General features: G+C 44.0%; 6 protein-coding genes and 3 long non-coding RNA genes across 19 annotated transcripts; 2 read left to right on the forward strand and 7 right to left on the reverse strand.

The window, feature by feature from the left end:
• Positions 1-640: 640 nt before the first annotated feature.
• nucks1a (nuclear casein kinase and cyclin-dependent kinase substrate 1a) lies at positions 641-42,274 on the reverse strand. Of its 2 annotated transcripts, none has more exons than XM_069942124.1 (8): positions 42,173-42,274; positions 36,135-36,178; positions 28,677-28,782; positions 28,093-28,175; positions 24,803-24,946; positions 8,121-8,276; positions 6,328-6,483; positions 641-2,477 (listed from the first exon to the last, which is right to left on the reverse strand). In XM_069942124.1, the coding sequence occupies exons 1-8, from the start codon at positions 42,187-42,189 to the stop codon at positions 2,224-2,226; spliced, it is 960 nt and encodes a 319-aa protein (XP_069798225.1). In that variant the 5' UTR covers positions 42,190-42,274; the 3' UTR covers positions 641-2,223. The 2 variants fall into 2 exon arrangements, with proteins under 2 accessions (XP_069798225.1, XP_069798226.1); XM_069942125.1 differs by lacking the exon at positions 42,173-42,274 and adding an exon at positions 36,263-36,284.
• A 14,655-nt stretch (positions 42,275-56,929) lies between these two features.
• Positions 56,930-84,489, reverse strand: LOC138765197 (ras-related protein Rab-7L1-like). Of its 3 annotated transcripts, none has more exons than XM_069942131.1 (6): positions 84,231-84,489; positions 75,761-75,892; positions 63,724-63,795; positions 58,994-59,175; positions 57,985-58,106; positions 56,930-57,773 (listed from the first exon to the last, which is right to left on the reverse strand). In XM_069942131.1, the coding sequence occupies exons 1-6, from the start codon at positions 84,298-84,300 to the stop codon at positions 57,650-57,652; spliced, it is 702 nt and encodes a 233-aa protein (XP_069798232.1). In that variant the 5' UTR covers positions 84,301-84,489; the 3' UTR covers positions 56,930-57,649. The 3 variants fall into 3 exon arrangements, with proteins under 3 accessions (XP_069798232.1, XP_069798233.1, XP_069798234.1); XM_069942132.1 differs by lacking the exon at positions 84,231-84,489 and adding an exon at positions 80,341-80,378; XM_069942133.1 differs by lacking the exon at positions 75,761-75,892 and having other exon boundaries at positions 84,231-84,481.
• A 10,495-nt stretch (positions 84,490-94,984) lies between these two features.
• On the reverse strand, positions 94,985-147,878 carry LOC138765195 (solute carrier family 41 member 1-like). Of its 4 annotated transcripts, none has more exons than XM_069942128.1 (11): positions 147,799-147,878; positions 145,808-146,579; positions 120,441-120,548; positions 114,074-114,145; positions 110,805-110,949; positions 108,143-108,289; positions 106,736-106,883; positions 105,598-105,677; positions 103,993-104,127; positions 101,757-101,905; positions 94,985-100,073 (listed from the first exon to the last, which is right to left on the reverse strand). In XM_069942128.1, exons 2-11 carry the CDS (start codon positions 146,219-146,221, stop codon positions 99,888-99,890), a joined length of 1,584 nt encoding a protein of 527 aa, XP_069798229.1. In that variant the 5' UTR covers positions 146,222-146,579; positions 147,799-147,878; the 3' UTR covers positions 94,985-99,887. The 4 variants fall into 4 exon arrangements, with proteins under 4 accessions (XP_069798229.1, XP_069798230.1, XP_069798228.1 ...); XM_069942129.1 differs by lacking the exon at positions 147,799-147,878 and adding an exon at positions 147,542-147,674; XM_069942127.1 differs by lacking the exon at positions 147,799-147,878 and adding an exon at positions 147,537-147,674.
• Positions 147,879-153,086: 5,208 nt separating this feature from the next.
• Positions 153,087-159,081, forward strand: LOC138762973 (uncharacterized). 2 transcript variants are annotated; one of them, XR_011357277.1, is made up of 3 exons: positions 153,087-153,193; positions 157,671-157,751; positions 158,624-159,081. It is a non-coding gene; the product is annotated as an uncharacterized lncRNA (long non-coding RNA). The 2 variants fall into 2 exon arrangements; XR_011357276.1 differs by lacking the exon at positions 153,087-153,193 and having other exon boundaries at positions 157,631-157,751.
• A 29,286-nt stretch (positions 159,082-188,367) lies between these two features.
• LOC138765201 (uncharacterized) lies at positions 188,368-438,281 on the forward strand. Its single transcript, XR_011358520.1, has 7 exons — positions 188,368-188,756; positions 196,261-196,405; positions 198,644-198,682; positions 198,796-198,950; positions 266,150-266,270; positions 435,099-435,208; positions 437,939-438,281. It is a non-coding gene; the product is annotated as an uncharacterized lncRNA (long non-coding RNA).
• Positions 212,641-275,042, reverse strand: LOC138765199 (N-fatty-acyl-amino acid synthase/hydrolase PM20D1-like). Its single transcript, XM_069942139.1, has 12 exons — positions 274,687-275,042; positions 266,457-266,689; positions 260,271-260,357; positions 250,704-250,837; positions 245,059-245,178; positions 236,212-236,287; positions 230,087-230,148; positions 228,392-228,470; positions 223,235-223,306; positions 219,869-220,034; positions 217,057-217,156; positions 212,641-214,905 (listed from the first exon to the last, which is right to left on the reverse strand). The coding sequence occupies exons 1-12, from the start codon at positions 275,039-275,041 to the stop codon at positions 214,797-214,799; spliced, it is 1,593 nt and encodes a 530-aa protein (XP_069798240.1). The 5' UTR covers position 275,042; the 3' UTR covers positions 212,641-214,796.
• On the reverse strand, positions 312,067-333,160 carry LOC138765200 (hyaluronidase PH-20-like). Its single transcript, XM_069942140.1, has 4 exons — positions 333,118-333,160; positions 325,701-326,676; positions 317,679-317,768; positions 312,067-312,580 (listed from the first exon to the last, which is right to left on the reverse strand). The coding sequence occupies exons 2-4, from the start codon at positions 326,652-326,654 to the stop codon at positions 312,278-312,280; spliced, it is 1,347 nt and encodes a 448-aa protein (XP_069798241.1). The 5' UTR covers positions 326,655-326,676; positions 333,118-333,160; the 3' UTR covers positions 312,067-312,277.
• LOC138762974 (uncharacterized) lies at positions 346,023-350,413 on the reverse strand. The gene is made up of 2 exons (XR_011357278.1): positions 350,308-350,413; positions 346,023-346,463 (listed from the first exon to the last, which is right to left on the reverse strand). It is a non-coding gene; the product is annotated as an uncharacterized lncRNA (long non-coding RNA).
• LOC138765198 (solute carrier family 26 member 9-like) lies at positions 354,632-476,073 on the reverse strand. Of its 4 annotated transcripts, none has more exons than XM_069942134.1 (22): positions 475,980-476,044; positions 456,671-456,755; positions 429,615-429,755; positions 426,692-426,831; positions 425,257-425,367; positions 423,097-423,272; positions 420,676-420,840; positions 420,431-420,583; positions 419,156-419,238; positions 413,934-414,081; positions 410,854-410,967; positions 408,136-408,213; positions 404,608-404,703; positions 403,001-403,107; positions 399,333-399,402; positions 391,249-391,341; positions 390,618-390,728; positions 388,604-388,876; positions 386,247-386,301; positions 374,369-374,502; positions 359,618-359,695; positions 354,632-356,484 (listed from the first exon to the last, which is right to left on the reverse strand). In XM_069942134.1, the coding sequence occupies exons 3-22, from the start codon at positions 429,734-429,736 to the stop codon at positions 356,431-356,433; spliced, it is 2,361 nt and encodes a 786-aa protein (XP_069798235.1). In that variant the 5' UTR covers positions 429,737-429,755; positions 456,671-456,755; positions 475,980-476,044; the 3' UTR covers positions 354,632-356,430. The 4 variants fall into 4 exon arrangements, with proteins under 4 accessions (XP_069798235.1, XP_069798237.1, XP_069798238.1 ...); XM_069942136.1 differs by lacking the exon at positions 475,980-476,044 and adding an exon at positions 456,860-456,949; XM_069942137.1 differs by lacking the exon at positions 456,671-456,755 and having other exon boundaries at positions 475,980-476,073.
• Positions 476,074-563,322: the final 87,249 nt, after the last annotated feature.

The following is a 563,322-nucleotide window of genomic DNA, read 5'->3' on the forward strand; positions in this document are numbered from 1 at the left end:
CCTTGACATAGACCACTGTTAAAAGTTGAACTTACAGAGTCCAAGTAAAATGAATGTGGCAGTTAAAAATATTACAATACTTCAGGAAAACCTCAAAAGCACATTCAATTTATCAGGGGGCAATTCTCTTATTCTGCTTTTGGAAAAATGCAACTATTTTGTAACCTTGTTCTAACACATCAAAACTCTTGGTACGGATAACTCGGTCTACAAGTATTCACTCAAATACAAAAGGAATCTTAAAAATTAAAAAAGCCAAGGCAATGAAATACTGGTTCATCATGAGATGTACTAGAGTAGAAAGTTTTTTTCATACCAAAAATAAATGCAAACTTCTGCTTATATATTTTAATTTTCCATAGCATGTCACAGGACATGACACTTGATTTAAAAAATCTGAACTGGAAAATTAGCATATGGAAAGACCATCAATATTTTTCAACATAGTGTGAAACAAAGGATAACAGCTGCAAATTCTTAGGGATACACATCTTGAAACAAAACAATTACCTCAAGGCCAAGATTTTTAAACTACTTCAAAAGTTATGTGCACCTACTGTGATAAGGTTAAAAATTCCCACCCCTTTTCTTGTATTTTTAAAAAAAACACCCTTCAGAATAATTGAACGAAGAAACAATGTTACATCAGCAGACATTTAATGTTCTGTAGCGAAAATAAAAAGAAAAGAAATTGAAAGCCCACTTGAATTAGATGTTGACATTAAGAATTGGCTGTACAAGTTCTCGTTCTGTAACTTACAAAGATATGGCTGCTTTGACAAAATGCTGATAAAGACAAACAAATGCGCAGTTTATCAGGATTTGATCACATTCATTTTTTAAACGTTTCAATCTGCAAAAAAAAAACAATTCAGTTCACAAGATCAGACCTGATGACTTAGTGATTTTTGGTGGTGTGCAACTTTTTTTCCTGGCTTTCTCTCTTGATACTGAAGATCTTGCGTTTTTCAGCTAAAACTAGAAATGAGAACTGTATGATAGCTTGACGGAAATATCACATCCCACATCACTCATTGACTTCGATGAGCTTGACCGCAACATTTTAAATACAATCATCAGCTGTAACAGAGTATCATGTTTTAGTGAACTGATTAAATTTGAACTGCAGAACACTGTACCCTTTTAAATCCCAGTAAATTTTAAAAATGAAAAAAGTCTAAGCAGAAACATTTTTAAAACTGAGCACACTATCACCTTCCTTTGAAATTTACAAAATTCACACTGGATTATAGTAGCTGATGTGTTTATTTGTGTAATGACTTGATATTTAGTTATCCTGAACAAATGCAACAGGTTCACATTTTTACTGTAAATGGATGGATTTGCACAAGGATCATGCCAGGTAAATGAGATCAGAACTAAGCACAAAAGATTAAAAGGTGGAGATGAATTTTAGAAAATTTATTTCAATAATATGCTGAAAGACAAAGGGGCAGTCAGCTTTGCTATGACAGATGCTTGTCCTGAAGATGCGAGGAACTTTTATTTGTTTAGATCACATTTTATTCTGATCCATAAGCAAAGTCTACACCTAAACCTTGTCACACATTTCTCTGTGTATTTACAGCGTGTAAATTTTACATGGTTGAGATAGATAAGCGAACATTATACATTTGCAGGAGACTGGTCTGGTCTTTTGCCAACAAACCTTTCAAACAAAGGAACCCTCAAGAATGTTTTTACTGAATGAACCAATGAAAATTTAATCTTTTTTTTGTTGCCAAGATGAATGAATTTTATATGCTAGAAATTATAATTTGACAAGTTTTCACACATTTTTTCATTTTCGCACACATTTCAATGCTTTCACGGGAAGGCGTGTTAGCTTCCTGGGAAGGCTGAGAGGTTTGACTGAACATATTGTAGTTGTTTGCCAAAACACTCTGTACCTTGGCAAGAATCCTCATTACTCTTATTTTGTAAAGACAATTTGAAGGAAGTAATTCACTCAAAACACGAATAATTTTTGATAACCTTGTGGATTCCAATTTTGAAAAGATCAATGCAACTTCTAAAATAGCAAGCCAAATTTAAAATGATTTGATTTGGTTATAACTGCAGGATACAAAAAGGGGCACAGCCTTTTTAAAAAAAAACACACACACACACATCCACTCAAGTCCTGTCTAAACCTTGTGAACCAAGCTGTCAGTGAAGTTGTACTCTAACACTACTTATATAAAAAATATCCCCTTGTATTGTTCAGTCATCCCCAGAATTAACCTCCTCCTCCTCCTCCTCCTCCTCCTCCTCTTCTTCCTCCTCATCATCCTCCTCCTCCTCCTCCTCTTCTGGCTCTTCTTCCTCATTTGTTTCTGGCGGAGGACTCTTCTCCTTCTTTGATTCTTTCGCAGGACTTTCAGGTGGTTGTCCCTTAGAAGGTGGTGAGGCTTTTGTGGCAGCAGCGACCCGCCCTTTTCCTTTTCCTTTCACCGGACTGGGAGTTGCAGGGGTGACTTAGTTGAATAAAAGACACAAATCAATAAATGTTACAAATCCATCATAATTTTCAAAATGATTCAAAACATTTCAGATACCTAGATTTTTAATTCAAGAATATTTTAGTACAATTTAATCATGGCCAACCAGTAGAGAAATAAATTATTTTTGATCAGATGAAATAGCAAATTCATAAATGTAGGAGATACAGCAAGAAATACAAAGCACAACGAGGTCATCTGTGCAATTCCGTAGGAGTGCAAGTCGTGATTAATTTTGTGAGGCAAATGTTTAATTTTTTTGCATTAAACATTTAACTAGGGCTTGATCCATGAGGTTTAAAAGTCTACCAGAGGAAAGTAAGAGCAACGAAGAGTTAAAGAGGTGTATAAAATATGGAGAGACATAGATAAATTATCATCGCCCTTTACCCCAGGGAAGAATCTAAAATGAGAGAGCACCTTTCTTCACACAGGGAATGAGGAAGCAGTCGTGGCAGGAACAATTAGAAAGTTCAAAATATCATGTCTCAATTGGAAAGTTTTAGAGGAATATGCACCACATCCATTTGAATTGGACAACCTTGGCTAGGCCAAATGACCAGTTTCTGTCCTGTAGAATTCTGACTAAAATTCTTTCCTTCTCTTAAATCTTTGCTCATTTCCTTTAGATTCCCCTATCCTTGGAATAAGATTATGACTTTAACCAAGTCCCTCACAATTTTATTTACCTCTAAAAGTATATTTAGTAGAACCCCTACTATCCCGGAATTCAAACAGAAACCCAAACAACCGGCAAAAAATTCAAGGAAAATACCATAAATAAATTGAGATAGCTAATAAATAAAATTTTAAATAAAAGTTTAAAATTGTCAATGTTCTCCAAAGCAACAGACAACTCATCGGTGAAAATGGGAGCAAACATTCAGCTAGCAGAGCACTGTGGTCGTGTCCAGCTCACAGCAGCTGTTTGAACCAAGTTGTGTCTGAATAAAATGGCGCAGCGCACGACGAAGAGCTGGCCAATGCTGCTCGACGCTGGGACAACTCTCCCAGAGTGTCTCCTTATTCCTGTATAGTAAGAATCTTATTCTTTATTTAGATTAGGTATTTGTAAGGTTTTGTCTGTAAACTTGGGGGAGGGTGGGCTTATTATGACCGCAGCATGGTTAGCATAGCGGCCAGCACAACACTGTTACAGCACCAGTAATTGGGGTTCTAATTTAAATTTTGCAAGTTATGGATATTACCTGTTGAAAGTGAACTTTACATAAATACTAAAATATTGATTTTTTTGCAAATTACATTTTGCACCATCTTTTGTCTTTTAAACTTTGCATATGTGGCATCTGTGATCCCTGTAGGTGCCAGATATCTCTATAATATCTGTACAAAACTGTCAATGGTAATACTGGAACATCAACATAATTTAAAAGTTTCTAACAAACTGCTGAACACAAAGACCATAAGTTATTACCAAATCCTCATTTGATAAACTAAAAAATTTAATTCTCAATGGAGAGCAGTGCTGATGAAGAGTGTAATATTTCAATCAAAAGTAAAGGAAATGGAAAGCTTCACTCATGCCAGATCAGAAATATGCATAAGACCAGCTAAAGTGACAGGTTTCGGCTTTGGTGTGGAAAATTCTGACATCATAAAGAGGCACAAAACCAATGGCAAATTTGGAGCAGGGTATAGCTCAAGTTATCAAATTTCCTTGGCTCGTTATAAAGAATGCTATTTCTAGAGAAGCAGCTTCCCAAAATACTTCACATTCACATAATATTAGGAGAGCCTCCATTCAAATTTCAAACAATAGCCAGCCAACAGTACACCTTCAGCATAAGGTTATGTCGCTGAAAACACTCTTAAATGTGCTCATTTGTACGATAGCAGTTGGCTCATCTCAAGTTGCTGGTTGCAGCAACTAAGACTTTTGTGGACCTATTCATTGTAGGATAATCTCTCATCACTCAGTTAACAAGAGCAATGGTTTTTGTTGCCAAACATGAATAGAAACATTGCATGGATATCCAATGTCTGCATACCCATTTTTCTGTACAACTATTATTCACAGCATGAACATCAATTGCACTTACTACCCACTTCTAAATGTCCAGAACAGTTCAGACACCCACACTGGCAGGCATGGAATAACAAGTGAAAATTAATTTTTTAAAATCCAAGATCATGCTATTATTAATCTTTAGGTTCTATTTTATATAGAGAGAGCACACATGAGAGATAGATTTCTTAGTAAAGTTACTGGGTGGGTTTGAACATGAAAACACAAAGTCACTTACACACAGAACACCATTTTGAGAGACACCCACGTCCAGATGTAAACAAGCTTGTATGTTCAATTGGAAGCCTGTTTGCTCAGAGACAGCTTGACTGCTACTTCAGAGCATTAAGAAGTTTTATTATGGTCATCCACTGAAACTTAAGACAATGAATGTTGCTAAGGGGAAGCACCTGTGTAACCACAAGACCTTTTGGTTGTTGACTCATCCTTCCTGAAGAAAATTAAATCAAGAGGCAGCAGTGATGTCACGTCATGTAATTATGACACTCCAAGAAGGCATCTTTATACTGATCCATTCTTCATCTGAAGTCAGAGATCAGTGACTTTCAGTGAGAAAGTTGTGGATTGTCCCGTTGACAGGGAAGGAACACAGATCAGTGGCTTTGAAGAAAAGGGTCAATTTGACTGCATATCCATTTGTAATGGTCACTTCACTGGGTTTGTGAAATCACAAGTTCTGCAACCTCCATGTAAGAGCGAGAATTGAAAAAAAGTCACTTGTATGCAAAAATATTTCTCTGAAACAAATCTAAAAGAATGTGAATTTGAGAACTTTTGAACAGCAGTTCGAAGACTTAGTTTCAACCCAAAAGATTTCTAAGATTGAACTTTGAATCATCCCTTCAAAATTATGCCTAAATTGTAATGGTTTGGGATCTGCTACACACACATATAGTGGGGTTAAGATTTTATATTATTAATAGTTATTAATAAAAATTGTTTTGAAGATACCATTGTCTTGGTGAATTTCTATTGTTGCTGGTCTGTCATAATATAAATACTAGAAGATTGTTTTCTTAAATTTCGATTGACAAAGTTTTACAACATAGATTTAAAGTGTATAAATGATCTTAATTCTTCCTCCTCCTCAGCAAATTAAATTATGTAGATTAAACAAACATTTAAAGATGCAAGTGGTGATGGGAGAGGCAATGCATGATTTTTTTTTAATTAAAAAAAGACAGGCCCCATTGATCTTTCAGCTCCACATCTAGTCATTTTCATAGTCTACCTCAGGAACATTAATGTCTCTCATTTCCTTCAAATCTCAGCAGGCAATACCACAGCAGTGCAAATGCAGATAAAACGAGAGGTATTTTAAAAAAAGACCCTTTAAGAAGGCTGCCTGGCTATGAGGATTTTTAAACCATGAGAACTATTCACAAGAACAAACAGCTCAAAACAATAAAAAGGATCAAAATAGCCTTGTCCTTGGTTGCAGATCAATTTTATTGTTTAACTGCGAGACAATTATCCTTTTAACTTTTGCTTAGACCCCAGATACCCGACACAAGTAGAATAAAAACTCACCAGTTTCTCCCTTTAATCGATCTAGCTTCTTGGAACGCAACTGCATCAACTGAATATTTAAGCCTTCTCCTTCACATCCACTGATCCTGAACTACACAATTACACTTTGCCGTCAAATTAAAACATTCAAAACATTCCGGAGTTGTAGGTCAATTGAACCTAATTGGGCAGCAAGTGCTCGTGGGCCGAAAGGCCCCATGTTGCAGGTATAAATTTAAACATGTGAAGGCAGTTCCTCTGACAACTTACCTGTAGCGCTGAGCCTGGGTTTAGGCGTCTTCTTTTCCTTTTTCTCGGGCACCGTTTTAGTTTTCCTCCCCTTTTTACTCTTCTTCAAAGAGCTCTCATAGTCACTGTCGTCATCCTCCTCCACATAGAAGTCGGCGTCACTTCCAGAATCCCCTTCTACAAGATTGTACAATTGTGAACTTCAGTCATGCAATTGCATTTTTATTTTGATCTGACGTCACACCAGAGCTTTTTTGGTGCTGAAACCTACACATCAATTTAGAGCTTAGAACACCATTCAAAATTCAAACAATTCATTTTCCAATTAAACTAGGCAATGTATCCAATACCATGGATACAGTGCTCCCTCAAGCAGACAGATGCTCAATTCAATTGACATCCAGATAATGTGAAAAGCTGAATAAGTATCACCAAGGTATTGAGGAACAAGTGTCAGCAGAAATTGTTGTATATTATTTCCATCCTCGAGGCCTTTTAGAAACTGCTAGACTGGAACTAGTAAAAATACAATGCTGGAGAAACTCTGCTCTATTAAAGTACACTGTTTGACTAGCTAAGATAAAGATACATAATCAACATTTCATGCTTGAGCCCTTCATCAAGGTTTTAACAAATGTTGGCAGGCACCCAAACAAAATGGTGGGGGAAGAATGGTAGGCAAAGAGGGGTAGGGGAGGATCACAATCCCAAAGGAAGGAGGTAATAGGTAGATATGGGAGGGAGGTCACACCAGCAAACAGGGGAGGAGAGCTGGCTCTGTGAATGGAGAAAGAAGGGGGGGGGGTAGAGATGGAGGAAGGGAGGCAATGGGAAAGAGAAAGGTGGGAGAACAGAGAGTAGGCCAGCAGAAACCAGCGAAGTCAATGTCATCAGGCTGGCAAGTGCCCAGGCGTAAAATCAATTTACAAGTGGTCTTGGTGGGATAGTACAAGGCCATGGACAGACATGCGAGCATAGGAGTGGGGCGCAGAATTAAAGTGGTTGGCCACTGGGAGATCCCAATCACTAGCGTGGACAGAGCAAAGGTGCTCCGTGAAGCGATCTCTCAGTTTGCACCCAATCCTTCTGCTATAGAAATGGCCAAACTAGAGCAGGTCTGGAAGAGTATCTGGTCTTGAGAGCAATCTTCTGACCTCCTACTGTGAAACTAGTCAGTTTATATTCCAATTGGCTTTCTGCACATTTTCAACACTGGATGTGGAACTCAAATTCGATTAAATCAACCAGATTTTTCTTTTCAGTAAACGCACTCATCTCACTTGTATCAAACAATTTGTATTTTAAATTTACCAAATTCCCTGGGCACCACATTTACATTTGGTTTCAGACTATTTATTATATGCTGCACATTTTTATCAAATTCAACTCGCTCTTTAAAGCAAAATTAAAATTTAATGACCATCAAGACAAATGCAGATGCTGAAAAACTGGAACAAAAAAGTGGAACTATTTGGGTTCAGGCCGCAACTACTGAGTGTTTCTGGTCATTTTCTTTTTATTATTAATGAAATGTTAGTTGTACAGATTCACTTTAATGAAGGTACTTCAATACTGTTGGTAAAACAGGAATAATCCTGGTGGCCTTGCAAGTCCCCTCCATCATCCCCCGCCCCATTCCCTTTCAGTTCTACTGTGATTCTAATGCCACCCCAAGCACTCTTCCTATTTGGACCTCTGCCTAATGTTTGGCACTCGGGCCTGAAACGTCAATGGGCTTTTTACTTTCTCTGGGTGCTGCGTGACCTGCTGAGTTTCTTCAGCACTTTAAAATACTCCACAATTATAACACTCACTTTCCTGAACAGCCTCTTCATCATCTTCATGCTCCTCTTCACTTCCTCCATCATCCAAAAGGATTTCTCTCTGTTTGCTTGCAGCTTTGGATGCAGCTTGCCTTTTCTGACGACCATCTTTGTGGCCTTTTTCATCCTCACTCTCATTGTCTCCTGCTAATATTTAAAAAAAAATAGACAGCTTAAATTTCTCACAAAATCCACACCACTTGTACTGGAAGACATCATACACATCAGCTATTGCACCTTTATGAAGATGTCATGTTGATATCAGAGCATGGAAGATGGAAGGTGCAAGGCATTGAAAATAATGTATCCCAATTCAAGTGGGATCAATACTGAAGTTAGATCACCCTGGAAGCCTACAGCAAAAGTATGAAGTAGAAGAACTGATCAGGAATAAGTGACAACTTGGAAAATAATGTCAGCTTCCCAAAATGCTGGTAAATTAACAGCACGCTAATTTTACAATTGCCTTGAATTCTCATAGAATCATAGAAAACTGCTGCACAAAAACAGGCCCTTCAGCCCATCTAGCCTGTCCTGAACTATTATTTTGCCTTGCCCCAATGACCGACATGCAGACCAGAGCCCTCCATACATGTACCCACCCAAACTTTCCTTAAAGGTCAAAGTGAAGCCCTCATTCACCACCTCGTTGCACACTCACTATTCTGCGTGAATTTCTCCCCAATGTTCCCTTTAAACATTTCTCCTTTCACTTTTAACCCATGTTCTTTGATTCTTGTCTCACCCAACCCCAGTGGAAAAAGCCTGCTTGCAATTACTCTATTTCTCCTTCTCAATTTTGTTTACCTCTATAAAATCCCCCTCAATCTTCTACATTCCAAGGAATAAAGTCCTAACCGGTTTAACTTTTCCCTGTAACAGTTCCTCAAATCCAACAACATTCTTCTACATGTTCTTTAGTCTTTCAGTCTTGATATCTTTCCTATAGTCAAGTGACCAAAATTGCACTCAATATTCCAAATTTGGCCACACCAATGTCATATACAACTTCACAAATATTTTAACATCTCATGCCATCAATGTAACAGGTCAGCTGTGCAAGATCTGCTAAAACTAATACAGGTCGAGTACCCCTTATCTGAAATGCATGGGACCAGAAGTGTTTCATATTTTGGACTTAAGATTTTGGAATAATGTGTTTTTAATAATGTAATAATGTTTTGTACTTACCAAAAACTTTCTTGCTGCTTATAAAAGATAAATTCTGCTGGATGGTTTAAAAAAAAGTGAGTAATGCACCTAGATATAGCAGTGACAATCATTTGTTACAAACTGGTGCCGACTTGTGGCATCACGTCAATGCTCAAAAGGTTTTGGAACTTCAGATAAAGGGTACTCGACTTATATTTTAATTAATCTGCTGCAGAAACAGAGCCAAGAATTCGGTGGCGGGGTGGGTTATGGAATGACTCAGTAGTTTTGATCTAGAACATTGACAATTCCTCCCCTTCACCTCATACTGCTTGAACTACAGAGGTCCTCCAGCAGGTTAGTTTGCTTCTTTGACAGAATTCTCAGTATATTTTGATCTCACGCAATCAATGTGATCTGACTGAAATAATACAGCTACTGTCTTAAAACTGGGTATTAAGACCGGGGCAGGACACTGAGATAGAGTCTGTTTACTTAGTACATTTCAATTCAACATGAGAATGCAACTACAACAGAACTAAACAGTGAAGATTGGTGTCCAACAAGACCATCATTGCTCACACACATTTGTCAATCTTTTTTGGCATAATATTGCATCTTGCCTCAAACAATTTTGATTAAACCTCTTGCTGCAGGAAATAGCTTATCCTAGCTAAACCAATCATGATTTTGCACACCTTCATCAAATGGCCTCTTAGCCTTCCTTGTTCTCACATGAACAATCCCCGTTTCTCCATTCAAAATACAAATCCAAAATCTCTCAATCTTTAAAGCCATTTCTGTACCCTCCCTAGGGCCTCGACTTCTTTCCTAGCCCACTGAATTGAATGCAACACTCCCAACAATCTGTTCTCTGTCGGCAGAAAGTAAATACTTTGCTTTTGTCTCTATTAATCCCACAATCCCATTTGTTTTGCTAAACAGTTCTGAAAATACCCTTCCATTTTCAAGGTGTGCAAGTGTGATAGAACTGGCTAAGGTACACAACTCCAAGAAACAACTACTGCATTTCCACAACAGAATTTGGTAAATATACTTTTTGGAAGGTAAAAATTCCAATGAAGGTACAATTTAAAATTGTACGACTTTATAACAGAAGTTTTAGTGGGAACAGGGACAAATTTTCACAAACTAGTTCCAATATAATTAATTTCATAAAATATAAATGATGTTCATTATAAGCAAGACAATGATTAAAATGTAATCAGTCATTGCACAAGATAACAAATTTTAATCTTTTCCAAAAGCAGTAATGAAGCCAAGTTTTGCTTCATATGAAGGCCATGAAATATTCCTCCAGAATAACATTTAAAAATCACAGCGTGTCTAGCAATGCAAAGTCACATTTAGTATGCTTGCTCAAATATACAAAAATATTGGAGACTTGTACAACAAAATGTGTCATGGTTAGTGTGGACTGCACGGTTAGCGCAACGCTGTTACAGTCCCAGCGATTGAGACCGGGGTTCAAACGCCACGCCGTCTGCAAGGAGTTTGTACATTCTCTCCATGTCTGCGAGGTTTCCTCTGGGGGCTCTGGTTTCCTCCCACCCTTCAAAATGTACTGGGGGTTGTAGGTCAACTGGGTTTAATTGAGCAGCACAGGGCTGTGGCCAAAATTGCCTATTACTGGAGGATTAATACTACCAAGTAGTCTGAAAAAAATGTTAAGAAAAAAAACAGCTCAACTGAAAACATTTCTTGTGCAGCTGATCTCACTGGCAGCAGATCATAAGAACTGGGATGTGAGGGGGTGCCGAAGGGTTCCTGACCATGTCTGGAGCTTGGGTTCCCAGTGATTTTGACAAGACACAAGGTGGCTGTAGAAACGCTGGAGGTGAATCTACAGGCACCAGGGGGACCATCTTTTGCTTCTTTCTCTGACTGGAAGAGGTCCTTCAAGCAATTTCTGCTAAAGGTGAATCTGTCTGCATGACAGCAGGCAAAAACAATGTAATATGACACTATTTACAATGACAATAAATTGAATCTTGAAGAAGTATGAAAAACCCCCTTTTCAAATTATGGACACACTGAGCTACAAATTTCAGGCAAAATATAAAACATTAGACATAGGGTAGATAAAAATAAACCTCATGAAATTATTCTTCTTTCTTTGGCTTGGCTTCGCGGACGAAGATTTATGGAGGGGTAATGTCCACGTCAGCTGCAGGCTCGTTTGTGGCTGACAAGTCCGATGCGGGACAGGCAGACACGGTTGCAAGGGAAAATTGGTGGGTTGGGGTTGGGTGTTGTGTTTTTCCTCCTTTGTCTTTTGTCAGTGAGGTGGGCTCTGCGGTCTTCTTCAAAGGAGGTTGCTGCCCGCCGAATTGTGAGGCGCCAAGATGCAAGGTTTGAGGCGATTCAGCCCACTGGCGGTGGTCAATGGGGCAGGCACCAAGACATTTCTTTAGGCAGTCCTTGTACCTCTTCTTTGGTGCACCTCTGTCTCAGTGGCCAGTGGAGAGCTCGCCATAGAACACGATCTTGGGAAGGCGATGGTCCTCCATTCTGGAGACATGACCTACCTAGCGCAGTTCGATCTTCAGCAGCGTGGATTCGATGCTGTCGGCCTCTGCCATCTCGAGTACTTCGATGTTGGAAATGAAGTCGCTCCAATGAATGTTGAGGATGGAGTGGAGACAACGCTGGTGGAAGCGTTCTAGGAGCCGTAGGTGATGCCGGTAAAGGACGCATGATCTGGAGCCAAACAGGAGTGTGGGTATGACAACGGCTCTGTATACGCTAATCTTTGTGAGGTTTTTCAGTTGGTTGTTTTTCCAGACTCTTTTGTGTAGTCTTCCAAAGGCGCTATTTGCCTTGGCGAGTCTGTTGTCTATCTCGTTGTCGTTCCTTGCATCTGATGAAATGGTGCAGTCGAGATAGGTAAACTGGAAATTATTACTACCCAGCTAACATCACTGCACACTGGATAATGAACAAATATCACCAATACAACCTAGTGCAAATCAAGAGTGATGAGGACTTCAACCACAGAAAAGTAAATACACACTTTTAACACTCAATCAAGAACAGTCTACAAATAAATGGAATACAAGATTGTTAATAGCAAATAGAGAAACATCGATAATGAAACATTTAATTGAGCTTTGGAATAAGGTTGATAAAGAGATTGGAGGAGGAGGTTTAATGTCAAGAACACCTTTTATTTCAAAATATATTTATTCGATTCTCTATGGGAAATCAATTTTTAAAAGATTTGGCAAAATTATGGTATTAAGAAAATTAAAGATTGTTTTGAAGCTGGGAAATTTATTACTTTTGGTAGAATGAAGGAAAAGTTTAAGGTATTGAAAAATACTCAATTTTGTTATCAAATTATAAGATTTCTACATGAAAGTTTTGGTCAAGATTTAGTATTACCAGCAGAAACAGAGGGAGAGTCATGGTTATATACTGCGATATAATGAAATTTATTTCAACTATGTATAAATTACTGCAAAAGAAAGTTCAGAAGGAAGGAGTTTATAAATCAAATAGCTGGGAAGTAGATTTAAATAAGCAAATAGATGAATGTAAATGGATTGAGATATGTAGAGAAAATATGAAAAGTTCAATAAATCCGAGTTATAGGCTAGTTCAGGCTAATTTTATTCATCAGTTATAGAACTTGCATAAAATGAATCATACTTATTCAGATTGATGTATTAGATGTGGACATGTTGGTACATTTCTGCATTCAACTTGGTAATGTTCTACAGTTAAATCTTTAAGGTTTGAAATAGATAATTTATTTGAACAAATAACAGGGGTAAAATTCCCACAGGATCCAAAGCTATTTTTACTGAGAGATATTAGAGGGGTTAAACCTAATATGTATCAAGTGAAATTTGTCCAAATTGCTTTGACGGTAGCTAGAAAATGTTTAATACTTTGTATATTTAAAATGTGATTATGTATAATATTTGAAAAATAATAAAGAAGTTGTATTCAATGACAAAATCACTTATAATTTAAGAGATAAATACCATATATTTTGGAAAATATGGTGCCTATAAATATATACATACACACACATAAATAAATAAAAATAAACACACGTATTTTAAATAATGTAATGTAGCATCTGCTAACGGCAGCGCTGTTGAAATGAAATACGTCCACACACACGTGTGAACCAGTAAATGTCTTTGAATTTAACATGCTCCCTTAAAGGTACGATACATTCTTGATGCAAGAATATCTGGACTGTTTCCTTTCCAACAAAATAAAAACTTCCAGCCTGCATCCTCAACCAGAATATTTGGCAATTGTCTATGATTTGGTTTCTTTCCTTAGTATTTCCAGCATTGTTTTTATTCTATATTGCAATCATATGCAATATTTTGCTTTCAAACTGTCAGAAAATGGTGATCAGCATAAAAAAAAACACACACATGGCTAAGTATAAATACAATTCTCAAAAATCAAACAGCTTTAATACAGGTGCACAATCCTTTATCTGCAACCCTTGGGGAACAGTGTGAACAGAATTTTGGATTTATACAGATTTCGGAAAGCCAGATTTAAGACCATCCGACTCGCGCTGCCAGTCCCCCCCACCCTCGCCTCGCGCTGCCAGTCCCCCCCACCCTCGCCTCGCGCTGCCAGTCCCCCCCCTCGCCTCGCGCTGCCAGTCCCCCCTCGCCTCGCGCTGCCAGTCCCCCCCTCGCCTCGCGCTGCCAGTCTCCCCCCTCGCCTGCCCGCCTCGCGCTGCCAGTCTCCCCCCTCGCCTGCCCGCCTCGCGCTGCCAGTCTCCCCCCTCGCCTGCCCGCCTCGCGCTGCCAGTCTCCCCCCTCGCCTGCCCGCCTCGCGCTGCCAGTCTCCCCCCTCGCCTGCCCGCCTCGCGCTGCCAGTCTCCCCCCTCGCCTGCCCGCCTCGCGCTGCCAGTCTCCCCCCTCGCCTGCCCGCCTCGCGCTGCCAGTCTCCCGAGGGGGGAGGGGCCCGCCCGACTCACGCTGCCAGTCTCCCCCCCCCCCCCACCTCCCCACTTGCCAGATTTTGGAGCTTTCCAGATTTTAGATGCCTGGATATAGGATTGTGTACCTGTACTACTACAAAATATTGACAGTTGTTGCACCTCTTTGAATCACATTTTATAATTTTTATAATTTTATAATTTTATTTTTAAAAATTTAAATGTAAATGTAGACATACAGCACAGGAACAATCAGGATTTCTTATCATAAACAAGTCATGAAATTCAGGGTTTTGCAGCAGGGTCACACAGTACAAATATTCATATTATAACCATCTTATGAAATTACCTTAAAAATAGTGCACGAAAGGTAAGGCAATGTCCTTGGTTCATTGATTATTCAAGAATCTGATAGCAATGGGGAAGAAGCTGTCCTTGAGTTATTGATTGCTCGTCTTTCTCCCAGAGGACAGCAGAGGCTACTTTTTTTAAAAAAAGACACTGCCTCACGTAGATGTCTTCGATGGAGTGAAGACTAGTGCCTGTCATGTCGCAGCCCAAGTTAACAATCCTCTTGAGTTTATTCCTGTCCTGAGAGTTGGTGCCTCTATACCAGTGGTTGTAGTGATGCAACCAGCCAGAATGCTCTCCATGGTACACCTGTAGAAGCTTGAGTGTCTTCAGTGGCATTCCACGGTGAATCTCCTCAGACATCTCACAAATATTGACGCAGGTGGCCTTCTTTGTGATTGGATCAAGATGGAGGCTCCAGGGCATATCCTCAGAGATGTTGGCACCCAGGAAATTTGGCCCTAGAGTCCGTGCCACCCAATTTACACCAAATTAACTGGTACATTTCGAATGGTGGAAGGAAAATGGAGCCCCCAGAGAAAACCAACACAGACATGGGGAGAACATACAAATCCTTACAGATAGCTCAGGATTTGAACCCCGGTCCTGACTGCTAGTACTGTAAAGACTTTGCGATAACTGCTACACTGATCCTACTGCCGTATTTATTGATCCAGATATCCTTCCCACATTTCAGCTTGAACCATAGATCCAAAATCTCTCTCATTTTCCACTGGATGTTTATAGAGTTAATCAGTGCACACCTTACAAGATCTTTCTGCCAAATTTCCCAAGAACAGAAAATTGTTTTTCTAACTTTTCCCGACAATTCTAACTTGATGGCAACAACCAGCTTGTTCGTCCTCTGAATAGTATTTCTGGACTATGATAACATAATTGCACTGAAGGTTCAAGTTTAACATACTCATGGCCTGGAACTTTGCTCCAAGAAAATTCAACATGTTCCAACTTTATGTAGAACAGTCATACCCATTTAGTGATCATTTGTCTAATTTTAATTTCTAGGAACAATAAACAAGCCCCCAACAAAATCAAGCTGATAATTAAACAACTTTGGGGGAGGGTTATCCAAGAAAGCAGGAATCAATGAACATCAAGACGTCAGAGTACCGATACATACGACTATTACAATTACAAGATTACAATGGCAGTCACCATGCCCTACGTAAAAAGTAATGACAGCTCAACATTTTGCAAAATGGTCACAATTACCAATGGCCAATGCTGTTAACATTTAAAACAGCCCTATAGTCACCACTGATCAAAAGAACTTCACTAAATTGAAAAAAGAACAAGCATTTCTAGATTTACTCCATTAATAAATAAAAAATCAGCTACAATTAAGCAAAACTCTAAACGTTTGGGACGCTTTACCTCAAATGTAGACCATTCTAATGAGAATTCTATGATAGACTGCACCATGGCATAATTCAGGACAGATCTCCATAGATTAATCGTCATTTCTAACCAAGTGAAACTACGTAACTGCAACCTAAGTATGCATGAGGATTCAATGCCAGGATATATTACTGGATGATGAACATTAACCTGATAATAACGCAATAATTTTCAACAATTGACAAAAAATTTAAAAAACTCTAAAACTGTTCCTTCCAAGCGTTTAGAATATAACAGAGAAGCCAATTGTGATATCTTTAGAATATAACAGAGAAGCCAATTGTGATATCTATCAGCAGACTTATTTTTTGATGACACTTGCAATCAGCCAAAGTTAATGCTCCATTAGTTTTGATATTTTATTACTTCCAGTTATAATTAAGCTTAGACAAATGCTAGGGAGGAAAGACTTTGGATTTGATTTATGAGATACTTTCAACCAAAAGGACCACATTAATCAACTTTGGTGTCCACAAATTATAAAGGAGTAGAGGAAAGGAATGAAGTTGGAAGGAATCTCCTACTCCATGCATTGTCCATTATCCATTCCTGGAATGCAGAAATTTTAGTAGATATGACTTGACAGCAATATCCTTCACAATCAGATATACTCCCACACTCAGGACCTGAGCTTGGACACTAAAATTAAAAATCATAATCTTCAGATCGAGCAATCTTGGAGGGAGGTAACACAGGATGGCGGTGGGGGGGGGGGGGGAAGAGATTGGGTTGGATGGAGTACATAACAGCACAATACAGGCCCTTCAGCTCACAATGTTGTGGTGACCTATACAAACATTGCCAATAATCTATTCTAAACCTTTCCTTCCACCCACAATCCTCTATTTTTTTTGCATCTATATGACTGTCTAAGAATCTTTTGAATACTCCCATTGTACCAGCCTCCACCAATGCAGCAATGAATTCTTCCATTACTTTATGGGAAAACAAATGGACCCCTGACCTAAACCAATTTCCTCTAGTATTTACTATATCGCTCCTGGAAAAAGATGCTGCCCGTCCACCCTATCTTTGCCCGTTATCCTGTAGACCACTATTAATTCACCCCTCATTGTTCTTCTAGCAGTTAACTTTTGCCTCATATGGATACACTGTCCAATCTGGAGCTCGGGTTACCAATGGTTTGGACCGGAGTCCAAGTGGCTGTGTATGATGTGGGAGTGTTCAAAGTGAATCCACAGACCCTCAGTGATTCTTGGCAGGGGGGGGGGGGGGGGGACTTTTTTTTTTGGACTCTAAGAATCACTTGCCAATTTCTACTGATAGCAAATCAAAAGCCAATTTTGTGTAATATTACACTTGTTTTATTACATGACAATAAAGGAATCTTGAATATCCCAAGTTGGTCAAACCAGTTTTATAGAGTTCAACATTATCTCACAGCTCTTGAACTTAATGCTCCATCAAATTAGTGTGGCATGGTTAGTACAGCAGTCAACACCATTCTGTTACAGGACCAGTGTTTGAATCCCGTGATGTCTGTAAGGAGTTTGTATGCTCTTCCCATGTCTGCATGGGTTTCCTCCAGGTGCTCTGGTTTCTTTCCTTCAAAACATACTAGGGGTTGTAAGTTAATTAGGTCTAATTGGGCGGGACAGGCTTGTGGGCCGAAAAAGGCCTATTACTGAAAAGATCTAAAATTTAATACAAAATAAATTTAAAATAAAATTTAATTTAAAACAGAATGATGGCCAGCATACCACAAACCACCTTTAACTACCCAGTCAACCTGGATAGCAACCTTGAGAGATCTATGGATTTGGACCCAAGAGCCATCTGTTCTTCCACTGTCAAGAATCCTGCCATTAACCAAGTTTGGCCTTCCAAAATGTGTCACTTCACACTTATCCAGATTGAACTCTATCTGCCACTTCTTCCCCCAACTCTGCCAGTGGAAACCCTCAAAAAAAACTTTCTACACTATCTACAACACCTCCAACCTTTGTATCATCTGTCAACTTACTCACCCATCCCTCTACTTCTTCATCCATATATTAAAAAAAAATCACAAATAACAGTTCCCTGCGGAGCTCTAATAGTTACTGTCGTCCAGACAGAGTATGCTCCATCTACTATTACCATCCTTTGCTTTTTCAGGCAAGCAAATTCTGAATAGGTGGGGAATAGAAATAGAGCAGATAGAGAACATTATGAAATAAAGAAAATACATACCTAGGATACATCTAATGCACTTACCATTCAAAAGTACTGATTATAATAGGTTCTTTAAAGTAAAAGTCGTTGATTAGTTATCTTTTAAGCAACAATTCTAGGAACCCAAAATGAGGGAAAAAAAGAAGCCCCATTGACAAAAGATATTACACGCAAACACCGCTAATACACTACTTCAATCAATGCAAAATTCAGTTACCTCAATAGGGAAAACTAAATTTCTAGAAAACTCTAGTTACAAATAGATTGTGTGAATGCCCCTAAAGAAAATATATGCAAATGACTGTCAGACTCTGTGTGTGCCCCCTATTAAATACAGATAAAAGAAAATGTGGAAAATAATCAGACAGTGATATTAAAAGGAAAAGAAAAATAATTACTTTAGAAGAAAAACTTGGAAGTTATTAAGCGACATGAAGACGGTGCCAGCAATGTGAAAAACCGGACAAGATCTGGGCCACAATGAGTCAATGGTATGCACAATTTTAAGTAAGAATCACGAATATAAGGAACATGGTAAAGTTGCATCAGTTTCTCTAAGCAAACAATTAACTCAAAACAGAAGCCCATTAATGAATGGAATGGAACGGCTACTTCATCTTTGGATTAAAGATGGTCACTAAAAGCAAATACCACTTTGTACAAAAAACATTCAAACCAAAGCTTTAAACACATTTTTGATGAAATAAATTTCATGGTGATATGGAAACTTTTGCTGCAAGTTTAGGTGGGCTTGACCATTTTAAACATCAAACAGGGTTACACAACATGAATTACAGAGGGAAGCTGCTAGCGCTGAGAAAAATGCCACTGCATCATTTCCAGACATTTTTCAAAAATTATTGAAGAAGGCAATTACAATGATCTTTCATGTTGATGAAATGGGTCTATTCTGGAAAAGAACGGCAACAAAAACTTTTTAAGCTCAAGATGAAACATTTCAACCAGAAAAACAAAGCATCAAAAAAAAAATCAACTTACCTTTTTATTAGGATGCAATGCAGAAGGGGACTTAAAACTTAAGCCTATGCTAGTGTTCTTTTCTTTCTTTGGCTTAGCTTCGCGGACGAAGACTTATGGAGGGGTAATGTCCACGTCAGCTGCAGGCTCATTTGTGGCTGACAAGTCCGATGCGGGACAGGCAGACACGGTTGCAAGGGAAAATTGGTTGGTTGGGGTTGGGTGTTGGGTTTTTCTTCCTTTGTCTTTTGTCAGTGAGGTGGGCTCTGCGATCTTCTTCAAAGGAGGTTGCTGCCCGCCGAACTGTGAGGCGCCAAGATGCACAGTTTGAGGCGATATCAGCCCACTGGCGATGGTCAATGTGGCAGGCACCAAGAGCTTTCTTTAGGCAGTCCTTGTACCTCTTCTTTGGTGCACCTCTGTCTCGGTGGCCCGTGGAGAGCTCGCCATAGAACACAATCTTGGGAAGGCGATGGTCCTCCATTCTGGAGACGTGACCTACCCAGCGCAGTTTGATCTTCAGCAGCGTAGATTCGATGCTGTCGGCCTCTGCCATCTCGAGTACTTCGATGTTGGAGATGAAGTCGCTCCAATGAATGTTGAGGATGGAGCGGAGACAACGCCGGTGGAAGCGTTCTAGGAGCCATAGGTGATGCCGGTAAAGGACCCATGATTTGGAGCCGAACAGGAGTGTGGGTATCACAACGGCTCTGTATACGCTAATCTTTGTGAGGTTTTTCAGTTGGTTGTTTTTCCAGACTCTTTTGTGTAGTCTTCCAAAGGCGCTATTTGCCTTGGCGAGTCTGTTGTCTATCTCGTTGTCGATCCTTGCATCCGATGAAATGGTGCAGCCGAGATAGGTAAACTGGTTGACCGTTTTGAGTTTTGTGTGCCAATGGAGATGTGGGGGGGCTGGCTGATGGAGGACCTCAGTTTTCTCCAGGCTGACTTCCAGGCCAAACATTTTGGCAGTTTCCGCAAAGCAGGACGTCAAGCGCTGAAGAGCTGGCTCTGAATGGGCAACTAAAGCGGCATCGTCTGCAAAGAGTAGTTCACGGACAAGATGCTCTTGTGTCTTGGTGTGAGCTTGCAGGCGCCTCAGATTGAAGAGCCTGCCATCCGTGCGGTACCGGATGTACACAGCGTCTTCATTGTTGAGGTATGCTTTAAAAGCGACTTGCAGTCAAACTCAACCAGTTATTTGGCGTGCTAATAAAAAAGCATGGATAACCAAAGAACTTTTTGAAGACTGGTTCATTTTGCATTTTTGCCCAACAGTTGAAAAATACTGCAAGGATAATAAGCTCCATTTTAAAGTACTTTTGCTGTTAGATAATGCTCCAGGATATCCTGATTCATTGGGAGATTTGAATGAAAATGTAAAAGTTGTGTTTCTACCACCAAATACAATATCATTACTACAACCGATGGACCAAGGAACTCTTGTATCATTTAAAGCATATTTATCATCTTCACACAAGCATTTCGATCAACAGCAGGAGAAATACAATATAAAACAGACCATTGAAAGTATTAAACTTTTGTGGCAAGAGGTTACTTCCAGCAATGTGAGCAGTTTGAAAATATCTTTTGCTCCATTATGCAAATAATTTTCTTGACTTCAGTCCCAGACAAAATAATTTGAAATAACTGCTATTGGAAGTAATATAGGTAATATAGGTTTTAAGCGAAAATTATCTTCAGCTCTATAAGCAACGTGAATTTGAAGCTGAAGACAAAGAGGGTGAAACAGCTGAAAACACGACTAAAAATCACTATAAAAGAACTTGAAGGATTTGAACTTGAAGCTACCAAGGATGTTTATCTAAATGTCAGTCCTAACATGGAAAGAAGCATGGAAGTCTGCAGCAATTTAGAAAAAAAAAACAATTCACTAGCTATAGGAAATTCTCTAATGAAAGAGAATAAAAAAAATCAAAATTTGTGCAGTCAACTTTGGACAAATATTTTTCTAATAGTTATGACAAATGAAAAATATAATTATTTTTATTAACCATAACAATTTTGGCATTATATGCAGCTAAAAGTTGTTTTCTTCAGTCTTGATGGACAATCTGAAAGGGCAGGGATTCATTATAATTTTTCCCATTTATTCTATTAATCGCTTAAACCGAATAAAAATTGGAATGAATTAATTGCATAAAGCAGAGTTTGCCTGTACAGAAATACACAAGGTATGAAGATGACTGTTATTTGAATAACTACTTAAAACTTTACATACAAATAAGTTTGCTGAAAAGAGTGATGGAGAACCAGCATTGCCACGTGCAGAATATTGTTAACATTCCCATCCAACAAATACTCATGAATCTAGATAAGGATTTTTCATAAACCAAGCTGAATCAACTGCCAACCAGTCCACAAAATAGGTGAACATAAAAATTGCCAACACTGCTGTCCAGCAGCATAATTTGACACCTGAGATCTGAATACATACTAAAGTTGAGTTTTAGGGACAATTTTTTGGATCAAATTGGGGGGGGGGGCAAAAGGGTCAGCTTTTATATGGTCATACTTTTGACTGGTTGCATCACTGCCTGATATGGAGGCGCAAACTCTCAGGAGAATCCAGAGAGTTGTTAACTCGGCCTGCACCATCACAGGCACCAAACTTCACTCCATTGAGGACATCTATATGAGGAGGTGGTTTAAAAAAAGCAGCCTCTATCCTTCAAGACCCCCACCACCTCAGCTATGCCCTCTTCACTCTGCTACCATCGGGAAAAAGGTACAGGAGCCTAAAGATGAGCACTCAATGGCACAAGGACAGCTTCTTCCCTGCAGCCATCAGATAACCGAGTAATCAATGAACACAAGATATTGCCCTACTTTTTGTACACTATCATTTTTTTAATACAATGTAAGACGGTTATATGAATGTTTGCACTATAACGCTGCCACAAAACACCAAATTTCATGACTCGTTCATGACAATAAATTCTGATTCTGACCTGTGTCGTTAAAGGCGCTGGGAGCCCCTGGTGGGCTGGCAGTCAAGGCCAAAAATAAGGAGGGGGAGCTCAACTATTACACAGGATCCAACTGCAGTTTTCTGGACAGTGGGACAATTCCTGTTCTACCTGCACCCCATTTACTCCTGCTAACTCCACAATATCCTTAAGTGTAAGAGTGAGTTAAGAGATCAAGATGCTCTCAGAAGTTGGATGTGCCAAGGAATCACGTTAGAATCACATCAACATGAACAAATGCAGCGCAAACTCAAATTATCCTTCACTGCAGTTGACCTAGCTAACATAAAACAACGGGAAGTACAAATGAAAGTCAAAAATGAGCATTTAAGTCCATACTCCAAAGATTACAGAGCAAAATCCAGGCCAACACATTGGTGCTGCACCAAGGGAGTTGTGCACTATTGTGGCTGCCAAAGTTTAGTTGAAAACTTAAGAGGAGACTCAGCCTACTAAGTTCCACAGTACAGAAACTGGTTTTTTGGTTCATGCTGACCTATGTCCAGTGACCCGACTGCCTGCACTATTGTCATACAGCATGGAAACAGGAATCTAGCCCACCACATGCATGTGGACCAGTGAGCATTAAACTAATCTTCCAGAACGTAGCCCACTGCCACGATGATTTGAGTGATGGTGAGGCACTTCGAATGTTGTCAGTGACTATGCTACCACTCTCTCCAACAGTGTATTCCCAGAGTTCATTCTGGATACAAAATGAACTCAACAGTACAGAAGCCCACAGTCCAGCACCTCTGGGTTCAGGAACAGTTTTTAATCCATCAACTACCTCAGAACCACCAAAAGATCTGTCTGCACTAGTAAAATGTCACTTTTACTTGCACTAACTACAAATGCAAATATATATTCTTTGATATTTATCATCTCTTTTTCTGCTTTTGCCATTTATGCCAATTTAAAATGTTACTATATAGTAGTAGTAGTTGTTGTATTCTCATACCCATATGGCTGGTGAAAGCAAGAATCTCAGTGCATTTGTACATTGTCCTCACGTACTGTATATATTCTTTGCCTCCCTTACCACAAATCTACGTCTGAGTTTTATACACTTCTTGTACCCCTTAATTTTGTGTCCTTTCATCATGTTCTCTCAATCTCCTCCACTCGAGTCTCTCTTCGTAACTAAAATGTTCCATCCCAAGCAATAACATAATGAATCCTTTTTTTTTCCAGTGACTATAACAGAGGGCAACTTTTTTTTAAAAAACCTCACATTCCATCTAAGTATTCCCTATGCCACAAGTGCTCTGTGATTAGTGAGGGATTGCTTAAGGTGCTACGTGAATGAAAAGAAAAAGGTTGAAAACCAGTGTTTTAATCCTACCTCTGACTCGTTATGTGCACGGTTTCAGAACTCCAAAGGAAATGGGCCAATGACAATTTTTCTCAAGCAAAATATTTCAGGAACAATTGTGTCTGGAGCAGTGGTTCTCAACTTCCCTTTCCACTCACATCCCACCTCAAGCAATCCCTTACTACTAATCAGAGCACATAGCAATGGGAATACTCCAGATGAAATGGGAGTTCAAAAGTTTGCCCACCCTTGGACTACAACTACATGCACTATTTCAGCTGACCAATATTTTCATAAAGTTGCAGCATACCTCACTCCACTTCAAGGACAATTAGTATCTCAGATGCCTTCTTGATAATGTTATCAATCTCCCTTCAAGAAGTTTTGTTGGATGTCCTGTAAAATTTGTTGTACAATATCTGCAGGAAAAGTCCACTGGATTCCCAAGCTCAGTCATTCTCATAAGGGGCCACAGGACTTTTAAAGGGGTGGGAAAGCATAATGATATTTCATAAAATATTTGTTATGTCATCAGTAGAGAGGAGCACAGAAAGCAAACTTGACTGTTACACAGGACCCATAATCTTTGAGCAGAGTCCCAAGGGGGAAATAGCCAAAAAGCTTTAGAATGGCTGCTCTTATTTAAACCTTTGTTCCACCAATTGCTGAAGCAAATGACCTGGTCATTAACATAATGATCCAGTTAAATGGTGCATTTCAGATTAGGGTTGAATAAATCTCCAAATTAAAATACATAAACAGGACACCATTAATTATGCAAATCATTATTATACATACAAGCACTACAGTAATTTTCTGCATTCCATTGCAAATCTCTAGCCTAATGTGAATTATTAAATCACAACAGCCACCATTTTACACAACCTACCTGTGGCTTTTGCAGATTTGAAATGTCCTTCCTAATTACGTCTCTTCCCTTCATCTTTTCTTTGACAGTTATACAGCATAGAAGTAGGCTTTTCATTTCATCATGCCGTGTACAAATCTAGACTAACCCATTTATTAGTATTCAGTCCATAGCATTGTAAGCCGTGGCAACTCAAGTGCTTATTTACATACTTAAAATGTTGCGAGAGTGCCCACCTCCACCACCCCCTCAGGAAGATTCCAATCACCCTCCAAATGAGAAAGTTCATTGTCTAAATCTCTGGTTTTGAGACTTCTGTTGTATGAAAATGTTTGCTATTCTACTATATATCCTATCTACATCCTCTTAATTATGTACGCCTCCTTTGAGTTCCTCCTCGGGATCTCTGCTTCATGGGAGCTCACACTTGCCATCACCAACATTGCAACTAATTTCCCTCCTTCCTTTAAGTATAAGAGAACTAACCTTCAGCTGATTTCCTGGGCTTTTTGGGTGTCCTTTTATCTTTCTTGTCTCCTTTCACCTTTTTTCCTTTTTTGCCCTTTTTCTTTGAAGCTTCATAATCGCTGTCACCATGGTCCAAATCTTCATCGCTCCCCATGTCCTCATCTGAAAGCAAATTGCAGAAAGTTCTTACATAACAAAAACTGCAATGGATAGAACTTGAATATGCCTTCAGAGAACAATACACTAATAACAAAACCTAGAAAATGTCTCTGCTCCATTAACAAGTAGAAAATCAATGGCAACGACCATTTTTATATGTAAAAATATAAAGGAACCAAAAAAGACCACGTTCTGCCTTGTTACTATTCCTTCCTTGAAATTACAGGTGTTGGGCAAAAACAGCCATGAACAGCCAAGCCAAATGGCAGGAGTGGGTTTTATTAATAGATCTGGCTTACACCCCCATGATCTGGCTTATGCATCATTCTGTCTGCAGTGTCTGTGAATACATCTGGTTTATCCTTGGCCAGCAGAAATCACAAAATTATAAAATACCACTTTTCCAATCCCACATCTGCTTCAGCCTCTTCCCATTGTTGCAGATTTGGAATCACACAGGAAAGTTAGATCTTGCAACTTGCCACCATACACCAGTATTCCAAAATGCAACATCCATTCTGTAATTTAATTTGTTAAATCACTCTAGACCAGTGGTTTTCAAACCTTTTCTTTCCACTCACATACCACCTTAAGTAATCCCTATACCATAGGTGCTCTGTGACTAGTAAAAGATTACTTAAGGTGGTATGTGAGTGGAGAAAAATGGTTGAGAACCACTGCTCTAGACCCCAATGTTACTGAGAAAAATTGTCATTGACCCATTTCCTTTGCAGTTCTGAAACCGTGCACATAACAAGTCAATTAGGGACAATTAAAACAGTAGTTTTCCAACTTTTTCTTTCCACTCACATATCACCTTAAGTAATCCCCTACTAGTCACAGAGCACCTATGGCATAGGGATTACTCAAGGTGATATGTATGTGAGTGGAAAGAAAACGGTTGAAGCCACTGCTCTAAGCTGCAGAACCCACACAAGCTTAAAAAGTGCAAGCATACACAATCATCCAGAAAATTCAACGCCTACGTACTCCGACACTCAAAACAAAAGTGCAACTGGTGTCACAAGAAGCTGCTTCTATTTGTCCTTTTATTAACAAAGTCACTTGCAGATACCAATTGTCAACAAGATTGGAGACCGTTAAAAGAAGCAGGTTTCAAAAGGGGCTGTGGCACTAGTAGTGAGGAAAGAGGGAGGCTGGAATGCTTTACGTCCATCAAGCTGTGCCCTGCCACATTTAACAACCAAGGCTGCTGAGGAGAAAGGACAGGATGATAGTACAGGAAGTGATAATAGCAATGATGTGACTGAGAGGAACAGAAAATCAGAGCTAGAAAAATGGTAAAAAGGCTCTCTATCCAAATGCATACAGCATTCTCAAGTACAACTGGAAGTAAATGGTTCATTTCAATAGACATAACCTTGCAATGATCTTTCTTCATGACTGGGAAATAAATATTCTGGAGTACTTAACAAATTAAAGGACAGACAGAAAAGAAGAAGGACTTTAACTTTGATAATAAAGGGTACAATCAGTATATTGATTGAGAAATGATCTAGGACGACATAATCAAAACTGAGAATTGGTTTGGGTGCAGCACGCAGAAGTCACTGATGGGATCAGTCTATACGTCCACTTACATTAGCTATATTGTAGCGTAGCAGGAAGAGGTTTAGAAATAGATTGTTTGCACATAAAGGAAGAACAGGTGTCTACAAAGGCAAATGAAAATGAGCCTTTGTTACAAATAGATTTGTGTACAAAATACAATAGTTGGTGAGACCTGGAGAATTGCTGACATTTTGGAGAATGTTGATTGGAATGGAGGGGTCACCTAATGAGGAAAAATGAACAAGATGGAGCTTAAATGAATGAAAATTGACTGTATAAAGATAGGCTATCATTGTAGATACTGAGGAAATTTCCTTTAGAAGAGGAACAAAGAACGATGGGGCAAAATTTCAGAATAGGGAGTTCCCATTTAAGAAGTGATGAAGAACTTCTTCCCTGAGAAGGCCAAAAACCTTTCAGATTCTCTATTGCAGAAACCCTGGAGATTTAATCATTAAATATATTAAAGTTTACATTTGGTTTCTGATTTACTTAGAAGTCAAGGCTTGAAAAAAAAAAAGCAGGGAAATAGTTGGGATCAAGATCAAGTGAGACTCAACATTATTGAATATTGGAGCAAGTTTGGGATGGGGGCACATGGCATATTCGTTTTACTTGTGACATTCAGTACCATTATTATGGTAGATATATCCTGGAAATCAGCATAGAGCAGAATTCAACTGCCCCGCCAGTCCATTATGACTGTGAGAGCACGCCAAAGGCTAGGTATCCCCTTCATATCATCCCCAAAGCTATTCCACAATCTGCAAAAGCACAAGTTTGGAAGGTTAAGAAATACTTTCCACTTGCCTGGAGATGTTCTGACCCAACAACAGTCAAGAAGCTCACATCACACAGCAACCTGCTTGCTTGGCATCCCATCCACCACCAGCAGTTTGTCCACAGCATTATCATCTACAACATGTAGTGTAATTACTCACCAAGACCCCTTTTCAGCAGATCCCACATCCCATAACGGAATATAAAAGAGCCTAGGGCTTACTTATCCCAAAGATATAAAACGTAACTGCAAGTGGCTACAAGTTTTAGATGGACTTGAATTTCAAGCACAGCAAGCCAAAGGTTCAGATCTCGGTTACTACAAAGAGACCCAGCGTGTGGAAACAAGTCAGGTTTTTTTTTGCAAGATGTTTACTCAGATTTTCCCTCCCAGTTCCCCTCTGCTCAAATTCTACCGAAAACTGACACATGTTGGCACAGTTACGAAACTGCACAATAGCACCACATGCAAAAGCTGAATTCATTTTACCCATTCTTGCCCCCCCCCCGCCCCCTCCACCAAGTATTTATTCCCACTTGCTAAGGATTAACTAATAACGACATGGCCTCAATTCAACTGGCTGGCAAGACATTAGTGTATTCAAAGATTTATTCTCCCTACAAGGGCCCCATCACCCGTTGGCCACATTAATCATGGAAACAAAGTGGCACATTTGACTCCAGGAATAATCAAAACCTACAAATGCAGAGCTACGAGACAGACAACTACACTTACATTAGGTTGCTTCCATCGGTCTGACCTTTAACCTGTACCATACAGTTTAATGTAAACCCACCAGGTGAATGGGATGTCTCCTTCTTGGACAATGCAATGGCAGCCTTCAGGTCCTTCTCATAAAGCTTGTCATCTGATTCCTCACTGCCAAATAAATGAAAATATGTGCCAATACAAAAATTTGTGTAGTTATTATACTCCACAAAAATATAAATAGTCATAACTTATTCTAACTTTGGCAACAATTCACTACATCATCAGTTCTGGTAATAAATTGATGCCAAACTAGTTTTAAACTGTCAATGTCTAATTGCTACTGGACCAATAGTCACCTGTGAAACTTGGGTGGTCTCTTTTTTGGCTCTAGAAGGCAAGGGCTCACAGCCAACAAACCAGCCAAGATAAGATTCCTATCATTTGTTTTCTAGATTTGCACCTCAAAGAAACAACAGCACACTTGACAGTACTTCTGCCAGACAGGTCACAATCACAAACTACTTTCTATACACAAAATTAATCTGGTTACAAATTAAAATCAGATTTATACATCCAAACTAACCCACATAAAGGAGAGCTTCAGAAATGTATTAGTTACGAGACAGGCCTTTAAAACATTGAAAATGGACAGGTTTCTATATAGACTACCTTTCATCGCGGGCATTTTTTGCAGACTTTCGTTTGTTTTTTCCTTCCCTGGGAGATGCTCGTGCTCTCTTAGCTGGAGGAGGTGAATCTCTTCCATAGGCTTCATCTGCAAGCAGAGATCCTGGTTAATACTCTTAGTTTCCCAATGTGAGAGAATTACATCAAAGAAAACAATACACCACCATTCTGATAAGAGGAGAAAATTCTGTTGCTCAAGAACACAAGTCAAGATTCCATTACTGTCTAATATGACACAGAATTGATTTCATCTGCCTTAAGGCAGACAGAGTAACCATCCCCAGAAATTGTCCAAAGCACCTCACAGTCAGAGAAAGAAGCAAGGGTCCCCAAGAGTCTGTGGATTCGCCTCCTACATTGTCCTAATGCCCACAAACCATCACAGCCCAATCTCCAGATCACAATGCAGTTCCAATAGCTGGTACGCCTTCAGCCAGCTGGAGACTGGCTGAGCCTGGTACTCTCTTGACTGCAGTTGCCACCAGTCTTCGTTGGTTCCTTGCCTCAGGTCACCAACAGTCTGTATGTTTTTAAGCCACAGAGCCCCTCACAGAGCCACTGTGGTCACCGTTCCATGGGTTATTCTGCTTCTCCTCAAACGGGGGGCTCTCTCTCATTTTCTGCACCAGTCTTCTGGTCTCCGAGTCTGCAACCCCTCATAGGCACTGCTATCTTGGACGCAGACCCCGAAATTGCAGAATTTTAAAATAAATCCACATCATTAACATGCTGTTTATAGCTTGTATAGAGCTGATGTCAGTCAGGCTGTCGTTTGGACCCTGCAGGAATGCTGTATCTCCCCTCCCTGCTCTCCGTGGGCCACACCAGCAGCAGGGCTGCCTTTACAGCAGGTCCAGTGGCATGGTCATTTTCATAATTGTAATTTTCATCAACGGGCATATACTGATAACAATGCAAGTAGACTTCAGATCAGTTAGTCCCACCAACAATACTTTTATAAATATTCTACAACAGGAAAAATATGGACAGGTAACATACAAAACATGTAAAATGAAAATGTATCAAGTGATTGCAATAATGAATTGCCAATTCCTTTATTTATTGCATTTTGGGGTTACTTTGCCATAATCATCCGTAATACCAGGACACTCTAGTGCCTTTGATGCATGGACGTAGGAACAATTATACAAAAATTAATGTAGTAGTTCAGTCTTACAGAAGCCCTATCACTTAAAACCAATTTCAAAAACACAAAAGCCAAATAGACAGTGAAAGAGGATACATAAGCAAATGAAAGCAAGTTAATTTCACAAAGCAAGTCGTACAGCTGTTACTTTAGTTGCAATAACCCAGGTGCAATCGTAACCTCGGGTGTGGTTTGTGTGGAACTTACACATGCACCCTGTGATCAAACACGGTGCTCTGGTTGCTTTCCACATTCTAAAGACTTGCTGGTCACGGTAAAATTGTCCTAGGGTGGACTCGAGTCAGAGTGGTTGAAAGCAAAGTGGGACAAATGCATCAGCATTGGTCTGGGTGCTGATGGTCTGAACGATGTCGTGGACTGAAAGGCCTGTTTCCATGCTGAGTGATGATGAACGTTAGAATGAGAAGAGTGCCCATTCAGGAAGAACTGCGATCAATTTCATCCCAATGTCAATAAAAATATTTGAAGTCAAAACAAAACTGTAAACAAATTGGATTACCAAGTTAAAGCACAACTAGTGAAACCCCAAGATGCCTCCAGTGACCTGCTTATTTTTTATGTCGGTGAAAATAAAGTTGATTTTATGTAATGCTTTTCACAATTGAAGCATCCCAAGGCACTTGACAATCAATTAAGTGGCTAAGTGTGATCACAACACAGGAAGCTGTTGTCTCATTATTTGGAAGCATGAACCAACAATTGTATCTGATCCAATACAAAGTCCCACACCTACCACTCTTAACAGCATTGAATTCAATTGGGATAGGGATCATCAATCAGCAAAGCTCATTACAAGCTCAATAACTTAATACAGGAATCCCCCACTTTCCAAAAGTTTTCACCACTTCACTTTTACAAAAGACCTACATTAGTACCTTTATCTCTAACTGAAAAAATTCTGTTGAGGATTTTCGCTTTTGCAACAAAGGCAAAAAGCAGAAATAGCGTCCAACAGCTGTCAGGAGAGAACAGGGCATTGGGATCAGTGGGGAGTATAGCAGGCTGTCAGGAGAGCGTGGGATCAGTGTGGTGACTGATAGCTGGCTGTCAGGAGAGCGCAATGTAGTGGGTCTGGGAAAGCTTAAAAAATTTTCCCATATAAATTGATAGTTATTGCTTCTCACTTTATACCATTTTGTCTTACAAATGGTTTCATAGGAACACTCTACTTTTGGATAGCAGGAAATACTAGTACATACTAATAAATACTAATACACGGCTGGACGGTTAGTGTAGCAGTTGGCACAGTGCTTTTCCAGTGCCAGTAATTGCGACCAGGGTTCGAATCTAGCGCTGTCTGTAAGGGGTCTATATTCTCCCTGTGCCTGCATGGGTTTTCTCTAGGGGCTCTGGTTTCCTCCCACTGCTCTAAACATACTGTGGATGTAGATTAATTGGGCAGTCTGGACCTGTGGGCCAAACTGCCCTGTTACTGTGCTGCATGTCTAAGTTTTTATTTTAAAAACAATGCTACAAATCAGGATAATTAAAGATGATCATGTCACCGACCTAAATGAAACTCAATTCTATGCACTTTCAATGAACGGGGAGCACAGCAGAGAATCAAAGGATCTTGGGTAACTTGGACCCCCCCCCCCCCCCCCACCCCCACCCAGTGTTGAAGTATAATCTTGAGATTAATTGTATTTCATTGACTCTGTACTTGGCACAATGACAATAAAGTAGAATTTAAATCTAATCCAAAAAACATAATAGCTCTGAAGATGCACCTTAACAAGAGTGGAATCCAATTATGTTAAAAGAATTTTAAAAATTCTTTATTTTAAACATTTTTCCTGATACTTCCTTGCAGTACACAGGCAGTGTTACATTGTTAGATCAAATATTACAAATTCCCTATTCAGGCGAATGGTAAATTCAAGATATAACTCGAAGAAGAGCAAAGAAGTTTATTTTCTGGAAAAAAATGTTTGGGAATTTGTAATATTTGATCTCACAATGTTACACTGCCTGTGTACTGCAAGGAAGTACCAGGAAAAATGCTTAAAATAAAGAATTTCCTTCCTTTCCTACTTTGATTTTTGTCATGGTTTCAGATTGAATATTTTAAATTTACATCTAGTTTACATTGTGCAGTTCAATATGAACCTTTCAAGAAGATTGGGGTCACTTAACCAAATATTAATTTTGGCACATGTATATCTTACTAAGTTAAATAATTAACTGTCAGCACATGCCTGATATCATGTCTTTAGAACAGTCATTTTCCACCTTTTTTGGCTATGGTCTCCTTTGGACCCTGCTGAAGATTTATGACACCCCCCCACCCCCCCCCCAAGAAGCAGTCAAGTTTTGATTTCCTCTGTACTTCTCTCCTACTGACTAGATAAGAAATGTCGACGTACAGGAGGTGAAAAGAAAATAAGACTTTTACCTAACTATGCTCTGGGCCCCCATTGGGTGCTTTAAAAGAACAATATCAAGAAAAGATCAGTTTTATATTGCTACCCAAACCTATCGGGCAACCAAACAGATTAAGTAGCGAGAGTAATATATGCAACACGGATGTTGCTGCACCTGGTCATTCTGAAAACAATCCTATCACTAATCTTTACCTCCTCCAGGACCACATGAAAGAAATGATGCAATTCACATTAATTTTGGAAAATCTGCTTAGTTAAAAATGAAACTCACTATTTTTTTTTAAAAAAGAGCAGATAACACTGATTTCTTACATCACATCAGTTACATGGTGCTACTCTCATTTTTGTCAGATGGTGGAGCATTAAAGGCCAGTGTTGAATGTACAATCTGGTCTGACAATTCTGCAACCTGTTCAGGAATGCTTTACTGTCACATGATAGTTTTCAGGTGAAATGTTAATACAGCAAGTCCTTGAATAATGTTATTTCGTTACCACGTTGACGAGAAATAAATAAAATTCTGCAGATTTGTACCGTGAAACAAGTTTGGTTTTGTTTAATATCGTATCACTTAAAGTCGCACTTTGCAAGAGCGTATCAACAATGTTAGGTGAGGACCTGCTGCATGATGTGTTGGGCATTATATAGGTGCACAATGCTTTATCTGGACATCTAAAATCCAGAAAGTTCCAAATATATCATTTTTTTTCCGGTGCTGGTACAGCAGAGGGAGAGAGAGAGGGGGACGGCAGTGCAACTCGGGTGGGCGGGAGGAGGGAGAGGGACGGCAGCGTGACTCGGGTGGGCAGTGGAGGAAGAGAGATGCCAGCGCGACTGGAAGAGGGTGGATACGGCAGCACAATTCGGGCAGGCTTAAAACTGGGGCAGCTGGGTTTTGTTCTGAAATCTGGAAAAATCCAAAATTCGGAACACTCTGTCCCCCAAAGGGTTCCGGATAAAGGACTGTGTACCAGTACTTGTAAAATCCATTGGACCTTTCAAAGTGCACAGAACCTGCAGTTTTACAATTATTTAATAAATGATCCTGCAAAAGCAGAAGACCCAAATTTCCATGTGGTTGATTAACGCTGTCAAATCCCAAGCTTAAGTCCAAACTGTAGTTTCACACCAGATGAGATATCTGTTTGCATCAGGATAAACTTGGTGCCAGTTCCAGAACTCCACACAGAGTAAAATTTTTCAAATTTTTTAGTGCACTGATTGTTTAATAGATTGTTTCAGAAGGTGGACACTGACAAACATTCAAGCTGATTGAAAGCTGGTTCAAACTAGAATCTAATAGGTTAGAGGGATTTCTATGCGGTTTAAGATTGAAAGGCCAAAATTCAGAGCTAATTTTCATCAGGGTATCCTTGCTAGGGAATATGCACAAAGCTCGAGCACTTTTAATATGCAAATGAACAATAACCTAGTCAGATGAAATTAAAGATTATTTATTTGATTATTAACTCAATGTTGCTTCGTGAGATAAAGCTGTGTGTAAATTGGGTGCAGTGCAATTTCAAAAGAAATCCTCCCAGGGTCAGGAAAGTAATCCTTCAATCGTACACATGTAGACTGTAGTTTGCTCTTTCAGGCATGATTGCACAAGTCAAAAAGATACACTAACAAAATCATCTTTTTTTGTTTTTAAAATCCAAAGAAACTACTTGGTCATTATCAGATCAGCTTGGTTTTAAATAGAACTCAAACCATACACACGTATGGTTTTATTCTCCAAATTTCTATGGGCAATCTTGATTGAAGTTCTTTTAAATAAAATCCAAATTTCCATCCAAACCTTTATACCTTCACTACACCACTCAATGCAGGATGGAATCTTAAGATTTCATTCTCAATAAGTTATTAACTGCTAGGAAGTTAAAGCATCTGATATTCCCTACATCATTTGAGTAGGCAGGAAGCAGAGAAGGGCAAAAGAACATGGAACCATGTACAGACATGATGCTTCCCACTGAGCTTCACGAGACCCCAACTGACTTCTTGATTCTATGTGAATTTTCTTTCCCGCTTCCATCACCAGAATCACCACTTATCAAAAAACCTACCTCAATTTCAAATCAACTTCCATTAACACTTTCCTCAAACTTGCGATTCCTGTCACTGTAAACTACCACCTTCAACCTCTGTGTATGGCCTTTAAGCATTATCCAAGCTCCACACCAAGAACGGCTGATACCTTCAAATCGGAAATTATTTATCATGTTATCCATCCTACATTCACACCCAATTGATCAGAAATTTCTTTGTAATATAGAAAGGAATAGCAATACAGTGCATTTCCAATTATCCAAAAACCACCTTACCAAAATTCTGTTACCCATCAAAATTTTTGGAAGCAACATGTCACGTTGAAAAAAAGAGACAAGTGAGACTCTGACACTCTCGTGTACTCAAGGTAAAATTAAACTTTATTTTCATGCTTGAAAATCCTTCCCTTGTTCTTTGTTGTTGTTTTATGCTGATGCCACTAGGCTGGGATTGGAGCGGGGACCTCAGGCTCCTGGGCAGATTCTACAATGACGATGGGGAGGTATCGGGGATCCAAGCGGGAACCTCAGATGCTTGAACAGGTTTTGCTTCAATGGTGGGGAGGTGTCAGAATCGGCAATGGGCTATACAAATGCTTAAAGGCATTTCTCAGATATCCAGGAAATGCAGTTAACTGATACATGCCCAGTCCCAAGCGTTTTGGATAATGAATGTGAGCAGGACTGTTAGGAATCTTAGCATTATGTGATTCAAGACGAAATTCCAACTACACATCTGCATTCACAACCGGCTTCCACTTCAATCAAAATCCAAATTTACCTTCTGCTGAGACTGATAGTCATTCACAGCAGCTTTCCTTCATCTTGTTCACTTTGATGCACATCAATGCAACTTTAAAATCTGCATGGTTCATGTTAAATTCCCAAAGGCCTTGCCCCGCTCTGTTACAGGAATATCCTCCAGCTCCATGATACTCCAGACATTGAACTTCTCAAATTTAGGCATATTGTGCCCTGTGATTTTAAATTTCTCCAACAACAGCTGTTGCCTCCAACTATCAAGATCCTAAACTACAACTTCAGGTGGCTATGGTGCATCTGTTTTCCAAACGATATTAAATTCCAGTAAAAATTGTTCATTACCTGGTGTGTTCTGGAGGCGACGAACACATGCAGGCTGCATGCGATACAGTCAAGGGACGCACACCATGCTGGGGATGGGCTCGAGACAGGCTGAAAGGGTATCTAGTATCAAAACCAGCATGTGAGAGATTGTAAAGGGCACTGGAGGCTTTTTTATCGTGCCAAGAGGTTTGCATCTGAAGCTAGGTCTGCTGATTATTTAGACTGAAGGCTGCGCTGTGGAGGCTGTTGGACTGCAGGAGGCAAATCCATGGACCCTCAGTTACTTTGGGGGGGGGGGGCTCTCTTTTTGCTCATCTTTCTCTGACTGCGAGGACAAGGCAATTTCTGCTGATATGCTGAATTTTCATCTGCCTGACAGTAGACTGCCTGCTGTGTAATGTCACATTTTTGGTTTTATTACACGACAATAAAACAATCTTGGAATGATGCATGAATGAAAGAGCCCAGAAACATCATCCTGCAGACCAAAATACACCTCTTTGGCTGAACAATGGTGTAAATTTATATAAATTAGACCTTTGGCCACCTGCTCAATATCTTCATGTGGCTCATCTCAAATTTTGTTCAAGGTATTTTGCTAAGTCAAACGTGCCGTAAATCTAATTACAGTTGAGCTGACGATGTCATGAAAACAGGACAATATGATAGAGCGCATTCAAGAAATTTGTCATGAATTTTCTCTGTACCCAAGACTACAAAAAATTACCTCGATTTCATTCACAGTACATACCATCAGAGTCTTCGAATTGTGAATAGTCAATGACCTTCCTATTCCTGAGAAAACAGAAATGAGTTACTACCAGTCCACTTGCTTCTAAAATAGCAAGAACTGTTGAGAAACATTAAGACTCATATTACATTTTGAAATATTAAATTAACTCTACATCTTTTTCCACATCAGTTCAGGAAAATGATGATATATTGTAAAAAAGCATTCAGTCCCATCATTCGTACTTCCGAGCCTTCCCTGGCTGTAAACATTTGCAGAGAAACAGGTCGCTGTTCTTAAGCTAGTGGGGGTGGATGAAAAAAAAGGTTGAATTGTGATGAGCAGAAATAAAGTAAACAACATGGAACTGCTGCAGTTAAAATAAAACTCCTTCTGTCAACAATTCGATTTGCCACATTTGCCTACATGGAAGTGAAACACAAAAGTCTGTAGACAGTGTGATTGTAAGGGGGGGGGGGGGGGGGTGGAGGAGATCACAAAAATGCTGGAGGAAAGGTGAGGAACATCTCGGGTACCTTGGCCAAGTGAAAAATTTGAGTCAACAGCTGAGGAAGCGCTAAATGGATTTTAAATACATGGCTTGCCTTCCCAAAACGTGCTCCTCCAGCCAACAATCCGATCGATCCAGCCACCCACCCACCCCCCCAAAAAGGGCAACGAGCATAAATTTCACCTGCTTTCTAAAAAAAATGAAGGCAAAAGTCAGTAATAATTACAGCTCAGGAAACTTTGCCTAATTTGCAATAATCCTTGACAAAGGGCTTGGGGGCTGGAGCGCTGGGGGCTGGAGCGCTGGGGGCTGGAGCGCTGGGGGCTGGAGCGCTGGGGGCTGGAGCGCTGGGGGCTGGAGCGCTGGGGGCTGGAGCGCTGGGGGCTGGAGCGCTGGGGGCTGGAGCGCTGGGGGCTGGGAGCGCTGGGGGCTGGAGCGCTGGGGGCTGGAGCGCTGGGGGCTGGAGCGCTGGGGGCTGGAGCGCTGGGGGCTGGAGCGCTGGGGGGCTGGAGCGCTGGGGGCTGGAGCGCTGGGGGCTGGAGCGCTGGGGGCTGGAGCGCTGGGGGCTGGAGCGCTGGGGGCTGGAGCGCTGGGGGCTGGAGCGCTGGGGGCTGGAGCGCTGGGGGCTGGAGCGCTGGGGGCTGGAGCGCTGGGGGCTGGAGCGCTGGGGGCTGGAGCGCTGGGGGCTGGAGCGCTGGGGGCTGGAGCGCTGGGGGCTGGAGCGCTGGGGGCTGGAGCGCTGGGGGCTGGAGCGCTGGGGGCTGGAGCGCTGGGGGCTGGAGCGCTGGGGGCTGGAGCGCTGGGGGCTGGAGCGCTGGGGGCTGGAGCGCTGGGGGCTGGAGCGCTGGGGGCTGGAGCGCTGGGGGCTGGAGCGCTGGGGGCTGGAGCGCTGGGGGCTGGAGCGCTGGGGGCTGGAGCGCTGGGGGCTGGAGCGCTGGGGGCTGGAGCGCTGGGGGCTGGAGCGCTGGGGGCTGGAGCGCTGGGGGCTGGAGCGCTGGGGGCTGGAGCGCTGGGGGCTGGAGCGCTGGGGGCTGGAGCGCTGGGGGCTGGAGCGCTGGGGGCTGGAGCGCTGGGGGCTGGAGCGCTGGGGGCTGGAGCGCTGGGGGCTGGAGCGCTGGGGGCTGGAGCGCTGGGGGCTGGAGCGCTGGGGGCTGGAGCGCTGGGGGCTGGAGCGCTGGGGGCTGGAGCGCTGGGGGCTGGAGCGCTGGGGCTGGAGCGCTGGGGGCTGGAGCGCTGGGGGCTGGAGCGCTGGGGGCTGGAGCGCTGGGGGCTGGAGCGCTGGGGGCTGGAGCGCTGGGGGCTGGAGCGCTGGGGGCTGGAGCGCTGGGGGCTGGAGCGCTGGGGCTGGAGCGCTGGGGGCTGGAGCGCTGGGGGCTGGAGCGCTGGGGGCTGGAGCGCTGGGGGCTGGAGCGCTGGGGGCTGGAGCGCTGGGGGCTGGAGCGCTGGGGGCTGGAGCGCTGGGGGCTGGAGCGCTGGGGGCTGGAGCGCTGGGGGCTGGAGCGCTGGGGCTGGAGCGCTGGGGGCTGGAGCGCTGGGGGCTGGAGCGCTGGGGGCTGGAGCGCTGGGGGCTGGAGCGCTGGGGGCTGGAGCGCTGGGGGCTGGAGCGCTGGGGGCTGGAGCGCTGGGGCTGGAGCGCTGGGGGCTGGAGCGCTGGGGGCTGGAGCGCTGGGGGCTGGAGCGCTGGGGGCTGGAGCGCTGGGGGCTGGAGCGCTGGGGGCTGGAGCGCTGGGGGCTGGAGCGCTGGGGGCTGGAGCGCTGGGGGCTGGAGCGCTGGGGGCTGGAGCGCTGGGGGCTGGAGCGCTGGGGGCTGGAGCGCTGGGGGCTGGAGCGCTGGGGGCTGGAGCGCTGGGGGCTGGAGCGCTGGGGGCTGGAGCGCTGGGGGCTGGAGCGCTGGGGGCTGGAGCGCTGGGGGCTGGAGCGCTGGGGGCTGGAGCGCTGGGGGCTGGAGCGCTGGGGGCTGGAGCGCTGGGGGCTGGAGCGCTGGGGGCTGGAGCGCTGGGGGCTGGAGCGCTGGGGGCTGGAGCGCTGGGGGCTGGAGCGCTGGGGGCTGGAGCGCTGGGGGCTGGAGCGCTGGGGGCTGGAGCGCTGGGGGCTGGAGCGCTGGGGGCTGGAGCGCTGGGGGCTGGAGCGCTGGGGGCTGGAGCGCTGGGGGCTGGAGCGCTGGGGGCTGGAGCGCTGGGGGCTGGAGCGCTGGGGGCTGGGAGCGCTGGGGGCTGGAGCGCTGGGGGCTGGAGCGCTGGGGGCTGGGAGCGCTGGGGGCTGGAGCGCTGGGGGCTGGAGCGCTGGGGGCTGGAGCGCTGGGGGCTGGAGCGCTGGGGGCTGGAGCGCTGGGGGCTGGAGCGCTGGGGGCTGGAGCGCTGGGGGCTGGAGCGCTGGGGGCTGGAGCGCTGGGGGCTGGAGCGCTGGGGGCTGGAGCGCTGGGGGCTGGAGCGCTGGGGGCTGGAGCGCTGGGGGCTGGAGCGCTGGGGGCTGGAGCGCTGGGGGCTGGAGCGCTGGGGGCTGGAGCGCTGGGGGCTGGAGCGCTGGGGGCTGGAGCGCTGGGGGCTGGAGCGCTGGGGGCTGGAGCGCTGGGGGCTGGAGCGCTGGGGTCTGGAGCGCTGGGGTCTGGAGCGCTGGGGCTGGAGCGCTGGGGGCTGGAGCGCTGGGGGCTGGAGCGCTGGGGGCTGGAGCGCTGGGGGCTGGAGCGCTGGGGGCTGGAGCGCTGGGGGCTGGAGCGCTGGGGGCTGGAGCGCTGGGGGCTGGAGCGCTGGGGGCTGGAGCGCTGGGGGCTGGAGCGCTGGGGGCTGGAGCGCTGGGGGCTGGAGCGCTGGAATGCAGTCACAGCTGGAGCCCCACTCGCTCCTCCATCTTCCTAGAAACCACATGCCTTTTACAGGACATGATTTCAAAATGGAGCCTAAACCCTGCGGGGGGGGGGGGGGGAGAGAGAGAGAGAGAGAGAGAGAGAGAGAGAGAACTGCCAAGTAACACATGCAAAACAAACCCGAGACAAATGCAATTTGAATGGTGCAAACGGCCCCCACATTTTGCACACCTCTCGGCCTGGAAAGGGGGGGGGGAGGGGGGGAAAGGAAAGGGAGGGGGGGAGGGAAGGGGGGGAAGGGAATGGGAGGGGGAAGGGAAGGGAAAGGGGGGGAAGGGAAGGGAAAGGGGGGGAAGGGAAGGGAAAGGGGGGGAAGGGAAGGGAAAGGGGGGGAAGGGAAGGGAAAGGGGGGGAAGGGAAGGGAAAGGGGGGAAGGGAAGGGAAAGGGGGGGAAGGGAAGGGAAAGGGGGGGAAGGGAAGGGAAAGGGGGGGAAGGGAAGGGAAAGGGGGGGAAGGGAAGGGAAAGGGGGGGAAGGGAAGGGAAAGGGGGGGGGGAAGGGGGAAGGGAAGGAAGGGGGGAAGGGAAGGGAAAGGGGGGGAAGGGAAGGGAAAGGGGGGGAAGGGAAGGGAAAGGGGGGAAGGGAAGGGAAAGGGGGGAAGGGAAGGGAAAGGGGGGGAAGGGAAGGGAAAGGGGGGGAAGGGAAGGGAAAGGGGGGGAAGGGAAGGGAAAGGGGGGGAAGGGAAGGGAAAGGGGGGGAAGGGAAGGAAAGGGGGGGAAGGGGAAGGGAAAGGGGGGGAAGGGAAGGTGAAAGGGGGGGAAGGGAAGGGAAAGGGGGGGAAGGGAAGGGGAAAGGGGGTGAATAGGGAAGGGGGGGAAGGGAAGGGAAAGGGGGGAAGGGAGGAAAGGGGGAAGGGAGGGGGAAGGGAAGGGAAAGGGGGGAAGGGAAGGGAAAGGGGGGAAGGGAAGGGAAAGGGGGAAGGGAAGGGAAAGGGGGGGGGTGAATGGTAGTAATGGTAAAGGGGGGGAAGGGAAGGGAAAGGGGGGGAAGGGAAGGGAAAGGGGGAAGGGAAGGGAAAGGGGGGGAAGGGAAGGGAAAGGGGGGGTAGGGAAGGGAAAGGGGGGGAAGGGAAGGGGGGGAGGAAGGGAAAGGGGGGGAAGGGAAGGAAAGGGGGGAAGGGAAGGGAAAGGGGGGAAGGGAAGGGAAAGGGGGGAAGGGAAGGGAAAGGGGGGAAGGGAAGGGAAAGGGGGGAAGGGAAGGGAAAGGGGGAAGGGAAGGGAAAGGGGGAAGGAGGGAAAGGGGGGGAAGGGAAGGGAAAGGGGGGAAGGGAAGGAAAGGGGGGAAGGGAAGGGAAAGGGGGGGAAGGGAAGGGAAAGGGGGGGAAGGGAAGGGAAAGGGGGGAAGGGAAGGGAAAGGGGGGAAGGGAAGGGAAAGGGGGGAAGGGAAGGGAAAGGGGGGAAGGGAAGGGAAAGGGGGGAAGGGAAGGGAAAGGGGGGGAAGGGAAGGGAAAGGGGGGGAAGGGAAGGGAAAGGGGGGAAGGGAAGGAAAGGGGGGGAAGGGAAGGGAAAGGGGGGGAAGGGAAGGGAAAGGGGGGGAAGGGAAGGGAAAGGGGGAAGGGAAGGGAAGGTAGGGGGGGAAGGGAAGGGAAGGGAAAGGGGGGGAAGGGAAAGGGGGGGAAGGGAAGGGAAAGGGGGGGAAGGGAAAGGGGGGGAAGGGAAGGGAAGGGAAAGGGGGGGAAGGGAAGGGAAAGGGGGGGAAGGGAAGGGAAAGGGGGGGAAGGGAAGGGAAAGGGGGGAAGGGAAGGGGGGGAAGGGAAGGGAAAGGGGGGAAGGGAAGGGAAAGGGGGGAAGGGAGGGGGAAGGGAAGGGAAAGGGGGGGAAGGGAAGGGAAAGGGGGGGAAGGGAAGTGAAAGGGGGGAAGGGAAGGGAAAGGGGGGGAAGGGAAGGGAAAGGGGGGGAAGGGAAGGGAAAGGGGGGGAAGGGAAGGGAAAGGGGGGAAGGGAAGGGAAAGGGGGGAAGGGAAGGGAAAGGGGGGGTAGGGAAGGGAAAGGGGGGGAAGGGAAGGGGGGGAAGGGAAGGGAAAGGGGGGGAAGGGAAGGGAAAGGGGGGAAGGGAAGGGAAAGGGGGGAAGGGAAGGGAAAGGGGGGAAGGGAAGGGAAAGGGGGGGAAGGGAAGGGAAAGGGGGGAAGGGAAGGGAAAGGGGGGAAGGGAAGGGAAAGGGGGGGAAGGGAAGGGAAAGGGGGGGAAGGGAAGGGAAAGGGGGGAAGGGAAGGGAAAGGGGGGAAGGGAAGGGAAAGGGGGGGAAGGGAAGGGAAAGGGGGGGAAGGGAAGGGGGGAAGGGAAGGGAAAGAGGGGGAAGGGAAGGGAAAGGGGGGGAAGGGAAGGGAAAGGGGGGGAAGGGAAGGGAAAGGGGGGGAAGGGAAGGGAGAGAAGGGGGGGGGGGCTTTGACCAGCCGAACCACTTGGACTTGGTCACCATTAGATTGCGCTGAACCACAGGCAGGACGAGGTTTGGCGAATTGCGAGGGATTTTATTTTTTTTTGGGGGGGGGAAATTTCTCCCTCTGAATTGCAATAGCGCCTGCAGATGCAACTGACCCACAGCTGACACGGGGTGGAGGGGGGGGGCGTTCGGGACCGGGCCGCCGGAGCGGGGTGGGGGGGTCGGGGTGGGGGGGTCGGGGTGGGGGGGTCGGGGTGGGGGGGTGGGGCGGAGAGTCCCGGGGCCCCCGCGGTCGGTCACCAACCTGACAGGCCTCGACATGTCGCTCTCGTCGTCCGGCGGCGGCGGGGCTTTTCCCAGAACAGAGGCCCCCCCCCTCCCCACCACCCCCCCCGCCCAACCCCCTCCTCGGTGTCCCGGCGCTCGCTCCTCCCGCCCCCCCCCTCCTCCTCCCCCCTCCCCACCAAACTAGCGCCGCTAGGCCTCACGCAGCCAGTCGCCAACACCGCACTCCACGCTGCCGCTGAGGAAGGGGGGGGGGGTTAAAATCACGCCCGAGACGGCCGGGCCGGTGGGGGCGCGCGGTGTGTCCGGGACGGGGGTCTCTTTGAGGTTAAAAAAAAAACCCCCGGGTCAATGCGAGAGAATCCCCTCAAAAGTGGGGATAAAAGAGCCAAATACTTCCAGCGCAACCTAACCTGCCTCGGCCCGCGAAGCGACGCCCATCCCCGCCCCTCCGTCACGTTGATTGAACAGCCCGCCGAGCGCTGCGCGGCGGTTGGTGCGTTTGAAAAACAACCCGGCCGGCGATTGGTCGGCGGACCCGTCCGTCAAGCCCTCGCCTGCCAGCACGTTCGGGTACAGCCTGGCGTCGGCCGGGAGCGCGTCGCGGGGGCCGCGTTTCCCGTCGGCAGATTCGCGGCGCGGGATTCCGCAAGGGTGAGTGACGGGAGAAACCTCGAGAAAGAGCCCGGACGATGATCCCGCTCGACCTTCCTTCCCGTTTGACGGGCGAAATTAAAATCGTGCGGCGACTGCAATGCCCAACGGCGGAGATTTATGATTTCGCGTCGATAGATTCGCCACGCGACTTTCGCGCCACGGCGTTCATTCAGCGCCCCCAACACCGGCCGATGGGGGGATGGTCACCCCGGGAAATATTTAAATATCCCCTTCCCCCAACTGGGGTCAGAGTTGTGACCTGAGAATTTGGCGGCAAAGCGCTGCCGCCATCTTGGTGTCGGGGACGCGCATGGACCCGCCTTGGGGACGCGCCTCCCCTTTAAAGGGCCTTCGCCCCACCTGGTTCTGGCTCCAAACCCTGCAGGGTGAGTGCCAGCCACGATAAGCCGGGCTCTCGTCCCTTCCCATCATGCATTACGGGGGGGGGGCATCTTCCAAACCACGCGTCAGGGGGTCCATCCGTTCCTCACGAGTGGGCGGAGGCTTGGAACGACACCCTGGCACGCTTGGTGGGAAGGGCGCTGACCGGCTGCGTCGCGGTCTGGTAATGGGGTGGGGGGGACACCGATATCCCCTGAACCGTGACGCAGTGGACGCCGCTCCGGACACCACGAGCCAAACCCTCCCCACCGTCGAGAACATCTACGGGGGACGCTGCCGTCGGAGAGCGGCCGCAGTCCTCGAGGATTCACCCCACCCGGCGCACGCTCTGTTCTCGCTGCTGCCACCAGGAAAGAGGCGCCGGGGCCACGAGGCTCGCACCCACCAGGTTCAGGAACGGCTGCTCCCCCCTCCTCCATCAGACCCTTCAGCAACAAACTCAATCAGAGGCTCCTTTAAGGATTCTTGCTTTGGCACTTTTTTCCTCTCTCTGCATGGCACAGTCAGTCTGTTTACATTCGTTATCTATTTATAGTTCTTTATTTTGCTGTGAACAGATTTTTGCACTACCAATAAGTGGTAATTCTGCCTCACCCGCAGGAAAAAGAATCTCAGGGCTGTGTGTGAGGTCATCTATGTCATCTGACAAATAAATCGGAAATCCTCCTGCAGGGATTAGGAATGGTCGCCATGGCTTTGTGCGTGGTAGGTCGTGAATAACTCATCTCGTCGAGGTTTTCGAGGAGGTTACCAAGAAAGTTGATGAAGGAAAAGTTGTGGATGCTGACTACATGGACTTTAGTTAGGCCTTTGACAAGAGGTGAGTTAGGAAGGTTCAAATGCTCGGTGCTCATGGTGAAGTAGTGAACTGGATTCGACAATGGCTGGGTGGGAGAAGCCAGACAGTAGTGGTGGATGATGTTTCTCGGACTGGAGGCTTGTGACTAGTGGTGTGCCTTAGGGATCGGGGCTAACCATTGTTGTTTTTCATCCATATCAATGATCTGGATGATAATGTGGTCAATTGGATCAGCAAGTTTGCAGATGACACTAAGATTGAAGGTGTTGTGTACAGCGAGGAAGGCTTTCAATGCTTGCAGAGGTATCTGGACCAGCTGGAAAAATGGGCTGAAGAGAATGGCAGATGAAGTTTAATGCAGATAAGTGTAGGTGTTGCATTTTGGAAGGACAAACTAAGAAAGGACATGTGGTAAATGGTCGGGTGCTGAGGAGTGTGGTAGATCAGAGGGATCTGGGAATACAGATACAGGGACACTATCCTTTATCCGGACATCTAAAATCCGGAAAGCAGTGAGAGATGGCAGTCCGAGTCGGGGGGGTAGGTGAGGGGGAGTGAGGGCAGCGCGAGTCAGGGAGGGCGAGGGGGAGAGATGGCAGCGCGAGTCAGGGAGGGCAAGGGGAGAGTCTGGCAGCGCGAGTTGGGGGGGTTGAGGGGGAGAGACCGGCAGTGCAACTTGGGCAGGCAAGAGACTCGGGCAGGTAGGTGAGAGACCGGCAGCGCAACTCGGGCGGGCGGGCGAGACACCGGTAACGTGAGTCGGGCGGACGGACGAGACACCGGTAGTGCGAGTCGGGTGGGTGAGGGGGGAAGACCAGCAGTGCAAGTCAGGCGGGCGAAAGGGGGAATACTGGCAGTGCGAGTCGGGTGGGAAGACCGATAGCGTGAGTCGGGCGGGCGATGGGGTGGATGACTGGCAGCATGAGTCGGCCGGGCAAGGGGGTGGGGGGGAGACGGGCAGCATGAGTCGGGCGGGCGAGGAGGGGAGCCTGGCAGTGCGAGTCGGGTGGGTGAGGGTGGGGGTGGATACAGCAGCAGAATTCGGGTGGGTTTAAATCTGGCTTACAGAAATATGGAAAAATATGAAATTCGGAACACACTGTCCCCCAAGGGTTCTGGATAAAGAATCGTGTTCCTGTACATCATTCCCTGAAAGTTGTCACAGGTAGATAGGGTTGTAAAGAGAGCTTTGATTATTTTCTGATTTTGGCCTGGTTGGAAGGCAGAGTGTTTGAGTTGGAATATCTAGCAAAGCTTTTGCCAGACCACTCACCGTGACCTTGCAAATAGCAGTGCCTGAGAAACAAACAAATGCCTATAGGTAGCACCTTAGTGCTGTGCTGTTGAAAAACTCAGTCTTCTCTACAAATAGTTTCATGCACCAAAAGTATTTTTTAAAAATTGACTGAGTGGAGACACTGGATCAGGAGATCATAAAATTGTAAAAAGAATATCAGAAACTGGAATCGAATGAGAAATATTAGGAATTGGAAAATAAAAAAACTTAAATGCAACACTCTGCAAAACATAGAGTTGGAAAAAAGTGCTTGCGATCCAAGCAAAGACTCAGACTGCTTCCAACACAACAATCCATTACTCCACAGCATATCCAATTAACAACTATTTGTGAAGTCTTTATAGGCGTTCTTCAAAGTTTTTTTCAAAGACACTCGGAGCCTGGACTGTCTGGCTTGAGCCAAACTCTGGCATTTTAAATGAGATATATTTTGAAATGTTTGAATGTGGCCTACACTAAAAAAAACCTGCCACAATTGATCTCCTTTTAAAACACATCTATGTACGATATACGCTGGTGGAGTTGTCTCCGCTCCATCCTCAACATCCATTGGAGCGCTCACACCCCTAACGTCGAGGTACTCGAGATGGCAGAGGTCGACAGCATCGAGTCCACGCTGCTGAAGATCCAGCTGCGCTGGATGGGTCACGTCTCCAGAATGGAGGACCATCGCCTTCCCAAGATCGTATTATATGGCGAGCTCTCCACTGGCCACCGTGACAGAGGTGCACCAAAGAAAAGGTACAAGGACTGCCTAAAGAAATCTCTTGGTGCCTGCCACATTGACCACCGCCAGTGGGCTGATAACGCCTCAAACCGTGCATCTTGGCGCCTCACAGTTTGGCGGGCAGCAGCCTCCTTTGAAGAAGACCGCAGAGCCCACCTCACTGACAAAAGGCAAAGGAGGAAAAACCCAACACCCAACCCCAACCAACCAATTTTCCCTTGCAACCGCTGCAATCGTGTCTGCCTGTCCCGCATCGGACTGGTCAGCCACAAACGAGCCTGCAGCTGACGTGGACTTTTTTACCCCCTCCATAAATCTTCGTCCGCGAAGCCAAGCCAAAGAAAAAAAGAATGTACGATATAAAATATAACATAATCCATCACAGTGGAAAGAAAAAGGTTGAGAACCACTGCTTTAAAACTTTTTATGAGTAATTTATATAAATCTGAGGCACCAGGAGACTTTGATAAAATTAACAAGTTCTTGTCGGGGACTTAGTTGGTGAAATTGGCCCAAGAGGACCAGATAGATTTATATAGCTCCTTCTCCAGTGAGGAAATTGAATGGGCTTTGGAAACATTGCAAACAAACAAGTCTCTGGGAGAGGATGGCTCCCGTCCCCCCGAGTTTTATAAAGAATTCAAAGTAGAATATAAAAAATCCTACCCCCTTATGACATCTAAAACATAAATCTGAAGAAACAAAAATTTCCTTAATTTCTCCGGAGTTAAATATAATTGATGAATAAAATTATAGTGAACCAATTGATGCCTTACATTTACAATTTTAGTCATACTATCCTTACATACTCATCCTGAGAAATACATATAGCTAAATCTTTTTCCCATTTTAATCTAGATTTATGAATATCCGGCTTAAGCATTTTATTCTGTAATAAAGTGTACATCGCAGATATAAATCCCTTCTTGCCATCTTCAGTAAGTAAAAGTCCAAAATTATCCAAGAGTAAGGCTTTAATTTGATAATAAGAAAAAAGAGTATTCGAAGATGTATCATATTTCTTTCATTCTTTGAAAAGAAATAAAATATCCTGCTTCATAACCAATTTAATTTCCTTTTGATCCCATAACTTCAAAAGTTGATTATTAAGTGTAAAAGGAAAAAGCTTATTTTGATATAAAGAGGTTTTAGGTGAAATTTTACCTTGTATACCTATGACTTCATCATACAGACCTATCTCACTACTAAATACAGATTACAAAATAATAGCCACGGCACTGGCCAATAGGTGGGTCGGTACCTTCCCAAATTAATAGATCCCGATCAAGTGAGCTTCAATTGGAAGGTGTGCTCTGCTTACAACTTGAGCAGTCTATTTAACATTATAAATTTGGCACAAGCAATGCAAGACCCAAGCATAATAGTTTCTCTAGATGCAGAGAAGGCCTTTGATCAGTTAGAATGGCCCTTTTTATTTAAAGTATTAGAAAATTTCAGAATGGGACAAACATTTATTAATTGGATAAAAACATTGTAGGACAAGCCACAGGCAAAAATTAGTACAAATGGATAAATATCTCCAACATTCCCCCTCAGAAGGTCCAGAAGGCAGGGTTGTCCTTTGTCTCCAGGGCTGTTTGTCCTCGTGATTGAACAATTGGCAGAGGCCATTAGGAAAGATCCAGAGACAGAGGGATTCAGGGTGGGCCAGCTAGAGCACAAAATAAACCTAATGGCAGATGACCCGGCTGGGTCTTTGCCAAGACTACTTACCACACTGGAGGATTATGGTACAATACTGGGCTATAAAGCCAACATAGAAAAAAGTAAGATATGCCACTGAATAAATTAGGCTGGAAAGAAAACCATAGGAATCAAGATTGACAGCAATCTGGAAAATGTATACAAATTTAACTAACCCCCCCACCCTGGAGAAGATTGAAGGTGACTTAATAAGATGGAGGGACCTTCCCATCACCCTAATGGGGAGGGTTAACTGCATAAAGATGAAGGTGATGCCAGAACTCCAATACCTCTTCTGGTGGCTACCAATTCCATTACCACGGTCCTTCTTTAAAATGTTGAATGATAACATAAGGACATTCATCTGGAATGGGAAAGTGCCCAGGATAGCCTGAAAAAAAACTGACATGGGATGACAGCTTGGGTGGGGGGTGCTTAAGGTTACCTGATTTTAAGAAATATGATCTAGCTGCTCAGTCGAGGTTTCTGCATCCTTCTTTGAGGAGGGGGGAACCGCCTACTTAGGTGCAAATGGGATTGTATGCAATAGGGGAGAGGACAGAAGGATTTCATATACAAATGGGATGCAAATAGCAAAAAAAAAACTGGATAATGCCCGACTGAAGCACCTGTTTAAAATTTGGATCAAGATCAATGAGTGTATTGGAGAGAAAGTGGGAATATCACCAAAGACGCCATTGACTCATTGATGTCCACGAACATGGGCAATAAAATCCTGGAGATTTGGCATCGGCAGGGGATCTGATATCGAAGGCTGATATGGAAAGGAGACGCTTGTGTCCTTTGAGCAGCTAAAAGGTAAATATGATTTGTCTTATGGGACCTTTCACTGTTTCTAGTTAAGATCGTTGCTGAGGGACAGATGGGGTCCTGCAATGACCCTGTGAGGTCGAAGGGATGCTTTGACTGGGAAACGCACCCAAATTTATTTCATGAGTGTACTTGGTACTCCAAGGTAAGCAAGAGCTACGCAGATCAAGAGAGAGATGGGAGTCAGATCTGGGGATCACAATTGATGAGAGATTGTGGTCAGACAGGTGTAGAGACAGTGAGTTAACAGTGATTAACTCAGGGTGTAGACTGGTTCAATACAAATTTCTGCACCAGCTCTACCTCACCCCACAGAAGGTTCACAAGACAAAACTGGAGGGGATGGAGATGTGTTTCAGGTGTGGAGTGGAGCAGGGAACATTCATTCACGCAACCTGGTCCTGTGCAAAGGTAGCCCTGTTTTGGCAGGATTTGGCCGATATACCAACCAGGATAATGAAAGTAGCCTTTCCACCAGATCCAATGTTGTATCTACTGGGGAACCTCATGGACGTGAGCTACAAATTAATCAAATTCCAAATTCAGTTCATATTAATAGCAAAAAAAAAGTAGAGCGGTGACCTGGAAGTCTGATTCCTCTCTTCTTATTAGTAAGTGGACTATAGAGATGCATAGCTGTATTTCCATGGAAAAAAAATCACGTGCAATCTTAGAAACTGTCACAGCACCTTTGTTAAAAAATTGGAACTACATTTGACGAACACGGGAGTACAGCTGTAGCCGCACCCCGACAAAAATTACCAATAGGTGGATTAATAAAAGAAATTACATAAGGGGACAGCTCCATGGTCTCCCTGCACATTCATCAGGAGCCCCGACACCGCCTCCAGTGTTCCTTTTTCTTTTCTCTTTTTTAAAGGGGGTGGGAGAAACATAATGTCCGTAGATTGTTGGGGGGATATCTGTACATTTTGAAGCAGTTTGTGATGTTACTTCCTTGTTTATTGACGTCATGAACTGAGTTACAGGGAAAGGTTAAACTTTATTCCCTGAAGTGTAGAATAAGGGGAGATTTGATAGAGGAATTTAAAATTATGAGGGGGACAGACAGAGTAAATGTAGATTGGCTTTTTCCACTGGGGGGGGGGGGGTGAGATACAAAACAGAGGGTTAAGGGTGAAAGGGGAAAAGTTGAGAGGGAACATCTTCACACAGAGAGTGGTAGGAGCGTGGAATGAGCTGGCAGATGAGGTGGTGAACCAATTTGTAGACTTTCAGGGCAGTGTGCTGAGAAACTGTTGAATTCGAGCAAATAATTCACATAACATAAGTATTTTTTAATGTAGTTAATAGAAGTATGGAAGAATCCAAAACTTTAACTGCTTCATAGGAACTTTGTGCAGAATCATCCGGGCTGGGGGGGGGGGGTGGGGGGGGGACACTGCCTTTTGAGAATGGCTGTAGGAATTATCCAGGGTGATGAATGGAAACAAAAGTGCCTTTCACACCACCGATTCCATGTGGGTTAACCAGCTAATTTAGCGGGTCCATTCCTAGTAATTGTGTGATGTGAAACTTCCCAACCTGGGACTGATTTGGTGGGGGCAAGTGTCAGATCCCAGCTGAGTTAACTCACTAATTGCCTTCTGGCAGTGTGAAAGCACAACCTGCTCTCGCATTGTCACTGCTGGAGGCAGGACCCCCACCACCCCTGATTAACCAGGTAAATCATGGTAGAGTGGGAGAAGCTCCTGAGTGCAGCATGACTGGTAAGTTTTCCCACTTCCTCGGAGTGTTGGCTCTGTGAAAGGGTGGAATTTGCTCAGTGGAGCAGGTGGTAATGGTGATCTAATGGAAGCTATTAGGGGAGAGGTGAAGGGCAAATTGGACTAGTTGGATCTGAAAGGGTTGGGGGGAGGCGGGACCCTGATGGCTGGGAATGGATCGAACCAGAAGGGGACAGGGGCAAAGGGTGGAGGGGGTAACGGAATGAGAATGTGAGGGTGTGTAAGAGGAGGGGGGGGGGGGCTCGTTATCTGAAAAGGGACGATTCATTACTCATACCACACACAGGAGGCTGCAGATGGTGGAATCTGCTGAAGGAACTGTGGGTTGAGCAGTATCTGATGCAAGATTCCTTGTTCCAGTTCAATGCCAGCAACAATGTGACAGAGGTCTCGCATTCATGGGCTGTTCCTGAGGACGCACGGGTAGTCAGACTGCTGGAAGACCATCAGAAAGACACTCTTTGGTCTGCTCAAAACCTGTGAAATGTCGGTGCGGGAATTCTGCTAACTGACACGTTCCAAGCTGCAGGAATACGTGCTGAGGGACGTGCTTGGCGAAGCCATCGCGAGGGCACTGAGGGAAAAGACTAGTCCAGAGCAGCCATTCACAATCTTTTTTGTTTTGGCTATGGTCCCCTTGGGACTTTGCTCAAAGTTTATGAGCAATTCCCTGTGAAGCCGTCAAGTTAAGTTGCTTTCTTCCGTACTTCTCTCCTCCCAACTAGATAAAAAATGTCTGATTTCAGACCGTGCCCCACCCGCCTTCAATCTGCCATGGCTTCTCCCCCCACCCCCCCTCAATGAGAATGGCTGGTCTCGGGTTCATCCGTCACTAGGCACTGAGGGTCTGAGACTGAGGGGAAGCCTTTCAAACAACAAAATAGGGATTAACGACAAGGTAACACAATGGTTTCAATGGTGTAAATAGAGGATGCATGTAGCAACATACAATGTCAGAAATGTATGGACATTAAGTGTGGGAAAAGACCTTGAATGGTTTTCCTTTTGTAAATAATTTCTTGTGAATAAAGTCTATATTTTTTTTTAAAAAAGTAATCTGTGGCAGACTCCTACCGAGTGCTCAGTGTCCACCCCATTGAGCTGCGGACTGCCCCGGAATGGTTGGGCACTGCATAGAACCATAGAACATTACAGCACAGAAACAGGCCTCTAGTCTGTGCCCAACCTTTTTTCTTCCTCGTCCCACTCTCCTGCACCCAGTCCATAGCCTCCAAATCTCTCCCATCCATAGATCTGTCCAAATTCTTCTTAAATGTTAAAATTGAACCACATTCACCACTTAAGGTGGCAACTCGTTCCACACTCCCACCACTCTCTCTGTGAAGAAGTTCCCTCTAAACTTTTTGCCCTTTCACCCTTAACCCCTGTCTCTGGTTTGTATCTCTCACCTACCCTCAGTGGAAAAAGCCTATCTACATTTACTCTGTCTCTCCCCCTCATAATTACCTCTATCAAATCTCTCCCCATTTTTCTACACTCCAGGGAATAATGTCTTAAGCTGTTTCACCTTTCCCTGTACTCAGTTCCTTCCAGGCCTTGCCCCATAAGATCTGAGGTACATACACATCATTGATTGCTGCTCTCTCACTTCTCTTGACTAATCCTCGATGATGAGTTTGTCATATATACAAGTACAATTTACATATGCACCAAAATCCTTACTTGCTGCTGTACACCAGGTGCATACATCAGATGCACCAACTACATTGAATACCTCAGATAATAAATATAAAGGATGGATAAATGAACATTCGTAATTACAGATAATGCAAGAAAAATGATTTCAATAGTGCAGACAGGTTTTCTTGTGGTTCCATTTTAGGTTTAGGGTTGTAAACAGACATTCAAAAACTTGATGGGAATTGACTGAAAACATTTCCTGAAGCTGGAGGTACTGAACTTCAGGCCTCTTCCCTGCCTTCTTCCCAAAGATGGCAGTGAGAAGAGGACCCCTTCATGATTTAAACATACAACGTGGTAACAGCCTGTTCGGCCCATGAGCCCATGCCACCCAATTACACTCAAATGACCTACAACCCCCTGGTACATCTTGAAAGGTGGGAGAAAACCCATACAGACATGGGGAGAACGTACAAACTCCTTACAGACAGCGCAGGATTTGAACTCGGTCACTGGCGCTGTAACGGCGTTGTGCTGACCACAACACTAACTGTGCCGCTTTGCTGACTGCCTTCTCGTGGGCAGTATTGATGAAGGGTTTCAACTGAAACATCGGCAATGCCAGTTTCCCCCACTGATGATGCTTGAATTGCTGAATTCCTCCTGCAAATTGGTTTGTTTCACTCCAAACTCCAGCATCTGCAGTCACAGGTGTTTCCTTGCGCCTTAGTCCAATCGTGAGTTATTGGCAGATTTCAGATTTATTGTCAGAGTACATACATACAACCCTAATATTTCTTTTTTTGAAGGTGAGAGAATGACCACTAATTAGCAGGTTAAATAAAACTGTACACAAAGTATACGTGTAAACAAATAAAGAACTGTAAACAGATAATAAATGTAAACAAACTGACTGTGCAATACAGTGAGAACAAAAGAAAATGAATTAAGTGCACAAGTGCGAGTCCTTAAATGAGGCCCTGATTGAGTTTGTTGTGGTGGAGTCTGATATTGGAGGGGGAGCAGCTGTTCCAGAACCTGCTGGTGTGAGTCTTGTGGCACCTACACCTCTTTGCTCTAGGCAGCAGCGAGAACAGAGTGTGTGCTGGGTGGTGTGGATCCTTGATGATTCCTGCTGCCCTCCGATGGTAGCGATCCCTGCAGATATTCTCAAAAGTGGGGAGGGTTTTGCCTGTGATGTCCTGGGCTGCGCCAACTACCTTTTGCAGGGCTTTCCGCTCAGAAGTATTGGTCACCCCGAGATGTAGCCGGTCAGCACACTTTCCACTTTTCACAATGTTTTTTGATATCATACCAAATCTCTGCACCGATATGCTTTCTTCATGATGACATTTTAAAATTAAATTTTAACTTTGGACATACAGCGTGGTAACAGGCCCTTTCGGCCCATTTACACCCAATTGACCTACAACCCCCAGTACGTTTTGAACAGTTGGAGGAAACAGAGCCCCCAGGGAAATCCCATGCAGACACAGGGAGAACGCACAAACTCCTTACAGACAACACAGGTTTTGACTGCTACATTTGTGTGTTGGGTCTACGACAGATCCTCCGAGATAGTGACTCCCAGGAATTTAAATTTTCTCATGCACTCCACCTCTGATCCCCCAATGATCATTGAATCGTACACATTTGGTTTTCTCTTCCCGAAGTCCACAATCAACTCCATGGTTTTATTGACATTTGAGTGCGAGGTTGTTGTTGGTGCACGATTCAGCCATGTTTTCAATCTCCCTCCTGGACGCTGACTCATCCCCGTCCTTTATGCAATCCACTACGTGGTATTGTCAGTGAATTTGTAAATGGTGGTGTGTCGTACCAAGGAAGTCATAGGTATATAACAAGTAGAATAGGGGGTTAAGACTGCAGGCCTGTAGCGATTTTGGAGATGTTCAAATTTAAATTTAGACATACAACACAGTAACAGCCCCTTTCAATGCATGACCCAGTGCCTCCCAATTACACCCAATTTACCTACACCCTCATTGGTAAGATTGATTTTACCAGTCCTCTCTGATTATGGTCTGGAGGTGAAGAAATCCAGGATTCAATTACACAGTGAGGTGTTGAGGCCTAGATCTTGGCGTTTTGAGGGACCTGAAACTGTTCATTGCAATAATTTTCTTATTTACTGCACAGGGGAATGAGAACAAGATCTGGAATCCAGTCACAGCTTGAGGTGATTCCCTCCTTCAACCTTCGAATCTCTATCTTTTACAAAAACAAATTTAGAACGGAGGCACAGATACATCAACCCTACCAAAAAAATCCTTAAAAAAATCTAAAACCTGTACCTGCTGGAAATCTGAAATAAAAATTGCCATGTTAGCTTCTCGTTAAACAATGTCTTGCTTTTAAAGATCTCACTTTTCAGAACCCTTCAGTGCTTTGTTCCCCCTACTTCAAATCTCCTTCATCCTGGCAAGAACTCTACATTCTGTTCACCTCAAGCATCTCTGAATTTAATCCCTTGCTTGTTGCAATCCATGCCTTCAGCTGGCAGTCTTCACAGGGTCCTTCCCGAATCTTTTTCATTTAAATCGCCACTTGAGAACAAGATATTGATTCTAGAGTGTTCTACTACCTCTGTGACATTAATGCCAAATTGTGTCAATAATGACCAGTTAAGTACCCAAGGTTGTTTCTCTATGGTTCAAGTTATTATTATCCGAACTCACAAGTACAACCTGACGAAACACCGTTCTCTGGTGCAAAAACCAAAACCAGACATAACACACATTTGTGGAATAGATATAGGTGTTCCTCAGCTCATGATGGGGTTACGTTCTGGCAAACCCATCGCAAGTTGAAAAAGAGTACCACACCTACCATTTTTTATAATGACATTTTGAATATCTTTATTCCACACTTAAAAAGAACATTAAGGAACACAGCTGAAAGCACGCTGGGCATGAAGAACGTTTGAAGCATTGAAGTAAAATTAATTGCTGGATGGCGAGGATGGTGGAGTGGCATACCACATGTCACAAGCGTGGGAACAGATTGGAATTCAAAATCAAAAGTATGGAATCGAACCATCGTAACTTCAAAAAAACGTAGGTGGGACCATCGTAAGTAGGGGGACACCTGTATCCATATATAAAATTAATAATGATTGTTTCATAAATTATAGAGTCTCAGATGGTTAGTGTGAGCGATTCCTTTGGTCATTCAGCGTTCTCACTGCCTGTGGGAAGAAACTATTCCTCAGCCTGGTAGTGCTGGCTCTGATCCTCCTGCATCTCTCCCCCAACAGGAGCAGTTGTGTGCAGGGTGGAAGGGGTCCTCAGTGATTTCTTGGTAGATCACGTTGATGGGGGAGGTGAGGCGGAGGGGAGAATCCATCTCTGCCACTCATGGTCCTATATAAACAGATTATTTTTACAGATAGTCCTCAACTTAATGCAGTGATGCTTTCCCTGGCCGGCCAAGCTCCTGACGCCTAGGCCACCTGCTCATTCGAGCTCCTGACTGCGGATCCTTGCACCGGCCGCCCGTGCATCCGGGTTTTCAGTGTTTAAATAAAATTTAAATTTAAAAAAAGGTACTGTGCATTGCAGTAGTTTTTTTCAGTCAAAATTGTGTTACATAAAAAGTTTTCAGTGTTTAAGTAAAATTTAAATAAAATAAAAACAGTAGAGGGCGCTATTGTTTCAACTTACGATGCAAGTCCCGGAATGGAACCCAATCATAAGTTGGGGTCTACCTGTAATACTTTGACCGTTTCCTGCTTTGATTTGTCTAATATCATTGACTTTATGAAAAACATGATGAAGACTGAATGAGGAGGAATGACAGATGAAATTAATGACTGCTTTCTTTGAGATGTTTCCATTTTTGAAATTTTTGAATCCCACTCAAAATATTCCATCCCCGGCTTTCACACCGGGAAACCTTGAGCTCAAGTGCGGTTTCTACAAAGCACTGGTATATTTTAACGAAGGTGGCAAAAAAGTGACCATACTCAAAACTGAAAGCCTGAAAAACAAAAGGAAAGACCTACACTATAGAAAGTGTTAGATTACTTTGTGGTAAGTACATCTGCCAGACAGATACTACTCTGTATGTAAGTGGAGTTTCAAAAAGAATTCTACTACTCCGTGACCACATTTCCCACCCCCACGCACACACACAAACAATAAAACTTTTACTGGAATTCACCATTTCAGATATAGTATTAGTTTACAATCCACAAATCATTGGTTTGTCATTTTATAAAATGTTTCTCAAGATCCATTTCCAAAGATTTATTTTGCCAAAATATTTTACTGGAAAATTGCAAATTATACAAAACAGTGTTCCTCTGTTAATAACTTCCCAATGTTACATACGACACTTCTGGAGATGCTCGAGAGGCACAATTTTCTTTGGCGTTAACCCTCCAAAGGAAATAGTTTAAAGAGTGTCAGCCAAGACTCGAATGATTTATACACAGATGAATGAATTGTGTATGCAAGGAGGCACTTCAAAAATCACAAATTAAATATATGATATTCTGCACTGGAGTGTAGATAATCTTCAAAGTACCATGAAAAATACTGTTCAAACGTATTAAATGAAAGATAATAAGACACAAAAACTATTGAATTTCCCCAATACCAACTCTCTCATGTCGCTGGATTTTGTTTTAATACTAAGACTGAAAATTCAAGATTTTGTAGGTTTTCTCAAGTTCCCAAACAATATCCACCCTTTGGAATTATGGTGTAAAGAGGAATTTCAGTGTTGTTTACATAGATGATGTACAAAAGACCATAGATTACAGCACACAAGTGCAATTAGTCATTCTGTTAGCAATTAAAAACGGCTTTTTCAGTGAAAATACTAATTACATTAAAATAAGATGCTGCAAGCATCACCTGCCACTTTCACCATTCAGACACGAATCGTTCAGCAATAAACAAGGACATCTAATAAAAAGTGAACAGATTTGAAAGTGACTCAATGTGTGGGATTTTACCATATTTATTAGTTTTCTCACCATTATTGTCTGATAAAAAGATGGACAAAGATTTATGCCCTCATTGTACAGTGATGATAAAAAAAACTAACATTTTGATCAAGTGGCTTGCAACCTCCCTTCAGATCCATTGTTTCTGGATCATTTAATGCATGTACATTTACAGTAGCTTGTCTTTTTTTATCAAAACCTAACAAGTGAAAGTTTAATGTGTAAATATAATAAATATGTACAGTAAGAAATATGGTACAAAATGTTCATTTACTTGACAAAATTCTCGAGGTAATTGGCACAACCAATATAGATTGCATAAAGTGAACAGCTCAGCACAATTGAAACAATTCTTTTGAACCATTCATTTTCCTTCCTGAACCATCATAAAAAGGCAAGAGTCTAATCCATAATTCAAAACTTCTAACGACAGCCATTCATACTTTGATGTGCTTTTACTCGCTTTACTCGAAGGTGGCTTAGGTAATTCCTACCTGTGGTGAAATCAATCAAATTTTGCTTTGAAAGCAATGTCAATAGGAAGACAACTTCTGGTAGAATTAATCCATCAACCAACTCGTATCAATTCAATAATAAAGTAGTTGGCATTAGCTTTCATGTTGTTTCAATATGCCAACTCCTTTAACAAAAACAATCACCTACATTAGAAGTCTTGCTGGTAACAAATTATCTTTGACATACACCGTGGACTGATCTTTCAACAGCATCCAGAGTTCCAGTGCTTTTCATTGGTTGGCATGTTCTTAAGTTCAATATAATCTCCTTGGCTTTGGATCGGAGTTTCCAAACTAGACTTCGACATCAAACACTCTACTAATACACTGGTGGGTGGGGGAGAATGGAATTTTAGGTTAAAAGCAAACATTTTTAATCCATACAATACCATCCAAAATTACATAAACACTTAAGTTTTAAATTTTACATGCAATGCTCTTCCATAGATAGTAGGACTGGAAAAAAGTAGCATCTTTCGATTAAGCTTCCTGCATTTGAGGCCGTTAGAGTAATGGAATGAGCAATTCTACAACTTACCTCATGGCTTGAGCAACATTCTTGTTTTCTTTCACAGAGGTTTCAATCCAACCAACAAAATGGTTCGCTTTACTCAAATCATCAATCTCATTTCTGGTGATTGCCCATTCTGACAAGTCACACTATTTAGAAGGGAGTAAAAAAGGCCAAACACAAAAGTTTATCTCCATACACAATTTCCATCCAAAACTGCAGAAGAGGGTATTAATTACCCTTTTTAAAAGACACTGGAAATGGTTATAATTTATGTGTAAATCAGCTACCATGGCTAGAAAGGGAAAAAAAAACAAGATTTAATTTGACTTTTCATTGGTATTCAGCAGTTGAAGTGTTAAAGCCAAAATTGGAACTCAGTATTTCTTTCATGCCTGCAATCCAAATGTAAATTGGCAAAAAAAAACCCAGAATGGACATAGTGTCACTGTTCATGCTAAAAAGCTAATCTGGATATTAAAATTGTTGGTAATCTTTCCAGGCTAGACATAGTTCCAAACATAAAAGCAGGTGTTCAAGCCTAACTCAGCAATGCCAGCCAAGTTATACACCGAAGCTAGTCCCAACTTCCCTCAAATTTTTTCATCTCCATGTACCTGTTCAATATATCTTTTGAACTGTAATTATCCCCACATCGACAGATTCTTCTGGCGGATGATTCCATGCGTACGCCATTCATTTGCTCGGAAAAAAAGTTACTCCTCAGCTCCCCTTTATAAATCTTTCCCTCTCATTTTAAATCTATGTTTTATTGGATTTATGAGACTGTTTATTAATGTTCACAAATGTTTGCATAGCTCCATCTGCTGGTCAAATTTCCATGGAAGTTCTGCAAATCATAATTAGTTTCTCTCCCAGAAGGTTTCCATACTTGGTTGCCCAGAAAAGGTTACAGACCTTCTCCTGAATGTTCACAAGTACTACGTTACGCAGCTCAACTTTCCCACTACCAAAGCCAATGGACATGCATGCTTCATTTCCTAAATATACAAACGCTGCATCAAATGGATTTTACCTTGTTTGCCAAGAGAATGCATGGCACAGGGCTTCCATCCCTCAACGAGACTTTACTATCTAAATCATGCTTCCACTTGAGGCAATTGTGGAACGTTGTTGCATCTGTCACATCAAACATGACGATACACGCTCCTGCATCTTTGTAGTATAACCTGGTCATGGAGGTAAATCGCTCTTGGCCTATAAACACAAGTTAATTATTTAAAGAACTGCTTGTTTATTTACAGTTCCCTCCATCTCTTTGTAACGGTATGGATTGTATGTACTCATTGGCCGGTAAAGACTCGGGCTGGCCCTCCCCCTGATGACACTCTCCCCGGGGACCCAGGCCATAAAGGTCGAGCCACCTCTCTCTTCCCTGCACTTCCCTAGTTTGGATCTGGGCCAGCTCAAGTCTTCTGTACAATATCGTTCCCCTCAGTCTTTGTCCTTGTGGTTATTGGGGCAACGGGTAGTGCCCAACGTTCTTATAGCATTACCCGAGTTATTTTATGTTGGTAAACATTCAAATTGGGGGATGGCATGTAAGAAGGAAAAAAAAAACAGGATTGCGAGAAGTACCAATTTCTTTTGCAACATTATTTTATGTCTACACAGACGATTTTAAAACCTGCACCCAACTGGTTCAAGCACAATTTTCAGGTTGTATTAAAAACTCTACCGCTGATTCATCTGTTAATGACTGCAAAACAAAAACTAAAGGAGGAAAACTAGTTTTCAACCAGGATTGGAATATTTTCCTTGCCACAATACTCACAGTGAAATATGACCAATTTTAAAATTTTGTTAACCAAAAAAACTTTATTAGTTTTTGATAGCTCGGCAACTCCAAAATGCTTCGATGATGTTTGCTTCACAAGATCAGAAGTGGAAGTACTGACTGACTGAGGACTGCAAACATTAGGTTACATTTATAATTTCTCAGATAAAGAAGTGGCTGCATCAACAAATAAAAAGTAACATTTGCACCACACATTTAACTCCATCCAACAAAATAATTCTAGCCAAGTCTCCTTGCGATTCAATAGCATTGACAAGGTTATCTAATGAATGGGCTGATCACAAAGACAGACTGCAGCAAACTTTTTACCTCATTGGCAAGGCAAAACCCAACTTCTGTGCAGTTCCAAAAAGAGTCAAGAAGCTCAATATCCACTCCAAAGCTGTCTAGTTGAGTGGAATCCTATCCATCATCTTAAACATTTACTGCCTTCATCATTTGGTGACAGTGTGAACCACTGGAAATGATGCACTGTCACTTTCTTTTGACAGCTTCTTCCAAATCTGGGCATGAGCTAAATGGAGCTAGTTGGTTTTCTCTGAAATGAATGCTGAAGCCAATAGAATTTTATAAAATGATAAGAGGCATAGATGGGGTAGATATTCAGAATATCTCTGCCAGAAGACATGCATTTAAGGTGAAAGAGCAGAGAGGGAATTAGAAAGTTTAAATGATACCCGCAGGCCAAATTTGATTAAGAGAGAGAGAGAGGAGTCTGGAATGGAGACCCAGGGAGAGTGGTGGCAGTGCCATTCTCGAGGCTTCAAGGCAGATGCAGGGAATAGAGGTACATTTATCAGGTGCAAACAGCAGAGATTTCGTTTAATTTGGACATGGTGTTCAGTGAAAACATCGTGCTGTTCTACATTCTACTGGACAAATACGTAAAAAGATAACTACATTTTTTGCAACGTGTGCCGACACAAATATACAATTTCCTTCCACACCAGATGAAAAGAAACTTCTTTTAAATATTCACAAACTTCAAAAATGTATTCCTACTTTAAATTTCACTTCGTTATTTTCATTAATTTAGATCCACATACAACTGCTACAGAAGGTGTGAAATAATACCAGAAAGTTACTTTTTTGTCTAAGCAGACATTCTTAAAACTATTTCAAAATAAATTGTCGCATATTCTATGTGCATAGCTTATTGATAGAGTAACATTGGATGAGGTGATGAGGACACAAGAAGAGAATGAGGCTATTCAGCCCATCGAGCCTGTTCCACTATTCAATCATGAACTGATTTGTTTTCCCACAGCCCCATTCCCCGGCCTTCTCTCCATAATCTTTAACACCCTGTCTAATCAAGAACCTATCAAACTTTGGCTTCAATACACCCTAATGACTTGCCCTACACAACCGCCTGTGCGAAGTCCACATACAACTGCTACAGTAGGTGTGAAATAATACCAGAAAGTTACTTTTTTGTCTAAGCAGACATTCTTAAAACTATTTCAAAATAAATTGTCGCATATTCTATGTGCCCCAATTCAGTGCATAGCTTATTGATAGAGTAACATTGGATGAGGATAAATAAATCTCCACATCTCTGTTCTAAACAGACTCCCTTTAATTCTAAAGTTGTGCCCTCGTCTTATACTCTCCCATCATGGGAACAATCTTTCTACATTTACTATGTTCACACCTTTCAACATTTGAAATGTTTTAATTCGATCCCCTCATTCTCCTAAATTTCAAGAAATACAGGCGTTAAGCGTTCCTCATAGAACCCTTTTATTCCTGGAATCATCCTTGTGAACCCTCTCTTATGTCAGCACATCCTTTCAAAACTGCTCACCAGTGCCTCATAAAGTCTCAACATCACTTCCCTGTTCTTATATTTCTCTTAAAATAAATGCCAGCATTGCATTTATCTTCTTCATCACCGACTCGACCTGCAAGTTTACCTTCAGGGTATCGCACATGGGGAATTCCAAGTCTTTTTGCATCTGGGAATTTTAAATTTTCTCAGCGTTCAGTTCTTCCTCCAAAGTACATTAATATACACTTTCCAACAATGCATTTACCATTTCTCTGCCCATTCGCCAAATCTGTCCATCCTTCCTGTTCCTCCACCTCCTTCGTATCATCCGAAACCTGGCCACATAACCATTCATTCCATAATCTGAATTATTGATATACAACACAAAAAGAAGCAGCCCCAACACCAAGCCTTGTGGAACACCACTTGCAACCAAGAATATGATCCCTGTATTCAGACTCTCTGCTTCCTGCCAATCAGTCAATGCTCTTACCCACACTGGTACGTTTCCTGTTATACCTTGTCAAAGGCCTTTTGAAATTCCAAATATACAAAATCCACTGAATCTCCTTCATCCAGCCAGCTTGTCAATTCTTCAAAGAATTCCAATAGGTTTGTCAAGCAAGATTTTCCCTCAAGGGAACAATGCTGGCTTTGGCCTATCTTGTCATGTAACTCCAAATATTTCATAACCCAATCCTTAACCATAGAACCTTAACTACAGCATAGAAAACAGGTATTTAGCCATTCTAGTCTGTGCCAAAACATCAATCCGCTAGTCCCAATGACCCGGACCCATTTCATAACCCTCCAGACCTCTTGTATCTAAATGTATCTATCCAATTTATTCTTAAACCTGAAGAGTGAGCTCATATTTACCACGTCAGATGGAAGCTCGTTCCAAATTCCCACCACTCTGAGTGAATAAGCTCCCCCTAATGTTCCTCCTAAACCTGTGGCTATGGACATTTTAAATATTTCTGCCGGGCCCCTGTAATTTCTACACTAGTCTCCCTCAAAGTCTGAGGGAATATCATGTCAGGCCTGGGAGATTTAAGGCAGCAAGCACCTCCTCCTCTTTAATCCCTATATGTTTTACATCACTACTGCTTGTTTCCCTACCTTCCTTATATACTATGCTAGTTTCCTGAGTAAATACTGACGCAAAAAAAAACTTTTTAAGATCTTCCCCATCTTGTTAGGCTTCACACAGATGACCACTCTGATATTCTATGGACCAATTTTGTCCCTTACTATCCTTTTACTCTTAACAATCAATCTTCCCATCCTCTGACATTAGACTACAATTTCCTTTCTGCTGCCCCCCGTCCTTTCTTTGCCAGTGGAGTGACATTCCAGTTCTCCGGAACCATGCCAGAATCTATTGATTCCTGAAAGATCATTACCAATGCCTCCACAATCTCTACCGCTACTTCTTTCAGAACACGAGGATGCAATCCATCTGTTCTGGGAGAATTTTCTACCCTCAGATCATTTAGCTTTCTGAGCACCTTCTCCCTTGTAATAGTAACTGTACTCATTTCCCTTCCCTGATATCCTTGGATATCTGACACACTGTTAGTGTCTTCCACACTGAAGACTGATGCAAAATGCTCATTTAGCTCCTCTGCCATCTCCTTGTCTTCCATTATTAATTCTCCAGCGTAATATTCTAGGGGTCCAATTTCTACTTTATCCTCTTTTACATTTTTGTATCCTAACCCTAACCTTTTTGTATCCTCTGATATTAGTTGCTAGCCTATTTCATACTTCATCTTTTCCCTCCTTATGAATTTTTTAGTTGCCTTTTGCAAGGTTTTAAAAACTTCCCAATCCTCCATTCCCTCACTAATATTTTCTTCCTTGTATGCCTCTCTTTTGCTTTCATGTCTGCTTTGACTTCCATCATTTTTGGTATGTATTTGTCCTGCATTTTCCCCATTTCTTGCTGTAATGCCATCCATTGCTGCAGTGTCATATTCCCAACTCGTGCCCCCTTTCAATCTACTTTGGCCAGTTCCTTTCTTAAGCCACTGTAATTCCCTTTACTTCACCGAAATACTGATACATCCTCCTTGTTAAATCTCAATCATATTATATGATTGCTAATCAATAAATGGGTAACAACAGTATTAATTTTTTTTGTGGTTCAACTCAAACTGAAATAGACACTTACCTGCTATGTCCCATAGCTGAAGTCGAACAGTCTCAGTGTCAGACCACTCTAAAATTTTCAAAGCGAAGTCCACTGAAATCATTAAAAAAAAGCAAGGCAGTTAGTGTTCCAGAAGAAAAAAATATTTAAAATAACATTCAACGATTTACCCAGCATACAATTTGTGCAAGACATCATTAGTTGCTGTTAATAAAACAGCAAAACACTCATCTTAGAGAATTCGATTCCCAAATGAAAATCATCTTAGTATCAGATATTTGGTAGCAACATACGTTATGGTATAAAGGCAAAATACTGCAGTTATATTAAACACCTACTATTAAAGGAAAGCACAGGGTACCCTCGTGACAGGTAGCATCTGTGAGGGCTAACAACCATTCACCTACTGGGAAAAGTTAGAAATTAAACACATTTCAAGTTCAAGTAAAGGGGAAAGCAGCAGAGGAATCTTGGTGAGGGGATGTGGCCTGTGATTTAGGTGAGGATTTGAAGGGGTTGATCACCATGCGCTTGGGTCAACTGAAAGAGGGTGGCATGAATAATAAATGAAGTCAAATGAGCTAAATGCTAGAGGTGGGTGTTTATTCAATGTTAAACCCTGAAACTGTAATTGACAAAGACAGAATGGTTGTAAAACATTTAGATGGAATTACTGAAGACAGGGGCAGAGTGGGATGGTACAGGGAATTATAGTGCCAGAGAATTTTAAGATCAGGGTCCTCATCACCCAAATATCGGAGTTCCACAAAGCAGTCTGCCCATTTGTGCTTGGGTTTCAGTGATGCAGAGAAAACTACAAAGGGAGCACTAAGTGCATAACAGTAAATTGGAGGTGAATTGCTGCTTCATGTTTGGATACTTAAATGAGAGGAAAAGGGGCAGATGTTTTTCCTCTTGCAATTGCAAAGCAAGATGCCACATGAAGGGGAGAGGTCTTAGGAGAGATGGAAGAGTACACGAGCATGCCAAGGAGAGAGGATCAAGGATAACGCATTTGTACTCCAGTTCCAAGGCTTCTAAGAGGGCCGTTGATGTCAATGTGAGACCTGCAGATTTTGTTATACTGGTTTGGGGAGGGGAAGAAAGGGGTGCAGTAGGTAGGTAGTTTCGAAGGTGGTGCTTGGCCCCCACCTGAACACACAGGATTCTGTGTGATCCTGATGCATGTATTTCAAATTCTCAGCATCACCCCAAAGACTCTTTCTCCATTTTAAGCAGCAATGACCCAGGATTCACAAAAATCAATGATGCAGATTTTCCAAGGTTATGAGAATATCCTCAAGTTTTATTTTGGTTGTGACAGCTGGAAATAGTGGCTGCTGGTGAGGTTAAGTGTTGGGCATATTAACAACATGGCTTGGCCAAAAGAATTGTCTAATTACAATCTTGGTGCTAGCTCGGAAGTGGAATTTTAGTTTTTTTAATCAATCCAGTAAATTAGTTGGACTTTGCAGAGACACCAGTAGTGCCATCTCTCAAACACTGAGGTGCCTATGTAATTAGTCCAAATCTCAGAAGCATTCAGGAAGGCAGGATTCATGGCTGTCCATTAGACCATGAGCTCTGTGCCACTTTGAGGCATTTAGTTTCAAATACTTTACCTCAAGTAACCAAAGACTACATTGATGCACTGAAAGCAATGGTGAACTTTGTCACTGATGTCTGCCCTTGCCAATGGACAGCTCCCAAGAGAAAGAAAGTGGTCCAGTTTCTACGGTCGTCTTGTGGACATCTGGTTGGATGAATGGAAGATTCAAAGAATTGAAAAGCACAGATTTAGGAAGACAAAATGTTTTGTCTGGTGCAGAGTAGAAGTTCCGTAAATCTAGAACTGTATTTACATTAGAGTAAATAATCCATTTGAGATTTCAAAAAGAAACTGGATAGGCATAGAAAAGGGAACAATTTGAACTATTTTGGGTAAAAAGCAGGGAATGGAATGGGATGAGATTAACCAGGCTAGCAACAGATTTAATGGGCTAATTGGTAATAATACTTTGAAGCTTTGCTAAATTAACAGGAAACCACTTGAGATCACAATGAACTGATGCAGAGAAAACAATTAGCTCGTTGACACAAACCCAACAAAATAGAAGTTGACCATTGTCCTTCAAGCCTATCCTGCATTCCAATACAATCAGTTGATCTGCCCCAGCCACATCTCTTCTGCGTCAATTCGCCATGACCTTCAATTTCCTCATCTTTCAAAATTTAGAAAATTCCTCTCTAAAGATTTCCAATGATCTAGAACCCTCTAAGGAAAAGAATTCCAGAGATTCACATTTTAAAAATGATGATCCACTAATCTTGTAACCACATCTCCTTGTAGATGTGTCCACTAATAGACACATCTTTATATCAAACCTGACATCCTCCCCAAGGATCTTGTGTTTCAGCAAGTTTATCCCTCATTCTTCTAGACTCTGAAGAATTATAGGTCTAATCTCTTTAGCCACAAAGGATAGAAACATGCAGGCTGGGAAGTCCCAATATATTTCACCACATTCAAACATTATGTACAAACTTACTTTCAACAAAAGTAATTGTGCTTGGCAAACGCTGGGTCAGATTTCTCTTTCTGGCACAAAAATAATTTGCCTGGCCAAAACAGGGCATACTTCATTCATCTCCATTCAGGATTTGCAATCCTTTCCAATATTCCTCTTGGCATTATGATCTGAGAATTGCTGAAAGAACTCAGCAGGTCAATCAGGATTCATGAGTAGAAATGGTCCGTCAATGTTTTGGGTCTAGACCCTTTATCAAGCCTTGTGGGAAGCGGATATATTACATACTGTGACATATATATAAATGTGTTAAAAAAGATAGATTGTGGAGAGGGGGGGGGTTAGAGTTTAGATCACAAACAAACACTTCACAAAACAGATCTCATTTAAAATGCAAGAGCTTTGCTGAAAGTGAGACATTAAGGCACCGAGAGCCTTTGCATAAACAATCAAAACTATTTTGGCTTTGCTAAGGAACTTCGAAAGCAGGTGTAAATGGATTATTGTTTTGAAAGCAACAGTTGAACAGACTCAGAAAATTGGGTCTGGTTCCGCAATCCGCCTGGTTGCAGTTTGCTGTTCTTGGAAGGTCATGTGGTTTTGCAAGGAGGGAGGGGAGAGAGAGGGAGAGATTCCTCTGGGCCATATAAGAGGAAATGGCTGGCTAGTGTTTCACCTGACATAAGGGAAAATCCTGATGGGGCAAGTTTCTTCAGCAATACACTGAAGTGACTGATGGAAGTAAATCATTTTGTGTGTGTCCAATGAGCAACAATCTCTCTCTGAACCTTTCTGAGCGGTAACAATTTAAGCACCAGCACTTGGTGAAGATTCATAAATGTTAAATTCTGTGCACAGTATAAGAATTGCCTGATACCGACCGGTGAACTTGTGAGATTGGACTGTGAATCAAAGAATTTTCCTGAACAATTACACATTACATGCACGTTGTGCTTAGAATTAGAAGGGGGGGGGGTTTAAGTTAATAGTAATTTTAAAGTTTGATCCTGTTTTGATGTTTAAAGAAAATTAAAAGCAACTTTTGTTTAAGTAATAATTTGTCTTGGTGAATTTCTATTGCTGCTGGGGTTTGGGGTCTTCTGGGCTCGTAACAATACAAAAGTGGAAAGAAGCTGGGAGAGCTACACAGGGATGGAACAGAAGGTGAAGACAGGTAGAAAGAGAGGGACACTAGAAAGGAGGTGGGTGGGGAAAGAAGAAAACTTGTTCAAAATGTCATCATTTGCAGCCTTTGTGTTCCTCTTGACATTATCTACGTTGTTTCAAAATATTAAAGTCAAAATCTAAACGTGAAATCAAAGGATTTCAGATTCATTACATTTCCTGAGAAACAGTGCATCACATAGCATGCAACAAAAAATATGAATAGAAGAAAAAACGTGTTTTAAGCGCCATTCAGGAAATCCCAGGCACTTTACCGTCAATTTCACAAGGGTAGTCATCGTTAATATCAGGACCTCAAAATACTGCTATGTTTTCCTTAATTCTAATAAGGTACAGCTGTTTCATTACAAGTTGGTGAATACTATCTCGTTTCAAATTTAAATGAATCAAAAATGTTATCCAGTTTTAAAACAGCCTTGCTACTATCATATACACCAAGTCAGTAGACTGCTTTAGGTGCCTAGAGAACAGCTCCAATTTAAAAAGAGGAAGGAAATTAAGCATGGGGGGGGGGGGGGGGGGGGACGGACATGGACGGACTAATCCTTGAGAAATACTGTAAACTATCTGCAGAGTGACAATTTAACATATTTCACATTCATTTCACAAACTCGTGCTTATTAGAAACAGTAAAATTTTGTTGAAAACAGTCATTCTACTGCGATAAATCAGCAGATTTGATTCATCTCAAATCTGTTTTAGTGTTTCTTCAAATTTCAAAGCTTTAACCTTTAATTATAACCAGTCATTTGTATTAAACTTTACAAGTCTCTTATTAACTTCACCACATCCTCATTTATTTCAATAGATTGGTATACTTACACTTCCCTGCCTAACTCAACTTTAATTATTCAGTGAGCAGATATATTTTGCATGCTGAGACTGAACAAGAAATGCATGATCATCTTGTAGGGAGTGTTCTACAGACCCCAAATTTTCAACAGGAATTCGAGGAGCAAATATGCCAAGAGATTTCTACCAGCCATAGATCAGTGTTCAGTGCTTGACACCATTGCTGTTTGTCATCTAGATCAATGATATAGATAAAAATGTATATGGCGTGATTAGTAAGTTTGTGGATGACACTAGAGATAGTGAAGATGGTTGCCAAAGACTGCAGAATTTAAATTTAGACATACAGCATGGTTATGCCACCCAATTGACCTACAACCCTGGTACATTTTGAAGGGTGGGAGAAAACTGGAGCATACAGTGAAAGTCCACTCAGACATGGGAAGAACGTACAAATTCATTACAGACAGTGCAGGATTCAAACCTGGGCCACTGATCGGTTGGGAAGATGGCCACAGGAAAGGTGATGACATTTAATACAGAGAAATGAGGAGTTGCATTTTAATCTTTGGAGGTCGAACATGGTTACAACCTATGCAGTGAATGATTGGCCTCTGGAGAGTGTTGTGTAGCAGAGTACATTGTACCTTGAAAGTGGCATTACAGGTAGATAGGGTGGCCAAAAAGGCTTTTTCAACCCATTGGCCTTCATCAGAGAATTGAATAGAGAAGTCGCTGGCGAAGCCCTATTTGGAATATTGCACTTTGTTTTGTTCACCATGCTGTAGGAAATATGTTGTCAAGCTGGAGAGGGTGCAGAGAGCATTTACAAGAATGTACCCAGAATTCAGGGCCCTGAGCTATAGGGAGAGGCTGAGCTTTATTTCTTGGAGCGCAAGGTAATATTGCCCTGTTTAAAGAAAAGAAATTGGTTTGATACATGGATAGATTAGAGAGATATGGGATAAATGCAGGCAGTTGAGACCAACGTGGGTGGGACATTTTGGTCAGCATAAGCAAGATGGGCCAAAGGGCGTGTTTCCATGTTGTACGACGGTGACTCGGCATCTCATGACCAGCAAGCACCCAAGCAAATGTAATCTCATGAGGGTCCATTTCAATATTTTGCTACACTTCCTACAAACTTTATTCATGTGCTTCCAAAACAATACCAAATAAATGAATGTGGAATACATTTCCTTTTCCACCAGTCCATCTCCAAATTGTCTCATGTGCAGTCATTATTGCTTCAATCACACATGTAGCCAGCCGATATAGTTTGTATTTCTTTTTAAGCAAACTATCTATCTTATCTCAACTCTCTGGCATTGATTCTAGACTGTTACTGCAATATAAATGACATAATTTATGCTGTCAAGAAAACCAATCTACAATTCCAAGTAAAAAAAACACAATGCTGAAGAAATTCAGCAGGTCAAACAATGTCTTTTATATAGCAAAGATAAAAATGCAGAATTGATGTTTTGGCCTTGAGCCCTTCATCAAGTAATTAAAAAATGTGGCAGCCAAACAAATAAAAAGGTAAGGGGCAGGTGAAGGGGGAGCATGGTAGCAAAGGCAGGAGGTAATAGGTGGAGAAGGGAGGGATACAGAAGTAAGCAAGGGGAGGAGGGATGGCTAGGTGAATAGAGAGGGTAGTGGGTGGAGAGCTGAGGGAAAGAAGACAGGGGTACAGAAGGGAGGGGTGTAAGGTAAAACATCATGAGATGGGAATGTGTAAGGAGTTACCCTGTACAGGGCTGTAACAAGATGTGAATGCATCCTTGTACTTACAAGATAAGAGAGACATTGATGGATTGAGAGGCAGGAAGCTAGCAGGGAAAGGATAGCAACAGTTTTAGTCATTGGACAAGTAATGATATGATGATGTTCTAAGCATGTATCCAAGGGTATAAAAAAATCACCATTTTGCTGATAACGGCAGAATGCATTCTCCGACTAACATGGTTAGTTGCAAGTGTTACAATCCGGTAATAAAGAACAAAGAACCCTGATTTCGACTCAGTCTGGTGTTTGTCTCACTCATTCATGAACAAAGCAGACCTAACAGGGGGAAAGGGAGAGCAGTTTAGCAGAAACCAGAAAAGTTGATACTAATGCCAACTGGCTGGAGTGTGCCCAGATGGAAGATCAGGTGTTGTGCCTCCAATTTACGGTTGGTCTTGGTGAGATAGTACATGAGGCCATGGGTAGACATGTGAGTGTGGGAGTGTGACGTAGAACTGAAATAGTTGGCCACCCAGAGATTCCTGTTTCTGGTACGGACAAAGCAAAGCTGTGACCAGTCTCCTGCAGATACACAAGTGAAGTATTGCTTCACTTGAAAGGCCAACTGTGGTGAGGGTGGAGGTGTGGACATAAGTGTGGCACCTCCTGCGGTCACAGGGGAAGGTGCCGAGGGTGGTGGGGGTGGCCATTGGTAGGGAGGGATGAGTGCATGAGGGAGTCATGGAGGGAGCAGTTCCTATGGAAGGAAAAGAGGGGAGAGGGGAAGATGAGTCTGCTAGAGGGATCCTATTGTAAGTGCTGGAAATTCTGGAGGAAGAGGGGGTCAGGGCAGATAAGTGGGAAATGGAGGAGATGTGGGTGAGGGTTGTGTTGATGGTAGTGGAGGACTACATTAGTGGAAGAAGGTGAACATTTCAGATGATCTAGACTGGACCTTGGGAACAGATGCAGCAGAGATGCAGAAATTGCAAGAAGGGAATGAATAGAATCCTTGCAGGGGACAGGGTGTGAGGAAGTGTAGTCGAGGTAGTTGTGGGGGTTGGTGGGTTTGTATAATATGTTGGTGTAAAACTTGCCACCCGAGATGGAGACAGAGAGAGATCCAGAAAGGGGAGAGTGTTGTTGGAGATGGACCAGGTGAGTTTGAGATTGGGGTGGAAGTTGGCAGCGAAGTGAATGAAGTTGACAAGCACATCACGGATGTACGAGTCATCAATACAACGGAGGAAGAGTTGAGGGGCCTTGCCTGTGTAGGCTTGCAGCATGGATTGCTCCACAAAGCCCACAAACAGGTAGGTGTAGCTAGAACCCATGCAGGTTCCCATGGCTAGTCCTTTGATTTGGGGGAAGCGAGGGGAGTCATTTCCAAGACTGATATCCTGTTCCTTCATTCTGATGGGGGGGGGGGGGAGGAAGAGGGGGGGGTTAAAGGAATGGGAAAGTCTGAAAAGATTCCCCTTTTAATACTACAGACAACAAGTTTCACAGGTGGTCTACATTTTGGGAACAAACCCATACTCATTTTGTTTTCATAGAACCATACAGCATGGAAATGTCCTTTCAGCCCAACCAGTCCATCAGTGAACAGCCTTCTGTAGTAATCCCATTGTCCAGCATGTGGTTCATAGCTCTTTACACCGTAGCAAATCAAGAGCCTAAACACTAAATGCTGTCAAGTGACATAGTTTTAACTACTCTCTCAGGTTGTACATTCTAAGAAAGTCCCCAGAAGATCCCCTCTACATCTCAACCTTTGCTCTCCATTCTCTCCCTCTAATCTGAAGGAAAGAGCTTCATGCACTGCACTCCATGTGCACCATTCATGATTTAAACACCTCACTCATGTCTCCTCCTAACCTTCTCCATTGCAAAGAGGACAAACATAATCTTTCATCTCTCCTCCTAACTGAACTCCCCTATCCCAGTCAACATTCTTATCATAGAACTTTACAGGCCCTTCGGCCCATGATGTTGTGCTGACATATAGAAACCTACTCACATAACCCTCTAGTATTCATGTGCCCATCTAAATCTTTTAACTGCCTCTATTAAACCAGCTTCCACCACCATCCCTGACAATGCATTCCAAGCCCCAACTGCTCTGCAAAAAAAAAAACAAACCCCTGACGTCTCCATGAAACTTTCCTCCCCTCACCTTGTCTCTGCTGTTTGCTACTCTCACTCCAGGAAAATGGTGTTGGCTGTCCACCCAATCTATGCAACTCATAATCTTGTCAACCTCTATTAAGTCTCCTCTCACCCTTCTTCAGTCCAAAGAGATCTGCTAACCTTGCCTCAGAAGACACGTTCTCCAATCCAGACAACATCCTGGTAAATCTTCTCTGCACCCTCTCTAGTCAATCTCTGAAAGGTCAGCAACAAACAAAGAACTTTCCATGAATGAACTACAGGAAATAGCTTAACAAAATAGAAACTTGCATGCAAGATTTCATTGAATGAAAAGGGCACAAAGGAGACAATGGTACTTTAAGCTCCCATTTGTGGAATGTTCCTGAAAGGACTGTGAACAATGCAAAAACAAACGAGTTATCATTTTAATCTCACAATATATATTTCATACAATAATCACACGAGGCTAACTAGATAATTGTTTATTTTGCTTCATTTCCGCTGACCCAGTTTTAACCCAAGGAAAGGCATTGCCATACAATGATATCTTGAATTCAAACTATTTATTTATGATGCCAAAAAAAGCACAACACTGAGTTCATTTTCAAACAATTTCTCCACATCTTGAGGGGAAGAAGGACTAGAAATATAAAGATTTAGTGCATTATTTACAACTTTATAAATGGGCTTTGCACTAAGATGCATTTGGTGATGACCAAAAATATGAGATTCAATGTTGGCCTCTTGGGAATCTGGAGGTACCGAGTGTTTAGTATACATGTCCATGTTCTGATTCAAAGGTCCTTAACAGTGGTAGCACAAGTAGACAAGATCATTGAAAATGTTGAATTCATTTACTTTAAACAAACTTGAATGTGCTTGAACAGGTACAGAGGATACTTATCTTCATTAACCGGGATACAGAAAATAAGGCTCAATTGTTTAGATCAGAGTAGCGCATGCTGTTCTGATCACCACATTAAAGCAATGGAGAAGGGGCACAGTTTTACCAGGGTGTTTGCTGACATGGAGTTTCAGTTAAATGAGGAGAGATCAGATAAGGTGGTTTTTTGCTTTTCCTGGATAAAGGAGGTTGAAGAATATCTGAATGAAGGACAAAAAAGTTATAAGGGGGTACAACAGAGAGGATAACGAACATTTTCCTCATCGTGGAGGTGTCTAAAACTGAAGGACATAAGTTTAAGGGAAGGAGGAGATGAAGAGGGAACGAGGAGAAAAGTTTTTGCAATTTTGAGGCTGCTTGGCATCTGGAACCTCTGCTGAGGCTGACAGAAGCAGAAAGTTACAACATTTAAGTATCTGAATGAGCAGCGAACTGCCAAGGCATAAAAGACGACAGATCAAGTGCTGAAAAACTGGGATTCTTATAGATGGGTGTTTGACAATGGTATGTAAACATGGAGTCAAAGGTCACGTTTCTGTACTGTGCGACGATGCACCAAGTTTTTAAATTTAAACGTACAGGCCCTATTGGCCCATGAGCCCATGCCACCCAATTAACCTACAACCCAATACGTTTTGAAGGGTGGGAGGAAACCGACCCAGACTTGGGGAGAATGTACAACTTCCTTACAGACAGTGCCAGATTAGAACCCCCGTGCCAACTGGCAGCACTGTAACAGCATTGCGCCAACCGTGCCACTCAAAGTACCACCTATTTGAAGGCAAAAAGGACTACTTATAACATTTACCCAATTAAGATAGCTATCACAAAACTAGAGAAGTAATTAATGGATTAAAAAACATAGCAGGTAAGTAAATCTGTTCCCACTGGAAGTGATAAGAATTAGAAGAGACAAATAATGGCCAAGAGAATAATTCAAGAGGTTTTGTTTTGACAATCAAGTCACGTTGAGGCAGAATGCACTACCCAAAAGGGTGCAAAAAAATAGATTCAATAATTCTTGTGAGAATATGTAGGAAAATAAAACAATTGTTCAGCCCTGGGAAAGAGCAGAGTTTTACAGGAACAATGGTTCAAGTACCCTCGTTCTGTGGTGCCACAAAGGCTCCAAATCTCATAACGCTAGCGTAACTTGCGCCTTTAATATAGAATACTCTGGAAAGTATTGCTCATGTGAAAGACAGAAACCAAAAGAAAAATTGGGAACAGTCAATATGTTTTAAAAAAATCTATGGTAACGTTTCCATTAATATTTACCTTAAATTTGTGAATCCATAAAATGATACTCACTTTCCAACATCACAATACTGACAACAAGAGTGCAGAAACATATGTGTTTTTGCAAGAGATCTTGATAAAATAATTAACTTAAAATGTGTTCATTACATTCTACCGGACCCCAAAAAAGTCTAAATAGCAATATCTTGAATCTTTTAATAATGCAGGAGGCCATTCAGCCCATTGTTTCAAGGTAGCATCCCATCAACCACTTCTTTCACTTCCAATCACAGGCAATTCTCCTCTTCCCTTCCCATTGTGCAGGGTTTCATGGAGATTTTCCAGGTGAAGTAATGATTCACTTTCTCTTCTTCCAATCTAGTTACTGCATTTGGTGTTCACAAAATGATCTCCTCCACACTGGAGAATGCACAACACTGATTAGATAATTGGTGGAGCATAGCATCAGTGTTCAGTTCTACAAGAGCAACACTTAGCTCTCCATTGCTTTAAATCTCCATGACCCTCTGACTATTGTGACCTCCCACACGGATACAATGAAAACCAATGCAATTTTGAAAAACAACATTGCATCTATCATCTCGGCGCAATGCAGACACCTGAACTCGATATTTGGTTCTACAAGTGAGTAGCTCTGTAGTAGAGAGAGTTGAGAGCACCAAGTTCCTTGGAGTTTACTTATCTAGTGACCTATCATGGACACACATCTCACATGTCAGGAAGGCCCAACAGCAACTGCACTTCCTGAGAAGAATGTGAAGTGGGCAAAGCAAACAGCCAACATCCTGGCCACCTTTTATAGAAGGGCAGTCAAGAACATCCTGGCTGGGTGCATCACGGTGTGGTACAGTTGCCGCAGAGAAATGGATCGGAGATCAATCCAGAGAGAATCACTGGTGTCTCCCTCCCATCGACATGATCTCCCGGGATCGTTGTCTGAAAAAGGCGCATAAAATCATGGAGGACCCCTTCCATCCTGCACATAGCATCTTTCAGCTGCTCCCGTGGGGGAAGAGATACAGGAGGATCAGAGCCAGCCCCACCAGGCTGAGGAACAGCTTCTTTCCACAGGCAGTGAGAATGCTGAATGACCAAAGGAACTGATTACAATAACCCTCCAAGACTTTTATATCACGAAACAATATTATTTATTTATTTGTATAGATTAAATTCTTGTCCTGCATATGTATTGTGTGTCTGTACTTGTGTTATGTCTGGTTGTGTGTCTGCATGTTTTGCACAGAGGATCGGAGAACGCTGTTTCATAACGTTGTACTTGTACAATCAGAAGGCAATAAACTTGAAACACGCAATTGTGCAGAAGCTGTGATTGTAGTAAAAGCACAGAAATGCTGATGGAACTCAGCAGGTCTCGCAGCATCCAAAGAAGCTAAAGATAATTCACCACTGATCTTCAAGATGGTGTTAAAAGAAGCAAAAGAAACACACGACATGGACTTATACAACTTAAGATAAATATATTTAATACTGTAGATACATTTCCTCTTACCTCCCACAGTGGATTTATAATGCTTGCTAAAGCTGTCATTTGTATAACGGTGGACGAAGGAGGTTTTGCCCACTGCACTGTCACCAACAACGAGCACCTTGAATAGGTAGTCTTTGGCCATGGTATTGTGGGCTGGGCAACAAGCAACAGAGGCTCAGGGTTAATGAGAAGGGCAGGCACTGAAGGGCAGAGTACCAGGGAAGGTGGGGGAGGAAGAGGGCAGGCTGTCTGGGAGGGAAGCACTCCGAGGGAGGGAAGGGGGGTTGATTCATTCACCGAGAAAGTGATTAGCCTGCTGAGAAGCAGAGGGATGGAGGGCAACACTCAAAAGGAGGGGGAGGCAATGAGGGAGAGGGAAAGGGCACAATAAAAGCTGCTGAGGGAGAGACTGAGGTAGCCTCGCGGAGGGAGGGATGGAGCCGAATAACAGTTCAGGTCGCACGGCTGCGGACCCAATCCCTATGCTAGCCCCCTACACACTGACTATCACCCACCCAATCCCCCTCTACAACCCATGCCCACACACACTGACAACTCCTCACCCCTATACACTAATGACCACCAACCCACCCACCCCAAAAACTAGGCACCCACACACCCTAATGACCATTGACGATCGCCTCACCCCACCCCCACACCACTCCAAACCACGAGCCCCCACCCCCAATGACGGCCCCCGACACCCTATTCCCTCACATATCGATGATCCCCCACACACCGACTAACCCCTCTACACCCCACCTCAACCATTCCCCTACACCCCACCCTAACGACCACCCGGCCCCCACACACCGACTAACCCCTCCACACCCCACCCCAACCATTCCCCTACACCCCACTCTAACGACCACCCGGCCCACACACACCGACTAACCCCTCCACACCCCACCCCAACCATTCCCCTACACCCCACCCTGATGACCACCCGGCCCACATACACCGAGTAACCCCTCCACACCCCAACCATTCCCCTACACCCCACACAGACGACCACCCGGCCCCACACACCGACTAACCCCTCCACACCCCACCCCAACCATTCCCCTACACCCCACCCTAACGACCAAACGGCCCCCACACACCGACTAACCCCTCTACACCCCACCTCAACCATTCCCCTACACCCCACCCTAACGACCACCCGGCGCCCACACACCGACTAACCACTCTACACCCCACCTCAACCATTCCCCTACACCCCACCCTAACGACCACCCGGCCCCCACACACCGACTAACCCCTCCACACCCCACCCCAACCATTCCCCTACACCCCGCTCTAACAACCACCCGGCCCACACACACCGACTAACCCCTCCACACCCCACCCCAACCATTCCCCTACACCCCGCTCTAACGACCACCCGACCCACACACACCGACTAACCCCTCTACACCCCACCCCAACCATTCCTCCACACCCCACCCTGACGACCACCCGGCCCCACACACCGACTAACCCCTCCACACCCCACCCCAACCATTCCCCTACACCCCGCTCTAACGACCACCCGGCCCCCACACACCGACTAACCCCTCCACACCCCACCCCAACCATTCCCCTACACCCCGCTCTAACGACCACCCGACCCACACACACCGACTAACCCCTCCACACCCCACCCCAACCATTCCCCTACACCCCGCTCTAACGACCACCCGACCCACACACACCGACTAACCCCTCTACACCCCACCCCAACCATTCCTCCACACCCCACCCTGACGACCACCCGGCCCCATACACCGACTAACCCCTCTACACCCCACCCCAACCATTCCTCCACACCCCACCCTAATGACCACCCGGCCCACACACAGTGACTAACCCCTCTACACCCCACCCCAACCATTCCCCTGCACCCCACCCTGACGACCACCCGGCCCCACACGCACCGACTAACCCCTCTACACCCCACCCCAACCATTCCCCTACACCCCACCCTAATGACCACCCGGCCCCCACACACCGACTAACCCCTCTACACCACACCCCAACCATTCCCCTACACCCCACCCTGACGACCACCCGGCCCACACACACCAACTAACCCCTCTACACCCCACCTCAACCATTCCCCTACACCCCACCCTAACGACCACCCGGCCCCCACACACCGACAAACCACTCTACACCCCACCTCAACCATTCCCCTACACCCCACCCTAACGACCACCCGGCCCCACACACCGACAAACCCCTCCACACCCCACCCCAACAATTCCCCTACACCCCGCTCTAACGACCACCCGGCCCCCACACACCGACTAACCCATCCACACCCCACCCAACCATTCCCCTACACCCCGCTCTAACGACCACCCGGCCCACACACACCGACTAACCCCTCCACACCCCACCCCAACCATTCCCCTACACCCCGCTCTAACGACCACCCGGCCCACACACACCGACTAACCCCTCCACACCCCACCCCAACCATTCCCCTACACCCCACTCTAACGACCACCCGGCCCACACACACCGACTAACCCCTCCACACCCCACCCCAACCATTCCCCTACACCCCGCTCTAACGACCACCCGACCCACACACACCGACTAACTCCTCTACACCCCACCCCAACCATTCCTCCACACCCCACCCTGACGACCACCCGACCCCATACACCGACTAACCCCTCTACACCCCACCCCAACCATTCCTCCACACCCCACCCTAATGACCACCCGGCCCACACACAGTGACTAACCCCTCTACACCCCACCCCAACCATTCCCCTGCACCCCACCCTGACGACCACCCGGCCCCACACACACCTACTAACCCCTCTACACCCCACCCCAACCATTCCCCTACACCCCACCCTAATGACCACCCGGCCCCCACTCACCGACTAACCCCTCTACACCACACCCCAACCATTCCCCTACACCCCACCCTGACGACCACCCGGCCCACACACACTTACTAACCCCTCTACACCCCACCTCAACCATTCCCCTACACCCCACCCTAACGACCACCCGGCCCCCACACACCGACAAACCACTCTACACCCCACCCCAACCATTCCCCTACACCCCGCTCTAACGACCACCCGGCCCCCACACACCGACTAACCCCTCCACACCCCACCCCAACCATTCCCCTACACCCCGCTCTAACGACCACCCGGCCCACACACACCGACTAACCCCTCCACACCCCACCCCAACCATTCCCCTACACCCCGCTCTAACGACCACCCGACACACACACCGACTAACCCCTCCACACCCCACCCCAACCATTCCCCTACACCCCGCTCTAACGACCACCCGGCCCACACACACCGACTAACCCCTCCACACCCCACCCCAACCATTCCCCTACACCCCGCTCTAACGACCACCCGGCCCACACACACCGACTAACCCCTCCACACCCCACCCCAACCATTCCCCTACACCCCGCTCTAACGACCACCCGGCCCACACACACCGACTAACCCCTCCACACCCCACCCCAACCATTCCCCTACACCCCGCTCTAACGACCACCCGGCCCACACACACCGACTAACCCCTCCACACCCCACCCCAACCATTCCCCTACACCCCGCTCTAACGACCACCCGGCCCACACACACCGACTAACCCCTCCACACCCCACCCCAACCATTCCCCTACACCCCGCTCTAACGACCACCCGACCCCCACACACCGACTAACCCCTCCACACCCCACCCCAACCATTCCCCTACACCCCGCTCTAACGACCACCCGGCCCACACACACCGACTAACCCCTCCACACCCCACCCCAACCATTCCCCTACACCCCGCTCTAACGACCACCCGACACACACACCGACTAACCCCTCCACACCCCACCCCAACCATTCCCCTACACCCCGCTCTAACGACCACCCGGCCCACACACACCGACTAACCCCTCCACACCCCACCCCAACCATTCCCCTACACCCCGCTCTAACGACCACCCGGCCCACACACACCGACTAACCCCTCCACACCCCACCCCAACCATTCCCCTACACCCCGCTCTAACGACCACCCGGCCCACACACACCGACTAACCCCTCCACACCCCACCCCAACCATTCCCCTACACCCCGCTCTAACGACCACCCGGCCCACACACACCGACTAACCCCTCCACACCCCACCCCAACCATTCCCCTACACCCCGCTCTAACGACCACCCGGCCCACACACACCGACTAACCCCTCCACACCCCACCCCAACCATTCCCCTACACCCCGCTCTAACGACCACCCGGCCCACACACACCGACTAACCCCTCCACACCCCACCCCAACCATTCCCCTACACCCCGCTCTAACGACCACCCGGCCCACACACACCGACTAACCCCTCCACACCCCACCCCAACCATTCCCCTACACCCCGCTCTAACGACCACCCGGCCCACACACACCGACTAACCCCTCCACATTCCACCCCAACCATTCCCCTACTCCCCGCTCTAACGACCACCCGGCCCACACACACCGACTAACCCTTCTACACCCCACCCTGACGACCACCCGGCCCCCACACATCTTGACCCCTCCCCCTACATTCCCCGACGACCACCCCCGCCGCTGACTTACCTCCCTCGCTCCTCGCCTTCCGCTCGCTCGGTCACGTGACAGCGCTCCCTGCACTGCACCCTGGGAATTGTGGTTTCTCACTGGCTGGCCAAGCCCGTGACAGATGGATCTCGGGAGTTGTAGGTCTAATTCCTGGACAAGGTGCGTTCGCGACTACAATTCCCAGAACGCCGCATGTTCTGCCCGCACGCCTCCTATCGGGCACATTGCAGTCATGGCCTGAGTCAAGGATGACTGAGCATCAGTCCAGTGGAGATGGCTCTATGGTGTCTGAGGCCAATGTGGGATCCACAGATTTCTGTCACTGTTGGGGCAGGCGGTGGCTAATGGGATGGGTGGGTAGGGAGGCAGTGTGGTAGGCTTACGCAGGGCTTCTGTCTGCCCGCAATCCATTATCTTGAGGTTCTCCCCAAAACTTCCCATTATCATTCCCCAGGGTTTCTTCTCCATTTAATGGGCCCACAGACTAGAGATTCCGAGAAGGAGTGGAGACATCGGACATAAATAATGGCGGCACTGCCACTGGTTTGGACCCAACACAGTGGAGAACAGAGACACAGTGCTGTTCCCCAGCGTTCAACCGCCAGGTCCAAATGTTGCAGTTGAATGGAATGTTAGAGGAGCTGGCGGTGGTTTTTTAAGAAATTTAAATTCTGCAATCACTCGCCTGTGCCTAAGTTGGCAGCACCCATGCTTGGAAGCATCCTCAAGGGGTTGCAGACTCTGGATGAGCAGCAGACTGGCGCAGGGCACCAGGAACAAGGAAAACACCCCGCCCACCCCACCCCACCCTGTGGAGAAGGAGAGGCAGAGGAGACAGTGACGGTGATCACAGTGGCGGATCAGCAAGGGGCTTAGCATCTGAGGGACTCACACGGGCTGCGTGCTGCTGAAGACTGGCTCACGGGAACCAGGATTGGTGCTGGGATGCGAAAGGATGCTGAGTGCAAGAAGGGCCTCGGGTGCTGAAGGCGGGGGTTTGCATCTGGAGCTTGGGTTGCCGATGGTTTGAACCGGAGTCTGTGTGGCTGCAGAGGCTGGGGTAGCACTGGAGGCCAATCCACAGACACTCAGTGGCACTGAAGGAAGTTACTTTTGCTTCTCTTTCTCTTGTATTTTAAGGGACATCGAGCAACTAATGGCAACTCTTTAAATTTAGACAGGCCATTTCGACCCACGAGGCCGTGCTGCCTAATGACATCCAAATGACCTATACCCCTGGTACATTTTTTTAAACGATGAGAGGAAGCTTGAGCACCCTGAGGAAACTCACGCAGACAGAGCCGGATTTGAACCGAAGGTTGCGCTAACTGCTGCACTAACCATGCCTTACAGCAGGGAGAAGACAATTTTGTGTAATATTACATGTTCTGAGCTATTACATGACAATAAAGGAATTTTTTTGATGGTAGCTTGAACTAAATTTTCAAATGTTTTCCTTTGATAAATTTTTAACTTGGTTGGCCTTGGTTGTACAATACAACAGATGATGGAATTAATACCTCCTGGATTGCAGTTTATGCTTCTATTTTAATAATTCCACAAATGTTGATAAAATAATACCAATGGCAAAGGTCATGGTGACCTTCTGGAAGAGACATGAGGCATATTAGTGGCCAGAGAACTGCAGGAATTTCCAGCTAGTCAGAAAACAGGCAAGGAAAATGTTGCTGGAAATTCCATTCTGCTATTTCATTGCTGTGAGGTACTACATTAAACCCAATTTCACATGTTTGCATGAATGTATTTTTCACAATTAAATTGTCTTGAGAGATCATGTGATTTAATTGAATATGATATCTGTCATGGACGATTAGACAAAGGGCAAATTTCCCCATACGAGCCCATGTTTATTGTTGTGGAAGGAATAATTTATTTTCCAGAGCCTGTGATTATCATTCCAAAACCAGACTCACTCCAAAGGCAAAGGAAAGCAGATGCTGGTGATCTGAGGTAAATGAAAAGAAAATGCCAGAAATCTGTAGCTACTGGGAATGGAAGCTGGGATGAAATATCATAAATCCAAAACATTCTCTAAAGATGCTCCCCAATCTGCTGTTTTTCTCTTTTTCACCTTACTTGCAATGTTCATGAAGGTGGCAGTAATTGAGAAATGAATCATGCAGTTTTGATTGTCATTTTCATTTCTGACTATTGTTTTTTTAAGTTCCCCTTTATTCCTCTAACCATTAACCTTATTTTTTCACTTCCTCTGGAAGAAATTGAATCCTCGTCAACGTACTTCCCCATAATTTCTTGTGTGGTTTTGAAGGGACCCCTGGAGAAAACCCACGTAGACGGGGAGAATGTCCAAACTCCTGCCCAACAGAGCAAGATTTGAAACCCTGTCTCAATTGCTGGCGCTGTAACAGTGTTGCACTAACCTCCACACCAACCCTGCTGGTTGTGGAGTCATACAGCCCGGAACAGGCCCTTTGACCTATTGTCCATGCTGACCAAGATGGCATTCTCGATTGGTCTTAATTACCTACATTTGGTCCATATCCTTCTTAATCCGTCCTGTCTGTGTTTCGACCCAAATGTCTTGAATGTCATAATTGTTCTATTCTTTTCTCTCTGGCAACTCATTATAGATACAGATCACCCTTTGAAATCTTGACCTCCAGGTCACGCTTAAAGCTCCTCCCATTCATGTTAAATCAATGACCTCTCGTTCTAGAATTACTTATCCTGTGAAAAAAGGCTGTGAGCTTTCACTTTATTAGTCCACATCAGCGTTTGTTGATGGTATTATCAGCCAATTTTTTGGAAATGGTGGCAGGATAGAAAATCTAAGTAACACTCCATTGATTGTCAGAGTGTATGCGAGATATATAACATATGGGGTGTCTAGGGAGGGGTAGCACCTCTGGTGAGGGGGGAGACCATCGTATCCTTTTTGGGCAGCTTGTCCACCTTTGGTCCCCACTTGACACTCAGCTCTAACGTGTGGTTCCAAGCAGCTGCAGCATGTGCAGTGGCTACACCCCGGTAAACCGTCTCGACAGGTGAGGGTAGCCGACGGGTCTTTGACCCTCAGTGAGGGAGGGGATCTGTCTGTCCAAGCGTGAAGTTTGGCCCTGGGAGATTGAGTGGAAGAGACCGATTAATGGTCCAATGATCAAGAAGGCAGGCCCAGCAGGCGTCGTGGAGCATTAAAGAACTTGACAAGACACTTAGATGCCCTGGTCATCCACTGCAGCAAAAGAGGTCTCTAGCCCTGGATCAAGGTCTCTTCTGCTGAGAGAGTGGGATTACCCCTGTGCAACGGCTGTTCCACTTCAAACTCCATCATGTGCAGGATTCTGTGGTGCGATTCAGCTCAGTTTACCCAACTCATCAAGTCCTGTGGTGATAGGGGAGTGGTGAAGCAACTGGTGGAGATGACCACTGACAGTTGTAATCACAAGCCAGCACATAGGCACCCTTTGGACTACTGGTCACTCATCTCTGTACCCAGGACAGCAGAGATATCTGGCAGCATCCAGGGCCAATGGGCAGTACTTTTTAGGACAGCACTGCACACCCTCACATGAGGGAAAGGGCTAGAAAAGGTACCCCAAACATTGCCAGCCTCACAACAACATCTGGCTAGCTAACCACGGCAGTTAAAATACAAGAAAAATAAATCAAAGAAAACTCATTTTTGGAGCCTGGAATCTTCACACCCTGCTGGATAGAGACAAGGTGGCAAGGGCTGAAAGATGAACAGTACTCAGAACAGCTGAACATTGCTATTATCACATTGACATCGCTGCACTCAGTGAGATCAGGCTTGCAGACAAGGGTTCATTACAGGAAGCAGTGAGTGTGGATATTTTGGAAAGGAAAACCACAGACTGACAACAGGATCCACAGAGTAGGTTTTGCATTCTGAAGAACATCCTTACCATACCCACTGGAATCAATGAACGTGTCATGAAGTTCCGCTTTCCTTTCATTGTTCCGGCATATCACCATTGTCAATGTCTATGTACCAACTCTCGTGAGTTCAGTAGAAGACAAGGAAGGTTTCTACGAGGTCCTGGACCAGACTATTTGGACAACTCCTGCCAGCGAAAAACCCATCATCTTGGGTGATTTCAACGCTAGGGTGGGGATAGATAGCGACAAATGGGACAGAGTCCTTGGGAGACATTGGGGGGGGAGGGGAAATCAAACAGTAATGGCCTGCTGCTTCTGAGTGAGTGTGCCAACACAACCTGTGCATCACTAACAGGATGTGGCGACGCAGAGCAGCAGCCACAGTTATTACAACAACGGACCTCCAGTGCCCGCATTGAGCCAGACTGGGACTGCAAAGTCACCTTCGTGTCCACAGATGAACTGCACAACAACATGTCTTCTTTGAACTGAAGGATGGCAAATAAATAAATAACTAGAATGATTTTTACATCCTTACCCGAGATTCTTTTCCCTATGGACCTTGCAGAATTCTAATTATTGGTAACAGTAAACTATATTCAAGAAAGAAAAGTAAACAAATACTGTGCAAAAATATAAAAAATAAATATTCAGTATTAAATAACGAGCAAAGTCAGAGTCTTAAATAATTCTCTGATTGAGTTTGTCGTTGAGGAGCCTGAGAGTGGAGGGGGAGCAGCTGTTGCTGAACCTGGGGTGAGAGCCTTGTGGCACCGATACCTCTTTCCTGATGGCAGCAGCGAGAAGAGAACATGGGCTGTGATTGGTGCTGCTCTCTGACGGCAGCATTCCCTATAGATGTCCTTGATAGTGGGAAGAGTTTTTCCTGTGATGTCCATTACCTTTTTCAGGGCTTTACACTCAGAGGTATTGGTGTTCCCACAGCCGGTCAGCACATTTTCCACCACAAAAATTTGCCAGGGTTTACGATGTCGTACCAAACTTTCACAAACTCCAGAAGAAGTAGATGCTATGACATGCTTTCTCACAATGACATTCGTGTGTTGGGTCAGGAAAAGCTTCTCCAAGATAGCGACTCCTAGGAATTTAAATTTGGTCACCCTCTCCATCTCCATTCCTGAAGTCAACAATCAGCTTCTGGGTCTTTTGACATAGAGTGTGAGGTAGTTGTTGGAGCATCATTCCACCAGGTTTTTATTCTCCCTCCTGTATGCTTTTCTTTGCCCCTATTAATACAACCCACTATGGATGCATCATCAGAAAATTTGTATGTGTTGTTGTCGTACCAAGCCACACAGTCATAGGTATAAAAGTCTTCTCATATCTGAAACTCACATACCTGCCACCACTGATAACAGGACACTTCAATTCCTGAATGCAAGCCTCGTGGACAAAGGGCTCATGCACCTCCAGACCACAGGTGCTCCTCCAGAGGATGAGGTTATATTACAGAAAGGATGTGAAAGTTATGGAGAGGGTGCAGAGGAGATTTACCAGGGTGTTACTTATATTGGAAAAGAAGTCTTATGAGGCAAGGTTAGCAGAGCTGAGGCTTTCCTCTTTGGAGCATAGAAGGATGAGGGACATAGATAGGGTCGAGAGCCAGCACCTGATTCCCAGGGCAGGAATAGCAAACACCAGAGGACATCTGTACAAAGTGAAGGGAGGGAAATTTAGGGGAGACATCAGGGGTAAGTTTTTTTTACAAAGTAGGGGCCTGGAATGTCTTGCCAGGGGTGGTGGTGGAGGCTGAAACATTGGGGGCATTAAGAGACTCATCGACAGGAACATGGATGGAAGAAAAATAAAGGGTTATGGGGTAGGGAGGGTTTAGTACTTTTTTTAAAGGTATATGTGGGTTGGCACAATATCAAGGGCTGAAGGGCCTGTACTATGCTCTAAGAAGCAAAGTGTTGGAAGACCCACCCAATATTGGCCACATCCAGCCTGGACCTCAAGCTGAGGAGCAGAACCACAAGGTTTCCTGAATTCACAACTGTGATGTGTGAAATTACTGATGTGGACCAAGGGACTCTTTAAGACTATTCCAACATGCATTGAAATCCTATCTGCTCAAGCTGAATTTTTAAAAATTTATTCAAGGATGTGAACATTACTGGTATTTAATTGCCGCTTGCTGTGTGGGGAAAAGGTCGGTGGGTTCAAAGAATATCTGATCTGGATACAAACTGAAGGCAGAAATAATCTTTATTAACACACACGTACGGGATTGCAACAGGGATAGCACACACAAGAATTCTCAATCACACCCCACAGTGCAACCATCACATCGGACATAACACTACTGATACCAGTAACTGTTTATCACAACCAGGGACTACAATACACTAAATGCTGTTCATTGTCTAATGTGGGCACAGCTCAGATGCTACCTATAACAGTATACACAGGCCTGATCCCTCTGTAGTGCACATCTTTCCAGCGACTCCTCCAGCATTGTACACAGCAGGGTTCGTCTCTGGGCCCAAGAGCAAAAGAGGAAGAGTTACTGTACATGATGGTCTTTGTAGTACAGTAAACTGGAGGGTCTGGCCCAGGTGATCACTAGGGAGAATTGAAGGGGCCAGAGGACAGGTGGGCAGAGTCCAACCTTGATTGGCAGGTGATGAGACTTCTGTCTAGGTTCCAGAGAGGTCATGTGACCCTCCACAATCCCACCAAGTTCCAGGCGGAGAGGTCACGTGACCCGCCACAATCCACATTGCACGGCTGAGCTAAGATGGTTGAGTCAACAGTCAGGAGTCACATATTGGTCAGACTGAGAATGGCAGTTTCCTTTTGTGAAGGACATTGATGGACCAAATTGGCTTGTACAACTGTCTGTTAATGTTATCCAGATCAGCCGATTTTCCAAGTGTCCAAAAAGTTGTCCTGAATCTCCTTCATAATTGGGCAAATATAGACTGCTGTGAACAGAACTCCAAGGACTCACAGACAGACCTTTGAAATGTTCTCTTTATCTCATGTCTAAGTTGACAAGATCCTGGCCACAGGAAACAGTTTCAGCATCTGCATCATTAATTCCTCACAAAATCTCATCTGGTTCAGTGAATCGCCTTTATTTCTAAACTCCAGAGGGTGGTGGCTCAGCCCAATAAATCTTTTCCATGTCAGGAGATGGCCCCTCACCTTCATTAAGCTTCCTAGGCAAGTACTTTAGGGTGATATGGAGGCCCCATCCATCTAGCATTTGAGTAATAGATGCCAGGTTCTCCAACAAAGGGGAAAATCGTAGAGAGCATCGCAGCGTGGAAACAGACCCTTTGGCCCACTAAGTCTGCACTGACTAGCAACCATGTCCACAAATTCTATTTAGTCACATATTTTTATTCTCCTCAACCATCCAAGATCTACCCTTCTCCCACACTTAGACATACTGCACGGTAGCAGGCCATTTTGGCCCACGAGCCTGTTACACCCAATTAACCTACACCCCCGGTATGTTTTGAACGGTGGGAGGAAACTGGAGCCCTCGGAGGAAACCCACGCAGGCACAGGGAGAATGTACCGACTCCTTACAGACGGAATTTGAACCCCGGTCTCAATCGCTGGCGCTGTAAGGGTGTTGCACTAACCACTATGTCAACCGTGCCGCCCAAATTAACCGACCAACCCATTTATCAAAATGTCAAATAAGGTGAGATGTGGGAAAGTTTAAAGGGAATATACAAGACAATTTTTTAAAAACAATTCGTGATGGGTCCCTGGAACATTCTGCCAGGTGAAAGGATGGAAGCAGACACGATAATAAGAGATCTTCAGACAGGCAAGTTCATGCCAAGTTCAAATTTATTGTCAGAGTACACACATGGCATCACATACAACCCTGAGATTGTTTTTCCTGTGCGCCAGGTCAAATTTTAAATTTTAAAGACAGTCAGCACAGTAATGGAGCCTGTGCCACCCAATTACACCCAAATGAACTACAACCCGAGTACCTTTTGAACGGCAGAAGGAAACCACAGCACCCAGAGGAAGCCCTCGCAGACAATGGGAGGACATACCAACTCCTGACCGAATTTTTACTCAACGGTAGTGCAAAGTGTATTCAAGAAAAAGAGATGCATACCAAAGAGAGAAATGTAAACAAATAAAGAAATGTAAACAAACTGAGAAAAAAAAACAATTCAGTCATAAATAATGTGTAAGGTAAGAGACATTAAATGAGTCTCCAAGGCAAGAAATGGAGAGGTAGATGGTTTTAGTTTGATGGAGACACAAGAGATTCTAGATGTTGCCAAAAGGAACTGTTGGAGGAACTCAGCAGCCAGGCAGCATCTATGGAGACAAACACAGATGCTACCTGATTGTGACCTGAAATGTAAATCGTCAGAACTTTGCCTCCACAGATGCCACCTGACCCAATGAGTTCCTCCAGCAGGCAGATTAGACCCAAGGGACTACTCCTGCAATGCACCATTCCAGGTTCTTTCTGCATCTCTGATGTGTGTAAAGAAACCAAGTATCACGGTAACCATGCTGAAAGAGTGGCAGAGTAGAATACAAAACTGAAGCTTTTAAACTGATGGAAATATGAAATGAAACCACAGCTTTCGCAAGTGGAAAAAAAACCTTGAAACCCTTTTTAAAATTTAGACGTACAGCATGGCAACAGGCCCTTCCGGCCAATGAGGCCGCACCCCACAAATAACCTAACCACCATGTGATTTGAAGGTTGAAAGGAAACTGGAGGACCTGGAGGAAACCCACAAAGAACCCAGATCGCTGGTGCTGTAACAGCGTTGCGTTAACCGTGCCACTTATTCTGCCCCAGCATCAGCAGACTTTCTTGTTTAACCTCTGCCTTTCCCACCTTGCATAAATGATCACAACCAAAATCGTGGGATCTGAAAATCGACAAAGATGCTCTGGAGGGAGAGCTTTGCAACTTCGTGGTGCTCTGGACTGGGGCTTGCCTTCACACTATTACATAATGGAAAGTACACCCTGAGGAGCATACTGCCACACTACAACCACACTTGGTTTAATCATCAGTTGTACGTGTTGCAATTGTTCATTAATCAAGTGACTGAGTACAGGAGTCACGAGGTGACATTGCAACTCTAAAATTCTCTGGCAAGTCCACGCTTAGAACATAGTGTTCCATTATAGGAGGCTATGGAGAAGGTGAAAAGGAGATTTAGTAGGATGGTACCTGGAATGGAAAATAAGTCTTATGAGACAAGGTTAACAGAGCTGGGACTTTTTTTTTGGATTGAAGCAGGATGAGCAGTGACTTAATAAAGGTCTAGAAGATTAGGAGAGGCAGAGATAAGGGAGACAGCCAGCACCTTTTAGCAAACACCAGAGGACGTCTGTACAAGGTGAAGAGAGGAACATTTAGGGGTATTATCAAGGGTCTTTTTTTTTAAACAAACACAGATATGGGTGCCTGGAAATGCCTTGCTAGGGGTTGTGGTGGAGTCTGGTACCATAGGGGCATTTAAGAGACCTTTAGAGAGGCACATGGATGAAAGAAAAATACAGGGTTATGAGGTAGCGTGGGCTTAGAATTTTTTGTGGTGCAACGTCGTCAGCCGAAGGGCCTGAACTATCATGTTCTATGTGGCCATCTGTTCAGTGGGAAGGCCTGATATGAGAAGTTTTAAGAGCATTTGATCCTCGCGTTGATTTATTTCATAAAAGCAGACATTTAAAAAATTTTTTGTAACAATACATGCACACAAGAGTAATATTTTTTTCATGACTTGTGGCTCTCAAGCATCTGAAGTTTATTGTATGTGGTTCTTATGTTAAGCAGGTTTACCACCCCTGAACTCTAATCAGCAAGGGAGGTGGTAGGCCTTTGATAAGGTGGCAGGCCTTTGATAAGGTGAAACCATGGTGACCTCAGGGAGGTGTGAACAGGATTATCTGATCAATGCAGACACCAGAGAGTGCAGAGTCTGTAATCTAGAGCAAAAAAAAACACAAACTGCTGGAGGAAGTTAAACAAGAAAGCCGCAGATGCTGGGGTCGAGTGCAACAAACGTGCTGAAGAGACTCAGCAGGTCAGTAAAGGTTAACCCAGGGGTTCTCAACCTTTTTCTTTCCACTCACATCCCACTTTAAGTAATCCGTAGGCCATCGATGCTCTGTGATTAGTAAAGGATTGCTTAAGGTGGGGTGTGAGTGGGAAGGGAAGGTTGAGAACCACTGCTTCGGAGCCAATTATTAGTAAAATATTTTGCATGAGAAGAAATGTAATTGGCCCATTTCCTTTGGAGTCATGAAACCGTACAAAGGAGTCAATGAGGGACAATTAAAACAGTGGTTTTCAAACATTTTCTTCCCATTCACATCCCACCTTAAGCAATCCCTTACTGATCACACAGCATCGATGGCAAAGGGATTGCTTAAAGTGGAATGTGAGTTCTCTTTTCATCCAGTCTATCCAGTTCTCTTTTGAAATCTCCTATGAACTATTCCGCTATCCTTAAAGGCAGATCATAATCATACCGCGAAAAACAGATTCCCCGACTTCCCTCTTTTGTACTTCAAATGTTTGCCTACTGAGCCTTGAATTGTCTGCAACTGGGAACCGTTTCCCTGTATTTAATCTACATAAACCAACCATGAAGCTATATATAATCAACAAGGGAGAGGGGTTTGTCTCTGACAGGGTGAAACCATGGTGACCATGGAGAGAAGGTGCAAGCAGTATTATCTCATTAATAGAGACAGGAGATACCACAGAGTCTGGAATCCGGAGCAAAAAGAAATCTGCTGGAGGAAAGTAATCATTTAAAAGCTGTGCCCTCCAGTATTTGACATTTCCGTCCCTTTCATAATTTTATATTTTCATCAGCTTACTCTTCTGTGGGTCAGGCAGCATCAGTTGCGGGGGGTGGCGGGGGGGGGGGGCAGTAGAATTGTTGATGCTTCTAACTTAGACATACAGTACAGTAACAGGCCAATCCGGCCCTGTGATTCTGTGTTGCCCAAATTACACCCCATTAACCTACACCCCGGTATGTTTTTGAAGGGTGGGAGGAAATCAGGGCCCCTGGAGGAAACCCACGCAGACATGAGGAGGACGTACAAACTCCTTACAGACAGTGCGGGATTGGAACCCAGGTCCAGTCCCTATCGCGGTAAAGGCATTGCGCTAACCGCTACACCAATCTTGCTTCATGTTGGAACCCTTCATTAAGACTCAGGGGTGTGTCGGAGGCAGAGAACAATGTTCAAGAAACATGAGAACAGGCAGCAGATGAAAGGCTAGATGGGATTAGTTGACATTGACACTATGGTTTACACAGGCATTGTGGGCCAAAGGCCCTGCTCCTTTGTTGTAAAGTTCATCGTTGTCCACCTTTAGCAGATCTCATCGTCGTCGTTCTGTGCTGCAAGGGAAACAACCTCACTCTTCCTGCTCGAATTCTTTCATCTCTGAACATTCCCTCTGGTTTCATAGCTACAAAATATTTTTACTCCATTTCTCTCTCTTTCTCCACAGATGCTGCCTGACCTATTGTGCACTTCCAGAATTTTCTGTTTAATAGCCAGCACCTGCTGCTTAATTTTCATCACCTTTGGAAATTCATGTCCCTTTTAGCTTTTAATTTTTGCCCCAGTACAGGATTAAGAAAACAACCCTAAAAGACCCATTTGCTAATTTCTCTTGTGTCAGCTAAGTTCAGAGTAAGGGTGCAATCACTGAGAGTGAACAGAATTTAAATTAGACATTTAGCAAAGTAACAGGCCCTTTTGGCCCATGAGCCCGTGCAACCCAATGAACCGACACGTCTGGTACAATTTGAAATGTGGGAGGAATCCAGAGCACGCAGAGAAAACCCACACAGAATGGCAAGAAAGTACAAATTCCTTACTGACAGTGGCCAATTTGAACCCCAATTGCTGGCGCAGTAACAGTGTTATGCTGACCATGTCACCCACAATTTAGTCCAATTTCTTGCTCTCATCTCAAGCTTTTCCCAGAAGATGCCAAGGGTGCAGTTAGCAATGGAGGGCCAATTCAGTTTGATTGGCATCAAGGGAAAAGGGAAGAGTTCGACTCTTCCCTTTACTTTGGAGAGGCAGTATTTGTGTCTTCATCAATTCATCGTGTTGCACAGATGCGACGGTCATGTCCCAGTCCTGCTCCCCCAATCTGGAACATCTGGCGATCAAGTCGCCAATTCCACCGGCCGAGGGAGTTCACCGCCATCATCCTGGTCACAGTGTACATTCCACCCCAGGCTAACATCAGGCGGGCCCTGGAGGGACTGAGCATTGTGATCATCAGCCACGAGACACCAGATCCTGCTGCCTTCACGATTATGTGGGGGACTTCAATCAGGCCAACCTGTGAGACCAGGGGAACCTACACACTCAACTACCGCTACATCACCATGAAAAAGGCATATACAGCCACACTATGACCGCACTTTGGTAAGTCTAATCACCTGGCTGTACTTCTACTCCTGGTGTACAAGCAGAGACTAAAGACTACAGCACCATCGGTGAAGATGGCAAAGGTGTGGTTGAGGGAGGTGAAGGAGTGTCTGAAGGACTGCTTTGAATCAGTGGACTTTAACATATTCAAGAACTCATCTATAGAGTTGAAGGAACATGCAACAGGTGTCACTGACTTCAACAAGACCTGCGTGCATGAGTACGTGCACATATTGGGTGTTCCCCAACCAGAAGCCCTGGATGAATCGGAGAATCTGCAACCTGCTGAGGGAAAGAACAAGGGCATTTAAGGCCCGGGAACAGGATCTTTACAAAAAGTCCAGAAACAACCTGTGGAAGGCCATCTCCAAACCAAAGTGGCAATTCCTGATGAAACTGGAAACAGATACATGCCAGCTATGGCAGGGAGTGCAGACCATTGCAGCCTACAAAGTGAGGGCGAACGCTATAGATGGCTGCTTTGCTTCACTACCCACATCTTCTATACCCGCTTTGAGGAGAACCACCAAACAGAATTCCTGAAAAGGCTGAGGACCCTGTGATCTGTCTCTGAGGACGATGTCAGAACATCATTCAAGAGGGTGAATCCTCCCAAGGCATCAGGGCCTGACATTGTACCTGGCAGGGTACTGAAAATCTGCACCAACTAGCTGGAGAATGCATGGACATTTTCATCCTCTCACTGCTGTAGTTAGAGGCTCCCACCAGCTTCAAAAGGGCATCAATCATCCCTGTACCCAAGGAGAGTAGTGTGAGCTGCTTCACTACTGTGAAGAAATGCTTCGAGGGGCTGGTCATGACCAGAATTAACACATACCCAAGATCTCGACCCACTGCAATTCGCCTATCATGATCGATCCATGGTAGATGCAATATCGCTGGCTCTCCACTCAGCTCTGGATCACCTCAAAAACAGCAATTCATACATTTGGCTGCTATTCACTGAACACAGCTTGGCCTTCAATACCATTATTCCCCAAGTGCTGGTCAAGAAGCTACAGACTCTAGGCCTCCATATCCCCCTCTGCAACTGGATCATTGACTTTCTCCTCAGAAGACCACAGTCAGCATAAATTGGAAACAATGTCTCCTTCTCACTGATGATCAACACAGGCGCACCCCAAGGATGTGGGCTTAGCCCACTGTTCTACCCTTTATACACCCATGACTGTGTGGCCAGGCACAATCCCAATGCTATCTACGTTTGCTAATGCCACCACAGTTGCTGGCAGAATCACAGACAGCAATGAGAAAGTGTACAGGAGGGAGATAGATCAGCTCATTGAATGGTGTAATGACAACAACCTTGCGCTGAATATCAGCAAAACTGAGATGATTTTGGACTTCTGGAGGATGTTGGGGAACACTCCTCATTGAGGGCTCAGTAGTGGAGAGGGTCAAGAACTTCAAATTCCTGGGTGTCAATATTTCCATGGATCTGTCCTGCAGCCTCCACATTAATGCAATTACAAAAGTGGCTTCCCAGTGGGAGGAGGTTTAGTATGTCACTGAAGACACTCGTAAACTTCTACAGGTGTACCGTGGAGAGCATTTTGGCTGGTTGCATCACTGCCAGCTCTCAGGAGAAGACTAAAATCCAGAGGGTTATTAACTCTGTTGGCGATATCACAGGCACCAGACTTCACTCCATCAAGGACATCTACATGAGGTGATGTCTTTAAAAAAAAAGCCTCTATCCTCACTACCCAGACCATGCCCTCTTCGTTCTGCTACCATTGGGGAAAATGTACAGGAGTCTAAAGACGACCACCCAGCGGCACAAGAACAGCTTCTTCCCCACTGCCGTCAGATTCCTGAATGATCAATTAACCAAAGACACTGCCTCACTTTTTTGGGCTCTGTTACTGCTATTATTTTATTTTATTTTTGATAGCATTGTCATAAGATGGTTATAATTTGTACATTTGCTCTATGACGCTATTGCAAAACATCGAATTTCATGGCTTGTTCATGACAATAAATCCTGATTCTGCCCTGGCATCTTCTAACATCTTACTCATCGCAGCACAGTTGATTTTAGTTTGAGATGTTTTAAATACACAGACACAATACAATGACATGCAAGAGAACCCAGCGTTTTAGGAAAAGGACACTTCAGGACCTCTGAAGAGGGAAGACATTCCACAGATAAATAAAATCTTAAATTCCGATGTACTGATCATTCAGAATGTTGGTAGCACGAAACAAACTTTGCATAGACTCCTTCATGACACAAGAATGCATTGCATGGTTAAAGACCAGACGTCTAGTTTGTCACACCAGAAACTTGGTGGGGAGAAGATAATAAAAGGGCAAAAGGTTACGAAGGGAGGTTGTCATTGTATGACATTTTATTTTAGCAAATACAGACTCCCAGGATGTTCACAACATCTTGGGCAATTTAGAATATAAATATTCATTTTGGACAAACATTGCAGGAAATTGGGTCAGAACACTGAGCACAACAGGGTGGGATCTGGACAGGTTTTCCATTCATAGTACAAGAATGAAGTTAAGATAAAAATACATCTGGTCTCAATACAAATATTGTTATTAGGATGCACTTTTTTTGCATCTTGGATCACATTCCAGAATAAAAATAACAAGTGCAGAAAAAAAACTATAACCATTCAGTGAAATACTGATAACTTGAGGGGAGTTAATCTGAAAACCTGCTCCACAATTGCACCAATATATGATTTTCGGTTTGAAAGTTTAGCTATCGGTGAGGCAGCAAGCTCAATGCCAAAGTTCTTCATCTTACATTGAAAAGCCACCACCAAAGGCCTGGATTATTACAGAGTTAAGATGGCAATTTCCCCCCCCCCCCCTAAAAGCCAAGGAGAGCAAATTGCCTAAAACAATTCTAACATAATATTTAGGTCGTGCAAAATAAAACAATTTTTCATAAAATCATTTTTATCTAGAATGTGCATTTACTAGACAGATTCAATTATTTAATCAAGATTCATCCATAGTTATTAAAATATTCATACACTGCTATGTCATTCTTTTTAAGTTACCATCAGTTGTAATGTTTTTTTTGGGGGGGGGGTTATGGAAGGAGAAGCTCTTGGCATTTTTTCTGTAAAATTTTTTAGGCATTAAGTGTGCAAATATCCAAAAAATTACTCTAGCCAGAACAGAGAAAGAAATGTGGTTTAAATTAAAAAATTTATTTACAGCACAGTAGAAGCAGATTCCGGCCATTAAACTGTGCCACCCAATTCCACCCAAATTAACCTACAGCCCCTAACGCTTAATCTATTTCACCATAGCATTTAGAAAGAGCTGTCCAGGTTAAGCAAGAGCTGGGAGCAAAATATATGGGGCATCCTAACATTGATTCCAAATTCCTGCTGCTGTTAAAAGAATCACCTGATATATTCCTCAACTGAATCGGAACTACATCCAAAAAGGGTGCTCTGAGCCATCTGATAAAAGTTGATGTAGATTTAAAATAAGTGGTAGATCTGGAGAAATGAATGCACATGCAAGAATTTGGGAACAGAACCGTTTCATCGGAAAGCCGTTGACTTGAAATTTCAAGAGACTCGGGACATCTGGTCGAAGAGGGCTAGTAACAGAATGAAACGTGGGGGCTGGCACAGAAGACAGAATGGTCTCCATCTGTGCTGCAAGGATGAAGTTGGGGACTTTGATTTCTGGAGTGATAAGCACCCGGAGGAAGCAGCCACAGTTTGTCCGCGTGGAGAAGAGCGTGGCAGCCATTCAGTCATGAACATTAAATAAAAGGCAGTTATGTCTATTAATCAACAAGCAAGGGCGTGTTGGAAATAACTCCATTAAATGTTTGAAGTGAATGTGTGCAAGTTTCCAGATTTGAACATTTGAATAGGTGATGAAAGGTCATCAGCTTCTCGCTGCACAGATGCTGTCTGATCTGCTACATTTCTAGCTTTCTATTTAATCTATACAAAAATGCCAGTGAAACTCAGCAGGTCATGCAGTGTTCTTCATGTAGCAAAGATACATAACCAACGTTCTTGTCCTGAGCCCTTCTCAAAGGTATGAGTTAAAAGCAGGCAGGCACCTGAATAAAATGGTGTGGGAGGGGAGTCAGGAGCATAGGGCCACAGGCAAGAAGTCATAGGTAGATAGGGGTAAGAGTAAAATGCTAAGTGATACGGTCAGGGGATAGCTCTCTGAATGGAAAAGGTGGGGGCGAGAAAGGAAAAAAAAAAATCAGGGGAAGAAAGGAGCACAGGGGTGGGAAGAAAGAGGGAGTTCAGAGGGGAATTGGAGGAGAGACGAAAGGATCTAAAGGCACAGGAAGAATGAAAGCTTGGAGAGGAGTTGAGGGAGATGAGGGGGTCTGAAGGCTTGGGAGGGTATTAAGTCTGCAGCTGAGTTCCACCATTGTTTTTCCCCCCACCCTAATTCATGACCTTCCACAAACATCTCCTTTAAATGAATCTGAACCATGATTCATAAGTTGGCACCATTCTCTCAGACACCACCATATTGCTGGATTTCCCTTGGCCTTCACTCAATTCAACATTCTCTTTGTGCCCTCCATCCCTTTCCCCCCCAACAGCAAGCCAAATCACTTGGTTTCTCACCAAGTCATGGACCTGAAACATTAATTGCATCTCCGATCTGCTGAATGCTTCCATTTTACATTTTGTGGTGCAGAGTTTCAAGATGTTTTGGAACCAAACTCTTGGATTAAGATCTGGACTCAGCCAGGAAAAATAAAGAGGTAAAAGGAACAAAAAAAAATTGCTGCTGGACCTGGCGCATTGACCACTGGTGGATGCAAATCCCTCAAGACGGAGGCTACCACCTGGTCCAAAAACCTACAATCACCAATTTGGGAATCAGCTCAAGGAAATCTGAGCCGGATGCAGCTACACTGAGTCCACCTTCCAATGTGATCACAGCAGATCCTTTCTCCTTTGCTTCCCATAGACCCAACTCTCTGATCTTTCAAAACTTCATCCACTCCTCATTAATACTTCACAAAAATAATCTCGTCTCCACCGTCCTCTGTAGTAGAGAATTCAAGAGATTCACTGCCTTCTAAGAGAAAAAAGGCAGAAGTTGTGAAGGATTGGGTTTTTAATTCTCAGCCACATGCTAAATATGAAGCATTAAGAGCAGCAGGTACAAATCGATTTGGATCACAAATTTTGGTTCTCCCACCTCACTGAGAAAGGAAATTTGCAAGCAGAGGGCAGAGCCATGGGCATTTCCAGTTTTTCACACATGATCAAAGATGAATTTCTACACTCAAAACTCCATGACCAATTAGTATGCAAGTCTTCCAGTGCATGTTAAATGATCCTTCACAATAATCTTTGGAACCTGCAAGGAAAAAGTGCAATACAAAAGTGCAACCCCTATTGGATTCCTTGCAACAGATCCACGACATGTAGATTTCAGAGACTTGAGACATGTTTTACAGTTGCGACCGTCTCTGATGACATACTTTTGGTCAACTCAAGACTCCATAAAACTCAACTGGTGAGGTCACCAACAGATTGCAATGCACAGTCATTGGGTGAAGTTACAGTTAGCTGAGAATTTCAGTTCCTATCCCAAGTAATGATTTGTGACCAACATTGCTGAAAGGACTTAAACATGTATGATTTCATTGCTTAGGTCAGCCATTCTCAACAGTGGCACTACAAGCCCCCCTGAAGGCCACAGCATATTTAAGGAGGAGGGGGGCGCCATGGACTCAAATCATAAAATGTTTAAAAATTATTTATGTAGTCAGTAGGAGAAATGTACTGAAGAAACCAACTAAACTTGACTGCTTCACAGGGAAGGGGGCCCATAAACTTTGAGCAGCGGTCCAAGGGAGCATAAAAGAAAATAAAGTTGAGAATGGCAGGCTTCGTCAGTTTAAGGTGTTTCTGTTAGAAAAAGCTGAACCTCACAGTCAATCCATGTGATAATGTGTTGGAAAAATGTCCAAGGGGCCCACAATATTCAAAACTGTTTATCCAGCTGGCAATGGAGCCACTTTACCAATGATCATCTTTGATTAAAATTTGGAGACATCTCCAAACCTCATACAACTTTCTGTTAACCCTGGTTAAATCTGCTGTATGACATAAATAGGCACCTTTATGGGAAGTGGCTGAAAAGCAAAGCAGAATTTCTTTCTATTAACAACTGGTAGCCACGGTTCTGCCTTTACACAGATGTTTCGTGACTTATTGGGCAAGTTTTGGTTTAATGCCAAAATATTCAGTCACTCCCGATTCATTGCATCATCCTAAGATTCTACCCCTTAAACCCAGCCCAGAAAATGGTGTTCAGTGACCTCAGGAGCAAAAGCTATTTGGCAACTGCTAATTGTCCTCACTTCCAAACCCTTGCCCGAATTCTACCTGCCTGTCATGCCTGATTACTTTCTGCTCTGACATTGATAGATTGGGAAAACTTAAGGAGAACACAGGTCCAAAGGTGGAGCAGGTATTCAGAGGGAGTTTGTCCCTTCATCCTGGCACCAGGTACATGTTGGACAGCGGGTCAGAGAGAGATTCTAAACCATGATTCTAAACTGTAACCTACATTAAATCTGGTAGTTTCAAACAACAGGCAAATATTAAGGATACAGGCATTTATCTGTATATCTATAAGTAAATCTATAGATACAAATATATAGTTTAGAGGTTTTCTCCCCACATCTTGCAGTGTAGATGAAGCAAATTTGCACAATGCATTACACGGATTATGCTCAGTGAATTCATAATTGTCCCATTCATTACAAAAAAGTGTAAAATAGACTTTCCACCTGCTACTGCAGAGTATCCCCTCACAGGTTTTCAACAGAGACCGAGGGTTTTCTCAGGAAGCTTGTTCTGTGTGACTCAGAAGAAAAGCCCACCACGTACTTCAAGTTCAAATAACACGTTACAGTCCCGCGTACACCACAAAATATTAACCAATGTTAATTTGAATGAGCAGCTTCCAGTTCTGAAGTCAGTATCCACTTTGCCATGCTGCAGAATCCAGTTTTAACAAACAACAGGGATTCCATTGTGAGCTCTCATGATCAAACATAATTTGCAGTCCGCTTAGATATCTCCATTAGTCGTTGCAACGGACTGCACACAAAACAGTCTCCATTGTGTCAAGTTTCATTAAAAATTATCTTCATTGAATTGCACTTGCTGATTCTAATCTCCCCATTTTTTTTGGAGGGGAGGGGGTGGGGGGGGTTGGCGAATAGGAGGGAAGCCTTCTTTTTAATCACCAACATCTGTATCTCGATCTCCAATCAACCAGAGAATATGGAAGCTGAGTGCAAGGAATCCTGTCCCCAGCAAGTCACCCAGAGCAGTCAGGTAAGGAATAGAGAAATTATCTGGATCCATGCCCCGCCCCCACATCCAATGAATCATCCAATCAGCAACATAGAGCAGGATCAGCACCTGTATTTATAACAAAGAATCACATTTCCTGTTACAGCAAACCACTTGCTTTCAAAATTCTCAATAATAAACACCTGCACATCGCAAACCTGTGATGTATATGTACAATATAGCCAGGAATAACAAGTATTGATAAAAGCCAATCTGCACTATAATTTGAAACATTTTTGAGCCAGGTACAAATCGGTGGTGAAAACCGTCATAGTTCCCATGGATTCCCAGGAACTCTTCAATCAGATGTGACAATGTACACACCCATACCTCTCTTCAAACAGAGAATTTTAATTCACAGATTTCACACTGATCTCTTCTACACACTTAACTTTTCTCACATTCTCAAATCCTCAATTTTCTGCTTTATTTTCTCTGATTGGGCATGGAGTTTCTGAAGGACTGGAAGACACAGCAGGTCCAGTTTCCACCCAGTGCTTTGCTGAAGGTAACTGGTTCTTATTTAGTATTGGGTGTCAAACAAGCAGAGCATTTTATTTCCTAACCACTGGACAATGCACTAGATTCAGAAAATGACAAACTGCTTTAGAACATGTTCTGTATAAATAAAACTCAGATACCACATATTACCTCTTCCATCCCCAGTGATGTTTATTACTCTTGACCCACCATTCTAAAACGGGGGCCACAACACATTTAAATTGTGACATACAGCACAGTAACAGGCCATTTCGGCCCATGCTGCCCGATTCACACCCAATCAACCCACATCCTCGGTGTATTTTTAAGTGTTGGAGGAAACCGGAGCCCCCGGGAAAACCCACACAGTCATGGGGAGAACATACAAACTCCTTACAGACAGCGTGGGATTTGAACCCCAGTCCCGATCACTGGCATTGTAAAGGCGTTGTTGTGCTAACCGCTACGCCAACTGTGCTGCCCTTTAAGTAAATGCCTTGTTTTCACCTCATATAAAACAATTTTTAAAAAATGCAGTCAGGAGAGAGTTGCGGAAGAAACCAAAACTTCACTGCTTCACAGGGCAAGGTGCCCATAAACTTTGAGAAGAGTCTGGGGCCAGGGCATAGCTTACAAAAAAGGCTGAGATGGCTGCTCTAAATAACAGATCATTTTTTAAAAAAAAGAACCAAAATATTCAAATATCAGTATTATAATCACCAAGCTCATTCAATGCCCCCTCTCTTGCTCCAGTTCCCCTGCAAAGCATTTCATTTTTAAACCTGGTGAGGGTTCTTTGTTTTATACACCATTCTAAAGCCAAAAAGGAGCCCAATGACCAAACCTATTTTTAATTTCCTTTCCCAATGCAGCCCTTTGTGCTTTAATTCTTTTTCTTTCCCACCCCACCACCCCTCCACGTCCTCTCCCTTTTATTTTATTGAATACTATTCTCTAAATCTAACGACTTGCATTAACTGGTGCTAAAATCACCACAGCAGAAGACTCAGACAGACTGTGGCCGACTATGATCCTTGGCTTGGTTGGCACTGTGTCCAAATAGCCTGCACGTGCAATCAAACTGGAGAACCAGGTCCCAGTGTTCCATAACGTACATCCCAACAGTCACAATGGGGGGGGGGGGGGGGGGGGAGAAATAGTCTAAGGTAACACCAATAGCTCAAATCAGTACTTTACAGAACTCCAATTGTGGGGGGGAGGGGAGGGGGGAAAGAAACACAAAGGGATTTCAACTGTCAATAAGGAACATACTTGCAGTAAAGCAGCCATCATGTAGAATGCTATAAATATTGGTGTAAGTGTTGTATGTCCCCCTTGCATGGAGTTGATGATGTACAGAAAGACCAAATGTCCAGGAACAACAAGAAGAAACAAGACTCGAGATGACCTTGAATTCAAATCTGCAAAGAAAGATACAAACACTTATTCTCTGCAGCAGGCAAAGCACACAATTCATCACACAACAGCTCACTGAGAAGAGGGATTTAGCTTCCCTTCCACAGAAAACCTAAAATCCCACTAATCATGAAATCTGCTGACTAGATACAAGACCGTTTGTGGCACAGTTAGTGTAGAGGTCAACACAATACCATTACAACACCAGCGGCCTGGGTTTAAATATGGCGCTGTCCGTAAGGAGTTTGTACGCTCTCCCTGTGTCTGTGTGGGTTTTCCCCGGGGGCTCCGGGGAAATGTTTGGGGTTTGTAGGTCGATTGGTGCATTTCACTGAGGGTAGGTGAGATACAAACCATAGGACATAGGGAGAAAAATTTAAGGGGACACAGGGAGTACTCTTTCAATGTTGGGAGTGTGGAACGAGCTACCAGCTGAAGTGGTGAAAGCAGGCTCAGTTTTAACATTTAAGAAGAATTAGGACAGATATGTTGATGGGAGAGGTATGGAGGGCTATGGAATGAGTACAGGTCAGTGGGACTAAGCAGAAAAATAGTTCGGCACAGACTGGAAAGGTTGAAGTTCTATGGTACAGCACGGTCTCATGGGCAGGAAGGACTTGTCAGCGTGCTGTACATCTAATTTAAAAAATATTAAAATTTCAGATTTTCCATTTCATTTCCTAACCATGGAAATTATTTTAGCTGTGTAATCACTGCCTACTTGATCTCAGTGCTAACCTTACCTTGAGTGCTTGGTTGCAAGCTTTCTACCAACCAGAAGGGAATGGAATATGGAATGTATTCCCTGTGGACTTCCAAACATTTAAACCAAAGCCTGGGGCCTCATCTCATCAGTTTTGATTGGGGAAAACATGGAACTGATGCTGCTTTCGATATCAGGTTTTACATTAATAATTAAACTGCAAACTCTGGGGAAAATTTAGGAAGCAAGAATTTTTCCAGAAGAAGCAAGAATAATAGGTGTCACTTTCTGAACTCGTGGGACTTTGGGTTTCCCAAATGTTTTAACAGGGGAATCCCAAAGCTGTAACTGTGCAGATTGTGAAACCTCTCGTTAGACTCTCGCCACTAGTCTGTTTGTTCCTCAGAGTTCTGAAAAGTGAACAGATTACCTAGTTCTGTTTTGAATGCAACTACAAAACTCTTTCAGGATTCTCATTCCAAGTCTCAAGCTGCTGAGGAAGGAAAAAAATGCTTTCTTTTATTAATCACCCAAAATCTGTCTTCTGACACAGAAAACTGGTTCTCCTTACTATGGAGCTCAAGATATAGGGAGAGGTTAGATCGGTTGGATATTTATTCTCTGGAGTGTAGGATAGTGGTTTATAAAATCACGAGGAGTACAGATAAAGTAAAGCCTCACATTCTTATTTCCCAGGATAGATGATTAAAGCATTAGAGGGCATAGGTTTCAGGTGAGAGGGTAAAGATTCAGGAGGGACCCAAGGGGCAACTTTTTCCCTTCAGAGGGTAACTCTTAACTGGAAAGGGGCTCCTAGAGTAAACTATAGAAGCAGACACAATTTATACATTCCAAATACATTTGGATAAAGATATACTGTAGATAGTAGGGGTTTAGAAGGGCAAGGACCAAATGCAGGCCAATGGGACCAGCCTAGAATGTCAACTAGGTCAGCAAGGATGAGTTGGGCTGAAGGGCCTGTTCCATGCTATCTGACTCTTGGGTCCCCAGTTGGGCTCCTGAAGGGTCACAGGGACAACTTTAACTCAGCTTGATGAGCCTTATGCTGAGTGAATTTTTAAATTTAAATAGAATTAAAAACAATTATTTAATTTAAAAAAAATTTGGACATACAGCAAGGCAACAGACGCTTTCAGTTCTTGAGCTCTTGGTGGTCAAATACCTCAATTAACAGACACCCCTATACATTTTGAAGGGTGGGAGGAAACCCACACTGACATGGGGAGAATGCACAAACTCCTTACAGACAGTGCCAAATTCAAACCTGGGTCTTTGGCGCTGTAAAGCCTCATGCTAATCACTATGTTACCCATGAAGTTCATAGAAACTGGTATACTTTTCTTACTGATCATACCAGACAGTTCTCACCTGAGCTACAGAAGGTTCGGCAGGGGCTGGGGCAGCTTTTGTGCATGCCTCCCGGCACTGCACCAGGCACGGCAGAGAGGTGGAGGTAGGTCGAAATTCTGCTGGCCTGCACAGCCACCAGGTTACCACCCACACCTGAGGAGAAAGAGCACAAGTCAAACTCAGCACAACACATCCCACTGATTAAAAAAAAAACGGGCAGAAACTTTCAAAAGTATTTCACAATTTTATCAAACTTTTGAATGGGGACACGAGAGACAGCAGATGTCGGAATCTGGAGCAAAACTCAACCTGCTGGAGGAACTCAGCAGGTCGAACAGCATCTGTGGGAGAAAAAGAACGGTTGATGTTTTGGGACACATCTAGATGGTGTCTTCCTTCCACAACCTCTGTACACTGCAGGCAGGGAGGGCCTGAAAGATTAATTGAGTGCTTGCTAATTATGATCTCTTTATAAAAATTTCTGGGGTGACAAATTTGTATAAATTTAGTCTTGATAAAGGGTTCAAATCTGAAATGTGGACCATTCTTTTTCTCCCGCTGATGCTGCAAAGTTCCTCCAGCAGATTGTAAAAGCACGATGCCGGAGAAACCCGCAGGTCAATCAGTGTCCTTTACATAGTGAAGGTGAAGGCTAGAGGCTTTCATCAAGAACACTGTTTGACCTGTTGAGTTTCTCCAGCATCGTGCTTTTACTTCAATCGCAGAGCCCACTGATTTTTGTGTTTTACTTCCTCCAGTTGATTGGGTTTTTTTTGCTCCTTATTCCAGCATTTGCAGTCTCCCGGGTCTCCACTTTTCTTTACTAGTCTGTCGTTTGAGCAACCAATCCCACAAGCGGCTCAATCCCATAGTGGGCTTTTGGAGCCCAGGGATCCTGTTGGCCAAATGGCTGACAGAATCAGTTTTGGGGGTGGCTTCACTAGAGGGCAGCAGTGAAGCAGCATTACTTTTTCACTGGCCAGAATGTCATTCAGAACATCAGCCTCACTGCAGCTCAAGCCAAGGAGTTAGGAGGCAAGAAATTGAGCTGTTACACCACCATTCTGTTACCACAGAGGCTGTCATGTACATAGTTAATAGGACTGGGAATTCTTCCCACCACACTATCAGCATTCCCGGGCTCTTTTCTTTTTTTTTGCAAGCAAAGAACAGAATTATTCACCCCACAATTCACATAGTCCCAGCTCCTGCAAGTTCCCCAACTGGTTTACAAAAAGAAAAATCTGCAGTTAAGGGAGAATGATCATGAACATGTTACATGCAAAGGTTAGCAATGTTTCCAGTGCTTCGTAATGGGGAATGTGTAGTGGAGAAAGCTAGCCATTGTTGGGGTGGGCTCTGCAGACAGTTTCTGCGAAATTTACTGTGACACAATCTCCTAACCATTGCTACTCTTTTCACCATTTAATATGTCCAAGTAAGATGTGAAATCACCTGTTGGAGACACACAACTCCATACCATTCTGCAATGCAGGCTGGCATTTTTAATCTGGCCGTTCAAAATTAAAAAAACCCCCACTAAAATGTAAAAGCTTTTCTCTGTGCATTCGGTATTTCTCCAACCCGAAAAACTTACTGCGCACACTTGATAACGATACTTGCCATTGATAACTGGGGTGAAAACAGCAATCCCTGCAAAGTTTGGATCCGATACGGTTTTATCCAAAATTAGCCCTCCAACACTGAAAGACAATCACATCACACAGTTACAACACAAACTAGTATCACAGGGCTTAAAACTTCATTGCTTTGTTTCTGATATTTTCTTACTTCATAAGAAGTGGCTATTCGAACCATCAAGTCTATTGCAATCGCATTAACTTCTTGGTCTTAAGAGACAAGATTATTAGAGCAAGGGCTTTTCTTTTTGAAGTAAGAATGAGAGGAGACTTGATAGAGGGATACAAGATTCTGAGAGGTATGGATAGGTGGACAGCCAGCTCCTTTATCCCAGGAAGAGAATAGCAAACACCAGGGGACACGTTCAAAGTGAGGGGAGGGGAGGGTTAAGGTGGGATGTCAGGAGTAGGGTTTTTAAAAAAAATATATACAGAGTAGGGGGTGTCTAGAATGCATCCTCAGAGGTGGTACAAAACTGTACAATAGGGACAATCAAGTTTCATCGAGAGGCGCATGGATAAAAGAAAACCTGAGGGTTATGGATGTAAGGTAGGGAAGGTTTAATTTTTGTTTTGAGTAGGTTTATATAGGTCGGCACAACATCATGGTCTGAAGGGCATGTACTGTGCTGTCATGCCCAATGTTCTCTGAAACTTTTCTTCACCCTTTTTAGCTTAATATATTCTTCTTTATGACAACAAATCTCAGACGATAAAGTGGCTAAATTTGAACTTTTTATAAAATTTAGATGTACAGCACAATAACAGACCATAACAGTCCATGAGCCCATGCTCCCCCCAATACACCAATGAATCTACAATCCTTGCATGTTTTGAAGGGAGGGAGGAAACTGAAGCACCCGGTGGAAATCCAAGCGGACACGGGGAGAAGGTACAAACTCCTTACAGACACCTGCATGACAAAATACGTAACCAGCTGGTTAAAGTCAGGACCCTCTGACTGCATAAAGGAGGAACTGGCTTCTCTAAACGGAAACGTTAATTGTGACACATACAGGCTTGCACACCAAGCATTCTCCCAATATTTCTTGTGCACATTGAAACCACAAGGTAACGCTGCTGGGAAGTAAGGTAAGATACTAAAGCCTTACTGGTCATACCTGCTAATGGTCATGGCAATAATGACGGGTTCCCAGCCAGAGTACAGCACCTCCCGGGTGGCTGGGTTCTTCTTTGATACTATGATCCACAGAGGTGTCAGCGCCACGAAAAAAGCACAGACCAAAGGGTTGATGTAAGGATGTGCCTCTGTAACCACACAAACATTTACATGAAAAATATAACACTTTTAACAACTATATGCTTCAACAAATGGATTGGAGATGAAAGTGTACAACACCCAGCAAACAGTCTTCGTCACAGCAAAGTTAAACACGTCTGCAGATGGGGTGGCCCGGTTAGTGCAAAGCTGTTACAGCACCAGCGATCGGGACCAGGGTTCAAATTCACCGCTGTCTGTAAGGAGTTTGTACATTCTCCCTCTGACTGCGAGGGTTTCCTCTGGGGGTAGGGGGCATCAGTTTCCTCCCATAATGTATAGGGTGGTAGGTTAATTGGTGTAATTGGGTGGCACAGGTTTGTGGGCCGAAATGGCCTGCACCGTACTGTACATCTAAAATTTAAATTAAATTTAAAAAAATTTAAAAGATGCTGGGGACAGGTGCAGTACACAAATTTCACAACAAATCTGTTTTAGTTGGAAAATAAACTCTAGGTTAGTAGGAGGGACAGAGTGGGTGGGATATTTTGGTTGCCATAGGCAAGTTGGCCTGAAGAGCCGGTTTCTCTGACCCTATTCCAGCAGAGATGAATTCCTCAACAAACTCTGCAATAGGGTACTTGGCCACAAAATCTGCATATTGCATAGCTGATCACAATAATCCTACTTATAATTAGAAGAACATTGATTTGTGTCTGCTTCAACCATTCCATACACGAAACTAAGTTGGCAGTAAGGGAGATAACAGTGAAAATAAATAGCTCGTCAAACAAGAAAATCTGCAGACACCGTTATTGTAGTTAATGTACAATAACAAAATTATTAAGAAATCTTAGCAACCAGATGATATGCTTTTCCCTCCCAGAGAGGGTGATGCCAGTTGCCTGGAATGAAGGGCCAGAGGAAGGGGTAGAGATACAACTACAAGGGCATTTGACGTACTTGGGAAAGGTACATGGGCCCAATGCAGGCAAATGGGATTACCATTGATAGAAATGGTCAGTATGGATGGAAAACAGTATGTGCCTGCCTACATTTTGCTCATACCTTGATGAAGGGCTCAAGCCCGAAATGTTGGTTATGCATCTTTGTTGTATCAAGGACATGGTTTGACCTGCTGAATTTCTCCAGCATTGTTTTTGCTTCAACCATGGTGTCTGCAGACATTTGTGTTTTACTTCATGTTGGTTCTTTGCCTCCTATGGGCCCCGGGTGACCTGCTGCCATTCCTCTTTGTGTATTCACTCAAATGAAATAGCATTCCACTTTTCAAGCACGACTGACTTACGCAGCTGTATATACAGGCCCCAGCTGATTCCAGCGAGCAGTGCCAAGGTGATAAGGTCCCCAAGACTAGCAGCAATGGGTGTAGCAACATTATCAGGATTTATGCCCATCTTCCTGGATCCAATTATGACACCAACCATGATTACCCCTGAATGAGAAACCATAACATTACATTAGAAAAAAATGGACACAAGGTGGTGAACTGGGACTTTAAAAAAAACTTAAGACATATAGCACAGTTACAGATCATTTTGGCCCACGAGCCCATGCCATCCAATTGACCTACTCCTCCAGAGGAAACCAATGCAGACAGGAAGAGAACATACAAACTCCTCACAGACAGTGCCAGATTTGAACCTTGGTCACTGGCAGTGTAACAGGGGTGCACTAACTGTGCTGCCCTTCAGTGAAATCTTACAACCACACTCCCACCACCAGTCATTTTCACAGACATCAATTGTCACTGAACAAAGACATGGTTACCAGGGAGGCTTGTTGGATAGCTTCACCACCACAGATGCTGGGCACATGGAGGCTCATGCCTCTTACCTCGCTACGGGCAGTAAAAGTATTTCTTAAATCTCAGCAGCTGCAACGGCAGTGCTGCCGCGGACCCAGGAGCACTCAAGAAACTTCTAGATCAGCCATTCTCAATGGTGGCCCTACAGCACCCCCTGGAGGCCACAACACATTTAAGTAAAAGCCTGGTAACATAAATATCTTTTTTTAAAACTTGGTTGGTCGGAGAGAATTATAGAAGAAACCAAAATTTGACTACCCCAGTCCCCTGCCTTCTCCCATAACCCTGACTATTCAAACACCTAACAATCTCTGTCTTAAATACACCCAACGACCCGGCCTCCACAACCACCTGTGGCAGCAAATTCCAGAGGTTCACCAATCTCTGACCAAAGAAATTCTTCCACATTTCTGCTTTAAATGGGGGCCTTGTCCTAAACAACTTTGCCACATCTACTCTGTCCAGGCCTTTGAAATGCTTCTATGATATTCCCTTCATTCTTCTGAACTTCAGGCGCAGTGCAACAGCCATTGAGCATTCCTCATATGCTAATCCACGCTGCTGAAGATCCAGCTGCGCTGGGTGGGTCACGTCTCCAGAATGGAGGACCATCGCCTTCTCAAGATCTATGGCGAGCTCTCCACTGGCCACTGAGACAGAGGTGCACCAAAGAAGAGGTACAAGGCCTGCCTAAAGAAATCTCTTGGTGCCTACCCCATTGACCACCGCCAGTGGGCTGATCTCGCCTCAAACCGTGCATCTTGGCGCCTCACAGTTTGGCGGGCAGCAACCTCCTTTGAAGAAGATCACTGGCAAAAGGCAAAGGAGGAAAAACCCAACACCCAACCCCAACCCACCAATTTTCCCCTGCAACCGTGTCTGCCTGTCCCGCATCGGACTTGTCAGCCACAAACGAGCCTGCAGCTGACGTAGACATTTACCCCCTCCATCAATCTTCGTCCGCGAAGCCAAGCCAAAGAAGAATCCCTTCATTCCAGGAACCATTCTTCTCTGTAATTTGTGCTTCTCCATCCTATATGGCTGTATCAGCGTGAGAGCAAATCTGTCAAGACTGCTCACGGAAGAACTGCACTAGGTTTAATGGGTCAAATGGTCACTAATAAACCTCATGTTGTTCAGCAACTGGATGATATGCTTTCCCCACCCAGAGAATGAGTTGCCAGAGGAAGGGGTAGAGATACAACTACAAGGGCAATTGACATACTTGGGAAAGGTACATGGGTCCAATGCAGGCAAATGGGATTAGGGTTGATAGAAATGGTCAGTATGGATCAGCAGTTAAGATCCCATTTAAACAATTCTATGATATCATTAGCTTTGCATTTTTTCCAGTTATTCATTCAGAGTGTGGATAGTCATTGAAAACGCTGATTTTTTACAACTGTTCCTGGACTGATAAGCTGTTAAACATAGAACATTACAGCACAGTACAGGCCCTTTGGTCCTCGATGTTGTACTGAACTATATTCCTACCAAAAAAAAACCGAAACCCTCCCCTTCCTCTCTTGTAACTCTCTATTTTCCATCTGCCTGAGAATTTGTTAAGTGCCCCTAATGTTTCAGCCTTCACCGCCACCCCTGGCAAGGCCTTCCAGGCCCCCACAACTCTTGTGTTCTTTAAAAAAAAACTTGCCCCTTATGCCTCCCCTAAACTTTCCTCTCTTCACTTTATACAGATGTCCCCTGGTGTCTGCTATTCCCGCCCTGGAAAAAAGGCACTGGCTGCCTCTCAGAACCTAGTAGACCTCTAATAAGTGTCCTCTCATCCTTCTGGAATGACAACAACGTTGTGGGTCCAGTTATAGAACTCAGTCTGAGTGAGGATTTCCTCTGAAGGAGTCTAGGCAAGCAGGTGCACGATGACTTTTAATCCAGTCTTATTTAAATACGCTGGTTGTCGTGGTACGACTTGAACATGTGTCTTCAAATGAATAGGCAAGGCCTCCGCATAACAAACCAGCAACTTAACCAATTCAAAGCTCGTTGAAACGGGCCTGTAAAACTGGCTATGCTGCAGCTCAACTCCAGTGTGGCAGCCACGTGCAAAAAAAATAGCCCAATAACCCAATAAAACCAAACCTTTAGAAATGGTGGATTAGGATTATTTTAAATTCCATCTTACCCAATATGAGGGAAGCTATAAATGCTGTTGCCATGCTACTGGCACACAGGAGGAGAGCATGATCCAGGCGGAAGTGCCCCTCAGGAATCCAGCCAAATACAACAGCAGCCACGGAGGCTAGAAAACCAACCACCGTTGCCTGGACCTAAGAAAGGGGAAAACACATACACACAAATTAATGCAAGGGAGTTGCTTCTGGGTTGGGAGGCATCATACAAACTTACTCCTACACAGTTTCCAAATCAACACCAGGTGGTCAAACATCCATATTTTTTGGTTCTCAATAGAAAGTTTGCACAACTACACGCAGAAGGTTGAGGAAAAATGGGGAATATGCCCACCAACAAAACAGTATTCCAAAAAAGAAAAACACCTCAAAATAGTCATTTCCATAGCCACATCCGAGTCATCGTGGACAGAGATAGACATTTTCCAAGCCGCTGTCATAAGAATAATTACAGACTCGTCACTGAAAGTGGAGACTTTGCACTTGAATTATCTGACTCAGAAATCATCTTACAGTTACTTTTTCACTCAAAAATTTACAGAAGATTAAACTGGATAAAATATTCCTCCCCATGAATGCGCAGTATGAAAACTGTGACAGAACCACCCCCTTAATAGCTGAGCTTCCCAAAGATCCCAAATTATTCACAGCCTATGAATTCTCAGTTAATTAACTAAAGCTATTTTTGAACTACAAATAACACCTTTGTTTCACATTGCAGGCAGTGGTACATCAACTATCATTGTTGACACAAAATGAATATATGTTGGATTGGAAAAAGATTAAGACCTGAGAAAGATTTAAGGCCCGAACTCAACATTCTGAGCACAGTGACCTCATCTCAGATGGAGCAGAGGTGGACCTCACAACTCCAACTTTGTTCCAAGAGAGATGGGATGGTGACATGAAAAGAGAACGGAAAGGCAGAATGTAATCCCATGGACATTCCTGGGGTAAATGGGTGCCCGGCACTTCTTCACTGGCAGGTGGTTCATGAATGGAATCAGAACTTTGCACAACAAATGTTCAAATGTCTACCAGGGGTGCATAGTTCCACGGAAGTGGTGACTCAGGAGAATGCGGTGGTGCAGGAGGCATTTGGCACACTATCCTTCATTGGGCAGGGTAGAGAGTACAAATGTTGGGTCATCATGACACAGCTATTTATATATTAACTTATTGATGAGACCAGACTTGGGAATATAGTGTGCAGTTCCGGCTGCCCAGCTATAGGAAAGAAATCAACAAGTTGGAAGGGGAACAGAGGAGATTCTTCAGCAGGTTGCCAGGACTGGAGGGCTTGAGTGACAGGGAGAGGTTGGACAGGCTGGGTCTTTATTCTCTCGAGTGCAGGAAGTGGAGAAATAACCTTGTTGAGGTTTATAAAGTCACAAGAGGCATAGAGTCTTCTTCCCAAGGTAGACAATTCTGGAACAAGAGGGTACAGGTTTAAGGTGAGAGAGAAGAGATTTAAGAGGGAAGCATTTTCCACTTAGACATTGTCTGCATCTGGTACAAGCTGCCAGATGAAACAAAAGTGGATACAATTACAATGCTCAAAAGATATTTGGACAGTTATATAGATAGGAAGGGTTGAGAAAGATATGAACCAAGTACATTAAATTGGACAAGTTGAGAATGCCAATGTCGTCAGCATAGAGGAGTTGGGCCAAAGGGACACAGGCACAGATCACTGTGCAGTACCCCATCAAATATATTGGGAAACAAATTTAATCTACTCATCCTGGTAAGAAAGAATAGCTTTTATTCACACAATTATTAGTTACTTCATTCACCATCAAAATGTGGGAAGGCCAGCATTTATAGCCCATTTATTGTTGGGCATCTCAGGCACTTGTGCCAAGGCAATCAAGAGTCCAATACACTACTGTGAATCTGTAAGCAGACATGGGCCAGAGCAGGCAAGGACATCAGATTTCCCTCTGTAAAAATATTGAGTGAGCTAAATGCATTATTAATGAAAGCCACCAATTTCACAGTCACATTTACTGATTTAAGTTTTTAAATTTGCTTATTTAATTAACTGAATTGTGCTGCAGACCAATAATGCCTGACGGGTAGATTTATTTAATTTCGTTACTGCAGGGATTTATATGAACAGCTTAAATTCAGCGAGGACACAAATGAAGCTTGATATTAATCTTTCAATTAGATTTTTGGTTTCCAAAGTGGTAGAGGCAGATATATTAACTTCCGTTAAGAAACACTTGGATAATCACATGGATGGGAGGGCAATGAGCTTAATGGGGGCAGGAGACTAAAGCAGAAGGACATGTTGTTCATTACAGACAAATGGGGGCAGTTTCCATGTTGTAGGATGATGACAAACATTCTTACCTCTCTGTTGAGTACAGAAAGGTTGGCAGCAAGAGAGAAAAAAAGAGGATTACAAAGGGAGGGCAATGCTCGTCAAGTTCAACCCTTCCTTTTGAAGAAAGGACGAGATTAAACAGCCTTCTTCACTGCAGCAAAATTTAATCCAAAAGCAAAATACAGGGTGATTACAGATAATGAATGGGTTCCATTTTTACAGTTGTTTATAACTCTATTCTATCCACAATTCAGAAAATACACACAACACACAAAAGAAATAATTTGCGATGGTAACCATTCCTCCACAATACTGTAATGAATGGCTTCCTAAGCACACAGGGTGGATGAGAAGTACTGAAAGTGGAGAGAGAAGAAAGGAACTAGTTCTGCCAATTGCAGGAACAAATGTAGGTCAGACGTTTGAATAATGCTACATGGTGAGATGATCGTATGCCGGCTCTTCACAACTCAGGGATGGCCCTGTACTGGCAATGATAGGAGTTTCAAACAAAATATTTATTGAAAGGTCAGACAGAATTTTTGGAGAGAGAACCAGAGTTACATTTCGGGTCGACAAATAGAATAGGAATTCCAAGGAAATGTCGTCGATCTGAATCATTGGATTAATTCTCAGTGTCTCTTTTCCTTCTCTTTCTCTTAATGTTCATGGGCAATGCTCATGGTGACACTTTGTCTGTCACAAGGCAAACAAAAATTGAAGTAAATCATGTATATTAACATTTTAAATTTATTACCACGTGGCAATAAAAGGAACCTTGGATTTCAACTTAGCAGATCCTGCCTATCTTGTTGGCTACTTGCAACATTTTCTGCTTTAGCGGGATAAAGAAAACTGTGGGCATGACACTGCCTTGCCAAGCCATGTCTCATACAGATAAGATAGGGTGCACTTTCACTGGAATCAAACCTGAATCAGAGCCAGATTTCCCGTGATCATCCTCCACTGTTCTGCAGCCGAATCCATCTGCCCAATGTTGGCCTAGAAAAGAGGAAAAATAATCGTGGGTCAGAAGGCAGCACAACAAGATTTTACTTCAGCATTTATTTTTGCAACAAAATTCCACAATCATTATTCTCACAGGGTGCAGCAAATAGAACTCAGAAATGTAGAGCCCAACATGTCTGTCAAACAGGATGCCAAATTAAACCAAATCTCTTCAGTCTGCACATGACCCACACCCCTCCACTCCATGCACATTCACAGATCTATCTAGGAGCCTCTTAAATGCCACTATCGTGCCTTCTTCCACTTTTACCGCTGGTAGCTCACTTCAGACATCATCATCCTAAAAACATCACCTCACATCATCTTTAAACTTCACCCTCTTATCTTTAATGCATGCCCTCCCGTATGTGCCGTTTTACCCCGGGGGAAAAATGATTCTGACTGCCTACCCTATCAACACCTCTCATAATTTTATTAACTGTCAGGTCTCCCCACCACTTGCGACACTCAAGCCAACTTTGTCCAATCTCTCCCTGTTACTCATACCCTCTAAACCAGACAGCATCCTGATAAATCTCCTCTGTACTCTTTCCAAAGCCTCTGCATCATTCATTTAATGGGGTGACCAGAATTGCACATCCTCCTCCAAGTGTGGCCTAACCAATGTTTTATACAGCTGTACAAAAAAAAACTTCCTCACTCAGTGGCAGTATTTGTGGATATCATACCACTCAATGAGTCATCTGAGCAGGTGAGTAAAAATTTGGCAGAAGGGATAAGTTTTAAGAAACATCTGAGAGAAAGAAGACACATAAATATCCTCTTTACCAAGATAGGAATTTCCAAGGGTAACCACCATACAGGTGAGTCTGGAGTCTCATGGAGGACAGACTGGGCAAGGGCTAGCTTTCCTTCCCTCAAGGGTATCCGTGACCCAAACAACAATCCCTTAGATTTATGATCACGACTAACATCAGTAATTAAACTTCCTCAGCTGCTGTGGTGGGATTTGAATCTTGCCAGATCAATGGTCCAGCTCTCAGTACATTTACCCACTGTGCTACCGCAGCCTTGAAGACTTTGCTGCTGTAGGAGAGCAAATGAGGTCAAAAATCAGGTCAGGAGCAATGCAGGGATCCAGGGGTCCTTAATATTGGGAAGAACTTAAAAACAATGTAAACTTTGGTAGAATAGGTTTCAAAATTTACGTGCATCCTCTATGCCCAGATTCTGTGGAGGAAATAGGGCAGGGCCTGGACTGTTAGTTTGAGACGCATTATTTTCTAAAAAAATAAAGTTCGGCCTTTTAGCTTCCATTTTGATACATGAAGTGAACTGTACAAATTATAACAACATTTTTAAAAATTTGCCTGACCTTCAAGAGTTTCGACCCAGAGTTTAATTATCTGATGTTTAAGTCCTGACCAAATTCAGATGAGAAAACAGGGGTGTTTGAACAACATGGAAGTTTTTGACCCAAATGATGTAACAGAAAAGGAACAAATAGCAGCTTCACACTGATTAAAGAGTGCAGACTCCCAGAAATAGTGAGTCAACATTGCTCAGGTCTACTCTCTCAGGTTGCATACATGCAGACATACAATAGATTCAATGGATATGGGCAGCAAAACACTCTCCACACGAGGCTGAAGGTGGATTCAAAGCCAAGCTGGTGACTTTCACTCAGGACGTGGTCAAGTACAGCAAGAGGCCAACGTAAACATTGATCTCTGCCACAAAAAGTCTCTTCGCGTATTGAGAAACCAGGGGAACTATCAATAGTTAGAGCGAAAGGTTAAAATGACAATTGACTACTTTAATAAAAGATTATTTGCAGGATATGGGTTGGGTGAGCAACAATGGTCATTGATTTCTCACCTCTAATTACCTCATGAATTGAGGTTAGAGGGCACATTAACATTTTGTTTAAATTGCAACACACAGCACTTTAACAGGCCCTTCTGTCCCACAAGCCAGTGCTACTCCGACATCCCAATGAACCTACAAACCCCCATACGTTTTGAAGGTTGGGAGGAAACTTCCACAGACTTGGGGAGAATGTACAAACTCCTCGTAGACAGTGCCATATTCGAACCGAGGTTGCTGGCGCAGCAATAGCATTGACCGCTTTACTAACCACATTGCCCTTCAAAGTCACCACATAGCCCTTCAAAGTCACCACATAGGATATGAAGATACATGTAGACCAGATAAGGTAACAACAGATTTTCCTCTCTATAAACCAGATGGTTTTTACAACAATCCATGTGTTGAGGTACTCATGTCGCAGGTTATTCATTTTGAATTCCAGGATTATTAAAGTAAACAAAAGTCTCTGGATTTGAGCTCTTCTCTGGACTTAGGGTTTTGATGCCTTTTTTTGGTCCTACCTTGATCCACAATATTGAGTAGAGTAAGCAAGACGTGGTGGAGCAACAGCTCAGGTGAGTCGGACCATAAACCAGAGGAAACACGCTGGACTTTCCTAATTAGGGATAATTCTCACCTCCATCTGGTTCCACTGTTTCCACTACTTCACCCATTTCAATTCTTTCTTTTCCTAATTTTCCTTTTGACCCTCAGCAGTCTCTCCACCTCCTGTTCAATGCCCTATCGCCTCCTTGCCCCCCTTGATATCACACCTTCCAACTTGCGCATTGATAGGGAGGTTGAGAAGGCATACTGTACGACGTGCTGTCAATTCTAGAGCTAATCCATGCCTTTGCACGAGTTCAGACTCAAGTTCATTGTCATCTGATTGTACATGTGCAACCTGATGAAACAGCCTCTCTCCAGTCAATAGTGCAGACACGAAAACCCAATACACAGTATACAAGGATTTTGCTGGTTGCCTGAATTCCGGAGAGTGGGGATTTTTACTGTATTTGAAATGATTTACACAGTTACAGGAGACTGTTCATCGATCTCACAGGATGCGGGAATAAGCTATTCCCCAGCCTGGTAGTCCTGATTTTGATCCTCCTGTACCTCCTCCTTGATGGTAGTAGGTTGAATATACGGTGTGTTGGATGTAAAGAGACTTCCATAATTCCTTGAGCCCTATTTAGGCAACATTCCCAGTAAATATCATCTATAAAGTAAAGGGAGATTCCAGTGATCTTCTCAGCTGTTTTAATGATCCTCTGCATCGACCTGGTCTGATGCTTTGCAGCTACCATACCATGCAATGATGCAGCTAGGTAAAAGGTCACCATGATGTTGTCCGATAGCCTTGCCTCTCCTTATCCTCCTGAGGAAGTGTAGACATTGCTAAGCCTTCCTGACGAATGAGGAGGCGCTGAGAGTCCAGGCGAGATCGTCCATTGTGGGTACGCCAAGGAACTTTGTGTTCTCCGCAACAGAACCATTGATGTGTAGTGGCGAATGATCAACTTTTTAAAATTCCATGCGTTGTAGCACCAAAACTCTTGTTAGATCACACTTAGAGTATCGTATTCAGTTCTGATCATGGTCATATTACAGGAAGGATGTAGAACCTTTCGCAAGGATTCAGAGGATTGGACAGTATGTCTCATTGAGCGAGGCCTTTTCTCTTTGGTGCGACAAAAGAGGAGGAGAGGTCCATAAGATTTTGAGCATCATAGACAGGGTAAACAGGCAACTCCTTTTTTCTTGTGCCACAATAGCAATACCAGAGGATGTCAGTTTAAGGTGAGCAGAGGAAAGTTTAGGGAGATGTCTGAGGCAACTTTAAAAAACAGAGGTTGCCTGGAATGGATTGCCAAGGGTGGGATGGAGGCTGAAACAGTAGGGACATTAAAAAGACTCTTAGGGACATTGATGTAATAAATAATACCCGCTCACCCTCTGTGCAGAAAAAGTAATGAAAAAACGGACTATGGGTCTGAGGGAAGGGCTAGATTGACACGGGATAGGTTTAGATGAGTCAGCACAACATTGTGGGCCGAAGGGTCTGTACTGTGCTGTACTGTTCTATGAAGGTCCCAATGGGAAAAACCCATCAACTGGCCATTCCCACCCATGGGTGCTGCCTGACCCGCCGAGTTCCTCCAGCTTCCCTTGGTTTGCTGAAGATTCTAGCATCTGCAGTTTTCGTGTTTCTTTTTTCCATCTTCTGAAGAAAGATTCATCGCTCAAAACCTTCCACGAGACGCCGCCCGACCTGTTGGAGCAGTTTTAGTGTAAATCACTCCGCTTTTGCGCTGCGTGCCAGGGGGGCAAAATAAATAGGAACAGGCTATTCGGTTCTTCATGCTGCTCCTCCACCAGTTCGCCAGCTACTTCTCTGCGCGGGCACGATTTCACTTAAACGGCCAGAAGAATATTGATCCGAAGATGGAATGATCAATAGGTGGAAAGTTTCCACATTTCGCAGAAAGCCGGTGCCGTCGAGATTAATTCCGAGATCCAGGCTGTCGCAGGACGTGGCGCTCTCACACACTCCTGCTCTGCTGTTGTCAGACGGCTCCTGTGAAACCACATCATTGACATTCAGATGTAGAAACCACTGGCAGAAAATGGGCCTTCAAAAAAAAACCAAACCTCTCAATTATTTTGGCTACTGTCTATCTGACAGAATGTAGGACAGAGGCCACAATCCGATCAAAACGAAGCTTCAGATTGTTAATGTGAGCAATTCTTTGGTTTTGAAATAGTCGTTGCTTTAGAAACTTAGAAAAGAGATTCCATAACGTTTCACAACAAAGCTGAAAAAGTGTCAGAGAGTTAAGAGTTTTTCAGCACCAAAAAAAAAAAAAGACCTTTCGGCCCAACTTGTCCATGCTGACCAAGCTGTCTAATCAAGCTCATCCTGTTTGACTGCATTACCTCTGAATGTTTCCCATCCGTTTACCTATCCAAATGTTTTTAAAATGTTCCTCTGGCAGCTTGTGCCATATGCCCACTGTGGAAAAAGTTAACCTTTAAGTCCTCACCTTAAAATCTATATTTTTAGGAGTCATTTACCCTGGCAGGGGTGGGGAAAACTACTATTTGCCTGATCTGTGCTCATTATATAAAGCTCTCAACCTCCAACAATCCAGGGGGAAAAGTCCCAGCCTGTTGTAATAATTCAAATCCTTCAAACCTATTTCTTGTTATCAGGACAAAGAAATTTGCTTTATTTTTAAATGTACGATTTCATTTCCTGTGGATGTTGGCATATTTATCCACAAATGCAAAGACAGCAGGGAACACTTACCCAATTCCAAAACAACAATTACCCAATTAAAGAGGAGACGCAAATGGAAAATTATTTACTAGTTACTAACTTCTCAAATACTGAGATTCAATATTAGAAATACCCTTGCTTACTCAAGATTCAGGTTTGCGCACTGAAAACAGAGTGTAGGTGTATGGATGTAGTGACTATGTGGCAATGAATTACAATCATGTAAGGCACTGCATAAATGCAAGTTCTTTCTTTAGGAAGCAAGGAATACAGCAAGAACAATGTACATATTCACTCAATTTTTTTTCAGCAGGCTTCAGTGAGAATATATTTAATTTAAAAAAAAACAGATCCAATTCAATACAAACATGTTTTGGTATCTTTGAAGAGATTTGGATTTTAAGATCATTTGGATAAGGCACTGAATCAAAGCCAGCAAACAAGACCCTGGCTTTGCTCAGAGTTTGCATTAGGATGCATTGAACAGAAATTTACTGCCCAACTTGTCTTGCTCAAATTCTACATAACCTTTTGTAATGCACGACAAATCCTTCAGCCCGAAATTTGAGGAGGGAATGAATGGATTGTTTTTGCAGGGTTATCCTGATTCCACAATTACAGCATGTCAAAGATATTTCGACAGGTACATGGATCAGAAGGAGCCAAATCCATGCAACTGGGACTAGGTCAGGCAGACAACTTGGCCGGCATGGATGAGTTCGCCTAAAGGAACTGTTCCGTGCTGTCCAGTTCCAAGAGAGCCCCAACCCCACTCAGAAACAATTAATATACCTTAGACTAACTGGTCTGCTACCAAACTCATGTGACATTTGTTCTTCATCAGAAGTTTAATGCAAAGCTCTGTCCACTTCAGGTCACGATAGAACTAGATGAATGATTGCAAATCACCTAGGACATCTGAATTCCAAGTACCACCGGCAGGGGTTGGGTCACAGGAAAAACAAACAAGCAGATTTTGCCACTAACTTGTTCCCCAACGACCTCTTTCACATGGACAAACTTGGCAAAACAATTGGAATCCTGCAGAAGGTGAACCGCAGATTCCCGGTAGATCAAACCATTAGAGAACTGCTTCCAGCAAGTGAAAGGGTGAACATAAGCATGCAGCTCACTGAAGATGAGTGAGAACAGGCTGCTCAAGGATAAGCTACTTACTGCAGTGGACAGTCTGGAGGCTAGTGTCATTTCCAAGTTACCCTTGAGACCGAGGAGAGCCGGGACGAGAATGAAAACTTCTGTCACCTCCTTAAATACATTCCAGTGCTGCAAAAAAAAAGGGAGAAATTTGTGTTTTATATTAACACCACACAGTGACTTCACAAAGGCCTGGAGATGATTCTAGTGAGCAGGAGGCTCCAAATCAGAGGTTGGCAACATCTTTTCACCACTTCAAGTATTTTTTTAAATTTACCGCAGACCAGCTGACAAACCCACAGGGTGGTGAGCTAGAGCCCCTTCTTAGTCGCAAACCATCAAATGGATTTTTTGTTTTGTTGGTAAAACTGAAGATTTTTTTTGTCGTCATTAAATTTGCAACCTTGTTTTACAAGATTATTATTGTGTTCACAGCACAATAATAAATCTTCTCTGTATCACTGTAGACAACTGTGCTACTTTGGCATAGCAGTTAGGTGGCACATCGGTTAGTGCAACACCTTTACAGCCCCAGCGATTGGGGCCGGACCAGGGTTCAAGTCCCACGTTTTCTGTAAGGAATTTGTATGTTCTCCGTGTCTGCGTGGGTTTTCTCCGTGGGCTCTGGTTTCCTCAAAATGTACGGGTGGGGGGCGGGGGGAGGTGAATGGGTTGTAAATTGAACGGCCCAAACTTATGGGCCAAAATGACCTGTTACCGTGCTGCATGTTTAAATTTTAATTTTAGTGTTTATACTGCAAGGGCAGAACAGGCTGTCCGCCCCTGGCTTGGAGAAAGAAATACAAAGCGCAACATTCCCTCAAGATGGATTTGGTACGATCAGCAATTTCGATCTGAAAGCATCCAAAGCCACAAAGGCAAGAAGTATTGGGACCAGAATGGGGGTATGGTGAGGAACCGCCCCATTTCATCTGCCAACAAAACACCAACCCTGTAGAGCAGCAATGACTGTAACTAATATTAAACATGATAACTCTTCACATTTACAGCAAGCATAAAGCAATGAATTTGATAGCACAATTAAATAATGGAAAATGTACTTTTTTCTGTATGCTGCACTTAGTCATTGGGGTGTTTCTACTGAGCCGGGAAAAGCGCGGTGACACCTTGAATCTGGCCGCACTGTAAACACATCCGGTTGTGGCCGATGTGCAGCGGTTCAAGGTGCGCCAGCATCCTACTTCTGAGGTGGTCGATGCGGGGTGATGCGAGGGACGACCTCGCAGTGGAAACACCGCGGGTGACTCACTGGAAGTCGCGATTTTTCACCCGCGGTTTTCAATTGCTCATCCGACTTCCTGGTCACCTCGCATCACTCTGCATCACCTCGCATTCCTCGCATCACCGCGTAATCAAGCGCTCGGTAGAAACAGTTCAGGTAGTCCAAAAATGCGCGGTGATGCGAGCGACAAAAAATCGCGGTGATGCGAGGTGTCCTTAGTATAAACACAGCTATTGTAAAACTACATCCTGCACTCTTAGACTTCTGTAACACCACACTCTGGTCTTCCGTTTTATCACTGAATGACCTGCTATGCACAAGTTTAGATTGTCTTGCCTGTATAGCACACAACACAAAGTTTTCCCACTCTATTTTGGTACACGTGACAATAAACAATCCAATGACTTGGGTGAACACTTGGTACCCCATTTCACCCTCCCCCCCCCCCTCCAAAAGGTAAGATCACCAGCCATCTATTTCTACAAAGATCAAGGTTGCCTTGCCTTCAAGATTAAGAAGTTTAATCTGAGTGGATGAGCAACTAGTACCATTCTCCCCAAATTGCTGAAGTTTAGGATTAGCAAACACTTAAGATTTGTAAAATTTCTAAAATGATATAGCAACTGAGTGGGTGTTGTGTTTGGAAAGTATCAGGTTCAATGTGCTCAGAGACACATCTGGATACAAGTGTTACAATTAAAGGTAACTATTGAATATGAGGGAGAAAAACAGAGGAAGATGTCAAAGGATACTTAATTACTCTACGACAAAATATCTATATAGATATTCACATTGGACTCAGATACCAGTGGCCACCCATCTTCTACACAGGGGTGTCAAACTCAAATTCACAGAGGGCCAAAATTAAAAACTTGGACTAAGTCATGGGCCAAATTAAATATTTATCGAAAATTTTTAACAACATCTGTATGTTTTCTCTTCTTTCAACATATGTAATGTTAAACTTTTTCTTATTAAAATAAATGTTTAATAATAGTTTTGGTTAAACTCTTTCCAGAAGAAGCATTAACAAATGAGAAATAAAATATTCAATCAATAATATTTCTCTATAGCCTTTAAGCTCCTTTTAAATGTATTTTTTTTTCCACAAGCCAACAAGTCAAAAAAATAACAACTTGCTTCAATGAAAATCCAATCTTTCAACGATGAACAGTCCAAAGTGAACCAAAGAAAATATGAATCCAAGCTTCGCTTGCTCCACTGTGATTTACTCTGATGCACCTGGGTCTAAACCATCTCTTCTTCGATGCAAGTTCATCAAACTCTGGGGTCAGAGTTTGCCTCCCACCCCTGTCTTGAAAGGTCCTGTTTTCTGTCTTTTGTTTGGCCATTTTTCATAAGGGGTTTATTCCAGGTGAGTTCGGCGACAGGTCGCAGATGCTAAAGAGAGGAGGTGGGGGTGATTAGCGAGCTGACGCCAACGCAAAGCATTCTGGGATCTGTAGTATTAGCTGTGCATGCGCTATACTGGCGCGGCGGCCAGCGGGCCAGCTCTAATACATGTTTGATATGATCTTGCGGGCCAAATATAATTATATCACGGCCTGAGTTTGACATGTGTGCAGTACAAGATGGTATCGGGCACAAGGGACTCTGATATCAATGGCTGCTTACTCCATCATGCTCTCCCGAACATGTACACACTCCACAGACAGGAACTTTCAAATATACTTCCGATTCCCTGTACCAATGGGGGCTGCGACTCTCTGTAAGCAATGATCTAATGCAGTACTATGGCTCAACTCGGTGTAGAGCACTCCTTACCTGCGACTCCTCCAGAGATGCGCACAGTGGCAACCCGGCGTAGAGCAATGAACTAAGAGGTAGAGGGAGAGAAAAATGTGGTGTGCATAGATGTTCATACTGGTCTAAGCTGGGCTTCTGTCCAATGATAACTTAACTGGGCCAACGGTGAGGTGAGCACTAATGGGTGGCCAGAATCCAACCTTGATTAGCAGGTGATGCGACTTCTGAATAGGTTTCAGACAGGGAGGTCACATGATCCTCTGCAATCTACAATGTTCCAGACAGGAAGGCCATGTGTTCCTTCACAATCCACGTATAACAGTGGGCCATGGGTAAAACACAGGATTCCGTTGACACCGTGGTTAAGTGAAAAAACACAATGATAGAGAAACTCAGCAGGTCAAACAGTGCTTTTAGATAGCATAGATGAAGATACATCACCAATGTTTCGGGCTGGAGCCCTTCATCAAGTGGGCCACATCAGACATGTTCCAATTGGCCTCGGTGATTGTGTGGGCTGGGCCAAGACGCAACACAGATTGAACTGGGGTTGTAAATGCAGAGAAACTCAGTAGGCCAAAGAGCGTACTCTATATTGCAAAGATAAAGATGTATAACTAATGTTTTGGGCTTGATCCCTTCATCATGGTATACTCAAAATCTAGACAGGCACCTGCAGACTTTCGGGTTTTACTTTTGTAAATCCAGAGTCTGTGGAGATAAATGCAGGTAAACAGGAGACTATGATTCGAAGTGCATGGGTCACAAGACTGCACGCATGAACCTCGATTTAGGAGAAGGTGTGATGAATCTCATTTGAATTCCCTCAATTAAACAAAATAAATTCATCCACAGGCTTCTAAGGCAAAAACTGATGTTTAGTTGAGGGCTTAAGATCGGGCCTTTGCACGATGAATACACCAAATGACCATTCACAAAATAACTAATAGCCAACCAAGGCAGGGTAAAGTTTTAAAACTATTGACTGGGTCTGGAACAAAGCTCTTACATCAAAGCTAGTGGGTTCCTGAATTCCCATCTGCTTTACTGAGGTAACCAAGAAAAAAAGGATTAAAGCTCCCAGAATTTAAAAAATATTATTGGGCAACTCAAATGAAATTCGTCACCTCCCTCTTTGACAGAGGGGACAAGACGTCTTGGGTAAAATTGGAACTGCGCAAGTTGGAAGAAAATAGCAGAAAGTTTTATACATAAATGGAATTCTAAATTACTATCTGATCCTAAGGAACTCCCCTTACTAAAACATATTATTACAATCCGGAATAGTCAAATTGGTGTTTTCGGGGGTGGGGGGGGGGGTGGGGGGGCTCTCACCCAAATCACCCAGGCTCAAAATAAATGAATTCCATTAACAATTGATAATAACATTCCAGAAATCAGGTCCCAGAGTGGGATCAAATATATTGAGAATTGTATGAGCAGGGACAATTTATGACATTAGAACAAATCAGGAATAAATTTGGAGTTTTAAATACATCCTTTTTCTGCTGTCTTCAGTTAAGATCTTATTTAAGTGATATATTAGATCCAGCACTGGCCTTTCCGCAATAAACTGAAATAGAGACTCTGGTTCGAAAGGGGATCATAAAGAAATTTATCTAAAAAATATATTTCTTACTTCAGGCAGAAGCCCCTAAACAAGGCGATAAGTCAAGAGAGATAGGAATCAGATTTAGGTATAGAAATTGATCTATTTTTTGGTCTGACCTATGTCACAAGAGCATGAGCAATACGATTAATGTAATATAATTTTCTGCCCTTGCTCTGCAAAATGTAAATAAATTGAAATCAGAATTATCCAATTTATGTTTTCGATGCAGTCAAGATATAGGGAATCTCCTGGAACAAATTACTGGAATTCAATACTCTCAGGTGCCAAAATTATTTTTTGGGGAGAAATTAGCAGATACAAGACCTAAAATGAGGCTGTTGAAAAAACAATTGAAATTTGTTAAAAACTAGTTTTCCTGGTGGCCAGGAAATGCATAGCTATTACTTGGAAATCTGATTCCCAATGGAGTCTGACCCGCTGGAAGTCAGAAATGCACAGTTGTGTTCCCCTGGAGAAGATTACTTACAGTCTCAGAAATTGTTACAACAATTCTTTAAAGAATATGGGACCCATATTTAAGATAAATGGGGGTTTAACCTTTGATGATCCCCCCTCCAGCCTCCAATACCACCATCTCCAGTATCCCTAGTGATGTCTATGTCAAGACATTTATCCCTGAAGGGAGGAAGGAAGCTCTGGATGAATCAAGTAATGTTTTATCTGTATGTAATTAATCTTTTGGAAAACCGATGATTTGTTACATATGATGTATGTAAATTTAAATTTAAATTTTTCCTTTGGGGGAGGAGGGTCTTTCTCTTTTTTCTCCAGTTTCCTATTTTTAAACGATCAGCACAGTGTGTAATTTTGTAATAAAAAACAGTGCAGCACTTGATCATTGTGGATCATTATGTTGATTCTTCCTCCTTTGTACAACAACATGTAACTCAGTTTTGGTATTTGATTGTATATATCTGTGATATTTCTTTGATTCTGTTTGTTTTGTAACTCCATGTTAATTGAAAAATCCTTAATTTAAAAAAGAAAAAGAGATTCATGTACCCAAACCTTGTTGATTCTCAAAAGCCAAAGCTCCTGGGTGCTTAAGAATAGGCAATAAATGCTGGCCTTGCTAGTGTCAATCACAGCTATGAATAAATAAAACATTGCTTGCATAAGTACCCAAGCCATTGTAATTTAAACAGATTCAGATTTCAAATGGATCCTTCAGAATGCATACATAACACATACAACCCTGAGATTCTTTTTCCTTCAGGTGAGGCAGAATGACCATTTATTGGTAGTGTAAAAACTGCATACACAATGTACATGTGTAAACAAATATAGAAAAGTGAACAGATAATGAATGTAAACGAACTGACTGTGCAATACAGAGAGAATTTAAAAAAAATAATGAAGTTCACAATTCACAAGTCAGAGTCCTTAAACGAGTCCCTGATGGAGTTTGTGGTTGAGTAGTCTGAGGGTGGAGGGGTAGCAGCTGTTCCTGAACCTGGTGCTGCGAGTCCTGTGGTGATCAAGTAATTAAATGCAATTTTCAATGGCGGCACAGTCCCACAGCAGGTAGTGCTGATGAATACAGCTCAAGTGATGTGGACTGGGTCCTGACGTTTGGAGTTTGCACATTCTCCCCATGACCACATGGGTTTCCCCAGTGCCCTTCCACGTCCCCAGGATGCATGGCCTGATAGGCAAACTGACGATTGGAAGAAAGATGCAACTTCTGCATGTCATTTTCGAAGTAAGCAGAGTGAAAGCGGACATATTCAAACACCACGTGCACCTGTGGAGTGGAAAACATGCCTTACAAAGATGGCCATCCTATTTAAAGGATAAACTCGAATTCAATTACTTCAACAGCTGCTTAGAAAGATCCATGCAAGATAGCTGTGCATCTTATTTCATTCTGCTAGCAATAAACCAAGGAAGCAGGAGTTGGATGTCAGCATCGGAGGGGCTGCTTGCAGACCCATTGACAAGGACTGTGACTGACAACTAGTGCACAATCTACTTCATGGCATCTGCAGTTGATATCTACACAAAACTAATTGGCCATTAGGTGTTTGGTGTTACTTTAAATTTAAAGCCTTGACACCAACACACAAGCTCTGATGTTCAAGATCTCAACAGATTAAGATTAGCCCATTCAGCTCCTAGAGTCGCTTTCATTGTTTAATGAGATCATAACTCATAGGTACAAGCTCTACAGAACTCAGCAAAGGTTCCTTCTGAGTATTGGTGTCAACAACTCTTAGTATTCTTCCATCCAAAGCAATTCTTAGCCAGTCTGTGAAGTTTTGGAATTGATGGACTTCTTGACTTCAATGTACTGTGAAACCCCTGGTATCCAGCACCCATGGGGATTGGTAGATGCTGGACGTGAATTTTCTGGTTGCTTGTGATGAACGAACTAACGGAGAGGCACACCAACTTTAAACCTGCATTTTTTACATTTTGTGCCATTTCTTTTGCTGGTTGCTTGAGGCTGCTGGTTGCTTGAGGCTGCTGGTTGCTTGACACAGATAACAGGGGTTTTACTGCAGTACAATTACTTTTCTAACCAAGCTGATTAGTACCCATTGGTTGGCATGACATGGGTTGGGTGAATGGCATGTTTTCATGATGTATGTCTCCAGGATCGCATGGTAACTATCACACTGCTGTTTGCAAAACCTCGTTGAGCACAAATGAGCTCCTGTGATGTCCTGCAAGGCCAACAATGACCAGGTTTTAAAATGTCATCTCAGTGGTCATGTAGAGATTTCAAATGATCTGAAGAATAAAGGAAAGGCACTACAAAAATGCATTGCCTTTTAAAAAAAAATGTTCATTTCAACACTTTCCAGTCACACATCAGAATTTTTTACCATGGAAAGACTTTGCTAAGTTGTGGATCTCCAATCTAAATTCTTTGGAATGAGTGGAAATCAGTGCTGTTTTTGCTGACTCAAAGTTTGTTCATTCATGTTTTACAAGTGAGTCATTACTGAAAGACTAAAACTTAAATAAGTTGCATTACATTTAGTCATTAGATTCCCCAACATTTAATGAAATGCTGGAGAACACTCTGGTAGAATCTGTGGGGAAGCTTTGTTGACAGGTCCTCGACCTGAAACGCCAACTGTCTCTCTCCACGGGTGTTGCTCAACCTTGAGTATTTCCAGAATTTGGTTTTATTTCAGATTTTAAGCAGCTGTAGTATTTTTTGTGATTTCCAAGGAGCGACACCATTTGAAATGTGGAATTCTGTTGTTTGTACATGATGACCAAAATCTACTACATAAGTTACATTAAAGCAGATTTTTAAAAAAAATAAAAGTTGTGGGATTGAAGTTACAGTTAAACTGGAGTACAATGAGAAGGAAGAAATAAAACAGGTCAGTGCAGAGACTATTACAATTCCTTGAACTCAAGTATCCCTCTCTGGAGAGAAGAAGTGATAGAAAGTATGAGCGGCAGCACTTCTGAAAGTCAAAACTAGATGGAATTGCCATGGGAGGGAGCAGAGACTCGAAGAGCTGAATGGCCTTCTGCGCAACGAGATAGGAAATTCAATTTCCATTGCACTTTAGTGTTTCTGCTGTACGTACATGTCTCACAGGTCTGCCACTGAAAGCAATTCTAGTTAAGGGCACCTATTGATATGAACACAAATGTGGTCTTGGATGTTATTTTACTTGAAATTAAACTAACATGGGGGAGGCAGACCAAGGAGGTATTGCAATTGACAAATCTAAGGTAATAACAGCACATGCTTAGCAGAGAAACTGAGGGGCAGCAGGATGTTTGCCCACATCATCCAGGCTAACCTTCCATTGCATTTTTGAGGAAACATCACCTCTTGTGTGAACGAGGCTCCTCCTGCCCTCTCAGATGCATGTAAAAGAACCTGTGGCATGATCTCAAAGAGACAACGAGTTCTCGTAAATATCCTGGCGAAAATGTACACAAGTGTGAATAAAACAAATGGTTTGGATCCTTTGTCTTATTGCGGTCCATGGAAGCTTGCTGAATTGTTAAAATTCTCCTATGATGCATAGAAACCAAGCGATGAAAATACTTAATTCAGTTCAGCTGTTCCACACCTTCTGCCACTCCTCTTCATTCAGGTATCTACCAGTTTCTTGACAAAGGGCTCAGGCCCAAAATGTTGATTGCCTTTTACTTTCTGTGTGACCAGAGTTTCTCCAGCATTTTTGTGCATTACACAAGACCCTGGCATCTGCAAATTTTCTTGTTTATCATTGTTCAGTGATGAACAGTGAACCAAGTTTGGATTCTGATGTAAAAAAAACCAAAAGTCTGACGACACCATGATTGAAGTAAAAATAATGCTGGAGAAACTCAGCAGGTCAAACAGTGTTCTTTATTTACTGTAGCAAAGATACATAACCAACGTTTCGGGCTTGAGCCAAATGTAGGCAGGTGCTTGAATAAAATGGTGAGTCTGCCTACATTTTGCTCATATCTTGGTACAAGGGCTCAGGCCCGAAACATTGATTATGCATCTTTATCTGCGCTATATAAAATACAGTACACTGCTTGACCTCCTTAAACACAGTGTGTAGTTTTGGTCTCCTAATTGGAGGACAGACATTCTTGCTGTTGAGGGGATGGAGTGAAGGTTCATCAGACTGATTCCTAGGATGGCAGGATAGATGTATAAAGACCTTAATTAGGGTAAAAGCAAAATGTAGAAAGTCACCTGAATAAAATGTTAGGCCTGCCTATATTTTACTCATACCTTGAAGGGTTCAAGCCCAAAACGCTGGTGAGGTATCTTTATCTTTGCTTTATAAAGTTCACTGTTTGACCTGCTGAGTTTCTCCAGCCTCGTGTTTTTACTTGGACATTCTGATGCAGGGAGGAGATCCAAACCTTTAAGACCACCATTTTGGGCAAGAGGTCCACGACATACAAGTATACCTCACTGAGAATCTCTCAATGTTGTATTGTGGTGCAGATTTGAGAGTATGGGTGCACAAAGAAGGAAGGAAGGAAGGAATGCCAAACAAATCAACTAGAAACCAAGTAGCAGCTCCTCAGCACAGCAACAGCTGATAGTTCAATCATAACTTGCCTGTAACACAACACCAAATGTCATAAGGAACACACAGCTGGGAGACAGAGTTATATCCTGGAGGTGGGTGTGGAGGGGAGGGGACAGAAGGAGCTGCATGTTTGTAAATCCCAAACACACTTTCCAAGGAGGTGGAGGAGGGCACGGCTAACAGCCCCCATCTTGACAGCAACTGCATCATTGTGTGGGATGGTAGCTGCAAAACATCGCACCAGAAATCAGACGATCATCAGATCTTCCAAAAATCACTGGAATCTCCTTTTCCTCTAATGACAAAATTTACTGAGATTGTTGCTTAAATAGGGCTCAAAGAATTATTGAGAGCGTTTTCAGGTTGAGTCACCTGGGACTGTATTCACTGGAATTTAGAAGAATGAGAAGGGATCATAGAAACGAACTGAATTATGAAAGGCATCGATAGAGATAGGTAAATCGTTTCCATTGAAGGGGGAGACCAGAACTAGGAGACATAACCTCAAGATTCAGGGTAACAGATTTAGGTCAGAGATGAGAAGGAACTGCTTTTACCAGAGGGTAGTGAATTAGTGAAATTCTTTGCCCTTAGAAGCAGTGGGGACGACCTCAGTAAACAAATTTAAGACAAGGTTAGATAGATTTTTATGAAGTAGAGGATTAAGGGAAATGGGGAAAAAGGAAGAAGATCCAAATGCAGAGTGAAAAGGAAAACGTTTCATTATACAGCACAAAGGATTGAGCTCGAGAATCAGGAGAAATACCAGAGAGATGAACACAGAAGGTGGAGACAGTAAAAGGAAAGATTGCGATAATTAAGAGGAACTGAAGTAATTACATGATGGATTTATTGAAGAATTATTTTTTTTGTCTGGCAACCATTTATGAAAAAAAAAAAATCAGAAAAACAACAAATGTTTCAACTAGTACATACTCTGCAAAATTCAAATCATCTGAGCAAACTCCGAGAATCTGTTGAACTTTCTCAGCTTGGTGATCAGTTCGTAAAAACAGAATAGAGATTTGGAGGGAATGTGGAACAGTGTGTTGCACAGTCTAGATGTAAAGGTAAAAGATAAAGGTTCCATTATTGTCATATAATACTACATTTAGAATGTAATGTAGATGAAATTGTCTATCGTAAGGAAGAGAGAGTCGCCACTTTGTCCAGCCCCCCCTCACAGAAACCTTGTGTTCCTAGTAGTCTCCCCTCCAAGTACTGACCAGTCCTGAGACTGCTTAGCTTTTGAGATCAGACCATCCCAGGCAAATTCAGGCTGTAGGATGAATAAAAACACTTCCAGATCAGAATGCAGCCCCATGGATGGATAACATTTCTTCAGGAGTGCAATTACGTCAAATATTTTCAATGACCAGCATTCAAATGAAAAAACATCCAGGTTAAATGGGCTGGATTTAAAAAAAAATACAGAACTGACAATCAACAATATTAATAACAAACAATGGTGTTGATGCAGTCCTGGTAAAGTCAATGAGCTCCTGCACTAGAACTTGGTACATCAAGACGTCACTACTGTGGAGGGAGGGGGTCCTTTAAATTTCAGCAATAATTCCTCAAAGTCTCAGGAAACATACAAATTCTGACTTGGGTCAATTCTTATGAGGTCGTTTCTAATATTACAAGTTTTGTTATCAAGCTGTTCTTTAAAAAAATCTTCCTTCATCCACAGCCTTTTAAAATGGTTATTTTCCAGTTAAATCTTAATTTATTTTTTAAAATCTATTTATCTATTTTACATGCAGAAATTTTATTTTGCTCCAGTGCCTTTCTGGGATAAAACATTTCACCTTTTCATAACTTCTCGTTCACTCTCTCACTGGGCTGGAATGCGTCTGAGAACGTTGGTGGCTCCCAATGGAACTGCTAGCTCTCAGCTGTTAGAACGGGAGTCAATCCTGAACTTTCCCTGCCAAAGTGTGGCAGCTACTGACAACATATTTGGAAGCCTGCCACATACTGCAGATAAGGAGGAAAATCTAGAGTTTGGGGGGGAAAAAAAAACATTGCAGATGTTGGAAATCTGAAATAAAACAAGAAAACAGTGGGAACACTTAACAGGTCAGTCAGCACACATGGAGAGTAACAGGTCTGATGAATTGCATCTTCATTTTATTTGGAATTACTCTTCCTTTCCCCCCCCCCCCCTCTCTTTCCAGCAAAAATAAAGCAAACATGCAAAATAAAATTGCTGGAGGAACTCAGCAGGCTGAGTACCATCAGTGGAAGGAAAAGAACGATTGACGACACGGGTCGGAACTTACAACTTTACAGATTCAATACCAATCTTGCATCAGGTGTCTTGTTAAAGTTATTTCCCCTTCCGATCAATAAATCTGTGCTGACAATAAATAGCAATCCTGGTGAATTGAGACATTCCTTCATTCGGCTTTAACAAATCCACCCTTGGCTTTCTATCTGCTCATCCCTCCCATTCATTTGAGGGATACATTGGTCAGTGTTACGACAAGGAGAACCTAGTAGACCGTGGTAAACAAGCAAATCAGTATGGAATGAGGAGGCAGTCTTGGGTCTCTGATCAGAGTTAGAACCTTGTGAAAGACAGGGTAACCAGAATAGGTGCTGTTATGTGTTACTCCTAATAAAAGGGGAATACAGAAAATAAGTGGATTTCAAAATGGAAATCACTTCACTTTCCGACTGCTCTTTTGAAAGTAAAGAGTGCAGCCTTATTGTGGAAGAAAATTCTGACTCTTAAAAAGAAATGAAGAAAATTTAACCTCCTGGAAAGACAGGACTTGTATCATCCTATTCACAGGAGATACAGCATGTGGCTTTTAAATAAGTAAGACCACCTCCCACTTAAGCCCAGAAGAATATATATGAAAGACAGGTCATCCATAGACTCTTGAGTTGAAAGAGTTCTGAAGATTTGATGTTTAAAAGCACTTTATAATTATTTCTGAACTGAAAATTTAAGTCCTTCAAGCAAGACCAATATGAAGCTGAAGTTTTAAAAATTAACTTTTTAAGAGTTTAGATTTGTGCATTGAGGGGTTAACTTTAGAGTTTGTTAGAGTTTAAGCTAGTGATAAGTAAATATCATGTTAATATAGTTTAATAAAATCGATTATTTTGAATTTACCATTGTCTGGTGAAATTTCCATTGTTGTTCCTTTGTTAATGCTAATAAAGTTTCTCTAGTCCCTAACAAAATTAAGAGGGTGTTAGTTCGTGGCATACACCAGTGCCAAATCTCTCTGACAGGTATTATAATTGTCCATTTACATAAATAATGTGAAAGCACAAACTAGTTGGAGACTGCAGAGCCCACGGCAAGTAACTCATCCCAGCTCCTGAAAGCCTTATGGACAAGCCTTGTGACTGTAGACAAAGGAGTCTGTTTGACTGACATCTTCCCCACCACTCTAACCATTCACTCCCTCTATTACTGGCAACTAATGATTATACCGTCTACAACAGTTACTCCTCTAAGCTAATCCTGCAGCTCCTCTCAAACTAGCATCCTCAATTACATTCCCAACGTGGTTCAGCAGGTTGATTCTGGAAGTGAAGCTAGCGCACAACAACCGGGTCCACCAAAGGGAGTCTCATTCAGCTGCATCTTAAATCTATACCCCCAGGCACCAGTCCATTCATACAGTGCCCTCAGTAAGGTTTGGGACAAAGACATTCATTTCCTTTATTTGCCCCTGTGCTCCACAGTTATAAATTTATAAATCAAACAATTCACATGTGAATAAAGTTCACATTCCAGATTTTATTCAAGGTTATTTATATACATTTTGGTTTGACCATCTAGAAATTATAGCACTTTTTATACATGGTAGCCTCATTTAAGGGCATCAAAATGATTGGGACATTAGGCTTCACAGGTGTTTGAGAGTACTCAGGTATGTTTAATTGCTTCATTGATGCAGGCATAAGCAAGCTGGTTTTCATGAACAGAAATACAGAGGCTACACTCCCAGATGCAAACCATGGGAAAGGTGGCATGCTTTGGATCTTGGGCAGTTCCTTTACAACTCCACACATTGCTCTTGACATCCCTCTGATACAGGTTAAATCTTGTCTCACCTGTCCACAGTACTTTTTTCCAGAATTCTGCAGACCCTTTTAAAAGCTTCTTGGCAAACTAATCTGGCATCCTTTCTGCAGTAACTAGTGGATTGCATCTGGCAGTGTGGCCTCTGTATTTCTTTTCTGTGATCAGTAGTCTTTGTCATATCCACACCTGACTTCTGAAGAGTGTTTCTGCTCTGTCAGACATGTGTTTGAGGATTTTTCTTCATTATGATGAGAATTCTTTTGTCAACACTAGTCCTTTTGCAATTACTGAGACAAGATTGGTAGGTTAATTGGTCACATGGGTGTAATTGGGCAGCATGGGCTTGTGGGCCAGAAAGGCCTGTATCTGTGCTACCTCTAAATTTAAAAATGTACACCCATATTGGCAAAGATAACAGTAGTGGTGTGCTTTAGGAAGTGTCGACCTCTACACAAGATATCAAGTGGAAGCACATTCTCCTTGCTTGGGTAAGGATTGAAAATTTCAGTGTTATTCCAAGAACATGGAGTTCTTTCTGGACAAGGTTCATTCCTCATTGAACCAACTTCCACAAGAAGTGTTCATGTCCCCATGGATGTCACAATTGACATAATGCATTTGGAATTTATAATGATTGCATTAAATCTGAAAGCAGCAAGACATGCTCAAGAAGTAATTGATGGGCCCATTTCAATAGAATCTTTGGAACAACAAAGATTATGGGAAGTCACATTTGAAACAATGAATGGATAGGACAATGTGAAGAGAAAATGGCTTCCACTTGAGGATTATATCAGTAGGAATGAGTCGTAAATGTCAGCCTTGCCATCCCATCCATCCTTTCATATTTATGATCTATTTCATTCATGGCCTATTGCACCATGTTAATTTTTACTACTGTAGTTGGTGCATCTTAAATACTCATTTAGCTGCAGCAGGAAAAAAATTCAATGCATCAGTACATTGTTCTTTTTAAATCTGGTTTCCTTCATGTTCTTGCACTCATGCAAAAAAAGTCATCAACACATCATTACTTTGACCCTGTATAGCCCACGGCCCTTTCACACTGGGCTAATTGGCACGCAGGCGTCAGATGACCCCAGGGATGATACACCCTACCTCGGCAGTCCATCCCCAGAGAGATCTGACATCTGCGCGCCGATTCACGAGCATTCACACTGGCATGTTAACCAGTGACAGAGAATAAGATTCAAGGGACAAGAGAACAGGAGAGTTTTGATCCAGATCTCTGGTTCTGTCTGTATGGAGTTTCCACATTCCCCTCATGGGCTTGCAAGTAGTCAGTGTGATCAGCCCTCTCCCTACCTATGTCCTCATGAGCTTCCTCCAAGTAGTCAGGTATCCTCCCACATCCTGAAGTTGTGCATTAAGTGGATTAATCAACTGTTATAAAACACTCCAAATCAGTGGGTGGGAGGTAGAATAAGGGTTGGGGGGTGGAATTTTGAAGGGAATGTAGAGAGAATTAAATGGTCAGTGCAGATTCAGAGGGCTGAAGGGTCTGTCTCTGTGATGCAAAACTACATTAAAAAAAAAGCAAACTGATTGGACTTGCTGTTCAGCGATGGTTAATCTCGGTCTACAGTTGAAATGGTCTGCTTCCACGTTGCAACCTCACTGCATTGCTGCTTGCAATGGGGATTTATAGACACATACTGCTAACTGCTGAATGCCCTTTCATGAGGGACAGAGACAAATTGAAGAGAGACAATTAAATTTTATTTATTTTAAATCCTGTTACCTTGAAAAACATTTTTGATTGAGATGGCTCAAATGGTAGCTGGAGATTCAGACAGTTTGGGCCATATTCAGAAAGAGTTGAGTGAAACACAGAAGTCTGCAGATGCTGTGATTGTAGTAAAAGCACATCGAAATGCTAGAGGAACTCTGCCAGTCCCACCAGATCCTACAGCTACCTCAACTACACCTCTTCCTACCCCTGTCCATTCCATTCTCTCAATTCCTCTGCCTCCATCACATCTGCACCCAGGATGAGGACTTCCATGCCAGACCATCAGAGATGTCCCTCTTCAAACAACATGGCTCTCCCTCTACCCCCATCAACTTGGTGCTCACCTGCATACCCTCCATTACCCGCACATCTGCTCTGGCCCCCTTCTCCCCAATGTGCAGCAAGGGCAAGATCCCTCAGGTCCTCACCTCCCACCCCACCAGCCTACGCATCTAACACATCCTCCTCTACCATTTCTGTCACCTACTACATGATCACACCACTAGACATGTATTTCCCCTACTCCCCTCTCTACCTTCCACAGGGACCACTCTTTCCATGACTCCCTTGTCCACTCCTCCCTCCCCACAAATCACCCCCTTGGGGCCTACCCTGGTGACCGCAAGAAATACTCCACCTGCATCCACACTTCCTCTTTCACCACCATTAAGGGCCAAAACAGTCTTTCTAGTGAAGCAACATCTTACTTGTGAATTTGCAAGGGTCATCAACTGAATCTGGTGCTCCCATAGTGGCTTCCTCTACATCTGAGAGACTGGACGCAGAATGGGAGATCACTTTGTTGAGCACCTTGGCTCTGCCTGCTGCAACAGTGTGGATCTCCCAGTGACCACCCATTTCAATTCCCCATTCCCTTCCTGACATGTCTATAATCTCATGCACTGCCAGACTGAGACCACTCGTAAATTGGAGGAACAAAACCTCATCTTCCATCTGAGCACCCTCCATCTGGATGGCATTAATATCGACTTCTCCGGCTTTCGTTAAACCCCTCCACTTCATCTTCACCATCAACTCCCCCCCCCCCCCCACCCCGTTGCCTTTCCCTATCTATCTCTCCAATCACACAAACATGATAAATTCTTACCTGTCCTTTATAGTCACTTAAAATCTTTTGTTGGTCTGGATTCCTCCCCCATTGTTTGAATTCTGAGACTGAGATTTCCTGCTTCTGGCTTATTTTCTTTATTCTTTGAAGAATGGCTCAGGCCAGAAACATCAGCAATATATCTTGTATATATCTTTGCTTCCTAAAGATGCTGAAAAGACTGGCCGAGTTCCTCCAGCATTTTGGTGTGTTTTTACTCAGAAGGAGATAGGTATATCCTAACTACCCTGACTTCAACACACAAAACACCAAAACTAGATCAAACTGGATTTATTAAGAAAAGACGAACAACTGACAATGTCTGTAAGTTCATTAACTTAATCCATGCAGTACAAGGAAATAAGACGCCAACAGTGGCTGTTGCTTTAGACCCAGAGAAAGCCTTTGACAGGGTAGAATGGAATTATTTATTCAAAGTATTACAGAGGTTCAACCTACCAGAGAAATATATTAATTGGAATAAAGCATTATATAAGGGTCCAATGGCAAGGGAGGGGGGGTGGGAAGGAGGGGGGAAAAAGGGGAGAAAATGACACTGTGTATATTCAAGAGGGAAATGTTTGTGTGTATTTTAGTGTGAAAAATAAAAAAATTAAAAAACCACACAAAACACCAGAGGTCATCTAAGATTTTATGGTTGCTTCATAATTGAGAAAGCAAGAAATCGCCCCCCCCCCCCCCCCACCCCCATTTGTGCAAGACAGTTGTGGGTTCAAATACTACTCTGGGGACCTGTGGGGAGAAAGAGGTGGGGGGGGGGGAAGATAAGGGGGTGTTATCCCCATCTCCTGGCTAATACTTGCCCATCAGCCAGCATCAGTGGAGCAGAAGAAACTGATTTGCACTCCCATACACCTGCGCAAATCCATCATCTTCAGCACATGGCTGGGTGAATGAAGTAACCTATGTTGCTCTCCATTTGGAGTTGTACAACCACTTGGTCTTTGGGACTGTGCTCTTCCTCACCCCTCCCCCCCCCATCCAATTTGTTAGCCAACTCTGTTCTCCTTCCCTCCCTTCCCCTCGGACCTCTTTCCTCCAGCTTTTCACTCCATTCACAGCGCCATCTCTCCTCCTCTGCTTGTTGCTGCAACCTCCCTCCCTTCTTTATTCACCTATTACCTTTTGCCTTTGGCACAAGCTGCTCCCCCTATCACTCCCCCCCCCCCCTCTCCATTTTGTTTGGGCACTCGCTGACATCTTTTCATTCCTTGACTAAGGGCTCAAGCCTGAAATGTTGGTTCTATATCTTTATCTTGGCTATGTAAAGTCACTGTGTGACCTGCTGAATTTCTTCAGCGTTGTGTTTTTACTTCAACCATGGAGTTTGCAGACTTTGGTGTTTGACTTCAGCCTTCTTATTGGGTAGTGCCAGTGTTACACAGGGAATCATGACCCCAGTCCCAAGTCAGGCAGGAACAGAACCTCCAGGCCCCTGCACTGGAGTTGTACCAAGCTTGGAGACCTATTTTGGGCAGCAATCCATTTAAAGGTAAAGGACTTTGGCTCAAAAAATTGACATTTCTTTTTGTCCCTCCTGATGCTCCTTGACCCAAGACTTCCAGCAGATTGCATCAGACTTCAGATTCGAGCATCTGCCATCTCCGGGGAATCTAGCAAATTATTTATGCCTATTTAAATTTTGTAGTGCTTTAATGTTTTAGTTTTTTTTCATGAATTACTTGCATCCACTTTAAATGTTCCCAAACCTCAGACATTGAAAAGCTATTAGAAACCTCAGCTTTGATGAGGCAAGGTTCCAACCTTGCCTTGCATTCTGGGAGTAGGATCCTGGCAATGCACTCAAAGCACAGAAAAGCTGGAGAAACTCTGGCGGTCTTTCAGCATCCTTGTGAAGTAAAGATATATTACTGACATTTCAGACCTGAGCCCTTCCTCGACAGACATCTGAATCAAGGCTGCACTGCCCAAAAATCAGCAAGCCTCTCAAAAAGTCAGTGGGATCAGCCCTCTCCTTGCCCATTCCCCCATGAGGCAAGAACCAGGGACAAGCCAAAACTGGATTTGGTTCAGCACCCTCTCTGAAGCACCTGTCACATCAGGCACATCACACCAGTGGCTGCACTTAATAATGAACTTCACAAGTGACAAAGCACTTTGGAACATGTGGAGATTGTGAGAAACAATGCAGGTTGCACAATTTCTTAATGGAACCACCGCTCACACCCATAGCACAATTCAATGATGTGCAAAATTAGGATGGTATAAACCCTACACAGGACTGCAATCACCCACAGTTAACGAGACTGAATTATCTCAGAACCTGAAGTAAATTATTATATCGCCCAAATAGTTTTAACCTGACAGCAGGCTATCCAAATCTAACAGTCAATGAGTAATTTTGTTTGGGGCTTAATCACTTTATAGAAGTAGAAGCTTCCCCATTTTACTCAATACAGCTTAAACAAAGAATGCATCATTTTTTGGGAAGGGGAAGGGGGGGGGAATGGGGGAAAAAGATGGGTATTGTTACTGGTGGGTCAAATTGATTCAGGAGCTAAAGATTTTTTTTAAAACTGAGGAGATATTTCATTTGCTTTTAGAAGGACATTTACATTAAATCCAAAGACCTATTTTCCTCTCTGACAGCAAGCCGCAGTTTCACTCAAGCGACACCAACAGAACAGTTCTATTTATCGTCATGTGGGATCAGATTTGCCACTCCTGCTCAGAGGCGGCCTCGAGCTTTTGGTGGACATGGATTTCATAACAAGCAATCACTAAACGTCAGAGTTGCTGGCCACAGTCAGCAGAGTTTGGGAACTGTTCCATCTCTGTTCCTGGTGTCAGCTGGGTAGCAATCTCATCCAAGTTGTTGGCTCAGGCCCAACTCCAGAGGCTTCAGCATGATTAGTCTCAGATGAGGCTCCAGAGCTGAAAGAGGGAGATGCCCCGAAGTGCCAAAACAAGGCAAGGCCAATCTTCTCGGGTGGACAGAAAAGACCCCAGGACACTCAGACCTATCCCCGACAACATTTGAGCTTTAATCACAAAATAAAATTCAAGCTAGGAGCACAAATTCGATGCCACGTTTGTCATATTACAATAGTGACTACACTATGCCATACGGGTACCTTATTTTAATTTAGAGATACATTATGGTAACAGGCCCTTCCAGCCCATGAGCCTGTGCCATCCAAATACACCAACATGACCAATTAACCTATTAACTCCGAAAGTCTATGGAATGTGGGAGGAAACAGGAGCACCCAGAGGAAAGTGATGCAAACTCAGGAAGAATGTACCTTACAGACAACGCCGGATTGATTGCAAATTCCAATCGCGTGATCCAATGCCACTGGAAGGTGCTACCCAAAAGTAACTTATTCCTCATCACACAATCTGCGAAAAGTCAGATTGCAGGAATACCTGAAGTACAAAGGCTGCATTGAAGCAATTGGATGTGGAAAAGTTGTGAGAAAAGGGACAGGAGGGAGGCAATTTTTAGCACACGTCAAACCACAGGAAGCAATGTTAAATGTTTCAGTTATTTGTAATTTGGATCACTGCTGCTTTAAGCTTATTCTGTCACCTTGAACACATCAAGGAAACAATTGGACGTGCTCCTGAAAGCAAGTTAGGCATCGTTGGTGAACGGGTTCCCAACCAGACGGTTCAGAGATGGAAGCACCAGTCTGCCCAACAGTTGAAATGCTGGGCTCAGGTTGGACAGTCGGTGTTAACATGAGTCAGTGTGCAACTATTAATTTTTTAAAATTTTAGTCGTAGCGTAGTAACAGGCCAAATACACCAATTAACCTACAAACCACATACTTTTTTTGGAGGGTGGAAGGAAACCCAAGCAGGTCATGGGGAGAACGTACAAACTCCTTGAAGATCGTGGTGGATTCAAAACCGGGTCAAGAGCATTGCACTAACTGTAACTGTTTTTAAGAGAGGATGCACAGTTTATCATGGAGAAAAGAACCAGAAAATTTCCAAGGATGTGAGCAGGATTACTCAGTGCCTGATCACTGCAATAACAGAATGGTATTCTCCTCAGCTCAATCCTCTGGTTGCTGAAGGAAAATCCTGATCTGGTACGTACGGACATTGAAATGACTTGAAAATCACAATAAGGTAGCCTACGAATTAAAGGTTTGGATTTAACATGTCCAGTCACATAGACTCTGTAGCTACACAAGAAGATCAAGGGACAGGTCTCTCAACCACCTACACAAGGCACTGCAATCATTTGCCTCTGCTCTTCACACAGCTCTTTCCCAAATCTGCAGCCCCTACCACAATAAATAACAAGGGCTTCAGGAGTGTGGCCACCTTTCTAACTCCACAACACTCCAACTTATTGTTACTTTCAGCCTGGAACACTCTCCCCAACAGTGCAGAGGGAGCAACATCAATAAAATACCTGCAACACTTCAAAGAGGCAGCTCATCACTACCTTCTCAAGGGCAATTACAAACAGGCAATAAATCTCAAACTTACCAGCAACAAATACAAAGAAACTGGAAGAAATATCCAAACCATGCAAGTGTTTCATAGAAAAGGAATCTATAAAGGAAGCGGTTATTGAATCTGGATGGAAATTTAGGGTTGAGTTTAGAACTTTGCTAAAGAAGTTGCCAGCAATCAAAATCCCTCCCCCACCAAGATAATCAATCTTTCGACTTCCTAAACCTCCTCCCCCAACTATAGACAGAGACCATCATAGTCATAGACCCCAGAACAGATCTTTCAGCTCAACTCATCCAAGATAGCATTATGGGCTAGACCAGTTTGCCTGCATCCATCCTGTCAAGATACATTATTAAAAGAGGCTGAAATAATTATTTGAGCAAACATCTTTACAAAAAAGGTTTCACTGACAAAAGACAAAACCCAACAGCCAACCCCAACCCACCAATTTTCCCCTGCAACCACGTCTGCCTGTCCCGCATCGGACTTTTCAGCCACAAACGAGCCTGCAGCTGACGTGGACATTACCCCTCCATAAATCTTCGTCCGCGAAGCCAAGCCAAAGAAGAAGAACCATATCCATTGCTCAATTTTCTTTGGCTCACCTCTGCCAATTCAGAGCTAAGTGCTCCTTTGGCACCTACAACAGACAAATCTCAAGGGGAGGGTCTGAGACCAGGAGCTCAACATCACTCTCTCTCTCTGACTTGTCTCATCCACCATTTTCTTTCTAGTAACTTTACATTTCCTGTTACTTCCCTTAAGTGCAACCTTATCACTGAACTTATCACTTATCAACCACTGAATGTCTTACTACCAACTCATTACCCAAAAGCCTACCCAATCATTTTGAAGATACTCAGAAATAAAACACTAAAGTCTGCAGACACCGTGGTTGAAATAAAAACACAACACTGGAGAAACTCAGCTGATCAAACAGTGTCTTTTATATAGCAAAGGCACATAACCAATGTTTTGGGCTTCAGCCCTTAATCGAGGTATGAGCAAAATGTAGACAGGTGCCTGAATCAGCCGCTCATATATTTTGCTCATACCTTGAGGAAAGGTTGAAGGCCAAAATATTTGCCATTGCTATATAAAGTACACTGTTTGAGCGGCTGAGTTTACCCAGCATTGTATTTTTACTTTGAAGATGCTAATTAGGTAAAAGCATAGATGGAAGCACATTTTATCCTCGTCTGCTCTGCCACAAGGCCAAGAGGCATTATCGCATTAATTTTCTTGTCTGTTTCCCATATCTTATGATCACCTCAATGTCCAAAAATGTCTTAATCTCAGTGTTGTGTATATTCCCCACCTGGAAGTGGGGAATGTCGAAGAGTCACAGCGTCTGTCTCTGGAACCTTTTTACAACACTATTTGGCCAAAGCCTTATCCTGAAGCTGTGCTCTCTGGTTCTGAACTCTCCAGTCTGAGAAAGCCATGTCTTTACAAGTAGACCAAACCAACTGCAAATGAAGTTTCCAAGCCTTGCTTCCAACTCTGGACTCTGGGTGATGTGCACACACATTCTGAGCTGCGGAAAGAAACCTCCTCAGGGCCTGAAATTATTGGAATGTCAAATTCAGCAACAAACACAATTAAATTGAAGTTAATCACATTTTTGTTTAAATTAATAAGTGCAGTATGACTGGACTTGGCTTCCCAGCAATTTCAGATACATTTTTTCATGCTGCAATGACTTCTTGAAAAATTACAAACCCTGGTGCAAGCAGGTTATATTGAAATTTGAAGAAGTCCCATGAAACACAATAATACACAATGTCCCTTTTACATACATAAAGGGCTTAATCACAGCAAAACACACTACTCTGAGCCCAGCTGTATGTGGTTTAACCTCCCTCATGTAAAATATGGTTGCAGTCCTACATGTAACGTTAGCCGATGGAAAAAGTAAACTGTGCTAATACCTGGTGGCTAAAGAATTATAGGGCAATGGAAAGTTTCAGGGAACAGAGATATTGAAGGAGAGATTAGTGGGAAGGAGGGGGTGGACAGAGAAAAAAGTATTATTTATTTCCATCTCCCCCTTCCTTCCCAGCTGTCTCTCCACCTTCTCTCAAGTATCCCTAATACATTTTAGCCCCTGCTCAGCTTCTTTCCCCCTTCATATACATCACCTTTTTACTTTGGTTTCAATGAAGGATCCCAACCAGAAATGTTTCAACCCACAAATGTTGCCTGACCTGCTTAGCTCCTCTTGGAGGAGAGTTCTGCCCCGACAAAGATGCTGAGGTACAAGACTGAGGTTACCCCCCCCCCCCACCCCCCCACAGCTCAAAAGATTCCATGAAGTGTTTCAGAGATGTGACCACTGTCCTGTTCAAGATTTATCCTTTAAACCGAGCAAAATGGATGACCTGCTCCACTTTATGCTACAGTTTGTGAGACCAGACTCTGCACAAACAAGTTGCTGCATTTTGAAAAACCTCAAAACCATCTGTTGGGAACCCTGGAGTGCAACCTCTACCAAACCAAAACCTGAACACTCTGTCAAACATCTCCTGTCCCATCTCCTGTCCCACTCCTGTCTCATCAGCTACCTCAGTAGTCAGAGTTCTGGAAGGGAAGCAATTTGCCTTTGATCTTAATGATTATGGATGCACCAGGGATTTCTTTGGTACAGTGAAATTAACATTGCACAACAAATAAAGATGGCTGAAGAGGACTGAATAGAAATTCATATTATTTACCGCCTTCCACACAGGAATACTCAGAAATCTATCACCAACATTATAGATAAATGTGAACAAATACATCTCCTTTTCATTTGCTCTTCTTCCAGCCTGGTTCACTGCATTCGACATTCACAACCGGCCTACTCCACATTAGAGGAACCAAATGCAGATTGGGTGATCACTGCACAGACTACCCACGTCCAGATCGCAAGCGCTTCTGCTCGCTTGTCACTTTTACTCCCTACCCCACTCTGATCGGACGTCCATGGCCTCGTGCAAGGTCAGAAAAACTAATGCAAACTGACGAAAAGCTTACAGTCAGTTAGCAGCCTGCAGGGCTCAATATCAAACAACCCAATTTTAAATAACTCTTCTTGCTTGAGAACTGGCCATTTTTGTTTCCCACATTTTTTAAGTTTCCTTTTATCAATAGACTTTATAACTCAATACTAGAGAACTACAGGACATGCATTCAAATACTAGAGGAGTGTGTATCTGTATGTCAAGGAGGTGTGAGGGACCAATCTTTATTTTACAGATACAAAGGGAGCATTGAGGAGATTCCTAAGATTAAGCAGAGAATGGAGGGATGTGTCATATCCATGCAGCAGAGATTTAGTTAAATTTACATTTAGCTCCCACACTGCCCAAATACACACACATGACCAATTAACCTAGATCAGCGCCAGATTCAAACCAGTGTTGCTGGTGTTGTAATAGCATTGTGCTAACCACTGCATTACCATGCTGCCCATTGGTGGCACGCTTAGCAAAGATATCATGGACTGACAGCCTGTGTTGAACAGTATTATGTTAACACATTACAGTTAATCTTACCTGTCCCCTGCCTCCACCTTCTCTCGTTTCTCTCTTCCTTTGGTCCAAAGGGTCCCAGACAAAATATTAAATGTTACTTTCTGCTGTCTAACCTACTGAGGTTTCCCATCATTTTACTGCTTTCATTTCAGATCTCCAGCATCTGCAATTTTTTATTTAAACTGTCACAGATCCGCTGCACAAACTACAAAGATTCAACTTTAAGAATTTGCATTAATTAATCCATTAGAAGAATTATCTTTTAATACATGTTTACATTAGGCACAAGTAAATCTGGAGCCATTCTTATGGATGTCACACACTTCTTACTAATTTAGATTTCACTGAGAAACAGCTTCAAAGCTAGATTTGTATCACTCATCAAAAAGCAATAAATCCTATATTAGGAGTCTTTGCACATTGCCAATTCATTGGTCTCTCTCAATCCAAGCAGACGGTCTTTGTTTCTTGCACCAGGAGAGGGGTGAGAGGAAAACCAGAGGCAATCCTGGAATTTTCCTGGGCTCCACCTCCAATTGTAAAATACAAATGTCTGCATACATCGTGGATGAAGTAAAAGCACAATGCTGGAGAAACTCAGTGTCAAACAGTATCCTTTATATAGCAAAGATAAAGATACATAACTAAGGTTTCAGGCTTGAGCCCCTCATTAAACTAAATCTTACCTTGATGAAGGGTTGGTTATGTACCTTTATCTTTGCTACATAGAGTACATGGTTTGACCTGCAGAGTTTCTCCAGCTTTGTGTTTTTACTCCACTCTGCAATTATTGCTTTGGGAAATTTCTCTGGTGGCACCAAGAACACAGCTCACAAATTCTCTCTTACCTGCACAATGTCCAAGACCATTCCAGCAGCCACTGTCCCAAAGCCAGCCAGTAGGAATGGGAACACAACCTGCAGTCCTATTGAGAAAGAGGTCTCTTTCAGGGCATCTGGAGCCCGGCTTGGATTGCTGCTATTGTCATCGCTGTCAATACTTTGACTGCCGTTCTCTAGGAGAGCATCTTCCTCTCTCAGACCCTTAGCATTGGCACGGGAGTCTCTCACAACAGTCTCTGTCCTCTCAACCGGTTCCCTCTCTTCTGTTAAATAATCTGAGCTTTCCGTCCCCACGAGCTCCTTGGATGAACTAGGGGTTATGGAGATTGTAAAGTCGTCAGAGCTTGCATCAATAGGGTAGGCATTTCCATTGACATGGTAGACCAGGTCAACCTCTTTCTGTTCTGTAGTGTTAGACATGGCGTTTTCACAATTTTTTGGATATCATAATGTTTAATTTCCTCAGTCTTTTTTTAAAAATCTGTTTCAAAAAGTCTCCCACACCCCCTTCCCAATAGTTAAGTCTTTGTAGTTTTAATTTTTTTTGGCAAAATGAACCAGGAGATGTTATATGATAAAGATCCTTTCCAGCTTATCGCTCTCCAGATATAGTCGGTAAAATTCCAATTCCGCCAGCGTTCAATGCCATTCCCCGAGACCAGCCCCTTCAAGGAAGTGTGCCATAACTTCAACACGAGGCAGCGAAAAAATGTTCCAAATTAATATCGGAAACAGCGACCGGCGTTCCAACGACCAGTCAGACCGAGACAAGTCGTCGCTGTGAATGAAAGAGGGGATACACGTTAAAATCGCTGGAGGAGACAAACGCTTTCGTTCTGGCAACCCTTCTCCTCCCACGAATCCAAGTAACGGTTGCATTTTCAATCAGGTCTAATAAAACAAGTATTATACTGAAGACGATTTAATCAACGTTAGTACAAGTAATTACGGAACATAACCTCTACCTCAATGTCTCACCGGAGTTGTCAGGATCGCCTCGGATTATCAGAATTAAATTTAACAACAGAGAATCAGCCCTTAAACACTTGCAACTCTGTTTTATACTGGAATATATAAAACATTCATTCAGACACGCAGAGAATCAGCCCTTAAACAGTTGCAACTCTGAATGCTTTATATATTCCAGGATAAAACACTCAGACACGCAGAGAATCAGCCCTTAAACAGTTGCAACTCTGAATGCTTTATATATTCCAGGATAAAACACTCAGACACGCAGAGAATCAGCCCTTAAACAGTTGCAACTCTGAATGCTTTATATATTCCAGGATAAAACACTCAGACACGCAGAGAATCAGCCCTTAAACAGTTGCAACTCTGAATGCTTTATATATTCCAGGATAAAACACTCAGACACGCAGAGAATCAGCCCTTAAACAGTTGCAACTCTGTTTTATCCTGGAATATATCAAACATTCACTCAGACACACAGAGAATCAGCCCTTAAACAGTTGCAACTCAGTGTTTGATATATTTCAATGCCTGGTTAAGAATGAATTCCCTCAAAACATCCGAGATTCCCAAATTTTATTCTGCGGACACCCTCAATGAGACATTTTTACAATCACTATGTTCTCCTAAACATTCCACTGCCACTTCAGCCAAGACCAACATATAAAACAGCCTCCGCAAACAATCAAGCCCTTGAAGATGGTCAAAGAATTGAGATGCAGGTTGGAGAGCCCGGAGCCTTCTGCCAGTCAAGGGCTGTTACCTAACTGCTCCGCAGTCAGGGGCTGGCTGCACACCTTGGCCAGGTCGGGAGGAGTCCGCCCGCTGTCCACGTCCCCCTGTCAGCCAGGCAGATGCCACTCTGCCTCAACCTCCAGCGCTTCTGGCCGAGCCTCCAGCCGCTCCTGCCGGGTTTTACTCTACTTGCCCCCGCCCCCTCCCCCCCGGCCCCCCTCCCCCTCTTCAGGGGAGGGGGTGGGGGGGGGGGTGGAAAGACCACGCTTCCCAGGCCCTGCCTGTCTTACCTGCCAGGCCAGCGGCCGTCACCCATTCACCGAGTTCCGCTCCCGGTCCGGCGGCCCGTCACTCAGCGCCTTCCCACCCCCCCCCCGTCAACATTCTGACGGGCACCGGCGGTCCACCAATCAGAGCGCCTGCCGTCGCTGCGTCCCCGCCCCGTTTCGCTTCGCCGCCCGGCCGGCGTCAGCGATTCACCAATCAGAGCGCTCTTCGTCACCCCCCCTCCCCTCCCGTCCCGCCCTCCAGCTCACGCTCTGACTGCCCGCAGTCGACGGGGAGGCCGAGTGACCAATCGGGAGTCCTGGAGAAAGGTGCCCTCCCACGACGTCATCCACGTGCTGGGGAATGAGGGAAGCCATTGGGCACGTGGCGGGTCAACCCCGTCGACCAATCCAATGAGGCGGCCGAGGGAAGGCGGTTGCCATGCGGGCACGGGAAGATCCCACAGTTTGGGGTCATGAGTGGGGGCACAACGGATCTCTCGATGGATTGGAAGGACAAAAAATGGGCGAGGAAGAGGGAATTAGACAGAAAGGGGGTCTTTAACGAGCCATTGGACAAAAGAGTCTGGAAAAACAACCAACTGAAAAACCTCACAAAGATAAGCGTATACAGAGCCGTTGTCATACCCACACTCCTGTTCGGCTCCGAATCATGGGTCCTCTACCGGCACCACCTACGGCTCCTAGAACGCTTCCACCAGCGTTGTCTCCGCTCCATCCTCAACATCCATTGGAGCGCTCACACCCCTAACGTCGAGGTACTCGAGATGGCAGAGGTCGACAGCATCGAGTCCACGCTGCTGAAGATCCAGCTGCGCTGGATGGGTCACGTCTCCAGAATGGAGGACCATCGCCTTCCCAAGATCGTGTTATATGGCGAGCTCTCCACTGGCCACCGTGACAGAGGTGCACCAAAGAAGAGGTACAAGGACTGCCTAAAGAAATCTCTTGGTGCCTGCCACATTGACCACCGCCAGTGGGCTGATAACGCCTCAAACCGTGCATCTTGGCGCCTCACAGTTTGGCGGGCAGCAACCTCCTTTGAAGAAGACCGCAGAGCCCACCTCACTGACAAAAGGCAAAGGAGGAAAAACCCAACACCCAACCCCAACCAACCAATTTTCCCTTGCAACCGCTGCAATCGAGTCTGCCTGTCCCGCATCGGACTTGTCAGCCACAAACGAGCCTGCAGCTGACGTGGACTTTTTACCCCCTCCATAAATCTTCGTCCGCGAAGCCAAGCCAAAGAAAGAAGTTTGTTAAAGCTGTCTTATACTCGCACTGCTGTTATTGTCAGTGCACACACCACTCAGCATATACTCTATCCTCGCTGCTGATGTCAATAAAGAAGTATAGGTGCCACAAGACTCGCACCCCCAGGCTCAGGAACAGATAATCCCCCTCCACCATCAGACTCAACAACGAACTCAATCAGGGACTCATTTAAGGACTCTCTGGGGCACGTTATTGGTTTTTTAAAAATTCTTTCTGTATTACACAATTTGTTTACATTCATTATATGTTTACAGTTCTTTGTTTACATGTGTTTGCTGTGTACTGTTTTTTTCGTGCACTACCAATTAGTGGTAATTCTGCCGCGTCCACAAGAGAAAGAATCTCAGGGTTGCATGTAATGTCGTGTATGTATTCTGACAATAAATCTGAAATCTATTCTCCAACAGCAGCGTTCCCCGTAGATGTTCTCAATGGTGGGAAGGGGTTTGCCTGTGATTTCCTGGGCTGCATCCACTACCTTTTGCAGGGCTTTTCACTCAGGGGTATTGGTGTCCTCACATCAGACCGTGATGCAGTTAAGTGTGAGGTACATGGACCGCTGCAATCGTATCTGCCTGTCCCGCATCGGACTTGTCAGCCACAAACGAGCCTGCAGCTGACATGGACTTTTTACCCCCTCCATAAATCTTCGTCCGCGAAGCCAAGCCAAAGAAAAGAACATAGACCACTGCAGCACAGTACAGTCCCTTTGGCCCTCGATGTTGTGCTGACCCATATATTCCTTTAAAAAAGCAATAAACCCTTCCTACCCCCTAACCCTCTTTTTTTTCCATCCATATGCCTGTCTAAGCGTTTCTTAAATGCCTCTGATGTTCCAGTCTCCACCACCATCCCTGGCATGGTATTCCAGGCCCCCAGAACTCTCTGTGCAAAAAATACTTACCCATAACATCTCCCCTAAACTTTCCTTTCTTCACTTTGTACCTAAGATGGTTATAATATGAATGTTTGCACTTTAATGCTTCTGCAAAACACTGAATTTTGTGACTTGTTCATGACAATAAATTCTGATTCTGAGAAAATGGAGAAATGGCATAAATTGGAATGGTGATCAGGAATCAGTGGGGTGCCCTAGGGATCATAGCTGGGGTCCTATCTATTTACAAACTATACTGATGACTTGGGTGAGGAGGCTGAATGTACTGGACCAAATCTGTCAACAAGACATCAGGACACAAAGACCCTGCAAATGGATATAGATAGGTTAAGTAAGTGAGCAAGTAGTTGGTATATGGGTCATACTGAGGAAAACAAGAGGTTATCTGCTTTTGAAGGAAGAATTTAAGAGTTGTACCAACAAATTGTATCAACAGAAAAAGACCACAAAATTAAAAACAATGCTGGAGAAATTCAGCTAGTCAAACAGTGTACTTTGTATAGCAGAGATAAAGATACAGAACCAAATGTCAGGCTTGACCTCTTCATCAAGGTATGAGTAAAATGTAGGCAGGCACCCCGATTCAGTAGCATGCGACAAACCAAGTAAATAGAAAGGCTAATGGAGTGTTGGCCTTCATTGCAAGGAATATGGTGCTACAGGGCACTGATGAGAACATATCTGGTGTATTGCATTCAATATTTTAGATTCAAGATTCCTTTATTGTCCTGTGATAAAACAGGTGTAATATTGCATGTAATTTATTTTGGTCTACCATAAGGCAGACAAAGATTCGCCATCAGCAGAAATTGCCCAGCACTCCTTACAGTTAGAGAAAAAGAAGCAAAAGAAAGTTCCCCAACTCTCACTGAGAGTCCATGCATTCACCACCAGCACTTTCACAGCCTCTGCGGCCATGCAGACTCTGGTCCAAACTATCGCCAACCCAAGCTCCAGATCAAAATCTCTGACATGATCACCCTCTCACATTCCAGTTCCAATACGTGTTATCATTCATTTGCGGTCTATTTAGAGAAGTATGTGCTTGCAATGGATGTAGAGCAACGAAGATTCACTTTATTAGAATGAAGCGGTTGATATGTGAAGGAAGTTCTAAGCAGATAGCTTTGTACCCAGTGGAGTTTTGATCAGTGCATGGTGACCTTGTTGAAGCAAATAGAATTCTGAATTAAATTGATGGTGGATGGTGGAGGGGATGTTTCCTCTGTTGAACTAGTTGGCTGTAGTTTCAACATAATGATTTCAGATGGAAATGAGGTAGAATTTCTTTTTCAGGCTCTTGAAAATCTTTGTAATTGTCTTCACCAAAGAACTATGGAGAGAGAATTGTATTGACAATCAAGAAGTGCTGGGAGAGAGTAGAAGTGGCATCGAAGCCAAAATTGGATCAGAGATGATCTGATTGAATGGTGGAGAAAGGCTACTCCTGTTTCTCGTGTTCTTCCGCCAAAATATGAAAAGAAGATTTAATGTCCATGATCCACCCTCTCTTACCTTCAATAAAAGAGATAAAATTAGCATTCTGCTTTTAATTAGCAAAATAAAATGTAATTTTATGATTATGATGTAATTTCCATCATAAAATGGACGGCGTATATACTGGGTACTCTCGGTGCTGTATGTGTACCATTTCTTGTATTTTTGGATATAATGTTTACAGTTGGTCCAACCAGTCCGTCCTGATGGAAATGCTCCATTTGAGAATCCTTTTTATTAATCAAAACCTAGTAACATAACATATCTTCCCTTTTTTTGTTATTTGCTAATTGAATCTTCCTGAACGTGCATCTATAGTATTCATTTTAATCACTCTCTGTATCCTGGTTCCGAATATTTACCAAATGCACACCAACAACCTTGCACTCAATGTTAGCAAAACCAAGGAGATGATTGTGGATTTCAGGAGGAAGTCAGGAGATCATGACCCAGTCCTCATTGAGATCTCAGTAGTGGAGAGGGTCAACAAATTCCTGGATGTCAACATTACCGAGCATCTGTCCTGGAGCCTCAATGTCAATGCAATCATGAAGAAGGCTCGCTGGCAGCTATACTTTGTGAGGTATCTGAGGAGGATTCGGTATGTCACTGAAGACTCTAGAAAACTTCCACAGGTGTACTGTGGAGAGCATTCTGGCTGGTTGCATCGCTGTCTGGTGTAGTAGTGCCAATGCTTAAGGCAAGAAAAAGCTCCAGAGGATTGTTGACTTGACCTGTGAAATCACTGGCACCAGACTTCACGACATTGAGGACATCTCCAAGAGGCGGTGTCTTAAAAAAGCAGCCTTTATCCTCAAGGACGCCCTCCACCCAGTCCATGCCCTCTTCTCACTGCTACCATCAGGAAAAAGGTACAGGAGCCTAAAGATGATCATTCAGTGGCACAAGGACAGCTTCTTCCCCTCCGCCATCAAATTCCTGAACGATCACTGAACTAAAGACACTGCCTTATTTTGGCTTTTTGTGCACTATTTCTTGTTGTAAAATAGTTTATATGAATGTTTGTCCTGTGATACTTCTGCAAAAAACAAATTTTGTGACTTGTCCAGGACAATAAATTCTGAATTTGGGAGGCACAGTTGGCTTTGCAGTTAGCACAACACCTTTACAGCACTAGCGAACAGGACCGGGATTCAAATCCCACACTGTCTGTAAGGAGTTTGAATGTTCTCCCCGTGAGTTTTCCCCAGGGGCTCTGGTTTCCTCCCACCGTTCAAAACATATCAGGGGTGTAGGTTAATTGGGTGTAAATTTGTTGACACGGACTTGTGGGCTGAAATGGGCTGTTACCATGCTGTATGTCTAAACTTAAATTTAAATTTTAAAAAACTGAACTGCGTATTCCATCAGAATAGTACCTGGAAACTTTCCAACTAATTTCCCAAGAATTAGGAGGCTCCAAAGAAATTTTAAAAATGACATCGCAATAACCAATGATATTGGCTGTGTATTCAACTGTTGATGGAAACTTTTTCCTTGCCCTAAGGGCTCGTAATAATGTTGTAGATAATGGTCTTGTAAATGAATGATTCTCTTTGCTAACCTGAGGCTATTATGGAAGATGGAATGTAATGTTCTATTTTGTTCAATGCACAGGAAGCAAGCTGGATTGAGCAGAGAGCACCTTTTTTGCAACCTTCTGAATCTGTCGAACCACAAATTGTTCTGCTTGGGTCACTTGGGTACAGCATCCATTCTTAAAGTATGGTAAGTAATCAGAGCAGGAAACCAGGTGGACTTTGCTTCCATCTTGCTGCCAACCAAAACACATATTAATGTTGCTTCCTTGGTAATGTTTTAACAAAGCTGTAATCTCCTCGTAACATATTGTTTTAACATCACCAAGACATTGGATTAGAATGTACCCTGCAGTTTGTTTGGTTGCAGGTTGGTTTAGTTAAGAATAAGGATAAAACCAAGTGCTCCAAAACAAGAAGAAATGCATCAATCTAATCAAATTCCAGTCTCCAGTTTTGCCTTGTTCTTGTTAGCTTTATTCTGAAGCCTTCTCATTTTGATCTCATGAGTAAAATAATGTTTATTATCCATGTTGCCCCTCTGCATTCTAAAGGTCATATATCCACTCAATCTTTATGTGGGATTAGAAGGCAGTTATTTTGTACAGGGACAAAAGATAATTGACCCCCTCAGATCCATTTAGCTTCCAGTCTCACTCCCCTTTTATTTCCCCAAACCTCTGCAATTTATTCTGTTGCATGTTCCCATCTGCCTGACCTGCTGAGACCCTCTAGCTTCTCATTGTTTGCTCAAGATTTCAGCACACACCGAGAAACTCTACTTTTTCTTTTTGCCATTAACTTAAACTTCAGGGGTAATTTATAGCAGGAAATGTTCTCATAATTAAGGGATATGGGGAAAAGGCATGTCGGTGGAGATGAGCCTATTGTCAGATCAGCTATGATCTCATTGGATGGCAGAGCAGGCCTGATGGGCTGGATGGCCTACTGTTCCTGAGTGTTATGTTCATTTGAACCCACCAGCTCTCCTTTTAGATAGGGAGGATATCAGACCACCTGAGAGGAGCACACAGGGTGAGAATGCACCTGCGGTTAGGGTCGCAAGATCATAAGCCTTGGGAACCAAAAAAGGCCATTCAGCCCATCAAATCTGCTCCACCATTCAGATCATGGCTGATGTATTTTTCCTTTCAACCCAATTCTCCTGCCTTCTCCATTTTAAACTGGGTTCCCTGGAGCAACAAGGCACTAGCACTCCTTGATCTGTCACTGTGCTGCAAAGCAATTTTACCAACATAACCTTAAAGATGATCTTTTAGAAAATCTTATTTTTGGATGAAGAGAAGAGACGTAATTTGCAAATAGGAGAAATGTGTTCTGAATCATTTTTCCACAAATGCAGTTATTCTTTATTTTAAGGGGGTTTCTGGGGTTTGCCAGCAAAACTATCATTTGTTATGTATCCCAAACTATCCATGAGAGATATATAATGTTCTTGTATCCTGTGAACATTGTCGGACCAATCCTCTCCTTCTGGTGCAGAAGGTCAGAAATATAAAGAATACATTTAGGAGATATTTTTTCCCCCACAGATAATGGATTGGAAACCTAGACCAAAGTTCCAAAACAATATCACAGCAAAATTTAGAAAACAATGGCTAATTATTTTGGTAATGGTTTATTTTTGAATGTTAAAATAGAACTTGCATTAAATGTTGCATAATACTTCCTCAACATTGGATACTTGGGCTGTATTCATCTAAAAGATTGCAGCTTATTGGATAGTTGGGCTGTATCCATCTAATTGCAATTTATTGGATACTTGGGCTGTATCCATTAAATGCTTTGCAGCTTATTGTGCAAAGCCTTTAATCAAAATGGTTATTTTTAGCAACAATCTAACATTTCCTCTTAAATGAGCATTCATAATTTCATGGCTTGGGACTATAGATTGTTCAGATGTCAGGTGTTGATGGGATCAGGGTCAGCCATGAGACCGTAGTTTAATAGCAGCTTGTGATGATGCGTCTTCTCCTAGAAGGACAACAAAAGCCATTCTGGAGAAACAGAGTTAATGTTTCAGGTCCAGAACTCCTCAAAAGATTTCAACCTAAGACATTAGCTCTGTTTCTCTGTCCTCAGATGCCACCTGATTTGCTGACTGTTGCCAGCATTTTCTGTTTTTATTTCCTAATTCCTGCATTTTTTTGATTTTCATCATTAATAGTTTTTTTCAGTGATGGACACAACATTTTATGATATTATCCCTCAAATCCAAACTGTACAATTTGTCTGAAAAACACAAATGAATAGATTAAAACAGGTTAGCGTAGCGAGGGCGGCGCGGTCAGCCTAACAGTCAGAACCACACTATTATAGCGCCAGTGTCCCGGGTTCAAATCCAGCAGTGTCTGTAAGGAGCTTGTACATCCTCCCTGTGTCTGCGTGGGTTTCCTCCGAATGTTTCACTTTCTTCCCACCCTTTAAAGACATATTGGGGTCAATTAGATGTAATTGGGCAGCATAGCTCGTGGGCCAAAAGGGCTTGTTATTGTGTTGTATGTCTAAAATACAAGGTCTGTAGGCACCACTTCATCTTCATGATGCAAGTCCACTCTACCGTCCTAAACACAGATCAAGGCCAACTCCAGAGCAAGTACCACTCTACAGTCCTAAGCACAGATCAAGGCCAACTCCAGAGCAAGTACCACTCTACAGTCCTAAGCACAGATCAAGGCCAACTCTAGAGCAAGTACCACTCTACCGTCCTAAACACAGATCAAGGCCAATTCCAGAACAAGTACCACTCTACCGTCCGAAACACAGATCAAGGCCAACTCCAGAGCAAGTACCACTCTACTGTCCGAAACACAGATCAAGGCCAACTCCAGAGCAAGTACCACTCTACCGTCCGAAACACAGATCAAGGCCAACTCCAGAGCAAGTACCACTCTACCGTCCGAAACACAGATCAAGGCCAACTCCAGAGCAAGTACCACTCTACCGTCCTAAACACAGATCAAGGCCAACTCCAGAGCAAGTACCACTCTACCGTCCGAAACACAGATCAAGGCCAACTCCAGAGCAAGTACCACTCTACCGTCCGAAACACAGATCAAGGCCAACTCCAGAGCAAGTACCACTCTACCGTCCGAATTATGTAAAAAATTCCCTTTGAGTAGAGAATTCCTAAGCTTGTATCCATTCATCAAGAAAATATCAGATGCCTTGCCACCTTCCCTTCCCCATCTATCCCTCAATCGGTAGGGTGGGGGGGGAGGGGGAGTGACATGGGGGGGAAGTTTCATCTGATCCCAACTAGGAAAAGTCGAGAGAAGAAACAGCCTGTCGTGTCATGAAAAACCCATAAAACCCTGATATATGTCTTATACTTTTGTTGTGAGTGTTTTGAATGTTGTGTGTAATTGTGGTTAGTTAAGTGTTAAATGTTGAGAGTTGGGGGGGGGGGGGAATGAAAAGAGCTTGAACTCTGCAGAAAACTTTGTATAAAATTTATAATTATATTCAATCCTGATACTATTAACATTGATACTGATAAATGTTGACAACTGTCTGAGTTTAAGTTTGGAAAATCATAATTAAAATATTTAAAAAAAGAAAATATCAGATGATTCGCTATTTACTGAGCCTAATGCTTCTTGATGCCAAAGTCCTCATAATCAGAATTGAGTGGATGCATTCTAAGGGCACAATTTAAATGACAATTTTTATTATTATAGATTTAGCATTTTCTGTATTTTCACAAGAAATCTATCTGAGGAGCTTGACAAAACAAATGGAGAGATGATGTTTTCTCTGGCTGTGGGTGTCCAGAAAAAAAGGGGTTCCAGTTTCAAAATTAAAAAAATTGTCTGTCAGGATAGAGAGGCTTGGAGTTCCCTCTCCAAAAGGCCAGTGGCGACTCAGTCATAATCTATATCAAAAGCAGAGATTGATAGATCTTGGAGTAATAATGGAATTTAGAGGTAGGTTTGTGCAGGAAAGTGGGATAGGAACAGCATGACCATTCTGAATGGCAAAGCAGATGTAAAGGGCTGGAGTCCATTCCTGATACTGTTTCTTGTATTGCTGTACAATCTTTGTAACTGATACCTTAATCAAAGCGAGGCACACAATATCTAACGAAAAAGGAAAGAGGGAAAATGGCACAATTTTGATGACTTGAAATCAACTTTGAATTTGGGAATATATCAAGCTGAAGAATTTTGAACTTTCATACAGTAACATCTCTTTACTTCCAGACAAACATCAAAGGTTAAACTCAGTAAGAATTGCAAATCAGTAACAATATAATGACTTACAATGTTTATATGTCAAATGCATAATTTATCCACGAGAAATAACTTGTATTTGGAAGGGGTGCTATAGACACTGTAAATATATACTATTGTCACACCCAGAGGGTTGAAATAGACGTTTCACCTAAAGATTGATACTAACTGCAATTTTAAAATATAGTTTTTGCTTCTGGTTATATAACTTCAACCAGGAATTGTTTTTTTCCCCTCAGCCCCCATTTCTGTATCAAAGAGAGTTCAAAGGGAACAACAAATGTTTGCATTTGTGCAGCGTCTTCCACACAAAAAGTTCAAGTCATAGGGATCTCTGCTGTCGGACACTCACAAAGAGCATTTAGTAAGTTATTTTAATGGTGCAATGGCCTTGACTCATACTTTCTGTCCCAGGGTACAACTTGTAGCCTTCTGAGAAATGGCAAATGGATAACTGGAGTGAATAAAACGTTACTGTTACTAAGTAAAGATCAGGTATGTTAAATTAGCGTTCTTTTTCAAATAATTATTAGTTGGAAATGGAAGTTAAACCAATTTTCATAAAGTGAATACACTTAAAACTTGTTTTGGCAATAGTAGAAATCATAGACACTGAGGGACTCAGTTTATTTCCTCAGAGTAACCTGTACTTTTGTTTTACAACACTACCTGCTGCACTTTTGTTTTAATTCTTGCCTTATCTGTTTTGCTATGTACAAGTTGACTTGTCTGGATAGCACGTAAAACAGTTTTTGACTATCTCGTAAAACATGGCAATAAATGATTTAATCATTCAGGCTAAATATTTAATATAGCAAATGGCAGAGCAACATCAATGGAATTGAATTGTAGAGCCGAGTAGGAATATGTGTAAATTATCAGTGAAAGAACCCCTCGGGGCTTGTCCTGGCCCATTGCCTGGACTCGCTGCCTGTTCCAACCATCTCACTACTCTTACTGAATATGCTGGAGGAGCCAATTGTCTGCAGCTATTCAATATTCTGTAGAGGAAGAGTGGGCTGAGGTCACTGTCCAGCTACAAAAACCTGAAGTCCAGCATCTCTAGGTTCATGAACAGGTTTTTTCCCCCAAACAGCTATCAGGCTCTTGAACCTCTCTGAATTACCATAAACATAAACTACTCCAGGTCAACCGAAAGATCTGTGCAATATTGAAATATCATGTTTTTTCTTGCACTAACTGTTAATATTTATTTTTCTATCATTTTATATGTCTATTATCTCTTTTTCTGTCTGATGCCATACTTTGGCAATTTAATTTATACTATTGTTGGTGTATATGTTGGCAGCAAGTTTTTGTGCTTTGTACATTGTATTTATGTATATGACAATAAGCTCTCTTCTCAGGTAATATATGACTGAATCCCCATTACTGGAATACTCTCACAACCTATGACTGGAGGAGATCAGCTTGAATGTAAAAGGGAAACTCAACATGGACCTGACCCCATGGCAATCAGAACATGATCCCAGCTTGAATATATGTAATATATTTCATACCCAACCTGACTGGAATCTCTGGACTTTTTTGTTCCATATAAATAACATGCTTGGTCATCTGTTCCATAGATCAGGATATCAAAGATCAAAGTTCAGATTTATTGTCCAAGTACAAGACATCACATACAACCTGAGATTCTTTATCCCGTGGGTCAGGCAGAATTTTGACTTTGCAGTAGTGCAAAAAACTGTACTCAAGAGAAGATATGAATACAAAAGAGAGAAATATAAAGAAGATGAAAGTGCAAACAAACTCACTGCAATATAAAAAATAAAAATTCAATAATATGCTAAGAGACCTTAAATGAGACTCTGATTGAGTTTGTTGAGGAGTCTGATGGTGGAGGGGTAACAATTGTTTCTGAACCTGATGGTATGAGTTCCTGATGGCAGCAGTGAGATCAGAGCATTTCCTGGGTGATGTGGATCCTTGATGATTGCTGCCACTCTCCAACAGCAGTATTCCATGTAGATTTTCTCAGTGGTGGGGAGAGTTTTGTCTGTAATGAGAAGAAGATGGAGGGTTATGGGCATTGTGCAGGGAGGTGGGACTAGAAAGGGGTGTTTGGTTCGGTGCGGACTAGAAGGGCCTAATGGCCTGTTTCCGTGCTGTAATTGTTATGTTATGTTATGTTAATGTATGAGGCTATGTCCACTACCTTTGGCAGAGCTTTCCACTTAAAGGTATTGGTGCCCCCATACCAGGCCATGATGCAGTTGCCGTGCCTGTTGGTCCTTTGCATTCTCCATTTTCTGCTGAAGTACATCTGCCTTTAAGCCCCAAAGGAAGGTGTTGGAATTTGTATTGACTTAGGTGTCTTCAAGTTCCATTGACCCCTTCTGGATCTTTCGATTGATTGAAAACTTTTATCTCTGCTAATGGGTTCCAGAGTAAGAATTGTGGTTGCCACTTTCTAATGGCTTGATTCAGAGAGACCATCTCTCTCATCTCACTGGAGTTTATGCAGTGTATACTTTGCCAATTACTTCCTTCTGGTCCGTCTTTCGTAGTTCCATTTTAAGCTTCTTACACTGTGGTAGTGTTGGAGGATAGGTGTGGGTTGGGATCATTGATTTGAAATCAATACTGTTGTAAGGCTTAAAATCTTCAATGCCCTTGAGGATTTTACCAAAATCTTCAGAGCATGTTTGGACTAGATCCAGTTTGCCTGTAATTGGCCGATTTCTCCTTTGTTTTGTGGCTAATGAGTCCTTTGCACCTTCTCAGAACCTGGATAGCTTGTCCTTCCATTCCTGTGACACAGAATATGCACTGGGCTTCTGCACCCCTCTGATTTTAATCAGTCAGTGGGAACCCTTATTTGAGACTGATGCTACCTGACTGCTGCATCCCTCCAGCTTTTCATTGTTTGCTCAAGATTCCAGAATCTGCAGTTCTTAAGTTTATCAAATTATTTTGGTGGATTCAAGGTTCCTTATTCACCATCAGCAGAAATTGCATGGGACCCCTTACAGTCAAAGAAAAGGAAGCAAAAGAGAGACCCCCCCCCCCCAGAGCCATTGAGTGTCAGTGGATTCACCTCCGGTGCCCCCTCACCAGCCATAGCCACATAGACTTCACTCCAAACCATCAGCAACCTGAGCTCAAGATCTAAACCTTCGACATGATCAGGAAGTCTTCAGCACCCTCGGCACCCTCTCACATCCTGGTTCTGATGCCTGCTACCCCTTCAGCCATTCTCCAGTAGACCACAGCCTGGTGTGAGTCCTTTGACTGCAGTCACCAGCAGCCGAGACTGCATGAAATCTTTGCTTTGCCACCTGTGTGTTCTTCAGCTGCAGAGCCCTATTGGGAGATGATGTGCCTTGTATAATTTTGGCGGTCTTAAAGAAGACAATTCATTCCCACCAGTTTTCACCACCTCTACTACTAGACTTGGATACTTTACATGGATCAGAGCCACAAAGGTTGACCTTTCTTTAGACAGCAGACTTTAACTGAAGGGTTTTTATGATATGGATTTCACAACATATCCTGTCATAGAGACCACACACATGATTAAGCATCTCCTCTGGCTCCTTCAGTTGCTGCACAGTCCTGCTCTTTCTCCCAAAACATCCATAAAAGGTGTATTGTTCTGCAAGTCTTCAGTGATATTTTATTATTGATCTGGTTCAAAGGGATATGCCATCTCAAACACTACTTGGACAGTAAACTTGCCAGAGAGGGAAAGCTAGCCCTTTTGGTCACAGAGATACAGGAGTATCAGAGCTAGCATGTCCAGGCTGATGAACAGCTTCTTCCCATGGACAGTGAGAATGCTGAACAACCAAAGGAACTGCTCGCACTAACCATCCGAGACTCTCATATTTACAAAACAATATTTATTAATTTATTTGTGTATCTGAAAACTGAATATGTATTGTTTGTCCATATGTGGGTTTAGTACCGAGAACCAGAGATCTCTGTTTCATCAGGTTGTACTTGTCCAATCAGATGACAATAAACTTGATTTGACTTGACTTGCTCTGAATGGAGAGAGAGGGGGGGTGCAGAGCTGGAGAAAATGAGACAGAGGGATGGGGAAGAAAGGGAGACAGGGGAATGGGCTAATGGAAAGAGGAGAAGCTGATGTTAATGTCACCCAGTTGTAAAGTGCCCAGATGGAATATTAGGTGTTGCTCCTCCAATTTACAGATGGGCCTCAGTTTTGCAGTACATGAGGCCATGGACAGACATGTCAGCGTGGGAGTGGGGGCGTAGAATTGAAATGTTAGTTATCGTTGCCACATAAAGAATGCTGAGTTTCTCCAGCATTTTTGTGTAAACTACAATACCAGCATCTGTAGATTTGTCTTGTTTAACTCCAAATTCCCTGCCAGTGACCTTTTGGGATGAATTCCAGTTTCAAAATAAATTCTGCGATTCTGAAGGAGGAAGTGGAAGTGTTAAAGGAAGTCTCTGAGGGAAATGAAAATATATTATAAACTTTAAGTCTGTTTACTTTTGCATTATATCATTGCCGGAAACACAACATGACTCAGGCGAAGCAGCAGGTGGATTTAATAAGTACTCAACAATAGCACCAGGGAATAGACATTCATCAGGCTGCCCTTTGAGGAGGGGTCATGTCAAAGTTGTGTTTACTGATAGGTTCCTGACCTTGTGTGGGATATACTTGTGTGACCATGCGTCGACGACTGTTCTCCTAGTTTCTGTCTGACATGCAAAGTAAAACAGGAGGGTGAATCCTCAGTAAGTGTCCAGCCCAGACTGTGTATTTGGCCAGGCCCTTAAACTTTGCAGAAACCAACTGGCAGGAGACTCAGCTGATGATTTCAAACTCACACTGCGATTGCCTGGGTTCCCCACCTACTTCAAAAGGACATCCATTATATTGGGGCTCAAGGAAAGTAAGGTGACCTGCCCCAGTGACTATTGGCTGGTGGCACTGACGCTTACCGCATGAAGTGCTTTAAGAGATTGTTTGTTATTGTGTGGATTGTGGAGGGTCACTTGACCTCACTGCCCAGAACCTAGTTAGAAGTCACCTCACCTGCCAATCAGGGGCGAGATCTGCCCACCTGTGAGCTGACGCAAGATTGGTCCAAGCAGGTCATGTGAATGGGTCATACACTGAAAAGCTTGCTTGTCCTCTTTTGCTCCTGCCTTGAGACCATCACTGAAGTCCAGGCTGCCAGCCATGGCCTGTCCCATACACTGAGCCATAGTCGATGCTGGAAATCAGGTAGATTTGATATACTTGTTAATTTTAATTAATTTACTGTTCATTGCCTGTGGGTTGATCAACATTGTGTGTTTAATTCTTGCATTCCCAATTGGGAGTTGAGAATGTTTAGCAGCAATTTATTTGCACCCAATGTGTAGTGACTTGTGTATTATTCCTGGTTTTATGTGTGTGAGTGTGTGCCCTTTTGTGAATTCACCTGTGTGTAAATAAAGATCACTGCTTGTTCATAATGTTTCCAGCCACAATTCTCTGAACTTTTCAAACCTATTCTGAACACAACACTTTTGGACCAGACCAATTCCTGTCTCAAGAAGGACCTGGACCCACTTTAATTTGCCAGTTAAATGGCAGATGTCACCTTGCTAGCCTCCACATTGTGTTACATACCTGGAGCACAAGATGTTGTTCATTGACTGCAGCTTGGTGTTCAATACCATCATACCAACAAAACACATGACCAGACTCTGTTCATCCCTCTGTAACTGGATCCTCGACTCCCTTATCTGCAACATCACCTCTTCCTTTCTGACCATCAACACAAGGCAATTTGTCAGCATACAGAAGTGATTGAAAATTTGGCTGAATATGAGTTTGTGTACATTCTTTATTTGAGTACATGTGTATGTCGAGTACATATTTTCTTTCACTACCAATTAGTGGTAATTCTGCGTCACCTACAGAAAAAAGAATCTCTGGGTTGTTTGTGATGTCATATATGTTCTCAGACAATAAACCTGAACTTTGAACATTAAAACAGTGCTGGGGATGGGGTCCGTGTTGGATTGGTTAAAAATACATGGCAGTGAAAGCTATAATTCATAGAGCCAAAGCTCCCAGATGAGCACAAGCCATGTTCACTTTGTGCACACGGAGATCTTTTATTTGTTCTCTCCTGCCATTGCAGAGTCAGGGAAGAAAATCAGTGAGGACGTAGATCACAATAATGGGGAGAGGGCGATGTCAAGAGCTTTGACAGGTGGGTGGGAGAGGGAGAGAGGATCAAGAGTATCGAGGCAGGATTGAGGATTATGGGGAAGGATTGTTTGAAGGTGGATTGAAGGGATATAAAAGATTCAAAGGGTTAGACATTGGATTGGAAGATAAAGGTTGGGGTGGAAAAAAGATAGAAAATAGGAGCAGGAGAAGGCCCTTTGAGGCTGTTCCATCATTCAACATGATCATGGCTGATTAAATTCCTATTCCTGATTTCTCCCTATTTCCATTGATCCCTTTAGCCAATAGAGCTACGAGTACATCTGACTCTTTTGTGAATGTATCTAATGAACTGGGCTCAACATTATCTGTGGCAGGGATTTCCACAAGTTCACAACTCTCTGAATAAGGAAGTTTTTCCTTACTTCAGTCCTAAATGTCTTCACTCTTATCTTTAGACTGTGACACCTTGTTCTAGACTTCCCTAACATTGGCAATATTGGACCATAAGACATAAGAGCAAAATTAGGCTATTCTGCCCATCTAGTCCACCCCACCATATCATCCTGACTGATTTACTATTCTTTTCAACCCCATTCTCCTGCTTTCTCCCCATTACTCTTGATTCCTTTCCTGATCAAGAACATATCGACCTCCACCTTAAATATCCCCAATGACTTGGTCTCCACAGCTGTGTGTGGCAACAAATTCCACAAATTCACCATGTTATGGGTAAATTAATTTCTCCTCATCTCTGTTCTGAAGGGCACTTTTTGTATTCTGAGGCTATGCCATCTTGTCCCAGATTTTCCCATCATAGGAAACATCCTCTCCACATCCACTCTGACCTGGCCTTTCAGTATTCGATAATTTTCAGTAACATTCCCCCTCATTTATCTAGACTTCAGCAAATACAATCCCAGAGCCTTCAAATGCTCCTCAGATGAAAACCCTTCCACTCCAGGGATCATCCTTTTAAAACTTGCCTAGACCCTCTCCAATGCCAAAACCTCAATTTTTAGATATGGAGACCAAAACTGCTCCTCCATTCCAAGTGTGGTCCGACCAATGCCTTATAGAGCCACCACATCACATGGCTGCTTTTACATTCTATCCCTCGAGATGAATGCTAGCAATCCATTTGCCTTCCTTACCAATGATTCTACAGGCAAGTTGACCTTGTGAGTCTCTTGGATGAGGTCTCTTAAATCCCTCTACTACTCTAATTTCTGAACTCGTCTATTTAGAAAATAGTCTATGACTTTATTCCATCTACTAAAGTGAATGATCATACACTTCTCTACCCACCTGCCATTTCCTTGCCCAATTTCCTAACTTAAGTCCTCCTGCAGACTCAGAGCTTCCTCAACGCTACCTGCTCCTCCTCCGATCTTTGTAGCATCTGCAAACTTGGGCACAAGCTATCTAATCCATTATCCAAATCATTGACCATATCCCTGCCTTCCTGCATCTAATCTATCTAGTCCTGTCATTCTCTAAATTCCAATGAGTATAACCCTAGTCTAACCAGTCTTCCTACATACATCTGTTCTACCATTCCAGGAATCGGGTCTGATGAACTTTCACTACAGCCTCTCAGTAGTAACAATGTCTCTCTTCAGATTAGGAGACCCAAGTTGCACACAATATTTAAGGTATGGCCTCACTAATGTCCTGTACAATGCAGTAAGACATTGTTGCTTCTATATTAAAACCTTTTGCAAAAAAGACTTTCTTCACCTCCGACCTTCCAACCTTCAATGACTGATGCACCATGACACCCAGGTCTTGTTACACCTCGCCTCTTCTAATCTCTCCAAGTCATCCTGCAGCCTCTTGCAATCTTCCTCACAGCTCGCATACCCCAAGTAAAATTAGTTGGAGATAGGATAAAGGGGGCAAGAGATCAGACTGTGGGCATCATTGCGAGAGGAATGGGGAATAGAGAGAGAATCAGGAGAGAGGGAATCAAGGGTGGGAGGTTAGTTGGATAGGAGCCATGGTCAACCAAAGAGGTAGCAGGGTATTCCGAGTTTATTGACAGTGAAGAAGGAATAAATATTCCGTCACTTGCCACCTCTGATGTTTGGGCAACCCGGAGTAGGTGAATATACAGAAAGCAGCTGGTCTGGATGGTATACTGGCCATGTGCTTAGAGTCTATGCCAAACAGTTGGCCGGGTCTTCACCGACATTTTCAGTCTGGCCCTTAAGCTTCAAGATTGCCACCACTGCCACGAGTCTGAATGACGTCCGTCCAGTTGCATTACCACCCTTATTGTAAAGTGCTTTGAGAGACTGGTTCCATCACATTTGAAAACCTGTTCGCCCACCACCCTGGACTCTCATCAATTTTCCTATTACACCAACAGTTCAACTGAACACTTCACTCTACTTTGACTCACTTGGACAGGTCCAACTCGTGGAATGCTGTTCATTGACTTTAGTTCGGCATTCACAACTGTGATTCCCTCCACACTGATCACCAAACTTTGCCAGCTTTGTATCAGCTCATCCCTCTGCAATTGAACCTTGGACTTTCTGACTAACAAATCCCAATCTGTTAAGTTCGGCAATCTATCTTTCATTCTCACCCTAAGAACTTGCATGGCCGAGGGTTGTGGGCTGAGCCCTCTCCTGTATTCCCTTTTCACCTATGACTACGTTCCTGTATATGGTCTAATTCCATAATCAAGTTCACAGACTGCATCATGGTGGTTGGCCTGATCAGAGGGGATGATGAGATGGCCTATAGGGACGAGGTCCAGCACCTGGCTGCGTGTTGTGCTGACAACTTGGTACTTAACATTCAGAAGACCAAGGAGATCATTGTGGACTTCAGGCACGCTGGAAACCTCATTCATGACCCTAGTGACATCAATGGAGTTGTGGTGGAACGTGTATCAAGCTTCAAATTCCTTGATGTCCATATTTCCAATGATCTCACCTGGCACCAAATTCCTCCAATCTGATCAAAAAGGCACAACAGCATCTTTATTTCCTGTGGAGCATGAAGAAAGTTCACCTCTGTCCTAGATATTGATGGATTTTTACTGCTGTACCATTGAGAGCATACTCATCTATGGCCTCTCAGTGTGGTCTGACAATTGTCTTGTATCAGACCGTAAAGCACTTCCGGTCGCTGGTGAAAACTGCCCAGTGGATTACCAGCATCCAATTGCCCACCATTGAGAACATCTAACAGAAATGCTGTCTGGGCAGGGCAAAGAGCATAATTAAGGATACATCTCACCCTCATATCCTTCCATCCAGTAAGCGTGACAGGAGCCTTCACTCTCGAACCAGCAGGCTCAAGAAGAGCTTTTTTCCCCTGAGGCTGTGACCCTGCTGAATCTTAAATCCCAGCACAAAGTGGTATCGCACTCACATTGTACTGTCAGTACTTTTATAATTGTTTGCTTGCTGAATGCACTTGTTTTTATTCACACATAGTTATTTGTTTTTTTTTAACTTCTGGTTGGATGCTAATGTATTTCTTTGGCTTTGAATTGTACTTGGCACAATGACAATAAAGTTGTATCTAATCTAATCTAATCTAAAAAAAAGTCAATAAACTGTGGCAGCATGCCACTAGGCAGGTGAACTGGCCCCTCTTGTAATCCACGCGGTGGGGCAGCCGGCCAAAATGGTGCCTTCAGGGGGGGGGGGGGGGGGTTTTCCCCTTCTTAGCACCAGGCTCAGAAGCCCGCGCTGGGGTCCACGTGATGCCAGAGTGACGTCAGCGCCCCCCAATGCGGTTCTCAGCCAGGTCTGGGCTGCGAGTACAAGTCCAGCTCAGCAGCCAGCAATAACCAATTTTCTGCTCACTGAGCTCAACCCGTCTGGTTATGTGTTCTTTCAGTAGCAATGTAGCTGCCGCTACAATTGGTGACCCTGACTGGTTCAAACATCTTTGAACCCAACATGAGTGAACGTGGGATCAGTGCTATAGCCGTCAAGCTGCTTGACTTCTGGGTTCAGGAGCCGGAGACCTGGTTCGGCCACGTGGAGGCTCAGTTTCACTTCCACTAGATTTCGTTCAACATGACCAAATTCTACCATGTGGTCACCGCCCTGGACCAAGCCACCTCCAAACGTGTGCTGCACCTCATTCAGCACCCACCCGCCGAAGACAAATACAGGACCATTAAGCGAGTGCTCACCAGATCCCTCAAACTATCCAGGCATCAGGGTGCCACTCGGATGCTGCACCTTCGATGCCTTGGGGGACAGGTCCCCGGTGGAGCTGATGGACGAGGTGCTCGCGCTCATGGGTGATCACACCAACTGCCCACTCTTTGAGCGAATTTTCCTCGACCATCTGCCTGACAACATCTGGCTGTTACTGGCCCAAGAGAGTTTACCAAACCAAGGAAGGTTGCTCAGAAGGCCCAAGTGCTATGGCTTGAGTGATTTCCGGAGGGCTCGGCGGTCCAGCAGGTCACGAGGCTCGGGCATAACCACGCCAAGCCTTCCCCTAGTGCTGTGGTAGAACACCCGGCCCCTGCAGGGGCCACCAAGAGCATAACTAGGGGCATGGCATCTGCTCCGGGCCTCTGCTTCTACCACCAGCGCTGGGGAGCCAAGGCTTGGAAGTGTCGTCAGCCCTGCTTGTTCCAGGGAAATGAGCAGGCCGGCTGCTGTTAATGGCTGCGGCGGCTGGCCAAGGACACAGCCTCCTCTACCTGCAGGATTCAATCAGCAGCTGGCGCTTCCTCGTCGACACTGGGGTCCAGATCAGCGTCATCCCGGCTACAGCCATCGAGTCCAGGAACCGACCTCGAGGACCTCCCCTCTGTGTGGCCAACACAACAGAGATCCGGACATATGGGAACAAGACAGTCCACTTCCAGATCGGCTGGCGAAAGTTCTCGTGGAGGTTCACCTTCTCGTCCCTTTCAACCGCCATCCTAGGTGCCAACTTCCTCCTTGCCCACAGCCTCCTGGTGGACATTCGAGGTAGGTGCCTGGTAGACGCCTGGACTTTCCAGGCTGTCCGCCTCAACACCTCCCGCACAGAGCAGCCGTAGATGGCCACGATCCTGCCTGACAAGCTCCAGGTGGTGAAGGAAGCGTTTTTGCATTTGCTGGAGCTGGGGATCATTCGGCGCTCCAACAGCCCATGGGCCTTGCCGCTCCACCTGGTCCTGAAAGCCTCCGGTGGCTGGCGCCCCTGCAGAGACTATCAATGGCAACAATTCCCTCATATCCAGGACTTTACGCCCAATCTGCATGGTGCAAGGGTTTTCTCCAAGGTTGACCTGGTGCGCGGGTATCACCAAATGCTGGTGCACCCTGAGGACATATCCAAGATGGCCATCACCCCCCTTCGACTTGTTTGGATTCTTTCGCATGCCGTTCGGGCTAAAGAATGCCGCTCATACCTTCCAGCACCTCATGGACTCAGTGGGCAGGGACCTGGATTTCGTCTTCATTTACTTGGACGACATCCTCGTTTTCAGCACAGATCGGGCGCAACACAAGGCCCACCTGCGTACCCTCTTCTCCCGGCTGGCCGACTTCGGCCTCACCATCAACCCAGCCAAGTGCCAATTCGGGAAAGAGTCCATGCAGTTCCTGGGCCATACCATCACGGCTGAAGGAGCCACGCCCGCCGCTACGAAGGTCTCTGCTATCAGGGACTTCCCATGTCCGGACAACCTCAAGGGGCTGCAGGAGTTCGCAGGTATGGTCAACTTCTATAAACGATTCATCCCAGGAGCCGTGCAGCCGCTATTCACCCTCATCACAGCCAAGCACAAAATGCTTACCTGGACCCCAGAGGCCTGCAGTGGATTCGAGGCAACCAAGGTCGTCCTCGCGAAAGCTACCAGGCTTGCCCACCTTCACACCGAGCTGCATATGGCGCTCTCCATTGATGCCTCTGCCGCAGCCGTTGGCGCCGTCCTGGAGGAGCAGGTGAATGGACAATGGAAGCTGCTGGCATTCTTTAGCTGGCTTTTCCGTCCACCAGAGCGCAAGTATAGCGCCTTCGACCATGAGTCACTGGGCATGTTCCTGGCGGTCGGCATTTCTGCTATTTCTTGGAGGGGAGGACTTTTACCATCTTCACTGACCATAAACCCCTCACTCAGGCACTTGCGATGGCAAAGGATCCCTGGTCGGCCCGCCAGCAGCGTCACCTCTCCTTCATGTTGCAGTTTACCACCGACATTCAGCACAAGGCGGGGAAGGATAATGTGGTCGCTGATGCACTCTCACGACCGGCCATCTGGGCGCTGACACCCGGCTTTGACTTCAACCAGCTTGCCTGGGACCAGAAGTCCAATGAGGAGACGTGAGCCTTCAGGACTGCCATCACGGGCCTGCGGTTCCGAGACCTCCTGACTCCTAGCAGCGAATGCACCGTCCTGTGTGATGTCTCCATGGGCACCCCATGGCCAATGATTCCCCAGGTCCATCAGGTCCACGGTCTGTATGGTGGCAGAGTGGTTCATCTGGGATGGGCTGCGGAAGCAGATTGCGGGCTGGGCCAGAACATGCACCCATTGCCAGATGTCCAAGGTGCACAGGCACACCAGGGCGCCCGTGCAAGAGTTCGAATACGTCCGCAAGGGTTCAGCCACATTCACGTGGACATGCCAGTTTCCCGGGGCAACCTGTTCGCGGTGGTAGACTTCCCCTGGCCTGAGGCGATCCCGATGCCAGACTGCCTGCTTCCGAGCGCTGTTGCACGGTTGGGTCGCCCGGTTCGGCATTCCGAATCACCTCACCAGCATTCAGGGTGCCCAGTTCACCTCTGCACTCTGGGCACAGCTCGCCAACAGGTTGGGGATAGAGCTACACCGCACCATGGCCTATCACCCACAGGCCAATGGGCTGGTCGAGCATCGGCACCGCCTTCCTGGGCATCCGCTCCACGCCCAAGGAGGATCTGCAGGCGTCATCAGCTGAGCTGGTCTACAGCGCACCGCTGGCACTGCCTGGTGCCTCACAACCCCTAGCGTCGCCGCATGAGCTACTTCCCCACCTCTGGGCCCACTTGGACTCCTTCGCACTCCCTCCGCCGCTGCCCAGACACAGCACACAGCCATCTTATGTCCCCAGCAAACTGCAGAGTACATTTTTATTCAGCGGGGCCCGCCTGTGGCACCTCTGCAGCGACCTTACGATGGGCCGTACAGGGTTGTCCAGCGTTCAGGGTCTACGTTCACACTGGACATCGGTGGCAGGCAGAATCTGTTTACTGTGGACAGGCTGAAGCCAGCTCACCTCGGCCCCACCAAACCAGTGATTGTGGCCCAGCCCAAGAAGCGAGGCTGCCCAGCTAAAAAGGACGTTGGCGCTGGTTCTGGGGGGGCGGCTCTGTGGCGGCATGCCACTAGGCAGGCTAGCTGGCCCCGCTTGTAATCCACGTGGCGGGGCAGCCAGCCAAAATGGCGCCATCGGTGGGGTTTTTCCTTCTTCTCTGCACCGGGCTCAGAAGCCTGCGCTGGGGATCACGTGACGCTCAAGTGATGTCAGCGCCCTGCGTGGTTTTCAGCCAGGTCCAGGCTGGGAGTATAAGTCCAGCCCGGCAGCCAGCAATAAACCAGTTTTCTGCTCACTGAGCTCAACCCATCTGGTTGTGTGTTTTTTCAGTAGCGGTGTAGCTGCCGTTACAAAACCCACATAAAGGCAAAACCACCTGGAGAAGAATGACTGCCTTGGGCACCAAGGCCTACAACACTGATGGTGGGAAAATAAGTCAAACAAGGATATTGGTAAGGGAGAAGGCTGAAAGCTGGTTTCCTTCCTGAAGTCAGCAAGCTCCTGAATGAACCCCACAACAGTGGTCTCATCCTGCTCTTGTTTGGTGCCAATTGATCTTCCTTTTCATTGTAATCCTGTGGTCTGCAAATTATGCTTCTATACACAGCTATGAGAATGTTAGAGATAACCTGTAGACAAATCTTTCTCACTGTACTGGGTCATTTGTGATTAATAACCTTGCAGTATGGTATATCCTTACTCTGTGTGAAGAGGGTTCAGAGAAGATTTACTTGAATGATGCCAGGAAGGAAAAGGTTAGCATATGGCTCCTAGACTGTACTCGTTGGACTACAGAAGAATGGGGGGGGCCTCAAATATCATAAATGCTGAAAGGCCTGAATGGAGTAAATGTGGCAAGGTTGTTTCCCATGATAGGGGAGTCAAGGGGGAACAATTTCAGGATAAAAGGGCATAAATTTAAGACAGAGATGAGGAGAAATTTCTTTAGCCAGAGGGTGTGAGTCTGTTGTACTTGTTGTCACAGATGGCTGTGGAAGCAAAGTCTTGTATTTAAGGCAGAGGTTGACAGGTATTTGATTAGTCAGGGCATCAAGAATTACGGGAAGATGGCCAGGGAGTAGGGCTGAGTAAGAGGATGGATCGGTTCATGATGGAATGGCGGGGTAGACTCAATGGGCTGATTGTCCTACTTCTGCTCCTATATCTTGTGGTCTTGTGATATGTATGAAAAAGTTGCATCTTACAAGTTCCCCACAATGTCACACATTATCCTCACAACATATCACCAGTCCTTCAAATGGGAAGTCTGTGATACTATAAGACAAGAGATAATGAATGTTAACTAAACAAGGTGATAGTTCTGAGCAAAGTCCTCGATAAAGAAGAAGCAGATTGAAATTGCCTGAGCAAGATGAATGATGATGTTGGATATGCCCATTATCTTCCAATCAGGCACACTGCAGCCACTACAGAACCACATCTGATCAATTTCTCAACTTCTTTCTTGTTCCTTAAGGCATTGAGTCTATTTTACGAAGGTAGGTGTAGTTCTCATCAAGTATTCCAGTGAGCCCTCGTCCTCCGCAAGTCGTTTTATCTGAAGGCAGCAGTGATTGCAATGCAGCAGTTCTACAATATCAGACTGAGTGTCAACTTTTGTACATGTGACCCCCTTACAACAGGGTTTGAAATCACCCCTCTTTCTTGGAGGTGAGGATGAGATGAGGTGATTTTTATCACCATGCATGTTCAACTGTACAATATATAGATGAACTGAAATTGTTACACAGGTATGTACAATACACTCTCAATAATAAATTCAAATTAAATTGCTTTAAAAGAAAATAACTATTAAAGGAAAAAAAATTATAGTTGCAGATAATGGCATTAAAATGTAATGTTACAATCATCCAGGAAGATCTTTGGTGGTAGTACGGGGTGGTTCAAGACATAAATAAACATCCATTTGATCCAAGATTGCATTATATTTTGTCATTTTTAGTTAAACTTCAAGTGAAGATACCCTTGGCATTAAGTGAGAGCCCAATCCAACTAGACTGTGGCATGGCAGAAGAAGGGGAAGAACAGGGTTGATTGGCATCCTATGAACCACTTTAAACATTCATTCCAGTGGTTCTCAACCTTTTTCCATTCACATACTACTTTAAGTAATCCCTATGCCATCGATGCTCAAGGATTGCTTAAGGTGGGATGTGAGTGGGAAGGGAAGGTTGAGAATCACTGTTCTCGACCCAATTGTTACTGAAATGTTTTGCTTGAGAAAAATTGTCATTGGCCCATTTCCTTTGGAGTTAGGAAACTGTGCACAATTAGGTATGAGCAAAATAGTGATTTTCAATCTTTTTCTTTCCACCCACATGCCACCATAAGCAATCCCTTACTAATCACAGAGCACCCGATGGCATAGGGAAGACTTAAAGTGGGATGTGAGTGGAAGGAAAAAGGTTGAGAACCACTGGTCTATCACCAGCACAAATTGGCTGCAGTGAGTCCCATCTGCAAAGTGCCCAGAGGTTACTTAGCCAGGCCACTCTCACAGGGCCCCTCCAACCCATGACTTAGAAGAAGTCTTCTTGACCACCATTGCAATGTAGAACCTGTGTTCTAATTGACAGCTTGAGGTGGTGGTGCTCCTATTCTGACCAATTATAAATGTGGAAATCAGATCAAGGATAGACGTTTGAGAACGTTGTTGGGATGGGAAATGGAGGAGAAGATGTATGGGCAGATAAATTTACACTCTATTTCTGTATATAGAACTGAAACAATTATGGTTATCTCTGAAATAGAATATGATATGTAAAGGTAAAGTTTCCATTATTGTCATGTAGTACTACACATGCATGAAATTCTTTAACTTTGATTGCTGAAAGGAAGACAGAGAGTCAGCACTTTGTCCAGCACCCTCAGAAATGAAGCCCCAGCGAGGAACGAACTCACGACCCTTGGTTTACAAGACCAGTGCTCTAGTGCTCTAACAACTGAGCTATCGGAGCCTCTTGCAACCCTTTAAAAGTGTTGATAATAGATATGTGATGAACTGCACAGATAAGGTGGGCCAAAGGGCCTGTCTCTAGGCTAGATGACTCATTGACCCTATAGCTGAAGCAATCGAAAGAGAGCAGTGAAAACTCTGTTAGCGTGAGGATTTGTCGACAACCATTGTCCAATCTGGTCATGGGCAACTTATAGTGGGGAGGAAGTCACATTGGAAACAGAGCTACAAATGTTTCCTTCATGTGTTTGAGGGTCAGGAAATTAGAAAAAAGGCTATTTTTGAATGCCAGAAATAAAAATATGAAAGGAAGGACTTGTTGTGGACATTCTGCAGGTGTAGGCACTGAACTTGAAGAAACTGCGTCCAAAAATCATATTGTGGATAAACTCCAATAATCTGGCACCTTCAAGACTTGGATTATCAGATTTAATGAATGATTGGATGTGACTCCCAATAATATCCTAACATAATTTGTTATTACATATCACCAAGATCAGCAAGTTTAAAGAGACAGACAATTTACAAGCACTGAAGGCTGGGGTTCAGGTCACACAGTGGCACAGCGCTAGTTGAGTGAAACACCAAAGTCTGCAGACACTTTGATTGTAGAAAAAACACACAGAAAGGTTGAAGGAACTTAGCTGCTCTCCAGAGCTCGATCACTGGAGGTGTGCGATCTTGATTCTGGATTTCGACAGTGTGCATTGAAGTATTTCTTTGGTCCTGTAGATTCACTGTGTTCCAATAGGAAATTGGATTTGGAGCAATAGAGAGAAAGAAAAAAAAAATTAAGTATTAGGTGAAGATGCAGCCTCAGTTAATACCAATATGCCCTGATATGATGGACATTGCTGAGATTGAAACTGGACTTGATATGGACAGACTCAATGGAGCAGGTGCTGCATCCTTGGAGTTTCATTCTTTGGATGAAGTGTCAAATCAAGGCCCTATCTGATCCCTTGGATGAACATAAAGGATTCCCTGGTGCTACTTGGAATAGGGAGTTATGGACTGTGAGGGTGGGAAGGGTAAGGTTCATATGGGTCGGTACAACATTGTGAGCTGAAGGGCTGTGCTATACTGTTCTCTGTTTTAAGAGCATAGGACTTATTGCTTGTGTTATGACCAATCCAAATTCAAGGGTATCTCAGTATGCAATCCCAATAGCCAGGGAATGTATAGCGGTAACATGGAAATCTGATTCCCTACTTCACATTGATCAATAGAACACGGAAGTGCCAAATTGTATTCCCCTTGAGAAGATGACATAATCTTAGGAATAAATATATACGCTCGTCAGAATTTGGCAACCTTATTTAGATTATTTAAATCCCCAGATTGTATAATTTATTTTGATATTTGTCAGTTAGTATACTTCTTAATTAGAAATGTAATTCTTTTAACATGATGTGACTCTGAGATGTCGAACCTTGCTCCTGTTGCTTTTTCTTTCTTTTTATCTCCCTCTATTCCCCGCCGTCTGTCTGTCCCCTTTTCTTTTGAATCTGGGAAGGGGGAGCTGGGAAAAGAGGGACTCTCCATTCTTCTTCTCCAGCCTTTCTATGATTTTATATTCAGTGTATTATTGTTCTTATAACACCTGTATTAATTGAGTCTGATATTCTGCATTTTCTTAAATAAAAGATGCCATTCTCAAGTTTACTGTGAGAAAAGTGAGACACTTTTCATTCACTGGTAATATTCATCTTGTTATTAAGTTCTTTAATGTCGTTGTGGCACACTAGATAAAAACCAACCCCAATAAAAATAATAGTGCCCCAATTGACTTGAATGTTTCATTCTCATGATTTGCGAGCTTGATGGCTGATGGAAACTTGGCATTCAAGCTTGTCCACGTGTTCCTACAAAGGGAACATCCTTCTATACTCCAACAGTCCAAGAGAGGACAAACATTCCTCATATTCTAACCCTTTCGCTCCAGGTATCACTCTAGTAAATCTTCTCTGAACCCTCTCCAATGTCAGCATGTCTTTTCTCAAATACGGCCCCCAAAGCTGAATACACAGTACTCCAAGTGAGGTCTCACCAGTGTCTTATAGAGTCTCAACATTACATCCCTGCTCTTATATACTATCGCTGTCGAAATGAATGTCCACCTTCTTCACCACCCACTCAACCTGGAGGTCAACTTTTAGGGTATTCTGCATGAGGACTCCCAAATCCCTTTGCACCTTGGAATTTTGAATCTTTTTCCCTCTAAAACAAAAGGGATTTTTTTTCCTGCATTTGACATCATATTAACGATATTTTACCTCTGCCAAGTGTTCAAAACAGAATATGAGTGATGAGGTGGAATGTGCACCACGTTATCATTGTGAAATGGAGGGATCTATTAGTGCACAATGTTTTCTTTTGACTTTTGTAATCTACTTTATCGTGAGGACAGAATTTGGTCATCAGCAAGTAACGGTGCAAACATTAGCCAGAGCTTAACCATCTCCATGCTGATGCACTAAATTACGACGAGGTGTGGTATGATTCACAAGTTCAGGAGGCCACATACTCAACAGGTCAGGGAACTTCCGATGAGAGAGGTGGCATCAATCATTCCATGTGGATGTTGATTCCATGCTCAGTTGAAATAGATTACAGATAAACTACATTAAAATGGAATAGAACATAGGGAGAAAATAGCAACATACATAAGGACAGGAAAGTGGCAGAATGGTGAAAAATTCATCTTTAGACATTGGTGCTAAATGGTTACTGCAGTATTGAACCCTCTGCATTTCCACCCAGAATTCAACAAACCTGATAAAAGCGCGGATGACATCCTAATGCTTATGTTCAGTAATGGAGATGTTTAACAGAGTAAGGAAATGAGATCAGGAGATAAAAGGAGGCACAGTGAGGGAACTTCTCTGAATGAAATTGACACAATGATATTGACATTGCTGGCAAGGCCAGTGTTTATTTCCCATCAGGAAAAAGGTACCAGTGTCACAAGACTCATGCCACCAGGTTCAGGAATAGTTGCTACCCTTGTACCATCAGACATCTAAACAATAGATTCAATCAGAGACACACTTAAGGACATATTATATATTCATATTTATTTTCTGTATTTGCAAGGTTAGGTTGTGTACATTTCTCTTTTTGAATACGGTTCTTTTTCTTGAGTAAAGTTTACACTACCAATAATAAGATTACAAGATTAAAGGATCGGAAGTAGGGCCAATCAGCCCATTGAGTCTGCTATACCATTTTATTGTGGGGTGATCCATCCTTCCACTCAGCCCTACTCCTAGCTTTCTCCCTGTAACCCTTAATGCCCTAATGCCTTAACTAAACAAATATACATTGATCTCTGATTTATATTGCACCCAATAACCTTATTGCCTGTGGCAACAAATTCTGCAGATTCACGTCTCTCTGGCTAAAGAAATTTCTCCGCATCTCTGTTTTAAATTGAAGTTATCCTGAAGTTGTTCCCTATTGTCCTAGACTTCCTTACCACGGGAAGCAACCTTGCCACATCTACTCTGTACAGGCCTTCTGGTATTCGAAATGCCTCCATGAGGTCCTCCTTCATCCTTCTATACTCCAACAAGTACAGTCCAAGAGATGACAAACATTCCTCATATTCTAACCCTTTCGCTCCAGGTATCACTCTAGTAAATCTTCTCTGAACCCTCTCCAATGTCAGCATGTCTTTTCTCAAATACGGCCCCCAAAGCTGAATACACAGTACTCCAAGTGAGGTCTCACCAGTGTCTTATAGAGTCTCAACATTACATCCCTGCTCTTATATTCTATCACTCTCGAAATGAATGTCCACCTTCTTCACCACCCACTCAACCTGGAGGTCAACTTTTAGGGTATTCTGCATGAGGACTCCCAAATCCCTTTGCACCTTGGAATTTTGAATCTTTTTCCCTCTAAATAATAGTCTGCCCATCTATTTCTTCTGCCAAAGTATATGACTACACTTTCCAACAATGTATTTAATTTGCTAACTCTTTGTCCATTTTCCAAATCTATCCAAGTCTCTCTGCAGCCTTTCTGTATCCTCACAATCACCCGCCCTACCATTATTTTGGTGTCATCTGCAAATTTATCACCAAAGCTATCTATTCCATAATCCATATTATTTATATACATCGTAAAAAGAAGCCTCCTCGACATCAACCTCTGGGGAAGACTACTAGTAAAAGATAGCCAACCAGAATAGGACCCCCTTATTCCTACCCTCTGTTTCCTGCTGATCACTGGATTTCCATGGGCATTCATCTTGTTAAGCAGCCCCATGAGTGGCACCCTGTGGAAGCCCTTTTTCTTTTAAAATTTTTTTTATCGAGTTTAACGTATAAACATGCATACAACATATTAAAGGAAAGCACATAAGAAGTCATCTTGTATACATACAAGGACAAAAAAAATGGATAGAACTATGTTAGACAGTTCCTTTATCCACATGAGAAACAAGTTATTGAATTAATCTATGATAACCATGTTAAACCCATATTTTTCAAATTAATCCAAATAAAAATAGATAAAAAGAAAAAAAAAAGAAAACAACAAAAAAAAAACCTAAAAACTAAATCTAATTTACCCCTCCATCTAATCAAGGTTACCTTTGTAAAAGAAAATGGAAATTGTGGATCGGATAGCGACCTCCAGAATTCGGACAGAGAATCTCTGGAACATTCAAAATTCTTAATTCTTCCAATCATGATAGCATTCTATGAATGGGCCCCACATCTTTGGAAATGGAAACTTTCTATCTTTAATGTTTTGAAAGCCTTTTGAAAGTCCAAATACACAACATCCACTTCATCTCCCCTGTCTCTCCTACTTGTGATTGCTTCAAAAAATTGCAGTAGGTTTTTCTGGCATGATTTTCCTTGAAGGAGACCGTGCTGACTTGGGCCTACCTTGCCATGCTGACTTGGGCCTACCTTGCTGACTTGGGCCTACCTTGCCATGCACCTCTTGGTACTCATAATCTCATCCTTGACAATCAACAACAACAGTTTCCCAACCACTGACATCAGGCTAAAAGGTTTATCATTTCCTTTCTACGGCTTCACTCCCTTCTTAAATAGCGGAGTGTCATACACGATCCTCTTGCAGCATGCCAGGATCTGTTGATTCCTGACAGGTTATTACCAATGCCTCCACAATCTCTACAACTCCTTCCCTCAGAACCTGAGAGTGCATTCCATCCAGTCTTGGAGACTTGTCTCCCCTTAGACTTCCCAAGTCCCTTCTCTTGTGATCTTGAATGCACTTACTTCTCTTCCCAGAGATCCTTGAGAGTCTGGTAGGCTACTCATGTCTTCCACAGTGAAGACTGATCCAAAATATCCATTCAGTTCCTCTGTCATCTCCTTGTCTCCCATTACAATTTCTCCAGCGTCATTTTCTATTGTTCCTGTCTACTCTTGTCTCTCTTTTATTTTTTTTTTAATAAAAGCGAGTGAAAGATATAAGTAGAAATTAGAGTAGATGAGCTCTGGGACAGATCAAACACGGTCATATTGAATGGTGGTGTTGGCTTGAGAGAATGAGTGGCCTTATCCTGGTTCTAATTTTTTTCTACTCTTGTCCTCGTTTACAATTCAACATTCACACTGCTCTATCATTTATTTTGTTGGAAGTTAGGAAACATCTTTTTAGAAAACTCCTGAGAAGACAAACTATAAATCAATTTCCCAACAGAACCAGTTCATAGGCAAGTGTAAATCCCTATTTCACAAGAGGAAATCATGTTAAATATTGCAGAAAGCCTCAGCTTTTCATTATTAACAGCTTTGTTTTCTTGTGCCTTTGTTTCAGTAGGATTGCTCTCAGATGAATAGATTATAGGAGGTGACTTATTAAATCCGGCAAGATCTAGAGATGATTTCCAGTAAAGTGAATTGTGTAAGTCTAAGACCAAATTCTTTGTATGTTTAGTGAAATATTCCTAAATTATTTACACGGAGACTCATGAAAATGGAGAGCTGGCTAGCTTTGCAAGATGAATGATTTTGGAGGAATCTGGATACGTAGGGGAGAGAGGAGAAGGATAGGGTTAGCTAAAAGTGGGTCAGGTGGAAAGAGACTCACCTGACCACAAAAGCCAGTGGGTTCCCATTGAGCTAAATGGATTCCTATTATCCAATGAAGTCTATTTGTCACATTATACCTGGTTCCATCCACAAGCAATCTAACAGTCATAAGATGCCAGAATACCCGAATGTAAAGCCGCCTAAAGTACCAGAATGTGGCTGTTGGGAGGCCACCTGAAAGTGGAGAACCCAGCCCCGAGAAGCACTTACCTAACTCTCCTCGGGGAGGTATAATCTCCGCTCCCCCTAGGCACCTGAAAGCTGTCGACACCTACCTTCTCTGCTGTTGACACCTACCCTCCCCACTGCCATCACCTACCCTCCCCGCTGCCGTCACCTACCCTCCCCGCTGCCTGACAGCCCTCCGGCACGGGACTATGGGGCTGGGGTGGCTGGCGCGGGACTATGGGGCTGGGGAAGCTGACACGAGACTACGGGGCTGGGGTGGCCGGCGCGGGACTATGGGGCTGGGGAAGCTGACACGGGACTACGGGGCTGGGGCGGCCGGCGTGGGACATCAGGGGCCCCTAACGTCCCGCACCAGCCACTCCAGCCCTGTAGTCCCGCGCCGGCCACTATTTGCTGCTACAAGATGCTCCATAAACAAGTCGTGACTATGGCCACAGTCCACAGGAGCTGGCATTCGTTCGGACACGGCTCTCCTTCAGCTGGCACGTTCAGTTAACAGAAAGGCGTCTTCTCCACGGCTACCTGAACATCCCAGCTGCACTCCCCAAGCCGCGACTGTCGGTGCATTATCTGCGTCTGAGCACCTGAAAGTGGCTATACAGTTATTTCAAGTAGATCAAGAGCACAATTACAGTGCTGCATAGAGTTACAATGAAAGAGAAGACCAATTAGTACAAAAGAAGGGCTGCATTGAGGCCTGGATTAATGTAGTAGTGAAAGTAGCATAAGCTACAGGCCCTGCATTTCAAGGGCCCCATGCTAAATGCTAAATATAAACGACTGGGTATTTAAGGTTAGCGATTTTAGCCAAATATCACGTTTAATTGGCGTTATTATTTTAAAACCATAATTAATAGTGATACATATATGATACATAAGTATGAAGGTATTTGAAACTGAAGTCAATGCTACTGCACAGAGGAAAATGGAAACGCACATTCGCTGAATAGTGAGAACACAGTTCAGGCCAGCAGGCTGGTTTGTTAACATGGCGGGGGAGCTACATGGTGCAGATAGCAATGAACCTGAGAGATTGAATGTCATGCTTCTGGAAGTGCAAAGCGTAAAGCAAAGGAAAAAAAGAGTCCAGCTTGTGATATCAAAATATTCAAGTTGATGAATATTTTGATGTCCATGGTGATGGTGCTATAATGGCTGAAGCTGAAAATCTAGGAACAACTTGTATCAGTATGGCAGAAGGCGTACAGCAACAGCCGGCATCTACTGAATGCAAAAGAACAAGTGAAAAGAACATGTACTCAAATGGTACTGTACCAAACAATCTGGATGATCATGAATATCAGATAGCCAAGGGAAGTGATGAATGTCAACATGCTAATTGCACCTTTGCGATTGTACGACAATGAAAAGAAAACTCAGCACAGTTTTATTTCACACATGTTCATAAAGCAACATGCAAGAAGTTAGTTATGGTATTTAGAAGCAAAGGAAGCCTGTTCTGTTTCCCATGAAAAGTTATGACTTACACAATCCCCTAAGGGAAAACAATTTATCCGCCTGGTGCCTGATAAACTTAAAACGCACTCGCATCCCCTCACTCCACCATTCAGAAAATGGTTTGTTACGCTGCCATGTTTAGAATAGACCATGGCAGACTTTCTCCAAGTCTCCAGAAAGCCGAAGGGCTTATGTCCTTAAGTCATCCATGTAAGTTTGTGCACATTGATAAAATGCACGACGCTGAATTTGCAATGATTTATCACTTTGAGTTCATCTCTTGCTTCTAAATTTAGATTCCCCTGGCATTTGGTGTCCAACTTGTCCCTTTCGTTTTCTCTTTTAAACTATTAGCTGCTTTAATATTTATATTTTTAATATTTAGGGCCTCATTATAACTTATCCTACAGACCCCATACTAGCTTAATCTGGTCCCTGGCTTCATTCGAGCACAGATTTGGGGCTCATTCTGGAACCTTTTGGCTCCAGGGAAGAAACTGTCTTTAAACCTGTTGGTCCCCACTTTCACACTCTTGAGTCTTTTCTCCTTGCTGGGAGGAGGGAGAAGAGACCATGTGATGGTTTGACAACCTGGCAACATTTACCATCTCTCTGATTTGAATTCCCAGAGCTGTAAATTAGTATTCGTGACAAACTGCCTCCAAGGCTGTGAGTTTACACTTTGATAGCAGAAAATAATGACGTAAATGTGGAGAGAGGAAATCACTTGTCAAGTCCAGTGTTCCCAGAATTTTCCTGTGGACAATTCTTTTCCTGTATTTTCTTGCTCATTTTCTAATACATGTCGTTGTGCACGTGTAGTGGTGAGAATGCACCTGGACAAGGAACCCCATGCTATTGTACTATTAAAGACTTGATCGGATTGCTTGTATGTAAGTTGTTGAGGGAGCGCAGTGTTAGGTCTGCTTTGTTCATGAATGAGTGAGTCAAACACCAGACTGAGTCGAAATCAAGGTTCTTTGTTCTTTATTACCGGATTGTAACACTTGCAACTAACAGTGTTAGTTGGAGAAGGCGCATTCTGCCGTTATCAGCAAGTGGTGTTTTTTTTATACCTCAGGATACGTACTTAGTAAATTATCATACCATGACATTGTCCAATGAATAAACTGTTGCTATCCTTCTCTGTTAGTCTGCTGCACATCATTCTTGTTAGTGCAAAGCTTATCTTGAGTGGACAAGGTCACATCTGCATCTTGTTACGGCCCAGCACTGGGTGACTCCTTCTTCATTCCCAGCTCATGATGTTTTTACCTAACAGCAGGCAATCATACAAGAGAAGCAAATTTATGTCATTGTTTTTTTTAACAGCACAATAGAAGCTGATTTTGGTCATTTAAACCTGTCTGCCCAATTACACCCAATTAACTTATAACCCCCTGAATATTTACAATCTCTTTTTCTTTTTGGGTAAAGAAAAAGCAGATGACATAAGGATGGACCAACTTTAATCATCATTGCTTTCTCCTGTTTCCTCATCTGTTCTACTTGTGTCCCAATTCCTGATCAACAGAAAATTTTTTTCCCCCAGAAAGTGATATTTTGAAACCTAAAAATCACATGTATGATAGGCCAACTCAAAGATGGTTCCCAGAACATTTCAAAGATTACTCAGTATATAACTTCCATACTTTTATATTTAAGGGAATTTCCTTTGCCTGGATTCTGCTCTGGGTTTTGGCTGAACATTTAAACAAAACATACAGCACATCGGCACAATACAGGCTGACCAGTATAAACCTACTCAACAATCTAAGCCTTCCCTACCTCACCCCATAACCCTTTATTTTTCTTGCATCCATGTACCTGTCTAAGAGCCTTTTAAATGTTCCTATTGTACTCAACGTTAGCAAAACTAAGGAACCCAATTGTGGAACCAGTCCTCATCGAAAAGTCATCAATGGAAAGGCTAAAGAATTTCAAATTCCTGGTGTCAACATCTCTGAAGATCTACTCTGGGGGTGTAATATTGATGCAATCATGAAGAAGGCTCACAGCGCCTGTACTTGATAGGAGTTTGAGGAGATTTGGTATCTCTCTAAAGGCACTTGCAAATTTTTTATCAGTGAACCATGGAGAGCATTCTGACTGGTTGTATCACTGTCTAATATAAAAATGCCAATGCACAGGACAGGAAGAGGCTATAGAGAGTTGTGAACTTGGTTAACACCATCATGGGCCTTAGTCTTCACTCCACTTACAAGAAGTGGTGTCTTAAGAAAGCAGCCTTATATTCAAGGCCATGCCCTCTTCTCATTGCTACCATCAGGAAGGAGGTACAGGAGCCCAAAGACAAATACCCAACATTACAAAAACAATTTCTTCTCCGTCATCAGATTTCTGAATGGAAAATGAACCACAGATACTACTTCACTTTTTCTCTTCTTTTTGCACTTTTGTTTATTTAAAAAAAAAGAAATTTATAGTATTTTTTGAACCTATAATGCTGTCGCAAAACAATGAATTTCATGAAACATATAATGACAATAAATTCTGTGTCTGAGCCTCTACCACCATCCCTGGCAATGCATTCCAGGTACCCACTACTCTCTATGTAAAAAAAAACATCCCTTTGGTCTCCCTTAAACTCTCCACCCCTCACCTTATTGCTCTGGTATCTGCTACTGTTGCCATGGGAAAAATGAACTGTGCACCTTATCTATGCCTCGCACAATCTTGTAGATCTCTATTCAGAACAATTGCATGTCCAATTGGCTTTGCAAGTGCAATGAACAAATTGACAGTCAGTTAAGTCATCCAAATATTGTCAGATTATTGTCCAAAAAGGGCTTGCAAAATCATGAGGACCCCTATCACCCTGCACTTAACATCTTCCAACTACTCCCATTGGGAAAGAAATATAGGAGTACCACCAGGCTGAGAAACAACTTCTTCCCATGGGCAGTGAGAAGGAGCTGTTCATACGAACCCACTGAGACGCTACGATTTATTTAACAATATTAATTTATATTTGTATATGAACTGCACATGTATCATTTGTCTGCATGTGCTTGTATGTATGTTTGCATGGTTTTTGCACTGAGGACTGGAGAATGCTGTTTTGTTGGGTTGTACTTCTAGAATCAGTTGATAATAAATTTGAACTGATTGCAAGGTGCCATCAGACAAATGATCAGCTCAGCAATTAGAAATGAGGCACTTGACCTTTCCTGAGGACATCAAATTCTGACATTTTAGTCAAATGTTGTTATGGGAGAAGAGTCTCTCAAAGGCAACTGTCCCCATGTGTTCTTGACAGCTGAAACTGTTGCAAGGAAAAGTTCCCCGTACAGTAAACAAAGCTGGACTGAATGGGAACGGAAGCTGGGGACTTCAGCAAGCAGTCGAACAGCTGCATGAGAGGATGGGTCAAGTAGTTAGCAAAGGGAGATCTGCCAATTAAAGAACTTCTGAAAGCAAGGTGCATACAAATATCCCAAATACCAGAGTTATGTGTGTTCTCAAGATTTGATTGCTTTTGGATTAGTTTGCCTCATAGCAGAACATTGGGCAACCAGCTGTTTGGAAATGAGAGAACAGCTGTCTCGCTGTCTGATGTTCAAGGAGAATAGGAGCTGTCAAAGATCACTGACTACAGAGACTGAAGAATGCTGAGAGAAACCCACACTGTTAGAGGTGCTTCCTTTCAGACGTGCCACTAAATGAAGCACTCATGGACACATTGCTGTGAGTGAGAGTTGGCTGTGTGCATCAGTACTCCCTTGGCCGGAGCAACTCACAAAGTGCTGGAGGAACTCAGGGGCTCAGGCACCATCCATGGAAGGCAAGAGACAGTTAATGTTTTGGGTTGAAGACTGGCAAGAAGGAGAGCAAAAGCCCAAATGAAAGGATGAGGGGAGGAATCCAGCTGCTACCTGCCCTGCTGAGTTCCTCCAGTAAATGGGATGCTGCTCCACTCTGCAAGCATTTGTAATCTTCCTCGTTTGCCTACTTCGGCTGCTTGGGATTTCAAAGTTCAGATTATTGTCAGAGTACATACATACAACCCTGAGATTTTTCTTCCTGTGGGGCAGACAGAATTTCTACTTATCAGTAGTGTGCTTACAAAAGAGAGAAATGTAAACAGTGATGCAATTTGGAGGATTAAACTTGAAGGTGGAGTATGGGTTAATGTCAGGGTTCTTAACAGTGGGGAGGAACAGAGAGATCTTGGGGTCCAAATCCATATGTCTCTCTTGGTTGTTGTGCAGGTTGATAGGGTGGTTAAAGAAGGCTCATGGTGTGTTGGCTTTCTTTCGTTGGGGAACTGAGGTCAAGAGCCATGAGGTAATTCTGCAGCTCTATAAAACTCTGCTTAGATCACACTTAGTGTATTGTGTTCAGTTCTGGTCACCTCATTACAGGAAGGATGTAGCTGCTTTAGTTTATCAAAGTGCATAGGAGATTTACCAGGATGTTGCCTGCATTGCAGAATGTGTCTCATTAAACAAAGATGACTAAGTTAGGAGTTTTCACTTTTGAATGATGACGTATGAAGTGATTTAATAGAGATATATACAATGATGTGAGGCCTGTAACATTTTTCTGGAGCGAAATTAACAAATCAAGTTCAAGTTAAAATTTATTGCTGGAGCACATACATGACATCACATACAACCCTGAGATTCCTTTTCCTACAGGCCAGTTATTGGTACTTTAAACAGTTCTCAAGAAAAAAATGTATTCAAAGCAGAGAAACAAATTGACTGTGCAAATATAGAAAAATAAATATTTAGCAATAAATAAATTGCAAAGTAAGAGTCCTTAAATGAGTCTCTGATTGAGTCTTTTGTTTAGAAGTCTGATGGTGGAGGGGGAGCATCTGTTCCTGACCCTGGTGGTGTGAGTCTCATGGCACCTACACCTCTTTCCTGATGGCAGCAGGGAGAACAGAGCGTGTGCTAGGTGGTATGGATCCTTGATGATTGCTGCTGCTCTCTGATGACATTTCTCATAGATTTTCTTGATGGTGGGGAGGGTTTTGTACTGGGTTGTGTCCACTACATTTTGCAGGGCTTTCCACTCAGAGGCATTGGTGCCCCCATACCAGATCATGATAAAGCCGTTCAGCACACTTTCCACCATATATCTGCAGAAGTTTGCCAAGGTTTCTGATGTCACTATCAAACCTCCACAAACTCCTGAGAAAGTAGAGGCTCTGACATTTTTTTCTTCTTCATGATGACATCAGTATGTTGGATCTAGGAAGGGTCCTCCGCGATAGTGAATCCCAGGAATTTAAGTTTGCTCACCCTCTCCATCTCAGATTTCCCAATGATCACTGGATTGTACACATCAGGTTTTCCTTTCCTGAAATCAACAAGCAGCTCCTTGGGGGTTTTGATGATATTGAGCGCAAAGCTGTTGTTGGTGCAGAATTCAGCCAAGTTTTCAATCTCCTTCGTGTATGCTAACATTGCCCCTTTTTATACAACCCACTGCCATAGTACCGTCAGCAAATTTGTAAATGGTGTAGTTGTTGTACCAAGCTGCGCAGTTGTGGGTGTTAGAGCAGGAGGATAAGAACACAGCCCTATGGTGCTCTGGTACTGATGGAGGTTATGGAGGAGATGTTCTTACCAATCCTCAGTAATTGTAGTCTGGAGGTGAGGAAATCAAAGATGCAATTACACAGTGGGGTGTTGTGTCCCAGGTTTTGGAGTTTGCTGATGTTTTGAGGGGATGATAATGTTGAATGCTGAACTATAGTTGATATAAAGAGCATCCTGATGTATGCATCTTTGCTGTCCAGGTGTTCCAGGGTTTTGTATAAAGCCAATGGATTGGTATCCTCTGTAGACCTGTTGCTGCATTAGGCAAATTGGAATGAATCTATGTTGCCACTCAGACATGATCTGATATGCTTCAGTACCAGCCTCTTGAAACACTTCACCACTGTTGATGTGAGTACCACTGGCAGGTAGTCATTTATGCAAGTTACCACACTCTTCTTGGGGATTGGTATGATTCAGGCCTCTTTTTGAAACAGGTGGGTACCTCACCTTGTCAGAATGAGATGTTGAAAATATCCATAAATACATTGGCTAGTTGGTTAGTACAAGCTTTCAATACTCGACTGGATGCTTTTAATGGATTCACTTTCCTGAAGGCAGCCTGCACATCCTCGAATAGTGACAAGAAAGGATCATCAGGGGACATGGGTACACAGTGGCTCTTCCTTGTTCTGGTGGTCAAATCAGGCGTAGAAAGCATTGTGTTCATCTGACGCTTTGCTGTCTCCTACTGCTCTGGATTTGGTTTTGTAGCAGGTAACTTAGGCCCTGCCACAACTGTCAGGTATCCTTTGTTTTTTCCATTCCTGTCCAGAATCTCCACTTCGCCTGGGAGAAGGTTTTCCATTGGTCACACCTACTTCTTTTGTAGTGTTTTGGATCTCTGGACTTCATTACCTGTGATATAGCTCTTAGTGGGTTCTGGATCCAGGGCTTCTGGTTAGGGAAACCCTGAACAATTGGGTGGGAACACACTTGTCCACAGCTGTTTTGATAAAGTCCATAACGGCCCTGGTGTGATCATTCAGATCCTCAGCAGAGTTCTCGAACACCACCCAATCCACTGACTCGAGGCAGTCTTGTAAGCATTTTTCAGTCTCCTGTGACCCACCTTCTGGCTGTCCTGATCTCTGGACCCTCTTGTGTTAGACTCTGTCTGTATGTAGGCAGGAGGAGTACTGCCAGGTAATTCAACTTCCCAACATGCAGTTTCGAGAAAGAACGATAATCCTTCCTTATCTTGGAATGGCAACAATCAAATGTGCTGGAACCTCTAGTACAGCAGGGTATGTGCTGTAATTGGGCAGGGTTTTCTTGAGACAGGCCTCCTCCTTTTCTGATTTATCCTTGAAGAAAGGCTCAGGCTGGAAACGTCAGCAATATTTTTTTGTCTCCTTTAGATGCTGAAAAGACCAGCTGAGTTCCTTCGGTGTGTTTACTGCAATCACAGCATCTGCAGCCTATTGTGTTTCACTCTGGTCGAAGTCACTGACTATGATGTGTAGTGCATCAATGTGGGGCGCCTCTTGTTCACTGACCACATCATGAAGCTGTGCAAGTGCCTGTTTATAATGAGCATCAGAAGGGATATAAACTCCAGTGAGAATCACTGAGGAGAACTCTTGAGGCAGATAGAAGGGTCTGCATTTAATTGCCTGAAGATAATGGAGCAGATCAACATGACCCCAATGTCCGTGGACCATCCGATATTAACTAAAAAGCACCCTCTTTCTTTGCCAGAATCTGTGAACGGCGAAACCCTCTGGTCGGATCATGGCCAGGTCTTGGTGCAGCAAGCCATTGCGATAACTGACGATATCTGTTTAAGGTGAGTGAAACTGTCAGAGATAAGTTTTTAACACAGAGAGTGGTGGTGGGTTCCTGGAATGCATTTCTGGGGGTGGTGGTGGAGGCTGGTAGAATAGTGACATTTAAAAGGCTAAGATATCCACATGAATGTAAGAAAAATAGAGGTTTATGGAGGGCGTGAGATAGGAAAGGATGAGATTATTTGTGAAGTAGATTTATATAGGTCAGCACATCAGGGGCTGAAGATCCTGTACCATCCTGTAATGTTCTATAATTTTGTAAACCTCTCTAAGGCCATCCCTCTACTGCCCAATGCTTTTGAGTAGCCATTCTCAACCTTTATTTGGGTATGAACTCCTAAGGACTCTGCTCAAAGTTTATGGGCCCCCTTTCCTGTGAAGCAGTCATGTTTAGTTTTTTTCCATTCTTCTTCTGACTGCATAAAATGCAAAAATATTTTATGATTTCAGTCCATAGCGCCCCTTAAATGTGGTGACCCCTGGGAGGGAGGCTGGTGGTGGGGGCTGTATGGGGCCCCCATTGAGAATGGCTGCTCTAGAGAACAGAGTTTGGTCTGGAGGAAAACTATCTTCCAAGTAATGTCATTCAGAGAGTATAACGTTTTTTTCCAGTCTGTATTAAGGTCAACAAGCAATGGTGCCAAGTAGACAGTAATTGGCTCAGTGTCCTTGGGCTGGGAGATAGAGAAATTGTTCTCGCAGTTTGTTTTTGGCAACCATTGTCTGTGCTAGTCACCAACACGCTGTTCAGTCTAATCCCACCCCCTCACCCCATCCCAACATCAGCTCCGTACCCTGCGGGTTGCAGCACATGCACCAAAGGCCACTTCGAGCAGCGAGTTCTGCATTCCCTCATCACCCACTGAGTGAATAACATATCCCGCTGTCTCCTCCCAACAATCTGCTGATTACTTGAGACCTGAGTGCTGAATGCTGAGGAGAAAGCTCAGCGACCAATGTGTTCCTGCCAATGTGCAAGTTGGCAGACGGGGCACCTTCATCATTGCGTTCAGAGGCTGGGACAGGGCTTCACAGCACTGGTCACTGAGACAATGCACTGCAAATGATCCCCTGGGGAATCCTGGCTTCGCTCCCGACTTGGATTAGTGATTTTTGTTTCACGGAAGGTTTTACTTAATAAGTAAAAGAAACATTCTGCTTGTGTAAGCACATCATTAACAAGCGGATTATATTGAAACCAGTCTCATGCCTGATGATGCCGTTATTGTGAAAAGGCTGCAAGCAACCGAGCCAACAGCCTTGAACAGTTACAGCTTCCGGGTCAAGCATGAAAATTCAGTCTTAAATATCACTCTAAGGATAACATTATTCAGTCACCGCCCACCATTAAAGAATATTTTAAATCTTTTGAGGAGTTATGCATTTGATTAAAAGTTAAACATTCCTTCCCTTTAGATTATTGAGGCTAAATTTAACAATTGCTACAACTCTGTCCATGTGGCCCATTAAAGAACGAAATTCCAAAGGGGATAATAAAATTTCTCGGATCCCAACTCTAGTGAGCAAAATGCACAGCAGTCCATTCATGGAACTAAAATAAGTTAATCGTTCTGTTAATTGTCACGGCTTTGCAAAAGTTAAATGCCAGGACATGGCACATGGTCAACAGTTGGCCATGCCTGCCCCTCACGTTCTGCTCTCGTATTCACTAAGGTGACCTCCATTTTTTTTGCCTGGTCGAGAGGGTGCTGAGGGCATGAAGGGCTCCTGAAAGCTTCCTGATCATGTTGAATATTTGGATCTGGAGCTTGGGCTGCCAATAAATTGAACAGGACTCTCTGCAGTTGCAGAGACTGCTGGAGCACTGGAGGCGAATCCACAACATTGAGTGACTCTGAAGGAACTATCTTTCGCTTATCTTGCGCTCGTATTGAAAGGAGCGCTGGCAACTCTTCCTTGGGGCAGGCAGAAGACAATTTTTGTAATTTTACATATTTAGCACTATTATGTGACAATAAAAGAACCATAAATCTTGAATAAACCTGATCAAAAATCTCTCTGCCTTTTAGTGCACTTTCAAAATTCCTTGGGAGGAAAATTACCCCTCACATCCGCCTAATTAAGAACTTCTGATTTTGAGATTAGCCCATGAGAGTAAACATACATTCAACATCTAACATAGAATATTCAGATCCAGATTTCAGATTTATTGTCAGAGGACATGCATGACATCACATACAACCCTGAGATTCTTTTTCCTGCGGGCGAGGCAGAATCACCACTTATTTTCCTCAATTCTGTTATTAATGGCCTACCCCTTATTCTTAAACTGTGGCCTCTGGTTCTGGACTCCCTCAACATTGGGAACATGTTTCCTGCCTCTAGCATGTCCAACCCTTAATAATCTTATATGTTTCAATCACATCCCCTCTCATCCAGTGTATACAAGCCCAGTTACTCCAATCTTTCAACATATGACAGTCCTGCCATTCCAGGAATTAACCTCATGAGCCTATGCTTCACACCCTCAATAGCAAGAATGTCCTTCCTCAAACTTTGTGACCCAAACTACAGACAATACTCCAAGCATGGTCTCACCAGGGCTCTGTACAACTGCAGAAGGACCTCTTTGCTCCTATAGTCAAATTCCCTTGTTATGAAGGCCAATATACCATTAGCTTTCTTCACTGCCTGTTGTACCTGCATACTTACTTTCAGTGACTGATGAACAGGAATACCTAGATCTCATTGTACTTCCCCATTTCCTAACTTGACACCATTCAGCTAGTAAACTGCCTTCCTGTTCTTGTCACCTCACATTTATCCACATTAAACTTCATCTGCCATGTATGCTGTTGTGCAAGAAGACTTGGGAGTGCTTATGCATGAATCATAAAAAGTTGGGTTGCAGGCACAACAGGTTATTAAGAAGGAAAATGGAATTTTGGCCTTCATCGCTAAGGGAATTGAATTCCTGAGCAGGGAAGTCATGCTGCAACTGGGGTACTGTGGGCAGTTCTGGTCTCCATACTTGAGGAAGGATATACTGGCCTTGGAGGCAGTCCAGAGGAGGTTCACCAGCTTGATCCCATATGAGGAGAGACTAAATCGCTTGGGATTATACTCACTCAAATTTAGAAGAATGATAGGAGATCTTATAGAAACATATAAAATTATGAAAGGGATAGATAAGATAGAGGGAGAAAAATTGTTTTCACTGGTAGATGAGTCCAGAATTAGGGGACACAGCCTCAAGATTCAGGGGAGTAGATTTAAGATGGAGAAAAACTGGTTTTTCTCAGAGAGTAGTGAATCTGTGGAATTCTCTGCCCAGGGAAGCAGTTGAAGTACTTCATTAAACATATTTAAGGTTCAGTTAGATAGAGGAATTAAGGGATATGGGGAAAAGGCAGGTAGGTGGAGTTGAGTCAATTATCAGATCTTCCATGATCTTATTGAATGGCAGAGCAGGCTCGATGGGCCGGATGACCGACTCCTGCTCCTATTTCTTATGTTCTTATGTTCATTGTGATAGTCCAGATCTATCACCAATGTACATAGTGTATATAGTTACTGTATCTAGACTGTGCTTACAGCGATTGGCTGAGAGCTAAGCCACACCTATTGTCTGGGCCTTAAAGGGTGGTGTCCCTAGCCAGGTCGGATCATTCCGGACTGGTCGGCCACCTGTGAAGAGCTCCAGTCTTTTGCTAATAAAAGCTTTGGTTTGGATCAACAAGTCTTTGGTTCTTTCGACGAGCTCTACATTCACCCAACCTGTCCAAGTCACCCTGAATTCTCATAACATCCTCCTCTCAGCTTTGTGCCATCTACAAATTTGTTAATGTTACTTTTAATCCCTTCATCTAAATCATTAATGTATATTGTAAATAGCTGCAGTCCCAGAACCAAGCCTTGCGGTACCCCACTAGTCACTGCCTGCCATTCTGAAAGGGACCCATTAATTCATACTTTGTTTCCTGTCTGCCAACCAATTTTTCTATCCAGGTCAGTACCCTACCCCTAATCCATGTGCTCTAATTTTGCCCACTAATCTCCTATGTGTGACTTTATCAAATGTTTTCTGTAAGTCTTAGTACACTGCATCCACTGGGTCTCTCTTGTCCATTTTCATAGTTACATCCTCAAAAAATTCCAAAAAATTAGTCAAGCATGATTTCCTCTTCGTAAATCCATGCTGACTCGGACCAATCCTGTTACTGCTATCCAAATGTGCCACTATTTCATCTTTCCCACCACTGACGTCAGCCAATTGGTCTATAATTCCCTGTTTTCTTTCTCCCTCCTTTCTTAAAAAGTAGAGTAACATTAGCGACCCTCCAATCTGCAGGGACTGATCCTGAATCTATAAAATATAGGAAAATGATTTATAATAATTTGCTTGATTTAAGAATAGCCTCGTTAGTTAAAATCAAGAAAGATTGGGAATAGGATTTGAATCTTTCATTCTCAGATGAGGTGGGAGACTCTATTTGAAATCTGATTAATACATCCTTTTGTGCATGACACTGTGAAATTTAAAGTGCTCTATAGAGTACATATATCTAAAGCAGTGGTTCTCAACCTTTTTTGTTCCACTCATATACCACTTTAAGTAATCCCTGTGCCATCAGTGCTCTGTGATTAGTAAGGAATTAATTAAGGTGGGATGTGAGTGGGAAGGGAAGGTTGAGAACCACTGCTCTAGACCCAATTGTTACTGAAATATTTTGCTTGAGAAAAATTGTCATTGGTCCATTTCCTTTGGAGTTATGAAACTGTACACATAACGAGTCAATTAGGGACGATTAAAACAGTGGTTTTCAAAGTTTTTCTTTCCACTCACATACCACTTTAAGCAATCCCCTACGGGGGAAACCGAGGATAGCACTAGATAAATTAACAGAATGGTATAAACAAGGAGGCTTACAATTGCCAAACTTCAAAAATTATTATAGAGCCACACAATTAAGATACCTATCAGATTTTTATCAAACAAGGGAAAAACCAGACTGGACGAGATTAGAATTAGATAAAATAGGGGAAAAGATACCTGAACACATATTATATAAATGGGATGAAAAATTGGTACAACATAGAACTTCTCCAGTATTACATCATCTCCTCAATATTTGGAAGAAGATTCATGTAGAAAGAAATAAAATAAATTATCAATTACCAAAACTAATATTGACGCAAAATAAGCTACTCCCTTTTACAATAGACAACCTTTCCTTTAGAAAATGGGAAAAAAAAGGGATTAAAAGAATAGAAAATTGTTTTTCAGGAAGTAGATTCTTATCCTTTGAACAAATGAGAGATAAGTACAATATAACTGGAGATACAGCGCTGGCATATTACCAATTGAGATCCTACTTGAAAGATAAATTAGGAAGCAATTTGAGTTTACCAGAGGGAAGTAACCTTGAATATGTGATTACAGATACAATGTTAATCAAAAGATTTATAACAAATATGTATATTAAACTGCAAGAAAAGGAGAATGAGGAAACAAATGGTAAAACTAAACAAAAATGGGAACAAGATTTAAATATAAAGATAAAAAAGGAAACATGGGAGAAATTATGTTCTGGAACGATGAGAAATACAATAAATACGAGGCTACGTATGATACAATATAATTGGTTACACAGACTATACATTACACCGCAAAAGTTAAATAAATGGGACCCAACAGTATCTGATAGATGTTTTCGATGTAAAAAAGAAATGGGAACAACAATTCATGCAATCTGGACATGTGAGAGAGTAGAAAAATTTTGGGATGATCTCAGTCAGATATTAAATAAAATAACAGAAAACAATATACCAAAGAATCCAGAGATCTTTCTCCTAAGTAACATAACAAACAAAGAATTTGGAATTGATTTGGAGGATGCACAAAAAAGATTTGTTAAGATAGCCCTAGCCGTAGCAAAAAAATGTATTATGTCAACCTGGAAATTGGAAGATAATTTGAAAATACAACTATGGTATATAGAAATGAATAAATGTATTCCATTAGAAAAAATAACATATAGTTTAAGAAATAATATTGAAATATTCGAACAAGTATGGGAGCCTTACATTAAATACAATAGCGAAAACCTACCGGGGACAAACATTACCTAAGTTGATGGAAGGAGAAGGAAAGAAAAGAATGGACTCAGTAGAATTTCTGGTGTATTTTTGTTGAATGACAACATTGTCTGACTGGCTTAATGCAACCTAGATTGTATACCTAAAATGGATGAGAGGGGGGGGTGGGGGGGTGGCTTGGGAGGAGGGAGAGGTGGGGGGGGGAGAAAAAGTCACTGTATATGTGTGAAAAAGAAAAAGTGTATATCATGGCTAATGTGATTTATGGTGTGAAAAATAAAAAAATTTAAAAAAAAGCAATCCCCTACTAATCACAGAGCACTGATGGTATAAGGGATACTTAAAGTGGAATGTGAGTGGAAAGAAAAAGGTTGAGAACCACAGGTCTAAAGTTAAATTGCCTCATTTTTATTTAGATATAAATCCTCTATGTGACAAATGCAAAATTGATGATGCTTCTTTGGTTCACGTGTTATGGACTTATCCTAGTTTAGAAAAAAGTTGGAAAGATATCTTTCAAACATTATTGGGGATTCTCAAGTTTAAATTAGAACCTTGACCTTTAATTGGTCTATTTGGATCATTTCAAGGTGATGATGTTTTACTGACTCCAACTCAAAACTGAGTTTTATCTTTTACCTCATTGATGATTAAATGCAAAGACAACACTCCACCGACACACACACAATGGTGAAGTGATATTATGTCTCGTTTAAGTTTAGAAAAAAATTAGATATGCCATTAAAGTGTCAAATATTAATTTTCAATGACGTAGAGCCCATTTATTGGGGTTGTTCTGAAGCTTTGGTGCTGTTCTGTCCATCCATCTCCAGGTTGTTGTCACTTGATTCCTACATGTCAGCTTTTAATCTTGCTTAGTGGTAGGGTTATAAGGGTTTTTTTTTCTTCTTTTGAATTTTACAATTCAATATAAAACTGCACTTTTCAATTGTGCATCAATTGAACATCAATAAAAATATTTTAAAAAGAGAGAGAAATTACAGTGTACTGACCGATCCAAACGAGCCATCACATTCAATGTGCATGTTGTACTGATTGTAGCCACTGGAGGTCAGTAAAATACAGCCCTTCAGTTCTCTATCCACTGTTCGAGAACCTCCTCCACTCATCCAATGTAATTCAACATTGAGAATGCACCCGCTTTCATTTAGTGAAGCTTTTTGGACTCAACAATGAATCCAGCCATTTCAGCTGATCAGCACTGCTAATTTCTTCTGCATTTATACCTCATTCAGAACTTGTTCTCAAATGTCACTTTCTTTTACATTCTTCCACCATTAGGCACTTTTACGCAGCCATTGAACAGCAGAAAATTTCAGGAAAATTTGTGCTCCGGTGGCAGTGTAAAAATGTCGGTTCGGAATTTTTAATGCAAATTCCATCCTGTAATTTTTCCACTTGTACCCCTGCACATTTTTACAGAGCAGTTGCGGCGTAAATTGACAGCAGCCACTCCGTAAGAAACAGGCCTAATGAATACGACGTTCTCCTTCCGACAAACTCCGCAACATAGGAAGGCTGTGTAAAGGTGCCCCTGTGTAAACAACCACATCAGGACACACCGGAGGTAAGTATGCTAATTTTTTTGGAAAAATTCCAAAGTTTCTGTGTAAAAATAACAATTATTTAAAAATTCTGTGTCCGCGGGGTCTGTGCCTGAATTGGTGGCAACAGCCATGAGGGGTTCTAGACTCCAGGGAAGCAGAAGACTAGCGCAGGGCACCAGAAAACAGAGAGACCATCCCCCATTTGAGAAGGAGAAGCAGAGGAAGACATCCATAGGACTTTGACAATGGACTAGTGAGGAGTCCTACAGCTGAAGAACACCAAGGCAACTTGAGGTGAGGAAACTGCAAAGGCTGTGACCTACTGATGATTGTGATCAAGGGATTCACACAAGGCAATGGACAGATGGCTTGAGACTGGCTGAAGGCCTGCCAGGTATTGGAAGTGGGATGTGAGAAGGTGCCAAAGTCACTGAAGGTTTCCTGATTGCATTGGAGGTTCGGATCTGGAGCTCGGGCTGCTGATGGTTTGGACGGGACTCTGGGTTCAGGGGCTGCAGGAGCACTGAAGGATCCATGGACACTCAGTGACTCTGGGGGGACTCACTTTGTAAGAGGCATTTCAGGCAATTTCTACTGATGGCAAATCTGTCTGCCTTATAGCAGAAGAAAGCGAATTCCGTGTAATACTGCGGTGTCTTTATTACACGGCAATAAAGCAATCTTGATTCATTCTTTAGTTGTTCAACTGATTATGCCTTTCACAGATTTTCCTTTTCTTCTTTTTCCATCTGCAACTTAAAATGTGGAGAGTGGTGGGTGTGGTGGGGAAAGTTGTAATGGTCAAAAGGCATTTTCGATAGCTGCATGGATAGGAAAGGTTTAATGGGATATGGGCTGAATGCAGGCCAATGAAACAACTTGGTTAGCATGGACAAGTAGGGCTGAATGGGCTGCGTATGTGCTGTGAAAACTCAGATGAAAATCTGCTTGTCAAAGAGGCTTCAACTTGAAACCTGTGCCGTTCACAAACGTGCAGGAGAAACTCAGCAGGCCCCGCAGCATCCAAGGGATGTAAACGGCAGTCGACGTTTCGGGCCTGAGCCCTTTGTCGGGAATTTGAAAAACTGCCTGAATCAAAAGTAAAACACAAAAGTCTGCAGACACGGTGGTTGAAGTAAAAACACCATGCTGGAGAAACTCAGCAGGTCAAACAGTGTACTTTATTAAAGGTGGGAGGAGCACATGCTAACAGCTAATAGGGAGAACAGAGGGGTAGGGAAAGAGAAAGCATAATGGAAGTTGGAAGTCTGCCTCCTTCCTTTCATTTTGTCAGAGAACTATGTCTTCTGACCTCTCCCCTGTCACCTCAGCTTCTACCCCACTTGTATCCACCCATCACCTGTTTGCCTGTGTTCCTTCCCCTTCTCCCCCCACCCTCGTCCAGCACCTTTATATTCTGGTGTCTCCTGATGAAGGGCTCAGGCCTGAGATGTTGACTGCCCTTTGTTTTCTGTGGATGCTGCCTGACCTGGCGAGCTTCTCCAGCGCATTGTATACTGAACTTGAAACCTCGACTGTTTCTCTTTCCACAGATACTGCCTGAGGTGCTGAGTGCTTCCAGCATGTTCTTCTTTATTCCCACCCCAAAGTATTTTATTTTAATAATGCTGTGGAACTATGCACCCTAAGCCTAATACTTTCACTTGTTTCTCGGTAAAAAAGAAATTGAGCGTCACAACTGATGTCCCAGTCTCTCAGTGGCAGAAAAAAAGATTCAGTTCCACAAATGACAACTGTCTCAACAAAACTAAATTCAATGCAATTTTAAAAATGCAAGAAATGTTCATCAGGCCACGTAGCATCAGGAGAGAAACAGATTAATGTTTCAAGTTAAAGACCAGAGTCAGTTTTAGAGTGGATCTGAGGGATAAGTTTATTATGCAAAAGTTTGTTGATAGCTGGAACACACTGTCACAAGAGATGGCGGAGTCAGACATAATTTTTTTATATATATAATTTTTTTTATTTTTCACACTATGAACCATATCAACCAAAATATGTACAAACGTTTCTCATTAAATTTACACAGTGGTCTTTTCTCCCCTTTCCCCCCACCCTTCCCTCCCTCCCCTCTACCCCCCCCTCCAAAACCCATAAATATTCAACATATACAATACAATAAAACCATAAAACAATATTTTCACACAAAGGAAAATAAACAAGAAAAATGCGTCATCTATTTATTACACAGTGAATCTAGTCGTTTTGTCTTCTTATCATTTTCATTCTCATTTTAGGGGATGGAGGTTGTGGGCAGGCTCTCTCTGGTTTTTTTGGTATGTTATTTTTTGTAATTTTATTTAGTATCTAATTTAATTCTTCCCAAAACGTATTCACTTTCGTACATGCCCAAGTTGCATGTAATGTTGTTCCCATTTCCTTCTTACAGCGAAAACATCTATCTGATAATGTTGGATCCCATTCTTTTAATTTTTGAGGAGTGACATATAACCTGTTGTCACATTTATCCCATCCTCGTCGCCAATGTCACATTTGTGGCCCGAAATGTGAAGTTAATAAAACATCGAACACAAGTTTTATCAGGTAAACTTCTCAGTCTCTTTATTCTCCCGTTTCCTTTGTTCTCCTGCTTGTGCTCTTATCTCTCTCTCATACCACGTGACTTCCGGTACATCTCATACATATTCATTAGCATGACACCTGTGTAACCAATTATACTGTATCATGCGTAACCTTGTGTTTATTGTATTCTTCATAGTTCCAGAACATAACTTTTCCCAAACTTCATTTTTTATCTTTATGTTTAGATCCTTTTCCCACTTCTGCTTAGGTTTATAGTTTATTTCATTTTCCTTATCTTGTTGCTTAATGTACATGTTTGTTATAAATCTTTTAATTATCATTGTGTCTGTAATCACGTATTCAAAGCTGCTTCCTTTCGGTAATCTCAAGCTGTTTCTCAATTTATCCTTTAAATAAGCTTTCAGTTGGTGATATGCAAACATTGTACCATGAGTTATTCCATATTTGTACTTCAATTGTTCAAATGTTAATAGATTATTTCCCAAAAAACAGTTTTCTATTCTTTTGATTCCTTTTCTCTCCCATTCTCTAAAGGAAAGGTTATCTGTTGTGAAAAGGATTAGTGGATTTTGCATCAATAATAATTTTGGTATTTGGTAATTCATTTTGTTTTCCTTTCTAAGTGGATCTTCTTCCACGTATTAAGTAAATGATGCAGTACTGGTGAGTTTTTATATTGCACCAGCTTTTCATCCCACTTATAAAGTATATGTTCTGGTACCTTTTCCCCTATTTTATCTAGTTCTATCTTAGTCCAGTCTGGTTTTACCCTTGTCTGGTAAAAATCTGATAAGTACCTTAATTGTGCCGCGCTATAATAATTTCTTGGAGCTGTCTGAGGGCAAAGACCATGTCAGTGGTTCCTCTGTTAGCGCGAAAGCCGCACTGTGATTCTGGGAGAATATTCTCAGCGACACTAGGTATTATTCTATTTAGTAGAATCCTAGCGAAGATTTTGCCTGCAATGGAGAGCAACGTGATTCCCCTGTAGTTTGAGCAGTCTGATTTCTCGCCTTTGTTTTTGTACAGGGTGATGATGGTGGCATCACGAAGATCCTGAGGCAGTTTACCTTGGTCCCAACAAAGCTTGAAAAACTCATGCAGTTTGGCATGCAGAGTTTTGCCGCCAGCCTTCCAGACTTCTGGGGGGATTCCATCCATACCTGCTGCTTTGCCACTTTTCAGTTGTTCGATTGCCTTATATGTCTCATCCAGGGTGGGAACCTCATCCAGCTCTAGCCTTAGGGGCTGTTGAGGGAGCTGGAGCAGGGCGGAATCTTGGACTGAGCGGTTGGTACTGAAAAGAGATTGGAAGTGTTCTGACCATCGGTTGAGGATGGAGATCTTGTCGCTGAGGAGGACTTTGCCGTCTGAGCTGCGCAGCGGGCTTTGGACTTGGGGTGAGGGGCCGTACACAGCCTTTAGAGCCTCGTAGAAACCCCTGAAGTTGCCAATGTCCGCGCTGAGCTGTGTTCGTTTGGCGAGGCTAGTCCACCACTCATTTTGGATCTCCCGGAGTTTGCGCTGAAGATGGCTGCATGCGCGACGGAAGGCTTGTTTCTTCTCTGGACAGGACGGCTTTGTAAGGTGAGCCTGGTGGCTCACCTTACAAAAAGTGTAGAAAAGTGTAGAGAACAAAACAAAGGACTCTACATCACCTTTGTTGACCTCACCAAAGCCTTCGACACCGTGAGCAGGAAAGGGCTTTGGCAAATACTAGAGCGCATCGGATGTCCCCCAAAGTTCCTCAACATGATTATCCAACTGCACGAAAACCAACAAGGTCGGGTCAGATACAGCAATGAGCTCTCTGAACCCTTCTCCATTAACAATGGCGTGAAGCAAGGCTGTGTTCTCGCACCAACCCTCTTTTCAATCTTCTTCAGCATGATGCTGAACCAAGCCATGAAAGACCCCAACAATGAAGACGCTGTTTACATCCGGTACCGCACGGATGGCAGTCTCTTCAATCTGAGGCGCCTGCAAGCTCACACCAAGACACAAGAGAAACTTGTCCGTGAACTACTCTTTGCAGATGATGCCGCTTTAGTTGCCCATTCAGAGCCAGCTCTTCAGCGCTTGACGTCCTGCTTTGCGGAAACTGCCAAAATGTTTGGCCTGGAAGTCAGCCTGAAGAAAACTGAGGTCCTCCATCAGCCAGCTCCCCACCATGACTACCAGCCCCCCCACATCTCCATCGGGCACACAAAACTCAAAACGGTCAACCAGTTTACCTATCTCGGCTGCACCATTTCATCAGATGCAAGGATCGACAATGAGATAGACAACAGACTCGCCAAGGCAAATAGCGCCTTTGGAAGACTACACAAAAGAGTCTGGAAAAACAACCAACTGAAAAACCTCACAAAGATAAGCGTATACAGAGCCGTTGTCATACCCACACTCCTGTTCGGCTCCGAATCATGGGTCCTCTACCGGCACCACCTACGGCTCCTAGAACGCTTCCACCAGCGTTGTCTCCGCTCCATCCTCAACATCCATTGGAGCGCTCACACCCCTAACGTCGAGGTACTCGAGATGGCAGAGGTCGACAGCATCGAGTCCACGCTGCTGAAGATCCAGCTGCGCTGGATGGGTCACGTCTCCAGAATGGAGGACCATCGCCTTCCCAAGATCGTATTATATGGCGAGCTCTCCACTGGCCACCGTGACAGAGGTGCACCAAAGAAAAGGTACAAGGACTGCCTAAAGAAATCTCTTGGTGCCTGCCACATTGACCACCGCCAGTGGGCTGATAACGCCTCAAACCGTGCATCTTGGCGCCTCACAGTTTGGCGGGCAGCAGCCTCCTTTGAAGAAGACCGCAGAGCCCACCTCACTGACAAAAGGCAAAGGAGGAAAAACCCAACACCCAACCCCAACCAACCAATTTTCCCTTGCAACCGCTGCAATCGTGTCTGCCTGTCCCGCATCGGACTGGTCAGCCACAAACGAGCCTGCAGCTGACGTGGACTTTTTACCCCCTCCATAAATCTTCGTCCGCGAAGCCAAGCCAAAGAAGAAGATAATAATTTCTAAAATTTGGTAACTGTCAACCACCTTAATTATACCTCTCTGCTAATTTATCTAACGCTACCCTTGGATTCCTCCCTTTCCACAAGAATTTCCTTATTATTCTCTTTAGTTCCCTAAAGAATTTTTCTGTTAAGGGAATTGGTAACGTTTGAAATAAGTATTGTATCCTTGGGAAGGTATTCATTTTAATGCAGTTTACCCTCCCTATCAATGTTAACGGCATTTCTTTCCAATGTTCTAAGTCTTCCTGCAATTTCTTTATTAGTGGCTGATAATTTAGTTTGTACAAGTGGTTTAAGTTATTATCTAACCTGATCCCTAGGTATCAGATTGCTTGTGTTTGCCATTTAAATGGTGATTCTTTTTTAAATTCTGTATAATCTGCGTTACTCATTGGCATCACTTCACTTTTATTTGCGTTGATCTTATACCCCGATATTTCTCCATATTCCTTTAAATTTCTTATGTAATTCTTTTATTGATTTCTCTAGTTCTGTTAGGTATACTATGATGTCATCTGCAAATAATCTGATTTTATACTCCTTCTCCTTTATTTTTATCCTTTTTATTTTCTTTTCTTATCAGTTCTGCCAAAAGTTCTATTGTTTAGGTGAACAATGAAGCGGATAGTGGACATCCCTGTCTAGTTGATCTACTTAATTTAAAGTGACTCGATACATATCCATTTACTGTTACCTTCACCAATGGTCCATTATACAATGCTTTAATCCAATTAATATATTTTTCTGGTAGATTGAACTTCTGTAATACTTTAAATAAGTAATTCCACTCTTCTCTGTCAAAGGATTTTTCTTCGTCTAGAGCAACAGCCACTGTTGGCTTTTTATTTCCTTGAACTGCGTGGATTAGATTAATAAGTTTGCAGACATTGTCCGCTGTTCGTCTTTTCTTAATAAATCCAGTTTGATCTTGTTTTACTATTTTAGGTACAAAATCGGCCAATCTGTTTGGTAATAATTTTGCTATTATCTTATAGTCTGAGTTAAGTAGAGATATTGATCTGTATGATGCTGATGTTAATGGATCCTTCCCCATCTTTGGTATTACTGTAATTATTGCTGTCTTACATGAATGCAGTCTCTTCAATCTGAGGCGCCTGCAAGCTCACACCAAGACACAAGAGAAACTTGTCCGTGAACTACTCTTTGCAGACGATGCCGCTTTAGTTGCCCATTCAGAGCCAGCTCTTCAGCGCTTGACGTCCTGTTTTGCGGAAACTGCCAAAATGTTTGGCCTGGAAGTCAGCCTGAAGTAAACTGAGGTCCTCCATCAGCCAGCTCCCCACCATGACTACCAGCCCCCCCCACACAAAACTCAAATCAGTCAACCAGTTTACCTATCTCGGCTGCACCATTTAATCAGATGCAAGGATCAACAACGAGATAGACAATAGACTCACCAAGGCAAATAGCGCCTTTGGAAGACTACACAAAAGAATCTGGAAAAACAACCAACTGAAAAACCTCACAAAGATTAGCGTATACAGAGCCGTTGTCATACCCACACTCCTGTTTGGCTCCGAATCATGGGTCCTTTACTGGCATCACCTACGGCTCCTAGAACGCTTCCACCAGCGTTGTCTCCATTCCATCCTCAACATTCATTGGAGCGACTTCATCTCCAACATCGAAGTACTCGAGATGGTAGAGGCCGACAGCATTGAATCCACGCTGCTGAAGATCCAACTGCGCTGGGTAGGTCACGTCTCCAGAATGGAGGACCATCGCCTTCCCAAGATTGTGTTCTATGGCGAGCTCTCCACTGGCTACCGAGACAGAGGTGCACCAAAGAAGAGGTACAAGGACTGCCTAAAGAAATCTCTTGGTGCCTGCCACATTGACCATCGCCAGTGGGCTGATATCGCCTCAAACCGTGCATCTTGGCGCCTCACAGTTCGGCGGGCAGCAACCTCCTTTGAAGAAGACCGCAGAGCCCACCTCACTGTCAAAAGACAAAGGAGGAAAAACCCAACACCCAACCCCAACCAACCAATTTTCCCTTGCAACTGCTGCAACCGTGTCTGCCTGTCCCACATCGGACTTGTCAGCCACAAACGAGCCTGCAGCTGACGTGGACTTTTACCCCCTCCATAAATCTTCGTCCGCAAAGCCAAGCCAAAGAAAGAAAGAAGACATGAATCTGGCAAGTTTTGTGTTTCTTCTCCCTGGTTCATTACTTCCAGGAGAGGAGGAATTAATAACTCTTTAAATGTTTTATAAAATTCTATTGGAAATCCATCCTCTCCTGGTGTTTTGTTGTTCGGCAGGTTTTTTAATATATCCTGTACTTCCTCTATTTCAAATAGTTTTATTAGTTTGTTTTGTTCCTCTTCTTGCAATTTCAGCAGTTCAATTTTAGCTAAAAGTTCCTTTATTTTATCATCTTTCCCCTCGTTCTCAGTTTGATACAATTGTTCATAAAATTCCTTAAAATTTTCATTAATCTCCATTGAATTATATGTAATTTGTTTGTCCTTTTTCCTTGATGCCAGTATTGTTCTTTTAGCTTGTCTGTTTTAAGTTGCCAGGCTAATATTTTATGTGTTTTTTTTTCTCCCAGTTCGTAATACTTTTGCTTTGTTTTCATTATGTTCTTCTCCACCTTGTACGTTTGAAATGTTTCGTATTTTATTTATTTGTCCGCCAGTTCTCTCCTTTTCGTTAGATCATCCCTTTTTACTAATTCCTTTTCTGTACTTACTACCTCCCTTTCCAACTGCTCTATTTCCCAATTTTTCATCTTAGTCACATAACTTATTATCTGCCCTCTAATGAAGACTTTCATTGTGTCCCAGAATATAAATTTGCCTTTCACTGATCCTCTGTTTATTTCAAAATATGTTTTAATTTGGCATTCAATAAACTCCCTAAATTCCTGTCTTTTAAGTAGCATGGAGTTTAATCTCCATCTATATGTTCTTGGTGGGATGTCCTCCAGTTCTATTGCTAATAACAGGGGTGAATGATCTGATAGTAGTCTAGCTTTATATTCAGTTTTCCTAACTCTCCATTGAATATGGGCTGACAACAAAAACATATCATTCCTTGAGTAAGTTTTGTGCCTACTCAAATAATATGAAAATTCCTTCTCTCTTGGGTGTTGCCTCCTCCATATATCCATAAGTTTCATTTCCTGCATTGATTTAACCAAATATTTGGCTACTTTATTCTTTTTACTTGTCTTTTGTCCAGTTTTATCTAACATTGGGTCCAAATTAAAGTTAAAATCCCCTCCTATCAATATATTTCCTTGTGTTGTCTGCAATCTTGAAAAAAATATTCTGCATAAACTATTGATCCTCGGGGAGGAGTCACGCGATGGAGTAGTGGCCGGACGGTGAACTCCAGCCCTCTCCAGAAAAGTCTGGAAAAACAAGAGAAAACACAAAGGCACAGAAATAAAAGTTACAGAAAAGTGAGTATAAAGGTGGAAAGAAGATGGCGACAAAAAAAGAAAAGTCGAAAGCAACGGTAAGAAGAGAGGAAGAGAAGACAAAGGAGGAAAAAGGTGAAGGCCTTACCTGTCCGAAGAGGCCCGCTGCGGAGAGAGAAACCCGCTCCCTCAGGTCGGTAAATAATGGACTACAAAAATGGCTCGCAGAGCCGAGCAAAAGTGCGCAACCGCGCATGCGCGAAGTTTCGCGCATGCGCGATGCGAATGAAAAAAAACACACCGACGGGAGGGGGGACCAGCTGGGGAGTCGATCTCCACAGCCGGCAACGACAGCTGCAGAACACCTGCAGCAAGAAGAGACCACAGAAGACAATAGAAACAAGATAGAAGAGAAGGAAAGGGCAACAAAGAAACAACAGATGGCCAACCCAGAGGAAGAAGAAGAGGAAGAGTATGGTGAAATAGAAGAAGAAAAGATAGGCAAGGTAAAGGATATACTTGCTCTTATTAAAGGATACATGGAGTCATTTAAAGAATGGCAAACACAGGAATTTAAGGATTTAAGAAAAAGAATAAACAACACAGAGGAGAAAATAATTAAAATGGAGATGACCTTAACAGAAATGGGAAAAAAAATGGACAAGATGGAAGAGCGGGCAGTAGCAGCAGAAATGGAGGTAGAAGACTTAAAAAAGAAATTGGAGAAATCTAATAAAAAAACTAAAGAGACACAAGAACTACTAGCTCAAAAAATAGATACAATGGAAAACCATAACAGAAGAAATAACATAAAGATAGTGGGCCATAAGGAAGATGAAGAAGGCAAGAATATGAGGGAGTTTATAAAAGAGTGGATCCCTAAGACCCTAGGATGTCCAGAACTACAGCATGAAATGGAAATAGAAAGGGCACATAGAGTATTGGCCTCTAAACCACAACCACAACAAAAACCAAGATCTATTGTAGTAAAATTCCTAAGATATACTACAAGAGAAAAGGTACTGGAGAAGACAATGGAAAAAGTAAGAGAGGGCAACAAACCACTGGAGTATAAAGGGCAAAAAATCTTCATTTATCCAGATATAACTTTTGAACTCCTAAAGAAGAGAAAAGAGTTCAATACAGCAAAGGCGATTTTATGGAAGAAAGGGTATAAATTTATACTAAAGCATCCAGCGGTATTGAAAATATTTATTCCAGGACAACAAAACAGACTATTCTCGGATCCAGAAGAAGCACGAAAATTTGCAGAACAATTACAAAAATAGACTGAGGGAGGAAGACGGGTAATGAGAGTTAAAATGATCACGACTGATATGTATGTGGGTAAAGACAAAAATAGACTGAGGGATGAAGACGGGTAATGAGAGTAAAAATGATCACGATTGATATGTATGCAGGTAAAGAGGTATAAGAGTGAATAGAGACAATGAGCATACATGAATGTATCTGTACTTAGAGGAAAATATAGATAGTATAGACAAGAATTAATAAGGGAAGGTAATGGAATAGAGAGAATAAGGAGGGAATTAAAAGAGGGACCTTTGTGACATATGAAAAGTGAAATCTTTTCTGGGGGAGGCGGGGTGGGGGGAAATAGCGGTCACTGCAAAATCAGTTGACGCTTGCGAGTGGATTCGCAAATCCAAATGGAGAGGGGAGATGTGGTTGTCCGACAAGGGATAAAGGACAACTCAGGAGGTGAAGGGGAGATTGGGGATAAATAAGATAGAAATAGGAGAATAAGGAAAATGTTAGATGTTGTAGGAATGTTGTCTTATAAAGAGTTGAAAATAAGAAAACAGAAATGGAAAAGGAGGAAAGGTAATGATGGAAAAACGGAAAGAGAAGATAAACAAAATATAAAAGGGCTACGCTGAACTATATGTCTTTAAATATTAATGGAATACATAACCAAATTAAAAGGAAGAAACTACCAAATTTAAATGAATAAATGTATTCCATTAGAAAAAATAACATATTGGTTAAGAAATAATATTGAAATATTCGAACAAGTATAGGAGCCTTACATTAAATACAATAGCGAAAACCTATCGGGGACAAACATTACCTAAGTTGATGGAAGGAGAAGGAAAGAAAAGAATGGACTCAGTAGAATTTCTGGTGTAATTTTGTTGAATGACAACATTGTCTGACTGGCTTAATGCAACCTAGATTGTATACCTAAAATGGATGAGAGGGGGGGGGTGGGGGGGTGGTTTGGGAGGAAAGGGGGGGGGGAGAAAAAGTCACTGTATATGTGTGAAAAGAAATAGTGTATATCATGGCTAATGTGATTTATGGTGTGAAAAATAAAAAAAATTAAAAAAAAACAAAACTATTGATCCTCCTCGTTAGGCGGATATATACTGAGCAAATTCCAAAATCCTGAGTATATCTGGCACTTTATCATTACATACCTCCCTGCTGGATCTATTATTTCCTCCTCTATTTTGATTGGTACATTTTTGTTAACTAGTATGGCTACACCTCTAGCATTTGAATTATAGGATGCTGCTGTTACTTGTCCTACCCAGTCTCTCTTTAGTTTGTTATGTTCTGCTTCAGTTAGATGCATTTCCTGCACAAATGCTATATCTATTTTTTCCTTCTTCAATAAATTTAGTAGCCTCTTCCTTTTAATTTGGTTATGTATTCCATTAATATTTATAGTCATATAGTTCAATATGGCCATCTTATATCTTGCATCCACCTCTTTTCCACCTCTTCGCCACCTCCATCCCATTTCCCCATTTTCATCTCTTAGTTTTCTCTTATTACACTTTTTACCCCCTCCAGAAATCTTTGTCCGCGAAGCCAAGCCAAAGATTACACTTAATGTACAACAACACATTTAAGACATAAAGTACCCCCGCAGTTCCCATATAAACTAATACCATAACCCCAAAATTCCCCCCCTCTCTGAGTTGCCCCATACCCCTTGCCGGGCAACCACAACTCCCCTTTTCATTTGGGTACTGATCTTGTTCGCAGCGTCAACTTATTTTGCAGTGATGGTTATTCCCCCCTCTACCCAGCTCTCTCCAGAAAACACTTTTTTTTAACACATATAACAAAGCTCTCTCTCTCTTCTTTTTTTCCCCCTTACGCCCTTCCTTCCCTTCTCCTTTCCCTCTTTAATTCTTGACATATACATTGTTTTTACATCTTTATATATACTTTATCGCCGTTCTTCATTCTTGTTACATCTCTTCATCTCTTCTCCTGTCCTGCAAACATTCTGCAAATTCTTGCGCTTTCTCTGGATCTGAGAACAGACTGTTTTGCTCCCTGGGTATAAATACTTTAAGCACGGCTGGATGTCTTAATATGAATTTGTAACCTTTTTTCCATAAAGTTGATTTCGCTGTATTAAATTCCTTCCTCCTCTTTCAGAGTTCAAAACTTATGTCTGGGTAAAAAAATATTTTTTGACCCTTGTATTCCAATGGTTTATTATCTTTTCTAATTTTATTCCTTGCCTGTTCCAGTATATTTTCTCTTGTCGTATATCTCAAAAATTTTACTAAGATGGATCTTGGTTTTTGATGTGCCTGTGGTTTTGGAGTTAATGCTCTGTGTGGCCTTTCTATTTCCATTTCTTCTTGCATTTGAGTTCTTCCCAGGACCTTCGGGATCCATCCTTTTATAAATTCCTTCATGTCTATGCCTTCAGGCCCACTATTTTTATGTTATTTCGCCTACTATAATTTTCCAACATATCAATTTTCTGAGATAACAACTCTTGTGTCTCTTTAATTTTTTTGTCACTTTCTTCCAATTTTTCTCTTGTCATTCACTTCCATTTCTGCAGCCCTTTCCCGCTCTTCCACATTCTCTACTCTTTTCCCTATTTCTGTCATTACCAGTTCTAACCTTTGCATTTTATCTTCTGTTCTTTTCATTTTCCTTTTAATTGCATTGAACTCTAATTATGACCATTCTTTTAGTGATCTCATTTGTTCTTTATCTATATTCAGTTCATGTTTTACCTTTTATTTTTCTTTGTCCATCGGTTTTACCTTCTATTTCACTATGAAGATCTTGGTCTTCTTCTTCCTCTTCTACTGTGTCTGTATCTGTGTTTGTGTCTTTTTCTTCTCTTCTTTGTGTCTGTGTCTCTTCTGTTTTTCCTGATGAGCTGCTTGTATCTCTGTCGAGCCTCTTGTTGCCTCCTGGGCTACTCATCCGTTGTGCTTCCTGACATTGGTCTTCTTGTCGGTCTTCCCTCCGTCTATCTTCCACGTCTGTTTCGTCGCTCCCTCTTCTGCTGTTTTTCTTATCCTCCAGCTGAGAGCCCTGGTGTCGGGCATCCCTCAGCTGCTCGCTCTGTGACAGCCCGCTCCTCTGCTGAGCCCCCCCACCCCTGCCGGTGTCCTCTTTCTCCTTTGATTGCGCACTGTTCACGCACGACTCGTTGCGCACTTTTGTTTGGCTCCGAGAGCCATTTTTGTAGTGCACCAGCTGGAGGGTCATGACTCTGTAGGGCAGGCACTGACCTTGAGGATCGGGTGCTCCTTGTCACCACAGCGTCCTGATCCTTTGTGTAGGTAAGGCCTTCTTCTCTCTTCTCCGGTGACTTTTTAACTTATTTTTTTCCAGTTGTTCTTACTTTCTCCTTCTTGGAAACCATCTTCTTTCTCTTCTCTGTATCTTTATCTTCTATTTCTTATATTCTATTTTTGTTATACTTTGCTTTTTCCTATTTTCCTGGAGAGGGCTGGTTTTCCCGACCGGCCACTACTCCATCACGTGACTCCTCCGAGTCAGATATAATTAAGAGACATTTAGCACCTATGTAAATTCAAAAACATATGGGGTTGTAGGCTAATGGGTGCCATGTTTAGCGTAGCTGTTAGTGCAATGCTGTTACAGCGCCATTGATCAGGACCAGGGTTCAAATCCTGCGCTGTCCATAAGGAGTTAATACATTCTCTCTATGTTTGCGCAGGTTTTCCCCAAGGGCTCCAGTTTCCTCCCACCTTTTGAAATGTATGGGGGTTGTAGGTTAATTGAGTGTAAATTGGGCTGCATGGACTTGAGGGGCCGAAATGGCCTGTTATTGTGCTGTGTCCAAATTTTAAAAAAATGTGGTGTAGTGGGTCGGCACAGGGTCGTGGGCCGAGAAGACATGGGGCGAGGCACGACACGATACAGCCTAAAGAGGGCAAATGAGAGTTGTCTAGTGGGCAAAACGATCTGCATGGATGTGGTGAGGAGACAAGTATTTTTTTTACATAGAGAGTGCTGAGTGTCTGCAATGAGCTGCCAGGATTATTGGTGGAAGCAGGTGCAATAGTCGACCCAACTGCTTTGAGTCTGTTGGTCCACATTCAAGGATTTGGCAGCCTCAATGAATACACTGCCACCGCCTTTGTCAGCCCGTGTCTGACCAATTGGACCATACAGACATTCCCCAGATGAAGCAGGAAGTCAACTCACTCCCGAAGGCCGGGTTAGAGGCATTTATGCCTTGGGACCCAGCCCTCAACAAGGAATGCAAGTCCTACCTCCACAAGGCAAGTGAGTGTACTGCATCAAGCTCTGCTGCAGGAGAATATCCCAGGTACATGGCCACCACGGCAGGGATGCAAGCGGAGATGGGGTACGTTACAAAGCATCACAGAGTCCAGCAGCACCACCCTCACCGACGAGTTAAACATGTTCTACACTCCCTTCGAACTGGGACCCATCAGGGAGTTAACATCCATCAGCTACTAAGTGATTCCTAGGGGCAATACATCGCAACCAATTAATCTACCAACCAGCACGTTTTCAAGATTTAAATTTTTTTTTAGACAGCACGGTAACAACCCTTCTGGCTCACGAGCTCGTGTCCTCCAAATACCCCAATTAACCTACAACCCCTGGTACGTTTTGAAGGGTGGGAGGAACCCAGAGAAAACCCATGCAGACATGGGGAGAATGTACTAACTCCTTACAGACAGATTCTAACCTGGGTCACTGGTGCTGTAATAGGGTTGTCCTAACCATGCCAGATGTGGGAGCATCCAGTGTAAAATCTTCACATGGAGAAGGTACAAACTTGATACTGAGAGCACCCGAGGTCTGATTCGTACCAGCTTCTCTGTGCTGTGATAAACACATAGAATTGCTGACAGAACTCAGCAGGTCTCACAGTGACCATAGGTGGTAAAGATATACTGTATAACCGATGTTGAGGGACTGAGCTCTTTGTCAATGTATGTGAAAAAAGCAGGCAGGTCTCTGAATAAAAGGACTGGAGGAAAAGTACAGACTAACAGGCAAAAGGTGATAATCAGACATGGACAGGAGGTCAAGAGAGAGAGGAAAGGTGAGAATTGGAGGGGCTGGAGGAAAGAGAGACATAGGGATTGATAGAGGGGGACTAATGGAAACAGGACAAGTTGATTTAATACCATCCTGTTGGAGGGTATCCAGACAGAAGGTAAGTGCTGTTCCTCTAATTTGTAGGTGGCATCAATCTGGCAGTGCATGAGACCATGGACAGACTTGTTGGCAAGGGAATGGGGCTACTGGGAGATCCACTAGTTATTGTGGACAGAGCGAAGGTGCTCAATGAAGTGATTTCCCAATCTGCGTCCAGTCTCTCTGATGTAGACGAGGCTAAATGGGACCACATGATGCAGTAGATGACCCCTTGCACATTTACTGGTTAAGCATCGCTTCACTTGGAAGGACTCTTTGGGCCCCCGAATAGTGGTGAGGGAGGAGGTGTGGGAACAAGTGTGGGACTTATTGTGGTCACAAGGGTAAGTGCAAAGTGGGCAATTGGTGGGAAGGGAGGAGTGGACAAGGGAGTCACAGATGGAGTGGTCCCTGTAGAAGGCGGAGGGGGGAAGATGTGTTGATAGGAGGAAGAGAGAAAAGCTGAGAAGTGATGGGGCAGGGGCAAGCTCTCTGAAAGGAGAGGGAAGAGTGTGGGAGTTGGAGGAAGGGAGATAGGGATTAGGAGAGAGAGAAGAGGAAGGGAGGGTTTGACAGACGATGTCGATGTTAATACCACCCAGATGGAATATGAGGTGTTATTCCTCCAATATGTGGGTGGTCTGGGAGGCACTGGCTGTATCCATTGCACCATGATACTCCTCGACAAGCTGTCTTGGAACAGGGAGGGAGCCAAACCTCCATTTAACAAGCTTCTGGGGGAAGCTTCAAACGAATCCTTCCATTTCTTAACCAGTTGGAAAATGACAACACAATCCTCAAATATTTATTTCAAGAATAACCCAACTACTCAAAAATAATTATATTTATTATACCGATCATTGCAATCTGATAAAGGATTCTGTTATTGCAACCGGAAAACTGGCTACACAACAAAAACCCGACAGAGGTTAAATCTAGCAATATAACTTACATCTGAATGATATTTAAATATACATCAACTTCAGTCAATTCCATACAATTATAAATACTGGAGCAAAAATACTTTGTTAAATATGAATCCATGTGATTCAAAAGTCTATAGTAATGCCAGCGTTTATTGCTCATCTTCAGTGTCCCCTAAACTGTGGAGGTCGAGAACAGGGTTAGGTCTGCAGAGGCACAGAAAATAGCGAACTGGTTAGTTTTAAATGATAATCCATTGGTCTCCTGGTTTCCATTGCTGGCAGTTCCTAATTATTTAAACTCCAGATTAATTTAATTACCCAACTTTAATTTCCTCAACTGCCCTGATAGAATTTGAAGTTCTGTCAGTGAATTAAAAGCCCAAAATGCAGGATGCAGGTCCAGCCATTTCCTCAGTACATACGCAATGCCTTATGGCATGTGTTGGTGTGACTGAAAAGCAAAATAGTCCTGACGCTGAATGTCGAATTAAAAGCTCATTAAATCTGTGCCCTCTAGTTTTAGGCTCCCCTACCCTTGGAAAAAAGAGACTATGACCACCCTCCTTATCTATGCCCCTCACCCTCCCACACTCCTTGCCTATCGAGTTCCAACCCTTCCTGAATGGAGAATAACCTTGTGATATTGGAGCCAGGATTCAAGAGGGTGCAGAGGGCAAGATGGTCTCCCGAAGGTCCTCGGGAGCTGAAGGCTTCCTGATCGCATTGGAGGTTTGAATCTGGATACGGGTGGCCAATGGATCGCGGGAGGTGAATCATCAGACAATGTGAAGAGACTCTCTTTTGCTTCCCTTTCTCTCATATTATAAAGGCAATACTAATGGAGACTCTATGTTTGCCTTACGGCAGGCAAAGGTTAAAGTATATCATGTATATTACATTTTTACTGTATTATTACAAGACAATAAAAGGAACCTTCAACTTTTTTTGCACCTTCCCATTTTAGTGACATCAGACAATGTATTAATCGATGATCCTCCCTCAGACATCAACACTCTTTCTCTCTCCATAGATGCTATTTCAAAAGTATCAAGCGTCTATTTGGCCCTTTGCACTTGATTACAGCTGGTTCGTTATCTTGCTACCATATTCAATATTTGTGTCCCTAGTTCTTTTTAAATCTGGGATGAAACATGGAAGTCTGCAGATGCTGTGATTGTAGTAAAAACACAGAAATGCTGAAGGAACTCAGCCGGTCTTGCAGCGTCCACAGGTGGTAAAGATAATATTACCAACGTTTCTGGCCTGAGCCCTTCCTCAAAGCATGAGGAATTAGAAGAATCGACAGGGGGAAAGAGTATAGACCAATGGACAATATGTGTTAATTGGATATGGAGAGGAGGATAGGAGAGAATTGATTGGGGAGGTGAGGGGGGAACAGAGGGGAAAAAGGAAGAGAGCGAGAGAGAGAGAGAGAGACAGAGAGAGGAAAGGAGACATAGGGAAAGATGGGGGTAAGGAGCTGGCTAACAGAAACTAGAGGTCGATGTTAATGCCATCTGGTTGGAATCAAATTTAAATCTGACCCACTGAGCATTTCCCATGTGTGACACATTGCAGGCACTTGCATCCAATGCAAAGGACTCATCCTTTCTCTTATGTTCCACTTTTTTTTTTTCTGTGCCCTTTGCACAAGGGTATTGCCCAACCAGTTCACCCTCTCCAAATCTTTTGTCAAGAAGCACAACCAACAGAGAAAGCCAGCAGTTTAACTGAGCGACTTCCTCTCGCACCATTCTCAGCGTGGCTTTGATGGACTGGACCTACAAAAATTTCAGCACCCCTTCAAAAAATCTTTGTAAATCAGTTCAGTATTGATTATAATTATTAATCCCATACATCATGGCCTTGATATTCCTGTGGCTGGAAGAGTTTATGTTTACCCTTCCACATTCTTAAATAAAATGAGTTTTTTTGTTCTGAATCACTTTAAAGAATTTTAGAGATTTAACTGCTGATGTATTTTTGGTAAATTTCAAGACACCATTGGGATCTGGGATCTCCTGTTTGGATCTTTCTCTGTAGACCACGTGAGGAACTTTTAGAGTCTGGTTGAGCACTGACAGTCAGAGTTCTGTATGAAACGGAAATAAAATCGAACAACATCCTCATAATTTCTCACAGATATTCTTTCATTCACTCCATGTAATCTGAAAGGAAGAGAAAAAAAAAGCTATTAAAAAATCCCAATTTCCTATCAATTATGGATTTTAGACTCCAATGTCAGGAAAATAGCAGAAAAAAAATAACATAATTATTGCCTGTGTGGTCGTCACACTGGGCACCTTTTTAGACTGCAAGTACCTGAGTGTAACTGTCCTGGTGGTTGGACATGCAGTAGAGTGGATGACCATCGATGAATTTTTACGGAATGATTTACACTGCAGGCTTCCTCCAAAAAGTTGTAGGGGTCTTGCAGGATAAATCACGGTGCAGGAACTGACTCAAAATTCCTGCACATTCCTTTTTAGACTGCCCGTGTAGCGGCAAATTCCTTGATTGTACCGTTACATGCCTGCGGTCTAAAAACCATAAATGTTAATTTCACATCAATGTTACAATTGAATACTATTTGCACTGGTGACATTGATGAGAGAAGAGGCAATTTTTGAAAGGATTTAGAATACATTTCAGTACCATGGCATTACATCTTTGCATTATATCTTTAAAAGGCCCTGTCTAAGACTAGAGCAGGATATGAATATGAAAAATTGGGTAGAGCAATGGCAGATGGAATTTAATCTTGACAGATGCAAGGTGGGGTGGAGTGGGCTCATGGGATAGAAGGGCCAAGCAGTATCTCCAAATTAAATAAATTCATATTTGGCACATCAGCTAACACCCGTGGAATTAATGTGCATCTCAAGAACTGTTGATTCCTGTTGCCCTGACAATGCATCTCTGAGTCAGTTACTGGTTGTTTTATAAGTTTAACTTGGTTTATCTTGGGTGTGTCCTTTGAGTTCAGACATGTTCAGTGCATACAAATTGTCTAATTATTAGGTCATATTATTCAGGCATGTGCCTGTGCTCCAAAAATTAATTAAACACGTTGAAAAGATGGAACCAAAGCAGGGCTCAAAACTCACCTGTAACTCAAAAACTCATCAGTAACTCACAAATATGCTGGGGAAACTCAGCAGGCCGCACAGCATCCAAGAAGAAAACAATCAATTCTCAGCTTCCTTCTCTTGTACCCCATCTCCCCACCTGTATCCACCTGTTAGCCTTTGCTCCTCCCCCTCCCCCTCCCTTTCCTATTTCACCTTTCTCCCACTTTTCTTTTAAAAATTATCCCTTTGTTGTCATGTAATAACACAGAAAATGTAATATTACACGAAATATCCTTTTGCCTTCCATAATGCACTATTCAGGTGTCCACTTGTTTTTGCGAATACCCAAAGAAGTGCCAGGCCCGAAATGTTGGTTACCGTTTACTCCATGTGGATGCTGTGTGACCCGTTGAATTTGTCCAGCAATTTTTTGCTGCAGCAGTTTGATTTTTTTTACCTCAGATTCCAGTATCTGCAGGATCTTGTGTCTTATAGAACATAGAAAACTACAGCACAGTGCTGGGCCTTTGGCTTTTGATGGTGTGCTGACCTATATAGTCCTACCAATAAAAACCCCTTCCTACCTCGTAACCCTCTCTCTTTCAGAACAGGATCTGACTATGACAATGGGTGAAGAGGTAACTTAAATGCTACTGGAAATCCATTTCTTCCTGTGAAGGCAGTAACACTCATCATCGAGTGAAACACAGAAGTTTGCATATGCTGTGTTCATAGTAAAAACACACAGAAATGCTGGAGGAACACAGACAGTCTCACAGCGCCCATAGGAGGCAAAGATATATTACTGATGTTTCGGGCCTACTCAGAGAAAGGAGGGCTCTTTGAAGAAAGCATATCATATATATTACATGGTTAATCAAGTCAAGTTTACTGTCATCTGATGCACAAATATAACCCAACGAAACAGCATTCTCCGGTCCTCGGTGCCAAACACACAGGCACACCACCAGACAACACACATAGACAAACAATATATATATATATATATATATATATATATATATATATGAGAGATATATATTGTCTCATAATAATACTTACCCTGTGTGTGTGTGTGTATATATATATATATATATATATATAAAAAAGTATTATTATGAGACAATAAAAGGAACCTTTGAGAGTTCATGTAACAGAATGAAGACAAGTATACCTCATGAATAGGCTTGGTGGACTCTTGAGCAGAATACGAGAGATAGGAGTGACACCCTTGTGCAAATATCTTACCGAAAAATGTCCTCTTCCTTTAAGATCATTGGTACAAATCTATAGAGTTCTGAGGTTAGATTCTGGTAATGTCTGGTATCTGTGCTTGCTGTACAGAGTCCTGTTTGGATAGAGGAGAGGAAAATAAAATAATCAGTGGAACTACAAATCATCAAATGATTTCCAAGAATTTTACGGTCTTGAAAGATTAACTCTGTTTTCCTCTCTCTTTGGAAGTTGTCCTGGTAACTGAGCACTTCCAACATTTTCTGTTCTCATTTTAGATTTCCAGTATTTTAATTAACTTTCTGTGAGAGTTGGTAAATGTGTACTGTCTGAATAGGCCCTTTCAAACTGTCGTGTAAAATGGGCCATTTGCTTGGTTAGCGCCCCACTCACGCAGCAGTTAGAAATGGTCCGACCTGGTCAGCGTGGTCCTAATCCAACCAGGTCCCTGACCTACCTCAGAGGTAGTCAGGGAACCCAGTTAAACTTAATTAGGTCGTGTCCACTGACAGTTTGAACAGGAAAATGACCGATTCAATTACTCCTGTGACATCAGCGCTTGCGTGCTGGAATCACAAGGAAATCTCTGGCTGAAGTGTCTGCCGCGATCGGGGGGGGGGGGGGGGGGAGAGGGGTCAGTGCTGCGGGGAGAGAATAGATGGAGGGCCATGATTGGTGGAAGAGAGTTTGTTGCCACTGGTGGGGGAAGAGGGGGTCGCTGCTGCAGGATGGGAGAGAGGTCGCTGCTGCAGGGTGGGGGGAAGAGAAGATGCTGCTGCATGGGGGAGGGGTAAAGAGAAGTAGCTGCCGCAGGATGGGGGTAGAGAAGTCGCTGCCGTGGGGGGGGGGGGGTGGGGGAAGAAGAGTGGGAGGCTGCGAACTGCCGCTGCTGCAAACACCACACCAGTTCACAGTGACGGCTCTATGTTCGCAGAGGTGGGACGTTACTGGGGGGGGGTGCAATTGACGGGATGGGTGTCGATTGATGGTGAGGGTGGTGACTGACGGGGGGTGGTGACTAACAGGGGGGTTGGGGACTGACGGGGAGGTGACTGAGGGCTGGTGGGGGGGGCAGGGGAGACTTACTGATATTTCCCATGAGTGCGTGATGCGTCACTTACCGCGTCATTGCGAGGGCGGGTACCCTTTGAATCACTAGGTTGGTGATTTAATGGGTCGATCCCCCTGCAGTTTAAAAAGTGCTTCCAGCACCTTTACCCAAGTAATCACACCCAGGTCCCAGGAGGGCTACCCAGGCGCTGCAGTTTAGAAGAGCCTAATGTTTACAATGTACCACAGAGATTGTTGTTAGGATAATGTTGCTGTCACACTCTGTATGCGTGATCTGAGCATCATCGATAGAAATCCTACCTCTACTATTTGGTGATGGGACACACTAGACAGGCATTTAGTGTATTCAAGAGGATAAACAAGAAAAACTTAAAATGACATAATCAACATTGTTAAAAAAAATCTCAAGGTGTTTCACAATGCAAATCAAAAAACAAATAAGGAAAGGTTTGGAAAGATGATGAAAAGATACAAGTGAAGGAAATAGTTTGAAAGACACGCAAAAGGCTGGAAACTGGAGCAGAAAAGAAACTGCTGAAGGAACTCAGTGGGCTAGACAGCATCTGTGGAGGCAAAGAGATGGTTAACCCATATCAGAACCTTTTCATCTTTAAGGACAGATTGGGAATGGCTGGGGGCAGCAGGGGTGGGTGTTTTGGAAAGAAACGTGAGATTAGGACACTCAGATGACAAGGATCAGAGGCAAAAATCATGAGGTGAATCCATGAGAAGCTGGTTTTAAAAAGGGGATCAAGATCAGCTATTCTCAGTCTATGGCACCCCAACATCCCATCTAGGATTCGGAGTTTATCTGCCACTTCCCTGTGAAGCAGTCAAGTTTTGGTTTCTTCAGTGCTTCTCTCCTACCGTCTACATTAAAAAATATATTTTTTTTTACATGAGGTGTAAAGAAAACAAGGTTTTTACTGAAATGTGCTGTGGCCCCTGGGTGGTGGAGGCAGTGGGGTGGGGGGGGGGGGGGGGTGGGTGGCTGATGTCGATGAAGGAGTGTCCCTCTGTGCAGGCACAGAGGAACTTGCACAGACTTTCCGCATTAGGTTAAACTTTGTGAAGAAATATTCAAAAGTTCTTTAATGTGTGTTTTTTTCCCCACAGTTCCTGATAGCTTGCTGGTTACACTATACTGAAACAGGTGATCACGAAGCACAAATTGGCCCTTCAAAATCACATCACTGGTCAACTCAATACAAACATTTTCCCTGTGTAGTGAATGTCTGCAGATGCTGTGATTGTAGTAAAAACACAGAAATGTTGGAGAAACTCAGGAGGACTTGCAGCGTCCATAGGAGGTAAAGATGTATAACCAATTTTTAAGACCTGAGCCCTTTGTCAAGGTATGAGCAAAAAGCAGGCAGGCGTCTGAATAAAAAAGCTGGGGTAGGAGGGATGAAAGGGCAGGGGGAGGAGTACAGACCCATAGGTAAAAGGCCATAATTGGACATGGATAGGAAGGCCAGAGAGGAAAGGTGAGGATTGATCGGGAGAGGGGGTGGCTCTGTGAATGCAGAGTTGGAAGAAAGGGGGAGAGAGAGCAAATGAGAAAAAGTGGGAGAGAGAGTAAGCTAGAAAGAAAGAGAGCGACAGGGCTACGTGTGCAATTGTCTGAATTTTGGGGAACCAGTCTGTAGCAGGATACTGTGAAGAGCCACAACCCCAGCCCAGTGTGATTCCAGTCATTTCAAAGTGCAACATAAAATGCATTGGAAACTCATCCGGTTTGGGTTTTCTCTCTTACCCGGAGTGACGATCACCTCAGGAAAAATGTTGCCAATTGTTTCTTTGATAACCTGATACCCAAAGGCATCATCTTCATAAGAACTCATCGGAATTGGAGGACTGGATTTCAAAACTTTAATCTTAACGCGTTCATCGGAAATAATCTGCCGAATCTGCTGGAGAAGCTGAAAGAGTTAAGAGAGAGATGGTTTTCATGGATAACTGACAGATAACAACACCAAAAAAGAAAAACTGTTGGAGGAACTCAGTGGGTCAGGCAGAATCCATGGAGGCAGGTGGACAGTTGATGTTTTGAGTCAAAACCCTGGTTCAGGACTTACAGGTGACAACCTCATCGATTTTTTTCATTCCATTAATTTCACTGGGCAAACAAGCTCGAGGTTCAAGTTTATTGACACGTACCAAGATTCAATGATAAAGATAGTTTAACAAGCAGAACAGTGGATATCTCCAACATAGTATAACAAGTAAGACACAATATAGAAGTGCAGAGTGAGAGATCAGTTGGTATGGAGCAAAGGCAACATAATTTTAATTTGTTTAGGTTCATTCTGGAGTCTGATAATGGCAAGAAAGAAACTGTCCTTGAATCTGGTGCTGCGTGGTCTTCCTGATGGGAAGGGGCTGGTGGTGGGGGGTGAAGAGAGTGCGGCCGGGGTGGGATGAGTCTTTTAACATGTTGGCTGCTTTTGCAAGGAGTTATAAGAAGGTGGGGCTGAGACACCTTCTTGATCTGCATCAGTCCTGTTGAAAGAGATCCCAGTGCTGTCAGGTATCAGTGTTATTTAAATATTGTTTTAATTTAAAAAAAAATTAGACATACCAGGCCAATTTGGCCCCACGAGTCTGCGCTGCCCAATTTACACCCTATTAACCTAACCCCGGAACGTTTTTGAAGGGTGGGAGAAAACCGGAGCCTGCAGTGAAAACCCACGCAGACACGGGGAGAACATACAAACTCCTTACAGATTTGAACCCAGGTCCAGTCCCAATCGCTGGCGCCGTAAAGGCATTGCACTAACCACTATGCCAACTCTGCTGCCCCTAGCGTTCTAAGGTTTATAAATGTATTATGATCATTTATTTCTTGTGGCCATGGTTTGCACTGTTCACTCATTGCCTTGACCCGTGTCCAAAGAGAGGCAGAAGCCACAAAGTTGGGTGTGTACTTTCCAAACATGGGGTACATTTGCTGTCTATCCTATACCGTATCATTTTAAAAGGCAGTTAAGAACAAACGCCATTGCACATGGATGACGGATGGATGGAGCATTCGTCGATGGAATTTCATCCTGACAAGTGTGAGGTGAAGTCAAATAACAGATGGATACATACATTAAATGGCAGGAATTTTGATGATCTGAGGGACCTTGGGGTTCAAGTCTACAGTTCCCTGAAAGCAGCAACATAGGGTAGTGAAGAAGGCAAATGGCACACTTGCTTTCATAGGTTGAGGGACAGAACAAAACAATGGATCTGCCAGATTTGGAACATCGTGTGCAGTTCTAGTCACCACTCTGTAAGAAGGATATAATTACAGCAGAGAGAATGCAGAAATCCATCAGGATGTTGGAGACACACGAGAGACTGCAGGTGTTGGGATCAGGAACAGCAATTCTCAACCATTTTTTTTTGTGGCTTCCCCCCGACCCCAACCCCAGACTCTGATCAAAGTTTATGGGCCCCTTTCCCAGTGAAGTAGTCAAGTTTTGGTTTCTTCCATACCCCTCTCCTACCGACTACATAAAAATAAAACACATAAAAAATAATTACTGTATGTTACGTGAGGTGAAATCAAGGCTTTTACTTAAGTGTGCTGTGGCCCCCAGAGGGGTGTGTCAGGCCTCTGTTGAGAATGACTGATTTAGAGCAATGAACAACCCAGCCGGCCATGCATCATCAGAGGAAACAAAAAAGACTGGTCAGTTCAACAAACTTGTCAACAAACAATTCTTACTCGACCGACCAAGTTTCTCCAGCAAATTACCATAAAAGTCAATCTCGTGTAAAAGCTGACACCCCCATTTTTGGCCCAAAAATCATGTATTTTCCATATATCTCATTTAAAAGTCAACATCCCTACTTTTGGCCTCGGCTGCCTGTCCATCCGAGCTCCCAAGGTTGCGACCGCAAACCCTTGCTTTGGCCGCCTGTACATACAAATTCCCGTTGATGGTTCCTTGCCCCGGCTGCCCACCCATCCAAGCTCCTGACACCCCAAACATGGACGCCACCCGGTCCTGGCTGTCCAAGCTCCCGATGCCTTGAACGACACATGTATTTACTGCGGTCAAAAAGTAGTATCCATGAAAGTCGACCCCCCCCCCCCCCACAAAATCTGACCAGAAAAATTGGTCCCCAAAACCCATCTATGACACGAGTAAATACAATATGCATTTCACCAGGATGTTGCCTGGATTGGAGAGTTTTAATTAGAAGGTGAAAGTGGACAACTTGGCTTATTATCCCTCGAGTGAAGGAGTCTAAGGTGTGACCTGATAGAAGTAAACAAGATTGTGAGAAGCATAGATGGGAGAGATAGATATTCAAATTATATTTCCCATGGAATGGGCATCAAAAACAAGAGGGCACAGATTTAAAGTGAGAGGAATGAGTTCTTTTGGGATTTGAAACACACAGAGCAAGTTGTTGATTTTTTATAGATATACAGCACATTAACAGACTCTTATAGCCCACAAGCATGTACTGCCCAATACACCAATTAACCTTTAACCCCCCCCATATGTTTCTGAAAGGTGGGAGGAAATCCATCTACAACATGCGTGGTCAGAGATGGTGGAGGAAGAGACATTTGGACAGATACTTAAATAGGCAAAGAATAGAAGGTATCCATCCTGGGGCAGTTGATGGACAAATAGCAGCATAGATGTGATGGGATGAATAGCCTGATTCCGTGCTGTATACATCTATGACTCTGTGACAATCTGAACCTAATCCCATCATCGGCAGACTGCACCTATCCTAACCTAGACATATCCGAGAACCCAGAGCATCTATTTTATTTGTGTTGGTTGATGCAGATATACCACCTGGATTTTGGAGGTTAACTTTCAAATTAGAGCCATGGGATCTTTTATGTCAATACATTGGAAAAGAATGCAACATCCTCTAAGTGTTACCTCAGTATTTATGCTCAAGTCCATGGCTGGGTCTGGAATGTGGAGACATCCAAGCCAGATATTGGAGTATTTGCCATCTGGTCCCACTACTCCGGTTTCCACCCACCCTCCAAAACGTGTGGGGTTGGGAGGTTAATTGGCTGGCACAGGTTTCATGGGCTGGAAGGGCCTTTTACCATGCTATATTGTTAAAATTTAAAACGAGTTGTTCATAATCAGGGTACCTCTTCGAGCTTGTGAGCTGGGTGTAGACGGAAATTCACTGTCGCTTTTGCAGACGAAGCAATCACGTTGGACTGAATGGAAAGAAAAAGAAAACCATTGAAGCCAATGAGACAAACTTCCTCCTCAGTTCTCCACTGAGCATTCCCACAGAGTAGTGCACAGCAGTGAACAGCAAGAAAAGATGTCCTAGGTTGCTGTTCCAAAACATCTGAGATAACAGTAAAACCCAACCTGATCACAGATAGTCCATATCTGCAGCCAGTTAAATGTGTCTCAACATAGGGAATACAAACCCAACCTGACCTGACTATAGCCAATCCAAGCCCAACCTGAACTAACCATTGGCATTCCAAGATCAACCTGTACTGACGATAGCCAAATCCAAACCCAATTTGAACCAACCATAGGTAATGCAAACCCAACCTGACAATAGCCATACAAGCTCAACCTGACCCAACTATAGCCAATCCAAGCCCACCCTGGCTCATTACTAATTACTGATGGTCACCATGACCAATGCCAACATTTTATTTTATTCCAGATTAGTCACATTTTAAATTTAACTGGTGGGATTTGAACTCAAGTCTCTGGATTGCTGGCTTAGCAATTTAACTGTTGCGATACCATCACAAGAAATTAAGAGAAAGTTTCTCACTCAGTGAACTACTTGGACCTTGAATGTTCTTCGTGAAAACACATTTCATGCTGTTTGACACCTAATAGCAGTACCATCATAAAGGAATCCCCTTCGTCTTTCCAAAGGGTCATTTGCACCTTTCCTCCATAATTTCTGCATCCCTGCTTCCATCTTCCATCCACTCCTCTTCTCACAGCATTTCAATGCTCAGTGATGAAGAACCATTTTGTGACTTGTTCATGACAAGAAATTCTGATTCTGATTTATGCATCTGCAGGAAATGCCACCTCTCCCTTCCCAACAATGTAAGGCACCAAACACTTCTTTCAGTGTTTGCTTTGTATGTCTTCCACTTTAACCTACTGAATTACGTTGTGTTAGGGAATTAAGGGTTATGTGGAACAGGCAGGGATGTGGAGCTGAGTCCACGGCCAGATCAGCCCAGACCTTATTGAATGGCGGCACGGGCTCGATGGGCGACTCCATCTCCTATTCACACAGTATGGAATGCTGCACAGTGCAGGCCCGTCAGCCTTTGCCACAACTATTTAATCCTTCCCTATTGCACATCCATAACTTTCTATTTTTCTTAAATCCATGTTCCTATCTAAGTCTTTTGAATGCCCTGATTGTACCAGTATCATAATGCATTCCAGGAACCCACTACCTCTGAAAAAAATCTATACATGAAAATAAACTTGAAACTTAACTTGAAGGTAATGTTAAATGCTCCATTTTCATCCAGTGCATTGTAATTTGCCTTTGAAATCAACCTCAAACAAAGAAATGCACAAAATAAATTGGAACTTGCTGCCCAATTCAAATAAAATGCTGGAGTAACTCACCAGGTCAGGCAGCATCCACGGAAGGCCATTGCCTTTGCAGTCCTGTTTACCTCCTTAATGAATGGCTAGCCCATACAACTGCAATGCCTTAACTCATCAAGATAATATTTGCCATCTAAACACAATTTTAAATTTAGATATACAGCACGGTAACAGGCCATTTTGGTTCACGTGTCCGTGTCGCTCAATTTACACCAATTAAGCTACACCCTTGGTATGTTTTGAACGTTGGGAGGAAATGGGAGTCTCGGGAAAAACCTACGCAGACATGGGGAGAATGTACAGACAGTGCAGGATTCGAACCCTGGTCCCAATTGCTGGCGCTGAAAAGGCGTTGTACTAACCATACTGCTCAAATCTGCTGGAGGAGCTCAGTGGGTCAATCAGCATCAGTGGGAGAAAAAGAATGTCTGATGTTTCAGGCAGGAACCTTTCATCAAGTCCTAATTTCTTCAGCTGTAGAGTGGTGAATCTCTTGTAGGCGTGGCAAAGTTGTTTTCCATGATAGAGGAGTCTCGGACAAGACGGCAAAACTTCAGGATTGAAGGGCACTCATTCAAAATAGAATGTGAAGGAATTTCTTTAGCTAGAGAGGAGTGAACATATAGAATTTGCTACCATGGGCGGTTGTGGAGGCCACGTCGTTGAGTGTGTTTAAGACAGAGATTGATAGTCAGGGTATTAAAAGTCATGGGGAGAAGGCCAGGGAATGGGGGTGAGTGGGAAAATGGATTAGCTCATGATGGAATGGCAGAGCATACTCAATGGGCTGAATGGCCTACTTCTGATCCTATATCTTGTGGTCAGCCATATGGTCTTATAATTCTGACCCAAACATTCTACTAGACCTGCTGAGTTCCCCCAGCAGGGTGCTTTTGCTTCAGATCCAGCATCTGAAGCCTTTCTTGTACTTCCAGTCCTCGCTGTCATTCCTCCAAATAACTTGGAAAATCCGTCTCACAAATCCATATTAATGCAGGAAGCAACTGCCTGGAAATTCATCCCAGTTTGTCCAGCTAAACTCACTGGGTGGTGCTATCAGAAGGTTTTTTCCTCTGGACTGATAATAGGCTCCAAGCATAACTGCATCTAAAGTTCATTCTGAGTTGAATTACCATGCAATACGTGCCTTGCATGACAGGATCTTCTTGGCAGAGCTATTGCATTCTCAAGGCCACAGTTATCCAGCACATGCCTCACATCCCATTTCCTTGCTCCTTAGAGCAAGAATAGGCAAATTAAACAACACACTATTTTAATTTTGAACAAGTTATTTTGATTGGAATCCATTCAAATACGGAAAGTTTATGGTTTCTTGTTTTTTAAAAAAAAATTTTATTGATGGTGTCGTAGATGGAGAAGAAAGTTTCCTGAAATGGGATACTGGAAGGAATGGCGACAAATGGAATTTAATTCCGACAAGTGTGAGGTAATGCACTTTGGGAATTCAAGTTTTGGTAGGTGCATTGAGGTACAATGAGATCTCAAGCTGCTAGTCCATCAAAAGTGGTGACACAGGTGGACAGAGTACTGAAAAAGGCATTTGGTATGCTTGACTTCATCAGCCGAAGCACGAGTGTTAGGAGTATGAAGTTACAGGGAAACAAAATGTTGGTTAAAGTGTTGTGTGCAGTTTCAGGTTGTCAAACGAGGAGGAGGATGAAGCAAACCTTTGTTCGGCTATGGCCTCCCTCAGGACTCTGCTCAAAGTTTATGGGTCTCCTTCCGTACTCCTTTCCTTCTCTCCTAATGGACCCCCATTGAGAATGGCTGAAGTAGAAAGAGGGCAAAACGTATTCACTAGGATATTGAGTGAAACACGGAAGTCTGCAGATGCTGTGATTGTAGTACAAACACGGAAATGCTGGGGGAACTCAGCTGGTCTCACAGCTGAAGCGCTATCAATAACTCGAAAGACTGAAGTTACAGAACAGGCCTTTATTCACAAAAAGCTTGAAGTGTATCCCATGCTGTAACCTAGGCTTTTGGGGGCGGAGTTACTGTATTGAACACTTTATACTGGGTCAAGTGGGTGGAGCCACAAGTACAGTCACAACAAGGGTTGGAGCCAGATAAATGAGCAAACAACAGTTCACCACAGCAGTGTCCATAGGAGGAAGAGATATATTGCTGCCATATCAAGGTATAAGCAAGAAACAGGCAGGCATCTGATAAAGACAGAAAGGAGGAAGAAAAGGAGAGAGAGGGGTCCAAACTCTCCTTAATTCCCACACTCTTCTTCCTGCCGATCTTTACCTCCTCTGGACACTGTAAGACCTGCATTTTTGAGTGTGTTTTTTTTTAAAAACCAGGAAATTGCCTAGAATAAGAGACATAGTTGTAAAGAAAGATTGTTAGGCTGGGATTATTCTCACTAGAATGTAGGAAGCTGAACCTTGACCTCATTAAGTTTAATAAAATTATGAAGGTCAAGGTAGGGTAGATGGTCAGAATCTTTTTTCCAGCGTCTAGAACGAAAGGGCACAGGTTTAAGGATAGAGGGGATAATTATCGGGATTCTGAGAGTGTATTCTTTACACCACACAGAGGGTGGTAAATACAAGGATCAAGCTGCCAGAGAAGATTGTGGAGACAGAGACAATTACAGTTTCAAAGCTATTTGGACAAGCAGAGAGCAATATAGGTCTACAGCTGGGATTAGCATGGAGATGTCTCCCAGTCTCCATGGAAGGGGTGGGCTGTGAAGACTCATTTCTGTGCTGTGTGTTTTGATGATTTTGTGACTATACTATTTTCCTAGGCTCTCCTTCTATGCCTTACATTTTTAAACATTTTTTGAGTTATAGCACAGTAACAGTCCCTTTGGCCCTGTACATTTTTGGAACATGGGAGAAACCAGAGCCCCCAGAGGAAACCCATGCAGATACATGGAGAACGTACAAACTCCTTCCAGACAGTGGTGGATTTGAACCAGGGTCGCTAGCACTGTAGTAGTGTCACGCTAACTATTACACTAACCTTGTGGCCTTTGTTCTGACAAAGGATCTTCATGTGTTCTAACCTTCCGAACCATTCTATCATGTGGGACCTTGTCAAAGTCCTTGCTAAAATCCATGAGGTCAATGTCCCCCGCCTTGCTCATATTAATCCTCTTCATCACCGCTTCAAAATCCTCAATCAAATCCACACTTAGTCACGCTGACTATCCCTAGTCAATTCTTGCCTTTCTGAATGTGGGTACATGCAGTCCCTCAGGATCCCTTCCAGTAATTTTCCCACCACTGATGGCTTCTTCCGTTTTCTGGTCCTGGTCTAAAAAAACCATCTCAGGAGTACTTGAGGAAGTTAACCCCCACAGCAGTACATCTCAATCTGTGTCCTGCACACCACTGGTGATCCATGGGTTTATTATAGGTGGCCCACAATGACACGGTGAAGACAAATATTACTGATATAATAAATGAGGAATACGTAAAATGAGGTTGCAAGTTTGACAACAAAAAATATTATTATAGTAATGTGCCAGAGAAACTCACCAGGTCACACACCATCTGTAGGAAGTAAAGGACAACCAATGTTTCAGGCCTGGGCCCTTAGCCTGTACTTCTAATGGAGGCTGCGTGACCTGCTGGATTTTTCCCACTTGTTTGTGTGCTGCACTCGACCCCAGTATCTGCGGATTTTTTTGTGCACCAAAGCTATTGGTCTCTTACCTTAATTCCAGCATGAAACTCTGTCACTGCTGTCGTTGTCCTCACAAGACTGTTGGTCGATGGCTTCTTCTCCATCATCCTGTGAGGGCATATTGAGCGGAGAAGTAAAGTGGCAGGATTCTGCTGGATGTGGTCCCATTTTCCCCATTACCAGATGAGTAAAATAGTTGACAAATGATAATTCTGTTTATCTTATCTTTTTGTTCAAGAGGGAGTTTCCAGAGAATAGCAAGGATGACCTTGTCATATCCTACCACGGCATTTTGTTCAGTGTTAAGTTTAAACAACAGAAATGCAATATGTAAACTATATACCTAACCTACATCTGATGGAATATGCTAACATTGTGCACGAATGTGTGTCAGCACCTGATTAGAAGTAAAAGCAGAAATAAGTCACATGACTATTCCCATCTGCTCTGCCTTTTCTATAAAGTCCTGATGGCACATCCTCACTTCCCTCTTGATGCCTGGATTTCCCTGGTCCCACTGAACTCAGCCTGGGGTGAGATTTAATAACTGAGAATGAAAATAGCAAAGACTTAGAACAACTGCAGCCTATCCATTTCCTCCCCACTAACTGCACCTCCACCTATCTTTGTATCATCTGCAAACTTAGCCAGAAAGCCATTAATTCTATAATCCAAATCATTTGTATACAACCTAAAAAGTGATCCCAACAGCAAACCCTGCGGAACACCATTGGTAGCTGGTAGCCAACCAGAATAGGATCCCTCTATTCCCCCTCGGTTTCCTGCCGATCAGCCAATGCTCTACCCATGCTAATATCTTTTCTGTAATTCCACGGGGTCTCCCAGTCAAATTCCACTGATCGGCTCCATAGCCCCACAGGTTATGGTCTTTTCCGTGTACATCCAACTACTGATGAGAGGTAGTGAGGGTTTTTGGCTCTTCTACTTTACTGTTAGAAAGAGACTCCGAGTCCTCTCTTCCCCCCCCCCCCCCCCCCACTCACCTCCCTCCCCTCATCTCTGGTTTCTGTTGCTCGTAGAAATAGGTCTGATGCACCATCAATAATCACAAGAAACTGAAGTTGTGAAACTGAAAGGGTCTTATTAACTATAGACTGGAACAACCGTCAACCTCATTGACTGATCAAGGCAGAGTGGAATGGGAAGCATACAAAGGGCTATGGGTAGGATCAGACTTGGGAGACATGTCTCACAAGGACCTTCCTACTTACCCTATCTAGTTCCCTTATAACCTCATACACCTCAATAAACTTCCCTTTAATTTTCTCAATTCCAAAGAAAATAACTCCAAGCTATCCAATCTTCCCTGTTAGCTACATTTTTCTAGTCCAGACAGCCCAATGCTATTAGAGCCAACGACTTGGGTTCAAATCCAGCACTGTCCGAAAGGAGTTTGTACATTCTCCTCATGTCTGGGTGGGTTTCCTCCCACCCTTCAAAATGTATGGTTAAATGGGATATTTAGATGCATGGGCTCATGGGCTGTATGTCTAAATTTTAAAAAATTAAATTTCCACTGCACTCTCTCAGTGCAGTTATACATATCCTGCAATGTGATAACCAGAACAGAACACAGTCCACAAACTGACTTAATTGGTGTTGAATGCAGTTCCAGGATAACACATTTTTTTCTGTGAGCCTTTGGGCGAGCGATAGACAACAGACTCATTTGCCAAGACTTCACTTCTGTCGTTATTACCTACCTGCTGACTAATGGAGCAAATAACCACAGGTTGGCCATGACTACGTTCATGGGGAATGGAAGCTGAAAACAAAAAAAAACAAAATAAATATTTACTGAAGCATGTTGGTAACATTCTCCATCTCAACCATTTTCCTTGTTGTAACAGATTTTGTAAAGTAATTCAGTTCAAATGGTTTAACGTTTAACTATTCAGTTATTTGTACAGTTGAGTTACCAAAAAAGTGCCTGGTCCGCAGGGTTGCGTGTACTCAAACGATAACTCTGAACTTTTTTCTCTTTAACACAAGCCCCTGCTCTTCTGTTTATATTCCTGCACTACCTGCTATTTTATGTATAGGTTGACCTGCCTAAATAGCCTGAAAAGCAACACTTTTGACTAGTTCAGTACGTATGCCAACAATTCAATTCATTTCAGCTCATTTTTATTTAACAAGGCTTGGTTTTAACAGAATATTTGACGACTTTGGACTTTTAGTGACCTTTATGTCCATTATTAAAAAAAAGTGTTGGTTTAATTCTCTATGATCAGTCTCCTAACTGGAAATCAGTCCCATTTGTACTTGTTTGATGTACTTGCACCCACTTCCTGTTGTAACCCTGCCCCAGGTGGGCGGTGGGGTGGGGGAAATAACAGAAACTTGGAACTTCCTGTTCCAATTCACCCTGGCACGTGGGCAGGTCTAACATTTAACAGCCGCCTGCAAAAGGGCCTGTTAAACTACCCGGGACAAAGCAGCCTCTGTAATTGGCCTCCTATGACCGTAAACATTTATTCCCTAATCGCCAGTGCCCCAAAGCTGTGGTGGGTCCCATCCGCAAAATACACTGTAGTTGTTCACACAGACAATCCAAATTTTTCACCAAGAAGGGCAAAGCTAGGTTGGGTGAACAAGGCAACCCATAGGTTCCCATTAAATTGCACATCAGCCTGATTTGAAATTGCATAATTCGTTCTTTATCCTTGCTGGTTCTCACTGTCCAATAACACCAACTGAATACTTTCAGCAGAAAGATTTAAAGAATGGATGTACTATAGTTGGAGAGGGCTCCGAGGATGTTAACAAGGATGATTCTGGGAATAAAAGGATGATTATGTGAGGAGCGTTTGACAACTTTTGGCCTGTACTCATTGGAATTTAGGAGAATGAGGGGGGAATCTCATTGAAACATTTCAAATGTTGAAAGGCATAGACAGAGTAGATATAGAAAGGTTGTTTCTCATGGTGAGGACAAGAGGTTACCACTTCAGGATTGAAGGGTACCCATTTAAAATAGAGATGCGGAGGAATTTCTTTAACCAGGGTGGTAAATCTGAAGAATTTGTTGCCACAGGTGGTTGTGAAATTCAGAAGAAGATTTATGCTATCCAAGAGATGGCAGAGGCTGTGATCTGGAGCAAGCAACAAACTGCTGGAGGAAAATGGGTCAGGAAGGATCTGGGGTGGCAGAGAGATCGATGGGTTAGGCAGGGACTGGGGTGACAGAGGAATCAGTGGGTCCAGGTTGGCAGAGGGTCTGAGGTGGCAGAGAGATCGGTGGGTCACGCAGTATCTGGAGTGGCAGGGAGATCGATGGGTCAGGCAGTACCTGGGATGGTAGAGGGATCGGTGGGTCCAGGTTGTCTGCATGTTTTGCATTGAAGACTGGAGAACCCTGTTTTTTGGGTTGAACTTGTGTAATCAGATGACAATAAACTTGACTTGACTTTTCTCCACTTAATAGTTAATGAATGTCTTTTCATCTGGGATCTCAAGGTAAGCTGGAACCTCCAGGTTACTGTTCATGTTAGATTTCAGAAGTAATGAGTTAAAAGTTTCTTGGAGTGAAACACGCAAGTCTGCAGATGCCGTGGATGTAGTAAAAACACAGAAACACTAGAGAAACTCAGCAGAGGTTAAAAAAAAGATGGGGAGGAGAATAGACCAACAGACAAAAGGTGTTGATTGGATATGGAGAGGAGGACAGGAGAGAGGAAAGGTGAGAAATGATTAGGGGTGGGTTGGCTTTGCGAGTACAGAGCTGGGTGAAAGGAGACAGAGGGGGAAGGGGAGAACGAGAGAGCACGAGAGCGAGAGAGAAGACATAGGAATAGTTCGAGGGGGTGGGTCCTAACAGAAACCAGAGAAGTCAATATGAATACCATCCAGTTGGAAGGTGCCCAGATGGAAGATGAGTTTTTGTTTCTCCAATTTGCAGGTGGTCGCAGTTCAGCAGTGCATGAGACCTTGGACAGACACGTTGGCAAGGGAATGGGATGGGGAATTGAAATGGATAGCTTTTTTAGCTTTGCCTTGTAATTCTGGAGAACAAGCATCTTAATGTTAGTTGTTTATGTTTTATTCTTAAGTAAACTTAAGTTTTAGCCTGACACTGATGTTCATTCCAATGTTTTAACTCACACACACACACACACACACACACACACACACACACACACACACACACACACACACACACACACACACTTGTCTTCCAGTAACCTAAGCCCTGAATCCACTTGTAAACATCACAACTTAGTCATTATAATCCTGCCAGTCTGTAGCATTCATCTTGAAAGCTCAAAACCTCATAAGTACCGTAAATTCCATAAACAACTTTATTATAGAAACTGGTAGAGAGCTAAACAACTTGTTATCGAGTGCTATAGCACAGAAACAGGGCCTTCAGGCCAACTTGTCCATTCTAACCAAATTAGTCTCATTTGTCTTGGATAATATCACTATAAATCAATCCTATCCATGTACCTGTGTAAATGTATTTTAAATATTACAACGCCTTTATCATCCCCTCTGACAACTCGTTCCATATATCCACCACCCTCAGGGTGGTGTGTGTGTGTGTGTGTGTGTGTGTGTGTGTGTGTGTGTGTGTGTGTGTGTGTGTGTGTGTGTGTGTGTGTGTGTGTGTGTGTGTGTGTGTGTGTGTGTACAAAGTCTGTAGATGCTGTGATTGTAGTGCAATACACAAAAGTGCTGGAGAAACCCAACAGGTCACACAGCATCTATAGAAAGTGAAGAGTAACCGATGATTTGGGCCTTTGCCAATGGAATTCAAGGCCAGTTCTTTCCTGCCGTCATCAGACTCCCAAGTGAACCTCACATTAGGAAAATTATGTTGTCTTTCTTCAGTACTGACTGACTTCTCTCTGTGCCTAAGCACTTTTGTGCTGTTTTACTTGTTGTACTATGTATGGGGTTTCTCACTGGACTGCTCACAAAACAAACTTTCTCACTCACTGAGAGATATATAAGGGAACAAGCTCTCCAGCCTACTGTATCTTTTTAATAATTTCTCCCCACATTTCTGTCAAATCCTCCCAGATTTGATACACTCGGGGCAGCTTCCAGAGCCCAACCAATCGAGCTGGCATCATGCATGCCTTTGGAAAAGAGGGTTGAAACCAGAGCACCCAGAGGAAGTCCACACAATCAAAGGGGGAAGGTGCAAACTCTACCCCCAGCAATACCCAGGGATGAAGCAGCCACACCTCTGAACTGCCCATGTTAGAAAGGGTGAGCAAAGCTTGACCAGAGGGAGGGGAGTCCAAAGTATGAAGGCAAAGAGGTCAGAATTTCAGGTTGTTGTAGAAATGAAGGAGCTGAATAAGCTAGAGAGCAGAAAGATTATGGAGTGAGGAATATACAATTGTCGCAGGCTTATGAGACATTGAGATGGGAACCTAAATTGGCAAAGCATTAAAGTATATGGACCTAATGCAAGCAAATGAGATGAGTGTTGATGGTCAAAAAGATCAGAAATGACATGACGGGCTTTTAGACATAGAATAGAGACAATCTTCTTCAGCATGATGCTGAACCAAGCCATGAAAGACCCCAACAATGAAGACGCTGTTTACATCCGGTACCGCACGGATGGCAGTCTCTTCAATCTGAGGCGCCTGCAAGCTCACACCAAGACACAAGAGAAACTTGTCCGTGAACTACTCTTTGCAGACGATGCTGCTTTAGTTGCCCATTCAGAGCCAGCTCTTCAGCGCTTGACGTCCTGCTTTGCGGAAACTGCCAAAATGTTTGGCCTGGAAGTCAGCCTGAAGAAAACTGAGGTCCTCCATCAGCCAGCTCCCCACCATGACTACCAGCCCCCCCACATCTCCATCAGGCACACAAAACTCAAAACGGTCAACCAGTTTACCTATCTCGGCTGCACCATTTCATCAGATGCAAGGATCGACAATGAGATAGACAACAGACTCGCCAAGGCAAATAGCGCCTTTGGAAGACTACACAAAAGAGTCTGGAAAAACAATCAAATGAAGAAACACACAAAGATCAGCGTGTACAGAGCCGTTGTCATACCCACACTCCTGTTCGGCTCCGAATCATGGGTCCTCTACCGGCACCACCTACGGCTCCTAGAACGCTTCCACCAGCGTTGTCTCCGCTCCATCCTCAACATCCATTGGAGCGCTTACACCCCTAACGTCGAAGTACTCGAGATGGCAGAGGTCGACAGCATCGAGTCCACGCTGCTGAAGATCCAGCTGCGCTGGATGGGTCACGTCTCCAGAATGGAGGACCATCGCCTTCCCAAGATCGTGTTATATGGCGAGCTCTCCACTGGCCACCGTGACAGAAGTGCACCAAAGAAAAGGTACAAGGACTGCCTAAAGAAATCTCTTGGTGCCTGCCACATTGACCACCGCCAGTGGGCTGATAACGCCTCAAACCGTGCATCTTGGCGCCTCACAGTTTGGCGGGCAGCAACCTCCTTTGAAGAAGACCGCAGAGCCCACCTCACTGACAAAAGGCAAAGGAGGAAAAACCCAACACCCAACCCCAACCCACCAATTTTCCCTTGCAACCGCTGCAATCGTGTCTGCCTGTCCCGCATCGGACTTGTCAGCCACAAACGAGCCTGCAGCTGACGTGGACTTTTTACCCCCTCCATAAATCTTCGTCCGCGAAGCCAAGCCAAAGAGAGACAGTAGAGATGGCTCAGTCCACAACATTCTGACCTTGTATAAGAGTGAAACCTGAAAGTCAGCAGATGCTGTGATTGTAGTAAAAACACACCAAAATGTTGGAGGAACTTGGCCATACTTTTCAGCGCCCACAGGAGACAAAGATATATTGCTGACATTTCAGGCCTGAGCCCTTCATCAAGGAATAAGTAAGAATGAGTCAGAAGCAGGAACATTTCAGAAAGTCTCAGAATTCAGACAATGCTGGCTGGGTGAGGAATCCAGACCTACAATTCAATATGATAAGGCACGAGATAAAAATTTATCATGTTTGTGCGAAGGGAGACGGAATGGAGAGACATAGCTAGGGAAAGGCGATGGGGGAGGAAGGGGGTTGAGGTTTAATGAAAGCTAGAGAAGTTGATATTAATGCCATCTGGTTGAAGGTGCCCAACCGGAAGATGAGGCGTTGTCCCTCTAACTTACGGGTGGTCTCAGTCTGGCAATGCATGAGACCAGGTCAGACATGTCAGCAAGGGAATGAGATGGAGAATTGAAATGGGTGGCCACTGGGAGATCCACACTATTGTGGTGGACAGAGATGAGGTGTTCAACAAAGTGACCTATGTAAACCTACTCCAGAACCATCTAACCCTTCTCTTCCTCTATTCTTACCATAGAACACTAAAGCACAGAAACAGGCCCCTTGACTCATCTAATTTGTGCTAAACTATTATTTTCTTACATGAACATGTTTTTGATCTGTACAAGTCTATAAAAGACCTTCTTTGTTTATTACTGCACTACCTCATGTATGAGTTGACTTACCTGGATAGCATGCAAAACAAATCTTTTTAATGATATCCAAGTACACGTGACAATAAACAACCCAGTTCAATTTGCAAACACCTCATTTTCTTCACTATCTTTCCACAGTGACTGCAATGTGTTGCATCTACAAAATGTGCTGTGATTCTTCTGACCGCTCTTCCCAAACTGGGAACCTTCCCCAACCTAGGACGACAAGGGCATCAGGCACGTGTCCACGCCGCCACCACCACCAGGATCCCCTCAAGCTGAACACCAACCTTCCTCCACCATTCCATGGGTAGTCCATTGCCAGCAATGCTGCAGGACACCTTCAGGGAGGGACTGAGGACAAGCGCCGTATGTCTCATCAATAAATCAAAACTTAGACTTACCTGAGGCGTTAGGTGTTCAAACAAGCCACGTTCTGGACCCTGGCCGAACATCCTGGGCATTGGGTTACGTTCCAGTCTTGAGAAACAAGGAAATAAGTGGTTCTGGTCATTATTACTCCTTGGTAGGTAATTCACCTTGCCTTTATTTTTTTAATCTTGGTGAGGTATCCAGTTTGAGGGGTCGGTACTAGAGGATATAAGTTTAAGGTGAGAGGTAGTGCGTTTGCAAAGATCTCAGGTGGTAGCTATCCGAAGGCATTTGCCAAGGGAGATGGTGAAGCCAGATACATTACATTTAAAACGCATTTGGTGATTCTTTGACAGGAAAGGTTTCAAGGAATACTGGCCCAATTCCAGTATTCGATTGGCATCGATAGGCATCACAGTTACATGAAGAAAGTAGGCAGAAAGGGCTGGTGTGTGTGTTGTATGATTTTATACATTTATGTCTCGATGAAGGGTTCCAGCCTCTAAAGGATGACAGCCTTTTCTCTCATTGCTGCTGCCTGACCCATTGAGCTCCTCTAGCAGGTCTGAGTTAGTGTAACTGTTAGCATGTGCAACTGCAGTGTCAGTGACCCTGGTTCAAATCCACTGCCGTCTGTACATGTCTGTGTGGGCTTCTACTGAGTCTCCCACAGTGTAAGCAAGTTCATTGGTAACGTCAGTGTAATTAGGCCACATGAGTTCGTAGCCAGAAAGGGCCTGTGACCATGCTGTGCCTCTAAATTAAATATTATAAATTATGTTTTCCATTTAATCAGAAATACATTCTTTATAAAATGACAACAGAAAACACCGGAAAGATTCATTACTGTCTTGCTGCCAGAACTGCTGAGTTATCCCAGAATTTCTTTTTCAAATTCCAGACTCTTGAGGATTTTTTAAATTTATTTTTGCAAACATATTTTTATATTGTTTAATCTGGCCCAGAGGGGTGTTTGAATATTGAGAGGAATACAGTATTTGCACCTGTATACTTTGTAGGAACTTGCTTTTGAAATAGAAGGTGGTTGGCAGCATTAATTTCCTGTGTTAGATTAAAGCAAATATGTTTAATTATTGCTTCAGTTCATCACACACATCAGAACACTCATTCATCAAAAGGCTGGTAATGATACTATAGCAAGTTAAAGATTGGAAGACCACCACTACAACTGAAAGACAGACACAGAGTTAAACAGTTACACCCACTGATCGAAAGATCACGACTTTTGGAAGGGTGATTAGGCAATAAGGGGTGAAACACGAAAGTCTGCAGGTGCTGTGATTGTAGTAGAAACACAGAAATGCTGGGGGAACTCGGCAGGTCTTGCAGCGTCCGTAGGAGGTGAAGCTATGCAACTTAAGGCCTCCTTCAAGGGCACAGGCCTAAAACGTCAGTTATCTAGCTTCACCTCCTACGGATACTGTGAGACCTGCTAAGTTCCTCCAGAATTTCTTTGATTAGACAGTATTGTCTCATAGCAATGACAAACCAAACCAGAAGCAGCAGGTTGACATCCTGGTAGAACGCACTTTCAGGGAGCAACAGAAAAGCAGAGGGGGCATCCCTATTGATCGCGGTGAGGGCTCAGAGAAAGAGAGAGAGGCAATGATTGATAGTGGTGTTGTCGGTGCTGTCCCCTGGATGAGAAGTAAAACCATCTTCTCCCTCAGCAGGCTCTAAGTATTCCAACAGTGCTACTTCAATGAAGAAGGCTGTTCTGTCTGGTGTCTTGGTTAATAGTTATCCCCCTGGTGAAAGCATCAACAGGGAGTTTCCTCTGAAGGGAAACTCGCTGGATCCAAATAATTAGTTACATTTCCTGTGTCTGTCGGCAGCAAAGGACATAATGAGAGGCATTGATAGCTAGGTGGGCAACCAGAAACATTTCCCCAGCATAAATGAGTCACACACAAGAGGATGTGCATTTAAAGTGACGGGGAGGAAGTGTAAGGGAGATGTGCAGATATTACAGAGAATGACAGTGCCAGGGGTAATGATGGAAGCAGATACAGTCATAGCAAGAGGCTTCTAGATTGATCCACAAGTATGAAGGGGATGGAGGGATATCTGTCAAGTGCAAGCGGAAAAGTTTTAGTTTGATTTGGACATTATGTTCGGCATTGACACATGGGCCAAATATTCATGTACTACACGATTCTAAATTTAGATATTTAAATTTAGACATACAGTATAGTAACAACCATTTCAGCCAATAAGCCTGTGCTGTCCAATTAGATCTAATTAACCTACAATCCCCAGTATGTTTTTGAACAGTGTGAAGAAACCAGAGGCCCCAGAGGAAAGCACACAGACATGGGAACGTACAAACTCCTTACAGACAGTGCGGGATTTGAATCTGGACATGATTGCTGGCGCTGTAACAGCATTGCGCTAACTGCTACACCAACTGTGCCTGTTCGACTAAGGGCAATACATCAGAAGGAAAGTGGGAAATGAACTTGCAGAGGTACCAGGACTGAAGTTACCTCATTTAATGGGGCCATGTCATTTAATGATTTTTTTTTTTTTAATTTAGATTTTAATTTTAATGAGGTAGCATGGTAGAAGTTCCTACGAGCCCATGAATCCCATGTCGCCCAATTAATCTGACCCCGCCTGTTTTGGAGGGTGGTGGGAAACTGGAGCACCAGAGGAAACCCATCCAGGTCACAGGAAAAAACATACAAATTCCTTAGACGGCAGTGGATTCGAACCCAGGTTGTGGCGCTGTGACAGCGTTGGGCTAACCGATATGCTAACTGTTTGAGCTACCTGACTCTTCAATTTGCTGCTGATACCCAATCACCAGAACAGTGGAAATGCAAATGAAAATGATTGACGTCCCTTGTAGCCCAGTTAAGAGGACTTGGGAAGAACTTCTGGTGCACTGAGCTGATATTTTCTTTATGGAGCGATGAAGGATGAGAGTGACTCAATAGAGGCATATAGGATTCTGAAAATGTGGACAGTCAGCACCCTTTTACCGGGCAGCAAAGCCCAATACCAGAGCCCTCGTCTCTTCCTTCCTTCTCACTTCAGTGTACTATCTTCTCTCTCCACTCTCGGTCCTGATGTAATGCCTCAACCTGAAATGTTGACAGTTTACCTCCACAGATGCTGAATTCCTCCAACATTGATCATTGCAGCATGTAGCCTCGTGCTTTCTTTAGAGAGGGGCTGTATTATAACCCAAGCTTTGAGATTGAGTTGGCGAGGTCTTTGCCTTCATTTCCAGCTTGGTCCAAACAATTCAAGGATGGGAAAAGTAAATATTTTCAGGACATTTGATTTTCCATGCAGATGAGGATCTGGATTCCATTGGGGAACCTAGAAGTTCTCTGCTCAGGTTTCCTGCCCATTCTTTTTAATTAGCTTCTTGACTGTTGGAAACTTTGCTCAGGGTTCTCTCTTCCCCACTATCCCTTCTCCCTTGTTGGGTTTGGGGGTGAGACTCAGTACAAGATGAAGTACATGGAACAAGGTGTCAGAGGAACCTGCAGAGATTGTTAGTGTTTCCCTTACTCCATCTGAACTAATCTCTCAGTGTAACTCCACTGTATTGCATTTTATTCTCCTGTATTTACATATGGAGAAGCTTGCTAGATAGCAGGCGAATCAAACCTTTTTTTAAATTTTTCGTCACTACCAGCTGACGATAAATGTAAACAGCACTGGAACCTGGTTACAATTACAGCATTCAAAAGTCATTTGGACAGCTGTATTGTTGAGGAAACAGGGAGGCTGCAGAAGGACTTAGAAAGACTAGGAGAATGGGCGGAGAAGTGGCAAATGAAATGGAATGTTGGAAAGTGTATGGTCAAATACTTTCCAAATGGGGGAAAAAAATTGAAAATTCCCAGATAGATACAGGGATCCATACAGGATAGTCGGTGGTAAAGAAGGCAAATCCAGTGCTGACATTCATTTCAAGGGGAATAGAATACATGAGCAGGGATGTGATGTGGAGGCTTTGAAACCTCACTTGGAGTATTGTGAGCAGTTTTGGGCTCCTCATTTAAGAAAGGATAAGCTGCCATTGGAGAAGGTTCAGAGGAGCTTCACAAGGATGATTCCGAGAATGAAAGGGTTATCATATGAGGATTATGTGACAGTTTTGGCCTGTATTTGTTGAAATTTAGGAGAATGAGGGCGATCTCATTGAAACAGTTTGAATGTTGAAAGGTGTGGATAGATGAAGAAAGGTTATTTCTCGTGGTGGGAGAATCCAGGACAAGAGGGCACAACTTCAGGATTGAGGGCGTCAACTTAGAGCAGAGATTTGGAGGAATTTCTTCCAGCCAGAGGGTGGTGAATCTGTGGAATTTGTTGCCCCAGGCATTTGGGTGTACTTAAGCCAGAGATTGACAGGTTCTTGATTAATTAGGATATCAAAGGTTATGGGGAGAAGTCTGGGCAGTGGGGCTGAGTGGGGAATTGAATTAGCTCATGATTAAATGGTGGGGCAGACCCAATAGGCTGAATAGCCTATTTCTGCTCCTATGTCCTATGGTCTATATGGATAGAATTGGAGCATGTGGGAAAAATATAAGCAAATGGCATTAGCTTAAGACAGCACCTTGGAAAATGAAGAGGTTGGGCCATTGGGCCTATTTCTGTGCTGTACAGCTCTGTGACTCAATGATGCTTGAATTGGGAGGGAGTGTGGGACCTGTGGACTTGTACAATCTTCTAGCTCTCTCAGCCTCAACAACAGTCTAACATGTATAGCTTCCTGTAAAATCTCTGACATTGCCCACATCAAAAGGACTAATCCATTTGAAACAGGGGGATTTTGAAGAGTTGCCATTACTAACACTCTCTGCTCAGATACCAGGCAGACTTTCCATAATTAATTTTGCATTTCCTCTGCAGATTTTTCCATTGTATTGCAGCAACTGCCAGTATGCACAGATGTTCATGTGATAGATGGTGAAAGAGCTCACAGCACAACACAAATGACGTTTTTCATCTGGCCTTCTGGAAAGATTTGGTTGTTCAGAAAGATATATTTACCCTGTATCCAATGGAAACATTAGTCAGGGACTTGATGAAGCACAAATGACAGGACCTCATCCCAGATTGAAAGAAAATTCAGTGTTCAGCTCGGAAACATTAGCATGACTCCCACGAGAGGGAAGCCATCCTCGATAACTGTGATAAACACACAATACATGGAGCTCAGCTTCTGAAATTCTGTCCCTTTGCAGTTGTGGAAATCAAATTTCAGTGGCTGTCGTATGGTATAGAAACTGGCCCTTTAGCCCAACATGTCCATACCGACCTATCTCCACCATCTCCATTTCCCAGCACTCGTTTGAAACCTTCTCTGTCTTGGTGACTCAAGTGTTCATCTAAATTCCTCTTAAATCTTTGAGAGAGTCTCTGTCTCCATCACCCACTTTGAGTTGTAGAAGCTGAGGCGACGTCATTTGTGTTGTGCTGTGAGCTCTTTCACCGTCTATCACATGAACATCTGTGCATACTGGCAGTGGCTGCAATACAATGGAAGAATCTGCAGAGGAAATGCCAAATTAATTATGGAAAGTCTGCCTGGTATCTGAGCAGAGAGTTGCCATTGCTAACTGGGGCCGTTTCAAATGGATTTGTCCTTTTGATGTTGGCATTAAACACATTTAAGGTTGAGTTAGATATTTTTACATAAAAAAGAAATTAAGGGATATGAGGAAAAGGCAGGTGGGTGGAGTTGAGTCAATGATCTGATCAGCAATGATCTTATTGAATGGTGGAGCAGGTTCGATGGGCCAAATGGCCTACTCCTGCTCCTAAGTCTTATGTTCTGGAATCATACAATAGGAACCAGGCCATTTGGTCCATAACAGTGGGGCACACATCCACAGCATTTGAACTTGGATAATTCAACTGCTAGTCTGGATACTTCTCAAATGTTGACATTGACTGCTTTGGCCACTCTCCCGCAGTGTATTCTAGGTTCTCACCACTCTCCAGTTGGAAAAGATCTCCCTTCAATCTCTTCTAAATCTTTTACTCTTTATTCTAAATCCACAACTTTGATTTTTATTCAACTCTAATACAATAAAACTCCTGTTATCTGAAATTCAAACAACTGGCAAAAAAATTGCAGAAAATAAATAGGTAAAAACATATGGAAGTTTAAACTGGTGGGCCTCACTGTTACTTTGCCAATCACGCAACACACAATCTCAAGCAACTGGAAAATACACTTATTCAGCATTTAACAATTCCCATAGGTGCAGGATACCAGGAGTTTTACTGTAATAGGAAATTATTTCTTCAGTCTACCCAATATTTTGTCCTCCTAATTTTATATACCTCAATCATGTCCCCTCTTAACTTTCTCCTTCTTCTTCTTTGGCTTGGCGGACGAAGATTAATGGAGGGGTAATGTCCACGTCAGCTGCAGGCTCGTTTGTGGCTGACAAGTCTGATGCGGGACAGGCAGACACGGTTGCAGCGATTGCAGGGGAAAATTGGTGGGTTGGGGTTGGGTGTTAGGTTTTTCCTCCATTGTCTTTGTCAGTGAGGTGGGCTCTGCGGTCTTCTTCAAAGGAAGTTGCTGCCCGCCGAACTGTGAGGCGCCAAGATGCACGGTTTGAGGCGATATCAGCCCACTGGCGGTGGTCAATGTGGCAGGCACCAAGAGATTTCTTTAGGCAGTCCTTGTACCTCTTGGTGCACCTCTGTCTTGGTGGCCAGTGGAGAGCTCGCCATATAACACGATCTTGGGAAGGTGATGGTCCTCCATATTCTCCACTCCAGGGAAAACTGACCCAGTCTCTCCATCTCAGGTAACATCCTGGTCATTCGCCTCTTTACCCTCTCTACTACTAACACATCTTTAATAATTTGCTTAGAATCTTTAAATTCCTTCTAAATCTCCAATCCCTTACATTAAACTTGCATGTTCTGGTAACAGATACCAGTATTAAGAGAATAATTTTCAGTATCCACCCTAATTATGCCCCTCATAACTTTATACAACTGTTAGGTTCCCTTCATCTTCCTTCCCTCCAGGGAAAACAACCCAATCTTATCCAACCTCTCCCCATAGCTAAAGTCCTCCATTCCCTACAACATCCTCATGAATGTCCTTTTCACTCTCACTGTTGCAATTTTATCTTTCCAGTGTTTAGCTCAAACAAAAATCTCTCACACACCTTGACACTTCATATGGACAAGTCTCCAAGGCAGATTTTTTGCCTGCACTTGGTTTAGTTTGCTTTGTTCAACCCATTATGATAATGAGATGGTTATAAACATATCATATATATTTGTGTAATGAAAAAGCTAACCTTTTTTTTTATGGCCCAAAAAATGTGTATTTTCCATATATTGCATGTAAAAGTCGGCCCCCCCTATTTTTGGTCCCAACTGCCCGCACATCCGAGCTCCCGGCACACCAACTGTGGATCCTCGCCTCAGTTGCCCGCCTGCCCCACCCATCCAAGCTCCCAACGCCCCAAACATGGACTTACCACCTGGTCCCAACACAGGTACTTACTGCAGTCAAATGTATGACCTGTGTAAAAGTCGATCCCCCTCAAAATTTGTCCTGAAAAATTGTCCCCAAAACTCAACAATTACTTAAGTTTATACGATACATCTGTTTGCAATAATGGTATTCACCAGAGATTCAAATTATCTACCTTGGAGTACATCTGGATCATTGGTGTTCCCACCCATTATTTGGGGAAATGTTGGGTAAAGTGGGCTCTAGGAAAGACCAAGCCCATTCTGAAGGCATTGTTTTTTTCTTGGACCAGCCCAAAGAAGAATTTCTAGTCGGGCAGCATATAACATAAATGGGAGGAGCTGTGCTGAGGGAAGGCTCAGACTTTCCTGATGGCATAGCCCTTGCATGGACTCTTTGTTGAGGAGGGGAAGGGTTGGAGACAATGAGGTGCTGACTCCCTGTGCTGCAGCTAATTGTGTGTTTCATTGATGCATTGTTGAAAGAGGAAACAGGAAGCTCATGCTGTCATGACACATTGCAGGGGGATGCATTGGTGCAATTCATGTAGGAAATGTGTCCTGATTATCTATACTGCCTGTATACAAAATTAATAAAATATATTTGGAAGTTAAAAAATACAAGAGAGAATGAACAAGAAAAATCTGGAGAAAAATAAAGCCAGAGAGTGAAAAAGCGAAATAGAGATAGTGAGTCAAAAGAAGAGAAAGGGAGAGAGATAGAAAATAGGGGAGAAAAAAAACAGATCAGGAAAGTATGGAGAGAGACAAGAAAAGAGGGATCGAGCAAGAGTAAAATAGAGAAAGAGGACAGAGCTCAGAATTTACAATGTACCCCAAGGTTACACCTGGTTGGCACAGCTTTTTGCCTTAAAAATAAAAGTACTGGAAATAGAATTATATCCACAGTATTTAGCCACCATCAGAATCTGATGACATGGAATATGGCACATGCACACACCAGAAAGTGTTTGAAAGCGCGGGATAGTTTCACCCCACACGCTTAAAATAGCAAGATGATTTCACCCCACATGCTTGTTGGCGCCAAGGTGGCGGGGGGGCGGGGGAAGTGACACTAATGGCCCGGGTACTCCAATCCAATGTGCATGCACCAGCCGGCACAAGTGCACGTGCACAAGAAGAAACGTGGCTGCAGACGGCCTACGGACCCCGGGATGCCGCATTTAGCATGGTAAGTGCCCCCTTCCTGCCTCCTCCACTGAGCGAGTTTTCGAGCACCAGATTGTGCCCACCCCCCCCCCCCCCCACCACTAAGATTTGTTCTGGCGTCAACCCTAACCCATACACTTGAAGGCACGGAGATGATTTCACCCCACATGCTTGAAAGCTCAGAGGTGATTTTGCCCCACACATAGGCTCCCACTCACTTGGACACTGCTGCCGCCAAGATTCCAATGCTTGTCTCCTTTGGAGGTATCGAGGCGTGCCCAGAGAGTGCAGTCACACTCAGTCCAATAGTCGCAGAACTCTTCTCGGACGTGGCAATCCTGGAGAGAGTCAAACATTTAAAAGGAATTATGTTTGAATTCATTGCGTCCTTGTTAAACAAAATGCTCTGCCCACTACTACAATGGCACCTTTCATTTACATGATGCCTACACACTGTAAATTCATCCATAATGCTTCACTGTTGTGGTAGGAAACAAAGTTTGATAAAACACGTGTCGAGATCCAGTATTAGGGCATTGAACAAAACCTTATTCTAAGAAGGAGCAACCTAAAGTGTTTAATCCAAGAGCAAAAGATGCTCAGCAGATTTTGCCACAAGTCCACCAAGTTAATGTGTCAGTTCAATTAATTTTTATAAACATTTTAATGCTTCAGCATGTATGAAAGCTCTTCTGGCCCTTGAAACCTGTGCTGCCCCAATTACTCAGATTTCAGATTTATTGTCAGAGTACATACATGACATCACATAAAACCCTGAGATTCCTTTTCCTGCAGGCGTGACAGAATTACCACTTATTGGTGGTTCAAAAAATAACTGTAAACAAACAAAGAACTGCAGACATAATGAATGTAAAACTGACTGTGCAATACAGAGAGGAACAAAAAGAAAATCCATAAAGTGCACAAGTACGAGTCCACAAATGAGTCCCTGAGTGAGTTTGTTGTTGAGAAGTCTAGTGGTGGAGGGGAAGCAGCTGTTTCCGAACCTGGTGGTGCGAAACTTGATGGCAGTAGCGAGAACAGAGTGCATACTGGATGTGGTGGATCCTTGATGATTTCCTTGTAGATGTTCTTGAGGTTGGGGAGGGTTTTGCCTGTGATGTCCTTAGCTGTGTTCGCTACCTTTTGCAGGAGTATTGGTGTCCCCATACCAGACTGTGATGCAGCCAGTCAGCACACTTTTCACCACACCACTGTAGAAATTTGCCAGGGTTTCGGGGGTCATATCAAACCTCCACTTATTCCTGAGGAATTAGAGGTACTGACGTACTTTCTTCATGGTGACATTGGTGTGTTGGGTCCAGGAAAGATCCTCCAAGATTGTGACTCCCAAGAATTTAAAATTGCTCACCCTCTCTACCTCTGATCCCCCAAAGATCACTGGATCATACACCTCTGGCTATCCTTTCCTGGTGAACAATCAGCTCCTTAGTTTTGGTGACATTGAGTCCAAGGTTGTTGTTGGTACACTATTAACTAATTAACCTTCAACCTGGACATTTTGGAGGGTGGGAGGAGACCAGAGCAGCCGGACAAAACACACACAGAACATGGGGAGAGTGTACATATTCCTGAGAGACAGCCCCTCTCCTCATGGAGGCTACCTGACCTGCTAAACATTTTTGTTTGAAGTGCCTTATTATGTGAAGCATGTTGGGGAATACATTCTGACAGATGATCATCTGTAACGATAACTCAATTTTACTCTTTACAGCATTCTTGCAATTTCCACTTCATCCCACGTAAATACAAATGGAATTTGTTGGTGACTGAATTATTACCCAAGAATCCACTTTGATCTCATATTACCAGACAATTTCTTCATCTGATAAGGGAGAATTGTTGGCTCACACAGCAGTGTTTCCGGAAGGAAATAGCAACTAACTTAATCCCTGAAGTTGTTGATATCTCTGGTTTCCTCTTTATAAGTCAGTCCTGAGCCAGACCCAGACCATGAGCTACATCTCGTGCTAAAAAAAGAGAGGGAGGGAAAGAAGGGAGGGAGAGAGGGAAGGGGAATCAGAGGGAGAGGGGGAGAAGGGAGGGATGAACGGGAAGGAGCCATTTTACTTGACATCATTGGGGGATGGAAGGTGAAGTTAACTGGCAGGATTAGTGGGGTGTTGACAAAAAGGTTTCCACACAAAGAATGAAGAAGATGCAGAAAGTCTGCAGACATGGTGATTGAAGTAAAAACATAATGCTAGAGAAATTCAGCAGGTCAAACAGTGTCCTTAATATAGCATAGATAAACCATGAAGGGTTCAAGCCCAAAATGTTGGTCATGTATCTTTATCTTTGCTATATAAAGAAAGACCCCAACAATGAAGACGCTGTTTACATCCGGTACCGCACGGATGGCAGTCTCTTCAATCAGAGGCGCCTGCAAGCTCACACCAAGACACAAGAGCAACTTGTCCGTGAACTACTCTTTGCAGACGATGCCGCTTTAGTTGCCCATTCAGAGCCAGCTCTTCAGCGCTTGACGTCCTGCTTTGCGGAAACTGCCAAAATGTTTGGCCTGGAAGTCAGCCTGGAGAAAACTGAGGTCCTCCATCAGCCAGCTCCCCACCATGACTACCAGCCCCCCCACATCTCCATCGGGCACACAAAACTCAAAACGGTCAACCAGTTTACCTATCTCGGCTGCACCATTTCATCGGATGCAAGGATCGACAACGAGATAGACAACAGACTCGCCAAGGCAAATAGCGCCTTTGGAAGACTACACAAAAGAGTCTGGAAAAACAACTAACTGAAAAACCTCACAAAGGTTAGCGTATACAGAGCCGTTGTCATACCCACGCTCCTGTTCGGCTCCGAATCATGGGTCCTCTACCGGCATCACCTACGGCTCCTAGAACGCTTCCACCAGCATTGTCTCCACTCCATCCTCAACATACGTTGGAGCGACTTCATCTCCAACATCGAAGTACTCAACATGGCAGAGGCCGACAGCATCGAATCCACACTGCTGAAGATCCAACTGCGCTGAGTAGGTCACGTCTCCAGAATGGAGGACCATCGCCTTCCCAAGATCGTGTTATATGGCGAGCTCTCCACTGGCCACCGTGACAGAGGTGCACCAAAGAAAAGGTACAAGGACTGCCTAAAGAAATCTCTTGGTGCCTGCCACATTGACCACCGCCAGTGGGCTGATAATGCCTCAAACCGTGCATCTTGGCGCCTCACAGTTTGGCGGGCAGCAACCTCCTTTGAAGAAGACCGCAGAGCCCACCTCACTGACAAAAGGCAAAGGAGGAAAAACCCAACACCCAACCCCAACCAACCAATTTTCCCCTGCAACCGCTGCAACCGTGTCTGCCTGTCCCGCATCGGACTTGTCAGCCACAAACGAGCCTGCAGCTGACGTGGACTTTTTACCCCCTCCATAAATCTTCGACCGCGAAGCCAAGCCAAGAAAAAAAAGTACACCGTTTGACCATTGTGTTATGTCTTGAAAAGATGCTGGTATTAGAAGTACACACATGTACACACCCATGTTAAACTGAGCAAAGCTGCAGATGCTTGGATGTACTTGGCAGGTTTCTCCACGACTTGCCAAAGGGAAACATAGAAGAACCGTTGCCACATAGCTCCCAGGATCCAGGTTCGATCCTGACCTTAGGCACTATCTGTGTGGAGTTTGCACTATCTCCCTGTGACCACTTTGGTCTCCCCTGAATATTTTGGTTTCATCCCAAAGATGCTCTCAGTTAATTGGCGATGGATAGGTGGAAGGCAGGAGAATCAGGGTATGTTGCAGGGAATCAACTGAGCCAGCACAGTCCTGATGGGTTGAATGGCTCCCTTTTGTACTTTGCTTTTCTGTGATTCTATTCTGGAAGAAGTAACAGAATGTGATCCTAATGAATTCTCACAGGACAAGACTTCCTGCTGGGTATTTTAGTTCAGTTCTTGAATTTACATTAATCACATTAGCCAGGGGCCTGTCCACCAAATAATCAAATAAAGTCCCTGCAAGGAAACTTTATCATTTATTTCCAAGTGTAATGTATGGGTAGAGTGTGCTGTCAAAGTAACCATGGAGAGTGTGAATCACCATCTAGTGGCTGGGGTGGAAGCTGGGGTTGGCAGCTCAGAGGTGGGGTGTGGTGGGTAGGGGGAAGGAGGGGTCAGTCAGGGCACAGTGGAGTAGGTGGGGTCAGTCAGGACAGAGTGATGTGGGGGGGGGATGAGGACACTGTGGTGTGGGGGATGGGGGTTCAGGACAGAGTGGTGTGGGGGGTGAGGACATTGCAGGGTGGAGGGGATGGGGGGTATCACGACAGTGGTGTGGGGGGGATGGGGGGTCAGGAAGGACACAGTGGTGTGGGAGGGATGGGGGAATCAGGCCACAGTGGTGTGGGGGATGGGGGATCAGGAAGGACAGCGGTGTGGGAGGGATGGGGGGTCAGGACACAGTGGTGTGGGGGATGGGGGGTCAGGAAGGACACAGTGGTGTGGGAGGGATGGGGGAATCAGGACACAGTGGTGTGGGGGATGGGGGATCAGGAAGGACAGCGGTGTGGGAGGGATGGGGGGTCAGGACACAGTGGTGTGGGGGATGGGGGGTCAGGAAGGACACAGTGGTGTGGGAGGGATGGGGGAATCAGGACACAGTGGTGTGGGGGATGGGGGATCAGGAAGGACAGCGGTGTGGAAGGGATGGGGGGTCAGGACACAGTGGTGTGGGGGATGGGGGGTCAGGAAGGACACAGCAGTGCGGGAGGGATGGGTTGGACAGGACACAATGGTGTGGGGGTGGGGGGTCAGTCAGGACACAGTGATGTGGGGAGGATGTGGGTGGGAAGGAAGGGGCACAATGGGAACGGTCTCAGTGATGCCCCGCTCCAGGAACAGTCATGGCAATGCTGCGCTCCAGAAATAAACGAATTTCAGGTAGTGAGCACAAGCCAGTGCAGATTTCCAGGTCTCTTCCCTCTGTCTTTCAGACCATGAACTCTGCTTGGGAAGGATTTCTTTTGGCAATTACTTTGCACATGCAAACAATACGCAGGAATCTATGCAGTAGAGAATGACTTTGAATATGTGTTACTCTGCAAGAGTGGTAGCAAAGGTAGCAACTCTAACCACATTTAAAACATCCATATTTCCAAGTCACATCAAGTCACAGGCTAGTTAATAGAACAGTTGTGGATTGGCGACATGCCTGGTGCTCTACTGAGTGACTCTGTGCTCCCGTGTATGCAACTGGAGACTCGGAAGATGCCTTCACAGTTGGATCAGGCTGGAGAAGGCGTTTGGCACGCTTGTTTTAAATCAGTCATGCCTCTGAGTACAGGAATTGGGCTGTCACAGTACATCTCTACAAGATGTTGGTGTGTCTGTACTTGAAATATTGTTAAAACTGGAAAGGGTGCAGAAAAGTCACAATGGATTGAATTCTAAGGAGAGATTGGGATTTTTTTTCTCCCCTTGGAGGGTAGGAGGCTGAGGGGTACCTCATTGAGGTTGAGAAAATCTTGAGGGGGATTGATAAGGTCACTGCCCTTTCCCCAGGGTAGGGGAGTCTAAAACTCGTCTCGAGGGCATAGATTTAAAATGAGAGGGGAGGATTTTAATAGGGATCCGAGGGGAAAGTTTTTCCACAAATGGTGTCTGTATGGAACAAGTTGCCAGAGGGAAAGTTGTGAGGTTTAAAAGACATTTGGAGAAGTACACGGAAAGGAATGTTTTGGAGGTGTACAGGCCAAATACTGGCAAGTGGGATAAGGTCAGGTGGTCATTCGGGCCAGCATGGATGAGTTGGGCTGAATGACCTGTTTTTGTGTTGGTATGATTTTGTGACTCTGCTGGTGGAAGGAATAGTGGTACTTACATTGCAACCTGCTTCCCCAATCCTGGTATTATTCCATCAAATATTGATGAGCCCTCGTCCAGGAGGAAGGCAATCTCTACCCCTCGGCTCTTCAGCACTGAGGCTATATTCCTGGCACCATTGTTTCCTCCGATCTACACATGAGGAGGGAAGAGCGGCAATGAATTTACATAGCACCTTTCCCAACCCAGTACTGAATTGTATTTGGGGAGCTGTTTTCTGGGTGAGAACATGGTCATAAAGTTTGAGAGCAGCAGGTAATGTAGATAGGGATTATGAGTGAGTACATGGTCGTAAAACTCCTGGGCACTCTCCAACTAGATTTCTTTATCATCAACTTCTCTGGTTTCTGCTAGCTGACCCCCATACTCCCTCATTTTCCCATCCCTCTGTCTTCTTTCCTCCAGCTCTCTGCCCCCTTTCCTTTCCATTCACAGAACAATACTCCTCCCCCTGTTTGCTGCTGTGCCATTCCTCCCTTATCCAGCTATTAACTCCTGCCTATGGTCTGTGCTCCTCCTCCTGCCCCACCACCTCCCAGTATTTCGTTTGGGCATCTACTACCTTTGCTCGTACCTTGATGAAGGGCTCCATCCTGAAACATTGATTATGTATCTTTATCTTTGCTACATAAAGTACACTGTTTGGGTTTCTCCAGCATTGTGTTTTTACTGAATGTTAGTTGGTAGGAAAGACGAGGCATGCCCAGCAAGCTCCCACAAATGGACGCTACCAAACTGCAGATGCTGTACATCTGACATTACCAGTATCTTAAAGAAATCTCAGAAATCTTGGGTACAGACCTCTCATCCACTGAAAACATCTGTGTGGCCTCAAGTAGGCAGCCAACATCGTAAAGGACCCCCCACTATCCTGGTCACAACCTTTTCTCACTGCTACCTATAGGCAGAAGCCTGAAGTCCAACACCTCTAGATTCAAGAACAGTTTTTAATCCAACAGCTATCAAGCTCTTGAACCTCCTTGTGCTCCTTAATAACAAACAACTCTGGGACCACCAAAAGATCTGTCTGCATTATTGAAACATCACTTATTTTCTTGAACTAACTGTGACAATCAATCTTCATGCACCGTTCCTTTTCTATGTATTATCTCTTGTTCTGCTTCTTGGAAGATTGTGATAATTTATACTACTCTGTATTCATGTATATGACAAAGTCTCATTCATTTTATTAATGAAGAAACACCTAGAAGTACTCAGGAGACAAAGCAGCTGGAGACAGAAACCAGATTAACTTTTCAAACCAGCAACCTTTCAATGGAATCCAAATGGAATCTATTCCACTCCCCCCCCCTCCAAATTGAACTGATCAGTCCTGGGTTTTCTACCCCAGTCTCAGGAGCTGAACTTTCTGGATTGAGCCAGGTGAATACCTGAGGGGGAATGTTTGTATTGGTGCAATGGTGTCATTTGGGGAGCACAACTGGATCAAAATTCAGCTCCATTGCAGTTAAGCAGCAGCGTCAGGGACTTGGGTCTGAAATGAACTTTGGATTCTGTGTGCATGATACTTGTACAGTCTCTTTGTAACAGTTTGGTTTCCTCTGCATCCTCAAGCCGTGCTGGATGATTAATTGGAGATTACAAGCTAATCCCTTTGCAAAAGTTAATGGCAAAATGAATTGAAGGGGAGTTGATGTGTGTGAAAGAGCAAGCAGGGATGCAGGGGGGGAATGGGGACAATGGGATTGCCTCCCTGGGGGAGTTGCTTCAAATGCCTTTTTTCCTATGTGGAACTCGATTTTGGAGGTACAGTGGAATAATGGAAGGTGTAAGTAACTGAGGATACATCTGTCTCCAAGCCCTTCAGCGAGATGACATCTCAGTTTGATTCTCGGAGCTGTACATCATGGATGCTGGCCAATCTTAGCTGCTGTTCCTTGCACTTGCTGTATTTATCCACGTTATAATGGTACTGATGTGTGGGGTTAATATGGAAGCAGTGCTCTCAAGTTCAATGCCAAGGATGAGTTTCAACAAAGTACTATTGGTTTCGAGAAACTTAGCGAATCCCATTAGAAAACAACAATTTGGTCTGGAACTTTATCTCCTACTGAGTTAACATGTGTTTTGGAGTATTTTGAGATTGTTGGTGGCTTCCAGTTCCTAAATTTTAATTTAATTTAGACATACAGTACAGTAATAGGCCCTTTTGGCCGAAGAACCTGAGCCGTCCAATTGACCTACAACCCCCAGTACATTTTTGAACAGTGAGAGGAAACTGAAGCTCCTGGGGAAAATGTACAAACTCCTTCTCAGATTCGATTGACCCCCATTGCTGATGCTGTAGCAGTGTTGCCATAACTGCTATGGTAACTGTGCAACCAATCTTAAATGATTTTGAAATTATCTATTTTACTCACAGAAGAGTCTGCAAGAAAGCCAAATTAAGCTCTGCTAATTCCCTAGGGTCCTGACAATTACACTGGACGATGAACATTTTGTTTCCTGAAGACTTTCAGGCCACTTATCACAAAATGCTGATAAAGATATTCTATCGTGAACTGTTTTTGGATAAGACCTCTTTTTGTAATTTCGTATCATCTTTTAAGACTACTAGTATATTGCTCACAATGCAAGCTGTTTTGGTCAGTCCAAGCAGGCCTAGGTTTGAACTCAGTGCATTTTGAAGCAAATAAGTCAGAAAAAAAATAGAATGGAAGGCAGATATAAAGATGTGGCAGAGAATTTTCTTGGCAACTCTTTTCTTTCTTTGGCTTGGCGGACGAAGATTTATGGAGGGGTAATGTCCACGTCAGCTGCAGGCTCGTTTGTGGCTGACAAGTCCGATGCGGGACAGGCAGACACGGTTGCAGCGGTTGCAAGGGAAAATTGGTGGGTTGGGGTTGGGTGTTGGGTTTTTCATCCTTTGTCTTTTGTCAGTGAGGTGGGCTCTGCGGTCTTCTTCAAAGGAGGTTGCTGCCCGCCGAACTGTGAGGCGCCAAGATGCACGGTTTGAGGCGAGATCAGCCCACTGGCGGTGGTCAATGTGGCAGGCACCAAGAGATTTCTTTAGGCAGTCCTTGTACCTCTTCTTTGGTGCACCTCTGTCACGGTGGCCACTGGAGAGCTCGCCATATAACACGATCTTGGGAAGGCGATGGTCCTCCATTCTGGAGATGTGACCTACCCAGCACAGTTGGATCTTCAGCAGCGTGGATTCTTGGCAACTACAGAGCACCAAACTACATTCAGTTGATCAACAACATACATCAAAAGCAGACAAAACCATGAATTGCAACAGATCATTCAAAATTTATTTTCCGCATTCGCATTTGGACTTCTTCCCTGCTGACCTTGGTGGAGTCACTGACAAATATGGTAAAAGGTTTCACCGGGACATTGCGAGCATGGAAAATTAGCATCAGGACCTCCTTGGACTCCCTCCAACCCCAAAATATCTGCACTGCCCAAATTCCATCAATGCTGTCTGACTGTTGTTGGACACTGGCACGAGAGTCATAACATGTTGAGTACAAACAAAAATCAGCGGCAAATATTTTTAGGTCAGTTGAACTAACACAATGTGTTGGCATCATTAAACATGCTAAATTCAATAAAAGTTAATTTAACGTTTCACCAACTTCCTACGTGATACAGAAACTCTGAAATTATCTTTGTTTTCAGTTTGATGCTGTCTATCGTAATCCCCTTTTTTTTTAGGAAGCAAACCTTTTGAAAAATTTGTTGTCCAGCGTTATTGGATGTTATTGCAGGAAATGCATCTGGGTTTCAGCTGGAATTGCGACCCTGCATTGCATTCTGGCCATGTTGCTGAGCAAGGGAATTCTCAGCTTTCTCATGGCTGCGTCAGAGTGCTTGGCCTCAATTGAACTGTTTTTGTAGTGTCAATTTAATTTTATAATTTAAATTTTAAATTACACCCAATTGAACTACCACCCCAGTATGTTTTGAACGGTGGGAGAAAACCGGAGCCCCCGAAGGAAATCCACGAAGACAATGGGGAGAATGTACAAACTCCATACAGACAGAGCAGGATTAGAACCCGGGTCGCTGGGACTGTAACAGCATTACGCCAACTTCTACGCTAACCGTGTCACCTTAATCACTATTATGTGGACAAATAATTTGAATCATTAAACAATGAATGTTTTGTGCTTTGTTGAAATCAGTTTAGACAGTGATTGCTTGGGACATTGGAAAATTTTAAAAGGCCCATGAGAATTTCTATGTTGATAAAACATTCACTATTCCTCCACCCTTTTGGTCAAAATCTCTCCTTCTATTCTCAATAAACATATCATCTAACATGTTACTGGTGGTGTCTGAACAAATATTATTCCCTTCCCCCATCTTGCCTGTACTTGCTGTCCTATACTGGATCTCAGCTAAGCACTGCTTCATTTTCAATTTCCCTTGTTATAGAATACCTCCTTGGACTCCCTCCATCCCCAAAATATCTGCACTGCCCAAATTCCAGCTCTGGACCATTGTGGAATTTAATTCTCCACTGTTGGTGGCTGTGCCTTCAGTCATTTTGGGAATACATCTCTCTCTGCCCCTTTTTCTCTGTTTACCTTAGAGCGACGGTAAATTTTAGAGACACACCACTGTTTCAGGCTCACGAGCCCAAATACATCCATGTGACCAACCAAGCTGCAACCCCTATACAATCTTTGGAACCTGAAGAACCTGGAGGAAACCCACGCAGTCATGGGAAGAAAGTACAAATTTATTATGGATAACAGCGGATTCAAACAGTGTTGCTGGCGCTGTAATCGTCTTCTTCTTTGAAGAAGTAATAGTGTTGCACTAACCGCATCGTATAGCTTTTAGCATCTCCTTCTATGGCTCAGCATCAAACTTCTATTCGATTACACTTATGTGAAGTGCATTGGCATGTCTTTGCACTGCTAAAGACACTTTTATAGATTGAAGTTTTTCCTGTAGCCTGAGAATCCTGCAGTCATACAGCATGGAAACAGGCCTTTCTGCCCACAAAGCCTCATATAACAATTACAGCACGGAAACAGGCCAATTTGGCCCTTCTAGTCCGCACTGATCCAAGTACTCTCCTCTAATCAAACTTACCAGCACTCTGCCCATATCCCTCCATCCCCCTCCCATCCATATACTTATCCAACTCTTTCTTAAATGACAAAATTGACCCTGCCTCCACCACCTTTCACGGAAGCCCATTCCACACAGTAACCACTCTCTGAGTAAAGAAGTTCCCTCTCATGTTACTCCTAAACTCTCAACCCATGACCTCTTGTATCCATCTCTCCTACTGTCAATGGGAAAAGCCTTTCCACATCAACTCTATCTATCCCTCTCATTATCTTAAACACCTCTATCAAATCCCCTCTCAGCCTTCTACGTTCCAAGGAATAAAGACCTAATTTGCTCAATCTTTCCTTGTATTCCAGATGCTGAAACCCAGGCAATATTTTTGTAAATCTTCTCTGCACTCTCTCCATCTTGTTAATATCCTTCCTATAAATCGGTGACCAGAACTTCACACAGTACTCTAAATTTGGCCTCACCAATGCCTTGTACAGTTTCATCATTACTTCCCAACTCCTCTATTCTATACACTGATTTATATAGGCAAGCATACTAAAGGCCTTCTTCACTGCCCTATCCACATGCGCTCCTACCTTCAGGCAACAATGCACCATTATTCCTAGATCTTTCTGCTCCACTGCATTCTTCAATACCCTCCCATTTATCATATATGTCTTGCTTTGATTATTCTTTCCAAAACGAAGCACCTCACACTTATCTGCCATCTTTCTGCCCACTCCTCTAAGCAGTTTAAATCCCACAGCAATCTTTGAAAACCCTCTTCATCATCCACAATTCCCCCTATTTTAGAATCATCTGCATATTTACTAATCCAATTTACCACCCCATCCTCCAGATCACTAATATCTTTGGCTTGGCTTCGCGGACGAAGATTTATGGAGGGGGTAAAAAGTCCACGTCAGCTGCAGGCTCGTTTGTGGCTGACCAGTCCGATGCGGGACAGGCAGACACGATTGCAGCGGTTGCAAGGGAAAATTGGTTGGTTGGGGTTGGGTGTTGGGTTTTTCCTCCTTTGCCTTTTGTCAGTGAGGTGGGCTCTGCGGTCTTCTTCAAAGGAGGCTGCTGCCCGCCAAACTGTGAAGCGCCAAGATGCACGGTTTGAGGCGTTATCAGCCCACTGGCGGTGGTCAATGTGGCAGGCACCAAGAGATTTCTTTAGGCAGTCCTTGTACCTTTTCTTTGGTGCACCTCTGTCACGGTGGCCAGTGGAGAGCTCGCCATATAATACGATCTTGGGAAGGCGATGGTCCTCCATTCTGGAGACGTGACCCATCCAGTGCAGCTGGATCTTCAGCAGCGTGGACTCGATGCTGTCGACCTCTGCCATCTCGAGTACCTCGACGTTAGGGGTGTGAGCGCTCCAATGGATGTTGAGGATGGAGCGGAGACAACGCTGGTGGAAGCGTTCTAGGAGCCGTAGGTGGTGCCGGTAGAGGACCCATGATTCGGAGCCGAACAGGAGTGTGGGTATGACAACGGCTCTGTATACGCTTATCTTTGTGAGGTTTTTCAGTTGGTTGTTTTTCCAGACTCTTTTGTGTAGTCTTCCAAAGGCGCTATTTGCCTTGGCGAGTCTGTTGTCTATCTCATTGTCGATCCTTGCATCTGATGAAATGGTGCAGCCGAGATAGGTAAACTGGTTGACCGTTTTGAGTTTTGTGTGCCCGATGGAGATGTGGGGGGGCTGGTAGTCATGGTGGGGAGCTGGCTGATGGAGGACCTCAGTTTTCTTCAGGCTGACTTCCAGGCCAAACATTTTGGCAGTTTCCGCAAAGCAGGACGTCAAGCGCTGAAGAGCTGGCTCTGAATGGGCAACTAAAGCGGCATCATCTGCAAAGAGTAGTTCACGGACAAGTTTCTCTTGTGTCTTGGTGTGAGCTTGCAGGCGCCTCAGATTGAAGAGACTGCCATCCGTGCGGTACCGGATGTAAACAGCGTCTTCATTGTTGGGGTCTAATATATATATCTAATATATATCACTAATATATATGACAAACAGCAACGGTCCCAATACCGAACCCTGAGGTACACGGCTTGTCACCGGCCTCCATCCTGACAAACAATTATCTACTACTACTCTCTAGCACCTTCCTTCCAGCCACCGTTGAATCCATTTGACCATCTCCAAATTAATACCCAAGGACTTAGCATTCCTAACTAACTTCCCATGCGGAACCTTATCGAAGGCCTTACTGGTCCATATAGACAACATCCACTGCTCTACCCTCATCAACATTCCTAGTCACCTCTTCAAAAAATTCAACAAGATTGGTCAAACAAGATCTTCCACGCACAAATCCATGTTGAGTGTCCCTGATCAGACCCTGTCCCTCCATATATTTATATATACACTATCTCTAAGAACCCTTTCCATCAATTTACCTACCACAGATGTCAAAATTACAGGCCGATAATTGCTAGGCTTGCTCCTCAAACCCTTTTTAATCAAAGGAACCTCATGCGCAACACGCCAATCCTCTGGCACTATACCCGTCACTAATGACATTTGAAAAATCACTGCCAGAGCCTCCGCTATTTCCTCACTAACTTCTCTCAAGGTCCTGGGGAAAATTCTGTCAGGACCTGGAGATTTATCCACCTATGTATGTTTCAAAAGCTCCAGTACTACCTCTTTCTTAAACACTATAGTCTCCATATTTACCCCCTTTGCTTCCTTTACCCTGCACAGTTCAATATCCTTCTCCTCAGTAAATACTGAGGAAAATAAATTGTCAAAGACCTCCCCATCTCTTTTGGCTCCACACACATTTGTCCTTTCTGATTCTCTATTGGACCAATTTTATCTCTCACTTTCCTTTTGCTATTTACATATTTGTAGAAACCCTTTGGATTTATTTTCACCCTGCTTGCTATTTTCCCCAGGGCAGCAATGACCTATACCAGAGGGCATCCATATGGAGGAAAGTTTAAGGGAGATGTCAGAGGTAGATTTCCCACCTAGAGAGTGGTGGGTGCCTGGAACGCTTTGCCAGGGAGGAATGGTACAATAGGGATCTTTTAAAGACTCTTCGATAAGCGCCATCTCCGCTCCATCCTCAACATTCATTGGAATGACTTCATCACCAACATCGAAGTACTCGAGCTGGCAGAATCCGCAAACATCGAATCCACGCTGCTGAAGACCCAACTGCGCTGGGTGGAGGAATGGAGGACCATCGCCTTCCCAAGATCGTGTTACATGGCGAGCTCTCCACTGGCCACCGAGACAGAGGTGCACCAAAGAAGAGGTACAAGGACCGCCTAAAGAAATCTCTTGGTGCCTGCCACATTGACCACCGCCAGTGGGCTGATCTCGCCTCCAATCGTGCATCTTGGCGGCTCACACTTCGGTGGGCAGCAACCTCCTTGGAAGAAGACCGCAGAGCCCACCTCATCGACAAAAGACAAAGGAGGAAAAGCTCAACACCCAACCTCAACCAACCAATTTTCCCTTGCAACCGTGCCTGCCTGTCCCGCATCAGACTTGTCAGTCATCAACGAGCCTGCAGCAGACGTGGACATACCCCTCCATAAATCTTTGTCTGCGAAGCCAAGCCAAAGAAGGAGATAGGTACATGAATGTAAGTTTAAAAAAAAAAGAGGGTCATGGCTGTGAAGGAGGGAAGGGTTAGATTGATGCATAATAGATTTATATAGGCCAGCACAACATTGTGGGCCAGAGGGCCTGTACTGTGCTAAATGAGATTAATATTGGTAGAGTGCCTAGAGCACATTGCCAGGGGAGTGGAGGAGGTTGGCACAACAGGGACGTCTAAAAGACCCTGAGATAGACACATGGATGTAAGAAAATTGGTGTCAGGCCATGAGGGAGGGAAGGATTAGATTGAATTGGAGTAGGTTTATATAGCTCAGCACAACATTGTGCCGACCTATGTAAACCTACTCCACCATCAATCTACATCTCTGCCCTTAGCCCTCTATTTTCTAGCACCCTTGTGCCTGGGTCTTTTAAATGTCTCTTTTGCACCAGCCTCCATCACCATCCCTGGCAATGTACTCCAGGAACTCACCACTATCCCATACGCTCCCCAGATTCTACCACCTACCTATCCACCAGTGACAATTCACAGCAACCAATGACCCTACCAATCTGCACACCTTTGGGGTATGGGAAGAAACCCGAGCATTCAGGGGAGACCTCCATACAGATAGTGCCCAAGGTCAGGACCTAACCAGGGCTGGGGCACAAACTTTACTCGCTGTGCCATTCTGCAATCCCTTTCTCTGTCTTTGTGTGCTGTCTGAAGGCGTCTGATTGGTCGTTCAGCTCACATGATGAATTTTGTTGTGCTGGAAATCCATCCTACGAAGAACTTTGGTTTTTCTGAGGCCAGTGATGAATAACATTATCAGGTGGAAAATCCAACCAATTAAATAAAAACCATGAGAACTTCGATTCCAATCACAAAACAGCCAAAGCATGAAAAACACAGAAATAGTGGTTTCGAGAGCTTGGCTGCCAACTCGTGGACCTTACCTCTTCATCATGTCCAAATCCGATGTAAAATGATCGACGTGGTTTGTACCCTCTTTTCAAAAGCAATTCAAGGCCTTGGAGAATTCCCTGAAGGAAATAACCATGACACAAATTCAAGGACAATCTTCCACCAAATAGCTTTTTATCCAAATTGTTCATGCTAACAATTAAATCTGATAGATTTATTATTGCAAGAGTGACACAGTTTTTCTTGCCCCAGGGTGTGCTAATGAACTAGGAAAATAGCCTTCTCATCCATACACGCACCACTTGCTCAGAGCGCGATATATTTTTAAACATTCCCGCTTTTGCCCACTTGAAGAAAATGGGCTTTGCTTTCACAGTGGAAGATGTTTGCATTGGAGCCAAAGTTGCTCTGCAAGGAAAGGCTTCCCAGCCATTTCCGGTTTCAGTTTTTGCCCTTAACCAGGGAAAATAATCAACCACTCTTCTTTTACATGACTCTTCTTAATAGTTTGCTTACTTTTGGAGAACAACGTTCCTTAACTTCTTGAAGCCTCTTGTGCTCTCATATTGTCCCAGTGTATTTGTTGTCGTCCTGTTAACTTGTCCCGCTCGCCCATTTTCAAGTTCAAGCGAAAATTTATTTTTATGTGTGCGAAGGTGGTGAGAAAGTTTGTTTTGAGTTTAATGCTCATCCACACATTCGTAGTGCAGCAGTTAATAACACGTTGCAGAGTAAAGGCAACGTAATTTAACTGTTGTAAGATTTGTTCAGGAGTCTGATAACGTCAGGAAAGAAACTGCCCTTGAATCTGGTGGGTGTATGATCTGACATACACTGATCTTCTTCCCAACAGGAGGAGGGTGAAGAGAGCATTACTATCTTGGAGGATCTTTCCTGGACCCAACACACTAATGGCATTATGAAGAGAGCACCCAGTGCCTCTACTTCCTTAGGAGTTTGAAGGGCCATCAGAAACCCTGACAAATTTCTACAGATGTGTGGTGGAAAGTGTGCTGACCGGCTGCATGCGATCTGGTATGGGGATACCCAATACCCTGGTGCAAAGCCCCCTGCAAAAAGTAGTGGACACAGCCCAGGACATCTTGGGTAAAACCCTCCCCACCATCTACAGGGAATGCCGTTGTCAGAGAGCAGCAGCAATCATCACGGATCCCTACCACGCAGCACACGCTCGCACCACCAGGTTCAGCTCCCCCTCCACTCTCAGACTCCTCAATGACAAACTCAATCAGAGACTCATTTAAGGACTCTTACTTTTACACTCTATTGTTTGTTTTTCTTTCTCGGTATCTATCGGCAATCTGTTTACCTGTGTATGTTGAGTCAGTTTGTTTTTGCACTACCAATTAGTGATAATTCTGTCTCACCCGCAGGAATAAAGAATCTAAGGGTTGTATGTAATGTTGTGTATGTACTCCGACAATAAATATGAAAATCTGAAAGGCAATATTATTTAACTGTTAAAAGATTTGTTCAGGAGTTTGATATAGGTGCAAAAGAAACTGCCCTTGAGGCAGATGGAGTTGACCTAGGGGAGGGGTGGTGGGGAGGGGGTGGGGAGGGGGGGTCGTATGATGGTCTGAGCTGCACTCAGCTCTGCTATCAGAGAATCTTTGAGGAGAAAAATAAGATATGATCGTTAAGTATGTCATCACTTGAATCTGCTCTTCAGTCATGGTGGGAGGGATGGTGGGGAGGAGTGGAGGGTGGTCATATGGTCCAATTGCAACTCAGCCACATTGTTATAGAAACTCCATTCAGGCTTTTGTCACCCTGGGGAAGGTTTATCCAATTAGCTCCACTCCCTGGTCCTGACAGAACTCACATTTCCCTGCCTTCCAAAATTTATATGATTCCATGTTGAAGGTTATTATTGAACCTCCATTCACCACTCTTGCACTCCCTATTTTAGTAATTTGCTGTGCCCATATCCTTTGCCAATTATCTTCCACCTGTGGATCTTGCTACCGAGCTGCTCATTTACTCTGTTTAAAATCCCTTATGATCTTGAATCTCAAATTCATCGACTCCAGGGCAGGTCAATGCAAACACCTGCTCTCTCTCTCCCTCTCTCATTTGCTCTGCTTCACAACACTTGCCCATCAGATATTATTGTGCTCTGTCAGAACAGCAGATCCACCAGCTTTTCTCTCCACTCTCCTGTTTCCACTGAATCATGAACAATCACACACAAAGCAACTGATGACTGCAGAAGATAAAGCGCTGACAGAGAATCCTGCAGAATCACAAAGAGCAGCAGGACCATTCAGCCTTTGGGGCTGGTATTTTTGGGTGCTGCACTTGTTAAAAGTAACTTTCATTTACAGTAGAGATCCCTTTCCCCTTCACTGGGGGCCTGGGTCCTCTGCTTCCCTTCAGTGGACCAGGAACCTGCTTCTGCGCTAACTTTAAACACGGCATCTTCACTAGAATGTACATTATAATAGTGTTAGATCTAAAATCTAAATAAAAAAGGTTTAGGAATTAATACATAGAACATGCAATAGTCTACAAAATCTTTTGGCCATGACCCCATTCAAAGTTTATGGACCCCCTACCCTGTGAAGCTGTCAGGTTTAGTTGGTTTCTTCCGTATTTCTGTCGACTACATTAAAAAAAATTGCGATTTTGGTCTGTGACGCCTTCCTCCCCCCCCCCCCCCCTTAAATGTGCTATGACCTCCGGGGTGGGGGGGGAGATGGTGCTGCAGATCTCCAGTTGAGAATGCCTGATTTACATTATAAATAACCTTGGTACAAGCAGATGATTTTTCTCCTTCTTCTGCCTTGATTTCAGTTTCCTCATTTTTATAATCTCACCCATGTATAAACCCAATGATTTGGGACTGGAGTGTTACCTCAGAGAAGTTTCATTGCTTTCAGTATTCCCTGAATTAAAACAAGTTTCATGTCTGCTGATAAAGAATTAAGAATGATGTGCATGTACATCAGAGGTGTACAGCAAAATCCAATACTCCTATGCCTTACTGTTCAAAAATCTTTAGTAAAAGGCAAAAGAGTTATATGATCTGAAGAGAAACCAGGGTATCTGTGGTGGTACACCAACGGCCCATTACAGGGGACAACCTCTGTACCTGCAGGAGTGTAAGGGGACAGGACAACACCTGGCTGGCTGTCAATCAGTCGGCCTGAAGGGATCAAGCCCTACCTGGTTGGGTGTCAATCACCCTCCGGGATATAAGCCTGCGCCAGCCTCCCAAGGCCTCACACTGAGTTACTGCAGCCACAGTCAGCCTGGCTCTGTGGAAGTCTTCGTGGATTAAAGCCTGTTGTACAGTCTTTACCTTGTGTGTGTCTAATTCTGGCTAACAGTGCACCACAGTACAGATAGTTTGACATTTAAAGGTTCCATTATTGTCATGTGATACTACATTTAGAATGTAACATACATGAAATCCTTTAACTTTTGTCTACCGTAAGGAAGAATGAGAGTCACCACTTTGTCTAGTGCCCCTCACGGAAACCTGGTGTTTCTGGGCGGTTTCCCCTCCAAGAACTGACCAGTCCTGAGCCTGCTTAGCTTCTGAGATCAGACTATTTCAGGCTTATTCAGGCTATTAGGTGCTGTTACCTAATTTGAGACATTTCATGTGCTCCCCTTCACCCTTTACCCTTCACTGGGGGCTCTTGGTCCCATGCTTCCCCTTCACTGGGGGCCATGGGTCCTGCACTTACTCCTTCACTGGGGACCATGGGTCCCGCACTTCACTGGGGGCCCCTGGATCCTGCGCTTCTCCCCTGTCACGGGGGGCCCTGGATCCTGCGCTTCCCCCTTCACCGGGAGCCCTGGACCCTGTGCTTTCCCCTTCACTGGGGGCCAAGGATCCGGTGCTTCACCCTTCAGCTGGGGAGAGAGAATCAGAGTTTGCATTTCACATTGATGTGCTTCCATCAGTTGAGGAAAACAAATAGGAAAATCAGGTTATGTTGCAGGTGTAAAAGAGATAAAATCAAGGACACAGTCCAGGACATCATGGGTAATGCCCTCCCCACCATCGAAAACATCTACTGGGAATGCTGCTATCAGAGAGCAGCAGCAATCATCAAGGATCCACACCTAGGAGTCACGTGATGGAATAGTGGCCGATAGGAGAATACCTGCCATCTCCAGAAAACAAGAAATAAAGTGAAGAAAATGAAAAGTTCAAGAAACACAAAACACAACAAATAAAAGATAAAGGTGTGGAGAAAAGAAAGAAAATGGCACCCAAGAAGGAAAAAGCAAAAACAATGGGCAAAAAAGGAAAGACGCCGGAAGAGAAAGGAGAAGGCCTTACCTGCATGAAGAGGCAGGGAGCTCCCATGGAGAGTGGAGACTGCTCCCAGAGGTTAGTGGCGACCCCGCAGAGTCACAACCTCCCAAATGTGGGACTGTAAAAATGGCTCTCTGAGCAATGCGCACACCAAGGAAAAGGAAAACAGTGACGGAGGGGGGCCCAGCTGCGGAGTGAACTTACACAGTGCGACCAGCTGAGAGATGCCCAACAGCAGGGATCTCAGCTGGAAGAAAAGCAACAGGAAAGGGAGTGATAAGAAAGAAAAACAGCAACAGGAAGCCCAACAGATAACAAGCCCAGAAGAAGAGGGCCAACAACAAGAAGCTATGCAAAAAATCACCCAATAAACTGAGGCAAGCAGCTCAACAAGTCAGAAGAGACACAGATACAAGGAAGAGAAGCAGAAGACACAAACCCAAGAGCAGAGACACAGAAGAAGACCAAGCTCTGCACAGAGGAATAGAAGGTAAAATAGATGGACGGTATATAGATTTAAAAAAATTTCAAGAACAAATGAAAGTATTAAAAAAATGATTGACATTAGAATTTAGTGAAATGAAAAGTACAGAAGAAAAAGTGAGTAGAATAGAGCTGGTCATGACAGAAATAGGGAAAAGATTAGAAAATGTGGAAGAATGAGAAACGACTGTAGAAATGGAAGTGAATGACACAAGAAGAAAATTGGAAGAAAGTGATAAAAATGTCACAAGAGTTGTTAGCACAGAAGATGGATATAATGGAAAACTATAGTAGGCGAAACAACATAAAAAAAGGATCCACACCAACCAGCACATGTTCTGTTCTCACTGCTACCATCAGGAAAGAGGTCTAGGTGCCACAAGACTCTCACCACCAGGTTCAAGAACAGATGCAACCCCCCCTACCAACAGACTCCTCAACAACAAACTGTGATGCGCTGCAGTATGAACAAACAAGCTCCAACTATGAAGGATATACTATTGGCTTTAATTAGCTTGAAACTTGATCACAAGATTCACATCCCTTCTGGGTCCATGTGCTCTACTGCTTACACAAGGGTCAGCGTGAGCCTTTATATGGGGTCGTGATTGGCAGGGAGTAGGTGGAGCTAGTCTCCCAGGTTACCTCCCTGCAGGTACAGTGGGTTTCCCCCTACAGTAGGCCGATAGAAAAGCAGACAGGCTTAGGCAGTCACAGTCTGGTGGTTCTATCACCACACAAAGTCAATCAGGGACTCATTTAAGGGCCCTTACTTATGTGGTTTATTGATTTTTTTTTATCACTGCATTGCAGTCAGTTTGTTTAAATTTCTTTATTTGTTTACATGTATACATTTTGTACAGTTTTCTTTTGCACTGCCAAGAAGTGGCAATTCTGCCTGGTTCACAGGAAAAATAAATCTCAGGGTTCTATGTGATGTCATTTATTTCCTCTGACAATAAATCAGAAATCTGAATCGGAGTCCACTCCACCATTCAATAATGAGCTGATCCATTCTCCCACTCACCATCTTTCTCACCATAATTTGATAAAAGTGTGTTGAGACTGAAGGCCGAAGACCTCAGCCCTTATTTACAAAGGTCATCAAAGCCACAATTGTTTCTCTCTCCACAGATGCTGCCTGGCCTGCTGAAGATTTTCGGAAATTTGGATTTTTTACTTCAAATTTCCAGCATTTGGAGATTTTTATTGTTTTGCTCTTTGATTCCTGATATAATCGTTGACTGACCCACAGGTAAGTTCAATCGGATCAACTCTACTCACTGTGTAAAACATTCTTTAGCAGAAAATTCATAGGCTCTTTGTGTGTTCAGTTGGTTCTGCAATTGTATAATCCTCATACAACAATTGTCAAAGTCATACATAACCTGATGTAAGCAGGCAAATCTAAAATGAAGGATATTGGTTTCAGAAGCCATACCATAGCAGATAACTTGTCATCCAAGGTGCCCCGTCCGTATAGATAGCCATCGCGCACCTCTGCAGAAAACGGTGGAACCTCCCACTCTTCTTTGATTGCAGGAACCACATCAAGGTGGGCAGTTAGAATGTATGGTGCAAGAGTGCTGTTTGACCCAAAGATCGTGAACAGGTGACTGTAGTTGGCAATGATCTCATGGTGCACAAAACTTGAGGAAAACACTGTCGGAAAGACTGCAAAGATAGAATTAAAATGTTTATTGTCACGTGCACTAAGACACAATGAAAAGCTTTATTTGGCATGCCATCCAGGCAAGTCAACCACATTTAGGTACAGAAGCAAGGGCAAACAAAAAGTGTAACATATAGTATTAAAGGGAAAAGGTTGAACCAGGGCAGGGGCAAAATTATTTTACTATTAAAGAGTTAAAACAGAGAGATGCAGCATGCAAATAGGCCTTTTGGCCCATCAAGCCTATGCTGCCCATGTACACATCCTTCTCATATCCCATTTAGTTCTCCCCATGTTCCCATCAATGACCTCTAGATTTTACCAATCATCTACACACTGGAGCAACTGATAAACAACCAAATAACAAACATGTCTTTGGGACATGGAAGGAAATTTCGAGCACCAGGGGAGGAAACCCATGCAGTCACAGAGAGGGTGTGGCTCTCCCATCCCCTTGAAATGTTTCCCTTTTTCTCTTTAAACCTTGGCCCTCTAGTTTTAGACTCCCTAGTCTGGAGAAAAAGGCTATGACCATTCAATTTATTCGTGCTTCTTATTATTTTCATATAGCTCTATCAGGTCACCCCTTAGCTCCAGGGAGAAATATCTCAGACTCTAACTCAAATCCTCCAGCCATTTCAACATCCTTGATTGGAGGTCATCCATAGGATCCTAAGAATAACAGAGAGGATCATTGGAGTCTCCTTTCTTTCCCCCCCCCCCCCCCCCCACCCACACCACTATTGACATGATCTTCCAGGATCGTTGTCTGACGATGCATGCAAAATCATTGAGGACCCCTTCCACCCTGCTCCCATCTGGGGAGAGATACAGGAGGATCAGAGCCAGCACCACCAGGCTGAGGAACAGCTTCTTCCCAAGGGCAGTGAGAATGCTGAACGACCAAAGGAACCACTCACACTAGCCATTTATATGAAACAATATCTATTTATTTATTTATATAGCTATAATACTTGTCCTGCATATGTCTTATTTGTCTTATGTGTGTTATGTCCGGTTGTAAGTCTGCTTGTTTTGCACGGAGGACCGGATAACACTGTTTCATCGGGTTGTATTTGTACAATCCAATAACAATAAACTTGTGATTTTCTTTTCAACACCCTTTGTGTTCAATTTTGGTCACCGTGCTGCAGGAAGAATGTTGTCAAGCTGGAGAGGATGTAGAGAAAATTTACGAGGATGCCAGGAATCAGGGGCCTGAGGGAGAGATGGAGCTTTGGAACATAGGACATTAGAGCACTGAACAGGCCCTTCGGCCCTCGATGTTGTGCCAAACCATTTATTTCTTTAAAAAAATGTACTAAACCCTCCCTACCCTGGAACCCTCTATTTTTCTTCCATCATTCTTAAATGCCCCTATTGTTCCAGCCTACACCACCACCTCTGGCAAAGCATTCCAGGCACCCACAATTTTCTGTGTAAAAAAAAACTTACCCCTGATGTCTCTCCTAAATTTCCCTCCCTTCACTTTGTACATATGTCCTCTAGTGTTTGCTAATCCTGTTCTGGGATGCAGATGCTGGCTGTCTACCCTATCTATGCCTCTCAATATTGTAGACCTTTATTAAGTCTACACACCAAAGAGAAAAATCCCAGCTCAGCTAACCTTGGCACACAAGACTTATTTTCCAATCCAGGCACCATCCTGGTAAATCTTCTTTATTCCTTGGAGAGCAGGAGAATGAGGGTAATCTCATCGAGGTATACTAAATCATGAGTATGGAAAGCCAGTAATTAGAGGACATAGATTTAAGGTTGGGGGGGGGGGGGTGGGGGAAGAAGAGATTTAGCAGGAACCATAGGGATAACTTTTTTTATTCTTACATACACTGTGGGTAGGGGGTGTTGGGTGTATGGAACAGGCTGCCAGAGGAGGTGGTTGAGGCAATGTTTAAGAAAAATTTGGATGGATACATAGATAGAATGGAATTAGAGGTATGCGAGCCAAACACAGGTAGCTGGGACTAGCTTGCATGGGACATTTTGGTCGGCATGGGCAAGTTGGGCCAAAGTGCCCGTTTCCAACAAGGGTGGCATGGTTAGCACAACACCTTTACAGCACCTGTAATCGGGACCGGGTTCGAATCCCGTGATGTCTATAAGGAGTTTGTACATTCTCCCCATGTCTGCATGGGTTTTCCAGAGGGCTCTGGCCACGGTTTGAAATGCCCGGGTTGGGGGGGTGGGGTGCGGGAGGTAGGGTGTAGGTTAATTGGGTGTAAATTGGGCGGCACAGGCTCGTGGGCTGAAATGGCCTGTTACCATGCTGCATGTCTAAATTAAGGCCTTGTTGGCTGAAGGGCCTGTTCCTTTGCTGTTCTGTTCTATGCGTTTCACTAGTACTTCAGGACCAAAGCTCCAAAATGCTAATTTATAACACCTTGCTTAAAGTGGAGGTTGATAATGAATGGAAATGGACATAACCAATTGTCGGAAGTGAACAGGATAGCTAGGCAAAGTCGAATATATTCCCATATTTTTAAATTTGATATTAGAGGAGGGGAAAACATTTGAACCACCTTCCCAGGTTCAGTCTCAGTGAAACAGAGAAAACACCCTGATCTATTGTCTCAACTAAATTACAACAAAGCTCAAAGTTTACCATTGCTAAATTTCCATCGAGTCGGTCACACAACATCCCTATTTTAGGGTAAACAGAATGGGGAAGTCCTGCTTCTCTTTAACTTGAAAATGTGTCAAACTTGAAGAGACATTTTACTATGAAACATTCTGTTTCGAAAAATGTCACAGGAAGTTATTTGTCTAGATGTAAATTTTAACTAAGTTCAGCAGGGCTAGGAATTCGTTAGAGTTTGAAGCTCTAAAAGGCTACAACTACATGGCAGATTCTGGACAATTTACTGTAAAGAACTTGTCCCCTTACTCACATTTGACCCAATTTCACAAATTCAGCCATTGAAACAGAAGAGAACTTTTACCATAGCAACAAAGAAACACTTTTATTCCATTCCTTATTGAAGACCGTCTTTGTGTGTACGCATGTATGTGCAGGTGTTCATTTGCACGTGCGCACGTTAATGCCCATCAGTGCGTACCCATTCATATATGTTGGGGTAAAACACAAGATTCTGTGGACACTGTGGTTAAGTGAAAAAACACACAAATGCTGGAGAAACTCAGCAGGTCAAATAGTGCCTTTATGTAGCAAAGGTAAAGATACATCACTGACGTTTCGGGCCTGAGCCATTCATCAAGGTGTGGGGAAATATGAGAGATATATAAAGGGGGAGGAGGGGAGGTGAGGGTGGGAGATGATAGGTTGGGGGGGGGGGGAAAAAGGACCACTGGAAGGGGGGAGGAGTCTAGGCTAGGTGGAGAGAGAAAAGGAAGTAAGTACTCCATCCCCTTCTCTCAATTTCTCCATCTCCACCGTATCTGCTCCGAAGTGAGGTCTTCCAGTCCAAAGCCTCTGAAATGTCCGCCTTCTTCCACAAACGTGGCTTCCCCTCCATCACTATTACCTTGGCCCTCACCCACATCTCTTCCATTCCCTGCTCATCTACCCTAGCCCTCCCCCCGCTCCTAGAAACAATAAACACAGATTCCCCCTCATCCTCACCTATCACCCTACCAGCCTCTGCATCTAACACATTATCCGCTGGAGTTTCTGGTACTTACTACTGGACCCCAACACCAGACACATTTTTCCATCTCCTCTCTTCTCAGCCTTCCATAGGGACTGCTCCCACTTCTTCCGTGACATCCTTGTGCACTCTTCCCTCCCATTTTCATCTGGGCACTCTCCAACCCCAGGGCATGAACATTGAGTTCACTGCATTCCAATAATCAGCTTGGCTTTTCCCCCTCCACCCCCTTTAACTAGTTATTCTAGTTCTTACTTCTTTTCTCTCTCTCCACCTAACCTAGACTCCTACCCCCTTCCTACAGTTGTTCCCCCCCCCCACCACCTATCTTCTCCCATCTACACCACCCCCCTTCCCCCTTTTGTTCTGACCTCTCTCATGTTCCCCACATCTTGATGAAGGGCTCAGGCCCTAAACGTTGGTTCTGTATCTTTGCTACATAAAGGCACTGTTTGACCTGCTGGGTTTCTCCAGCATTTCTGTGTGTTTTCATTCATATATGTTTGTCATTGTAAAGGAGACTGCTAAAACAATGTGGAAATCCACAAACTTTCATAATTGACGAGCTAAAGGCAGTATCAGATAAAACAACTTGCTCTACAAACTTTAATTCTATTTAGAAATAAAACCCCTCATTTTCCAGTAAATTCCCTTCCCTTGTATTTTTAAAGTTTGGTCTTTCCTTAATACACCACAAGATTCAAGGCTTAAAATATTAGAGTGAAATGAATTATAAAAAGTGTTTCATTCTATAATACTAATTACTACACAGTGGAAATGAGATATTCTGTGCGGACAATTAGTCTCTGACCATCCTGGATTTCAGATTTATTGTCAGAGTACATACATGACATTGCATACAACACTGAGATTCATTTTCCTAAGGCAAGGCAGAATAAGCACTTATTGGTAGAATTACCACTTATTGGGGCGACATGGTTAGCATAATGCTATTACAGCGCCAGCGATCAGGACCAGGGTTTGAATTCCACTCTGTCTGTAAGGAGGTTGTACACTCTCCTGTGTGGGTTTTCCCTGGGGGCTCCGATTTCCTCCCACCATTTGAAATGCACCGGGGGTGTAGGTTAATTGGGTGTAAATTGGGCGGCAGACTTGTGGGGTGAAATGGCTTGTTACCTTTCAGTGTGTCTATATTTAAATTTATAGTGCAAAAAAACTGTACTCTACATACACATGTAGACAAAAAGAAATGTAAACAAACTGACTGTGCTATACAGAGAGAAAAAAAATCAAAGCGCGCGAGTAAGGGTCCTTAAACGAGACCCTGATTGAGTTTGTTGTTGAGGAGTTTGACAGTGGAGGGGTAGCAGCTGTTCCTGAACCTGGTGGTGTGAGTCTTGTGACACCTACACCTCTTTCCTAATGGCAGCAGCAAGAACAGAGCGTGTGCTGGGTGGGGAGGGTCTTTGATGATTGCTGCTACTCTCCGATGGCAGTGTCCCCTGAAGATGTTCTCGATGGTGGAGAGGGTTTTGCCTATCATGTTCTGAGCTGCATGCACTACCTTTTGCAGGGCTTTCTGCTCAGGGGCATTGGTGTTCCCATACTAGGCTGTGAAGCAGGCAGTCAGCACACTTTCTACCACCCATCTGGAGAAATTTGCCAGGGTTTCCGATGTCATAGCAAGCCTCCGCAAACTCTAAGAATAAACTCCCTTTATTCTTTTTTCCGTGAACAGGGAGGTCTGTTGGCACGTTTCAGAAGACAATTGACAGTCAACCATATGAAGGGGTCTGTATGTATCTGATGGTCATTAGTGAACCAGATTATTTTCATTGATTTTCTTTTCAATCCAGAGTAATAACAAATTTTAAACATGTTTAATTCTCTTTCTGTATATTTAGCTCATGGGGCTGATGTTCAGCCAACTTGGATCTGAATCCTTAGCTCAAGTTTCCAATGACTTTCTTCTTAATAGAGCTACATTGAGTTGTAGAGTTTCACAGCACAGAAACAGGCCCTTTGGCCCAACTTGTTCATGCTGACCTAGTTATCAACCTAAGCTAGTCCTATCTGCATGCAGGTTAAGGACACCTTAAATGAAATTCAGCAAGCATAAAATTTTCTTTGCAAGATTAAAAGTTAAATGCAGGCAGAGTGGCTTGGTACAGCATTACTTCATTTAAACAAATTAATCAACTTCCCCACAACATTTCTTCAGCAACTTCACATTCCTGTTTAACAGTCATCGATAAGAAGAAATTCTGTCTGGCCTACAGGAAAAGGAATCTGAAGATTACATGTGAAGTCATGTATATTCTCTGACAACAAATCTGAACTTTGACTTCTGGCATGGACTTTGGATCCGAAGTGAGCCAGCTGCATCAAGCGGAGCAGAGATTCAGAGTATCCCAACGCCTATATGCGGAGGTTCTACGGTCCCCACTGTTGACTTTGAAAACCAGTCACCAACAAGCACCTTTTGCTTGGCTGGTGGTGAGAGGAGTTCTTCCTGACAGATTCTTCTGCACAGTGGGAGCCTCCTCCCAAGGTACCCAACCCTCAGGATGGCTGTGGTAGAGAAGAGACAGTTGGCCATCTCTTTGTGGGTGTGCATTTGCAAAGACCGCCTGGAAAAGATACAAGGGTCTCGTCGAGGTTTCTCTCAAGCAGCTGACACATCTAACCTGTCCAGGCCATTCAGCATTCAAAACATATTTATGAAGTTCCCACCCCCTCATCCTTCTGCATTACCAATGAGTACAGTCCAATCATTCCTCATTCCTACTATCATTCTTGTAAATCTTCTCTGAACCCTCTCCAATGCCAGCATATCTTCTCAAATTCAGTGCCCAAAACTGTACACAGTTCACTAGTGCAGAACAGAGTCTCAACATCACATCCCTGCTCTTGTTTGCTATCGATCCAGAAATGAAGGCCAACAATGCATTCAGCTTCTTCACCACCGACTTAACCTGGAGGTCAACCTTCAGGGTATTCTGCACGAGGACTTCCAACTCCCTTTGCAACTCAGAATTTTGAATGGTCTCCCCATCTATTTCTTTTACCCAAGTGTAGGAGTGTACACTTCCCAACAATGTATTTAATCTGCCATCCCTTTGCCCATTTTCCTAAACTATCAAGTCTCTCCGCAGCCTTTGTGTCCTCAGCACCACCCGCCCTATTACCGACGTTGGTGCCATCTGCAAAGTTAGACACAAAGTTATCTATTCCACAATCCAAATCATTTACAAACAACACAAGTGACCCCAGTATTGACCATTGCAGAATGCCAGATTAGGATTAGGATCCCTTTATTCTTTTTAATTAAAAAAAAATTAGATAAACAGCACAGTGACAGACCATTTTGGCCCATGCTGCCCAATTTACATCCATTTAATCTACACCCCCGGTACATTTCAAGGATACAGGAGCCCTTGAGGAAAACCCATGCAGCCATGTGAAGATTGTATCAACCCCTTACAGACAGTGCAAGATTGAACCCTGGTCCTGATCGCTAGCACTATAAAGGCATGTGCTAACTGCTACGCCAAACATGCCACCCTCTCGGTTTCCTGCTGACCAGCCAATACTCTAGCCATGCTGATATTCTTCATGTAATTCCACGGGCTCTCATCTTAGCAGCCTTATGTGGGGCACCTTGTTGAAGGTCTATATACACAACATGCACTGCATCCCCCAGTCTATCCAACTTGTGATCTGTTCAAATTGCAATAGGTTTGTCAGGCACGACTTTCCTTTAAGGAAACCATGCAGACTTGGGCCTGTCTTTTAACGTACCTCCAGGTATTCTGTAATCTCAGTGGGCGGAGCAGGGCCTTGGGAGCAAAAGAATGGTTCATCTCTAGGACAGATCCAGACATTCCAGCATATCTTTGGGATACAGAGGGAAACTGAAGCCCCCAGAGAAAACCCTTGTGGTCCGGGGGATTCAGCAGAAGAGGTTGAGACTGAACCCTGTTCCACCGACTCCAAGGAAGCAAAACTAATTGCTGGGACCATCTAAAAGACATCATCTCCAGCAATACATCAATCAGCCCAGAGTTGGGAGCTGACATTGATGGAGGAGAATTTTAACCCACAACATCCAGAGGAAAGGGTGTGAAAGAAGGAAGCCTGCAGACCCCAGCACTTCTGTACCGCTGAGTTCCCCCCCCCCCACCCTTTCTGAGGGGGTGCATGCTTGCAGCAAAACCTGGCTATTGGAGTTTGTCCATTGCAGAGCAGGTTTTCCGCTCAGGGGCACTGGTACCCCAACACCAGACCGCGATGCTGCCGGTCGGGGAGAGCAGAGAGTTAGGGGCTGTGCAACGAGGACTAAATGACCGACCCCTCTCCTCCCGCGAACCCCAGACCAAAGGGGTGACAAGTGGCCGGAGTGAAGGGGGTACCTTTGGGCAGGTAGCGGCCGAACTGCTGCAGGGCGGAGACGTTGAAGTCGGTCGGGCTTCGAGACACGGTGGGGATCCGCACGGCTCCCTGCAAAGCGCCCAGCATCTGCTTTCTGTCGGCCGGGGTGAAGTTGGCGGCGAGCGCTGCGCCTCGGGTCGGGGGCTGTCGCCCGGCGGCCGGCTCGAACGTGTAGGTGCGGATGAGCAGGGCAGCCAGGAAGGCGAGCGGCAGCGACAGGAGCAGCAAGGCGACCAGCGCCGTGCTCCGCACTCTGCCCTTCGTCCTCTTCATCCTGCCCTGGCTCGGCGGGGCTGCGACATCCACCCTCCGCTGCAATAGCTGCCACTCTGACATTTTATATCGGCCACTGCACATTGCAGACAGCAAGAGCCGCCTCCCAGCCAATGAACTGGAGCCCCCCCTCCCTCCCTCCCTCCCAATGAACTGGAGCCCTCCCTCCCAATGAACTGGAGCCCTCCCTCCCAATGAACTGGAGCCCTCCCTCCCAATGAACTGGAGCCCTCCCTCCCAATGAACTGGAGCCCTCCCTCCCAATGAACTGGAGCCCTCCCAATGAACTGGAGCCCTCCCTCCCAATGAACTGGAGCCCTCCCTCCCAATGAACTGGAGCCCTCCCTCCCAATGAACTGGAGCCCTCCCTCCGAACACAACACAGCCGCCTATAAATAGGGCTCAAGGCATGACTGAAGATCCTTTCCATTCAGTAAACAGGTCAGAACTCTTCAGCTCAGTCCAGGTCCGACCTCTATATTCCTACCAAAAATAAACGAACCCTTCCTACCTAGTGACCCTCTATTTTTCTTATATCCTGTCCGAGAGTCTTTTTAAATGCCCCTAATGTTTCAGCCTCCACCCCCAACTCCCTCTTGCCCCACCCTCCACTATCCCCTCAACTTTTCTCCCTTCACTTTGCGCAGATGTCCTCTTGTGTTTGCTATTCCCGCCCTGGGAAAAGGCACTGACCGTCCTCCTTATCTATGCCTCTCAGAATCTTGTTGACCTCCGCCAAGTCTCCTTCCTCAATCCCAAAGAGAAAAGTCCCAGCTCCACTAACCTTGCCTCATAAGACTTAGTTTCCAATCCAGGCAACATCCTAGGAAATTCCCTCTGCACCATCTCCATCGCTCCCTTTGTACAATGAGGTGACCAGAACTGAACACAATAAGTGTGGTCCTACCAGAGATTGGTAGAGTTGCAACACAACCTCTTGACTCTTAAACTGAATCCCCTGACTAATGAGCTCCAGCATCTCATATGCCTTCTTAACTATTAAGTATCTTTGAGTGAAACAGACACCATGATTGAAGTCAAAACACAATGCGAGAGAAACTCAGCAGAGAAACCCTGAGATAGGCATGGGCATTGGGCTGAATGGCCAGTTTTTGCACTCTTTGATTTATACAAAGCACAGGCTTTATCTAGCAATTAGTTTGGAGCACTTGCCTCTGGCAGCCCCCACTTATTTTAACCAGGGGATTCCTGATCTAGTTTAGGTAGAAAAAAGGAATTTTATCTTTTATTGTTTTTAATTATTTTTCAACCTAATGTGCGATTTGAAACAATCTTGATTTTTTTTTCATTTAAATTCTTGTTATTTTTTCATCACTTCGCACTGAAGGCACACAAAATGGTTCAAGATTCAAGATTCCTTTATTGTCATGTAACAGTACAGAACATACAATATTACACAAAATTCCCTTCTGCGTACTGCAAGTTGAAAGTTGCCATTAGCATTGCCCGGCACCCCTTACGGTCAGAGAAAGAGAAGCAAAGCAGTGTCATCGTTTCCCCCCCCCCCCCCACCCCCCAGATCACTGAGGGTCACCTCCAGCGCACCCACAGCCACTGCAGCCACATAGACTCCTGTTTGACTCATCGGCAACCTAACCTCCAGATCCAAACCTCCAACACAATCACGAAGCCTTCAGCTTTAAGAGGTTAAGAAGGTTAAGAAGCTGTATTAGCCTTCACTAGTCAGAGCATTTAGTACAAACATGCACAGTTAACGTAATGGTCAACACACCGCTATTACAATGCCAGTGACCCAGGTTCAAATCCGTCACTATTTGTAAAGCATTTATATGTTCTCCCCGTGGCCACATGTTTATCCTCCGGGTGCTCCAGCTTCCTTCCCAGTTTCAAAGACTGTTTTCAGATTTCAGATTTATTTTCAGAGTATATACATCACATATAACCCTGAGATTCCTGTGGCCGTGACAGAATTACCACTAATTAGTAGTGCAAAAAATAAACTGTACACAGCGTAATCATGTAAACAAATACATATAATGAATGCAAACAAACTTACTGTGAAATACAGAGAGAACAAAAGAAAATCAATGAAGTGCCCAAGTCAGAGTCCTTAAATGAGTCCCTGATTGAGTTTGTCGTTGAGGAGTCTGATGATGCAGGGGGAGCAGCTGTTCCTTAACCTGGTGGTGCGAGTCTTGTGGCACCGAGACCTCTTTCCTGACGGCATCAGCGAGAACAGAGCATGTGCTGGGTGGTATAGGTCTTTGATGTTTGCTGCTCCTGTCCGATGGTAGTGTTCCCTGTAGATGTACTTAATAGTGGGGAGGGTTTTGCCTCTGATGTCCTGGGTTGTGTCCACTACCTTTTGCAGAGCTTTATGCTCAGGGGTATTGGTGTCCCTACACCAGACCGTGATGTAGCTGGTCAACACACTTTCCACCATACCTCTAAAAAAATTGCCAGGATTTCTGGTGTCATAGCAAACCTCCACAAACTCCTGAGGAAGTAGAGGCACTGATGTGATTTCTTTATGGTGCCATTGATGTGTTGGGTCCAGGAAAAGCTCCCAGAAATTTACTCACCTTCTCCACGTCTGATCCCCCAACGATTACTGGATTGTATACCTCTAGCTATTGTTTCCTGAAGTCAACAATCAGCTTCTTAGTTCTGGGGACATATGGGGTTAGTAGGTTAATTGGTTCCATGGGTGTATTTGGGCAGTGCAGAATCATGGGCCAGAAGGGCCTGTTACTGTACTGTATCTCTAATTTAAATTTGAAAAAACAGCGAGTTTGATCAGTCCTCCAGATGGATGCCAGAACAGAGGAGACGATGGTGAGGAGTTTCACCCAGATGTGGTGTGGGTGGAGTATTTTAGTTCTGAAGAGAGACTGGATCTATTTGCCTTGGAGTGGAGGAGGTTAAGAATGGAACTGATTGAGGTATATAACCAGTAGGGTAGACTGCAGGAATAGTTTACTTTCTAAAAGTAGAAAACATACATTCATGATAAGGGTTAAAGATTTAGAGGCGCTCAGAGGAGAACATTTTTCTCCCATTGTACTAGGTACCTGCCAAAGAGAGTGGTGGAAGCAGAATCGCTGACACATTTAAGTCTCAAGACAAGCACTTGGACAGGCCCTTCGGTGCAACTAGCCCTTGCTGCCCAAAATGTTCCATCCATACTAGTCCCACCTGCTTGCATTTGGCCCATATCCTTCTAAACTGATCCTATCCATATGCCCGCGCGCGCGCGCACACACACACACACACACACACACACACACACACACACACACACACAAACACACACACACACACACACACACACACACAAACACACACACACACACACACACACACACACACACACACACACAAATATAATTTAAGCTATATTGTTCATTAATGCCACAGCCTGTGGAAAGAAACTATTCCCCAACCTGACAATTCTGAGTTTGATGCTCCTGTACCTCCTTCTCGATAGTAGTAGGTTAAAGACACTATGTACTGGATGGAAAGGGTCCTCAATAATCCTTTGAGCCCTATTTAAGCAATGATCACAGTGAAGGCCATCCACAGAGGAAAGGGAGGCCCTAGTGATCCACTTGGCCATTTTGATGATTCTCTGTATTGACTTCTGGCCTGATGCTTTGCAGCTACCGTAACTTGCAGTGATGAAGCCAGACTCTGGAATGTGCTCCTGTAAAATGTTGTCAAGATGTGGGGGGGGGGGGAGGAAATCACATCTAGTCCTCTGGGCACAGAGAGGTTTCAGGGATTTCATTAGATTATGTTGTCAATCCGAGATAGATCACAGAACACAGAACGTAACCACAGATGCACAGCCCCTCTAACCCTCCATGTCTAATCTAACTCATTCCATCTGTCTGATCATGGCCTGCACCTCTCTATTCCGCTTGCTCCATTGCCTGTCTGTCTTCGTTGGTCTAAAGAGAGCTATCCAGCCTAATCCCACCTTCTTGCACTGAGCCCGGAAGTCATGCCTCTTCAGAATCTGAATCAGAATTTATTGTAATGAGCAAGTCACAAAATTGGGTGTTTTGCAGCAGTATCACAGTGCAAGAATTCATATTATGAACCATCTTACAATAAATACTAAGAAGAAATAGTGCCCGAAAGTAAGGCAGCGTCTTTGGTTCATTGATCATTCAGGAATCTGATGGCTGCTGAGTGCTCGTCTTTAGGCTCCTGTACCTTTTCCCTGATGGTAGCAGAGTGAAGAGGGCGGGGATCTTTGAGGATAGAGGTTGCTTTTTTAGACACCATCTCATGTAGATATCCTCAATGGACTGAAGTCTGGTGTCTGTGATGTCGCAGGCCGAGTTAACAACTGACCCTCAGAATCAGGTTTATTGTCATGAACGCGTGTCACGAAATTTGTGGTTTGCAGCACCAGTGTGGTGGTGCAGAACATGGTGCAAAATCACTATAAATTACAATTCCATAAATACAAATTTTACAAAAATAACCTGTCCAAAAAAGAGAAGAAGTGAGGTAGTGTCCACAGATTCATTCTCTGTCAGAAATCTGATGACAGAGGGGAAGAAGCTGTTTTTGAGCCATTGGGTGTTCGTCTTCAGGCTCCTGTACCTTCCCCCTGATGGCAGCAGAGAGAAGAAGGCAAGCCCTGGGCAGTGAGGGTCCTTGAAGATAGAGGCTGCTTTCTTGAGACATCGCCTGAGATGTCCTTAATGGAGTAAAAACTGACGCCCATAATGGCATTGGCTGAGGTCACAACCGTCTGTAGTCTTTTCCTGTCCTGAGCATTGGCACCTTGGTACCAGACAATGATCAACCTGTCAGAATGATCTCCATAGTACACATACAGAAATTTGCAAGTCTTTGGTGAAAAAAACCCTCTCCTCTCCAATTTCATTTTTTAATTTAGCTTTTTTACTAAGGAAAAAAAGATATTGCGAATGACTCCAGCTGGGATCTTAGTTAAAAACACAAAAATGCCAGTGGAGCATCCGGGGGAGGATTGAGGAAGGAATCAAGCCCGAAATGTCAGTAAATCTTTAGCTCCTGTGGATGCCGCGAGATCGGTTGAGTTCCTCCAGCATTTCAATCACAACGTCTGAAGACTTTCACGTTTCACTCCTGGACACTGTAAACCCTGGTGCACACCCAATTCTCCCATTATCTGACTGCATTTCAGGTCTGTAATCTTTGATATGATATCACAGGCTGTTCGCTCTCTCTAGCCATGTCACACTTCCAAAACTCGTTTGAAAATCCCTCCCTAGTTCCTTCTAACCCTCTTCCCTTTCTTTCCCCTGGCTATTATCAGAGTAAATGACTGCTGATGCCAGAAACCTGAACGTAAAACTGGAAGATCTGGAGATACTCAGCAACTCAGACATAATCCATGGAGAGTGAAAAAGAATTAATGGTTTGATTTGAACTGGATGGGCCACAAAGTTATACAACATGGAAACGGATCCTTTTGCCCACAAAGTGTACATCCATTTGATGTTTGCTGGCAACATTCTCCCCTTTCTTGATCTCTCTGTTTCCACCTTGAGAGGCAAGCTTTCCACAGACATATTTTACAAACCCACCACCTCCCACAGTTACACTTCCTCACACCCTGTCCCCTGCAAGGATTCTATTCACTTCTTGCAATGTCCGCCGCATCTGTTCCCAAGATCATCTAAAATGACCAACAAACGTGCCTTTCCCTCCATCAACCCTTACCCGCATGTCCTCCATTTCCTGCTCATCTGCCCCTTCTATCCCCAGACGTAACAAACACAGGATTCCCCTTGTTCTTACCTACCAGCCCACCAGCCTCTGTATCCAACACATGAACCTCCGTAATTTCTGCCACCTATAACAGGATCCCACTACTAGACACATCTTTCCCACTCCTCCGTTCTCCACATTCCTTAGGAACCACTCCTTTTGTGACTCTCTTGTGCACTCATCCCTCCCCAACAATTGTTCCCCTGGCTTCTTCCCCTGTGGCTGCAAAAAGTGCCACACTTGCGCCCACACCCTCTCCCTCACCACCATTTGGGGCCTCAAACAGTCCTTTCAAGTGAAGCAACTCTTCATGGTGTATCCGCAGAAGTGATCAGCTGCTTTTATGACCTTCACTGCATTGGAGAGACTGGGTGCAGACTGGGAGATCACTTCACTGAGCACCTTTGCTCTGTCCGCATCAATGCCAGGGATCTCCCAGTGGATATCCATTTCATTTCTGTGTCCCACTCCCATATTCACATGTCTTTGCATGGCCTCATGTCCTATCCCACCAAGACCATCTGTAAATTGGAGGAACAACATTTGATTTTCTGTCAGGCGCTCTCCAACCGGATAGCATTAACATTGACTTGTTCGGTTTCTCCTAGCCTACTCTCCATTCTCCCTCCCTTCTTTTTTCCTCTGTCTTCTTTCTTTCTGCTCTCCATCCCCTTCCCTCTTCATTCACAGAGCCATCCCTTCTCCCCCTATTACCTGGGCCTTTGGGACTGTGTTCCTCCTCCTGATCGTCCCTCCCCACCATTTTGTTCAGACACCTGGCGACATTTTGTCCATACCTTGATGAAGGGCTCAAGCTCGAAATGTTGGCCTGTTTAACCTGCTGAGTTTCTCCAGCATCATGTTTTCACTTCAACCACAATGTTTGCAGCGTTTTGTATTTTACATCCATTCTCAATAACCTAATTTTAAAAATCTTCACGATTTCCATTGTCTCCTCTCCCCTATTCTAACCACTTACCTCAGCCACAGGTGAAATGATATAGTCAAAGTTCAGATTTATTGTCAGAGTACATGCATGACACCACATACAGCCCTGAGATTCTTTTTCCTGCAGGCCAGGCAGAATTACCACTTATTGGTCATGCAAAAAACTGTACTCATGAAGGTATGTTTATATGTAAACAAATAACAAAATGTAAACAAACCAACTGCGCAATACAGAGAGAGAAAAAAAAAATCAATAAAGTGCACAAGTAAGAGTCCTTAAATGAGTCTCTGATGGAGTTTGTTGTTGAGGAGTCTGATGGTGGAGGGGAGCAGCTGTTCCTGAACCTGGTGGGTGCGAGTCTTGTGGCCCCTCACCTCTTTCCTGATGGCAGCAGCGAGAACAGAGCGTGTGCTGGGTGGTGGGGATGATTGGTTACCAACCCAAATACTTTCAGGAAACCTGAGTGCTCAAGTTCAAGTTTATTGTAGGATACATCAAGATATGCAAGCAGACCAGCCAGGCAATTCAGGTACAGCCGAAAGTGTAGAATTGCAGAGAGAGATCAGTTGTTATGAAACCCTCAGAGTCCGAGGGGGAATGTAAAAATCTGCAGAGAGAGCATTGGAGCTGTGAGCCAAAATACCTGGATCATCATTTTATTTTAATACTACACCTCAATGTTGTCCACACAGGGTAAATGTCTGTGACAGGGATTTTGTGAGAGGTATTCCTACTTTTTTTCAAATCTTTGTTGAACTAAATTGAAAAGGTCTTAAAAAAATAGCCTTTGTAACAGTTTACCCTGCATCCTCAAGGAAGTTATTGTGGCAGAGCCTAATTAAACAACCAGTAGTTTCCTTTTATACTATAATTTTATATGTGTTTTAGTTTCTCTCAAGAATTTAGAAGAAAACATAATGTGGTCCATTGTTTCAACTTGAAGAGTGTTTAATTCTTGCAATAATTTTCCTTTCAAAATATTACTGAAATTTTCCAGAGTCGTCATTGGATTGGTCTCCAGGCAGAGGATGCCAGATCTTAAAACATTATAAAATCAGAGTTTCATTTTGATTCTTCCAATTTGTCAGCCAGTTCACTTTCCTGTTCATTCAGAGGTGACAATGTTACTGTCAACATTTGGCAGTTATTGCCCAAGATCATTCCCTGATCTGAGAGGCTTGTTTGGCTTAGATTTCGTGTCACATATGGATTGCATTAGGTGGGGAAAGCAGATTTAGAAAGGAGACTTCTGAATCAAATGGGTTTTAACAACAACTTGACAGTTTTACATTATGGATCCCCCCTTTTCATTCATTCCTGATTGATCCGGTCACTTAGCTGGGTGGGATTCAGACACTTACCTCCAGATCAGTACCAGGCCCTTTACATCCAGTAAAAGTCCAATAATCTGGATACCAGAAAAAGAACCAGACTTCTCAAAAGCTCTCACTTTTTGTGTGTGTGCATACATGCATGGGTGCCAGATGCACAGCGGTAACAAGTGACCAAGTGGAAGTCGAAGAAATGTAAAAAAATATATTTTATTTCTACTTTGTATTTTATATGGAAAATGTTTCATTAATATGCCCGTTTAATATCCTCAAATTTGAATTTTAAATGTACTCCCCGAGAATCCAGAAAATCCAAAAATCTGGACGGACTCAATCCCAGAGCAGTCCAGATTTTAAGACTTTAACTGTATTAATATAGTGGCTTAACATCGCAATACTTGACTGGTTTTACCCCTAAACTCCTTCTGAACAGAATGAGCAGCCCGAATGACCAATATTTTGTTTTGGCATGAAACAAATTTGTCAGTGGAACAACTTATTGAATTGGCATAGTGACATAGTTAGTAGAGCTTCTGCCTCACAGAAACCCAATCCTGACCTTGCCTGCTGTCTGTGTGGAGCTTGCATGTGCTCCCTGTGACTGCATGAGTTTCCTCAGGTATTCTGGTTTCCTATAACCTATTCCCTGTCCTCTTTAACTTACAGCAGCGAGAAACCCAACACTTTGCTTTATAATTGCAGTTCTTAAGTATGGGTGGGAATGCCTGTGTAGCACTCAAAACAAAGTCTTTCACTGCATCTTGGAACATGTGACAATAAACAATTCATTTCAGTCCTCCCACATCCTAAAGATGTGAGGGTCACTGAGTTAATTAGCAGGTGTAAATTGCCTCAGAATGTAGATAAGTGGTAGATTCTGAGGAAGTTGATTGGAATGTGAGGGGAGTAGAGAGGGATTGGCATTAGATGCTTGGTGGCTGGCAGGGCCAGTCTCCATGTTGTGTGGTGATCACAGGGCTATGATATTTTATCCTTTCGTAAAGACCTCAACAATGAAGACGCTGTTTACATCCGGTACCGCACGGATGGCAGTCTCTTCAATCTGAGGCGCCTGCAAGCTCACACCAAGACACAAGAGAAACTTGTCCGTGAACTACTCTTTGCAGACGATGCCGCTTTAGTTGCTCATTCAGAGCCAGCTCTTCAGCGCTTGACGTCCTGCTTTGCGGAAACTGCCAAAATGTTTGGCCTGGAAGTCAGCCTGAAGAAAACTGAGGTCCTCCGTCAGCCAGCTCCCCACCATGACTACCAGCCCCCTCACATCTCCATCGGGCACACAAAACTCAAAACGGTCAACCAGTTTACTTATCTCGGCTGCACCATTTCATCAGATGCAAGGATCGACAATGAGATAGACAACAGACTCGCCAAGGCAAATAGCGCCTTTGGAAGACTACACAAAAGAGTCTGGAAAAACAACCAACTGAAAAACCTCACAAAGACAAGCGTATACAGAGCCGTTGTCATACCCACACTCCTGTTCGGCTCCGAATCATGGGTCCTCTACCGGCATCACCTACGGCTCCTAGAACGCTTCCACCAGCGTTGTCTCCGCTCCATCCTCAACATTCATTGGAGCGCTTTCATCCCTAACGTCGAAGTACTCGAGATGGCAGAGGTCGACAGCATCGAGTCCACGCTGCTGAAGATCCAGCTGCGCTGGGTGGGTCACGTCTCCAGAATGGAGGACCATCGCCTTCCCAAGATCGTGTTATATGGCGAGCTCTCCACTGGCCACCGTGACAGAGGTGCACCAAAGAAGAGGTACAAAGACTGCCTAAAGAAGTCTCTTGGTGCCTGCCACATTGACCACCGCCAGTGGGCTGATATCGCCTCAAACCGTGCATCTTGGCGCCTCACAGTTTGGCGAGCAGCAACCTCCTTTGAAGAAGACCGCAGAGCCCACCTCACTGACAAAAGGCAAAGGAGGAAAACCCAACACCCAACCCCAACCAACCAATTTTCCCCTGCAACCGCTGCAACCGTGTCTGCCTGTCCCGCATCGGACTTGTCAGCCACAAACGAGCCTGCAGCTGACGTGGACATTTACCCCCTCCATAAATCTTCGTCCGCGAAGCCAAGCCAAAGAAAGAAGATATTTCAGTAGCAAGAAGAACCAAAGGGGGATTGATGAGCCTGTGTGAGGGAAAATAGCATAGGGATACAGGGTTATAAGAAGACTGAGAATGGGACTAATGGAATTGCTCCCTTGGGATCGTGGCAAGAAGAACCAAAGGGGCATTGATGGGCCTGTGTGAGGGAAAATAGCATAGGATACAGGGTTATAAGATGACTGAGAATGGGAATAATGGAATTGCTCCCTTGGGATAGTGGCAAGAAGAACCAAAGGGCCATTGATGGGCCTGTGTGAGGGAAAATAGCATAGGATACAGGGTTATAAGAAGACTGAGAATGGGACTAGTGGAATTGCTCCCTTGAGATATGCCATGGTCATAACGGCCTACATCTGTGTCATTGTAAGCAGAAAGTCAACAACTCATCCAAACTGACCATAATAGGTTGGTTTCTTGCTTTGCTGAGATTCTTTTAAACAACACTTGGGAAAAAAACCACCAGCTGAGATGAAATGTTGTTGTAATTATAGGGAGGTGTTACGAAGTCTAGACACAGTGCCAAAAACAGGCTCATTATTTGGTGTGGCCATACTGCAATTAAAAAAACCTGTTCATTAGTAAAAGCAGTCACGATAGAATCCCAGTTACAGGAACATCATCCTTTGTCATTTTTATTTTAATGTCTGAGAGTAAACCCAGCTTTGCAAAGCACCTATCCACCAGAGATTTAAGCCTTTTGTTTAATCCATCAAGTGGTCTCTAGATTGAGCAACTAGTTATATTCCAATGTTACAACCACCCCAATCTTAGTTCTTTGTCAAAATATATCTTGTGGATGTTCTTCGGAACAAGCTTTCCACCAACATATATTATAAACCCACCAACTCCCACAACCATCTTGACTACACTTCCTCACACCCTTTCCCCTGCAAGGATTCTATTCCCTTCTCACAATTTTTCCATCTCCACTGCATCTATTCCCAAGAGGTCTTCCAGTCTAAATCTTCTGAAATGTGCTGCTTCTTTCACAAACATAGCTTCCCCTCCAGCCCATTAACTCAGATCTCACCCACATCTCCTCTATTTCCCACTCATATGCCCTGGCCCCCTCTGCCCCCAGACTCAACAAACACAGGATTCCCCTTATCCTCACCTACCACCGCCACCAGCTTCCAAATTTGACACATTATCTTTTGGAATTTCCGGCCCTTACTACAGGATCTCACTTCAAGACAAATCTTCCCCTCTCTGCCCTCCATAGGGACCGCACCCTCCGTGACTCCCTCGTGCACTCACCCCTTCCTACTAATCGCCCCTTCCCCCCCCCAGCTCCTTCCTTTGTGGCAGCAGTAGGTGCCACACTTGTGCCCACACCTCCTCCCTCACCACAGTTCGGGGCTCCAAACAGGCCCTTCAAGAGAAGCAACTCCTCACTTGTGTATCCACGGGAGTGATCGACAGCATCCAGTGTTCCCTTTGTGACCTTCTCTACATTGAAGAGATTGGGTGCAGACCAGGAGATCACTTCACTCAGCACCTTCGCTCTGTCCACACCAGTGATAGGGATCTCCCAGTAGTCAATCTTTTCAGTCCTGCATCACACTCCCCTACTCACATCTATCCACGACTTCATGTACTATCTCACCAAGACCACCCATAAATTGGAGGAACAATACCTGATTTTCCATCTGGACACTCTCCAACCAGATGGCATTAACATCTTTTCTGGTTTCTGCTAACCTGCTCTTCCTTTTCCCCTCCTCCCTGCCCACTGCCTTCTTTCCCTCTGCTCTCCACCCCGTTGCCTCTCTATTCACCCAACAAAGCCTCCTCCTCTTGCTTCCTGCTGTGTTCTCCCTCCCTTTTCCTCCTATTACCTCCTGCCTTTGGGTCCGTGCTCCTCCCCCCATCTATCCTCCCCTTACCTTTCAGTTCGGACACCTGTCGACATTTTTCCGTACCTTGGTGAAGGGCTCAAGCCCGAAACATTGGTTATGTATTTTTATCTTTGCTCTATAAAGTGCACTGTTTGACCCACTGAGTTTCTCCAGCGTTGTGCTTTTACTTCAATCACGCTCTCTACAGACGTTCATGTTTTTCTGGTGAATTTGCTGTTGGGGAAGGAGTTTCAGCATTCCAATTAAGTGAGGAATAAGTCAGGATAGAGTTAACACCTGACTGATCTTTCCATGCTCTTAACACTCCACTTGTTACATACAGAATTAGGAAGAAAGAGATCAGACAGGGTCAGGATTCAATACATGACAACAAATTTAGGGCATGCAGAAGGAAATCATTTCAGAGCCCCAGGTGGTTGGACAAGAATTTTCCAGTATTCAAAAATAGATGTTGCATCCTGGTTCTCAGTTACTGTCAGAAAACCTGAGTGTCACTCTAAGCAATCAGCTGGGGAGTTTAAATTCTGTTAATGAAATAATTCTGGAATTAAAAATTTATGGTAATTGTGACACTACTGGATTCTGATACATGGATGAGAGGTGACTTAACAGAAGTATACAAGGTTAGTGGAAAGTGTGCTGACCAGCTGCATCATGGTCAGGTCTGGGGCACCAAAACCCCCGAGCGTAAAGCCCTCCGTAAGGTAGCTACCATCACATCCCAGGCAAAACCATCCCCACCATCGAGAACACTACGGGGAACGCTGCCGTCGGAGAGGAGGAGCAATTATCATGGATCCACACCATCCACTTCTGCCATCAGGAAAGAGATGTTGGTGCCACAAGACTCGCACCACCAGGTTCAGGAAGAGCTGCTACACCCCCCACCATCAGACTCCTCAAGGACAAACTCAATCAGGGACTCATTTAAGGACTCTTGTTCACTTTATTGATTCTCTCTGTATTGCACAGTATGTTTACATTTGTTACCTGTTTACAGTTCTTTATTTGTTTACATGTATATGCTGTGCACATTTTCCCCCCACTACTGATTAGTGGTAATTCTGCCGCAGCCACAGTAAATAGAATTTCAGGGTTGTATGGGTTGTGTATGTCCTCTGACAATAAATCTAAAATCTGATATGGCTCAGATTCTATTTAAAAAAATCGAAGATCACCAAGTTCTGGGCATTCTTTTTCTTTTATGTTTGTTTCCACCAACTTTCACAGGGCTAACGTAGCACTGTGTCGATGGTTCCAATCTGGACTGTATCACCCTCTGTCAGCACCTTGCAGCTGTATCTAAGCACCAGGATTTCAAATCCTTCTATTAATAAAGTTCAAATTCTTTGTCAGAGTACATGCAAAACATCCCATTCAACCCTGCCATTCTTTTTCCTGTGGGCCAGGGAGATTTTCTACTTAACGTTGGAACAAAAAACTGTACTCAAGAAAAAATGAATGGGGGGTGGGGGTCGTAGGGGGTTTAAGTTTTAAAAGATCATGTATGTATTTTTTAATTGTTTTTAAGTTTTATACATTAATTGTATGTTTCAATATAATGCATCATGAATTAATAAATAAAGTTTTCAAAAAAGATACCTGTGCAAAAGAGAGAATTGTAAACCAGATGGGACAAATTGTGCAAAACAGAAAATAAATATTCACCACTAAAGAGTGTACAAAGTAATAGGAGTCTCTGACTAAGTTTGTTGTTCAGGAGTCTGACGGTGGAGGGGTACTAGCTGTTCCTGAAACCCTTATCTACTTTGGCCTGGAAACATCCTGGCCACAATCTGTGCAAAAGCTGATGAGATGTTTGGCAGGAGTTGCCATTGATTCACAAAACATGAATTTATTTGACTACCTGATGAAAAAATGCTGTTCTTTCCTTAAAGAGCATTTCTTTCCAATGATGAGGATTGAAAACAGCCCTGCTTCAGATTTAGAGTTCTTTTGATTAAGGCAAAAATGAGAGTTTGTCTCAGATCATTGTTGCCTTATTGTACTTAAAATAAAAATGGGACTGTGAACTTGATCATTTAGACTTTAACTACAGAGGGATGGGCTCCTTGCTCCCATCCATTCCATTCTGTTGCCTCTATTACTTACATTTGGTATACATTGTTGGTCAAGAATAAAGTTCATCTTTGTAAGCCCACAGACCCTGTATCTCATCTAATCAGGTGGAAATTCCCTGAAGAAATTACTCATGCACAGAGACAGAAATGAAGCAAAGCTGGAGAAACAAAAAAAGGAAATAATGTCAATGATATTCTGACACGAGATGGAGAAGCGATATTGGACAAATCGGGTATGAGAAATTATTCATCTTTCGTAATTGGTGCAAATAACCACAAGAGATTTACTGCACTCCTGGAGCTACTGTAACAGCAGCTCTGCTGCTGGTGTGGACTCACAGGGAACAAAATCTCAGCGCTCCCCCACGGGATCCAACCACCCAGTCAAACTGGCAAGTTAAAGGAGCTGGTGGCGGTTTTGTTTAAAATCCTGTGTCTGTGGGGTCTGGGCCCGAGATGCTGGGACCCTATGATCGGCAGCGGCCGCAAGGGGTTGTAAACTCCAAGAAGCAGAGGACTGACGCAGGGCACTCAAAAACGGGGAGACCACCTCCTGTTTGAGGAGAAGCAGAGGAGGTGACCCATGGGATGGTGATCATGTTGGTGGACCCAGTGATGGGCTCTGAAGCTGAAGAACACTCAAGGTGAGGAACACACCCAGGCAACGGGCTGCTGGCCACCGCAGTCAAGGGACTCACTCCAAGTGCTCCTTGGTTGACCGAGTGACTCTGCTCCATGCGAACCCACATTATGCCTACGTTGAGTTCCCGGACGGACGGGAGACACTGTCTCGGTAAGGGACCTAGCCCAAGCTGGATCAGGCACAGCAATGCCTTTAACCCAACCTCCCCCTATTCCTTCTCCCCCAGATCATGTGCTTAAACAGAGGGACCAGCGTCACCCCACCAGCTCAGGCCAGACTGTTGACAACGCCGTTGGGGAATTGAGCGAAGCAGTGGCCGCACCTGGCGACACGACTCTGGCGACCCCAAACCCAGTGCCACGGCGGTCACATCAGATGGTCTGGCCCCCTGACCGGTACAGCCCCAAACCTCCATCCACCCTGGGGTCGGTTCTCAAAGAAGGGGTGAATGTGATAGTACAGATTTTTATCACCAATGTGTCTATGTACAGATGGTCGTGTAGGATGACTGTGATTGGCTGAGAGCGTAGCTACACCTACTGGCAGGTCTTAAAGGATTGCTCCTAGCCAGACCAGGTCATTCTGGACTGGTCAACCTACTTGTGATATGCTCCAGTCTTTTAGTTAATAAAAGCCTTGGTTTGGATCAACAAGTCTTTGGTTCTTTCAACGCGCATTACAAAGTGGCAGTCTGCTGGAGATTGGCTGAAGGGGAACCAGGGGTGAGAGGGTGCTGAAAGCTCCTAATCATGTCAGAGTTTTGGACCTGGAGCTCAGGTCGCTGATGGTTCGGACTGAAGTCTGTACGGCTGCGGAGGCTGTGGGAGCGCTGGAGGCGAATTCAGGGACACTCAGTGACTCTGTGGGGACTCTTTTGCTTCTCTTTCTCTGGCTATAAGGAGCACTGCGTAAATTCTGCTGATGGTGAATTGAAGGAAATTTCATGTAATATCACATTTTCTGATAATAAAGTAATCTTGATTCTTGCATTCCCAGGAAACCGCCCATATCACAATATTCTGCTTCCTTCTTTTTCTAAATGTAGTATTATGTGACAATAATGGAACCTTTACCATCTTCTTGTTATAAGTGTAGATGTATTACCAAATGGATGTTCTCTCAACACTACTGCCTGAGGAGTGCATGGTCTGTACAGGCAAGGTCATCCTGATTGCATTTATGGCAGAAGATAAAGGGTGTATTGTTTCAATTCACTAGAGGAGTATGTTACATTGTTTGATAAAGTATTAATAGAAAGGTTAAACAGAGGGAATCTGCAGACGCTGTGATTACTGTGCAATAACAAAAGCGCTGGTCATGTAGCGTCCTTAGAAAGCAAATGTTTCGGGCCTGAGCCCTTCATCAAGATACGATCAGATTCTACCCCCCCCCACCCACCATCTTGGGTAAACTTGTACCTCTCACTTTGTTCGTTTTAGATTGGTCACAGTGTTTGAGCTACCGAAAGAAAATAGACACACACACCGAGAGCAGTTCAGATTATACAGATGTTTATTACAAAATCAAAAGCTGATTTCACACTACAATATGCAAGCCCTTCCCAACTATACTTATCAACGCTTGACTGGTCCCAACTGCTGAAGCGAGGCTACGACTGCACACGTAGTAGGTCGTCAGGGCGCCGGTAGCAGCTTCTCCACCTCCCCTGACCGGGACGTTGGCTGGACTCCAGAAGTTCTTCTTCTTGCTGAGAGATGTTGCCACCTCTCGGAGAGTCTCCAACTTCAGCAGCGGGACCATGACTTATATTACCCAAAAACTGCTTACCCAAGCACCTATTCCCAGCGCAGCAAGAAAGATAAGTGAGCAAGCTAGCATGCAAGGCTTCTATCCGAATAACATAATTTTCAGCTTATCACTTTGAATACAATGGTTTATTATGCATCAAGGCTAGGCCTCTGACAGTCTGTGACCAAAACAAGCAGGAAGATTAAATGTTCTTGGTACAGTGATGTCCTTTCGTCAGATAACAGCATCTCTGGCCCCTCGGTGGAATTTAGCTTATGTCTGCTTATTCTAAAACACAAGCAGGTTCTCAGCCTTGCAGAACTCAGAGCTGCAAATTAAAAAAATCAGGTTAAAATCTTCCATTACACCCCCCCACCCCCCCCCCCCCCACCTTTTTATTCAGGCCCCTGCCTGCGTTCTGCTCACAATGACGAAGGCCTCAGGCCCAAAATGTTGGTTATAAGCCTTTGCTTCCTATGGACACAGCATTGAGAAAAGATTGGCCTGTCAGTTTCCAGAACAAATCTCTCAAGTAACCTTCTAGTGTGAGATAGCAACCTGTGATGGAAATTCAGCAGAATTGTCTGTATCCGGCATCTACAGGGATTGCAGATGTCGGATATGCAAATTTTCCAGTTGACTGAGACACACTCTTACAATGCCTAATACACCTGCATTAAAAATACATTGTTTAAAAGACAGAAGACAATGCAAGATGTAATGTAATTTGAAAAAAAATTCAGTATTTTAGTCCTTAATTATGTAAAGTTCACTAATTCTCGTAACTTACAAAATGTAAACCCCAATTGCTGACACCGTAACAGTGTCGCGCTAGCCTCTACACTAACCATACCACCATCATAATTATCCCCCTTTCTCACAAGTTTACAGATAAAGCCTTACTAATATACCAAATACTAATAAAGATAAAGACTCTGACTAGGCAGGGAAAGGGAAATCTCAACATCACTGTCATCTTCCGCCTCCCCCTCCATGTCCTATCCCCATCTCGCCGGCTCCAATTCAGTGAGGCTCGAGGCAGACTCTACCACTTTTCTCACACTGGTAACCCAACCACCTCCACACAAGTCCCAGTCAGGCCCTCGACCACCTTATTCACGCCGATAACCGGACTCACCTCTACGTTAGTGTCCCGGTCAGGCCCTCGGCACACCTTCTTTGCGCTGACAATGTGACTTACCTCCACACAAATGTCCAGTCAGGCCATTGGCTTGCCTTCCGTGAGATGACAATCCAATTCACCTCCATGAAAATGGCAACAGCGGAAAGAATACACACACATTAAGAGTTCAGTGGGGAAAACCTGCGTGTGTCCAACAAAGTCTCAGCGCTTCCTTGCAGGGGCTCCATCTGCTCAGTATTTATTTCCTGTTTTTTGCCAGTTGTTTGAGTTTCCAGTTGATTGAATACCAGATAATGGGCATTTTACTGTACAAGGGTCAATAGATATTGTCATATGAGTTTACAATACCATGCCTTCCCCTCTCTGAATCTCCTATGTTCAGTTCTCTGTTAAAAAAAGTATAAATTCTATAAGAGCAAATTTTTATCCAATATCTCATATCTTTTGGTAATGGTTTATGAATTTGCTAAGAGAAATTTCCATTACCCAGAAATGTGGTACGGGTGCTAAAGAGAAATAGATCAGAGGTCAATCCACAGGACCATAAGAGTGGCAGAGAGGATCACTGGAGTCTGCCCCATTGATGTGATCAACCAGGATTGTTGTCTGAAGAGGGCGTGCAAAATTATTGAAGACCCCTTCCTCCCTGCGCACAGCATCTTTCAGCTGTTCCTGTTGGGGAAAAAGACACAGGAGGATCAGAGCCAGTACCACCAGGCTGAGGAACAGGTTCTTCCCACAGGCAGTGAGATTAATGAACGACGAAAGGAACTGCTCACACTGACCATGCAAGACTCCCATTTGGACGAAGCAAAAAAAAAAAAAACGATTTATTTATTTATTTATATAGATAAGATTCTTGTCCTGCATATGTATTATTTGTCTGTGTTATGTCCATTTGTGTGTCTGCATGTTTTGTACAGAGGACTGGAGAGCACTGTTTTGTCAGGTTGTACTTGTAGTCAGATGATAATAAACTTGACTTGCTGCAGTATACTCCATTTATTGGAAAAGACTTACCAGTGGAAGATCCAGTTTAAGCCACAAATTCAATCAGTAGTTATTGGATCTTGAATACTGTACATTCCCACCCAACCCCAAGTTTCTTGAAGTAATAAAGTGCAGGATTATCCATTGTGATTAATAAATGTGTGTTTTATAAAAAAAATATTGGATCTTTCTAAATTTCAGAATATTTTTGTACACTGGCACAAACTAATAGGTGTTAACTTTTGGGTGACAAAACAACCTCTCACCACTCAAAATAGGAGACAATAAATATTGTGCAGTCTCATGCATTTATTCCAGAACTCACCCACGCCACACATATAATTAACTGTAACCAGGGAGTGAAAGAGGGACTCGCCTATTGATGACTCAGCTGCCTCCATATATTCCATCCTTTTCCAAAATAGGAGTGGCCTTTTTTGCCTATCAAAACATCTCCACCACCCTTCATCCTTATAATTATTTTCCATGATCGCTCTTTGGAGTTACGTTTCCTCCCCTGACATTCTCTGACATAACAGTGTTGTGTTCATAACGAGCAAGTGAAAGATCAGTGTCAATGAATGTATTAATATTTCCGTGCTTTGTGTCAACAGTGGATATTTGTATCTGCTGTAAAGGCAGCGCTGGAGTGCAGAGAGCGGAGACAGAGTGCTGCTCCGGAAGGTTCAGCTGCCTGGTCCTAATGCCAGTGGCTCTACAAGACCGTTAAATGGCCCGTTAGATGAGCCAACGATGTTTTTAAACTAAAATACTGCAACCACAGGGTCTATGCCCAAGATGTACTCGGCAGCAGATGCAAAGGGTTGCAGACTCCGGGCAGCAGCGGACCAATGGGGGCGGGGGGGGCACCAGAAATGGGGGGGGGGGGGAAACACCCACCGTTGAGTAGGAGAAGCAGAGAAGATGACCCTCAAGGATGGTGACCACGGGGGCAGACCAGAGAGGAGCTCAGTGACTGAGGGACCCACACAATCTGTGGGCGACTTGTAGTCAGGGGACCCACATGGGCTGCGGGCTGCTGGAGACTGGCTCATGGGAACCAAGTATCGGAGCTGGGATTCGAGAGGGTGCTGAGGTCTCAGGCACATAAAGCTTCCTGTTCATGCTGGAAGTTTGGATGAGAATGGTTACTCTAGTCTTCCAGGAGTTTGTACGTTCTTCCCATGTCTGCGTGCGCCAGTTTCTTCTCACTTTTCAAAATAATCGAGTGTAATTGGGCGGCACGGGCTCATGGGCTGTAAGGGCCTGTCACCATGCTGTATGTCTAAAATAGTAAAAAAAATTTAAATAAGACACTTAAAAGAATCTTGAAACTTGAGTACAGCAGGGGTAAGACCAGTCAAAGCTCAGAGGAGCACAACAAATGATTAGAATAGACACAAACCAAAAATCCAAATACCATCACTGCAAAGCATGTGACCTTGTTTAGGTAATAGCAAACAGTGTGCGATGATATAATCCATCAACTTCACGCAGAGTTTAAACCCTCGATTGCAACCTCAAAATAAAGGCAAATATGTTCTTGACACTGAATACACTTGAAAGTGTGCCGAGGAAATTTAACGGGTTGTTGCTCAGGATGGAACACTTCAGTTACGAGGAGAGACTCAGTTTATTTTCTTTGGAGTGGAAAAAGTAGAAGGGGAGACCTGAAAGAGTTACTGGAGGAGAGACAGGGTAGAGAAACCTATCGCCAGAATGGAGGGATTGGAATCCAATGTTGCTTCATAGTTAAAAACATGAAGCTGATGTGGCTCAGCAGGTCACGCAGTGTGCTTAATACAGAACCGACCCTTCAGGCATCCCTTCAAGGAATGTAAGCAGTCACCTGAATAAAATGAAAAATGTCAAGGAGCACATGTTCACAGTCAGGAGGACATTGGTCGATATGGGAGGGAGGGCATGAGGAAAGGTGTTGGGGGGAACAGGGAGGCAGGAAGGGAGGGGATGTGGAGCCAGAGGGGGAGGGGCAAGAGGGGGGAGGTGGCGGGTTGGGGAGGTGGCGGGTTGGGGAGGCCAGAGGGGGGAGGCGGCGAGTTGGGGAGGCCAGAGGGGGGAGGCGGCGGGTTGGGGAGGCCAGAGGGGGGAGGCGGCGGGTTGGGGAGGCCAGAGGGGGGAGGCGGCGGGTTGGGGAGGCCAGAGGGGGGAGGCGGCGGGTTGGGGAGGCCAGAGGGGGGGAGGAGGCGGGTTGGGGAGGCCAGAGGGGGGAGGCGGCGGTTTGGGGAGGCCAGAGGGGGGAGGCGGCGGGTTGGGGAGGCCAGAGGAGGGAGGCGGCGGGTTGGGGAGGCCAGAGGAGGGAGGCGGCGGGTTGGGGAGGCCAGAGGGGGGAGGCAGTGGGTTGGGGAGGCCAGAGGGGGGCGGCGGCGGGTTGGGGAGGCCAGAGGGGGAGGCGGTAATAATCCAGCAGGGAGATATGTAATGTTAAAATGTCAGATATATTCAGAACTCTGGAATTTGGTCAATATATATGCACCTAATACAAGATATTTTTATGAAGATTGTAAATATGCAGGGGAATATATTGATAGGAGGGGACTTTAACCTTAATTTGGATTCAAATATGGATAAAACTGGACAAAAGACTAACAGAAAGAACAAAGTAGCCAAATCCATGGTTAAATCAATGCAGGAAATGCAACTTTTGGATATATGGAGGAGACAACACCTAAAGGAGAAGGAATACTCATATTATTCGAGTAGACATAAAACTTACTCAAGGATTGACCTGTTCCTGTTGTCAGCCCATATTCAAGGGAGAGTTAGGAAAACGGAATATAAAGCTAGATTGTTATCTTATCACTAACCCCTGTTATTTGCAATAGAACTGGAGGACATCTCACCAAGAACATATAGATGGAGATTAAACTCCATGCTACTTAAAAGACAGGATTTTAGAGAATTTATGGAGCGCCAAATTAAAATGTACTTTGAAATAAATACGGAATCAGTGAAAGACAAAGTTATATTATGGGATCCAATGAAAGCATTTATCAGAGGGCAGATAATAAGTTATGTAACTAAGATGAAAAAGGACTACAATCGGGAAATAGAACAGTTGGAAAGGGAGATAGTAAGTACAGAAAAAGAACTAGCAACAAGGGAAGATATAACAAAAAGAAGAGAATTGGCGGACAAAAAAATAAAATATGAAACACTACGAACGTATAAAGTGGAGAAGAACATAATGAAGACAAAGCAGAAGTATTATGAGCTAGGAGAAAAAAACGCACAAAATACTAGCTTGGCAGCTTAAAACAGAACAAGCTAAAAGAACGGTATTGGCATCAAGGAAAAAGGACAAACAAATTGCATATAACCCAATGGAGATCACTGAAAACTTTAAGGAATTCTACGAGCAATTATACTGAACTGAGAACGAAGGGAAAGAAGACAAAATAGATGAGTTTCTAGCTAAAATTGAACTACCGAAATTGCAAGAGGAGGAGCAAAACAAATTGATAAAACCATTTGAAATAGAGGAAATACAAGATATATTAAAAAAGCTACCAAACAATAAAATGCCTGGGGAGGACGGACTCCCAAAAGAATACTATAAAACATTTAAAGAGTTACTAATTCCTCCTCTCCTGGAAGTAATGAACCAGATAGAAGGAATTGTGCCTGGCCACATGGTCATGGGTGTATAATGAGTAGAGCAGTGGACTAAGAATGTATCCTTGGGGTGCGCCTGTTTTGGTAATTAGTGAGGAGAAAACTATTCCAATTCATACTGACTATGATCTTTCAATGAGAAAGTCAAGGATCCAGTTGCAGAATGGGATACAGAGGCCTAGAGTTTGTAGCTTCTTGACCAGCAGTGAGGGAATAATGGTATTGAAGGCCGAGCTCTTGTCAATGAAGAGCAGCCATATGTATGAATTACTGTTTTCAAGATGATCCAGAGCTGAGAGGAGAGCCAGCGATTGTGAATTGCAGTGGGTCCAAATCTTTGCTTGGGTACGTGTTTATTCTGGTCATGACCAGCCTCTCAAAGCATTTCATCCCAGTAGAAGTTAGTGTGACATGGCGGTAGTCATTGAGGCAGCTCACTTTTCTCTTCTTGGGTACCAGGATGATTGATGCCCTTTCGAAGCTGGTGGGAACTTCTGACTGGAGCAGTCTTGTGCATTCTGGCTAGTTGATTGGCACAGATTTCCATGGTGTAATCTTATTTTCTATAAAAGCTTGTTTGTCTCTCTGCATAAATATACATGTTTGTAAAAGTCGATTTCAGAGTTGGACAGCAGTGCAGATTGCTACCTACTCCCCGTGATATATCATGTGAAATAAGGTGGTGAAGTGATACTAGAGGTCTCTGATCAGCCAATTTCAGGTCAGAACCCTTCATCAAGACAAGATCTTTATGATGGGTTCCATCCCAAAGTATTTACTCCCACTGTTGTTGCTTGACTGGCTGACTTCCTCCAGCTGGTTTGTGGATCCAGATTCTGGCTTCTGTGGTCTCTCCTTTGTCTCCAGTGATGGGGTTGATTATCTTATTTGTTGCTTGCGAGATTTGGTCTGTGACAACAGCATTTGAAAAGTAATTCATCCAGGAAACACTTGAAGATTCAAAATAAGAAAACTATTTTTCAATTTGAATCAGCCAGTGCCACAAATAGCAAATGCAAGTCCTTTTTATTGTGATGAATGTTAATTATTAGGTCTCTCAATGATGTTTGCATTTTGTTTGGTGTGGAGAGATATGGTTGGAAAACTGGACTTAAAGTGAAGGACAGGCTAAATAAGGGGAAGGGAAGGAAAATATCTTGCAGAGAGTGGTTATCCTACTATTTTCCATCATTAAGCAATACAAAAAAGGTCCCTTCAGAACAGAGATGAGGTGGAATTTCTTTATCTAGAGGGTCGTGAATCTATGGAATTTGTTGCCACAAACATCTGTGGAGGCCAAGTCACTGGATATTTTTAAGAGAAGGGTAGATAGGATCTTGGACAGGAAGAGAATCCCACACATATTTTGTTGGGGCTTGGCACTGCTTGAGGCCATACTTGGGAGTCCAGATGTGCCTTCATGGACCAATCAGCCGAAATTGAGACAATGGTCAATGGGGCGGGGGGGGGGGATGGGTTTAAGCAGGGCAGATGTAATGGGGACGGATCTACTAAACAATGTAAACCATGAAAGTCTGCAGATGCCATGGTTGAAGTGAAAACACGATTCTAGAGTAACTCAGCAGGCCAGACAGCACCTTTTATATAGCAAAGATAAAAATATATAACTGACGTTTTGGGCTTGAGCCCTTCATCAAGGTATGGAAAAAATAAATAAGCAATAATGAACATTGTGTCTGGTGCAACTTAACTTCATTAGTTCTTTGTTCTGACGTGAGATTTAGTAAGCGCTACAAGGGAATCTCTTTTCAATCTTCTTCAGCATGATGCTGAACCAAGCCATGAAAGACCCCAACAATGAAGACGCTGTTTACATCCGGTACCGCACGGATGGCAGTCTCTTCAATCTGAGGCGCCTGCAAGCTCACACCAAGACACAAGAGAAACTTGTCCGTGAACTACTCTTTGCAGATGATGCCGCTTTAGTTGCCCATTCAGAGCCAGCTCTTCAGCGCTTGACGTCCTGCTTTGCGGAAACTGCCAAAATGTTTGGCCTGGAAGTCAGCCTGAAGAAAACTGAGGTCCTCCATCAGCCAGCTCCCCACCATGACTACCAGCCCCCCCACATCTCCATCGGGCACACAAAACTCAAAACGGTCAACCAGTTTACCTATCTCGGCAGCACCATTTCATCAGATGCAAGGATCGACAATGAGATAGACAACAGACTCGCCAAGGCAAATAGCGCCTTTGGAAGACTACACAAAAGAGTCTGGAAAAACAACCAACTGAAAAACCTCACAAAGATAAGCGTATACAGAGCCGTTGTCATACCCACACTCCTGTTCGGCTCCGAATCATGGGTCATCTACCGGCACCACCTACGGCTCCTAGAACGCTTCCACCAGCGTTGTCTCCGCTCCATCCTCAACATCCATTGGAGCGCTTACACCCCTAACGTCGAAGTACTCGAGATGGCAGAGGTCGACAGCATCGAGTCCACGCTGCTGAAGATCCAGCTGCGCTGGATGGGTCACGTCTCCAGAATGGAGGACCATCGCCTTCCCAAGATCCTGTTATATGGCGAGCTCTCCACTGGCCACCGTGACAGAGGTGCACCAAAGAAAAGGTACAAGGACTGCCTAAAGAAATCTCTTGGTGCCTGTCACATTGACCACCGCCAGTGGGCTGATAATGCCTCAAACCGTGCATCTTGGCGCCTCACAGTTTGGCGGGCAGCAACCTCCTTTGAAGAAGACCGCAGAGCCCACCTCACTGACAAAAGGCAAAGGAGGAAAACCCAACACCCAACCCCAACCAACCAATTTTCCCTTGCAACCGCTGCAATCGTGTCTGCCTGTCCCGCATCGGACTTGTCAGCCACAAACGAGCCTGCAGCTGACGTGGACTTTTTACCCCCTCCATAAATCTTCGTCCGCGAAGCCAAGCCAAAGAAAAGAAGAACAAGGGAATCAAGGAGTACGGGGAGAAGGCAGGAGAATAGGGTTGAAAAGATAGTAAATCGGTCATGATGGAATGGTGGTGCAGTCTTGATGGGCCGAACGATCAAATTCTGCAGCTATGTCTTATGGCCTGAAGTTTTACTCTTTTGCTGTAGTTGTGTTTAATACCTTTAATCTCAGCCTGATGGTACCTTTTCCAAACAAACTAATGTTTCCTCAAATAGTATATTTCGTGTTGGCAACTTGAATATGTAGAATAGCTAATGTTTCAATGAAACTCAGTTTCTTTGTTAAATACAGGTAATTCCTGACTTACGACCGTAATTGGGACAGAAGGATTGGTGAAAAGGATTAGATGGAGTTATGTAAGAATGAGTAAACTTATAAATATAAGATATAGGTTAGTTCAATGTAATTTTTTTTACATCAATTATATTTCACTCCACAAAAATTAAATAGATTCAATCCTGCCGCATCTCTTTTATGTTTTAGATGTAGGTCCAAGGTTGGAACTTTTTTTCATTCAACTTGGCAATGTCCTAAAGTTATTTTTATTGAGTATATTAAGGTTATGAGGCCAAAATTAAAATTAAATATCTATTAAATTGAATTTGTGTTCATTGCTTTAGCAGTTTCTAGGAAATATATAACAATATCATGGAAGTCAGAAATAGATTTAGGTTTGGAAAGATGGAACGTAGAACTTCGTAGTTGTACACTGTAAGAGGAAATTACATAATCCGTGAGATGAATTATCATGATTTTTGGAAAATATGGAGCCCATATTTACAAAATTTTGGTTTGCATGTTTGATTGATTCTCTGAAGTCCTCTCTTCTTGGTAACCTCCAGTAGACTTTATTGTGTAAATGTTTTATTTTCTTGGCATTCTCCAGATTTTATTTTTTCTTTTCTTTTTTTTCTTTTCTTTTAGGGGTGGGGGAACTGGGATGATATATACTGTGTGTATAATTTCTTTTGAAATAATTTAGAATGGAATGTAATGTAATTATTTGGGTTTAAAAATTTATAAATATTCAAAAAAAGGATTGGTCATAACTCGGATTGGACGTAAATTGGATTCACTCCACTATGCAAAGGCATAATGAGGTCTTAAAGCAATTTTTAAGAAGACTTTTCAACAAATGAACCTGTAACGAAGAACGTCAACAGTACATTAATTTTAATAAAGATACTCAACATATGAACTTCTAGTAAATAATAAAGTAATTGGACTTGGGGGTCAGGGACCTCGGGCTGCTATAGGGATATTGGGCTGGTGCAGAAAACAGGGACTTCAGGCTTCTGCTGGGAGCAGGGTCCTCGGGCAGCCACCGGGAGCAGGGACCTCGGGCACCACCGGGAGTGGGGACCTTGGGCAGACACTGGGAGCAGGGACCTTGTTCAGCAACCGGGAGTGGGGATCACTGTATACAGTACTTTTAATACAAAATATGTACCTGTAGAGTAGTTTTAATAAAAAAATTTTTAAAATTTCTGTCGTATGTGAAGGTGGATGTATCTTGTGTAAGTCAGAAGTCAAGGACTACCTACACCAATCCTGGCCTTAAGGATTGAAAGTAATGCCTCACAGTTCTGCTGCGAAACAACAAATTTCATTACATTAAATTCTGATTCGGATACAAGACTGAAGTTTTAACCTAATATGCTCCCTTCTTCCAAAACCTGTTGAGATATACGCAGTGGCGTCAACTAGGTTTGGTGTCACCTAGTGCGATAACTTATGGTGTCACTGTCCACCCCCCACCCAACCATGAACCTCCTCCCATACCAGACCATACAAAATCCTTAGAAATGTTTTTTGTACTCTTTCTTTCTTTGGCTTGGCTTCGCGGACGAAGATTTATGGAGGGGGTAAAAGTCCACGTCAGCTGCAGGCTCGTTTGTGGCTGACAAGTCCGATGTGGGACAGGCAGACACGGTTGCAGCGGCTGCAGGGGAAAATTGGTTGGTTGGGGTTGGGTGTTGGGTTTTTCCTCCTTTGCCTTTTGTCAGTGAGGTGGGCTCTGCGGTCTTCTTCAAAGGAGGTTGCTGCCCGCCAAACTGTGAGGCGCCAAGATGCACGGTTTGAGGCGATATCAGCCCACTGGCGGTGGTCAATGTGGCAGGCACCAAGAGATTTCTTTAGGCAGTACCTTTGTACCTTTTCTTTGGTGCACCTCTGTCACGGTGGCCAGTGGAGAGCTCGCCATATAACAGGATCTTGGGAAGGCGATGGTCCTCCATTCTGGAGACGTGACCCATCCAGCGCAGCTGGATCTTCAGCAGCGTGGACCCGATGCTGTCGACCTCTGCCATCTCGAGTACTTCGACGTTAGAGATGAAAGCGCTCCAATGGATGTTGAGGATGGAGCGGAGACAACGCTGGTGGAAGCGTTCTAGGAGCCGTAGGTGATGACGGTAGAGGACCCATGATTCGGAGCCGAACAGGAGTGTGGGTATGACAACGGCTCTGTATTCGCTTATCTTTGTGAGGTTTTTCAGTTGGTTGTTTTTCCAGACTCTTTTGTGTAGTCTTCCAAAGGCGCTATTTGCCTTGGCGAGTCTGTTGTCTATCTCATTGTCGATCCTTGCATCTGATGAAATGGTGCAGCCGAGATAGGTAAACAGGTTGACCGTTTTGAGTTTTGTGTGCCCGATGGAGATGTGGGGGGGCTGGTAGTCATGGTGGGGAGCTGGCTGATGGAGGACCTCAGTTTTCTTCAGGCTGACTTCCAGGCCAAACATTTTGGCAGTTTCCGCAAAGCAGGACGTCAAGCGCTGAAGAGCTGGCTCTGAATGGGCAACTAAAGCGGCATCGTCTGCAAAGAGTAGTTCACGGACAATGTTACTTTATTAAGTACTAATGTTACTTTAAATCCCAAATACTAATGAGCACAATATTGTAGCTAAAACACCAGAAAATTTGACAAAAGCAGCGAGTATTAAAACACCAGCAGCAACAAAAACAACTGCGCTTGCTTATGGCGCGGTTAGACGAAACCATATGATTCAAAGCATCATTGTCATTGGGTAATATCGACAGTTCTGACCGGAGCGTATTAGAAGGTTCAAAAAGTAAATTAGATTGGAGTTTTAACCTTGTAGGTCTATTAATATATGTCAGCTGGGCTTACGAAAAATGTTTTTGTTGTTATAACTAACTACAGGGGCATTTTTACAAAAAATAACAAATTTCCGCTGAAACACTGCACGAAAAATTTATAGACAGCATTTTGATATCACCCCCTCTGATGGTGTCACTCGGTGCGTTCCAAACCCCCCCCCCCCCAAACGCACACCCATAGTGATGCTGGTGGATGTGCGAGTTTATCGAGAAACAATATTAAAGAAATGAAATGGGATGTGAAAGGTTTCAAATTTCCTGTAGTTTAATTCAGTGATAGTCAATAGGGAAATTTATTCATTGGAATAAATATATGGAAATTCTCCTTGCATCCTGGATGGAAAGGGTCCTTAATAATTCTTTGAACCCTATTTAAGCAACACTCCTGGTAACTGTTGTTAATAGAGGAAAGGGAGAGCCTATTTATTGACTTCTGGCCTGATGTTTTGCAGCTACTATCCAAGACAATGATGCAGCCAGACAGGACGCTCTCCGTTGCTCTCCTGTAAAATGTGGATACCTTGGCCCCTCCTTAGCCTCCTGAGGAAGTGTAGGCGCTGCTGTTCTTTTCTGACGAATGAGATGTTGTGGGTTCCAGGGTAGCTTGTTCTTATGTGTCTACCAAGGAACTGGCATTATATTAAGATAATACTTCATCTTCGTATAAACATATGAATTAGGACCAATAGTCGGGCACATGACCCCTCAGTCCTGTGCCACAGCTAATGAAATTATGGGTGATCTGATTTCAACCTGAGCTCAACATTTTTGTTGTTCCTGTTCATCCTCGTGCAATAAATAACTTTCCAGCCACTGACTTAGAAATAGCCAAAGACTCTGATTCCAGTGTGCTTTGACAAAGAGAATTCTAAGATCTCGTGACCTTTTGGAAGAGAAAAATATTGCCCATCTGTCTTAAATTGGAGACTTCCTGTTGTGAGACTGTCTAATGAAGTAACCATGAAGTAATGAAATGCTATTTAAAACTTATTCTATCATGTTCTTAAGTGCTGGTGGTACTCAGCAGGTGACCAGCCTGCTTTATTTCACAAAGACACATCACGTTTTGGGTGGAGCCCTTTGTCAATGCATGGGCAAGAAGCAGTTTTTCCAGCACTTTTGTGTATTGAACAACAATCAGTCAGAGTGTCAGCAGACTCTGGTTTAACACATGCAAAGGTAACTTACATTGGACAACATTGCCACCACCTGGTGGCAGAATTATAGTGAAGAAGCTTTGTTTCTTCCTTTTTATTTCACAGTACATCCAGACTGCTCAGGGAACGGGTTGGTCCGGATTTTTTTTCTGGGTTCTTGGCCTGTACGTCTGTGGTGGTTACACAATGCACATTCGTACACACCCAATGCATGCACACTATGCACGCATGCAAAGACCAAGAGATTTTTAGAAGTCCACATTCTTGCGTGATCTGGATTTCTGGCATCTGGAATTTTTGAATTTTTACTAAATCTCAGAATGAGGGGGTGAAGCGTGGCCCAAATCCCACATTCCTGGAAAAGATTTTGCTAAATCCCTTTCACATGCTCTTCAGGACCTTCCCATCCAGTCTGCAGACATCTGCTCTCCCCTTGGAACTGTCCACTCTGGAGATTGCCCAACTCAACTGCTATCTATTTGTGACTCCAGACCCACAGATTGAGACTGAGCAACTAATGAGTACAAGTTTTTGATAATCACATATAACCATATAACCATTTACGGAGCGGAAACAGGCCACGTTGGCCTTTCGAGTCCGCACCGGTTCACTGATTTTGTGCGCCCTCTTCAGGCATTGGTCCCGGTAGATCTTCATTCAATAATCCAAAACTAAGAATTGCAGGAAACATAACAATTTACTTCATATTTTGCTCTGAATGTATGAGGGATATATTTTAATGGCGTAAATTAAAAACCACAACAGTTTTGTGAGGGTATGCAAACGTATTTTTTAAAAAGCGGTCTTGGCAGTCCTTCTGATGTTGAGGAGGTTCTCAGTATTCAGCTAATGTAGGATCAGAAACAGGTTTATTGTCACGAAATTTATCGTTGTATGACAGCAGTATTGTGCATTACAGGTCCCAAAAAGCTATAAATGAGAGTTCCTTAAATACAATATTTAAACATAAATCATTAGTACCAAAAAGAGAGAAAAGTGAAGTAGTGCCTGTGGTTCATGGTCCATTCAGAAATTTGATGGTGGAGGGAAATAAGCTGTTTTTGTTTTATTGGGTGTTTGTCTTCAGACTCCTTCCTGATGGTAGCAGTGAGAAGAGGGTATGGTGAGGGTCCTTGAGGCAGCACCTCTTGTAGATGTCCTTGATGAAGTGAAGACTAATTCCCATGAGGGCGCTGGCCGAGTTTACAACCTGCTGTAGTCTTTTACTGTCCTGTGCATTGACATCTCCATACCAGACAGTGATGCAATCAGTCAGAATGCTCTCTATGGTGCACCTGTAGAGTCTTTGCAGACAGTCTACAAATTTCTGGGCTATAGTGTAAGTACATCCAAGTGAGGCACTGGAGTAGAAGTGACAAGACAAATCTTGAGATCCATGAGTTTTTCTCTCAGGTGTGAAACTCTGAAAGATGGTAAAAGGTGGTGGGCAAGAGAATAGACAGTGAGCCAAGGCCCTGATTCTCTTACACACTCCCAGAACTGACAAATCGGTGGCATAGGTTCAATGGTAGAATGGTTTCTAGCCGTGGAAAGACAGAAAATTAGCGGGCTGGTTAAGCAGTGAGTGATTTGTTGGCCTTTATTGCAAGGATGTCCAAGGTTGAAGTGGCTAAGACAGTTGGAAGAAATTTCACGTAGAGATGTTGACATTAACATAGTGGGCAACTAGCCTATTTTGGTGCGGTGTCTGGACCTGGCTGGTTGAGTTCAGCAAGACTTGTTATTTGTGTAGATTAGTGACTGTGTTCATATCCTGTATATTTGGGTTACTGGGGTTCCGAGGGATTCTTTATGCTGGCGCATGGCAGTGGCCTTGTCCTGTTACTTTGCATCCTCAGTATATATAGTTAATAAACAAGGTATGAAGTTAATCCACTTGCTTTCAATTATCTAAAACTCACAACATAGTGTCAGAAGTGGGATGTCCCTAACTTTTCAAGGTTAATGCTTTTTGTCCAGAATTTGTTTTTTGAATGAGGTCAACTAAGCCAGTCATGACAGGACTGGTAAACGGTGAATATGGATTCCGGAGGCCCGACCCACTTCTCTTTGACGGAAACCTCTCCGAAAACTGGCGGATCTTTGAACAAGAATATGATATTTTTGTTACGGTAGCACACTCTGACAAGCCAGCCCGTGCTCTGGCATACATTCTCCTCAATCTAGCAAGACCAGAAGCCATTGAATGTGAACGGTCTTTCGTGAATGCAGAATAAGTGAGAGATCACAGCGAGAGAGGACCAATCCTTGTTCCCGCGGAATCCAAAGAGGATTTTGAATACCTCGAGAAAATTTGGAGAGATGTGCAACCCTCAAACCAACGTTACTATGGAAAGACACAAGTTCCACGCACACAATCAGAAAGCTGGTGAGATGATTGTCTCATATGTCAGTGATTTAAGAATCAAAGCGAAAAGCTGTAGTTTTGGAGTTCTCTGAGAGGAGCTTATTAGAGATAGACTAGTCTGTGGTATTAATAATGATAATATGAGAAAGGTGCTACTGTCTGATAGTGACGACATTAGTTAACGGTTTCTCCATCTGTCAAATTCATGAGATGACTAAAGAACACAACAGAACACTGGCTTCTCCACAGCACTCAGTTGTAAATATTGTTGCAGTCCAGGCGAGGTTCACGAGAAATCAGAAATATGAGGAAAAAAAAGGAACTAGCCAGAAAAAAATTGTGACGCTAACTGCAATAACTGTGGAGGTGATCATTCAGCTAAAAGGGACAAACGCCCAGCTTTTGGTCAAAAGGAATCATTTAAAAGACTGCTGCGAGTCCAAGCAATAGGCCGACAATAGGCGGAGACTGAGGAGAACCGTTTACCAGATCGAACTAGACCAAGCTGATAGCCATACGGATGAAGCAGGCTATGTCGATGGTATAACACTGCAAATAGCTGTTGATGCACAGATAAAAGAAAATGTTAAACTTTTGTTTCTGTGCAGATAATGGCACTTCAGTTAAAATGAAAGTTGACAGTGGCACCAAGTATAATGTCTTGTCAAAAAAAGCATTTGAGTGAATAAAGAGTGAAGAAAAAATAAGAGTATGCATTAAATCCACAAGCCTTATTGCATATAGGGGTAGCAAAATCCAAACGGTTGCTAAATATTAGTAATTTTGTGACACATTGTAAGCACTGAAGTTAACAAAGTAATTTTGTCATGGAATGGAGTGTGAGCTAAGGAAATGGGATGTAGATCAGTTACTCTGTTCATATCCTGTATATCTGGGTTATTTGGGTTCCAGAGGATCCTTATGCAGGTGCACTCCTGTGGCCATGTTCTGTTATTTTACATCCTCAATGTATACAGTTAATAAACTAGGTTTGAAGTTAATCCATTTGCTTTCATTCATCTAAGCGCAACAATTTGGAAGCTATGCAGTAGACTCATCAAGGTCTCCGACAGTGGTTAATAACGAGTTTTTCTTACAATTTGAAAAAATAAGGTTTTAATAAAAAACTGTAGTCAAGGTGTAGATGTAGTTTGCAAAGTTTTTGATTAATCATAATTTCTGTGAAAGCTTATTTGTCTCTCCGTATAAAAATAAGTGCGTCTAGTAGATTTTAGAGTTATGGTGACAGTGAAGACTGCTGCAGACACTCCAAGATATCTTGTTAATAAACTCTTTGAGCGAATTTCAAAGCCTCCACCTTTGAGTTAATTTCCATGACAGACAATATGGCGGGATTGAAAAAAAAATCAGCTGAGGCAAGAAATATGAAATGCAAACTAATATGCAGATGCTGGAAACTCTGCCCCCCTCCCTCTCCCAACCTCTCTGTCTTTAACTTCCTACATGGTTCCAATGAACCCCATAGTGAACTGAAGGGACTGCACCCCATCTTATGTGTGGGCCTCATTAGGGAGCCTTGTGCAATTCCATAAGTTCGGAGAACCAATCTTTCCTGTTTGAGTCAGAACTAGACAGCTGTGAACCAGGGTTATCCACCTGTAACATGAGATTTTCTCTCCACAGTCTGATCTGCTGAGTATTACCAGCATTTTATCTTGTTTCAGTTTTCCACCAACCACAGCCTCCTGCACCACACCAGTAATATCTTTTATTTCTCTCTCTCTCTCTCTGGCTATCATTTATCTCCCTCTATTTACAATTCCTACAGAAACGATTGACAAGAATTCCTTTCCCTCCTCTGGATGCCAATTGTGTCAAATGGACCACCTTAGTCACCACCCAACCACAATACCATTTTGTTCTCTATACCAGCCATTCTGAATTGGAGCCATATGACTCCCCCCCCCCAACCCAGGGGCCACAACATATTTAAGGTAAGGGGGGGCAACAGACTTAACCATAAAATATTTTTAATGTAGTCAGTAGGAGAGAAGTACGGAAGAAACCACTAAACTTGACCTGCTTCACAGGGAAGGGGGCCCATAAACTTTGTGCAAAGTCCTCAGAGGAACATAGCTGAAAAAAGGTTGAGAATGGCTGCTCTAGGCCCAATTGTTACTGAAATATTTTGCTTGAGAATAATTGTCATTGGCCCATTTCCTTTGGAGTTAGGAAACCGTGCACATAACGAGTCAATTAGGTACAATTAAAACAGTGGTTTTCACACTTTTTCTTTCCACCCCCATAACACCTTAAGCAATCCCTTACTAATCACATTGCACCAATGGACATAGGAATTACTTAAAGTGGTATGTGAGTGGAAAGAAAAAGGTTATGAGCTACTTCTTTACACCCTTTCCTTCCTTTGTAATATAAAACTTGCTTGTTTTCACATTTATCCAGTTCTGATGGTTTTCCTCCACTCTGATCATTTCCCCACAGATAATGTATGACTTGTTCAGCGTCCTGAACATTTCTTTGTTATTTTAGGTTTCCAGTGTCTGCAGGTTTTTTTGCTCCAGTGATCAACGTTGCACTGGTTTTACTCGTTAAGCAAAAAGGAGAGGAAATCATCTGGCACAGAAGAGGCCACCTGAGCTGTTTTGTGTGTGTGCTGCTCTCCAACCAGTCCATCTTTCCCTGCAGTGGAAAATGAAGTCTGCAGATGCTGTGATTGTAGTTAAAAACTCACCGAATTGATGAAGGAACTCAGCCGGTCTCGCAGCGTCCACAGGAAGTAAAGATGTATTCGCGACATTTTGGGATGAGCCCACCTTGAGGAAGGGCTCAGGCCTGAAATGTCGGGAATACATCTTTACTTCCTATTGGCGCTGTGAGACCCTGTTGGGTTCCTTCAGCATTTCTCCATGTTTTTATATCTTTCCCTTTAGCTCTGCATGAACAATTTACCCAATTGCTTTTCAACAAGGAACGATTCCTCAAACATATTTGACAAATATTTTATTTGGCAGACTGAAAGTCAATACACTCTTCTTCATTTATACCCAAATACACAATTTATAATATTTTAAATATGTTATTTTTCAAATATAAACTGTAAAAAAATAAATTAATAAACCCTTAATGGCATTGAACGAGTTAATATTTTGAGCAGGGATGCTGTAAACAAGAACAAGACAATAGTAATTCTGACAGAAGGGCCAGATTGAAACCAATGACAGATGTCGAGCAAGCTGGACCCTCCTCCAAATTCCCTAATTTTCACCTGGCAGTGCGGGCAAAGGAGAAACCAGCTAATACTCCAGAACATGCATCAGGAGATGAGGAAGCATCCCCAAAACTTTGCCTTACCTCAGTTCCGAGTTTATTTGTCACATTATACCTGATATGTTGAGAAGGGCTCTTCCATGAGTAGTCTAACAGATCAACTCCAACATTCATACAGGTAGAAGGGCAACAGAGTCACAATAAAGGAAGGACAGGAAGAAAGCACTGACATAGGGTTCATTCAGGAGACTGATGGCTGCGGGGAGCAAGCTTTTGAACCTGGTGCTTCAATATTCAATACAAAGTATCAATAACAATATGTACATAATGCCTCTGTCTTAATAAAGTGTCCCTCAGTAATCAAGGAAACCAGTGGAAATACATATCAACGTGATCCCATTCCATCTGATATAAAAATATTCTCTTGACTTGTACTAAATGATGTTTTCCTTATCCAAGGCTATGCTGCCTGTGTTCTAACTTGCACTAAGGCCCAATTACTATTTCCCTTGTGCTTGTAGACCTACGAGAAGGGGAAATGAATCCCTGGCCAGATCAGCCAGGACTCTATTGAATGTGGCGGAGCAGGCTCAAAGGGCCATTTGGCTGACTCATGCTCCCATTTCTTGTAACATTCCCACATGTACTTAAGTTTTAAATTTAGACATAGAGCACGGTACAGGCCATTTCAGTCCATGAACCCGTGCTGCCAAATTACACCGGGTTGACCTACAACTCTGGTACGTTTCAAATGGTGGGAAGAAACTAGAGCCCCTGGAGAAAATCCACGTGGACATCGGGAGAACGTACAAACTCCTGACAGACAGCATGGGATTTGACCCCCAGTCCCAATCACTGGCGCTGTAACAGCGTTGTGCTAACTGCAATGTTAACTGACAAGGTTTCCTGAGTCCGGAACATTTGACATCACTTGGAGATGGGGGAACCACATATCTGTAAGGACTGGGGTTGAAATTAGGTAATCCAGCTCTGTACCACATTGGTCAGCTCATTTCAGAGGTGCAGCAGGTTGTATTGATTCAGCCTCAATGATTTGGGTTCAATCCTTGGGAACCCTGGTGTGGAGCTTGGAATTTCTCCCACCCTGGGCTGCAGCAGTTTCCACGCACGTCCATCAGATGTCGTTAATCAGTTGCTGTAAATTGGCCCAATTATAGGTGGGTGGGAAGATGGAAATGTGGGGAAATGGGATTCATGGAATTACTCAGAGAACTGGCAAGGACAATGGGCCAAATGGTCACTTTCTCCATGCTACTATCCTTCAAGAATGAGAATTGCATGCCTTGAACTTTGTACCATTCAGTGAGATCATGGGTGTCCTGACAGTGGACTAATTTAATTTCCCCAACCCATGTCACATGATTTCTTCAGTTTAAAAACTATTAATATTAAATTTAAAATTAATATTGGCATTTGAGGAAGAGAGTTCTAAATTTCCACCAATATCTCTCTGTAAAAATGTTTTCTAACTTCATCCAAAGGAATGGGCTTAATTTTACAGCCAAAACACCCCCCATGCTGACATGTCTGTCCATGGCACACAGCTTAGCGGGAACAGTGCCTACCACCCTCTCTCACTTGTGCACGTCAATCTGTTCAGGTTTTCATCCTATTGCAGATCTTCCCTCTTGGTCTCTGATCTCAACTTGCCTCCGATGACCTGAAGCATTAATGTTGCTTCCCTCTCCACAGATGCTCCGTGACCTGCTGAGTATCTCCAGCCTTTCCTATTTTATGCATTTCTGGTAACCCCCTCCCTGTTCTCTATTTTTCCTTTCTCCCCTCATCTCTCTGACTCTTTTCCTTCCCTTTTTCCTGCCCATCCTTCCTTCCTCCATCTCCCCACCTCTTTCCCTTCCTCCTATCTTTCTTAGCCCTCTCCCTTCTCCACCTTTCACCTCTCGGCTCTTCCCCTCCCACTGGCATTCCCTCTCACCTGAAAGCCTGTGCTCCTCCTCCTCCCCCCCCCCCCCACTCTTCTCAACACCTTATTTCAGTGACTGCTAAATCTTTGGACCCCTGATGAAGGGCTCATGCTTGAAAAGTCGACTGCCTATCGCTTTCCATGGATTCTGTGGGACCTGCTGTGTTCATTTAGCACTATTGTGCATTATTTCCTGTTTGATTTTTAATTTTTGTTGAAGCTTATTTCTTGAGGAATGTAGCAGAGCTTTCTTGAGATTGGTCTGTCAGGGTTTCTGGGAGCTGCAGGCTTTGCCAGCGTAACACTGACAGGTGAATTTCTCCGAGAGGTGCAGAAGATCCTCCGAGGACAGATGTCCATTTACTACAAGGCGCCCATTTACTTTCCTGTGGATCTTGAAGTTGTTGGGGTTCAAGTGAAGATAGTCATCAGAGTCCCAGTTCTTCCTCAGACACCTGCCCTTGTTTTGGCACAGCCACTTGCTGCACAGGTGAGCGGCATGGGTCACATTCAAGACGTAATGATTCAGAGTGTTATCAACGTGACTCTGCAGCATGCTGCAGGTGTGCTGAGAATAAGAACAAAGAGTTGTGAGCATCACATCACGGTTTATTCATTGACAAGACATGGACATTAATGTGGGAATGCAAGGAACATATCTTAGAGCCACTTCACGGTGCATTGTTCAATATCGGCTTGCCAATTAGCCTCCAAAATAGGAACAGGAGTCGGCCATCCGGCCCGTCGAGTCTTCTCCATCACTCAACGTGATCATGGCTGATCTGATGATGGCTCATCTCCCCCTACCTGCCTTTTCCCCATATCCCTTAATTTCCTTACTATGTAAAAATCTATCCAACCTTGTCTTATATATATTTGCTGAAGTCACCTCCACTGCTTCAATGGAAAGCAAATTCCACAGATTCATCACCCTCTGGGAAAAGCAGTTCCTCCTCATCTCCATCCTAAATCTACTACCCTGAAGTTTTCCCAAGATGAAGACTTCAGTTATCTCTCAGTGATTAAATGGCTTTACCCTTAACCTCTGGAATACCGGTGTTGCGTTCATGGCTAAAATCTATTGCCCAGCCCCTTGGGAAGATTTCAGCCTTGAGAATCACAAGTTGATCCATTGTGTTCCATCTTAAATATAAACGGAATGCTGGATGAACTCAACAGTTTAGATGGCTGAGGGGGAAATCTTATCAGAACCAGCCTTGTGAATCACCAAGTTGATCCGTTGTGTTCCATCTTAAATATAAACTGGAATGCTGGATGAACTCAACAGTTTAGATGGCTGAGGGGGAAATCTTATCAAAACCTACCCAATGTTCATCTCCATGGATGGAGAGCGGACAGGAGAAGATGTTTCCAGTAGTGGGAGAGTCTGGGACCAGGGGGCACAGCCTCAGAATAAAAGGACATCCCTTTTGAACAGAGATGGGGAGAAATTTCTTCATCCAGAGGAGGGGTGGGGGTTGAATCTGTGGGAATTTGCTGATATGGACAGCAGTGGAGGCCAGGGCATTGGGTAGATTTAAAGCAGAGATTGGCAGGTTCTTGATCAGTTAGGGTGTTAAAGGTCATGGGGGAGAAGGCAGGAGAATGTTGAGAGGAAAAACAGATCAGCAATGATTGAATGGCAGAGCAGACTTCATGGGCTAAATGGTCTAATTCTGCTCCATTGTCTTATTGTCATAGAAGCATAGAAAATTACAGCACAGAAACAGGCCCTTTGGTCCTTCTAATCTGTGTCACATCTGTGGAGGAAGCAGCCATTTCATGTTTTGGTTCAATGATCAGGGGTCATCGATCTGAAACATTAACTGTTTTTTCCCCCCACAGATGTATCACCATTAGCTGAGTTCTTCCACTCTTTCTGCTTTTGTTGCAGATGGCAGCCTCAGCAGTTTTATTTTCCGTTGATGACTGCAGACCTTCTTGCGGTGAAATTGGGGAAGAACTGCCAAGATTTAGATCCTGTTGGAGTGAGGGAGGATGTGCATCCTGGAGGTGAGGTGACTGCATTGCTGCAATTGTCTTGTTTGGAGTTAGGAAGATGCTTTTAGAATAACTTTAGCAAGTAGATGGCACTGCATCTTACAGATCACAAAAGCACGAGGTGCTGGAGGAACTCAGCCGGTCCCGCCGTGTCCGGAGGAAGTAAAGATACATAAATGATGTTTTGGGCCTGAGCCTGGAGGCAGGCATAAAAAGGCTGGGGAGAAGAGAAAGAAAGGGCAGGCGGGAGGAGTACAGACCAACAGACAAAAGGCGATAATTAGACATGGATAGAAGGGCAGGTAAGAATTGATCAGGAGATGGGTGGCTTTATGAATGCAGAGCTGGGGGAAAGAAGACAGAGGGAGGGAAGGGAGCTAATGGAAACTGGAGAAGGTATTCATAACATCTGGTTGGAGGTGCCTAGAAGGATGATGAGGTGTTGCTCTTCCAATTTTGGGTGATCTCAGCCTGGCAGTGCATTTGACCATGGACAGACATGTCAGTAAAGGATTGAGGTGGGGAATTGAAATGTGTGGCCATTGGGAGATCCTCCCTATTGTAGTGGACAGAGCTAAGGAGCTCAATGAAGCAATGTCCCAGTCTGTGCCCAGTCTCTCTGATGTAAAGGAGGGGACACCAGATGCAATAGTTGACCCCTGCAGATTCACAAGTGTTGCTTCATTTGGAAGGACTGTTTTCGGCTCCAAAGATGGAGAGGGTGGAGATGTGAGCACATGTGGAGCATCTCCCTGGAGTTGCAGGGGCATGTGCCAAGTGGCCAATTGGTGGGAAGGGAGGACGAGACAAAGGAGTCACGGAGGGAGTGGTCTCTGCAGAAGGGTTAGGGTTAGGGACCAAACGTTGATTGTATATCTTTGCCTCCTGTGGACACTGCGAAACCTGCTGAGTTCCTCCAGAATTTCTATGTTTTCACTACAATCACAGACGTTTGTGTTTGACTGCATTTTGCAGACAGTGGACATTGTGGAAAGAATGAATGTTTAGGGAAGTAAAGGGAGTACCAATCAATTGGGATGCTTTGTCCTGATTGGTGCTTAGTTTCCTGAATATTGTTGGTGCTACACTCTTCTGGACAACAGGAGGACTTTGTATTGGCCATCCTTGGAAGGGCGCTGGTGATGATGGAGGTGAGGCACCCACCATGGGGCACCCAGTTTCTCTCTGACCTACGTTTGCTGCTAAAGTACTTATGTGATTCTTCTAACCGAGGTTCTAGAAAAATGCAAGACCTGCATAAGTTGAGTAAACAGAGAGAAGCTGGCAGGACTCAGGATGTAAGGCATGTAAGGCAGCATCTGTAGAGAGAAACTGACAATCAACATTTTGTGATGGGATCATTTTTTGCAAAATGGTCCCAAGTTGAAATGTTGATTGTCCATTCCTCTCTACGGATGCTGCCTGATCAGTTCTCTGGCAATCTCTGGGACTTCGAGAAGTAGAACATGAGCAGGAGTGGTCACTTAACCATGCTTTCACTCTCCCAAGCAGGGACTGCACACTCACTGTGTCATTAGAAGGTGTAACAGGCAACCGGGCCACAGAATGAAGCAGGCAAATATATTACAATGAGCAATCAGTGAAGGGAATTCATGTACTAGATATAATAACCAAAAATCAACTACTAATAAAGGAAATCATTTGTTTTCTATAGTACTATGACACCAGGCTCATTGCAAACAATGTTTAAGAACAGGTAAAGTGAGAATGTAGGAAATAATGAGATTTGGAATAGGTCTCTTGTTGGAGAAAGCTCCCTGAAATTTTAAATTTTAAATTTAAATTTATTTTTTTCTAAATTTAGACACATAGCATGGTAAAAGACCATTGTGACCCGCAATTCTGTGCCACCCAATTTATACCCAATTAACCTACACCCCCCCCACCGGTACGTTTTGAATGATGATAGGAAACCGGAGCCCCCAGAGAAAACCCATGCAGATATGGGGAGAATGTACAAGCTCCTCACAGACAGCGCGGGATTCGAACCCTGGTCCTGATCACTGGCACTGTAAAGGTGTTGCGCTAACCACTACGCCAACTCTGCCACCCCCATAATATTGAAACAGGCCCTTCGACCCAACTGCTCCATCCCATTTTCCTGCATTTGCTCTAAACCTTTTCTAACCATGCATGGGCCACATGTATCTTCAATCAATGTATGTCAATATATCAACATCAAAAATATTCACACGTTTTTTTCATACTCCATTGAAGGTTAAGGATAGCACGTGGTGTTTTGAGATCATTGGTGAAAATTGGAAATATAATTTATTTGTTTAAATCAGTGCTTCTCAATCTTTTTCTTTCCACACACATATCACTTTAAGTAATCCCCATGCCATCGGTGCTCTGTGATTAGTAAGGGATTGGTTAAGGTGGGATGTGAGTGGGAAGGGAAGGTTGAGAATCACTGCTCTAGACCCAATTGTTACTGAAATATTTTGCTTGAGAAAAATTGTCATTGGCCCATTTCCTTTGGAGTTCTGAAACCGTGCACATAACGAGTCAATTAGGGACAATTAAAACAGAGGTTTTCAAACTTATTCTTCCCATCCACGTACCACCTTAAGCAATCCCTCACAGAGCACCTATGGCGTAGGGAATACTTAAAGTGGAATGTGAGTGGAAAGGAAAAGGTTGAGACACTGACTTAAATAAAGCTTTTCTGATGTGGTTCTTTTATCTTCGTCCACCTGCATTAACGTTGCTTTCTGCTGGATTGCTTTGATCCAATCGACTCAAAACTAAGATGTTACCAATGTTTCTCTAAGAGGATGGACAGAGACCCTATTTCTCATGAGGCTTGACATGTGGACGCAGTTCATGTTTATTCCTCTAGGTGGGGTGTCTGGGACCAGGAGTGAAACATGTAAGTCTGCAGAAGTTGAGAATGCAGTAAAAACACAGGAACTCAGCCAGTCTTTTTAGCATCCATAAAAAGCAAAGATATATTGCTGGTGTTTCATTAATAAGGGGATTGAGTTCAGGAGGAGAGAGGTCATGTTACAACTCTACAAATCTTTGGTGAAACCACACTTAGAGTATTGTGTTCAGTTCTGGTCACCTCATTATAGGAAGGATTTGGAAGCTATGGAGAGGGGGCAGAGGAGATTTACCAGGATGCTGCTTGGATTGGGAAACAAGACTTATGAGGCAAGGTTAGCAGAGCTGGGACTTTTCCCTTGGAGCATAGAAGGATGAGAAGTGACCTGATAGAGGTCAACAATATTATGAGGGGTGTAGATAGGGTGGATAGCCAGCACCTGTTTCCCAGGGCAGGATCAGCAAACACCATATGTACAAAGTTAAGGGGGGGGGGAATTTAGGGGAGACGTCAGGGGTAAGTTTTTTTTTACACTGAGCATGGTGGAGGCTGAAACATTAAGGACTTTTAAGATATTCTTAGACAGGAACATGGATGAAAGGAAAATAGAGGGTGAGAAGGTAGGGAGGGTTTAGTTTTTGTAAGGAATATAAGGGTTTATTATTTTGAGAGCTGAAGGGCCTGTACTGAGCTGTAGTTCTGTGCTCTATAAAGTATTGCTCCAATGATACCCAAAGTACTTCATTTCCATGCAGACTCGAAGCTGTGGCCACGACCTTGAACATTGATTAGGATAAGTATTAATCACAAATCTTACATTATTTAGCGTTGTATTTGAGCTTTCCCAAACCACGATCCCAGCTGCTCCGAGTGCTGCACTTTCACCAATTGTTCTCACGAGATCAGCCTGAGGAAACAATAAACAAGGACAAAGACCATCACTTGACCGAAACAGGAAAGGCTGCAGACACTGGGGCTGAGTGCAGCACACAAACCTGCTGGAGAAACTCACCAGGTCACGCTGCACCCATGGGAAGCAAAAAGTAACCAATGTTTCAGGCCTGGGCCCGTCGGGAATCAGAAAAAACATTGGGGGGAGGGGAGAGGAGGGAGGGAGGAAGGGGAAAGGGAAAAGGGGAAGAGCACAGGTGTAACAAGTAAGAGATCATAAGTGGATACAGGTGGGAGGGTAGAAGAGAAGCCGGCTGAAAAATAATATGTCAGATGGCTTTGAAGAATTGCTCTCTGATAGAGGAGGGAAGGAAGGGAAGGGGGTGGTAAGCTGAAGGACGAAGATAGAAGGTAGAGAAAGAGTGAGACTGGATGAGGGAGTTAACAGAAATTGGAGGTCAAGGTTAATACTGTCTGGTTGGAGACACCTGATACAGAACATAAGGTGCTGTTCCTCTATTTTGCTGGGTGCTCAGTTTGGTAGTACATGAAGCCACGGACAGGCATGTCAGGTAATGGTGTGTGGAATTAAAGAGACGGACCACTGGGGCAGAAAGAAGGGGCTGAATGAAGCGATCTCCCAGTCTGTGCCCGGTCTCCCTGATGCAAAGGAGGCCACAATGGGAGGACCGGATGCAAAAATGGTCCCTTACAGATTCTCAGGTAAAGAGTTGCTTCACTTGAAAAGTGAAATGGAGGTAGGGAGGAGGTGTCAGTGGAAGCCTACACTCCTTGTGGTCACAGGGGTAGGTATCAAGGTGGAAAAGGATGAGTGGTCGAAGGAGTCCGGGAGACCATCGCTCAATGGAGTCAGGGCCACTGAAGTCAAAGCAGCTGTGTTTTATGTGTTTCTTATTGGTAACTTTTACTGGTTGATGATTTTAGAGTTTTTATTTTGTGCAGGAGTCATGTTCCGTCCCAATTTTCCTTCTTATCATCTCTTTTCCACTCCTTTTATTGAGGAATTCTGGCATAATCTGGTGATGCTCAATTTTAAATATAAAGAGTACCTGGCCCTTCCGGCCTACGAGCCAATTAGCCTTCAACCTCCGGTAGGTTGGGAGGGAACTGGAGCATCCGGGAAAACTCACGCAGATGCGGGGAGAACGTACAAGCTACTTACGAACAGTGCGGGATTCACTGGTGCTGTAATAGCACTGTGCTAACGGCTACGCTAACCGTACTGTGTCTACTGGTGAAGATTCAGGAACTGCAACCCTGTTGGTTGTGAGAGAAACACTTCTATGAATAGATGTTGGACAATGTTTCAATGCATCCATAAAGAGTACTACTGTATTGAGGAGTCACTTTGATCATGGGTATTCCAAATTTTCCATCAGAATTCCTTATGATAGAAATTTAAGAGGTGCCCAGTTTAATTCTGCAATGTTATAGAGAACAGAGTCATGCAGTTATACAACATGGGTTCTTACCATGACTGCCAAAATGTTTGGCCTGGAAGTCAGCCTGAAGAAAACTGAGGTCCTCCATCAGCCAGCTCCCCACCATGACTACCAGCCCCCCCCCCACATCTCCATTGGGCACACAAAACTCAAAACGGTCAACCAGTTTACCTATTTCGGCTGCACAATTTCATCGGATGCAAGGATCGACAACGAGATAGACAACAGACTCGCCAAGGCAAATAGTGCCTTTGGAAGACTACACAAAAGAGTCTGGAAAAACAACCAACTGAAAAACCTCACAAAGATTAGCGTATACAGAGCCGTTGTCATACCCACACTCCTGTTCGGCTCCGAATCATGGGTCCTCTACCGGCATCACCTACGGCTCCTAGAACGCTTCCACCAGCGTGGTCTCCGCTCCATCCTCAACATTCACTGGAGCGACTTCATCCCTAACGTCGAAGTACTCGAGATGGCAGAGGCCGACAGCATCAAATCCACGCTGCTGAAGATCCAACTGCGCTGGGTAGGTCACGTCTCCAGAATGGAGGACCATCGCCTTCCCAAGATCGTGTTATATGGCGAGCTCTCCACTGGCCACAGAGACAGAAGTGCACCAAAGAAGAGGTACAAGAACTGCCTAAAGAAATCTCTTGGTGCCTGCCACATTGACCACTGCCAGTGGGCTGATATCGCCTCAAACCGTGCATCTTGGCGCCTCACAGTTCGGCGGGCAGCAACCTCCTTTGAAGAAGACCACAGAGCCCACCTCACTGACAAAAGACAAAGGAGAAAAAACCCAATACCCAACCCCAACCCACCAATTTTCCCTTGCAACCGCTGCAACCGTGTCTGCCTGTCCCTCATTGGACTTGTCAGCCACAAACGAGCCTGCAGCTGACGTGGACATTACCCCTCCATAAACTTTCGTCCACGAAGCCAAGCCAAAGGAAAGGGCTTACCATAGAACCATAGAATGCTATAGCACATAAACAGGCCCCTTCGGCCCTTCTAGTCTGCACCGAATCATTTTTTAAAACTCTTTGGCCTAGCCTGCCGATCTGAGCTGGATCCATTTGAATGTGGGATACATACTGGAAACTGCAGGCGCTGGAATCTGGAGCGACATGGTTAGTGTAGCGGCTAACGAAACACTGTTGCATCATCAGCGACTCAGGTTCGAATCCTGCGCTGTCTGTAAGAGTTTGCATGTTCTCCCTGTGTCTGCCCAGTTTTTTCCCGTTGGGGGGGGGGGGGGGGGTAATCAGGTTTCCTCCCAGCATTCAAAAACGGGGTTGTAATTCAATTGGGTGTAATTGGGTGGCATGGGATCATGGGCCAAAAGAGCCTGTTACCATGCTCTATGTCTAATTTAAAAAAAATTAAATTTAAGTGTAAAATTTAAAAGAAAACCCACCTGCTGGGAGAACTCAGAGAGTTGAGCCGCATGAGTAATTCTCCCAATGATACTGCCTGACCTGCTGAGCTCCTCCAGCAGCTGAGTTGATGCTCTCCTTTGCGTTTGGCCCATGCCCCTCTAAACCTTCCATATCCACGGTTCGGTCTAAACGTCTCTTAGATGTTGTAATTGCCCCTGCCTCTGCCACTTCCTTTGGCAGCTCACTCCACGTGCACAAGGATCTCTGTGTGACAAAGGTTGAGGGGGAATGGGCTCAGCGCAGACAGAGGTAATTGCAAAACATGGTAAGACGGTTCAATTCATCTCTCTGGGGGTTCAAAATGCAGGTTCATGGTATTTAATGGACCAGTGGGACCGATGTGGGACCCTTAATGTAAACCCAACATTCTGCGGTGCATCGATAAACCGACATCTCTGGAAGCCTTTCTTGTGACAGGGTGGTCGAAATACAGATAGTTCTCTGTCTCCATTATGTACCCGAAATTCTGGAGTTCTTCCAAATGGGACATGGAACACTTCTGCCCAGAGCAGATGTTGGGATTGGCTGCTATGCAGATGTGGCAGAAAGAACCCAATGCTTCATTTTACTGCAGCATACTAGGAAATCCATCCAATACAAGGGCTATCAGACTACCTTGCTCCTTGACCTTGCGCCCAGCTCAAAAGATCTGCGAGAGCCTAACTCCGATGCAACAGAAGACCCCAAAACATCAAGCAAGCTACTTAATATTCCTCTGCTCATCTAGGCAGGAGTCAGCGTCAGAATAGATCTAATCGGGGGAGGGGGGTCATTATGGTAACCGTGGGGAGGGGGGAACACAAGCTGCCATTCGATAACTCACTCAGTGGGGTGTGGAAGCACGTGCCATGGACCTCCTCTGTCTGCCACGCCCTCACACTTCCCCTTCCCTCCGACGTATCAGACAATCACTCGTGCTTATAATGCGTGGAGATGAAACCAGGTGATTCATTTTGGTGACACCCTCTCTGATGTCGTAACCCAATGCAGTCCCCAACACCCTAGTGTCGCTAGTGCTGCGGGTGGCACAATAACTCATTTGGGGGCTGCGTGGGCCATGAATGCCCCCCACATGACTCCAAGCCTGGCAAGTCTTCTTCCCGGCCTGTGGCTTATAGACATTACTCAGTGGCTCTCAATCATTCACCATTACTGGGGGTTCTCAATCATGGTGGCGGCGCAGAGGATGTTCTCCAAGTTGATTCCAGAGTCAAGCCTTAAGATTGGAGGAGTAGATTTAGGACAGAGATGAGGAGAAACTCCTCTCAGAAAGTAGTGACTCTGTGAATTTCTCAGGAACCATTAGCGGCTGCCTTAGTGAATATATTTCTGACACATATAGATCAATTTTTTACATAGTTGGGGCATTAAAAGTGATAGGAACAGGGGGTAAGTGGACCTGGGTCCATGATCTTATTGAATGGAAGGGCAGGCTTGACGTGCTGGACGGCCGACTCCTGGTCCTTTTTTTTTTAGGGTTCTTTGACTTTTAAACATTTCTTTTGTATTTCTACAACCTGCTCCACCTTTGGTGGGTTACCAAGTTGTGGGAAGGACAGAAACAGCATGCGAAGGGATAAAGATGGGCTAAGTGAGCAGGGAAGAAGTTGGCAGATGGAGTAGGATAGGGGAACATGTGAGGTTATCCACTTCAGAAGGAAGGAATTTAAAAAAAGTTCTATTTAAATGGAATGAGACAGTAACGCGTGGCAGTACGGAATGATTCAGAGTCTTAATAAATGAAATGGCAGAGGTTTGGCAAGTTGATACAGCAAGTAATAAAGAAATTAATGGACTATCACAAGAGGAGCCGAATGTGGGATGTTCACATGCAGTTTTACGGAGTGCACCTGGAGTATAAGACTCCTTTTATTGTCATGCAATAAAAGGTACGCTTCAAGTAAAAACCCAATGCTGCAGAAACTCAGCGGATTAATAGTGTCCTTTATATAGCAAAGGTAAAAATACAGAAATGATGTAATGCACCATCAATAACTCCAAAAGACTGAAGTTAAACGAACTGATAGGCTTTTATTAGCTTTAGAACAAAAGCACATCCATGCTGCCCGATTGTTCTGCAAAAAAATTGGGCAGGGTGCTGAGGAACATTTTGGATCCTGTGGGAAGAGCCACAGGCACAGTTGGCCATTGGGTGTGCTCAAAAAGACCAACATATACATCCTTATCAAGGTAAGGAAAAATGTCGGCAGGCATCCGAATAAAAGAGTAGGGAGGAAGAGGCTTGGTCGCAAAGGCAGGAGGTAATAGGTGGAGAAGGGAGGGAGGGTACAGCAGCAAGTGGGGGAGGATGGATGGATGGCTGGGAGGGAGGGGAAGCAGAACTGGAAGGGGGAGGGGAGGGGAGAGGAGAAGAGGTTAGCAGAAACCATAAAAGTTGATGTTAATGTCATTTGGCTGGAGAGTGTTCACCCAGCCATCCCCCCTTCCCTTGCTTGCTGCTGTCCCCTCCCTCCCTTCTCCACCTATCACCGAAACGTTGGTTATGTATTGTTATCTTTGCTCTATAAAGGTCACTGTTTGACCTGCTGAGTTTCTCCAGCATCCTGTTTTTACTTCAATCAGGATATCTGCAGACTTTTATATTTTATTTATGGTACACTTCAATGTTTGCCTGCCACAAGGCAAACAAAGAGCTACCATGAACATTGCCCAGTGGCCCCTAACAATAGGAGAAAGAGAAGCAAAAGGGAGACCCTTCGGAAACACGAGACACTAACCATGCACTATTTCAGGAAGAACATTGGAAGCAGTGTAGAGAAGGCCCATTCAGTTGTTTTCAAGGATGAAAGGGTTCACATACAAAGAGTGTTTGGGTAGATTAAGCCGCCACTCTTCTGAGTTGAGTAAAATGAGTAATTGGGTCATATAAGATTCTGAGTGGATCGATGAAGTGGATGCTGAGATGTTTCCGTGTGTGAGGTTATCTAGAACTGGAGGACATGGTTTCAGAATAAGGGGTGGCTTCTTATAAAGAGTGATGAGGAAGATTTTCTTCCTTCAGAGGGTAATGACTTGGAGAACTGTGGAGGGGATCAAGAAGCATGTGGAAAAGTTCGGGAAGTGGACTTGAGGGATATCCGATCTGTTATAGTCCAACTGAATGGTGGAGCATGTTTGAAGGGGTGAAGAATCAGAGTTCATCAAGATCATGGCTGATCTGGCTGTGGACTCAGCACCACCTGCCTGCCTGTTCCCCATAACCTTTAATCCCCCTACTCAGCAAACATCTATCTATCTGTGTCTTAAATAATAAGACAGTCTTCACAGCTTCCTCGGGCAGAGAACACATATTCTATAGGAAAAGCAGTTCCTATACAAATCCCAAATCTACTCCCCGAATCTTGAGGTAATATCCCCTAGTTCTGGTCTCTCTGAGTCGTCTGAAAACTTTATGAAAACTTTCCTGCCTCTATCTTATCTATCCCTTTCATAATTTTATACGTTTCTATAACAGACGCTCTCATTCTACTGAATTCAGGCAAGTTCAGATGCAGATGACTCAGTCTCCCCTCATTTCTGGAATTAACCTGGTGAACCTCCTCTGCATCACCTTCAAAGCCACCATGTCGTTTCTCAAAGAGACCAGACTGCACACTATACTCCAGATGTGGCCTCAACCTTGTACAGTTGCAGCAGAACCCCCACTGCTCCTAAATTCAATCTCTCCAGCAATGAAGGTTCCCCAGGGGCTCCCATTTCCTCCCACATACTGAGGGTGTAGGTTAAAGGGGTGTAATTGGGCGGTATGGAAACTTGTGCTGAAATGGCCTGTTACCATGCTGTATGCCGAAATTTAAAATAACAATAAATGGATTAAAAAAAAAATCATATCTCTAAATCCTGCTTCAGTCGACAACATCCAGTTTTGAGACATTAAGGAGATCAGGTGGTGCTGGTGGAGGGCCCTGACCTATAATCACATCCAATAGTCGAGAAGGGCCACGGAACAAAAGGGGAATCTCCTGCTCCTATTCAAACAAAAAAATCGAGGCCACCTGCAAATTGGAGGAACAACACAGTTGGTGTAACAGTTAGGGCAACTCGATTATAGTGGCAGCAATCAGGACTGGTCCAGGTTAGAATCCCGCGCTGTCTGAAAGGAGTTTGTATGTTCTCCCCGTGTCTGCGTGGGTTTTCTCCGGGGTCTCTGGTTTCTTCCCACCCTTCAAAAACGTACCGGAGGTGTAGGTTAATGGGGTGTAAATTGGGCAGTACGGACTTGTAGGGCCAAATTGGCCTATTTCAATGCTGTATGTCTAATTTTTAAAAAAGTGACAACACCATTTATTCTATCTTTGTACTCTCTAACCAGACGGCATTAACATCATCTTTTCCAATATCCTTTCACCTGTTCAAACGAGTCTGTCTTTCTAAAATACTTTTTAAAAATTTAGGCATGCAGCCCAGAAACGAGCCCTTCCGGCTCTCGAGCCTGCACCATCCAAATATTCCAATTATCCTACATCCCGGTACGTTTTTGAAAGGTGGGTGAAACCCGGGACACACACCCAGAGGAAACCCAGGCAGACACAGGAAGAACGTACAAGCTCCTTTCAGACAGTGCCGGATTTGAACCCAGCTTGCTGGCACTGCACTAGTGTTGCGTTAACCGCAATACCCAATATTTTTCCCTCATCCCTTTCTCCTTTCATCAAGCTCTCCTCTGCCCTCACTTCCCTTCCCTCTCCTATCGCAGAGCTCCGCTCTCCCCCATCACTTCTCAGCTTTTCTCTACCCTCCCATCCTGTATGACTTCTTACCTGTGAGCCTGGGTTCCTTCCCCTGCCTGTTCCTCCCGCTTCCCCTTTCCTCCCCCTCCACCACAGCCTGGTTTTTGCTTATGCCTGACGGAGTTCTGTCCTGAAACTTTTGTTACCCTTTCCTTCCTCTAGATGCGGTGTGACCTGTTGAGTTTCCCCAGCACGTTTGCGCTCTTCACTCCAGTTTCTATTTGTTTTGCTCTTACAGTGAATTACCCACTGCTTATCTTCTGCTTATACCCACTGTTTATTTTCTGCTTACCTCAGAGAGGGATTCATTAAAAGCATTGCGGTATACAGCTCTGGTGTAGACATAAACAGGAAGAGTATATTCTTCTTTGGAAAGAGTTGCCACCCTCATGGCCTCTTGCACACGATTCCGTGCAAACAGCTTCGCCTTATCAGAAGACTTCATCGCTTTATGCAGATAAATACTGGGGTAAAGCGCTGTGCTTTCTTGCCAAAGCCAGAGGAGTTTGTTGTTGCGTGATATTGCCTGTTGTGGGCACTTCCCTGTGTATGTCCAAAACCTATCCTTGTGCAGGTTGTTATAACAATTGGGGAACAGGTAGAAACCCCAGAGTTGGTTCGGCCTTAACTTTTTGCCGAGCCGCAGGGACTTTATGAAGAAAGTTTTTGCAGCTTCCTCGAATTCAGCCTTGGCAATAGCGGATGCATTTTGCAATGTTAAAGATAGGTCCCTCTGCTGTACCAGTTCAATGGACTGCCGTTGGTAAATAAGCATGCGGTTCCAATTCCGACTCCAGAGGGGTCTCCAGTTTTCCCAGTCAATAACTGCTAGACCCTTGGATGTGTTGGATGGGATTAACTTCTGAATATCATGCTCAGCTTTCTCCAAGTGTCTAACCATGTTGACCTGCTGAGGAATTCCACCGTTGAATTCCTGACCTGTCAGCTCGTTATAATGAGGATAATGTCCAATCATTCGTTTGAAGAATATCCTGACGTCCTGTTGAAACGGACGCTGTTGAGTGGTGGATATCATCGAGAATGATGGGAGGTTGAAGGTGACCCCAAATTTGCTCGCGCACAGCTCAGATGGTGCATTCCATATGGCAAGGAATGGATGTCTCTGCCTCAATGGAGGTGCAGTTTTCTGTGGTAATTGACTGGAGGATCCTGGAACAATCAAGAGGTGCCAAAAAACAATCAGCCCTTTAATGCAGCTGTTTCCCAAAGGTTTGAATACATCCATCCTGGTGAGGAATTTCCAGCCTCTGAAAGCAAAAAGGAGCAAACAAAATGTCTCTTGTAACATCTCAGTCCAGTGTTGAACTAAATCTTTAGGGGTCTCGCCCAGTGCCCCAAAGGACCACAATTTTTTTTGTTGAAACCAGCCAACCTCTGCAGCCGCGCTCCCGGTTCCACACAGAATACGATCCAAAAGGACCTCGGATGTCGGTGGCTCCCTGATTATATTGGAAGTTCAGATTGGAGAGCTCAGGTCCACCGCTGGAACCAGCAGGAGGCCGTGCGGCTGCAGAGGTTATGAGAGTGAAGGAGGCGTATCCACGGTAACTCTGAACGGACTCTGCTTCTCTTTCTCTCATTACTGGGCTAATGACATCTCTTTGGGTGTCTTTAAGACAAGCCAAGGTTAATAAATTTTATGCATTTAGGTTCATTTCAATAAAGGAATCTTAGAATCTTGAATAGCTGTCAGATCAGTTGGTTGAGAGGAATGAACTACCAGAGGAGGCAGTGGGAGCAGGGGCAATTACATTTAAAACACATTTGGACAGGTACTTTGATTCGAAAGGCAGAGAGAGCGAATAGGATTTCTGTCGACATGCACCTTAGTTGGCACAAAAGAGGTGTGCTGTATGATTCTATGATTCTTTGACATTAATTGTTAGAAAGGTACCAACATTTAAATAAACGTGATGTGATCTTTCTAAATTTTCATTGCTATTACATTTAACACAAACATTAGTCAAAGATTAGCTCAATGCATTGAATTTTTTGTTAAATATACTATTAAATGTGAAGCAAAGTTCACCGCCAGTTCTGTTTCAGGCAAGGAAGTTAAAATGGAGTGGGGTGTGTGATGTATGGTTAACAGATTATGGCTTTGGAAACAAAGTCAATTTACTTTGTAAGAGATTTTTTCTAACCAATAGGAAATGAAGCACAGGAACGTCTTCTATTAAAAACATTGCAATGAGTAGAGGAGAGTTTTAAAATGAATTGCAGTATAACTCCAATTATGTGAAATGGTCTGGACCGGCCCATTTCGGATAAATGTTTTCTTCAGAGAACTGGTCATTTTTAAAAAAAACAGGCCAGTAGCAACAACAAATTACTTGTAACAGCGTTTAAACAACTAGGGAAGGCTTTTTAAGCATTAAAATAATGTTTAATTCTCACCAAAAAATGCTGGTCTCCGCCAATTACTGACACTTCCCCACCGAGGCCCCACTCATGCTTGGAGCCTGAGGGTCCCAGTCCTGCCTGGGAGCTTGAGGACCCCGCTGCCACCAGGAGCCCAAAGTCCAATGCTCCCAGCACCGGGAGCCCGACGACCCCCCGAAAAATTTTTGGATAAGTAGGATTTTGGATAATCGGAGTTGTACTGTATATAAAATGAGTCTCAGCCACTTGTAGTGGCGTGAGGAACATAACGGCCGCAGGCAGCACAGTTAGTGTAGCGGTTAGCCCAATGCTATTAGAGTGCCAGCGACCGGGTTCAAGCACTGTCTGTAAGGAGTTTGTACATTCTCCCCTTATCTGTGTGGGTTTCAGTTTCAGAACATACGGGGGTTGTCAGGTAATCTGGATGCTATTGAGCGGCATGGGTTTAAATGGCCTGAATCAGCTTCTGCCGCGCTGTCAATAAATAAAAAAATGTTTAAAGAAACATAAAAGAGGTAGAGAAACATAAAAGCTGCAGATGCTGGAATCTTGAGCAGATAAAGAATTGCTGGAGGAACTCCAAAGTCAAACAACATCCATATAGAAATCATCAGTTTCTGGTCGGGACCCTTTATCGAGACTGAAGTCGGAAAGGGTGATATCGAGTGTATCAAGGAGACGAGCTAAAAGGTGATAGGGCATTGGACAGAAGGTAAGAGGGGTGGAGAGGCAGGAAGAAGGAGAAACCACTGGGGGAGGGAATAAGGAGTTGGTAAAGAAGAAATGGAAACGATGGATCCAGATAGAATTGGGGGTCACTGACAATTATCAAAATTGATGATCATGCTGTTATCAATCTACAATGGCTCCTTCTGGTTAGCTGAACACTTTAAGGTGTTCTATCTCCCTTTTCATGCTTTATTACACAAAATTGCCTTCTGCCTCAATTATAGGAAGGCTCCTGGTAGAACCAACCGCCCCCACCCCCCCAATCCATCAACAGGTTGGATCCTGCCAGCAGACCCCCCCCCACCCATCGACAGGTTGGATCCTGCCAGGAGACCCCCCTCACCCATCGACAGGTTGGATCCTGCCAGAAGACTGCCCCCCCCCACTCATCGACAGGTTGGATCCTGTCAGCAGACCACCCCCCCACCCGTTGACAGGTTGGATCCTGCCAGCAGACCCTCCCCCACCCGTCGACAGGTTGGATCCTGCCAGCAGACCACCCCCTTCCATCAGCAGGTCAGATTCTAACTCGCTGCTGCCACCCTCTAACACACATTCAGGCGCTGACCCTGGAAAGAGTCACCATCAGGGTCATCCGGCGTCGACACTGAGTCGCCATCAGGGTCATCCGGCGTCGACACTGAGTCGCCATCAGGGTCATCCGGCGTCGACACTGAGTCGCCATCAGGGTCGTCCGGCGTCGACACTGAGTCGCCATCAGGGTCGTCCGGCGTCGACACTGAGTCGCCATCAGGGTCGTCCGGCGTCGACACTGAGTCGCCATCAGGGTCGTCCGGCGTCGACACTGAGTCGCCATCAGGGTCGTCCGGCGTCGACACTGAGTCGCCATCAGGGTCGTCCGGCGTCGACACTGAGTCGCCATCAGCGTCGTCCCGCGTCGACACTGAGTCGCCATCAGGGTCGTCCGGCGTCGACACTGAGTCGCCATCAGGGTCGTCCGGCGTCGACACTGAGTCGCCATCAGGGTCGTCCGGCGTCGACACTGAGTCGCCATCAGGGTCGTCCGGCGTCGACACTGAGTCGCCATCAGGGTCGTCCGGCGTCGACTCTGAGTCGCCATCAGGGTCGTCCGGCGTCGACACTGAGTCGCCTTCAGTGTCATCAGGGTCGTCCGGCACCCCTCACAGTACGAGAGAAAGAGAAGCAAAAGAGAGTCCCTTCAGAGTCGCCGAGTGTCCATGGATTCGCCTCCAGCTCTCCTGCAGCCTCTTATTCAAACCATTGGCAACCTGAGCTCCAGACCCATGATCAGGGAGCTTTCAGCGCCCGAGGCCCTTCGGGAGCCCTCACTACCCACTTGAATCCCAGCTCTGATACCTGGATCCCATGAGCCGGTTCTTCTGACTGATAGACTGACATTTCCTGACAAGAGATTGGTCCTTCATTCTCATGAGTTCCCTCTTCTCACCTTTCATAAAGAGTAGAGAAACTTGTCCAATTCTTCAACTTAAATAAACAGTTCATGAATATCGTATACCTATCAATGAAAACTATCTGGAGGTCATCAGTATTGCCACTAATTTTCAGTTCCTATAATTTAACACACAATTCATTCAAACTAGCTATATTCAAGTTACAATTAGTGTGATCTAACCAAGTTAAAAATTTTAAAATGATTCCAGATAAAACATGGAAGATTATCTCCTACATTGAGAGTATATTAAAAACTACAAGACAGGTGATTCACAATGAGCTCAGGCCCGAAATATTGGTCACCATTTACATCCTATGGATGCTGCATGACCTGCTGAGTTTCACCAGCACATTTCTATCTTGCACTCGATCCCAGCCTCTGCAGGTTTTCTTAAAAACCAAGACAGGTGATTCCGCAAGTTTCAAGAGCTTAAATAAATAAAGTTTGGAATAACAGGGCAGAGAATTTTACCTTACTGGAGTTCAGAACAGAATAGAGTCATAATGTTTCACCAGACAGAAACAGGTTCTTTGGCTCAACTTGTCCATGGTGACCATGCTCAGCCTCTGTTTGGCCCATTAAGCCTTTCCTATCTACGTTCCTGTATAAAATGTGTTTGTACTTGCCTTTACCACTTCTTCTGCCAGTTAGTTTCACATAACTATCAGAATCAGGTTTATTGTCATGAACGCGTGTCACGAAATTTGTGGTTTGCAGCACCAGTGTGGTGGTGCAGAACAAGGTGCAAAAATCACTATAAATTAAAATTCCATAAATACAAGATTTTACAAAAATAAAGAACTCATGCAAAACAAGAGAAAAAGTGAGGTAGTGTCTAATGCCTGTTCAAAAATCTGACAGCGGAGGCTAGAAGCTGTTTTTGTAACTTTGATTGTGTATCTTCAGGCTCCTGTACCTCTTTCTGATGGTAGCAGTGAGAAAAGGGTGCTGAGGGTCTTTGATGTTTGACGTAGATGACTTTTCTACTCTCTGCATGAAAACATTGCCCCCTAGGACCCTTTTAAATCTTTCCCTGCTCACCTTAAATCCATGCCCTATCGTTTTGGCAGAAAAGGTTTCATTATTGTCATGTGAAATTCTCTAACTTTTGTCCACTGTAAAGGCAGACAGAAAGTCGCCACTTTGTCCAGAAACCTACAGCACCTGGTGTTCCTGGGCAGTCTCCCCTCTAAGTACTGACCAGTCTTGAGCCTGCTGAGCTTTCGAGATCAGATAATCTCAGGCGAACTCAGGCAGCTCAATTAGCACAGCGGTTCGTGCAATGCAGTTACAACGTCAGCGATCGAGACTGGGGTTCGAATCCCGTGCTGTCTGTAAGGAGTTTGTATGTTCTCCTCGTGTCTGTGTGGGTTTTCCCTGGAGACTCCAGTTTCCTCCTATCATTCGAAGTGTACCGAGGTTCTAGGTCAATTGGGTGAAAATGGGTGGCATGGGCTTGTGGGCCGAAAGGCCTGTTACTGTGCTGTGTGTCTAAATTAAAAAAAAATTATTTTAATTTTAGACTCCCCTACCATGGGCAAAAGATAGTGACTAAAGGATGCTGTACCTCAGACCAAGACTGCTCCCTCTACACCACAGGGCACAGATGGAAACCATCAACAAAAAATGTCCACAACTGGGCATAGTTCCTATGGAATAAAACAGTGAGCATATCAAGCTAGAACAGGGTCCACTGGCCATATTTGTAATAATTCTGACTGAGGTGGGAAAAATCCAAATGAAAATTATCACTGTAATTGTCATTTTTATTTTGAAAGAAACATGCTCTCAAGTAGAGGATTTATTTTTTGTTTCAGACATGGTCAGAAATATCTTATGGGTGTGTAACAGCCACAGAGGACATCAAAACCCAGCAGCAATAGATATTCACCAAAGACAATGATTACTTAAACAAAAGTTGCTTTTAATTTTCTTTAAACATAAAAACAGGATCAATCTTTAACATTATTATTAACTTAACCTAACAACCCTCTTCGAATTCTAAGCGCAGGCATATGTAATGTGCTTATGTTCAGGAAAGTTCTGTTTCATTGTCCAATCATTCACTTTTCACTTCTCTTTTTAAAATTTTTTTAAATTTTTCACACTGTGAACCATATCCATCAAAATACATACAAACATTTCACTTTTCACTTCTCCATGTTCACTGGTATCAGGCAATTCTCACACTGTGAACAGAATTCAACATTTATAATTTCCACCAGGCTCTGGTGCTTAAAGTTAAATGGTTACCGCTCAGGAAGGTTTTTGTTGGTTTCAGAGAGAGATTTGTTGCTTGTTGGACACACACAAACTGATTCTCTCCAGTCAGTCACTTCGGTGTCTTGCTCCAAATGATAACCTCTTCTTCCAGGTCACCACAGTAATAAGAGTTCCTCTTATTTCCCTTATTTCAGGAGAAACGCTCTAGCCAGCCATTTCCTCTTGTAAGGACTATAAGGGTTTTGAACAGGATGAACTCCAAACTCACAACCCATCTTTAAAATAGGGGTTTTCAACAAGCCTGCCAGCTTACCATGTTGTAGCCTCAACTGCTGCTATAGAACTGACTTCTCTTTCTCTCTCCAAAAGAGAAATCACCTCTTTTATTTCTCTCTCTCTCTCTGCTCCAAACCTAATTACTCTGTGAAATGTATCCTAAACAAAACCCCCACAATCTATCTCTTTTAAAGACATATTTATTGCAACGTAACTATTGCAACATACCTTGTAACAGCTGCACTAAACTAGTAAGTATGCTGGCAAACTGATTGGTACTGAAATAGATCAACAAGCATGGGATAGTTCAGAGGGAACGTCATAATGTCCACATCTGCTATGGTTCTTGATGGAATAAAACAGTGAGCACAGGCAGAGCTTGATGGAGTCTGCTGGCCACAGATGTAATAATTCTGACTGAGGTTGGTCAAAATGCAAATGAAAATGACGACGTAGGATCCCATTATCTTCAGTTCTTGTCTTCCTCATATGCTGAGGATATGCTCATGTGGATATTAGTATCCAAATATAATTCCATTTGCAAAATTATTTCCTCCAAAATATAAGCCAAGCTTAAAGGATCTCAAATTAGATCAGAAACTTGAGATAATCAAGAAACAATCAGTTTAAACATGAGGTTTACCTTTCAGTTCTTATGTTTCTTCCAAAACCCTCCGTTGACTTGCTTCAGGGCACTCTGAGCATCAGGCTGGTTGTAACCTTGCTTTATATAATTCAGATTTGAGTCAGTTTTCATTGGAAATCTAATGACTTCATAAGAACAAATGTTAAATTGCCAAATTGAATTTTGTTGAACGGATCTAAATTTGCTGACCTTCATGAGGTCCTGTGACAGCTGTTGTGGAAGATCAAATTTCTAAAATTACACCACAATCTTGTGTTTTCCTTCAGAATTGTTGTAAATTTTCATGATGTCGTGGATGAATTTTATTTCACAAGTTTGTGCAGCTGGAAGCAGTTCCTTGAGTTCATGGCTGAAGCCTTCCTGGAATTTTTTTGGGTAACACAACATTCCAATCAATAAGTTCCTGGTGGTTTGGAAGTGAATAGGCATCAGTCGACAAACCTTTTAACATCAGAGAGAGAAAAAAAGACTTTGTAGTTGTAAACATTTCCTCTCCCTCCCAAGTTGCAGCTCCCTCTGCTCAACATCTTCTGGTGAAACTGGATTTGAATAGAGTGAATATTCCAGTCATAATTTGAAGAGCTGATACTTAAGGTGGAATGGCCGTCCTTTTTACCCATGCTCCTTAGAGCTCATGAAAGCACCATATTAATTTGTAGTAAATACAGAATTGTCCAAAGCTTGGGTGACAAAGAAAAGCAAGTTAGGTAGTTTCTCCAAAATGGGCTCTCTGGTTGGATCACTCAGATCAGCAATTAATTCACCATTGATCACTAACTCTGTTAATACACTGAATGTTATTTATAATTCAAATAATGTTAATTGCGGACGAGAAAGGCTGTTTATATGGACGCCTCCCTCCAGTGTGCATTTACTTGAGCATTCATCTGATTTTAAATGATTTGAGAGGTGTTCACATGCTCTCCATTCTAAATTCCAAAGCTTGCATTAAAAAGTACTGTTCATGAATTGTTCGAATTTTGGTAATCAGCTGCTGTGCTGAGATTTGAACTCATTCGTTCTAGTGAACAGTAAAACACACACATAAGTTAGGTTTTTCTCTTCAGGAGAGCTTCCCCTCCTTTTCGTCATTAGGTGGCAAGGTTCCAGGCACCGATCCAGATGCTCTCTCTCTGCTCACATTTGTAGTTAGTAATTAAAACCACAATGCTGGAGAAACCCAGCAGGTCAAACAGAGTACTTGATGTTGCAAAAATAAAGATACAAAACCAACGTTTAGGGCTTGAGACCTTCATCAAGGTATGATGATGCCTCGCTGAAGGGTTCAGGCCCGAAACGTTGGTTATGGTACCTTGATGAAGGGCTCGGGACCGAAACGTTGGTTATGGTACCTTGATGAAGGGCTCAGGACCGAAAGGTTGGTTATGATACCTTGATGAAGGGCTCAGGCCCAAAATGTTGGTTATGGTACCTTGATGAAGGGCTCGGGACCGAAACGTTGGTTATGGTACCTTGATGAAGGGCTCAGGACCGAAAGGTTGGTTATGATACCTTGATGAAGGGCTCAGGCCCAAAATGTTGGTTATGGTACCTTGATGAAGGGCTCGGGACCGAAACGTTGGTTATGGTACCTTGATGAAGGGCTCAGGCCCGAAACGTTGGTTATGGTACCTTGATGAAGGGCTCAGGGCCGAAATGTTGGTGATGTATCGTTACCTTAAAGCACACTGTTTGACCTGCTGATTTTTTCCATCGTTGTGTTTGTTTTTTACTTCAGTCACAGCGTTTGCAGACTTTTGTGTTTTACGGGGTAGTTAGTTATGTCTTGTACTCTATTCAGGATTTGTTTAGGGCCTGCGCATCCTCCCAGTGCAGAGATGCATGGTCTTTAATACCATCACAAGCGCTTCTTTTTGACTTTGAGCTGTCCTGGACCAAGGACCCATGTCAATTCCTCACCCCATTCCTTTTTCCAACTTGTCTGTCCATGGTGTTATGCCAGATTGAAGACATTCTGCAAAAAGCACCTCATATTCCACATGGGCACCCTCCAAATGGATGACATTAACATCGACTTCTCCGGTTTCTGTTAAACCTCTCCCCTTCCATCTTTCCCTATGTCTTCTTTCCCCCAGTTCTGCTTCCACAGAACCAGAAACACTCCCCAGCTTCCATCTCTTTCTGGTCCTCCTGTTCTTGTCCACTTAACACCTATTGCCAGTTGGCCTGTACTCTTCCCCCTGCCTCGAATGAACTTTTAGTCTGATGTCAGTAGTAGGGAAATAGCTGGAGAGGATTCTGAGAGAAAGAACCTATCTACATCAGGAGAGCCAGGGGAAATTAGGGAGACCTAGCATGGATATGGATATGGGAAATTGTGTCACATGATAGACTTATTTTGGAATCAAAATCAGAATTTATTGTCATGAACAAGTCACGAAAGGTGCAAACATTCATATAAACCTCCTTACGGCAATAAATAAAAATAGTGTACAAAAAGTCAAAGTGAGGCCGTGACTTTGGTTCATTGATCATTCAGGAATCTGATGGCAGCGGGGAAGAAGCTGTCCTTGTGCCATTGAGTGCTCGTCTTTAGGCTCCTGTATCCTTTTTCCTGATGGTAGCAGAGTGAGGAGGATAGAGGCTGCTTTCTTAAGACACTGGCTCATAGGTATCCTTGATGGAGTGAAGTCTGGTGCCCGTGGTGCCGCAGACTGAGTTAACAACCCTTTGGAATTTTTTCCTCTCCTGAGCATTGGTACCTCTGTACCAGGCAGTGATGCAACCTAGCCAGAATGTTCTGTAGAAGTGGTGACAAAAAGGGTAGATGTGGGCAAGGCAATTGATGTTATTTTTATGGATTTTAGTAAAGAGTTTGATATGGAAGGTTGGAATAGGAGACCAATGAGTCAAATGGATCAAAAAAATGGCTCAGTGATAGGAGTCAGTGGGTGTAGAGGGCACTTTTTCAGACCAAAGGACCATGATCAATGAGTTCCTCAGAGCTCAGTACTGGGACGCTTGTAATATATGTAAATTATTCGGACAAGGATGTTTATGACACGTTGAGTAAGTTTGTTGATGACACAAAAATATGCCCTACAGTGGGCAGTGAAGAATGTTTACATGAGATTGCCACGGGATCTAGACTAGATGGGGAACTGCTCCGAGGAATTGCAGATAAAGTTTGTCTCGGAGAACCGCAAGGTGCTGCATTTGGGTAAGTTGTTAAAGGCAATGCTCTAAAGAGTGTTCTGCAGAAGAGGGTCGGGGGGGGGGGCACTGGTACATCATTCTTTAAAGATAACAGCACAGGTAGATGGGGTAGAAAAGAGACTGCTTGGGACACTTGCTTTCATCAATGAGGGCAATGTATACAAGTGTTGGACCGTCATGATGTTGGTGAGGCCACATGTGGACATTGTGGATAGTTTTGGTCACCGAAAAGGAAGGATGTTATAAAGTTGGAAAGGATGTGGAAGATGTTTACGAGGTTATTGCCAGGATGAGGGAAGTTGCATTATCATGAGAGACTGGAAAACAAAGCTTGTTTTCCTCAGTGTGTAGGAGGTTGAGAGGGGATCTTTTTGAGGTCTTATAGAATCATGAGGGGCATTGATAAGGTGATTAGTGACAGTCTGTTTCCTGGAGTGGGAGAATTTAAGATGAGAGGGCAGAACTAGAAGGTAAGCAAAGGGCAGCACAGTTACCATAGCAGTTAGTACCACACTGTTACTGTGGTGGTCCACCACCGGCCTACTGCAGGGGGCAACCTCTGTACCTGAAGGAGTGTAAGGGGACAGGACAACACCTGGCCAGCTGTCAATCAGTCAGCCTGAATGGATCAAGCCCCACCTGGTCGGGTGTCAATCACCCTCCAGGATATAAGCCTGCGCTGGCCTCCCGAGGCCTCACACTGAGTTACTGCAGCCACAGCCAACCTGGGGTCTGTGGAAGTCTTTATGGATTAAAGCTCGTTGTACAGTCCTTATCTTTGTGTGTGTCTGATTCTGGCCAACAGCGCACCACAGTTACAGCACCAGTGACCGGGACCAGTGTTTAAATCTGGTACTATCTATACGTTCTCCCCGTGTCTGCTTGGGTTTCCTCCAGTCACTCCGGTTTCCTTCCACTGATCAAAAATGTGCTGGGGCTGTAGGTCAGTTGGGTATATTTGGGTGGCACGGGCTCATGGGATAAAAGGGCCTGTTACTGTGCTGTATTCTAAAAAATATTAATATGGAATGAGCTGCAGACATGATGATAGAAGCAGGTCTGAGAGGTTTCTTTGAGAAACACTTGGCCATCTCTGTGGAAGGGAAGGGAGTGGAGGCATGTAGGCCTAATGCGGACAAGTGAAACAAAAGCAGGGCAGACACGTTGTTCAGCATGGACACACTGGACCTATGGGGCTGTTTCCATGCTGTCAGTCACCATGAGGCTCTGACCACACTCTTGACTGGCCATCTGCCATTTCTTTGCCCATTTTTCAAAATGGTCCATGTCCTGCTGAGTCCTTTGACAAACCTTCCTCACTATCCACAACTTTGCCAATCTCTGTGTCGACGGCAAATCGGCTAATCAATCCCCCTGTATGTCGGTCCAAACCACTTATGTATATATGTCACACAGCATGAAGTTCCTGAAATTGTTGGTGGATCTTGGACATGATGGGCGCAGGCGGGACTTGATGACTTGCTTTGCTTTCGATGGCTAGCAGTTCTCCTGGGCAAAAGTAATCAATTCCAAATACTTCCTGACGAGAGGTGATCTGAACCTTCATTGCAAAATGGGCAAGCTTTTCCCTGCTGTGTGTTTGCTCTCTGTGTCCTTCCCTCTTTCTCTTGCTGAAGGCAAAATACTTCTTGGCAACTGTTATTTGCGTTGGCTCCAACTTCCCTGAAAAATTCTCCACATTCTACTTTCGTAGGTACAGTAGAAACATTTATTACTGCTCGAGAAACCCGTGGCGTTATATTGCCTTCTCAAGCAACTCGATGCATGTTTTGATTCAGCCTTTCATTCTTACATTCAGAGAACTTCCATTTTAACTCAAGCCACTGTTTCAGGAGGAGAGTTTATCCTTAGATCTGCAAAGTTAAGTCACACTTTAACTCAGCTTGCTTGGGGACGCACACCAACCGCATCACTTGACTGGACGTGTTAAGTAAAAGTTGTTTCCAGAAATTGGCTTTCAATGACTGTTGGAAATTACTCTGCATCATTAACTTGTGTCATTTATAACATTCTTCAGTGATACCGGATGTGTGAGTCATCGTCAAGGGCACCTTTCCTTGCTCCATTCTTTGTCCTGAATGAAGGCCAACCACATTGCTGTGGATCGAGAGTCAGGCAATATTTTTCCAAAGATAAACTTTATTCACAGCAAAACTATTTACAAAGGAAAACCATGCAAAGCCTTTTCAAAATTCAAAGTTCAGATTTATTGTCAGAGCACATACATGACATCACATGCACCCCTGGGATTCTTTTCATTGCGGCCAGGCGGAATTAGCACTTGTCAGTAGTGCAAATTGAACTCAAGAAAAAGTCACGTGTGCAAAAGAGAGAAATGTTAACAGAGAAGAAAGTGCGAACAAACAAACAGAAAATAAATATTCAGTAATAAATAATGAGCAAAGTAAGAATCCTTAGATGAGTCCCTGAACCTGGTGAATGCGGGTCCTGTGGCACCTGATGGCAGCAGCGAGAATAGAGCATGTCCTGGGTGGTGTGGACCCTTGATGATTGGTGCTGCTCTCTGACGGCAGCGTTCCCTGTAGAGTTTCTCGATGGTGGGGAGAGTTTTATCTGTGATGTACTGGGCTGAGCCCATTACCTTTTGCAGTACCTTCCTCTCAGAGGTATTGGTGTTCCCATACCAGGCCATGATACAGCTGGTCAGCACACTTTCCAGCACACATTTTCACATCCTTATTGTTTTTGATCTATATTCCATCCCTGTTTATTGTAACAATAAATCCTCTGATTCGCTACGTAGCACCTTTGCCCCCAATGTGGCCTCTTGTAGTTTTCTCCCTCTGTTGTTTGAAGGACTTCCCCTTGGTCTCAGCCCCTCAATGCCCAGTGAGAGAAGGACTCTAAAGCAACCATTCTCATCTGGGGCTATACAGTCCTCCAGCACATTTAAGTGGGGGGGGGGGGGGCCATGGACTGAAATCATAAATTTTTATTATGTAGTTGGTAAGAGAGAAGTATGGAAGAAACCAACTCAACTTGACTGCTTCCCAGGGAAGGGGGCCCGAAAACTTTCAGAAGAGTCCTAAGGGGAACCATAGCTGAAAAGAAAAAGTTGAGAAGGGCTGTTCTAGACTGTGGTTTTACTCCTCAGAAAGCCCTTGTGTTGGCTGAGCTAAGCCTCAGTGCACCCCTCAGCATGTATTCCTGCAGCCTGGAATGTGCCAGTTGGCACCATTCCCTCCCCAACATCTCACTGTGCTAGAAGACAAGCAAATTTCAGGCAGACCCACGAACGCCTTTCACCTAGTTGATGATCTTCTAGTAGCCCTGGATGCCTGTCTCTGTGTGTGTCTCTGGCAGCAGCCTATGAATCAGTCCTCTGCTGCTACAAGGACCCTTGCAACCTTCTACACAACCTCTGGGTAAATCCACAATCTGCAAAGAGGTGGACAACAGTCTCCATACTGTCACAGTCATCTTGTAGACATCGGAGTGCAAGGACAACTGCTTTCCTTCTCGAAAGAAGATCATTGAGTAAATAGATGTTGATTGCAGTCTGGTAACTTCATGGGCATCATTGATGGTAAAGAGAAAGAAACTCTTGCAGTTAAGTAGCACCTTAATAATAGCCCTGCAGAGAGCATTCAAGGAAAGAGGAATAGTTTGCACGTGTGTGTGTGTGAGAGATTTTGTGTACATGTGGTTTTGCGTGTGCCTGTGTATATGAGTGTATTCATGTGGGTGGATCTACATGCATGTGTGGGTTCATGTACGCCTGTCTGTATGCATGTATGTGTACTGTGTGTGCATACCAATGTGTGCATTTTTTGTATGTTCATGCATGTGCATATGTCTAGATATCCATGTGCCTGTGTCCACGTATTTATACATGTGCGTGTGTGTTTATGCATGTGTGTGTGTGTGTGTGTGTGTGTGAGTGTGTGTGTGTGTATGTGTGTGTGTGTGCATGCCTGCCCTGCATGTGCGTGTGTGTGCGTGTGTGTGTGTGTGTGTGTGTGTGTGTGTGTGTGTGTGTGTGTGTGTGTGTGTGTGTGTGTGAGTGTGTGTGTGTATGTGTGTGTGTGTGTGTGTGTGTGTGCATGCCTGCCCTGCATGTGCGTGTGTGTGCTCCTCTTGTCAGAACTGGAGGGGAAGTAATTTAGAGTAAATCAAAGCTGTTTGCAATTTATTTCTGTTTACAGATTTAATCACTAGAGATGTTATTTGTGGGAATACATTTATCATTACAATTAAAATCATCTGGCTATTTAACTAATGCAAAGGATTCAACTGACTGGATTGTTACTTTTCCACAAACAACTGTTCCTCCTCCTCTCCCGGTACTGGATCTCAATTCACAATTCCTTCAGCCCCCATCATCACATTCCCCATGAACAATCCTCTTCTCCTGCTTAACCTCATCAACTGGCCTATTCCCCATCTCCTCCTGAACTCACATCCTTCATCTCTTTAAGGGGTAATGGGGGAGAGGGTGTCTCTTCATGTGGGTGGATATAGAACTGGTGGCCACAGCTTAGGACTTTGAATTTTCCAATTGAGAATTGGGAAGAGGCAAATATTTTCCTCTCCGAAAGTTGCGAGCCTTTGAAACTCTGCTTCTCAAAGGGAGTCTTTCAATATTTGTAGAGCAGAGGTGGATAGATTCTTGAGAGGAATGGTGGAAAGATTACTGGGGGAAAGATTGTGCAGTTGAGGTTTCAACCCAATGAGCCACGACTTTAGTGAATGGAGGGGCAGGTTCAAGTGGATGAATGAATGAAAGAATGAACGAACGAACGAATGAATGAAGAATCAAATAAATGAATGAATTATTGAACGAACGATTGGACAAATGAATGAATGGTCTATTGCCATATGCATAAGTACCATGTACTGAGACAATGAAATTCTTACTCACTACAGGATCCCAGATATATAAAGCACAATATTAAGATAATGATATAAAAGGATGTAATAAATAATAACTGTCCAATGTTCTAAGTTCAAGGTTTTCTGTTCTTTCAGCAGGAAACACTTTCCCGATGTTGGGGGGGGGGGGGGGGGTCTAGAACTAGAATAAGGGGCAGGCCATTTAGAACTGAGTTGAGGAAAAATCTTTTCACCCAGAGAGTGTGGAATGCTCTGCCTTAGAAGGCAATTCTCTGGATCCTTTCAAGAAAGAGTTGGATAGAGCTTTTAAAGATAGCGGAGTCGAGGGATACGGGGAGAAGGCAGGATCAGGGAACTGATTGTGGATGATCAGCTGTGATCACAGTGAATGGCGGTACTGGCTCAAAGGGACGAATGGCCTACTCCTGCACCTATTGTCTGTTGTTCTATGTTCTATATTTGCGTTTGGTTGTAATTCAAAAAAAAATTCAAGATTCAAAATTCCTTTATTGGCATGTCACAGTACAGAACGTGCTCCTATACTAGCCTGTGACACCAAGTTGCCTTCTGCCTGCTGTAAGGCAGACAAAGTGTTGCCATTAGTGTTGCCTAATTTCTCTTACAGTCAGAGAGAAAGAGAAGCAAAAGACAGGCACAGAGTGCCCGTGGATTTGCCTCCAGCGCTCCCGCAGCCTCTGCAGCCGCACAGACTCCTACCGATCCATCGGTAACCTGAGCTCCAGATCTAAACCTCCGTCATGATCAGGAAGCCCTTTGGCGCATGAGACCCTTCTGGAGCCCTTCTTGGTCTCAGCATTCTCTTGAATCCTGGCTCCGATACCTGGTTCCCATGTGCCAGTGTCCAGCAGCCCACAGTCCATATGGGTCCCTCGACTGCAATTATCCCACTCTCTGTGTGGGTTGCTCAGTCTCTGAGCCCATCTTCCATGTAGGTTTGTCTCCTCTGCTTCTCTTTCTCAATGGGGGTGGGTTGGGTGTTTGGGGCACCCTTTTCTGGTGCCCTGTGCCGGTCCGTTGCTCTCCTGGAATCTGCAAACCCCTTGTGGCCGCTGCCAAGCACAAGCACTACCATCTTGGGCACAGATCTCATGGTTGGAGGATTTTAACAGAGCATTTAAAGCCTGTTCGGAGCTATTGCCGTTTGGACCAGGCAATTGAACCAACTGGAGAAGCACTGTATCTCAACTCTCCCAAGTTAGCACCAGTTCTAATCCTTCTCTTGTTTTTTATATTATGTACCCATGTACAGAATTAATTTTTAAAAATCCCTCAGATGTGAAGGTAGTTATCCCAGGTAACCAGGACAATATTTGTGGCTCCATGTACATTCTTAAAACAAATTATTACACCTTGCTGCAGGCAGCTTGCTGTATATATGTCATCAAAGGGATCTTCCCCTCTCCTCCCCTTTGTCTTCTGCAGGGACCGGTCCCTCTGTGACTCCCTGGTCTGCTCCACCCTCCCCACCACTGGTCCCCTTGGCACCTACCCTTTTTGACTGCAAGAGATGCTCTACTTTCACCACACCTCCTCCCCCAAACAGTCCTTCCAAATGAAGCAACATTTCACCTGTGAATCTGCAGGGACCATCTACTGCACCTGGTGCTCTTGTGGTGGCCTTCTCTACATTAGAGAGACTGGATGCAGACTGGGAGATTGCTTCACTGAGCAACTTTGCTCTGTCCACTCCAACAGCATGGATCTCCCACTGGCCACCCATTTCAACTCTCCATCCCATTCTCTTGCTGATACGTCTGCCATACTGAGACCACCCACAAATTGGAGGAACAACACCTCATTTAAGAAAAGTTTGAATGGGGGGGGGGGGGGATGAAAATTTGGCACAGACATGAAGGGCCAAAGGGCCTGTTCTGTGCTGTAGTACTCTATGGTTCTGTGAATGGAAGAGCTGACTTGATCGGCTAAGTTTTATAAACTAACTTCTTCCGTAGAGGAAGACTTCATGTAATCAATGTGCACATGATCTGGGTAGCTGCAATAGTGAGAATGAGTCACCATTTGACACAGAGTCACTCCTGACTGTTGTAGAATTTGAGGGACCCTTCATTTTGGTTCCCTTTGACCACAACGACACCAGAATCTGGCTGGACACAAGTAACCTTGTGTGGTGTTTTACACAGTTGACCTGGGTGATTGTACTGGGTGTCGGTGAGGGCACATCTGGAGGTCGCACAAACCATTGGCCACCTCACCTAAAAAAGGCTATTGTCCAATTGTAGGCAGTTCAAAAGAGATTCACCAGGCAAATTCTGAGGATGAGAAGATTGTCCCGCTGAGAATGAATGATCTGGTTGGATTTTTATGACTGAGACAATTAAAATCCTGAGGGGGTTTGACAGGGTAGATGTTGAGATGTTTACACTACTGGGAGAGTTTGAAACAAGGGTCATAGTTACAAGATAATATAGAACATAGAACACTACAGCAGAGTACAGACCCTTGAGACCTCGATGTTGTGCCAACACTTATATTCCTACCAAAAAAAAGTGCTAAACCCTTCTTACCTTGTATCCCCCCCATTTTCCTTTGACAATGGTTTGTATAAATGTATTTTTTCAGATTGTGTATCTGTGTTATGTCTGCATGTATGTTTGCAGTGCTTTGCACTGAGGACTGGAGAATGTTGGCTCTTCGAGTTGTACTTGTACAACCAATTGATCAATGAACTTGAATTTGAATTACAGAGGGGTGCGGAGGTTAGATTATTAGAAGTATTTAAGGTGAAGATAGATGAATCTTTGAGCAGTTGAGGATCAACTGGCAGGAAAAGAAGTTCAGGTCGGCATAGATCAACCATGTTCATAGTCATACAGCATGGAAAAGGCCCTTCAGCCCAACTTATCCATGCTGACCATGATGGAATTCTGGCTAGTCCCATTTCCTTTCACTTGATCCATATCCTTCCCATCCATATATCTGTCCAAAGGTCTTATTTACATTATAATCGTGCCCACTTCTATTGATTCCTTTGGCAGCTTGTTCTGAATTAAAATGTTGCCCCTCTCAACTCTATCTTAAATCTCTGGTAAAACATGAAAATCTATAGACACCGTGGTTGAAGTAAAAACACACAATGCTGGAGAAACTCAGCAGGTGAAACAAAACAAAGGTAAAAATGCAGAACTCCAGCATTGTGCATCTTAAATCTCTCCCCTCTTGCCATGAAACAACGTTGTCTAGTTCGAAAATCATCTCTCCCTGTAAAAAGCTGTGAGCATTCACTTTATCCGTGCCCCTTATGATTTTATAAACCTCCATAATATCACCCCTCAGCATCTTTCACTCTGAGGAATAAAGATCCAGCCACTCAGCCTCTCCCTATAACTTAAGCCCTCCAGTTCTTGTAACATCATGGTGAATCTCCTCTGCACCTTTTCCCATATAAGGCCATCCTTCTTGTAGCTGGGAACTGTGCACGGTCCTCCAAGTGTGGTCTCACCAACAAAGCATGATGTTCCCGATTTGCTGCTCCACACCCTGTCCAAAGAGGTGAAGCTTGTTAAACTTGACCTCTTCATGCTACCCTGTCCACCTGAGGTGACACGTACAGAGGTCTGTCAGTCCAATGATGGAGCAGGCTCAGAGGGCTGAATGGCCTACTCCAGCTCCTATTTCCATGCATGTTGGTCTCGCTGCCTGTTCGCACCTCAGTGTGCACACCACCCTTCAAAGACTCTATGTTCCCTACAGCCTCCAAGTTTTCCTTCATGGATCTCTCAGTCAATGCCATTTCCATTTTAGTCTTGGCTCTCCCTCTCGGAACAGTAGATTAGATCTCTCCACCCCCACCCCCCTGCCCCCCAGGCCCCTGCTGTAATTTGTGAGATCGCCAAGAGATCAGCTTCTGCCCATGTTTGTTGCCTCATCGGGCAGTGAAAAACACTCATCGACTTCATTTGTCTTTGTTATTTTTCTTTGAAAGCATGCCAGATTTCTTATGTGAATATTTTCCATGTGTGTCAGGGACTGTGGAAAGTATTTGCACTGTATGTTTTGAATCAGTCCTCACAGATCAGCTCAATGTCAGAGTGATCTTAACCCTTGGACCACCCTATTTTCTTGCTGCTACTAATACGCCCTTTAGGTAGAAGGTACAGAAACCTGAAGACCAGCACCCTTAGGTTCAGGGACAGTTTCTTTCCATTGTCTCTCAGGTTCTTGATTCTCCCCATGATATAACAATGAATGAGAAACTACTCAACATCAGAATCATTGAACTGCTACTCCTTTTCTTGGGTGTAATTGAGCAGCATGTATTTAAGTGGCCAGAATTAGCTTCTTCTGCACTGTAAATATTTATTATCGATCTTTTTTTAATATTTATTATCTTTTCAAACTGGAATAATTTAATATACAGTAAAATTCCTGTTATCCTGGATCATGCAAAAGCCATGGAAAATAAATAGGTGAAAAGTTCAAATGTTTAAAATTAGTGCAACATACAATCTCAAGCAACCAGAAAATACACTTATCTGGCATCTATCAATCCCCAGAGGTGCTGGATACTAGGGATTTTACCATACACGGGGTTGGATTTGTATTGTTTCTTGCAATGTACCTGTGTGCCTGCAGCAGGTAAGAATTTTGGTGCATTTGTGCATTGTACATCCTCAATTCCATTGGTACTGGATTATGGGACATTTCAATGGCATAAATAGAGAAACTCTTTCTCGGACCAGGGTCACAGATTCAAAGCAAAAACAGAGAGCACTGGAAAAACTCAGCAGGTTGGGCAGTATCTCTGGAGAGCGAGTTAATTCTTTAAGTCAAAAGCCCTTCATCAGAATTAGAATAGAGGCACAACCCAGTTTGTTTACATTTCTTTCTTATTGAGTGTAGTTTACAGTTTTTGGTAAAAAGAATCTCAGGGTTGTATGTGATGTCACATATTGACTTTGAGAGAAAGCAACTGATTTTTCTTCAGTTCCAGTGGACGGTCCTGTTAACTGTTTCCCTCTTCATAGTGTGACTACAGGCATCTGTCCTACCCCTCCTACCCTGTCCTCATTGCACCAGCTATCTCTTCTATGGAGGCTCTATAGAGAACGTCCTGGTTGGCTGCATCACAGTGTGGGTACAGTTGCTGCAGAGAAATGGATCACAGGTCAATCCACAGGACCATAAGATTGGCAGAGAGGATCACTGGAGTCTGCCCCATCGATGTGATCTACCGGGATTGTTGTCTGAAGAGGGTGCGCAAAATCATTGAGGACCCCTTCCACCCTATGCACAGGATCTTTCAGTTACTCCTGTCAGGAAAGAGAGAAGGAGGATCAGAGCCAGCACCACCAGGGTGAGGAACAGATTCTTCCCACAGGAATACTGATGACCAAAGGAACTGCTCACACTGACCCTTCGAGATTTTCCTATTTATGAAGCAAAATCTATTTATTTATTTATTTGTATATATGAATACCTGTCCTACATATCTATTATTTATCTGTATGTGTGTTGTGTCTGGTTGCGTGTCTGCACTGAGGACCGGAGAACGCTGTTTCATCGGGTTGTGCTTTTGCGATCAGATGACAATAAACTCGACTCTCCTCCCCACTCTCAGTCCTGATGAAGGGTTCGGGCCTCCAAGAGTGACGCTGTTCAACCAGCTGAGAGTTCCTCCAGCAGATTCTGTGCCTTTTTGGACAGCAGCATCCACTGTTTCTCATGTATCTCTCTTCACAGATGCTGCCCGACCTCTGGAGTTTTCCAGCATTTTCATATTTCCAACATCTGCAGTTGGTTTTCAACTTACCCTTTTTTAAAAAAAATCTCAGCTGTGAGGAACTTCTGAAATGTTAACTGTTCCTCATTCCACGTATGGTGCGCAATGTTTACAGCAGTTTTGGTTTTACTCACTGGTTTTGAATTTGATCGCATATTTCCAGTACCAGTAGGTTTATTTTTAAATTTAACAGATTCAAAGTGCTGCAGGGAGAAAAAAAATCTTTACGCAAGGAATGATGAAGATAAAGGGACTTCCTTTAGCTTCTCTTTCTCCTTATTGTTAGGGGCACTGGGCAATGCTCATGGCGACTCGGCCTTACAGCAGGCAAAAGTTGAAGTATATCATGTATATTACATTCTTAATGTGATATAACATGACAATAAAGAGAACATTTAAACTTAGATCAAAGCATTTATGGTGATGGAATCAGCCATTCATGGCTTTCGCAGGGGAACAGTTATATTTTAATTTTAGGCTTACAGCACGGTCACAGGCCCTTCCGGGCCATGAGCCCATGCCAACCAATTACGTGTCGGAGTGTGCAGTCCTTTTGCGCTACCAATAAGTGGTAATTCTGCCTCGCCACACAAGAAAAATAATCTCGGGGGTGTTTGTAATGTCACGTATGTACTCTGGCAACAAATCTGAAATCTGCACCTCTTTCCTGATGGCCGCAGCGAGAACAGAGCATGTGCTGGGTGGGGTGGATCCTCGATGATTGCTGCTGCTCTCTGATGGGAGCATTCCCCATAGATGTTCTCAATAGTGGGCAGGGTTTTGCCTGTGATGTCCTGGGCTGCGTCTACTACCTTTTGGAGGGCTTTATGCTCAGGGGTATTGGCGTCCCCATGCCAGACCGTGATGCAGTTGGTGCCCACAGTTCTCCAGGTGCTGCCTCACTAGTTCTCTGTTAAGGTACTTTGTTTTCTGATACTAACTGGTTTGCTCTAGGCAGAGGAAGTAAGAAGGCAATGGCCATCTTCTGTGCCATAGCAATTCAAAATGATAATGAGTTGCCTACCTGGGGTTATATCTTCTTTCTAAATTGATGTGCAAATGTCTTGTTGGCTGCAAACAACAATGGGTCTGTGCCCAAGATGGTGATACCTAGGCTCAGGAGCCAGTCGCAAGGGGTCGCAGACTTTGGGGAGTAGTGGACCGGTGCCGGGTACTAGAAATGGGAAGAACATCCTCCACTGTTGAGAAGGAGAGTGGACGAAGCAACCTTACAGGATGGTGACCACAGAATCAGACCTGTGAGGGCCTCAGCGGCTAAAAGGACTCACACTGGCTGCGGGCAATTTGCGGTCGGGTGATCCGCACAAGCTGCGGGCTGCTGGAGACTGGCCTATGGGAGCCAGGTGTTGGGACTGGGATTCGAGAGGGCGCTTATGGCAGGTAAGGCTCCTTTCTTGGGTGCTGAAGACTTCCTGATCATGTCGGAGGTTTAGATCTGGAGCTCACCTTGTCGATGGATCAAATAGGAGTCTGTCTAGCTGCAGAGGCTGCGGGAGTGATGGAGTTGAATCCACAGACACTCTCTTTCTCTCTTACTAAGGGGCACCAGGAAAGCAGGCAGAAATCAGTTTATGTAGTGTCTGTTGACAGAAATGGATGCCGTCTGACCCACAGATCTCCTGCAGCATTTCATTGCTTGCTCAAAATTCCAGCCGTCCTTATGTTTCTCTATTTCCCGTCTTGCCTCCTGCTGTCCTCTAACTAATGAGTTTTGCATCATGTTGACCTGTCTTTCACCGGAACCCCCTTCCTTCTCCTGAGGAAAGCCCAATCATCCCATGGATCTCCCACCTTGATGGTTTCCTCACTGGTTAACGGTGTGGCCCTTGTGTGGACCCACAGGAGCAAACCCACAACCTACTCAAGTCAGCGCAGAGGAACTTTAGCCAAATAGTTGAATAAATGTTATGACTACTGACTTTGAAGCAAACAGGTTGTACGACTTATGGAAATTATAGCTTCTTTGCCAGCTGGCTAAAAACAAGGAAGGCCCTGGCGAAATTGAAAAATATATGCTCAACTTATCTAATCATCAAATTTTTTGGATCAATTTTTTGGGTCAAATTTGGGTGGGGGGGGGGGAATCGAATTTTACATGGTTCCAACTTTTGACTGAGGTAGGTACCTGCATCTTTCAAGGTGTTGGGAGCTCGGATAGTCGGGACCGGGTGGCGAGTCAGGATTTGGGGCGCTGGGAGCTCCATTGAGGATCCACGGTCAGGGTGACGGGGTCAGCTAAGGTGGCCAGCTAAAGTGTCAGGAGCTCCGGTGGTGGGGCAGCCAAGGCGAGAATCCATGGACGGGGCGTCAGGATCTCTGGTGAGTGGGAGGCTGAGTATTTATAGGGAATGTCACTATAAAATTTTAGCATTATCATTTTTTTTTAACCATTCACAAACATTTGGCAGATGATAAATTTCTTTTCCTCAATCTGGGTGAAGCTAGGTCATTAAATTCAGCATCCTATTTTGACCCACCATGAAGGGAATTGGGTAAAGATCATTGCACCTGGCTGTGCCAATCACTCAGGCCACTCTGTTCATGGAGGCAGCACAGAAACAGGCCCTTCATCCCAATCCTCTTCCCCAGCCATCAGACACCCAAATGGCCTGTCCTGGTCAATTCACATTGAATGAATGGGTAAGAAAGCACCCCAATATTTCTACTTCCTTAGAAGTTTGAGGAGATGCCTCCTGCGTCCCTGAACAACTTCGACATTGAAAGCATCCTGTCAGAGTGTGTCACGGCTTGGGACCGGAACTGCTCAGCCCAAGGTTTGGGAATATGGTTCAGATCATCACACGCACCCTGTTACATACTCAGACAGCAATAGAAATTAGTCAAGACTGTGTTATATTTAAAATAATATTTTAATTTATTAATCACCAATAATATAGCACCTTATCTAAACTTTACCCCCAGCTATGCGCAAATATAAGTGTGTGTGCGTGCATGTGTGTGTGTGTGTGTGTGTGTGTGTGTGTGTGTGTGTGTGTGTGTGTAAATATCCCAAACCATTACAGTTCAACCCAATTCTGAAACATCAGTTCAAAGTCCAGTCTCAGCAATCCAGTGTTAACACAAATCGATGCAAATAAGTGTTTACAAACGAGGTGGGAGAGACTTGTAAACTCACAAAATCCCAAGATATGTTCTTTTTAGACGAGTGGCAATCAAAACTGCTTTTCTTTGCATGGGGACACGAAGTGAGTGATTTTCACAAATCTTCCAGAATCCTTCCATGTGTCAGCCAAGATAGAGCCCTTCCCTTTTAGTCACAGTGTGGCACACTAATCCCCTCTTCAAAAGTGAGCATTCCTTTGGCCACCATGGGATATAAATGTTCTCCTTACCATATGAGGCCACTTCAATGCAGTTTCCCATCAAAGAGATGCTTCTCCAAGTGCTCCTTCCTTAAAATGGCCCCCGATCAAACCGAGAACTGTTTCTTTAACATGGTGGTCACATGGTCCCTGCACCTATGTTCTTGGCAAACGTCCTCTCCAGAAGTAGTGAATTTGAGTACATGCTGTCCCCAGCCTGACAGCCCACAGCCAATCTCCAAAGCCTGCAGTGCCTGCAGCTTGGTTTGTTCTCTTAAAGTGACAGTCCACTCAAATGAAAATGAACTGAGAGCCTGTAGTACGCCCACTCTCTCCCCTCCGTCCATAACTCCCGCTGGCTTGGAAAAGCTGCCAACTTATCCCACCCCAGCCACTCTCTCTTCACCCCCTCCTGTCTGAAAGAAGATTCACGAGTGTGAGAGCATGCACCAACAGTTTTCTCCCCACCATTGAACAACACAATAATAAAATCATGTTGCTGCTGCTCCAATGCAACTCATCTCTCTTGTAGCTCTGCGTACCTGCACCGTGTCGTACTTGCTGCACTATATACATGATGTCTAGCTGAAATGTGCACAAAACTTCTTTATCACAGTGTGATAATAAAACAACTTTTACATGAAACCCCATTTTTTTCTTCAACTCGCCATGTTTTTTAGTTTAATTTTTTAATTTTTGACATACAGCATGATAACAGGCCCTTTCGGCCCACGAGTCCGTGCCACCCAAATACACCCAATTGACCTACAATCCTGGGTACATTTTGAAAAATGGGAAGAAACTGGAGCCCCTGGGGAAAACCCACGCAGACACAGGGAGAACATACGAACACCTTTCAGACAGTGCAGGATTCGAACCTTCACTGTAAAGCGATTGCACTAAACACTATGCCAACCGTGCTGCCATTCGAAACGTACTGGGGGTGTAGGTTAATTGGTTCTAAATTGGGCGGCACGGACTTGTGGGCTGAAAAGACCTGTTACTGTACTGTATATCTAAATGTAAAAAAAATAAAAATCTCACAAGGGGATGTTCCACCTGAATTAGAAGTCAAGAGCCAGGAATCAGTCAGAATATGGGTTTATCAGGCTATAAATGATGGGGAATATCTTCATCCAGAGGCTGTTTTTTAATTTTACTTAAAGCACGTTACAAGCTGATTCTGGCCACTTAAACCCATCTTGCGCAAATACATCAATTACCCTCCAACCTCCATACGTTTTGAAGTGTAGAAGGAAACTGGAGCACCAGACAAAACCCATACAGACACAGGGAGAATTCCTTGCAGACAGCTGGCGCTGTGATAATGTCGTGCTAACTGCCACATTAACTGTGCTGGAAATCTCCATGCTGGAGAACAGTGTGGTCCCAATTACTTCGAGTTCTTTCAGAAATGGTATGGGGACATAAAGCCCTCCAAAAGGCAATAGACACAGGCAAAACCTTCCTCATCATTGAGAACATCTACGGGGAACACTGCCATTGGAGAGCAGCAGCGATTATCAAGGAGCCACACCACCCAACATACGCTCTGTTCTCGCTGCTGCCGTCACGAAAGAGGTATCGGTGCTACAAGACTCGCACAGCTAAGTTCAGGAACAGCTGCTCCCCCTCCCCCATCAGACTCCTCAACAACAAACTCAATCAAGAACTCGTTTAGGGACTCTTATTTGTGAACTTTATTGATTTTTTAAATTCCCTCGGTATTGCACAGTCATTTTGTTTACATTTGTTACCTGTTTACAGTTCTTTATTTGTTTACACGTATACACTGCATACAGTTTTTCTTGCACTACCAATAAGTGGTAATTCTGCCTCGCCTGCAGGAAAAAGAATCTCAGGGATGTATGTGATGTACCTACTCTGACAATAAATCTGAAATCTGATCTGAAATAGATTGATAGATTTCTGGAAATTAAGGGAAACAGGAACGATGGGATGGAGGAGGAAAAATTGTGTGATGAGTTAGATCAGCCATGATCTTGATAAATGGCGGAGGACCAAGTGACTTATTCCTGCTTCTAGTTATGTTCTATCTAACCTTCTACCGGTTCCTGGAATCAACGAATCAATGGCATGGTTCACGCAGAGTTTCTCACAATGCCATTACAATGCCAATGACCCAGATTTGAATCGGTCACTGTCTGTAAGGAGTTTATACATTCTTCCCATCGAAGTAAGGCTGGAGAAACACACCTGGTCCAACCTTATGATGTACCATCAGCAACTCCAAAAGTTATGTAAAACTGAACTGACGAAGGGTCTGTGGAACAGTCACCTTTATTCAGAAGTCTGTGAGAGGGGACACAGATACAGTCAGGCAATGGGCATACTCAGACAGTTCATGGACTGGAAGGACCTGTTACCATCCCGCCTGTCTAAAATTAAAAAAAAAAGTTAAACAAATATTTTGGACAGGTTGTTTCTGTGTTAAAGATTCTGAAGAGGCATTTGGTGGCATCGAACTTGCTGTTCACTTCATGTTCCAGTTGTTATCAGTGTTGGTAAATGCATGCATAAAATGTCTGTTTGCATTTGATTTGACTCCAGGCTGTCCGTGTTGGGTGCGATTATATTCTCAACACTGGAGCAGGTTCGTTGTGAAGGAAACATATGTGGTTTCTATCACATGGTATTGCAGATAGCAGGAGGTAAACAAGAAACTCTGTGGATGCTGGGGTCCAGTGCAGTTCATAGAAGTGCTGGAGAAACCCAGCAGGTCATGCAGCAGTCTTGGAAAGTCCAAAACGGTCGCAGTTACGGGCCCGAGCCCTTCTTCAGAGTGGCCGAAAATCGGGCAGACGTCCAAATAAAAAGGTTGGAGGTGGTGGAAAGGGATGCAGAAGGGGGAGGTGAAGGGGGAGGGACAGGCCAGCAGATGATGAGTGGAGGGGTAGAAGAGAAAGAATCTGAGAAATGATGGGGAGAGGGCAGAGGGCTAAGAATGGTAGTAAGGGGTAGGGGCTGGAGGAAAGGAAACAGGGATGAGGGGAAGAGAGACTCGGGGGAGGGGGGTTAATGGAAATTGGAGGTTGATGTTAAGACCATCTGGTTGGGGACTGCCAAGATGGAATATGTTGTTGTTCCTCCAACTTATGGGTATTCCAGATAACAGCCAAGTTCTTCCAGTAAACCTTTCATTCATTATTACATGGAAGAAAGAGTAAACCAAGACAGAACTGTGAAAAATTAACATGTTGGATCAGCAAGTTTGCAGATGATACTAAGATTGGAGGTATGTTGGACATTGAGGAAGGCTTCCAAAGCTTGCAGACCAGCTGGAAATGACGGACTTCAAAATGGCAGATGAAATTTAGTGCAGACAAGTGAGAGGTGTTGCTTTTGGAAGGACAAACCAAGGTAGGAGATACACAGTAAATGGTAGGGCTCTGAGGAGTGTGGTAGGACAGAGGAATTCAGACACATAATCCCCTGAAAGTGGTGCTACAGATAGATCAGGTCATAAAGAGAGCTTTTTGCACATTGGCCTTCATCAATCAAAATGTTCTGAGAGTTCGGATGTTATGGTAAAGCTGTGCAGAGGCTAAATTTGGAGTATTATGTGCAGTTTTGGTCAACTAACTGCAGGAAAGATATCAATACAATTGAAAGTGTGCAGAGAAGATTGACTAGGGTGCTACTGGGACTTCAGGAACTGAGTTACAGGGAAAGGTTAAACAGGTTAAGGCTTTAATCCCTGGAGTGTAGAAGAATAAGGAGAGATTTGATTGAGTTATTTGAAATTAAGAGGAGTATGGTACATACATGACATCATATACAACCTTTACCTTTGTCACGATCATAGAGTCCTAGAGCTCAGAAACAGGCCCAGCTAGTCCGTGCCAAACAATGTACCCTCCTGTTTTAAGTCCCACGTGCCTGCATCAGACCCCCTAACTCTCCCATCCATGTAGTTATCCAAGCTTTTCTTAATGGAACCGAACACACCAGCCTCTACCACTGTCTGGCACTAACTTACACATCCTCGAAAATATCTGAAGTGGCTGCCAAACACAGGAGGGGGATTGGCAATTTTCCATCCATTTCCGATTTTCCCCAGCAGCCTGAGTGTCTGATCATTTGATCACTGTACACAGAAGGACAGTTAGTTTCAGCTGTTAGCTCGATACTATTACGGTCCCAGCGATCTGGGTGTTCGAATCCGACGCTGACTATATGTTTTCCCCATGCCAGTGTGGGTTTTCCCAGGGTGCTTCCCATGTTCCAAAGGTGTATGGGGTCTGGTAGTTGGATGGCGTGGGCTCGTTGACAAGAAGGGCTCGTTATTGCATTGTATTTCTAAATTAAATGCTTAAAATAATGACACGTGGGATCCTGGTAATATATTATATTTATTAATATTTCATTAGCGTATATAAGAGTATTTATCAGTTAAATAACAGTTGCATGTATTTCACACTGGAGTGCAGAAAACATTAGTTTATTTCATCATGAATGATATACGTACATCTTACAGATGGATAGGAAGAGCCTACCCATTTCCTGTTTTAAATACACAAACATGCTGGAGAAACCCAGCAGGTCCCTCAGCGTCTATAGGAAGCAAAGAAATGTAACCAATGTTTCAGGCCTGAGTTTCTTTGCTTCCTATGGACGCTGCATGTCCTGCTTAGTTTCTCCAGCACTTTTGTGTGTTTACTACAATCACAGCGTCTGCAAACCTTCCTGTTTCACTCCATTTCCCATGTTGCCAGTTTAGCTCTCCCTGGAAATGTTGTCGCCATACATCAACAAGACATCTGACTTAAAAAGGAGAGAGTGACCCAGGAGCAGGGTTTGCTCTGAAGTTAGACAGTGACAATGGTGCTTAATTGGGGACCTTCTGCTTAACAGTCACGTCAGGTTAAAGGAAGGCACACGATGCAGCTTACCTTACCAGAGAAAGGCTCAGGCCTGAAATGTCGGTTACATAGCTTTACATCCTATGCGCGTTGCGGGACTGGCTGAGTTCTTCCAGCGTTTCTCCGTGTTTTCAGCTTAGCTTACCTCACCAAGCCCAATAACATGCTATTTCATTGGACGTGTGCTGCCCCAAGTTACTATTGGGCAGGGGTTTGGGGGGGGTGGGGGGGGAGGGTGGTGGATGGAATAAATAAAACTATTTAAACTTCACAGTCTTGTAATGCTCTTGCAAGTGGCGGGGGGGGGGGGGGGGATGGGTGGTCTCTTGTGCCGTATCAGTACTGATGGCCCATGCAGCTTGCCGGCCTGATCTCAGTGAGGGCACTGCACTTGACCAGGGTATCCGTGGTGAGGTATAGACATTGAACACCTCAGGGTGACTGTCCTTCATGAGAGGCAAGTGTGGGGATCTACTGTCTTCACAGTTCTGTCCGTGCAGAGTGTCAACGTCCATGGCTTATCCTTTACACTCTTTCGTAAGGCTGAAATGTTCCCCATTTCTGAACACATCTTCCTAAATCACTAACATTTAAATTGGGAGCCTGCTTTTCCAGTGTACCAACTCTCCCCCTTCCCCAACACCTACCCCCCAGCCCCCACCCCCCAAACCCGCCTTGACTCCTGAGGATCCTCATTGCGGGAATCATGATTCGGAATGATATTAGGAGCCTGTTCGATGGCAGCACAGAGGGACCCTGTGTAAAGGGCGGGAGGGATGGACCCTCTCTCAAGCTATCCTCTTGCCCTCCCAATCAAGCACCTCCTGCAGCAGAGACTGCATCAGCCTAATTGTCCATCTCAGAACTCTCAGAACCCACACAGGAGCAGGTCCTTCTTGGACCCGAGGGACTGACTAAGAAAAAGAAATAACACTCCCAGCATCTCTCCTCCCTGTGAAGAGACACCGACCACAGCAAGATACCAACCAAGTACAATAATATCATGCGCCAAATTAAAAGATTTCACAAAGTACGGAGAAGACCTGTCCATTCTCGATGCTTTAAATAGGAAATAGCACACTACAACCAAGAAAGAGTCTTTAACTAACAAGTGGACTGCACATCATACCCTTTTCCATATCACTCTGTGCATCAGAATCCAGTGCAAAGCACTTTACAATACACATTTCACAAGTTATTTGATCCGAAAAGCTCTTTTGGCTTCGAGTGCAAATCACTTGCATTTGATCTTCGGGATCTCCAAGTTTGTTCACAGAATTGTATGGTCTCCAACACTGTTATCGAACATTGTTCCAAACATAGCCTGCGAGAAGAAGGAGAAATACCATAAATGCAAAAAGCCCGCGACAGGGTGACTCTCTGCCGAACCAGGGGACAAAGAACATTCTGAAACACAGAAGCCTGCAGACGCTGTGATGACACTCAAAACACAGAAATGCTGGAGGAACTCAGCAGGTCTTGTAGCATCCATAAGGAGGTAAAGATATATTACCGACATTTACGGCCTGAGCCCTTCCTCAAGGAATAAGCAAAGAACAAGAAAGCATCAAAATAAGGACTGAAGACTGGCAGAGGGGAGGAGTCCAGACCAACAAATGGTGTTAATTGGACAGGTGTGAATTGATCTTGGCTCTGCGAAAGGAGACAGAAGGAAAAGGGAAAGAGAGAGAGATAGAGAGAGAGAGAGAGAGAGAGAGAACAGAGCAGGGGGAAAGGTGATAGGGGCAATAACAATGGAAACTGGAGGTCGATGTCATTGCCATCAGATGGGAGGGTGCCCAGACAGAAGATGAGGCGTTGTTTCTCCAATTAGCAGGTGGTCTCAGTCTGGCAGTACACGAAACTATGGGCAGGCAAGAAAATGGGATGGGAAATTGAAATGGATGGCCACTGGGAGATCCATTTTGCTATATACAGTCTCCCTCTGTCATTGAGAGCTAAAGCACATCTTAATGTCCTCTTGGACAAAATTATAATTGAATAGACTGCCACTAAATCAATATTTTATAGTCTATCAATCAAATGTCCGTACATCCAACACAGGTTATTCTTGGTGAACAGAAATTCTCATGAAATATATTGCGCATGAAGACATTTCCTCTCATTTGTATTCTAAATACCTTACTCCTAGCCCAAAACTTTAACCCCACCCCATTCTAGATTGCATGGTTAGGAGAAATGTTTACCCCCCTCCCACCCCCATCCAGCTTGATGAGATAAGAATTTTGTCAGTTTCAGTGGGATTTTTTGTCATGTTTCTGAACTCCAGAGAATACCATCCCAGTCTACTCAATCTCTTCTCATAAGGGAAATACACCAACATGGGAACCAGTCTAGTGAATCTCTGGTCTACTATTTCAAGGGTAAGTGTTTGGGAAGGAATTCAAAGGTCTACTCCAGTGGTTCTCAACCTTTTTTTTTCTACTCACATACCATCTTAAGTAATCCCTTATTTACCACAGAGCACCTATGGCATAGTTCCCTGAAAGTGGCACAGGATGCTATAGGAAATCCAGAAGCGGCTCTAGGAAATCCAGACTTCCCTGAAAGTGGCATAGCATGCCATAGGTGCTCTGTGGTTAGTAAGGGATTAATTAAGGTGGTATGTGGTAGCAATAAAAGGTTGTGAGCCACTGGTTGACACAATACTGCAGATAAAATGTCACCAATTCCCTAAATATTCACAGCAAGACAACTTTTCTTCCTATATTTAAGAAATGTGAGAAGTTTAAGGAAAGAGTAATGGATAGTGTAGGGTGAAGAGGTCAAATATCCTCTCTCTTTCTCTCTCTTTCTCTGTCTCTCTCTCTCTCTCTCTTTCTGCTGCAAAATAATTATATTCAGTAGTATTAAATTTGATTGTAAGTGTCTGACAAGGATACCAACTTTCCTAAGTGAAACTGCTCCATTCTCCAAATGTGATCGCCTTCATTCTAGATGTAAGAAATAATACAGTGGCCAGAGCATTGTCAGATAGAAATTATTCCCAACGAAGGTGAGATTTGGGGAGTCAAAGGGAGGTAGAACACATGCAACAAATTGTAGGATATGTAGAAATGTTGATGAACAGAGGGACTTTGAGGATTAAGTCTATATTTTCCTGAAAGTGGCAACACAGGTGAAGGCCAATGTGATGTGCTTGACTTCATATGTCAGGGATACAATATAAAAGCTGGATGTGATTTGGCCGCCTCACAAGACCCTGATGAGGCTGCTCATGGAGTTTTTGTGCATTAACAAGATGGCGGTGCTGCTGGAGCCGCTGTAGTGGCGTCGCTGGTGCTGATGTGGACCAGTGGGGAGCGAGGGAGCGGAGATGCAGTACTCCATGGGGTTCAGCTGCCCAGTCTACTGCTGTCAGCTCCGATCGGGTTTTGAACAGCCCATTGAGGGAGGCAACAGTGGTTTTAGTTGAAATCCCCCTTCCTCAGGGTCTGCACCCAAGGTAGCAGTGGCTATTAATCGGAAGCAGCCACGAGGGGCTACAGGCTCCGGGAAAGCAGGGCACCAGAGGTCAGGAAGATCATGCACCATCTGAGAGGGAGAGCGGAGGAGATGACCTGCGGGGACGGTAACCACGGCAGTGGACCAGTGAGGGGGCCCTGCTGCTGGGGGACCAGTGCACGCGACGGGCTGCTGGTGACTCGAGGTGAAGAACCCGTGGAAGCTGTGAGCTGCTGGAGACTGCTGTCGGGAGATTCGTGCCGGGCTGCAAACCGCTGTAGACTGGCTCGAACTGGCCGGAGGGGAGCCAGGTTTCGGAACTGGGATGCGAGGAGGTGTCGAGGGTGCTGAAGGGTTCCTGACTAGGGCAGAGGATTGGAGCTCAGATAGCAAATGGTTTGGACTGGACTCTGTGTGGCTGCGGAGGCTGCGGAAGTGCTGGAGGCGGATCCATGGACTCTTGGTGACTCTGGGTAGCTCTCTTTTGTTTTTCTGTAGGGGGGGCTCAGGCAATTCCTGCCGGTGGTGAATCTATCTGGCTTGCAGCAGGCAAAAAGGAATTCCAAACAATATGACGCTGTTTTATTACTATGAAAATAAATTGAATCTTGAATTTCTGGTCACCACACTGTACGAAGGATGGCGTGGCATACTGGAGAGACTACAAGGAGATCCACCAAAATTATATCTAAATTTCAGACCTTCAGTGATGGTGAGCGATTGGATAGGCTGGAACAATATGCAAAAAAATAATTGCTGGAGGAACTCAGCAGGCCATGAGTGGGACATTTAGGTTAGCATGGGCAAGTTGGGCCGAAGGGCCTGTTTCCACTCTATGCATCAATAGAAAGACTTTTGAGTTTAGATTTATTGAGAACAGGTGGGCAACTGGAGCCGAGTCCACGGCAAGATCAGCCAGGATGTCACTGAATGGCGGAGCAGGCTCAACAGGCCGGGTGGACGATTCCTGCTCCTATTTCTTATGTTCCTACCTGTTCCAAATCCTGATTGACATCATTTTCATCACTTGACACATCATCATTCATATAGATTGTTGCAGCACCTGGAGCCTGTAGAGAAACAAAAATCGCAGAACTTGTTGAGAGGGACAGGTGAAACCCAATGAGTGATTGTTTAGCTGCATTACCCTTACAATGTTACAGTAACACTCTCATCTCTGAGTCAGGAGATCTGGGAACAAAGTTCACCTCTCAGAGCGGAACACAAAAAAAACGAGGCTGTATTTTGGATGAGGCAATTAACTGAGGGCCTGTCCTCAGAAGGTTGAGTGAGTTTATCACATTCTGGGGAAGTCACCTGAAAGGTGGTCCCAGTGTCCTTTTATTTAAATTAAATTTAAATTTAGACATACAGCAGGGTGACAGGCCATTTTGGCCCACGAGTCCGTGCCACCCAATTACACCTGCACCCTCGGTACGTTTCGAACAGTGGGAGGAAACCGGAGCACCCGGAGAAAACCCACGCTGACACGGGGAGAACGTACAAGCTCCCTACAGACAGCGCAGGATTCGAACCCTGGTCCTGATTGCTGACACTATAAAGGCGTTTCGCTAACTGCTACGCCAAACATGCTATTCATTCTTTTATAGCCTCTAGCCTTCCAATCTGTTTCACCTCCTCCACAATCTTCGAATCTGGCACCATCTATAAGGGGTTTGTACCCAAGGTTTCCCCAGGGGCTCCGGCTTCCTCCCACCCTCCAATTTAATTTGGGTGACACAGATTTAAATGGCTGGAGTCGGATTCTACCGTGCTGTAAATAAAATTTAAAATTTATCTTAAATCTCCTTTGAACTTTGCATTCTAGCTCTCTCTGTGCCTTCGTCTCTGGTCAAAGCCAGGCCTTCAGCTGTTTGCATCCTCTCACTCAACCTTCTAAACACTAAAAGATGTTCTCTCAACATTCCAAGCCTCTATAACCTGCCTGATCTAATCTCTTCCTCCAAGCTCCCCTGATAAAGGGTGAAATGCATTTTTAAAGATATGGTTACTGACTTGTGTTCAACAGAATTTTACCTACATTCAAATATAAATCCAGCACATTCAATAATACGGTACTATATCTCAGCCATTCTCATGGAGGTCACAGGCAGCACATTTAAGTAAAAGCCTTGTTTTCTAACATAAGTATGAAGTCGGTAGGAGAGAAGTAACCTTCGTTCAGGAGTCCAGGGAAGGGGGTCCATAAACTTTGAGCACTGTCTTATGGGGGCCAAAGCCAGAAAAGGTTTGAGAATGGCCGCTCTATCTTAAGTTTGCCCTTGCTTTGGACTGTTGGTCAGACATTCGCTCATGATTTCACCTTGACACCAAGGCTGGCAAGCAGCATTTTGCCTAGCTGATAAGGGCTTGGATATATTCTGAACTCCAGGGCACAAGGTCGGTGAAACTGATCAGAAATGTATGTGTAAATATTTCAGAAGCAAACATTGGGCCGAACTGTGGCACGTCCAGTAGAGCTGGGGTCACGTGCCATACTGCTGGCGCTGGAATCTGGAGCTACAAACGATCTGCTAGTGGGTAGGGCAGCATCAGTGGGAGAGCAAGACGGTCGGTGTTTTGGGATGGAACTCTTTATCAAGACCCATCACAAGGGATTCTGGCCCAAGATTCTTTTCAACAAACAGCACGGTTACAGGCCTATTGGCCCAAGGGCCCGTGCCACCCAATTACACCCAATTGACCTACAAGCCTGGTAAGTTTCGAACAGTGGGAGGAAACCGGAACCTCAGGAGAATACCCACACAGACATGGGGAGAATAATCATATAACCATATAACAATTACAGCACGGAAACAGGCCAATTTGGCCCTTCTAGTCCGCACTGATGCAAGTACCCTCGTCTAATCCCACTTACCAGCACTCTGCCCATATCCCTCCATCCCCCTCCCATCCATATACTTATCCAACTCTTTCTTAAATGACAAAATGGACCCTGCCTCCACCACCTTTCCCGGAAGCCCATTCCACACAGTAACCACTCTCTGAGAAAAGAAGTTCCCCCTCATGTTACTCCTAAACCTTTGTCCGTCAACTCTCAACCCATGACCTCTTGTATCCATCTCTCCTACTCTCAATGGGAAAAGCCTTTCCACATCAACTCTATCTATCCCTCTCATTATCTTTAACACCTCTATCAAATCCTCTCTCAGCCTTCTACGTTCCAAGGAATAAAGACCTAATTTGCTCAATCTTTCTTTGTATTCCAGATGTTGAAACCCAGGCAATATTTTTGTAATTCTTCTCTGCACTCTCTCTATCTTGTTAATATCCTTCCTATAAATCGGTGACCAGAACTGCACACAGAACTCTAAATTTGGCCTCACCAATGCCTTGTACAGTTTCATCATTACTTCCCAACTCCTATATTCTATGTACTGATTTATATAGGCAAGCATACTAAAGGCCTTCTTCACCACCCTATCCACATGCGCTCCTACCTTCAGGGAACAATGCACCATTATTCCTAGATCTTTCTGCTCCACTGCATTCTTCAATGCCCTCCCATTTACCATATATGTCTTGCTTTGATTATTCTTTCCAAGATGAAGCACCTCACATTTATCAGCATTAAACTCCATCTGCCATCTTTCTGCCCACTCCTCGAAGCAGTTTAAATCCTCAGCAATCTTTGAAAACCCTCTTCATCATCCACAATTCCCCTAATTTTAGTATCATCTGCATATTTACTAATCCAATTTACCGCCCCATCCTCCAGATCATTAATATATATGACAAACAGCAATGGTCCCAATATCGAACCCTGAGGTACACCGCTTGTCACTGGCCTCCATCCTGACAAACAATGATCTACTATTACTCTCTGGCACCTTCCTTCCAGCCACTGTTGAATCCATTTGTCTATCTCCAAATTAATACCCAAGGACTTAGCCTTCCTAACTAACCTCCCATGCTGAACCTTATCGAAGGCCTTACTGAAGTCCATATAGACAACATCCACTGCTCTACCCTCATCAACATTCCTAGTCACCTCTTCAAAAAATTCAACAAGATTGGACTGTACACACTCCTTAAAGACAGCGTGGGATTTGAACCCCAGTTCCAATCATTAACCATTCTTTTCCTGCTACTCGACCTGCTGAGTTCCTCCAGCAGTTTGTGTTTTGTTGTAGCCAGTAGAGCTATTGCCTTACAGCTCCAGAGGCCCCCGGTTCAATCCTGACCTCGGGGGGTGGGGGGGGGGGGAAATGTCCATGTGGAGTTTGCCCATTCTCCCGGTCACTGTGTGGACTTCCACTGAGTTCTCTGGTTTCCTCCCCCATCCTCAAGACAGCTGGGTTGGAGGGTAAATTATCCTGGGCATGCAGGTGAGAGGTAGGATCTAAGGGGGAAAGTGAGAAGAATAAGAGCACTGAACCAGAAGTAGGAGTCGGCCATCTGACCCATCGAGCTTGCTCCGCCATTCATTAAGATCTTGCCACGGACTGAACTCCATCTGCCTGTCTCTTCCCCATAACCCTTAATTCTGTTGTAATGCAAAACTCTATCCTATTCCACCTTACATACATTTGATGAGGCAGAGAATTCCACAGATTCACTGCTTCGAGTGGAAATCACTTCCTCCTCATTACTGACCTAATTCTACTTCTTCCAGTCTTGAGATTCTGTTTCCTTGTTCTAGTTGGGCTATAGTTTAGTATTATAGGATTAGAATAAATGTCGTGATGATGTGAGACTGACGGACCTGCTCCTCTGCTCTCTGACGAGAAGACACTGACAAGGAAGAGCAGGCCTGAGTTGTGTTGGCTTGAACAGAAAATTAATTTTACTTTCACTTGAAGCATTTAGTGAGGGAAGCACTTGAGTCCTCCATTCTGGAATCGCCAATGGTGATGGCGTGGTTTGGGGGTGGCACGGTTGGTGTAGCGGTTAGTGAAATGCTGTCACAGCGCCAGTGACCGGGACTGGGGTTCGAATCTGCGTGGATTTTTCCCAGGGCTCCAATTTTCTCCCACCTTAAAAATGGGCCCATGGGCTGAAAGGTGCTGTATATCTAAAGGAGCTCCTGCCTCAGGAAGGAAGTCGGTCCCTACAATTGTGCGAACCTTCGATGAATAAATTCTCCAGATTTTAGAAGAAAGACAGGATAAATCCTTTCTCAGAGACTTGTGACCCTCTCCAATGCAGGTGAACTGTCATCATTATGGGGTTCCCGTGTTCGCAGCAGGGCTTTTTCCAGTCGGAAACTCCTGCAATTGACCGATTTGACTGAGGATAAATGTTGGCCAGGACACCGGGAATACACGCCCTTCTCTCTGTCAAAGTAATGAGCCCTCTCCTTGGAGTGCAGACCAGTTCTTAATTCTTGTAGTGGGGCTGCTTACAGTTTGTGGGAGAGGAGAAAATAAACATGATCTTGTCTTCACTAAATGGACTCCTGAACGAAGGTTACTCTGGTAAAATATCAGTGCCTTTCTAACTAATATCTCACTGTCACTCCAGACTCTGTACTGTGCTTTTTGCTGTTCTACGTATGGGTTGTCTTGTTGGATTGCACACAAAAACAAACTTCCTCTCTGCACCATGGCATGTGACAATGAACTTGAACTTCTGCCTACTACCAGTTGGTGGTAGTAAAGTGGCAGGACCCAGAAATTAAATGATGTAAGGGAGACCTAGATGACATGTCCAGGAGAGCATCAGAGTGGCTGAGATATTGAAGCTCTGGGCTAAGTGGGGTCAAGACGAAAGAGTGATTTTGGGTCAGCATGGACATGATAGGCCAAATAGCCTGTTTCCATGCTTAATATCTTTGTCACTCTGAGGAAGATATAGTTCCTCTTTGAAACTAAAATCAGCAGTCAGTTTTTGAAGGAAGATTTTCATCTACTTTGTTTTGGAATTTTATAAATGTTGAAATTGTTCACGGACTAAATGCTGAGTATGTTTGGTGCTGATTCATTAACCTGCTCTCCTCTCAAGTAACATAGTTACAACCTCAGTTAAATGGTGAATAATTCTTGCATCTCTAAGTCAGATGATTTGGGTCCAAGTCCAACTTCAGGAACAGACCAGGCTTCTCTCTGAGAGATGTGAGAGATTTTATTTCATAGTGTTAGACTGGAGTAGGGGATCTATGAGTCTTCAGTAACCCTTTATTTCTTGCTGAGTAAAACAACGCAGATTTTAATGAATGCAAGCCAGATGAGAAATTAACCAAGTCTTTAGCAGAATCTTCTCAAGCGTCATGGAGTTGTGAAGCACGAAAACAGACCATTCAGCCCACCCTGACCATGCCAGTCCTTCTCACACTTACCATTTGTCTGCATTGGGACAATATCTTTGCCTCTTTAATTGTCTGTCTAAATCTCCCTCGTTGCTGGTCAAGAAGCTACAAACTCTGGGCCTCTGCACCCCCCTCTGCAACTGGATCCTTGACTTCCTCATCGGAAGACCACAGTCAGTACCAATTGGAAACAATGTCTCTTCCTCACTGATTATTATGTGCTTAGCCCACTGCTCTACTCACTCTACACCCATGATTGTGTAGCCAGACCCAATTCCAATGCTATCTATAAATTTTCTGATGACACCACAGTTGTCATCAACGAATCTCCTGACTTGTTCACGACAATAAATTCTGATTCTGTATTCACAAATGATACAATGAGGAAATGTACAGGAGGGAGATGGATCAGCTCATTGAATGATGTAACGACAACAACCTTTCGCTCAACATTAGCAAAACCAAAGAGATAATTGTGGACTTCAGTAGGAAGTCAAGAGAACACAACCCAGTCCTCATCGAGGGCTCAGTAGTGGAGAGGGTCAAGAACTTAAAATTCCTGGGTGTCCACATCTCTGAGGATCTATCCTGGAGCCTCCATGTCGATGCAATCATGAAGAAGGCTCACCAGCGGCTATTCTTTGTGAGATGTTAGAGAAGATTCAGTATGTCACTGAAGACTTTCGAAAACCTCTCCAGGTGTACCATGGAGAGCATTCTGGCTGATTGCATCACTGCCTGGTATGGAGGTGCCAACTCTCAGGACAAGAATAATCTCCAGAGGGTTGTTAACTCGGCCTGCAACATCACAGACCTTCACTCCATCGAGAACATCTACATGAGGCGGTCTTAAAAAACACCCTCTACCTTCAAAGACCTCCACCACCCAGATCATGCTCTCTTCACTCTTCTACCATTGGGAAAAGGTATAGGAGCTTGAAGACAAGCACTCAGTGGCACAAGGACAGCTTCTTCCCCTCCACCATCAGATTCCTGAATGATCAATGAACCAAAGACACTGCCTTACACTTCATGTACTGTTATTTTGAAAGAAATTATTGTAAAAGTAGTTTATATGAATGTTTGCCCTAAGAGGCAGCTGCAAAACAGCGAATCTCCTAACTTGTTCATGTCAATAAATTCTGATTCTGCATTTGTTTCCATCATCTCCTTTGGCCACGCATTCCCAATATCTATCTCCCAGATCCCCTTTAAGTTACCTTCCACTCATCATAAAATAATGTCCTCTTGTTTTGATACCCCTATGTAGGAAAAAAGGTTTTGACTATCTACCCTACCTATTCTTCTCATAATCTGATATACAGTTAAAACCCCTGATATCATGAATTCAAGCATCCGGCAAAGAAATTGCGGAAAATAAATAGGTTTAAAATTGGCACCCCTCACTGTTAGTTCACCAATAGCGCACCATGCAATCTTAAACAATTGGAAAATTCATTTAACTGGCATCTGCCAATCCCCATAGGTACCGGATACTAGTGAATTTCTGTATTTTTATCATGTTAGCCCTCTTGTGCTCTGAGACAAGACCAGACTATCCACTCTCTCCCATAACTAAAATCCTCAATCCAGTCAACATCCTGGTGAATCTCCTCTGTACCTTCTCTAACTCAACCACATCCTTCCTATTACATGGTCTAGAACTGCGCTCAATATTCTGTGCAGCTGTACTAAAGTTGCTAACTTGTGTTTGTACTGATTTATCCAACCCTAACCCTAAGAGGCAGCTTAACAAAGGTGTATAAGATTAAGAGAGGCATAGATAGGGTGGATAGCTGGCACATTATTCTCAGGATGCCAGTGGCCACCACCATAGGACATCTGTCTAGGGTGAGAGGAGGAAAGTTTAGGGGAGGGGTCTGAGGTAGGTTTTTTACACAAAGAGTGCTTGATACAAGAGGGTCATTTAGGCAGATGGATATAAGAGGATGCGAGAGAGGAAATGGTTAGATCGATGGCGGAGTAGGTTTATATAGATTGACACAACATGATGGGCTGAAGGGCCTGTCTTTTACTTTTCTGATACTTATGTTAATCAAATGTTCCTGCAGCTTCAGACTACTTTCATCTGTGCTGTTCGTACCCCACTTGTAAATCATCCAGCCTCTGAGAGTTTTCTCTAAGTGTGATGTGCTTTCTGTGCACGCTGGGGAAGATCTGTATGCTAGCTGAATTCTGCTCTCCTTTGATGTACTCCCCCCCTATCTCCAGTGGCTGGGGATTTCCCGGCATTTAGTCCTGCTCCTGCAGCCTGCTCTCGGTTTGAACTGCTGAAGGAATCAAAAGCCCACGCTTTAATTCCTAACAACTCCTTAAATTAAAAACAATATTTAATTATTAATATAGAACAGTACAGTCAAAACACAGAAATGCTGGAGGAACTCAGAGATCCCACAGCGTCCATAGGAGGTAAAGAAATGTAATTGATGTTTTTGGGCCTGAGACCAAGAAGGCCTCAGACCTGAAATGTCACTAATATATCTGTACATCGTATGGACAGGCGGCACGGTTGGCATAACAGTTAGCACAATGCCTGTACAGCGCCAGCGATTGGGACTGGGGTTCAAATCCCGTGCTGTCTGTAAGGAGTTTGTATGTTGTCTCTGTGTGTGTGTGGGTTTTTCCCAGGGGCTCCAGTTTCTTCCCACCTTTCAAAATGTACCGGGGTTATAGGTCAGTTGGACGTAATTGGATGGGATGGACTTGTGGGCCAAATTGTTATTGTGCTGTATGTCTAAAAATAAAAATTAAAAAAATATTAAACACAATCTTGGAGAAACTCAACTGGTCAAACAGTGCCCTTTATGTAGCAAAGATAAAGATACATAACCAACGTTTCAGACTTGACTCTTTCATCAAGGTGTGAGCAAAATGTCGGCATGTGTCCAAACAAAATGGTGGGGGAGAGTGCAGGGGGAGGAGCATGGTCCCAAAGGCAGAAAGTTATAGGTGAATAAGGGAGGGAAGGCACAGCAGTAAGCAGGGGGAGGAGGGCCATGCTTGCTGGAGGAATGTTTTAAATCTACAGCTTTGAGCCTGCACACTGTTTACACCAAATCATGAGTGGCCTCCGTAAATTGGTCTCACTGTCTCTCTGAGAGGGCCTACTCTTGAGGGGGACCAGAGTGCACAGTCCGGAGTAACACGGCACTTTGTCATGAGTAATGATCAGGGTTGCTGGGATTGTGTTGCTACCTGCATAAACTAAAATATTATCCCCGGGCTATTGCTTACAGTTAATCCAGGAAGAAACAAACTTACCGGACCATGTCAAAAGTAATGTTTTAAATGCTGGCCTCTGTCAGTTCAGAAGCCGGCTGGTTTTTCCAGTTGGTGTGAAATTTTGTGTGTGGTGGTGATGGACATGTTGAGTAGGTCATGTGGTGGGAGGTCCATGTGACAACCTCCTTGATTACATCCAACACTGACCATGCATGGACTGATGACAGGCCTATCATGGGCTGGCTCGACCTTCATCCTGACAGGGGAATCATACTTCAAAGTTGCAACAGATAGTCACACAGTTTTGTTTCCTCTTAATCATTCTTTTAACACCATCTCAAGACCACCAAATATCCCTTTGGATGAGTGAAACAACAATTTTTTTGGCCACTGTGAATAATTTCTTTTTTATCCTTATTATCTCTCTCTCTCTCTCTCTCTCTCTCTCTCTCTCTCTCTCTCTCTCATGGCACATTGTGTTAACTTAATTTATAGTTTGTTAATTAGTGTGTTTTACTTCCCTGTGTAGCTGCAGAAAGCATTTTGAAAGGACAAACCAAGAAAGGACATACATGGTAAATAGTGGGGCACTGAGGACTGCAGTTGAACAGAGAGATCTGGGAATACAGAAACATAATTTCCTTAAAGTGGCGTCACAGGTGGACAGGGTTGTAAAGAAAGCTTTTGGCATATTGGCCTTCATAAATCAAAGTATTGAGTACAGGAGTTGGGATGTTATGGTAAAGTTGTATAAGACAATGGTGAAGCCAAATTTGGAGTATTGTGTGCAGTTTTGGTCATTTAGCTACAGGAAAGATATCAATAAGATTGAAAGAGTAAAGAGAAGACTGACTAGGATTTTGACTTGACTTCAGGAACTGAGTTACAGGGAAAGGTTAAACAGTTTAGGTCTTTAGTTCCTGGAGTGTAGAAGAATGAGGGGAGATTTGATGGAGGTATTTAAAATTATGAGAAGGACAGACAGAGTAAATGTAGGTCGGCTTTTTCCACCGAGGGTAGGTGAGGTACAAACCGGAGGGCATGGTGAAAGGGGAAATGTTTAGGGGGAACATGAGGGGGAACTTCTTCACACAGAAAGTGATGGGAGAGTGGAATGAGCTTCCAGCTGAAGTAGTGAATGTGAGGTATGGAGGGTTATGGACTGAGTTTAGGTCAGTGGGACTAGGTAAAAAAAATGGTTTGGCACAGACTAGAAGGGTTGAAGAGGCTTGTTTCTGCGCTGTAATGTTCTACAGTTCCATGTATGGCTCCTTGAATAGAAAAGGAAGGGGGTGGAGAACTGGAGGAAATAAGGTAAATGGAAAGGGGAATGGAGAGGTTAGCTAAAAACCGGAGAATGTGATGTTAATGCCATCCATTTGGAGAGTGCACAGATGGAAAGTCAAGTATTGTTCTTCCAATTTACAGGTAGTCTCGGTAGGACAGTACATGAGACCATGGACAGACGTCAGAATGGGAGTGGGGCACAGAATTGAAATGGATAGCCACCGGCAGATCCCTGTTATTGGTGCAGACAGAGCGAAGGTGCTCAGTGAAGTGATCTCGCAGTCTCTCCAATGTAGAGAAGGCCACAAACCGGATGCAATAGATCAGTCCTGCGGATACTCAAGTGAGTGCTGTTTCACTAGAAAGGCCTGTTTGGGGAAACTTGTTGAAAGTTACCTGCACCTGAAGTGACCAATTCCTTTTTAAAAAAAAGTATTTTTTAAAATTTAGGCATTCAGCACAATTACAGGAGTTTGTGCCACCACGAGTCCATGCCGCCCAATTAACCTACACCCAGGTACATTTCAAATGATGGGAGGAAACCGGAGCCCCTGAGGAAAACCCACACAGACACGGGGAGAATGTACAAATATTTGCGGACAGCGCAGGATTTGAACCCCAGTTCCACACCAATTGCTGGTGCTGTAAAGGCGTTGAGCTAACCGCAATGCCGACTGGGCCACCCCACTGCCTCCCTTTCTCCCCCCCCCCCCCCCACTGTTGCTGCTCGAGCTTTTAGCTCAATTTATGCTGGTCTTTTGCTTGATCTGAACTCTCCTTTATCCACTTTCCAATCAGCAAATATTTTGCCACAAGGCACAGTGTGATCAAGTTCAGGTTATTGATGTCATCTAGAAGCCAAGCTCCTATGTATGTTCTGAACTGTTGTGCTGTCTGATATCCACAGCTGTACACTGTTCATTGTTATTCGATCATATAGCTCCAATGTTACAATATACCTCTGTCCTGAATAATGTTTCAGAAAGTTACATTTCATGCACCCCTTCATAATAACTATTCACTTCTCTTTGGAACCATGATGCTTTCAAGCCACGAATAGATAATATTTCTTATATGATGTAGAAAGAGGCCATTTGGCCCCTTGAGTCTATCTATGCTGACTCTCAGAACATTCCCACCTCGCCTATTCCCTGCAACCTTTCCTCTCTTACATCCTCAGATCCTCAGCTAGACAATGGAGCAATATCCAGTGACCGATTATCCTACCACCCCACAAATTTTTGAAATGCCGGAGGAAACCAGAGCCCCTGGAGGAAGCTCAGCCGGCTACATGGAGTACATGCAAACACCACATGGACAGCACTCGAGGTCTGGATTGAACCTGGGTCCCTGGACTCATGAGGCGACAACACTACCTGCTGCAAGCCCCATCCTGCATATTTTCAGAATCTCTGTATTTCAATTAATTGGTAGAAATATTTTTGATTTAAATCCTAGTATGTTTGTACATAAAGGCGTGCAGCGCAGAACAGGCTCTGTCGCCCAACTCATCCATGTCAACCAAGTTGGCATTCTGAGAGTCGGTGACTCTGGGGGGACTCTCTTTTGGTTCTCTTTCTCTGACTGCAAGGGACACTGGGAAATGCTAATGTTAATAGACCATAGAATGCTACAGCTCAGAAAACAGACCATTTAGCCCCTCTAGTCTGTGCTGACCATTATCTCCCTAGTCCCACTGACCTGCTCTCATACCATAACCCTCCAGTCCTCTCACATCCATGTACCTATCCAATTTACTCTTAGAACATATGATCGAGCCTGCATTCACCACATCAGATGGCAGCTCATTCCACATTCCCACTACCCTCTGAGTGGAAAACTTCTCTTTAATGTTTCCCTAAATCTTTCTCCCTTCATCTTAAAACTATGACCTCTCGTATTTATCTCCCCCAATCTAAGTGGAAAAAGTCTATTCGTATCCACTAAACCTCTCATAATCTTGTAAACCTCAATCAAATCTCCCCTCATTCTTCTTCGCTCTAAGGAATAAAGTCTTAATTTGTCCAATCTTTCCCTGTAACTCAACCCCTGAAGACACGGCAACATCCTAGTAAATCCTCTCTGCACTCTTTCAATCTTATCGATAATGCGGAATCTCAGTCTGCAAATTTTGTGTAATATTTCATTTCTGTTTTATTGCATGACATTAAATCATATCTGATCTGATTCTGAGCTAGTTCACATCCTTCTAATCCCTTCCTATCCATCTATCTGTCCAAATGTCTTATCTGAGCTTCAGTTATTTTGTTGATGATTATTCAGTTAATTTTCTTTCATTGGTATTTAGGATTAATGCCTCCTTCATCTCTCCTGTTTTTTTTTTGTGCACCCAACCCCAACCAACCAATTTTCCCCTGCCAACGCTGCAACCGTGTCTGCCTGTCCTGCATCGGACTTGTCAGCCACAAACGAGCCTGCAGCTGACGTGGACATTTACCCCCTCTATAAATCTTCGTCCGCGAAGCCAAGCCAAAGAAAGAAGAAACTCCCTGATAACAAGAAGGTGGCAGAACACTTGGAAGATTGGAGAAGTAGTGGGCAGCAAGGAAGGCTTTCAAAGCTTGCAGAGGGAACTGGACCAGCTGGAAAAATGGCTGAAAAATGGCAGATGGAATTTAATGCCGAAAGTGTGAGGTGTTGCATTTTGGAAGGACAAACCAAGAACATACATGGTACGTAATACTAGGTAGGGCCCTGACAAGTCTGGTAGATCAGAGGGATTTTGAATACAGATGCATAATTCCCTGAAAGTGGCATCACGAGGATGTAAAGAGAGCTTTTTATATTGGCCTTCGTAAATCAAAGGAGTTGGGATGTTATGGCAAAATTGTATAAGACATTGGTGAGGTCAAATTTGGAACATTGTGGGCAGTTATGGTCACCGAACTACAGGAAAGATATTGATAAATGGCATAGGTGACGGTTAGTTTATCCGTTAGTGCAATACTATTACAGTGCTGGCAATCAGGACTGGGGATTGAATCCCGCGCTCTCTGTAAGGAATTTGTACCTTCTCTCTGTGTCTGTGTGGGTTTTCCCCAGGGGCTCTGACTTCCTACCACTGCTCAAAACTTCTGGGGGGGGTTTGTAGGTCAAATGGGTAGCACAGGCTCAGGGGCCAAAATGGCCTGTTACTGTGTCTAAAATCTAAAACAATAAAATTGGAAAAGTGCAGAGAAGATTTATGAGGATGTTGCTTGGACTTGAGGAACTGAATTACAGTGAACGCTTGAACAGATTAAGACAGGTACTGTAGGTTTCTGTGAGGGACGCTGGACAAAGTGGCAACTCTCTGTCTGCCTTACAGTAGACAAAAGTCAAAGAATTTCATGTATGTACATTCTAGATGTAGTATTATTGAAAATAATGGAACCTTTACCCTTTACCTTTAACTTTATTCCCTGGAATGTATATGAATAAGGGTAGATTTGATAAAATTAGGGTAGATTTGATAGAGGTATACAACATTCTGATGGGTATAGGGTATAAGGGTGAATGGGAAAAATTTTAGGGGGAAACCTCTTCACATAAAGAGTGTGGGGGTGTTGAACGAGCTGCCAGCTGATGTTTGGGCAGAAGTCTCTCTCCCTCTCTCATTCATTGGGTCAAGGGTGAATATTAGTTCAGCACAAGCTAGAAGGGCCGAAGAGCCTGTTTTCTGTGCTGTAATGTTTTATAGTTCATATGTTACTTACCCACTATTTGTGGAAAGCCTGATCACACATGAGAAAAGAACACAGCCATTTGAGGAGTTACAACAGAGAGTGTAGAACATAAATGGCAAAGGAGCAGACCCAAGTATTTATGCTATTCTCTATGCCCAAATCACATTAAAACTCTGCCTTGTGCAATTTATAGGCATCCCTCCATCCTGTGTGTCAGTCTAGAAGCCTCTTAAACACCATCACTGAGTCTTCTTCCTCCACTATTCCTGGCAGCTCATTCCAGGCGCCCACCACTCTCTGTTAAAAAAAATTGCCTGCACATCTCCCTTAAATTTTCTTGCCTTAACGCATATCCCTAGTCTGTTACACTTTTGCTGAAGCAACTCATTTAAAAATGCATTCCAGTTTAAAAATGAAAAAAATTAAAAATGAAAAATACAATAAAACCCCTGTTCTCCAGAATTCAAGCATCTGGTAACCTTAAACAACTGGCAAAACATGGCAGAAAAATAAAAGGGTAAAAAATATGGGTTTAAAATTGGTGCACCTCGCCGTTAGAGCTCCATTCATGCAGCACACAGCCTCACCAACTGGAAAACTCGCTTATCCAGCATCTGCCAATCCCCATAGTCATCGGATGTCAGGAATTTTTCCTGGTTCTCCAAACCACGACCCTTGCCATTGGTTCCCAGACTCCAGTGGCTAACGTGAAGGAAGATCCTTGTGGTAAGTCTCCGGTGGAACACTGGAAAATTTCAGCAAGGTTGTCCCTGACCACAGACTCTGTGGGGAGTTCAGATCAGAGCCATCTGGCAGATCAGGCCTTCCTGTGCAGGAGATAAATCCCGGGCACGGATCAGGGTCACCGACAGCAGCCAGACAATATCCTGCTGTTTATTTCAGAGTTCCAGCATTGGAAGAAGTTGCATTTTGTCGATTTGCAAATTGGTTTGCTCAATTGCCTGATTATAAACTCGACTTCAAATGCCAATGTTTAAAATAAACATACTCAGAGAAAAATACTGCTTCAACAGAGAGAAAAACAAATGAGTTTATCTTGACTGATAAGCATTAACTAATGGTGAAATAAGAGGCAGTAATCTAATTTTACTCTAGCTGTTTACAGCTTTTAATGATCTGACTTGAATTAGCTCCAATTATATTATGCATGACCATCTGATTTTCTACTTCTGGCACAAAGATCAAGGCTCCATTTCATATTTTAAACAGCAAATAATATTTTCTGAAAAGTTTATTACTTTTTCCTTGGATGTCTCCTGTCTGCTAGCCAATGCGTAGAGAACAGCATCATGGACAGAGAGGAAGAGACAATTGCGTTCTAGCCCGCTCTCGTTGAACATTCCACCATTCTCGATATCTTCGTACACTTGATCTGTGGGAGAAATATTTAATGACATGATTAGGGTTGGCCAAAGGCCTTGAAACAAGCCCTTCTTTAATGGAGTGAAACACGAAAGTCTGCAGACACTGTGATTGTAGCAAAAAAGCAGGAGGAGCTCAGCGGGTCTCACAGTGTCCTTAGGAGGTAAAGATATATTACTGACATTTCGGACCTGAGCCCTTAAAGGTATGAGCTAAAAGCAGGCAGGCGCCTGAGTTCAAAGGCCAGCGAGGAAGGGAAGAAAGAGAAAAGAGTAGCAGGGAGTGCAGAAGGGGAGTAATGAGAGAGGCTCTGACAGAACTCCCTTCAAAGAGAAGAGGAGAACTTCTTCAGGGTGGGCATCCCTTGAAGAGATTTCGCAGTGGAGCAACCAATAAGTGGTAATTCTGCCTCGGAAGAAGGATCTCAGCGTTGTATGTGATGCCATGTATGAACTCTGACGATAAATCTGAAATCTGAATGGGTTGAAACACGAAGGGCTGCAGATGCTGTGAGGAATCTGCAGGAACTCAGCAAGTCTCACAGTGTCCATAGGAGGTCATTAGAAATGGAGGGAAAGGGCCCCAGCCCGGAAAGACAATGGAACATTTCTCTCCGTGGATGGCACCTGACCCAATAAGTACCCCCTGTCAATCTGTGTTCACCCATTTTTAAAAATCGATCTGCTTTTAATCGACAATTATACTTACTGGACCTGGTATCTTCAAGTGGCTCAAGTAACTACCAATGTGGAATTTCAAATAGAAGTTAATTTGGAAGAATAATTTGCATGGTTTTTGGGAAACTGTGGAATGACTGATCAATTCTTTAGAGAAACACAGAAAGAATTGAAATGGAGGGATGTGGCTTCTGGAAGCATTCGCGAGCTAATCAGCTCTGAAGTAAAATTAGAACATTACAACACTGTACAGGCCCTTCAGCCCACAATGTTGTGCTGTCCTTGTTAAGCTTCTCCACAACAATCTAACCCTTCCCTACCTCACATACATCACCCTCTATTTTTCTTACATCCATGTATCTCTCTAACACTCCTTTGAAAGTTCAGCTACCACCACCATTTCCTGGCAATGTATTCCTGGCATCCACCACTCTGCAAAATTCTCAAGTCAAGCCAAGTCAAGTTTATTATCATCTGATTATACAAGTACAACGCGGCAAAACAACATTCTCTGGTTCTCAGTGCAAAACATGCAGACACACAACCAGGCATAACACATATTCAGACAGACAATACATATGCAGGACAAGTGTTTCATGTATAAATATAAATAAATAAATATTGCCATATGAATATGAGAGTCTCGCAAAACATCTCTTTTATCTCCCCTAAACTTTCCTCCACTCACCTTGTACTGATTTCCTCTGGTATTCATGATGGGTGCCCAATGAAAAAGGTGATTGGAGGTTCAGAAAGTCAGATAATTAAATTTAATGTTTACATTTTAATTTTTAAAAAATGTAGACATACAGCAGGGTAACAGGCCCTTTCGGCTCACGATCCTGTACCGCCCAATTTCTCCCAAATGACCTGCACCCCCGGTACGTTTTTGAATGCTGGGAGGAAACTGAAGCCCTCTGAGGAAACCCATACAGATTCAGGGGAGAACATACAAACTCCTTACAGACAGCGTGGGATTTGAATCCCAGCGCTGTAACAGCATTGCACTAGCCGCTACGCCTACCGTGCTGCCCACAAAAATAGGATGAAATCGGAGCACCCGGAGGAAACCCAACGCAGGTGACGAGGAGAACCTTACAGACAGCATGGGATTCCATCCCCAGTCACGGCCATTGTGACAGTGTCACAGTAACCGCTACGCTAACCAAACCACCTAATTTAGAAGAAGAATTTGCAGGACAGCAGAGGAAAATTTGGAATAATTAGCTAACACCCTCAAACAGATGGGCAGGTTTGGGGTCTATATTAGGTGCTGCTCTTAACGGGTGGCCTCGGTTTGGCGGCAAATAAGACCATGGACAGATGTGTTGGCACAGGAATGGAATTAAAATGGTTGGCCACTGGGAGATCCTCACCATGTTATTTTGATTTTGATTTTGATTCACTTTACATAAAGTCTGTGTCAGCATATCTCTTGAACGAACTTAAAAAAAACCCCAAAATATGCTTAAAACAGTAATAACTTGAAAGACCACATCAGCAAATCGGTAACAATGTCTCCTCCTCACTAACAATCAACACAGACATACCTGAAGGATGTGTGCTTAGCCCACTGCTCTACTCTCTCTACACCCATGACTGTGTGTCTAGACACAATTCAAATGCCATTTACAAATTTGCCGATGACACCATGGTCATTGCCAGAATCAAAGAAGGCAATGAGGAAGTGAACAGGAGGGAGATAGATCAACTCGTTGACTGATGTCACAACAACCTTGCACTCAACATTAGCAAAACTAAGGAAATGATTGTTGACTTCAGGGAGGGGAAACCAGGTGAACACAAACTGGTCTTCATCGAGGGGTCAGCAGTGGAAAGGATAAAGAACGTCAAATTCCTGGGTGTTAACATCACTGAAGATCTATCCAGGGGTCGTGAAGAAGGCTTACCAGTGGCTATACTTCATCAGGAAGGAGTTTGAGGTGTGTCACCAAAACTCATGCAAATTTCTACCGGTGTACCATTCTGCCAGGTTATGTCACTGTCTGTCTTGGAGGTGCCAATGCACAAGAAAGGAAAAGACCACAGAGAGTTGTGAACTCAGCCAGTGACATCACGGGCATCAGTCCTCACTCCATCGAGGACATCTACAAGGGGCGGTGCCTCAAGAAAGTAGCCTCTATCTTCAAGGACCCTCAGCTCCTAGGCCATGTCCTCTTCACTCTGCTACCATCAGGAACGAGGTACAGGAGCCTGAAGACAAACACCCAATGATACAAAAAGCAGCAGCTTCCTCTCCGCCATCAGATTTCTGAATGGACAATGACCCAAAGAGACTGCCTCACTTTTCTCTTCACTAATTTATTTAGTTTTTTTTAAAATGTAATTTTAGCAATTTCTGCACCTGTGAAGCTGCCGCAAAGCAACGAATTTCATAACATGTTCCTGACAATAAATTCTGGCCATTCCATCATATGAAAGAAATCGTTCCTAAAGTGGAACAAGAATAAAAACTTTAAAAAAAAATAACTTCAACTCCTAGAAGTGGAGAAAAAGATTTAGTTTGCTGATGAACCCAAAATTAAAGCTCACAACTAAAAGCAGGGAACTCACATAGGTAACTTGGGCAGCGCTAGAATAGGGACGTTGCTATCTCAACAAGCAATTGAGATGGAACAAGGATCCTTTTGAGGGTAACCTACAGTGTTCAATGTAGAAGGACATGTTGATGAGGTTCATTAAAGAAAATTTGGGAGCAGGCTTGTGTGCCAGCATCATTCAGATGGGATGAAGGACCATGTAACAAGCAGGATGCTTCAGACAGGCCCTGCCATTGAACTGAATACAGAGGTTCACCCTAAAACTATGCAGACTTTCAGAAAGCTCCCTGCTTATGACAGGTGGGCGCTCATCAAGATGTATGAAATCAGGACAGGGTAATATAATTATTCCATGGCAGCATCAGGTGCTCCAAGGTTGGGTATGGTAGATATGGTAGTTGTCAAGCAATGGTTAGATGAGCAATCCAGTGACCTGAGTTAAATTCCCATTATGGCAGCCATGGAGTTTAAATTTAGTTAATAAAAAAAAATTAGACATACAGAACAATAACAGGACATTTTGGCCCAATTTACACCCCATTAATGTACAACCCCGGTACGTTTCGAATGGTGGGCGGAAAGCGGAGCCCCCGGGGAAAACCCATGCAGACACAGGGAGAACATATAAACTCCTTACTGACAGCATGGGATTTGAACCCAAGCCCTGATCGCTGGTGCATTGTATTAACCGCTACACCAACCATGCTGTCCAAATCATTCGGATATTTAAAAGATGAACAACAGCTAACAGAAGCAATTTCACAAAACTATCAGTTTGTTTTAAAATTGGGTGCAATTTTGATCACCTAAAGTGTAGAAAACTTTCATAGGTTACAACAGGATGTAGACAGTAGGCAGAAATGGGTGGAAAAGATGGAGTTCAATCCAGATAAGTGTACAGTGATGCATTTTGGAAGGTCAAACTTGAAGCCATGTAGTTAACGGCAGGATTTTTAACAATGTGGAAAAACAGAGGGACCTTGGGGTCCCAATCCATAGATCTCTCAAGGTTGTCACACAGGTAGTTTCAAAGGCTTATGGTATTCTAGTCTTGGGATTGAGTTCAAGAGCAGTGAAGTAATTTTGCAGCTATTTAAAACTCTTGTTAGACCTCACTTAGAATATTGCGTTCAATTCTGGTTGCCTCATTACAGAAAGGATGTGGAAGCTATGGAGAGGGCGCAGAGGAGATTTACCAGAATGATTGCCTGGATTGGAGAAAGTGTCTTATAAGGCAACGATAGTGGAGCTAGGACTTTTCTGTTTGGAGCAATGGATAATAGGCAACTTAACAGAGATTATGAGAGGCATAGATGGAGTGGGCAGCAAGCACTCTTTTTCCCCAGGGTGGGAGTAGCAGATACAAGAGGACATCTGTATAAGGTGAGGGGAGGAAAGTTTAAGGGAGATGTCAGGGGTAATTTTACATAGAGAATAGAGAACACTTGGAATGCATTGATAGGGGTGGTGGTGGAGGCTGGTACAACAGGAACATTTAAAGGACTCTTAGACATGGATGCAAGAAAAATAGAGGGTTATGGGTGTGAGGTAGGGATGGATTTCTATCAGTTGGCACAACAGCGTGAGCTAAAGGATCTGTACTGTGCTGTAATACATTTTCTAATTACAAGCAAGATATCTCTAAAATTGAAAGAGTGCAGAGAGGATTTACAAAGATGTTGCTGGACTTGAGGTACTGAGTTACAGGGAAAGGTTAAACAGGTTACGACTTTATCCCTTGAAACATCAGGGAATGAGAGAGATTTGATAAGGTATACAAAATGAAGAGGGCTAGAGATAGAGGAAATACAGCAAGCTTTTGGTGAGAACCAGGGGTCATAGGTTAAGGGTGAAAGGTTCAAAGGAAACAGTAGGAGCAACTTCTTCACACAGAGTGCAGTAGGAGTGTAGAACAAGCTGGCACCTGAAGGCTCGATTTAGACATTTAAGAAAATTTGGACGGGAGGGGTATGGAGAGTTATGTCCGGATATAGGTCAATGGGACTCAGCATAATAATAGTTTGGCAAAGTCTAGATGGGCTGAAGGGCCTGTTTCTGTGCTGTGTGTTCTCTGGTTCTAAAAGAGGTAATCAAGAAGATATTGGAAAATGATTCAGAAAGTGCTGGAAGAACTCAATGGGTCAGGCAGCATACTTGGAAAGAAATGACAACTGTATTTCTTTCAATGGATGCACCCGGACCTGGTGAATTAGTTTTAAAAACCCATCTTGACTCAGTGATCCTCTCGATTGGGGGGTTGGGGTGGGGGGAAGATCTGCCTTTTCACCTAGTCTGGCTGACGTGCATCTCCAGACCTGCAGAAGGGCACTCAGCTTCTCTTACTCTCAGGCAGTGGTTTTCAAACTTTTTCTTTCCACTCATCTACCAGCCTTGAGTAATCCCTATTACATAGATGCTCTGTGATGAGTAAGGGATTGCTTCCAGTGGGATGTGAGTGGGAAGAGAAAGTTTTAATCGTACCTCATTGACTTGTTATGTGCACAGTTTCATAACTCCAAAGGAAATGGGCCAATGACAATTTTTCTTAAGCAAGTTATTTCAGTAAAAATTGGGTCTAGAGCTTCCTTTCCCACTCACATCCCACCTTAAGCAATCCCTTACTCATCACAGAGCACCGATGGCATATGGATTACTTAAAATGATATGAGTGGAAAGAAAATGTTAGAAACCACTGCTCTAACGGGTGCCAGGCTAATGGTGACTCTGTATTCTTTTAATATTACATTTAATGTTTTATTACATGATGATAAAAGAATCTTGAACCTTGAGTCCTAAGTAGCCTTGCTAGCATCTGTTCAAGGGCGATTAGTGGCTTTGTAGCAGATTCCTGCATCTCCAAAAATGAATAAACAAAATAAAGTAAAAATTGAGGTCAAATCAGGGTTTCTGCTTCCTGCTCCACTGAGTAGGGTCTTTGTTCCAGGTGGTTAACCTACGTGGAATTCGATTGTTCATGACTCACAGTGGAAAGGAAGATTGTAATTATGATGAGATTGTTTTTCTCACTGGGCTGAGTTGTCGAATGATTTGGTAGTGACTGAGTTGCAATTTCCTTAAGCTGTCTTGGTCAAGAGGTGTATGAATGAGTATGTAATGTTCCAGATGCTCTTGAGGTAGAAGGAACCATTATGTCAACTGGCCACCATTGTCAACCTTCTACAGGAGCTCTATCAAGAGCATCCTGGCCCACTGCATCACAGTCTTGTATGGTTGCTGCATAGAAATAGATTGGAGGTCAATCCACTTGTCATAAGAGCGCCAGAGAGGATCACTGGAATCTCCCTACCCCCATTAATGTGGTTTACTGGGATCGTTGTCTGGAGGGCATGAAAAATCTGAGGGCCCCTTCCACCTCTGCACACAGCATCTTTCAGTAGCTCCCACTGGGAAAGAGATCCAGGAGGATCAGAGTCAACACCTGCTAGGCTGAGGAACAGCTTCTGCCCACAAGCAGTGAGATTGCTGAACCAAAGGAACTGCTCACACTGACCCTTCAAGACTCTCAACAATAATTATTTATTTATTTGTACGTATGGATACTTGTCCTGCATATGTGCTGTTTGTATGTGTGTTACGTCTGGTTGTGTGTCTGCATGTTTTACACTGAGGACTGGAGAACGCCGTTTCATCAGTTTGTACTTGTGCACTCAGATGACAAAAAAACTTGATTTGACGAATAAGAGGACAAACTATTATTTGGATGGGGGGAAAATTCAAAATTCGGAGGTGCAAAAGGACTTGGGAGTCCTCATGCAGGATACCCTAAAGGACAGTTGGTTGAGTTGGTAGTGAAGAAGGATATGCAATGTTGGGAGTCATTTTGAGAGGAATAGGTTACATGAGCAGGAATGTGATGTTGAGGATTTATAAGAAGACACTGTTGAGGCCTCAAATGGAGTGCAAGGTAAAGTTTTAGGCTCCTTATTTAAGAAAGGAGTGCTGGCATTGGAGGGGGTCATAGAAGGAACTTTTGACAGCTCTTGGACTGTACACCTTGGAGTTCTGAAGAACGAGGAGGGAGCTTATAGAAGCATTTTTAATGTTGAAAGGCGTGGACAGAGTAGATGTGGAAAAGTTATTTCCCATGCTAGGAGAAGAGGACACAACTTCAAGATTTTAGGGTGTCCATTTAAAATTGCGATGTGGAGGAATTTCTTTATCCAGAGAGTGGAGAACCTTGGGAATTTGCTGCCACGGGCGGCTGTAGAGGCCAGATCGTAGGGTGTATTTAAGAAAGAGATTGATAGGTATTTGAATATTCAGGGTATCATGCATTATGGGGGGAAGGCCGGGAAGTGGGGTTAAGTGGGAGAATGGAACATCTCATGATAGAATAGTGTAGTGGATTTGATGGGCCTATATCTTAAGGTCTTATGAAATGGCTCACTGCAAGGAATTTCCTTTTCGCACCGTGATTAAAATCTATGAAGTTACTTTTACAGAAATGTTATAAAAGCAGAAAGTTCTGGAAACACTGAGCAGGCAAGAGATATCTGTGGAAAGCAAAACAGAGTCAAAGTTAGTTACTTTTGACCTGAAACGTTAACGCTGTTTCTCTCTTCACAGATGCTGCCTGACCCACTGAGTGCTTCCAGTATTTTGTTTTGGTTTCAGATTCCAAGCATGCGCATCATTTTGGTTTTAATTTACTCAAGAGGGATGTCGTAAGATGTTGTAGCAAAGCGCATAGGTTTACCACATCATGTACAAGTGTACCATCAATATTCTATTATCAGTATTTAATAAGTAATATAAGTGTAAAAAGACAATAAAACCCACCCACACTTAAACTGCGGTCAAAGGTGTTAAATCAAAGTGCAATTGCTATTTATTGCTGAAGTATCTGCTCTTAAGTAGCAGTTATTGCCCTTGTATTAATTTTTGGACTTAAAACTGCAACTTTGGAATGTGAAGGCTTAAACTCAAAGAAGATGAATGCTCCATCAATGTATTTTTAAAAATGTAAACATACAGCACAGTAACAGGTCCTTTTGGCCCACGAGTCTATGCCTTCCAATTCCACCCAATTAACTTACAGTCCCCAGTACGTTTCAAATGGTAGAAGGAAACCAGAGCTCCCAGGGAAAACTCACGCAGACACAGGTAAAACATACAAAGTCCTTACAGACGGTGTGGGACTCGAGCCCCAGTCCTGATTGCTGGTACTGTAATAGTGTTGTGCTAACCAGGTCTGGGTCTCAAAGGAGCAAATGATGTTTCACTGTATGATCTAATAGCCAAAGAATAAGAAAAATAGATGGTTATGGTAGCGAGGGAGGGAAGGATTAGATTTTTGTTGATTAAGTTTACATAGGTCGGGAAAACATCATGGGCTAAAGGGCCTCAACTATGTCATGTTTTAAGGTGTATAATTCTTTTCTTAATGGTCACTAATTAAAATAGCAGAAATAAGATGTTCAAAGTGAGGGGAGGAAGGTCTGGGGAGACTTGTTAATTTCTTTTCACATGGAGAGTGGTGGGTGTCTGAAATGCACTGCCAGGGGTGGTGGTGGAGGCTTGTACAATTGGGACACTTAAGAGACTCTTAGACAGGCACATGGAGCAGGATAAATAGAGGGCTGTGAGCAGAAGTTAGGGAAGGGCTAGGCTGTTAAGTAGGTTTGCATGGATCGGCAGAACGTCGTGGGCTGAAGGGCCTGTACTGTGCAGTAATGTCCATGTTCTATGTCCTAATCTAATGCGTCATATCAAATGTTTCAGCTGATGAGTTGATGATTATTTCCTCTGTGTGGTATGCTTCATTCTCAGGGACACACCTCATGCCCATGTTCCATTTGCCATCCCTTTATTTGTTGCACATAGAGGCAGAGGAAAGGAGGAGGGTGAAACGGTTGTATGGGAGGAACAGAGTATTAGATATGGTTTGCCTACTTTTTAGTCTTTGGTAAGGTTTAAACCAGTGGTTTCAAACTTTTTCTTTCCAGTCACATCCCACTTTAAGTAATCCCTATGCCATCAGTGCTCTTTGGTTAGTAAGGGATTGCTTAAGGGGGATGTGAGTGGGAAGGGAAGGTTGAGAATCACTGATCTAGACCCAATTATTACTGAAATATTTTCCTTGACAAAAATTGGCATTGACCCATTTCCTTTGGAGTTATGAAACCGGGCACATAATGAGTCAATTAAGGATGATTAAAACAGTGGTTAGGGATTACTTAAGGTGCCATGTGCATGGAAAGAAAAAGTTTGAAAGCCACTGGTTTAGAGGGATAGAGGGCATGCATGCCAATGGCTTGGTTGATAGACACAAGTTGTGTTGAAATGTTATTTCTGTGCTGTCGAACTCGAAGACGCCTCATTCACTGTCCTTTGCCACCTCTATCACCAATGCTATTTGTGTCATTCAATAACATCTCAAAGAGCACCACACATAGCATTGCCTTGGTGGCTGCACCTAACTGTCTGCTTGGAAGGTGTCGCAAGGAATCACCCCATAAACTACCTTTGAATGCAGCAACGGTTTCAATGGCCAAACACTGGTAATTAAAATAAATCAATACCCTACGGTTAATGTACAAGTATAATGCATACAGCTCCTTTCAGCTCCTCCCATCGGAAATGAGATCCAGGAGGATCAGAGCCAGCACCACCAGGCTGAGGAACAGCTTCTTCCCACAAACAGTGAAAATGGCTCACACTGACCCTCCGAGTCTCTCAAATTTCCGAAACATTATTTGTTTATTTATTTATATAACTGTATACTTGTCTTCCATATGTCTGTATGTGTGTTATGTCTGGTTGTGTGTCTGTGTGTTTTGCACCGAGGACTGGAGAACACTGTTTTGTTGGGATAAGCGTATACAGAGCCGTTGTCATACCCACACTCCTGTTCGGCTCCGAATCATGGGTCCTCTACCGGCATCACCTACGGCTCCTAGAATGCTTCCACCAGCGTTGTCTCCGCTCCATCCTCAACATTCATTGGAGCGACTTCATCCCTAACATCGAAGTACTCAAGATGGCAGAGGCCGACAGCATCGAATCCACGCTGTTGAAGATCCAACTGCGCTGGGTAGGTCGCGTCTCCAGAATGGAGGACCATTGCCTTCCCAGATCGTGTTATATGGCGAACTCTCCACTGGCCATCGTGTCAGAGGTGCATCAAAGAAGAGGTACAAGGACTGCCTAAAGAAATCTCTTGGTGCCTGCCACATTGACCACCGCCAGTGGGCTGATATCGCCTCAAACCATGCATCTTGGTGCCTCACAGTTCGGCGGGCAGCAACCTCCTTTGAAGAAGACCACAGAGCCCACCTCACTGATAAAAGACAAAGGAGGAAAAGCCCAACACCCAACCCCAACCAACCAATTTTCCATTGCAACCGCTGCAAACGTGTCTGCCTGTCCCGCATCGGACTTGTCAGCCACAAACGAGCCTGCAGCTGACGTGGACATTTACCCCTCCATAAATCTTCGTCCGCGAAGCCAAGCCAAAGAAGAAGACTTGTACAATCAGATGACAATAAACTTGACTTAATTTCACTAAAAAAGTGTAAAAAATGGCTTCATTAAATCTGATATAATTTCTTGATCATAAAAAACTTTCCATTTTGATCTCTCTCTGCCTTTTCCTCCCTTCTCTTATTTCTAACGTTGCAGATGAATGCTCTTTGATCTGAAATGTTAACTCCATATCTCTCTGCAGATGCTGCCTGATCTGCTAACTATTTCCATTATTTTCTGCTCCATTTCATTTCTTCGCTGGAGATAGGTGACATAGTTACAATCCTATTTATCGTCTTTCCCTCTGGCCATGGTGGACACTTTCCTCAATACGACTGATTTTGGAACTGAGTGAAAAAGCAAAATGCTGGAGGAACTCAGCAAGTCTTACAACGTCCATAGGAGGCCAACATACATAGCTGATGTTTCAGGCCTGAGGCCTTCATCAAGGAACCGTGTGTCTTGCTGGGTCACTCGTTACTGAAGACGGAGAGGGTCAGCTACATGGACTAGTAGTTGTCTTGGATCAAATTGTCAGGAGCTCATTGTGCATAGAACCCAAATCTTACAACTCCATATTTCAAAGTGTTGATGTTTTATTGAAATATTGAACAAAAAGAACAGAGCGAGTAGTCCATGATCAAAGAGCTGTAAAGCCTATAAAGAGGCCCTTTGAGCATTAAGCTTATCTCTTATCCCTGAATTAATTTCCTATCCTAAGACACCTCGTTCATTCACGTACCAGTCCAGATGTCTCTTAAATATTCTTACCTCCACAATATCCTCTGGCAACTCATTCCAGTTTGCAACTAGTTTTTGTATGGATCATTTACTCCTCAGGTCCCCTTAGAATCTTTCCCCTCTCACTTTAAATCCATGCCCTCCAGTTTTAGACACTCCTACTTTTAATACAGACTCTGGCTCTCTGGCCTACCACTATGTTTCGCAAATGCACTGGAAAAACTCCTCAGGTCACACACATTCACAGGAAGTAAAGGGGCCCTTCGTCAGGAAGATTTGAATGCTCTCACCTCGTATGCCGGCCAGGTAGATGGTCACACCAATCTTCTTGTAGCTTGAACACATCTGTGGAAACAGGCAGTCACAAAGAAAGCAATCAGCAGAGAACATCTAACAAAAAGCGACTGAATACAGTTAACGTTACCTTGAAAAATTCTGTTTAACAGCTTAATTTGCATTCCTACTTTGTACTGGCATCTTATTCAGAATGGACCTGCCATTAGTAAATGCTGATGTTCTGGAACTGTATTGGCTTACATCCACCTTTGTCCCATCAACTAGACTCTGAACATTTTGGCTTACTATCACATTATACCCTGCACTTTGATTTATTTCTGGGTTGACCTGTCTGGATAAGCTTTACAAAGTTTACACTGTACTTTGGTACATGTGACAATAAACCATTCAGTTCAACTCATTCAATTCAATTCCAAACTCAACCCATCCTACTGAAATACAATTAAATACAATGTTGGGAAGTGTCCGGTCATGCATTTTAGTAGAAGAAATAGATGGGCAGACTATTATTTAGATGGGGAGAAAATTCAAAATTCTGAGGTGCAAAGGGACTTGGGAGTCTTTGTACAGGACGCCCTGAAGGTTGACCTCCAGGTTGAGTAGATGGTGAAGAAGGCGAATGGAATGTTGGCTTTCAGGGATAGAAAACAAGAGCAGGGATGTGAGGTTGAGATTCCAAAAAGCGCTGGTGTGACCTCACTTGGTGTGCTGTGTACGGTTTTGGGCACCTTATTTGAGAAACGACATGCTGACATTGGAGAGGGTTCAAAGAAGATTTACTAGAGTGATACCTGGAGTGAAAGGGTTAGAATATGAGGAATGTTTGTCCTCTCTTGGACTGGACTCGTTAGAGTATCGAAGGATTAGGTGGGACCTCATTGAGGCATTTGGAATGCTGAAAGGCCTACACAGAGTAGATGTGGCAAGGATCTTTCCCATGGTGGGGGATTCTTGGACAAGAGAGCATAACTTCAGGATAAAAGGGTATCAATTTAAAACCGAGTTATGGGAAAATGTATTTACTCAAAAATCATGAGTCTGTGGAACATGTTGCCACAGGTGGCTGTAGAAGTAATGTTGTTGGGTGTATTTAAGGCAGAGATTGACAGGTATTTGATTAGTCAGGGCATCAAGTATTATGGGGAGGAGGCTGGGAAGTTGTGCTGAGAGGGAAGATGGATCAGCTCAAGATTGGAATAGCGGAGCAGAGTTAATGGGCCAATGGGTTGACTTCTGCTCCTGTATCTTGTGATCTATTGAGAAAAGAACACGCAGTTTGCTGGGATCCTGCTCTCCCCAACCAGCTGCTTCAATAGATGAAACAACACCATTCATTCAATGTCAAAATTGAATATAAATTATTTTGATAGGTGATAAAGCACAATTTAAGTGACCAGATGTCTGACATCTGTATAGAAATAGAGAATTGCTTGTTGAATTCCTTACTCATCAATGAAGAACTCTGCAGCCAGTCAATTGTTCTGAAATGTAATCCTTCTGAAAAGCAGCAGCCAGTTGGCACTCAGCAAGGTGACCACCAGATCGTCTGTTTTAAGGGCCGGAGCACCTAGTATATCTACTCTCCCCCTTCTCCAAAATGGTTTCACAGTAGTCCATCTGACAGTGCAGAGTAACTCCCTGTTCTCCCCTCTCTCTGCAGATGCTGCCTGACCCTAGTGATAAAGGCACAGCGCCCTTGCACCACTATATTGACTGCTTAGACTGCTGTGCTAAATCTCTGGGGTAGGAGTCAACCAGATCTCACTACTTCAGAGACATGAGTGCAACCCACTAAGCCGCTGGTCCAATTCATAAAAGCAAAAGAACATAAGAAATTACGGCAGCATGGTTATCGTAACACTATAGCACCAGAGATCAGGGTCAGGATTCGAATCCCATGCTCTCTGTAAAGGGTTAGTACGCTCTCCTGGTGCCTGTGTAAGTTTCCCTGGGGACTCCAGTTTCCTCCCACCATTTGAAACATATGGTGTAGATTAATTGGGTGTAAATTTGGCGGCATGGACATGTCTAAATTTAAAAATTTCAAGGAATATAGTTCTAACCTATTTAACTTTCCCCTCTCACTCAGCTCCTCAAGTCTTGGCCACATCCTTGTCAATCTTCTCTGCACTCTCACTTTCTTCACTGTTTTGTTGATGTCTGATTAGATTTCTCTCGTGCAGGAAATGCACTTTATTATTACAATTCCTTTCTTGATGTCCCTCTGCCCCTCTCCCATTGCCTTAGCATGTCTGATTTTCTGTACCTTTCCTTTCTCAGACAAACACAGTTTGATTTTCCCAGGAAGTTCAGGGAAGTTTCAGCACAATGACGGAATGCACCTCCTTACCTTTCCCAGAACTTTAATTCCCATTAGATCCACAAAACAGACTCCACTCATGTCCAGGATGAGCGTGTGAATGTCAATGAGAGGATGTGCAAGTTTAATGGGATCTTCGGAGTGCACGGCCTCGAGTGTCGATTTCTCCATCCTCTCGTGCAACCCATTGGGGGTGTTGACTGTGATGTAGGAGATTTGAGGGGCTTCATCGACTGAGTTATTATTGCAGTCCATGGACGATTCAGCTTCCACCTCTTTCACTAGCTCTTGTAAGGACACTTGCTGTGATAAAAAGGAGAAATTAATGTGTTGGATTGAAGATCTTGCAAGCCTTCAGTGGGTTGGCCCAAGCCTCACATTTCAAGAAACCTACTCTCCCTCTGTACCTCTCCCATTCCTACTGGTGCATCGACATCTCTCTATTTTCTCACCTTTCATAGGGCCATAAGAGTGACAGACAGGATCTGCAGGACCATTAGAGTGGGAGAGAGGATCACTGGAGCCTCCTGCCTCCACAATGATGTGATAAACTGGGATCGTTGTCTGAAGAGGGTGCTCAAAATCATTGAGGACGCCTTCCACCCTGCACACAGGGAAGGATGAGATCCACTGCTCTAGACCAAATTGATATTGAAATATTTGGCTTGAGAAAAATTGTCATTGGCCCATTTCCTTTGGAGTTCTGAAACCGTGCACATAACAGATCAATTAGGGTCGATTAAAACAGTAGTTTTCAAACTTTTTCTTTCCACCCACAACCCACCTTAAGCAATCCCTTACTAATCACAGAGCACCAAAGGCATAGGGATTGCTTAAAGTTGTATGTGAGTGGAAAAAAAAAGGTTGAGAACCAGTGATATGTATCAGCTACTCCAGCAAGCGCTGATCAATTCTGACCTACGGCTCTGTCTACTTGGAATTTGCATCTTCCTCATGGCAGCATGGGTTCCCCCAGCTTCTCTGACTTCCTCTCACGTCCCGAAGATGCAATGTGATGGATTGGAAACCTTAAGTTTCTCTTGTGTAGATGGGTGGATCGATGATGGGCATGTGATAGAGGAGGGGTTATGGAGAAATAAATAGAAGAATTTGGAATGCAAAGATTGTTCCGTTGGCTGGCATAGACTTTTTTTTAATACTTTATTTTAAAAGTTTAAAACCACAATTACATTCAATTATAATAAAATAAACATATAAATAAGAATAGTTAAAAATTTGGATAGTTTGTTTAAATTGAATTATTTATCATTACTTAATAGAATTAAAGATGATTTAAATAGGTGGAATGATTTACCTATAACTTAAATTTCTTATTAGCTTAAATCAAATAGCTTAAATTGGTGAGAAGTATATGCAAGAATCTATTTATAAATGGAATTCAAAATTACTAGTAGGTAAAGATCTACCGATATTGAAACATTGAATTGAATTATGGAATAAAATTGATTATTAGATAGGCTGGCATAGACTAGATAGAATTAATGGCTTTAGAACCGTAGGATCATAGAACATCACAGCACAGAAACAGGCCCTTCAGCCCATCTAGTCTGTGCTGAAATATTACTCTGCCTGGTCTCCTGACCTGCACCAATTCTATATCCCCCCCAAAACCCTCCCATTCATAACTATCCTTTTTTCTGAAATGTTAAAATTGAACCCGCATTCACCACCTCAGCTGGCATCTTTTTCCACACCCCCACCACCCTCTGAGTGAAGAAGTTCCTCCTCATGTTCCCCCTAAACATTTCCACTTTCACCTCTATCTCATGTCCTCTGGTTTGTACCTCACCTACCCTCAGTGGAAAAAGACTACTTGGATTTACTTTGAGTATACCTGTCATAACTCTATCAAATCTCCTCTTATTTTCCAATTTACCACATTATCATCTATGTTTCTATGTTGTAGAAAAATGTGAAACTTGATTAAGGCATGCAAACTTCTGACAGGGATTGGCCTGGATCTTGAGTGTACTTGACCTTCTAAACTCTCTTATCCGCTATTGATTGGTTAAATTGATCATACCTTGTTGACTAGATTGCTTGGCCTTCTGTCCTCTATTTCCTGCTCTTCTTTCTTTGCAGCTTTGAGGTACTTCTTCTTGGCAATTAAAACTTTGGTTGGGTCAAATCCCGACTGCAAGGAAACACATCACTGGCATTAACAGTCTGAGTTCAGAATCACCAACGGCATGTATGATGTTCATGGTTGATGTGGCTTTCTTTAAATTATTTCTGCAGAACTCTGATAACCTGACACCCTTCAGACATTGATGGAGTCAGGCAAGCAGATTTTTCAGATTACTGGATGCCACTTTGATTAGTAGTCTAGACGCCACTTTGATTTCAGTTCTTCTGCATGCGCATTGAAGAGGTTGAAAGTAAAATCTCTCAAATCTGGAATCCCTGAATCTGTCTCCTACAACACCTTGAGCCTGCATTCTAGTACCTTAGCTCACACTCAGGAGTTGTAAGCATGCCAAATTCTGGACATCAGGAATCCTGAAGTGTTGGATGACAGAATTTTACTGTAAATAAGGAGCCAAAATAACAGTAAAGAATGGTCTACAAAAGTCGACTTTTACTCGAGGACATCGGTATCTATTTTGCATTATTGTGACTTAGTTCTTACAAGTCCCAGATTGTTGGCTCTTTACCTTTTTAATCACTTTCTTCCGGAAAAACTCCACATTTGCAAAATACAGAGGTGAGCAGTAGGTGATAATTTTTATCCCACTGATTTCTTTAGCCTGGAAAAGAAACATAAGGATTATTTAGTTACTTATTAGGGATGACGATTTATGATTAACAATTAAACAGTTCAGCAATTCAGTAGTAAATGCTGTAAATGAGGAGAAATTTCTTCAGCGAGAGAGGAATTAATCTATTGAATTTGTTGCCAGAGATGGCTGTGGAGGCCAAGTCATTGGATATAGTTAAAGTGGAGATTGATAGGTCTTTGCTTTGTAAGAGTCAAAGGCTATGGGAGAAGGCAAGAGAATTAGTTGAGAGGAAAAGTTATTTGAATGGCACAGAAGGCTTGCGGCCTAATTCTTCTCCAGTGCCTTATGGTCATGCTTGGCAGAATAAACAATATTGTACTGAAAGTAAGTACACCATACTCCAAGACAGACTTCACATAACAATTTTACGTTAATTCTATAATCATAGACTCATCAGCCTTCAAGTCTCTTCTATTACCCTTGGCTGATCCTGTTTTGAACCCACATCTTTTCCATAGCCATGATATTGGCCCAGAATTTGTTCTCTGTGGCAAATCACCAACACCTTCTTGCTAAGAAGAGCTAATTCTAGCCTCAGTACCAGATATATTTGACCATAAATGTCTCACACACACACATGAAGGGACAGTGTGCTAGAGCAAATCCTCCCCACAAAAACTGCGGACTAAACATTTGACGGGCAATTGACTCTGAACTGTTCAGTGGTCCAGCTGTGGGTCAACCAGAGCATAACTTCTACTTTTGCACTCCATTCCTCTTGAGATCTACTGGATCTAACAGCTTAGGTTGTGGCAAATTCCATCACAGGTTCTCGGAGGGTCTTTCTTGGACCCAACACACAAATGGCATCATGAAGAAAGCACGTCAGCACCTGTACTTCCTCAGGAGTTTGAGGAGGTTTGTAATGACATCAGAAACCCTGGAAAATTTCTAAAGATGTCTGATGGAAAGTGTGCTGACCAGCTACATCACAGTCTAGTTTGGGGACACCAATACCCCTGAGAGTTAATCTCTGCAAAAGGGCAAAACCTTCCCCACCATCGCGAACATCAGCGGGGTACGCTGCTGTCAGAGAGCAGGAGAAATGGTGGAAAGAGATAGGGTCACAACTTTTGAGGCATTTAGATGGGCACATGTACAAACAGTGAACGATGGACAGGCAGATCGGATGAGATTAGACTGACATCATGGTCAACACAAACATGAAGCCTGAAGACCCTGTTCCTGTAAAACGTGAATAAAAGCTCTCACGACAGGAGGGAGAACAAAAACTTTTATTTGCTTATAACTATGGGTAGGGTCTCACAGTAGTTTCCGGAAGGGTTCTGGGTTAGGCAGGAAACCAGGGCTATATGTGAGCAGATGGGAGCGGAGCATACTTCACTGTTCTATGAATGGAATAGTGGTTCGACAGCTCCAGTGTAGAATATTAAGAGATTTCATTGCTTGCTTTAATACTCTGATAGAAATAGAAAATCTCAGCCTGTCGATCAGCGTCTGTGATGAGAGAGACCAGTTAATATTCTGGGTCAGCCTTGAGGAATTGTCCATGACCGGTCCTTCTCTCCATGGATGCTACTCGACTGGCCGAGTTCTTTCTGCTTTAGTTTTGGATTTCAGTATCTGCGAATTTTCTGAGCCGAAAGGGAATTCCCAACTCTGTGAAATGTGTAATCTGCATCAACTAGTCTGTCAGTGCGGAGGACTCGTAGCGTTTGATCTACCCTGCACTGGGCTGACTGGAAAGATCCGGAATGTGACAGACTGGCCCATTTCAGCATCTGTTCAGGAGATATTCAGAGTGGAGGTGCTTCACCCACTGGAAAGTATAAACCTGTGGCTTCATGCTCGTGATGTTGATGGACCTGTTGCCCTGCATTTCCTACATTCCCAGTGGGTTTTTTCCCCCTCCCCCCAGGTTTCAAGTATTCGTGATCCCTTCTTATCACCATATTGATAAGCCTAGGACTTGACGACTGGGGATGTTAGTGAACAGCTTACTTGGATGAAAATGCATGTCAGAAAATAAGACATTGTGGACATCGAAGAAGGTTTTCAAAGCTTGCAGAGAGATCTGGACTAGCTAGAAAAGTGAAAGTGGTGTCACGGGTGGATAGGGCTGTAAAGAGAGCTTTTGGCATGTTGGCCTTCATAAATCAAAGTATTGAGTATAGGAGCTGGGATGTTGTGGTAAAGTTGTATAAGACACTGGTGAGGCCAAATTTGGAGGATTGTGTGCAGTTTTGGTCACCAAACTACAGGAAAGATATCAATAAGATAGAAAGAGTGCAGAGAAGATTGACTAGGAAGTTGCCCGGACTTCAGGAACCGAGTTACAGGGAAAGGTTAAACAGGTTAGGACTTTATTCCCTGGAGTGTAGAAGAATGATGGGTGATTTGATTGAGGTATTTAAGATTATGAAGGGGACAGACAGAGTAAAAGTAGGTAAGTTTTTTTCTACTGAGGGTGGGTGAGATACAAACCAGAGGACATGGGTTAAGAATGGGGAAGAATGAGGGGGAACTTCTTCACACAGAGAGTAGTGAGAGTGTGGAACGAGCTACCAACTGAAGTGGTGAAAGCAGGCTAAAATTTAACATTTAAGAATAATTTGGACAGGCACATGCATGGGAGAGGTATGGAGGACTAGGGAATGGGTTTAGGTCAGTGGCACTAGGCACAAAAATGTTTCAGCACAGACTGGAAGGGCCGCAGGGGCGTCTTTCTGTGCAGTAATATTCTATGGTTCTAAGACCATAAGATGAAGGAGCAGAAATAGACCATTCAGCCCATCGAGTCTGCCCCACCATCAATCATGAGCTGATCCATTTCCCTACTCGGCCCCACTGCCTGGCCTTCTCCCCTTAACCTTTGATGCCCTGGCTAATCAAGAACATAGCAATCTCTGCCTTAAATACACCCAACGACGTCCTCCACAACTGCCTGTGGCAACAAATTCCACAAATTCACCACCCTTTGGCTGAAGGAATTCCTCTGTTCTAAGTGGATGCCTTTCAATCATGAAGTAGTGCCCTCTCATCTTGGACTCTCCCACCATGGGAAACAAACTTTCTATGTCATGTGGTGTGGGCATCAATATTTCTTTTGAACAGTTAAAACTAACATTCCTCTCATTTACAAGAACAATTTAACTCATCAAAGTGGGAGAAACCTGCAGTCCGTAACAGCTGACATATGATACGTCATTGTTTTAGTAGAGAGACTAAAACATTTAAAATTTTTTAAAAGTCTCTACCTTTCCGTAACAGTCAAATCACTACTAAAAAGTGAAAATCACTTGCTCTATTGCTGAAATAAAAGCAGAAAAATGCTAAAATACTCTTCGAGTCACACAGCATCAATGGGAGACAGAGATGATGTTAACTTTATTTCTCTCTCCCTACTGAGAATTTCCAGCATTTTCTGATTTTACTTCAACATTGAAGGAGGCATCCACAAACATTTTCGCAGAGACATCGAGCTGAACAGCAGAGAATAGGCCCTCTGTTGGAGGGACTCAGCAGGTCTTGTAGCGTCCAGAGCAGGCAAGGATATATTACTGACATTTCGGGCCTGAGCCCTTCCTCAAGGTGTGAGTTAAGAAACATAACGACTGAATTAAAGGCTGGGGAAAGAAAGGGGGAGGAATGGGAAGGGGAGGGGTCCAGACCAACAGACAAAATGTATTAATTGGATATGATAGGAGAGAATTGATTTTGGCTCAGTGAAAGGAGACAGAGGGAAAAGGGAAGAGAGAGAGAGAAAGAGACAGACAGAGCTAGAGGATAGGAGATAGTGGGGGGGGGGGGGGGGAGGTTTTAACAGAAACCAGAGAAGCTGATATCAATGCCATCCAGTTGGAGGGTGCCCAGATGGAGGAGATGTGGTTTCTCCAATTTGCAAGTGGCTTCAGTTTGGCAGTGCATGAGACCATGGACAGGCATGTCAGCAAGGGAATGGGATGGCGAATTGAACTGGGTGGCCACAGGGAGTTCCCCGCTATTGCGGTGGACAGAGCTGAGGTGCTCAATGAATCTCCCAGTCTGCGTCCAGTCTCTCCCTCTCCCATTCTTCCCCCTTTCCCCTTTCTTTGCCCCTACCTTGAGGAAGGGTTCAGGCCCGAAACATGGCTAATATATCTTTGCCTGCTCTGGACGCTGTGAGACCTGCTGAGTTCCTCCAGCATTTCTGTGTTTTTACTACAATCAGAACATTTGCAACTTTCGCGTTTCACTCCTCTGGTCCTTATTGCCTTTGTTGACTGTCATTTTCAAGCATTTGGCCCATATGCTTCTGCTCCATTCTGCCTCTGATACCTGCCCTAACTAATATCTTTTCAACACTGTCGTTATGTCCAACTTTGCCACTGACTTTGGCTGCTCCTTCCATTAACCACACCGCTCTCCATGTGAAAACCAAAATATCTTTCAGGCTATCAGGTAAAATCCTGTCTAATAAATGAAGCTGGAACTAGAGATCAGGTTTAATGTGAAAGGGGAGAGATTTAAAGGGGATCTGAGGGGTAAAAGTGGTTGGGGGGGGTACCTGGAATAAGCTGCCAGAACGAGCTGTCAGTGGGGGGGTACCTGGAATGAGCTGCCAGAACGAGCTGTCAGTGGGGGGGTACCTGGAATGAGCTGCCAGAACGAGCTGTCAGTGGGGGAGGTACCTGGAATGAGCTGCCAGAACGAGCTGTCAGTGGGGGGGTACCTGGAATGAGCTGCCAGAACGAGCTGTCAGTGGGGGGGTACCTGGAATGAGCTGCCAGAATGAGCTGTCAGTGGGGGGGGTACCTGGAATGAGCTGCCAGAACGAGCTGTCAGTGGGGGAGGTACCTGGAATGAGCTGCCAGAACGAGCTGTCAGTGGGGGGGTACCTGGAATGAGCTGCCAGAACGAGCTGTCAGTGGGGGGGTACCTGGAATGAGCTGCCAGAACGAGCTGTCAGTGGGGGGGTACCTGGAATGAGCTGCCAGAACGAGCTGTCAGTGGAGGGGGTACCTGGAATGAGCTGCCAGAACGAGCTGTCAGTGGGGGGGTACCTGGAATGAGCTGCCAGAACGAGCTGTCAGTGGGGGGGTACATGGAATGAGCTGCCAGAATGAGCTGTCAGTGGGGGGGTACCTGGAATGAGCTGCCAGAACGAGCTGTCAGTGGGGGGGGTGGTACCTGGAATGAGCTGCCAGAACGAGCTGTCAGTGGGGGTGGTACCTGGAATGAGCTGCCAGAACGAGCTGTCAGTGGGGGGGTACCTGGAATGAGCTGCCAGAACGAGCTGTCAGTGGGGTGGGTACCTGGAATGAGCTGCCAGAACGAGCTGTCAGTGGGGGTGTACCTGGAATGAGCTGCCAGAACGAGCTGTCAGTGGGGTGGGTACCTGGAATGAGCTGCCAGAACGAGCTGTCAGTGGGGGGGTACCTGGAATGAGCTGCCAGAACGAGCTGTCAGTGGTGGGGTACCTGGAATGAGCTGCCAGAACGAGCTGTCATTGGGGGGGTACCTGGAATGAGCTTTCAGCTGTCATCATTGCTACGCCGCTTACAGCAGCTGCACATTTAGGTGTGTGGCAGAGCCCGGCGCTCTGCCGATTATCTCTCCCGGAGGAGGGTTGGTGTTGGCGCCTCGGAGGTGTTCTGGGTGCATTCAGGTGAGTATGTCTTTAGCCTCAAGGGAGAAGATTCTGCAACTTTACAAGGAGGTGTTCAGGCCACCTGAAATGGCCTAGAGGAGGTGGTGGAGGCAGGTACAATTATGGTTAAAGCCATTCGAACAAGTGGAACATAGAACGTTATAGCACAGTTCAAGCTCTTTGGCCCACGATGTTGTGCCAACCAATAGAAACTGACTCACACCTAGAATCCTTGATTTTTCTTGCATGCATGTGCCTGTCGAAGGGTATTTTAAATGTTTCTATTATTCCAGTCTCCATTACCACCGCCAGCATTGCATTCCAGATACCCACTACTCTCTGCATAAAAAACTTACCCCTGATGTTTCCCTGAAACTTTCCACCCCTCATCTTCTTCAGACGTCCTCTAGTATTTGCTACTGTTGCCCTGAGAAAAAGATGTTGGCTGTCCACCCTATTGAAACCTTAAATAACCTTTTAGACCCCTATTAAGTCACCTTTCATCCTTCTTCACTGCAAAGAGAAAATTCCCATCTGTTAACCTTGCCTCAAAACACACGCTCTCCAATCCAGGCAATGACCTGGTAAATCTCCTCTGCACCCTCTCCATAGCTTCTACATCCTTCCTGCAAAGAGGTGACCAGAACTGAACATAATACTCCAAATGTGGTCCAACCAGAGTTTTATGGAGATGCAAGATTACCTCATGACTTTTGAACTTAATACCCAGATTAAAGAAGCCCAGTGTACCATAAGCTTTCTTCACTACCCTAACAACCTGTGCAGCAACTGTGAAAGAGCTTTGTGGTAAACCACTGTTGTATATAATTGTCTGTCAAGGATGGCATGGATAAACTGGGCCAAGTGTTTGTGAGCTGTTTAAGTCTAAATGCTGGCTCAGATCTCTTCACAGAAGCCCCCTTGGCTGGAGATCACATGGTTCTCCATTGCAGTTTGAAGGTGGCCCAGCTCCCATTACAAGCGGCCAGCTGCATTCACAAAACGGCTTCGACGGCTGTGGCTTCCCCACCCATCCCTAGGCTCAAGACTCTCAAACCTGTCTCTCTCATTTGTGAATGACTTTGGGATTCACAGACATTCAAATGCACTCAGGAACTATTATCACCTATTATTAATAACGTTTTAGCTAATATTATGAAAAACTTTTAATGAAATTGTTTATTTAAAAAGTTAAATAAATAAAATCATAAACATATAGACACTTGCAACAATTAAATACATTAAAACAAATTGATTTAAACTAACGACAAGGGTTGTATCTGATCCAGCCCAGCAGTCATTCATTGCAGTAAGTTGTTGCATCAGCCCCTGGGGATATTCCATATGGGCTGGAAGCCCGTGGGAGTTCTAATTGCCTCTGTGGAGTCTTGGGGAGAGCATGGAAGTATCACAGAGATAGCTGGCAGGTCAGAGGTAGGGAGGAAGGTTGGTCTTAACTCTACGCCAGCGGAGGACTCTCGGGATTCTGCTGAGAAACACGGCAAGGTCTGGTGCAGGAGGTGGAAGTGAGGAAACATGGAAGCAGAAAAATAGGAGCAGGAGAGCGGCCGGGTCTGCACGATCATGGCCACTGACCTGATTCAATACCGTATACGCAGTCCCTTACATTCACCAATGCCTTCATCGTAACCCTATGTATCTCAGCCTCCCGTGGAACCATCAGCCTGTGAGGACATCTGCTCCCATCTCAGGGCTAAATTGCCTTCTCCGTCTCCAGTCTCCGGCTAAGGGGAGGATCATCCCTCCCTTCCCTGCAGGATAGGTTGGGTGGCAGGGTTAGCCAATTGGTGAGGTGTAATTGGGTGGTATGGGCTCGTGGGCCAGAAGGGCTGTTACCATGCTGTATTCTAAATTAAAATTAAAATATAAATGTAAAAAATAAATAAATTTCTCCCTGAAGGTTAGGAGACCATGGTGGGGGGGTGGGGGGGTGGGGGGGGGGGTGGGGGGAGGGGTTTATTTACAGAGTGGTATAAAATCTGAAGGTCATAGGTAAGCTAAAAGGTGACAGTCTTTTTCCTCTGCAGAGGAGAAATTTACTAGAAGGCATAGATTTAAAGTCAGACAGGGAAGATTTAAAGGGAACATGCGGGGCATATTTTAGTCACAGTGGGTGGTTGGGTGTATAGTAGAGGCAAGACAAATGGCAATGTTTCAAAGGCATTACACAGGAAAGTCGATAGGAAAGGTTTCGAGGGTTATGGGCCCAAAGCAGGTCAGCCTGGACAAGTTGGGCCGAATGGCCTGATTCCACAGCTCCTGCAGTCAGTCATCTGGGGTCTGTGTCTCTGTAAAGTGAAAACCAATGATCTTCCCTCGTTGACAGTGGGATCATTGGTGCCCTTACCTTCTCATAGACCTTGGGATTTCTGTAAATGTCGCTGGCTGCCACCTGTCCCACAAGATGACCATTCCGACTGAGGAAAACAAGCAAGGAGAAACAAGACTCAGTCCCAGTTCCTCTGAAAATCCTTGCAAACATGATTGACTCTTGGACTCAGACGCAGAAGAATACTCCAAGCAAAATTCAAACCACGGAAGGAAGCCAGCAGCACAGGCAGCATCTATGGAGGGAAAGTTATTTTCCGACATCAGGAATTTTTCCTCCACGGATGCCTGCTCGGCCTGATGAATTCCTTCAGCGGTTTGTTTTATGCTCTGGATTACAGCATCTGCAGTTCGTTGGGTATCATATGCCTACATGGTTTCTACATATGCATCTATATAGAACATTCTAGCACAGGTCAGGCCCTTCAGCCCTAGATGTTGTATCGACTTATGTAAACCTATTCTACAACAATCTTCTTCCTCCCCACCTCACACCCAAAACACTATTTTTCTTACATCCGTCGGCTGTCTAAATATCTCTATTATACCAGCATTCACCACCATACCCGACAATGCATTCCAGGTGGTGGCTCTCTGTGTAAAAAACTTACCTCTGACATCTCCCCGAAACATTCCTTCCCTCACCTGAAACAGATATCCTCTGGTATTTGCTGCTGTTGCCTCAGGACAAAGATACTGCCTTTGCACCCTCTCTTTTCCCTTCATAATCTAATATACAGGTATATCCCGCTTTGTGGATACTCGCTTTACGCAAATTCACTTTTACGAAGAAACCTCTGTTCACTATCCGAAAGAAATTTGAATGGGTATTCGTTTTTACGAAAATAGCCTTCAATAGTAGTGAATGGGTCTTCACTTTATGCCATTTCGGCTTACGAAAGGTTTCATAGGAACATTCTACTTTCATAAAGGGGGATATACCTCTACCTCTATTAAGTCACCTCTGATCCTTTGTTGCGCTAAAGAGAAAAACTTCAAGGATGAAGAAGGAATCAGGCCCAAAATGTCAGCAATATATCTTTGTCTTCTATAGACACTGAAAAGACAGGCTGAGTCCCTTCAGTATTTTGGTGTTTTAACTGCAATCACAGTGTCTGAAGACTTTCACATTTCACTCAATTTCTTCTGCACCATTGCTAAAGCATGTGCATCCTTCCTGTAAGGAAGTAGGCGCCACACTGGGTCTCACCAGAGTTTTATAGAGCTGCAACATTACCACATGGATCCTAGCACTCTATATGCTTCTTAACCACCCTATCAACATGCAGGGCAACTTTGAGGGATCGATGGACCTGGGTCGCAAGATCTCTGTTCCTCCACACTGTTGAGAATCCTGCCAAAAACCACGTTCTCCATCGTAAAGTTTGGCCTTCCAAAGTGCATCACTTCACACTAATCTGGATTGAACTCCACCTCCCACTTCTCTGCCCAACTCTGTGTCCTGTTGATATCTTGTTTCATTAGTCTGTTAAATCTATGCAAGGTTTTTGTTTTAAGTTTTTTTAATTCAGATTTGTTTTTTCTTCTTTTATGGGGTTTTTTTTTCTCTTTTTTCATATATTGTTATTAATTATATCTTTTTTTTAGAGATAGTTCACACCCTAAACTGATCTAAAATTTTTTTTTATGATATATTTTTATTCTGTAATATTATTGTTTAATATCTCTGTATTAATTCATTACTTACTATGTATTTTTTATATCTCTTTGAACTGTATGTGTTTATAAATTATAATAATAATAAAAAGATTGAAAAAGAAAGAAAGAAATCTATGCACTATGGAATGTAGAAACTGACTGGGTGCATCACAGCCTGGTATGGCCGTTCAAGTGCTCAGGAACACAGAACTCTGCAGAAGGTGGCAAACACAGCCAGGTCCCCCTAACCTCCCATCCAATGCAGGCATCTATGTGAGGTGTTGGTGTTGGCAACATCATAAAGGACCCCCATCAACCTGGTCACGACCTCTTGCTACTACCTTTGGGCAAAAGATACTGAAGCATGAAAACCAGCATCTCTGGTTCAAGGACAGTTTGCTTTCCAACAGCTATCAGACCCTTGAACCTCCCCTTATTACAGTAATCATAGACTGGTTGCATGCTGTATAGTTTTATTGCTTCTATAATCTACCTTGTATTCCATCCATAGCAATTATATCTTCCCTTGGACATGGAGACCAAAGCAGAACATAACACACTTCACAAACACCCGAGAAGGTTCACGTTCAGGTAGAAGTTTATTTGTCATCTGATTGTTCCATTACAACCCGATGAAACGGCCTTCTCTGGTCCATTGTGCAGAACACACGTACAAACATAACACACATACAGAGAAATGATACATATACACACTACATATGTACACATATTAAAATAAATACTCTTAATAAATGGTAGAGTCACAGAGAAAAGTAGCCCACTCTGCCTGCACCTGCTCTCTGAAAGAGATGTCCAATTGGTCCCACATTTTTCTTCCCCTCTAATTTAGACATACAGCATGGCAACAGGCCCATGATCCAATACTGTCCATTTACAACCAATTGACCTACAACTCCTGGCATCTTTTTTTGAAGGGTGAGAGGAAATCAGAGCCCCTGGGAAAAACCCATGCAGGGAAAATGTACAAACTCCTTATAGACAGCATGGGATTTGAACTCCAGTCACCATAGCGTTGCACTAACTGCTACACTAACATTGTTGCCCCTGAAAAATTCCTAATCCCCGAAAAAAACAATTCTCTGTTGAAATTTATCTCTGAACCTGCCCTCGATGCACTTGTTCAGATCAGAACAATCCCTCAGGTTAAAAAAAATGTCCTTGATTCCCTTGGCCACCAAATTTCTATCAACATTGCTACAAAACATCTTGACATCGAGACTCAAAGTTATGTATCTCTGGACTGTTACAACTGATCTGGGAGCCACATATTTGCTCAAAATTATTGCTGAAGCAAACAAATGTAACATAAATGATTTCACTGATGGGAATTATATTTGCTCTGTTCTTTGCCCAGTTCATAGTTAAATAAGAATGCCAACCATCTAAAACCAATTAAACAACACTAGAATCTCAGTGAAGTTTCAAATTGGAACTGAGTTCTTGTCCCTCCACTTACTTTGAATCTATTTCCAAGCCAAACAAATATGGTTCACACTTAAGTTATTTTGAGCGAATCACAGCTGGCATCGTATTCTGTGGGCTGAAGTAATTTTCCAGATTAGGTTGTGATGAAATAATGGAAAATTTGTAAGAAACCACGTTAATGGGTTTACCTCTGCTTTATTTGAAGTCTGAGTAAACATGAGGTCTGCAGATCAGTGCCCAAGAGTGCAGGAGAAACTCAGCAGGTCACACAGCATCCATGGGGAGCAACAGGCAGACATTGTTTCAGGCCTGAGGCCTTCAACAGGTGACCTGAAACGTTGACCATTCTGTTCCTCTCTCTGATGCTATTCGACCCATTGAGTTCCTCCAGAAGATTGTGTTTTCTTGCAGAGAGAACTTAAGCCTTGATCACGTCCAATTGGTGGGGCAGGTTTGAAGGGCTGAATGGCCCACCCCCATGCCCTGATTTCAAGACCTTTGAGTTAATTAGAGGTGGCCTTGCATACTTCTCCGTCATGTACCATGAGCTTTAGGAGCTGGGAAAGAAAGCGAGATACTCACAATTGTGTTTGGAAGACGACGATCAGCGCCGAATACCCCACTCCAACCGCTACCCCGTAGGGCAGGCCCAGCAGGAAGGCAGATAAGAAGCTGACGACCCACACACTCTGTGGAGATAAAGATGGGTTGAGCCAGGCTGACATCAGAGATGCAAACACCACACCAAAAAAAACCATGTTATTTTTGAAAACGTCTCTGTGAGATGTTGCTTAACACCATAGAAAATATAAAGCTGAACACTGGTAATCCTTCAGATTCCTGCTTCCAGGAATTTCATGTGGGATTTTGAATTTCCCATAATTTTCCTAATTTAATTCCTTTTCTGCATCACTAAACATAAACACACAGCTCCTATTCGGTCACTCATACTTCACCGCAACCACATTAAGGTTCAAGGTTCCTTTTAATATGATTAAAATGATATACTTTAACTTCTGCCTGCTGTCAGGCAAAGTGTCACCATTAAGCATTGTCTGGTGCCCCTAACAGTAGGAGAGAAAGAGAAGCAAAAGAGAGTCCCTTCTGAGACACTGAGTATCCATGGATTCGCCTCCAGTGCTCTGAAGCAGCATCAGATTCCTGTTCGATCCATTGTCAACCCGAGCTCCATACCCGAACCTCCGACATGATCAGGAAGCCTTCAGCACCCAAGGCTCACCGGGAGCCCTTCTTGCCCTCAGCAACCTCTCAAATTCTGGTTCCAATACCTGGTTCTCACGATCTAATCTCCAATAGTCCGCAGCCTACGTGAGCCCCCTGACCGCAAGTCATCAACAACGCACAGCCTGTATGGGTTCTTCAGCCCCTGAGCTCCTCGCTGGTCTGCCACTGTTGTCACCATGCTATAGGGACACCTATTCTGTTATTCCTTCCCAACGGGGATTGGGGTGCAATCTCACTGTTTATGGACTGGTTGCTTTCTCACAGTGTGCAACCCCTCATTGCTGCTGCCTCCATCTTGGGCACAGACCCCGAGGATGCACAATTTTACTCACTTAAATAATAGCTAGTGGGAACAGTTCAGATGCACTTCTCCCAAGAGCCTTCTATGTGTGCATCCAGGCTACTCAACCATGGAAGGCCAAATCCACCGCATGGATCAATCCACCCCAGTCACTGGTCGGTATCAAGCTTAACAGTCATTTGGTCAGTGTCTTTATTCCAGGATGGAAATGCCAAATAGTTGAGGGCATAAAATCATTGTGTGTCACACAGCATAGAAACTTTGTCCCAAAATACCCATGCCGATCAAAATGTCCTACCCACACTAGTTCTCCCAGCCTGCATTTGTCCAATGTCCTTCTCAACCCACAGATCTGTCTAAGTAGTTCTTAAACTCTGGAAAAATACGTGCCTCAGCCACCTCCTCTGGCAGCCCGTCCCAGCACCCTCTGTGTAAAAACATTACTCCTCAGGTTACTGTAAATCATCTTAAACCCATGCCCTCTGGTTAACGATTCCTCTACTCTGGGCAAAAGGTTTAAGGCAAGAGGGGGAAAGATAAAAGGAGATTTATTAGACAAAGATTTTTTTTTCAACAGAGAGAGGGATAAAAAAAAATTTAAAGACAAGAGTCTTGCAATAAAAAAACAGGAAATTTAACTCACACAGTCCAGCTTGCTTTTCTTCCACAGGTAGTAGGGATCAGTGACTTGCATCAAGGTGTTTTTCAGGTTCACTGCTATCAGTGCTCCCAGGACAGACTAGAGAAAGAAACGGTGGCAGGGTTAGAGTAGTGGTTAGCGCGAATAACCCAGGTTCGAATCGGGTGCTGTCTGAAAGGAGTTTGTATGCTCTCCCCGTGACTTGTATGGATTTCCTCCAGGTGCTCCGGATTCCTCCCATCCTCTAAAGTGAATTGGGTTAATTGGGTAAAAATAAAAAATTTTAAAAAAACAGTTGGAATTGGCTTCTTCCATGTTTTAAATAAAATTAAAAATCTAATCTAAATTGAGAGACTAGTCAGGTAGGTTCAGATGCTCGGTTTTCATGGTGAGGTAGTAAACTGAATTCGACATTGGCTGTACGGGAGAAGCCAGAGAGTGGTGGTGGATGATTGCTTCACAGACTAGAGACCTGTGACAAGTGATGTGGTAAATTGGATCAGCAAGTGTGCAGATGACACTAAGGTAGTGAAGTGCCAGTTAATGAAGAAGACGAAGGCTGTGTAGTTAACCAGGAATCATGGCTTTTATTAGCAGAAATTAGTGGTACAATAATGAATGATAATGGGTGCATACACAGTTATATACAAGGGGATTGTCTTCAGTGGTAAAGATAATACACGTCCAATGTCAGTAAAGCAGACTAAGCACAGCGAAAGACTGACAGCACAACACAGATTCACCACAGGTAGGAGGGGTTGTGGACGGTAAAGAAGATTTTCAAAGCTTGCAGAGGGGTCTGGACCAGCTGGAAAAATGGGCTGAATTTAATGTAGACATGTGAGGTGATGCATTTTGGAAGGACAAACCAAGAAAGGACATACACAGTAAATGGTCGGGCACTGAGGAGTGCAATCGAACAGAGAGATCTGGGAATACAGATACATAATTCCCTAAAAGTGACGTCACAGGTGGATAGGGTTGTAAAGAGAATTTTTGGCCTTCATAAATCAAAGTATTGAGTAAAGCAGTTGGGATGTTGTGGTAAAGTTGTATATGTCATTGGTGAGGCCAAATTTGGAGTATTGTGTGCAGTTTGGTCATTGACCTACAGGAAAGATATCAATAAGATAGAAAGAGTGCAGAGAAGATTGACTAGGATGTTGCCCGGACTTCAGGAACTGAGTTACAGGGAAAGGTTAAATAGGTTAGGACTTTATTCCCTGGAGTGCAGAAGAATGAGGGGAGATTTGATAGAGGTATTTAAAATTATGAAGGGTCTAGAATGAAGCCTTTTCCACTGAAGGTAGGTGAGATACAACTGGAAGACTTGGGTTAAGGGTGAAACGGGAGAAGTTAAGGGGGCAGATCGTCACATAGAGAGGGGTGGGGGTGTGTAATGAGCTGACAGCTGAAGTGGTGAATGCGGATTCAATTTTAACATTTAAGAAGAATTTGGACAGGTACATGGATGGGAGAGATATGGAGGGCTATGGACTGGGTGCAGGTCAGAGGGACTATGCAGAAAAATGGTTCAGTACAGACTAGAAGGACTGAAGGGGCCTGTTTCCGTGCTGTAATGCTCTATGGTTCAATGAGAGTTAATTGGCAGCTCATTCCGCACCAGAGTAACTTCCTCTGACGGTGAATTCAATTATACCACACTGCTTTTTCCATTCTGTGGAATTATAAGTTGATTTTTCCATGATTGGATCATATTGACCACTCCAGGACTGAGTTTGTAAACAACTTCCTATGGAACCTGGCAGTGGGATAGGTGTCTGATGTTATCCAGTACGTAAGACAGTTGGATTATTATCATTCTGTCTGTCTCTTACCGACCTCTTTGGCCTGAAGTGAGAAACGAAAGTCTGTAGACACTGAGATTGTCATTTCGGGCCTGATCTTTCTTCACAGTCTAAGCAAAGAGCAGGTAGACGTCTGAATAAAGACTAGAAACTAAGGGGGAAGAATGGGAGGGGGAAGAGTCCGCACCAACGAAAAGTGATATTGGATATTGGATGGGCGAGAATTGAATTTGGCTCCGTGAAAGGAGACGGAGGGAAAAGAGGAGAGAGAGAGAGAGAGAGAGAGAGAGAGAGAGAGAGAGATGGAGGGCAAAGAGGAGAGAGAGAGCACACTTGAGGAAAGATGATGGGGGACCAAAGAATTGGCGGGGTGGGGGGGGAACGGACACTTGACAGGAACCAGAGAAATCAATGTTAATGCTATCGGTTAGAAGTTTCCCAGGTGGAAGATGAGGTGTTGTTCCTTCAATTTGTGGGTGGTCTCAGCCTGGCAGTGCCTGAGACTATGGACAGACATGTCAGCAAGTGAATCAGATGGGAAATTGAAATGGGTGGCCACTGTAGATGCACACCATTGAAGCAGACAGTGCCAAGGTGCTCAATGAAGTGATCCCCCTGTCTGCACCCAGTCTCTCTGATGGAGAAGACCACAACAGCATCACTGGATGCAGATTCACAAGTGAAACGTTGCTTCAATCAGAAGGGCCCCGAATCGTGGTGAGGGAGGAGGTGTGGGCGCAAGTGGAGCATCTCCTGCGGTCACAGGAGTAAGTCCCGAGGGAACGATTATTGGCCCCTGCAACTCTTTAGCTCCTTCATCTCATCAAAGGCAGCCAGTGATGAGGCAGACTCATGGGCTAATCAGGTGGATCCTTCCTTAGAGGCATGATCAGTTGATTCAGAGCTTTTCAATGCAACTATTCCTCAAATAAAAGAAGAAAATCTCAACATTGCTCACTAAATCAAGAAACCTGTGAGGTGCTGCATTTGGGTAAATCCAACCAGGGCAGGACTTACTCCATTAAGGGCAGGGCCTAGACAAGCCATTCTCAACCCTTTATAGGCTATGCCCCCCTTCGGACTCTGCCCAATGTTTATGGGCCCCCCTTCCCTGTGAAGCAGTCACTTCAGTTGGGTTCTTCTGTACTTCTCTCCTACCGACTACATATTAAAAAAAATTATAATTTCAGTCTGTTCCTCCCTCTGTAAATGCGCTGTGGCCAACATTGCATTTGCCTTCTTCACCACTGACTCAACCTGGACGTCAACCTTTTGGGTATCCTGCACGAGGACTCCCAAGTCCCCTTGCGTCTCCGAATTTTGAATTTTCTCCCCATCTAAACAATAGTCTGCTCGTCTATTTCTTTTACCAAAATGTATGACTATACCCTTTCCAACATCGTATTTCAAGGTTGTATTGGTGATTGGAGGGTTATTTGGTTGGTTGATGAGGTCTTCTTTTGCTTAAAGCTGTGAATTCAATCGACCCAAGGACATGCATCCTTATGGGATAACTATGGCACTCAGTCCTGCAGAGGAGGGTCATCTGTGGGGCTCTGGAGAAAGCGTCAAGGATGCAATCTATGTCTCAGAGGCAGGAGCGCTGGTGGAGGAGCTGGGTTGGTTCTGCTGGTGGCTTTCCACAGTGCTCTGGATAGGAGAGGCATGCCGGATACCCATGTTCATTTGTTCTACAATAATCACCGACTTGATAGGCTCTTACCTTAGGAAGTGGTTCCAGGTACACTCCCAAAACCATGAATACCAGAAGCACCACTATGATCACAAAGAGACTGGCAAACTAGAGAGAAGAGAGGACACATGATGTCACACCGTCATCTGTCAATTATATATTTTGTGTTCTCACTTAAAGTGACCACAATTAAAAGATTATTTGCTGCTAGAAATAGCTTATTGCCCCTTTGGGCAGAATCTGTACCCTTAAGGTTCAATGTAGACCTGATTGGCCTTTGAGTTATGGCTTGCAGCCAATCTTCTGGACTGGGTCATGAGGGGATTTGCTTGTTTCTCCAGCCTAATAGAAGTGCCAGAGGGAAGTGATCTATCCATGAGGACAGAACAAGTATGTCTGGGGGATTAGTGACAAGTGACTCCTGTTAATAACATTTAGAGTAAATGCAAAGGGAGCAGAAGGCTTGATAGTGGGCCAGGGATCGAGGATTGTCCAATGTTAGGACTAGCTTGCCAATGTCCAAACTCTCAATCCTTCATCTGGCAGAGCAGAGTGGGGAGAAGAAGGCGCCTGTTGTGGGTTTCTGAACAAATAATTATACTGACTAAACATTTTCAACGTTGTGGTGTCAGGAATCAGAGGTCTCATCTCAATGTAGCCCCAGTAGATCTGTCCAGCAAGGACTGTGTTGCAATCAGAAATGAAGATACTACATTGGATTTTGTGGACTTCAGGCCTCATCTCAGCCCGGTTCCTGTGGTGAGCATGGCTCCCATTCGTATAATGCCAAGCCATGGGCATCATTCAGATCATGGAGCTTCGTGGATGAGGGCCAACTCTAACGCAATGCTGAGCTCTTTACACTTGTGGGAAGGTCTGTCTCACAAGCTGAGATAGAACTCCTGGAGGTGAGGCCAAGATATTGTGTCCCAGCACAGGCTGAATCTAGAGTTATTACTGTAAATTCCTGCCAAAAATATAGCGGGAGTTTTTGTGTAAGTTTAATTTTTAATATGGTTAGTGTAGCAGTTAGTACAACGCTGTCGCAGCGCCAGCAAACTGGGTTCTCCCCATGTCTGCATGTGTTTCCTCCAGGTCCTCCTGTTTCCTCCCACCCTTCAAAGTGAACAGGGGGTTGTAGGTTAGTTGGGTGCATTTGGGTGACACAAGCTTGTGGGCTTTTCTCCTGAAAATTGCAGGCAGTTTTACTACAGCAGAAACATGGGTCCAAATGGATGAAACAATCACAGAAGTTTGGTGGGAAACACAATTTTCCAAGGATTGAAAATTGAACCAAACATCTTGACCCTTGCTTACTGACTCTCAGTGTTAACTGGATAAACCCCTGCATCAGCATTTGATAAATAAATTGTTCTATACTCATATGTTCCCCAGATTTCCAGCAATCTAGGCTCAATCCTAACATCTGGTGCTGCCTATGTGGAGTTTGCACTTTCTTCTGATTCCTGCTGTTATTTGGGGAGCTAGAGTACAAGTCCATTGAAGTGATCATCCCCTTCATATTTCCCCCTGCAGCCCAAAGACCCGTGAGCTGGACGGTTAATTGGCTGGTGTACATTAGGGTGTAGGTATGGGGTAAAATCTGGTGAAAGTTCATTGGAATATGGGGAGAATAAAATGGGATTAATGTAAGGATTTAGATTTCAGATTTATTTATTTATTTCAGATTTAGATGAGGCGGAATTATTGGTAGTGCAAACAAAATCTGTGCTCAACGTATTCATGTAAACAAATGAAGAAATGTAAACCGATAAGAAATGCAAACAATCTGACTGCAATACCGAGAGGATAAAAATAATCAATAAAGTGCAAAAGTAAGAGTCTAGTGGTTCTCAACCTTTTACTTTCCACTCACATCCCATTTTAAGTAATCCCTATGCCATTGATGTTCTGTGATTAGTAAGGGATTGCTTAAGGTGATATGTGGGTGGAAAGAAAAAGTTTGAAAACCGCTGTTTTAATAACCCCTAATTGACTTGTTATGTGCACGGTTTCAGAACTCCAAAGGAAATGGGCCAATGCAATTTTTCTCAAGCAAAATAGTTCAGTAATAACTGGGTCTAGAGCAGTGATTCTGAACCTTCCCTTCCCAGATGAAGCAACCCTTTACTAATCACAGAGCACCGATGGCCTAGGGATTACTTAAAGTGAGTGGAAAGAAAATGGTTGAGAACCACTGATTTAGATTCAGATTCAGATTTCAGATTTATTGTCAGCGTACAAGCATGACATCACATACAACCCTGAGATTCCTTTTTCTGTGGACCAGGTAGAATGATCAATTATTGGTATTGACCAAAGGTGGTGGTACTCATAACTCTGTCACCCCATATGAACATGGGAGGTTGAGAATGGATCTTATTAAGGTCAAAACGATCATGAAGGGCATAGATATGGTGAATAGTGACTGAATCTAAGTTGAGAGGGCATAACTAAGGTGGAGGAGGGGGTGGAATTCAGAAGAGACAGAAGAGGGGACAGTTCTTCACCGAGAGGGTGAATGAGCTGCCTGACAAAGTGGTGGAGGCAGGTACGTTAGCTTCCTCAGATAACCACATGAATGGGAGGGGATTGGAGAGGTCTGGGCCTAATGTGGGCATGTGGGACTAAAGCAGGAGGGCATGTCGATCATCACGGACAAGCTCGGGCTGTCAGGACTGTTTCCAGGCAGTAGGACTCCATAACTAGCTTTTTGCCTTCTGTTGGCGGACAAACGCATCGATTTACCTGCGAACTTCCTCCACCACCCTCCACTGCCAGGGTAACTGACAGCGCACAGCAGATAACGTGGATATTGAAGAATGATCCAAAAAAGTTACCAAAGCCCAGTGCGAGCATTTCCTGAAACATAAAGCAAAACGTGAAATTGTTATATGGAAGTTTCTCCATATCCGAAAAGCTTGGGACCGGATGATTTTCAGTTATTGGGTTTAAGCAGCTCAATGGTAAACAACGACAAAAACATTGGCAGGCTTTTCGAGCATGAAATAATGTTTAATACGTACCAAAAAAAAAAATCTTGATCTCTGCTTACCACAAACCACGAGAGCTCCATAGTTATCAGAATGGCACCAACAGAGTGTCAGAGCCCCACATGGGCAAGTCTGGTGATAAATATTTTTCAACTTGTGACATCATGTCACAGTTCGATCAATGGATCATTTCAGTTAATGGAACTGAAATAAGTTGAAAAGTACTGGTAACATCAGGGAAAACGAGGGGTTGGGTGGTGGTGTCAAAATCCCAAAGGATTTTGCAATGAATTGGAAAAAAGGAGGCTGTCCAGAGGAGGGTCACCAGGTTGATCCCAGAGATGAGGGGGTTGACCTACGAAGAGACGCCTGGGATTATACTCACTCAAATTCAGAAGAATGAGAGGAGTTCTGATAGAAACATATAAAATTATGAAGGGGATAGATAAGATAGAGGCAGGAAAATGGTTTTCACTGGTAAGTAAGTCCAGAATTAGGGGACACAACCTCAAGGTTCAGGGGAGTAGATTTAAGACAGAGATGAGGAAAAACTGTTTTTCCCAGAGAGTCGTGAATCTGTGGAATTCACTGCCCAGGGAAGCAGTTGAGATGACTTCATTAAACTTATTTAAGGTTCAGTTCGATAAAAGAATTAAGGGATATGGGGAAAAGGCAGGTAGGTGGAGTTGAGTCAATGATCAGATCGGATCTTATTGAAAGGTGAAGCAGGCTCGACGGGCCCGGATGGTCGACTCCTGCTCTTATTTCTTATGATCTTAAAAGGACATCTAAGGACGTTATGTTGCCGGGTTGCACAAAGCCATGTTTAAAATTAAAAGGTTGAGAAGAAATTTGTTAAAAGTTTTCAAAATATGAGAGGAGGATGAGAGAGAAATTGCTTCTGCTGGTTTATCTTCAGAAGGAAGCAGAAACAGAGGTATGGAAACGTCCTTCCCAAACAGCGGTTGTTGCGGGGCAGTTATTGGTTTTAAACCTGAGACTGATACGTTTTTGATAACAGTAAGTATGAAAGGAGGGAGGAAAATGCAAATGTGAGGTCATGTCACAGATCGACCCAGAGATCACGGAATTCTGGATTCAAAGGAATCAGGATCAGAATTTTTGTCATGAACATGATTAAAACAAGAGGACATGAGTTAAGAATTAAGGGGCAGCGGTTTAGAGGTAACATGAGGGGGAACTTCTTTACTCAGAGAGTGGTAGCCGTGTGGAATGAGCTTCCGGGAGAAATAGTGGCGGCGGAGTCACTTGTATTATTTAAGAAAAGGTGGGACAGGTATATGGATGAGAAGAAGATGGAGGGTTATGGGCATTGTGCAGGGAGGTGGGACTAGAAAGGGGTGTTTGGTTCGGTGCGGACTAGAAGGGCCTAATGGCCTGTTTCCGTGCTGTAATTGTTATGTTATTATATGAAATTCATTGTTTTCTGTGGCAGTATCTCAGGTGCAAATAGAGTAAAACCTCGTTAGAACACGGTAGTTGGCATCCAAGATTTCATATCGCATTACAGCTGAGTCATGGAACAGATACATATATGTCAGAGTGCCCACAGATAATCAAACCCAAATATTACCAGTTTTTGAAGGACCCACTATCTATAACTAACAATTTCAATGAAAGAAAGCAAGCGCATTCTTTTAATATTGGAATTCTGAATTTTAATCAACTTATTTGCAAAGTATAGGGTCCACAGACACCCGCGCTATAAGCGATTCTGCCGATTAACAAATCGTGTTCTAATGAGGTTTCAGAATACTGCTATAAATTATATTTAAAAATAAATAAATTAGTGCAAAAGAAGAGACAGTGAGGTAGTGTCTGTGGTTCATTGTCTATTCAGAAATCTGATGGCAGAGGGGAATAAGGCATCCTTGTGCCGCTGAGTGTTCGTCCTGAAGCTCCTGTTTCTCCTTCCTGATGGTAGCAGAGTGAAGAGGGCATGGCCTGGATGGTCCTTGAGGGATAGAGGCTGCTTTCTTAAGGCACTGTCTCTTGGAGATGTGCTTGATGGTGTGGAGACTGATGCTGTGGAGGCTGAGTTCAGCCTCGTCATTTCCAGTTACCTGTTCAGCATTGGTCTCCAGGTAATGACTCCTGTTAAACAGTAAAGTCTGTGGACGCTGGGGTCAAGTGCAATGCACAAATGTTCTGGAGAATTTATTCTCTTCCCTATAGAGCTGTGGTTGCATGACTGAGATAGGGAGATGGTGGAGGTCTATGATAATCAGAGGGTAAGGGGCATCAAACTGGTAGACTTACACCAGTAAAATTATGTTGTCTGCAATAACTGATTTCTCTGTCATTCTGTGCTCTGCACCGTTTTACTTGCCATACTATGCATGGAATATCTAGCTGGCCTGCTTGCAAAATAAACTTTCTCATTTCATCTTGGCACGTGTGACAGTAGACTTCAACTTGAACCAGAGATGTGGCAAAGATTCATCTTTTTGACTGACTTAGTAGAACTGCAGGGATGAATGAACTAATCTTGTTTTTGTTTTTAGTTTTAAAGGCCTATTCCTTGAATTAAAAGATGTAGTCCAAAAGTGCAGTGAGGTAAAATTGTGTGGCTAGTTTTTGAACAACTATTGTAACATTATGTTTTTTTGAACTAATTGCAACTTTACATAATTTATATCCTTTTACAAAAAAGTATCTTTTTTCATGTGTTAATTTAATTTGTTAGTGTTTTTTATGTACCAGTGAGGCTGTAGGAAGCAAGTATTTCAATGCATTTGTACATTGTACTTTTGAGTATGACAATAAACACACATCATTAACCAGTTCTTCTCATACTTATGGCAAGGGTTTTACCTGGCTTGCATTAACATCATAGCCATGCCTGGTGGCAATTGTCCTCCCGACTGCTAAATTAATGACATATCCAACAATAGCAAGTGAGATAGCAGGCCCAATCATTTCACTCCAAAGGCTGACACTAGGAGCTTGGGGAGTAGGCATCCTGCAAGACACAAGGAAGAATCCTTTAGTGTTAACTTGCTGTTTAGAGGAAATCAAAACCAGAAGTTATTGCATCCCAAATCGATTAAAATCTGAATTAGAATCAAAGTGCGGGAAACATTCAGCAGACCAGGCGGCTTCTGTGGAGAATTAGCATTTTTATAAATATTTTTTTAAAATTCAGAGATACACAGTAATGGCCCATGCTGTGATTGTAGTGAGCCCACCTCACTGACAAAAGACAAAGGAGGAAAAACCCAACACCCAACCCCAACCCACCAATTTTCCCCTGCAACCGCTGCATCCGTGTCTGCCTGTCCCGCATCGGACTTGTCAGCCACCAACGAGCCTGCAGCTGACGTGGACATTTACCCCCTCCATAAATCTTCGTCCGCGAAGCCAAGCCAAAGAAGAAGAGTAATAACACGGTGATGCTGCAGGAACTCAACGGGTCTCGCAGCACCCAACGTTTCAGGCCTAAGCACTTCCTCAAGGTATGAGAAAAAGCAGTTTGGTGCCTGAATAAAAGAAACAGCAGGGGAAGGGAGGAGTACAGACCAACAGTCAAAGGGTGGACTTGTGGTCCCCAAATGCATCCATGAAACCAATTAACCTACTAACCCAGTACGTTTTGAAGGCTCAGAGGAAACCCGTGCAGGCAAGGGAATAATGTACAGAACTCCTTAAGACAGTGTTGGATTCAAGCCCAGATCGCTGGCTCTGTAACAGCATGACTAGACCAGTGAAACAATCAATTCCAAAGCACAATTACCTTCACCAGCTGATTGGCTTTAAGGAAATGCAATATTTGCTCCTAAATTTATTTTGATGATATGAATTTTGGGCAAGCTATTTCCTGATGTTTATCGATAGGGTACAATTTGTTGTGTACATTGATCTGAATGCAGGCATCACCAGCATCTACTGCCTGCACCCAATTATCCTTGAAAAGATGTTGGTGTGTCAATTCCTTGACCTGCTGCAGTCCTTCTAATGATGGAGCCCCCTCACGCATGATGTTCCAGGATTTATATCTCGCAGTAATGATCACTTCCACTTCGGTGGCAGCTTTGACATGAGGTCTTCCTCTGAGTGGGAGAGCAGAAAATGAAGGGTCAGGCTGAGAGAGAGAGAAGCAGAACTAACATTTCAGGTGGACGACTTTTCAGCGGAACTTTCATTGTCCTGAAATGCTTCTCCCTCCATCGATGCCTGCTTGACCTGCTGACAATTTCTAGAAGTTTGTATTTTTCTGTAAGTGATGAGAGACATCTTTGGAGGACAATAAAATCAATCTGACTTCAAGATGGTGCATGTCAAATTTTCTTATTTCTACCTGATATTCTGAACCGTAGCTTCACCAATGAGAATATATTCTCTTCGCTATTTAAGATTCAAAATTCCTTTATTGTCATGTAATAGTACAGAACATGTAATATTACATGAATTTCACCTTTGCCTGCTGTAAGGAAGATGAAGAGTTGCCATTAGTGTCGCCCTGCGTCCCTTACAGTACAGGAGAAAGAGAAGCAAAAGAGAGTCTCGCACTCCCACTATAAATGATCTCTGATGGCTGCATGTTGCACTCATTGGGGATGTCACAGAGGAGTCAGTGGCTTGGAGCCAGGATGAAACCTCTGCCTCAGTGTCTCTAAGTAGGTGGCCATAGAATTCCAGAAGAGTGACAGAACTCACTCTGTCGCCATCAGTGGTGCTGACGTGAAGAAAGTGCACTAAGTTCCGATGAGTAAATATCTCCAATAACTTGTTCAAGTCCAACTGTGTCGATAGAATGGCCAAGAAAGCGCACCAACACCTCGACTTCATCAGAAACTCGAGGAAATTCAGCAGGTCTCCTGCATCCCTCAATAACTTCTACAGGCGCACCATTGAAAACAACCTGTCGGGGTGAATCACTTCGTGGGATGGGAACTGCTCTGCCCAAGTCCACAAGAAACTGCAGTGTGTTGTGAATATGACTCAGGACATCACACAAACCCCTTCCCCTCCATCGACCCCATCTAGGCTTGCGGCCAACATATTAAAATACTTATCGCACCTGGGCTACACTCTCTTCACTCCCCCTTCCATGGGAAGAAGAATCACGAGGGTGAGGTCATGCACCACTAGATACAAGGAGAGTTTCCTTCCCACCATTATCAGACTCCTGGATGAGTCTCACTAATGCGGCCTAATCTCTCCCTCTAACTCTGTAACCTTGCATTCAATGCTGGTCTTTTACTGCCAGTCCATGTTTGGGTTAACTAGCTGGACTGTCTGAAAACTAAAATTCTTCATTGGACCCTACTTCATGACAACAAATGTGAACTCAAACTTGATTCAGGACCAGATAATATTAAATTGTGGGTGCTTGCCTGGCATTTTCTATCCTGTGTCTGTGCAGGATCTTTCCCTTGGAATTTTGACCTAAGTTTTGTCACCATTGGGATTTGTGTTCAGAAATGTTCCAAACATATAAGAGATACAGGAGGATGAGAGCCAGCGCCACCAGGCTGAGGAACAGCTTCTTCCCACGATCAGCGAGGACATTGAACGACCCAAGGAACGGCTCACACTGACCCTCTGAGACTCTCATATTTATGAAACAATTATTTATTTGTATAGATATAATGCTTCTCCTGCATATGTCTTGTTTGTTTGCATGTGTGTTACGTCTGGCAGTGTGTCTGCGTGTTTTGCACCAAGGACCGGAGAACGCTGTTTCGTCAGGTTGTACTTGTACAATCAGATGATAATAAACCTGACTTGAAACAAAATTCTATCACTTTGTAAATTTTTCCAAGTGCTGAATAGTAGGCTAGTTTTCCAACAATATTTGGAGTTTTCCTGGAAAATTTGACCAATATGCTGATAATTTTGATGGGTGGTTCAATATTTATGGCAGGATTGATTGAAGTCTGCTTCAAACCAAAGAACACGTTTGATCTTGTGGCTAATATTTCTCTGAAGACATGCAAGTATTGCCACACAGAGATTCGGCACCCACCCAGCACATTCCTGCATGATTGCCTCCATTCATCTCCATTCATGTTGAGGATGACTCAAGTTGAGTGGTTCCTGAGTTCAAGAAGAGCAGCAGGTCATCATCAAGAATTCACAGCACCCAGGCTCTGTTCTCGCTGCTACCATCAGGAAGGAGGTACAGGTGCCTCAAGACTCATTCCACTGGTTTCAAGAATAGTGACTAATCCTCAAATATCAGACTCTTCAACAATAGGGGGATATCCTTTTGCACAATTATATATTCTCGCCTCATCCCTTATCATATCCAATTAACACCTTTTGTTGGTCTGGATTCCTCCCCTATCGTTTGAATTCTGAGACTTTCTGGGATTTCCTGCTTCTGGCGCATTCTTCTGATTCCTTGAAGAAGGCCTCAGGCCCGAAATGTCAACTATATATCTTTGTCTCCTATAGACATTGAAAAGACTGGCTGAGTCCCTCCAGCATTTCAGCATCTGCAGACTTTCATGTTTCAACACACAATCTCAAGCAACTGGAAAATTCACTTATCCAGCATCTACCAATCCTCATAGGTGCTGGATACCGGAGGTTTTACAATATCTAGATTTGCACTGGTTTTTTACAGTTGAAAGTTCGTGAGGTTTACAGTTTACCATTACTAGTCTATAGATTTCCTAACCCCACCCTGCAAGAAGAGAATCTCAGGGTTGTAAGTGATGCCATGTATGAACTCTGATAATAGCTTTGAACTTTGGTTATTGTCATATAGACAAAATTTGTTTCCCTTTATTTGCTCTGTTGTCCGATGAGTCCAATGAGGGACCTGCAAACTCTGGCACAGGTGCTTTGTGTGGCTGCCAGCTGGAGGAGGTGGCATGGTCCTTCCACTATTAACACTGGGTTTGTGTGTGCCCGCAATGAATTGGCCCAAAGTTCTCCCTGCCATTCTGAGTTCTCCTTCCATTCTGAGTGGCCATGGATTTCCAACGTCAGTCAAGACTTGACACTTTCTCAGTGAGGCTTTCAGAACATCCATGGGATCTTTCCTTCCATTCACCCTTGACAGAGTGTTCAGACCACACTTAGAGCATTGTGTTCTGTTCTTGTCAGCTCATTAGAGGAAGGATGTGCAAGCTCATGAGGGAGTGCAGAGAACATTTCCCAGGATGTTACCCAGAATAGAGGATAGACAACCTTCATCACAGAGAATGTTAGAACACTACAGCAGAGAAACAGGCCCTTTGGCCCTTCTAGTCTGTGCCCAACTATTATTCTGCCTAGTTCCTCTGACCTGCACCTGACCATATCCCTCCCATCCATGTACCTGTCCAAATTGTTTGGCCATTTCTCAGTGCTCAGATAACACTGGACAATATTTTTTTTCAAAAGGTTTGCTTCCTGAAAAAAAAATTGGGGATTATAAGAGGCAACTTCAAGCTGAACAGAAAGATAATTTCAGATTTGCTGGATCACATAGGAAGTTAGAGAAACATTAAATTAATTTTTATTGAATTTAGCATGAAGGATAAACTCACCACAAACGTAACAGAGTGTATTGTTGCTATTGTGACATTGACAAGATATTTCTGCTGTAATAAATCTTCCTGAAGACAATACATGCAAACAGTACAGTACACTCACTCTGCTATTGCCTGAAGAACATATGGATCAACATGCATTCAATCTATATCAATGTAATGCACAGCATCTGTATATGTTAGCTGCTTTTATAGACTGTCTGCATCTATCCTGACTAAGCATGTCCAGGCTCAAGACAACATTGCATGTCCAGGAATGCTTGGATTGACCAAAACATCTTGCTTTGTGGGCAATATCCTAGTAGATGTAAAAGATGACAGGAAATCACAAAAATAGGTTATATCTTAAAGAATCATACATGATAGGAACATTTTAAAGTGATTTCTGTGATTATCAGCCCAAAATCCATAAAATACACCCAAAAGTGTTCAGGAAGCAAAATCTTCATGGTCTAGTCCAATCTGGTGAATCGAATAAGTCTCAAGATTAATGGTGGAATAGATTTAAGGGGCCTAATGGTTTTAAACCTCATTATAAAAGGTCTCACTCACCCCAGAGGAATCTTTCCAACAACATCAATGCCGTATTTCCTGGGCATATGCAGACCCCCTGATATGGCTGTAGTGACGACAACCTGAAGACAAAATACGATTGTTACCAAATCAATCCGTGACAGTGACTTTGTTTAACCCCTCCTCCCAAAGTGATGATATCTGCAAAGACTTACCTTTGTAAGAGGCTCTGGCGTAATTTTGTAGAGGTTTGCTAAGTCATGACAGACATGGGTAAGGTGGATCAGGCCCAAAATGTTGGATACCCTTTACTTCCTGTAGCTCCTGCGTGACCCAGCAGCATTTGTTTATTGCAGGAAGAATACTTTTCCGAGCTAGGGGCCTAAAGCGTGAGGTTCACCCAACACTCGAATCATTGAACTTGTGGAAATCCTACTGGGAGTAGAGGCTCAGCTCACCCGATCCCCAACATCCAGACACAAGAGAGTGGCTAGGCAGGCAGTGTGGGTGGTGGTGCAGGATAGTTGGCAAAGTCCAGCACCATCCCATTCACTGTCAACAGCTAGGCCAGTTATACCAGTGAACTCTCCCTTCCCTCACTGTGGCATACTTCCTTTAAGGACAGAAGTCTGCTATCCTTAACCTGCTCTGGCCTACATGAACAAGGTAGTCCTTAAAGGCATTCAAGCCTGCTCAGCCATTTCACAGGTTCACAGCTAATCTGACTTTAACTATAGTTGCTAGCACAATACCAATACAATGCCAATGACCCAGGTCTGAATCAGGAGCTGTCTGAAAGACGTTTGTGCATTCTCCTCGTGTCTACATGGGTTTCCTCTGAGGGCTCCAGTTTCCAGAGATGTCTGGCACTGTTGTTTGAATTGATATCACCCACTTTACAATGCCACTAGGTCCCAACGCATTCTTCCCCAATCATCTTTCTGCCTGAAACTGGTGCATGGAGCCCAGAGATTGCTGAATCTGGAGTCAGAAATAAACTGCTGGAGAGACTCAGTGTGTAGGTGCATGTTGTGGAGAGTCCACTGAGTGGAGGGGAAGGGATGGTCAACATTCTGGAGACTCAGTGAATGGAGGGGAAGGGTTCATGGATGTTTTGGGACGATACCCCACACAAGACTTGGTACATTGCTTGGTTTCATAAGATGACACATTCACCATTGCACCACTAAGCCATGGCATGTCTCACTCATAAGGCACAGGATTGGAGAGCCAACCTTGACCATAAGGGGGGGATGAATAATTGTTATAGGCGTTCAATGCAAAGGATGCTCAGAACTGTTCAGCATGACTTACGATGACGATTTCCATTGGGATGGGGAAAGGAAGCTTGTGTTTAAATCGGACGTTGATCTCCTTTACAGCATACAAGACCACACTGCTGATCAGAGCAAAGATCAGTGAAGCCACATTGGTTTTTGGAAGGTTTTTGCAGATGTCAATGAACGTCTGGATAAAACAAAAATAGCAAGATCAGCAGTGAACCCAAGGCAGAACACCGAAATATGTCTCAATTTCTGGGCTGTCAAGCTTGTACTTACGTATATAATCGCCAAAGGACCATTGTAGGCCTGAATGGACAGACCAAAGATGTACTTCAGTACTGAGATGAAGATCTGCAACCCAGCTGCCGTCATGAAGCCTCTGATGAACGACTCGGACAGGTAAATGGAAATGAAGCCAAACTGGACAAAGCCCAAACAAATCTAGCAAACAACGAGAAGGAAACTCGTCAGTGACTGAAGGCACCCAGGAGGCTGCAGACGCTGTATTCAAAAGCTAAACACAACCCGCTGGAGGAACTCAGCAGGTTAGACAGTGTTAGTGGGAGGAAAGGAACGGCCAATGTTTCGAGTCAAAACTCTAATGTCCTGGTAAGGCTGATGAATCAGTAGCAAGTACCACACAGTGACTGTTTAATTTTAACTTTAATATTAATTTAGACATTCAGCAAGACAACAGGCCCTTCTGGCCCACGAGCCCATACTGCCCAATTAACCTATGGTGGGAGGAAACCAGAGCATCAGGAGGAAACCCATGCAGACACAGGGAGAACGCACACACTCTTTACAGACAGTGCCAGATTCGAACCCAGCTGTTGGTGATGTAACAGCATTGTGCTAATTGCTACATTAACCATGCCATCCTGAGGTGAGGGGAGGAAACCTTAGGGGAGATGTCAGAGGTTGTGGGTGCCTGGAATGCATTGCTGGGGGTGGTGGTGGATGCTGGTACAATGGGCACCTTCAAAAGACTCTTAGGCACTGGATGTAAGAAAAGTAGAGGTGCGAGGTAGGGAAAAATTAGATTGTTGTGTAGGTTTACATGGGTCGCACAACATTGCAGGGTGAAGGGCCTGCACTGTGCTGTAATTTTCTCTTATCCAAGAGTTTTGTCTCAAAGTGTTAACTGTTCGTCATCAGTAGCTGCGTTCTACTTCTTCCCCAAGACTGTAGGAAACTGCGGAGAGTTGTGGACATAACTCAGACCGTTACCCCAAACCAACCTCCCCTCTATTGACTCCTCCCGTCTACACTTCCTGCTGTCTCTGGAAAGTTGTCTCTGGAAACCTCCCACCCCAGTCACACTCCTCTTCTAACCACCCCCTTTCATTTCGGCAGAAGAGGCATGAGCCTGAAAACATGAATTCAAAGACAGCTTCCTTCCTGCTGTTATCAGACTCTTGAATGGTCCCCTTTTTGGTAAAAGATTATTGGGCTGCACTGTTTAAATGTACCTGTACTCTGTGCTTTGTTTGAGTAACACAGTTCCCTGCACTTTTTGACTTCTTGTAACAATGGCACACTGAACCTTGGTTTCAATGCCGGCTGCACTCAAGTCTGAGTTCACTTATCTGGATAGCATGCAAAACAATGCTTTATACTTTTTGGTAGATATGATGATAAATAAGTTGGTTCAATTCAGATTTAGAGTCACATAGGAAGAGATTCCAAACCCTTATTTGCACATACATTGATCCAATAGAGAAGGAGTTCATTCAATCCATTAAGATACAGATAAATGTGAGGTGCTACATTTTGGAAAGGCAAATTTAAATAGGTCATATACATTGAATGGTGGACAATTGAGGAGTGCAGAGCAACAAAGGGATTTAGGAGTTATGGTAAATAGTACCCTCAAGGCTGATACTCAGGTAGATGGTGTGGTGAAGAAGGCATTTGGAATGTTGGCCATAAATCGGAGTATTGAATTCAAGAGTAGGGAGGTTATGATGAAATTGTACAAGGCATTGGTGAGGCCAAATTTGGAGTACTGTGTACAGTTTTGGTCACCAAATTATAGGAAAGATATAAACAAAATAGAGAGAGTGCAGAGAAGGTTCACGAGAATGTTGACAGGATTTCAGGGTCTGAGTTCCAGGGATAGGTTGTGCAGACTGGGGCTTTTTTCTCTGGAGCGTAGAAGATTGAGAGGGGACTTGATCGAGGTGTTTAAGATTTTAAAAGGGACAGACAGAGTAAATGTGGATAGGCTTTTTCAATTAAGAAAGGGGGAGATTCAAACTAGAGGACATGGTTTAAGATTGAAGGGGGAAAATTATAAGGGGAACATGAGGGGAAATTTCTTTACGCAGAGGGTGGTGGGGATGTGGAATGAGCTTCCGGCAGATGTGGTCGAGGCGGGATCATTGGTTACATTTAAGGAAAGACTGGATCGTTACATGGATAGGAGGGGACTAGAGGGGTATGGACCGGGTGCTGGTCAGTGGGACTAGGAGGGTGGGGATTTGGTACGGCATGGACTAGTAGGGCCGAACTGGCCTGTTCTGTGCTGTAAGTGGTTATATGGTTTATATGGTTATAAGTTTATGTTGGCTTTCAATCTCAGCAATCACATTCCCTACATATTTCCTTGTACTCTTTTCCTCTTTGCTCATGCCCATAAATTCCTCCCTTATTCCTCCATCCATTCCCTGCCAGAGGTTCATCTGAATTCTTTACCTGTATTATGGCCGTTAAGCATGTCAGAGTTCCTGATATGTGCATGCGATCGGCATTCATGGCGGCAATATCTGTCACCGTTTCATTCAGAGTTTCGTTGAAATGTTGAAACTTTTCGATTGGAGCCAGGGTTTCAACCACACCCCCAACAATAATGCTCAGCACAGCGAACGTACCTGTGAGAGACCCACACCAAATGTCAGTCCCCAACCCGCTGCAGAAATATTACTTCTTTTTGTCATTCTTAATTTCCATAGAACTATGAGCAGAAACTCACTATCCTCTATCTGCTCGCTCCAAAGGGAATCTCCAGCAAGACCTCCTTGCGGTCAACTCACTATTGATATTGAATTCATTCCTTGGAGAGCAGGAGGATGTGGGGTGATCTCGTTAGAGGTATATCATTATGACAGGAATAGATCGGGTGAACGCAGAGAGTCTTTTGCCCAGAGTTGGCTTAAGGTGAGAGGGGATAGATTAAACAGGAACCTGATGGGATGGAAGGTGAATGGAACAGGGTGTGGTTGAGGCAGGTACTATTGCAATGTTTAAGAAAAAGGTAGGATGGATATACAGATAGAATGGGTTTAGAGCAGCCATTCTCAACCCGGGTTCTGTAACGAAGTTTGCGTGTTCTTGCTAAAATTATTATGATTTCCATCGAGTGCTCCAGTTTCCTCCCACACCCCTGAAATTCCCTGAAAGTGGCGTCACAGGTGGATAGGGTTGTAAAGAGAGATTTTAGCATATTGGTCTTCATAAGTATTGAGCATAAAAGTTGGGATGTTATGGTAAAATTGTATAAGACATTGATGAGGCCAAATTTGGAGGATTTTGTGCAGTTTTGGTCACCGAACTACAGGAAAGATATCAATAAGATAGGAAGAGTGCCGAGAAGATTGACCGAGATGTTGCCTGGACTTGATGAACTGAGTAACAGGGAAAGGACTTTATTCCCTAGAGTGTAGAAGAATGACGGGAGATTTGATCGAGGTATTTAAGATTATGAGGGGGACAAACAGAGTAAATGTAGGTTGGCTTTTTCCATGCAGGGTAGGTGAGATACAAACCAGAGGACATGGGTTAAGGGTGAAGAGGGAAATGTTTAGGGGGAATATGAGGGGGAACTTCTTCACTCAGAGAGTGGTAGGAATGTAGAAAGAGCTTGCAGCTGAAGTGGTGAATGTGGGCTCAATTTTAACATTTAAGAAGAATTTGGACAGGTTCATGGTTGGGAGGGATATGAAGAGCTATGACGGACGGATGGGTGCAGGACAGTGAGATTATGCAAAAAAAATGGTTTGGACAGACTAGAAGGGCCGAATGTGGCCTGTTTCTGTGCTGTCATGTTCTATGGTTTTATGGTTCTATCCCAACAATGTGCAGGTTGGGAGTTTAACTGGCCACTTTGCTTTCCCCACCTCCCCCCCCCCAAGTTTGTAGGTGAGTGGAAGGATATAGGGCAGTTGATGGGAGTGCAGGGAGAATAAAGTGGGATCAGTGTGAATGGCCAGCAGATATGCAGTGGGTTGAAAGGCCTCTTTCCCTTCTATATGACTCTATGGGTCTGATGTCCAATCTGCCATAAGACTAATGGCGTACTGCTGCTAAAGGAAGTCAGCGGGTCAGGTAGTATCCCTGGGTGGACATGATCAACAATGGGTTGGGACCTTTCATGCCCAAAATTCAAGCATCAGTGGTTTTTATGTTTCTCCACTGTTCATTGTTCAAAATCTATTACATTACATGAGATTTTACCCTTAATGAGGAGTAGAAGCGTGACAAGTCTTTGTAAATGCCACCTTTTATTGTTCCACCTGAAACTACTCTGGACCAGCTGTCTTGGAGGTGATGACCTCCCTGTGTAATCTCAGTGTCCACATTTTCCATACGCTCTTTGCTCATTCAATTGACCTGTTAAAGGCTTCTCCATTGCCTAACGTGACTGATTAGTTGAGTAAACACTTATATAAGGTGACGGAGGATCCCATTTTTAAAAATAAGGCGATGGGAATGGAACGCAAGCACACATTTAACAAAGCTCAACTGACTTCTCATAAGCACAGGCCATCAAAGATTGGCAATTTGTCGAACGTGATCACAGGCGTTAAATTTTTTTAAATACACACAAAGATAAAACAGTAAGACCGACCAACCAACCTGGGACCATGTGGTGTATGCTTCCAAGGAAGAAGTAAATAATAAGAGGGAAGAAGGAAGAGTAGAGCCCATTGACTGGTGGAAGACTGGCGAGCAGAGCAAAGGCCATGCCTGTTGAATAAAGCACAGGTTACAGGAATGCTCTTTGTTATCTGCTGAAGTTCTGAAAGTCACCTTGCACTGAGTGGAAGTGGCCCCTCAAAATTGCACCGTTATTCAACAAGATCGTGGCTTCCTCTGTGTCAGTTGGCTGCAGCCCTCAATTCCCTGATTCATTTTTAAAAATTAAATTAGACATTCAGCACGGGAACATGTCCTTTCGGCCCACAATTAATCTTTAATTTGTGTATGTCTTGTAGGGTGGGAAGAAGCCCACACAGACACAGGGAGAAGGTACAAATTCCTTACAGATAGCGCTGGATTCTAACCCGGGTAGCTTGCTCTGTAATAACGCAGCGCTAACCGTGCAGGCCAAAAATCCTGATCCTTCAGAATTTTATCTTCCTCTACTTTATATATTTTTGAATGATCTAGCCTCCATTTTTTGCAGTTAGTAACAGAGGGTAGTAGGTATTTGGAACAGGCTGCCAGAGGACATAGATGGGACAGGTTCTTTTGCAGCATTTAAAAAATATTTGGATGGATGGATGAATAGGATGGATAAAGAAGGATATGAGCCAAACACAGACAGGTGGCAGTTTGGTCAGCATGGGCAAGATGGGCTGAAAGGTCTATTTCCACGCTGACTGACTCCATGACTATGAACAGCAAAAAGAAGGATTGCATTAATTGGGTGATGATGTGTTTACAGTTGTACAGTATTTTACTTCTCAAATTCATTGGGTTTGGAAGGAGAGTGCAAACACACCCACACAATCATGTTTAAGTTTCTTTGTCACAAAATACCTGGTACAATGTGAGCAGACTAAGTTCCCTTGCAGTTTGGTAAATGTGAATTATGGGATGTAACTGAATCAAAACCAGTGGGTCCAGCCAGAAAAACTGACGGATAGACAACCTCAATAAAAGTCACCAATTTTAATGAGAGATACCGTGTGAAGCATTAGTAGTTTGCTTTCACAGGATGGAAGCAATTATTTAGCATATTTTCAACAGTTACTGGGCTCCCCATACTACCCTGACCAGAAAGCAAGACCAAAGATCTGTCTGCACTATTAAGACATCACATTTTTTGGTGTGAACTGCAACTGTGAATATTTATATTTATTATCTTTTTTTTCCTTTGGTATGCTCACTTAAATGCATACTTATTGTTTATTGGCGTAAGATGTGTCCCTGTGTAACTGCAGCAAGTGAAAGGAATTTTAGTGTATTTGTACATTGTACTTATGTGTATGACAAAACATTGTCATTTTCAGCTAGTTGGTGTATTGGCTTAAAACTGGGTTTAGTGTGACCAAAGAATGCTCCTTACCTTGAGGTACTTGAATTGTTCCGCCACTGATACCAGCAATGACATCAAAAATAAAAGCCTTCTTGAAGTTGTACTTTGGAAGCCATGAGATTATCGGGAAGAACTGAACAAAGATGGATTTGAAACGGGCCACTGAACAACTGGGAATATCAAAGATAAGATTCACTTAATTTTTACAATTTGATCCGTATAGACATCTGATTAATTATCTGCTTTTAGTGACTTAACAAAGACTCATAAATAGAGATTTGCAACAAAAAAAACTGGGAATGCTGGAATCAGTCAGTCAGATAGCATTGGTAGAGAGAGAAATGCTTTGCTCGTCACAGATGTCGTTTGACCCACTCTTTGTGATAGATTCCACTTTGTCACCATATAACTGCCCCAAAAACCAAACAAAAAAACCCCACAACCTGCTGGAGAAACTCAAAGGGGTTGAGCATCTTCTGTGAGAAAAAGGATTGTCAATTTTTCAGGTCAAGATTCTACCTCAGCCATTCTCATCCTCTTTATAGCTCTGGTCCCTGCTCAAAGATTAGTTTATGGGCCTCCCTTCCCTGTGAAGCCATCAGGTTAAGTTTCTTTGCCATATTTCTCTCCTATTGACTGCATAATTTTTTTTGTTATGACTTCAGTCCGTCTCCCCCCACCCCACCAAATGTGCTGTTGCCCCCAAGGGAGGTCATATGATCCTTGTTGAGAATGACTAGTCTACATCATGAGGTTACACCAGTGGTTTTCAACCTTTTCCTTTCTACTCACATTCCACTTTAAGTAATCCCTGTGCCATCAGGGCTCTGTGATTAGTAAAGGGTCGCTTAAGTTGGGATGTGAGTGGGAGGGTAAATTGAGAATCACTTCTCAAGCCCCAATTGTTACTGAAATATTTTGCTTGAGAAAATTGTCATTGGCCCATTTCCTTTGGAGTTATGAAACCGTGCACATAACGAGTCAATTAGGGATAATTAAAACAGTGAATTTCAAACTTTTTCTTTCCACCCACATAACACCTTAAGCAATCCCTTACTAATCACAGAGCACCGATGGTATAGGGATTACTTAAAGTGGGATGTGAGTGGAAAGAAAAAGGTTGAGAACTACTGGGTTACACCAAAGATTAATTTCTCTCCACAAATATTGTTCAACACGCTGGGTTCCTCCTGTCATTTGTTTTAACTCCAGTTACCAGCATTACAGTCTCTAGTGTGTACCCCAACATCAAATCTTGCCCGAGGAATTTTGGTCTCCTCCTACCGCAGATACTCTCTTTATCCTATCCATCTTTACACCCACCTTAACATAAAACTCTCTGTTTGATTGGTTAGTTGGTTGAAGTGTAAATTTAAGTGACATCGAATTACTTCATCAGAATGAAAACAATATAAATATTACCACTTAAAATTACTTCTTTGTCTCTCCCTGTTCTGATGAAGGAAGCTCTGTTTCTTTCCCCACAGCCTTACCTGCTGTGTGTTTCATGCATTTTAGCAGGTTTCTTGCCATTGTTTGAAATTGCCCTGCACTATCAAAAATAAATCTTTGTGTGAGTGGATGTTTGCCAGTTGGTGCAGACTCATGGGCCGAAGAGCTTTTTCTCTGGCCTGTGTCTCGCTCTGAGAACAAGGCAGCAACAACTAGTGAGACCGACCACAGGAGCTGAGAATAACAACAGGAGGGGCCTGGAATCCCAGTGAAGCAGTAGTAGGCCATTCAACCTATTGAGTCCGCTCCACCATCCCCTCATGCATTGATCAATTCTCCCACGCAGCTCCACTCCCCTGCCTTCTCCACATAACCCTGGATACCCTGACGATTCAGATACCTACCAATCTCTGCCTTAAATACACCCAATGACCTGGCCTCCATAGCAAATTCCAGAGGTTTGCCACTCTTGGACTAAAGAAATTCCTTCACATCTCTGTTTTAAATGGGGGCCCTTCAATCCTGAAGCTGTGCCATCTTGACCTAGACTTCACTATCATGGGAAACAACATTGCCAAATCTACTCTGTCCAGGCCTTTCAACATTTGAAATGCTTCGATGAGATTTTCCAAGGAGTCCAGTCCAAGAACCGTCAAATGCTCCTCAGACGCTAATCCCTTCATTCTGGGAATAGATCTTGTGAATGTTCTCTGTATCCTTTCCAAAGCCAGCACATCCTTTCTTAAATAAGAACCCCAGAACTGTACCGCATACTCCAAGTGATGCCTCACCAGTGCCTTATAAAACCTCAACATCACATCCTTGCTCTTAAATCCCATTCTTCTAGATATGAATACCAACATTGCATTTGCCTTCTTCACCACCGACTCAACCCGGAGGTTAGCTTTTAGGGTATCCTGCACGAGGGCTCCCAAGATCCTTTACACCACTGAATTTTGAATTTTCTCCCCATCCAAATGATAGTCTGCTCTTTTATTCCTTCTACCAAACTGCATGACCCTACACTTTCTAACATTGTGTTTCATTTGCCACTTCTCTGCCCGTGCTCCTCTCTCTGCGGCCTTTTCACCATCTCCTCATTCCCTGCCCCTCCACCTATCTTTATATCATCTGCACACTCAGCTGCAAAGCCATTTATTCTGCAATTCAGACCATTAATGTACCACATCTACTTCACCTTCTGTCTATTGGTCTATTTCCTTTGTGCATCCCCTGCCATTCTTCTCAATTACTCTTCAAAGTGGTACATGCCACCTTCTAGTGTCTCCATGGATGGGAAACCTTTATTTCATGCTGTGTTGGACAATGATCCCCAGTAGATTGTCGAGTCAGATGGCACAACCCATTGCATCAAGTACGTACCCTTTCAATTGGATACCAGACCCAGGGAATTGGGAGGTGTTCAGCAGCATGAAGCATGAAAATAATCCAAAGTTTCAAAATAGCCTCCAGAGGAAGATGGTCGTTAACTTTGGCTTACCTGAAAAATTTCCGTGCTTTTTGTGAATGGGGATAACTCCTGATTTTCTTTTGATATTCTTCATCGAATTCAGGAATGGAGTAAGCTGACCGGTCAATGATGTAACGTGGACGGATATGCATCTTGGCTGTTTCTTAATCACTGGAGAAAAATCAAGATATTAACAATGGTAATCGTGTCAAGAAGGTTCCAATTCTTCCAGTAACAGCACAGTAGAATCATGAAGTGCAGAAGCAGGCATTTCAGCCCATCTGGTCCATGATGTCCATGATGTCCATGATGCCTCTCCCACTTTTCCACATTAGGCTAGTGTCTTACCCAAGCTCCTGCCCAATGCCTTCACTCTCTCTTCTGGCCGCTCATCTCAGATAACCCCCACCCTTCGTGTGAAAAGTCTGCCCCTCAAATCTCCTTTAAATTTTTCCCCTCTCACCTCAAATCCCTAGGTGTGGACTTCACAGCCTACAGAAAGGACCACTTATTTCATCTATGTCTTCATCATTTTGTAAACCTCTGTAAGGACACCTTTCAATCTCTTATGTTCCTGTGAGAATTAGAATAGATGATCCATCCCTCCCTTACCTCTTTTACATAGAGATCCCATTTAATTGGCATGTGACCAACTCATGTTTAAAGCCAACTCGGGTCATTCACACTGAACCAAGAAAAGCCAGGTCAGTGTAACCTTCTACATGGGAACCCGACATCCCAGTGCAAAAGGAGCCGGGAACTGCACCCTTATAGTGCCACCGTCCCGGGAAGGCGGGTAAGGCTTTTACACAGGAGCCAATGCGAAACGTATTGGCTCTGATGCCAATTGCCGAGGAATTGACCCCCGTCCCACGTTCATTGCATTCGCACAGGGAAGTGAAGCGGTTAAAAGATGATTAAATTCTGTTTTGTAAGGTAAGGGCAGTGTAAAAGGGCCACTTATGACTGCGGCCCTCGATTTCAGGCCTCACACTGGTGAATCGCTTTAGCACTCTCTATTGCTACATTATTCTCCCTGATCTGAACTGTATGCAATGGCAATGTTTTGTACAATTGCAACAATTGCCTTGACCTATGAAGGCAAACATACCAAATGCCTTTTTTGACTATCCTATCCACCTGGGTCACCACTTCCAGGGAACTATACTTGCACTCCAAGATCACTCTGTGCATCAGCATGTCCCTGCCACTTACTCTATATGTTCTTCCAGAACTTGATCCCCTTTATAGGTGGGATCAGTTCAACATTTAACACCATCATCCCCTCAGAATTACTCTTAAAAATCCAGGACCTGGGAGTTAACACCCCACTGTGAAATTGAATCCTGGATTTCCTCATCTCCAGAATCAGTGAGGATTGGTAAGAACTTCTCCACATTCTCCATCAGTTCTGGAGCACCACAGGGCTGTGTTCTTAGCCCCCTGCTCTACTCACTTTACACCTATGACTGTGTGGCTCAGTATGACAATAACACCATCTATAAATTTGCCGACGATACCTTGGTAGTGGGTTGTATATAGAAAGGCAATGAGTCAGCAGGAGGGAGATTGAAAAGTTAGCCGAATGGTGCATCAACTACAAACTCACTATCACCAAAACTAAGGAGGTTGACTTCAGGAAATAAAAACCGGAGGTGTACGATCCAGTGATCATTGGGGGGGATCAGTGGTGGAAATTCTGAATGAATTTAAGTTCTAGGGAGTCACTATCTCGGAGAATCTTTCTTGCGCCCAACACACAAATGGTATTGTGAAGAGAGCACGTTAGGAGTTTGTGGAGGTTTCATATGACATCGGAAACCCTGGCAAACTTCTATAGATGTATGGTGGAAAGTGTGCTGACCAGCTGCATCACAGTCTGGTATGGGAACACCAATACCCCCTAGTGTAAATCTCTGCAAAAGGTAGTGGACACAGCCCAGGACATCACAGGCAAAACCTCCCCACCATCGACAACATCTATGGGGAACGCTGTCATAAGAGAGCAGCAGCAATCATCAAGGATCCACACCACCCAGCACAAGCCCTGTTCTCACTACGACCATCATAATGATGTGAGTCTAATGGTGGAGGGGTAGCAGTTGTTCCTGAACCTGGTGGTGGCGTGAGTCTTGTGGCACCAAGAGGTATAGACACCACAAGACTCATACCCCCAGGTTCAGGAACAGTTACTCCTCCTCCACCATCAGACTCCTCAAAAACAAACTCAAACAAGGACTCGTTTAAGGACTCTTACTTCTGCACTCTATTGATTTTTATTCCTCTCTTTATTGCACTGTCAGTTTGTGCACAGACTTTTTTGCATTACCAATAAGTGGTAATTCTGCCTCACCCGCATGAAAAAGAATCTCAGGGTTGTATGTGACGTCATGTATATACTCTGACGATAAATCTAAAATCTGAAATCTGTTGTGCATTGCCTCATATTTGCCCGGATTGAATTCCATCTGCCACCATTCTGCTCAACTTTCCAACTGATCAATATCTTGTGGTATCCTTCAAAATCTTCTCCATCAATTTTCATGACATCTGAAAACTTACTAATGATGTGTTCTTTGATCTATGTAGAAGGAATGGTTTCAAGGTGAGCTTGGAAAGATTTGAAAAAAAACCGAGGGGCAGCTTTTTCACAAAAAGGGTGGTGTGTATGGGAAACAAGTGGCCAGACGAAGTGGTCGGGGTGGGACAATTCAGACATTTAAAAGACATGTGGACATATACATATACAGGGAAAGTTTGGAGGGGTACGGGCTAGGTGGGACTATGTCAGATGGGCAAATTAATTTCAATTTGGAGGTACAGCACAGTAACAGGCCCTTCTGGCCCATGAGCCCGTACCACCCATGTGACCAATTAACCTGTACATCTTTAGAACGTGGGAGGAATCTGGAGCACCAGGAGAAAACTCATGCCATCACAGGGAGCATGGTTCCTGGTGCTGTAATAGTTGGTCCACATGGATGAGCTGGTCCAAAGGGACAGTTTTCATGCTGAACAGCTCTATGATTCTGTATCCGCTACATTCTCATCCGAGCCATTTAACAGCAAAAGATCCAGGACTTCTCCCCTGGCTGTGCCCTTTGCCTCCTGTCACCCAGCTATGTCTGAGCCCAGTTTGCCGAGTGCCTCAGACCGTCTGGAGTAGCCTACCATGCAGGACCTTGTCAAGAGCCTTACTGAAGTCCACGTAAACCACGTCTACCCTGCTGTCTTCATTAATTTGTGAGACACAATACAACCATAAGACATTGGAGCAGAAATAGGCCATTCAGCCCACCGAGTCTGCCCCACCATTTAATCATGACCTGGGTCCATTTTCCCACTCAGCCCCACTTCTTCCCAGTACCTTTGATCCCCTTGCTAATCAAGAACTAGTCAATGTCTGCCTTAAATACACCCAATGATCTGGCCTCCACAACCGCCCGTGGCAACAACTTCCACAGATTCACCACCCTCTGGCTGAAGAAATTCCTCCCCATCTCTACACTACATGGTCACCCTTCAACCCTGAAGTGGTGCCCTCTTGTCCTAGACTGGGAAACATGTCTGGGTTTATTACATTTTTTTTAGGGTTTAGTACTTTTATTAAAAGTCGGAGTATATGGGATGGCACAACATCGAGGGCCAAAGGGCCGGTACTATACTGTAATGTTCTATGCCTTTTAACGTTTGAAATGTTTCAATGAGATCCCCCTCTCATTCTCCTAAATTCTAATGAGTGCAGACCAAGAGCTGTCCAACACTCCTCAAATGATAACCCTTTCATTCCCAGGATCATCCTTGTGAACTTCCTCTTAACCCACTCTAACGGATCCAAAAACTGCTCACCAGTGCCATTATCATCATTACATCCCTGCTCTTATGTTCCTTGAAATGAATTCCTGCGTTCACACCCCCTGCAAAAAACACTGACACTTCCTCATCAGTTCCTGCCTTTACAGAAGTCGCCTTTCCACGGAATCTCTCCACTGATGGAAGCCTCATGAGCTAGTATCCTCCATGCTCATCCCTGCTGCTCTTTTTGAACAAGGTTAACAAAGACGCCCCTTTGCAATCAGGGTCCCAGAAACTTCCTTCCATACGTTCCAGGGCAACCTGGGATAGATCCAACCCGAACGTGCTCCAATATTTACATCAAGTACTGATATAGGCTCACTGCAAAACATCAGCGTCCTCCACCATTAACCTTCCAGCCTTCATGCCCTTTTCTCCCTGCCATCATTTATGCTTAACACAAGCCTCCTCCCACTGACATCATTGAATCCAACCAGCATTGCAGCTTCCCCATGCCCCTCGCTTCTTTTCACCTCAATTGCACCATGTGGTGTGACTTCCAACCACACCTACACAAGTCTTGGATAAAGCGGTCTTGCCTGGTGGTTGGTACAGATTCTATCACCAATGTGTATATATACATATGTACAGATGGTCGTGTAGGATGACTGTGATTGGCTGAGAGCGTAGCCACACCTACTGGCAGGTCTTAAAGGATTGCTCCTAGCCAGACCAGGTCATTCTGGACTGGTCGACCTACTTGTGATAGGCTCCAGTCTTTTAGTTAATAAAAGCCTTGGTTTGGATCAACAAGTCTTTGGTTCTTTCGACGCGCACTACACAGAGACAGCAAGTTATATTTTGCTTCTGTAATTTAACTCAGACAAGGGTGACATGTTGCATTTTTGGTAAGTTAAACCAGGGCAGGACTTATACAGTAAAAGGAAAAACAGAGGAACTCAGCAGGTCGCTCGTGCTCTCTCGTCCCAGTAACATCCTCGTGCCTCTTTTCCGCACCCTTTCCAGCTCCGTGACCCCTTTCCGCTCAACAGAGCTGCATACAATATGCCAAGCGCGGTTTCACCTACTCCTTGTACAGTTGTAACATGATGGAGGTAAAGATAAATAACTAATATTTCAGGCCTGAGCCCTTCTTCAAGGTACGAGTATAAAGCAGGCAGGTGCCTGAATTAAAAGGCTGGGGAGGTGGGGGGGGGGAGGCGGGGAGAAGGGAAGAAACGGCAGTAAAAGGCAGGGCCCTGGAGAATGAATGAATGAATGGATGAAAAGTTAATAATCACGTTAAAGTACAGCGTACAGATGCAATGAAGTGCATCTCCATGGTTCTACATTCAACCCTAGAGCACAGTACAGGCCCTTCAACCCACAATGTTGTGCTGACTCATTTCACAGTAAATCTACTCCACAGCTACTTAATTTCTGACCTCACACCTCTATTTTCCTTATTGCTTCAGCTTCCCGAGTACATAAAACATGACTAACAATTTAAGTGTCATTTTAATACATAAGAAAAAAAATCAATACAAAACCAGAGCACATCATCTGCACCCCGACCCACTTCATTTATCTCATTAATTTCACGATTAGAATGGAGTTTTATCTTTCTTCTATTTGGAAGGGGTGTAACTATATCTGTGTACCTATACGCTGCAGATAAGGCTGCCAAACCCTAACGAATGTGTCATATTTTCTCTTTAGACTGTACGTGATTTTCTCCAGGGGAATACAACTCAGCATTCCATCGTGTAATATTTAGTTGGGAGTTGGACTTCCACATGACTGCTATACACTTCCTGGCTAACGGCAAGGTTTTGCATCTTTTTCATTTTACTTCATGTTACTCTGGGTTTATATTTGGTTCTTTTGAGGGTCGGTGACTCGATAGATTTTCATGATCATTTCCTTATGGTATTAGGGTCTAGGAGGGAAGGGAAAGAGGTGGGGTGGGGGGGGGGGGGGTGGGAGAATGGACCCTGAATGTAATTTATAATTGTTGAAAAGGTTATACTGTTGTTTTGGATTTGTGTGAGTCTTGGAAAATCAAAAATAAAATATTCAAAAAAAAGAAAAAAATCAGTATAGAAGAAAGAGAAAAAAATAACGATTCAATGCTGCAGAACAGGAAGAATTAGGGGTACAGATAGTTAGTTCCTTGGACATGGCGATGAAGCAGGCGTTTCGCACATTTGCCTTCATCCATCAGGGTACCGAGTGCAGGAGCAGGAACATTATGTTACAACTCTACAAGGTGTGGGTGAGACTGCACTTGGAAAATTGTGTGCAGCTCTGTCGAGAGAAAGAGGTCATGAAGCTGGAAAGGGTGCGGAGAAGAGGCACAAGGATGTTACTGTGATGAGAGAGCTTGAGGTATAAAGAGAGGCTGGATCGGCAGCGAGCCCTTTACCTCGAAGGTAGGGGGTAAAACAAAAGTCTGCAGGGTCCGTGACTGAAGTGGAAACACAATGCTGGAGAAACTCAGCAGGTCAAGCAGTATACTTTATATAGCAGATAAAGATACATAACCGGCGTTTCAGGCTTGAACTCTTCATCAAGCGATGAATAAAATGTAGGCAGGTACATGAATAAAATGGCGGCAGAGGGATGGGTGTGGAACAAGCTGCCAGAGGAAGTGGTGGAAGTGAGTCTAATTACAGTGGTTTAAATGGTCATTTGGACAGGTTAAGGGGAGATGGACCAAGTTCAGGCCAATGGGACTAGTACAGGTGAGAGCTTGTTCCCTATGGATGGCTGGGTTGGAGGGCCTGCTTTCTTGTGGTATGGTAAAAGGCAATCTTTATTAAAAATTTTCAGCCCCTGCACTGTTCGGAAATTCTTTTAAAATTTTTAAAATGTAATTACATTTTTTTTTTAAAATGTAGACATACAGCACAGTAACAGGCTATTTCTGCCCACGAGCCCGTGCCGCCCAATTTACACCCCATTAACCTACACCTCCAGTACATTTCGAACAGTGGGAGGAAACTGGAGCCCCCAGGGAAAACCCATACAGACACAAAGAGAACGTACAAACTCCTTGTAGAAAGCACGGGATTTGAACCCTGGTCCTGATTTCTGGCACTGTAAAGACATTGCGCTAATCGCTACGCCAACCGTGCCATAACTATCATGTTGCTAATTAAATAAGTTTCATTCTAAAAGATTTCAGCAAATATTTTCACATCCAATGAACTTTCAGAGCTTGGCAATAATATTCCAATTATGGTTTAGATTAGTGGGTTTTAACCTTTTCCTTTCCACTCACTTACTACTTTAAGTTATCCCTAGGCCATTGATGCTCTGTGATTAGTAAGGGATTGCTTAAGGTGGGATGTGAGTGGGAAGGGAAGGTTGAGAATCACTGCTCTAGACCCAATTGTTACTGAAATACTTTGCTTGAGAAAAATGGTCATTGGCCCATTTCCTTTGGAGTTGTGAAACCGTGCACATAACGAGTCAATGAGGGACGATTAAAACAGTGGTTTTCAAACTTTTTCTTTCCACCCACATCCCACCTTAAGCAAATCCTTACTTATCACAGCACACCGATGGCATAGGGAATACTTCAGGTGGTCTGTGAGTGGAAAGAAAAAGTTTGAAAACCACTGCGTTAGATCAACCATTCTTAGTCAACCGCCCCCAGGAGCCATAGCACATTTAAGTAAAAAGCTTTGTTTTCTTTTCACCTCACATAACATAATTACTTTTTTCAAGCTTTTTATGTAGTCAGTCAGAAAGAAGTATGGAAGGAATTAAAACTTGATTGCTTCACTGGGAACCTGGTTCTAAGGGAGGCCATAGCCAAAAATAAAAGGCTGAGAATGGGTCCTTTCGATTTTGAATATGGATTCACCTGAGGTCAAATTGATAACCTTTGATCATTCTTCAATCACCGTCTCATAAATTTGTTCATTAACGTTGCTGTGAAGCATGAAAGTCTGCAGATGCTGGGATTGCAGTAAAAACACAGAAATGCTGGAGGACCTCGGCAGGTGAAGATATATAGTCATGTTATGAGCCCTACCTCTAGGAAGGGCTCTGGACCGAAATGTCGGTATACATTTTTACCTCCTTTGGATGCTGAGTTCCTCCAGCATTTCTGTGTTTTTCCGATCATTTTGTGGGATCTTGCTCTGTACCTTTTGGCTGCTAAGGTTCCTCTGTTACAACACTGCCCCCTCTTCACTGATCTTCATTGGCTAGACTGTATGTTATGAAAAGGGTGTGAAAGTTCATTGTAGAAGTCTTCTCTTTCAAAAGCAGCAGATAGGAGTGGACAAAGCATTGCATTCGCTCTGTGGATTTTGACCCCCGACACTGCAAAATCAGGGAATGCGGCCTTTACCTCCCGACACATCTGGTGTGGACTGAATGATTGCCACTGCTGGGGGTGGGGCGAAGATAATGACCAAGTAACTGAAAGAGCAGAGGTTGCCCAAGTGCCACATTTCCACAAAGTGGTGAGGGAGGCCCAGAGAACACAGACGGCGCTATACTAATGCAAGGCTTCTGATTACAATATTCTGTTTGTTCCACCGCAGAAGCTGTCATCAGTAGGAGAGAAGTACGGAGGAAACCCCAATGTGACTGCTTCGCAGGGATGAGGCCCCATAAACTTCGAGCAGAGTCTTAGGGGGTGTCATAACTGGAAAAAAATGTTGAGAATGGCTGGTTTCAGGTAACCTCTTTGATGTGAGAAATAAAGTCGTTCATTGGTGCACACAGTGTTGTAGCACTATAATCATGTGAATTTTAAGTGATGTTGGAGGATAAATATTGCCCAGCATGCTCTTTGACTCCTGTCAGTCTTCGCTGCATAATATCTGGGTCACTCTCTGTAGCAGAGATTTCACTGGACGAATCATGAAGTCTGTGGGTGTGGACATCGGAAAGGATGTGTAAGTAAATCTTTTGCACCTGTATTTGTTTTGCTTGGAACCTTGTGTGCGTGACCATGTCCAGAAACATAGAACTGGCTCTGCTCTGAACCCATCGCTCCCTCAACAAGAGGCTGAATTTCTACAGCCCCTCGAGAGAAAGGAGCTGTTCAGAATCACAAAACAAAATTTTTATGAAGCAATACAGAAAGGCAACAGGTCATATTGGTACAAATCAGCAAAGACCAGGTCAAAGAGGAAGAAGGGAGGTGTGGGAGGAGGGGACGGTTGGGATGGTTTTAGGGAAGGAATTAGAGGTTTGAAGTCATTGCTGGAGCGGTTCCCATGAGAAAAAATGAATTATTTTGAAATGATAAAAAGGTAATCATGGTGATTAGTACACAATGTTATGGCGCCAATGACTTAGGTTCAAATCTGGCGCTGTCTGTAAGGAGTTTGTACGTTCTCCCCGTGTCTGCTTGGGCTTCCTCCGGGTGTTCTGGTTTCATCCCACCCTTCAAAAATGTTCCGGGGATTGTATGTCAATTGGGGGGGTAAGTGGGTAGCACGGGCTCATGGGCTGAAAGGGCCTGTTACCGTGCTGTTTGTCTAAATTTAAATACAACAGTAGATGTAGACTTCATCACTCAAACTCCCCTCTACAATAGGAACGTGCAGTTCAACAAAGAAGAGAACAGCATAGGAATAGAATGTTTTTTTAAAATAAACGTACAAATTTTATTCAAACTACAACATTACGAACACAAATCACACATAGAGCGTCAACTCAAACCAAAGACCACCATAACATGTGGCACTGAATAGGGTGTTCTTCCCACATGCCTGTGCCTTACAGATGCTCAGGTCTATGCCTCTCTGATCTGCTCCGCAACCCACTTTGTCTCTGTAACTCCAGCAACGTCACCTGATGAAAAACTATCCTCCTTGGTTTTGACAGTTTCATTTGACAAGACGTGACTGTGGTGGGCCTGATCAGTGAGAATGAGGAGTCAGCGTACAGAGATGAGCTAACAGACTGGTGCAGAGCCAACAACCTGTATCTGAATGTTAAAAAAACATAAGAGGTGGTTATCAGGCTCCTGAATCTCCCCACACTACCCAAACTCTAACTATAAACTACCCCATCAAAATATCAGTAACTAATTTTGTAACTAAATAACTATCTAATCTTTTATATTTATTATCTTTATTTCTCTTGTGTGTTAATTTAATTTTGTTTGTATATTTTATGTCTTAAGTTAGAGAGGGTGCAGAGGAGATTTAATAAAATGTTGCCTGGATGGCAGTATCTAGGATACAAAGAAAGATTGAGTAGATTGGGTCTTTATTCAATGGAGCGTAGAAGGTTGAGGGGGGATTTGATAGAGGTATTTAAAATTATGAGGGGGATAGACAGAGTAGATGTGAATAGGCTCTTCCCCTTGAGGGTAGGTGAGATTGGAACGAGGGGTCATAAGTTAAGGGTTGGGGACAAAAGTGTAGAAGTAACATGAGAGGAAGCTTCTTCACTCAGAGTGTGGTGGCTGAGTGGAATGACCTTCCGGAAGAGGTGGCTGCAGCAGGTTCAATTTTGTCATTTAAGAGAAGGTTGGATGAGTGCATGGATGTGAGGGGATTGGAGGGTTATGGACAGGGAGCAGGTAGGTGGGACTAGTGGTGTTCACTTAAATCAGTGCGGACTAGAGGGGTCGAGATGGCCTGTTTCAGTACTGTGTTATTTGGTTATATGGTTATATGTAGCTGTGCAGCAGGCAAGAATTTCAGTCCATCTGTACATTGTACTCATATATATGACACTAATCTCTCATCTTTATCTGGGAGTGAGAGGGAGTGGTTCCTGGTTCTCACTACCCCTTATGTGAAAATGTATTTCCAGGTTAGAAAGACCAGACTATGTGTCTCCCCTACAAGAACTACATAGTTCCTCTCCCTCTGCTCTGTCGTATCTATTCATCACAGGAGACCAAAATTGTTTCTCAGAAATGCAGAACAAGGCTGCAATATCTTTACACAATTAATTAACTGATTATGAAATCTGCTAAATAATTAAACTGGCAGCTCCTGGAATGGCAAGAAGCTGGAGTGAATATATCTGACTTTAAGTTCAAGTTTATTCTCACTGGTATCATAAATGCAGGTTGTTTTGCGATCAGACCAGTCGATGTTCCATACAGAGTTCAAGTAAGATACAACACTAAGGGTGGCATGGTTGGTGTAGCAGTTAGTGCGACGCCTTTACAGCGACAGTGATCAGCACCAGGGTTCGAATCCCATGTGGTGTTTAAGGAGTTTGTATGTTCTCCCCGTGTCTCTGTGTGGGTTTTCTCCAGGGCCTCCAGTGTCCTCCAACCTTTCAAAATGTACGGGGATTTTAAGTCAATTGGGTGTAATTGGGAAGCACAGACGTGTGGGTTGAAATGGCCTGTTACCGTGCTGTATGTCTAAATTTAAATTTAAATCAAAGTGCAGAGTAACAGAGACCCATTGCTTGGTACAGAGAAAGGGCAACATAATTGGACTGTTTTGGGGTTCATTCAGGAGTCTGATAATGGCAGGAAAGAATCCAGGGGTCCTGGCAGGATATGGGGGGGCGGTGGGGGGGTGAAGAGAGTGTGGATGAGTGTCATTATCTGTTGACTGCTTCTCCAAGGCAGCAGATTTTCCTAAGATGTAAAAGTGCATCACTGGTACGGAGGTGCCAATGCACAGTACAGGAAAAGACTAGTGTGGTTAACTCAGCCAGTGCCACAGCATCAGTCTTTACTCCATCGAAGACATCCACAAGAGGTGGTGTTTCAAGAAAGCAGCCTCTATCCTCAAGGACCCTCATTACCAGGCCCTCTTCTCACTGCTACCATCAGGAAGGAGGTCCAGGAGCCTGAAGACGAACACCCAATGGAACAAAAACAGCTTCTTCCCCTCCACCATCAGAATTCTGAACAGACCATGAAACACAGAAACGGACTCACTTTCTCTTTGTTTGCACTAATTTATTTATTTTTAAATGTTAATCAGACCAATATTTGCACCCGTGATGTTGCTGCAAAACAATGTATTTCGTGACATGTTCATGAGAATAAATTCTGATTCTGCTAGAAACCCAATTTAACCTTTGCCATGTTTAATCTTACTTTGTTTTTATCATGTGGTTTTCTGTGAATTGCAAACCCAAAATAGCCCAGAGAGTGGGAATTTTGTTTTTGTGATGCAGGAATCTTGCGCAAAGCTTCATATTTCACTGTAGCTAATCTTCCAAACACGCCCAGTCATAATTAATCTTAAGTGAGCATTATGAATTATGTTAAGACAGCTTCCCTGAATGATAACAGTGCAGACCTGCATTTCCCCAGTCTGCAGTATGTCCCATTGTTTCTGAAGGTGACCACGTCTCCTTTATCAGACGTAATGGAATAAGCGACATTATCAGTGTCGGGCTGTGCTCACAGAGAGCTCCAGTAAACAGCTCCTGAACTTGCTTCTCCAGGATGCCTTGCTGGCTAACTCCCATGTGCCACTGGTTCACTTGGATCCCAGTTGTTACTGTTTGCACACACGGGGGAGGTGAGGTGATCTTGGACGGTGCAAAAATATGGAGGTCAACAAGACCTCGGTTCACACATTTAATGAACAGACCACTGAGAGACTCTGAGGCTGAAGAACATTCAGGAGACGGGCTGTTGGTAACTCGAGGTGACTGCGGTCAAAGAACTCATACTAGGCTGTGGACTGCTGGAGGCTAGCTTGAGACTGGCTGAAGGGGTACCAGGAAGCGGAACCGGGAATCAAGAGTGTGCTGCAGGCTTCCTGATCATGTCAGAGGTGTGCATCTGGAGATCGGGTTTCTGATGGTTACTGATGGACGCAAAGCCATGGATATTCAGTGACCAGGGTTGGTGCCAAGGGGTGGCATCCGTGGGCATTTCCCCCCCTCAAGCGAGGTTCTGTGCCACCCCCCATACGGACATGGCCATCGCTCGCCGTCAGACCCACCCCCATCTCCTCCCATGTCACTGGCATGAGTCAAACATCAGTAGCTTCTAGTGACGCTTGACACTATAAAAGTAGCGCCCTCGTCTCCTATGTCAGAGAGGCGGATAATGTTAACATTTGTCGGCAGGTAGATCCCAGCATCCCACCCGCTCAGCGAGTTTATGTGCATTCCACTGTGCCCCACTCTAACATTTGTTCTGGCGCCGACCCGGTCAGTGACACTGGTGGGGGGGTGGGGGGTACAGCTTCTCTTCTCTGGCTGTAATGGGCCCTGTGCAATTTTTGCTGATAGCGAATCTTTGTGTGTCTTACTGTAGACTAAAGGAAATTTCGTGTAATATCACATTTTATCATTTATTATATGACCAAAAAATAATCTCGAATCTTGAACCTGATGTGAAACCGCTGTGAATTTAAAATAGAACTTGGCTGCTGTAGACTCCTTGTTTGGTCAGCGTTAAAGGAAGAATAAAGAATAAGTTAAAAATAGCACCTAACCTACTGCCTATAAAAGTAATCCACATGAGGAAAGGGATGAAACAAGAACTGTATCAACATGATGGATTGTGAAGTGGGCTATGGTGTGCAGGCAGGGAGGTGGTTACTCAAGTGAGAAATTCTAAATGACAAAGGGCTGGGACAAGGAAAAATTAAAAATGCAATGTTTCAGAAACTCAGCAGGTCACACAGCATTGTTCACATTGCAAAGGTAAAAATGCATAACCAACATTTTGGGCCCGAGACCATCATTAAGCCCAAAATGTTGGTTATGTACCTTTATCTTTGCTCTATGAAATTTGCTGTGTGTATTGCTAAGTTTCTCCAGTATTGTGTTTTTACTTCAATCCGTCTGCAGACTTTCGTGCTTCACTCCTCTTGGGCCACAACAAGGAGGTCATTTATATGGGAGACAGGAGGCTATGATCTCAAGGTAAGGTGCTAGACACCTCGAAGTAAGCGAGGACTGAGATTTGAAGGATCATTTTGATGATATGCTCAGGAGATGGGCTGTTAAATTTCAAAAATTTAGACATACAATATGGTAACAGGCCATTTCGGCCCTCAACCCCATGCCGCCCACTACACCCCATTGACCTACAGCCCCCGGTATGTTCTGAAGGCTGGGAGGAATCCGGAGCACCTGGAGGAATCCCCCACAGACATGGGGAGAATGTACAACCTCCTTACAGACAGCGCTGGATTCAAACTCTGATCTCAATCGCTGGTGTTGTAACAGCATTGTGTTAACTGCCACGCCAATCATGCCTCCCTCACTAACCATGACTTGTGTGGCCAAATCAATGGCAGCATTAATGATGGTTAATTTAACTTCCAGGAGACATCACATTCAAACTGTGTTATATCAATGCCAAAAGTTGTTCATGGATAACGGAGGCCAGTGCAGATCTTTTGCTTTTGGAGGGGCAAGGTCATGCCTGGATACATGCATATGCTTGGAAATTTATGAGGAAGGTCTGAACCCTTGCTGCCTACTGCAACTCTCTGGTCAATAGCTTTAAGTTCTTGGGAGTAAATATTTCCAGTGGCCAGATCTGGGCCAACTGCATTGATGTGAGGCATGTTGGCCTTGCTCCTCTCACTGTCGCACCACGCTATGTAATTGTGCTCTCATTTTCCATCATTGTACAGTTGTACGCGTGTTGAAGTTGACTTGCTGGACTGCTCGCAGAAGGACCCTTCTCACTGTACTGAGTATTATGCAAGAATAAACTTGAACCAGAACCCTTCCACCATGAACAATAGAACATTTGAGAATGCATCTGATGTCTATCCATCATGAACTCAGGTCAGGATCCATGCCAGATGGGGACTTTAATGGAGAAATACAACTGTAGATTGGTTGAACTAGTATTTGTGACTGAACGGAGATCAACTCAGGGTTAAAGACTCTGACATGGTGAACGTGGAGATTGTGTTTCCTCCCATGGAAGAATTGAGAACTCAGAGTCACCATTTAGGACACAGGATGAGGTAATAGATTTTCTCTTCGTGGCTTTTCAGTCTTTGGAGTTGATTCCAGGGATGAAGGGATTAGCTCAGTGGTTTTCAAACAGCTCCTCTAAACTCACATTCCACCTGAAACAATCCCTTATGCCATAGGTGTGATTAGTAAAGGATTGCCTCAGGTGGTATGTGAATGAGAAGAAAAGGTTTGAAAACCACCGTTTTAATCGTCCCTAATTGACTCGTTATGTGGACGGTTTCATTTTTCTTCTTTGGCTTGGCTTCGCGGACGAAGATTTATGGAGGGGGTAAAAAGTCCACGTCAGCTGCAGGCTCGTTTGTGGCTGACCAGTCCGATGCGGGACAGGCAGACACGATTGCAGCGGTTGCAAGGGAAAATTGGTTGGTTGGGGTTGGGTGTTGGGTTTTTCCTCCTTTGCCTTTTGTCAGAGAGGTGGGCTCTGCGGTCTTCTTCAAAGGAGGCTGCTGCCCGCCAAACTGTGAGGCGCCAAGATGCACGGTTTGAGGCGTTATCAGCCCACTGGCGGTGGTCAATGTGGCAGGCACCAAGAGATTTCTTTAGGCAGTCCTTGTACCTTTTCTTTGGTGCACCTCTGTCACGGTGGCCAGTGGAGAGCTCGCCATATAATACGATCTTGGGAAGGCGATGGTCCTCCATTCTGGAGACGTGACCCATCCAGCGCAGCTGGATAACTCCAAAGGAAATGGGTCAATGACAATTTTTCTCAAGCAAAATATTTCAGTAACAATTGGGTCCAGAGCAGTGGTTCTCAACCTTCTCTTCCCACTCACATCCCACCTTAAGCAATCCCTTACTTATCACAGAGCACTTATGACGTAGGGATTATTCAAGGTTGAATGTCAGTTTAGGGGGGCAGTTTGAAAACCACTGGGTTAGCTTATGGGGAGAGATTGTCATCTGGGACTGTACTCACTGGAATTTAGAAGAATGAGAGGGGATCTTATAGAAATGTATAAAATTATGAAAGGCATAAATAAGATAGAGGTAGGTAACTTGTTTCTGTTGGTTGGGGAGATTATAACTAGGGGACTTACCCTCAAGATTCAGGGGAGGAGATGTAGGACGAACTGCTTCTTCCAGAGGGGGGTGAATCTGTAGAATTTTCTGCCCATTGAAGTAGTGGAGGTGACCTCAGTAAATATATTTAAGACAAGGTTGGATAGATTTTTACATAGTAGGAGAATTAAGGGATATGGGGAATAGGCTGATAGGCGGAGATGAGACTATCATCAGATCAGCCATGATCTTATTGAATGGGCTTGATAGGCCGGATGGGCTCCTATTTCTTATGTTGTTATGTTCTTCAAAGGGCAATGGAAGTCTTTGGACATTTTAAAGGTGTTTGTATGTTCCCCCTGTGATCACATGGGTTTCTTCCCATGCCCCAAAGACTTATAAAGGTTAATTGGTCACATGGGTGTAATTGGTTGGCAAATTGTTAGAAATGTACAAAACATTGATTGAACCACACATGGAGTATTGTGCGCAGTTCTGGTTACCCCCCCCCACCCCCACTATAGGAAAGACATGGTTGCATTGGAGAGAGTGCATAGGAGATTCACCAGGATGTTGCCTGGTTGGAAGAACTTTAGTTATTGGAAGACTTTGGATGAAAGGTTGGGCTTGGCTTTCTGTGTAACATTATGGGGTGGGTGAAAAGGAGAGGGGAAATCATCAGATCTTTTTCCCTCAGTTGGGATGTTAAAAATAAGAGGGCAGAAGTTGAGAGAAGGAACATTAAAGTGCATTTGATTTACGCAGAGAGTGGTTGATATCTCAAACATGCCAGGGGAGAAGGTGGAATCAGATCTAGTCAATGCATTTCAGAAATATTAGGACATTGAGTAGGCAAGGCACAGAATTATATGTCCTAATACAGGCCAATGAGATCAGTGCAGAAAACCCAAAAAGTTCAGCATGGGCAGGATGGGCTGAAGGGCCTGTTTAGGTGCTGGACAACTCTGACTCTCTCCTGTGTGATCTCAAACCTGACATTTTATCTGGACTCATCCCTGAACCATCCCTGAACCAATGCACACCCAACCTACAGTGAATTGAACTTTCATTGTCACATACTGGAATGCAGGGATAAACTTTGTTTTGCATGCTATCCAGTGGGATAGTGCAAAATGAAGCAAAAGTGCAGAGTACAGTGTTACAGAGAAAAAAATCTGTTAAAACAATGCATTATTTTCTCTGCTCTAGTCAAGGATCCTGGGGTCCAGTTTGAAATTTGACTGTACCCATTAACTTCCATTGGATCCCAAATCAGTTCGAAGTTCCATCTTCAAAGTTCAGATTTATTGTCAGAGTACATACATGACATCACATACAGCCCTGAGATTCCTTTTCTTGTGGGTCAGGCAGGATTTCTAGTGCAAAAAACCTGTACTTAAGAAAAGATATGTATACAAAAGAGAGAAAAGTAAACAAGAAATTAGTGTAAACGAACTGCAATAAAGAAAATTCAAGATTCCTTTATTCTCATGTAATAAAACAGATGTAATATCACATGAAATTTGCTTTAGTCAGCCAGAAGGCAGACAGATTTGCCATCAGCAGAAGTTGCTGGGCACCTCTTACAGTCAGAGAAAGAGAAGTGAAGGTGAGTCCCCCAGAGTGTCTAAATACTCAACAATAAACGACGTGCAAAGTAAGAGTCCTTTTAATTTTAAATTTAACTTTCAGATGTATTTTCTTCCATAGGGTCTTCCCGCTCTACCTTTGTAATCTGCTCCTGTTCACCCTACTGGAACCTGCACCCCTCCAATATTGGATCCCTCATACAACTCTGATTTTCATCCTTCTGTAGTGGGGAACTGTGATTTCAGCTGGCAGGGAGGGATTCACTGTCAATTGCCACGTTAAACAAACTTCAAGTTATTAAACTTTGCTATGTGGTGTTACTTATATGGGCTGTTCTGCATTGCGTACTGGGATATTAGCCTGGCTAGGTGAGTGCAGTTCCAATTGGAAGGCATGGTAGGAGGAGTGATCACGATGGTAATCCTATAGTTTGTAAAATATGCTCTTTATATAGTTTTATGTAATGTGAGAGATAACCTGCTGGACTGGAAAAGACTAGAGGGTTATGAACTCAGCCAGCAGCATCATGGGCATCGGTCTTCACTTCATTGAGGACATCTACAGGAAAGCAGTCTCTCTCCTCAGGGACCCCCACCACCCAGGCCATGCTCTTTTCTCACTGCTACCATCAGGAAGGAGGTCCAGGAGCCTGAAGACGAGCATTCAACGGTACAAGGTCGGCTTCTTCCCTTCCCTCCGCTGTCAGTTTTCTAAACACAGCTACTTTTTCTCTTCTTTTCCACTTATCTATTCATTAAAAAAAGTAACTTATTGCAATATTTGGACCTGTCATTTTGCCGCAAAACAATGAATTTCGTACATGTTCATGTCAATAAATTCTGATTCGGGTTCTAATGTCAGAAAGACCATTTTAGTATCTAAATGAGTTTAGTCACAGCTGTGGATACCACTGGTGATGTCAGCATTTATCGTCTATACCTAATTACCCTGGTCTGAAGAGATGAGATAGCTGCATTGATGGGTCTGAAGTCACGTGTAGGCCAGACTGGGAGAAGATAAGGAACTTCATTGCACTGTATTCATCATTGATGAACGCTTCCACCAGCGTTGTCTCCGCTCCATCCTCAACATCCATTGGAGCGCTCACACCCCTAACGTCGAGGTACTCGAGATGGCAGAGGTCGACAGCATCGAGTCCACGCTGCTGAAGATCCAGCTGCGCTGGATGGGTCACGTCTCCAGAATGGAGGACCATCGCCTTCCCAAGATCGTATTATATGGCGAGCTCTCCACTGGCCACCGTGACAGAGGTGCACCAAAGAAAAGGTACAAGGACTGCCTAAAGAAATCTCTTGGTGCCTGCCTCATTGACCACCGCCAGTGGGCTGATAACGCCTCAAACCGTGCATCTTGGCGCCTCACAGTTTGGCGGGCAGCAGCCTCCTTTGAAGAAGACCGCAGAGCCCACCTCACTGACAAAAGGCAAAGGAGGAAAAACCCAACACCCAACCCCAACCAACCAATTTTCCTTTGCAACCGCTGCAATCGTGTCTGCCTGTCCCGCATCGGACTGGTCAGCCACAAACGAGCCTGCAGCTGACGTGGACTTTTTTACCCCCTCCATAAATCTTCGTCCGCGAAGCCAAGCCAAAGATTCATCATTGAGACTAGATTTTTGAAAAAAATACAGATTTAATATAGATTTGAATTTTAAATCTCCACTCACCATGGAGGGACTTGAATCTGTTCTAAGAGTTAAACAGCACAGAACAGACCCTTCAGACCAACTTGTATATGCTGACCAAGTTGGCATTCTTGGTTAGTCTAATTTTCAGCTCATCCTTCTAAAGCCTTTCCTATCCACAACTCTGTCCAAATGGCTTTTGAATATCAGAATTGAAAATAAAATTTAGACATACACCTCTGTACAGGCCAATTCGGCCCTACGAGTCCGTGCTGTCCAATTTCCACCCCATTAGCCTACACCCCAGTAAGTTTTTGAAGGGTGGGAGGGAACTTTATCCCCGGGGAAAACCCACGCAGACATGGGGAGAACATACAAACTCCTTACAGACAGTGCTGGATTCGAACCCAGGTCTGGTCCTAATCACTGGCGCTGTAAAGGCACTGCACTAACCGCTACACCAACCATGCCACCCTGTTGTCCAAGGAAATTTAGGATATTGTTGAATATTCTATCAAACGTCTACAGGTGTACTGTAGAAAGATCACTGGCTGGGTGCATCATGGCCTGGTTTGGCAATTCGAGTGGCCAGGAAAGCAAAAAGCTACAGAAGGTAGCAAATGTCGCCAGGTCCATCACAGGCTCTGACCTCCCATCCACTGTAAGCATCCTTGTGAGACGGTGCCTCAAGAAGGCAGCCAACATCATAGAGGACCCCCATCACCTTGGTCATAACCTCTTCTCATTGAAAACCAGCTCCTCTAGTTTCAAGAACAGTTTCTTTCCAACAACTATCAGGATTTGAGCCTCCCTTTGCTACACTAATGGACAATGCAGAAGACCTGTCTGCACTAATAATAACTGTAACATCATTTGTAAATTTAAATTTAAATGTTAAAAAATTTAGACATACAGTAGATTAACAGGGCATTTCACTGGAGCCCTGGGGAATACACACACAGACACGGGGAGAACGTACCAACTCCTTACAGACAGTGCCGGATTCGAACCCCAGACCCGATCACTGGTGCTGTAGCAGTCTTGTGCTAACTGTGAATATTTATTATCATTCATTCTGAATTTATTCTATCTAGTTAATTAAGTTAAGTATACTATTATAGTTTGAAGTACCATTTTGGCTGCAGCTTAGAAATTTGGAGCATATGTAAATTGCACAATAAACTCGTCATCTCAATTGTACCCACTTCTGCCGTTTCCTCTGTCTGCCCATTCCAGATATGACCCACCCTCTGAGTGGAAGTTTCCCCTCAGGGTCCTCTTAAATCTTTCCCCTCTCGCCCTAACCTGTGCCCACTAATTCTAGAATCATCTACTCTGGGGAAAGGACTGCGAGCTCCTGATGATTTTATAAACCACCCCTACACTCTAGGGAATAAAAACTAACCTCCCTCTCTAGTCCTGGCAACATCCTGGTAAATTCCCTTTGTAGTCCTTCCAATTCTTTGATTGTCTAGGACTCAGGTTGCTTGTCCTATAATTTAACCTCCATAATATCCATGAAAGTTGACGACATGTTTTAACCCACCCTGAAGACGAAATATACCACAGAGCCAGCTCTCCTTGTTTGGTGCTCAGAGTTCCTTCTCACTTAACGATTCTATTGCCTGAGTACACTGCTCTGTACCAGAGGACCTATTTCACATTATTGCCCCTCTGACATCTCGAGCATTTCTGTCTCCCTATCTTTGGTAGATTTCACTCTGCTTCCTTTCTTACCTTCTCATTATTTCAGGATGGGATGCCTAAGTCACCTCCCATTGGCATGATAAGACCATAACATATAGCAGCAGAATCAGGCTATTCGGCCCATCGAGTTCTCTCCGCCATTCCATTATGAGATAATCCATTCTTCTACTCAGACCCATTCCCTTGGCTTCTCCTCATAACCTTTGATACCCTGACTCCTCAGATACAGTAAAACCCCTGTTTAAAATCTGTGCGCCTTGCTGTTACTTCACCAATCACACAACATGCAATCTCAAGCAACCAGAAAATTCACCCATTGGTGCCTGACATCAAGGGTTTTACCTATCGATCTCTGCCTTAAATACACCCAACAGGTTGTCCCAAATTCCTGCAGCCATTGTTAATTTTGGGAGACCCCTTGGTGAGAGGAAACAATGAAGTTCCCCAGAACTGGTCTGGATAGACTAACAGGGGTAAAGGTAATCCACTCCATCAGCACGGAGTCAGGGGTAAATATCACTTAAGTGTAACTCTCCTCCTTCTTCTGAAGTAGTGCCAGGGGCCGTTAATTCCATCTGAGAGAGTAGGCAGAGAGAGTCCCAGTAAACATCAAGTCTCCCTATGAGAGAGAGTATCAGTAAACTAGTGAAGAACAGGCCCAGAGTTATGTTTTCAGAAGTGGGTTGTACATTCAAATACTTCCGCTGGGGAGATGGCAATTTTACCGGATTACTGTCAGTTGTTTCCCTGGAACTGGGGAATGCGGCAGAACTGTACAGACATTGAACATTTCCTGCACAGCAAGAGACCATTTCTGGTAATGTCTGAGCGAAGAACACGCAGGAAAACCGCAGATGGGGTAGGCCATTTGTCCCCTCAAGCCTGACGCAACTTTTGCTGAACTGCAGTGGCTTCCGGTCCTCCTCCTTCTCAGCTGGTCAAAAATAACCCCAGTCTCATCCCACCACTGAGCCAATCATCTCCTCTAGTCCTCAGACATTAGACATTAAGCTGTCAATCAAACCCTGGCTTTGCCACAAAAAATGTTTGTTCAGTTATACAAGTTGCTCAAGACCCTGACTTAACCCATTCCACATCCGGGCTAGACTGGAAGCATTCTTTTTAACAAACACTCTGATTCAGGATAGAGTCTTCCCTGCTGTTATCAGGCAAACACGATGAGTTACTCATTTCACACACAAACGTGGACAGATTTCTCGTCAGTAAAGTCATGCAGCCCATTCACTTTAAAAAAATTTTAATTTAGACGTACGATAACAGGTCCATCCGACCCAAGAGCACACGCCCCCGATTATCCCCAAATGACCTACAACCCCTATATGTTCTGAAGGGTGAGAGGAAACTGGAGCACCCGGAGGAAACCCACGCAGACATGGGGAGAACTTACAAACGCCTTAGAGCCAGCGCTGGATTCAAACCTGGGTCACTAACATTGTAATCACTACGCTTAATCGTTTAACTCAGGGGTGGCCAACTTTCTAATTTTTAATTGACAGGCCATTTCGGCCCATGAGTACGTACCAGGGGTGTAGGTTAATTGGGCGGCATGGACCCGTGGACCTGAAAAGGCCTGTTTCCTTGCCATATGTCCAAATTAAAAATTACAAAGATTGGCCACCCCTGGTTTAACCAAACTTTTTCTCTGTAACCCCATAACCTGCATTTTTAAATTGCGGTAACTATTGTACGTAGGATAAGTTGACTTGACTACACAAATGCAAAACAGCTTTTCACCGTATCTCGGTATGTGTAACAATTTAATTCAGTTCAATTCAATTTTCCTACTTTTCAAAGAAACCTTATCAATAACCTTTCCTTATCTGACTGAAACATTCTTAAGTTCACATCTTGACATAACTTGAGTGCTGCCAGTAACTGCTCCACCACTCTTGCAGGCAGTGTATGCCACATACTCCCCACTCTGAGGTTCCCTCTAAATCGATAAGATTTATGACCTCTGGTTTTATCTACCTCTGATAAGGGAAAATGAATCCTCCAGTCTAGCCCATCTACTCTACAGTCTATCCGGTCTACCCTATGGGATGATGTCCACGGCGGTGGACCTATGAGGGGCTCTGTGGCTGAAGAACATTAAGGTAGCAGGGCGCTGGTGACTTGAGGCAAGGAACCCATGCAGGCTGCGGACGGCTGGGGACTGTGGTCAAAGGTCTCACACCCGGGTGCGGGCTGAAAGGATAACAGGTATCGGAACCGGGATGCAAGAGGGTGACGAGGGCGCTGAATGCTTCCTGATTGTGTCAGTAGTTCGGATCTGGTGCTTGGGCTTGTCTGTGTGGCTGCAGAGGCTGCGGGAAGTGAATTCTCGGACACTCAGTAACTCATCTTTCTCTGACTGAAAGAGGCACTGGGCAATTTCTGCTGATGACGTCTGTCTGCCTTACGGCAGACTAAAGGCAATTTCATTTAATATTACACCTGGAAATAAAAGAATTTTGAATCTTGAATCTATATCTCTCATAATTTCAAACACCTCAAGCAAGACCCCTCTTAACCTCCTCCTCTTGTGTGGAGAGTGTTTTTGTCTCCACCATTATTTGGTGGAGTGTGTTTTCTGCATCCCCCCGAGTCTCCCCAGCAGTTAAGAAGTGGCCTTTCGTGAGAACAGTGCCCTGTCTTTGCATATCACTGTCCGTCTTAATAATGATGCAGTTGTTTCTGAACAGTCACATTAACATCAGAGGTGCTCCAATTTACTGGGCTAATTAACTTTGGGCAACTGCGACCTCTATGAGTTGGTGCAGGTACAGAAAATGTTTCAAAACGTTGAGAACATCCATTTAAAAAAGAAATTGATACATTATTGATAAGTCCAGGGATTGAGGGTGTGGGAACAGGCACAGAAGAGGAGACGAGACCTGGAATAGGTTTGCCATGAAGATCCTGGATGGTCAGGGAGGCTGGAGAAGCTGCGGGCTCAACCTCCGCTGCTCTGTCCTTATGTTCATATGAATCCAGGTCGCTGGAGGAGTGAGGCAGCTGCTCTTTGTGCATTAAGGCAACGGAGTATAGCTTATTCAATGCCAAGCTAAACACATCTTAGTATGCAAGATGGAACCTAGCAATGACATGAGACGGCAGCAGGCGTTGCTGCACCCTGTAGCAAGATCGATCCTTCATGGAAGGAGAAGCCAGATGCGGACAGAGTCACCAGGAGTAACAAATGCAGATTACATTAAAACACACAGAAATGCTGGAGGAACTCGGCTGGTCTCACAGTGACCATATATATTGGTAAAGATATATTGCTGACATTTTGGGCCTGGGCCTTTCTTCAAGGAATAAGCAAAGAATAGGCAAAAAACAGGAAAGGTCAGAGTCGAGACGGTGGTGGCTGGGGGAGAAGTCCAGACCAACAAAAAGTGTTAATTAGGATAAAGGGAGAGGTGAGAATTGATTTTGACTGTGTGAAAGGAGACAGAGGGAAAAGGGAGAGAGACAGAGCTGGGGGGAGGCAACTGGGGTGGGAGAAGTGATGGGGGTGTGGGTGGGGATGGTTTTAACGAAAGCCAGAAAAGTCATCCAGTTGGAGGCGGCCCAGCAGAAGCTGAGGTGTTGTTCCTCCAACTGCCAGTCTCAGTCTGGCAGTTCAGGAGACCATGGACAGACGTGTTATCAAAGGAACAGGATGGAGAATTGAAATGGGTGGCCACTGGGAGATCCACACTATTGCGGCGGACAGAGCCGAGGGGCTCAACAAACCGATCTCCCAGTCTGCGCCCAGTCTCTCCGATGTGAGGGAGAGCACAGCAGGAGCACGGGATACAGCAGATGACCCCTGCAGATTCACAAGTGAAATGTTGCTTCACTTGGAAGGACTGTTCGGGGCCTCGAATGGTGATGAGGGAGGAGGTGTGGGTTCAGTGGAGCATCTCCTGCGGTCACAGGGGTAGGTCCCAAGGGGGAAATTGGTGGGGAGGCAAGAGTGGACAAGGGAATTTTTCTGTGTAAAGGGAGACAGAACTGGAGGAAGGCATGGGAAAAGAAGTTGCTGGGGGGTGGGGGGGGGAGGTTATTATGGATCAGGAGAACAGGGAGTACAGTAGCTGTCCTTCTTCACCTGGTTGCTTGGGCAGGGAAGACTGAGAAATTCACAGGGAGTAATTAAAGCCGTAATCATTGAGTCAAAATGGAGGTCAAGGTTCCATTTTGATCAAGTAATACTGCATTTAGAATGTAACTTGCATGAAATTCTTCAACTTTGTCTACTGTAAGGAAGACAGAGAGTCACCACTTTGTCCAGGCCCCTCACAGAAATGAGGCCCTAGCAAGGAATGAACTCATGACCCCTGGTTTTCGAATCCTCTGCTCTAACCACTGAGCTATCAGCGCCATGACAGAAATTCCACAAACCTACCCGTCTCTTCTCCCCCCACTGCTGCTGCCCTTGACCTTTGCTTCTAGGTCTGGCAAAATTCTGAAGCTCTTGAGTTCACCCACACAGTTCGCTGTAGAATTGGCCCTATCCAATGACCAGCATCCGCCAATGTTTCCTCTCTCCTTCCAATATTACAGTTGTTGCATTATCCACAGATTGTATTTGCCCTGGTATTAATGCATGAATATTCCAACCATGGCTCGTGTCTCAGTATTAATGCATCAACAAAACCTATGCTCCACTATTCAAATATTGACATTACTTATTGATTTTTCCATGGCTCAATGCCAGTACTGCACCATTATCTGGATTATCCTGTCTCGGTACTAAAGTATCAAAAATACCCATTGGTTAATCTGCCCCCCCCCCCCCCCCAATATCAAGGCATTGGCATTACCTCATTCCATGTGTCTCACCTTTAATGTCTCACCATCCCCGTGTCCCAGCATAGCTCCATCAAAATTCTGGAATCTATCCATGGAAAACTCCTTAGAGAAAATCTGCCTTTCCAACCTGTTGACTCAGACCAAGGTCATGTATCCTATAGATCAGTGGCTCTCAACCTTTCTCTTCCACTCATATATCACTACAATTAACCCCTTACTAACCACAAAGCATCTCTGCCATGGGATACGATCGATGCTCTGCGGTTAGTAAAGGATTACTTAAGGTGGTATGTGAGTGGGGAAAAAAAAGTGCAATAGATGCTGATGGGATTTGTGCAAAGACCAGCACATTCTGTCTCCTCCTCTTGCTCCCTTCCTTGAATCAATTTGCTTTTCCTCTCACCTATTGGTTTCACATCTTGACAAAACCCCGGCACCAGCCACCCAATGCTTTATTCTTTCAGTGAAGAATCTATGGTTATTGACACATTGGCAAGAAGGATTTCTCACAGGCTGCAAGATAAATATAATTTTACAAATAATTAACTGATTTCATGAAATGCAAGCTTCGGAGATGAGGAATAGAGCAGAACTGCAGCCAATATCCGAACAACCTTGAACTCAGCCGTGGAGGCACATTCAGATTAAACTGTACATTAGGCTTAGTCAACAAAAAAAAACTCTGCCACTCTTGTCAACAATCAAACATTTGGCTGGAAGTGTGGCAGAAGCAGATTCCATCATGATGGCATTATTTCTAAAGGAAAAGATTTGGGAAGAACTGGAAAGTGGGACAAATTAGGGAGCACTTTCTAAGAGCTGGCACAGCCCAGATGGGCTGAATGACTTCTAGGTGCTCTTTCTGATTTGATTGTTTTATCTTCACTCAGATCAGGATAGAAAAATGATATTCAAACTATTTTCCTCCTGACTTTTAAGATTAAAAAAATGAAAAGACAATAGAACCCATAAATAACAGTATTTAAAACAATCCTAACTCATGGGTTTAAATTTAATTAAGCACTGACCTATCCTGACATACTGCTGATTAGTGTTTAAATTGATGAGGGTATCTTTTATTAATCAAGGATTAAATAGTTTCCTCTAGTATTCTGAAGTGTCTTGCTGTTTGGCAAATTCATAGGCTTACCCTTGGCGATGGAGAAGCAGTCGAATCACAAGAGTGTCTAAAATTCTGTAAGTTCTTACGATTAACTGTAGATTTGCAAAGCAGGGAAAATCAATTGCCTTTCCCTTCCCCATCCTCCGTCCACACCTCCCCCACCCCACCACAGCCAGTCTAACACACTCTGCCGGACAAATTGGGAATGCAACCCTTCTTTGTGCATAAGCACAACCCGTTAAACCATGCTGTGACATGCTCACGTCCAGCTCCCATACACCTGCCGTGCGCCTCCTGTCCCCGAAAAAAATACTGAGCGCAGCCTCAGCCGACAAATCAGGCAGATGCTTGGTCACTGCGCCTGAGATGGTGGGGCCAGGGGGTGGGAGATATTTACACAAGTTAAATAAAAGGGGCACACAAAACCCCACAGGTTTTTAGCAAACAGAGTGTAGGGGAGTGGGGGGGAAACACCTGGAGAAAGGAGAGAGATATTACGCAGAAGGAACCCACCTGTTATGCCTGGGATGAAGTGTTATATTTGACTGAGGTTCCCTTCCAGTTTCACCAATCCTTCCTCAATGGACTGCTTTCTGCACTGAAAGGACACACCTCTACTGGTTAGCCACCTGTCTGCTCTCTATTTTATAAACACATATACCATCCAGCCCGTGGTGACGTTGCACCAGACTACCTAATTACCTGAAGCACCTTTCCTGAGGTAAATGCTTATTACAGTGTTCAGAATCAGCTTTGACTCTCTGCAGCACTGCAGGACTGTCGGAGGTGAGATTCTTATTGCCAGTGGGTAATTATTATCAACCCAATCCTATCTTTACAAATTCCACAATATTTACACACGTTGAATCACCACCAACTTCAAAAGCAACTGTGATACAAGAGCAAGTGTAATCTCAGAGGCTAACCTTCCACTGGTTATTATTTGCAACCAGGACAGGCAAAAAAACAGGTTTGGGGGCATTCTTCTTTCACTTTCTCCCTATCCCTACCCTGAGAATGTTGTTTTCCAACCAGTGCCAGACTCTTAACTGGTCAAGGAATATTTTCCCTGAACCCCCAATTTATTCAATCTTCCAGACTCCAAAGGAACAATTACACCCCTCTCCTTTGCACTTGACTACTTTAAATGCACAAGTGCTCCTCTGTACGAGTTATGAGAGCATCATAGGTGATTTCCCAGGCTGACATTCCAAGCATCCAGAGTCACAAGTTCAAATCCACCCATGGCAAATTGTGGATATAAATTTAAGTAATTAGATAAACCTGGAATTATAAAGGCCAGGCGCATTAACTGGGATTGTGATATTATTGTTAAAATCCCCACTTGGAGGATGAGCTGCCTTCCTTGCCTGTGGGACCTGGATGTGACTCCAAACCTGCTGGTCATGAGTAAGGGGCTTTCAACGCTAGTCCTGCCAGCAATGTTTAGATCCTACGGTGGACAAATAAACAAAAAGCAAAGGAACCGATTAATTTACACTGGAGCCCAGCTTTACAGTTGTTTCTGATTTCCTCATTTAAAGAAGAATATTGGACATCTCTCATATAACAGCCCTGTTCTCGCTGCTGCCATCAGGTATAGGTGCCACAAGGCTTGCACCACCAGTTGCTACCCCTCCTCCATCAGTCTCCTAAGCATCACTTGGCTCCATGCCAGTTTGCGCACTGTCCCTGCTGAATCTCCACTTGTCCACAATGGCTGCAGGAACAAAAAGTAGTGGACACAGCCCAGGACATCACAGGCCGAAGCTTCCCCACCATCGAGGTCATATACAGGGAACGCTGCAGCATTCATCAAGGATCCACACCACCCAAAACGTGCTCTGTTCTCACTGCTGCCGTCAGGAAAGACGTGTAGGTGCCACAGGACTCACACCTCCAGGTTCCATCAGACTCCTCAACAACACACTCAATCAGGGACTCATTTATGGACTTGTACTTTACACCATTATTCATTACTGAATATTTATTTTCTCCATTGCCCAGTCAGATTGTTTGCACTTTTCTTTGTTTACATTTCTCTCTTTTGCATACATATCTTTTCTCGAGTACATTTTATCACACTACTGATAAGTAGAAATTCTGCCACACCCATAGGAAAAAGAATCTCAGGGTGGTATGTGATGTCATGTATGTACTCTGACAATAAATCTGGACTTTGAACTTGGTCGACCATGGGGACTGCACCTCTGCTTAATAGCTGGAGTGACCTCTCCAGGGCACAAGCCAGAGCAGAGTGAATACAGAGATATGTCTATTGCGTCCCCCGCCACCCCCCCCACCCCACCTCTCCATGCTAATCGCAGGTCCAAAGGAATGACGAAAGTGGATACAGTTTGGTGCCAGCAGCATCGCAGGAGTTACCATGCAGGTGCTGGGTATAGCAGTCAGATGCCTTCAGGACTCCAACTGGATTATTCCTTGGGATTTACTCCCATAGCTTTTCCCGTGAGCAGGTTAAGCCACAAGACAGCAGAGATTTGAAATTGGAGTTTTCCCTCTCCTCGATGAGTTGCTCTCTGTGGTTAACAAGCCCCGGTGAAACTGGTTTCAAGATGCCAGTGGCCCGCCTTTGCCCCTTCTCCTATCAGTGAGAGCAGCTCCTCCAGTCATAAGAACTATGCCACACACGAAGGCCAGGAGTTGGACTTGGTTGTCAGAGGCTGTTTGAGTCACACTCCACGAAAACCATTTGTGTGGCAGTGGGAGCTCGTCCCCACCACTACCCTTCGGCTACGATAACATTGCACACGGTCCCTGCTCTATCTCCACTTGTCCACAATGGCTGCAGGAACATATGTCTGTGCTGAATATGATGTCCACTTCAAACTAAAACTCTACTGCTTGCACTCTGTTACATAGTCAGGATAGCGTGAACTATTTTGTAACCACGTAAGAATACACTCTTCTCACTGTAGTAACTGTAGTGCACCACTGTGGGGCGTATGTATATGTGAGTCAGTGAACAGTTTCCGGAGATGGTGGAAGGCATCAGTAAGTAAAGTCTCTTTTGTTATTTGAATCTTGAATCTCTATGTTGTTTAAGAAGCCTCCCAAGTAATGCAAAAGACATAATACATTTGATCCTCCATCCCCAGTTTTTATCTCTCTAGAAGTTTCTTAAATGTTACTATTGCATCCAACACTACTGGCAGCCCACTCCAACCACCCATCACTCTCTGTGTAAAATATTTGCCCAACACACCTCCCTTAAGCATCCTCCCGCTCACCTTGAACCCTTATCCTCTCATGTGTGACACTTCTACCTTGGGGAAAATATTCTGACTCTCCACCTCATCAATGTCTTTATGATTTTGTATTAGATTATTCTTCAGTCAAAGACAGATACACTCTAGAGGGGGAGCAGGGAAGATTCACTGGTCTGGTTCCTGGGTTTAAAGGTCTGTCATATGAAGGGAGTATATTGGAACTATATTCTCTAGAATTGAGGAGAATGGCCTCATCGTGGCCTTGTTTGTATAGATGCAGGGGTTTGGCTGAAGAGGCCAGAGCTATGATCTCCATCTAGGACAAGAAATTACTTCACACTGAGGCAGGTGTATTATTGGAATTCTTAGAAAGCTACCATGGATTGCGTTCAAAACAGACATTAATAGATTTCTGGCAGCTAATTGGGTTAAGGAATTGTGGATGACACGGTTAGCAGAACTCCATTACTGCATCAGTGACCCTGGGCTTGAATCCGGCACTGTCTGCAAGGAGTTTATATGTTCTCTCTGTGTCTGTGTGGGTTTCCTCCGGGTGCTCCGGTTTCCTCCCACCCACTAAAGATGTTCGGGGTTAGTACGCCAATTGGTATATTTGGGTGGTGTGGACTAGCGGGCCAGAAAGGCCTGTTACCGTGCTTATCTCTAAATTAAATTTAAAAAATGAAGAGAATGCAAGAAAATGGGTTTGGGTAGAAGAGTAGTTTTCAAACTTTTTCTTTCCACTCTAATACCACCTTAAGTAATCCCTATGCCATAGGTACTCTGTGATTAGTAAGGGATTACTTAAGGTGGTATGTGGGTGGGAAGAAAAGTTTGAAGACCATTGGGGTAGAAGATAAGTCATGATTTTGCTTAGTAACAGAATAGACAGAATTACCTATTCTATTTCCAGTTCTTTAAGTTCTTATTTCATTTCAGAGTTTGGTCAAATTGAGAACGATATAAAACAGGGAAGCATAGCAGGTACCTACCACAGCAGGTAGTGCTATTGTCTCACGCTTCCAACAGTCTGGTTCGATTCTGATCTTCAGCGCTGTTTGAATGGAGTTTGCACATTCTCCCTTTGACTGCCTGGGTTCCCCGTGGGTGCTTGGGTTTCTTCCCCATGCTAAAGGTGTGTGGGTTGGTAAGCTAAGTGGCTGCTGTAATTAACCCTGAGTGCGGATGGATGGCAGGCAAGTGAGGATGGGAGAGTGAATGGGTTTCTGGGAAATATGGGGGAATGGGATGATGGGATTATTCTGAGGGCCTGCATGGTCTCAATGAGCTGAATCGCCTTCCTCTCTGTCAAAAGTAGATATCATCAGGAATCATCAGGTAATGAGGCTGCTGGACAGGTGATATTAAATGCCGCGGTGGGACAGGATGTAGGCTCTCACTGCAATGCATACATCTGCATGGCTGTGTTCCAGAGCTGAGTGGGTGCTGCACCAATCAAGGAGATGGGTCAGAGATTGAGTGAGACATGAGTTGAACCTGGGCAGCCATGGCCAATGTATTCCTCGTGTTTCGGCCTGGGAGAGGTCAGGAGGTCAGTCCTGTGATCGTACAGATTCTATCACCAATGTGTATATGTACATATGTACAGATGGTCGTGTAGGATGACAGTGATTGGCTGAGAGCGTAGCCACACCTACTGGCAGGTCTTAAAAGGATTGCTCCTAGTCGGACCAGGTCATTCTGGACTGGTCGACCTACTTGAGATATGCTCCAGTCTTTTAGTTAATAAAAGCCTCGGTTTGGATCAACAAGTCTTTGGTTCTTTCGATGTGCATTACAAGTCCCAATCCATCCGTTCTCCAGAAACATTGCTGCACTCAACACGGAGACCAGAACCAGAGTTCAGTCTCACCAGTTCTGGACCCTTAGCGTCATCCAAGCCATGTGCTACTGAATGGAGTGAAACATGAAAGCCTGAAGAAGCTGTGATTATGTTAAAGAAATGCTGGAGGATCTCAGCTGGTATCTTTTCCCCCCTCTCTCTCTCTCTCTCTCCTCTTTTCCCTCTGTCTTCATTCACAGAGAATCCCCCACTCCCATCTTGTTCTCTTTGTCTCCATTCACAGAGAATCCTCCACTCCCTTCTTCCCTCTGTCTCCATTCACAGACAATCCCCCACTCCCGTCTTCTTACCTCCGTCTTCATTCACAGAGAATCCCCCACTCCCATCTTCTTCCCTCTATCTCCATTCACAGAGAATTGCCCACTCCCATCTTCTTCCCTCTGTCTCCATTCACAGAGAATCTCCCACACCCATCTTCTTCCCTCTACCTCCATTCACAGAGAATCTCCCACTCCCGTCTTCTTCCCTCTGTCTCCATTCACAGAGAATCCCCCACTCCCGTCTTTTTCCCTCTATCTCCATTCACAGAGAATCCCCCCACTCCTGCCTTCTTCCCTCTCTCTCCATTCACAGAGAATTGCCCACTCCCATCTTCTTCCCTCTGTCTCCATTCACAGAGAATCCCCCCACTCCTGCCTTCTTCCCTCTCTCTCCATTCACAGAGAATTGCCCACTCCCATCTTCTTCCCTCTGTCTCCATTCACAGAGAATCCCCCACTCCCATCTTCTTCCGTCTCCATTCACAGAGAATCCCCCACTCCCGTCATCTTCCCTCTATCTCCATTCACAGAGAATCCCACACTCTCGTCTTCTTCCCTCTATCTCCATTCACAAAGAATTCTCCCCACATCTTCTTTCCTCCATTTCTTTCTCTCTCTCTCTCTCTCTCTCTCTCTCTCTCTCTCTCTCTCTTCCCTTTTCCATCTGTCTCCTTTCGCAGAGCTAAAATCAATTCTCACCTTTCTCAAGCATTTCTGTGTTTTGAGCTATGTGCTAACTGTTAACTCCTGTTATCCAGAATTCAAGCAACCGGCAGAAAAAAACCCCAAAATAAATAAGTTTAAAATTGACACACCTCGCGCTAGATCACTAATCATGCAATACGCAATCTCAAGCATCAGGAAAATTCACTTATCTGGCATATTCCAATCCCCACAGGGGTCAGATATCAGGGGTTTGACTGTACTCACTTACTTGAAACGAGACCAAAAATATAGTTGGCAAGGTTATGGTAGGCAACTGGTTTGTAGCTTTAAAATTCATTATTTTTTTAAAATCAATTTGTATCACTGAAATTTCAGGAGTGAAGGGCAACTTGAAAAGTAAAAGATTCTGAGGGTTCTTGACTGGGGAGGGATGTGGAGTGACATTTCCTTTCCTTTTTGGGGAGAATCGAGAAAAGCATCAGCGTCCAAAAGTAAGGGGTCACTCCTTTAAGGTGGGTGAGGTGGTGTTTATTTCACTTAGGTAATCCATTTGGAACCTCTTCCAAGAAGAGGGATAAAAGCAAACATCTTTGACTATGTTTGCATCAGAAGAGATAAGGAAAGAGGTGACAGGTTACAACAGACAGACGGGATGCAGTTACAATCAGATCAGCCATGATCTTATTGAATGGCAGAGCAGATTAAAGGTACTGTGTGACCTGTTCCTGTTCCTCAACTGCGGGCTCTTAAACTAAGTTAAGTAATTATTTTAAACTTTTTCACTTAAATCCTTTTTTGATGATCAGAGAGATTCACTAATAGTTTGCGGGCCTTTTACAGCACCAGAGAGCCAAAGACCAATGGGCCACCCCAGTCGGGTTAAATAGAGGGGAACAGGATTTCAGGCCAAGACACCAGGTACTAACTGCTCCACTTTTACAAGCTTGATAGGCCTACGAGATGCAAAAGATTAACAAGGGCAAACAAAGGTGTTGAGGGCAAGGTTTACTCTGATGCCAGCCCGATTTGTCCACTTCTCTCAGGTGGACCCGAGAGATCTCTTGTGCAACCTTCCAAAGAAGAATGGGAATGTTATCTTTGGTGTCCTGCCAATATTTATCCCTCAATCAACATAACAGAAACAAGATTATTTTGGAATTTTTGTGTGCAAGTTAGTTGCTGTGTTTTCTAAAATGCAGGAATTAATAAATTTTGATGGCCTTTCTTTTAGACATTTACACATACATACAGCACAGTAACAGGCCCTTCTGGCCCACAAGACTGTGCCACCCAATTGACTTACAATATTTTGAAGGGTGGGAGGAAACCAGAGCACCAGGAGGAAACCCATGAATGCAAACTCCTTACAGAGAGCACCGGATTCAAACCGGGTCATTGGCGCTGAATAGTGTTGCACTAACCACTACACTAATCGAGTCCCCTCTACACTAACCGTGTCACCTGTTACACTAACCGTGCTGTCCTCCACACTCACCATGCCGCTGTTGCATTTCTGTGAAGGTTTTCACAACAAGTCAAGTTCCAGGTGAATGAGAGCCCTTTTAGAGTCATCGAGTTTCTCAGCACAGAAATAATCTCCTCGTCCCAACTTATCCATGCTGAATAAGTTATGCATCTGAATTAATTCCATTTGCCTGACCCATATCCCTCTTAACAATTCCTATCACGCACCTGTCAAATATCTCTTAAACATTAGAATGGATCCTGCCTCGACCTCTTTCTCTGGAAGCTCATTCCAACCCTCGTTCGCCATATCGATGTCCTTCATTAATTTATAAACCTCTGTAAGGACATCCCTCACCCTCCTACACTCCAGAGTGTGGATAAGGTGCAGTATGATAATACCAAGGGTTTCTAGAAATCTAGAAACCTGAGTTCAAATCTATGCAGCTCAGAATCAGTTAATAGAACATAGAACATTACAGCTCAGTTCAGGCCCTTCAGCCCCCATGTTGTGCTGACCCACATAAACCTACTCAACAAACTAAAACTTTCCTACCCACCACCTACAACCCTCTATATTTTCTTGCATCCATGTGTCTAAGAGTCTTTTAAATGTCCCTATTGTACCTGCCTCCACTAACAACCCCGGCAATGCATTCCAGGCACCCACCACTCTCTGTGTAAAAAAACATACCCCTGTCATCTCCCCTAAACTTTCTTCCTTTCCCCTTAAAAATAATATAAATTAAAAGAAATATACAGTATAAGTGGTAATTGGTAGATGCCGGAAAAGTGTATTTACCGGTTGCTCGAGATTGCTTGATTGGTCAACTGACCACTAGGGGGTGCCGATTTTAAACTTTTCTATTTTTTACCTATTTATTTGCTGTGATTTTTTTCCCGGTTGCTTGAGGATACCGGTTGCTTGAATTCAGGATAACAGAAGTTTTACGTTCTATGAGCAATGATGGCCAAGAATGAAGATTGTCTTTAAAGATACATTTGGCTTTCGAAACAGGGAGCAGGACATGTGCAATGCTGTATGTTCCCCACCTTAACGCTTTACCCATACGAGATTGACTTTGAAGTAGACGCTAAACCTGGGGGTGTGGTAACTGCTGACATGGATAGGAAAGGTTTTGAGGGACATGGGCTAATGCAGGCCAGTGGGGCTTGCTCAGCAAGATAACCTGGTTGGTATGGATGAGTTAGACTGAAGGACCTGAATCGGTGCTGTATGGCCATGCCACCTGACCACAAACCAAGAAAAGAAAAACAAAGCATGTTTTTGTGTTGGGCTTCCTGCTTCTTATCTGGCTTAAATTAACAAGTCCTTTTCTTTGAGCTCCATTGGTTTCTGAGAAATGGCCTTCTCAATCATGCCTCAAATCCATTTGGTTCCAATTTGAAGGGCCATCGTAGGTCATGAAACAGTGTATTCCTCAAGATATAGTTTCTTTACTGTCACACAATCCAGGTATACCCCGCTTTATGAAACTGGAACATTCCTATGAAACGTTTCGCAATCCGAAATGGCATACAGCGAAGACCCAATCACTTCTATTGTAGGCTATTTTCGTAAAAGCGAAAACTCATTCAAATCCTTTCGTCAAAGCGAACACAGATTTCTTCGTAAAAGCGAATTCTCATTAAGCGAGCATTTGTAAAACCGAGTGTACCTGTAATACAAAAATGATATACTTCAACGTTTGCCTTCCTTAAGGCAAACAAAGAGTTGCCATGAGCATTGCCCGGCACCCCCAATAATAGATTTCAAATTTATTGTCAGAGTACATACATGACATCACATTCAACCCTGAGAGTCTTTATTCATGCGGTTGAGGCAGAATTACCACTAATTGGTCGTGCAAAAAAAACCAGACTCAACTTACTCAACTTAAATAAACTGTGCAATGCAGAAAAAAGTAAAAGTGCACAAGCAAGAGTCCTTAAATGAGTCCCGGGGATTGAGTTTGTCGTTGAGGAGTCTGTTGGTGGAGGGGTAGCAGCTTTTCCTGAACCTGGTAGTGTGAATCTTGTGGCACCTACACCTCTTTCCTGATGGCAGCAGCGAGAACAGAGCGTGGGCTGGGGGGTGGGTCCTTGATGATTGCTGCTGCTAAGAGAAAAAGAAGCAAAAGGGAACCCCTTCAGGGACAACTGAGTGCCCATGGATTAGCCCCCTGGGTTCCTGCAGCCTCTGCAGCTGCCAGACTCCTGTCCCGAGCTCCAGATCCAATCCTCTGACATGATCAGGAAGCCTTCAGCGCACTAAGCCCTTTGTGAGCCCTTCTTACCACAGCACCCCCTACGAATCCCGCCTCTGGTTCCCAGGAGCCAGTGTCCTGCAGCTCTCAGCCTACTTTCCACCATTCCAGGCATCCACCGCTGGATTTGCCCTGAAAATCTCTTTTAAATCCACTCCCCACCCCCCACCCCCCTCCCCCCCCCCCCACCATCCCAAACATCAGTTGAAGCACAGGTCCTCCAGTATTTGACATTTTTGACCAGGGAAAATGATTCTGCCTGTCCATGTCTCTCATACTTCAATCACATCTCCCGTCAGTCTCTGACACTCCAGAGAACACAACTCAAATTTGTCTGACCTCTCCCACAGCACATACTCTCTAATCCAGGCAACATCCTGGTAAATCCCTCCTGTACCCTTTCCAAAATCTCCACAATCTTCTGGGTGACCGGAAATATACGCAAAGTTCCAAGTGTGGCCTAACCAAGTTTTATTTAGCTGTCTTTCTTTTATACTCAATGCCTCTCCCAATGAAGGGAATCAAGCCACATGCCTTCTTTACTGCCCTGTCCCCTTGAACTAACTGCACAATTAACAACCTACCGGGCACTAACCATTTCCTGGGCAAGGTGGGCCTTAATAGCTGCCAGCGGATTCCAGTGTGAAAGTTATCCCAGTGTAGAATTTAAAACTGAAAATTATCTCGGAATCAGGCGCCATAAAGCCACCAGCTTGTCATCTGAACCCAGGTCGTTGAGGGAGGGAAATCTGCTGTCTTTGCCCCATCTGATTGATGCGTGACTGCAGGCCCACCAACATGGACGACTATAACCTCCCTTCCTCAGAAACTCTCGAGGATGGACAATGGAAATGCCTACATCCTCGGAACAAATAAAGAAAAAACTCTAATCTGTTTCCTTCTTGCCAAGGATTTTTTTTTAACCACAAATCATTTATCACAAATTGGTGAATATAAAAGTTAGTGTTACCATTCAGAATCAAAATTTATTGTCATGAATAAATCACAGCAAACATTTATATAAACCAGTGGCGTTCCAACGTTCTCTTTCCACTCACATCCCACCTTGAGTAATCCCTCTGCCATCAGGGCTCACATCCCACCTTAAGGGGTGGCTTAAGGTGGGATGTGGGTGGGAAGGGAAGGTTGAGAATCACTGCTCTAGACCCAATTGTTCCTGAAATATTTGGCTTGGGAAAAATGGTCATTGGCCCATTTCCTTTGGAGTTCTGAAACCGTGCACATAACGAGTCAATGAGGGACGATTAAAACTGTAGCTCTCAAACTTTTTCTTTCCACTCACACACCACCTTATGCAATCCCTTACTAATCACAGAGCATCTATAGCATAGGGATTACTTAAGATGGTATGTGAGTGGAAAGAAAAAGTTTGAAAACCACTGATATAAATGGCCTTTCAACGACAAATAAAAATAGTACACGAGAAGTCAAAGTAAGGTAGTTTCTTTGGTCCATCCTATCTCTCCCCTCAAAGCTGCTCCTTGGGATTGGGGACGATGAAGTTCCACTTCACTTTCATGGATTCTGTGATGGCTGACGAGGCCGAAGGGCTTGGCCAAGTCTTCCTGGCGAGGGGGCAGTTGGGGGAATAGATGGCTGATGGGGTGGGTGGATGGGTAGTTCACGAGGTGGCCTGCAGTTCTGCAGGGCTTTTGTCTGGTCCGAGTGTATGACCTCAAGGATTTTAATACTCTCCCAAATGTTCTTTCCCTGGTTTATGGAGATTTTGGAAAAGGGTACAGGAGGGATTTACCAGAATGTTGCCTGGATTAGAGAGTATGAGATGTGGGAGAGGTTGGACAAATTTGAGTTGTGTTCTCTAGAGCATCGGAGGCTGACGGAAGATGTGGTTGAAGTATGCGAGACATGGACAGGCAGAATATTTTTCCCACGTTAAAAGTATCAAATACCAGTGGTCATGAGCTTAAGGTGATCTTGAGCATGGGTGTATGGGTAGGGTGTGGGAATGTAGGGAATTTAAAGGTGATGTGTGGGACGAGAGAGTGGTGGGCACCTGGAATGGCAAAAGGAGATACAATAGTCGTGTTTAATAGGCTTCTGGATAACATGAATATTCAGAGAATAGAGGAATGTGGATTAAGAGCAAGTAGTAGAGATTTCATTTAATTTGGACACAGATATGTGGGCCACAGGGCCAGTTCCTGTGCTGTACTATTTAATGAACCAATCCATTTAGCGTAGGTGGGTACTTGAAGGTCAGCAGAGGTGGAGCAGGCTGAATGAACTATAGAGCAATAGTTCATTCCTGTGCTCTATGGCTTTATTAAACCCAGTCCAGCAAGACATTCACTGGGGAGCCAGTGATTCCCAGGAGACAGAGGGATGTTAGATTTCTTCAAGACGGGCTGACCACCATTCTCTGATCTTTTCTTTCATCTTCCTGGCAGTCTTTCCCACCCACGGAACATGGAATAGAGAGCCTATTTTGGGAGTCTGGGATTCAGAGATCCGAATGATGTGGTCTACCCAATGTAAGTGGGACCTCAGCACTGGAGGTGTTGGTGTGGGAGAGGGCACAGGGTCTGGTTCACTTGCCTTTCCACTGAATGCAGAGAGAACACCTAAAGGTAACACCTTTCCGAATCAGGTTTTATTGTCATGAACACGTGTCGAGAAATTTGTTGTTTTGCGCAGCAGTATCGTGCAGAACAAGGTGCAAAATCGCTATAAGTTACAATTCTGTAAATATAAGATTTTAAAAAAAGATATTTAGTGCAAAAAAATGAGAAAATAGGAGGTAGTACCCGAAGGTTCAACGTCTGTTCAGAAATCTGATGACAGAGTTAAAGAAGCAGTTTTTGTAATGCTGAGTGTTCTTCTTCAGGCTCCAGATGGTAGCAGTGAGAAAAGGGCATGGCTGGGTGGTGAGGGTCCTTGAGGACAGGACTTAGGATTTCCCACAGTGTTCCCTGCCAGGAGAGCACCTTGGAGGTACAACTGAAATCTAGGAAGCACCTTAGTACTTAGCAGATACAATGCCCTTGTTACAGTATTTTCTATGACATCTGCTGGCAGCTCTGTGGAGCTCTATTCTAAAGTGTGTGTATCAAAACAACATTTTGAAAACTTCACATTCCCTGCAGCATTGTATTCACAGTTCCATTCTGTTGACACATTTATACTGGCCATTAAAGAAAACAATCAATGCCTGAAAGATTACATGCTACCTGATCTGAGTTTGTTGCTATCCCACTTCAAAGCAAAGTGTTTGGTTGGGAAACAATTATTTAACTCTCAGCAGGTTGTAAAATACACCAGCAAGAAGGTTAGATTCAGAAACATTCCTTCCCCTACCACATTGCAGTGGAACAAAACACAGAATTGTAGAATCGTGGGAATTTGGAGGCACAGGAGGAGGCCAGTCTGCCCCATGTGTCTATGCTAGGCAGAACAACTATTTACATCCATCCCATTTCCCAGCTTTGGCTGGGAATTCAATGATTTCTACACCCAATTCGACCACAAGAACAAGGAAGATCCACCACGGCGCACCCCCATGTCCCCTGATGACCCTCTGCTGTCCGTATCCGAGGATGACATGCGGGCTGCCTTGAGGACAGTGAATCCGAGGAAAGCATCCGGTCCGGTCCAGATAGAGTACATGGCCGAGTATTAAAAATCTGTGCTGACCAACTTGAAAATGTATTCGGATCTCAGATTTCAGATTTATTGTCAGAGTACATACTTGACATCACATACAACCCTGAGATTCTTTTTTCCTGCAGGTGAGGCAGAATCACCACTTATTCAGAGTGCAAAAAAAAACCGGACTCAACATACACATATAAATAAACTGACTGTGTAATACAGAGTAAAAAAAATCAATAAAGTGCAAATGTGCAGAGGGTTTTACCTAGGGATTGGTTAAGGTGGAATGTGAGTGAAAAGAAAAAGGTCTGAAAACCACTGTTTTAATTGAACCTAATTGACTCATTATGTCCATGGTTTCAGAACTCCAAATGAAATGGGCCAATGACAATTTTTCCCAAGCAAAATATTTCAGTAACATTGGGTCTAGAGCAGTGATTCTCAACCTTCCCTTCCCACTTACATCCCATCTTAAGCAATCACTTACTAATCACAGAGCACTGATGGCATAGGAATTACTTAAGGTGAGTCTTAAAAAGAGGTTGCCCACCGTTCTAAACCCCTCCTATCCAGAAATCTGTCCAAATGTTTTCTGTGGAGATTTAGCATCCATATATCCTATCCACATATCTGTCCAAATATCTTTTTAACTTTGTAATCGTACCCAGTTCTACAGATTCCTCTTGCATCTTGTTCCAGATATGGGCCACCCCATGAGTGAAGAAATTGGTCCTTAGTTTCCCCATAAATCTCTCCCTCCCAACTTAACCTTCTAGTTCTAGAAGCTTACTCTGGGAAACAGAATGAGCATTTACTTTATTCATGTCCCTCGTCACTAGGTCAACCTAAGCCTCCTATACTCTACGGATATAAGACCCAACTTTCCAAACTTTTCCTTTTCACTCAAGCCCTCCGGTCCTGGCAACACTCTGGTAAATATTAAAGCAGGGATGTGATATATAAGGCACTGGCGAGACCTCACTTGAAGTATTGCGAGCAGTTTTGGGCTCCTCGTTTAAGAAAGGATGTGCTGATGTTGGAGAGGGTTCAAAGGCGGTTCATAAGGATGATTCGTGGAATGAAGAACACTTGACTCATTGGAATTTAGAAGAATGAGAGGTGGGAGGGATCTCACTGAAATATTTCAAATGTTGAAAGGTATGGAAAGGTTGTTTCCCATGGTGGGAGAGTAGAACAAGGATTGAAGGGTGCCCTTTTAAAACAGAGATGCGGAGGAATTTCTTCAGCCAGAGGGTGGTAAATCTGTGAAATTTGTTGCACAAGTTGTTGCAGAAGCCGGGTCATTAAAAACATAAGAAATGGGAGCAGGAGTCGGCCATTCAGCCCGTCGAGCCTACTCCGCCATTCAATAAGATCATGGCTAATCAGATCATTGACTCAACTCCACCCACCTGCCTTTTCTCCATATCCCTAAATTCCTTTTTTTTATGTAAAAATCTATCTAACTGAATCTTAAATATGTTTAATGAAGTCACCTCAACTGCTTCCCTGGGCAGTGAATTCCACAGATTCACAACTCTCTGGAAAAAAACAGTTTTTCTCATCTCCGTCTTAAATCTACTCCCCTGAATCTTGATGCTGTGTCCCCTAGTTCTGGACTCACCTACAAGGGAAAACAATTGGGTGTATTTAAGGTAGAGATTGATAGGTCTTGATTGGCTGGAGCATCAAAGGTATCGGGGAGAAGGCCGGGCAGTGGGGCTAAGTGGTAAAATGGATTAACTCTTGATTGAATAACAGGGCAGACTCAATGGGCTGAATAGCCTATTTCAGCTCTATATCTTATGGTCTTATGAATGCCCTCTGGCCAGTTTCCAACTTACTGATATCCTTCAGACGGTGGGGTGACCAGAACCTCACAGTTTCTTCAACGACTTGTACAGATCTATCGTGAGGTCTCAACTTCTGTTCTCAGTGGCTTGCCCAAAGAGAGTGAGCATGCCTAATGCCTTCTTTACCACCCAGTCCACCTGAGTTTCACGTTCACAGAACTATGCATCTGTACTTGCTGGTTACTCTCTTCTGTAACACTCTCCAGGGTTTGCCATTCTCTGTTTAAGTTCTAACCTAGTTTGACTGCCCAAAGTGAGTTAAATTCAAAGTGCAACTCATTGGCCCACCTTCACAATTGACTTAGATCCTATTGCACACTTAATTATCCATCCTCAGTGTCCACTATGCACTGATTTTAGCATCATCTGAAAAGGTTCTGAACGCGACAGCCATCTAAATCGCTGATATAATTGACACATGCTGGTGGAGCCAACAGCAAGTCCCCAACACACCACTGGTCTCAGGCCTCCAATCTGAAAAGCGTTCCTCCTCTGATTCCTTCTCGAAAACCAGCGTTGAATACCAATTGGCAAATTCATCTTGGATCCTACGTGATCTCACCTTCCAGATCAACCTCACTTCCACAAATAAACCTGCAGCAAACCATACTGCAGCAAGCAAGACTTTCATTTCATTGTACTTGTGTATATGACAATAAACGATTTAATTTTTCATTTAGAGGTACAGCTCGGTTACAGGCCCCTCAAGCTCACAAGCCTGCACTGCCCAATTACGTCCATATGACCCATCAACCTACCAACCGCAGAAATCTTTGGAACGTGGGAGAAAACCAGAACACCCAGAGGTAACCCACACGGAGAAGGAGAGAACGTACAAACCCCTTACAGACAGCAGCATATTTGAACCGGGGTCTCTGGCGCTATAATAGCGTTGCGCAGAACACGACACTGACTGTACTGCCTCTAATCCTATCATATTTTCTCTCAACTTCTTTTCAGTAATTAGTTTTGCTAATCTCCATAATCCAGCTGACTGTTTCCTTTCATATTATAATTATTGTCCCTGGCACGGTTGGCGTAGCAGTTACCACCGTGCCTTTACAGCGCCAGTGGTCGAGACCGGGGTTCGAATCCCATGCTGTCTGTGAGGAGTTTGTATGTTCTCCCACGTCTGTATGGGCTTTCCCTGGGGACTCTGGTTTCCTCACACTGATCAAAACGTACCAGGGTGGTAGATTAATCGAGTACAAATTGGGTGGCATGGACTCGTGGGTCTATAACTGTCCTGCTGTCTAAATTAAGAAGTAATGGACCAGATTTACCATCCTGCACCCCCAGGTTCAGGAATAGCTGCTCCCCTCCACCATCAGACTCCTCAACGACAAACTTAATCAGGGTCTTATTTAAGGACTCTTACTTGTGCATTTTATTGATTTTTATTTGCTCTGTTTTGCAGTCAGTTTGTTTACGTGAGTACGTATCTTCTTGAGTACAGGTTTTGCACTACCAATTAGGTAGTAATTCTGCTAGACCCACAGGAAACAGTATCTCAGGGTTGTATGTGGTCTGACAATAAATCTGAATTTTGAACTGAATTTCAATGGTTATTGAATGAATTATTCATTAAATTTCATTTTTCAATGAGCTTCATGAGTTCCACACATACACCCAGCCAAAACTGAGGGCATTATAATGATATGGTGGTAAAATCTTTTGGGGAAGGCAATGTATCAAATGTAAAAACAAGAATAAATGCTGGAGGAACTAAGCAATCATTCAACACCTATAGAAGGTATATTACTGACATTTCAGTCATGAGCCCTTCCTCAAGGTATAAACAAACAGCAGGCAGGTATCTCAATAAAGACTGGGAGAAAAAAGGGGAAGAATGGGAGCGGAGGGGGGTGGGGTCCAGACAAACTTTGGATATGATAAGAGGAAAAGTGAGAATTGATTTTGGCTCTGCGAAGGGAGACAGAGGGAAAAGAGAAGAGAGAGACAGAACTAGAGGAGAGGAGTCAGGGGGATGAAGATGATGGGGGGGCGAGGTAGAACGGAAACTGGAGAAGTTGGTTAATACCATCTGGTTGGAGGGGGCCCAGACAGAGATGAGGTGTTGTTCCTACAATTTGCGGGTGATGTCAGTGCATGAGATCATGGACAGACATGTCACAAAGGAATTTGATGGGGAATTGAACTGGGAGGCTTGAGGGGCCTGTAACCGAGCTGTACCTCTAAATGAAAAATTAAATCGTTTATTGTCATATACACAAGTACAATGAAATGAAAGTCTTGCTTGCTGCAGTATGGTTTGCTGCAGGTTTATTTGTGGAAGTGAGGTTGATCTGGAAGGTGAGATCACGTAGGATCCATACTATTGCAGCAAACAAAGCCAAGGTGCTCAACAAAGCAATCTCACAATCTCTCTCATGTAGAGGAGAACACAACGGGAGCCCCCAATGCAGTAGATGACCTCAGCAGGTTCATACGTAAAATGTTGCTGCACCTGGAAGGACTATTTAGGGGCTCGATTGGTAGTGAGGGAGGAGGCATGGGTGGCACTTCCTGCGGTCACAGGGGGAGGTGCCAAGGGGACGGTTGTTGGGAAGGATGGAGTGGACTAGGGTATCACGGATGAGTGGTCCCTGCAGAAGGTGAGGTATCAAATGTGCTGGGAATGATCATTTCCCCATCATCTAATGAGCACCCAAACCACATCTGGATGGTTGTAGAAAGTCAATGCTAACAATTCTGGACCAGGAGGGATAAACAACTCTTATTCTTCTCTGTTGATTATTACCCCTTGCTCCCTACTGAAGAATGTGCGCACGTCGGAGAGGACTAATTATTACACACTTGTGGGAGAAATAGTTAATCTGCACTGACTCATCAATTTGTCTTGTGTATGAACAATGCTTATTGGGTGAGTCATCCAAACAATATTTATGATATTATTTCAACACAGGCTCATTCTTCTTTTGCTAAAAAAAGTTTCAGAAAACCAGGATAGAGTTCCCATTGTAATGTAATTGAGGGGAGGTTTAATTTAAGAATGTTGTTGCAACTGAGGTTAAAGTAAGGAAGATGTACAATTTCGAATACTTTTGCGAATAAACAAGCTAGGGTCAGTGGAAATCCAAACCTGCTTCGTACATTTTCACAAAAGTGTTTTCAATCAAACCTAGAAACTGTTGGCCGAGAGAGTGTGGTTCAGTGGTGCAGCACGCGGTTCATTTGCAAACCTCACGTTTCTGTTCACAGTGAAAGCTTGGTGGTGTTAAATTTGACCCTGACAGACAAGGTCTTATTGTAGTAAAGTTGTCTGAAATGTCCCTACGGCTTTGTGCCAGGCAGCCTGATTGTTGCAGTAGAGAGCAGTTTTATGAGGCTGCGATGGAAGGCTGGGACTGTACAGGACACCTAACAATGAGGCGCTGAAGGAACTCAGCAGATCAGGCAGCGTCCATGGTTAAAAATGGTCGGTCATCTCCGGGTCAGAACCCTTTATCTAAAGGCTGAGGTGTAATGGGGACGATCTTATGTATCTGAAAGGGTTGGGGAGAAGAAGCTGGGGAGGGGCCATAAGGTGATTGGGTATTGGGCAGAAGGTGGAGAGACGGGTAGAGGGAGAGACTACTGGGAAGGGAGGGTGAAGTTAGAGAGAAAGTAAGTACAGGAGCAGGTGAAGAGGAAGTGGGAACAATGGAACTTGATGTGAGAAAAGTCAGCGTTCATTTGCTGCAGTTTTTGTGGTTTTTCTAAGCCGTTGTGCTAATGTCACCTGAGAGTGCTTAATGCCGTCACTGAATGGTGAAAGTAAAAATAATTCTTTATTTCCATATGTGGAAACTCTCACTTCAATGAGAACTTTTAAAACAGGGATAACATATATTTTTCATTTGGCCAGTTCAAAGGACTTGACAAATAAAGGTACGTGTGACCCCTTGTCAGTTCATGCAAATATAACAGATTTAAACAAATATTTGTCTCTGTTATATGAGAAAGTGACTGTTGCTTTCCCCATTATTTTTCCAAGTCTAGACACAACACTTTTCAGAACTTCTCTCATTAAGGGTGCATCTCCTTTTCAGATCATCCTTTGAATTGCTTGTCACCATTGAGACTTCAGAGATAGTGGGAGAGCAAGTATCTCCTGATGTCTGTGAGCAAAGGGTTAACATGATTGTCAGGTGCAACCTTTATTCTGAAGCGACAAGTACCCCATTCTCTACAAAACAGCGCAGTCCATGCCAAGACCAGGCTTGCAGCACACGGATTTGTGATCTAGCATCATACAGGAACACTCTCAAGCCATCTGGCTACTCTGCATACTTGTTAGAACAGAAAACAAGTTTTTAACTTTTAAAATACAATACCTAGAAATATTTCACTGCTAACGATGCCATGGATGTATAATAAATGCATAAATACTCAACGTGAATGCTTAAAACCATGAATCAAGTTTCATTCCTGAAGGCTAGAAATTTAGAGATAGAGCTTTGTTTGTTTATGAGATAGTTTTCATACCTATTAAGAACTATTGATGTTAATTATAATAGATATTTACCAAAACCAGGATTAAATGCCATTCCTTAAAAAAAAAGCTCAAGTACAGTAACTAACTTACCTCAAAACATTAACAAGCTGTGGTGGACTATGTTTGCACTCCCAGGTGTTACAAACCTGCCTGCAATACCTCTCAGTATAATGGACTGCACAGATTGCTGATCATTGCTTAAATAGTGAAATGAGTCATTAGGTACACTGTCAGAGTATTGCTTATACTGGAGTTAGAAAATGATTTGCTTGTTTTATTTAAATGACGGTCTGTATTGGACTTAAAGAGGAAAGGATAAAGCCATTCTGTGAGTTGGAGAAGCTGCACTGTATCTGTAAATTTATTTCAAATTAGTTCCACGAAAGCTGCCTTAAAAATATTTTGGAAGCTCAAACCTACTTTCAGGCAGGGAAAAATGCAAACTTCTTTGCATTCATCATCGATGACAGGTCATTTCGAATCATTTACTTCAGTAAGTGGTTTAGTTTTTGTACATATAGCTGTTGTTTGGATGTTGCCCACATTTTGGTATCATTGCTTCGGCATTCGTAGAAGTGTGGGTCAATGAGATTGGTGTTTGTTGCCAGTTTCCATTGGACCGGACCCAGTTGCTTGGCCAGGTTATGTGAGAGGGTGCACATGAGAGTCAGCAGTTGCTGGAATCTGGAGCTGGAGGAACGCAGCAGGCCGGGGAGCAGCAGTGGTCGACGTTTCAGCCCAGAACCCTTTGCCAAGTCTTGACAGAGGGATCTGGCCTGAAACGTCAGCCATTCTCTCTCTCCCACTGATGCTCCTTGACCACTGTTCCTCCAGCAGATTGATCTTTTGCATCAGAGGGAAGCGAACCAATTTGATGTGTGGCTGGGGGTCACAAAAATGAAGACAAGGAAAGCAGTTTTTATTCCCTCACAGGCACTGATGAGATGTTTAATCACAACCCCATTGAATCTTGGCATATGACAATAAACAAACTTACTTCGCTTTTTAGGATGACAGGGTTAGTGTAGCAGTCAACACAACGCTATTCCAGCGACAGTGACCGGGGTTCGAATCTGGCGCTGTCTGTAAGGAGCTTGTACGTTCTTCCCGTCTCTGCATGGGTTTCCTCCGGGAGCTCCGCTCTCCTCCCACCCTTCAGGTGTTGTAAGTCAATTTGGGAGGCTTGGGCTCGCGGACTGGAAGGGCTTGTAACATGTTGTATGTCTAAATTTAAAATTTAAAATTCTGCATTTAAGTTTTCAATATGGGAAGCATGGCAGCCATGATGTGCACAATCTCCCACGGACAATCACGACGAAATCTGTGCGTGTGATATTGATTGGCTGATCCAAGTTGGACTCAAAGAGCAACATCTCCACAAGGCTAACAGTGTTGCTATAGGGTTTAATAACTTGTAATGTTATGTATCGTACAAAACATTTATAATTTGGTGGCTGTGAAAGCCATGAGGAAACATTACATTTATAATAGTCTTTGATACTGAGCGCTGCAGGTCTCCTGTATCACAGTTTGATTTCAATGGGCCCAATTTTCCTTGGTTTACTTCTCTCTCTTGATGAAGGCCCCAGGCCCGAAACGTTGGTTACCCTTTACTTCCTATGGTTGCCCGCTGAGTTTCTCCAGCACGTCTGTACATTGTACTTCCCTCTCTTAGCCTTCAATAAGGACTGAAACAAATTCAGTCAAGGTGGGTTTGGGGGATCAGCGAGGAGGTGGGTTACCAGGATACCCACTCAGTGTGGAAAGAGACCAGAAAACTTCACCTTGGTACACACATAGCCAAATAATATGACTGTGTTTCGAATTCATCTGGAGATGGATGTAATTTGGACTTTGAACAAAATATAAGAAAAACTCACGTATCACATCTCTTCATTAATCAGATATCAGGTATTCGGTATAATCTACTTTTGGCATTCAGAATTGATTAGCTTTGATTGATTGCATACAATCCACACTTTAGGGTGCAAATCTGTTGACTAAGGGGATGTGGTGGGTCATGAATCTGTTGAGGGAGCCAGATTCTGGGTTGCCATAAATCTCTAATCAGTTCACTGATGTTCCTCCGGGAAGGAAATTTTCTTTTTGTTTCTGCTTCAAACAATAAGTGACTCCATTTTCCATGGTCTCAAAACCAGAATTTATTGTCATGAGAATGTCACAAAATGTGTTGTTTCAGTAGTGTCAATAATAGTGCAAACATTTCAATAAATTAAATTTAAAAATAAATAAATAAAGTAGTGCAAAAATAAGTGAAAGTGATTGCGTCTGTGATTCATTGTCTGTTCAGGAATTTGATGGCAGAGGGGCACTGGGTGTTCGTATTTAAGCTTCTGTACCTCCTTCCCAATGGTAGCGGTGTGAAGAGGGACGGTCCTTGAGGATAGGGGCAACTTTCTTAAGGCACAGTCTCTTGTAGATGTCCTTGATGGAGTGGAGACTAATGCCTGTGATGGCCCTGGCCAAGTTCACAGCTCTCTATAATCATTTATTGACCTATGCATTGGCACTTCCATACCAGACAGTTGATGCCACCAGTCAGAATGCTCTCCACGGTGCAACCTCAGAAATCTGAAAGAGTCCTTGGTGACAGACCAAATCTCCTCAAACTCCTCACGGTTTATCCGCTGGCAAGCCTTCTTCGTGACTGCTTCGAAATAGGGGCCCCAGGATAGATCCTTAGAGATGTTGACAATAGAACTCCACAGTTCTGTAAAAAGCAAGCATCATAGCAAATGCATCTGTTTTCAACGCATTAAATGCATAAGGTTGGAAACTGCCACTGAAGTTCCAAAGGAATCCAGGAGCAACAAATCGTGAGCTAGGGATTGGTGGGTTTAAAAAGAGAGTTGAGCATGTTTGATAGTCTTGCATATCCCTCAACTCCAATGCAGACTCCTAAACAGCCGATGGCCAGATTGGCAGCTTGGATGACTGTTTCACTCAACAGATGTTGACCTATGGACATATGAAGAGATCACTAAGCCCTTTCCTGCAGAGTAAATAAAGATAAGGAATTATTCTGTTTCCTGCACAATCAACAGATCAAACAAACACTGTACTGGAGAGGTTTAAATTAATTTTAAGGAATCTAATTATAGCCGCCAGCAACTATACTTCGTGAAGAGTTTGAGGAGATTTTTTGGTATGTCACTAAGGACTCTTTCAAATTTCTGCAGGTGGACCGTGGAGAGCATTCTGACTGGTTGCATCACGGTCTGTAACGGAGGTGCCAATGCACAGGACAGGAAAAGATGACAGAACTCAGCCATCATGGGCATCAGTCTTCACTCATTAAGGATATCTACAAGAGGCGATGTCTCAAGAACGCCACCTCTATCATCAAGGACTCTCACCTCCCAGGCCATGCCCTCTTCTCACTGCTACCATCGGGAAGAAGATACAGGAGCTTGAAGATGAACATCCAACAGCACAAGGACAACTTCTTCCCCTCTGCCATCAGATTTCTGAATGGACAATAAACCACAGACACTACCTCACTTTTTTCTCTTCCTTTGCACTAATTTATTTATTTTTTTAAAATAAATTTATAGCAATTTTAACATAACATAACATAACATTTACAGCATGGAAACAGGCCATTAGGCCATCTAGTCCGCACCGAACCAAACACTCCTCTCTACTCCCACCTACCTGCACAATGCCCATAACCCTCCATCTTCTTCTCATCCATATACCTGTCCAACCTTTTCTTAAATAATACAATCGACTCCGCCGCCACTATTTCTCCCGGAAGCTCATTCCACACGGCTACCACTCTCTGAGTCAAGAAGTTCCCCCTCATGTTACCTCTAAACCTCTGCCCCTTAATTCTTAACTCATGTCCTCTTGGATAGAAATAGTCTATCCACATCCACTCTGTCTATTCCTTTCATAATCTTAAATACTTCTATCAAATCCCCTCTCAACCTTCTACTCTCCAAAGAATAAAGAACTAATCTGTCCAATCTCTCCCTATTCTCTAGATGCTTAAACCCAGGTAACATTCTGGTCAACCTTCTCTGCACTCTCTCCACTCTGTTTATATCCTTCCTATAATTAGGCGACCAGAACTGCACACAGAACTCCAAATTAGGCCGCACCAACGTCTTATACAGTCTCAACGTCACCTCCCAACTCCTATATTCCATGCAATGATTGATAAAGGCCAGCATACTAAAAGCCTTCTTCACCACCCTATTCACGTGAGTTTCTACCTTCAGGGAACGATGTACCGTTACTCCTAAATCTTTCTGCTCTTCTGTATTCCTCAATGCTCTCCCATTTACCACGTATGTCCTATTCTGATTCTTCTTACCAAAATGAAGCACCTCACACTTATCAGCATTAAATTTTGCACCTGAAATGCTGTCTCAAAACAATGAATTTCGTGTTGCACGTGCTTGACAATAAATTCTGATTCTGATATTACGTTCACACTGAAATCTTTGCATATCCAATGCTTTATTTGCAATTACATTTCCGAGGTTTAACATCAGATGGCATTGGGAATTCCAAATTTATCTATTTGTTCGATGAAGTACTCTTAATTATCTCAGGCATTCACAGACAAGAGGAAGTCAATCAATATTGACATGCCAATAACTTAGCCGTCAAGTTGAACAGCCTACGGAGACACTGTGCAGACACTGAGATTTCCACAAGATCCCCCCAAACTTTGCCCCTAAATGACACACTAATGGCAACTTGCACTGGCTTACCCATACGTCTTTGAAATGTGGGTGGAAATTGGAGGGCCAGAGGAAACAGAGATTCTCCACATAGACAGCATCAGAGGTCAGGATTAAACTGGAGCCTGGTGATATTCAATCCCCAGAAACAAATCTAAAATAAATTTAAAAATATTTCATCTCCTTGCTTTATAATTTCAAGGCATACCTCAAATACAATAGATCCCCTGTTATCCAGAATTCAAGCAACCGGCAGCATCAAGCAAAAAGATTTCAGAAAATAAATAGGTAGAAAATACGGAAGTTTAAAATTGGCGGTTGCCTCGCTGTCAGTTCGACAATCACACAACACGCAATCTCATAGCAACATGTAAATGCACTTACCTGGCATCTACCAATCCCCATAGCTGCCAGATACCAGGGGTTTTACTATGTGAATTCACTGCTTCTGAAACCTCTAGAGGACTTACAGTTAGTTCTGCATCATCTGTTAAATTATGCTGATACCATGGGTGAGAGTTTAAGAAACAGTACTTCGAGTTGCAAGGATCTATTTGCTGAACTGCTTCTTCTGGTCATCAGTGTGCGTAGAGCTGGTGGTTGGAAGATGTATGACAGTTATTTACCCCGATTTGCCTTCCAGTGCATGTGGCCACGCTTTCACGATTGGAACTCTTCAACCTCGCCTATTTGTAGAATGGCAAAGCTGAAGTCAAAATTAAAGGAAGCACATGGAAAAGAATTTACTCCTGAATAATTCTAGAGATACACATCAAGCTCAAGGTGACCTTAAACCATTGATTGACACTACTTGGTAGTAATGAGAAATAACAAAGCTTGGAACAATTAAAATGTCCTCTGTAACCACTGAACCTCGACAAAATAAATCAAGATTGAGTTACTTTTTGCAGTAATTTCTGTTCGAGAAAGCAAGGCCAGATTGTTATTAAAAACCCAATTGATTCACTTATGTACTTCAAGGAAGGACTCCTGATATATCCTTACCTGGTGTGACCTATTTGTGATTCAATAAAATGGAAAATACAGTAAAACCTTCCCGTTATCCGGAATTCAAGTAACCGGCAGCCTTGAGCAACTGGTAAAAAAAATTGCAGAACACAAATCGGTAAAAACTACAAAAGTTTAAAATTGGATCCCCTAGCAGTCAGATTGCCAATCCACACCACACACAATCTCAAGCAACCGGAAAATTCTTCTTCTTTCTTTGGCTTGGCTTCGCGGACGAAGATTTATGGAGGGATAAATGTCCACGTCAGCTGCAGGCTCGTTTGTGGCTGTCAAGTCCCATGTGGGACAGGCAGACACGGTTGCAGCGGTTGCAGGGGAAAATTGGTTGGTTGGGGTTGGGTGTTGGGTTTTTCCTCCTTTGTCTTTTGTCAGTGAGGTGGGCTCTGCGGTCTTCTTCAAAGGAGGTTGCTGCCCGCCGAACTGTGAGGCGCCAAGATGCACGGTTTGAGGTGAGATCAGCCCACTGGCGGTGGTCAATGTGTCAGGCACCAAGAGATTTCTTTAGGCAGTCCTTGTACCTCTTCTTTGGTGCACCTCTGTCACGGTGGCCAGTGGAGAGCTCGCCATATAACACGATCTTGGGAAGGCGATGGTCCTCCATTCTGGAGACGTGACCTACCCAGCGCAGTTGGATCTTCAACAGCGTGGATTCGATGCTGTCGGCCTCTGCCATCTCGAGTACTTCGATGTTAGGGATGAAGTCGCTCCAATGAATGTTGAGGATGGAGCGGAGACAACGCTGGTGGAAGCGTTCTAGGAGCCGTAGGTGATGCCGGTAGAGGACCCATGATTCGGAGCCGAACAGGAGTGTGGGTATGATAACGGCTCTGTATATGCTTATCTTTGTGAGGTTTTTCAGTTGGTTGTTTTTCCAGACTCTTTTGTGTAGTCTTCCAAAGGCGCTATTTGCCTTGGCGAGTCTGTTGTCTATCTTGTTGTCGATCCTTGCATCTGATGAAATGGTGCAGCTGAGATAGGTAAACTGGTTGACTGTTTTGAGTTTTGTATGCCCGATGGAGATGTGGGGGGGTGGGGGGGGGGGGGGCTGGTAGTCACGGTGGGGAGCTGGCTGATGGAGGAACTCAGTTTTCTTCAGGCTGACTTCCAGGCCAAACTTATCTGGCATCTAACATTCCCCATAGGATACCAGGGGCATTACTGCATTGAGAACATTCAGCATTTATGGAAAAAGAAACCTAAGTTCATGTTTCAGGTTGATGGCCTTAAATATATATAACATATCTAAATATATATAAATATATAAAACACATTTTAAGTGTCAAAGAATGGTGACAGAGTTAGGAAGAATTAAAGAAAAGTTCCATAATGGTGGGAAAGAAACTGTCCAGGAATCTGGTAGTGCATGATCTCACACCTGAATCTTCTTCCTGATGAGGGTGCGGGGATGCTGACGAGAACGTGGCTGGGGCTGGGGTGGGATGTGTCTTTCAACATGTTGACCGCTATTCCAAGGCAGCAGAAATTACAGACAGAGCCAATGGTGGAAGAGGGGGATGACCTGAGCCATGTTCTCAAAACTTCACGTCTCTTGCGTGGTTGTTTCCGTGCCGTGCAATATTGCTTTCAACGTTTGATGACGTTGCCATGAAATGCCATTGATTGTTAAGCTGTGTCAAAGGGACTCAGTCATTGTTGGTACTGTTCTGAGATGGTTTCACACTCTTTTGTCCTGAGGGAGAACACTTGCTTGGTAGTACACTCGGTGTATCCGAGGCTGTCTTTGAAAGCAAGGGAAGAAAATTATGGTCAAAGCACAGAGATGCTGGAGGAATGCACTACACCTTGCATTGTCCATAGGAGGTAAAGATATATAACTGATATTCCAGGCCTGAGCCCTTCTTCAAGGTATAAGTGAATAAAGATAGATGTCTGAATTAAAGGCTGGGGAAAGAAAGGGGAAAAATTGGGGAGCATTGTAGTGAGAGTGACCACAACTCCCTTACCTTCAGGATAGCTATGGAAAAGAATAGAAGCAGGCAACATGGGAAAGTGCTTAACTGAGGAAGGGTTAATTGAGAAAGGATGAGGCCGGAACTAGCAAGATTAATTTGAAACAGATGTTTATAGAGGTAATGTGGAGGACGTTTAGGGACCACGTGCAGGGTTCAAGATAGATTTGTCCTACTGGGACAAGGGAAAGATGGGAGGTAAAGGGAACTGTGGCTGACAAAATAGCTAAGGCAACTATTCAAGAGGAAGAAGGAAGCATACATTAGATATAGGAAGCAGGAAACAGGAAGGGCTCATCAGAAGTATATGGCAGCCAGGAAGGAGCTTAAGAAAGGACTTAGGAGAGCTTGAAAGGGACACGAGAAGGCCTTGGCCTGTAGGATTAAGCACGTGCGTGAAGAACAGAAGGATGACGAGAATGAAGGTGATGTCACAAAAGGATAAAGGAGGAAACGTGCCTGGAGGTGGAGGAGGTTGGATCAGTATTCACAAGAGAAAAGGACCTTGATTACAGTGAAGAAGAAAGAAATCTTGGAAATATATTTGATACAGAATTGAAATTGAAATTAAATCAATATCAGAAAGAATCTATTAAAATAGCCCTAGCAGTAGCTAGAAAATGTGTGGCAGTAACTTGGAAGACAGATGCGCATTTGGGAATGAGACAGAAATAGGGAGTTGCTTACCACTTGAAAACATGTAATTTACATAATAAATATGAAGTTTTTCCAAAAGATTTGGGAATCATATTTTCAAACTGCAGGAATTTGGTTGTAATCGGCCAACCTGAATATGTTTGATTTTAGTTGATAGTTTTAATAATCTCGATTTTACTTAAGTAATATCCAGAAGTTCTCTTTCTTTTTTTTCTATGGGCTGATTTTTATTTAGGGGAGGTGGGAGGAGGAGGTGGGTTTAAATCATTTAAATCACTATGCATTCATCTTTATTTTTTGAAAAGTCAATCCATGTAGAATTTTTAATGCATATGTGAAATTTAAATAAAAATTTCAAGAGAGAAATGTAAACAAAAAGGAAGGGCAAACAGAAAATAAATACCCAAAAATGTACAAAGTAAACCCTTTCATTCTTGGGAGGTAAACATCGCTGGCAAGACCTGTTCATGTCCAGGTAAGGATTTCAGATTTATTGTCAGAGTGTATACATGACATCACATACAACCCTGAGGTTCTCTTTGGCAAGGATCCCATCAAATCCCCGGCTTCTGCCTGTGGAAAAGGTTAAGGATGATGGAAAGTCTGAATTGTTCATCAGCGGAAAGACCCTTCGGTCCAACCTGTCTATGCCCACCTTTTGTCCATCTACACTGGACAGTGGTTTTCAAACTTTTTTCTTTCCACTCACCTCCACGATTAATGCCTTAGGTGCTCTGTGATTAGTAAAGGAAGTAATTATGTGAGGTGAAAAGAAAGCAAGGCTTTTTACTTAAAAGTTGATCTAAAGCAGTGGTTTTCAAACTTTTTCTTTTCACACACAGACCACCTGAAGTATTCCCTACGCCATCGGTGCTCTGTGATTAGTAAAGGATGGCTTCAGGTGGTCTGTGGGTGGAAAGAAAAAAGTTTGAAAACCACTGTTTTAATCGTCCCTAATCGACTTGTATATAACGGTTTTGTAACTGCAAAGGAAATGGGCCAATTATATTTTTACTCAAGCAAAATATTTCAGTAACATTTGGTTCTCAACTATTTTTCTAGACTCCAGAAGCTGCAAGTCCCACGCAAGCTTATAAAGCACAAGCATCGCTCAGTTATCCTATTGTCTACACCAGTGGTTTTCAAACTTTTTCTTTCTATTCACCTACCACCTGAAGTAATCCCTATGGCATTAGTAAGGGATGGCTTCAGGTGGTAGGTGAATGGGCAAAAAGGTTGAGAACCACTGCTCTAGACCCAATTTTTACTGAAATATTTTGCTTGAGAAAAATGATCATTGACCCATTTCCTTTGGAGTTCTGAAATCGTGCACATAACGAGTCAATGAGGGATGATTAAAAGTGTGGTTTTCAAACTTTTTTCTTTCCACTCACACACCACCTGAGTTGATCCTTTACTAATCTCAGAGCAGCTATGGCATAGGGAACACTATGCGAGTGGAAAGAAAAAGTTTGAAAATGAGATCTGCTCTGATCCCATTTGCTTGAATTAGATCAGCATACTTCATTGCCTTGCCTATTTAAATGTCTGCCTCAGTAATCTCTTAGAAAGTTAGTCGATTATCACATGATACCCAGATTGCGAGCAGCTCATGTCGTTGCAGCATTCCTGTGGCGGCTCCATGTTTCTGGTCAATGGGGATGCCCGTGTAGAATGGCAGGTGATACAATAGCCTATCAATGGGAAATAGTTTTCTTTCTCTTTCTAGAGGCAGTGATTGAATGATACTTGTGTTGCACATTGTTTCTTGACACTTATCTGTCCAAGTGGTCCAGCTCTCGCAGTATTTGGGAATGAATTGCTCCATTATCTGGGAGTTGAACATTGTGCAATCTTCAAAGAACATCCCCACTTCTGACCTTCTGATGAAGGGAAGGGCACTGTTGAAACAGCTTGGCAAACAAACAAAGTTCAAACACCTTGTTCACCAAAAGGAACACCCTCTGTAAATGTTCCGCCATGACATCGGCACAGTGGAAACTCACTTTCGAGCACCAAAGTGTTTGTGAGTTTAGACCACTGTGCTTCTTGTACTCATCAGTGGTCAATGTAAACTCTCCTGGACACCATGGGAATACTCTACTTTGTGTGGAGGGAGGGCATCACAATCCACTGCCTTCAAAGTCAGGTCAGATTCAACAAATGGGCCATGATGAATCAGGGTGGCAGAGTGGCACACCTGGGAGAGCTAATTCCTCAGGGCATCAGTGACCACAGAACAATACAGCGCAGGAACAGGCCCTTCAGCCTTTCTGGTCCATGAGTAACTATTATTCTCCCTAGTCCCATTGACCTGCACCCTTCCCATCCATGTACCTGCCCAAAGTCTTCTTAAAAATTAAAATTGAGCCCCCATTTACCCCTTTAGCTGGCAGCTCATTCCACACTCCCACCACTCTCTGTGACCTGGGTTCAATTCTAACCTCGGACTGTATGAAGTCTGCGTGCTCTCCTTGTGAGAGCGTCTAGATGTTTCGGTAACTGTTCTTGTGGTGCTTCACAGTTAACTGGCTGTTTTGCAGGTGAGTGGTAGAATCTGGGGCGGTGTGGGGGGGGGTTGATGGGACTGTGGGGAGAATTAAACAGGGCAAGGGTAGGATTAGTGCCAATTGATGTGTGATGATTTAATTTTTAAATTTAGACATACAGACCCTTCTGGCCCACCAGCCTGTGCCGTCTAAACACCCCAATACGTTTTGTAGGGTGAGAGAAAATCCACACAGACACGGGGAGAACATACAAACTCCTTACAGACAGTGCCAGATTCAAACCGGGCCACTGGTACTGTAACAGAGTTGCTATGCTAACAGCACCACAGTCAATGTGGCAAAGGGTCTGGTTGACTCTGTGGATCTTTGAATCAGGATTCCAGCTGTTTCACTGTGGGGGGGGGGGTTTGACATCACAGGATCAGGCGTGGTACACAGAATGGGAGGTAATTGCTGCTGGACGCAATTGTGTTGTGGACGCAGAGAGTCTTTTGTCCAGAGTCGGGGAAATCGGTAACCAGAGCACATAGGTTTGGTTTAAGGTGGGGGTGGGGGGGGGGGGAGATTTAACAGGAACCTGAGGGGTGGGCCATATGGAACGGGCTGCCGGAGGAAGTGGTTGAGGCAGGAACAAGTGCAATGTTTAAGAAACATTTGGACAAATGCATGGAGAGAATGGGTTTTGAGCAGCACATTTAAGGGGTGTCATGGACTGAAATCATAATATATTTTTTATGGAGACAGTAGGAGAGAAGCACAAAAGAAACCAACTCAACTGCTTCACAGGGAAGGGGGACCATAAACTGTGAGCAGTGTCCAAAGGGGGCCGTAACCAAACAAAAGGTTGAGCATGGCAGGTTTAGGTCGAGAGAAACAGGTAAGTGGGACTAGTGTGGGTGGAACATTTTGGTCAGGGTGCGCAAGTGGGCGACTGACTCAAGACTGGCTGAAGGGGTACCAGTATCGGAATCTGGATGAGGAAAGGTAAATCGATGGTATATCTGTCTGCCTCACAGCAGACAAAAACAGTTTTCGTGTAATATTGCACGGTCTTTATTACAGGACTATAAACTGAAGTTGGGCTGAAAGGCCTGTTTCCACGCTGTATAACTCTGACCTTAAACAAGAGAGAGTGCTGGAAAACTGGTGCAGTACCCAACTTGCTGGGGAAAATTCCCTCCTTAGCAAATCTTACGCCAGACAAGAAAAAAAAGGGGGAAGTAAAGAGCATGTTGTTAAACTTCTAGATCAGACGTGTTCTCTGACTGGCAGAGTGACAAACTAAACTGCCCAGTGCAAAATGGATCAGAGTGTTATATAATGCATTGTCAGCGTGAGCAAGGAACATGATTCCCAGTTGGATTATCTGCCAAAGCACAGATCTTTTGTTCAGGCAGCAAGGTTAATCTTTAATTATATCGTAACAGAAAGAACCACAAGGACTATTCTACTGACTTCATCCAATTCATCATTTTAGGCCAGACGAAGATATGCCACTGAAAAGCAACTTGCTTAAAAATGTCGGCGTTGATGTCAAAGGCACTTGTCCTGTGTTGACAGAGATGACAAGTGGCATACATGCTTTTTATAATATTTTGACCATCAACATAGCCCTGTGACCCCAATATTTATCGTGCAGACATTGCACATTGTACAATATTATGCCATATTCACATAAAAATGAGTGGAATTTAACAATGAACTGCATGCATGGTTGAAATAAAATGTGGTAGTAATTGTTTCATAATATTTGAAGAGTTGTCTAAAGCCAACAAGTGTTTTGGGGTACTTTCTTTCCTTTGAGCAGAGGAGGTGTCCCATGGGACGCTGACCATGGCGGCAGATCAGTGAGGCGGTTCTGCAGCTGAAGGAGCCGCACAACATGTTGGTAACTCGAGCCGAGGAATCCACGCAGGCTGCGGGCTGCTGGCAATTGCGGTCAAGGGATTCGCACCAGGCTGTGGACAGCTGGAGACTGGCTCGAAACTGGCTGAAGGGGGGTACCAGATGTCGGAACTGGGATGCGAGAGGGTGCCGAGGATGCTGAAGGGTTCCTGATCATATTGGAGGTTGAGATCTGGAGCTCGGGCTGTGGAGACTGTGGGAGCACTGGAGGCAAATCCATGGACACTCGGTGCCTCTGGGGGGGATCTCTCTTTTGCTTCTCTTTCTCTGACTGTAAGGGGCACTTCAGGCAATTTCTGCCGATGGCGAATCCATCTGCCTTACAACAGGCAAAAGCAATTTTATGTAATATGACATTATTTATTACACGACAAAATAAATTGAATCTTGAATCTTGATTGATGTGGATTCTCAAATCACAATAGAATTTGATCCTGATGCCACGAAGAGAGATTGCTCTTCTTCCAGTATTCACATCTGAGTGCTTTACTATAAAGATGTTATATTTACACTTGGACCAAAAAATGGAATCCAATCCCTGCACTTTGAATAATAATTCCAAAATTCATCAGGTTGATGAAGTTACCAGAGTTGAAAGTGATGGTCAATAAACAAATGGGATGTGGCTGGAAATTAATTCTTGACCTGGCATTGAGTGAAATCACCATCATTCTTCAGGTTATTATACATTAAATTTAAATTTAGGCAATCAGCACGGTAACAGGCCCAGACGTCCTGATACAACTGAATGCTAATAAATAAATAGCTAGTACCAGAGGGCATCTGTTTAATTTTAATGTTTTTTTTAGACATGCAGCAAGGTTACAGGCCCTTCCGGCCCATGAGCCCATGCCACCCAATTACACCCAATTGACCTACAACCCTGGTACGTTTTTCACCGGTGGGAGGAAACTGGAGCAGACACGGGGAGAACGTACAAAATCCTTACCGACAGCACGGGATTCGAACCCCGGTCGCTGGCGCTGGAATAGCGTTACGCTAACCATTCCGCTGTTATCCTGATAGAAGATTATAAAAGTCATGAAAGGCACTGGCAGGGTAGAAATTCAGAAGATTTTCCCCAGGGCAAACATATCACACACTAGAGGACCTGAGTGAGGGGGAGGAAGATTAAGGGGGATGTGCGGATTGTACACAGAGACGGGTGGGTGCCAGGAGTAGAGGTGGAAGCAGAAACAACAGGAATGGTTAAAAAGTTTCATGACAGACCTGTGAATATGAAGGGCCTGCAGGCCGTCTATCGAGTGCAAGTAGCTGAAGTTTAGTTTGATTTGCACATTCTGTTCATCACAAATACTTGGGCCAAAGACCTGTTCCTGCACTGTACTGTACTATTTTCATATGTGCAGATATTATCCTTATAGAACAGAGAACATTACAGCACAGTACAGGCCCCTCCTCCTCAACAATCTGGTTTCGCCTTACCTCACACCCATAACTCTCTATTTGTCTTACATCCATGTGCCTAACCAAGAGTCTTTTCAGTGTTCCTATCGTTCCAGTCTCTGCCACCACCCCCAGCAATGCATTCCAGGCACCCACCACTTTCTGTGTAAAAAACCTACTTCTGGCATTTCCCCTAAACTTTCCTCCCCTCATCTTAGACAGATGTCCTCTGGTATTTGCTGCTTTCAATCCAAGCAAAAGGTGGTGGCTGTCCACCCTATCTCAGCCCTTGTTTTGCACTCATGTGTATGACAATACCCTCACATAATTGTCCAGAGTCCTGGCTGGTGGGTTCAGTAGTGAATAGAGTGGGTTGGAGGTCAAGTCACTGAGTGTATTTAAGTCTGAGATTGATAGGTTCTAGATGAGCCAGAGCATCAAAGGTTATGGGGAAAAAGCCAGGCAGTGGGACTGAGAGGGAAAATGGATCAGCTCATGATTGACTGGCGGGGCAGACTCGATGGGCTGAACAGCCTATTTCTACTCCTATGTCTTATGGAGCAAATGTAGTTGGACCATATGCAATGAAAGCATGTATGAAAGTTCTGTTGGTGATCCATTCTCTAGCACAAGGCAGCTGAAGGGTGCTGCAAAGAAATCAAGAGGCTTTTTTTTAAACAGCATTTTTTCACAAGTTTCGAGCTGAAGCAAATACTGGAGGAGCCGTCAATACAGAGACACAAACAGGGTGGAGTTGAAGTTTAACTGTTGGCTTCCTTGGAATCATTGCAGTGTGACTGGTCTGCAAGATGTATACATCCAGAGAAGTAGCAGTCTGTACTTAACTTCAGTCCATCAGTTCAAGCTTATTAAACCTGGCACAGCAGAAACACTGGAGTTTGCAACTTCATTTTAATTATATACTTCTTCAATAGCCTCTTTACATCAGGAGTGCCCCCTTAAAACTAACCCACAAACCTTCTGTCTGGTTCTGTGATGTGCTGGAACAAGCTGAATTAACCATCACGTATTTTCCGAGAGAACAAAATAATTTTTCAGGAACATTTCTGATTAGGATCCTTTATCCATCTACAAGCAAGGAGTGGAATTGGGCAGTTCAAATACAAGCAGAGAATTGAACTAAATTAAATTGATTTTTGTCACTTAAAATTTCAAGGTTCCTTTCTTGTCATTGAATAGTTCATAACATGCAATATCACACAAAATTTCCTTCTGCCTGCCATAAGGCAGCAAAGAGTCACCATTAATGTCACCCGGAGCCCCTTAACAATACGAGAGAATGAGAAGCAAAAGGGAATCACTGAGTGTCCATGGATTCACCTCCAACACTCCTGCAGCCTCTGCAGCCGCACAGACTCCAGTTTGACTCGTCGGCGACCAGATGCAAACCGACATGAATCGGAAATGTTCAGCACCAGAGGCCCTTTGGGAGCCCTTCTTGCCGTCAGCACCCTCTCGGATCCTGGCTCCGATACTTGGTTCCCATGAGGCAATCTCCAGCTGCCTGCAGCCTGTGCAGATACCTCAGCCACTGAGCCTCTCGCTGGTCTGCTGCCTTGGTCACCATTCTATAGGGTTGTAATGAGAAACAGGGAAAATCTTTGTTTTGCATGCTGACCAGACAATTTGGCCTGCTCTGAGATACAACAGTATATTTTTAAAAGAAAGAAAACTCAATAAATGGTGTAAAGGCAATGCTATTTTACCAATGAGAGGACTGTTCAACGGTCAGATAACTGCAGGTAAGAAATTGTCCTTGAATCTGATGGTGCGTACTTTGAAACTTGCGTATCTTCTGCCTGACAGAAGGCGGCGGGGACGGGGGGGGGGCGGGGGGACCGGGATGGAATGGGCCTTTTAATATTTCAACTGCTTTCCCGGGTCAGCGAATTACATGAGGTTGGTAAATTCGGCTTTGAGTCGGGAAGGTTGGATGTCCGGAAGGACGATGAACTGTACTCCTCAAGATTACACTGGACTTCCTTGTGACTGCAGATAGGTCAGACTGGGACTGGATGGAGTATTCATGGGACAGTTTGAGGTAGCTCATGTTAGAACTCCCCTCGACTGAATGAATGAAATGTTTGGAGAAGAATTGGGAAGCTATCAAAAGAAGAAGCATTGGGAAGGAAAGTCTGCCTACTGGGACTAATTTAAAGACTGCACAGATTGGTGTTATCAAATAGTGATCAGGGGTCAGGATGAACCAAATTGGGGGGCTCTGCTAGCTATATTGTGCAGAGATGTAGTTAAGTTTCCCCTGGATTAGCTGCTGAATCTTATATCATCCAATTGTATAAGTTCAACCTTGGTACAAAAACATACAGACTCATATGTTGTACATATATAAAAAAATAAATAAATATTGTTTAATAAATAGTGGAGTTACGGATGGTTAGTGTGATCAGTTCATTCATTTATTCAACATTCTCACTGCCCGTGGGAAGAAGCTGCCCTTCATTCTGGTGGTTCTGGCTCTGATACCCCTGTATCTCTTTCCCAATGGGAGTAGCTGCAAGAAGGTGGAAGGGGTCCTCAACAACTTTGCAAGCCATCCTCCTACAATGATCCCACTATGTCATGCTGAAGGGGTAGAGGGGGTGGGGAGGAGGAGGGAGACCCCAATTATCCCCTCTGCTACTCTTATGGTCCTTTGGATTGACCTTTTATTGAATGCTCTACAGCAACCGTACCGCACTGAGATGCAGCCAGTCAGGACACTCCCGTTAGAGCTCCTGCAGAAAGGATGGTGGCTGGCAGCCTTCCTGACAAGTAGGTGACATGTGTCCAGTATAGGCCACTTCTTAAGTGGACTCTGAAGAACTTGGTGCTCTCTTTCTTCTTTTTATTTGGCTTGGCTTCGTAGACGAGTATTTATGAAGGGGTAAGTCCACGTCTGCTGCAGGCTTGTTGGTGACTGACAAGTCCGATGCGGGACAGACAGACACGGTTGCAGCGGTTGCAGGGGAAAATTGGTTGGTTGGGGTTGGGTGTTGGGTTTTCCTCCTTTGTCTTTTGTCAGTGAGGTGGGCTCTGCGGTCTTCTTCAAAGGAGGTTGCTGCATGAACTTTGAGACGCCAAGATGCACGGTTGGAGGCGAGATCAGCCCACTGGCGGTGGTCAATGTGGCAGGCACCAAGAGATTTCTTTAAGCAGTCTTTGTACCTCTTCTTTGGTGCACCTCTGTCACGGTGGCCAGTGGAGAGCTCGCCATAGAACACGATCTTGGGAAGGCGATGGTCCTCTATTCTGGAGATGTGACCCACCCAGCGCAGTGGGTGCTCTCTACTCTCTGCACTACACAATTCTTAATGTGCAAGTCCATCAAAGTATTTGAGGAATTTGAAGATAACTTATTAACCAAATCAGGAATGAATATCGTGAGGCCTAGTCTATGTTGAGGCAACCAAGAAACAATTGGGCAGTTGTTAAAAGTCCGTTTGATTCACTAATCTGATCAGGGAGAGATTCTGTCTTCCTTATCTGTCCTGATCTATACCTGACGCAATGTGATTATCATCAATCTGCCTCCTCAGTTCAAGGCATTAGGGTTGGACAATCAATGCTGACGTTGCCACTGATGAGCACATAATAAAGAAAACAATTGGTGTAAATTTTATTAGCAAACTAAGAAGCAACAGGAAGCAAAGTAGATATAAATATCTCATGCCAACAATCTAGGATTCTCCTTGTCCATCGACTGACAGATGGTTAGGTGCCAGGTAGGGCGAAACAATAAGTTATTGTCTCGAAGTCTCAATTACGTCTTTATGTCTTTTTATAATTTTAATAGACTTAATTGAAAGCCCACAGGTGTTTCTGTAGGAGTACATTGTACGGGGTAGTAAACAAGGAGATCCATGTCTGGTGTAAAGGGCCAATGTAAAGTGGGCTTTAACCAATCAGAAAATCTATGCCCTCAGTCTGGGAAACTGCACCGAAAAGGAAGTTGCTCTGGAGGTCACTTGCTAATGGCTACAACATCTGTACTCAGTTTAAAATGAGAAAGTGACATCGGAAAATGTGCAGTAGATGGAGAAGATTCACATGGAGATGGTGCAATCAGAAATCAAATGGTCCAGAAAGTTATAAATCTGCCTTTTAAAAAAAATACATTTCAGGTGAGAACATTTGTGGCTCCTCGATTTCACCATTGAGGCTGCTTTCCATGAGACACCGAATGTTATTTTGGGAGGGGTGTATAGGTTGTCGCAGCATTGTGTAGTGTTCTATGTTCTACAAATGGCAGACCTGAGGTCGTTCCGGCTACTATGGAACAAGAGCAGGTCGCTACACTCTGACAGGATGGAGGATCAGTTTGCAATGGTCTTTTGCCATTTTGCAGGTGTTATACAATGTACTGAATCAGAATTTATTGACATGAACAAGTCATGAAATTTGTTGTTTTGTGACAGCACCACAGACATTCAATATAAAGCACCTTACAATATAAATAAATCAATAATATAGTGCATGAAAAGGCAAAGCCTTTAGTTCCTTGATCAGTCAGGAATCTGATGGCAGTGGGGATGCAGCCATCCTTGTGCCGTTGAGTGCTTGTCTTTAGGCTCCTGTACCTCTTTCCTGATGGTAGCAGTGAAGAGGGCACGGCCTGGGTGGTGGGGGTCTTTGAGGGCAGAGGCCGCTTTCTTAAAAAAAATTTAGACATACAGCACAGTAACAGGCCATTTCAGCCCATGAGTCTGTGCCGCCCAATTTGCACCCCATTAACCTCCACCCCCAGTACTTTGTGAAGACAGCACCTCTTGTAGATATCCTCGACAGAGAGAAGTCTGGTACCCGTGATGTCGCAGGCTGAGTTCACAACCCTCTGGAGTTTTTTTATTGTCCTGAGCATTGTCCATACCAGGCAGTGATGCACCCAGCCAGAATCCTTTCACCTCAAGCATGGTGATGTTCTCAATTGGTAAAGAAATATGAATTACCTTCACAAACTGAGCATAGCCAAAGGCAATTTACAGTCAATCATACAGTTGGATTTGTCGCTAATGAATTGGATTCATTGTTGATTTTTGTGAAGTAGGAAACATGTCAACCACCTGGTGAGCACGATGCTCCTATAAACAGTGCTATTATAATGACAAGTGAAACTTGCCCCATTCCCTTGCCGACATGTCTGTCTGTGATCTCATGCACTGACAGACTGAGACCACCCATAAATTGGAGGAACAACACCTCATCTTCCGTCTGGGCCCCCTCCAACTGGATGGCATGAACATCGACTTCTCCAGTTTCCATTAAAGTGCTACCCCCGCCTTCCCTACCATCTTTGTCCTTCCACTCTTCCTATGTCTCCTTTTCTCCAGCTCTGCTTTCACAGAGCCACCTCCCTCCCCCATCAATTCTCACCGTTCCTCTCCATCCTATCCATGTCCAGTTGTCTGTTGGCTTGTGCTCACCCCCCTGCCATTTCCCCTAGCCTTTGAATTCAGGTTCTTGTCTGCTTTCTGCTCGTACCTTGAAGAACAGGATTGAAGGGCACCTGTTTAAAATTGAGATGCGGAGGAATTTCTTTAGCCAGAGCGGTGAACCTCTGGAATTTGCTACCACGGGCTGTTGTGGAGGCCAGGTCATTGGGGTGCATTGAAGGCAGAGATTTAAAAGTATCTGAATAGTCAGGGTATCAAAGGTGGGGGAGTGGGGCTGAGAGAGTGGATCAGGTCATGTTGGACTGACCAAATGGCCTACTTCTGCTCCTATATCTTATGGTCTTAAATTTTAATTTTAAATGTAGACATACAGCATGGTAACAGGCTCTTTCAGCCCATGAGTCTGTGCCGCCAAATTTACACCCAATTGACCTACAACTCCCAGTATGTTTCGAAGTCCAGGAGGAAACCGAAGCCCCCGGGGAAAACCCATGCAAGTACAAGTTCCACCACGAGTTTCAAACCCCACTCCTGATTACTGGCATTGTAACAGCATGGCACTAACCGCTAGGCCAACCGTACTGCCCCTTATGGTCTAAGAGCTCAGACTGAAATGTCGGTTACGTATCTTTACCTCCTATGGATGCTCAGGACTTGCTGAGTTCCTCCTGCATTTCAGTATTTTCAGGTTGTCTGCATTACTCATGTTTCTGAGTGTGACGATGGTCAAATCAGCTGTGGAAACCCCTCTGTCTGTTAAATATTATCAATGATTGTCATACATCTCACAGACAGATCAGAAAAGACCATTAGTTTCATTTCTCATCTGACAGGCTGTAGATCATCTCACAAAAGGATGAGCAATGCATGAGAGCAGTGGTTCTCAATTTTTTTTCACCCATGTCCCAGTCTGAAGACTCTGCGATTGCAGTAAAAAAACACAGAAATGCTGCAGGAACTCAGCCGGTCTCATAGAAGATAAAGGTACCGACATTTTGGGCCTTCTTCGAGTTGTGTTTTCCTTCATTGGCCACAGACGAGCCGATAACAAACCCACAGGCCACCGGTGAAGAAGGGAAGAAGAGGGTCAGTAGCTCGAGCCCCTTCCCAGACCACCAGAGACATTTTTATTTTGATTTAATGGGGATTTGTTTTGTCCTCAAATTTACAACCTTGTTTTACAACTGACATCTTTGCCTCATGATCGGGAACCACCTATAACAAACCTCAGGTCAAGGAACAGCAGGTTGGGAAGGAATCCCCTTTTACAGGGAGAGAGGAGATGGCTCTGCGAATGGAGGGGGAAGCAGGTGGAGATCTGGAGGAAAGGAGACAGAGGGAGTGAGGGAGAACGGGGAGTGGTCCAGCCAAAACCTGAGAAGTTGATGTTAATGCCATCCTGTTGGAGAATGCATCACTTCTCTATCCCCCCTTCTTCTTTCCTTCCCTTCCCTATCCATTCACAGAGCCATTCCCCCCCCCCCCCCCGGTTTGCTGGTGTTCCCCCCCTCGCTTATCCACCTATTACCTCCTGCCTGGAGGACCGTGCTCCTCCCCCTTCCCCCACCACCATTTTATTCAAGCGACTGCCTAAATTTTCTTGTACCTCGATGAAGGGCTCAAGCCCCAAACCTTAGTTATGTATTTTTATATTTGCTGTATGAAGTCCACTGTTTGACCTGCTGTGTTTCTCAGCATCATCTTTTTTACAGATTGGGAAGTACCTCTGTAAGATATAAGTCTGGTTGGGCCAATAGAAAAAAATTTAATTCAAAAACCCTCTCTAATCTGGAATCTAGGCCTCCTTTGCAGTTCTAACGAGGGGCTGCTGAGTGCTTGCAATTTTTTTGATTTTAATCTTCTAATCTGGCACTATCCCACTGGAGATTTGTTTGCTTCATTACTCTGTGTGTGTGTGTGTGTGTGTGTGTGGGTGTGTGTGGGTGTGTGTGGGTGTGTGTGTGGAAGATAAATTGACATGGCTTGCCCTGCAATTCTGTTCTGGAGCTTGCAATTCATGGACAATTCCCAGCCTTAGGCTGTGGAAAAATCAATGTTCATACCATTCAGACCATAAGAAAAAGGCTACTGAGCCCATCAAGTCTTCCTTGCCATTTAATCATGATCCGATCCATTTGCAGGCCCGGCCTTCTCCCCATAACCTTTGATGCCCTGGTTAACCAAGAACCTGCCTTAAATAAACCCAATGACTCGGCCTCCACAACCACCTGTGGCAACAAATTCCACAAGTTTAAGACCGTCCAGAAGGAATATGATGTGTTGTTCCTCAAGTCTACTTTTGGCCTCACCCTGATGATGGATTGACGGAGAAAAACATGTTGTTGCAGGAATGCTTGGGGGGGGAGTTAAAATGCAAGAAACTCAAGAATAAATGCACAGAGTGCCGATGTTTGGTGAGGCAAACTCTCTGCCCATTCCAACGGCAGGAACAATTTTCCAACTTTATATGACCCCCCCACCCCCATCTGATTCCACTGTTTTCATCACTTCTTTACCTACCTCACACCTCTTTCTCTCTCCCTCCTTCTCCCCCACTTCTCAGTGCTCACTCCCTTGACTTGTCCCTACTCCTCTCACATCTTCTGTCGTATACATTATCACTTCATCAAGTCATCAAATTTCCTCTTATTGTCAGGTAATAGTACATTAAAAATGTAATATGCATTATATAATTCAACTTTGGTCTGCCATAAGGTAAACAAAGAGTTGCCATGACCATTGCTCGGTGCCCCTTTACAATAGGAGAAAGAATAGCAAAAGAAAGCCCCTTCAGAGTCACCAAGTGTCCATGGATTCACCTTCAGCCCTCCCGCAGCCTCTGCAGCCACACAGATTCCTGTTCAAACTATCGGCAGCCTGAGCTCCAGACCCAAATCTCTGTTGCGATCAGGAAGCCTTCAGTACCCAAACCTCTTCGGGAGCCCTTCTTGCCACCAGAACCATCTCGAATTCCTGTTCTAATCCCTGGTTCACGCGAGCCAGCCTCCTGCAGCCCGCAGCATGTGTAGATCCTTTGACCGCAAGTCGCCAGCAGCCCATATGTCAGCATGCCCCTTCCCCAGGCTCTTTTCCCCTTTATATATGGAATTCTGCCCCCTTTACACTTTAATCACAATAAAGAGTCCAGACCCAATCATCAACTGATCATTTCTATCCAAGGGTGTTCTCCGGCCAGCTGAGTTTCTCCAGCAACTCTTTGCTTTACCTGCCAAAGATTAGTATTACCAAAAGTGATTTGCAGAGTGTTTGTGCTCCATAACTAGTAGCACTACACCCCCAAACAAGATGTAATAATTAAATTCACAGATTTAGTTTATATTTCAAATCTAAAACTAGTAGGAAATAAACCTAAGATTTAACCATAAACATATATGAGTTGGTGGCACGGTCGGTGTAGCCGTTAGCACAAAATGCCTTTACAGTGCCAGCAATCGGGACCAGGGTTCAAATCCCGTGCATTGTACATTCTCCCCACCTCTGCTTGGGTTTTCCCCCGGGTTTGTCCACCATTTGAAATGTACAAGGGGTATAGGTTAATTGGGGGTAAATTGGGTGGCACGGACTCGTGGGCTGAAATGGCCTGTTTAAACCGCATGGAAACAAGTCGAATCCAACCCGTCCACGCTGACCAAGAGGACTACATCAGCGAACCCGTATCTCTCTAATGCAGGCAGATGGGACCAGTTTAGATAGGTACCTTGTATAGAAGTAACAATCTTTCTACTTCAGATTTGTGTTGATTAATACATCAAATACATTAACACATTAATTAATTAACCAAAATATTAGTACATAAATCTTCTTCTTCTCTTTGGCTTGGCTTCGCGGATGAAGATTTATGGAGGGGTAATGTCCACATCAGCTGCAGGCTCGTTTGTGGCTGACAAGTCCGATGCGGGACAGGCAGACACGGTACATAAATGCAACTTGGTTAATGCAGGGGGGCCTTGGATGTGTGTTGCCTGGGCATCAGCAGCCAAGCTGAAATTCCACTAGCCCTGAACAAGGTCAGCGAGAGGAGTGCGAGTTGTCAGTTGTCATCCTGACTGATAACTTCCAACAGTCCCATTTCTCTCTAGAGTCATATGATTTACAGGAATTAGGGGAATCAAAACTGTAAAAAATACCTTAGCAGAGGGGGACACATCTGTGTGATTGGTCCACAAGATGGTTCATCATTGCATCACTTCATACTGCTGGGATAATGCTTGCTGCCTAGAAGGTATTTGTTTTGAAATTGGTTGATGTCAGATAATGTTGGAGAATTTAAGCCCACACACTTGTATGCTCAGGGTGCTCCTTGATCCTCTACGGAGGTGACAGACATCCCACAGGCCTGTATTTCAAGTAAAGAGAATTGACTGAAGAAAAGTCTGAGGCCCTCATTTCTAAGGAGAGTGGACTCCAAATTGGGACCTCACCCCAGAACTTGGATGGAGGATCAACGCTGATCCTCCACACTTGGTAAGCATGGAGGGGTTGGGCCAAAGGGCCATATTCCATGCAGTATAACTTGATGACTAAGTGTGATGGTTCATAACTGTGTCTGTGAAGGTGCTCAAACAGAATTTCATTAAGGCTAAAGAATGCCCTGTCTTACAACCCTTTTCTTAATTGATTGGATTTCTATCGTAACCTTTGTACCTCGTGCTTTCATCTGCTGGTTAATGAGCGCCTGTAAAATAATTTTAAGCTATTATTTCATTAATAATTAATGAGATGACTTTGTTCCCATTGCCTGTTGGACCGGGCTCATTGAAATTTGCTGGAGGCATCCTCAACCTCTTGGGCTGATTCTCCCGAACAAAGCCAGGATGTTCTTACCAAGACCAGACGCAAGCTGCCGATCTCATTAAACCATATCCAGGTAGGTTTGCTTCAAGAATGGGCACTGTTCCCCAACTTAAATCCGTTGTCTCCCAGAGGAAATGTAACTAGAATAAGGAATTAATTTTTCAGGCCATTAGGTGAAGATTTGGTTCTGCCCTTTCTTGACGGGAGTGGTTAAGCTTCTGTTTTGCTAAGTGTGCCCTTTACTAGAGCTGGCTTATTATTACATAAACTGTTTTAAACAATTATACTGCTGTTAGAGGTTAAGGTAAATATGCCAATGTTTTTCGGTATATTTACTTTTGGCTTTGACATGCTTCGTGTGCAGCTTTTATTTTATTTGCAGTATCAATACTTCTTGGAATTCAGAAAATGACTCATCATTTAGTTAATTTTTGAGCCTTGCTGTGTATTAAAATAAGTTGTTACCTTGCCCAGGGCACAAGTCCGTTAGATTCTGATATCCGTGCAAACTTTCCTTTAACTATCCTTTCATTTGCTTTACCTTCCCCTGATTCCCTTATCTTTAATCCTTCCTGAGAAGATCCCTAAAAATATAATTTGCTGCCTCAATATATTCCATGCGCTTCTTATTCTCTTATCTAGGCTTTCCGGCAGAGTCACAGGTCATCTAGCCCAACTCCTTCTTGCTGGCACTCAAGTGTATCCACTTTTCCCTATTCGTTTGCATTAGAGAGGGCACGATTAAAATATGTGGCAGAGGTTAAGATTGGGAAGGATGGGTTTTTGACTCTTTCTTTGATTGTAAGAGGCTCCCAGAAATTTCTGCTGATGGTGAACCTGTCTGCCTTATGGCTAATCAAAGCCAATGTCGTGTAAAATTACACCTGTTTCATTAGATGACAATAAAGGAATCTTGGTTACCACTCCCTGTGGAAGCAAGTTCATCATCTGATTGTGTAAGTACAGCCCGATGAAACACTGTTCTCCGGTCCTCGGTGCAAAAACAGGGCAGCGCACAGACAGACATTACACGCGTACAGACAAACTCCTCATATGCACAGAACCTATAGACATGTCTTATATACATAGAGAAAATTAAATATTATTAATAGAAAGCAGAGAGTCACGGGGAGTTGTTTTAGCAGTTTGGCAGTCATCCAGCGATCTCACTGCCCGTGGGAAGAAGCTGCTCCTCAGCCTGGTGGTTCTGGTTCTGATCCTCCTGGATCTCTATCCCGACGGGAGAAGCTGGAGGTGGTAGGGTTCCTCGCACATTTCATGAGCTCTCTTTAAACAATGATCCCGGTAAATCACATCAATGTTGGGGGTGGGGAACGACCCCGAGTGATCCTCTCTGCTGCTTGTGGATTGACCTCCAATCCGATGCTTTACAGTAACTGTACCACATCGCAATTTGCCCATTCTCACCACTCTTTGGGTAACCAAGATTCCTTTATTGTCATCTAATGAAACAGGTGTAATTTTACACGACATTGGCTTTGATTAGCCATAAGGCAGACAGGTTCACCTTCAGCAGAAATTTCTGGGAGCCTCTTACAATCAAAGAAAGAGTCAAAAACCCATCCTTCCCAATCTTAACCTCTGCCGCATATTTAAATCATGCAAATTTTGCATGGTGGTCTCCCCATTGTCGAGGTACCAGATGCAATCGTAATATGGTCAAAATGATTTGCTTCCATTAGTTCACTATTGACACATCTGAGAGGCAATTCATTTTTTTGGATGACAACCAGAATGGTTGACTATTGGATCAGGCTAATCCACGGTCCCCCTGCCATCAATTGTCAAGGATGAGTGAGATGAGACTCGGTGGAATAATGGTCCAAACGAGATGGGCCAAAGGGCCTGTTTCCATGTTGCGGTGTTCCATTGTTCTAAAGAGAATTGGTGAAATGAGGGAGAAGGTTGGAGTTTGTCTACATCACTTTTTTATTTCCCTTTCAATGATCCAGGTTGTTCCTCCCTTCGTGAGCTATTAACAACCTCCATCCAAATTATCTAGCGTAGCCCATCTTTCCGATAACAACATCAACATTTTTTTCTTTCACCAGACATTTGATAAGATCTCCCTTTTGAAAATTCCAAATGTCCCCTCTCACACTCATTAGACGCAGAAAACAGTAATTATCTGCTTTAGTATTATCTCCCTGCACATTACGTTGGCCACTCTCCAATGCACTGGCGGCCTTAATAGGACCCTGAAATAAAATGATAGTACCAGCTGCTCCCTGACTTATGGTCCAACTTACAATTTTTCAAGCTACAATGGTTCGAATCCGTACTTTTGATTTCGAATTCTGATCTCTTCACGTGCTTGCGATATGCGAATAAGAGTGTAATTGATGACCCGGTCATTTCATCATTCTTTCCATCCTCACCGTTCAGCAACTAATTTTAGTTCAATGCTTCAAACATTCTTCATGCCCAGTGTGCTTTCAGCTATGTACCTTCATGGTTTTTTTCAGTGTGGAATAAGGTATTCAACATTTAATTATAAAAAATGGTAGGTGTGGTATTCTCTTTCAACTTACAATGAGCTTGATGGAATGTACCTCCATCGTAAGTTGAGGAGGACCTGTAGTTCCATGGTTATAACATCTATTTTTATTAATTCAGGATTTACTTCCTTCTGTCTAAAACACCCATTTATTTGGGACTTCTGTTACCTCATGACCCTCTCCTCAGAGGCCCCATAATTCATTATCACCTGATATTGTAGATTGCTCGAACATTCTTTCTGTTAATAGAATAGTGTACAGTCATCGAACCACTACAGAAGGATATTTCGTGCTCACTCATCCCAGCTGACCAGTCAGCACCTTCCATATTAATCTCAGTTCTCAGCATGGTCCAAAACCCTTCCTGTCCAATGGATTCATGTGCCCAGCTGCACACTTCTTCAATGCCACCAGTACCCCATATAATTTCCTCACCACCTTATCTTCCTGGATTATCACCATCAAAGATTTATGAAGTTATACTCTCTCTGTTCCTCAAATTTCCATAAGGTTCAAGGAAATATGTGTAAGGTTTTGGAAACTGAAATCAGGCAAGATCCTTGAGCAATAAAAAGGGAGGATAAAAACATTTAAACAAGGTATTAGGAAGGCTAAAAGAAACAATGTACTTAGCAGCAGAAGAATCTAAGAAGAAGCAGGGGAGGAGCACAGGCCAACGGCCAAGAGACCAGACGTGGACATTGATAGGATGGCAGAAAAGAGCTGAGAATTGATCGTGGGAGGGGGTAGCTCTGTGAATGCAGAGGTGGAGGGAAGGAGGGAGGGATAGGGAGAGAGAGAGAAAAGGAAAGAGAAGGTGGAGCTGGAGGAAAGGAGACAGATGGATCATGAGAAAGAGAGAGACAGAGAGAGAGAGGAGGTGGGGAGGCGGAGGAAAGAAAACCGGGGTGGGGGGGCGGGGGGCTAAGAGAAGCCAGATTAGTCGGATAATGCATTTGGTTCCTTCATCTAAGTCATTAATAGAATGAATATAAGGAATTTATATGTGGAGGCAGAGGAGGGGGTCGATATTTTATCTGGAGACTCGGCATCAGGACTTATCCCAAAACATTGGCAATCGCTTTGCCTCCACAGATACTGTCTGACCCACTGAATATAATGACTGGCATAGAATGGAGAACAGTACAGATGCTCCGCTACTTATAATGGTTTGATTTATGATTTTTCGAAGTTACGATGGTACAATAGTGTGACAGTCGCTATTTACTTTCATGTAATGTGTTTAAGTAAGGTCATCAGCCTGCAAAACCATTATTCCCCCAGTGCTGGTCAAGAAGCGACAAATTCTAGGCCTCTTTACAACCCCCCCACCCCACAACTGGATTCTTGACTTTCTCATTGGAAGATTTGGAAGATCACAGTCAATGGGGTCAGTGTGGGGACTGATACAGCACTATTGGGAGAGCCCAAGGCAGTGGGGTCAGTGTGGGGACTGATACAACACTGTCGGGAGAGAGTGGGGTAGTGGGGTCAGTGTGGGGACTGATACAGCACTGTTGGGAGAGCACAGGGCAGTGGGGTCAGTGTGGGGACTGATACAGCACTGTCGGGAGACAGTGGGGTCAGTGTGGGGACTGATACAGCACTGTTGGGAGAGCACAGGGCAGTGGGGTCAGTGTGGGGACTGATACAACACTGTCGGGAGAGAGTGGGGCAGTGGGGTCAGTGTGGGGACTGATACAGCACTGTTGGGAGAGCACAGGGCAGTGGGGTCAGTGTGGGGACTGATACAGCACTGTTGGGAGAGCACAGGGCAGAGGGGTCAGTGTGGGGACTGATACAGCACTGTCGGGAGACAGTGGGGTCAGTGTGGGGACTGATACAGCATTGTCGGGAGAGAATGGGGCAGCGGGATCAGTTTGGGGACTGATACAGCACTGTGGGAGAGCGCGGGGCAGTGGGGTCAGTGTGGGAATTGATACAGCACTGTTGGGAGACAGTGGGGTCAATGTGGGGACTGATACAGCATTGTCGGGAGAGAGTGGGGCAGCGGGATCAGTGTGGGGACTGATACAGCATTGTCGGGAGAGAGTGGGGCAGCGGGATCAGTGTGGGGACTCATACAGCACTGTTGGGAGAGCGCGGGGCAGTGGGGTCAGTGTGGGAATTGATACAGCACTGTTGGGAGACAGTGGGGTCAATGTGGGGACTGATACAGCACTGTCGGGAGAGAGTGGGGCAGTGGGGTCAGTGTGGGGACTGATACAACTCTGTCGGGAGAGCGAGGGGCAGTGGGGTCAGTGTGGGGACTGATACAGCACTGTCGGGAGAGCGAGGGGCAGTGGGGTCAGTGTGGGGACTGATACAACACTGTCGGGAGAGAGTGGGGTAGTGGGGTCAGTGTGGGGACTGATACAGCACTGTTGGGAGAGCACAGGGCAGTGGGGTCAGTGTGGGGACTGATACAGCACTGTTGGGAGAGCACAGGGCAGTGGGGTCAGTGTGGGGACTGATACAACACTGTCGGGAGAGAGTGGGGTAGTGGGGTCAGTGTGGGGACTGATACAGCACTGTTGGGAGAGCACAGGGCAGTGGGGTCAGTGTGGGGACTGATACAGCACTGTCGGGAGACAGTGGGGTCAGTGTGGGGACTGATACAGCACTGTTGGGAGAGAGTGGGGCAGTTGGGTCAGTGTGGGGACTGATACAACACTGTTGGGAGAGAGTGGGGTAGTGGGGTCAGTGTGGGGACTGATACAGCACTGTTGGGAGAGCACAGGGCAGTGGGGTCAGTGTGGGGACTAATACAGCACTGTTGGGAGAGCACAGGGCAGTGGGGTCAGTGTGGGGACTGATACAGCACTGTTGGGAGAGCGCGGGGCAGTGGGGTCAGTGTGGGAATTGATACAGCACTGTTGGGAGACAGTGGGGTCAATGTGGGGACTGATACAGCATTGTCGGGAGAGAGTGGGGCAGCGGGATCAGTGTGGGGACTGATACAGCATTGTCGGGAGAGAGTGGGGCAGCGGGATCAGTGTGGGGACTCATACAGCACTGTTGGGAGAGCGCGGGGCAGTGGGGTCAGTGTGGGAATTGATACAGCACTGTTGGGAGACAGTGGGGTCAATGTGGGGACTGATACAGCACTGTCGGGAGAGAGTGGGGCAGTGGGGTCAGTGTGGGGACTGATACAACTCTGTCGGGAGAGCGAGGGGCAGTGGGGTCAGTGTGGGGACTGATACAGCACTGTCGGGAGAGCGAGGGGCAGTGGGGTCAGTGTGGGGACTGATACAACACTGTCGGGAGAGTGTGGGGCAGTGGGGTCAGTGTGGGGACTGATACAGCACTGTTGGGAGAGCACAGGGCAGTGGGGTCAGTGTGGGGACTGATACAACACTGTCGGGAGAGCACAGGGCAGTGGGGTCAGTGTGGGGACTGATACAGCACTGTCGGGAGACTGTGGGGTCAGTGTGGGGACTGTTACAGCACTGTCGGGAGAGAGTGGGGTCAGTGTGGGGACTTATACAGCACTGTCGGGAGAGCGCGGAGCAGTGAGATCACTGTGGGGATAGGCTCATCAACCTACCGTTTGCGCCATCCAATTTAACCTAATCCCATCTGCCTGCATGTGATCCATATCCCTCCATCCCCTGCCTGTTGAAATGCCTCCAAGCATTACTATTGTATCTGCCTCCACCACTTCCCCAGAACTCTCTGTATCAAAAATAAAACTTGCCTCGCTATATTCTGCCTGAACCGTTGAGTCTCTCCAGCTTCTCATTGTTTGCTCAAGATTCTAGCATCTGTAGTTTTTGTGTTTACTTCTCAATGTAAATATTAGTTAAGCTTTAATTAAGCAATTAGTTTGTGCGTGAATCAGATGCAGTTTACTGAGGCACCTCTCGTGATTCAGAGTTGAAAATTGAAGGTTCATGTTCTTCTCCAGAGAGTGACAGATAAAATTTGGAGTGAAATACAAAAGTCTGCAGATGCTGTGATTGTAGTAGAAATTCTGAAAACCATGAAGAATACCTTGATGAAGGGCTCAGGCCTGAAATATGGGTCTTTACCTCGTATGGATGCTGCGAGATCGGCTAAGTTTTTAAAATTTTAAATTTAGACATACAGGCCCTTCCGACCCATGAGCCAATGCCACCGAATTACACTCAGTTGACCGACAACCCTCGGTACGCTTTAAAGGGTGGGAGGAAACCAGAGCCCCTGAAGAAAACTCACGCAGATACGGGGAGACGTACAAACTCCTTACAGACAGAGTCGCTGGTCCTATAAAGCATTATGCTAAATGCGCCACCAGTTCCTCGAGCATTTCTGTGTTTCTAGATATAACTTCAGCTCATGATCTGAGTTGAAAGTTGAGGATGATTTGCTTCAACTCTCGTGAGGCCAAGTGGGAACCATAGGCTCTTCCAAGCTGTGGCAGTGGGTTGACTGTGGAATAAGCGAGCTTTACTTTGTGAGCTGGGATACACTGGCTTCGGTATGTTCCTGGTGTGTGACCCTGAGGCTCTCCTTAACCTCCACAATGCTCCCAAGAATTCCACCTTTGAGTGATTTTGAGTCTCTATGGAATATGTTGGAGGAGGCCTCGTGGACATCATTGAATCCTTTCCTCCATCTGTCTGGTGATGTCTTCCTACAACAGAGCTCAGAATAGGTTGCTTCATTTGTGAATCTGGCGATTGGCATGTGAATGACATGGTCTGTTCATTATTGTTGAATGTCACTGGAACATAGAACCCAGAACTGTACAGCTGGGATACAGGCTCATCAGCCCTCGGTGACTGTGCTGGACCTGATGCATGAATTAAACTAAATCTCTGCTGTATTCACAGGAAAAATATCCTTCCATTCCCTGCACATTCATGAACCTGTCTTAAAGCCTCTTAAATACCACGATTGATTCTGCTTTCACCACTACCCCAGTAGCCCGTCCTCTCCCGCCCTTCCTCTCTCCCCTTTATTTAGCATCGACCTGTTTTTCCATGCTCCTGGCAAAGGGTTCAGATGCAAAATGTTGACTGCCTTTTATTTTCTCTGGAGGCTGCGTGACCTCCTGAGTTTTTCCAGCACTTTTGTGTATTGCTGGACCCCAGCCTCTGCAGATGCTCTTGCTTAATTTAATTTAATTCTTGTCAAGTAATGAGGAGGTCACTCTGCTATGCCCTGGAACTTGGCTCCTAAGTGTACACAGACAGCGTTGTTGGCACTGAGGGGGCTGCATGGGTCACCTGAAGAGGAGACATTCAGCTGCTGCCCTGCGAGCTCTCCCAGATAGAGGTAAAGAGCCTGCCACCCATGGCTCCCGTCTTGATTGCTCATCCGACAAATTCTACATGGCGGGAATTGTCAGTAAAGCACGTGATCTAGCATACAATAATATTTCTCGTTGAACAAATAGCTCACAATTCTCATCAAGAAAAGGATCACGGCAAAAATATTGCAAACAGCTCTGTAAAAGCCAATTCCACCGTAAACCAAGGGACGTAGAGTTAGGAAGTAAGCAACAGGTGGCCGAGTTCCTCCCAAGACAAGGTAGAACATGACCAAATGCAAACTGCTGGAGGAACTTGACAGTTCAGGCAACATCCATGGAGGGAAATGGATCATCAACACTCCAGGTGGAAAGCCCACTTCAGGACTGAGAAAGGAGAGGAAAGACAGGCAATATTAAAGAGGAGAGAAGGAGGGGTCAGTAGGAGATGCGTGCACTGAGGACGGATTGAGCCAGGAGTGGGAGGGGTAAATTTCAGAGACAGGTTGAGTGAAAGGTGGAAGTGGACAAACAGGGCCTTGCTCCTAACAGTCTGGAAAGTTACTCATGAATTTTGGAAAATGGAAGGAAAGTTCTAACAATAGAAAACTTTGAGATTTCTCAGCAGGTCAGGCAGTATCAGAGCTAATAAAAACACTCCATCAAAATTATAGGCTCCACCTAATGAAGAGCCATCAATCTAAAAGGATAATCGTGTTTCCCTCTCTCTCCATGGATGCCGCCTGTCATGCAGAATATTTCCAACGTTTTTATTTCAGATTCCCTTTTTGGTTTCGATTCCAAATTTCCCACTGAGGAAGGGTTAATCGTCTACATTGTGACAACATGTGTCAATATATTCTTCTTGTCTTTTTCACTTCATTGAACAGTTGGCAGTTCCTGAAGCTGTGGCCATCTGATTGTGAAACAGAACTTACTGACTAACATAACATGTACCGACCCACCAAAGACAAACAAGAGTTTGCATTTTTCATTTGGCAATTAGAACCTTTCTTTTTCTCCCATTGTTTCATTTTGACAGTCTGTTGGGTGAAACTGTGTTGGATCCGAAGGGTGCAACCATTTGGGGCTGCTTATCATCTGTTACAATTCAGCTTGTGACCCGTCTTTGAGATTTGATCATCGAAGCAATAGAGCTCACTAAACAAAAGCCAAACACAATCTGCTGGGGGAATTCAGTGAGTTGAGCGGGATCAGTGGGAGTCCTAACTACTGGAAAGATATCAATAAGATTGACTTCAGGAACTGAGTTACAGGGAAAGGTTAAACAGTTTTATTCCCAAAACCATAGAAGAATGAATGGAAATTTGACAGAGATATTTAAAATTATGAGGGGAGTAGACAGAATAAACAAATTTTTTCAGAAGGTTTGCTTGCTGAAAGATATTTGAGGATTATGATAGACAACGTCAAGTTGAACACAAAGATAATTTCTGATTTCCTGCATCACGAAGGAAGTTGGTGAAAAATTAAATTAACTTTATTGAATTTGACATGTTTAATTGAAAACATTGCATTAGTTCAAATGACCTCAAAATGTTTTGCCGCTGATTTTCATTTGTACTCAGCATCTGATGCCTCTTGTGTCAGTGTCCAACAATAGTCGGCCAGCATTGATGGATTCCAGTGGCCCTGATGCTGCTTTTCCAAGGTCACAATGTCCCGGAGTAACCTTTCTCTGTGTTCATCACCTGCTGGACCAAGATTAACAGGGAAGAAGCCCAAGTGTGAATGCAGAAAATGAATTTTCAATGGTGTACTGCACTTCATAGTTTTGTTTGCTTGATGTAGACTTAAAATATGACAGGGAATCACAAAAATAGGTTATACCTTAAAAAACAGTACAGGATAGGAAAATTTCCAGGTGATTTTCGTGATCAGCTGCCCAAAATCCATAAAATACACCAAAAAGGGTTCAGGAAGCAAAATCTTCATTGTCCAGTGTAATCCTCCCACTGTAATCCTCTCAGTGTAATCCTTCCAGTGTTAACTTCCCAGTGTTATCCACCCAGTTTAATCCTCGTAGTGTCATCCACCCAGTTTAATTCCCCCACTGTTATCCTCCCAGTGCAATCCTCCCAGTGTAATCCCTCTGGTGTAATCGTACCAGTGTTGTCCTCCCAGTGCATTTAGTTTTCCTCACACTTTGACAAAAATGCACAGATTCTCTGGTTAATTTGGCCACTGCAAAATGTGCAGGTGAGAGGAAAAATCTGGGATGTTATTTCAGATTCAGATTTCAGATGTATTGTCAGAATACATACACGATATCCCTAAGATTATTTCTGAGAATATGGAGAGAATTAAAAAAAGAGGATTAATGTAGGATCAGTGCAAACAGGTGCTGATGATCAGCAGGAAGTTGATGGGCCGAAGGACCTGTCCCCCTGCCTTAAAGCTCTGCGACTCTCTGTCACTCATAAGATGATAGCTTTGGCTGAGCAGAACCAGCCTCGATTTTCATGCTCAAGTGACTGGACAAGAGGCTCGAACCTGGAATTTCCTGGCACAGAGGCAAAGACATGGCTAGAGTAAGACTGAGAAAGAGGATTCTGCAGGAAATTAAAGATGATGGAAGATTGGAGATCAAGAGTAGTGTGTTTTGTTCAATCTTCTTCGAACAATAATGGAACAAGCACAAGATTAATCCAGCTGGTTCCCTGAGCCGATTGCTTCCAAATATCATGTACAATTGGCCTGTTGTGGACTCAACCTTGTTTATTGAATCTCCTGAGGGAAGTGAATAACCACAGGTAAAATTTCCAAGATAAAGCATTGTGAAAGTAATCCCTGACACCCTCAGGTAACATAGCAAAACTTGAAGATATTAGGCTAAAATTACAGTCACCATCATTCAATCCTTGCCAATCGCATTCCTGGAGTGACACTTTCTTGGTCCTGTATGTAGAGAATCCATTGTGCCGCGGAGATTATTTGAATAACTGCCACCTTTGTAACCTTCAACCTGCTTCTTGGATACAAATCAAGCAAGTTTCTTTTTTTTTGGGGGGGGAATGAAGGGGAGGTGATGTGGGGTGTAAATCATATGTTTTTTTAAGGAAAGACAATTCCTATTTATTCTCTGTTGGAAGGTACTGAGCTTTATGTCTAATTTAGGATGGCTGTGTTACTGTGAGCGCAGTTTAAGAAGCTCTTTCTGCATCTGAAAGAGTGGGATCATTTATTGCTTGAATCTTCTTTCCATCAGCAGAAACAAATTCTTCAAGTCTTCCCTCCATCTTAAGTGTTCGAACCCCTGGTATCGAGACCATGGCTCATCCCTTAGGATGGCAGTCACCCATCTACATTTGTAGGAGTCCACATCTGAATAAATAGGAGCTGGAGTCGGCCATTGGGCCCATCGAGCCTGCTCCGCCATTCAATGAGATCATGGCTGATCTGATGCTGGGCTCATCTCTACCCATCTGCCTTTTTCCCCACTTCCCTTAATTCCTTTACGATGTAAAAATCTATCCAATCTTGCCTTAAATATATTTACTGAGGTCACCTCCTCTGCTTCAATGGGCAGCAAATTCCACAGATTCACCCCCCTCTGGGAAAAGCAGTTCCTCCTAATCTCCACCCTAAATCGACTCCCCTGAATCTTGAGGCTAAGTCCCCTAGTTCTGGTCTCCCCCACCAATGGGAACAACTTATCTACCTTTATCCTATCTATGCTTTTCATCATTTTATAAGATCCCTTCTTATTCTTCTAAATTCCAATGAATACAGACCAAGACTAACCCCTTCATCTCTGGAATCAACCTTGTGAACCTCCTCTGCATTGCCTCAAGTCAGGAGACCAGATCTGCATGCAGTGCTCTTGATGTGGTCTCACCAGTACTTTGCACAGTTGAGGCTCTTCAATTCGATCCCTCTCGCAATGAAGGCCAACATTCCATTTGCCTTCTTGATAGCCTGCTGCATCTGCAAACCAACCTTTTGCATTTCATGCACAAGCACTCCTACATCCCTGGCATCTATGAGGGGCACTACCCCAAGAAGGCAGCCAACTTCTTACAGGACCCCCATCACTCTAGTCACAACCTAGTTAATGCTCATTTCATCTTGCAGACCAGCACCTTTAGGTTCAAGAACAGTTTCTTTCCAACTGCTATCAGGATCTTGTTACTTCATCAGTGTCTGCCCAACACCACAAAAAGAACTGTCTGCAAGTCACTTTTTTTGCACTAAGATCTTTAAATAATTATTATCTAAATATTCTTTCATATTTCTTGTGTCTTTTTAATTCAATTAAATATACTATTGTAGATGTTTTCAGTTGTTTTTTAAACCAAATACCTGTTCAGCTGCAGTAAATAAGAATTTCGGTGCATATGTACATTGTTCAATGTGTATGACAACAAACTCATTCTCATTATCTTTCTCTTCTCAGGTGGTTCCTCAGGGTGGAGAATGACTTCCTTCTCCTCCGAGCTGGCTGACAGAAAGGGCAGACCCTTCCACTGGCGGTGCGGGGGTTCACGGATGAGGTGGGCAGACAGATAGATTGCGAGTTGATTTGCTTCATCCACGACCTCTGAAGGGATCCCTTGTGCTACCAATCCACAGCCTCAAGGCTCTCGATGACGTTCATGAGGTTCCTTGACTCTGAGCGTCACGTGGGCAAGGGAGTCCCGGGAGTCAGTGCGGATGATGCAATTCTTCAAAGGAACCTTTAGTCCAAAATGTGACAGGTGAGTGATAGTGAGAATAAGAATAATGATTTGTTTATTTTGTCTCATTTGATCGGTTCACTGAATGATGAATGGAGTGATTGCGATTGTGGTTTATTATGCTAAGGGATTGAACTGGTTTTTAATGAACATTTGTTTGCTTTTCATTAAAAACCAGGTTTGTGTGTAGATCTTCTGGGATATTTATGAATGTCTGTTGTATTTTTTAACATTTTGGACAGGTATGTGGATGGGAGGGGTATGGAGGGCTATGGACTGGGTGCAAGTCAGTGTAACAAGGCGAAAAAATGGTTTGGTACAGATTAGAAGGGCCGAATGGGTCTGTCTCCGTGCTGTAATATTCTATGGTTTTATTTGACTATAAATTTTACTTGAGAGGAAATGTCCACATGCATTTGAATCAAAATTTAGTTTCACTTAAGAAACCTATGAGAACATAAGACGGTGTGTTTGTCTGTGAAGAAATTCCAGCTCCCGTTAATCCCACAACTGTCGAGGGAATAAAATCCCCATGTTTTTGCAAAGGCTCTCAGAACCCGATCAATCTCTGGAATGTGTTTTCAGCACAGATTGGATAGTTTACGATTGTATCCACTGGAGTTTAAATGTTAACTTTAGATGTACAGCAGGGTTAAAGGCCCATGAGCCCTGCCGCCCAAGTAACCCAATTAACCTCCAGCCCCCATACTTTTTGAAGGGTGGAAGGAAACTGGAGTGCCCAGAGGAAGCCTACACAGACACGGGGAGAATGAACAAACACCTTACAGGCAGTGCGGGATTCAAACCTGGTGCTGTAATAGTGTTATGCTAACCGTGCTGCCCAGTCAGATCAAGAAACCTAACACACGCGCAAGTCAGAGAATGTAACGAACCCCCATGAAGAATTGAAGGAAGGCATTGGAGTGCACTTAATTGAAACATGAAAGATTCCATGGGGGTGATTGGGTAGAGGGGATTTCCTCTCGTGGAGGTTCATCTGCTACCAATTTGAAAATCCCTCTAACATCATTCGGGATAAAGCATTGACTGCCCACTTCTCTGCCTCAGCTGGTGAGTCTCTCCAGCAGATCATTGTTTGCTCATAGATTCCAGCATTTGCTGTTCTCCTGCTGCATCATTGCCCTTTTCTCAGGAAGTTATCATCTTCCACAATAACAACAGAAAATGCTGGAATTTCTCTGCAGAGAGAGAAAAAAAAACCAGAGTTCATGTTCCAAGCTGATGATGCATTGGTCAGAAAGAGGAACGATTAGAAACTAAGCACACTTTGTACAGGAGGAGAGACCAAAGAGGAAGTTTCTGACAGCGTGGAGAGTGAGAGAAACTGTGGTCCCGGCTACTGTCCTGCTTGCAGCTAATTCTCGTTGTCCAGAGAGGTGCAGGAGCAGTTTGATTGAAAGAATTCCTGAATCATCAGACCAGCTGCTCTCCAAGAATGGCTGCAGTAGCCAACAAGCCACCACTATGTCGACCAAAAGACTCAAGAAATTCTTAAAAAACATGCACTTAAAACAAGTTATAATGCACTTAATTAGGGCTGCACGGTTAACATAGCGATTAGGGCAGTGCTGTCGCAGCACCAGCGACCGGGGTTCGAATCCCGTGCTGTCTGTTAAGTGTTTGTGCATTCTTACAGTGACTGCGTGGGTTTCCTCTGGGGGCTCTGGTTTCTACCCACCTTTCAAAATGTGCCAGGGGTTGTAGGTCAATTGGGTGTGTGGGCCGAAAAGGGCCTGTTACCGTGCTGTACGTCTGAAAAAATGTAAATCTGTAAAAAAAATCACATACAAACACGCACGCTAATGCATTTGAACTCATGGATTGGAATGGACTTGCTGGCCTGTTTCCATGCTGTACCTCTCTGTGACTGAATCAATTGAAGCCAGTTCCAATGGGGCCACTGAGCTCACTCCAGGATGAATTCAGCCCTACACACTGGGTTAAAGTTCTTACGCTGAAACTCTATCAGATGCAGTCCATTCATCTGCTGGCCAGGAATTTATGGAGGTGGAAGAATGAGATTTTCATAGTACAGGTGGATCTTGTGCATAAATGGTAGACCATAAGATATAGGAGCAGATATAGATATAGGAGCAGATATAGGACCATAAGATATAGGAGCAGGTATAGGCCATCAAGTGTGCTTCACTAATTCCATCATGAGCTGATCCACTCAGCCCCACTGCCCGACCTTCTCCCCATAAACCTTTGGTGCCCTGGCTAATCAAGAACCTATCAATCTCTGGCTTAAATACACCCAATGACCCAGCCTCTACAAACACCTGTGGCAGCAAATTTCATACATCCACCACCCTCTAGCTGAAGAAATTCCTCTGCATCTCGGTTTTAAGCAGAAACCCTTAAATCCTTAAGTTGTGCCCTCTTGCCCCAGACTCTCCCACCATGAGAAACAACCTTTCTACATCTACTCTGTCCACTCCTTTCAACATTTAAAATGTTCCAGTGAGATCTCCCTTCATTAAATTTCAATGAATACAGGCCAAACGCTCCTCTTATGACAACCCTTTCATTTTCGGAATCATCCCTGTGAACTTCTTCTGAACCTTCTCCAATGTCAGCACATTCTTTCTTAAATGCTCAGGAATCTCGGACTTCCACCCGGATCTCAGTGGATCTGCCTGTTTCAAGTCAATATTTGTGCTAATCTGTCCCATTCTGGCATCTTAACTCTGTGCAGTGAAGTGTTGTCATAGGCTGGGACACTCTGCGCCTTTCTCCAGCAATCTCCTCTGTCTCCCTACTCTCCCAACAAAGTGGCCACACTACTTCCAGTGATGTTTCCAGCCTCTCATCTCCTGGGAAGGTGAATGAGAGGCAGTGGGAAGTGGGCGGGGGAGTTTACTTGAGGGAGTTTACTCTGTTCCAACAGAGTTTGACTATCCTGGGAAACACAGTTAGTGCAGTGGTTAGTGCAATGCCTTTGCAGCGCCAGCAATCAGGACGGGGTTTCGAATCCTGCATTCCCTATAAGGTGTTTGTAGGTTCTCCCCGTGAGCATAGGTTTTCCCTGGGGGCTCCAGTTTCCTCCCACCATTAGAAAAGTACCAGGGGTGTAGGTCCTTTAGGTGTAATTGGGCGGCATGGACTCGTGGGGCGAAATGGCCTGTTACTGTGCTATATGTCTATAATTATATTTTAAAAATTTTAAATGATCTTTGGGTAGTTACAAGGGGTCTACAAACTAAATGTTAGCCCCTATCCCTGGACAGCCAATGGGGGAAGCTGGGGAGTGATTATCCCTTCCATTCCCCACCCCTGCTTTTGGCTTACAATCTCCACCCCAACCAGCAAAACCCTCTGGCATTTGAACAACAATAATTAAGATTTTTGCAATCAGAACCAAGCTGATAATGTCTGGTCTTTGTTATTCTCACTGCCCAACAGCAATAGGGTTTCCATTCACAGAGAGCAGGATTCGAATGGACTCAATCCTGTATAATAAGCACCCAGCACTCACCGTGGTTATCCTCTCACATCTAGCAGGGCCCATGCCCTGTCACCCTATCCATGCTATTATCTTGTCACAGTGCCCATCTATAATCAGCACGTCTCCTGATTAAGCGAGATGAATTGTAATCACTGTTATTAGGGAACAATTTCCTTGGAGTTCCCCATCATTGTTAAACGGACCCTTGTGTAAATCCCACGTGATGGTCTTTAACATTACAGTCAGCAAACTAGTTCATCTCTTACCAGAGAAAGCTCCTTTCTTGGGCTCAGTCAACTCCTTGCAGCAACGAACGGAAGTCAGGGTTACGCGATTTAGTCGAGTCTATGCTCTTGTGTGCAGAGGTGCAATGAAAAGTACTGTTTGCCACGCTCTCCAGACAGCACACAAAGGGAAGTCACCACCCTCTGGCACCATTTTGTATTGAAAGTTCTACCAAAAACCACATAGGAACATGAGAAATGGATTGGACGTCATAAGAGTGGTAGAGAGGATCACTGGAGTCTCCCTCCTCCCTCCTTCTCCCATCGATGTGATCTACCAGGATTGTTGTCTGTAGAGGGCATGCAAAATCATTGAGGAGCCCTTCCACCCTGCACACAGCATCTTTCAGCTCCTCTCATCGGGCAAAAGATCCAGGAGGATCAGAGCCAGCACCACCAGGCTGAGGAACAGGTTCTTCCCACAGGCAGTGAGAATGCTAACGACCAAAAGAACTGCTCACGCTGACCATCTAGATCTCATTTGTACAAAACAATATTTATTTGTATAGATGAATACTTGTCCTGCATGTATATTGTTTGTCTGTATGTATGTGTGTTATGTCTGGTTGTGTGTCTGCGTGTTTTGCACCGAAGCCCGGAGAACGCTGGGTTGTACTTCTGCAGTCAGGTAACGATAAACTTAGCTTTAAGAAATTGGAGCAGGAGTTGGCCATCCAGCCCCTCAATAAAATCACAGCTGATCTGATCATGGACCTGCTGGTTCCTTATAACACTCAATTCTTCTAATTGGTTTTTTTTTTCAAAAATCTCTCCGTATCTGTAAAATATTTAACGAGCTAGCATCTAATGCTTCACAGGTCAGAGAATTCCACAACTTCACTTCTCTCTGGATAAAGCAGTTCCTCCTCCTCTCTTTCTTAATTGGTAAGCAAACAGCTGGTAAGAAGTTTCGACTTGACAATGCTCAAACTGGGTTTTTAGCATTTCAACATCCCTCACCACTTTCAATGTCCAGTCTCCTGGTAGCCCCCGAGAGGACATTGTCCTCTCCCTTGTCCATATCTGCCTCTCTCATTCTCCCAGTAACAGCTGCCTCTCCTCTGGTTGTCGGAACCTTCTCCAGCCCAGAGATCACTGCAATCATCTCCCGTCTACTCCTTTTGACTCAATAGGATCAAGTCCACTCCAGATGTCAATACCTTGTATTGTCCACGATTAATCACGCGCATCAGACCCTTGTCTCCAAACTGAATCATCTGGACTTGATGAGCTAGATTGATGGTTTGTATTTCTATAATGTCAGGAGGATTGGATGAAGTGTTCCAAAGAATATAAATTTTTAACTTCAATCCCATCATTAATTATGATGTCCATCCAATTAATTTTCAAAACTATTAACCATGGGTTTCAGCAGTTGGCATGAAGCATATAAACTGCTTTCCATGCCAAAATATAGTCTTCTTCTGACAACCATAAGTCACAGGAGTGGAATTAGGCCATTTGGGCCCTTGAGTTCAACCTGCTGACTTAAAACCATAAGATCATAAGAGCAGAAATAGGCCATTCAGCCCATCGAGTCTTCCCCACTATTCAATCATGCACTGATCCATTTTCCCCGTCTCTCCCAGGCCTTCTCCCCATAACCTTTGATGCCCTGGCTAATCAAGATTATATTAATCTCTGCCTTAAATTTACCCAACGACCTGGCCTGCACAACTGCATGTGGCAACAAATTCACCACCCTCTGGCTGAAGAAATTCCTCTGCACCTCTGTTCTAAGTGGACACCCTTCAATCCTGAAGTTGTGCCTTCTTGTCCAGGACTTTCCCACCGTGGGAAACATCTGCATTCTACTCTGTCCGTGCCCTTCATTTACTACCTTATTTGAAACACACCATTTGTATGTTGGTGGTTTTAGGCAAGATGGTGATTGTGTACGATAAGCTGCCTTTTTCCATCTGTACTCCTGACGTACGTGAGTTAAAGGTGCAGATAGTGGAAGAAATAACAGGGCTAACACTGTGGTGAACAAGATTGTTTTAGCTTGGGTCCAGTCCTCCTTCCTTGGGAACACGGTGATACAAAACGCAGATGCAAAACACTCATTATCTGGAGTGTGAATTGAAAGCAGAGAGATTATACTGTTTCTTTTTCATTAATAATCAATTTGTCTCTGATTCATCACATTTAAGCAATTCTTGGACTCAATAACAATAAACAGATCTCGATAGACTTGATGGATGATCATTGTTATTTTATATATAAGTTTACATTGTGGTGACAACTACAACAAATATTTATACAGTATCTGGTACATAACAAAGTGTGCCAAGACGTCATGGTGGGAGTTGGGCACCCAGACAAGATAATGGGGCACAGTTAACAATGATACTGGGAAGAGAAGTCGAAGTGACAGCTCCTGTTGAGGGTGGAGAGTGATGTCTTGGGCAACCCACAGCTCTGTCTTTGAGTTCGAGCAAGTTTGTCAAATTGGAAACCACGTCTCCTCCTCAATGACGACCAACACAGGCGCACTTCAAGGACGCGGGTTTAGCCCACTGCTCCGCACGCTACGCACCCATGACTGTGGCCCGGGCACAATTCAAATGCTGCCCTACAAATTTGCTGAAGACATCGCTGATCCGCCCTGTCAATGACTCCAAAGGCTGAGTGAGGAACAATAGGGCTTTAATACACATTAGATTTCAGCTGGTCCAACTCCATGAATGAATGGAAGAGGGTAGGGAGGTCGACTTTTTATGGCCAGGTCACAGGGAGAAGAGTTACAGGGGATCGAGACATCAGTGGGTGGGTCAGCCCACAACCACGATCGTCGGCAGAATCACAGGCGGCAATGAGGAAGTGTACAGGAGGGAGGCAGATCAGCTCGTGGAGTGGTGTCGCAATAACAACCTTGACTCAACGTTAGCAAAAGTAAGGAGCCGATTGTGGATTTCAGGAAGGGGAAATCAAGAGAACACAAACATGTCCTCATCAAGGGGTCAGCAGGTGGAAAGGGTTAAGAAATTCAAGATCAACATATCAGCATCTCTGAACATCTGTCCTGGGTCCTCCGTGTTGATGCAATCACGAAGAAGGCTCCCCAGCGGCTCTACTTCATGAGGAGTTTGAGGAGATTTGGTCTGCCTTGGAAATTTCTATAGGTGTACTGTGGAGAGCAATTTGTCTGGTTGCAACGCTGTCTGGCATGAAAGTGCCAATGCACAGGACAGGAAAAGGCTGTAGAGAGTGGTGAACTCAGCCAGCGCCTTCACAGGCATCAGCCTCCACTCCATCGAGGACATCTACATGAGACGGTGTCTTAAAACATCAGCCTCGATCCTCAAGGACCCTCAACACCCAGGCCGAGCCCTCTTCACTGTGCTACCACTGGGATGGAGGTACAGGAGCCTGAAGACAAGCATCCAGCAGCACAAGGATAGCTCCGCCAGCACCTGAATGGACAATGAACCACAGACACTGCCTCATTTTCTCTTCAGCACAAAGAATGGGCACATATCTCTTCTGGATTCATCATCGCAGAGTGACAGGAGAGTTCTCCATTGATCCTAAACGGCTTGGCAGTGACCAGGGCTTTGAGCCTCATGGACGGCAGGGTTTAGGGTACCAGACAGTCGACTGATAAAAATGTCGTGAAACGTGCCGATGCTGAGATTATAGTAAAAGCACACAGAGATGCTGGAGGAGCTCGGCCGGTCTCGCAGCGTCCATTGTTTATCAATGTTTCAGGGCCTTCTTCAAAGAATGAACAAACAGCAGGCAGGCATCTTAAATCGGTACGATCTAGAGGGGGCAAGATGGCCTGTTTCCATACGGTTAATGAAAGACTAGAGATTAAGGGGGAAGAATGGGAGGGGGAACGAATCCAGACCAACAGACAAAAGGTGTTCATTGGATATGAGAAGAGGAAAGGTAAGATTTGATTTTGGCTCTGTGAAAGGAGACAGAGGGAAAGGGAAGAGAGAGAAAGAGAGAGAGAGAGGGAAAGGTGACAGGGAGAAGAAGAATTGGGGGTGGGGGGGGAAGTTTCTCTTGGAAACCAGAGAAGTTGATGTTAATGCCACCTGTTTGGAGGAGACCCAGATAGAAGATGAGGTGTTGCCCCTCCAGATTTCAAGTGGTCACAGCCTGGCAGTGAATAAGACCGCAGTCAGACACATTAGTAAGGGAATGGGATGGGCAACTGAAATGGGCGGCCATTGGGAGATCCACGCTACTGTGGCAGACAGAGCCGAGGTGCTCAACAAAGTGACTGATAGAACGTCACAAACTCCAATCAACAACATCACTTCCAGGCAAGCACTTTTATTTTCTGACATTCAAAAGCACTGAATAACTATTTTTTAAAAAAATTAGAAGCATTATTTAAAATTGAAAGCAAATGGACTCACTAAAGGCACCTGGAAGCATTTATAAATGTAAAACTGTGATTTGCAAACTCAAATAGTTCCTTGTGCATGCCCTTCTCCACCACAGCCCTTCCTCTCCATGCTCTGTTCCTGTGGGTGATCGAGGGGCAGAGTTCCCTCTGTGAATGCTGGGAATGCAACATGTATGTCCACTGTGCGTGGAACCACGAGCAGGCCTCAGGAAAAAATGGATGAGGGAAGTAAATGCTGAATGTTCGGTGAGCAACTGAAAACATCTTCCAGCCAGCTCTGACACATCACACCACTCTTTCGATTGAACCAAATTGAGATGGTTCTTGCTCTTTTGATTGAAATAAAATATTAATATTCCCCAACTGGATTACAAATGTCTGCTTGTTCCACATTGCCCTCAGATGAGTTCAGCTTTCTTGGCAGACGGAGATCTTCTTGGACAACAAGTGGTTCTTGAAATCATTGAACCCACGATTGATTGCTTCACTTTTTTGTATCAGTTCAGATAAAGGATGATATGATAAAAGGGTACACTAACCATAAATCTGTGTTGAGCTAAGCAAGTTTAAAAGTTGGGATTATCGAGTCACGAGAATACCTACAAGAATAGTCAGCAATACCACACACTCTTTATTGGTTATTTAAAAACAGCACAGTAAATGCCTGAGGAACTCAGCCAGTCTCGCAGCGTAAAGCTATATCACCACCGTTTCAGGCCTGGGCCCTTCCTCAAGGTATAGGGGGAAAAATACAAGCTTCTGTGTCGAAGGCTGGGTAAAGAAAGGAGGAGGAATGGGAGGGAGAGGAGTCTAGACCAACAAACAAAAGGTGTTCATTGGATATGATAAGAGGAGTGGAGATAATTGATTTTGGCTCTGTGAAAGGAGAGAGGGAAAAGGGAAGAGAGAGAGAGAGAGAGAGAGAGAGAGAGAGAGAGAGAGAAAGGGGGGGGGGGCAGAAGGAGACAAGGATGACTGTGTGGATGTTTAATGTGAACCAGAGAAGTCATCCGGTTGGAGGGGCCCAGATGGAAGATAAGGTTTTGATCCTCCAATTTGCAGGTGGTCTCAGTTTGACAGTGCATGAGACCACCAGCAAGGGAATGGGATGAGGAATTAGAAAGGGTGACCACCGGGACTATTGTGGCGGACAGAGCGATCTCTTAGTCTGTGTCCAGTCTCTCCGACAGAGAGGAGACCACCACGAGAGCACCAGATGGAGAGAATGAGCCCCTGCAGATTCACAAGTGAAGTGCTGCTTCACTTGGAAGGACCCCGAAAGGTGGCGAGCGAAGAGGCGTGGGCACGGGTGGAGCATCTCTTGTGGTCACAGCAGTAGGTGCCAAGGGGGTGATTGGTGGGGAGGGAGGAGTAGAATCATGGAGGGAGCGGTCCTTGCGGAAGGCGGAGAGGGGAGGAGAGGGGAATATTATTTCCAATGGTTGACGTGATTGCTGTATTAACATTGATTTCACTTCAGTCCAACACAGATAATTATGACCGTCCCCAGCAATTTTATTATATTAGAAAGAGTTTGAAAAATCTTCTACTGTTAAAACTATTGTTTCATTGCATTTGCAAATTTCTTTGTATCATTTGTTTACCTCTAAAAGGGACAATCTCTCAGATCCCATTCACACCACCCTGTGAAGGATTTTTGGCAGGGAATTTTGTATGAAAGAAATGTTTTGTTCTTCCAATTCCCTTCAGGCAAACTGCTTGTGTATGATTCCTGCTTCCTCTTGGGATTGGAGGCAGTCTGTTAATAATCTCTTTAAATGTAGCTCTGAAGAAATCTTAATTGGAAAGATCAACAAAGTGACCCCTAGAAGAGAGGAAATAACTCTTCTAAACAGGCAATATATATAATTACCTGTTGGCCTTCAAAGCTCAGGGTTTTAAATAGTCCTTTTGTGTGACCATTTACTGTGGCTCATCCACCTGGGAAGAAAATATGCTGAATGCTCCATCTCAGCATTGCCCTATCAATAAAGAAAAACATCATAAACTATCATTGCACATTGACTTCAGTGGCCAAGTCGTGACACAGCAACAACCTTGCGCACATTGTTAGCAAAACTAAGGAAAAGAACGTAGACTGTAGGAAGGGGAAATCAGGGGAACATGAACCAGTCCTCATTGAGGGGTCAGCAGTGGAAACGTCAAATTCCTGGGTGTTGACATCTCTAAAGATCTGTCTTGGGGCCTCCAGGTCGATGCAATCATGAAGAAGGCTCACCAGCGGATGTACTTTGTGAAGAGTTTGAGGAGATTCGGGATGTCACCAAAGACATGTGCAAGCTTCTACAGGTGTGCCGCGGAGTGCATTCTGACTGGTAGCATCACTGTCTGTTCGGAGGTGCCAATGCACAGGACAGGAAAAGGCTGCTGAGAGTTGAGAACTCAGCCACCGCCATCATCAGATCCTTTGCAATAAAGGCCATCAGTCTCCACTCGACTGAGGACATCTGGAAGAGGCGGTGTTGTAGGAAAGCACCTTCTAACCCCAAAGACCCCCACCACCCAGACCACGACCCCTTCTCAGGGAGGAGGAAGGAGGAACAGGAGCCTGAAGGCGTACAAAAGCAACTCACCATCAGAATTCTCTATGGAAAATGAACCTCAGTTTTTCTCTTCTTCTGCACTTATTTTGTAAAAATGTGTAATTTATAGCAGTATCTGCACCCGTGACACTGCCGCAAAACAGCAAATTTTGTGACACTTTCTTGACAATAAATTATGCTTCTAATTCCAATTCTGAAACACTGGCACTGTTATATCCAGACGCTTGGATAGTTGATTCGGAGGACGTGAGTTAAAATCTCATTTGGTAACTGGGGAATTTAAATGATGTTGACAAATAATAGGTTGAAGGAAGCCAAGTTCTCAGCATGTATACGTATCCCTATGTATCCCTATGTGTGAATGTGACTTCGTTGATTGATCACATTGGGAAATCAAAGTTTTTTCTTTGACTGCCGGAGTCTTTTTAAAACATCAGAGTTAAAGCATTCCAACTCCACCCTACCGTGCTCCCCCGCCACTTCAGGTCAACTTCGTCTTTCTTGAAAGGACAACAAGAATGACCCTGTTGAATGCCCAGTGGACAGCCTCGAATATTACAATGCTCTTTCATAAGATAAGGGGACCGAATCTGTGCGCAGTAGCCCAGGTGAGGCTTCACCAACGCCCTGTGTAATCGAAACACAACCTCTTGTTAAACTACAGATCCTTCGCAATAAAGACCAAAATGTGTTTGTCTTCTGAATGTCTTGTTGGACAAGTCTAGCAACTTTTTGTGATTCCTGCACAAGAACACCTAGAACCCTCTGAACATCATTCATTTGCTGTCTCTCTCCATTTAGATATTAATCCACCATCCTCCTTATCAAAGTACAAGGCATTACAATTTCCAACATTAATCTCTATTTACCAAGTCACTCAATCCATCCTCTATCTCATGGCAGGGAGACATTATCTTCAGATAAGAGGTACCCTGAGGATGTGAGAAAGCAGGTAGTTTCAGTGTGTTTTAGGCACACTTATTCTGCAGTTTATGAATGGTGCCATTGACAATAAAAGCAGCAAAGTTATGCTGAACTTTTGTAAAACACTTCAGCTGTGATGTTACATTGAATTCATCATTAAATTTACCAAGAATGAAAGAAAGGCTTAGCATTTGAGCAATGTTTATCGGCTCTTGGACTGTACAGAAGGATGAAGGGGACCTCATAAGGGCATTCCAAATGCTGCAAGTCCTGGATAAGGTAAGGATGTTTCCCATGGTTGGGGAGTCCAGGACAAGAGGCACAACTTAGGACAAAAGGGCATTAATTTAAAACAGATGCGGGGAAGTTTCTTTAATCAGAGAGATGTGAATCTGTGGAACTTGTTGCTGTGGCAGCGAGGTCGTTGGGGGTATTTAAGGCAGAGATTGACAGATATTTGATTAGTCAGGGCATCAAGGGTTACGGGGAGAAAGCCGGGGAGTGGGGTTGAGTGGGAGGTTGGATCAGCTCATGATTAAAATGGCGGGGCAGACTGGATGGGCCGACTTCTGCTCCTATATCTTGTGATCCCAGAGCAACAATGCAAAGGTGTTAGAGTGGACATCAATTAGAGAGGCTGGTGCGGTTGTCTTCAGAGAGAAGACCGAGTGGAGATTTGATTGAAGTATATAAAATGAAAAGGGGCTTGGAGAGGGTGACTACTTCAGAAAAGTTCTTTGATTCACAGTCCAATCTCACTTCTCACTCCTCCAAATTCACTTGTATCAGACAATTCTTATACTGAGCACAGAATTTAACATATATGAATCTTTACCAGGCTTTGGTGCTTGAAAGGTGAATGGTTACCACTCAGGAAGGTTCTGGCTGGTTTTCAGAGAGAAATTTGTTGCTTGTTGGACACCCACAACTAATTTCTTCCGATCAGCTACTTCATTGTCTTGCCGAAACAAACTTGCCCCATCAGGGTTTTCCAGATGATAACCTCTTTCTTTCAGGTCACCACAGAGTTCCTTTTCTGTTTTCTTTATCTCAGGCGAAACATTATACAGCCAGCCATCTCCTCTTGTATGGACCACAAGGGCCTTGAACAGGCTGAGCTAAGAACTCACAACCTGTCTTCAAAATGGGGTTTCAAACAAGCTTCCAAAAGCCACTGCAGAAAACCATTTGATTCTCTCTGCTTGTAAAACCACATGACCTTCTTAGAACAGCAGATTGCAATCAGACAGACTCCAGCACTGGACCCGATCTTCCGAGTCTGTTCATCTGTTGCTTTCTAAAACAAAAAATAATCCATTACTCTACAGCATGTCCAATTAACACCTACTTGTGAAATCCTTCAGCAAAACAGTTTCCATTGTCTTTACAAAGGCACTGGGAGCCTGGACTGTCTGGTTTGAGCAGAGCTCTGGCATTTTAAATGAAATCTGTGTTGTGAAGTGTTTGTGTTTGCTTGTGACCTATACTTCAAAAAACCCCACAATTTATCTCCTTTAAAACATATCTACATACAATATAAAATATAACAAACTTTGTCACACTGTAGACATACAAGAATCATAAAGATTTAAATGATCAAATGCTAAGAGAGGAAAGCAGGTAATAATCAAAGAAGAACTGATTGACAAAAGGTCTTTTACGAATGATGTGATAAAGATAGAGAAGAGAAGGTGACTTCAGATCACTTTTTAGCAAAGGGTAAGTTGCTGAGGGCTCCAGGGCTAAATATCTGGGATCTCAGTGACCCTTTAGCCTCTCGCTTCCTGCTCACCAGTTAGGTCAGGTCGGCTCCATCAGAAATGATCCGGGGTGAAGATAGCAAGTACCAGTGGACAATTTTTAACATGAATGGAGGAAGGTTTAGGGGAGACATCAGGGGTAAGTCTTTTTGTGAGTTGAATGCATTGCTGGGGATGGTGTTGGAGGCTGGTACAGTCGGGACATTCAAAAAACTATTTGACAAGCACTTGGATGCAAGAAAAATAGAGGGTTATGGGTGTTAGGTGAGGAAAAATCAGATTGTGTGGAGTAGTTTAACATAGGTTGGCACAGCATTGTGGGCCGAAGGGCCTGTTCTCTGCTGTCATGTTCTACATGCTATGTAAAGCAGATGGAATGTTAATTTATTTAAATTGAGTCCACATTTTAAAATGGCTCCTTCACTCCAGACATAGGTGGGCAACCGATACAATCTAGCAAGTGGAAGCTTAGAATCCAACCCTCTTGCCCTTTGTCTCTGAGGTGTCCAGTTGTTTAAATTTAAATTTAGTCATAACAGCATGGTTACAGATGCTTTTGGTCCTTAAGCCCATGCCACCCAATTACACCCAATTGATCTATATGCTATGTTTGAAGGCTGGGAGGAAACTGGAGCAAACCCATGCAGTCACAGGGTGAACTTGCAAATTTGATTCAAACACAGGTCACTTGCGCTATAACAGCATTGCGCTAACCTCTATGCTAACCATTTCCTTGGGTATACCATCAATCAAACTGTTAATTACCCATAACTACACTTCCTGAGAAGACTGAACTGGGCAATGCTACCCGCCAGCATTATGTCTATTGAGAGCATCCAGGCCGGCTGCATTCACAGTGTTGAACGTTCACTGCAGAGAAATGGATCGGAGGTCAATCCACGGGATAATATGGGTGGCAGAGAGGATCACTGGGGTCTCTTTCACCCACACCAGGATCGTTATCTGAAGAGGGCGCGCAGTCATTGAGGACCCCTTCCACCCCACGCACAGCATCTTTCAGCTACTCCTATCAGGGAAGAGATACAGGAATATCAGAGCCAATGCTACCATGCTGAGGAACCACTCACACTAACCACCTGAGGCTTATTCTCATGAAACCACATTTATTTGTATTGATGGAACACTTGCCCTGCATATGTTTGTTTGTTTGTACGTATGTTTCATCTGGTTGTGTTTCTGAGTGTTTTGTACTGAAGACCGGAGAACACTGTTTCATCGGGTTGTACTTGTACAATTAGATGACAGTAAACTTGACTTGATAACCTGACGAAGGGCCTGGGCCTGAAACATTGGTTACTCTTCACTTCCTGTGTGTGCCACGTGACCTGATGAGTTTCTTCGGCACGTTTCTGAGTTGCCCTCAATGCCAGCGTTGGCAGACTTGCCTGTTTAACACCTTGCAACGTGAACTAAGTCAGGCCATGTACATGATCATGACTTCATTTATGTTTGGCACTCCTGTGAAAATATTCCTTCAATAAACTGTGACTCACCTGTGGAACAAAAAAAAACAAGATCAAAGTGAAGATTCTGTTCCTTTTGTAAGCATATGGTTGACCTCCCATGTTATATATAGAGAATTTAGGTTAAAATGGCTTAAGTTAAAATGTGATGATTAATCATAAAAAGGGAAGCCAGAACGGACAGGGAGCTTACTAGCAGCCAAGGACAAAAGGTTCAGCTGGATATGTTTTTTTAAACATATCTTTTCATGGTCATAGTGAGAGACATGCAGGAGACAAAGATTGATAAGAAGGGTGAGAAACAGAATTTAGTGTATGTAGAGTTCGCAGCGTACGTAACGAACGTGATAATTAAAAATGCAGTTGTACTTAGGATGCTTTTGCAATACTAACCAATTAAAACAGTATTAATAAGAAGGGGAAGGGCAAACAATAAGGGTATAAAAATCAATGCACTGTATGTATCGGGGCTTAACTGGTGAGAAGCCAGTTGAGTCCAACTCTGCAGACTTGTAAATAAAGCTTGTCGTGTCATCAGTTTTAAAGAGACTCATGTGTGAGAAGTTTTATTTCTGACAAATGGGGGCTCGTCCGGGATCTACACTCCAGCCGTGAGGGGAGGCGAGAAGAGGGACATCGGAGGTGGTGCACCCCGCTGAGTTCAGCGGCTCCTAGTCCCTTGCTCGTCGCTTCGGGCGGCTTGAGCGAGTGGAATCCGGACAAGGTGACACGACAAGATGGAGAGGAGAAGGGTGACGGTTCAATCCCCGAGAAGACACCGGTAAGTGACGACTTACGATTGTGGTGTGGGGATTGGGTAACAGGTGTAACGGGATACACCTGTTTGGATAAAAAAAAACCTAACGTAATAGATCAGGTATAGAGCTTTTGTCGTGGCGTGAGGACCCTGTCGTGGGACTCTAGGATAGACCCCAGGGAAACCTCGGCGGTAACCGAAGGAGGGACAGCACCTCCGACGAAGTGCCGAGAAGAGAGGGGTCGACCCCAGGGAAACCTCAGCGGTAACCGAAGGAGGGACAGTACCTCCGACGAGGCGTCTGAGAAGAAGGGAGTAGGGTCCAGAACGAGAGGGTCCTCAGCAACGATAAACGGATCTAGGTGGGAAAATGGGAGGATCAAAATCTAAGGGCTCGTCTGAAAATTCAGGACAATTCCTGGGAGTTCCCCTTGACAGCCCTTTGGGGAGAATGTTTGAAAATTGGGATAGTAAAAGATATCGAGACAAAAACAAGAAAAAGATGGTCCAATATTGTCTCCTTTGGTCGAAACAACCTATTAAAGGTTCCTCGGTCTGGTGGCCGAAATTTGGATCTGATGAGGATTGGGTTAGACAAGCATTAAACATATATGTAAATTCAAGACCAAAGGTGAATCAAGAAGAGTCAGCATATGCATTTTGTTGGGTTCCCTGGCCAGGATCCTTAACAAAATGTTTTAAATTGAGGGTAGCGGGAGAAAAGAAATGGGAACCTCTGGACAACCTTCCCCCTCCTTATATTCCCCCGGTGCCTACTGCGCCCGAGGAAAGCTCATTACCGGAGGGGAAAGGTGATGAATCTGATTGCCCCGAAAGGGGCCGGGAAAAAAAGAATGAATTAAGGGAGTCGGACCCTAAACTTCCACCGGTAAACCGACCCTGGACAAGATCCCAGACTGGTCCAGGACCATCAAAGTTTTCAATAAGCCTAAATCCCCTGAGGGAAGTTCCTATGGGAGGACCGGGAGGGGGAACGGGATATGTGAATGTTCCCCTAACTAGTACAGAGGTGCGGGGATTTAAGAAAGAAATGAAAAAGTTATTTGAAGATCCTATAGGACTGGCCGAACAGCTCGACCAATTCCTGGGACCAATCACATATACGTGGGAAGAGATGCAGGCAATAATGGGAACATTATTCTCACCCCAGGAGAGGCAGATGATTCGACGGGCTGCCCTCCTCATGTGGGAATATGAACAACCTGGGGACCCCAGACCCCATGAACAAAAATATCCCTTAAATGAACCCAGGTGGGACAAACGAACACCCGAGGGATTGGCAACTATGAGACAATATAGAGAGTGGACAATTAAAGGGATACGGGAGGCTGTGCCAAAGGGTCACAATTTCACCAAGGCATTTGGGAACCACCAGGGGAAAGACGAGTCCCCTACTGATTTCTTGGAGAGGGTGAGAAAGAATGTCCAACAGTATGCGGGCGTGGACCCTAGTACACCAATGGGTGAACAGCTTATTTGAATTGAATTTGTTTCCAAATCATGGCAGGACATTAGAAAGAAACTAGAAAAGGAGGAGGACTGGAGCGAAAAACCCCTAAGCGACCTGTTAAAAAGGCGCAAAAAGTATATGTGCAGAGAGAAGAAGAAGATCAAAAGAGGGCGACAAAGGTTATGGTACAGACTATCCGACAGATGAATGCCGAATCCAGAGGGGAAAGAAAACAAAACCTTCCTCTAAACAATCCAAGATATCCAAGAAAGGGAAGACCCCGGAGGTTCGTTAAGTGCTATTACTGCAATGAGGAAGGACACTTTAAGAGGGAATGCCCTCGATACAAGAGGGAATTGCGTGCCCTCGAACTTATGGAAGAAGATTAGGGGGGTCAGGGGTTCCAAATGTTGGGGACCAAGTATAAGAGGGAACCCCTGGTAAAACTAAAAATTGGTCCCAAGGGAGAAGAGGTGGTGTTTATGGTGGACACAGGAGCGGAACGAAGTAGTGTAATAACTGTGCCAATCGGGACTGAACCTGTAAAAAGTAATTTGAAAATTTCTGGGATAGAAGGGGCTCCCAGAATGGTATCAATAATTCCCCAAGTAACAGTGAAACTGGAAGAAAGAGAAGGGGTACAAGACCTCTTGTTGTTACCGTTGGCTGGATTTAACCTCCTAGGAAGGGACTTACAGGCTCTCCTAGGTTTGGGTGCTCTCCCTGTGGACGGAGAAGTGCGAGTCCACCTCTGTGCTCTAAAGGAAGAGGATGAACGGCAGATTGACGAGAGAGTCTGGTATAAGGAGGGAAATCGAGGAGGTCTGGACATCCCACCTTTACATGTCACATTAATACCAGGTCATCAGCCGGTAAGGAAACATCAGTATCCTATTTCTTTGGAAGGGAGAAAAGGGCTACAGCCGGTAATTGAGACTCTAATACGAGACGGACTATTAGAAGAATGCATGTCACCTTATAACACCCCTATACTCCCAGTGAAAAAGTCAGATGGATCCTATCGCCTAGTTCAGGATCTAAGAAGTTTGAATGCTATTGTTCAGACCCGCCACCCAGTGGTGCCTAATCCCTATACTATTATGAGTCGGATTCCCCCAGACCATGAGTGGTTTAGTGTTATCGACTTGAAGGATGCCTTCTGGACGTGTCCATTAGAAGAGGAAAGTAGAGATATGTTCGCGTTTGAATGGGAAAATCCATGGACAGGTAGACGGAGACAGCTTCGGTGGACTGTATTGCCCCAACGGTTCACTGAATCTCCGAACCTGTTTGGCTATATACCAGGCCATCAGAGGGGAGATACCCCGACAGCAATTGGAAACAGACTGGCTGATGAAGAAGCTAAAAGGGCAGCCATGCAACAAGAAGTCCGTTTGCTGACCTTAATCCCAATAAGACAAGGCATAAAGAAGGCTCCCATTTTCACTGCTAAGGAAGAAAAGGACATGGCTCAGCTGGGTGCAAGCCAGCTGCCTGATGGAACATGGAAGACACCAGATGGAAGAATGGTTCTAAATAAAGAAATAACTCGCAATATTTTAAAACACCTGCATCATCAGAGCCACTGGGGCACCCAAGCCTTATGTGACACAGTGCTTCGAGAATATGTGTGTAAGGGAATCTACACCTTGGCCCAACAGGAGGTGCAGAACTGTCACCTATGCACAAAAATTAATAAGAAGATAATGAGGACAGGGACCATGGGAGGTCAACCATTAGCCATACGCCCTTTTCAAAGTATCCAGATCGACTTCACAGAGTTACCTCAAGTCCAAAGATGGAAGTATCTGTTGGTGGTAATAGATCACTTTACCCGATGGGTGGAAGCCTTCCCAACAGTAAATGCTACAGCCTCTACAGTAGCTCGCTTCCTCCTAGAACAGATAATCCCCAGATATGGTATAATGGATTCTATAGACTCAGACAGGAGTCCACATTTTTGTTCAAAAATCCAGCAATTGATTTGTAATGCATTACAGGTCTCTTGGAAATTGCATACCCCTTGGCATCCACAAAGCTCAGGGAGGGTTGAACGTATGAATGGAACCCTAAAAATGCAATTGACAAAATTAATGGTGGAAACTAAAATGCCTTGGATAAAGTGTCTGCCCCTGGCTTTATTGAGAATTCGTACTGCCCCACGAAAAGATGTAGGGTTGTCCCCTTATGAAATGATGTTTGGGCTTCCCTTCTGGAGTACAGTTGAGGGGTGTCCCACCTTGGGGGAAGGGGATATATTTGTTAGGAACTATTTACAGGCACTGTCATGCTCTCTTACAGATTTACGAAAGAGAGGATTATTGGCACAAACACCGCCTCTAGACTTTTCTTTACACAAAGTGGAACCAGGAGACTGGATTCTCATCAAGACCTGGAAAACTGAAAAACTCCAGCCCCATTGGGAAGGTCCATACCAAGTTCTCTTAACTACAGAGGCTGCAGCACGAACAAGAGAGAAGGGGTGGACACACGCATCCAGATTTAAGGGACCTGTAGAGGCGCCTCAGGACCCTGATACGAACTCAGATTGGACTTGTGTTCCTGGAGAAAAACCTCTTACCTTGCGATTTCGCAGAAAGACTTGATTCACAATGTTATTGTTATGATCTTTGATTTTTCTTAGTTTGCCTATGTCTTTATCAGGTGTGAAATGTAAGAAATGCAGAGACACAGTGGTCCTGTTTCAGGACCACATTTGGGGAAGAAAGGAGGGTAATTTTATTTCCCATACCTCAGTTCCTGAGAAATGCTGGGCAGAAAATACCACCCAACATCCATATACCCCTTGTGTGGAAAAAGAAGGAAATAATATGGGTCATTATATACAGATTCCTAATACCACTCCTTTCCCTCTTAACGGTTGGAAGGGTGACTCAGGCCCACCATGCCCTGATGGACTCTGGTTTTGCATACACCAGCGTACTGTTCCAATAAGAAGTTCCACTCCACACTCGAAATTGCCTGCCCCTTTAAGACAACCGGACTTAGTTCGAGTCCATCCAAATAACCATGAAAGTTTCGGTCACGCAGTTGGGGGAGATAACCTTTTTGTTGATCTTGCAACTAGAATTGCAGGAACTTTTAATGTAACCAATTGTTGGGTCTGCGGGGGTCCACGGATGTCAGAGCAATGGCCTTGGTGGGGGGAGACCCTCAATTCATTGACCATGATTTCCCGAATTTGGACAACTAACCGAACGAGATCAAGAGAAACTTGGTCTCTCTCTAACGTCCCCTCTGGTTTTTATTGTCTCTCACGAACCGGCAAATACCCAGTAGGAAAAAGTCCCTGCAAGGCTGTATGGATTCGCATTTCGCCTAGTATTTTCACTTGGTTTCCTAAACCCCTAACTTGGTTCTTATCCACTGTTTTTAAAACTAATTGCCTACCCCTGTCTAATAGCAGTATTCAGCTTTGGAATTGTACCAGTTCCACCATCACAGGACCATACCAATCAAACCCCGTTCTTAAAAGAGTTTGGGAAAGGGGATATGGAGTATCCCCAAATGGATTATTCTGGGTATGTGGTAATAAAGCTTATACTCGTCTCCCCTTACAGTGGAGTGGAACTTGTTTCCTAGGAATAATCCGCCCAGAATTTTTCCTCCTACCCCAAGATCATGGTCATAAATTAGGAGTGAAGGTTTTTGATACATTACACCATCAGCCCCGCTCTAGCACGGTACATTTGGGACAATGGGGAGATGATTGGCCTCCAGAACGCATAATTCAATATTATGGTCCCGCTACATGGGCTCAAGATGGATCCTGGGGTTATCGTACTCCTATTTATATGTTAAATCGCATTATTCGCTTGCAAGCAGTCCTTGAAATTGTTACAAATCAAACAGCTCTAGCCCTGCAATTACTTGCATCCCAGCAAGGTCAAATGCGCTCTGCTATATATCAGAACCGTCTAGCCCTAGACTATCTCCTAGCCACAGAAGGAGGTGTATGTGGAAAGCTTAATTTGACTAACTGCTGCTTACAGATTGATGATAATGGCCAAGCCATTCGAAAAATCGCTGATAATATTCGTACTTTGTCCCATGTACCAGTTCAAACCTGGCATCCTTTTGCAAAATTAAATTGGATGGACAAATGGTTTGGGGGAACCTGGTGGCGTACCTTCTTGTGGGTCATCGGAGGTATTTTATTCCTCCTACTTGTTTTGCCCTGTATTATTCCCTGTCTACGCAGCCTGGTGATTTCCATGGTCCAACAGGCTATGCAACCAGGGGGACTGGGAGACCCTGTTAGAATTTTACTTCAGCACGAGATTAATTTATCATGAGACGTTTCTCTTCCCCTAGTTAAAATCCCCATTCATATATATATAATACACACATTTTAAAGAGAGAAAGGGGTGGATTGTTATATATAGAGAATTTAGGTTAAAATGGCTTAAGTTAAAATGTGATGATTAATCATAAAAAGGGAAGCCAGAACGGACAGGGAGCTTACTAGCAGCCAAGGACAAAAGGTTCAGCTGGATATGTTTTTTTAAACATATCTTTTCATGGTCATAGTGAGAGACATGCAGGAGACAAAAGATTGATAAGAAGGGTGAGAAACAGAATTTAGTGTATGTAGAGTTCGCAGCGTACGTAACGAACGTGATAATTAAAAATGCAGTTGTACTTAGGATGCTTTTGCAATACTAACCAATTAAAACAGTATTAATAAGAAGGGGAAGGGCAAACAATAAGGGTATAAAAATCAATGCACTGTATGTATCGGGGCTTAACTGGTGAGAAGCCAGTTGAGTCCAACTCTGCAGACTTGTAAATAAAGCTTGTCGTGTCATCAGTTTTAAAGAGACTCATGTGTGAGAAGTTTTATTTCTGACACCCTGCATATGTTTGTTTGTTTGTACGTATGTTTCATCTGGTTGTGTTTCTGAGTGTTTTGTACTGAAGACCGGAGAACGCTGTTTCATCGGGTTGTACTTGTACAATTAGATGACAGTAAACTTGACTTGATAACCTGACGAAGGGCCTGGGCCTGAAACATTGGTTACTCTTCACTTCCTGTGTGTGCCACGTGACCTGATGAGTTTCTTCGGCACGTTTCTGAGTTGCCCTCAATGCCAGCGTTGGCAGACTTGCCTGTTTAACACCTGGCAACGTGAACTAAGTCAGGCCATGTACATGATCATGACTTCATTTATGTTTGGCACTCCTGTGAAAATATTCCTTCAATAAACTGTGACTCACCTGTGGAACAAAAAAAAACAAGATCGAAGTGAAGATTCTGTTCCTTTTGTAAGCACTTTGGCAATAAATAAAATTACCGCATTGGGAGTTTAAAACCAGTATTTGTTTTAGAAACAATATTGGCCAAATATTTCAGGGGAGAGCTGCAACCATGAATAAAAAATGGAGGGAAGATGAAGGACTCGACAAACAGGAAACCGGAAGGAGAGGAACAAACGATATCAGCAACAATGATGAGTGGCTCAAGATGAAGGAGATGATTGTAGTCTTCAGGAGGACCAGGAAAGGCCCCCTTTCCTACACATTAATAGCTCAGTAGTGGAGAGAGTAGAGAGCACTAAGTTCCTTGGAGTCCACTATTGCAGGAACACAACATCTCCTCTCGTGTCAGGAAGTCATCATGGTCCATGATGACTGCACTTCCTTAGAAGGCTGAAACGGGTAAGGCTACCGGTCACAATCCTGTCAACTTTCAACAGGACCTCCTGGCCGGCTGCATCACAGTAGAGCATCAATCAATAGGATCATAAAATTGGCAGAGAGGATCACTTGGGGGCTCCCTCACCGCTCCCCTGCCCCCCACCCCTCCCCATCGACGAGATGTACCGGGATCTCACAAAATCGCTGAGGACCCCTTCCACCTGTTAGCTGCTCTCATCAGGGAAGTGATACAGGAGCCAGAATCGCCAGGCTGAGGAACAGCTTCTTCCCACGGTCAGTGAGAATGCCGAACGACTGGTAAACTGCTCATACAAACCCTCAGTGGCTCTACTATTTATTTCACAATCATATTTATTTAGTTTATTATTTGTATATATGTACTGTGTCTTTGTATTGCATGTATGTGAGTTATGCCTGGTTGTGTGTTTGCTGCGTTTTGCACTGGAGTCTGGAGAAGGCTGTTTCATCGGGTTGTACTTGTACAATCGGATGATAAATATATTGAACTGTAACGTGAAATTCTGGAAATGGTCAATTATACTTTTTGAACAACTGTAGTGTTACAAAACTGCTGCTTTTCCAGCATCTTTGGATGAAGTGAGTCTTGAATGAAATCACAAATCAGTCTTGGATTATTCACGTTTCCCCTCAAAGGCTCATTGCTTTGCATCTCAATCTTCGAGCTCTCTTGGATCATCTGAGCATTTCACTCGGAGACAGATTGAGGAGGTTTCTCATTTATTTTGAGCTTTCATTAGGGATCTTTCAATGACATGATGAAGGGTTTACAAAATGGTTGTTGTCGTTGAACTGAATAGCAGCTTCCTTCAAACTCAACAGAGCCACATCTTTGAGAAGCTTTCTTTCACTGCAAGGTGCATCCCATTACTTCTCTCAGCTGAAGTTGTGAAACTTCTACATTTTTATTCAATGACTTCAACTACTGTGCCAGGTCTCAACCTAAACTGTCGGACCCCTCCTCTGCCTCCACAGAGGCTGCCTGGCTCGCTGACTTCCTCAAGGCTGATTTTTTTAAAAATTCCATATCTTCAGACCCTTGTCCCTCATTCTATTAATGACTTTGATCAGTGGTTCTCAACCTTTTTCTTTTCACTCACATCCCACTTTAAATATTCCCTATGCCATCAGTGCTCTGTGATTAGTAACGGATTGTTTAAGGTGGGATGTGAGTGGGAAGAAAAAGTTTGAAAACCACTGTTTTAATCATCCCTCATTGACTTGTTATGTGCATGGTTTCATAACTCCAAAGGAAATGGGCCAAGGACAATTTTTCTCAAACAAAATATTTCAGTAACAAATGGGTCTAGAGCAGTGATTCTCAACCTTCCCTTTCCACCCACACACCACCTTAAACAATCCTTTACTAATCACAGAGCACCGATGCCCTGGGGGTTACTTAAAGTGGGATGTGAGTGGAAAGGAAAAGGTGGAGAACCACTGGTGTAGAAGGATATGGAACCGCTGTAAAGGCAGTTGATGTGGACCCATAGCTGAGACACAGAGCTATGGTAGCATCTACCGCCCAGTTCGACTGCTGTCAGCTCCATACAGGCTTTAAAAGGCCCACTGAAGGAGTTTTATATGAAATCCTGCAATCGCGGGGTCTGGCCCAAGATGATGGCACCTATGATCGCAGGGACCAGGAGGGGTTACAGACCCTGGGAAAGAGGAGGACTGGTGCAGGGTAGCTGAAAACAGGGAGAGCTCCCCCCCCCCCCCCATTTGAGAAGTAGAAGCAGAGGAGACGACCCACAGGACGGTGACCACGGAAGCGGAGCAGTGAGGGGCGCAAGGGCTGAAGAACATACAGACGGCAGACTGTTGGCGACTTGAGCTGAGGAAACCGCACAGGCTACGGACTGCTGGAGAGTGGTTTGAGACTGGCTGAAGGTGTACCAGGCAACTGAACTGGGATGCGAGAGGGCGCTGAGAGCGCTGAAGGATTCCTGACCGTGTCGGCGGTTCTGATCTGGAGCTCGGGCTGCTGATGGTTTGGATTGGACTCTGTGTGGCTGCGGGAGCTGCAGGAACGCTGGAAGCAAATCCACGCACAGTCAGTAACTCTGGGGGGACTCTCTTTTGCTTCTCTTTGGCTGACTGTTAGAGGCGCTTCAGGCAGTTTCTGCCGATGATGAATCCGCCTGCCTAATGGTGGACAAACAAATTTCCGTGTTAAATCGCCGTGTTTTTATTACCTCGAGAATAAAGAATCTTGAACCTTGACCAAATGCAGGGAAATGGAACCAGCCAAGGATGCCAACTTGGTCAACATGGGTGAGTTGCATGCTGTGTGACGAATATCATGCAGCCAGAAGAGTTTTGGGAATTTGCTGAGAGAGGCAAGCCGTTGAGAAGTGTGCCTGCTAGGCCAGGGTCCCAAGAACGTTAAAAGATGGAAAGTGACCAAGGGCACCGTTTCAAGGCTTATTAATCAGGGGCAGAGATTGGAATTTTAAACCTTCGCCTTTTCTGCTGACAAAACATTTCTAATTGCAGTAAACAATGGGATTTCTTGTCTACAAAACATGGGATGAAAAGAAATGGCAAACACAGCAAAGGAAGAAAACAAGCTAGAACCATACAGGGCGTGACTGCTTGGAATTTCTACACTCAAGTCTTTTAAGATCTTCTGGAATTCAGTGAGTGAGAGGGAGCTTAATTAAAAATAAATGGATGATCTTGCAGGGTCTTGACAGGTGGAGAGAACGTTTCCTTGTGGGAGAATCTGTGGCCACTGGGGCCATTCATATGAGACAGAGATGAGGTGATTTTTTTCCCCCCTATCTCTTAGAGGCTAGTGGACTTTTGCAACTTATTTCTTCACAGGCATAAGTATCAGAGTCTGACAATTTTTGAAGCTGGGGAATACTTACTATAATATTACTTGTCATACACATACTATATACACGTGCATCGCAATTCTTACTTGCTATGGACAAAATGTGTAAGAGTTATTGATGCAGAAGGAGGTGAAAGGTTATTGGGGGTAGATGGGAGTGCGGAGCGGAGGTTACGATCATATCAATCACAACCCTGCTGAGTGTCCAAGTGGCCTTCTCCTGCACCTAGTTTGGATGCTTCAGCTAAATCTGAGTGGCAGATTAATTTAAATTTACACAGAGAGCGTGGTAATGAGCCCTTTTGGCCAATGATCCCATGCCGCCCAACCCCCCCAACCCCCACCTCCCGGAACAGTGGGAGGAAACCAGAGCACCCAGAGGAAATCCACGCAGACAAGGGGAGAACGTACAATCTCCTTACAGATGGCAGTGGATCGAACCCCAGTTGCTGGTGCGGTAACAGCGTTGCGCTAGCTGCTATGCTAACCCGTGTCGCCCCTGATGAAGAGTGATGGGTGATGAGAGCAAGAGAAAACTTTATTGCCGCAAGAGTTTTGTGTCAGTGATTCCAGTGACAGATGTAAAGGATGAGTCATGAATGAGAGGGCACAATTCTAGAACAATGATGAGGTGATTTTTTATCCTTCGGGCAATAGTGAATCTTTGGAACTCCCGATCACAGGATTCTGGGATCACAACATGGAAACAAGCCCTTTGTGTCAAATGTTCTCTGTCAACCAAGTTGTCCATCTGAGCTAATCCCTGCGTTTGACCAACATCAGTCGAAGGATTTCCTATAAACGTACCAGTCAAGATGTCTTCAAAGCAGTGTCATTTACCTGCCTTCACCACTTCCTCTGGCCCCTGGTTCCATGTATCTATTGCATGAAAAATTAGGCTCTCAGGTCACTTTTAAATCTTTCCCCTCTCACCTCAAATCTATGCCCACTAATTTTAGACTCTCCTTTTCTGGCAAAAAGACTCTGACCAGTCACCCAATCTATGCCCCTCTTGATTTTATGTACCTCCGTAAGGTCATCCCCAAATCCTCCTGCATTGCAGGAAACAAGTGCTAGCTTATCCTACCTCTCCTCATAGTGCAAGGCCTCGGGTCTACAGAGACAGGGTGATTGGAAACATTCAAGGGACTTAGGATGTTATGGTAAAGTTGTATAAAATATTAGTGAGGCCATATCTGGAGCATTGTGTGCAGTCACCTAACTACAAGAAAGTTATCAATAGGATAGAAAGAGGGCAGAGAAGATTTATAGGATGTTGCCCAGTCTTCAGGAACTGAGTTATGGGAAAGATTAAACAGGTTAGGACTTTATTCCCTGGAGTGTAGAAGAATGAGGGGAGATGTATACAAAATTATGAAGGGTATAGACAGAGTAAATGCTACTAGATTTTCTACTGAGAGCAGATGAGATACAAACCAGAGTGAAAGGCGAAAAGTTTCGGGCAGTGGTTCTCAATCTTTTTCTTTCCACTCACATACCACTTTTTAAGTATTCCCTACACCATCAGTGCTCTGTAATTGCTTAAGGTGGTATGTGGGTGAAAAGAAAAAGTTTGAAAACCATTGTTTTAATTCATCCCTAATTGACTCGTTATGTGCACGGTTTCATAACTCCAAAGGAAATGGGCCAATGACAATTTTCCTCAAGCAAAATATTTCAATAACAATTGGGTCTAGAGCAGTGATTCTCAACCTTCCCTTCCCACTCACATCTCACCTTAAGCAATCCCTTACTAATCACAGAGCACCGATGGCATGGGGATTACTTAAAGTCGTATGTGAGTGGAAAGAAAAAGGTTGAGAACCACTGGTTTAGGAGAAACCTGAGGAGGAACTTCTTCACACAGAAGGTAGAGAGGGTGTGGAACAAGCTGCCAGCTGAAGTGGTGAATGTGGGCTCAATTTTAACCAGAAAAATTTGGACAGGTTCATAGTTGGGAGGCCTACGGACTGGGTGCAGGTCAGCGGGACTGGGCAGAATAATTGTTTGGCACAGACTGGAAGGGCCGAAGGGCCCTGTTCTTTGTGCTGTAGTGTTCTATGGTTCTAATAATGACAGAGTTTTGGACCAGTTGGAAATCAATGGCAATGGGTTTCAGGTGAAACTCAACGAGACCGACCAAATAAATGCCACGGCGTCAGAACCCGTGGCAGGCTTAATTCTTTCCACGTCAGGACTATGATGGACCCTTCTCCCTTGCCATCCAGGACAGAACAGCCCATTTTATTGTCACCCCAGCCACAACTCCAAATATTCTAAAAAATGTTTTTGATTTCAACATCTGCAGTTTTATGTTCCAGCTGCTGAGTTTATTTGTACATCGCACTCACGATCTCATCCAATCCCACACCGACATGTTTGTCCATGGTCTCATGCACTGCCAGACTGAGACCACCCGCAAACTGGAAGAACAACACCTCACCTCCCTCAGACCCTATGTCATTAACATTGACTTCTTTTGCTTCCATTAGCCCCAACCCCTGTCTCTCCCTTTCCCCTATCCTGTGTTTCCTTACCTCTTTGTCTCTACCTCTCTATCTCTCTCTCTCTCTCTCTCCCTTTCCCCATCTCTCTGTCTCCCCTCCTCTAACTCTGCATGCACAGAGCCAACCCTTCCTTATTCAATTCTCACCTTTCATTTCCTTCCCTCTTATCCATGTCCAATCATCGTCTTTTGCCTGTTGATCTGTGTTCCTCCCCTGCCCTTTCTTCCCTCCTTCTGAACCTTTTAATTCAGGCACCTGGCTGCTTTTTTTGCTCATATCTTGAATAAAATCCCAGGCCAAAAACATTGCCTATATATATTTACCTCCTATACGATATTGTGAGACCTGCTGAGTTCCTTCAGCATTTCAGTGTTTTTACTAAAATCACAGCATCTGCAGACTTTTGTCTTTCACCTGACGGTCTCATCTCTCTCTGTGTCAGAGCTCCTATATTGCACCAAACAATCCCCAGCAAAGGGTAATGAGGGGGTATTTGAGAGATGTATTGGGCCTCACTGATTCAATGTCAAATTCTATGGATTTATGTAAGACTGTCCATTTCTACCCGTGGATGTTGCCTGACCTGCTGAGTTCCTCCAGGTTGTTAACTTAAAGTTGTCAACTTTAAATTTATTGCAATTTCAGGTAACAGGCTCATGAGCCCGTTCCACCCAATTACACCCAATTAACTTACACCCCGGGTACATTTCGAACGGTGGGAGGAAACCCATGCAGACATGGGGAGAACATACAATCTCCTTACAGACTGCGCGGGATTCGACCCCTGGTTTTCCCTGGGGGCTTCGGTTTCCTCTCACCGTTAAAAATGTACTGGGATTTGTTGGTAAATTGGGTGTCAATTTGGCAGCACAGACTCGTGTGCCGTTACCGTACTTTATGTCTAAATGTTAAAAAAAATGTTGCTGCTTAACTGATAGAAGTATTTCCAGCACTTTCCATTTTGTTTAATTTTTTTAAGATTTTTTTGCTCATATCTTGAACTTTTATTACCTCTCCCACCCCCCCACCCTCAGCTTTGGCCAACTGCAATGTGTACCATTGACAAAGTGTATCCCAGCTCACATCTCAGGACCTCGGCCAGGAAGAAAGGTTTAGGATCAGCTGTACAGGGACCCCACAACTGGACGAACATAATTGGATGGCACAGTTAGCGTAGAGGTTAAGGCAACGCTATTATGGCGCCAGTGACCTGGGTCGAATTCGACGCTGTCTGTAAGGAGTTTGTACGTTCTCCCCGTGTCTGTGTGCGTTTCCTCTGGGTGCTCCAGTTTCCTCCCACCCTTCAAATCTTGCCGGAGGTGTAGGTTAATTGGGTGTACTTAGGTGGGATGAGTTTGTGGGCAGGAAGGGTCTGTTACCGTGATGCGTAACATTTTAAAATTTAATTTAAAATCTTGGAAATGTATCACTGGTTCTTTGTCACTGGGTCTAAATCCTGGAGCCCTGAAAAACAAGATACCACGTTATGTCACGGGCAGAGAAGTGTTCCCTTGCTGGCTGTTGGATGGAATCCCGTCTTGCTGGAATTTGACCTCTCATTTTAAATAGCCAATTTAAAAAAAAATTGATTGAGAAAATTGATTAACTTGCAGTAAAATAATCTTTAGAGACATATTGCATAATACTTTTGCATAATTTATTATACATGAAATTACACTTCAATGTATCTGCCTATTGATTTATTATTGAGATGCTACAGTATAGTTAACTGTGAATATTTATTAAATGCAGTTAAGAAGTCCAAGTGCAGCAATCAATACATATCTGGAGCAAGGAGATAATAAGATTTCATCCTAACCTTTTACCTGTCCTGCAATCACACAGCAGCAACATTACAGTGGGTTCATACTACATTCTCTCCACTACCTCACCTCAGAGAGTCATGGAGCACAGAACAGGCCCTTCAGCCCAGCTAGTCTATGCTGGCTAAACTGGCATTCTGGTCTGGTCCCATTTGATTGGATGTGGTCCTTCTAAGCCCACTCCATCCATACATCACCCAGCGCAAGCTCTGATCTCACTGCTGCCACCAGGAAAGACTCCCACCACCAGGTTCAGGAACAGCTGTCCCCCAACCCCCCCCCCCCCCCCCCCAACACCATCAGACTCCTCAAAGACAAACTCAATCAGGGACTCATTTAAGGACTTTTGCTTGTGCGCTGTATTGATTTTTTTCATACCGTGTTGCACAGTCAGTTTGTTTACATTTCTTTATTCATTTACATGTGTACAGATTTTTTTTTCACACTAACAATAAGTGGTAATATCTGCCTCACCTGCAGGAAAAAGAATCTCATGGTTGTTTGTGACGTCATGTATGTCCTCTGACAAATAAATCTGAACTTTAAAATTTGAACTCTCGTCTTACCTGTGCCCTCGCATTCTAGAATGGTTTACCCTGGCAAAAAGACCGTGAGCATTCTGTGTCTCCATGCCCCTCATGGTTTTATGAACCTCGATAAAAGTCACCCCCTTCTCCATGACTTGGACAATATCTGGCTGATCCAAACCCTCCCTGTCACTCAAGGCATCCAGTCCTGACACCACGCTGGTGAACCTCCTCTGCACCCCTTCCTGTAGCTCTGCAACCAGGTGTCATCTGTGTCGCTGCTTTCACTATCTGAAACAATGCTCAGCAGGTCAGGCAGCGTAAGTGGAAAGAGGAGCAGAGGCAGTGCTTTAGGGTCAAGACATCGAGCTCGTTGAGAGGCCTCAGGCTGGAAATGAATGCAATAATAGCTTAGCATTTATTTGTCATCACTACCCCCCCCCCCCCACCCCGGAATGGGCTTCTACAGTTCAATAGAGGCATACAGCTTACGAGGCCTTTCGGCCCAACTAGTCCATGCCTACACTGAATGGGAACAGGCCCTATGGCCCATGCATCTATGCATGTCCAAATCAAACAAAAACTGCTGCTTGCACCTGATAGATATCCGTCCATCACATTCAAATACCTATGTGTCATCTAGAACCTCTTAAACACAACTACTGTATCTGCTTCCACCACTACTCCCACTGGACACTTACCACTGTGTAAAGAAATTGCCCTGCACATCCCCCTGGACCTTCTCTCCCTCACTTTAAACACGTCCTCAGGTGTGTGATGCTTTTGCCCTGGGGAAAAGACCAAGATGGTATTCTGAGCTCGCCCCATTTGCCTGCTCTTGGTATGTGTGCCTCCCAGCCCCTCATCCATAAATCTGTCCGAGTGCCTTTTGAATGTTTTCATTGTTCTCAGTTCTACAGTTTGCTCTGGCAGCTCGTGCCGGATACGGACCACCCTCTGAGCGGAAAGTGTGTTCAACTTGACAGAGAGATCTCGCCCATGAATCCCGTCCCCTCTGAGGATACGCTGCTTTGCAGTCTTCTCTCGTGTTTTAGGTTATCAAATGATCTTACAATACCAACAAATGGTTTTTTTTTAAACTCTTCTTCCTGTTAGATGTCCTGAGAATGTTGCACCTGTTTCATTAAAAGCATTAAACATTAAAACATTACAGCACTGTTCAGGCCCTTCACGTTGTGCCGAACCCATATAAAGGTGCTAAACACTCCTTATCCTATAACCCTCTCCTTTCCTTTCATCCATGTGCCTGTCTTTTAAAGGTCCCTAATGTTTCAGCCTGGCAAGGCATTCCAGGCCTCAACAACTCTCTGTGTGAAAAAAGTTCCCTGATGTCTCCCCTGTACTCCCCCTCCACCTTAATCTTATACATGTGTCCTCTCGTGGTTGTTATTCCCACCCTGGGAAACAGATATTGGCTGCCCAACCTATCTGTGCCTCTCATAATTTTGTAGACCTCGATCAAGTCCCCTCTCATCCTTCTATGCTCCAAAGATAAAAGTCCCAGCTTTGCTAACCTTGCCTCCTAAGACATGCCCTCAAATCCTGGCAACATCCTGGTCAATCTCCTCTACACCCTTTCCATAGCCTTCATATCCTTCCTATAATGAGGTGACCAGAACTGGACACAATTCTCCAAATGTGGTCTCACCAGAGACTTATAAAGCTGCAACATGACTTCTCTACTTTTATTCAAAATCCCCCTATTAATGAAGCCCAGAATACCATAGGCTTTTTTAACAGGAAATATGGGAGTAGTGGCCAACACTTCAGCGCCAGCAACGAGGGTTCGTATCCCATTCTGTCTGGAAGGAGTTTGTACGTTCTCCCCTTGACTGCATGAGCTTCCTCTGGGTGCTCCAGTTTCCTCTAACATCCGAAAGACATATGGGGTTAGTAAATCAATGGCCAATTGAATGGTCAATTAATGGTCAAAGGTTGGGGTTAATTGGTCGCATGGATGTAATTGGATGGCATGGGATTGTAGGTCAGAAGGGCTGGTTACTGTGCTATATGTCTAAATTAAAATTAATATTTTTGCCATCACTAAGGTTTAACTAGTGCAGCAAACTTTCTGGCATAAAGAAGCTAAATTCCAAAGTATGGGTTGTAAGATAAATATTTTAGAATGCTTCATATTTTTAAAATGTTCAAATGTGTTTATTATATTTCAGCTCTTTCCTTCATTTTATGTGTGCCCAAAGTTTTTGACTCCCCACCCCACCCCTTCATCTTGCAAAATGTGTGTCATGAGAGCTGGAAATTATGGTATTCTATCATCTTTCACTTTTGCCTCCAGTGGGATTCTTCGCACAGATGGAGGACTCTGGAATTCCTTGAAATAAAGCCCATAGAAGGTGGAAACCAGGATGATTCAGCAAAGCTAAAGCTGATTGGGAAGAACAACAACTCCAGATTTGGCAAAGACTGTAAAAGACTATTAACCAGTGAGTAAGGGACTCAACCCAGTATAACGAATCCTAAGAAACATGTACTTGAATAGGAAAGTCTCAAATTTTTTGGAAAGCTGGAAGTATGTCTGTATGCAACCTATGAGCCAGGCGGAAAACTCCCTTATGGTGAGACTAGCTGTGCGTGGCAGTGGTTCTTTCTGTAACACAGCTCTCACGCTTTGCAAAGCAGCAATAAAGTATGGTGAAATTTGCAACCATGTTTGCATTCGTTTGTCAAGTAACCTCAGGTCCACTTTCACACCCAGCAGCATCTGGCTTGGAGACATCACTGAAATCTGCAAGATGAGTGGTGCAAATCCCGTTGACTACAGCGCTGAAGTTGTTGTTGGATAGTTGACGTCAGGGTCTCCAGAAATTGTGGCTGGGAAATCTTATGTGGGAGAACATGGATGCAAGAAAAATGGGAGGGTGGTTTAGGTGTGAGGTAGGAAAGGTTTAGAATCTCAGTGGTTTTCAAACATTTTCTTTCTACTCACACACCACTTTAAGTAATCCCTAGGCCATCGGTGCTCTGTGATTATTAAGGAGGGATGTGAGTGGGAAGGGAAGGTTGAGAATCACTGCTCTAGACCCAATTGTTACTGAAATACTTTGCTTGAGAAAAATTGTCATTGGCCCATTTCCTTTGGAGTTATGAAACCCTGCACATAACGAGTCAATTAGCTATGATTCAAACTGGTTTTCAAAACTTTTCTTTCCACTCACACACCATTTTAAGTAATCCTTTATTAATCACACAGCACTTATGGCATAGGGAATACTTAAGATGGAATATGAGTGGGAAGAAAACATTTGAAAACCACTCATTTAGATTGTTGAGATAGGATTAGGGGAAGCACGGTTGGCGTAGCAGTTAGTGCAATGCCGTTACAGCGCCAGCGATCAGGACCTGAGTTCGAATCCTGCTCTGTCTGTAATGAGTTTGTATGTTCTCCCTGTGTCTGCAGGGGTTTTTCCCAGGGGCTCCAAATTCTTCCCACCGTTCAAAACATATCAGGGAGTGGAGGTTAATTGGGGGGTGAAATGGCCTGTTACCATGCTGTATGTCTAAATTTAAATTTTAAACATTTAAAAATATAGGTCGAAGGGCCTGTCCTGGGCTGCAATGTTCTCTTACAGCAGGAGGTCTATACTCTAGCAGTCTAGTTTAATGCTGGCACAGGGTAACTGGGAAGCAATATGTTTCACCAACACCAATTGGCTTTTAAGGATGCAAAACTAAAATAATAAAAAATAATTGGACAGCATGGTAATGTAACAATTAATGCAACACTGTTACAGCGCCAGCGGCCCTGGTTCGAATCTGCCGCTGTTTGTAAGGAGTTTGTACCTTCTCTCCGTGACCCCATGGGTTTCCTCTGGGTGCTCCGGTTTCCTCTCCCACGTTCCAAACACGTATGGGGTTGGTAGGTCAGTCAGCCACGTGGGTGTATTTGGGTGTCGCGGACGAAGGTCAGTTAACCACACGGGTGTATTTGGGTGTCGCGGACGAAGGTCAGTCAGCCCTGTGGGTGTATTTGGGTGTTGCATACGAAGGTCAATCAACCATGCGGGTGTATTTGGGTGTCACAGATGAAGGTCAGTCAGCCACGTGGGTGTATTTGGGTGTCGTGGACGAAGGTCAGTCACCCATGTGGGTGTATTTGGGTGTCGTGGGCCAGAAGGGCCTGTTACCGTGCTGCATTAAAAAAAAATGTGCAGCCCCATGACAAGGGCAACCCCATCTTTGAAGAAGGGCTCAGGCCTGAAATGTTGGTTACATCTCTTTACCCTCGTATGGACGCTGCGAGACCTGTGGAGTTCCTCCAGCATTTCTGTGTTTTTATTATTAACCCCATCCTTGCTCTAGCTTCAAGGAATAGGGGTGAGAGCAGGGATGTTGGAAAAAGAGATAATGCCACTGAGAGCCACATCCATACCAGTGACTGAATGGAGGTCTGCAAGATTCTGAAAGACATAGATCAGGGAGACAACCAGCACCTTTTCCCCAGGGCAGGGATAGCAAACACCAGAGGACTTCTGTACGAAGTGAAGGGAGGAAAGTTCAGGGGTACATTTTTTACACAGAGTTCTGGGTGCCTGGAATGCCTTGCTGCTGGGGGTGGTGGTGGCGGTGGAGGCTGGAACAATAGGGGGATTTAAGAGGTTCTTAGATGGGCACATGGGTGCAAGAAAAATAGAGAGTTATGAGATAGGGAGGGTTCAGTTTTTGTTAAGGTTGGTGATGCACCATCAATAACTTGAAAGTCTAGAAGTTGGAGAGAAACTGATGGGCTTTTATTCACAACAGAATGGAGGTCCGTCCATGCTGGTCAACTGTCCTGGACTGAGGAGGGGGCTGTGGCGCAGTCACCTTTATTCAGGGGTCTGTGGGAGGAGCCTCAGGCCCAGTCAGCAAGAGGGAGTGTCCTAACACAGCCAAACATATCTACAGTGGTTTACTACGTTTGGCACAACATCGAGGGCTGTTCTGCGCTGCCATGTTCACTGCTCTATGTTATCTTAGCAGGAGGTAAAGAGATATGTGACGGTTCGGGCCTGAGCTCTTTTAAAGGGTATGAGCCAAAAAGCAGGCAGGCTACAATCAATTCCCTCCAATTGCAGCATCTGCAGACTTCTGTGTGCGCGTCCGACTGCAGTGGAGGGGCAGCCATTGGTAGCGTAGTGCGAGGAGATTCTTGTAACAGATCAGATACAGCAGAGGTGCAAAGACTAGAAGAATCGGATGGTGTTTCTTGGCTGATTTCTGGGCCTGAACCTTAAACACCTTTTGAAATAGTCTCACAAACCAGCCCGATAGGGATGGGCAATTAAAAAAAACTGGCTGAGCCAGTGACCCACAGTTCTTGAGGCATCAATAAATGATCTGGTCATAAATTAGAGGTGGTGACTCAGCACTTTCAGGATACAATTGGAGGCGGAGGGGAAGCTAAATAAAGTGTTACAAGGTACTGCGGGCGGCTATTAATAGCTTGCTTGATAGCAATCTACCTTGCCAAAGCACACCTGAATTACACTCTCTCCTTTCAGTTATTTGAACCATTACCTTGTCTTCTTTTTCTGCTCATGGAGAAATGAAAATGGCAATTTTCCCAAGGCCTGTTTCAGGTTTTCCATTTCAATGAAGGTAATTAGCAACTATTCCTCTTGATCAATGTCCCTCATGATAGGATTCCGGATTGAATATGTTAGATTGTTCAGTGTCTGCCCATGGCTCTAAATCCCCCTGAATCTCCGGGGTTATTCTGGGGGGGGGTTTCCCGCAAGAATGTGTCCCATCTATTGGATGACTGGGATTCCAAGGGTGGACTGGCCCAGAGGTCCTGGACGCTGCTTGGGAGGGTGTTTGGGGGGGGGGGGGGGGGAGCAGCTGGCTAATCAACTGTAGTTCCCTTCGGGGTGTTTAGGTGCTGGGAACAAGGTCTGGCCCATTGTGTTACCTCCGCTACCCATGAGGGGCAGGTCGTTAAACACATTCGGTTGGAGGGTGGAATCCATGATTAAAATTTATTTGTCAGAAAATGTCTGGTGTAGTCAGAATGTTTCTTCTGTGAGCAGTCTAACAGGTTATCTCTGACATTCACGCAGCAATATAAGGAACACATTATAGAGAGTATAGGATTACAATGAAAGAGAAGATCAATTAGCACCAGGCAAGGGCAGTGTGATAGCTCTGTTGAGGGGTTCATTCAGGAGCCTGATGGCTGCAGGGAAGAAATTGTCCATGGACTTGAGCACTGCCAAACCAGGGCTGTAAATTGGAGGAGCAGCACCTAATTTTCCATCTGGGCCCTTTCCAACTGGATGGCATTTACATCGACTTCTCTGGTTTCTTCCCATTCTCCTTCTCTTCCCTATCCCTCTATCACCTTTCCTCTGACTCTTTACCTCCTCCCCTCTCCATTCAAAGAGCTATCCCCTCTTCCCCTGTTTGTTGCTGTGCCCTCCCTCCTTTACCCACCTATTACCTCCTGTCTGTGGGACCATGCTCCTCCCCTACCCCTCTCCCACTCCCCCCCTACCATTTTATTCAGACACCTGCCTACATTTTGCTCAGACCTTGATGTAGGGCTCAAAGGCCTGAAACATTGGTTGTGTATCTTTATCTTTGCCTGGTACTGTATGTACACTGTTTGACCTGCTGAGTGTTTTCAGCATCATGTTTTTACTAAAGGAAGCATCTTTAAGCAAATTTGGTGCACACTTTCACAGCCTTGAGCCTTCTCAGTGATAGGAGGAGGGAGAAGAGGGTGTGTCCAGGGTGTGACGGTTCCTTCAGTGTGTCGGCCACCTTTTCCAGGCAGCAGGAGATGTAGATGGAGTCCTTGGAGGGGAGGGAGGTTTGAGCCGTGTTCACCACCTTCTGGAGTTCTTCCGATCTCCAGCAGAGCGGTTCCAGTCCCTCGCTGTGATGTACCCAGGAAGAACACTATAAGATGAATGGGAGTCGGAATATAATGCTGGAGATTTTGTGAGCCTGGCAGAACCTTAGATATCATAGCTATCAGGTCAATACTAAACTCACAGCAGTACAATCCCCATTCCCCTTCAACCTTTTCTCTCACCTTGCTGTCAAACCTCCATCAACGGGTAAATTATAGTGGCTATTCATCACCTCAGTACTGCTTTGGTATGTGTGAGGAGAGTGGAACACCCAGGGTCACAGGGAGAACCAGAAAACTCCACACAGACAGCGCCCAACACCAGGGTGGTACATGTGTGCCCGGAGTGGTGAGGTGGCAGGTCTGAGCACAGTTCCAACAGACCTCCCAGACGCACAATGAGTGGACTGGAGCAGGCCCATAGGACCCCTCGATGGCTCTCTACTACACAGCACGATCAGAGCTGAACCAATTGGCTGCCCATCGTGAAGGTGACCCCAAAAGTACACTTGAGTAACAACACGTCATATTCCTCCCGAACACCCTTGAACCCTCATCTGATTCCACTGCTTCCACTCTTTATCAGCTCCTTCCCCCCATTCCCCTACATTCCCAATAGTTTCTCCTTCCACCTGTCTCTCCACCACTCCCACCTACTGTCATATGATCCCTCTGGACCACTCTCCAGTTCTTTTTCCCCTTCAAGCCTGCACAATGGATTTTTTAGGGGGAGGGCAGGGTGCGCACCCTGGCCCCACCCTTTACAGCTGGGGTTTTATCTACCACAGCCCTGCAGGCCCAGGTCCTTGGGTCGTAGGTGTTACACCAGAGGTCCTTCTCCTATATCAGTGGTTCTCAACCTTTTTCTTTCCACTCACATCCCATTTTAAGTATTCCCTATGGCATCGGGTCCTCTGTGATTGGTAAGGAATTGCTTAAAGTGATATGGAGGTGGGAAGGGAAGGTTGAGAATCACTGCTCTAGACTCAATTGTTACTGAAATATTTTGCTTGAGAAAAATTGTTATTGGCCTATTTCCCTTGGAGTTATGAAACCGTGCACATAACAAATCAATTAGGAATGATTAAAACGTTGGTTTTCATCCCAACTAAAGCAATCCCTCACTAATCACAGAGCACCGATGGCATAGGGATTACTTAAAGTGGTACGTGATTGGAGATGTGGGGGGGCTGGTAGTCATGGTGGGGAGCTGGCTGATGGAGGACCTCCGTTTTCTTCAGGCTGACTTCCAGGCCAAACATTTTGGCAGTTTCCGCAAAACAGGACGTCAAGCGCTGAAGAGCTGGCTCTGAATGGGCAACTAAAGCGGCATCGTCTGCAAAGAGTAGTTCACGGACAAGTTGCTCTTGTGTCTTGGTGTGAGCTTGCAGGCGCCTCAGATTGAAGAGACTGCCATCCGTGCGGTACCGGATGTAAACAGCGTCTTCATTGTTGAGGTCTTTCATGGTTTGGTTCAGCATCATGCTGAAGAAGATTGAAAAGAGGGTTGGTGCAAGAACACAGCCTTGCTTCACACCATTGTTAATGGAGAAGGGTTCAGAGAGCTCATTGCTGTATCTGACCCGACCTTGTTGGTTTTCGTGCAGTTGGATAACCATGTTGAGGAACTTTTGGGGGCATCCGATGCGCTCTAGTATTTGCCAAAGCCCTTTCCTGCTTACGGTGTTGAAGGCTTTGGTGAGGTCAACAAAGGTGATGTAGAGTCCTTTGTTTTGTTCTCTGTACTTTTCTTGGAGCTGTCTGAGGGCAAAGACCATGTCAGTGGTTCCTCTGTTTGCGCGAAAGCCGCACTGTGATTCTGGGAGAATATTCTCGGCGACACTAGGTTGAGAACCACTGTCCTTGATAGATGGCCTGACAAGGCTAACAAGCTCCTTCTGCCTGGGTTTGAAATCAGAGTTGTCCTTCTCCTAGGCTGGTTCCCACCAAGACCAACGAGCCCAGCCCACTCGTCCAGTTACACATTCTGTCGCACCATGACGTAGCAAATTCAGTGAAATGCATACCTAAGACCAGTATATATACCAAATAAAAAACTAAACACTCCCTTCCTTATAACCCTCCATTTTTCTTTCATCCATGTGTATGTTTAAGAGTTTCTTTAATACCCCTATTGTACCAGGCTCCTCCTCCATCCCTGGCAAGGCATTCCAGGCCCCTACAACTCTCTGTGTGTAAAATAAATCATACCCCTGATGCCTCCCTTAATCTTTCCTCCCTCCACTTTATACAGACTTACCCTGGGGAAAAAGGTGCTAGCTGTTCCATCCTATCCATGCCTCTCATAATCTTGAGGACCTCTATTAAGTCATCCTGTTTCGCTCCAAAGAGAAAAGTCCCGGCTCTGTTAACCTTGCCTCATAAGACATATTTTCCAATCCAGACATCATCCCAGTAAATCTTCTCTGCATCCTCTCCACAGCTTCTACATCCTTCCTACAATGAGGTGACCATTACATGTTATAAAAACACGAAAGTGCTGGCAGAATTCAGCAGGTCTCGCATCGTCCATAAAGATATACAACCAATGTTTCAGGCCTGAATTCCTTCAGTATTTCTGTGTTTCTAACTGCAATCACAATGTAGTGCCATCGATGACCACTCACAGACACAAAGTCAGGGCCAAAGGCTTTATTGATCTAAACGTGGTGCTGACTCACGTCCAGGGGCAGGTCCGAGGGAGGAGATTTCGGCTCTCGGCCTTTATTAGGGGTCTTAAGGGGAGGGCCTATCAGTTCAGCAGGCCCAACTCAGTGGGGAATGTGCCCACAATACCACATTCCACCACACACAGCTTCTCCAGACTTTCGGTGCCTCTCTCCTGCTTTTAATTGTTGTTCGCTATTTTAAAATATATATTTTAGTTTAAAAAATACTTCTTTTTATTTCTTCTTTCTCCTGGAATCCATTCTTTCTTTCCCTCAGCTTCTTTTTTTTGCTTCTCATCCATGATTTGACGTTGTTAAATATTTCACCTGACTTCCTGGTTCACACTCTATGTTATTTGTTTTGAAATCTTTCATTTTATTAGCAAGGCTAGCAAGTTTCAGGACAGCAATAAAGAAGATTTTTTTAAATATCGTTTACGACGAGCGTATTAACATAGTTCTTTTAATATGTAGGCAGCTGAACTCTGCCACACAGCATGAGACAAAGGCTGATCTTTGTATTTTGAGCCAGAATTCTCCATTAACAAAAGAAAAACATTGTTTGACTTGTCTTCCCCGTTTCACGATGAGTTGTGATAAGTGGGGGAATTTGGGCATGGATTAAACTTGTTAGTCAAATCAAATATCTGAAGATAAATAATATTGCTGATTGTGTACCAAGAAGAATATTTAACCAAATACCAAATACCAGAGAGCAAATGGAACAGAGGGAAAGAAAGAATGGATTAAAGATGAGAGCGAATAAAAATCAAGATTCAAGGTTCCTTAGTAACAGTACATAACATGTAATCTTACACAAAATTGTCTTGTGCCTGCCATAAGGCGGAGTTCTATTTGTATTGCCCGGTGCCCCTTAACAGTATGAGAGAAAGAAAAGCAAAAGGGAGTCCCTTCAAAGTCACAGTGTCCGCGGATTCACCTCCAGCCGCTCCCGCAGCCTCTGCAGCCGCACAGACTCCGTCGGCAACCCGAGCTCCAGATCCAAACCTCCCACAGGATCAGGAAGCCTTCAGCGGCCAAGGGCTTTTGGCAGTCCTTCTTTCTCTCAGCACCCTTTTGAATCCTGGTTCCAACACCTGGTTCCCTCTCCAGCAGCCTGCAGCCTCGTGTGGGACCATCAGCTGCTGCGCCCTTCATTGGTCCTTTGCCATGATCACCGTCCTGTCGGGTCAGCCCGTCTGCTTCTCCTTCTCAACAGGGTGGGGAGGGGGGTGTCCTCCCTGTTTCTGGGGCCCTGCGCCGGTCTGCTGCTCCCCAAGAGTCTGCGACCTTTGGTGGCCGCTGCTGAGAATACTGCCACCATCTTGGGCACAGATCTCGGGGCTGGCTCCTTTAACAGGCTGCTCAAAGCCTGTAGAGCCGGTGGCATAAAGACCGGGCAGTGGGACCCTGCAGAGCAGTACTGTGTTTCCACTCACCAGTGGAAAGCAGCTCCGTCAGCACCGCCATTTAAAAAAAAAGAATCAAAAGAGGTACGCACACTTATTAATTTAAAATTTAAAAAAATGTCCGTCAGCATTTAAAAGCTCCAGAAGATTGAGTCAAAATTCAGCTTGGAAACTCAGGCGACAGCCATCCAGCTGAGCAAGTTACTGATCTGAGCCAGTCCTGTAGAAACTGAGGGAATGCTGGGGAGCAGAGGGATCAGGTTGTTCAGATCCAAAGCTTCCAGAAAGCAGGAGTGTGTAGATAAAATTGTTAAGAAGGCAAGGCCACAGAATATAAGAATAGGGAGGTTGTGATGCAATTGTTGAGACCAGCCCTTCCCGCCAGGGGCTCCTATGGCACCCACCCCACCCCCGGGGCAGCAGCACATTGAAGTAAAAGTCTTGTTTTCTTTTCACCTCATTGAAGGAGAGAAGGATAGAAGAAACCAAAACTTGACTGTTTCACAAGGGAAGGGGCCCATGAACCTTGAGCAGAGTCCTAAGGGGGGGCCCATAGCCAAGAAAAATGACTGAGAAAGGCTGTTTTAGAACACTGATTATCGACTGCACTTTCTGAGAAGACTGAAGCGTCACCATCAACGTGATCTACCAGGATTGTTGTCTGAAGAGGGCGCGCAAAATCACTGTGGACCCTTCCACTCCACACACAGCATCTTTCAGCTGCTCCTGTTGGGGAAGAGATACAGGAGGATCAGAGCCAACCCCCCCCCCCAGGCTGAGGAACAGCTTCTTCCCATGGGCAGCGAGAATGATGAACGACCAAAGGAACTGCTCGCACCGACCATGGGAGACTCTCATATTCATGAAACAATATTCATTTTTTTTATTTGTATAGATGAATATTCGTCCTGCATGTGTATTGTTTCTGTATGTGTGTTATGTCTGGTTGTGTGACTGCATGTGTTGCACTGAGGACCGAAGAACTTGACTTGGTTAGGCCACAGCTGGAGTATGGCGAGCACTCCAGGAAGACGAGCCTTCACAGTAGAGAAGAAAACCGAGGGCCCACGAGAGACCTCAGCCTGCTCGAATCTTGAGCAGATCTATAGCAATCTCCGGCAGATGGTGTTTCGCTTCAGGTACAGGAATCTGCAGCCTCTCATTATACACCAAAGCATCTTTCTCAAACAGTCCAGCATCTGGAGTGGCCCAGCCACACGGAAACACCGCCTCTTCCCGGGAAGACACGGTGGTCACACAGCAGATCAGTTCACCGGTGCTGCTGCGCGACAGCTCCAGTGACAGATCCCGAAGCCTGTCCTTGGGTGCTGTCCGCCTGGAGCTGGCCAGTGTCTACCTGTGATGATGTGGGTTCCTCCCACACCCCAAAGATTTGCAAGTCAGCAGGTTAATCGGCCACTGTAAACCTCCGCGAATGTGTTGCAGAATCTGATGGAAATTGATTAGAGATTAGCGAGAATAAAATGAAATTAGTGGGTGATCAGTAGAAATGGGTGCTTGAATGGCAACTTTTCAAGATTCGAGATTCCTTTATTGTCTTGTACAGAACATGTAATATTACACTAAATTGCCTTCTGCCAGCTGTAAGGCAAAGAGTCGCCATTAGTGTCACCCAGCGCCCTTTGCAGTAAGAGAGAAAGAGAGTCCCTACAGAGTTATCAAGCTGCACAGTCTCCTGTTCCATCCATTGGCCACCTGAGCTCCAGATCTAAACCTCCGACACTATCAGTGCGTGACTCAGGACCCTGGAACTCCCTCCCTTCACCATCACCTTCAGAAGGACTGAAGTGGCTGAAGCAAGATGATCTCCTGCTTGCGTTTCGCTCAATCCTTGATCAAAGGCCTGAAGCGCTGGTTGTGCACCTTTACCTTGGTTACATGAAGAACGGTGCATGACTTGCTGAGTTTCTCCTGCACTTTTGTGTAAACTACAATCACAGCGTCTGCAGATTTTCTTGTTTAACGCTCTCAAGGACAACTCGTTGTGGACAATATATACCTTGACAATAATGCCCATGTTTAGCAAACGAAGGATAAAACAGGCGTAATCGCAACAGAAAAACAATCTGCTGGACAAATTCAGCTAGTCGATCATCATCTCTGGAGGAGAAAGAAATTGTTCCAAGTTCCTTTTATTGTCACGTATAATACATTGAAAATGTAGCATACATGATATACTTTAACTTCTGCCTACCATAAGGCAGGTAAAGAGTCTTTAGTTTTTCCATTAGTGTCGCCCGTCCCCTCACAGTGCGAGAGAAAGAGAAGCAAAGGAGAGTCCCCTCAGAGTCACTGAGTGCCCCTGGATTTGCCTCTGGCACCTCCCGCAGCTTCTGCAGCCACACTGACCCCTGTTCGATTCATCGTCGCTTGAGCTCCAGATCCGAATCCCCGATTACAATCAGGAAGCCTTCAGCTCCCAAGGCCCATCGAGAGCCCTTCTTGCCCTCAGCGCCCTCTTGCATCCTGGCTCCAATTCCTGGCTCCTGATCAGCCACTCTCTAGCAGTCCACCATTCGTGTGGGTCCCCCCCGCCCCCCCCGGTTGCAAGTCGCCCGCAGGCCGCGTTGTTTCTTCAGCCACTGAGCCCCTCGCTGATAGGCTGCCATGGTCACCTTCCCTTTGTCAAAACTGATGGAGGATTCTGTCCCAAATTGTTGACCATTCTTTTTCTCTTCACAGATGCTCCTCGACCCAGCGCATTTCTCGCTCCATATCCCACCACCAGCACTCTCATCTGTTTCCATAATATCATAACACAATATAAATGACCAAACACTGGAAATATTCAACAAATCCTGCAGTATCTTTGGAGAGAGAGAGAGAAAGAATTAATGTTTCAATAACGTCTCTCACCAGCAATTACCACTTTAAACACACCAGAGTCCCGAATCTCACCTCAACCTCAAACAAGAAAAAAATGTTGAGGGTTGTTAACTAGGCCTGCGACTCCAGCCTTCACTTCATCAAGGACGTCGACATGAGGCAGTGTAGATGCGGAGACTTTTTGGCCTCTTTTGTTTTCTTTGTCAGTTTGCAGTATTTACTGATTATGAATCTTAAATCATTGAGGGAAAAACAGGAAAAATGGATAATTTTACTCTTCTTTCTTTGCCAATAATACGAAAATTGCAATGACTATTGCAGCGATGACAGAATTACGTTTATTCCAACTTTTTAATGTAAATTCTCATGAACTTGCAGAAGATTAATCACAAATTAAATAACCGGGCTCTGATTATGTTGACCCTCTATATGATTTCCTGGACTGTGACTAACCTTTTATCTCTTACAACACTGTGCTTACAGATCTAAGACAAACATTGCACGATCTGAATTTGTCACCATACACCTGGATGTTTCCGAGAACTAAATATTTGGCAGAAATAGAGGTGCCAACAAGGGTGACTATTATTCTCTGTTGTTTAGAGAGCAATTTAGCTTTGAGTCAACTTCAAAGATGCGTTGGCTTCCTGAATGGACTGTTATTCACTTATTTCAGAAAAAAAAATTATAGTCAGCGTGTACAATTGAACAAGATGCTGGAAGAACTCAGAGGGTTAGTCGGCACCTGTGGTGGGAAATGGACTGTTGATGCTTCAGGTTAATGTTCCCCACATTCCCATTAATCATACCGGGGCTACAACTCCCACGCTCCCTTTAGACAAAGCGTGGTCCCAATTCCCCCTGTCTTTAAGTACATCAGGACCACCATTCCCCCACTCCCTTTATAAACACATGGGGTCCTGCGTGCCACCCCGTTAAACATGACAATTATCATACTCCCTTTCACACACCAGGGTCCCAATCCCCACACCAACTTCAAACGAGAAAAAACTCAGCCTGCGACATCACGGGCACCAGACCACTCCATCGACAAGAGACGGTGTCTTAAGAAACCAGCCTCTATCCTCAAAGACCCCCACCGTCCAGGCCATGGCCTCTTCACTCTGGGAAGGAGATAGAGGAGTCTGAAGACGAGCACCCAGGGGCACAAGGAAAGCTTCTTTCCCTCCACCATCAGATTCCTGAATGATCAATGAACCTTACTTTGCCTTTTTCATTGTCTTGGACTATTTTTATTTCTTGTTGTAAGGTGGTTTATATGAATGTTTGCCCTGTGAAGCTGCCACAAAACAATGAATTTTGTGACTTGCTCATGACAGTAAGTTCTGATTCTGAAACACATCTGTACCCAAATTCCTGCATTAAGACTACCTGATTCACTGGAACTTTCTTATATGACTGTGTAACATCTAAATAAAGTGAATTAAAAATAAAGAATATAGAACAATTCAGCCCTTTAGCCCACAATGTTGTGCTGACCTATGTAAAAATACTGTACATCAGTCTAATCCTTCCCCACCTCATACCCATGACCCTCTATTTGTCTTACATCCATGTGTCTATCCAAGAGTCTTTTAAATGTTCCTATTGTTCCAGCCCCCATCTCACACCGTCACTGCATTCCAGGAGCCCAACACCCTCTGTGTAAAAAACATAACCCTGACATCTCCCCTAAACTTTCCTCCCCTCACCTTATATTCAGGTATTAGATCCAAAAGTCCAGATTGAATCCATTCTCATCTCTAAGGACTTTGCTTATTTCCACTCCCCCCTCCCCCCACTCCATGACTATGTTGATTTTCTCTGGATATTCTGGTTTCCTCTCACGTTCCAAAGACGCACAGGTTAGTGGGCTGATTGATCACATTTACAAGGGGTGTATTTGGGATTGGGGACTGCCAGGGCCTGTTACCATGCTGTGTCCCTCAGTAAGGAGTTGGTACGTTCTCCCCATGTCTGTGTGGGTTATCCCCAGGACTGGTTCGAAAAGTACCTGGCCGTAGGGACTCGTGGGCCGAAATGGCCTGTTACCACACTGCATGCCTAAATTTAAAATTATAAATTTAAAATGTATGCCTGTCCAGCACCAACAGAAAATGCCGGATTATCGGAGTTTTTCTGCAGTTTAACCTAATCTGAGAGTTGCAACTGAACCTGGGAAGCGTCACTGTCTGTGAGGTGCTTTGGGATGTCGGGAGATGGAGAGCGATGGCCAAGAAATGCAAGAATTCATGTGCCGGAGAGTTGGATTCCTGCAAGGTGCTGAGAAACAAATAGTAACCACATCATCGTAAAATTAGTGCCGTTTGTCATCTGCGTGTGCCATGAATCTCTGTCCATCACTGAAATATTTAGTATATTCAGCCCATCAAGTATATTCTGACAAAGCACAGCAGTCAAATCCATTCCCCTCTCCTTATTTTAGTTAGTTAACTGAGCGGCTCGGTTGGCGTAGCGGTTAGCGCAACTCTGTTGCAGCGCCAGCAATCGGGACAGGGGTTGCGCTGTCAGTAAGGGGTTCTACGTTCTCCCTGTGTCTGCGTAGGTTTTCCCCGCAGGCTCCGGTTTCTTCCCACCCTTCAAAAGTGTGGCGGTGTTGTGGGAGGCATGGGCTCGTGGGCCAACATGGTTGCATATCTCAATGTAAAACAGCTGTAATTAGAAAAATAAGACACAGGCTCGGCAGGTAGTCCTGCCCATGTCTCCAGAGTGAGATCTACTGGAACATACATGGGCAGTTTTAGAATCAGAACATTGTGTCCCTTAGTTTTGGCAGAACAGAGCATTCTGCTCTATCATTACAAACACTGAAATCAGAATTGCTGTGGTATAAACCGGGCGGGGGCTTGAAACGGAACAGAGACTTTGAAATGTTTGAGGTCAAGAATAGCCAACACCAGAGGAAATTTGACATCTGTACAAAGTGAGGGGAGGAAAGTTTAGGGGAGACATCTGGGGTAAATTTTTTATGCAGTTCGTTGTAGGTGCCAGGAATTCCTTGCCAGGGAAGCTGGTAAAATAGGGACATTTAAAATTCTCTTAGGCATATGCAGACAAGAAAAACAGAGGGTATAAAGGAGAGAATGGTTCACTTTGTTGATAGGGATCTCCCAGTATCCAACCATTTCAATTCTGTGCCCCAATCCCATGCGGACATGTATTTCCTTGTCCTCGTGCACGGTCAAACCAAAGCTACCCGCGAATTGGACAAGTAGCGCCTAATATTCTGTCTGGGCTCTCTCCAACCACATGGCATTAGCATTGACTTCTCCACTTTCTGCATCCCCACTCCCCGTTCTCCCTCTCTTCGCCATCCCTCTGTCTTCTTTCCTCCAGCTCTCCATCTCCATTCACAGGACCTTCCCCCCCCCACCTCCCCCTGCTTGCTGGTGTACCCTCCCTTCCTTATCCACCCATACCTTTATCTGTGCTCTTCCCCCTGACCCTCCCACTCACCATTTTGTTCGGGCACCTGCCTTCCTTTTGCTCGTACCTCAGTGAGGGGCTCAAGCCCAAACCGTTGGTTATGTATCTTTATCTTTGCCACATAAAGTGCACTTTTGACCTGCTGAGTTTTCCTAGGGTCGTGATTTTACTTCAGTCACAGTGCCTGAAGACTTTTGTGATTTACTTAGTTTGCTGTATAGGTTGTTATCGGGCAGCACAACAGTACGGGCTGAAGGGCCTGTACTGTGCTGTAATGTTCTATGTTAGAACCATCAGTGGTCAGAGCTGCTACCCTCACAACTCCAGGCCATGCTGCTCTCCCCTCACTGTCTATTATCTGATCAAAGCTGGGAGGGGTTGAGACTCAAGTGGTCCTGCCCAAAACCCAGTTGAGGCCATTAATGGATAGGTATTTGGTGAGTGAATTCACCTTAGTGGCACAATCAGTGACACTTGCCATCACCGTGCTACTAGTCAGCTGCAGATAAAACAGGTGAGATCTGTCCAGTTTTTTTTGTAAACGGGAAATAACTGAGCAATTTTCCTTATTGTTGGTTTGATGCCAGCATTGGAACATCACTGGAACAGAGTGGTGGGAGGCACAGTTAGCTCAGGAGCACAGGTCTTGAGTTCAACAGCGAGTTACGGGCTTCACCGTCATCTGCTCTTAGTCACAGGGAGATGAATCAGAATCAGGTTTAGTGTCACGTACATGTGCCATTTGTGTTCTGCTGGTTTCCCCTTCCTCAAGACCACAAACAATTCCTTAGGCTTGCTGACATTGAGCACAAGACTGTTGTTGGGGAGAACAATCTAACCCGAATGTGGAAGTCAAGAATCCAGTCCGCAAAAACTAGCAAAAGGTGACATCCCCTTGCTCTGCATTTTATTTGTACTCACTCCTGCCCCCACCCCCATGGACCCAATCTTCCATCCGGCAGGAGATAAATGTGCTTGAAAACACAAACCTCTAGATGCAAGGACAGGATGGGATGGGTGATGAGAGACAACTGTTGTGAGTGCTGGGGTATGAACGAAAGAGAAGGTGGTATAAAGAAAGACCAGACAATGCAAATCCTGCTCTGCTGTTTAATAACGGCTGATCTAATTGTAACCTCTCCTCTGCAGTTCTGTTTAACCATAGCAACTTCCCCCCCCACCCCCAACTTCTGCCTTTAAAAAAAGCCTAGACTAGAAGCAGCAATCAGCTAAATTTACCTTTATCTCCCTCCATCAATCTCCTGGTGGCACGGTCCCTCACCCGAGGTTGACCTGATTGCCTTGAAGGGATCCAAAAATGGACCAGTAGGAAGGAATACAGATGAGACAAGATTAGTGAATACTTACTGGTCAATTAATATTTTATTTGAGAGGAGAGGATACAATTAGATCAGCCGATATTAAAGAGCAGTACAGGATTTGGATTGTCTGGTCTTCCTTCATGCGGGGTTGACATGATAGCAGATTTCTGTACATATGTTGCCAGAAGAAACATTGATTCTGATTTTAATTCATATCTATTCTCATATCTAAATCTAATTAAGGGCGGCAGGGTTGGCGTAGCGGTTAGCGCAACGTCTTTACAGTGCCAGCGATCAGGTCCAAACCTGGCTTCGAAGCTCACACTGTGTATAGGAGTTTGTGCGTTCTCCCCATGACTGCTTGGGTTTTCTCCAGGGGCTCCAGTTTCATCCCGTTTGAAACGTACTGTAGGTTAATGGGTCGTAAATTGGGCACCAAGGACTTGTGGGCCAAAATGGCCTGTTACCGTGCTATATGTCTAATTTTTTTTTTTAATTTAATTTTGAATTAAAGGAGATCAAAATCTAGGCATTCTGAAAATTCCAGCATTTTACTTTCATTGTTGACTCCCGGATAAATTCCAGAAATCCTAAAATTCTGTGTGCAACAAATCAGATTTTCTGCTTTCATGTCAGTCCCGGGGAAAGAGGTTGAATGCCCGGGAGCTCCTGAGTTAGGGTGGCAGAATTATTCCAATCTCATTTCCCGTACCATCTGAGCCACATTTGAGAGAAATATGCAAAATCAGGAGCTTAATCTGCTGCCCTGGAACCTGGCAGCAGTGGTGAAATAAAGGAGTAGATCTCTGCTGGCTTTACAATGAGATTCCTTTCAAAGATTAAGGGAATTATTTTTCCGAGCTCTGGTCCTCATTGTAGCCATGGCAGATGGCCCAAATTCAAACAGCATGCATCTTTGTTGGAATTATATGTTTTACATTGAATTATGTCAAATCCTTCCCTGGCATTCTGCTTTCCTGGACAGTTCTCCTATCTAATCTGTTGAATGGTGATAAGTCAGTGCAAAGTAGTGTAAAGTACCACAAGTTACATTCGACCATGTCACAGGAGCAGAAATGGGCCATTCAGCCTTTCGAGTCTACCCCACCATTCAATCTTGAATTGATCCATTTCCTCACTCAGCCCCACTGCCCGGCCTTCTCCCCATAACCTTTGATGTCCTGGCTAATAGAGAATCTAACAATCTTCACCTTAAATACATCCTCCACAACTGCCTGTGACAACAAATTCTACCTCTGGCCGAAGAAATTCCTCTGCATCTCTGTTCTAAGTGGACACCCTTCAGTCCTGAAGTTATGCCCTCTTGTCCTAGATTCTCCCACCTTGGGAAACAACCGTTCTATATCAACTCTGTTCATGCCTTTCAACATTTGATATGTTTCAATGAGATTCCCCCTCATTCTCCGAAATTCCAACGAGTACATATGATCAGCCTTTCATTCTCAGAATCATCCTTGTGAACCTCCTCTGAACTTTCTCCAACATGGGCACATCGTTTCTTCAATGA

The sequence above is a fragment of the Narcine bancroftii genome, chromosome 5 (genome assembly GCF_036971445.1).
Source record: "Narcine bancroftii isolate sNarBan1 chromosome 5, sNarBan1.hap1, whole genome shotgun sequence".
Taxonomy (NCBI): Eukaryota; Metazoa; Chordata; class Chondrichthyes; order Torpediniformes; family Narcinidae; genus Narcine; species Narcine bancroftii.

Excerpts from the sequence above, each read along its gene's own strand:
- LOC138765198 (XM_069942137.1), bottom strand. The coding sequence starts at position 429,736 with ATGCATATCCGTCCACGTTACATCATTGACCGGTCAGCTTACTCCATT. Across the intron at positions 399,403-403,000 it reads GTCGTCTTCCAAACACAATT|TCGGAATGGTCATCTTGTGG; the intron begins GTGAGTATCTCG and ends TGTTTTCCTCAG. Across the intron at positions 359,696-374,368 it reads AGGAGACATCCAAGGAAAAA|GCTCCAGGTGCTGCAACAAT; the intron begins GTAATAAACTTT and ends GTTTCTCTACAG.
- LOC138765200 (XM_069942140.1), bottom strand. The coding sequence starts at position 326,654 with ATGGATGTATTCAAACCTTTGGGAAACAGCTGCATTAAAGGGCTGATT. Across the intron at positions 317,769-325,700 it reads TTAATGAATCCCTCTCTGAG|GCTGATCTCGTGAGAACAAT; the intron begins GTAAGCAGAAAA and ends TTGTTTCCTCAG. Across the intron at positions 312,581-317,678 it reads CAAATACAACGCTAAATAAT|CACACCTGCAGCATGCTGCA; the intron begins GTAAGATTTGTG and ends TCTTATTCTCAG.
- LOC138765195 (XM_069942128.1), bottom strand. The coding sequence starts at position 146,221 with ATGTCTAACACTACAGAACAGAAAGAGGTTGACCTGGTCTACCATGTC. Across the intron at positions 120,549-145,807 it reads TGGTCTTGGACATTGTGCAG|CACTGGAATGTATTTAAGGA; the intron begins GTAAGAGAGAAT and ends TTTTTTTTGCAG. Across the intron at positions 105,678-106,735 it reads ATTGCCATGACCATTAGCAG|TGTTGGAGGGCTAATTTTGG; the intron begins GTATGACCAGTA and ends ATTGTCTTTCAG.
- LOC138765197 (XM_069942131.1), bottom strand. The coding sequence starts at position 84,300 with ATGGTGATATGCCGGAACAATGAAAGGAAAGCGGAACTTCATGACACG. Across the intron at positions 63,796-75,760 it reads TTATAAATCCACTGTGGGAG|TGGACTTCGCTTTGAAAATT; the intron begins GTAAGAGGAAAT and ends TAATGATTTCAG. Across the intron at positions 58,107-58,993 it reads GCATTCTCTTGGCAAACAAG|TGTGACTTGTCAGAATGGGC; the intron begins GTAAAATCCATT and ends CCTTCTAAATAG.
- nucks1a (XM_069942124.1), bottom strand. Across the intron at positions 28,176-28,676 it reads AAAAATGCCCGCGATGAAAG|TGAGGAATCAGATGACAAGC; the intron begins GTAGTCTATATA and ends TTTATTTGGCAG. Across the intron at positions 2,478-6,327 it reads ACCCAGGCTCAGCGCTACAG|TCACCCCTGCAACTCCCAGT; the intron begins GTAAGTTGTCAG and ends TATTCAACTAAG.
- LOC138765199 (XM_069942139.1), bottom strand. The coding sequence starts at position 275,041 with ATGTCAGAGTGGCAGCTATTGCAGCGGAGGGTGGATGTCGCAGCCCCG. Across the intron at positions 266,690-274,686 it reads CGGCCGCTACCTGCCCAAAG|TCTTTCCGACAGTGTTTTCC; the intron begins GTACCCCCTTCA and ends CTATCTTTGCAG. Across the intron at positions 250,838-260,270 it reads GATTTGGACATGATGAAGAG|ATCGGAGGAAACAATGGTGC; the intron begins GTAAGGTCCACG and ends CCTCATGTGTAG.